This window comes from Heloderma suspectum, chromosome 6 (genome assembly GCF_057233095.1).
Source record: "Heloderma suspectum isolate Gila_16-S chromosome 6, 16-S_ref, whole genome shotgun sequence".
Lineage (NCBI taxonomy): Eukaryota > Metazoa > Chordata > Lepidosauria > Squamata > Helodermatidae > Heloderma > Heloderma suspectum.
Window position 1 is genome coordinate 39,642,032 of NC_139463.1, and position 576,716 is coordinate 40,218,747.

General features: G+C 45.2%; 8 protein-coding genes and 1 long non-coding RNA gene across 32 annotated transcripts; 3 read left to right on the forward strand and 6 right to left on the reverse strand.

The window, feature by feature from the left end:
• Positions 1–596: 596 nt before the first annotated feature.
• Positions 597–146,670, forward strand: BIN3 (bridging integrator 3). 7 transcript variants are annotated; one of them, XR_014783740.1, is made up of 12 exons: positions 597–648; positions 31,223–31,271; positions 59,237–59,277; positions 61,409–61,470; positions 68,747–68,883; positions 70,736–70,776; positions 100,823–100,964; positions 103,260–103,394; positions 120,897–121,369; positions 141,360–141,487; positions 142,082–142,396; positions 145,984–146,670. XR_014783740.1 is itself a non-coding variant. In XM_084804005.1 (10 exons), exons 5-10 carry the CDS (start codon positions 61,443–61,445, stop codon positions 121,041–121,043), a joined length of 630 nt encoding a protein of 209 aa, XP_084660131.1. In that variant the 5' UTR covers positions 597–648; positions 6,878–6,955; positions 31,223–31,271; positions 59,237–59,277; positions 61,409–61,442; the 3' UTR covers positions 121,044–122,720. The 7 variants fall into 7 exon arrangements, 5 of the variants coding, with proteins under 5 accessions (XP_084660131.1, XP_084660129.1, XP_084660130.1 ...); XR_014783739.1 differs by lacking the exon at positions 145,984–146,670 and having other exon boundaries at positions 142,082–142,863; XM_084804005.1 differs by lacking the exons at positions 141,360–141,487; positions 142,082–142,396; positions 145,984–146,670 and adding an exon at positions 6,878–6,955 and having other exon boundaries at positions 120,897–122,720.
• Positions 123,069–153,785, reverse strand: CCAR2 (cell cycle and apoptosis regulator 2). Of its 4 annotated transcripts, none has more exons than XM_084803999.1 (21): positions 153,611–153,785; positions 152,697–152,789; positions 151,857–151,948; positions 150,005–150,096; positions 148,555–148,669; positions 145,431–145,557; positions 144,854–144,950; positions 142,980–143,096; positions 142,103–142,337; positions 139,258–139,371; positions 137,819–137,982; positions 132,385–132,562; positions 131,761–132,024; positions 130,933–131,163; positions 130,465–130,645; positions 130,004–130,083; positions 128,558–128,704; positions 128,312–128,420; positions 127,557–127,754; positions 126,592–126,797; positions 123,069–124,305 (listed from the first exon to the last, which is right to left on the reverse strand). In XM_084803999.1, exons 2-21 carry the CDS (start codon positions 152,761–152,763, stop codon positions 124,249–124,251), a joined length of 2,871 nt encoding a protein of 956 aa, XP_084660125.1. In that variant the 5' UTR covers positions 152,764–152,789; positions 153,611–153,785; the 3' UTR covers positions 123,069–124,248. The 4 variants fall into 4 exon arrangements, with proteins under 4 accessions (XP_084660125.1, XP_084660127.1, XP_084660124.1 ...); XM_084804001.1 differs by having other exon boundaries at positions 153,345–153,700; XM_084803998.1 differs by lacking the exon at positions 123,069–124,305 and having other exon boundaries at positions 124,337–126,797; positions 153,611–153,747.
• An 11,569-nt stretch (positions 153,786–165,354) lies between these two features.
• On the reverse strand, positions 165,355–231,266 carry C6H8orf58 (chromosome 6 C8orf58 homolog). Of its 5 annotated transcripts, none has more exons than XM_084804012.1 (12): positions 226,273–231,266; positions 225,393–225,445; positions 206,128–210,372; positions 205,313–205,423; positions 204,438–204,964; positions 184,817–184,886; positions 182,719–183,379; positions 175,533–175,697; positions 174,809–175,004; positions 173,707–173,819; positions 170,055–170,161; positions 165,356–168,113 (listed from the first exon to the last, which is right to left on the reverse strand). In XM_084804012.1, the coding sequence occupies exons 7-12, from the start codon at positions 183,331–183,333 to the stop codon at positions 168,011–168,013; spliced, it is 1,299 nt and encodes a 432-aa protein (XP_084660138.1). In that variant the 5' UTR covers positions 183,334–183,379; positions 184,817–184,886; positions 204,438–204,964; positions 205,313–205,423; positions 206,128–210,372; positions 225,393–225,445; positions 226,273–231,266; the 3' UTR covers positions 165,356–168,010. The 5 variants fall into 5 exon arrangements, with proteins under 5 accessions (XP_084660134.1, XP_084660138.1, XP_084660137.1 ...); XM_084804011.1 differs by having other exon boundaries at positions 204,438–204,515; positions 204,854–204,964; positions 225,393–231,266; XM_084804009.1 differs by having other exon boundaries at positions 225,393–231,266.
• Positions 193,509–203,758, forward strand: LOC146340669 (uncharacterized). Its single transcript, XR_014783741.1, has 3 exons — positions 193,509–193,581; positions 193,782–193,869; positions 201,542–203,758. It is a non-coding gene; the product is annotated as an uncharacterized LOC146340669 (long non-coding RNA).
• Positions 231,267–232,836: 1,570 nt separating the features above from the next.
• On the reverse strand, positions 232,837–295,822 carry PDLIM2 (PDZ and LIM domain 2). Of its 4 annotated transcripts, none has more exons than XM_084804015.1 (10): positions 295,755–295,822; positions 278,461–278,599; positions 271,113–271,264; positions 260,756–260,825; positions 257,830–258,014; positions 254,583–254,667; positions 241,807–241,967; positions 238,227–238,372; positions 236,254–236,374; positions 232,837–233,786 (listed from the first exon to the last, which is right to left on the reverse strand). In XM_084804015.1, exons 2-10 carry the CDS (start codon positions 278,551–278,553, stop codon positions 233,591–233,593), a joined length of 1,209 nt encoding a protein of 402 aa, XP_084660141.1. In that variant the 5' UTR covers positions 278,554–278,599; positions 295,755–295,822; the 3' UTR covers positions 232,837–233,590. The 4 variants fall into 4 exon arrangements, with proteins under 4 accessions (XP_084660141.1, XP_084660139.1, XP_084660142.1 ...); XM_084804013.1 differs by lacking the exon at positions 295,755–295,822 and adding an exon at positions 295,538–295,743; XM_084804016.1 differs by lacking the exon at positions 295,755–295,822 and adding an exon at positions 295,052–295,743.
• Positions 295,168–301,829, forward strand: LOC146340671 (uncharacterized). The gene is made up of 3 exons (XM_084804017.1): positions 295,168–297,732; positions 297,863–297,982; positions 298,070–301,829. Exon 1 carries the CDS (start codon positions 295,218–295,220, stop codon positions 295,938–295,940), a length of 723 nt encoding a protein of 240 aa, XP_084660143.1. The 5' UTR covers positions 295,168–295,217; the 3' UTR covers positions 295,941–297,732; positions 297,863–297,982; positions 298,070–301,829.
• An 8,915-nt stretch (positions 301,830–310,744) lies between these two features.
• Positions 310,745–406,963, reverse strand: SORBS3 (sorbin and SH3 domain containing 3). 3 transcript variants are annotated; one of them, XM_084804020.1, is made up of 21 exons: positions 406,723–406,963; positions 370,817–370,922; positions 368,157–368,411; positions 361,498–361,615; positions 353,940–354,172; positions 352,772–352,835; positions 347,691–347,729; positions 346,344–346,434; positions 344,235–344,331; positions 343,751–343,810; positions 338,974–339,060; positions 336,698–336,759; positions 330,051–330,193; positions 327,929–328,014; positions 326,875–326,921; positions 324,639–324,753; positions 322,078–322,203; positions 319,001–319,513; positions 315,599–315,693; positions 313,999–314,105; positions 310,745–313,306 (listed from the first exon to the last, which is right to left on the reverse strand). In XM_084804020.1, exons 2-21 carry the CDS (start codon positions 370,859–370,861, stop codon positions 313,245–313,247), a joined length of 2,445 nt encoding a protein of 814 aa, XP_084660146.1. In that variant the 5' UTR covers positions 370,862–370,922; positions 406,723–406,963; the 3' UTR covers positions 310,745–313,244. The 3 variants fall into 3 exon arrangements, with proteins under 3 accessions (XP_084660146.1, XP_084660144.1, XP_084660147.1); XM_084804018.1 differs by having other exon boundaries at positions 330,051–330,196; XM_084804021.1 differs by having other exon boundaries at positions 310,752–312,829; positions 330,051–330,196.
• A 20,749-nt stretch (positions 406,964–427,712) lies between these two features.
• Positions 427,713–512,784, reverse strand: PPP3CC (protein phosphatase 3 catalytic subunit gamma). Of its 4 annotated transcripts, XM_084804024.1 has the most exons (14): positions 512,523–512,784; positions 475,476–475,673; positions 475,061–475,185; positions 458,743–458,854; positions 456,684–456,829; positions 455,958–456,097; positions 454,809–454,886; positions 454,617–454,711; positions 452,968–453,093; positions 450,232–450,309; positions 447,832–447,913; positions 445,612–445,709; positions 435,743–435,772; positions 432,873–433,731 (listed from the first exon to the last, which is right to left on the reverse strand). In XM_084804024.1, exons 1-14 carry the CDS (start codon positions 512,575–512,577, stop codon positions 433,556–433,558), a joined length of 1,539 nt encoding a protein of 512 aa, XP_084660150.1. In that variant the 5' UTR covers positions 512,578–512,784; the 3' UTR covers positions 432,873–433,555. The 4 variants fall into 4 exon arrangements, with proteins under 4 accessions (XP_084660151.1, XP_084660150.1, XP_084660148.1 ...); XM_084804025.1 differs by lacking the exon at positions 435,743–435,772 and having other exon boundaries at positions 427,713–433,731; XM_084804022.1 differs by lacking the exon at positions 432,873–433,731 and having other exon boundaries at positions 435,342–435,772.
• A 6,507-nt stretch (positions 512,785–519,291) lies between these two features.
• Positions 519,292–567,443, reverse strand: SLC39A14 (solute carrier family 39 member 14). Of its 3 annotated transcripts, none has more exons than XM_084804026.1 (10): positions 567,223–567,443; positions 550,445–550,563; positions 546,018–546,294; positions 544,675–544,861; positions 534,963–535,132; positions 533,141–533,263; positions 530,130–530,312; positions 528,232–528,439; positions 524,684–524,868; positions 519,292–523,705 (listed from the first exon to the last, which is right to left on the reverse strand). In XM_084804026.1, exons 3-10 carry the CDS (start codon positions 546,282–546,284, stop codon positions 523,559–523,561), a joined length of 1,470 nt encoding a protein of 489 aa, XP_084660152.1. In that variant the 5' UTR covers positions 546,285–546,294; positions 550,445–550,563; positions 567,223–567,443; the 3' UTR covers positions 519,292–523,558. The 3 variants fall into 3 exon arrangements, with proteins under 3 accessions (XP_084660152.1, XP_084660153.1, XP_084660154.1); XM_084804027.1 differs by lacking the exon at positions 534,963–535,132 and adding an exon at positions 541,306–541,475 and having other exon boundaries at positions 567,223–567,369; XM_084804028.1 differs by lacking the exon at positions 550,445–550,563 and having other exon boundaries at positions 567,223–567,325.
• Positions 567,444–576,716: the final 9,273 nt, after the last annotated feature.

A 576,716-nucleotide genomic window follows, 5' to 3' on the forward strand; every position in this document is an offset into this window, starting at 1 on the left:
CTGCGTGCGGGTGGATGCAGAAGGAGCCCGGTCAGCGGCGCAGCTCCAGCCTTCCTCGGGGTGGCGCCCACCGGGACGGCAGCCCGGGCAGGAGGAGGGGGCGAGCAGCCGCAGCATCCTCCTCATCCAGCCGAGGCTGGTGGCTCCGACGTCGGCGGGGCTGCGCATCCACCGTGGGTTGCAGCCAGAACCTGCCAAAACTCTCCCGGAGCGATCCGAGGCGCTGAGCCCCATCCCCAAAACAGGCCCAGCGCCTCCTTTAGAGCTCTGGGTGGTCCTGGCCGAAGCCCGGGGCGGATGCGCAGCCCCGCCGAAAGCGGCGCCACCAGCCCCCACTGCCCTCATCCCTTTTTTTCCTCTCGCATCGCTCCACGCGCGGGACGGACCCGGCCAGGCCGCCGCAGCTCCGGAGCATCCTTCGGCAGACGCAGCAGCGAAAGGGTTACACAAGGCAGGCGCGCTCCACACGCACACGCCCCGCCCCGCGCCGCGCGCTGGCTCCGCCTCCCCAGGCCCGTGCGTGACGTAGCCGAATCTCTCTCTCTCTCTCTCTCTCGCGCGCGCCTGACCTCACTTCCGGAAGGTAAGCCGAGCGCGGAGCGGGCGTTTCCGGGAGAGAAGCCGGACCAGAAGGGGGACCATGAGTTGGTGAGCTGTCGCTTGACCTGCTTTTTCCGCCCGCTGAAGCTGTCGCCCCTGCCTGCCCGCCCGCCCGCCCGCCCGCCCTGACCCCTCACCCGCCCCGGCTCCGGTAGTCGCTCCGGGGTTTCTGAGCGGCCCTCTTGAGCCTCAGGGGGAGCCCCTTTCCCTCACGGACCCCTTCCCTCGCCCCGGAGAATCGGTCGCACCTTATTCTGACCCCTGTCGACCTTTTTTTAAAATTTATTTTACAAGTATTTCGGTCGTGGAGGAGGATAATATTTAATTATTAAATAAATATTTAATTATTAAATATTATATTTGATAATATTAAATTATTAAATAATTGCCTTCTAGATGTGTTGGAGGGCACCAGGTCGAGGAAGTCGGAATAGGGTTTGAAAGGGGATTAGAAAAACTCACGTGCATTAGTTTACTAATAATCGTTATTGGCCCTGAGAGCTAAAGCTCCATTTGAACTCTTCCCCCAGCCCCAGGGCTAACTGACCTCAGCTGCCTGAGGGAAAGAAGAAGGAGCAAGGGAGACTGGAGCAGGCCCATGGACATCAGGGACTGCTCCAGTTGGATGGCCCCTCGCAGGAGATAAGAGGCGAAGCAGGCCCATTCCACCAGCCTTACTGAAAATCGGATTTTTTTCTTTTCCCTCCCCAGCCCCATGTCTTTTTAGATTGTAAGTCTACAGGCAGGGACATTTTGTATTCATCAATTGTAAGCTACTTTGGGAGCCTTTATTTGGGCTGAGGGATGGCATAAAACACTTTTAATAATAATTAGGAACCTCCATGTTGGTTGGGGCAAATGGTGGTGGAGAACTGCCACCTTCACCCTTGCTAGTGTTGTTTTAAGCATCTTGTTGGCCACTGTGAAAAACAGGATGCTGGTTGGGAATGAGCTTTGGTCTGATCCAGCAGAACTCTACCTAAGTTTTTGAGTATCTGCTTTGTTGTATTCTTTTTTATTTATTGTGTTTCTGTACCGCCCAATAGCTGAAGGTCTGTGGGTGGGTCACAACAATTAAAACCATAAAACACAACATGATAAAAAACAATATAAAGGTTTAAAACTACAGTATAAAATAAAGAAAACATATACTTTCATTCTGCTCATAATATGGGGGTTCCCAGTGGCCTTCCATCCAAGGGACTAATCAGGTTCATGTATGCAGCAGTGCTATAGGTGCTCTAGAGTCCTGGCTGTTTGCTCAGCCCCATGTGGAATAATATGCAATCTTACTACTTATAAGAGGGCTTCCATATGCCTTCTGACCCCATCTCATATGCCAAATAAATAAATGGAACTTCCATGTCCAGAGGCAGTGTTAATTTTGAATACCAGATATTGTGAACATATAGCGGGAGGGATGTTGGCTCTATGCTTTTAGGTTTCTAAGGGCACAGTCCTATGCTTGTTTAGACAGAAAAAAGAGTTGCGATTCCCAGCATCCCCCAGCCAGGCATGCTGTGTAGGAGGGTTTCTTTTTGTTTGAACATGCATAGGATTGTGCCCTTAGAAACGTTTGGCTATCTGCATTTGGAAACAAAATGCTGGACGAAATAGACCTTTTCCTCTGATTGAGGAAGGCAGTTTATTAAAAACATTGTCCTGGGAAACAAGCACCTCTTTCCGCCATCCCTACACACTACCTGAACACCCCAGCACTATAAAGATCCATAAAGGAGAAGCCAGTATTTGAATAATTCTAGAAGAATAGCCATGTTAGTCTATTGCAGCAGAAACTTCTAAGAGGCTTGTGGCATCATGCGTGTGTGTGTTTTAAAAGCTAGCAAACTTATTGTAGCATAAGTTTTTGTAAGCAAAGTCCTACTACAGATGCATAAAGTGGAAAGTGATGGTTCTGTGTGTGTGTGTGTGTGTATGTATATATATATATATATACACACACACACACACCTGGGATGGAGGAAGGACTGTTCTGCACGATGAGAATTAGAAAATGAATATTGGAGCAATGCATGGAATATTCTGTTTGCTCCACTACCACCCCCAAACCCCACCAGGCAAGAGAAAAGATCCTTTCCTCCATAGATGATCACGGTTCAGGGCCTGTCTCCAGTCCTCAGTCCCATGGATCAGGGGCAGACCCCACCAGCAATACAGAATGCATAGAGCTTTATTATTCCATAGTGCTTTGTTAAGTATAACTTGCCCTAACCCCTAGGATATATTGTTGCTTTTTTCCGCTCTGGAAATTTTCAGTGAGACAGGCTCGCACTATCTGGAATGGACAGTGAAGCTCCAGCTTTTTGGAATCCCACAGGGTAGAATATGACCTGGTTTGCACATAATGGCTAACTATGGGGTAAACAACCTCATAGTTAGCTATGGCCACACTGTAGTGCGAGCCCTACCTCCCGCACATTTGTTGCTTCTGCTTTACATCCAGTTTTGTAAACAACTTAGGAACCTCCTGTTCCTGGGTTGCTGTCATGATGTGCAAACCTGGCACAGTTTTAACTAACAACAAACCAATCAGGGGTTAACCCTAAACAACCTAGAGTGCCAGGTTCATATGTCAGGAGAACAACCCAGGTATGGGGTGTTCCTGGGTTGTTAGAAAAGTAGAAGCAGGCAAGTGCCATAGGTCATTTGATCATGCAAACTTGGTCTGTAGCTTTTGTCTCCAACTAATGCTGTGGAACTGGCACAGTTGCGTCATCCTTTGAAGTACAGATGTCCTACCTCAGCTGTCTCCAACCCGATGCCTTTCAGATGTTTTGGACTACCAACTCCCAGCATTCCTGATCATTGACCATGCTGACTGGGACTGATGGGTGTTGAAGTCTAACACATCTGGAGGGCGCCAGGTTGGGGAAGACTGCTCTACCTCCTATTCTGTGGAACCTATTCTGGTATTCTGTTTTGCTGTCACATCACATAATGCTTCATGGTCAAATCTTTCCCACTGTAGAGACTGTATGGACAGTCCAGTTCCTCAGCACCTATTGAGCAGGACCTGCCTGCCTCTAAGCACTTGAGGGAACTTCTCCCCAGCACAGAGAATTTAATGGGAAATGGATACCTTACCTCCATATGGTGCACAATGTTGTTTGGAATAGATAAGCCTGCTTCATGATCCCCTTCAGAACAGAATCTGTCTCAAATTCAAGAGACTTTGAGCAAAAAGGACCCACTCTTCTTTCTGTTAAGAGTACCCTTTGGTGCTGTGTTAATCTCTATTGTCATTAGCATAACATTATGCAATCGCTTTATTGATGTATTTTTGTTTATATAGCATTGTCAGTGTACATGGTGCTTGTTGGATTAGGTAAGGAAAGGGCCTTACCATGAGAAACTTACAGAATCTTAATTGTGGAGCAAGGATAACAAGGGCTAAATGCAAGCAAATACATTTAAACATACTTCGGCTGCAATCCTAAACTGACTTAATAGTGAGTAGGTCCCATTGCACTTAGTGGATATTTCTTCTAATTGTGCCATTGTGTGGTTAGGCTTCTAGGTTTAGGATGCAGACTAAAGAGTTAATGTAAAAATACTTTTTGTCCTTTAGTCTATTTGTTTATATTTTTGCTACATCTTGGTTTACCCATTTTCCAGACATTGGGCAAGTTATATGGCTAAAATGGGTTTTTTGAGCTAAGGATTTTGATGTGGCTGTGACCATACACTGTTCCTTTGTACCATTTCAGGATAATTCCTTGCCTATGTACAGCACCATTCAGACCATTTTCCCCTCTACTATAGCAACCGTGGGTTGTGTTCACTCTGTAATCAGTCAAATATACTTCGTTGAGAGGTGCTCCCGATAGCAGTTAACTCCCCCATAAAGAAATATAAGAAGATAATCATTTTTGAGTAGCTGGCAGATACTTAATACGTTCAAGAATAATTATATTCCAGACTGCAACTCCCATCAGCCCCAGCCAACATGGCAGATGATAAAGAATGCTAGATGCTATAGTCTAAAACATCTGGAGGTCAGCAGGTTGAGGAAGGCTGAATTGGATGATGGTAATGCTACTGATGATCTGAGCTGTAATACCAAACACAGGAAGGTTGCTTAAATCTCATTGAAGTCAACCAGGATTGCAACTGGTATTTATTGGGGGTAGATTATTATTGGCTAAAATCAAGGCTTTTACTTGTGAAAAACTAGGTATTTTCCCCACTAAGGCATTGGCTATTATATTGGTGTGTACCATATTATAATTGTAGTGCAGTCCCAAATGTGCTTACTTGGAACTCCTACTGAGCAAGACCTGTTTCCTTCCAAGTATAGTTGGGATTGCAGGCTTGGGTTACAGTCTTGTTCACACTGTGAGCAAGCCCCATTGACCTCAGTGAGATTTATTTCTGATGAACTAAATCATGTTTAGATCCTAAACATGCATAGGATCTGGCTATTGGTTTTAGTTATATGTTGAAGTTGTGTTAACAAAAAGTAGCAGATTTAGTAGCAGAATAATTTGTGGCTGAACAAATACAAAGGAACATTTGGTATTGCCATATTGGTTCCAAAAAGGCAGAATCCAAAAAGTTTCAGCTGTTATCTTTTGTTAGACCAACGTAGGGCTCATTTGTTTGTGAGATGTTAAAATGCTTGTGCAGTGATTTTACCACCTCATTTTCACATTTGTTTGTGAAAACAGCCCCCACATAGAAAACTGGAGCCCATCTCAAAGCAAACATTTTTTTCCTGACATCGTAAGTTTCTGTTTTTCACAAAAATAGCTTCCTTTGTGAAAATGAAGTGCCAAAGTCCCTGCAGGAGAATTCACCACCTTAGAAATAAAGGTGTGAACTGCTCTCATTGCCCCCCCAGCAATAATGCCGAGTGGCCTGATGCATTAAGGACACAATCCTATGGTCCCTGGGGGGCCATAGGATGTTGTGGAATTCCTTCTCCATGGGCTTGCCACTGCAGGCCTTATTGTGGCAGTGGAAACCGGTGCACCAAGAGGGGGAAGGGTGTTTTGAGCAGATTGAAGGAGGCCTTAGATCCACAGGATCCAAAGCCCTATTCCTGCCTCCCCACCAAACAAGGCCTTAAGCTTTCATTGGGGGGGGGGGAATGTTTTTTAAAAAAACCCTAAACACTAGCTCAAAAAATGGGGAGGGGGGACCATCCCACTTCTCACCTTAGCGACCGTGACCACTTAGAACTTGGGATGCAGCCAATGCTCTGCTGTGGATCTCTCCCCTCTGCCCCCCCCCATAGTTTCCCCTGCGCTATGCGTCTGACAAGAACAGCACCTCAGATTTAGTTATGCCTGTATCATACTTAGAGTAGATCCATTGAAATCAATGGGATTTAAATTCAGTTGAACCCAGGTTCATTTTCGAGAACATATGAAGCTTCCTCATCACCAGGTCAGACTATTTGTGCTCTAGCCTGGCACTGTCTACTCTGAGAGTGGCTCTTCAGGTCTTGGGCAGAGATCTTTTCCATCACCTGCTACCTGGTTGTTTTACCTCAGGATACTGAGGGTTGAACCTGGACCCTTCTGCATACAGAGCACATGCTCCACAACTGAGCTGAGTCCCTTTCCCATCCCCCCACCCCGATTCCCCATCTTCGGTTAGCACTTGCTTTATCAGCTTGTGGAAGCAGAGTCAGCTGAGCTTCACATTGAAGTGCTTATTTGTTTTGATTTTCTCCCTCTCAAATGTAATTGACCCCAGCCTAGCAGGCTATTAGCAGATGGCTGAATAATGTTGCTTTCATTAAATCATAATTTTCCATATCTATTTATTACACGTATACTCCACTCTTTGGTCAGGGAGCTCAAGACAGCTTACATCTGGCTCCCATCCAGGCAGGTTACAGGAACTGACCTGCTTGTTTTCAGCAACAGAACTCTATTACACACCCTCAAACTATTCTCTGAACCTGTCATCTATTGATGTTATTATTTATTTATTTATTTATTTCATTTAGCCCAATAGCTGAAGCTCTTTTATGGTTTAAACACAGCTAAACACAGTTTTAACTCAAATGCTCCCTGATAAAATGGGTGGGGCCATAGCTTAACTATCAAGGCATACTTTCCACAAAGATGGCCCCAGTTTCAGTCCCTGGAATCTTCACTTAAACGTATCTTTGGTAGTAGGCCTGTGAAATACCTTTCTGCTACACAGCTGCTGAGGGGACAGTACTTGGCTAGACGGACCAACAGTATGACTTGGTATAAGGCAGCTTCTTAGAAGCTACTGACTCTCAAGCTGTTTCTTTTTTAAGTTTTAGGGGACAGGCAAGTCCAGGCAAGTCATGAGTGAATTAACCCACAATTTGCTGCTGTGACATGTGAACTGGCCAGTAAGTGGGATGTACTTCTGCATGTGTTTGGGAATGAGATATTATTTGTATACTTTTTAGTTCTAAATAAAATGTGTATTTTTTTTTTACAAAATAGGATTGAGCATCTTCTCATCCTCAAAAAATGAGCTCCTTAATGGGCTCCTGCTTATTTTAAGGGGGGGGGGGACCCCTTGTGTTTAAATCACAGTGCTAGAATCTAGAAAATTGATGTTATAAAATAAAATTGCATTGAAAATCCACAGCATGCCACGTTGATGTAATTCTGAACTTTTTAAAGGGAGAAAAATCACTGTAATAACAATGAAGATGCAGACAGGGGAGGGGAAAGAACATCTGTGTTCTGGTTACGCATTCCATGCAAAGTTGATTGGAAAGATTTTATTCCCCCTGTTGATGTAAGCAACAGAAGGAGTTAATTTTCATATTCTAATTGGGGACTGGAATCTTCGGAGGGTACTCTTTGTAACTCAGTGAATCATAGAATAGTAGGGTTGGAAGGGGCCTACAAGGCCATCGAACTTGAATGGTGTGTTCCCACCAAAATTTCGCATCTGCTTTCTTTAGCAGCTACAATGCAGCAGAACATTTTTGTGTATCTACAGCACTTACGGTTGCTGGGCCGAACCTGGAAGTTCCCTCTCTCCCTTTTCAGTTTGCTGCAGCCTAGGGAGAGGAGCTTCTCTGTCCTGCCTATTTTCTCCCCAATCCTTTGGGTTGTCTGTTTTAGGAAGCAAGGCACAGCAGGTAGAGAAAATGGGCAGATGATAGGACTGGTTGGAGAACAGCTAGCTCAGGCCCCCACTGTGTTGCCTCCTGTGGCAAGAACAGATTAAAGACACAGGGTGAATCTACAGATTGCCAGTTGGCAACTGCATTCCACACACACATACACATGTGTGGCCATCCCCAGTGATTCTCAGTTCACAATTCTGTGTAGTGAGGCAGAGAAGCCCACGGGATGTGCGTAAGTGTATTATGATTTGTGAGGATCAGAAGTACAAAATGAGTGTGGACCCAGGACTTCTAAATCGTCCTCTCTTGACATGCCTTAAAAGTAGTCAGAAGGTGAGCTCTATAGAAGTAGCACCAAGATCTGGAACATGTGTCCAAGCAGTATTTGGTGCATGCTGCTTTTTTAGTACATTCAGCACCATTAGTGAAACCAGAGGAGAGCTGAATTCCATTTTGGTCCCAAACAACATTGAATACAATGCCTGTTGCAAGAGCAGGCTTTCCCTACAGTTAGAGCTTTGCATCAGTTATAAATAGCAACAAAGCTCAGATATAGGAGAAACATTTGTCTTGCAGAATCTCTAGCTGGGTTTTATATGCAAACCAAAAAGGACCTCATTTGACTCTAACTTGCTCAGGGTGAGGTCAAAAGAAAACAAAAACAAAACCTGTTTGTAAATCTGATCAGTGGAAATGGAGATGGCCTAACCTTGAAATCCTACACTGCTGTTCTTTCTAGTCCTACTTCAGAACATAGCTGCATGACGAGATGCTGCATGTTATGAATGGAATCTTGTTGAAATGCACTATTGTGTGGAAAGCGTTGGGTTTGTTCAGCTGTCTTTAAAATGGGAATAATACTGACCACCTTCACAGGGTTGTTTTGAGGATAAGTGAATTCTGTAAAGAATGTAGTATGTTGAAGAAACTCTATGTATTAATAGTCTTAAAGCAACAACACTTGCTTTAACATGTATTTTTAAAAAAAAAAATAATTTCCTCAAAGTGATGGCGAACGTTTTATGATCTGAGGGTGGGAGGATGTATCCAATTTTAAATGTCCAAGTATACACACCATTCTCACAGGAATGCATCCTACAAAGAAAAATGGTATGCATGTTCTCTCATCCACATGCACACCTTTCATCTCTCAACACAGACTCTGTTGATACCTGTGGAAAAATGACTCCAAGCTGCTTCTGTGAAAGAGTCAGGCAGTGGGACAGTTCTCTGTTTTTGCATGTTCCCTTTGTTTCCTGAGCCCAGCTCTGTAGTCCTTCCTCAAAACTCTGTGCTTAGCTACCATGCCCTGTGAAGGATGGGGATGAAACCATGGCGAAAGCAAAGCAAGCTCAAAGTGGAGGCCACAAGGATGTTGCACAGGTTGGCTGCAGCATGGTCCTTGTAACATCAAGGCTGCAGGCTCGAGCCCCATTGTATGGTCACCCTGGACTGGTTGAGAGAGGCTTGTGGTTTTCTCTTTTTCGGGAAGGCCCCGTAACTCACCAATAAGGCACATGCTTTGCATGGATAAGGTCCCAGATGTAATCTCCAGTTTTAAAAAGGATATCTGGTAGCAGCCACAGGAAGAGCCCTGTCTGAGACCTTCAAGAGCCACTGTCTATTGGAGTAGTAGACAATATTTGGTTAGATGCTCCACTGACTTGACTCTGTATAAGGCAGCTTCCTACCTTCTGATGGAGAATGGGAGGTGACCTTGCATCTCCTGGGCCTTTGGGTGCATATTAGCAACATTCTTAAGCAGTGCATTCTTGGGAAGGGTGGGGGAAGCTGCTGAATTTCAGGCAATTTATTTCATTGAGAAATAAGGGGTCATTGTTAAGATGGTCACTTTTCCAAAATCTGTAATTCTTGTCTTCCTCTCTAGCAGCAAGTTGCACGTCAGTTCTTGTACATATGGTGGCCTCATTTTTACATGTGAATGCCAGAGGGATCGAACTCTAGAGATTTGTCTGTGTGTAAAAGAAACAATCACCCTCAGTTCAGTTTGTCAATAGCTGGCAGAGGCTGCATTGACTGTAATAGTTGCTAATTCATGCCGAGAAGGGCAGGGTGAGTTCTGCTGCTGCTTCTTGAATGAATTGTGTTATTCACGGTGCACCGGAATGCCCTACGTCTTTGGAGGGGGGAAAGGGTCTTGATGACGTGCAGATGAGGCTGTGGGAGGTCAGACTCATTCATTGAGGCTGCAGAAAACTGAAGTGAACAAGGCAGTTAAAACATGCACGTTGGGGGGGTCTATTGTTGAGGGGGCCCTGCCCCATTTCTCAAATGCCAGTGAAAAATATGCCTTGTTTCTGCATTGCTTTGTTTTCTGGGCGTCCTGCATAAAAAGGGAATGAACTTTATTTCCAACATTCAAGTCTGAGTGTTTTCTTTGTGCATGGGCTCCACTACTTAGTTTAGTTTGCGCGTGCCGCCTTTCTCCCAACAATGGTCCCAGCCTCAGCCAATGCTAACCCACTGCTTTGCATCTTGGGCCTTGGAGTCTAACAGTTGGGACAAAGCATGCCAGGATCCTGGACTTTGTCCGTATATCTGCTTCAGTCTTGCTGCCTCTCTTTTTATTTAACTTATTCATTTAAAATATTTCTATACTGCCCTTCACCAAAACTGGTTCTGGAGCGGTTTATTCAGTTAAAATGTCACAACAATAAAAACACAGAATAAAACAACTGGCAGATAAAACAGAACTGTTGGCAATATTTAAAAATGCCTGAAAATTAAAAGCATGAGAGAATAAGGAGGTTTTTGCATGGCTCTTGAAAGAAAATGTTGCCACCAAGCGAGTTGGTGCCCCGAGATCTTCTCAAGGGAGGACATTCCATAAACAGGTCTACAACTGAAAAGTCACACTCTCTAGCTGTCACCCGCTTCACCTCCAACAAGGAACTGTCTGCTTCTCAATTTATCCATTTGAAAAATGGGGATAGAGTATTGCTTCACACTGGTGTTTTGAAGATTTAATTAATGCCTGCAATAGCACTTGGATTGCAATTAGGAGATGGGTGTAACTGATGTGAGATGCAGATCTTTCCTCCTCCCAGATCACCTTTCCTCCAAAAACTTGCATCACCCTCACTCCCAAGAAGGGCCTTACGTGTTCCCATTTTGTAGAAATCATCACTGTAAAAGCAGGACCTGTGGTGGAGACAAACCAGTTGTCAGGTTCTCCACTCACACTGTTGTGATTGCAGGGCAAACTTGATTTAAGGTTGTGGTGGGCTTCTGTAGGGCACATACATTTTAGGAGCTTTTCTTCAGTCTGTAAGCATCTTTTGTACTTTTTAAGGATGTGGTTCACTCTTAAGAGAGCTATATCTGTGTCTGAAGATGCATAAGCAAGAAATTTTAAGAAACATAGGGCACTCCTATTTGGGGGAATGCCCATGTTTTTGAGACCTTCTGCTTGTAAGATGTACATTGTAGCTCTTAGTTTGGGACAAGAAAGTGTAAATAGTCCCACAATTCACAGGCCTTCCCTCAGGGATGAACATGTATCCGCTGCTTCTCATGAATAATTTTTTTGTGTTCCATCAGAGTATGACACTCAGCGACCAATTCACACATTACGGTTTTGGGTGTACACCTAAAAATATAGCATGACTTTGAACAACACATTTTTGCAAGTACATATATCATATGGGTATGCTAGGCAAGAAGGCTTAATTGGTTCTGGCTCCTTCCTGAGTGTACATTTGGTGGCAAAACCATGCAGTGTGTGGAACAGCCCTAAGGGTGCTTTTTACAATGTAGTATGAGGGTGCCCTTAATCTGTGTCCATATGTGAACTGTGTTGTCTTTTGCTGCATGTTTGCTTTGCCACTGGGATATATTATACTGCTTTCTCAGTGTGGCATTTTGGAAAATAACCTTGTCATGTGGAGAAAGTTCTTTGATTTGATGATGTGCCTAGAATGACTGCCAAGGCAAAATCGCTGCTTTTGAGTGGGCATTTGTGGTGTAAACCTGTATTTAGCAACTGCTGAAATGTAAATAGGCCCAGTCATTTCTGCAGGTTCATAGGCTCAGTACAGAAGACAATTAGTGTAACTGGAATTCTCCTGAAGTTGTGAATTAGAATGTGGATGAAAGCTCCTGTGTCTCAGTGTTAGGAAGCATTAAGTACCATCTAGCTGACATATTCATCTGGTAGTTTAATCCTGTGCATTAGGGATTATTCGCTGAACACCGATGGGCACGTCTGTCCCCCTGAAGAGTACTACCTGGCCCTCCCAATTGCCAACATAAGGAAAGGGAATGGTGGTAGCGGGGCAAAACCAGGACTTGCTGGGAGTCCACTTGAGGGGTCTAGAGATGGGGTTCTGGCCTGCTCCCTCCTCAAAGTGACTGTCCTGTAAAACTAGTTCTTGACCAGGCCTGTAGCATGTGGCCTGGCTTGTTTTCTTGAGTCACCGGGAGCTTACTGGAAGTTTGGGCATCCTTCTGTGGTGCACTTGCTTTCTGCCTGAGACAGGAATTATAATCTGGATGCCACCGATTGATGCTTATCAGATTTGCAAATGACACAAAATTGAGTGGGATAGCTAACACCTTAGAAGACAGAAACAATATTCAGAATGATCTTAATAGGTCAGAAAACTGGGCAAAAATAATGACATTTAAGAGAGACAAGTGCAAAGTACTTCATTTAAGAAAGAGAAATCAAATGCACAATTATAAAATGGGGGATAACTGGCTTGCCAATAGTATGTGTGAAAAGGATTTTGAGTTGTAGTTGATCACAAGTGGAATACGAGTCAGCCTTGTGATGTGGCTGCAAAAAAGGCAAATGGAATTTTAGATTGGATCAATAGTAGTATAGCTTCTAAATAACGGGATGTAATAGTTCTACTCCACTCTGGTCAGACCTCACCTCAATTACTGTGTCCAGTTCTGGACACCATCTTTAAGAAGGATTCCAGTGAATTGGAACAAATTCAAAGAAGGACAGCAAAGATGATCAGGTGACAAGAAACTAGGGATGTACGAAAGTGACTTACCTTTCAGCGGATTATGTTGATGGTGGGGGGAGGCATTCCGTCCCTCCCCCCGGAATCCTGGCCGGGGGGAGGAGGTGCTCCGTTCCTCCCTCCCGGAATCCTGGCCGGCCGTCTGTGCTCCGCAGTGATTCTGCGGAGCCACCGGCCGGCTGCGCCAGCAGCCGGACATCCGGCCGCTGGCTAGCAGGGACGCAAATGGCGGCAGCTATAGCTGCTGCCGTTTGCGTCCTTGCAGTCAGCCGTGATAGGCTACATAAATGTTTACATAGCCTATCACGGCTGATTTAAAAAATTTTTTAAAAAGCACGTACGCAAATGGCGGCGGCCATGGCCGCCGCCATTTGCGTTCCTTATTTTGGCACGTCTTAGTCTACATAAACATTTACGTAGACTAAGACGGCGAAAATAAGGGGAACGCAAATAGCGTAGACGCTACGCTATTTGTGTTCCCCTTATTTTCGCCGTCTTAGTGTACGTAAATGTTTACGTAGACTAAGACGTGCCAAAATAAAGAACGCAAATGGCGGCAGCCATGGCCGCCGCCATTTGCGTACGTGCTTTTTTAAAAAAAATTTAAATCAGCCGTGATAGGCTACGTAAACATTTATTTAGCCTATCACGGCTGACTGCAAGGACGCAAACGGCAGCAGCTATAGCTGCCGCCATTTGCGTCCCTGCTAGCCAGCGGCCGGATGTCCGGCTGCTGGCGCAGCCAGCCGGTGGCTCCGCAAAAATGTGTACGCGCGTTTTTTTTTTTTTTAAGTCAGCCGTGATAGGCTATGTAAACATTTACGTAGCCTATCATGGTGTTTTTTTTAAATCTAGCCGTGATAGGCTATGTAAATCTTTACACAGCCTATCACGTTTTTGTTTTTGTTTTTTACTGGAAATGGCGGCGGCGGCAGCCGGTCAGAAGACCAGCAGCCGCCACCACCAGGAAGATCCGCCCAAGGTAAGTCCCGTCCTGGGGGGGGGGGCATTCCGCCACCAATTTCAGGGGGCCAAATGCGCTGGCATTCGGCCTCACCGAGATCCGTGGCGGAATTCTCCGCCATCCCTACTAGAAACTAAGTCCTACAAGGAAAGATTGAAAGAACTGGGTATATTTAGCCTTGAGAGGAGAAGGCTGATATGATAGCATTTTTCAAGTACCTAAGGGGTTGTCACACAGAAGAGGGCCACAACCTGTTCTCTGTCATCCAAGACTTTAGGACACAAAAGAACATCCGTAAGTTACAGAAAGACAGATATCGGTTATAGGTCAGGAAAAACTTCTAATGGTCAGACCAGACAAACAATGGAACCAACTGCCTAGGGAGGTGGTGGGCTCTCTGTCCAGGGAGGTATTTAAGCAAAGATGGGACAGCCATCAAGGATGCTTTAAACTGGATTCCTACTCTGAGCAGGGGGTTGGACTCTGACTAAATGGCCCCTTCCAACACTGTGATTCTTTGTGGCAGGTGGACTCAAAGGGCCTTGTCTTTGGGGCAGGGGATAGTCTCTGGCCTCTTTCAGCTTTGGGAGTCTTTCATCCTAATCAGTTATCATTGGATGCTAGTCCTCTTGGTTTCAACTTTACAGTAAGCGGACTTAGAATAGCAGCCGGAATGTGATCTACTTTGATTAGCTTGAGGGAGTAGTGCTGGTTAAACATGAAGATCTATGATGATTTAGGAAGCAGTAGGAAATGCTCTCCATTCTATTGCATGCAGTTTCTTTTATTTCAGAAGCACAAGGAGCTTCTGCTGTTGCTGCTTCAGTCAGTTGCTCTACAAGTGTCTAATAGCAGTGTAAAGCAATTTGAGTTTCCTGGAGCTGTGAAAGAAGTGCATATGAAAGCAAACGTTCAACCTGGATTAACTCTGATAGTTTTCCGGCTCCAGTGGGCAAATTTGAAGCCTAGTTTTTAAAGAAAAAGAAGCAGCAGGGTTGAGACCATAAAAATGGAGACTGGGAGAGTTTTTAAGCACTGCGATAGTGATTTTTGTGCTGCCACGGCAGCCGCTGGGTTTACTCCAAGAATAAAAGCCTCAAGAGCCCGCTGAGAATTTCGCTGTATTGTGGATTCCGTTTTCACTTAGTTCATTAATAAGTAATTGGTTTTCATGTTCTGCAGCTTTGACTAAGTTTTTATACTAGAGACCAGCTGGCAAATTCTTATATTAACTGGATTGAGTGCTTGCCATTAATTTTAAGATCAGGCATAATACATTAAAAAGTGAATTCTTTTAACAATGGCTTTGATAAGCCCTAAACTGGCTTTGATCTAAGTGGGTTTCTTTTCTCTTTTTATATAAATACATGTCCCCAAAGCAAACTGCATAAGGAGACGGCTTTGATGCTGCCCTGTACTGAGCCAGAACACTGGTCCATCTAGCCCAGTATTGTCTACCGTGATGGGGGGGGGGGGCTGAAGCTCAGTGACAGAGCACGCACTTTGCATGCAGAAGGTCCCAGATTCAATCCCCAGTATCTCCAGGTAGGGCTAGGAAAGAATCCTGCCTGAAACCCTGGAGAGCGGCTGCCCGTCAGTGTCAACAATATTGGGCAAGACTGACCGATGGCCTGACTCCATATAAGGCAGCTTCCTCTGCTCCTGTGACTGACAGTGAGTCTCTTGGGCCTCAGACAGAGCTCTTCTGTGGCCCTGCTATTTTTTTGGCACACAGATGCTGAAGTTCGAACCTAGGACTTTCTGCATGCAGAACATGCGTCCTCTATGAAAGATCTGCCTACGATCAGATTGCTGAGCCCCATCAGGACCTGTACTTGGGGGCAGGATGGTGAGGTCTGGAACAGCTGGAACTCATCCTATTTTCTGTTTAAACTTGCTTGTTTACTGCTGTGAATTACGACCTAGTTGAAGTTGAGAGCCTGAAACTGCAGTCCTAAGAATACTTGCCAGGACGTAAGTCCCATTGAACTTGTTTCCAAGGAAGCATGCATGGAGTTAGGCTGCATGCCTTGTTCTACTAAGTGCTAGACAAGTGCATATAGAAATATAATTGTGGGCAACCCATTTGATTTCTGGCCTCTTGTATCTTAATTGGAAGGGGCTCTGATGGAAGGGGGTGTCACACTATATCTTATACACGGGGCCCAGGGCAAGGTGCACTCTGGTGTCTCCCCCAAACTTGCCAGAGGATGGATAGGCATGGATGGCAGCACTGACAGTGGTGCAGTTCCAGCTACTTGGTACTCACTCATCCCAGCAGTATGAAAAGAAGTACTGGGTGAAGTAGCTGCAGCTTGGCTGCCATTGTCTACCTTATTTTAAATGTGTTCAGGCTCTGCCCCCAATGTGTACCTTGCGGGTAGCAGCCAGAGGAACTGGGGATAAGGAAGACAGTGGTGGCTGGAGCCACCTGGCCCAGCACTTCTCTGTGTAGTCCCAGGCCATAAAACAAACCCCTAAAAATAAAATGGCAGGGATGCCACTATGGTGAGCCCTCCATGGGCCCCAACATCTGCCCCACCATGCCAGGCCTGGTTGGTGCCATATAGCTTTCTCACCTGCAGAGGTGAATAAAAGTCATATGACTGTCATCTTTTCCGAGTCAAATCTTGGTTCCCCTCATAATGTGGTCATCACGGTACTTTCTTGTTTCCAAATAGGCAGTTACAAACAAAATCATTACACTGTTGAGTGCCAACCATGCTTCACAAGCCTGCTTTAACGTGGTTATTTTTGTAGTGTAGTCCTAGTCACTAAAACAGCCTTGCAGAGTTCTGCTCACCCACGCGCCTGGAGTGAGTAATTTTCTTTTGATGGGCGAATAAAATATCATTATCATCTTAATTACCTTGCAGTGGCTAGGGGATTCTGACTTGGCTGCTTATACACTTGGTGCTGATAAGATCTTGGATGTGCACAAGGAAAGAGAAACACTTTCTGTCCCACAGAGCTTGCACAAAAATTGTGCCCCCCAGTTGACCTGAAAGCAGCATTAAAAGCCACCCAACCCCTCTACCCCATAAATATAACATGCAATTTTCCCAAAGCTTCTCTCATTTTCCTATCGCTTTGCCCTTCAGCACAGACTCCTTGTGATTAAGTACCTTGAAAGCTCTCCACCATCTCTGATCCTTGTCTTTCTTCTGCTTTCTTGCTATATCCAAAGTTGACGCTCAGTCCTACAACTCTGCCACCCTGAGCTATCCAATGATCTCTTCATCTCTTAGAAGCCACCACTCATTCCCTTTTGCTGGAACTCAAAATGCCTCTGTAGTGCCACCTTACTCTCAAGCACCAGCTCAAAACCCTCCTCTCCTGTGAAGCTTTCAGCTTAACCTCTTAACTCTCATCCCCAACTAAAGCAATGCCTAAGCTAGTGGAACGGCCTTAACACACATTTATCTCTAGTAATCCTTTCTTTTCCTTTCTTTTGTCTGCTGTTTCTCTACCCTACCCTTTCCCCATCTACAGGGTCTTGTCTTACTTAGAAAATGCTGTGGCAATACTAGATAAATCATAATTTTTTTTTCTCTGAAGGAGTTGAGCTAAGATTAAGTTGCTCATCCCCCTCCCTTCCTGCCTGTTTTGTAAGGAAGGTGGACTCAACTCCAGGTTACTTACTCCTTTTCTCTTCTGTTTCATATATATATGCTAATAATGAAATCTTTCTCTGAATGTCAATCCTTATGTAGCCAAAACAGGACCGTCCACACATAAGACGAGGCTTCAGGAACCTCAAGGTTTGCAGAAGTACAAGAAATTGTTAGAAGAAAAAACCTAAAATGGGAGAACCCCCAAACAGCCCAGTGAGAACTGAGCATGTTCAGTGGCCACAGAATGCTGACTGGTCATTGGGGATGGGGGCAGAAGGAAAAATGGAAAAGAAAGGATGGAATGCAGTATTCTAGAAAAGGGCATGGCTGGCTGGATTCCTGAATAGGAGCTGTCCACACTGCAACATTTTGTTACAGGTTCCACTTGACCACTGCCAAACTGAGAGTGCACAATTTAAATGTTTCAGATTACTTTTCCTCTTGAAGCTGCATGGGTTTGAAGTTAGTGGAGAATTTGGAATGGCGTCTCTCAGCATAAGCTGTTTGTGATCCATTTGAATAATTCTTTCCTCTGGTGTTCTGTTTGGAGTGGTTGCTATGAGTTCCTATATAAGGAAGGAGAGTAGGGTGGGATGGTTCATGCAGTTTCCATGGACACCATGTAATACAGCAGCAAGAAACTCAGAGTGATGGGGTGTATGATTTCCAATTGTGTCTTGTGTTTCCACTGCCTCCACCTGTACAGACATGGGTTAGACATTTCCTTGCTTCTTGGGCTCTGTGTGAAGTGATGGAGTTCTCCAAAAGTAGACAAACAGCTTCAGGTGATCACAAGCTTCATCTGGAATCTCAGAGTCACTTGGAGAGGTGGATAAATGTATATTTCTGCAGACTTTTGTGAGCCATTTTGGGCCTTTTCTGAGCCCTGCAGTCCAGCATTGTCTTAATAAGTAGAAGGGGAGGCTTGTCCTTGGGGTAGCCTTTAGCAAATCTTGCATTCTCAGCCTCTGGTTCTCATTTGCAAACGGGAGTTAAGTGGCATATTGCCTCTGAACAGGAAGGTTCCCTTTAGCTGTCATGGTTAATAGCTGTGGAACACAAGAAGAGCCCTGCTGGATCAGACCGAAGCTTATCTAGTCCAGTATCCTGTCTCACTAAGTGGCCAACTGGATGCCTACAGGAAACCGTCAGCAGGACATAAGCACAACAGCACCCTCCTGCATATGATTCCAGCAACTGGCATACAGAGACACACTGCCTGTGAACTTTGGAGGTTCCATCAGTTAGTAGCTGGAGGTAGGCCCATTCTCCAAGAATTTGTCTAATTCCCTTTGGAAGTTATCTAGGCTAGCGGTCATCGCCACAGCTTGTGGCAGTGAATTCCATATATTAATCACCATGTCTGTGTACTGACCTGTTATGCATGATCACTGGCTTAAGCAAGCCACATCACGTGCTAGACACCATTTGCCTAATTACTCACCCAGGTGCGGCTTGTCGAGTCATCCGAATCCCAGTGGCATGGCTTGTTGGCGGGGGAAACAACCCTCAAATAACCCACCAACAGGCCATGGTTATTTGGGGGTTGTTTCCCCCTCCCAACAAGCCATGTTTAAGTTGTGGTGGCTGTGTGGACCAGGCCATTACGTCTGTCAGAACTGAACCTACTACCAATCAATTTAAGAATCTAGAAGACTGGTCAGCGTTGGAGTAACCCTCCAGTGCTTGCTTTCTTCTTCTTTCCTTGTTTTTTCCCCTTTTGTATCATGTTTGTTAGATTGTGAGCCTGTGGGCAGATATTATCCTTATTTTTTAATACCTTTATAGTGCTTAGAATTGTTTAGGTGCTTTATAAGTGTTTACAACAACAACAAATGGCTTTATACCAAATCAGACCGTTGTTCCATCTAGCTCAGTGTTATCTACCTGGACTGGCTGTGGCTCTTCAGAGTTTCAGACTGGCGCCTTTCTCAGGCTAACTTGAGATGTCATGGATTGAACTCGGGGACTTCTGCATACAGAGGATGTGCTCTACCACTGAGCTACGGCATTTGCAATTTCATTGGGTGACCGAAATCCAGGGCTTTGCAAGAGGGAGAATTTTAAAAATCCTCTCTCCACTTTCTCTATACGGTGTATCATTTCATATACTTCCCTGTCCTGCTGCTGTGTTAAGGTACTGCCTGCATTGCAGTGATATATGGTGATGGCGATCACACCGTAGATGAGGACTGTGAGGTAGAAAGGTGGGTCTTCCAGAGTGTTGCTGTGAGCAGCTTCAATCACCTGATCTTTCTTCCCCTCACTTCCAAAACCTCGATCTGCTGAGCATGGGGAAGGAAAGCATGTAACCTGCTGGCAGGTCACTGTGGTGTCTGTAGGGCCCTTGCTTTCAGAGGAAGGCTAAGTGGAAGATTCCTTTTTTAAAATCCTTCATGGCTCTTGAACTTGCCAGCAAGGCTGCTAGCTGTAGAACTGATTGCTGGTTCCCCTTGTGGGTGATTTTCTCTTTTGGGATTTCTCCTGCCAACCTGGAGAATGAAGCCAGGAATCTTTATGGTGTTGCCTATGATCATTTTGATAAAACCTGTCTTTTTCTCAAGAAGACAGCTTTTGAGAGTGGATATGCTCTCATTCAGAATGTTGGCCAGACTCCCATTTTATGAACATAATTTCAAGGGATCTCACACTGCAAATGTAACCCTGGTATGTTCTTCCCCCTATTCGAAGTACAAGAACTAAAGCACATGCACAGAGCCTGCCATTTTCTCTTTAAAGCGTCATATGTTCAGCCTCTGTTTCTCTGGATTTCATTCACAGGTGTGATGCAACGTAAAAAGGTGCTTTTGTAAAGTGGCTGTTGAGAAAAAGATGGGCTGTGTCACAGACTCCAGGGCATTATAAGCTGACACATGGTGACTTAAATCTAGTGAGCTACCTAGAATTGTCAGTGCTCAGTCCTTGGAGCCCTCTTCAGGCGGATGAGGGAACAGAACACCCAAAGAACCATGCAAGATCAGGCCAAAAATCCATCTAGCCTACATAGTGGCCTACCAGATGCTTCCAGAAAACCCACCAGTCGAGAAGGAAAGGCCATACCTTCCCTCACTGTTACCCACCTAGCAACTGGTGTTTAATGATATGCTGCCTCTGAACATGGAGTTTCATTGAGCCATCAAGGCTTAGGCAGTACAACGGTTTTGGATTGGCTAGGCCTGATATACATTACCTTTGCCTAAACAACAGAGTAGTATCTTCTTGCACTGCTAAAGCTAGTGTGCCAGTTGTGCTTGTTCCTGGCGATGTCAGATCTGGCCACGGTGACAGATACCTCAGTTACATCCTGCTTGCAGTACTGTTCCTATGTGGGGCTGCCTTCGAAAAGTGTTCAGGAAGTTCATCTGGACCAGAATGCTGCAGCCGGACTACTGACTGGGGCTTACAGGAACATGTGCTGACCTATAGCAGGGGTCTGGGGGCCAAACCTGGCACTCCTGCGGTTCCCCAGATGGCCATGCTCCTTTTCCCTGGCCACCAGTTGTTTGGTGGTTTTCCTGTCTTTGTGCATTTTTCCCCATTTGAAATGCCCCTCCCATGGCTTAGTTACTGGCAGTAAATGTTTTAAGCTACAATGTGCTGGAGGAGGGGGTTGTATTTTTGGCCTCATCCCCTTGCCTTTGGCCCCACTCACTGCTAGAAGGCAGCCTCCGAGAGCTTCTCCAAAGCTCAGGAGGGCTCTCTCTACCACTGCCATCTTAGGCACTGTTGGTGGCAATGCAAGAGAAGGCCTTCTCCATGACTGCACCCAGGCTCTGAAACTGCCTGCCAAGGGACTCCAGGCTAGTTCTATCTTTGATGTCCTTCTGGGCTGACAAAGATGTTTTTATTCAGACAGGCTTTTGATTTTTAAATGGACATATTTGCTGGACATATTTTGATCTTTAAATGGACATATTTAAATGGACCAGGTTTTAACTGGTGGGTGCTCTTCATTTCTTAATGTGTTTTTGTCTTTTAATGATGATCTTGTATTTTGTCTGGTATTTTCCTGTTAGCAGTCTTGAGAACTATTTAGTGGAAAATCGGGATAGAGATTTTATAAATACATAAAAATAAAATTCATCCTTCACTTCAAGCTCCAGTTCTGATGCGATGACAACTGTGGACTAGGAACCCCAGAGCTAGTTTGGTTGTGACAGGTTAGACTGTCAGTGAAGGGATATACCCGCATGTCTGGTTGCAGTGACACTATAGGTCATGAAGTGGGGACTGCAATAACACAAAACTGGTAGCTTCTGCAGATTCTTGAGGCTCTGTTTGAGAACTTTGGAGATAGATAGATAGATAGATAGATATATGGATGTATGTTTTAGAAATTTTGTTAAAATTATTATGTGAGAAACTTTTCATTGAGCCATAATAAAATGCCAGAATTTCACATCTGGGAAGAGACTCCAATTAACTACTTCTAAAAAATAGACTTTTATTTATTTGTTTCCCTGAGCAAAACAGAAGTAGTCCACTAGAATCCCAAAGCAAACAGAAAGTTTGCCATTCAGCGAACCTTTCAGAGTATTCTTGTAGCTTTCCTTGTCACCATTTTACATTCCATTTCCCCCAAAAAAGGGAACCCTGCATGTTTTTTAATCCCCTCTGCACAATTTGAGGATGATAATCTTGTATCTCTTTACCCTCCTTTCAACACAAGATACGTTTGAAATAACTTGTACTTCATTTCACATTTTCTCAAGAAATTTTATTTTATTTTGATGAAATCGGTTCTGCATTCTCAAAATATTATCAGGATTTATACACATCATAACAGCCACATCTCAATCAAATAAAGGACTTCCTGGATTCTTTGCCTATTCCAAAGATTACATCAAAGCATAGGGCAGCTTTGGAAAGGTCAATCTCAGAAGAAGAAGTAGACCAAGTTATAAAAAAACCTAAAAACATGCAAATCTCCAGGTCTTGATGGGTTTCCAGCAGAGTTTTATAAATGTTTCGAATGTCCATTGCTTACACCTCTTACAGATATGTTCAGTCATGTTATGAGAGGAGGCATAACTCCAAGTACATGGTGTGATGCAAAGACCATTGTCATACCAAAGCCGCACAAGGATCCAACTGTTCTAACATCTTACAGACCTATATCTTTAATTAGGAGTCAAAGATTTTTTTACTGTAAAGATTTTACTCACTTGAGAATGCATTAATTACTCAGTATATTCATCCAGACCAAACAGGATTCATTCCACGCAGGCATTTGGCAGATAGTGTTTAATGAACCATAGATCTTATACATAAAGCAAAGATGGACAAAATTCCCATGGCAGTTTTGTTCCTTGATGCAGAAAAAGCTTTTGATCATGTTAAATGGCCTTATTTTAAATGCTACTTTTAAAGATGGGGTTTGGCCCAACATTTTTTTTAAGACTGTCACATCCAATTATTGAAGTCATCAAGCATTTGTCTTTGTTAATAATAATTCAAGGACTTTTCAGTTACAGAGCAGTACAAGGCAAGGTTGCCCATTGTCTCCTTTATGGTATGCCTTAGTTGTTTCACTTCACCTTTTCATTCACATATGGTATTGAATGGAGTAAAGGCAATGAGGCATGTGATGGAGGATGAACTGATTTCATTATTTCTTAGTTAAGTGCTGAAAGAATCTGTGATCTCAGGCTAATTTAGGCAGAAGAATAGAAACTCAACCATGCTGTTCAAGAGCTACTGAGAACCTGAATTATTATTGTAACCTTGAGTTCCAGTTAGGAGAGCCAGTGGAGTACCTGGTCTTGATGGGTGTGAAGTGTTAAGGTCTATGGAAATTATTGTGCTTTATGCCTGAGAATGACCAGATTAAGTCATACCTCCCACTTATTACTAGAGTTATTTGCTGCTGGCAAGGCATTAATACTGACTATGTATTTCTTCCCTTCTGGATGGAAATATTTGTTTAGCAGGAACTGACCCTCCTGAAAGACCCCGTATTTGATTATATTTATTTAATTTATATCCCACCTTTCTACTAAAATTAGTTGCTCACAGCAGCTACCAATAATAAAATACAGATAAAATGTTACATAATTAAAACAACTACATCATTTAAGAAGAAATAAGAAATAAATGGCACCCTACAGTTAAAAATCTAATTTAATCTTTGATGTTTAATTATAAACCATGGCCTTCCTTTCTAATAATGGATATTGGGATATATACATAAAATTCCCAGTTTTCACATTCAGAAGTCAGTTTCTAGTCCTTGTGATTGCAGTGCTGCAAGCTTTGCAGCTATCCTGTTCTTGGTCTGGATCTGGAGATTCTTGGAGTGTGTAGTAGCACCCCACTGCTACATGGAAAGACCTCTCCTCTTGAACATTTGATTGACACTATTACCTGTTTGTAGAGGAGGGTAAGGGTGTAGTTGGATTCAGATCCACCCTCCCTCCCACACAGGTGGTCAGTGCCATCAGAATTGGCAGGGATTATTAGTTGCTTGGTGGTGCGCATGTGGCCCAGCAGGAGCATTGCATGGACACCTGTCCCATGTCCTGCTGTGGAGGCCGGTGATTTGGAGACTTGTAGATATATCGGGATGAGCAGTCTTAAGGACAGTATGTGTCTGAGCAGCAGTTTGGTCGGATTGATGAGCCAAGCCGGAGGCAGCAGGATCAGGTGGAACTCCATCAACCCCTTGTGTCATCTTAACCCTAATGAAATGGTAGCTGCAATACCACCCTCCCGATCAATCTCACTGGTGTTGCGGTAGCACAGTGGAGAACAAACCAATAGCTCCCCTTCTCTGGCAAGCTGCGAAGGCTATTCATTTGAAGCTGCCTTCAAATGAGTCACGTCATTGGCCCTTCTAGTCTAGCAGTATCACTCTAACTGGCAGCAGGTTACCAAGATTTGAGGCAATTCTTTCATGTGAGAGCCTTTTAACTGTTGATGCCAGGGATCGAACCTGGACATTCTGCAAGGAAAATCTATGCTGTACCAATCTGTTGTGGTGCCTTTTTAAGATACAGCCTTCTCCTCCCCAAATGGAGGGGCTTAGAGAAGAAGGCCTCAGGTCCTGCTTCCAGAGACTTTGCTTTGAGAGACCTGGCGACTTATGCCCAGTTGTGGGACACAATTCTCGGTGCAGTTCTGCACATGGCAATCCATGTGCAGGAGCATGTTTCCCTTTTTTCATGCTTTCCATCTCACCATCCTGACCACGCTATCTTTTTTCCTTTCATCCCTTGTACGTCTCTCTTCTCTTCCCTTCCCTCCACCACCCAGAAACTAGGGGTCTCCCTGTTACAAACCTGTCTGGACTCTAGGTTTTGATTCTGGATTTCTGTGCCCTAATTACAGACCTTGAGATTTGCAGTTGCAGAACATGGATGTTTTAAGCAAAGTGATTAAAACAATATAGAGCCAGGTTGTCCCATAAGGAAGTGAATGATCAGCTCCAAAGAAAATTTTTCCTGGTAGTTTGCACTAGGGATGGCGGAGAATTCCTCCACGGATTTCAGTGAGGCTGAATGCACTGGCATTCGGCCCCCCAAAATCCGTGGCGGAACAGCCTGCCGCCCCCCCGCAGATCCACCCCTGGATGAGACTTACCTGGGGTGGATGTTCGGACGGCGGCTGCGGCAGTGGCGGCTGGTCTCCTGACTGGCTGCTGCCGCCGCCATTTGCAGTCTGGCCTTTTTTTTTTTTTTTTACCTAGACATGATAGGCTATGTAAAGACTTAGGTAGCCTATCACGTCTGGGTAAAAAAAATTGTAAACTCTCTGTGGGGTAGCAAAACTTTAAAACCTTATGCAATTTGAATGTTGAGTATCCTTTTTTCTTGGCAGACGCTGTCTTAATTTTGGGCTGCTTTCGACATTATCCTTCCCTGCTTCCATTGTTGGACTACATGTGTATAGTCATGCTGGGATGTAATGTGATGTCAGAGTAGATACATGTGAGTACAAGATGAAGATAACTGCAGCAAATTGCAACCGTCTTCTCCCATGTGAACCTGCCCAAGAATTGAGATAATCTTTTAAAGACCTTTTCTGGGTTGCCCCACCTTCAGAAGTGAATTGGGAATCTTCTCTGTGGTGGCACACCACTTCTTGGATTCCTGCATCAGGGAGGTTTACATGGCACCTTCATTATTATAATTTAGGTGCTGGGCTAACTCGGTCCCTATTCACTGGAGCGTTTAATTAACAGCAAGAGTTTTATTGGTTTTATCTTGCTGTCTTTGTCTTGTATGGCTGATTTTATAAAATGGCACTGTTTAATTTCCTTTTGTTTTTATTACAAGTTGGCTTTGGATGTTTTTATTATCATTTCTAACTTCGTTGTAAGCCAACTTGTGGAAATTTTATAGTGGAAAAGCAGGTTAGAATTTTTAAAAATACATACTCAGGGTTTTTTAAACCATATGTTCCAAGGAAACCCAGATTTAAAACTTAGAAAAATTAATGATGCACTTCAGTAATTCTTTCATGTGCCAGAAGACAAACTCAGAAGCATCTGCTTCCAATTTTAAACTAATTGCAGTTCCCTGTGACATCTGAACTTGGGGAACTGTGGTTTGTTTAAACTATGGTTAGAGAGAACAACCCAGGATCTGAAACCACAGTTTGAACTTAGCTTGTTCTCACTAATTATAGTTGAAACAATCCACAGTTTTCCAAGTTCAGATGTTACAGGGAATTATAATTAGTTTAAAATTGGAATAAAATGGCTAACTCTGGTTTGTTTAAAATCCAAAACAGAAGCTTATGATTTCCTTCTTGTGGGCATGAAAGAGGAGAGGGGAGAGTGGATGTATGAGCCTGGGACTTACTGTGGCTTCTTCACATAGTGTGAAATCATGGTTTCTTGTTGTGTCTGAATTCAGCCTATATTATGTCCTTTGGCCTCAAATGTCAGGCAGTTGTCATATGTGACTAGTGAATAGAATTGTGTATTTTTCTCCATTGAACTTTCATATGCTTTCCTGAGGAATGTAATTGGAGGAATTATCCCATGGTGGACTTGCAGAACAATAGCGGTGGTATACATTTGGACATTGGAAGCGACTGTGGATGCATAGCAGATTCAGACTTAATAGTAGAGGTATTAGGACCGGTGATATTTGGTGTGTAGAATACCTCTACAATAGTAATATAATACTTTCCTGTGCATTGTAGCATTTGTAATGTGGGTTTTCCAGAAATTTCTGAATTGGAAATTTTTTCAATGCAGATTAGGGTAATTGCATTGGAAAAATTTCTGATGCCACAGAGAGTGATCAAATATAGCATGTTTAATCTACACATATTTAGTAAACAAAACTTTAAAATTTATGCCATGTTAAGTTTTTGTCCCAATACACCAAACATATTTGACATGAAATATTTGAGGGGGGAAATTAAAGTACACTTGATGTGATTTAAATGTTTTATTATATAGACATTTTTATTTGAATACTTGTAAAAATTTAAGACAATAGCCTGTACTTCCCTTACATTGTTTAAATTTAAGAAAAAAACAAAGGTACTCAAAACTTAAATTTGACCTACTGTGCATGATATGCTGACAACCACTCATCTATTTCAACAGAGATCAACTATCTCTTCCACTTAGGTGGTTGGGGCCCTTTCAATTTTGCTGACATTATCTATTAGTTCTGTTTCACACTGAAACACATCAGTGACATGTGTGTGTTCTCTCACATACTTGCTAGGAATAATCACCTGAAAAATACTAATTACGACTTTGAAACTGCCAAGCTTGCCAAATACTGTATTCGCAATTGGCATGGAAAATTTTCCACAGTAAAATAAAACATTGGAAAAAAAATTGCCGCACATTGCTGGTTGTAACTGCTCTGGTGCTTGGTTGTGTATATGTGTTCTGGACAATCTATTCTGGGTTATAATGGTCATCAGAAAGAGTTGCATATATGAGGCCTTCCTTGCAAATGTAGGCATTCTCTGATAAGACAGATTTGGCGTAATCTTCTGTATCTTTAGCTCTTTCTCCTTGTCTTAACCATTCGCTCCTTATTTCTAAGCTTATCTTGTTCCAGTTATCTCTCTTTCCTTCTCTCCTAACTCCATCTCTTGTCCCAATCCTTCCACAGCAACTGCTCTCACCAAGATCACAAATGAGCACCTTCCTGCTAAAAGTGAATGTGTTTTTTTGTTCTTGAATTATCCATCACTACTGTAGATCAGCCTTCCCCAACCTGGTGCCTTCAGATGTTCTGGGCTACAACTCCATCAGCTAGCATGGCCAATGTTTTGGACTATGGGAGTTGTATTCCAAAACATCCAGAGGCCACCAGGTTCAAGAAGACTGCTGTAGATCATTTAATTCTTTTTTTTCACACCCTTTAGAGTCTACCCTTGACTTGTTCCATTTATTTCTTGCAGCTCTTTGATAGCAACCTGTTCTGCATAGAATTTCTCCAAGTAAGGAGTGGACAGGGATGGTGTTTTCCTCTTGTAGGACCTAATTAATCATGTGGCCCACGGGATTCTCCCTTCTGGTCTAAAACTTTGAGGGCTAGGAACTTCATTTTTTTTTTAAAGAAATGAAAGCTGGGATTCTCAAGAATTTGTCTCACATCAGATTATGCATCAGTTACATAAGGTAATCCCATGGATGAGGAATTCCAGAAAGCAACCAGCTCTTGTAAGGCTTAGTTATCTGGCAGGTGCCTGTAAGAATAAGAGTGGAGCTACCTCAATTTCATATTTTTGCCCATGTTGCAAAAAGTGGGGGGGGAAAACCCTTAGCATCTTTTGTTTTTCTTTCAAGGCACCCCAGTTGCTATTGACAATGTAATTATATGCCAGACAATTGCTTGTTTATGGAAGACGTGTGATTCATCGCTGTTGAGAGTGCCAGCAAAGCTAGAAAGGGTTAATAGACTAAAATTACATCAGCCCTGTTGCGGAACAATAAACAGGAAGCACTCCAGAAATTAAATTTATACATTTGTGACTAAGGCTAGTTTGAGCTCCATGCTCGGTTCAGAAGGGTATGGTTTGCAGGCTGGGTTTATTATTGGTGGCAAAATTATACACTTGGTTAGCAAACAATGGTGGTAACTTGGCTGAGAGGGAAGGAGAATGAAAGAGGTACCCGAGGCATTCAGCATCTCTTTCGCTTCTTCTCCCCCTCCCTCCACTCAGATTATATAGCGGTCAGTGTTGAGTGCTGTCTCCTGTGGTGTGGTATTTGTGGAATGGCGCCTACTGCTGAAAGAGTCACTGGCAAATAGTTTTGTGTTCAGATGTGGAAACTCCAGGTTCACCTTCCTGCTCAACTATGAAGTTCATTGTTGTACAAGTCACTTTCTCTCATTCTAATCTACCTTACAGGACTGTTGTGAGCTTAAATACTGTTCTAAGGTCTTTGCAGGGAGGAGAGGATCCAAATATGAATGAGCAAGTATACTGGGCTATCCCTCTCCCTGCCTTCCAAAATACTGGGACAGAAAGCCTCCCTTCTGAACAAAATCAGCCCCCCTCTACCTTCTGTGGCTGGCTTCTTTCAATTCCTCCATGCCTCCTATTGGACAGTCTCCTGCACAGTCCTATACACACTTACTTGGGAGTAAACTGTACTGAACTCAGTGGGACTTACAACTGAGTAGTCGTATAGGCTTGCTTTGATCGCAGCTTTTCATAATGGATATGACTGGGGCTTGGCTGAGACAACCAGGCTGCTACTGATTGAGATAAAGGGAGCCCTTTCATGTTGGAGTGGGAGTGCATTGTAGAGCATTTATGTGCTTGTCTGCATGAGTGGATGCACACTTATGGTGTTGAGTGCATCCTACATTTCAAAGTAGTATGGCTTCCTGACAAATGTCTCCAATGCCTTTTCCAGATTTCTCCAGTGTCAAATTCATAAAGACACATACATGTTTAATGCTTCTGCGGAAAGGAGAATTTAAGGAGGTGTAGCTTCTCTTGTCATTGTGCTTCTCCTGTCATTGTGCTGTATTGCAGTTTATGCTTTTGTTAATTGTTCTGAGGTTTGTTGGAGAAAGTAGTGTAAATAAATAAGTGGTGGGAAGGGCTGGGTTTGGGTTTGGGGGGCTTTTTTTGCTGCAGTTGTCCCTTCTACACAACTAATTAAAGATATTGTGCCTTCCTGAAAACAGAATCTGGCCATTTTTCACTTCTGTCTCAGTAGCAATTAAATTCATACTATAGAGGAGTGGGCAGCTTGTGGCCTCTTCCCATCAACTCCAGCCAGCATGGCTAATGGCGATGGGTGATGGAAATTGTAGGCCAAGCATCTGGAGGGCCACAAATTACCCACTCCAGTAGAGATCTTCAGCCAAACATTTTATGGTTCTTTTACACCTGTATGTGTCTGCCTTGCTGCCTCTTGGGCCCTTTTGGGCATGCACCTCTCAGCCTTTCTAAATCTACCTCTTTGCTGCCTGCCTGTCCCTAAGGCAAATATGAGGCTTTCCTCCTTGTTCAGTGGCAAAGCACACACTTTACATGCAGATGGACCCACCTTCAATTCCTGTCATCTCTACTTTAAAGCACCTCTGATTGCAAAGCTGGAAACGACCTCTACCGAAATCCTTGATAGCTGCAGCCACTCGGAGTAGAGAGTTTTGTGCCAGCTGGGAAGACCAATGGCAGCATCAGAAGTTCAACATGACTTCCTGTTTCACTTAAAGCACCTGCACCCATGTCAACGTTCTTTGACCCTTTCCCAAAGGAGTTTGAACCGTTGTGAACATTGGTGACATCACAGCAGTGACTCTTGACAGAAGGGTGCCTGCAGATGTCCAGCACCCAGTTTAGTCCATATATAGTACACACACTAAGCTACAGCAGAATGCAGTTCTGCTTTGTCACTGTTGACCTTGCGGAGGGAGAACCATGCATACACCTTGAGCTCCTTGGAACGAAGGTGGGATATAAATTAAATAAATGTATACATTTAATAAAATAAATGTTTGTCTTGCTAGCATGGTTGCAGACCAACGTATCGGTGCACCAATCACCCACTAAGGCAGGGGTGGGCAACTTGTGGCCCTCCAGATGTTTTGGCCAACAACCCCCATCAGCCTTAGCCATTATAGCCAATGATATATATCGATATATCTTAGCCTCCAGTTTTTCACTTCCAGGGATCATGGGAATTACAGTATAGGCCAAAACATCTGGAGGGCCACAAGTTGCCTACCCCTGTGGTAAGTCATTGTGTTTGCAGGAGAAAACTGAGCTTTTAAGAAGCACCCTAGAGCTCATCTTAGAGTGGGGCGGGGGGACATGCGGCCCTCCAGACATTGTTGAGCTCCATCAGCAGTAACCAGCATAGTCAGTGGTGAGGGATCATGGGAGCTGCAGTTCAGCATCATCTGGAGGACCACACGTTGCCCACCCCTGCTATAGAGAGCTGCCTTTACCTTGCAGGTAGCTCAGGTGAAGAGATGAAATCAGGTCACCTAGTTGGTAAGATTTGTTTTAGGAAGGGAGGCCAATAAGATGAGCCAGCACTGTATCCAAAAATCTTGAAGCTATTTACAGCTTTAGATATGCAGTACACACACACACACACACCCCTTCCCCCTGTTCTCTATCGAAACATTTGCAGTGGTTTTATTTCCTTACTCTTGCAATTTGCTTTTCAACTTAAATTGTTCAGAAATTTGTTCTGCCAAAATTGCCTCAGGCCTGCAGCACTGATATTTGTGTTAATAGACCACCCTTATCTGCTAAGTTTGCTTCTTGGGGCGGGTTGGGGGTGGGGGCTGCTTAGCAGTGGTGAGGAAAAATAGATCCAACAAGCACTGGAATGGGTAGCTGTGCTTTTCTCTCAACTTCAGCTTCCAAACTCTGGCACAAATGGCAGTCCTTTTCCTCCCTGGAAAAAAAGCTTGAGGGAAGATGTTGTTTGACTTGACATGCTTGCATGTTTACATAAGTTCTGATCTCTGCTGCTTTTCTCCCTCCCCTTCTCTCCCCCCCTCCCAAAATCCAGGATTCCGTTCAAGATTGGGCAGCCTAAGAAACAGATTGTACCCAAGACAGTGAGTAAATCAATTCCCCCTTTTTTAGATTCAGGCTTTGATCATATGGCTGATGACTCAAGCCAGCACATTAACAGGTCCCAGTTTTTAATATGTTGTTTGTGCGTGTGGGAGGGGAAAACATGAGTGAGCTGAAATTGCTTCTGTCTTTGACCACCACTCTGTTCCTATGAGTGAGGGGGAGTCTCAGTACTGAGTAGATTATTTTGGTATCTAGGATCTGTGTGTGTGTCCCCTTTCTTCACTCCCCCCATTTTGTGTGTGGCAGGAGGAGGGGCTCTTCTCACTCTGGCATGGTTTTCCTAGGAGATGGCTGAACATGCTTCCTTCCTTCCTTCTTTCAGCACTGGCTTGTTTGTTCATCTTTTTTGAGCAGATGGAGGAGGGGGAGTGGTTCATATTGCTGAATATAACCATTTCCAAAGGAAGGCTTATTGGAGGAAGCTGAAATGCTCAGTGCCCAGCCGCGAATTAATTTGGGCTGCAAAGCATTTACTTTAAAAGGCATTTTAAAACACACACACTTTTATATTCTGCAGAGTCTGAAAATCCTCTTCCAATGTGCTGGGAGTTCTTTTTCCGCCGGCCACAGCATATCCTTTCTGCAACGGGATACCTTTGTGCAATGCAAACAGTGTAGTGAGTCATGTTGGCTATGCTCGAATTAACCTGCATTTACCTGCCTCTAATGCAAGTGTCCATGAATGCTGGTGTGACAGCGGGTGCTGGCTCTGTAAGTGTTTGAGCGAGGTAATCCTTTGTACAGACTAGCAGCACTTATCTGGAACACGTACTTAACCACCGACACTAATGCCTCGGGATGCCAGGTAGGGTTTCATGGGTGAAAGTCTCCAAGCTGCTTTCCTGAGACAGTTTGGAAGGTTGGGTGGGGGGAAAGGTCACATGAAGGTTTCTTTGCTCCTCCCCAATGATAATCTGTGTTGAAAAGGGAGTGGCAGCCAGTCTTAAATGTTCCAGAGTGGTAGTTTTTCTGTTTTTTCAAACTGAGCTGGGGTCATGTGCACAAGAGATCCTAGCCACTGCATACTAAACATAATTCTACTATTGCATACAGCAGGAGTGGGGCACTTCTTTCAGTCCGGGGGCCCAATTCAGTTTTGGAGTAGCTCTCGGGAGCTGCATTCTAGTGGTGGGTGGGGCCAAAAATACAACAACAAAAATACAACCCAGCATGTGTAGCTTAAAGCTCTTACTGCCAGTAATGAATTAAGCCGTAGGAGAAGCATTTTAACCTGCTTAGAATGGGGAAAAAACTCACAAAAGCTAGGAAACCAGCAAATGATCTGTGGTAGGGGGGAAAGCGGGTGGGGCTAGGAGAAGGAGGCATGGCCGTCTGGGAAACCCTGGAGGGCTGGATTTGGCCTCATGGTCTGAGGTTCCCCACCCCTAGCATACAGAGAGTGAGTCCCTTTCTAGTGGTCTGTCTGGGACTAGCTGTCTCTTGGCTCCTCCCTGCCCAGATGTGTCTCCATTTGTAGTTGTTCCCCCTGGTCATTATGTATGCAGAATATCCCTGAATCCTTCATTGGCATATTGGAAAACCTTGTCAACAATAGGGAAAATAAGAGGGGCCTGCAACAAATGGCACTGTGGAGTGCTCCTGTTCAGGGTTCCAGCCAGCCAGCTGTACCCTTTTCTAAGATACTCCATCCCATTATCCTTCTCCCCTGGTTCTCTCCTCACACACCCAACAGTGAGGCAGCATTTTATGCCCACTGGGTATATTCAGTTCTTATTGAACCACTTTTGGGCTTATTTCCTCGGGGAAGTCCTGGAATTCTTGGGGTTCCCCTAAGTCTGCTGATACCTCCCTCGTGTGTGTGGTGCCATTTTTAACTACATAGGGAGTTATACTCGAAGAATGAGTTTGCGATTGGTATATATAGGAATGAAATGGTGGTGAACCCTTGAAAGTTTGTCTTGTATTCATTGGACTTGTCTCATTTCCTGTGGCCTTCCCAGAAAGCAGGACTCTAGGCTCCATTGCATCGAGAATGGAGTAAGAGGACACATTATTATCAACTTAAAATTCTGGAAAGCAGTGTCTGTAGGCAAGTCTGTGCCAGAATGGTTTACAGTTAAATAGATACAAAAGGAAAAAAGGACAAGGAGGGAAGAAGAAAATAAATTGATTGTTGGCCATTATGTCTTGGCAGCCATTAGCAAAGAAAGAGCAACTATCTCTACTTTAAACCCACAAAAAGCTAGTATGACTAACGAGATCTGTCATAAAATTAAATGAGAGAAATGAAAACATTTATATTTTATTTTATTTGCATCCCACCTTTCTACCAAGTAAAATGGCACTCAGAATCCAACTGAACATGTAATTGCATAATACCATATAACTAATGTGGCAGAGTGATCAAAATGTTGGACTAAGACCCAGGTTCAAATCCCCACTCAGCCATGAAGCTCATTTTGTGACCTTGAGCCATTCATTATCTTTCAACTTAACCTACCTCACAGGGTTGTTGTGGTGATGAAATTGTGATGGGAAAGAACTGTGTCACCTGCCATGAGCTCCTTGGAGGAAGAGTGGGTTATAAATGTAATAAATAAATATACAAAATTGGCTCTTAACCTTGAAGGGGAGTAGATTTAACTTAAGGCACATAGAAAGCCACTTTATACCAGGTCAGGCTGTTCGTCCATCTCGCCCGGTATTGTGTGTCCTGCATGGTCTCAGGCAGAGAGACTTCTTATCATCTGCTATCTGATCCTTTTAACTGGAGATAACTAGTGATTGAACCTCTAACCCAAAAGAACCTAAGAAGAGCCCTGCTGGATCAGACCAAGGGTCCATCCAATCCAGGATTCCGTTCACACAGTGGCTAACCAGCTGCCCATGGGAAACCCACAAGTAGGACATGAATTCAACAGACCCTCTCACCCAAGTTCCCCAGCAACTGGTGTATGTACATGTACTGCTTCCGATACTGGAGGTAGAACATAGCCATCAGTACTAGTAGCCATTGATAGCCTCCTCCAGGCTTCCTCAATCTGATGCCCTCCAGCCTTCCTCAACTTGATGCCTTCCATATGTTTTGGACTACAATGCCCAGGATTCCTGACCATGGGCTATGCTGGCTGGGGCTGATGGGTGTTGAAGTCCAAAACATTTGGAGGGCACCAGGTTAGAGAAACCTGCTCTAACTTCCTGCACGCAAAGTATGTGCTCTTATCACTGAGCTATAGTCTTATCCTCTTGAGGTCTAACTTATTGATATATAAAACATACCACCAGTTTGCTAGCATCAGACTTCAAGCATTGCAGATCTAGCCACCGCTGCGTTGAACAAATTTCTCCCTGATTTAAGCTGATGGAACTGCTGTAATAATTCTGCCCAATAATTCTTCAAGGGTGCACTTCATTTTCTCTCTTGTTGGTGAAGAATCCCAATTTGCCCAATTTTTGGCAAAGTATCTCAGTACAGGATTCACAGACAGTATAATAACCAGATGGCTTGACCGCTGATGGAGACATTTCTGGAGGGGAGGAGCCATGTAGGAGCCAATCCCAGCCAGGCCAATGGAGTGGGCCTTGCTGTCTGTACACGATAGCTGAATGATGTTTAGCATGTGCTAGCTGAACATCCTTCTGTGCATGTGTGTGTACACTCAGTAAACAAATTTACTACATATTTCAGAATCTCACTTCTAACTGTCACATGGCTGATCTTAAATCTCTTCCTCGCATTTCTTCAATTACCTCAGTAACATTACAGATAGACACGTACTTGGGCTTCTAAAAAGCTTTTGAAAAAATCCGTTGCCTAATGCTGTCTTAGCAGTCACAGAATAAGAGGACCTCTTACGGCTTTGCAACGAATTAGAAAGCAGGAAGCAGAGGGTAGGAAAACCCATTTTCACAATGGAGGGAAGTAAGCTTTAGAGTCCCCCAAGGGTCTTGATGGCACCTGAGATTTTTAAGTTATCTATAAATGAACTGGAGTCAGGAATGAGCAGTGGGGAAGCAGAGTTTGCAGATAACACCAAATGGTTTGGAATAGTAAGTCCCAAGCAGACCGAAGAGCCAAAGGATCTCTCCAAACTGTGTGAATGAGCAAGAAAATGGCAAATTAGTTTCAGTGGGCTGATTTATATGGCTTAGGACCTGGCTATGACCTGTCTTGTTATGAATGTGCCCACGTATTAAGATCTGCAGGAGAGGCCCTTTTGAGGGCACCGTTGCCCACAGAGGCCCACTGGTCAGGCATGTGTGAAAGAGCTTTCTCTTGTGTTTTCCCCAAACTATGGAATGCACTCCCTCACAAACTGCAATTGGTGCCTGTTGCCTTTTCCTTTAGAAAGGTGTAAAGACTCATCTTTTCAATGTGGCCTTTCAGAATGTGTAGTTTTAATGTTTTAATATTTTAATTCTCTTGTCTTTCTTAAGGTTTTATTAACTTAAATGGTTGTATACTGCCGTGATGGCCTTTTTGGAGATAAGGCGGTATACAAATGTCAATAATAAACACATGAATGAATGAATGAATGAATGAATGAATGAATACATGGTTAAATTGCTTTTAAATTTGGTATTGTATACCACCTTGAAGGCCTAGTGGCTGAAACACAGCATAAAAATATTTTAATGATTTAATGAACTTACAGAACTTCCTCATACAACTTGCATTAATGACCACTTGTTTAGATGCTTTTTAAAAGGAGTTAAACAGTTTTATGGAAGCTAGGTCCATCTGTGGCTATGATAGCTAAATGGAATCTCCGTGTTTCAGGCCATCTGCCTTTGGGTATCAGATACTAAACTCCAAAACACAAAACTGCTCCTTTGAACCCAAATAAAGATAAGGGAGGTGTCATGCAGGCACATTGGTGGTCATGGGCATCATGTTGGATATCACAGAGCTAGTCACTCTTGGGAATGGAATACTGCAGTAGATGGACCTTTAGTGTAATCCAGGAAGGTAAATCTTACATTCTTGACTTGTCATCATCATAAAACCTCATCTCTTCAAAAGGGAACAAATGTCAGGAAACCATCCGATTTTCAGATGTAATTTTGTCCTTGGTTTTAGATTATAAATATATATCTGGCTGCTTTGTAGCTTTATTTCAGCTTAGATCTCCTGGTTTTCCTGCCCATTGTGGATTGAAGTATTCCATCTGTGCAGGCTTTCTGGGAACTGCAGGAATAGGAGGAGGATCAGTTTTACTGTGCTGTTCTGTTCCAGAAGTTGGTCTCTGGAGTCTCTTTCAGGAACTGGGAAGGTGAGGCTTCTCTAGGGCTGCATCCAGTGTTGATCAGAGGGGGAAGTGGTTTGTTGGAGAGGCTCTCCCACTCACAAGTCTAGATCACAAATATACAAACATTTAAGGGGAAAAGCTTAAGACTAGCTACTCGCTGTTTCCAGAGTGGTCTGACTTCTAGTGTGGGGAGAAGGAGAAATACACTGACAAGAGACTCTGTTCGCAAGGCTTTTTCAGGTGGTGGGGGGGGAAACCCTTGTAATACAAACATAATTTAATAGCTGCTGTTCTAGGAGATTATTGGATTCAGCTGGAGGATACATTAGTCATACTTCAATATGCCTACTTGCTGCCAATCCTCTGAGGAAGGGCAAAAGTGTCAGCTCTAGTTTAGTACTTCATGGTCAAAGGAAACCTATGCAAGATACTAGGCACTGAACTGAACTGACCTCTAGCCCTTTTGACCCGCCACAATGATGCTTTAACCTTAACCTGGCCAAATCCAATTCCAAACAGCATAATCTCTCCCGGTCTGAAAAGAGCAGCTGTCACTCAGCTGGTACGGAGGCAGAGTGGGAATCTGAAGGCCACTCCACTCCGCTGCCTTGTCATGCTTTGATCTTTGTTTGGAGTGAATTTGGTGTGCATCTTTACCTGAGATGTCTGACTGCAGAGCATCTGTGTATAGCTTCTAAGCAGTCATGATTTAAGCCCTCTTGGAACCTGTTTCCTCTGCAGTGGTTTTCCAAGGGTGTTCTGGGGAACCCTGGGGTTCCTTGGAAGCATCTTATAATGAAAATATTGGTCTGGAAGATAGCTTGCCAATTGCTACTGATCTTCTCTTGCAATACACAACTGCAGGAGAGTGTAGGCCATGTTCCAGGGCAGCCTTCCCCAACCTGGTGCCCTCCAGATGGGTTGGACTACAACTCTCATCTTCCTCAGCCAGCACAGCCAGTGGTGGCAATGAGGTTGGGGAAGGCTGTTTTAGGGTGCCTTATTACAGACCAATAAGGAGGCCCTATAGGCCTGCCCTGCCCTCCACACAAACTGGCTGTGCACCCTTGGGACTCGCCCCCACATCTTCTGCAGGTGTGTGTGTGTTCATCAGATGAGTCACCTTGGAAACAGTTCCCTAAGGACAGGAAGTTTGAAAACAACTGTTCTGGTATGTCATGTACAATGATGCGGGGTGGAAAGTTTTCCGCTGCTATACTTTTCTGTGGAAAGGTTTCCACTTTTCATTCATAAAATTAATACTAAGATAGTGAATTAATACAATGCAAGTCAAATTGGACAACTAGAATGGGTGCAGTAGCAGTCAAATCGAAATTCAAGGTAGTAATTGACTTTCTTCAGGAAACTTCAGAAATACACCTGTAAGGGATACATATGATATTTTATCATTTACAATGATAAATATGCAAATATTTATGTAAAATGTGCGAGTGTTCCAGTAAAAATGATTTCCAAGTAAAGCTTTGAATTTGTTTGAATATAACCTTTAAACCACACCACATGCATTAAAAAAAAATTATTTCCTAGTGAAGTATTTCAGTTCAGCTACTTTTGGCAACTGGAAAACACTTTCAGATATTTATACAAAATACAAAATTAACATGGTGTTCTATTTTAGTTTTGTTTACTAAATATAAGCCAAACATGCTAAAATCTCTCATTGATTTAGGGCAGCGGGAAATTTTCCATTTCAAAAATTTCCAGAAAACTCCTGCCACTGGAGTTTAACACAGCACATAGATAAACTATGGAATTTGCTACCACAGCATGTAGTGATGGCCACTAATTTGGATGGCTTTAAAAAGGGATTGGATAAATTCTTGGAGGAGAAGGCGATCAATGGCTACTAGTCCTTATGGTTATGTGCTACCTCCAGTATCAAAGGTGGTATGTGTATGTACACTAGTTGCTGAGGAACATGGGTGCTGTTGCACTCATGTCCTGCTTGTGGTTTCCTGGTCGAGAGCGTGGTGGCCACTGTGTGAAAAGAATGCTGGAGTACATGGGCCCTTAGTCTGATGCAGCATGGCTTTTCTTACATTCTTATGTTCACTGGTCCTGTACCACCAGAATTAGAGGTGGGATGGTGTCCCAGAAGCATTTTTGGTTGGGAAGTCTAAGAGATGCTGCAAGCATTATGAAATTAACAGGCATACCATGTGTATGTCTAGAATGTATAAATGGTGATAGAGAAGCACTTAAAAAAATCTTGTAAACAGAGCAGCAGTGTTCATGTGGGCAAAAAGAGGGTGAGTTTTTCTTGCATATGTTATGGGTGCGTTTTGGCTGTATGACGTTGTTGGGCACCTGCCATCACCCCCAGGGCCCCCCAGTTCTGCTGCCACTCCTGTTTGCTGCTGCTGCCACCTGCATGCCTGCCCCCTCTGAGCAAGGGGAGGAGGAACAAGAAGGAGCAGTAAGTTCTGCACACCTTGTCCTCTCCTGGGAGGTGGTGTGGATTGGCCCCAGAGGGAGAGGCAAGCAAATGGACAGAGAGGACATGGATGAGAAGGAGGTAGACAAACTGGGGGCGGGGGGCACAGAGCATGTTGCCTAAGGGTTCCCCAAAACCTGGAACTGGCACTGCCTAAGTTGATGATGATGATGGTGATGAGCAATATTTATATACCATTTCTCATTGAACAAATCTGGATAGATTTTGCTTTATGCTCAGGGTCTGAAAACAGATGACCATTTTTAGATGCTGTCATGTAAATTAAGTGAATGCAGTTTTAAAGCATTTCTTCCTGTGCAGGGAGTACTGTGTGGCTGCTTTACTATGCTGCCTCTCAACCCTATGCTCAAAATGTTTTCTAGTGATGCGATATTCCAGGATCTGCTTCGCCATGTGCCTAATCAATCACAGAAGCACTTCACTCAGCTAGGGGAAGAAGAACTCAGCCCAAATGGATTGCAACCTACTTCTCGTTCAGACTGATAGCTGTATTTAGAATTATAAGGAAATGATCCTGTAGATGGAATGGGTAGTAGTCTTCTGGTTTGCACCTCCTTTCTATATTGTATGGCTTGGCTCGCTTGTTTTGAGTAAACTGGAAATATCCAGAGGTGGCAGGTTTCTTTTGTCCTACACTCTTTATTTTTAGGTGTCTGTTTCCAAAAAGTCCAGTGGAAGAGACATAATGATATTAATATCTGTACCTGGATTTAACCAAGGTGCCGGTATAAAACAGAGAAGCTGCCATGTATTTGTTCTATAATTCCAAGGACTGTGAGATTATTAACTGGGTCTCCCCAGAATAAATATGTATTATGTAACTTCTGTTGCAGTTTTCTACCTGCTCAATTAAATCCTATGCCTGATGGAAATTAGGTTTAATAATCATGTAATGATCATGGGAGGCTGCAAGAAGTGCCGGAGAAGATAGGTCTTTTATGTCTCTCTTTTTCATCAAACCCAGGTGAGGCAGTGGCTGTTCTGAATCAGTGTCTGGGCCGGTAATAGACTGGAGAGGGCCAATAAACTGAAACTCAATCCAGACAAGACAGAGGTACTGTTAGTGGTGGTTCGTCTGCCCAGCTAGGTGACATTCAACCTGTGCTGGAGGGGGTTGCATTCCCCCTAAAAGATCAGGTTCGTAGTTTGTGGGTGCTGTTGGACCCAGAACTGTCACTTGAGGCACAGGTGAACTCAGTGGCACAGAGCACTTTCTATCAGCTTAGGCTGGTATACCAACTACGCCCTTATCTGGACAGAGATAGCCTAGCTACAGTTATCCATGCTCTGGTAACTTCTTGTCTGGATTACAGCAGTGCGTTATACGTGGGGCTGTCTTTGAAAATAGTCCAGAAACTTCACGTAGTCCAAAACAGAGCAGCAGGATTGTTAACAGGTACTGGCCAATGACCTCATATTACGCTAGTATTTTTCCAGCTGCACTGGCTGCCAGTCCACTTCCGGGCCCAATTCAAAGTGTTGGTATTAACATTCAAAGCCCTTAACGGCTTGGAGCCAGGTTATCTGAAGGATCGCCTCCTCCCATATTTGCCTGCCCAGACCTTAAGATCATCCTCAGTGGTCCTTCTTTGCGAGCCCCTGCCAAAGGAAGTGAGGCGGGTGGCTACTAGGAGGAGGGCTTTTTCTGCTGTGGCACTCCGGCTGTGGAATGAGCTCCCTAGTGAGGTTCTCCTGGCACCTACATTATATTCCTTCTGCCACCAGGTGATTTATTTTCCCAGGCATTTAGCTTTCTAGACTTTTAGCTCTGCTGTTTTAAATCTGTATTTTAAATCTCTGCATTGCTTCTAGGTTTTATTCTGGTTGTATTGTTATATTGTGGTTTTAATGATTTTGTATTGTTTTACTGTGTGCTTTAGGTTTTAATATTTTTGAACCGCCCAGAGAGCTTCACCTGTTGGGCAGTATAGAAATAAATAAATAAAATATAAATTATGTATCTTAGTCTCATATGCCTGTGTGTGTGTGTGCATGCACTTTAAAAACATGTGTTCAAAAAGTGGCTTTTGTTGATTGTTTGATTGTCAAATAGACCTTGAGTCTATGAAATTTCAAGCTGCCCTTGTAATATCAAGGGAGAGACCAAAAATGAATGTTATCCACATGGATCAGTAATTTCTAATGTGATTCTACCTAAGAATCCTGTACCTTTCTTTTAAAATTTTTGAACACCTTCATTCAAGAAATGTTTGGCTTGTTTGGGTGTGTGTGGTCTATTTTTTAAAAATTGCTTTTTATAAGTACTAATTTTGCCTGGGAATTCAAGGGTTCTCCCCACTTTGTCTTAAGCACTGCTTTACTGTGCTCTCTGATTCCTTTCTGATGTTCACCCTGTAATGGTCAGATCTGAGTCTGAGGTGGCAGAACTCTGCTTGGATCAGGTCACTGGACATGTAAATATTACTATCTAAATTATGTGGTCTAATTCAGGAAGATCCCTGCTTTATGTCAGGGGTTGAGGCATGATAACCTTTGATTCTATACGCAGAATGTTTTCTGTTCAGACCTGATAGTCGAAGCCTTTCACCAACTTGGGTGGGTGCTCCAGTTGTGCCCTTCCTGGATAAGGGTGATCTTTCCATGCTGTTGTAATGTCTTTGATTGCTGCAGTATGTGGAGCTGCTTTCTGAAAAGTGCTTGAAAACTCTAGCTGGCCCAGAATACGGTGACAAGGTTGTTACCAGGAACCCACCACAACTATTTTCCTGATAGATATATTTTTTTTTTAAAATCTGTTAGTTACCTCTCTTAGTCTTGGCACACTTCACAGTGCTGGTTTTAACCTTTTAAAGCTCTGAACAGTTTGGACTCAGGCTATGGGAAGGACTACTTTCACCTGTTTGATCCTGCCTGTCCACGAAGGTCAAAATCAGAGGCCCTGCTCTTGGTGTCTGCCTCCAGAAGTTAAGTGGGTGGCATCTGGAGATGAGACCTCCTCAGTGGTGGCACTTCATTGTTGGAATGCCTTTCCCAGAAACTTTAATTGGTGTCATCGCTTTTTTATTTTAGGCACCAGGTAAAAGCTGTTTTATTCTCCCATGTTTCTGTCCCTGCTCCCACCCCCCAGTCAACCTGCTGACTTTGTTCTTTTGTTCTTCCTGCGATAGATTTCTTTTATATTATTTGGACTGTGTTTTATTGGGTTTCAAAGGTCTTCTACTAAATTGTTCTGTTTTTTCTTATGTAAGCTGCCTTGAGCGTTTTTACAGAAAGGCAGGATTAAAATGTTTTAAATAAATGAAAGAAAATAATGAGAATATCCCCGTAGGCTCAGCAGACATCACTATAGCATTTTCCTGGTTTCAGGGATGCTTCTTCAATGTAGCTGTGGCCCAGAAACCAGATGGCACCATCTGCACGGCAGGTTCTGTGAATCCAGGGCCGTTCAAAGTTATTGCAGTCTGCAAGTGGAGAAGTGCAGTGTTGGTGCAAGAAATCCAGTGCCACCTGTTGCCTTCGTTTGCCTGGGGCTGCTTCCTGAATTTCTGATTGTGCATGGAAGCACAGAAGTGGGAGTGCAGGAACCTCCTGTGCGGACATGCCTAAGTAGCAGCTTGGGTGGGATCGTAACTCTATTTCAAACTGCATTGTAGGCCTAGCTGACTGAAAGGCATCCAATTCACCCTGGGGTGATGTCATGCTCTTCAGTGGGGACTGGGTTATCCGAGTTGGCAGATGCTTGGAAAGGAAGGAGCTATTTACTCCTCCACCCTGTGCTTCGGGATCTTCAAGCCTGGGGAAGAGCCTCCCACCTGATGCCAGGTGGGCAAGGCAAAACAGGCGCCCTTCTTCTGAAGCCTTGACAAGGAAGTCAGAGAGTCTTCTGTTCCCCCAGGATTGAAAAGCAACCTTCGGAAAGGCAGGGCAGTGTTTCTTTAGAGAGATGATGTACTCCATGCCAGAACAAATGCAGCAGCAGAGTCACAAATCCAGGGAGCAATGTAGGTCAGTGAACCCCCTTCTCAGACCCAGTCTTGAGGTGAGACCGAATGCACAAGAACGGGAGTAGGCTAACCACTTTTCACACTGGCACCTCACTCCAGTTTGGTGCCACCACGTATGTAGGTGGCGTTAGGTAATGAAGTACACCAGATATAAAATATGCACACACACTGTGAATTAAACTCGGTTAACCAGAGGCTTTCCAACTGCACTGTCCAGTCTACTATGGAATTATAGTAGACTAAGAGTCATATTGAGATGTACTGAATGCATGAAGAGCCAGTGTAGAAGAATGTTGGACTGGGACCCAACAGATCTAGGTTCTAGTCCCCATTCAGCCATGAAGCTCATTGCATGACTTTGGGCAAGTCACTGACTCTCAGCCTAACCTACCTCACAGAGTTGTTGTGAGGATAAAATGGAGAGGAGGAGGACCATGTATGCTGCCTTGGGTTCCTTGCAAGAGGAAAAAAGGCGGGATATACATGTGGTGATGACGATGATAATAATTAATAATATAAATAAAGTGATAGCAAGAATGAGTGGGCTAGGCTCACCCCTTGAAGGCCAGCATGCACGCTGGCCACACACCGCTACTACCACATGTTTGCCGTCAGTCTGGGGGGGGGGGGAGTGTGTGGCTGGCACACATGTCAGTGTCCACAGTTTGGGGATAGCCCACTTGCTGTCACTGCTCCTTCACACATTTGGTACCCAGGGCCACTGGATGCCTGGATAGGGCTTTGAACAAATAGGTTAGCTCTCTGTGTGTGTGGGGGGGTCCATTTTTATTTATGTATTATATTTATATACTGCATTTCTTCCATGATGGACCTCAAGGCAATGTACTCCAGGTTATTTAGAGTTCCTGTCCAAGCTCTAACCAGAACCTAGCCTGCTTCGCTTCAGTAAAGTTGATGTATCATGTGCCTTCAAGCTGTGCCCTGTGGCAAAATTCCAGACTGTTTTTTAAGCAAAGAAAATATTTATTCATGGAAAACAGAAGTGAACATAAGATCAGGTGTATAGGAAACGCATAAAATAGCATGCTCTCTCAAATATGGTCTCCGCTTAGTCATCCAAGGCAACAGAACAGGGCACAAAGGCCGAACCACACTCCCTTTATAAGAGAACTCTTAGTTCAGATGTAAAACTAGTGACCACAGTGGACAGCTGGTTACATTTCAAATTAGGCCAACAGCTAAGAGCTGAAATGTGGGGAAGGAAGAGGGCTGGTACCTAGTAGGAGTCAGTTTGTACTTGTTAAGATGAGTCTGCATGGAAATACTACTATGAGGCTATGCAGCTTCAGGCATTAAAAAAGTGGAAAGGACAGGATGCTAATATCCGGTATACATTTGAGCAATGGGACAGAACTTAGATACTGACCTTGGGCCAATGAAATGGATATAATATGGGGAAAAAGTGCGGTCTCTTGAGTGTTTGGAATCTTTCAAAGAAATAGTCCTGGGATACCACCACAGGAATCATTTTAGTGTGAGCCACTAGAACAGGGGTGGGCAACCTGTGGCCCTCGAGATGTTTTGGCCTATATTTCCCATCAGCCCTAGCCAGCATAGCCAATGATGAGGTATCATGGGAGTTGTAGGCCAAAATATCTGGAGGGCCCCAATTTGCCCATCCCTGCACTAGGATATACAATTGGGGTTGTTTGTTCTTATGAGAAGTTGTTTCCAGAGGTAGTCCAGTACCTTGTTTCCCCCAGCAACCAACCCTAAGAAGGCCACCAACAGGACATGAAGGCAATAGCCCTCATCCAGTGTTGCCCTTGGTAACTGGTATTTAGTGCCATAGTGCCCCTTTATTATTATTATTATTATTATTAAATTTATTAATCGCCCATCTGGCTGGTCACCCAGCCACTCTGGGCCATGTACAACATATAATAAAACAGTTTAAAACAATAAAATTCTACAGTAAAAACATTTTCTAAAATACCCGAACCCACCCCAAATGCTTGCCTGAACGACCACGTTTTTAATGCGTGACGGAAGCTCATTAAAGAGGGGGCATGGCAGAGTTCCCTAGGGAGGGAGTTCCACAGAGTGGGGGCCACCACAGAAAAGGCCCTCTCCCTCGTCCCCACCAGTCTAGCTGTCCTGGCTGATGGGACAGAGAGAAGGCCATCCGAGGCTGATCTTGTTAAGCCGCCTGTCTGGTGTTGCTGGAGGCGTTCCTTAAGATAGGCTGGGCCGGAACCATATAGGGTTTTAAAGGTCAAAACCAACACCTTGAATTTGGCCCGGAAAACAACTGGTAACCAGTGCAACTCCTTCAGCACTGGAGTGATGTGATCTTGCCAGCAGCTGCCTTTAATCAGGCGAGCCGCCGCGTTCTGTACCAGCTGCAGCTTCCGAACCATCTTCAAGGGTAACCCCACGTAGAGCGCATTACAGTAGTCTAAACGAGAGGAGACCAGGGCATGTACTACCGATGGGAGCAGATGGTTGGGAAGGAAGGGGCGCAGCTGCCGTATCAGATGGAGTTGATACAGCGCTGTCCAGGTCACAGCTGACACCTGAGCCTCCATGGACAGCTGGGAGTCCAAAATGACCCCCAGGCTGCCGACCTGGTGTTTCAAGGGTAGCCGTACCCCATTCAACACCAGGTCAACATCCCCCAGCCTCCTCTTGTCTCTCACCAAAAGCACCTCGGTCTTGTCAGGGTTCAGCTTCAGCTTATTCCTCCCCATCCAGCCACTCACCGTCTCCAGACATTTGGACAGGGATTCTACGGCCAACCTTGGTGAAGATTTGAATGAGAGGTAGAGCTGCGTGTCATCCTCATATTGATGACACCGCACCCCAAACCTCCTGATAATAGCCCCCAGCGGCTTCACATAGATATTAAATAGCATCGGGGAGAGGATGGAACCCTGTGGCACCCCACAAGTGAGTGGCCATGGGTCCAAAACCTCCTCTCCTAGTGCTACCCTCTGGTACCTGCCGGAGAGGAAGGACCGGAACCACCACAATACGGTGTCTCCAATGCCCAACCCCTCCAGGCGGTCCAGGAGGATACCGTGGTCAACAGTATCAAAAGCCGCTGAGAGGTCGAGGAGAACAAGGAAGGAGCATTCACCCCTATCCAGAGCCCTCCTCATATCATCTACCAGGGTGACCAAGGCCGTTTCTATCCCATGCCCAAGCCTGAAGCCCGACTGAAATGGGTCTAGATAATCAGTTTCTTCCAAATGTGCCTTCAACTGCATTGCCACTACCCGCTCAATCACCTTGCCCAAAAATGGCAGATTTGAGACTGGGCGAAAGTTGTTCAAAACTTGAGGATCCAAGGAGTGCTCCTTTAAGAGTGGTCTTATCACTGCCTCCTTGAGGGCTGATGGCATCACTCCCTCCTCAAGGGAGGTGTTCACCACCGCCCTGATCCCCTCACCCAGTCTCTCTCTGCAGGCCATAATGAGCCAAGATGGGCAAGGATCAAGTAAGCAGGTGGTCGGCCTTACAGATGAAAGCACCTTGTCCACTTCATCAGGAGGAAGAAGCTGGAACCGATCCCACAAAACCGGTTTGCCACAGGCTGCCTCTTGCTCACTAACTGTATCCACAGCACACGGAATAACACTCCTAATCTGATCAATTTTATCTGCAAAGTGCCTTGCCAAGGCCTCACAGGAGGCCTTAGAATGCTCCAGTGGTTCAGGAGCCACAGGACTGACCAGGCTCCGGACCACTTGGAACAGCCTCCTGGGACAGCACTCTGCTGACGCGATAGAGGCAGCATATTCCGTTTTTGCTGCCTTCACCGCCACGTGATAGGCTGAAGATACAGCTCTAGCCCGTGTCTGATTGTCTTTGGAGCGAGACCTCCGCCACCGGCACTCTAGCCGTCTCACCTCCTGTTTCAGAGCTCGTAACTGCGGATTGAACCATGGTGCAGTCCGAGCCCTGTTCAGGGGGAGAGGGCATTTCGGAGCCACCTGATCTAATGCCCCAGTGATTGCGGCATTCCAGCCACCCACCAGGGTCTCGACCGAGTGGCTGTTGGCGTGCCCCAGAGAATTCCCGAGCGCGTTCAGGAATCCATTTGGCTCCATAAGACGCCTGGGGCGGACCATTTTAATGGGTCCTCCCCCCCTGCGGAGGGGTTGTGGAACCGAGAAGTCCAACGTCACCAGGTAGTGATCTGACCATGACAAGGGGGTGGTGGATATACCCCCGACTTCCAGATCACTCCCCGCTTCTCCAGAAACAAACACAAGGTCTAGTGCATGACCGGCTACATGGGTGGGCCCAGTTAGAATATGGTGTAGCTCCCAGGAGGCCATGGTCTCCATGAAGTCCCGAGGTGCTCCTGTGAGGATGGCCTCCGAATGTACATTGAAGTCCCCCAACACCAATAAGTTAGGGGACTGTACTCGCACATCAGAGACCACGTCAAGCACCTCGGCCAGGGAGTCAGTCATGCAGCGGGGTGGACGGTACACGAGCAGAATCCCCAGACTGCCCTTCGGGCCCAACATCCAGTACATGCACTCAGCAACCTTGGTCTCCCAGAGCCTGGAGGTAGCATATGATCATAATTGATAGAAATGTCCTCTGTGTAATTGTCTAATCTGCTTTTTAAACCCACCGTCACATACTGTGGCAGGGAATTCCACAGTTTAACTATGTGTTGTGTGAAGAAATATTTTTTTTTTTCTGTCCTGAAGCTACTGTCAGTTTCACTGGACGATCCCAAGTTCTAGTATTATGAGAGAGGCAGGAAAAACATCCATGAATTTTTTCGGCTATGAATTCTTTTATCTACTATTGTTTCCCCCCCGCCCTGTTGCCTTTTTGTCTAAATGGAGAATCCTCGGTTCATTTATTTATTTGAGGCATTTTTACCCCACTCTTCAGCCAAAAAGGCTTCCAGAGCCCTCCAACTTGCAGTTGTAAAAGACACAAATGTCTCATAGGTTTTTGTTTTTTTTTTAATTAGGGTAACAAAACTATGAAACATAGAATATACTCCTGTTATGAACTAGTAAACAAAGTTACAAATAGATCCCCCATGTTCTGCTGCTTTCAGCTGAGCCATTGGGGATAAGAAAGGGTATGGAGTATAATAGCCCAAACAAAGGTATATAATCGAGTATCCAATAATAATAGACCTTTTACTGTTGAAAACAGAACTGTGATTTAAGTGGAAGTAGTAACTAATGACCTTTGAGCTTATCTTTGCTATTGCTGTCCAGCAATAATACTGAAAATTATTATAAAATAATGGTGCATTAGTGCTTAACACCAAGGATGGAGTTGATTTATTTTAATGCCGCTCTCTCTTGCTGGAAATAGAAATCTAATAAAACTGATTTAAGGCATGTTTGGTGGAAGTGCTCTAAAATACAGGAGCCTTTGACCCAAATCTTCAATAGGATTTTACAGAAGGTCGGTGTTAGGATTCTGTCTGGGTTCTCTTGGGGAGTTTGTTCCAGAACAAGAAATTGAGCTGACCTATATTTATTAGTGGATGCTAGGATTCTAATTTTTCAATATTGGAAGAAAGCAGAGGCACCATCCATAACATAATTGGAAGCGAAATGTTGATCCTTACTTAACTGTTTAAAGTGGGGCGGGGGGATGGGACTTGTGGCCCTCCAAATGATTTGGCATACCACCAGAGTTTTAGGCCAAAACATCTGCAGCGCCATAGGTTACCCACTCCTGGTTTAAAGTGTTCCTACTGTATGCACCTTAGAGAAGACTGAACAAACTATATAGAAAATATGAGACTGCTACATTGTTTTCAATACTAGAGTAGATGCAATTGGGTTGAAATGTTCACTAACTAAATGCATTGGAATACTGAAAGGTAGTAGATGACATCCTTAGTAACTGGAATTTTGTATGAAGTTTGAATTTTAATGGGAAAACATTCAATTCAATTATTTGAATATCTGTATTTCTGTAAGTTGATATGTTTTTATATACAAAATATGAACCTGTACAGAATGTCTGGTTTGCCAGCAGAGCACAGTGGACATGTAGTCATTGTGAAGATGGGTGAATAGCCCACTGTGGCATTTCACAACCTTTTGCCTAAAGGAATTGAGCAAGCAAAATGAAAACTTTACAGCCATACTGGAGACAGCCTGGCTAATTTCAAACAAACAAGTGGGACCTGCAACAAAATGATGTGCTATGGAAGGCTCCGGTTCAGAGTTCCAGCCAGCCATGTTGTCTATCAGGATTCTTTCCCTAAAGATATATATATCTTTTAGCCCCCGCACCCCCGGTAATTATGTTTGCACCTGCCTCTTGTGTTTGCATGTGGGGGGTGCCATTTTGGCTACATAAGGATCAGTGAGATTGCTGTTAGTATATAGGATGCACATAGTGGTCGAGTTTGTACAACACGACAACCCACCCTGCAAAATAAGCCATGCAGTGTGGGTTGTCGTTGGAACAACCCATTGTGAGCCCAACAGATGAATCTGTTTGAATCCACACTTGTCCAAGTCGGCAGCAGCTCTTTTAATTGAAAAGTGCACACACACACACTTTTTCGCTCTCAAATGCAGTTACCATGTTTAGTTTGACAGCTGTCAAGAGAACCCGTAGTTTGTTGTTGGACTGTGAACTGTGGGTTGTTCATGGTTAACAAACCATGGTTTGTCATTATGCAACTAGCCACATCCTCCATGGGAGACATTTTGTGGTGGTACCCACAGCAGTTTCCCATATGCCCAAAGGCGCCCACGGATCCAAAATGCACAATGACAGGGTTCATACAACACGATAAACCACACTCAAGGGTTGAGTGTGGGTTGTCGTTAAACCAATGGGTTGTTGCTGAAACATGGGTTATTGTGTTGTCTGCACCAGCCGCGATAACAAACCATGGTTTTTTATCGTGTTGTATGAACCCTGTCATTGTGCATTTTGGATCCGTGGGCACCTTTGGGCATTTGGGAAACTGCTGTGGGTACCACCACAAAATGTCTCCCATGGAGGATGTGGCTAGTTGCATAATGACTGCTGTGGAGGCTTGGCTAGTCTAGAGGTGGTGGTGGGAGAGAAAAATAGCGAAGTTAGAAACTAGGAAAGAAGGAGAAATGGAATGAACTGCTTCCTGGCCTGTCCAATCTTCTTCTGTCCTCACAGACCTTTCCTCTTTGTGCTTGCTCTTTTTCTCTCTGCTGTCAGCCTGTAGCCTTGCTATTTCTCTCCCTTCCCCATACCTAGCCTTCTTTCCCTTCCTAGCCCCTAGCCTTGCCCTTTCTCTCCCACATACCTCTTTATCTTGCTGTTTCTTTCCACTCCCAGCCTCTAGCCTCACGTTAGGGGGCCCCATAATACAGCATAGTATTAGAGCTAGTGTGGCATAGTGGCTAAGAGACAGAGCTGTAAGATGGAAAGTCCTGCTTCAAATCCAACCTCCGCCATGAATTCACTGCCTTAGGCATGCTACTCTCTCCCAAGTCTCTATGTGCACTATGGGGTGGTATAATGTTGACCTATAGAGATCACCATCAACCACCACCCTGAGTTTCTTGGAAGAAGGGTGGGTAAAAATGTAATTCATAAATTTTAAAAAGGGAGATGTCAGCATTACTGCGATAATATAAGTGACACACTTTTAGAGTGTTCAAAATGTTGAATAAATGACGATGATGATATATTTACATCATTTAAAATATTTAAAATGTTAGCTATTGAATTATATTTAAGGAACCCCAGTACTGCAGTCAGGATTAACTATGCTGATAAGTGATTCCTTATGCATGTAGTTTACATTTATGAGGTTGTTCCATGGTTTGGATTATTGTATGCAATTAGGTATATTAAAACAATGTATGGGAATTATTTACGGCTACTTGTGTTTTGTTTTCTAGCAACGGTTTCAGTATGTGTTAGGATTTGGGGTGTTCCTCCCGCACATTCGTTCACACAAATTCCATTGTTTGGCAATAATCTTTGAATTATGTTTGATGGCAAAATGTGCATCCTGCATGAATTAAGAGTATAAATGAACATATTCTGTTCAGTGTAAAGAGGCAGATACCAAGCCTCTGTCCTAATCTCAGAAATGGGGAGGCATCCCATCCCAGGCTAGGTCTGCTTTGCTTGTGACAGGGAACGGAATAGTGTCAAGTTGTACACTGTAGTTACACTGTTATGAATTTGCCCTGTGTTGATCTCTGTGATCAAGGGCCTTTGGCAAAAGTACTTGAATGTTTCCAGATGACTGGGGATGGTCACCTCAGTGGGGAATTCACATGCAAGGCTGGGGCTTGAGTGTTTGGCAGATTATGCACATGCGAGAGAAGGCAGTTCTGTAGCTCAAATGGGCAGAGCGAGCTGCAAGTTTCTAGCTGAAGTTAGCCGGAACCGGGGCAGTGATCTTATGGCAGCAGTTAGTAGTGGTGGCTGCATGAGTTGCTCTTTGGGAATCTATGGCAAAGCTGTGCTGTAGGACTGCATTTGGTTCCATTTATGGCTCTGCTTGTATGTTAGAAGATAAAGGAAATATTACAGAGTCTCTGGTGTTGCTCTCAGGCATATGAACCTGCCTCCAACTCTCAGATCCTGGGACTGTACTGTCTGTCCAAAATGCCAGCAAGCAGCTCTACAACAGGGGTGGGCAGAAGGTAGAACTACAGGTGTTTTGGACTTCAATTCCCAGAAGCCCCCGTCAGCATGGCCAGTAGTCAGGAATGCTGGGAGTTGAAGTCCAAAACATCTGGAGATCTATTTTCTACCCACCCCTGCTCTATAAGGTCCAGGCACAGGTCTTCCCCAGCCTTGCTACTGAAGATCTCTTTTTAACTGAAGATTCTGGGAATTGAAATTTGGACTTTCTGCCTGCAAAGCATGTGCTTTACCACTGAGCTATTTATTTATTTACTATATTTATATCTTGTGCCTTCAGCACTGCAGTGTTCCCTAGGCAGCTTACAATTAAAAGTATATAAAAAAAACACAGGATAAAACACACAGAGGACTAAAGCAGCAACAGAAACCCAGTAGATGAAATTCTGAGGGGCACAGCATGCAGTGAAAACACTACTTCCAACCTCTTAAAATAGAGCCTTCCAGATGTTTTGAACTACAACTTCCATCAGCCCTAGCCAGTATAGCCAATGGTCAGGGCGGATGGGAGTTGCAGTCCAAAGCATCTGGATGGCACCACATTGGGGAAAGCTGCCTTAAAACAGGTGGGGAACCTCAGGCTCAGGAGTCAAATCCGGCCCTCCTGGGGGCCCCATCTGATCCTCCAGGATTCCCCAGATGGCCACGCCCCCTTCCCCTGCTACCCCTTTCCCCTAACCTCCAGTTATTTGGTGGTTTCCCAGCTTTTGTGGAGTTTTCCCCCCATTCTAAAAAGCTGAAATGCCTCTCCGAAGGCTTAGTTACTGACAATGAGAACACTGAGTTACAGTATTCTAGTAGTTTTTGTATATTTGGCCTCATCACTTTTGCCTTCAGCCCCACCCACCACTGGAATGTGGCCCCCAAGTGTGCCTCTGAAATTTTGTCCTTGGCAATTAAGTGCAGTGGAAATTTTTCCAACACAGAAATTTTTCCAGTGCACTATTTTTCCATGGACATTTTTCCATTTCATATGTTCTTTAGTAAAAATGAATGTATGCCAATTGCAAATACAATATCAGGCAGGCTTGGCAGTTTCAAAGTTGTAATTAATGTTTTTTCAGGTGATTATCCCTAGCAAGTATGTGAGAGAAATACATATTTAATTGAAATACATATATGTCTCTGAATGAAATGGAACTAATAAGTAGTGACAGCAAAACTGAAGGTTCTCCAACAACCTAAGTGGAAGAGTGTTGAACTCTGTTGTGAAACAGATGAGTGGTTGTCAGCATATCATGCACAGTTCTCATCTTGCTACAATTAGTTAGTATGTCAACATTTTCCCTACCTTTTTTCCCCGTAAATTTAAACAATGTAAGGGACGTACATGCTATTCCAGTAAAAAATTACATGTAATATGGTATTTATTTATTTAAAATATTTCATGTTAAACCATATTAAGTATGATTTAATTTCTCCACCTCAAATATTTCAGGTCAAATACTTGTGGTATATTGGGATAAAAAATTAACATAGGGTACTTTTGAAAACTTTGTTGTTTATTAAATTCAAGTAAAATAAACATGCTAAGTTTCCTATGCAAATGACCCTATGCAAAGTAACCTAATTTGCATAGGAAGATTTTGTGATGCAAACTGAAATTTTTCTTATGTAAATAACCCCATGCAAATTAACATAATTTAATTAATTATTAACCCCGCCTGGAGGGGTTGGGCATTGGAGACACCGTATTGTGGTGGTTCCGGTCCTTCCTCTCCGGCAGGTACCAGAGGGTAGCACTGGGAGAGGAGGTTTTGGACCTGTGGCCACTCACTTGTGGGGTGCCACAGGGTTCCATCCTCTCCCTGATGCTATTTAACATCTATGTGAAGCCGCTGGGGGCTATCATCAGGAGGTTTGGGGTGCAGTGTCATCAGTATGCGGATGACATGCAGCTCTACCTCTCGTTCAAATCTTTACCAAGGTTGGCCATAGAATCCCTGTCCAAATGTCTGGAGACGATGAGTGGCTGGATAGGGAGGAATAAGCTGAAGCTGAACCCTGACAAGACCGAGGTGCTTTTGGTGAGAGACAAGAGGAGGCTGGGGGATGTTGACCTGGTGTTGAATGGGGTACGGCTACCCTTGAAAGACCAGGTCCGCAGCCTGGGGGTCATTTTGGACTCCCAGCTGTCCATGGAGGCTCAGGTGTCAGCTGTGAGCCAGACAGCACTGTATCAACTCCATCTGATATGGCAGCTGCGCCCCTTCCTTCCCAACCATCTGCTCCCATCGGTAGTACATGCCCTGGTCTCCTCTCATTTAGACTACCGTAATGTGCTCTATGTGGGGTTATCCTTGAAGACGGTTCGGAAGCTGCAGCTGGTACAGAATGCGGCTGCTCGCCTGATTAAAGGCAGCTGCTGGCAAGATCATATCACTCCAGTGCTGAAGGAGTTGCACTGGTTACCAGTTGTTTTCCGGGCCAAATTCAAGGTGTTGGTTTTGACCTTTAAAACCCTATATGGTTCCGGCCCAGCCTATCTTAAGGAACGCCTCCAGCAACACCAGACAGGCGGCTTAACAAGATCAGCCTCGGATGGCCTTCTCTCTGTCCCATCAGCCAGGACAGCTAGACTGGTGGGGACGAGGGAGAGGGCCTTTTCTGTGGTGGCCCCCACTCTGTGGAACTCCCTCTCTAGGGAACTCCGTCATGCCCCTTCTTTAATGAGCTTCCGCCGCACATTAAAACGTGGTTGTTCAGGCAGGCATTTGGGGTGGGTTCGGGTATTTTAGAAAATGTTTTTACTGTAGAATTTTATTGTTTTAAACTGTTTTATTATATGTTGTACATCACCCAGAGTGGCTGGGTGACCAGCCAGATGGGCGATTAATAAATTTAATAAATAAAATAAATAAATTGGGAGATTTTCCAGATTTTTCCCCAGATAATTCCAATTCAAAATTTTCCAGAAAACCCACATCACTGGCCCTCGGTCTGAAAGAGGCTCTCTACCTCTGGCTTAAAAGGTCAAAAGATTGAAAGGTCTGGGAAAATAAAAAGATTTTCTCCTGGCACTCAGATGATATGAACATAGGTGCCAGGCAAACCTTCCTTAGGAAACCATTCCAAAGGTGGTAGGGCCACCACCAAAGAGGCCCTCTCTCTTTGGTTGCCACCCACTTGACCTCAGGGCACCCAGAGAGGGACCTCAAATGGTAAACTCTGGAAACACGTGGGCTCATACAGGAGAAGATGATCCAACAGGTATCTGGGTCCAGTGTAATTTCCATCTTTCTGTCCATGTGCTGGCCTGCTGTTTAATGTCTTAGCTTTACCAGCAGAAAAACATCTTTCCCATTACCTGCTACCTGGGACCCTTTTAACTAAAGATACCAGTAACTGAGCCTGGGAAGTTCTGCTTGCAAAACATGTGCTTCATCCACTGAGTTATGGCCCCTCCTGCAGAACACTGCACTGCATAATAGTAGTTGTGTGTGTTTTGCTATGTCCAGGGGTTGATTGCCTCCTGCTTCAGAATCAGAGTAGAGTTAATGCTTTGTGCTCTGTGTGTGTGTGTGTGTGTGTGTGTGTGTGTGTGTGAGAGAGAGAGAGAGAGAGGAGACAAAAGCGAGTGAGCAGGTTGAAACGATGTTTGGAAAGCCACCTCTTTTAAAGTAGAAAAGATTGCATAGCCTTCATGTCTGTCCCAGGTATTCTTTGTTTGGGCTTGTTCAGGATCTTTAATATGCAATAAGAAATCGTGGCAGATACCCTGAGTTGGGTGCCAATGTGGCAGCCTGTGTCACCCTGCCTTCTAAGGCAACCGGGACAGTTCACACATGGACATATAAATAGATGTGACAATTCAGCAGCTATTTTTACCACCGGAACAGCCATAGAAACGTAGGGTGGCTTTACTTTTTGTGCTTGTTACCTGACCTGAAGGCATCAGCTGCTGTGGATTTTGGCAAGCCTGCAACACAGGCAGTGGTAGTGCAAACATCCTACACACTGATCCAGCCTTGTTCCTAGGAGGACCATTTTTGGCAGTGAGCAAACTTTAGTTGCTTGCTGTACGTAGACTCTCAACTTGGTTAGCAATGTCGGTAGTTTCTGTAACAGTGGACACAAAATAGGTACGTGGTATTGCAACTTGTATAGTAGCCTGCACAACCCAAATAGCCATCCAATCAGGATGCCTCTGGACAGATTCAAACTTTCAAGCAGAGATGATGATCAAGGAGATTGCCATAAAACCAAGAGACTGTTTACATCTGCAGGCCTTTGCTTTGAAACAGTGGTGGCCTTGTAGCAGTGTTAATTAAAAACCAAGTGGGGATTTTAATTTGAAATATTCCAGTTTCTTTAGGTATCTCTTTTTTGCCCCTGAGAATTTTGGGTCGTGAATGCCTAGAGCAGCATGTATGTGCTGGCATCCCCCATTCCCTTTAATATTTTGGTTGTGGGAGTGTGCAGCATTTTCCTGCTTTTTGTGTGGCATACTGCCTTATACTACTTTTGATCTTGTGATAATAAAGCCACCTATACTTTTCACTTTGGGTTGTGTAATTGCAATGTATGTTGCTTCTTTGAGCTTATTACCTCACACACACACACACACACACCCTGGCTGATGTCCTACTGTACTCCCTCAAAAGTATAGCATCTTCAGGGTCCTTATTTCAGGGATTAAATGTGTTTGTGTAGCTCATCTAATCCTTCTAGTTCCTTCTGTGTATTGTGCAACACAATGGCTGGGCTCACACAACATGACAACCCACACTCATGGTTGAGTATAGGTTGTCACTGAAACGTGGGTTGTTGTGTGAACCCAGCAGCACTAACAAACCATGATTTGTGAACAACAAATAACCCACAGTTCACAACTCAGTAACAAACCACAGGTTCTCTTCATGGGTTGTTTGTGGTTAACAAACCATGGTTTGTTAGCACGGCTGGGTTCATACCACACAACAACCCATGGTTCAACAATAATTCTCATTCTCTTCTTCTCTCTCTTTCTCATGTGCGTATGCACGCATACACACTTCAAACCCTGCCCAAGTAACACCCAAGAGGCCCATGCTGCTCTCAGCAGTGAGAAATCTGTGACTGGGAGGCCCATCCTGCCCTCAGGTCCCCAGAGTCCTCACCATGATTTTCAGTACATTTTGCTTAATTTTTGTTTTGATTTTTGTTTTCTTGACCTGTAAGTAAACCAACAAGGAGGTTTGGAATTGGGAGGAGGGCCAGAGCATTGGTAATGTCAGTGCTGAAAGTGCTCAGCGATCATTTCACAGGTGATTATCATCAAACACTTGGTTCCTGATGCCCTGGTGATCATCATCAAAGTTCCCAGTGATCACTGAGTGTTTCCTAGTGCTAACTGGGTGACATCGGTGCAAAGCATCAGGAGGAGGATAGTTTGCTGAGGTGTGTCTGTGTGTGTGAAGTGAGTGAGGCTTGAGCATAGAAGCTAGGAGGTCGGGCACAAAGGCTTCATGGGCTGCATCTGGCCTGTGCGCAGCTGGTTCCCCACACCTGGTACTGGCAATACTGAGCTAGATAGACCTGTGGTCTGAGTCAGTATAAAGGAGAATCTATGTTCCTAAGGTGATGTTATGCCCCCTCCCCTTCCATGGGACAGACAGCTACTGTAGTGCAGAGTGGTTTCCTCTCTGCCTTCTAGCCATAAGCCAGAAAGCTAACAAGGACAGGAAGGAGCCAGGACAGGAAGGAGCCATAACGCTATAATGTAAGGTCACTGTACAGGGCTAATAATATCGCTGCAGTTGTCCTTCTTCTTTGTCACAGAGGAGCTTTCTCCAACCAGGTGTAGTCCAGGTGTGTTGGACTACAATCCCTAACCAGCATACCATGCTGGCTGGGAATGATGGGAGTTGTTGTCCCATGCATCCGGCGGGCATCACGTTTGGGATGGCTGCCATAGAGCAGCATAAGATGGGTGGCTACTGCCAGTACTCCACTTAGACTTGGTGAGCTCCCAGTGCCAAAGGAAGTGATAACTCCTGTGCTGAAGGGGATCAAGTCTTAGGTTTGGATGTGGGAAACTAGGCTGAAATCCCTGTTCAGCTATGACATCCACTGGGATGAATTTGGACAAATCATTCTCTCTGCCTAACCTTACCTACAGGGTTGTTTGTTTGTTTGTTTGTTTTATTAAATTTATTAATCACCCATCTGGCTGGTCACCCAGCCACTCTGGGTGATGTACAACAACAAAACAGTTAAAACAATAGAATTCTACATTAAAAACATCATAAAAAATACCCTAACCCACCCCAAATGCCTGCCTGAACAACCACGTTTTTAATGCGCGGCGGAAGCTCATTAAAGAGAGGGCATGGCGGAGTTCCCTAGGGAGGGAGTTCCACAGAGTGGGGGCCACCACAGAAAAGGCCCTCTCCCTCGTCCTCACCAGCCTAGCTGTCCTGGCTGATGGGACAGAGAGAAGGCCATCCGAGGCTGATCTTGTTAAGCGGTTTTGAGGTTAAACTTATGCTCCAAGTTCTCTGGAAGACAGGCGGGATAAATGTGCTACATCGATATCTATCCATGGCAGTGGGGAATTGTCCCCTTGTGGTAGGAAGCCAAGCAACGCTACCTCCCTTATTCCAAAGGGAAGTGGGGGTGGCAACTGCTATGCTGCCAACGCCTGATGCTTTGTACACATCCTCCTGTCTTCATTCTGCCTTTAGATAGCCAATAGTCCCTAAGGCAGAAGAGAGACAGAGATGAGCGTGAAGCCCAACATGATCGTGGGCAGGATTGGGGGGCATGTGCTTTTGAGCTTTACATTAAATGGAGTTCAATGTTGAGCTGGCTTCCTGCCCAGTTCTGTCCCCCCCCCCCTTGCAGTGCTTTTAAGTCTACAAGGAGGGGAAAATGCCACACTGTGGTACTCAGGTGCCCCAGCTGAACTGCAGCTTACAAGGCTGCATCAGAAGACCCTCTTTGTTCACTCTTGATTCATAAGCCAGAAATGTACACGTGTATGTGTCTTTTTGTTTAAGAAGCAGCTTCCAAGCTAGGTGATGGATCAAAGATATGTTTCATGGGAGCCTCACAGATGAAATAAAGCAAGTGATTTCTTATTGGGGAGGAGTGTGAGTGCATGTGTAAAAAGTATGTGTCTATATATGTACATATGGCCAATTAAGCCAAAAGTGAACCACCACAGTTCTCCTTTCTCTGTCCTGCCAATATTAATATTCCAGTGCTGCTTTATAAGCATTTTGCTTGTATTTAAAAATAATGATAAATGTTATGCTTCAAATTGCTTTTATAATGCATCTTCTGTGAATGCAATCCCCCAAAGAGGAACTATTTATTGAATTGCTCCACACATCATTCAGTACTCCCATCATGCGATTGTTGTTGAGAATCTGAAAATAATTGAGATGTAGGAGGGAGAATCATTTAAATACTAGATTTTTGTTTTCAATTTCTAGCCTTGGTAATGGGGACACAGAGCCCTTTTCATGCCAGCTGTGGCTGATGTGTTTTCTAAAGATTACGGGGGGAATCCTTAACAAGTAAGATTCATGAGTGGAATTTGGTGTGTTTTATCTATTGCTATTTGTAGACTAGTCTATTCTTGGGCTTTGAACGTGGAAAGACGACTGCTGGCTGCATTGGGCGGGGTGTGTGTTTTGTTTTTTTAATTATACTCCAAGGTTTTTAGCTGATTTGGCTTCTCTTCCTTTTCACAGGTTGAGAGAGATTTTGAACGGGAGTATGGAAAGCTTCAGCAGTAAGTGTTGTTAACCAGCTTGTTGTGGTGGATATTCCTTCCTAGGCTCTGTTCTTCCTTACACTTGCCTGTGTGTGTCTCTCTGTTTATTCTTTTGCTTCCTGCTCTACCCTGGATTCCCTTTGGCTCCTTGACCCATGTTGGTCTTGTTCCTATTCTGCCATTTCCTTTTAGGATTAAGGGCCATTTCGCAAATTACAAAATGCCTACGCAGAAGGCATGTAAGAATGATTCCTGTATGGATTGTTGCATTTGAATTCTGCCTGTGCATTAAGCTATGCATGTTTCTCTGGAAAACCTACAAATGGGGCATGGATGTAGCTTTCACATCTGTGAAAATGGGCTACATCTTCCCGCCACCTCTGCTGTGCATGTGATTATGGCACTTTATCGTTAGTTGCACACGATCTATGCTCAGACATGTTAATGGCTACCCAAGGCAAGTGCCTTCTGTGTAGGAGTTTTGTAATGTGAAGCAGCTCAGACTGACTTGTAATTGAACCTCTGCCTAGCTTTTGGACTAGAAGTTGGCGTGTTCTTTTTGGTGAGTCACCTTAGCCTGGCTGGTCTTTCTGGAACTGTCTTGTTGTGGACCTAAATCTCAGCCCCTCCCCATAAGCTACTACTCCTGCAAAAATCCCACCCCCATCTCAGTCATGCAAGGAAACACTGTTCTCTCTTCTCCTCCTCCCCCATCCCACCGGTCTGGTGTGGACCATCCATTCATTTTGCAAGTAGTTGGCAGCTATTTTCCTCACTTTGTCTTGTTTTTGAGCATCAGGAAGGGGAAGTACCTGGCTGAGCAGGCAAGAATCAAATAGCAGCCAAAGCAGATGCCATTCCCACCTGGCCTTTCCAAATCCTGATATTTGTATGTGCTCATGTTGTCACTTTCTGGAAAAAGAGGACAGTTGTACCTGTGTGAGAGACACAGAGGACATGCATGTTTATTTAGCCCACTCTTGGGCCCGGGCATCTTTTGCACATTAAACAAAGCTGAAAACTAATTGTTATTGTTCTGATGGCCGCTGATGCACAAATGAGCTTCAGTGCCATTCCTGGTGTACAGAATTCTACCTTTCTACAGTCGCCACCAAAACTAGCCAATTTGCCTGCTGTCTCAGAAGGTAATGACCAAACTAAACTGGCCACAGGAAGCTCTTTTGCTTCTCCTACATTTTAGTTGGAGTTTTCTCCTGGCTTGGCAGGATTTCCATGTGGGTCTCTCTCCTGCGGGATTATGTTTCCCAACTTCGTTGTGACTCTTGCAAGTCTGTGACTCCAGATCACGAGGACACCTACTGTGTTTATAGTTCCAAGGAAGTAATAGGTGGCAAAGAAGCCTCCCTATTTAGATATACATCAGTGGGTGAAAAAGGAACAAGTTTTTTATGAAATGTATGGAGACATAGGCCTCAGTGTGAGATGGGTGCTATAGTTCTGCAGAAATCATTTTCTTAATTATAAACAAAGAAACCCTGATGGAAATATGGAGCTCTGGTCTGATCCAGCAGGGCTCATATGTTCATATGTTTTAAATACTTAAGAGAGAGAAGAAAGGAAAGCAGCGGAGGAGAGAGAGAGAGAGAAGCCTGTGCTAGGGTTCCTGGGTCTATAGCACCCTGATATCACTTTGACATCCCCATCTCCATGGTAACCTAGATGTGTGATCAATTAAGCATCAGGCTTTTTAATCTTGTCTGCTGCTTCCTGTTTTATATACTTGTTCCTGCATGTTAAATAAAGCCACAAAAGTTAGTAGCCTCATACAAATGGTTCTGGTCTACCTTCCCACACATTACCTACATTAATCCTTCATGACACACGGATGGAAACATTAAAAAGAATAGACTTCCATTTTACAGAAGCATACACACCTGGTTTCCTAGAGGTGATTTGAACTCGCCACAGGTAATCAAGGCTGTTAGAAAGCAAGACGTTCCCTCTGTGTCTCCTCTTCTTGTCTTCTCCATTGGTTCCTGTTGGCTCTCCTGTGCTGCAGCCTAGAATCCAGACATTGCCCAACTGTGCCTCCTCCTGCTCCTCTTTTTCCCCGTGCCCTATAGTGAGGTTGCACACCTTACATGCATTTTTTAAAAAATCAAAACAAAACTCAATTTGCTATTTTTAGGCTGGAAGATCAGACTAAGAAGCTCCAGAAGGACATGAAGAAAAGCACAGATGCTGACCTAGGTAGGTAATGCGGATACAACAAGTGAGAACTGAACCTACAGGCATAGTTTTTCAAGGCTTTGCACAAGACACATGTTGTGTGGAGCTGTACATTTACCCACAGACCTTTGAGTACCTTGTTGAGTGTCCCCAATGGTCAAAAAGTCTCCTTTTATATAAAGATTCTTAAACTGTGGCTTATTAGTGAATTAGTGTGAATGAATAACAAATCCTTTTCACTGGCTTGTAAGGAAAAATTATCCAGGGAATTCCTGGCTAATACTTGACTTAGCTTAGTTTGGCTGGGACACGGTGATAAGCGTAGGAAGCAATGAGCAAGCTGGCTCTCGCTCTCTCTCTCTCTCTCTCACTCACTCACTCACTCTTTGTTACTGACATAGCTGTTTGCTTCTGAGATTTCAGAGAGAAACATCTGGCCTCCAGGTGTTTGTTCTTTTGCACATTGGCCTCATCCTGCTGCATTACTATAGCTTCTTTAGTAGGAGCTCCATTTAACCGCATCACACAATATGGGGGTTTAAACAAACAAGGGAGACTAAACAATCTAAAGGCAGAGGCATGTGGAAAAGGAAATTACCACCAGTTACAGATTATGGCCTTTCAAAATCCTTAAGATGGTTGTAGAGATTTTGCTATGGCTGGAATGTGCAAATCAGCACAACTTGAATTCAGTGAGGTTCTCTGAATTCTTCCTCAAAGCTCGTTCAACTTGTGGCAATATCAGAGTGTGAGCCTTGCTTATTTTCTCTTTTCATATGAAAATTTGTGCATATTTTCAGGTACGTTTCCCAAAATTGATGCCTCAACTGTGCGTGTTTTCTCCCATTGATTCAAGCGTGTTTGTGTGCATTTTTCAAAAGGATGCATTTTTTCATGCGTATTTTTGAAATATACACTTTTTAGTGCATTTTTTGTTCTGGAAATGTTCAGAAATGTATGGACTATGACTGCACATTGCGTTTGGATCTGCGTTTGTTTCCAGGAGATGCGACATGGGTAAATTCTCACCAAAAATGAACTGAAATGAATTCCTCGTACATCCCTAGCTATGGCTGGTGGTTGTAAGAACCAAAATAATATTCCTCTGAACCCCCAAATCCTCAGTGCTTTACTACTACACTGTCTTTGGAAAAAGATGAGCCTTGAGTTTTCTGAAGCCTGAACCTAGAAAAAAAAATGGCAGATTTCTTGGAGAAAAAAATGGCAGCCTTTGTGGTTGGCTAGATGGCCTTATCTGTAATCTTCTACCCCTTGTCTGGATGTGAATAGGAGAAGTTAAAACTTTTGGACAGGGTAGTGTTTCCAGTCCTGGGGGACAGCTAATTGTCTGAAAGGCAGGATAAAAATATTAGCATGAACAAACCCTATGCAAGGGGGTGAATCTAATAATAGAGTTTTCTGAGTACAGAATTCAGGTTTGCATAGTGTAGAATATGGATTTCTTTTTGCCTTTGAAATGGCACAATGGTGATAATGGTGAAAGAGCGCATAGTTAAACTTTGGAAGTTGCTACCACAGGATGTAGCAATGGACACCAATTTGGATGGCTTTAAGAGGGGGTTACACAGGTTTCTGGAGGAAAAGACTATCAGTGGCTACTAGTCCTGATGGCTACATGCTACCTCCAGAATCAGAGGCAGTGAGCCTATATACACCAGTTGCTGGGGAACATGGGTGGGAGGGTGGTGTTGCGCTCATGCCCTGCTTGTGGGTTCCTGGTTGACAGCTGGTTGGCCCCTGTGTGAACAGAATGCTGGGCTAGATGGACCCTCGGTCTGATCCAGCAGGGCTCTTCTGATGTTATGTTCTTATGAGCTAAGGCCTATGCAAAGGTGGCGCTAAGTGTGGGCAACTGGTTTTCTGTCGAGGAGCACTACCTTTCAAGAGCCATGTGCTGGGGCCAAACATGGTTGGGGCCATTCTTTCCTCCCTCTCCCCGCAGGCTGCCAGGAGAGGGACAGATTGCTCCTGCCAGAGCTCTGAACTGATCAGCTGCAGAGAGATTCCACCTGCCCCTCTCCTTTTCTCTCCCTGGGTTCCCTCCACCTGAATGGCCAGGTCCCACATGAAATTAGATCAAGGGCCACAGGTTTCCTACACCTTGTATAGATCACACCTACTCTTCCCTGCCTTGCCTGACATCTGCACCTCTCATTAAAATATGGGTCGATGCACATCCAGCTTAAAGTATTTAAGCCCAGTCAGAATGATCATACCCCGGCACAATTCTGCAGACTGAGCCCACGTGTTTTGAGCTCTGGGCCCACAGGCCCTTATTCAAATATAACATCCAGTGTGCAGATGTCAGGCAGTGTGGGCCAGGCACATAGGCCCGACCCACTTAAAGCTCTGATTTTGAAATAGCTCAGAATTTAGTGTCTATCCACATGCAGTGCATGTTCAGATGTGTGAAGGTGTGCCCATGCACACAAAGCCCAAATGTTCCAAGTCAGGAAGAAAAAATTCAAACGACTTGTTAAAATAAGTCCCTTTGCTCAGCTGTTGTTTAGATTCCCCTAATAAGATTTTCCTTGCAGATAATTCCTCTCCCCTCCCTTTCAGTGGGCGTTTTTATATGGATCACTTCAAGCCCCAAAGGATCTGTAGGAGGACTCTCTCTCTCTCTCTCTCTTCCCCCCTCCCCCAGCCCCCTTTCAGCTTCTTGGCATCATCACAAATTAGCTCAGGCTCTGTCCAGATAGCAGATGATTTTGCATTTAAAGGCATGTCATCCTGAATTATGGAGCGAGAATAGCTATTGCATTGTTTTGCTTGTCCCTCCTAATGGTGAGTGGCAACTGGGACAAACCCAGATGAATCTTGTTAGGCAAATTTAAGTACACCTTCAAGTCCTCTGGAAGATCCTCTCCCACCCCTCCTGGTCATTCTAAGTGGTGGGGATGTAGCTGGTGCGAGCTAGTAATGTGTCTTTCCCACGTCCAGCAGAAGTCTGGCAGAATATCAGCTGTGCTCTGTTCATCTCTCCCCCATCTCCCTTTCTCAGTGTCATTGTCCTTCCTTTGCATCTCAGTGATGGAAGGTTGACTGTTTATTCTGCCTAAACCGGTGTTCTTCACTGCAAGGCCCAAGAGCCAATGGTGACTCTCAGTCACCTCAAGTGCTGTTCTCCAACTTCTCATTCGCTGTCTGGAGCTGTTCACACAACATGCTAACCCACACTCAGTGGTTGAGTGTGGGTTGTTTTGAATCTTGGGTTGTTGATTGAACTGTGGGTTAGCATGTTGTCTAAATGCAGCACGTTTTCCGCAATGTGGATTAGCATGTTGTCTGAGTGCAGCCAGAATGGCTTGTTAACCATGTAGTGTGGCTTGTTAACCACCTGGAACAACCCCGCAACAAACCATAGGTTGTCAAGGTGGCTTGTTTGAGAAAATAAACCACACTGCATGGTTAACAAGCCACCCTGGCTGCGATCAGACAACATGCTAATCCACGGTTCAAAACAACCTACACTCAACCATTGATTGTGGGTTAGCGTGTTGTATGAGCAGCCCTCTCTTTGCAGTAGCTGCTCACTCTCAGCAGGGGCTCTCTACTTTGCCTTCTTTGCTTTAAGTGGGCTGGCTGCTGTGATCTGGGCTACCAGAGGAGGGTTGGGGCTGGGGAGTCAGGAGCCCTGCCACTTGTTTCCTAACTCCCCAGCCCGAGGATGCCCTCTATGGTCCGGGAATGGCTCCCAAGAGGCCTCAGTGGCCCTTGCTTGAAAAAGTGGCTCCTGCTTGAAAAATAGTGAAAATCACTGGCCTATACTTTCATGTTGGAGTTGGTCAGCCTTGAAGCAAATCTCTAGTTTCTGCTGCAAGTAGCTCTGTTCCTCCATACTAAATAGTACTAAATGCAAAGATTTCAGCAGCAGCACTCACAACTGCTTCACTTATGAGAGACTGTCAAGAGCATTGCTACAAAGTGATATATAAATTTGAGAAATGGGCTCTGTGTGCTATCCCTGCATGTGGAGATGATGTTTGCTGCTGTATTGCTCTTGCACAAATTCTTAGTTCCTTTTATTTTCCAAACTAACCAGTGGCACCTGGAAACATCTCTATTGTGCTTCTTTGTTTCCTTTTCCCAGTTTATTTGGTTGCCTTCTTTTAGCTCATAGTTTCCTAAGAATGTGTGTGTGTGTGGGAGGGGTTATTTTTTTAAAAAAGCATTTCTTAGAGATCATTTCACATTTTCTGAGTTCAGTTATCTTACTTCCTCCACCCCAGTGTAGCTATAAAAAACAGGAGCTCAGTACACTTGAAAGACTTTTCTGTATCTCTCTGTCTAGATCAGGGATGGGGAATCTCCAGCCTCTGGGCCAAATATGGCCTGCCAAACCAGCCCATCCAGTCCCATGGGCCTCAGTTGAGGACTCTCCCTGAAGCTTCACCCCCTCTGAAGTGGCAGGAGAGCAACAGATCAGTCACTTTGCTCCTCTCTTACCCTTCATGGAAGAAAGCTGGCTGAATCTAGACCTTTTCCTCCTGTTAAAAATCTATTTTGTTTTCACTTGCCAAAACAATGGCTGCAGAAGACAGCTTTTACCTTGATGATGACAATATTTTCAGTGCTTTGTTGGTCTCTAGTGATAAGGTACCACTGTGTTTTGCCAACCTGATTAAACATCACTTACATTTATATATTACTATATCTATATGCTACCTTTCCTCCAAGAACTTGAGGCAGTGTACATAGTTCTCCTTTGCCACCCATATTTATACCTTCACAACAACCCTGTGAAGTAGGTTAGGCTAAGAGGTAATGACTGGCCTAAGGCCACCCAATGCAGTTCATGGCTGGGTTCAGATTTGAACTCGGGTCTCCCTGGTCCTAGTCCAATACTCTTAACTGGTACACCACACGGTGTCACTGAAGGTTTTCATAAGATTTCCATCTGTGGATATGGCTGATGCAGCAAGCAAAATTAAAATGGCAATTCTAGAAATGTGGTTTAAATTATAATGAATGGGGAAATCGAGTGATATAATCATGTTGTCGTCTTTCTGTGCACAGACTCTTCTCTTAAAGATTGTATTTTCTGTTGTCCGTTGCTCTTTGTACCTCAAGGGGAACATGACACATGGATTTGCCTCCTGGGGATGTGTTCCCCTCCTACACTAGAAGACACTGGGTGTGGTTTTGCTAAGTGTGCAAAAAAGTTTTCATTTAACATGCACCACATGGGGTCAGTGTGACATCACACAGCATGGGAAATTAAAGGAGGGGGCATTTCCTGTGGAAAAGGCTTAAGCGAGCCATAGGGCACCAGCTGACATCAGTAGATTGCACCACCAATAGTATTTGAACCCAGGTTCATTGCTGCTTCTCTGTTCACTTTTGGTTCTGGAGGCAGACAGTCTCCTGCCCTTGTTCGAGTACTTTCTCTGTAGCTAGATCCTCTTGTACTATATTACCCTGGCAGCCTGATCCTATCTATGTTTTCTTAGATGTAAATCCCACCATGTTCAGTGGGGCTTACTCCTAGGTAAGTGTGCATCAGAACCTTTGCTTTACCTTCATTATCTTGTCACAGCTGCCACAGGATAATTTTTGTAAAGCTACTGGAAAGCTGCGAAAGCTTAATAGGCTGCGATTTGTTTCATTTTGAAAGAGCTGCAGTGAGATGAAGCAGTGCTTAACAGCTTTGAGAAAAAAGGCTAGCTCTGCGCGTCTAGCCACTCCTGTGCCTATTCTAAAGAGACCCCTACTTGTGCAGTATTATAAATGGTGCATTTAAATAGTGTGGACTTGATTACATATGGGCTATTATCTCTGCATTTACACAAATTCATTAATAGCTCTTCTTCCAAGCCCTCAGTTAGTGTTCCTGGAAGGTTTCCCATTAGCATTTTAGGCACTCTGGACTGTCTGAGCTTTGTGTTTCAGTTTATTATGTAGACACGAGATAATGAATGAGTTCCTGAAAAGCTGGATTATGAAACACTTGACCTACCACCAGAGTGTATTTGACAGTGCTTGCCCTGGAAAGACGAGATCTGTGTTCAGATTCCAGCTGTCTGGGTGGCTCTAGGCAAGTGATGATCTCTAAGCTTTAGTTCTCCCTTGGGAAAATGGGAGTGCTACCTAACGGCATGCCTTTCAGGATCGTTATGGGGATAAATGAGCCCTTTGCATACTGAAAGGGGCTATGAAGTAAGAGGTTATGTAGCATAGTGGCTAAGAGACTGAACTGTGGGTCAGGAAGTCTCCAGTTCAAATTGTGCCCTTGCCCTGAACACACTCAGTAGCCTTAGACAAGGCACTCTTTTTCTCAGTCTTAGTCCCACATCTGCATTAAGGGGTTATGATACTGACTTGCCTTATAGGGTTGTTGATTACAGTAAGATAATGGCTACATTTGGATGTCACACTAAATCATGGTTTAGCTTAACGAGAATGAGCCATGGGCTTGCCTGCTCTCCCCCCTCCTTCAGTGTAGCCCTGAGGAGGAGCTGGAAATGTTTGATTCTGTTTTACATGAACTGCAGTTTGCTGTATCATCCAAACAAATTGGGGTTAATTTTAACTATGGTTAGTAGAAACAAACCAACTTCAAACCACCCTTTACAAGGCTGGCTTGTTTCCACTAACCATAGTTAAGATTAATCACTGTTTAGGGTTTGGATGTCATACTAAACTATGGTTAATCTAAAATGGAAGCGCAAACTTCCAATCTTGTGGCTATGCCAGAGGAGAGAGGAGGGGGTGCATGCGAGCTCAAGGCCTGCTGCGTCTTACTGTCATCACACTGAACGGTAGTTTAGTGTGACATCTGTATGTGGATAATGTATGTCAAACACTTTGAATCACCTTGAGTGCATTGGCAGAAAGATGGTATTTAAATGTAACAAATATAAGCATTATATAAGTGCTTCTGTGTTATGATATGATAACCAGGAACCAATTTTTGCCCACAGGCATGCTAAGTTGTATACACATCAGGTTTCTTTTACACCTTGCCATTCCCACCAAAATAGTTACCATGCCTCAACCTATAAGTAAAACAGGCAAAACAAAGTGTTGTCTTCCCCAATCACTTGGTAAGGTTCAAATGTACTCAGTAGTAGACAAAATCATGAACCAATCAAGAGGAGAATTGCATAGTCGTTAGGCAGCAGCATCTTAAAATTAATTGCTCAGTGATGCTCTAGAGTGACAGCCTATGTGAATTCCTACCTGTTGATTACAGCATACTTCTTTGTGTGAATGATTATGTTGCACTTGGTCATCAACTGACTTTTCATTTTTCTGGGTTCTGCCCCAACCACAGCAATGTCAAAGTCTGCTGTGAAAATCTCATCTGACTTACTGTCCAACCCACTCTGTGAACAAGACCCCAAATTTCTTGAGATGGTGATGGCCCTGGACACAGCCATGAAGAGAATGGATTCTTTTAACCAAGAGAAGGTACATTTCAGAGAGCAAGAGTGTGTGTATCTGGGGAGAGGAGAGCTTAAGACTGTGCCCTTCAAGTCCATCTGCACCTGTTGCAAAGCTTCCCTTTAAGCTTCAGAAAGGTCTGCCAATTATGTATATATTCTCACCAGAGATTTAAAGGCTTTATTTCAGATGGTGCTCAAGTCTACATGACTGGGACCATACTGCAGATTCATCAGTGCATGCGTTAAGATGTTTAAAATCACAGTTTTTGGTTTTTAAAAAAATAATCAGTAATTTAGTGCTCTGGTCATAAGAGTAAAATTCCGAACAGTGATGGATCAGAGGGAGTTTTGGTTGGACTTTCCACACCACCAATCTCTCTGCCTTTCCCCATGAGTTACAGTGTTATTTCCATAGCAGGATGTGTCTTCTTTGGCAAATCACCCATGTATTCCTCCTCAGATATTCTACTTCAGGGAAGCCTAGCTTCTTTAGCCTGGAGGGTTCAGATCCTTCCTGGCCAAGCTGCTTGGAGGCTGGGAAGATACTGTGTGATAATAGTATTAATATCTGTATTTTTATCATAAGATGGTTTGAGATATATAGAAAAGGGGGGTAATTTTAAAATAAACAAGCGATTTTTTTCTCTGGCTATAAAATGGCCACTGCCAGGGAGGGCCCCAGGCAGAAGTTGCCTACAGAGTGGAAATGGTATCTCACACAGTGATTAGCAGCAAGTGAGGTGGTACTTCTTTTTATGAGGCATCCCATAAAAAGTGTGTGGGTGTGAGGGAGAGGGAGTGTGGGGGGGGAGAGAGAGAGAGAGAGAACTGCCCCAGAGGTCTCTCCATTATTTCAGGGGCCTCTGGGGTGTTTTCCTATTCAAAGCTGGGAGAAGTGTCAGCCATGCCAGCATCACTCCCTGAGCAAAGCAGTTTTTTGCTTGGATGGGGGGCTCAAAGATCGGGGCAAGGGTTGGATGCACCCTGTGAGCTCTCCAGTAGGCTATGCTGTTCTACTTCATTTAAATGCATACAAGTTAGATAAATGTATGCAGCTATGCATAAGACATTCCTGTAATAGAATTGCAGACTTCTAGATTCAGAATTTAGGAGTGGTCAGTGCATGGTCCTAGTCCTTCTACTTTAGGTGGTTGAGACCTTGCCAGAGAGCTAATTAAGCAAAGAATTGGGATTTAAAGCAGTTGCCCATAAGGGCAGTGTCACAACGCGCGCTTCACATATTCGGATGGGCAATCAGTTGGGAGCGTGAACAGGTCAAACGGAGTTAGATGCTTGATTTGAGCCAGAACTTGTATACTTGCTGTACTAAGTATCAGTATACAGACCCATCTTTTGATGCTGCCATGTGCCATGAGAATTCATCTTCTGCCCTGTGCACTTATCAGTAATTACTGTTTATGTTGTGGTCCTATCTTAAGTCTCTATGTACAGGGTGGACAACAGTCGCTCTAATAGTGAACTGAGGTGGTGAGTGCTGTCAGAAATGGAACCAAAATGTTCCCACTGATAAACAAGAAAGAAGGTTTGGGGAAACACCAAGTTTGCAGAAATACAAAAATATTTTTTTTAAGTTGAAGGGGGCAAATCCTGCCAAAACAGCCCAAGGAAGACTTCGTGTTCTTAGTAGCCACTGAATGTGGAGTGTCAGTTGGACGTGAAAAACGGGAAATGTGGGTGTGGGGGAATGGACGTTGATATCCTGGAGAGGGGCTTGGCTGGCTGGTTGGAACGCTGAACAGGAGCGATCCTGTTTAGGAGGTGAGGATACACTACTACATTTTGTTGCAGGTCCCACTTGTTGTTAAAATTGTCTCCTTTGTCAGCTCTGTTCCTCATAGCTTTTCTTCTTCCGACAGGTGAACCAAATCCAAAAGACAGTCATAGAGCCCTTGAAAAAGTAAGTTGCACTGTTTCTGTATGAGCAATAGCAGGTGCTTTTGCAGTCCTTACAGAGGAAGATGATTTAACATGGGGACAAGCAATACACGTCCCACTCAAGGCACTTTGGTGAAGCCCATGAAGGCCTATGAAATTCTGCAAATCCCAGCTTGAATTGAGAAAAAAACAAACCCTGAATTTCTAGCCCTCAGTACTACAGTGAGAAGGCTGAAAATGTGAAGGCAGAAGATTCTAATACATTGAAAGCAAGTATATAAAGAATCCTACACGCAATGTGTTTTGACTTTTTTAACCACTTAGTGAACATGTCAAAACCTATTATTTTTGTTGTCTCCCAAGGGCTGACTTTTTTTGTCTCTTTTTTTTTTTAACATATGGAGCAAATAATTTCAAAATGAAAAATGTGATTAGATTTACTTAATGTGCATAATTTATTTCAGCTGTAGAGTTCCTCTTTTGTTGCAGAATTTTGGGTTATCTTGGAGTAGATTTTGACACTTTGAGTACACACAGCTCTGCAGCACTGTGTTCAGTGCTGGGAGCCTAGTGGTGAGATGGTCCTGTCTTTTGGGCAAGGGGTTGGACAGTTTGGTCTTTTAGTTCCTTAAATCTCTGAGTATGAGGGTTCTGTCATCTTCACTTTAGAGGTAGCACCTCCCCTCCTCAGGCTGATAAAATGTAAAGGTGTTCTATTTAAAAGTGCATCTTCACCCAGTAGTACATCTAACCCTGTAGGCATACTTTTATCCTTGTAAGTCTGTGAGCATCTTTCCTATGTTTTAAGTCTCATTACCATTTACTGGAGCAATAAGCAAACATCAGAGACTCCTTAAATGTTTAAGGAGAATTTCTGTTACTGCAGCCAAATGACTTCTGAAATCTTTAATTCACTTCTTTATTACAGGGAAATAATGCTAGGGAGAATAAAATTACTTTAATAAGACAGTGAGTGAGTCAAATTGCTCAATAGTAAATTTAGTGTACACCTGACATTTTTGTTGCCTCTAATCCCAAGCAGGAAAGTAAAATAATATAGTGTAAACCAACCTTCCCCACCCTGGTGCCCTCGAGATGTGTTGGACTGGAACTCCCATCATCCCCAGCCAGCCTTGGCCAGTGATCCTGCTGGAGGCCACCAGGTTGGGGGAGGCTGGTCTAAGCTGTAAGTATGGTTGCCTTGTGCTTGTATCATGAGCAAAGCTTTTGTAGTATTTGGGTTCTGGGAAAAGTGTGCACATTCTGACTGAGTATGGATTGAGTGTGGATTGTCATTGAACTGTGGATTGTTGTGTTGTGTGAACCCAGCCGCACTAACAAACCATGGTTTGTTAACCACGAGCAACCCATGAAGAGAACCCGTAGTTTGTTGTTGGGTTGTGAACTGTGGGTTGTTTGTGGTTAAAAAACCCATGGTTTGTTAGCATGGCTGGATTCACACAACATAACAATCCACGGCTCACTGACAACCCACACTCAACCTTGAGTGTGGGTTGTCATGTTGTGTGAACCAAGTCACACTCTCTCTCTTTTTTCCCTTTCCTTTGTTTAAACCAATACCTGAGCATATATATTTGGAAATTTGCTAGGCAGCATTTACAAACCTCTAGTATTCAGAAGTGCTCCTTACCTGCCTCTCATGGCTCCCAGTCATGTTCTCTTTGCCTCTACAGCTTTCATTGTCTCTCACATTGTTGCATCTCTTTTCCTCCAAGTATTTTAAGTTTGGTTATTGGATTCATATTGGAAGGCATAAAAGCTGAGTTGGGTCATGCAAAGGACACAGCTTGCCACATACATGTTTTGAGTGCAGATTGTGTATCTCCGCTGATTTTTAGGAGTGAGGGCATTACTGTAACATGTGGGAAGTCAGGTCCAGGTAAAAAAAGATGGGTGTGAATGGCTGGTAAAGCAAACCTGGATGAGGGGGTTCTGGCTTTCTAGCAGCCAGCTGTAGGTAGAATATGCAGGACTGGTGCTGACCTCTGATGCAGGAAGTGTTTGTGCATGGCTGCCAGCTGATCAGAAAGGCAGGTTGGGAGCCCACTGAGAGCCCACAGTATCTCTGAAGAGAACATTCTGTAGCTTCCGGGATCTTACTGATTGGGAAATTTGCCTTCCCAGTCTGTGCAATCCCTAGAACTAGTTCTTGATGAAGAAAAAAAACTCTAAGTGCCCATTGTGCAAGTTGTATTACTCATTACAACAGACTGCACATCAAGAAAATATATTACATGTGTTTTCCAACTCTCGTCTGTTTTAAACAAATTCAGTACACAGACATCCCCTCGCAATACACACTTCATGTACACAAACACACTGTATCATGTCCCCAGTGAGAGGTAAACCTATACCTGTGCAAGCTAATAGCCTAGCCCTAAAACATGAAACATGCTCAAAATGGAGCATGGCACTAGTATTGCAGGGACATGTTGGTGCAAAGCTTTAGAATCAGGTTCCAGCAGGATGACAACTGTGTTTACCTAACAACACAAATGTGGCAGTGGGACTGGCATTTGCAGGGGAAACCCCACAGACAGGGGGGAGTGTGATTAACCTTTCTGCTAGACCCCCTGCCCCCTCACTTATTTTCCCCTTACCAACAGCACAAATAAGTTCAGATGGGACACAAAAAGAACATGGGGATGGGTTTCAGGGATAAAGCAGGGACACACCATGCCTGCAAAATCTCCTCTGCAAATCCCTATCCCAATGCAATGTTAGCATTACCTGATAAACACAGATTTGGGAACGTGTGTTTGCTCATCCCTACCTTAAAGAAATGTCCAAAGGTCGAGGGGCTGTACTGCCCAGACCCCACTAGGGGCCATACTCCTACAACCCCCCCCCCCCACACACACACACACACTGTGCCACCAAATTTACCATTGAAATTAGCCAGCACGACAGTGAAGAAAAAGCAGCAATTTTGTTTCTCTTCAAAATAAGGTACATTCCCATGTGCCATGTTTCAAAGAAAAATGGGTGCTGCTTTGTTGCTGCCACGGCCTGCCTGTTGCCCACCCGTATATCATCCTCATGTCACTCAACTCATTTTATTCCCTTAGATAATTCAGGTTGTGAATCCCAAGTGGGTAGGGACACCTTTTTCTCCTTCTCTCATAATACTAGAACCCAGTGGAGTCGTTCCATGTAGCTGATTGGTGGGAGATTCAGGACAGATAAAAATGACTTCTTCACACAGTGCATAGTTGTGAAATTTGCTGCCACAAGATGTAGTGATGGCCACCAATTTGGATGGCTTTAAACGGGGATTGGACAAATTCATGGCTGTATGCTATCTCCAGTGTCAGGGGCAGTATGCCTCTGTCTGCCAGTTGCTGGGGAACACAAGTGGGTTGGTGCTATTGCACTCATGTTATACTTGTGGGTAGGGATGTGAAGGCCTGGAAAAATACTGGAAAGAATCAGAAAGAAATATTTCCCCACCCCACCCCACCCCCTGCTGTTTTTTCCCAAGGACTTTTTTAGTTGTTGTTGTTGTTGTTTTAATTGAACAGCTTTGGCTTATGAAATATTTTCTTTTAGAATGATGAATAAAATATTTAAGATAAGGTGTTTCTATGTTGCTAACCAGCCTTTAGTTCCCCCCGCCCCCAATGATTTCTAAAAGGCTTTTATAGAAAGACTAGAGATGTAAAATCTTTGGTAATAAAGAAGCTGTGGAGGAATGGAGCCATGGTTTTTTTAATCCTGTCTGTAAGATATCCAGCATAGTTGTTTCTTCTATTCCTTATTAAAATTATTGATCTAATGTATATTTACTGATAGGCATTTAGGGATTCTCCATGTCTTGCTCAGTTTCCCAGCATGTGAGTAGAATCACCATATCATCATATGGAAGAAAATGTGTATTCTTGACAGTTTGGGTCTGTTTGACTGTTCAATACCGTCCTGTGTTTCTGAGCTTGTTCTGGTTAAATGCTGTAGCAATCAATGCAGTTCTCATATAAAACCCACATGTGAAAGGAACACTGTAGATTATCCCTCTACTGTCACCAGAGAAGACCTGGTGGTTATCCCACCTGTGTTTCTTTTTAAAAATTAATTTTAAGGCTTGTGTCTATAGAACTAACTGCCACAGTTTTGAATAAAGTTCCCAATTAGACCTCACCATTAGGGAATGCTGCCTCAGCTATAAAATCTTTTAACTGCTGCTACTAGAATAAAACCTAAAAGAAACTCAATACCCTGGTTCCTATGGCATAAGACATGAGATTGACACCACTATTACAGAGAACCTTTCACAATGAACAAAAAATAAGATGTTTATTAATGAACATTATTTACAAAAACAAATAAAATGTCACCCTTCAAATTGCTTAAAGGTTCTCAAATTAAATATGGTTGCTTCCCAGTTGTAATAGGTGAGAGTTTTTCCCAGCTAAATAAAATCTTAATGGCTTTTTCTTCAGACCAGATTTCACTCAACTCCACCCCATAAAAAGGAATAAGTTTAGGAATTTCTCTAAACTTCCTTGCAGACAGGAACAGATGCTCTACACAAGTCTTCCTCTGCCTCCAGTTCTTCCTGCTGCTTCTGGCTTCTAGGATGATTCAGATGTTTCAGGGACTACTTGCTTGAGGTTCCCTCTGGTCAGGCGTAACATAGGAACCTAAAATATATTGTGTATAATTTGCTTTGCTCATAAATGATTGTGTTTGGTATATTAAATTTAAAAATATAGTTTATTCAGACCATAATTATGCATTTACCAATTGAGTTTACTTTTAAAAGTTTTTAATTTGACTGATAATTTTATGAGCAAACCAAGTTATACACAATAAAATTTAAGTTCCTAAAGCAAGCTTCCCCAGCCTGGTGACCACCAGGTGTTTTGGGCTAGAACACCCAGCATTCCTGACCCCTGGCCATGATGCCCGGGGCTGATAGAAGATGGAATCCAAAACATTGAAGGGCACCACGTTGGGGAAAGCTGACCTAAAGCAACAAATTGACCTGATTAGCATGTAACGAGAAGCCACTGTGGATGAATTTCCCTGTGGGGCTTCTTGTGGTGGCAGTGGCCATTTTGAATATTTGGGGTGTGGCAGGGGTGCGCCGTAGCTAATCGTTACATGCAAACATGGCGAGGATGGGTTGTTGGGGTGGTTGACAAGCCACCTGCAACCCTAAAACAGCCCATGGGTTCTGGGTGGCTTGTCAACCACCCCAACAACCTACCCTTGCTGGGTTTGCACGTAAGTCAAAGCTACAGCACACCCCAAATATTCAAAATGGTGGCTGCCACTGCAACAAAAGCCCCATGAGGAAATTCACCCATGGTAGCTTCTCATTTTGTGCGAACTGGGCCAGCACCCTTAGATCTGTAAAGAGCACTAAAAATAGGTATTGTATATTTTTCCATTTCCCCCCAAAGTTCCATTTTTTCTGAAAAAACTTGGGGGGGGGACTGTTTTTTCCCCTCCATTGCTTCAAAATTTCTGGAAACTTTACATCTCTACTTGTGAGTTTCCTACAGGCAGCTGGTTGACGAATGTGTGAACAGAATGCTGGGCTAGGTGGACCCTTTGTCTGATCGAGCATGGCTCTTCTTATCTTCGAGTTGGGATCAACTCCTTAGCCAGTGGACCCCAGAAACTCCCAAATCTGAAATGCAGGTTTCTATTGCTTATCCCTGGAGGTCAGGCCAGTTTCTTGGTTCTGTCCGCCTGCTTGGGTGCGCTTTTCTTCCCTCTCCCTTTCTTTTTGTCATTGGGTTTTCCCATTTCAATCCCCTCATTTCTTCCCCACCCCGCCCCTCTTTCTTTGCAGTTTTGTAAGCTGAGTGTAGTTGCAACCCATTTTAAAAAAATCTGTTTCACACTTCAGTTGGCTGCACTTTAGGACGAACCTGGATGATTCCTCTTCCCCTGCTACATCCGTGTATGTGAAGCTGGCAGCCAAAGGGTGGGCAGAGTATATGCATATGGATTTCAGTACATTTTTTAAGGAGCCGTGGGATCCATTTGTGTATTAATGAGAGGCACTATCGACATTCAGGCGTATGCCCTCCCCTCGTCCTGCTTTAGGAGCGCTCTGGTAACGTGTCTAGGAGATTAATGAAAACTGCCTTGGGATTCTTTCACTTGTTTCCTGTTAGGTATTGCTTTCCCAAAAGGGATCATCCTCCCTAGCCTCTCCCAGACTCGCCTTGACCTAAAAATGGGCTTTGATTCTAACAGCTGCACTTCATTACTCCCCCTTCAGTGGTGGTCCTTACAATTTATTAGCTAAAGACATGGATAAATTCAATCCAGGCAATTATCATTAGTGGCAATACATTGTAATCAGAGCCGCACGCATGATAAAGCTCCCTGTTCTCTAGTGCAGCGGTACAAAGCTCTGGGAGGCGCTCGGCCACTCTGGCGAGTGTCATCACTTCTCCTCCAAAGCAGCAGCTGCCTCAAGAGAGCGGGCACTGGGACGGATGTCTTCCGTCGGCTCGTAGGATCAGAAGTAGTTCCTTTTTCTTTTCTCAGTTAAAACAATCCCCAAGTAGGGAATTGCTCAGGGTTAATTTCAGTTCATTTAAGTTTTAAGTGAGAATGCTGTGTTCTTCAATATATGGGCTGGGCAGAAGATGGCTGAGTGAGGTTGGAAAGTTCACCCCAGATCCGGTTCAATGAAAGGTCAGTTGCATGCTAGTTCACACTACAACCTTGGTCCCAGGACAGGGTTGGTGAAGGGTGCACAGCATTAGCTACATAGCTCGTGGATGACACACTCCAGGCTTTGATCCTGTTGGTGGCATCTTATATAAGAGAAGCTAGAATATTTTCATTTGGCAACTCATTCACACAATGCCTTTCGTATCTAGATGCCTTGCTGCTCATTTCACAGCGTTAAGTCTTATTAAGCCACCTGAATGTCGCTGGTACTAACAAAAGGGGTACTTTTTCCCTTTACAATTTGGGTTCCTCAAGACTCCTACTTCCTGTATTGCCAAGCTTTCAGTGATCCAAGTCAAACTGTCAACAGAAAGATACAATCCAGTGAAAGACGCGTGGTTTGGTATCTTGTATTTTCTAAATTGGAACATGGCAGCTGCTTTTCTGCATACAATCTAGATTCTGGTGCTGGTGAATGGACCATGACAGGCTGTGTATGCTACTCTGTCTTAAACCAATTCAGGGCTTGGGTATTATCTCTCAAACCAAGACATGCTCAAGGCAACTTACATTGCTCTGCAGTGTGTTTCCCCAGCAGTTGGGAACGGTGGTCCCCAAATACACTGAAGGGAGCTGCTTCCAGGTTTTAGAGTCCTCAATGCACTGGATAGAATGAGAGGATCCTAGAGAACACACTTCTCCAGCGGGGTATGGTGTAACACGTTGACTCTCCTGGAACAAATACAGAGGGGAAGGGGCCAAAATAGCTAACTGCTTGACACAGTTGGCAGCTTTTCCTTGGAGACTTGGGGCTGGTGCTGACTTGCGTGGGCAGAATTTATACTAGGCCTGAGGCTAGATTGACAGTCCTGGTTCTGAGGTAACCACGGGAGACAAAATGAAAGGCTTAAAATAAACAACTCTACCCTTGGAATTGCACTTTGTGAAGGCCAGCAGCAGCGTGGAGGAGATGCTTCAAATCCAGGTGAAGATGCTGTGACAGACCCAAATCAGGAGTCCTAAGAACTGAGAATAAATAGCTGTGGGGGTAGAGTCTGAGGCTGGCTTGACAGAGCTGGTGATGTTGCCTCTCTCCACACTTCCATCCAGTGCCTTTTCTGTAGAGTTTTGTAAGAGCTAAGCTTCCCATATGATTAGAACCCAGAAGCCTTCTGCCCAAGTTTGTTGCATAAGCTAAACTATATTGGCACATGAGTGAGTGTATTGGCACATTTCCACAACAGCTGGAAACCAGCGGTGGGTGTTAAAAATCCCCACTTCCCCAGTCCAGAGGCCCACCACTTGTGTGAGCAACTTCATCAAACTTTTTTTCTTTCCCAGGTCAGCCAGTTGCAGTAGCCTACATTGCTAGTAGGAGTTTCTAGCCTTTACTAGGGCTTGCAGTTCGTGCTTGCACAGATGCAGTGTGTATCTATGAACTTCTCCCCACCCCACCCCAGTAACCCTATAAATCTCATCAGTTAATCACACAGGCTCAGTCTGTGAATCTTTCTCTGACAGTGAAAGCAGATAACCCAGCCTTATGGCTCCCTGGGGGGAATTGGGGACCGGAAACGGCAAAAAGCCGCTTTCATGTCCTTATAGGCCTCTAATGAGGATTTCATACACAAAGCTAGCCATGTGGCATTGCCTCTCCCCCACCCCCGCCCCAAACTCCCATTTGCTCAGCCTCCCTCATCTGGGCGCTCATAGTCCTAATCCCTGGTTCCCGTTGGTTTGAACTGTCATCTTATTTTCTGTTGCTTTTTGCTGTAGTCGGAAAGGATGGTTCTAATTTCCCCTTCCTGGTGGGTGGACAGGCCTGCGACGGACGTGTGGGCATGGATTGTGGAATGGCAAGCATTCCTGAACGGAGCCCAAGTGCTTTGGCCTAGCTCTGCACCAGTCTGTCTCTGTCACACCCTTCTCTTCCTCCTGTGTCCCCCCCCCCGCTGCCTTTTCAAGCATAGTTACTATTTTTCTCTTCTCTTGATTACCACCCTTTCCTCTTTTCCCGAATCCTGTTTTTCTCCTCCATTCCCTTGTCCTCCTCTTTGATTCCATTTAGTTGTCCTTTGAGGTGCACACTTCCTTGCTTTGCTTTCGTACTCTCCTCAGCACATATGATGCTACTCAAGTTATTATGCCTCCCCCACCACGCACTGTATATTTTATTGCCCCTTTTCATTATCAGCCTGAAAAAAAAATCCTTGGTCCATATTGGGAGGGGTAACAATGCTGGTCAGAATGACAGAATATTTACTTCTTTTTGGCTGGTTGGAACAATGAGGCAACAATGGATTTCGCTTTGGCTGCTGCTAAAAGCCAGAAGAGGTTTCTGGTTCTACAACCATATTAGTGTAATACCTTTGTTAGGCCGAGCAAAAAATCACCAAAAATGTGCCAGCACAGGCACGTTCTGCATATAGTTGATGGTGGGTCTGATGATGGATAATTATTTCTGCTTTGAAAAGGTGATAATCGCAGTAATAATGCATTCCAACGATTTTATATTTTTTTGTGTTCGGCGATGGATCCACAACAAAAATAGAGTGCAATGGTCATACAAATACCTTTTTATATCTATTTATCTACATGCTTACTGAAAACCAACCCAGCCAGATTCCATTCTTAGCTTTGATCAGGTGTCACTGCTGAATAGCTTCGTGAACTTTAGTGAAGTGGCTCTGAATTTACATTGTCATAATGGGAAGCTGCATCTGGCTTGTTGTCTCCAGCCTTTCACAACTGCATAAAGGAACGGGCCGCATTTCATATACACAATGCACAGCTTGATAGCATAGTCTCCAACTTGCCATACAGAGCTTGGAAGAATGGTGACAAAAGGTTTCTTGGGCAAGGAGAGGATTGTCAGGGAGGGTTCTGAGTAAAGTGGGAAGGTGTCTTGGAGCAGGCTAAGGTAATGATGGTACTTGTGCTTTGAAAGTGTCAAGAGATGGTTAGGGCATTCAGGTTGCCCACCTGTACGTCAACTGTTCTTATCCCCATTTTTAAAGAAGAAAGGATGCATTGTTAAAGGTTACTTAGCAAAGCCTGTTTAGCAAAGCCTAGCAGCCATCCCTAGTACAACAGTGGTTCCAAATTTTTAAATTTGTAATCTGCTTAGATCGAATGCTTGGGGCAGATCCCAGCACATCCCAGGTCATGTTCCCCCAGCATCACACATGCTCATAAATACATATGCGTACTCAGCAATACATATGAAGGAGCTACTCTACATATGACTACATATGTAGTCAGACTGTTGGTCCATCGAGACTAGTATTGTCTGTTCTGCCCTCCAAGGGTCTTTTCCAGTCCTGTTACCTGCACTAAAGATCCTGTTTTATTCTAGGGAAAGACAACCTGGTGCCCTCCATATGTTTTGGGCTACAGTTCCTATCAGCCTCAGCCAGCATGGCCAGTGGTCAGGATTGTGAGAGTTGTCCAAAACGTTTGGAAGGTACTGGTTGCCTATTGCTGCACTATTCAGTCTTACTTGGGTTCTTGGGAGGTGAAGGGTGACTTCTGCTTTTTGAATGCATCACCTGCACAGCAGTGAGAGTTGACCTTTCAATTGGTGTAGAAAAGAAACATTTCCCATCATGTTCCAGGAAACAAAGTCTTGCTGTCTTATTGTTGTATCCACACGAAATTTCTGCAGCCTTTCTGAAAATTTGCATGGTGAAGTGGTTGTCGGGATACTACACCATGCTCTCAGATCGTCAGCAGGTGCTTTGAAAAGATGGTTTGTGGTCACTGGGGGCTGGGAGGGGTGGATTTTAAAAATGGTTTTGTTTCTATAAAAGTATAGATGCTTCACTCTTTCTTAAAATAAAATAGTATTTAAAATATTGCTTGTGGTGACAGAGCAAATTTGGTCTTTGGGCACATGATGAAGAACTCAGTGCATGCAAATTCACTCTTTGGGTGACCTGTACTGAAATATGAGCCCTCCAATGATGGGTGGTTTGAATTAGCTCTCAGAGGTGGCTGTCGGAAAAGGCAACCTTAGATGCAGTGGATGGGAGTGGCTGAATATCTCCTTACATTTTTGTTGACTGGCTTGCATGTATGTTGTGTGAATTGCTTCTTAGGGTGGATTTGGACGCGTTGTTGTGATGATGGTGATGATGATGATAGTTAGAACTAGAATTATTACGTTAAGGATTTATAAACCATGCCTTCATCCTAAAAATGGATTTTAGGATGGTATATATAAGCGTTTAAAAACAATACAGTATTAAAACATAAAGTAATAAACAATACAATAAAATCGAGAAGAATAAAATTATAACCAGTTGAAAATATAATCATTTAAAATGTCTGGGCAAATAAAAGGGTTTTAACCAGGTGCTCACCAGCTCCATTCTGCATCAGCTTTCCTAAACAACCCAAAAACATGTGAATCCAGAACTTTGGGTTGTTGAGTGACAACCAACCCAGAATTTTAACCCAACAGCAAAGTATGGGTTAAAACTTTGGGTTGTTTGTCACCAATTCAAAGTTCCAGGTTCGGACATCACATCAAACAACCCCAGGTTGTTCCTGGGTTGTTTATGAAAGTTGATGCAGAGCAGAAGTGGCAAGCAGGCACGAGACAGTATGTTTAACCCATAGTTAGTTGTTATGTGTGAACCCAGTCACTGAGACAACCCCATGATTGTCAGGGAAGCCATAAGTGGCCCCAGAGTGAATATTGAAATCCCCCAGGACATGTTTTTGGTTTTCCTAACATCATGCCAGGGACAACCACAGCTAGCTAAGGAAGGGAGACTGATGGACAGCAGGGTGGTGGATACACCAGCTGAATCCCAATCCCTGACCTGTCCATCTGGCCCATCACCGGAAACAGCATGTGAAAACATTGGTCTCCTGGTAAGGGAAACAGATTCCTTCTAGATGGCAGTGATACTCACTCTGTGACCCTCTAGCCTATGTTAGTGCTGCAGTACATACCCAGTTGAACAAAGACAAAGATGCTACATGTTCACTTAAGAGTATATCTTTGTACAAATTTTTGAATAATGTGCTAGTGAACAACAGGTACTTCTTGGTGGTGTATCTTATATGCTAGGGGTACTGCAAGCTTCAGTCACTTGATTATACAGTGGGAGCTAATTTTAAGTGGTGGTGCCAACTTTTAACTGAAAAGGTTGAGAGTTAAGGGGAAACATTTGGTGGGCGGGCAGAAACTATTTGGCTCTGGTGGTTTACTGTAAGAAGTAACGAAGACAATATATTAAGAATGACTTTTCCTTCTGGCAATGCACAGTAGGTTTTCTTTATTAAATTGTAAATTATCTCATTCTTCCTTCATTAACTCAAAAATATTCAGATTTTGTCAAAATGCAAATATATTTACATTTAAGCAAACAGTAAATCGGTTAAAGAGGAACAATGAATTAATGAACAAAAAGGTTGGCAGACATAGTTTTTGCACAGAACTGAACTTAATTTGGTACAGACAAGTACTTCTATATCTGGTAGTGATAGTGGGTGTCACCCTCCGGTAAGTGAACATACAAATCCACCTTTTCTTGAAGTACTTGAAACTAGACATCTGTTAGTTCCTGGTAGGGCTGCAGTATTTGATTCAAAAACATTTTGATCAACCAAAGAAGTACCCCTGATTTTTACCATGATGCCTGCTACAACTATCAAATAAAAATAGAGGGCTTTTCCTTTGGAACTATTGTTTTACTTGTATGCACACTTGGGGCACAATCCTATGCATGTTTAGACGGAAAAAGGTCCTACAACTCTTAGCATTCCCCAGCCAGCATAGCTATGCTGGCTGGGGAATGTTAAGAGTTGTAGGACCTTTTTCCGTCTAAACATGCATAGGATTGTGCCCTTAAACAACTAAGGATGCAATCCTATGAATGTTTAGATAGAAAAACGGCTGACTGGGGAATGCTGGGGATTTATAGGACTTTTTTCTGTCTAAACATGCATAGAATTGTGCGCTAAGTGTCTTTAGTCAGGTGCTGGCCCTAATTCCCAGGGATCAGCCCTTATTTCTCTCCTACCCACTGTTGGGACATGGCACAGCTGTGCTGATCACCTGTCTACACACAGGCAGCATAGTTGCCTCCCTCTCCTGTTAGCATGGCAACTCCTGGCTGCAGAACCTTGGTGTTAATGGGTCTGTTGCAGTCACTGTGTCACAGCTGGAGGGAGGGTGGGAGGGAGGGAGGGAGAGAGAGAGAGAGAGTTTTCATTTTCAAGTAACAGACTTGTCAGGTAGGTTGACTAGTTAATGAACACGGTAGCGGTGGGAATCCTGATGCTGCTTTTATCTTTTCGGAGCACTGTCTCTCAATCCTCATCCTTTAATTATGAGAAGCTGAAGGGAGGTTGCAGATGCAAAAAGAGGTAGAAATATTATTTATAATTCAGAGTATCTTCTGAAGTCTGGCATTTTCCCCCCAAGGTTAAAATGTCACCTTATGTGAGGTATGGTGGTATATTCCTCCCCGCTTCCAGCTTGTGGGGTGGGGGGACGATGACGACTGTAATTCTGTACTTTCTTTTAGTTATTCCCATGTAACTAGCTAATCATGCCTGTTGCCTTTGAGCTAGTAATTTTGCTGTGTTCTCCCCCTTTTCCAAAGAGAGTCTCTAGGAGGTGACAGGAAGTGATTCCAGTCCTCTGAGCTCAGGAAACATACATGGTTCAGACTTTGGGAAGCCTTCTCTGGGGTTCAGCATTGCATTTACCAGTTGTAAAGTGCTTCCCAAGCTGTGTGGCCCTGAAAGGAGTGGCTCCGTCTTAGGGAAATATCTGGCAGTTGCTGTCCAGACTGGGATCTATTGTATCACTAGGCTTCCTAAACAGTAACTTGTGATCATGGGCTCTTTGCCTGTGCCAGAAAGCATACTTGTAGTTAGTGCTACAGGAGTTTCCTTTTATAATTTTGTTGGCTGTCTCTTGCTCAGCTCCAGTTTGGTTCATGATACCAGTTCTGTCCCTGCCAACCTGAGTCCTTAAGTCTGCTTCTGACCTTCTCTTCCTTTCCTATTTTTGCAGTATATCCTACCATTCAGCCTTATATTCTTGCTTTTGCATCTTGTCCATCCATTCTTCATTCAGTAGCAGTCCACTTGGATTCCAATCCTGGAGGTCCAACCTACCCCTTATTAATTCTGACCACCTGGTTTCCAAACTCTGGACGTGTTGCTATTTATTCGCTCTCTAGTTTCCAGTTGAATCTATTAGATGGTTTTGCCTTCTGGCTTCTTAACCTGAACCATATCTTGGTCTCTAACTGTTCTATGAGTGTTACTGTGTTTTTGAACAGCATTCAGTTTGTCTTCAATATTTAAAATCCCTCTCACATCCCCGCCTTCAGATGTTGTCCCTTGGCTTCCATTTTCCATAGAACTGACTCCCTGTGTCCCTCTCATCATTGTCGACAATTGGCCAAGAGCGCCTGCTGAGCTTTTCTCTTAAAGGTTCTTAAAAAAGAAGCCTTCCTGAGGAAGGCAAAAACATAGCCCAGAAGAAGCATAAATCCTTCTGGTGTGTGTCTTGATTGGATTAAGAGCAGCCAATGTTTCCCTTTCCTCTTCCCACTCAGTACTCTATAGGGAACTGTGAATTCCCCATGCCTTGCATTCATTCTTCAGGCCAGAGATCATCTAAGGGGTGCCTTAGCAGCCGTCCCTGTGTGGCTTTGTTCCATTTTCCTTGCTGTAAAAGGGAGTACATATTATTTGTGGCCTGTCAAGGGTTAGAACATTTGTGCCCCTTGTATTGACTACCCTTTCCTTCTCTCTGGTCCTACATCATGCCTAATGTCATTGAGTGTTCAAGTGGATGGACCACAGGCCTAGCACCACATCATCATTGTCATCATCAGGGTGTAGTTAAGGGAAGGAAAAATATAGAAAGGCAGGGAGCACCTCCACATGAGGGGGTGATCCTCAGCCAATTAGGATCTCCCATATGTGGAGAAGTTCTACCCAAGTTCATCAGCATTTGTGCATGGCCTCATCTTCTGCTTGCCAAATGTGTGGCTGGTGGGGGGTATGGCCAGGAGTGAGGCCTAACCCGCACAGTTCCGCAGTCCCCTCGCACTGACACACACACACACCCCGATTCTGAACACCACCAACTTGTACATCATCCAATGGCATTCCAGCCTTCATCTTTGAACATCCTTACTGTTGTGGAATCCATGCCTCCATCTAAGACAATCCATGCCTTGGTTGTAGAGAGCCTGTTCTTTGGTGTCACAAGTTGAATCCTTGATGTTATCCCGAGAGTTTGGAACCTGTGTGGCATATTGGGTAGTGGCAACTTGTAGAGTTTATATATTTTTCCCTCCACGTGCTCACCCCCTAAACATTGTATCATCTATGCATTAGAAGTCCTTATGAGATAGCAGTTGCTGTGTATAACTGTCGCCTCAATCCCTGTACTGTTGCTATTTTTAAAGCAATCTGTTGTGCTGTGTCCCTCCATTAGTGACTGGAAAAACATCACTTTGTGCAATCAAGGCCACTAAAATGCTGGAAGGAAAAACAAGTGGACAAGTTAATTAGTTTTTCAGAACAGATTTAACTCAAAAGTAGTAGAATCTGTGTTTCAAGTTAATGGCCATACTTTGGTGGCCCTATAAACTTTTGTAGTTTCTCATTTCAAAGAAATTAATGATTTATCATCATGCGTTTGATGAAGTAGACTGTAGTTCATAAAAGCTTATGCCATAATAAATTGATTAGTCTTTAAGGTGCGACAAAACTCTTTGCAGTTTCTGCTGCAACATTCTAATAGCACTACCCCTCCAGTAATGTTTTCTATAATAGCATTAATAAACATTGTACTTTAATCGAGTAACATAAGAATAAAAACACAGATACCCATCCCTTAAGAGCTTACAGTCTAAATTTCACTGGAGGGAAGGAAGAGGTGAGGGCAACAGGTATGAATGGGAGCAAATGTTTATTATTGTGCCTTTATATTATTTTAATATGGTGATTAGATTGTAAGCAGCCTTGAACATTTTTTGAATGAAAAGGTGTGATTAAAAAATACTTGAATGTTTTGGCTCAGGTTAGAGACTAAGCAATTAATCTGGAGTAGGCAACCTGGTACCCTCCAGATGTTTTGGATTATAATTCTCTTAAGCCTAGGCAACATGGCTAATGGTCAGATAAGAATAGTACTCCAAAACGTCCACTGCTGGATTAATCCAAAGGACTCACAGAAAGAGGGAAAAAAAATCTTTTTTTGGAATATGTATATCAGCCAGGAGTTTTTATTATTTATTTATTTTTATTTACAATATTTATATACCGCTCCTCATCAGAAGATTTCAGAGCGGTGAACAAAATGATAAGAATAAAACAATGGTTAAAAGAGTTTAAAAAGTTAAAACATTTTTTAAAAAAACAAATCCCAATTTTTAAAAAAAAACAAAGTGGAGTTCAATGAACCACGGCTGGTCATGCAAGGAAGGCCTCTTGAAAGGACGTCTTCAGGAGGTGCTGGAAAGAACACAATGTTGGTGCCTGCCTGACCTCTAAAGGCAGGGAATTCCACAGGAAGGGGGCCACCACACTGAAGGCTCTTCTCCTGGTGGACTCCAACTGGGCCATAGGTCCATGTGGAACCACCAGGAACATGCCCTCTGATGACCTCAGTGACCGGGCAAGTTGGTAGGGAAGGAGGCGCTCTCTCAGGTATCCTGGTCCCAAGTTGTTTAGGGCTTTGTACACTAGTACTAATACCTTAAACCTGGCCTGGTAGCAAATAGGCAGCAGTGCAGTTCCCTCAACAAAGGAGTTACATGCTGAAAAGGGGCAGCTCCTGACAACAGCTGAGCTGCTGCATTTTTCACTAGCTCCAGCTTCCAGACCAGCCTTAAGGGCAGCCCCACATAGAGCGCATTGCAGTAATTCAGTCTTGAGGTTACTAATGCCTGTACCACTGTGGTCAAGCTATCCCTGTCCAGGAGAGGCCATAGCTGGTGAACCAGCCGAAGCTGGTAAAAGGCACTCCGAGCTGCTGCGACCACTTGGGCCTCCAGTGACAATGATGGATCTAGGAGTACCCACGGACCTGATCTTTCAGAGGGAGTGCAACCCCATCCAGAGTTCCTGGCCAGGAGAATTCCCTTTGTGATCTTGCCGGTGACCTTTGATCGCGGTGCACTGGAGATGAAGATGGGGATCTCTCCATAACTCACCTGAGTTGCAGGGAGGTCCATTGTGTCATGTTGGTCAGGTAGACTTAAACCTCCCTGCGCAGTGCACCACTAAAGGGCTAAAAAAATTCCTGGAAAAGTGTTTGTGTGTGAAATTGTGTGTGTGTGTGGTGTGTGTGTGTGTGTGTGGGGGACATACCAACAGTGGCTCTGCCTTGTTTGGATGGTGGCCCCACCCACTACTTATATATGCCTGGGGCCAGTGTGGCCCCCAGACCACAAGTGGTTCCCCACCTCTGCTGTATATGATATGGGTAGCTACAGATTGATGCCCATTTCTTGAAGGCATAAAGTGCTATATGACTGTAAGGAGTGGTGGACCATAAGGGATAATGCATATGCATTTTCAAGCTTAAAAAAAGAATGTTACCAGCCCTCTTCAGATTGAAGGAACTGGGTATGTTTAGCTTGGCAAAGAGGAGACTAAGAGGGGAGATGATCCTGAAATACCTGAAAAACTATCCCATAGAAGAGGGCAAAAACATCTTCTCTGCTGTCCCAGAGGGCAGGACTTAATCTAATGGGCTTAAGTCAGGAGGGTCGGATTCGCTTGAACATTAGGAGGAACTTCTTAATCATCATTATCATTTATTGTTCTGGTCAGTGACCAGCATGGAACTACTTAATGGTAAGAGCAGTTTGACAATGGAACCCGTTACCTAGGGGAGTAGTGAGCTCTCCCTTGTTCGAAGTCTTCAAGCAGATGCTGGACAAACCATCTGCTGGGGATCCTCTAGCTTTTAATTTCCTGTACCAAGCAGAGGGATGGACTAGATGACCTAGAAGACCCCTCCAACTCTATGGGATTCATCACACTTTTATCTTGCTGTTGAGATGGCTCTCTCTCAGAAGTTTGCAGGCTCTTTAGATGACGCCATTACCCTACAGGGTGTCTCCTGCCATTTCCTCCAGCCTGTCCCGTGTTTTCCCCAAATGCAAAAAATGTGGTGTTTTTTCCAGCCCATGGAACAGGAGCACCATAACGTCCCTGTGAAATTCTCCAATAGCAGAAGAAACTGCTGTGTCTGCCTGCTTTGTTTTCAGTTGTTGGGGGCACGATCAGGATGAGATTTGACAGGCGCGAGGATTGTGTCTCCTGCCTCTGCATTTCTCAGTTGGAGGGAGAAGAGGGTGAAATGCCTCCCTGCAACGAAGGGAGACACATCTGATCCCCCACCCCACCAGGCTCAGAAGCAACATCCTCTGTTGTTTCAGAGCACCCTGTTAAGTTCAGTGGGGGTAGGTGTGTTGAGGGTTGCAGAATTACAGGGTGATCTTGTGTCTACTCAGAAGTAAGTCCCATTGAGTTCAGTGCAGCTTACTCCCACATAAGTGTGCCAAGGGTTGCAGACTTGCAGAACCATTTTACGTTTTATGTCTGCTGAGAAGTAAGTCAGAGGTTTCCTGGGGGCTGTGAGAAAACAGTACAGCATAAGTTAAGCTACGAAAACAAGACTCTCCCCCCCCCACTCCTTTGCACACATGCCGAGGAGGGAGGGAGGCACTCCCCCAGTTCAAACCATGTGGCTGCCATGTAAAAAAGCCCTCCTTAATCCTGCAAAGAAACCAAAAGCAGGAAGCTCCGGAAAGGATGTGGGTTTTTGCGGGTTTTTTGCTTAATGTAGAAACACCATATGACTATGGAAATACTTGATACTTCAGTATTGGTGCTTACTAATATGGGTCTAAGGCCTCCTGGAAGCCACCAAATAAAAAATGGAAATATAAAGCATGAACAGATCATTACTTTATCCATTTTCCCTATGTATATTCTCATAGGATTGCTTTGATATTCCCACTTGTACAGAGAAAACACACATGCATATACAAACGCACGTCTGTCTGTGTGTGTATCCTCCCTCCCTCCCTCTCTCTCTCTCTCTCTCTGTCCCTCAAACACCCATTGACTCCCTGTGATCAGTAAACCTCAACCTTTCTTTCCCAGGAAATTCTCCCACTCAAAGTTGCCCAGGCAAAATTATGCAATTAGGACACTGAATGTATAAGAAAATGTGGGCAAAATGCTATTAATTACCTAATTTGCATAAAGAGTGTTACTGTAGTGTGGTGACTAAGATACTGAACTGTGAAGCAGGAAGTTCCTGGTTCAGTTCTCTCCTCTGCCATGATCTCGAGTGGATGGCCTTAAGGAGGTTGCGTTCCCTTAGCCTCGGCTGTGGCATCTAACCTATGGGGCTGCTGTTATTGAGATGATGTGCATGAAGCATTTTGAATGCCCTAAAGTGCTTTATAAATGCTAAATGTTACTATTGCTTATTTATTGCAGTATCAGAATCTGGATTTTCTAGTCGTGGAAAATGAGATGTCTCCCCCACCGCCACATCCCTCATAGATGAGGAGGGAGTGCTTGGGTTCAAAGTCCTCAGTTCAACCCATCTGCAGAAATGCAGCAAATGTTCATTCATGCAATTAATTTCTGAGCAGTGTTTTAACAGCGCCTCTGGCACTGGCAAATTGTGGCTCCTCATCTCAGAGATCAGCAGCAAAGGTCGTCCATCCAAATTCTACATAAAATACACGAGTGTACATGGCACTAACACCTTGAGGCAAACAGCTGTGCTTGCTTTGTTTTATTCTGTGTTAGGGTTTCAGGATCAGGGGGAGGCATTGAACTGTTACACCGGAGGGGGAAATACTCGGTCCATTTAGGTATCTCGTTCAGCACGCAGGAATTTATTAGAAATATGTAACAAGCTGGAGGAACACTAATTGGTTTCTGCTAGTTGCACCAAATTAATGTCAGTTGCACAGGTAATTTTCAATACATCGCAGGTTAGTTGGGCATGTTGCACTTATTCGTCCCAGTATTTTTCTTCTAAAATCAACAAAGAGTCTTGTGGCATCTTAAAGACTAACAAATTTATTCTGGCATAAGCTTTCATGGACTAGAGTCCCTTTTATCGGATACTTGTGTACTCCACACACATTTATGCCATAATAAATGTGTTAAGTTTAACAAACCAACCAACATGGCCACCCCTCTGAAAATTTTTCACACATGAGAACACCTTAACTCACAACTCCTGAGATTCCCGTGAGTTCAAAACTGATGAAAGTTGCTCTTTAGTTTAATTGCCTCTTTGCTGTTAACATTATTTTCATTGCATTTTCATTAGCGTGTGTGTGTGTTGATGGCTAGAGACGTATCTGTTTTATTTTTTAATGAAAACATGTATTCCAGTCTACAATTATTTCTAGATTACCTTTAAGGATGGAACCTCTTATTGGGGGCTGCATCATATAATTCACTGCTGATGGTTGGGAAAGCTAAATTTTGTCTTACCACCACCTTAACAAATCTGCCCACTGATGTTCTGACAGGGCAAGAGCAAAGTCATTATTAACATGGATGAGCAGAAGAGAGATCTGGATCTACGATAGATCTCTGGGTGACTTATAGTAGATCAGCAAAGATTTCTTATTCTAATTGTTTAACAATAGCAACATAATGACCCTGCCCCCATCCTGAATAATACTGATAAAATGAAGAAAGCTTGGGGTAACCAGGAGTGGGTTTTTGTGTGGAGTATCTGTGGGCGCCATTCAGTTCTGCTACTCAAACCAAATTCCTGGGCTTAGAATTCTTTAATTCTAAGGGCACAACCGTATGCATGTTTAGACAGAAAAAGTTGTAGGACTTTTTTCTGTCTAAATATGTATAAGATTGCACCCTATGTGGATGCCTTTTGCACCAGGCTCCAATTGGTGGATCTCAGGGTTCTAGTGAGACACAAAGTAGATCCTGCAAGCCTGAAGTCTGCCCACCCCTGACTACTGGGGACAAACTAGTTGGTGCAATTAGTAATTGCATGAGTGGCTTTTTAGAAGTAAATTGCAGGCACATGAGCCCCTGAGTAGGACCTTAGTGTGGGGGTTGGGGGGATTTAACCCCTTCCTTACCACTCCAGTCCTAGGCCAGATTGGGCTGCCTTCACCTGCTTTTGCATGGGGAGACAAAAGCTCCCGTTGAAGCTTTTTTCCAGTGCAGCTGGCAGGTGCAGAAGATGCAGTCCAGACCAGAAGTGAGGCGGGGTGGTGGTGGTAAAAGGTTAAAGTCCCCCTACTCCCATGCCATGATCCCAATCCCTGTTGAAGGCCCACATGCCTGCAGTTAAAAAGCTATTCACACAATTGCTAATTGCATGGTGTAGCATCTAGTTTGACCATTGTTTTTTTAAAAGATAATTGTTGAATGGAGTAAACTCACCATGAGGTGATAAATTCCTGTATTTTTTTGTGATTAGATACAAATGTCACCCCATATGTTGAGCAGAGATTCTTTAAATGTCTTTTATAGAAAAATAAGGTATCTTTCAGTGTGGTATATCTGTGTGTTTCATTCATTCCATTTATTCCATTTATTATATTTTTATACCACCCCATAGCCGAAGCTCTCTGGGCAGTTCACAAAAATTAAAAACCATTAAAAATACATTATGCAAAGTGCAAAACCATTTACACAAAAACATATAAACAGACAGTGCACACTCAAACATCATATATCTGAAAAACAGCCTGCTCATTGATGATTTCTGTTTGCCACATATAGAATTGCTTGCTTTTAATGCAACCATAGAGCTATCCCTCATTTCCCCAATGAAACAAGGTGATGGCAGAAGCAAAGGAACACTTTCCTTGGGACCTGCGAACAGGACTGGGGACTGTCTTTCCAGGTTCAGAGGCTGCATGCATCTGATCACCAACTACTGGGGCACAATAGTGGGAGATTGCTATTTCTCCCATGTGCTCCTTGTGAGCTTCCCAGAAGTGCATGGCTGGCTACTGTGGGAGACAAGATGATGGACTACGTAGGCCTTTGGTCTGGTGCAACAGGGCTCTCTTCTTGTGTTCCTTGATTAAGGTAGCCCTGGCAGTAGCACCCCCACATCATTTGCAGTGAAAAGAGGGAAGTACTTGCTGGCAGGTCCCTGTGGAGGTTGGAACCTTGACTTGCCATCTCTACATTCCCTTCTCAAAATGATCTTCTGGCTAAAATGGTTGCTGACCAAGGTGGTGAATGGTCTTCGTCAACTTCTGCTCTGATGAATGTTGTTTCAATGTTTAAGGCAAGCATGTGTCAGGGCTGTACCACTTTAGCCTGCAGGTAAGGGCTGACAGCTCCATACAAATAAATTGTATATAGAAAACTGGCATGTCAGAGACGGGTAGGCAAGAACTCTTCTCACCGACACGGTAATGTCCTGTGTGCATGAATCATATATAATATATATTTGCATGCCAGGAGTATTCTGAAGTGGTACATTCCAGACACAGGTTTACCATCTCAGACAGACTCTGTATTTGTGAAATGTTCTCCTTGCCTATCATGAAACACAAAGGCCTTGGAAATCTGTATGTATGTATGAATCTACAGCACTGTATAAATCTACAGCAGCTGTGGCACCACGTGGCTTGTGTCATTCTTTAAATCTAAGTCCTTCTCAACAATGTAGAAATCTAAGTATAGAAGCAAATGTCAATAGCTCCTATGTTTTAAATAATACCGCAATACCTTTCCTGCTGTTATGTCTTTCGTACAGGCTATTACAGGTGAGTAGGTTTTATAGATTAGTTTTTATGGCGCAGCGGCATCTGAAATACCTAAGAGCACAGCATGGTGTACTGGCATAAAGGCTGGGTGTGTGTGTGTGGATCTGCTGTTGCAACTGTTCCATATACTTAGATTTCCACCTTATAGAGAAGCACTAAGAGTCTCAATAATTATGGTTTTGATTTAAAGGTCTAACTACAGAATAACTACATTTCTCAGGAGATTATGGATCTGGGGTACAGTTTTTATATGAACAGATTTGCTCCTATTCTAATAGTGCTGTGTGTTCCAGAAGTTTGGTGTACGTTGTGTCTGTGCGTGCATGCGTGCGTGCGTGTAGAATTGGGAGCACACTTCACATGGCTTGATGGTACTAAAATTGGTCTTTCTCAGTCTGCTCAACCACCATATGTTTGCCATTTCTCCTGTCACCTTCTGTGTTTCATGACAGCTGCTTACCTTGCTGGTTTCTAACCACAGAATCGTATTGCTAGATGGGACAACTGAGGATCATCTACTTCAGCCCCTTGTGTTGAGGAATGATCCTCCATACATCTAATCACACCCACCTCCGTTTAAAACTTTGGTATAGCTAGAACTGGAATGTTGAGCACGCATGATATCTGTAGCATGGTAGGAGAAAAGTTTGCTAGAACTCATAATAACTGTGAAATGGAAATGCGGTTTTAAATTTCACCCAAGAATAATTTTGCAATGAGAGGGAGGCATAGGTGACTAAGATGCACCATTAAGGAACAAATTCTGAGCATGCAAATGTCTCTTTGAATATTAGCACAACAATAGATAATTAACCCTGGGAAATTGTAACTATTTCTTCTCTTGCACTGCTGTTCCATCATATTTTGCAACTTACTTGGCTGAAAACTATATGCGTTTTGTATCAGGTCACTTCAAGTTGTAAAATCCTTTTGTACTTCCATAGCATTATGGTGCTGCTGGTCCATATTGATGTAGAACAATTTTATAGGTAAGAGAGCATGACTTCATTCCATCAGAGTTTGAATACCTTAGAAATTGACGTTATCCACATCACGGTGCTTAAAACATTGAGCAGGGTGGATGATTTTCATTCCTTTAGAGTCCAGTCCCTTAGTGCTGGGCAGTTTCCTGCATTTATTACATTATTACGATTGTTTTTTTCTTTTAAAACATAGGCTCAATTCAGACATTGTGCCAAACTCTGGCTAAGGATGCTTTAATTGTAGTACGATGTCCTCATTCATAAACCATGGTTTGCAATCAGCTGGCAAACCAGAATTGGAAGCCATGGTTTGAAGTAGCTTTGCAACATCGCTTTGTGCTGACAGTGAGTTGGCATAATATGACAAGCCATAGTTACAGTCATTCCTCTGTTTTCAGAAACCCCTGCACTGTAAAAACAGAAGTGCTGAGCAGATAGAAAGTGAAAGCTGCTCTAAATTATGGTGATATTAAAGTAGACAGGCAGCTCTGAATTCCCAGGTGTTTCTGGATGAGGTGGATTTTATAAATCAGCCTTCCCTTACCTGGTGCCCTCTATATATTTTGGACTGCTGTGCCCATCATCCCTGATCATTGCCTATGCTGGCTAGGACTGATGGGAGGGTGCCAGGTTGGGGAAACCAGATATAGATCCATTTCAATCCAGTTTAAGTCCTGAATATGGGGTGGAGACCGCTTTCGTTGCATTGGTTGCTGGGGAAGTACATCCCTGATAGCTCTGCTGAGCCCCTCTACAGCTTTTGATACCGTCAACGGTGGTATCCTTCTGCTTGGCTAGGTTGAGACTTGGGCTCCAATCCTTGGAGGGGCAGTTTCCAGCAGTACTGAGGGACCTGTTCAGTGCCTTGCCTTGTGGTGTCCCTCAAGGTTCAATCTTGTCCTTCATGCTATTCAAGATCTACAAGAAATCATTGGGTAAAGTCATCCGGGTTTTGGGTGTTCGGTGTCACCAATATGCTGATAACCCCCAACTCTGTCTCCTTTCCATATAAATCCAAGGAAGCTGCTCAAGTTCTGAATCAGTGTCTGATGTTGGTGATCAACTGGATGAGGGTGCAAAAATTTATGCTTTATCCAGACAAGACAGAGGTCCCTCCTGGTCAGTAGAAAGGCAAAGCAAGGAATTAGGGGTTCATCTTGTCTTGGATGGGGTTGTACTCCCCTTGTAGATGCAGGATTGCATTTTGGATATATTCCTGGATTCAGCACCGAACCTAGATGCTCAGATTTCAGCAGTGGCCAAGAGCTCTTTTACACACTAACGCTAGCGCACCAACTGTACCCATTCCTGGAGAAGTCTGATCTAGCCACAGTAACAAATGCCTTAGTTGCATCTCATTTGAACTACTGTAACATGCTCTGGCTGGAGCTGCCTTTGAAGAGTGTTTGGAAACTTCAGCTGGCTCAGAATGCTGCAGCCAGGCTATTAATAACTGGGGCTAGTTATAGGGAGCATATGACTCCCCATGTTACAGCAGCTTCACTGGTGACTGCTCCATTTCCAGGCACACTTCAAAGTGTTGGTTATGACCTACAAAACTCTACATGAACTAGGACCAAGTTATGTGAAAGCCCATATTCTCCCATACAAGCCTGCCTGTGTTTTAAGATCTTCAGGGGAGCCCCTTCTTTCTGCTCTGCCAACATCTGACATGTATTTTCTGACATGTGCAGCCAGTGAGAAGGAAGGCCTTCTCACTGGCTGCAACCATGCTCTGGAACTCCTTGCCAAGAAAGGCCATCTGGCCGCTCCTCATCCAGCCATAGAGTTGAAGGGGGTCCCATAGGCCATCTAGACCAACCTCCTGCTTGATGCAGAAATCCAGAGCTAGAGCATCCACAGCAAATGGCTGTCTAGCTTCTTGAAGATCTCCACTGAGGGCAAGTCCGCCACCCTTTTAGTAATTAGTTCTCTGACCTTCCACTGAGTACCATTTTGTAGAAAGGTGATATAAATTTAATAAACAAACCTAAATAAATAAATAAAATGGTTTGCCAGCACATTTGGAAGCTCAAACCAGAGTTTGGGCTCTAAACTATAGGTTAGGTTCAGACATAATACTACCAGTCCCCCAGAAAGGGGTATGTAAGTTTGGGAATGTGCTGTATGGACTCACACATTCCAATATCCCTCCTTTACTTTCTGCTTTGGTCAAACAGTTGCTTGCATTACATCTGAATCATCAAACACAATCAAGTCATGGTTTACCATTCTTGTTTGGAGGGCAAGCACAAACCATAGTTTGCTGGTTCAGACATAAGAGAAAACTATGGTTTGATCAACCCAGAAAATCAGTGAGGCAGATGGTACATGTGGTGAGAGTGTGTGCAAGCTTGCAGCTCATCCTGATCAGAATTGGGAACGTTACATCTGAAACAACCATATAATTATCTCAAGTCATAGTTGGCAAGATGTTTGAATTGACTCATACTGTGAAGTAAAAATGTGTTTCAGGACATGAGAAATTTGATTGTTAATTGAAATATATGTTGTGGCCCTTGGGGGGCAGGTGGAAGTCTTGCAACTACTTTTAACTAGTTTTGTGTGAAACTAGCAATTTTAAAGTTATTGGACACCTCTAAAAAGACCCTGCCAAAGCTAATGAAGGAGTGTAATTTTGTTTTGTTTTGTTTTTTGCTAGCTAGAAATTAAGGCACCCTGCAATACGTGAACTTAAACTACATATTTTATAGGCATATTTAAATCTGTCATTACCCTTTCTGAGCCTTCGGGATAGGGAGGGCTAAATATTAATTTAGATATAGGATTAGTTCTCACATTACTTCTTAAAGACATGAATGCGCTCTTGGGAATTGCACCCAGGTTGGAAGAAGCCTCAGGCGAAGTAATCTGTGGAGCAAGGCGCCATCATGGGGCAGGCAGTGTGGGAAACAAACGATGCATGAAGTAGCCCTGCTTGGCCTTTAAGCCAGTCAGATCCCTCTCAGCCTACCTCACAGGGCAGATGTGATGGTAAATAAGACTTTTAATGCATCTTGCATGTGGGAAAGTACTATAAAACTAATCGTATTGCTCACTTTTTTGTTTGCTTAAGGATGGGGACTGTACCACCATAGGGAGATACAGTGTTGGGAGGAGGACAGATCAGACCTGTGGAAGAGGGCTAAGATGTTTATAGGCTTTGCCTCATGTCAGTCCTCCTCCCAGCCTTCTGATCCTGGGAGACAAAAAATATTGTTGTTCGTGATAACGTTATGAAAGAAGGAGCTGACCTAGTTTGTATAATGGAGACCTGATTTGAAAAACATACATGTGTGCACGTGTGAGAGGGGCTGTGACTGCATTAGTCCAGGTGGTTCCAGTTGGATACTGTGTGCAGGAGCAGCCAAAGCAGACATCACTTCTGATCCATATCTGACAAGTACATCTTTTTTTTACTTTACTGTAGGCACAGGGACCCTATCTGGACAGGAACGTGAGCATGGGCAGAAGGGGGGCTTTAACCCTTCTCCCACTGTGGGCCTGATCTGTATCAGGTGCCCTTTGCCTATTCTAGAGCAAAAATGAAGAGGGAAAAGAAGGTGCTAGATATGGATTTAAAGTAATATCCTTTTTGGCCTTTGAGCAGGAAAGTGGTATTGCTGTGATCCAGCAGGAGTATATCTCCTTCATCAGACTTGCTGACCAAGATAGATTTCATGTTGAGTGAATATGCCTTGGAACAGGGTGTAAGTTCTGTTTGTGTGCTGACCACCCCACTGCCTGACAAGACTCCCTGACTGAGCTGACACAGCTGGCATTGGAGGTGTTGTAGGCTGGGTGACATCAGTCTCCTTGCTGAGGCCCTCTTTTAACAGGTGCAGTTCAAGACTCAATGACTGCCATGACTACTGTGTAGCTATTCCAGGTGTTTTGGGCCCAATACGTGTGGCAGGGGACACCCTCAGTTTAAGAGGGCTGGAGGGAGGCGAACTGTGGTTTCTCAAGTGTTCTCAACCTTTGCAAGGTTGGTGGACTGGTTAGATTGGCCTACTCTGGGTAGCTGATGGATCAAGCTGGTTTCCAACCTGATGAATCCTGTATTCTGAACAGTGTCCCCTATAGAGTCTGTAGTCCAAATGCTTTTCTCAAAGTCTGCCACAGACTGAGAACCTGTCATTGTTCCCAATATACATTCTAAGGTTCTCTTTTTTACACTGCCTCAGCTGGTCTAAATTGGCTGGTTCCTTTATAATTCAGAGTTGTGAAGGAGGTGGAAACAACCTCTTAAATAATTTTCAGATCGGCTAGCAAGACCAGCTCAATCAGAAATGGAGCTCTTTGATGAAAACTGTCCTGAAATAAGGAATTAATTTGGGCAGTTGGCACAATAGCTTCTAAGGCAGCCTTAGTCTCCCACTAGTTGGAGCTTGGCCTTCTCCCTGGTTTACTTAGGGGTATGTTTACACATGCGCACACATACCACTATAGGCAATGAAGCAGACAGGATGACAGGTCAAGCACAAGTCGAGGACCACTCTTGATGAATGTGACCAAACATGGGTTAAAGCCTATTCTGTTGTGGTGGCAGCAAAGCATTCTTACTTTTCCATCAACCCTGCATCCAGCTGAGCTATTTGGCATCGTGCCTGTTATTAATGTGCCCTGTGTTGTTATTAATGGCAAGGCTGGATTAACCCATGGGCTAATGGGACCAGCTCTCAGCCCACCATCTCAAGGAGCTCACCAGCTAGCACAGGTTCTTAGCTTTCAAATAAGAAAAGAGCCAGTCTCTAGCCCTTGTAGAACCCAAAATACAAGTCAAAACATTCAGGCACTATTCTTTCCAATCATTTTCAAGCCTGTTTTAGTATGTTTAGCCATTGAGTTAAGGCATAGCTATGATTGACATTTCAGGAGCACTGCTAGCTATAGAGGTAAGTGCAGAAGTGGCCATTTGTCTGTAAAAGGGATTTCTTGATTCCTTTTGAACACATTTTGTGTTTACCTTTGAGAACAGTGATTACTGCCCATAGAAAACAATTGAGAAATCCAGAACTTTAGTATTGCTGTGACTGAGCAGTAGCATATCCAGCTAGTGGATGTCTTATTCCATGCACACACAGAAAAAAGGATTTGCAAACACTGAAAAAAATCACCCTATTTATGCAGATAAAGACTACCACTATACCTATATTGGGAGGGGGTGGTACTATGGCTGTAAATCCTATCAAAATCCATGTGAGGCAAGAACAGGGAAGGGAAGAAGGATGGGGGGGAGGAGGGGGGAGAAAATGGTGCAAAGCACCTAAACGGCTTGGGGCCAGGTTATCTGAAGGATCGCCTCCTCCCATATGTGCCTGCCTGCACCTTAAGATCATCCTCAGCAGCCCTTCTCTGCGAGCCCCTGCCAAAGGAAGGGAGGCGGGTGGCTATTAGGAGGAGGGCCTTTTCTGCTGTGGCACCCCAGCTGTGGAATGAGCTCCCTAGTGAGGTTCGCCTGGCACCTACATTTTATTCCTTCTGGCGCCAGGTGAAGACCTCTTTATTTTCCCAGGCATTTTAGCTTTCTAGTCTTTTAGCTTTGCTTATTTAAATCTGTATTTTAAATTTCTGCATTGCTGCTAGGTTTTACTCTGTTTTTATTCTGGTATTGTATTGTTATATTGTCATTTTAAGGTTTTTATATTTTATATTGCTTTACTGTGTGCTTTTGGTTTTAATTTTTGTGAACCGCCCAGAGAGCTTCGGCTATTGGGCGGTATAGAAATGAAATAAATAAATAAGCAGGTTCTAGAGATTTAAAGCTAGTCCCGCTGATAATAGTTGTACTGCTAGCACACAGAAACCACAATCATAGGAAAAAATAATCATAATAGTTTGGGGGGAAATGGAGCATTGAGGGACAAATAGCGTCAGGACAATGGGTTGGGGAAGGCATTGTGTGCTGTGCGAGTGAGCCAGCTGTTCAAGTTCCGAGATAAACTGCTGGTGTAGATTGGCCCCAGGAGAAAACTGTGAGCTTTCCCTGGTAATTGTTGGATTTCCTAGGCCACATTTAACACCAGTGAATAGCATTCCTAAATTGCTCTTTGGTTTGCATTTGGGAATAGAACTTAACATCACATCCTGAGCAGACGTGTTAAATGGGTATAACTGAGATACTACTCTGAATCCAGTTTGCATCTGTGAAAACGTAACAATGACAAGGTCAGTTGCCAAAGGGGCAGAGGAGTTTCCTAGACTGTTATGATCAAGGTAGACATGATTTTCCATGTCATGGCTGTACTAATGCCTGCTGTGGGTTTTGCCCAGATCCACTTGATCTTCTTGAGAGCCAGTGTAGCTTAGTGTGAAATCCAGTAGTGTATGGATTCAGATTGGGGGGGCCCAGGGTAAAATCCCTGCTCAGTCTCAAAGCTTACTAAGTAACCCTGGGCTAGTCACTGTCTCCCAACCTCCCTCACAAGGTTGTTATGGGGATAAAAGTGGAGGCGGGGAGACAATGGCACTGCCCTGAGCTCTTTGCAGGAAGGACAGGATAAAAATGTAGGTAAGTCAGTAGGAAAACTTACCTGCCTCCAGTTTACAAAGCATCCAGCTTCTGTTCCTCACGTATTTAAGCTTGGCCTAAGTGTAGCGAGAACACAATAAACATTATTTTTTAAAAACAATTTCCCTGCAGGTTCAGCGGTGTCTTCCCCAGCCTGAATATGGCAGTGAAGCGGCGTGAACAAGCTCTGCAGGATTACAAGCGGCTGCAATCCAAGGTGGAGAAATATGAAGAGAAGGAGAAGACAGGGCCCATCCTGACCAAGTTACACCAGGTTTGGAAGTTTCCTAGGTGCGGGATAACGTTTTTGTGGTTGCCGTGGGACATTTTTCACACAGGAGCAAGTGCTGGTCCAAGTGGAATGCCTGGGAGAGTTGGCACTACCCCACCAGTGGCACGTGTTTTTTCAGTGTCTTTAAGCTCTAGTCCTGAGGTGACAATTGGTGGTGAATTCAGCCCACATGCCAGTGGCCTATCATTCTATTTTAGTCTGACTGGCTTATATGTAGAGAATCTAGCTTGCACACTGTAACTGGCCATAAGAGAAAAATCAGCTTTGTAGCACCACCTTTAGAACTACATCTGTCCATTAGGTGCTCAACTCCCATGTGTATCTTGGTTCCTGTTGGTTTCCTTTTGTGATGTAAAAAAGAAAAAAAGGTGATTTTTTCATTCCACATCTCAGCCATTGCTTTCCATTCCCCCTCCCCACTGACCCCCATCCTCCAGTACCAGATTCTTTCCTCTACATCATGGTTTTAAGATACAAATGCTCTCAAGATTCAGTTCTGTGCTTATAAGTTTCTTGCGAATCATAGAATAGAATAGTAGGGTTGGAAGGGGCCGATAAGACCATCGAGTCCAACCACCTGTTCAATGCAGAAATCATAGAATAGTAGGGTTTCATAGAATAGAAGAGTTCTGTAGTAGAGTCCATGTACCTAGCTCAGTGGCAAAGGCATGCTATCACAAGAACGGCTTCCAAACTCCCACAGTACTTTTGTGTATGAAATAACCCAGCAAGGCATGCTGAGATCCTGGCAAGTCTGGTGGGATGGTTCCTGTGTCTTAGGTTGGCAGTACTGAAAAGGAGCCATAAAGCCCTTGTTTTGAAAACGGGGCTAAGGCTGCAGTTCTAAAGCCAAAGAGTCTTCCCATCAAGATGCTTTTAAGGTGGGGTGGGTGGGTGCTGGTTACATGTGGCCCTCCAGATGTGCTCGGACTGCAGCTCCCATCAGCCCTAGCCAGCAGCAAGGGTTCATGGGAGTTGCAGTCCAACAACATTGGGAGGGCCACATGTTCCCTATCTCTGTTTTAAGGGAACTGACAATCATTGTATTTAGGATTGCATTCTTAGTTTCCTGCTTCACCAAGAGCTACTTCATATTGGTGCACCTTGCAGTAAATATGCATGCACCTCTAAACACGCAGTGCACTTAGCTCTGGGGAGGTACGGCCAGCCCTGAAGTGCTTAGGGACACGTGCTTGCTATTTGTACTTTCCTTGTGAAACTCTATCATATTGGTGGCAAACAGATTGCCACATAAATGGTGGAGCAGCTCTGAATCGAAGGATGTTAACACTCTTTCCTGTGTGTGCATGGAGCCTCTAAGAGACTGAGTTCAACAGAACTGAAGAATGCATTTTTTTATGACTCTATAAATTGGGCATTGTGTTAAAGAATTACCATATCAACATTAAGAAAAGCACATTCAAGCTTAAAAGTAAAGAAGCTTAGAATGAATCTTAGGCATGCATAAACCTAAACATATGAAAAACCGAGCTGTTTTGTCTCTGATGACTAAGTAGGAAGGGGTTTTCCCCTGGAAAATTTTAGTATGACTTGGCTGAAAAGAGCGGGGGGACACAGTTTTGACCATTTTCAACAGTGTCAAAAGCTAAACACATACACACACATCCTTTGGCATTTGGAGTGTGGGGATCACTGTGAAAAGGTTGTTCTCCTGTTAAGAGAGCATTGCCCTAAACTGACTTCTTTTGTTCTCATAGTCCTAATTGATTTGGACTATCCCTATGCAGGAAGCAGTGCCCCACTCTAAATCAGCTTCGTTTGCCCTCATTGATGCCAGCAAATACCTAAATTTGAATGGTGATGTAGCATTGTGATATGACCCTATTTGATATGTGATTCCTGATTGACTAGGATCACTAGTCAAACCTCTATGAAGGACAGTAAGATCTCTAACCAATGGGGGAAATGGTGCGAAAATAGCGACGGAGCAGGTAACATGAGAAAGTGTAAAACGTACTCAGCAGTAAGGGATTTGGGGGAAAATATTTTGGGAGGCCCTGAAAGCACAACTTCACCCCGAAATGGGTGGAAAGAGGCAAATATGTGGCACAACCATAATGCCTGCTTGTATGTATCTTCTCTCCAAATGCAGCTAAATGACTCTGAGGGCACTTCACGTGTCAGGGGTTATGAGAACCCGTTCTGGCCAAGCTCCACTAGGTGCTGAGCCTGGAAGGGAGAATAGGCATAGCGACTGTCAGAGAGGTGAATGCAGCACCTTGTGATCTTCTTTCACCTTCTTGTCTGTTCCTCTAGGCACGGGAAGAACTGAGGCCAGTGAAAGATGACTTTGAGGCTAAGAACAAGCAGCTTCTGGAAGAGATGCCCAAATTCTACAGCAGCCGCATCGATTACTTCAAGCCGAGTTTTGAATCTCTGATCCGGGCTCAGGTATGGCTCAGGGCAGCTTGCTCCTTCTGCCCTATCAGAAGTGGCTTTGCTTACTGAAACACAGCCTAAACCTCCTACACCAGCCTTCCCCAACCTAGTGCCATCCAGATGTGTTGGACTGCGGCCCATCACATCTGGAGTGCACCAGGTTGGGAAAGGCTAACCTAAGCTGTTCAGTGGTACTTTAGTCAGTAAGAAACAAATTCAATGCATAGATACAATTGGTTTCTGCTGGAATATCTCCCCTGACCCCACATCTCAAGAGCTTTGCAGTGTTGCCTTGCAGGGATGGGTAGGATGAGGGCTGGGGAAACAGTGGAGCATCCAGGTGCCTGGATCCATTGTCAACAGAGAAGCTGGAGCGTCCATGCATGGCAGGGGTGTTAGTCCTCAGGCCCATGGGCCAAATCCGGTCTGCCTGGGTTCCAATTGGCCCTCTGAGGTTCTGTGGATGACCACGCTCCCTTCCCCTCACCCCACCTCTTTCTCCAAGCTTTGAACATTTGGCCCCTCCCCGTTTGCCTTTGGCCCCATCCATCACTGGAGTGCGACCCCTGAGAGCTTCTCTAAAATTGAGCTGAGGTCTTGGGCTGAACAAGGCTCAGCATCCCTGATGAATGGTTTTATGTTGGCTAATCTAAAAGGACTCCGGTTGGCATACATTTTTTCATTATTTAAATTGTTACCGCTTTTTAGCAGTTTTACAAAAGAACGAAACAATTGCAAATATATATGTTATGGCCTTTATCTTTCCGACCACCATTCATCCTCTCTCCCCCACCCTTAATTCTAATATCCCTTCCTCTGTCCTCCCCCCGCCCCCATGGAGGAAAGGTGGGGACCCTTTGTGTCAGCTGGGCAGAGAGATTTATCTCTTGTTTGTTTCTTTAACAGTGTGTGTGTCACTGCTCTGCCAAATGGAATTCAAGGCTGTTTAACAAAATCATAACATCACAAAAATACAAAGCAGCAGCAGAGCGAGTATATGCACAGTTATACAAAAATTATATCAATTAAAAGTGGCAGGTTAAATAACTTAGCCACTAGAAAACCAATTCTAGAAAACCAAAAACAAATATGGTGAAACAAAAAATCAAACCATACATCAAACCAAATTAACCTGCCCAAAGCCTGAATAAACAGGACAGACTTTGCCTTCCCCTGAAATTTAATAACAGAGATGCCAGGCAGATGTCCTTTGGATGGGAGTTCTATAGTGGGAGCTCAAAACACCCTCTCTCTGGTAGCCAGTCATCTCATGTCCACAGGTGAAGGTATTACCACATGTCCTTATCTACACATACCTAGCACATGCACGTGTATCTGAGCGACACGTGTCGTAGGCCCCCTTGAGCCCTGTACAGCACAAAAACTTGAAACCAAACCAAACCGAGGTTCTTCTCAAACCCTTCAAAAGTGTGCAACAGACAAGCTGTCCTCTGACAGTGCAACAGACGAAGGGCAGGGGGGGGGGGGGGCTCAAACCAATAATGGAAAAACCTTCATTTTTCAAACCCTAGGTTTTTTGAGGGGAGGGGGGGGTGCCTGAAGATCAAAAGAGACGAAGGGACTCTAATTTATGAGGGTAAGTTTTGGTTTCCTTTTTCCCACCATAGTTTTTTGTGCAAAAGTAGAGTGTGCAAGGGGAGGGTCATGTGCCTATTTTGGGGTGAAGGTCCCTAACCTTGATGGATGCTAATGGGAGTCAGCATGTGCCCAGAGACCCATTGGTTACTAATGTGGATTTTTGGAAGAGCAGTGAAATTCAGTCATTTGTGGCCCCTTTAAAGACTAGCGTGGCATGAGTCCCTGCAGGCCTGAACCTTCATCCTTTGCGAATGTCTCTCTGCCCAGGGCTGCAACCTCAAGGCTAGATCCTCAAGTAAGTCTTTCAGGAAATGCTGATAAATGAGAGTTTCTGCAAGCAAGAAAGACCAGTTTGTGGCTTATGCATATTGTCAGTATTTGGATACAACTTTGGTTTTTATCTTACTCTGTTGATTGGAAAATGTGAGTGTTACCAGTGCAGAGCATGGAATTCTGTGCTGGGGTGTTGGGCAGTGGCAGGACAGAAGGGACACTTCCACATAGTTGTGTAGCTGAGTCTGGGAGAGATGGCTGCATTCTCTGTTTGAGATACTACCTTCTTTTTGAACCCTGAACAGAAATCACTCGGGGACTGTAAAGTTGTTGTTGTTTAATTTAAATGAAAGGCTGAGATTTCTTGCAGTTCAGGACATGCCATTTGACTGATGCTGCAATCCTATGCATGTCTACTCCAAAGTAAGTCCCACTGAGTTCAGTGGGACTTTCTCCCAGGATCGCACCCTAAAAATGTTTCTGAGCATGTCGCTAGACTCTGTGTGTGGTGGCTGTGCAAATTTCCGGACCCACTGTGGACGAGGCGCAAGCTGAAAGGAGAAACCGCTTATCCCCATAAAACTAGCTGAGACAGGATTTAAACCCCTTGGAGTTCTATCTCGGGACTGCAAAGAGCAGAGCACAACACTTCCTTGGGGTCTGCTTAAATAAAGAAGTGTGCCTAATCTCACCTTCCGAGCCTGCAGCCGGAACTCGCCCCTGTCGGATCATCCTCTGAGATCAGAGTGAGAATGAGCTCAGGCCCAGAAGCATGCGAATTGTAAACGGACTGAGCGCCGCCCCCAGCCGACTCATTCATCCAGCCGGTATTCTTTTTCGGGGTCTCTCTCTCTCTCTTCCATCCACGCCTCATTAAGTTTATTTGGTTTTGCACGGTGTTGTGTTACTCAGAAAATCTATTTTTGTTCTCCTCATCTGTTGTTTTTTAAGAGTCAGAACTGCTCGCCGGGCTGCAGCCCTTCTTGGAGGGCAAGCATGTGGCTGACAGATGGGCTGATGTCTTGGTTTTCTGAATGAAACTCGAGGCAGCAGCATCCAGAGCTGCTTTTAATCCCATCTATGATCAGTGGCTTGGTCCAGTGGATTTCCCTGCCTCTTGGATTGAAGCCCCTGGCAAGGGGCCAGGCTTGGAGGTTTCTGGGGGAGCAGCACAATAAATATGGACGGTCCACTGACCCCAGAAGCCACTGTGAGCAGCTTTCTGGGTCAAAGTCCTTGGCCAAAGACAGTCTGTGAGGAAGCATGTGAATGATAAGTAGCCTGCTTAAGGGGTTATTCAGGATCAGGTCTCTACATTCCTCATTTCCCCCCCAATAGGGAGGGTAGTGTTCAGTGAATTTCCTTGGGGCTATCCCAGAATTCTTGTTTTCTCTGTCTAGAAGAAAACTGTTCTCGTTGTGGACAGAAGTATACTGGTGAGAGTGAGAGAGAGAGAGAGAGAGAGAGAGAGAGAGAGAGCAGAGACATTATTCTGATAACAAACAGTTCAAGTGTACAGATTCTTGAAATCCTGTAAGTGCAGTACTTCCTCCTGTTGCTGTCTGAGTGACAATAAGAATCGAAGAGCATTTATAGGGTTGACCCCTTTACTTTTATTCCTGCTGGCCCTGCTTCTGTGCCTTTGGCAGCAGCCTGACATTCCAGAATGAAGCAGGTAACTTTTTCTGTCACCATTTACTGCCATACCAGAAAAGGCTTCTTATATTTACCTCTTGCACACTGGACTGCTGCTAAAAGCATAGGACAAGGGCTAGTTTAAAAAAAAAACTGTGCTAAAACTAGAGGTTGTTCAGCAGAGGCTGGATGGCCACATATCAGGGTGCTGGAGTACTGGTTTTCCTGCATTGACAAGGGGTCGGCCTAGATAACGCTTGAGGCCTCTTACAGCTCTGTGATTCTATCCTATACATCAAGTTAAGGTTTTATTTCATTTAACTACTGCTGAGTAGGGGTCCTTGAAATGGAGACTGGTGGCTGTGATACCAGTGGGGTGATGAATCCGCTCTGGGTTTCATTTAGAACCAGTCAGAACTCTAAAGGAGCTATCCAAGGTGCAGATAGCTCCTTTAGAGTTCTGGCTGGTTCTGACTGAAACCTGGAGCAGATTCATCACCCCACTGGTATCACAGCCACCAGCCTCCATTGCAAGGACCCCTACTCAGCAGTAGTTAAATGAAATAAAACCTTAACTTGATGTATAGGATAGAATCACAGAGCTGTAAGAGGCCTCAAGCATTATCTAGGCCGACCCCTTGCCAGTGTAGTGGCTAAAAGAATAAACCATCCACTGGAGAGACCCCGTTTGAAATAGCACATGAGCATGGAGGTTAGTAGCCACTTCCTAACCCTCCTTTCCCCTCAATTCCTCTTGGCCCACCTTAGAGGGCTGTTGTAGGCATTGCTGAGATAACATATTACAGTACTTTAAGCAGCTAGGGAAAACGGTGCTGGGCCACCCGTCCACAACCTGGAGCCCTCCAGATGTGTTGGATTGTGACCCCTATAATTCCCAGCCAGCATGCTGGGAATAGGCTGCGCGAGACAAAATGTTGCTGACGTTGAATTTAGGGCTAGTACGATGACCTCTTCTGAATCATTTTCTGTGCTGGATATAACAGCCAAGGAAACCACGCCAGGGGCAGATTAGTAATGGGGCCAAGATTGCTCAAGGATTCCTGCCCAGTTGGGGCCCCGCCCAGACCACCCTCCGAGTTCTCTGCTTTTCTTTTTTAGCAACTGAGAAGTGTGAGCGACAATAGTACTGTGGTCACTTAACAAGCTTCGCAAAATGTTCTTCTCTTTAGCAGTGTGGTCTTCATATTGTTCTCCAAATACGGTTGTGCAATTATCAGCCAATTGTTCAAAGTTCTAATTGTAAGCCTTGGGGGTCCTATTTGGGCCAAAAAGCGACTCATACACTTATAAGTAAAATAAACAAAGAAAGAAATAAACATAGTGTACTGGCCCAGGTGTTCTCAAGAATTGTGGGAAACAGCAGCAAGAAAAGTACAAACCAAATGTAGATCCAGCCACGAGTAGAAAAGTAATTGTGGATGTTTGAGGCTGCTCTATGTGGCTGCCTTTTCACTCAGAACTCCCAGCTGGCAAGGAAACTCCATATAAACCCTGTTCTCACAGCAGCTGCAATTGCACATGTATGGATTTAATCGTGTAGTAAACAAAACCCTCTGTGTGTTATTCTTCCCCCTAATCCTTCCCATGTTGTGTTGCATAAATATTGGATGTGGGGGAAATCATAGTTTTTATACAGAAGATTCACCTCCAAAGTAACAGAGCCCAGAAAGAAAGCAACCCAGGCGGTGGACTGTTTGACACAACAAGCAAGGAAGGTCCAGTAACCCAACTCGCCTAGGTCTTTTTTGTGTGCAAGTTTACAAGTGCCGCCTCTGTTAACACTGAGATAATTTTAAATGAGGCACATGTTTGGATGGGGGCGGGGGAGTTAAATGAGAACTGAGTGGCTGGATTTGATCATAACACTTAAACTGCAGTTTAGCGCTCCGGGAATAAGCCTGCGTGAGCCATGAAGAGGAGAGTGGAAGGTTTTGTTTACAGTTTCAGAGTGGCCACTTTCAGAGAGCCAGTGTGGTGCAGTGTTTGAAATGTCAGACCCAGACCAGGAAGATCCAGGTTCAAATCCTCACTCTGCTCCTTACTCACTGTGTAACCCTGGGCCAATCACTGTCTTTCAGCCTAACCTGCCTTACAGGATTGTTGAGGGGATAAAATAGAGAGGGGAATAACTATGTATGCTGCCTTGAGCTCCTTGGAGGAAAGGTGGAATAAACAAATAATAAATAAACTCACTGCAGCTACTTAGTTCATCCAAAACAAGAACTGTGGTTAATGTTGACTATGATTTAGAGAAACAAGCCAGGATTGTAAGCCACAGTTTGAAGTTGGCTTGTTTTCCTAAATCACAATTAAGACTAACCACAGTTTGTTTGGGTTCAGATACAAGTAACTGCAGTTAGTTGAAAATGGAAGTAAAGCCTTTTGATCTCCTCACTGCTGCACCAGAGAAGAGTGGCATGCAAACCAGAACTGTGAAATTTCTAAAGACAGAGAAAAAACCACAAGGTAAGAAATGTGTGATTATTTTTTTAAAAAAAATGAGCTTAGCTCCCTTGTCATGAATCTTTACCCCTGAAATGTGTACCTGGCTTCCCTTAAACCTTTTCCAACCCCTTTCCAAGGAGCCTTGATCATAGAGAGGAGTAAGACACAGAAAATAGGTGGCAGTTGCTCTAGGGTCTAGAACGTGGGGAACCTGTGGAGTGCCAGATGATGTTGGATTCTAACTCCCATCAACCCTGATCATTGGCCTTGCTGGCTCAGGCTGATGGGAGTTGGAATCCAGTAACATCTGGAGGGCTGCAGGTTCCCCAGCCCTGCTCTAAAGTAGGGATGCTCTGACTTGGATTCCTGCATTGAGCAGAGGGTTGGACTCAATGGTCTTGTAGGCCCCTTCCAACCCTACTATTCTATGATTGTATGAGCATACACCTCTGGGCTCACCAGTGTGTTGCCTGGGACACCAAAGTGCCCACAGACACCTCTCTTGGCTCCCGCCAGGCTCCTTCCAGTTTATTCTGGTCTTAAAGAATTTTTAAAAACATCTTCGTTGCTGTCAATTGGGAGTCTGGCATGCTGCGAAGTGAAGCGCCGGTCGTCAGTGCCTTCTTTATTTCCAAGAGTGCCTCCGGGCCCCAGAGACACCCTTAGAAAATAGAAATGGTGGGTGGCTGCAGCCCCCAGCACTTCATTTTGAAGGCTGCTCTGCTGCCCAGAAAAAGATAAGTGGCAGGGAGTGTCATAGGGGGCTAAAGGCAGTGGCAGGGAGCATCTTGGGGGCTGGAGGGGTCAGATATGAGGAGCGATGCATGGGCTTCTTTGCCTTTTTGTGTGTGTAAGCAAGAGAGAGGTGGTTTGTTCATTCTAGCATGGTGTGCATTTTGCCTGGGTTTTGTGTGTGAGGGGTGTGTTTTTGCAGGGGTCTTCTTTGGGTTTGTGGCGTGGGTGGGTGTTTTGCCTGTGTGCGTGTGATTCTCTGAGCATCTCCAGTTTACTTTCTGTGAAACTGGTATTTTGTTGTGCTTTGAGGGGGCAATATGTGGTTTGGTGTTTGGGGATTAGACGCCACAGTTCTTCTGCCGAGTTACTTCTCTTTGTACCACATCTGTTTGGCTTCTCTGAAATGGGTGCTGGAGGAGAAAACTGGGTTCAAAAGAGTGCTTTTATATTTTGGAGCATCTTTGCCTTCTACTTAGGCTGTTTGGCAACTTGCTTTTCTTTTAGTTTCACTAGTTTGCCTTCTGGGAAATGGGTAATTTGTGACTGACCATGGCAGCCATTCTGTGTATGGACGAGCTCCCCTGCCCCCAGGGCAGCCATTTTCTGTGAGTGCTCATGACACTGCCAAAATTCCAGATATGCCCACCGAATGCCAAAAGTCAGGGACCCCCAGTATAATTGCTGTAGCTTTGCAAAGTGTTGTGGGAAAACCCGCTTGTACTTGGGTCATGCAGCCTGCCTGATGCCAAGGGCTGATGCAACATTATTCCCTCCCCCCATCCCCCGGTGAATATTGAGCGTAATGTTCTAATACCGAATACTTCTGCCCACCCACAAACTTCATCTGAATTTTTGGAGTCGAACATTTCCCTTGTCGTATACTTTGAAGTTCCCACACTAAGATGAAAGGGGGAGCGTTTGTGCTCCCTTGTTGATGGGAGCCTGTGAAGGAACACTTCCTTCTCTCCTTGTTCTTATCATGCTCTGGTTTTAGAAAAATCCATTTCTGTCTTCTTCTGAACGTTTAAGATGTCTGGAGTCTGGATGTGTATGTGTGCACCCAGCAGGTGCATAAAGACTCTTTTTGAAGCACTTCGGAACAGTTTTCATTTGTAAGTGGCTACCAGTAATGTAAGCCACAGAAGCTGTCTATACTCTGATTCTAAGCGACTGTGCCATGCTATTGTCCCCGCAGTGCTACATTCGGTAGCTGTGTGCTGCCTAGCAGTTGGTCCACTTCATCCTAAGTATGCAATTGATACTAGAGGAGTGAGGTCTGGCCGCTGGATAAATGCTGAAGTCCTTAAACAGGGACTTTTGTGGGGCTATGGATATTGAAGCTTACATAGAACCATTAGTTCTATGCACTTACATAGAACTATTAGTCAAGAACACGTCTCTTAAAGAATTCTGTGTAACTTGCAAACTGGAGGCTTTCGGCTCATGTTTTAATTAGTTTGACTTTTTATCTGGATATTTGTAGCCTCTCCTGTACCCTTAGACTCCTCTACGTTAGCCTCCCCCAACCTGGTGCCAACCAGACGTTTTGGACGACAACTCCCAGTATTCCTGATAGCTGGCCGTGCTGCCTGGGGCTGAGGGGAGTTGAAGTCTAAAACAATCTGGAGGGCTCCAGGCTGGGGGAGACTACTCTGTGAAGCAGTATTTTGGAGAAAAACCAGTCATATGTGGCACATATATTTTCAGACCCAAATCCGTGGTCAAATGCCTACCTCGTTTGTGGTAAGCTGGAAGTCTGGTTTGAAGAGCAGGGTAAAGAGATATTGATTCAACTTTTTTCATGCCTTTGAGCAGGAGTGGGCAACACCCTCCAGATGTTCTGGCCTACATCCTATCATCCCTAGCCAGTATAGGCAATGGTCTGGGATCTTGGGAGTTCTGGCCAAAACATCTGGAGGGCCACAAGTTGTCCAGTCCTGCCTTTGAGGTTCTGCTGTGCTTTCTGAATGGAAAGTTTATTGCTGGATTTCTTTCTGTGTGGTACCGAAGGGTGCATTGTAATTCCTGGGCAGGGGTTGGGTCACATGAAAGTGTGACCGAAATGTATTGCATTCTGTAGTCATTACACATTCTCAACCCTTGTTGTTTTAAAAGATTTGAATATTGTACAACATACACAGAATTAGCAAAAAGCATTAACATTTGCATGCTTTGATAATAATTGGCATGCTTTGATTTTATTAATTCTGTGTTTTATTGGCATAGTAGTTTAGGAGGGTTGGCACCAGATCCTTGATGCATAGAATTAAGGATCTTCTTATGAAACAGAATACCTCCCCTGATCAAAAGTGTTTGTGTTACTATGTCAGTGGATGAATGGGATCTCTGGTTGCAAATCAGCTTTATTCAGGAACATGGAACTCTAGCAAGGGATTTGGGTGTGGACATGTTTGGCCGTTTTGTTTCTTTTGTTTAAATTTTAGTAGATGTTAAAAGTTTTTCACATTAATGTCCCTTCTTAAATTGTCAGGAGAGGATGTATACTTTTCGGAGTGTGGTGCCCTCAAGTGGATTTATTTGGGTAGTACTGCTAATCTTGACAGTTCCCCTCCCCCCACCTCTTGAGAATGTGACCTTACTGGTCTGGGGATACTTATGCTTCATGAAGTTTCTCTCGCTGCCTGAACGTATCCTGGGTTTGCTTCTCAAAGACAGAAAGGGCTACTGCTCACTTTGCTTTCGACTGGATCAGTATTGGAGTGGTAGAACCTTTGAACAGATTGGACCAGAGATCAGGAATCTTGGCTCTTTCCAGAAGTGGGTTGAAATGCTTTTTGAACTACATAACATTCTGCCACTGGGGCAAAGAATCTTTGTGTCACACTAGGGTTGGATCCAGACTGAACCATACTTAGAGTATACCCAATAAAATCAGTGGGACTTAAGATAGTCATGAGTTACTTGTCCCACTGATTTCATTGAGTGTACTCTAGGCATGACTAAGTCTGGATCCAATCCATTCCCTTTTGTTTCACTGGATTTTGTCTTGAGATAAATCATCAAACCTATGCTGCCTGATTCTGTGTATTTTTACCTGGAAATGAGTCCCATTGACTTTAGTGGGACTTACTCCCCAGTAAGTGTGCTTGCCACTCTTTCAACTGGTAATAGTGCAGAAAAATAAAAAGGTCTTTGCCTGGTGTCAGAAAGACACTAAGGCCAGAAGCTGGTTGGTCTCCTAGGGGGAGAGTTCCTCAGACAGCGTGTCATGACAGAAAAGGCCATCTCTTTTCTGCCTCTTCTCAGGTGGCAAAGGGTACCCATCCACATGCAAGCTAATTAAAATGGGGCATGATCTCCTGGGAATCTTTCCTATGCAAGCCTCACTGAAAATAATGAGACACCCCCCTCCCCAAAAGCAGGGTAGTAGATGGTGTTTTATCCCTCACTTCGGTCTGTCCGTCTTCCACTTTACCACCTTTAATGGCACCCCAAATCCACCAACTTGACTTTGCTGCCTCACATTGCATTATGGAAGGGCTGCCCCCATGTTCTAGGCCTGTATCTTGCAAAATGGGAAGTTAGATCTCCCCCATGCAATGCTCCATTGCAGGAATTGCTCATTTTCTCTCCTTGCCAGCTGAGTTATTGCCCATCCCTTGATGGGAGGAATTGATAGGCATGGAACCACACATCTTCCCAGAAGGTGTTCACAATCTCAAAGTTTAAGAATGCCTCCTCTGGCCCTTCCTCCAAGGGGGTGGGACACCTGTTGGCTTTCCTGTGATTATTCTTGGTCAGGGGAAGACGGAGGCATGCTGCCTCCACAGCCATGCTTCTGAAATGTGGGGGCATCTCTGTATGGAGCCTGACCGGTACAGACTGTCCGCTGGACTGAAAAAGCATCTGGTGTCTCCAAGTCAGTGGAATGATATTCCATTAGAATCGGTTCCCCTCCTGAGCTCTAATCTGTAGAATTGTTTTCTCTGACTTGGAGCTGTTATAAATTTTGTATATCCAAACAATGGCAGCATCTTAGCAGTGCACTCCTTCTGCCCTGTTACTAATTCTGCACAGGAGGATCATCTCCCAGTTTCCTAAGCAGCATCTTAGCCCAAAATCACCAGCCAGGCATGTTCAGTAAATAAGGTAAAAAAAAGGTAAAGGTGTCCCCAACCAGTCGTGTCCGACTCTAGGGTGTGGTGCTCATCTCCATTTCTAAGCCGAAGAGCCAGCGCTGTCCGAAGACGCTTCTGTGGTCATGTGGCCAGCATGACTGAACACCGAGGTGCACGGAACGCTGTTACCTTTCCCGCCGAGGCGGCGCCTATTTATCTACTTGCAATTTCTTGCTTTCGAACTGCTAGGTTGGCAGAAGCTGGGACTGAAGACGGGAGCTCACTCCGTCACGTGGCACTCGGGTCTCGAACTGCTGTCCTGCCGACCTTCCGGTCTGCAGTTCAGTGTCTTAACCACTAAGCCACCGCGGCCCCTTAACAGTAAATAAGACCAGTGGTGTATTTTTTCTTCTTCCTTGGTTGTGTAGCCACTTCAAGAGGGGGTTGCGTATATTGCCAAAGTATGCCACCAGTGAGGCCAGCCTCTGGTGGTGGGCATTCTCTCTTCCTTACAGGAGTTGATAGCAGAGGTTGTAGCCTAGAAGTGATTCTTATTTGTGCTCTCTGTGTTGTTACAAAGCTGGAAGGTTCTCGAAAACTCTTAATAGTACTGAAGGCCTTTAGGCTGGGACTGTGTGTACACCATGCTAAAATATTTTATTTCTGTTTTGTAATTAAAATTCTGTGCCATAAAAAACTGCATTCCACAACCCAGCCCTGCTCTGATCTGCCCATGGTGTAGCACATTTGTGCCCAGTTGAGGGACTGGCTTTCCCTTTCCCTGCAGAGGAGTGGCACACAAGGCCCCACTTGTCCTGAGAGTGACGGGTTAGTGTAGCATTTCAGTCATCATTAGTCGTTTGCTTGCTTAGGATGCATCCTTCCCTATGCAAGGGCACATTGCTGGTGTGTGTGGGATCCCTGCAGCACCCAACAGAGCCTTGTTTCTTCCCTCCCTTCTCCCACTCTCTGCCCAGTGAGGGTGGAAGTACTACATGCCACAATCTCACGGAGAATGGGAATGCTTTGCATACCTCCAGTATCCTCATCCAGCCCTCTCCCTCCATGATGTTCCAGATACTCAAGATTCAGATCTCAAGTAACTTTCAGTGTACAGAGGAAGGGCTGAATGGGGATGTGGAAGGCTTGCACATCCCTCCTGTGCATCATGTTCTGATATGCCGCTTCCACTTCTGCCTGTGCATGCACTAAGGTGGGGAAGGAAATGATTGTGCCCTGTGGGCATTAATGATGCCCTATGGGGATGCTAGCACTGTGCTTTCACATGGGGAAAGCACGTGCCCACAGTTTGTACTTTACTAAGCATTCTTGCTTAGTCACACAAAATGTTCTGTAGGCAGAGAGAGGACAGTGTGAGTTATGGGGCTTGTTCCTGTGCATCAGTGCATGTAGAGAGTACCTGTTGGGGCATAAGTGTGGACCAGACCCAGTTAATGGTATTATCACCAACTTTAGGGCTCATGGCTCAGGTAACAGACTGCTTGAGCCATTTCAGGAGAATTAGAAGAGCAAAATTGTCAGCTGGACCTTGGGAGAAATATTGCAAGCGGCACTGGTGTTAATTAATATGGTATATAATGCAAGAGCCCCCTCCCCGTGTTCCTTAGAGCTGAGCAGTTTAATGGCACAGTCTGAGACTTGCCCACTCAGCCCCTAGTGGTTTGGCTTGTCCTATTTTGGTTGTTCTGCTGTTGCCGATTTGATTTCATTAGTCATTGTATAAAGCAGCAGTCCTGCTGAATCACCAGAAAGCGCAGCTCTCTTACCTGCTGATTAGAAGAGAAAGCAATGCTATGGATCTCAGTACTTTTGTCTCCCTGATGGTGCCCACCACTCCCCACTCCAGCTGGCAATAGGTTAAACCAAGGAACAAAGGTGGGGCATTTGAGGATCTGTGGAGATTTAGGTGTACCCAGGAGAGGCAGCCTCCTTCCACTCAAAATAAAAAGCCGAAGCACTGTGATGGTGAGGGGGAGAGGCTGTCTCCATGGAGATGGTGTATATATCTGTACCCAAACCACTTGCTCTTAAAGCGATGAGATGCATTTGAATGGGGGCTGCAGCAGTTTAGTAGAGGGACCCATCTAACTGGAGACCTGTGGGTGGGCAAATAAGCAGTCTTTGCATCGTTCTTGTTGGACCTTTTAGCCAAGGATGGGCTTCTTGGGTTAATGTACTACTGGTGCTGCCTCCTGGCATGTAAACTCTAGATTGTAGAGCAGGAGCGGGGAGCCTCTTCCAGCAGGAGGGTCAAATTCAGTTTTGGAGAAGCCCTTGGGCCTGCATTCAGTGGAGGGTAGGGCAACAAAATACCATCATGTTGCAGCTTAAAGCTCTTGCTGTCAGTAACTGAGCCTTAAAAGAGGCATTTCAGTCTTTTAGATTGGAGGAAAAAAAAACTGCACAAAAGCTGGAAAACCACCCAACAATTGGTGGTTGGGTGAAAAGGGGTGTGGCCAGGAGGAAGGGGCATGGCCATCTGGGAAACCCCGAATGAGCCAGATTTGGCCCCCGGGCCTGGGATTCCCCACCCCTGTTGTAGAGGAATAGTAGGACAGCAGGACCTCCCTTGTCAGAGCTTGATGAAGTCCTTGGATCTATTCATCAACACCCAGATGAAAGCTTTTGGGATGCTGAAAGATTTAGCAACAAGACAAATATATGTGCACATAGGAAAGCCAGATTCTCCTGCCCAGAGTTTAGAATTACATCTGCCCGAGAACTGCGATCCTCCTCCACCACCTCCCGAGGAAAGCACAAGGCCCCTTCCATACAAAATCATGAAATATAACCCCGAATTAATCAGAGCAAGGAGTAATCATGACCCTCCTGATTCTATTTTTTTGATTACCAACATTCATTAGAATCCCATCATTTTGGAACTGGAAAGGCAAGCCAGGATTATTTACCATTTTCCTTCCATCTCTGTCTACCTCATATTTATTACACTGATGTGACACACTGCCTTTCTTTGATGATGGACTTGGATCCCCAGGGCCTCTCCCATCCAGGCACTGACCAGACCCAGACCTTACTTAGCTTTAGTAAGGTGGACACATCATGCGCCGTCAGCCCATGACCTGGGACCCAAGTAGCGGCAAAAACACGTGCCAGTTGATCTTGCCAAGAGGTGGACTGGGCCCTTAAGGGCTGTCTAGCTCAACAGTCACTACAGAGTAGGCTACTTAGTTACTTAAGGACACTTACCTCTCCAGTGGATTTAGTCGTCGTGGACATCACTGGGTCCTGCTGGGTCTGGCTTCTGAACCTGGGCATTAAACCAGGGGAGGGAGCTATGTGTGGGTTATGTTGTAGCTTTGGAGGAACACCTTGTCTGATGTCTTTCTGCTTAAGTGAATGCTCGAGCTCAGGCCACATTATTTATTTATTGCATTTCTCTCCCGCCTTTCTTCCTCCAAGGACCCAAGGTGGCGTACATAATCCTCCTCCTCTCCATTTTATCCTCATAACAACAACCCTGCGAGGTAGTTTGGGCTGAGAGTCTGTGACTGCCCCAAAGTCACCCAGTGAGCTTCCATGGCCAAGCGGGGACCAGAACCCGGATCTCCCGGCTGCCAGTCCGTCACTCTCACCACTACACCACGCTGGCTCTCGTTTATCAAATGTTGAGCTGATAACCACTTTTTTCTCTCTCTTAAAGCTCCTCCACGGAAGCTTACAGACGGGAACAACCGTCCAATGTGCAGTCTGTATCACTGCACAATTGCAAGGCACAGGAAGCAGTGATGGAAAATCTGGGATTCTGAGCTTCCTTATAGAGCTTACTCCATCAGCTTCTGTTGCTATGGTGACGATGTATAAAAGGGACAGTAACAGCAAGGCAGTATTGTCTAGTGGGCTAAGCACAAGGCAAAGAAGGTGCTAAGCACCCTGCAGTTTTAAATGCCTGCTCTTCCTAATGTGTTTCTGCTGACCTTGAGGGGAAGGCTCTTGCCCCTTTGGGCACCCATCTAGAATGTGGGGATAAGAATAGCCACCTTGTGGGGGCGTTGGGGGGATTAGCCAGCATTTGTGAAAATCCTATCCATGCCTGGCTGCCCATGAAATGTTTCAAAGGAGGAAAGTGTTAAGCTAGGCCTGCGTGCGTGTGTGCGTGTGTCCATCCCTCCCCCCCCAATGGGTTTAAAGGTAGTTTGTTGCACACTTACGAAGGAGAGCAGGAAGCACCATTCTTCCCCCAACTGTGTGCTAGAAAGGTCAGAGTTCATGACTCACTCCCGCTGCCTCCTCTGCATAGCTCCAGACGGCTGTGTAGGAAGAGGGGTTTTGTCACTGCCTGATCACGACCAAGCAAATTGATCCCCCTCAGATGTGGAGATGTAATCACAGCAGCTGGGGTCCAGCAGGGACCTTCATCCTCCAATTGAGGGGTGGGGGGGAGTGCCAGAAACATGCAAGCTTTCTGTGGCTGCCTTTTTTGTGTTGCTGTGTTGAGGTTGTTTTCCTTAAAACCCAAATGTTTAAGAGTTGTCTCACAAATAGTTTTCTGGCAGTTGTTTTGAAAAATGTGTAAAACATGTCTGACGATCTTATTACTCCAGAGTTACATGCTGAGTTGCACCTAGATCTGGCGAGATGTGGGAGGTGAGAGGGACACCACTAAACATTCTCTCATGCGCCCATCCCTCTTTCATACTGAAAAGACTAGCACCTGATTTTAGCTGCGGGGGGGGGGGGGGTGTTGCTCTCCCTCTCCCTCAAGTGCTATCAGAGGAAGTGAAGTTGGTCTTCATAAGAACTTTGTAATTTTAAGCTCTGGTGTTGGAGTTTGCTTTTCATCGCCTTCCCATCCCTTTTGTGCCCTGTTTTTTAGGTTGTAAGTTGAGGGCAGGGACTGCCTTAAAAAAAAAAAATGATAGGTTTGCTGCTCTGGGAGCCTTTTTAGCTAAAGAGCAGGGTAAAAATGTTTTAAATAAAAATTGCACGTGAGGAACAAGAATCCATCTAAGGAAGACGTACTTTCTTTGCTTATAGATGACATACTCCTCAGTCACAGCAGCCATCATTTTAGAAGAGGCATTTCCCCATCTCCCTCACACATACAACAGGGAATGTTTCTTCTAAGATGATGCTCGCCATCTGTAGTTTTTATAAGTACTTGCATTGTTAAACTGTTTTCAAAAAACTGCTCACTGGTTATTAGAGGCATGTTTTGAGTTCAAAATATTTCAGTTCAGCTCACGTAACCAATTAATTAGTAAAACAGCGATGGGGGGAGGTGGGTGCCGGTGCCAGCTTTGCTCACTTTGGGCAGCGCCCGCCACCTGCAACTAGCACGTAGCCCCCAGCGTCCGGGCCCTCGGGCCAAAAGCGGCTCCTCACCCTTGAGCCAAAAGTTGCAGTGTTAATATTTAGATGTCGAGGGTTGGTGGCTGCAGTTGCGATGTTACTAATCTTTTCCTGCCTCAATTAGGTAGTTTTTAGTGTAAACAAACCATAGGAGGAGATGATTGGTCACCTAAATGCTAGCTGGATTTTGTCCCTACTCAACAGCTCCTTGTCTCTCCTTCTGTCCTGTCGAGTCATGTGCGCTGGTGTTCAGTAAGCTCCCCAGACAGCACATGGTATGTGTGCTTTCTTCTCCCCCGCACCCCAATACACACAAATTTTACATCTGCCACAACTTCAGCTACTTGCCAAACCTACCAATACTAATAATCTCATTAAGGTTTAGCTTAATCCAATAGTGTATCTTGCCAAGAGGCTTCATTGTTTTTGGTCCACCCTAAAGCTAAATGTTTTTTGAAAGATGCAGTTCACAATTATTGGTGCCTGCTTTTTGCCCAGTTGCAGTCTTAATGGTCATTCCATGTAGCAAAGGGCATTTCTGGGTAGTCTTGTCTCCACTCACAGGTGTCCATCCCATGTGTCAATTGTCTGCTGGAACTGATGCAAAACATTTCTAAGCCCTCCAGCCCTTTTGGCCTACAACTTCCATCAGCCCTAGCTAGCATAGCCAATGATAAGGGATCATGGGTGATGTAGGCCAAAACGTCTGGAGGGCCATACAATGTCCACCCATGCTCTAAGACAATACTTAGCAAGTAGAAGGCAGTTCTAATGCATGTTTTAAGCACAACATAAATGCTGAGGACTGTTACCTACCTTGGGAGTAAGGGATGTATATTGAGGAATGTGAAAATTCTGTAAAAACAGATGAGTGCCATTTGTGGCCAAGCTGAAACTGAACCACGTTTTAAACATGATGGTCCACACATGTTATGGACTTGAGCACACTCCGGGAGAGAGCTCAGGACAGGAAGGCCTGGCGTGCTCTGGTCCATGGGGTCACGAAGACTCAAGACACGACTGAATGACTGAAGAACAACCACCACCACACATGTTGCACTGGCTGCTATTGTGTGAAAAGTAGGAGTACTTAGGATTGTTAAACCTTTAAGCAATCAAGTGAAACTTATATACTTATCAACTAAGATTTCTTTAAGTAGGTGACAGCCCTAGCAGCAACCAGCAGAACAACATACAAAGTTGCCAGCTGGCTCTAAAAGGGCCATGTCATCTCTGGAAATGTTCCCTATTGCAAAGTATTAAAATGCCCTGTCTGTATTCTGTTGAAGTTGCAATGGATGGGTGATGGTTGTCGGTCACAGGAGGAGCCTCCAGTTTAGACTTCCAGCTTTGGAGGGAAGATGCACTTAAGAGGGCTCTTGTTCTTTTCCACTAGGTTGTGTACTACACGGAAATGTACAAAATCTTTGGCGACTTAACAGAACAGATTGATGAGCCTGGCCTGACAGATGAGCAGAGGGAGAAGGAAAATGAAGCGAAGCTGAACGAACTGAGGGCCCTTTCTATCGTAGCTGATGACTGACCTCCAAGTCAAAATCTCCACAGCAGCAGCTGCTGATGCCATGGGCCAAGAGTGGAAATCTCCTTTTGTTCCCTCTTCTCTAACGACCTGGGACTGACTTTTAACCCCATGCACATATGCTATTTTGATCTGGGTGAATGTCTCTGCAGCAGTCCTCCAGAGGCTGAATGCCGCTATCAAAGACAAATGTGGCAGGAACCTCATCGCTGCAGCTTGCATAGGGATGCTTGTGCTATAGTTCCTGGACTCTGGAAGTGGGCAACAGCAGCTTCTTACCCTAAGACACCATCATCGACACGGCTTTCTTTCATGCTGTATTGAACAATGTGAGTCTATCTCCATTGTAGGGTGTATGCTCAATTACTGTAGTTACAAGAAAAACATCTGTAGCTTTCAGAGAAGCTGTTGTTATAGTAGCTGGCCAAATTCAACATAGGACTGAGCCACTGTACCTTTAAAAGAGACCTTGTTATCCTACTGAAACCTTTTTTTTTTTACAGGAGGCTCTGTCAAATGTGTGTGTCTTCACGGAATAGAAAGCTGTCTAAAAATAGTCATATTTTTAAATACTGGATATAATAGCTTAATTCTACTAGATGTAGTTTAATTATTATGAGGCCAGAGGAAGGCTGCCAAAGAGCAGGAAAGGCAACATATATATTTGTGGTCTTGATGCTGTCCCCATGCATTCCATGTCTGACCCTGTGCAGGCCTATGTGGAGTTACAGAAATAACCACTTGAACATCAACTGCAGGTGTGTAACCTGTTTTCCTGTGAGAGATTGTCTGCATATCTTTTGCTGGTGACAGAGGATTAAGCGAATAATAAGGGAGAATGTACCCTATTTTTTAAAGAAAGCTTCTCTGGAAGGCAGGTTTCCCTTCATTTTCTTCCTCCTTTGCCCACCACAGGTGCTTTTCCTGCTCTAGTTCCCCGCCCACTCTTACAGTTAATCAAAACGTAAAGCAAGGAGGTAGATGACTCTTACAATTTTAAGTGCTCCTGTAACCTGTGATTCTAATTTTATTTTTACAAAAAAGGAAAAAAAAGAAACAAAACCCTGTCTTCCTAATTTGTATAACGAACACACACACAGCTGCCCTCTACTGCCGGAAGAGGCCACATTAAGCAGTATGCACCTGTTGCATGAGAACAGGATTAATTTTGCTCCTATATAACGTTAGCCTGTTAGCTCTAAGCTCCCCTATTGAATCAGTCCTTTAGACACCAGCTAAAACTAATTTTGGGGGAAAGGGAAGATGAGCTGTGTTGTTGACAGGGCCATTGAATGAGTAAGGCTTATATTTTAGTAACTACAATGTGAAGTGGTCTGTTGCAGCACTCTCGGCCCTCCACCCACCCCCAGGTAGAGCACTGGTTATGTCATAGCCTGCCTGAGTTGCCTTCATACATGACTTGCCTTCAACAAGATTTTAACAAATTAACTAGCGAATCCTACAACTACCATCTTGAAATTTAGTTTAAGGAACTTAATTGTTGACAATGACTCTCTCAGCCAGAAACCCTGTCCCCAAAGTAGCAACTGTCTCTTGCTTCTTCTCCCTCTTGGCATTTTGTAAGGCAAACCACATCATCACATTGTACACTTCTGCAGCAGTGCCAACAATGTATGTAAATGGAACTGAGGGCAGCTAAATTTACAGCATGACAACATCACCCATCTTTTTGTCTTGCTCCATGTTGGGCGAGGGGAGGTGGGGCTGCTATAACATGTAGTGTCAGGTGCAAAGACCACACGGATAACAAATTCAGTCTGCAGGGTAGGAAATGGAGTTGCCATTACAAGGTTATATCAATGACTTGATATAATCTTGTAAGTTGTATCAAGTCATTGTGGCTACTTCTCTTTCTCCCTCTCCCCCACCATCAAACAGCATTTGAATGACCACTTTGACAGTGGTGTTTCAGCTGCATGGGTTTGTTTGGAGTTGTTGTTGTTTTTAAACCATTCAAGCAGAGCTGACATTCATCTCAACGCAAAAGGAAATAAGGAGGCACAGACTTCCAAGTGAGGAAGAGACTTTTATAAAAGGGAACCTGGCCAGTTAAATACAAGTTGTTACCACATTTACAGACTAAAAGCAACACACATCCAGAAGTGACCGGCCACCTGAGGGTGGGGGAGCAGGTGGCCAGAGCAGATGCAACCCATCCCCATGGCAGGCAGGCCCAGGCCCTGCTTTGCACAAGTCCAGCAGCTACTTGGCAAAAGACTACCACAGGAACCCAAGGGGCTACCTACCTACCACAGCCCTCCTGCCGCTTCCCCAAAATGGAAGTTAAATGTATTGCAGCCACCCCACTGCCAAGGTCCAAGACCCTAAAAGCCCAGACCTGATGGCCAAGAATTTCACTTGCATTGAAGGCTAGCACAAACACAGGAGGTTGCTGAACCTTTAAAGCTACATCTGGCAAATGACTGTGACTTGAGACTAGCCAAGAGGGAACCAAATGGCATTGTTTTCCTTAAAATGGCTAAAATGCTGTACTGAATGTGTGAGGGTTTAAACTCAAATCACAGCACCTGCAATAGCCACAAACTAGCTTGCAGCACTGAATGTACAATCCATGGAGGGCACAGGCAGGAGCCACTGCATTGGTTCTGATGTCTAAAGTCCTGCCAATTCTGATGATTCCTTTGCTGCCTTCCCAAAGCACCTTTTAGTCAAAAGGCAGGCATAACACCACCTCCTTGAGCAAAAGCTTGGGGGGGGATGGGGGGGAGGAACAGCTTGAAGGAAAAGTCTCCATGCAGCACAAAGAGGCTAACCATGCCCTGCCCTTTGGAGCGGTTGGCACCTCCTGTCCATTCGCAACTGCATCAGGCTCAATACTGGGCTAAAATTTTCCTTCTGATGCTTGCTCCTGGGAGACAGCCTGAGAATACCTACGTTGTAGCTTCTCCACTCACACAATAGACCATCAAAACTCCTACCTAATGGGTATCCTTTAAACAATAATGGTGGCTCCAGCATATGAACTGGGAATCCCAGCCATGCATAGGCTAGGTGGCCCTTTCCCCAAGCCTGGGGTGGTGGTTTAGGATGAAAACCAGCTCCGGCCTTCCACGTGGCAGCGAAAGGGTTGGAGGTTTCAAAGGCTTACCCCAACCGTTAACCCACAGCCCAAAAATATCAAACCAGGGTACAGATCTTCCCTGCCGAGCTGCTTCTCCGGGGAATGTCAGTTGCCAGAAACGGCTGTAGGTGTTGGTTCCTTCTTTTCTAAGCAATTATTTGTCTGGAAGAGACGGAAGTGAGGAAGCACAGCAGTAAGAGGAGTGAACATTACATTTATTTTGTTCTCTTATCCTCCCCAGCTCTAAGGCTCAGGCTATCGTCCCTTTAAAAGATCCAATACAAACAGCAAAATGGAATGCCACATTCGAAGACAGACGTACCTGTTTAGCCCTGGCTGTGAGAGGCAGCCCTGAACAAGTATTGCATGGCTTCTAGAAAATAATCGTGCAGGAGCGAGATATTGCCACAGTAATACCAAATTATATTGTGGGATTAGAACTTTTCTCCTTTGCCTCAGAGACTTTCTTAGAACCCCTTTACAGCTGATCTGTACATTCAGGGAAGTTGCATGATGCTGCATCCCTGAACTGTCTCATGAAAAAGAAACAGTTGGGTAAATCACAAGTTTGAATGTTCCAAAAACTACCAGCCCATGAGAAGTGATCGTATCAGAGAAAGGGGCTCAATACCATCCAGTCTTCTCAACATGTTACTCTTCTGTGAACGTACAAGGCGGTGGCGTTTTTTGTTTTGTTCTTCAACATGGGATCATCAAGTACTGGATCTCCCACCTGAGGTAGTACAGTCCCCGGAAGTGTGTATCAGCCCTAGATAATGTATGTGTAGATCAGCCCCAGAAAAGATGCTGGGGAGAGAAAAAAAGGACAGATGCAAAGGAGCATCTCTTCTGTGAGAGGTCTGCATACTGATGGGCATTAGAACTTTAATTCTTAAGCAGGCAACATCTGACAAGTATTTGCAAATGAAACCCTCAAATTATTATTTTGTGCAAAGCCATTGTTGTTGTTGTTGTTGTTCAGTTGTTAAGTCGTGTCCGACTCTTTGTGACCCCATGGACCATAGCACGCCAGGCCTTCCTGTCCTGTGCTCTCTCCCGGAGTGTGCTCAAGTTCATATTCATTGCATCGGTTATGCTATCTAGCCATCTCATCCTCTGCTGTCCCCTTCTCCTTTTGCCTTCAGTCTTTCCCAGCATCAAGGTCTTTTCCAGTGACTTTTCTCTTTGCATTAGGTGGCCAAAATATTTGAGCTTCAATATTTGAGCTTCATACGTGCAAAGCCAAAACACGATCCAAATTTTCACTCTTAAACTGTAGAGATTGGGCATATAGCCACTAATTTAAAATGGATATAATCCAGTGTTTTAGGAAGAGTTGTGGTGAAAGGCACTTAAGCAGTGGAGACATGGGATGACTTGAAGACAATGGCCCCAGCTTGCCTCTCCGCTCCTACATTAAATATGCAGGCAGAAATAAACTAGCTTCCACCTTTGTCAAGAGAGCTGGTTTGATCAGGAAATTACTAACCTAAGAACTTCAGTCTCACCTCCCCAGCCCTGGCACCAGTTTGAGTCCCATTCCAGGGAGGGCAGCTCTAACTGATATTGAGCCAGGCTCTTTACACCTTCTGCAGTCCTAAGCACACTTACTAGGGAGTAAGTCCACTAAAGACAATGGACCAGTTCATATAATCAGAACAAGCCACTGTGGGTTGTTGTGAACCATGGCATGTGCTGGGCACAATCTGCATAATCGCTGCCCCACCATAGTTTATCATGTGGTCCAAATCCAGGCGGCATAGCTTGTTGGAGGGCTAAACAACCTCATATAACCGTACAACCCTCCCAACAACCCATGCCACCCAGGCTTGGCAACCAGGCAATTCTGCAAATAGTATCGGCATGTGCTGCAGCTCACAACAAGCCATGGTGGCTTGTTTTGATTGTGCAAAATGGGTCACTGGGACTTAACTTCTAGGTAAATATGCACAGAATCAGGCAGCATAGGTTTAACGATCTGTTCTTAAGACAAAAGCCACTGAAACAAAAGGAAATGGATTGGATCCATACTTAGTCATACCTAGAGTAGACCCACTGAAATCAATGGGACAAGTAGCTAACTTAAATCTCATTGATTTCAGTGGGTTTACTCCAAGTATGACTAAATCTGAATCTGACCCACTGAGTGGGTACAGAGCAAGTTCTCCCACCTTTGATCATGAAGATGCTCCCCACCATCTCTGGTAAGAGCAATGTAGAAGAGTTGCACAACATGGCCACGCCATTGCAGCCCAGAGTTGCCTGTTTAGCATCTCGCACACACTAACATTTCTAGGTTTACCAAACCATCACTTCTGGAATCCATCACTTCTGGAATCCACTGCTTATGGAATTGCAGGGCAGATTGGTTGAAAAACCACCATGACACCAGACAGAACCTGCCCCAGCTAAAATATCCCCACCAGCTTTATCTGGCTGGCTACCTACCTTCTCAATGATCTTCTGAATTTCCAGCTGCAATGGAACCAGGCGCTTCTTATTCTCTTGCAGCAGCCTCTGGAAGTGGGATTTTTGCCTCTCGGCCACTTTGGACTGTTCCTCCATCTCAGTGAGACGCTTCTGCAGCTCTTGCACCTCCAGTGTCAGGGCTTTGTTGGACGTCTCTGTCGTGGAAAAGCGAATCTGGGTCTCTTCTGTAAAGACAACAGAACAAAATCAGCTTCCGGGTAGTAAAACAACAGGCTGAGATCAGAGCAACGCAATATCCCAGCCAAAACAAGGAAGAACAGCCGTTCTCCTGACGCCATATAGCACATGACAAGAGGTGAGGCTAGAGATTCAAAGTACCTCAAAACTGAGTTGGAAGAGAAATCATTTACAGGAGGCCATTGTGGCAACAGCACTACTGGGGGAAGAACTTGGGCTTGTGCCCTTTGACTTGGCAACGCTGCAGTCAGATGTGTTTGCAGAATCTCTATGGAGAACTTCGAAAATACATGGACCCAAACACTACCTGCCATCAGAAAAATCCAGGGGGCTCAGAAGCTCCTCCAGCTCAAATTCCTGGACATTCAGGTAGGTGGAAGTAGCCAAGACCAAGCAGGGAGCATTTGCCTATACATCATGGCAGTTCCCAGCTCCTCTTAAGAGTTCTACCATCCAAAGCTTTGTAGTGTTTGATGCCAACTCAATACCTGCACCCAAGTCCTCTGTCAGGTTTCATTTGTCTAATACATTCTGACCAAAGGTTTTGGGTGCCCTGCTATTCATCAGATACAAATGCCCTGAATGTGCACTCTCTGAGGCAGCCATCAATCTCAATGTTTTTGAGAGAGGGAAGCAAGGCAAGTCTTTTCACACTTGAACCCTGCCTTGGTGCAGCTTTTTTTGGGATTCTGGACAGGGCCATTCCTCAGTGCAACAGAAGCCAACCCCAACTACACATTGCTCACCCAATTTGAGCTCCAGCGTGTGGATTTTGTTCTCCAGATAGAATCGGCTGTTTTCTGTCTGCTCTGCCTTCTCCAGCAGTTTGCTCACGTTGAGGATAGCCCCATTGTACGAAACCAGATTACCACACTGAGTTTCTGGGGTAGACTTGGGAGGAACCTCAGGCACGGGGCTGGACGAGCGCAGGAGAGCAAGATTGCCTGCAAGAAGGAGGCAAGGTTTATTCTGCCTGGCTTTGTGATGGAGTACCCAAAATGTCCAGGGAATGGAGGAACAAGGTCAGTGAAAGGCAACTTTTGGTGGATCAGTTGCTTCCATTGCAGAATGGGAAACCATAAAAAGTATCTCCTTCCTCCTGCCACGCACAGAGTTCCACTGGCCCAAAGCTCAGCCTCCTTCTCAAGAAGAGGTTGGAAGAGATTGTATGGCAGGAAACCCTTCCCACACAGATGAGCTCTTGGTCTCACTGCACAATCACGGGCCTCTGGCTAGTGGTAGGATCAGCAGCATGTACACTGCCAAGGGGGAGCCAGCGGAACGTGGGCAGGGAGAGAATAGTATTGGGACGGCTCCCAGCCAGCACTGCCTCTAACTAGATGATCAGGAAAGAAGACCAGCAATTACTGATCATGGGGTAGGAGTTATGCTGAATCCCAAACCAAAAGCTGGACGACTTCTAGCTTAGAAGGAAAGATTCAGGTCCTACAAAAGTCCATGCAAGTGAACATCTCCTTCCCACCCCGTATTTGGTACCTACCTAATGGCTCCTCCTCCAGGCCTGGCTCAGTATCTTCCTGCCGGCTGTAGCGTAGGCTGCGGTAGCGGCACACGAACTGCGTCACCACCCTGTTCACCAGGCGCTTCACCTGCCACCAGATGAGATACCACCCCCTCCATGAATGGCACTGGAAAAGGCCGCAAACAGATCCTCGGGTGCTCAGCGCCAACCAAGAAGGTCAAATCTCCAACAAAATGGAGGGGACAAATTGGCCTGGTTCCTCACCTGCTCTTTGCAGAGGTGCAGTCCCAAAGTGAGAAGGACCTTTTCCATATCCTTCCTATGCAGGTAGCCGCAGAAATTCAAGTCAAAGTAAATGAAGGCAAGAAGGGCATCCAGTGGCAACACAGCACTTGAGTCCAGCTCTCTGGGCTGGTGGGATGGGGCGGGCAGGGTTGTAAAAAGAAAAAGAAAAGGGCTGCTCAAACATTTGAGATGCCACTTTGCTTCCACTCCATAGACCATCCCGTTCCCTTCCACGGCAGCCCAGACCTCTATCACTACTGCTAGGAATGGAGGTTCCCTCCCCACCATCAGCAGCACCAAAGACAGGCACCTGCTGCATATCTATAGCATATTCAAGGCACATTGGTGAGATGCGATATAAACTACTGAATCAGAATCGGCAACTAAGAAGGATCAAGGCCCACAGTTCAGCTCCCTTACTGGCGTATCTTATGCTACACTCACTATATCAGACACTAGCCTAGAGGAAGTTGGACTGGAATGAGATCCAAACAACCTTTGGGTATCAAACAGCCTCAGAGACAGCATGGGCTTATCTAGGATTTAAAATAAGGAAGACAGCACTCCTCAGCCTGCTCAATACCACCACCACCCAGAGTGCTCTCTCTCCCCTTTTCTTCTGATGGGAAAAAATTTGAGACAATTAGTTCCAGTATGTTGAGGAACAGAAATGGATACAGTCTTGTCACAAATCATGGAACATGGGCCCTAATGCAAAAATCTAGTAGCTCCTGTGGAATCCTGGGAACCCAACTTTTCCTTTTCAAGCCATATGTTTCTACTCCACATGGGTATAAAGAAAGACCTAGAGGCCATAGGGACAACTTCAGTGCTTAAAATCCCAAAGATACCCAGGCTGGGAATCCTGATATTCACTAATCAGGATATCGTCACACAACCCAAGCTCCAATCAGTTTCTCTTCCTCGCCCTTCATTTCCTTGCCCAGTCCATGGCCAAAACTTGAGATGGGAAAATTGCAGGTATGTTCAAAAATAGAAGTGCATAACCACAGCTAACGGCTCAATCCTATGCAGATTTAGACAGAAAAATGTCCTTCAACTCCCAGCATGGCCCAGCCACCATGGCTACCTGGGGCATGCTGGGAGTTGTAGGACTTTTTCTGTCTAAACCTCCATGCTAATCTGTCTGATAAAATATGGGTCAGGGTTAAGCAGTGCCAATGTAGAATTCTAAATCCTCAGCAACCAGAATGCTGCTTCTCTCAAATGAACATCAAAGTTGGACGGTGTCACTAAAGGAGCAACATTCCCATAAAAGCATAATATTTATTTATTTTAATATATTCAATATTTATTCATCCTTTAACAAGCTCCCAGGGTGGCTGTCAGACCCTACACAATTTGCAGAGGCTCTGGCCTAAATAATCTAACACAAATGTTGAGGAGGAGAGGTTTGTCACTGACCACATCATGGAAAGAGGAGAACTCCATCTCCGATTGGTTGGATGCAACTGATCGCACTTCCGCATCTTCCAACTTGACACCTGCGGGCAAGGCAACATGACCTGCTTCAGATGCTGACCTCTGCTAAATGCTCACCAAGGGGGAGACTTGAGTATAGCGTCCCCCAAAGCAGCTCAACCGTCACAGCAACAGCTGCGCTGCAGAGATGGCTCTGACTTGTCTGAGAACAGACAGCAGGTCAGGGAAAGGAATGCAGGAGGCCTGGCCTTCCCTGCTAAGGTTAGGGAAAACTAATGGATATCCACCTTTTGTCTTCCCTGCAGGTCAGCACATAGGTAGGGAGGGCTGCCTGCAGGTAGCAGCATGACTCCCCCCACTGCTACACACTATCAGGGAGGGCAACGCTAGACTTAAACTTTGTCCTATGCCCTGCAGGACTGCTGCATTCCCAGAGTACCTACCAAAATCTTCCTCCTCATCCTCTCTTAGCAGCAGCAGGTCATCCTCCAGGCTCAGCTCACAGAGGTCATCTGTGGAATCCTTTGGTTCCACTTTGACATTCCCACTGACCTTCTCCTCCTTGGCTAAATTGGCCCCGTCTTGAGCTGCTGGCTTCTTCTCCACATCCCCAGCCTCCTCCTTCTGCAGAAGTGAAATGCACATAAAATAGGACTGTGTGTATACCATGCAAAAAAGCCAAGCTAACACAAGTTCCGCTATCCGTATAAAATATAAAAAATGAATACATGTCCCTAATATCTTGTTTCTGCATAATCTACTCTGGGTTTGCTAGCCTCAAGGAAAAGCAAGGAAGCAGTGTGGGGCACCAAGACGATGCAGGCTTCCGGGAGCCACTGGATGCTGTTAGCCCCAGTCTGGAGAAGGCGGGGTCTATTTGCACTGCCTACGCAATGGGGGCCACGCCTCACCTGAGCCTCCTTCAGGTTACTGTCCGGTGCTTCCTCTGCTCCAGGCTTCTCCGGAGGCTCTTCTTTCACCTCGCTCTCTCCTTCCTTCTCCGATTCAGCTGTTTTCTCCAGCTCAGGGATCTTCACCTCCAGCGGCTCCTCCTTCTCTGGCAGGGCCAGTAACGCCTTATAGAGCTTGTAGCCAAAATCCCGCTGGAGCATCTCCTGGAAGAGCTCTGCCACCACTGCCACCTCAGGGGTGGAGGGAGAGCAAGAGGGAGAGCGGTGAGCAAGGGCCTGGAGGCACATAGCAGCCCCCCAGGGATGCTGCAGACATGAGCGTGTCTGTGTGTCTGCGCAAAGTTCTTAAAGCTTGATACACCACATCTGAAAGCCTTCGTGAGGCCAAGAGCTGCAAGCCACCCAGCGTTGGACCCAGCCCCACAAAGCCTCTGCCCCTTTTGCCTCTGCTTGCTCCATCCGCAAAGGCCGCCCGGCCCACCCCTGCACTCTAGCAACACCCCCGCTTATGGCCCTGTTGTGTATGTCCCATATCAAGCCTCTAGAGGGCTTCTGCTGGCTCTGCGTAGATCAGTGCAGAACATGTCTCCCTAAGAAAGGTGTTACTACAGTGCTGGGTCCTGGAGTGATCCATAGGACACACAGACGGAGCAGTGGTGGTGAGGATGAGGGTGATTCACACTGTTGCTGTATTACTTATACTGCAGTAAGAGCCAGCAGCAAACAAGCTGCTAAATGTGACTCCTGGCTGGTTGGACTGTGGTAGGCCTAGAGGGCTTGTTACAAAGACTAGATCTATGGTCCTGTGTACAAGTCTCCCAATCCTACCTCAAAGGAGAGCTTCTCCCGCTGCCTCCTGTACTCCAGCAGGGTGAAGAGAGAGATGTTGGTGCAGCTGGGCTGCCCGCCCTGCAAAGCTGGCTGTGGGTGAGCAATGAGGGCAGGTTCCAGGGGAGGAGACGGGGCCTCTAGTTCAGGTGTGGAAGCCTCAAGAGTTGGCTCAGGGGCAGGTTCATTTGAGTCAGTTTCCTGTTCACTGGCCTCCATCTCCTGCTTGAGACCAGGTTCGGAGGCCTGTTCAGTTTCCTCTTCCTGTTTAGGAACATAATCATTCCAATAAGCATCAGAGGAAGCCATCTATCTGGGCGGAAGTATGTACTCGTAAGACTAACACCTATGTTCAATCTGAAGGCAAAGTCAGAGACCTGCTCCTGGGCTATCCACTTAAACCGGTGGAATGACCCCTCAAGTGACTGACCCAAGAGAGTGTCCCATATCTTGAGTCTTTCTGGATTAGGCAGGTAGTAAAAATTAGTTCTTGCATCAATAGGAAGTGGTGGATCAGGAGCGAAGATCTCCTCACTTCTAGCCATCATGCAGTAGGTTACTAGGTGCCTCAGATCCTCTCTCAGCTCAAGTAAAACTTTCTGTCCAATTCCAACCCATTCTTACCATCTCCACTTTCTCTTCTGCTGGTGGCGGCGGCACTTTTTCTGCTTTCTGTCTGCACAAGGCCTCCCATTCTTCAAGAGATGGCATGCAGCTCCAAATATCTGGCAGGAGGACCACAGTCTGCTCCTGATGAGCCGGGCTTCCTTCACGCAGGTATCTGAACTCAGCAAACCGAAACCTGGTGCACAGGAATTGGAGGGAGAGAGTTAGGCAGCCAGATACAAAACTGACCCTTCCCAACAGGTGTGCAGTTTCGAGTGTAATCCCACCAAGCAGAGTTTTGCTGGAACCGGGGTGCAGACTGTAGGCAGAGCTGCTTTTTTTTTCCTGGCTACGATCACCAAGTCCCTTTTAGGTCTGGAACAATCAGGAGCAGTAGTCCTAAAAGGAAAGAGCTGACAATATCCCAGTCCAGTTTTAGGAACTGGGGTGTTGCTTACTTGGACAGGGCAACCTTAACTGTTCCCCTTCATACAATCTTAGCAAAATCCCAAACACTCTCAATCCTGCTCATGGTGCAAAGCTCCTTGCAAGAGCCAAAAAGAGCATCAGGATTAGCTTCCTCAACAGATCTCACTCTTGTTTCAGGAAAAGCAGAGCCACCAACAGAGCTCGTCTTCAGCTACTTTCACCAAGACAAATGGCAAGGGATACAAGGTGCCCATAGGGGCATGTCTGGGTTCTACTCATCTTCAGCTACTTTCACCAAGACAAATGGCAAGGGATACAAGGTGCCCATAGGGGCATGTCTGGGTTCTACAAAGAACATGAATCAAAACATAAGAGTTGTCACATCAATTAGACCAAAAGTACGGTTATGGATTTCCACTGAAAACCATGCTAGCGGGACCTAAACATTTAATTAAGCCCCATTTCTGGAGTGGAATTAAACAATACAAATTAGTTAAAGGTAAAGGTAAAGGTGTCCCCAACCAGTCGTGTCCGACTCTAGGGTGCGGTGCTCATCCCCATTTCTAAGCCGAAGAGCCAGCGCTGTCCGAAGACGCTTCCGTGGTCATGTGGCTGGCATGACTGAACACCGAGGTGCATGGAACGCTGTTACCTTTCCCGCTGAGGCGGTACCTATTTATCTACTTGCAATTTCTTGCTTTCGAACTGCTAGGTTGGCAGGAGCTGGGACCGAAGACGGGAGCTCACTCCGTCATGCAGCACTCGGGTCTCGAACTGCTGACCTGCCGAGCTTCCAGTCTGCAATTCAGCGTCTTAACCACTAAGCCACCGCAGCCCACAAATTAGTTAGCATATGCTTAATTGATCTGCATATTTTATGCAATTCACATATCACCCCTGTTTAAAAAAAGGAACCCACAGAATACAGATTTGTCAGGCACTAAAACAATGGAGGAGAAGGAGAAGATTGGAGTCCCGGGATATTGATTCAAAGTAGGCAACAGCTAGTGATGCAGGGGCCTTTCTGCCTATCCCTGTTGCATGTAGCTGGGCTCACTTGCTCAAGTCACCTGACAAGACAGCAGAGACCAACTACATGCCTAGACTCCCTTACCTACACAGCCTCATCAACTCTATTATAAAAATACAACGGTTCAGTTTGTTCACACAAATGCATTTGAGAAAATGGTTTTAAAAAGCAAACCTCTCTCTCATAGACACCACTAGATTTTAAGATGAATTATAATAGATAAAATGATTTCCAGATCTTCTGAGTGTCTGATACATTCAGGAAATCTGAACAACTGGTGTCTTAGGGGCTTTCACACATGACGCAACAGCAGAACTGGGTTTGGGGCTAAATGTGAATCCACAACAGGCAGCTAAACCCAGCTTTCAGACAGGTATACCTGTATGCACCCATATGTTCTTAGCAGTCAAGCTACATGCGACGTAAGGTGTACATGTAAAAGATCTTTGCCATGCACCTCAAAACAAATGTGAAACCTAGCGCAGGGGTGCAGAACCTCTTTCAGCCAGAGGGCCAAGTTCCATTTCGGAGAAGCTCTCTGGGGCAACATTCCGGTGGTAGGTGGGGCAGAAGGCAAAATGGGCTAGGGTCAAAGGCAAAGCACACACACACCCCGCAATACCAGCATATTTTAACTTAGAGCTCTCACTGCCAGTAACTAAGCCTTAGGAGAGGCATTTCAACCTTTTAGAATGAGGGAAAAGCTGCCCAAAAGCCAGGAAACTACCAAACAGTCAGCAGTCACGGGAAAGGGGGTGGGGCCTTTTGGGGAGCCCAGCGGGCCAGACTGGGAGCCCAGGCCTGAGGTTCTGCACCTCTGACCAAGTGAGACTCAACCTAACTATATTGGAGAAGCTGTACGGCCCAGCCAAAATGGCAGCCGTTGCTCAGCGTACCAGTCCCAAGTTGGGCCACCTCCAACTCCTTCCACAGAATCTAATGATCAACCAAGAACGCAAGACTGTCTCCCTGCAGTTCCTGGCCTATAACAGTTCTCAGCTTGATCTTCAGGCATTCATTTTGCAAACCCCATTCACTTTGGTTGCCCCCTTTGCACTGGATTTTGCTCCCCAGAAGGTATGGCTTCATTTGACACTACAGAACTGAAGGAATGGGTTTCTGAGGAACAAGCACTCCACTTGTGACTGAACCCCACAAGTGGCAAAGCTTCAGCGGCCCAGAAGCTCCCATCTTCTCTCATCTGTTGCTTCCCAAACAAGTCACATGTGCAGCCAGGTTTAAGCAAAATAAGATCAGTCGCCATGGTTACGCAGTGCAAGGAATCTATATATAGACACGCTGCTACCAACCAAACCAATGCTCTCCAAGTTCCGGCTTTTCCCCTCCACGTTGATTGGTTGCGGGGGTCTGATCTTCTGAAGTCCTTGCTGGTTCCAAAGAACTCACGTGCAAAAGCATCCGCAGGAGTTCCAAGCAACCAGAAGCACAGGAGTCTTGCTCAGGGTAGTGGCACAAAAAGGCTTTTCCTGGAAGCAGCTCAGTAGCAGACAAGACACTCATCTTAACTGACTGGGCACAGGGAACCAACAAAAAGCCTTGTGCCTTGGCATATACAGGTACCCCAGTCATCTGGGCAATGGTACCCAGATTCACATCCTCCACATTTTCACTTATTCTCTGCATGGCTGCTTCCCATCCACAGAGAAGCCTATTGTGCTCCTAAGGGTGGCTCGAGAGGAGGCTGCCTGCACTCCAGTGCTAGAGGTGAGAGGGAGCAGACCAAGAAAGTCAGCGACACTCTTGGTCTGCTTCTCAGTTCATAGGTAGGCTTGAGGTTGTTTTTAGTTCATAGGTAAGCCGAAACAATTTTTAGTGCCACAACGCTCCCTGTGCTCTTGGTTCATGGAGCAAGTTAAAATACACACTAGCTCTCATCAAATTCCCTTTAAAAACTGTGGGGTGATACTTGTAAAATGGAGCATTTTCTCCTAAAGAGTTTTCAGCGAATCCAGCGTGGGGATTGCACACAAATCTAACTCCACTTGGCTTCCACGTGTTCAATCCTCTGCCCACCCCCTATCTCCTTGTGCCACCTAGTGATCTTCTATCAAGGATTAGCAGGTTCCTCTACCTAGTTTCTAATTACAAAAAATAATGTTAGCCTTACTTAGTTACCCAGCTTATACCTCTGCTTTTCAAACCTCAGAATTCCAGATGTCCCCCTAAAGTAATGCCCAACTCAGTTCTGCAAAGGAAGAACACTTAAGTTCTCCTTTTTTGGGGGGGGGGGGAGTCCTGTTGCACCACTCAAGGTCAGTGCTACAGGACATCTTATATAAAGATATGGTAGTGTAAGGCTTATTACTACAGAACTACCAGACTGATTTTGCTCATTTTTCTTATAAACTGTAGCCTGAGCAGTGTAGACATGCAGAAAATTTTGAAACTTTGAAAAAGTCCAAAGCTCAAGTTTTGGGCAGCTCGGGAAGAGAGAAAGGAGAGGTTTGAGGCAAAGGGGAGGTTAATGCATATGCCTTATACTGTGCATGTAATGTGACACAGTGTCTGTATGCATGTATAATAATGCTTACTTCTGTGAGCTCTTAGAGTGCTGCGCCAATGAAAGGATAGGTACAGAATGTTGGGAAAGGAGCTGAAAAAAAGTCAATTGGTGATAGTTGGAAGAGGAGGAAGAGAAGCTGAGGAGAAGGAGCTGAAAGGTCACCAGAGGGAGAAGAAAGACAAAAATCTTACATCACATGTTTTTTACTTCAAACGTCAGGAAATGGTAAATGATCTTTATAAAATGAACTTACTTTTTTGGGTTTTCACCTTTGCCAGTTTATTTTAAACTGTAAAGTTGTTCCAGTTGTAAGGGAAACAGGCAAACATACTTTTATTCAGTCGTTCTCATAGGAGCCCCCGTGGCAACATGGGATTTGCACTAGTCTGTGAAGAATACACTAACATTGCAAGATCTCTCCCCAACCCCCTCACATTCTAACAATGCATTTCTTGAACAGAACCAACACACTTTTCTTGAACAACCTCTGTGAAAGCAAGACTCAAAAAGCTCATTACAAAAGGCAGCCACCTAGTGGTCAAGCTAGCCAAGTGAGAATGGCACGTCACTCCATTTCTGAAAGTTGAAAGGAGACACAAAGAGAAACCTGTGGCATCTTAAAGGCTCACAGATTTATTGTGGCATCAGCATCCATGAACTAGAGCCCACTTCATCAGATGCGTTAGGGCTCCAATCCAGAGATGGGGAACCCATGGCTCGCCAGATGATGTTGGGCCTCAACTCCCATCTGGCCAAACCAGGATGGCCAGTGGTTAGGAACAATAGGAGGTGAAGTCCACCAGCATCTGGAGGGCCACCGGCCCTCTAGTCCATGAAAGTTTATGCCACAATAAACTCATTAGTGTATAAGGTATCACAGGTCTCCTTAAAAAAAAAAAAGTTTGCTTTAAGAGACTAACAAGTCTAGTCCTCTAGAATTCCTGAAGATCATGGGCATTTGTATTGCTTAGTCTTACAAATAGAAGCTTAGCCCTCTATTTCCTGCCATAGGAGAAAGAGGATGGCAGATGCTAAACAAAATTTAATAAATAAATAAATAAAATGGGGCTAAGCCCCAGAGAACCTACGCTTTGGCTCAACTTCATTTGCTCCTAGTCTGACCACACACACACACAGAACACCCCATCGGTTCAACCATGCATACCACAGAGACCCCTATTACCACTGAGTCTAACCAAAACAGTAAGTCTAAAATGTAGCCAGGCCTATAAGCAAATAAAAGATACAAATCAGGACTCTTGACCATATTCTCGAAGGCACTGAGTTTATGTTCTATTGTATTTTCAGTTTCTATGGAAAAGCCATATATAAATAAAATTGATACAGACACAGACAGACTCAAGGCTTCCATGAGTATCTCCCTAAACAAATCCACTGGCTCTTATCTCAACAAAGAAAAAGGTGGCGGCCTTGGAAGGCACATCACAGCAGTACAAAAGAAGACCCACCATTTAGTGCAAGTGCTCAAGTCCAAGCCAGTCTGTGCTTTGGTGCAACGAATAGCCGTGCGAATCAGAACCATGGGGCTTGCAGCTGGGTCAGGACCATCCAGCGATGGGGACCACTCTCCTCCAATCAGCACTGCTTCATCAGCTTTCTTTCCCAGCAAGAACTAAGGAAAGAGAAACTGTTCAGGAGACAATACTACCCAGCACCTCAGCCAAATCTTGGAGGAGGGAGAGCTCAGGGTGAAGACTTTATGGACAGATCTATGTGCTGCCCAGGGGCCCATATCACACCTGATTAATCAATACTGCTCCTTTCTCAACCAATGACTTGGGGCTGTAAGGAAGCCGCTTGGCTGCCTGCTGTGTTCTCCAGCCTTCCCCCTGCTGCCTTACAGCCACAAATTCAAAACTGGCAAGGACCAAAAGGCATCAAGTCTACCCTAATGTCACAAGGCTGAATGAGACACCAGCAGCCCCTCACAGAAGAACCTGGACAATACAAACTGTAGAGAAAAGGAGGGGCACCACAGAAAAGGGATGGCAAGGCAGACAATTCCAAAGGAATTGCCAGTGCAGTCCGGTGGACAGAGTGTTGGATGAAGATCTGAACTATTATCCCTACTTGGCTATGAACTCAGAGAGACTTTAGACCAGGGGTAGTCACCCTGGTGCCCTTCAGATGTTTTGGATGACCAGTCCCACAATCCCTGACCACTGGCCATGCTGGTTGGGGCATATAGGAGTTGTAGTCCAAAACATCTGGAGGGCACCAGGTTGCCTACTATTGCCACTGTCAACCTCAGCTCCTCAGCTGTGAAAAAGGAACAGCGGCAACTCACCTAACTTGGATGTGGGGCAAATGTAATAAAGAATATGAAGACACTCTGAATGTTAAGCAGCTAAGAAATCCTAGATAAGCAAGCCCAACCATGGGTTATTAGGGAAGACCAACCACCTCCTACAAGAACTTCTAGTCCATCTGACCTGGAGTTAAGCTTGATGCAGACCCCAAATCTATCTTCCCAAAGCCACATTCTTGAATGTGTAAAACCTATGCCTTGTCTCAAGATAGGGTACTGCTGGTACCAGAGTGGAAAGGGCAAAAACCAAAAGTTCTTACATGGGAGAGGGAAACCATTCCAGATCTTAATGGCACAGATGTTCATACCCACAGCTCAGACATCAGAAGTCACACGATACCCTTCATAAATATATATATATATATATATATATATCCCCTAAACCACTCTTCCAGTCCCCAACCTAGCCCTGCTTCTCAAACTCTGACCCTGTACAGTTCTAATTCCAACTTATTTCCTTGGCTCTTAACTTGGGAAGTTATTTGGGAAGCCTGGGCCACCCTAATTCTAACATTTGTTGTACATGGTCAGCTCTAGCACCCATCTACATGGCTCTCTCCTGAACCTGAGGATTCGCACCTTAATTTGCTTTGTTGGGTGCTCAGGACTCTCTCTCTGGTCACTGGGATCTTCAATGTATAACAAACAATTGCGGTAGAATTCTTCTATGCTCGGAGAGGAGAGCAGCAAAACCTACATTTCAGAGGGAAAGTCAGATGCTTTGCATACAGCAATAAACAAGTTCAATCCCCAGCATCTCAAATAAGAAAAGAGCTTTGCTCGAGACCTTCAAGACCGCCACTGCCAGTCAGACTGGAAATCATGGACTGGATGGAGCAGTGAACCTGCCTGAACATAAGAGCCCTGTTGGATCAGCCCAAGGGTCCATCTAGTCCAGCATTCTATTCACACAGTGGCCAACCAGCTGCCCACAGAAAAACCACAAGCAGGACATAAGAGCAACAGCACCCTCCTTCCCATGTTCTCCAGCAACTGCAGTTCACAATCATCTTCAAAGGCCCAGCTGTACATCCCACCACCAAGAAAGGTTAGGCTGGTGTGAACGTACCACAGCGCCTTCTCTGTGCCAGCACCCCCACTGTGAAATTTCCCACTAAAGAGGTTAGATTGGTCCTGTCCTCGGTTTTAGGTAGGCAGTATTTCCCTTCTATTGGGCTTTTAATGATTCCAGTCTCTGAGATGTTTTTAAGATAGCTATTTTTTTAACTGAGTCATTTACTGAAAGCTGTTTTAATGTCTGTTATGTACACTATCTTGTACATCTTCTGCCAGATAAAGCAGAACGGTGGTTTAAGGATTTAAGAAGATCCCTGCTGGATAAGACCACTGTGGCCACAGTGGCCAAGCAAATGCCTCTAGGAAGCCCAAAAGCATGACATGAGCACAATAGCACCCCCTTGCTCAGGTTCCTGAGCAACTGATATTCAGGGACATACTGCCTCTGATGCTAGGCGTAATATATAGCTGTGATTACAAGAAGACTTTGATCAATAAAAGAAACATATACAGGGGTCTCTGCTCCCTCTCCACCACCATCACCAACACACACAATGCAAACAAGACATGGCACTGCTGATATTAAAAAGGGACTTTGCAGAATATTTTGTAAAGGGTAAAACACTGTGTGTAAGTGCATAAGTCCACAGATCCACATGCAGGATCAGTCTGTAAGAGGCTATAAAGGGTAGGTGAAGGTGCGACCAGAGTTTATAGTTTCCATGTGGCTGTGACCTCTACACACAAGTGTGAAATCTGATATGACCAGAACCCTGAGCATCTCTCTCAGCTTTTCTTTTTTAGAACGAATGCACACACACAAGTTCTGTTGGCCAAGAATGAGCACATGTGACCACTATCTTCTGAGACGACAGGATTCCAAGGGAGGCCAAGCACGTGTGCCCACAGATAATTGGTAGTACCCAATTTTAGTCCTATGTAGTTGCAACTAAGAAGTCCCATTCATTTCAATGGGCCTACTCTGTGTAGGACTAAGACTGGATACTGCACACAGCTGATGCTCTACATAGTTCCTTGTTCCTGCCTCTACAAGACTAGCAGAAATATTAAATACATTTATCCCTCAAGTGAATACCTTCTGCAGATGATCCACCCTATGCATTTCATGAAACAAAGCCCCGATGTAGGTACTTTGGACCAATGAAGTTAAGAAAGTGACTAAGAGAAGCAGGACCTTTGCAGTAGTGGTTGCAACCTCACTGCAGTGATTCAGGGCGGAAAATTTTCCATGGTTATATTTTTGGGGGGTGGGCGCAGTATCCATTTTGAAAAAATGCCTTGCTACATAAAATTAGTGACTGGATACAATGCCAGTCAAATCGGGCAGTTTCAAGGTTGTAATCAGCAACTTTTCAAGTGGCTATCCCCAGCAAGAATGCATGTGTATATATAATAAACATAAATGCAGAGCTCTGGGCTGAAATTCGTATGTTCAGTGCCTTCTTTTTTTACTTTAAATTTAAACAAATGTAAGTGCATGCTACTGAATTATCATATCTTACAATATTTAAAGTATTCCAAGACAAATAATTAAAAAAGGTTTCAAGTTGTTTGAACAGAAATTTTAAACCACATTAGATGTATTTTATTTTCCTAATCAGGTATTTCAGTTAATACTTTTGGCTCTTTGAAAAACCTTTCAGATGTTCAGCAACTCAGGGCAAAGGAAAATTCAGACTTTTCCAGAAAACCGACATCCCTGTCTCATCGTAGACATCCCTGCCCAAGGGAAGCCACTCAGACCTCCTTTTTGATGGACTTTAGGAGAATGGTAAAAATATCTCTCTTATCATGCCTTTGGGGGATGGCTGGACTCTTTTGTATCGCTGTTGGATCTTAGCTTGTGCTCTATGGGTTGAAGTTAGGTGGTAGTTTAAAATGTTTTTATGATGCATGAGCATCCTTAGGAGAAGAAATTAAACATCATTATTAATCGTTGTCCCCTGCAGAATTTGGGAGTGGATCTTTGGCGCAACACACAGAGATCTAGTACAGTGGAATCTGCTGCTTTCCCCCCCATTCCAATTCCCCATAGTTCTGGCACCAGCCATGACGAGGTCAGTGAATCACAGCACACCAACCCCGCCTTGGCAACCACTGCTAAATCAGTGCAGTGCTGTAATCAGCATGGTGGCAGGAGCCCAGGCAGCACTGCACTTTAGCTATACCTGCAAAGCCCTAGGTTGGTCTCCCACAAGTATGATGGGAACCAGCTTCATTATGTTAACAGAGGAGGCGAAGCCCAACAAGTGAGTAAATAAGCTGGTTCAAGGTTATTAAAACTATTTTGTACCACCTGGTTTTCACCGCCTACATCTGGCAGTTGTTGGTTCAGCTTCAGCCCTCGTTCTGTTTGCATTAACAGGGTAGCCACCAAATCCTTTACCTTGGCACTGAAGGCGGAGTTGGTATCCTCTGGCTGAGCATCCTGCATGGGGCTCTCATCAGCCAGAGGCATTTCTTCAGCAGGATTGGCTACCTGGATACGACTGGGGTGCCGGAGAGTCAGTGGCTGAGCGAGTGGGAAGGCATCCAACCAGCAGAGGCGGACATCATAGAACTCCTTGGGCAACTGGATACTGCAGTAACGTCTCAGGATTTCCATGGCATCACAGAAGGGGCTGGCGAGACACAACCAGATGCCATCAAATATCAGACTTGGCAAAGACAAGCCAGCAAAGTAAGTATACCAGATGCTGCCCTTCCAAGAGGAGGAATCAGAGGCTCTTGCCAGCAAGTCTTGTGCGCCTTGATTCCGATCAGGGAGGAGCCCAGGTTTACCCATTAATATGAGCATAGAATAAGCATGCTTTAAACCAGCACTGACCTGCCAGGCCCAATGCTAATCGTTCCCTGTATCTAAAACAAGCAGTGTTGCTGCATTTACTAAGCGCCTGCCTGATAACACAGCCAGACTCTGCCTTGCTTGTTTACGTACCCTACTGTAACCAAGCCTAAGGGCATGTAGCTGAAATAAATGCATGTTCTCCCCACTCCACCTTGTTTTCCCCTTCCCCGGTAGTCTTCCCTCTGCCAAATTTTAAACTGTAAGCCCCTTAGGACAGGGCTCTGACCTCTTATACTTTGTAAAAAGCACCCATATATATTGATGGCGCTATATTAATAATAAATAATACTTTTGCTTTTAAATACTCCCATTCTGCCAAGGCAGTTGATGGGCGTGCCAAGTTCCCATCCGTGGCACTGGAAGTTCATTCCACTTTAACTTCCAAAGAAGGTGCCCCTTGGTCTGCTGGCCTTACCTGTTCACAGCATAGCAAGCCAACTGGACCCGATACTGGGGTGGTTCATGCCGTGGCTTTTTCACTCCCCATGGCTCATTTCCCTTCTGCTTCCGCTTCTTAGAATCAAAGTCATCCCTAAAAGCACAACAGCACAGCAGCTGTTAGGATAACAATCTTGTCAAAGCTGGCCACAACTGCACATAGCACTCAATGTTAGACCAGACCCCCGCAAGCTTCAGTTCTTTGCAGCACACAAGCACCAATGCAACAGCTTAGGGAAAAGAGGCAGCCTGGACGTTAAACATGGTCATCCAAATTATGATTTGCCAGATAAACTGACAAGCCTGCTCTGGGAAGAAGTCAAGCAGTGGGACCTGAAATTACTGCAGCCACTCAAACGTAGAGCTACATATTTTCTCTGGAAGATTGCACTAACCATTCAGGCCAAGATTCCCTGGGCCAAAATTCACTGCACCAATGAAGTCCCCAGTGCTGCTTCTTACAGCTGGAGCTTCCATTCAACATGCAACGTGGCTAGATTCGGCTTAGCTACTGACGTGCGGCTGTGCCAAATAATATAGTTGAGGGCCATTAAGAAGCGTTTCCCAAAATGAGAACCTGAGAGTAGCCCTGCTGGATCAGACCAAAGGTCTATCACATGCAGCATCCTGTTGCCAACCATGAGCCAGGGAACCCCACAAGCAGGGCATTAATGCAATAGCCCTCCTCCACCCCACTGTTCTCTCCCACAACCAATAATCAGTGGCATACTGCCTCTGAATCTGGAGGCTGTTTACTGATTGTGGCTAAATGAAGCTCCAAACCCCTTAATGAGGGCACAAGAACCCTTGAAGGAAAGGGGAAAGGTTGTGGGAATTTGCAGCCACCACCCTCAGCTTGACCTTCCTGCAACACTACAAACCTTGTTGAAAGTATATGGACAGGAAAGGTAACACAACCAACATGGGCTCTGCAGAAGGGCAACACAGGGGGACAACAGCCCAGTGATAGAGCACTAGCTTTGCATACAGAAGCTAACAGTTTCAATCGCTTGGATCTCCACTTAAAAACATGTGGTAGCAGCTGACATGGAAGAACAGTTGGCCTGAGACTCTGGAGAGATGCTGCCAAAGATAGCAATAAGCTAGATGGACAAATAGCCTGACTTAGTTAGCATAACACAGCTTCCTATGTATGGCATCAGGCATTATTTTGCTCAGTAGTGAGGGGTATGTGTGCAAGAGAGGAGGAGGATAATGTTAGCTGCCTTGGGTTCCTTGCAAGAAGAAAAAAGGCGGAGTATAAATGCAATAAATGAATGAATGAATGAATGAAGCAAAACGGTGTCCCATCAATGAGACAACGGATGATGAGGGTCTGGGAACTGGTATCTATGTGGAAACTCAAGAATATTATTAGAAGAAGGCAGATGGGGAAATAAACATTTTATGGAAAATGGTCTATTTTGGTTACGTTTTGGAATAATATAACACAGGATTAGGTGCAACCCCTATTTTCTGTTGGAAACATTGTAAAGAGAAGTGGCTACGTAAAGTTATGAGCCAATACAGGTAATTATCAATTGACTGGAATAATATTGTGAATGACTTTACAATGGAAATATGTATAGATTCTGATGATTGTGATGATGATGGCAAAAAGAAAGCCTAAATCTTTAAAGGGGTGGGGAAGGGAATGAATTACCAAGAAACTTTGGCAGAGTAAGTGCGTAAGTTGCCAATGTAGAAAAAACAGGCACAAGCATGAAGTGTTCCTTCTGAAGGCTTCCCTTGGAAACATGCACCATTTGCCATCTGAAGAGGCGGGGGGAGAGGAGAAGGAGGAAGGGGGAGCGAGTTTATGCCAGCACAGAGGACACACACGGTCCTTACCATCTGCCCAAGTCCTGCCTGCCCTTTGGGCTTCGACCAGTGTATCTTCCAAGATGACCCAAGTGGAGCGATGGAGATGTCTGGAAGAGGCTTATTGCTGGGGAAGAAACATACTCAGTCTCATTTCTACTGCTTTGCCTCCAAGCTGGGCCCCAAGATTGCTCAGGATCGTCATCATCAGCTTGTTCAGACACAGACACACAAATATTTATCTCATGCTGAAAGACCAGGTTGGAAACACACACAGCCGCACCACAAAATGCCATCCCAGAGTTGCTGTACAGCTCCTGCCACCCCTTGCCAATATAGCTTTGCCAGGGCTACAACCATGTCTCATGGCACAATGAAGAAAGGTGCTTATCAAAGACCTTTGCTCCATGTCACCCAGGTTGTAGGACAAAACCTGTTCTAGAAGAAGGCACTGCCTATGTATTTCCCCTGGTTTCCCAAAGAGATGTGTGTCTCATCAGCATGCAGTTGCCCTCAAACTCTAGATTTTTAATGCTTAATACTCTCCCATTCCATTTCTCCACCATCAGGCATACACTCTCACAATAAAATATGCAGTCACACTTACGCTTCTGGGGAAACAGAGGTGGGATCCGGTGAGGCTGAAACAGCAGCTGAGGCTGGGCTCCCAATATGCCTTGCTTCTGCCCCAAAGAAGCCACATGGAGAAGAGGGGTAGGAGGCTTCAGAAGAGGCTGTGGAACATAAGGATGCCATTAACCAGGAATTTAGACAAAACTTTTCTTATGCTACAAGTTCCCAGATTTAAGAATCCAGAACTCATATACTGGCCATCTCAGGAGATTATGAAAAGAATACACACTAGTCAGGAATCAGTAGGGAAGTGATTTCTCTCCAATGCCAACTGAGCTGGCAATGTAGCAGAAGAGGAGGAAGGAGTGGGGGAGAATCGATGCTGGAAACCCAGCAGTGTGTGCACTTTCAGAGAATGCGAGATAGCTCAAATAGGAAATAGCCCAATGAGGAAATGACCCGACTGAGTATGTCAGAAATACACAAGCATACATTACACCATTTTCTTCTACTAGGTATACATCAGCTGCTCTAGAAAAACTCCACTATGGACTTCAAATTAAGACTTCACTCATCTCTTATTCCAGAATACATTGCACCTGGGATGGACAATGTGCAGTGCACTTTCCAAATCTGCAGTGCCCCCAAATTCTAATGAAGTAAGAAAAGGGATCAACAGTGCCTACTGATATATCTATCCTCTTGCCAACCTAGCATTATTAGACTTCCTCAAGTGGGACCTGCAACAAAATGTTTTAGCACGGAGTGCTCTTGCTCAGTATTCATGCCAGTCAAGACTACTTCCTGATACTCCATTCCCCCACCTGCCAGGTTTTGTTATTTCCCCAAATGGCATTTTATGGCCACTGGGCATGCTCAGATCTCATTGAGCTGTTTTTGACTTGTTAGGAGGGGGATGTTCCAAAAGATTTTTTGTTCAAATGTTGATGTTCCCCCAAACACGCCGGTACCTTCTACTTATTTCTCAGTAGCCTCATTCTGGCTACAATCCTGTCGGTACTCACCAGCTGAGTTCAATATTAGAAAAGTGATGCACTGTAAGAAACTGAGAGAGACTTCAGTATTCTATGCATAACAGCCCTGGGCTGATCTATGCTTCTTCTGTAGCATTTGTGGCTAGGCACTGTTTTTTTCTTAATCATTCTTTTAGTTTTTAGTTTCATATCACAAAAGAACTATATGTCAAGAAATCAACAGTGACTGCTAGTCCACATCTTTGTCCTGATTAAACATGAATAAACATTCCCAAATCTTGGATGTTGTTGCATGAATTTCCATTTCTTTTTCTTACAGTCCTTTCCCTACCAACCCTCCCTCCCTCCCCGCACCCTCCAATAACCCCCACCACCTGAGTGATCCCACCTCAGGACCAATTCAGGAAAAACAAAAGAAAAACAGACCATATTCAAAGGAAAGCAAAAGGGGAAAATAACTTAATAAGAGTGGTTAATCAAACAGTTCCACATATGGCTGCCAGATCAGAAGGTCTCTCTCCTCTTTCAACTGGTGTTTAGACAACATTAATTCATGGGAGGCCAAAGATGCCTTGGCCTCACACCATGCTTCAATCCTGGGTGGGTATTTTGACTTCCACACCTGGAGCACCGATCTTTTAGCCATTAGAGTCGCCCTTAACAACCAGTCCACTGGTGGTGCGTCACTCTTCCATATTGATGGCTTGCGTCCTAATACCACTGCATGGCCTAGTATGTCAAAATCTAATTGGAGAGTGAATTTGATCCTTTCAGTCACATTCCTCCAGAATGGATCCAGCACTGGCCAACTACAGAGCATGTGCCTTAGAGTCCCTTTCCTTTTTTGACATCTCCAACAAAGGGGAGAGTCACTTAAATTCTTCTGGTACAGTCCTTCAGATGTCCAGTAGGCTCTTAGAATGATTTTTTGTTGGATTAATCTTAATTTCAGATCTAGGGTGCTTTTTTAAATTTGGGCTCTTAGGGCCTGCCAAACTGAGTCTGAAAGTTGGCACTCTTGACCAAGTGCTAGGCACTGTTAGAGACAGGATATTGGACTGGACAGATCATCAGAATGACCCAGTAAGGTTACCAACATGCACTGGGTAATGCCTTGCAGATGGTGTTGTATCTGCAGGGGAGGGGGCCGTAGCTTAGTGGTAGAGTGCCAGCCTGGCAATCAGAAAGTCCCAGGTTCAATTCCTGACATCTCCAGGTAGGGCTAAGAAAGAATCCTGCATGGAACCCTGGAGAGCTGCTGTGTGTCAGTGTAGGCAATTCTGGGCTAAATGCACTCGGTATAGGGGAGCGTCCTATGTCTCATGTACCCAGCATGCCATCCAACTGTGCCCAGTGCCCCTCAAAATCATGGTGCTGCCCAATCCAGCCAGCAAAATGTGGCTGCTCTCCATTTCCTGTGTTTGGCCTGACACAAAGCTGTCCCGTTCCATCCCTTTTTAGTGATTGGAAAGTTACTGTTACCCAGAGAAAGCTTGGGATTCTCTCAGCATAATCACCTATAGGAAGCCTGGAGTCCTTCCTCAGTTAATGCAGTTTTCCATTGGCAGAGACAGGCTAACACAGAAAACACTGGGAACACCCATCACTCGGGCTTACAGTGCAGGGAGCATCTAATGCAAGGCAACACAGGTTTCTGAAGAGAATGGCCAGAGTCGCTATAAGCCCACAGTAGAGGGAGACTGAAGGATTCTAGACTGTGTGGTTTGGAATCTGCCTATTCTGATGCTATTGAAAAATTGTACGTAGTTTTCTTTTTTTTAAGGGGCATTGCAGTATGTTGTTTATTGGCCACATTACTCATTTCATACTGTAAGTTATTTTGAAAATCTTCTTAGAAAAGCAACGGATATCAGTGTGTAAAATAACAGTCCATTCTGCCACCCGCATGCCAAAGTAGCAGGAAAACAGGAATGTCACTATGGGAAGACCCACTTTTAATCTTATGTGTGCATCTTTCACTGCTTCATTGTAAGAGATGAAGTGACACTGAATGAAAGGCCCATGCACCAAGCTAACATCTGGGTAGACGCAAGGTATCTCCACTTCTCACATGAGGAAATCAAAACAAATGCAAGCAAAGCTAACTCAAACTCCAAACAACAGGAAACTCTTATACACTTGAACAGTAGAACTCTTCAATACCTGATTTGACAATGTCTGGACCTTCAAAGCATTCCAGGGCACAGACTGGCTAGGGTTGTAAACAGCCTTCACCAGCACCTTTTCACCGATCTGTGGGATCCGACCTTTGACAACACTGAAACAAAACAGAGGACAGCAAATCACATGCAAGATTCTGCTTCTGCTGAGCTTCTGGTGGGCATCTCTAGAGTTCATAAGTGAGCGTAAATGGCTTAGAATTCAGCAATTTTGGCTTCACCAATCAGGCCTTAAACAGCAGAATGAGGTGGTAGTTTTCTGACTATACTACATCACAGGGAACATAAGAAGCTGCCTTATATTTTTATTTATTTATTATATTTTCATACCGCCCAATAGCTGAAGTTCTCTGGGCAGTTCACAGCACTTAACATAAAATACAATATAAAAGTTTAAAAATTCAGTACAGAATAAAATAATCAAACAGAAGCTAGCAGAAAAGAATTTAAAATATAGTACCAGATAAAAACAAACTAAAAAACTAAAATGGCTGGGAAAGTAAAACGGTCTTCATTTAGCACCAAAATGGGCACAACATAGGCACCAGGCAAACCTCTCTGGGAAGCTAATTCCACAACTGGAGTGCCTCAGCAGAAAAGGCCCTCTTCCTAGTAGCCACCATCCTCACTTCCTTTGACAGGGGCTCCCAGAGGAAGACTGCTGAAGCTGATCTTAGGGTCTGGCCCGGTGTACATGGGAGGAGATGATCCTTCAGGTAGCTTGGCACCAAGCCATTTAGGGCTTTGAATGTTAATGCCTGCACTTTGAATCAGGCCCGGAAATGGGCTGGCAGCCAGTGCAGATGAAAGAGTACTTTGTAAGTGGTCAGAGTTTTTGTTCATCTAGCCCAGTGTGGTCTACCGTGATGTGCAGTTGCTCTCCAGGGTCCCAAGCAGTGGTCTTTCCCTATCACCTGCTCCCTGACACTGTTTTTAAACTGGAAATGCCAGGGATTAAACATGGGCTTTCCTCTGCATGCAAAGCACATGCTCCACCACTGAGCTAGGGTCCCCTCCCGGAAAGATTGCAGGTAGGGGGGAAATCACATTGTTACTACTCTGTTATACTAAAAAAAATACCCTGCAAGTAGAAAACTAGCACAGCAAGGAGAGAGCTTGGCTAGAACTCTTTCTTCGTAATGTTCCTTGTTCTTTGCTTCCAGGCTGGGTTTTCTTTTGTGTAATGTAGGGGAACTTTCAAAAATAGCATCACCCAATTGCAAAGTGGACCACTGCAATTCAGGATTTTACCACCTCATTCTGCTGCAAGCACAGATCAGCCTTTGGTTGCGCTCCAAGAAATGGAACAAAAAACACTGTAACAGTCTCTTCCTGCCCACCCCCCAGCAAAAGAAAGTTTGCTGAGTGCCAAGGGTGCAATGCCATCAGCAGCCATTTGCTGCCCACTTCTGTCCCTGCAGTCTTCTGCTCACCTTAACTGGAAGAAAACTTCATCATCCACCACTCCAAAGTAATCATGAAGGCTGGTGACAATACCAGTAAAAACACGTTGCTTCTCTCCCCCCTGAAAAGCAAAGGCCCAGGGAAATCACTATAATGACATAATGATAGGTTGCACACTAAGCGCAGGCGCCGCACATCTGGCAACCTGCACATACTGTCAACAGGCATAGTCATTAGCACTGCAGATGTGACTTATGTACAAGCCACCAACTAATTCACTGTCTTTGTTGGCCGCAGGAATTTTAGACAAACATAGTGTTTCTTAGGTCAAGGCCATCTCAAGCTTTGACTATTCTCAAGCTCTTTCACCTGCCAAAGAAGAAATTTGTTATTGAGTGATGTCCAGCTAAGACACTCTGCCACCGCTCTCTGTAATATTGGTTCAAATATCACTGAAGCCAGGCAGGAACTGCGCTAACTACGACGCTTCTGAGGTGCACGCAAATTCTCTTCAGAATGAATTAGCCCAGGAGACCTCTACTATCCTTCCTAAAAGCACTCAATGCTGTAAAGATACCCTACAATACTGTAAATTGGTTCAGTCTTATGAGACCCTGGAACCTCCTACATGTGGTGGAGTATGGAACTCAAGATCAGTATGAACTGCACCGCATGAAGGAAGTCACAAGTAACTCAGGCATTCATGCACAAACTGGACAAATAGGGAATACACCTACACACACATTCCTTCTTATGATAACATGCATTTGATCACAAGAACCACTCCAGTGGTACAAAGGATTACCAGACCCACTAATATTTGAATTCCTGTTAGACTCAAAAAACAGAAAACAGGGAGGTCCAGCCATATAACTCTGCCCCAACTTGTGTAATTCATTGCTGCCACCCCACCTAGCAGAATTTTGCCTCTTTCTGTAATGAATGGTTAGACTACCCTGCTCAAGTCAAATGCAAATTTCTCTGCAAAGCCAAGGGGAACCAAACTCTGGCAACATTCATCAGCTACAGGACTATGGGTAGGTTGCTCATCCTGCATCCCAGGAAGAACATCACAGCAAGGGGAAGATGAGCCTGGCCCCAGCAACTCTCCAGGAAAGGAGTAGATGCAAGGAATTTGCTTTCTCCCCTCTCATACACACGCAAATGCCAGAAAGAACACGCTTCGCCGCCGCTAGCTTCCCTGGCACCGCAGAACTGAAGGGACACACGGCTGAAGGACACAGGATTTGGGGGGGGGGGTAATCTGGGCTCTTAAGCACCTCAAGTTCCTAAGAGTCTACACTTTTGCACAAGTTTTTGTTTTTGCAAATTTTAGCCTGCATATGCAAAACTTCATTGCTGAAATAAGAATTATACCAATTGACCAGCTACACAAAAATGACACGATTTAATAACGCCGTGCAGATTTCGATGGTTTGGGAAAAAAGGCAGCACATGCACCCTCTCACACACGTGCTGTCTTCAAATGTCTGGTGTATTTCCAACTGCTCCTGCAATGGCGTTGATCCAAACTGGCACCATCTATACAGCTCTAGTTTCATCAGATGCAGAGGAAGTTCAAAGCCAAATGCCTGAGGCATCAGGAGAACCACACAGACCTCTGGAGAGCATCCACCTGACCTCTGGCTGAGATTCAATCAGAGACAGAACGTGAACTGCTGCCATGCCTCTAAAATATATAATTCTTGGCACAATCTCAGAGAGGTGGCCAGAACCAGCTTAAAACTTGAATGGTTCAACGTGTTCTCAGTTTGAGTTAGAATCCCTAAACTGCTCTACCAGGAGAATGAAAGGATACCAGAATTTCATCAACTGGCAGCTAAGACACCCATAAGAGCAAGCCAATAATCTACCACATACCTGAAGATGACGTGCCGCCTGAATGATATCTGCTGAGATAGGAGGATTTAACAAGCCAGGTGCAGGTCCCAATAAAGAGGCGGGTTGGGTTCCTAGTGGAAAGGAGCAAACACCATTTTAATCCCTAGAAAACTATGAAGAGATCAAAGAACATTTATGTATAGTTTATTAAATAGATGACATTCCACAACCATTTCTATCACATTCATTTCAGAACAACCGTCAAATAAGCTCCTTTCGGTATTTTTTCCCATTGGAGTAACTGAAGCAGTTACAGGGATCAGGCTAAAGGACATCATTTAGAGAGAGTCCGTAGCTAGGAACTGAACCATACATCCATACCTAACATGCTATCCACTACACCCACATGGACAAGTGAGACAGAGGCCATGTTCAGTAGTCACTTCAGTTTAGCAGATATAGTTTAGACCAACCTTCCCCCAACCTGGTGCCCTCCAGACATGTTGGACTACAACTCCCATCATCACCAGCCAGCACCACATTTGAACATACTGGCCGAGGATGATGGGACCTTAATGCTCTTGAGCTCCTGTATTGGTTTATACAACAAGCGGAGTTAAAGGGAAGAAGGAACATGAGCATGAACTGCTCTTTAAGAAGGAGCAATGGACACATTTTGGTGCAGCGCCTTTTCATCAGATAAGTGTACAGAGGCCTAGATATCAAACATAATTAAAGAAGAAATATATAAATATACAGGAAAACCACTTATCCATCAGGATCTAGGAGATGAGGAGGCAGCAGGCCTCTTCCCCAAAGGTTTAGGCTACATCACAGGTGGTCCAGAAGCAGTTTTGTTGACCCCTGCATTGGACTGACCTGAGAATGACCTCGCTCCCTGAAGACTACTGCTTCGTAGCTGCTTCTGGCGCTTGAACTGTGCCATTTTGAAAGGTGCGATCTGTTTCTTTTCTAAGATAGTATTTTAAAAGACAGACAACAGTTACAGAGGTATCTCATGCAAAAAACCGGCACAAAGGGTGTGGAAAAAGAGGCGATCCCTTTCTGCTGTCATGCACCACAATGGCAAATACACCATAACCCCCCTCCCCGCCCCGCAAAGTGTTTTCCCAACTGAAACTTTCCCAAATAGAAAGAGTTACAGCTGCTCAGTAACCCACAATACCAGGTCCCTACAGCAAGGGAAAGATGAGGGCTTTCGCTCAACCAGACCTGGCAAGCAGCGACAGGGATGCCTGGGCCAGCTCAAAATCCCTCATTAGTGGCAAAATAACACTTCTTTGGCCAGAACAGAAATAACTGGTGCTACTGGGGAGAAGGAGAACGCAGTGGGGAACCAAGTGAGCCAGAAGCTGGACAGGGCTTAGAAAGGAGAAATGGGGCAAAGGGTCCTAACCCTTTCTTTGGGTGAGGGGGTGGGGAAGGGAAGGGAAGGGAAGCAGCACTGGGCTACATTGCAGGATCGCTGTACATCACTCTGCCTCAGTCAGTCAGTCACACACACACCCCTGCGGTGCTGGGCTGCGGGAAGCTCTGCAGTCGCTTCAGTTTGAACAGGCGAGTCGGAAGGCCGCAGCTAACGGACACGGAGGGGGCCAAGGCCGAGCCTGCGGGATTCTGAGCGCGGCCGCCGCCTCATGCGGGCTCGGGGACGGAGGGAGGACCCCAGGAGGAAGACAATGGGAGGGGGAGGAAGAGAACGGGAGGACGTTGAGGGACGACGCCCCCCACCGCCCCCTCCAGAGGCCGGAACGGACCAGGCTCGAACCCACCTGAGGGCGGAGACGAGGGCGGGGGGGGAGGAACGGAGCGGGGCTGCGACACCAGGGACAAAGGAACCCGGAAACGCCACCCGGATGTGCGCCTCAACGGAAACGCCTCCGCCGCCGCCGCCGCCGCCCCCACGCCTTCGAGGCCCCGGAAGTGCTTCTGCCCGGAGGGAAGCTCCGCCCGGAAGTGAACGTGCCTCCGGGAGGAGCAAGGGCGTCGGGCGGCGACTTCGTTCTCCCTGAGGCGGCGTCCGCCGAGGCGGGCTGGCCGGCGCTTGTCCGCCCGTCTCAGTGCTGGGGAGCGGAGTTGGATTCGTCCTACACGCCCGGGAGGGCCCAGCCCGTAGACTCTACGGCACAGGGGAAGAGGGGGCCCGCGCATCCCTTCCTTCCGAGTTCCGCCACCGCTGCGGGTGACGTCTCCCTCCCCGAAGGATAACGGATTGTTTCGAGCGGCGGAATTGCGCGATGCGGCCCCGGGCAAGTGGTCAGGCGGGGCAAGGCTGTCCGAGGGCAGCCTGCCGACAACGGAGGAACGCCCAAAGTAGCCCCCCACACACACACACACCATCGAAAGGGGTACAAGACCACACACGGGACGCCTTATTTTGTGCGAACCCGCCCAAGGTTACGGAGAACGAGACATACCAAAAAAAGGGGGGGGGGAAGGTGGAAGACAACGGAAGAAGCCAGTGTGGCTTCACGAAAAGCTTAGGGATGACCTGAAAACAAGAAAGGGCACATACAGGAATTGGAAGGAAGGCCAAGCAACAAAGGAAGAGTGCAGGCAGGTAGCACAGAATTGCAGGGATGGCGTCAGGAAGGCTAAAGCTGAGAACGAGCCGAGGCTGGCGAGGGATGCTAAAAGCAGCAAGAAGGCCGCCTTCAGCTACGCGCACAGTAAAAGGCAGAGGAAGGAAATGGTGGTTCAGCTATTAAATAAGGATGGCAAAATGATAACAGATGACAAAGAAAAGGCAGAGGTGCTCAATTCCTACTTTGGCTCGGTCTTCTCCCAAAAGAGGGTCTACAACCCGCCCCCTGGCAAAGGCAAGTGCAGGCTGAAGGGGCAGGATTGCAGCTTGAGATGGATAGGCATATGGTCAAGGAACACCTAATTACTTTGAATGAGTTCAGATCTCCAGGGCCAGATGAACTGCATCCTAGAGTCATAAAGGAACTGGCAGAAGAACTCTCAGAACCGCTGTCTATTCTCTTCGAGAAATCATGGAGGACGGGGGAAGTACCGGATGACTGGAGGAGGGCTAATGTGGTTGTTGTTGTTGTTCAGTCGTTCAGTCGTGTCCGACTCTTCGTGACCCCATGGACCATAGCACGCCAGGCCTTCCTGTCCTGCGCTCTCTCCCGGAGCGTGCTCAAGTTCATATTCATTGCATCCGTGATGCTATCTAGCCATCTCATCCTCTGCCGTCCCCTTCTCCTTTTGCCTTCAGTCTTTCCCAGCATCAGGGTCTTTTCCAGGGAGTTTTCTCTTCGCATTAGGTGGCCAAAATATTGGAGCTTCAGCTTCATTATCTGTCCTTCCAATGAGCACTCAGGGTTGATTTCCTTTAGGATGGACTGATTTGACCTCCTTGCAGTCCAGGGGACTCGTAAGAGTCTTCTCCAGCACCACAGTTCGAAAGCATCAATTCTTCGGCGCTCAGCCTTCCTTATAGTCCAGCTCTCACAGCCATACATTACTACTGGGAAAACCATAGCTTTGATTAGACGGACCTTTGTCGGCAAGGTGATGTCTCTGCTTCTTACTATGCTGTCTAGGTTGGCCATAGCTTTCCTCCCAAGGAGCAAGCGTCTTTTAATTTCATGGCTACAGTCACCGTCTGCGGTGATCTTGGAGCCCAAGAAAGTAAAATCTGTCACTGCTTCCATTTCTTCCCCTTCTATATGCCAGGAAGTGATAGGGCCAGATGCCATGATCTTAGTTTTTTTAATGTTGAGTTTCAAACCAGCTTTTGCACTCTCCTCTTTCACCCTCAACAAGAGGCTCTTGAGATCCTCTTCGCTTTCTGCCATTAGGGTGGTATCGTCTGCATATCGGAGGTTGTTGATAATTCTCCCGGCAATCTTAATTCCGACCTCTGATTCATCCAACCCGGCATTTCTCATGATGTACTCTGCATATAAGTTAAATAAGCAGGGTGACAATATGCAGCCTTGTCGTACTCCTTTCCCAATTTTGAACCAATCGGTTGTTCCATGTCTGGTTCTTACTGTTGCTTCTTGACCCTCGTACAGGTTTCTCAGCAGACAGGTAAGGTGGTCTGGTACTCCCATCACTTTAAGAATTTGCCACAGTTTGTTGTGATCCACACAATCAAAGGCTTTAGCGTAGTCAATGAAGCAGAAATAGACGTTTTTCTGGAATTCTCTTGCTTTCTCCATGATGCAGCGAATGTTGGCGATTTGATCTCTAGTCTGTGGTCCCTATCTTCAAAAAGGGTAAAAAGGAGGAACCTGGGAACTACAGACCAGTCAGTCTGACATCAATCCCTGGGAAAATTCTGGAGCGGGTGATAAAGCAATCCATCTGTAAGCACCTTGAAAACAATGCAGTGATTACTCGAAGCCAACATGGATTTATCAAGAACAAATCCTGCCAGACAAATCACATCTCATTTTTTGAGCAGGTAACCTTCCTTGTGGACTGTGGGAATGCTGTGGACATAATATTCCTCAACTTCAGCAAAGCTTTCGACAAAGTGCCCCATGATATCCTGATTAGCAAACTAGCTCAAAGTGGGCTAGATGAAACAACGATCAGGTGGATCCACAGTTGGCTACAGGATCGGCCTCAGAGTGCTTATCAATGGGACCTTTTCAAACTGGGGAGAGGTAATGAGTGGGCTCAGTCCTGGGCCCAGCACTCTTCAACATTTTTATTAATGACTTGGATAAAGAGGTGAATGCTTATCAAATTTGCAGAGGGCACAAAATTGGGCAGGATGATAATACCCTGGAAGACAGAAACAAAATTCAAAGTGACCTTGATAGGCTGGAGTGCTGGGTGGAAGACAACAGAATGAAATTTAATAGGGATAAATGCAAAGTTCTGTACCTAGGAAAAATAAACCAAATACACAGTTAGAAGATGGGAAATACTTGGCTCAAAAATACTACAAGCGAGGGATCTTGGAATTGCTGTAGATCACAAGCTGAATATGAGCCAACAATGTGATGTGGCTGCAAAAAAGGCAAATGCTCTTTTGGGCTGCATTAATAGAAGCATAGCTTCTAAATCCCATGAAGTACTAGTTCCCCTCTACTCAGCACTGGTTAGGCCTCATCTGGAGTACTGGGTCCAGTTCTGGGCACCACACTTTAAGAAGGATGCAGACAAACTGGAGAGGGTTCAGAGGAGGGCAACAAAGATGATCAGGGGACTGGAAACAAAGCCGTATGAAGACAGACTGAAAGAAATGGACATGTTTAGCCTTGAGAAGACTGAGGGGAGATATGATGGTGCTCTTCAAGTACTTGAAAGGCTGTCACAGAGAGGAAAGCCAGGATCTCTTCTCCATCATCCCACAGTGCAGGACATGGAATAATGGGCTCAGGTGACAGGAAGCCAGATTCCGGCTGAACATCAGGAAAAACTTCCTGACTGTTAGAGCAATACGACAATGGAACCCGTTACCTAGGGAGGTAGTGGGCTCTCCCACACTGGAGGCATTCAAGATGAAGCTGGACAGCCATCTGTCAGAGATGCTTTGACTTAGATTCCTGCATTGAGCAGGGGGTTGGACTCGATGGCCTTATAGCCCCCTTCCAACCCTACTATTCTATGATTCTATTCTATGAAATGACAGTACATGCCCACAGGGAAACGCAGAATGCTCATAGGGAAACACAGGCTTCTTCCTGCCCATAGGGAAACACAGGCTTCTTCCTGCCCATAGGGAGATCCTGAATGCCCATTGGGAAAAATAGGGTTCTACCTGCCCATAGGGAAACATAGGGTTCAACCTATGCAGAGCCTATGTTTCCCTATGAGCATTCAGGATCTCCCCATGGGCAGGGAGAAGCCTGTGTTTCCATATGGGCATTCATACTTTCCCTATGAGTATTCATGGTTGCCCTATGGGCAAGTACTGTCATTTGTTTTAGTATGTCCGGAGAAGAACTCCTTCCTCAGGTGCTCCCCGAAATGCATAACATATTACAGTTTGAAACATGTATGTACAAGTTACATAGATATTGCTATATATATATATATCACAAAAAATAACATGGACTACTCAACTATATACATTCACAAATGCATTACATACACACACATACACAGTGTTCCTATGCCATGTGAATGTGCAATGACAAGTTTTGTTTAGTGCAGGTAAAAGATCTTTAATTTTAGTGGGTGATTCTGTTTAGTTTGGTTTCCTTGTTTTACGCATTTTAATTGTTTATAAATATATTCATGCAAGAGTTGAATGTTTATTACGGTCACAGACCAATACAAATTTTTCTACAAAAGAAAGATACAACTAATTAAGGGTAATTAAATACCACCAATAAATTTTAAAATGGGGCCAACATAATTTTTCCCTAATTTGCATTGAAAAGCAAAGAACCTACTATCTTCCCAGTGACACAGGTTGAATCATCCTTCAAACAGAATATCACCAGGTCTTCAGAAGGTTGTCCTGGGAAAGTTCTTAAAAGCAGTCTTTATACAGATTATGTATCAGGAGAACACGATCAGCACTTTACTGCACCCATTCTATATGGACAGACGTTCATTATCATGCAAGAGTTTTATTTGGGAGTTTTCTTGCAATGTATTTGTAAATATATAGTTGATTAGTCCATGGTATTTTCTTTGTATGCTGTATATATTTTGCTGCTGTATGTCTTGTATATCTAATACTTTATGCATTTCATGTAACTGTAATACATGAAATGCGTAACTGTTAAACGTTACGCATTTCAGGGAGCCCCTGAGGAAGGAGGTCTCCAAAACGTCAGACAACTTGGCACAAATAAAGCGGCACCTGTGTGGTCTTGTATCATGTTTGTTATTTTTTGGCTAAGTCAGTCTGCCTCAGCACCACCACCACCACCTCACTGGATGGGGATAACAGCATTGGACTACATTGCAGGGTTGTCAGAAGCCACTTCCAGACTTGCAACATGGGGGGGGGGGGTGTAACACAACTGGATTACATTGCAGGGTTGTTGTAAGTCAGTCTCAGTCTCATCCCACCCTCCAAGCTGCAGATAACACCACTGGACTACACTGCAGGGTCAATGTCACTCGTTCTCATCTCACCATCCCATCAGCAACATAGCAGTAACAACACTGGACTCTGTTACAAGATTGTCATAAACTTATTGCCCTCAGTGGCAGTATACTACTCCCCTCACAACCTGCGATATGAGATAATGCTGGACTACATTGCAGGTTTGTCGTAAGCTACTTTCAGATTCAACTCCCCCACCCTCAATCCAACCTGCAGTGGAGGGATAATAATATTGGATAATTTATTGCTCTCCCATTTTGGGGCAACTGATTTTGAAGCTGATTCTAGTAAGGACATGCTACCAATTTGGCTCACCCCGGAGGAAAAATCCTGTGCAGCTCGTGCACTGGGAGAGATGAAGGAGTCAAAGCCAGATTTCGTCCCTACCTCCCCCTCAGAGCCATTACCTTTGCCTGCAAAAGCCAAAGAGAAACTGCCTAGAAAGCAGCACAGAAGATTTGCAACTCCCTGGAAGATTTACTATCTCTGTTACCACTAATGAGAAAGAGCAAAGGCTGGAAACACGGTAAGAAATCTGGTCTTCAAACAGAGGCATTGTCAGTCTAACACTTCCTTTGGTCTATGAAGGCCCCCTTTCTCCTGCCTGAATGATGGAATGACACCTGTGTAATGTCAGAGGAGGGCTCCAGCAGCCACCCTGGTGTAGGCTTCACTGCTTGCTTTTGTGTGTGTTTCAGATTCAGACCATGACAAAGCAGAAGTTTGGCAGATAAAAGACACTTCATATCTGTATAAAAGCAACACAAGCTCACATAGGTAAAATTTACACAAATCCAAATATAGTTATATAAAAAGCATAAATGAACTTAAAATCCCAAACCTCTGTGGCGAAACACAGCATTATTGTTTTAAACAAAAATTATCTAACTACAATTACTGCAGGTAGAAAATGCACAATCGTCACAGTTACATATCTGTCTTGTCCACATATCAGATTACTGTCTTATGGACAGATCTGACATCTCTTTCTAAAATCTGGCCCAAATATTCCCTCAACACATTATAAAAATGACAATATATAATAATACATGCTAAATCTGTTTTAAATCACAGACACCTTTCTAAAACAGCCAAAGGGATCAGTTTTAACTGAGCCTTAAGAAAAGGTCTTTCTTCTGAATTTGTGCAAATTTTTAAAATAATGTAGGACAAGAAGACTGTAAGGGAAATTCGTATATGATGGTTGCACTATTTTAGAAACTATATGGTAGCATGCACTGGGCTAATACTTAGCCTTTGTATAGCTCTTCCATGTGCCCAAAGCATTTCACATGTGTTATGTATTCTTAAAAGAACACTGTAAAGGAAGCCATTATTAGCATTCCCCCATACTGCAGATGGGAGGGCTGAGGCTGAGAGAGAATGGATGACCCAAGGCCACCTAGTAAGTTCATGGAAGAGAGAATATTCGAGTCTGAGATTTCCTAATACATAGCTCAGTTTCTTAGCCACTGTGTTAGACCAACTCTTCAAGTTAATAAGAATCTGACTGGGCCCTGAGTGTCAGTGCGCCCATCTATGGCTTAATCACTGGAAGCATTTGTGCCTCCTGCTAGCACGGCAGTTAATCCAAAATCCTGTCCTTCACACATTTAAAGAAGGGGGTGGGGAGTAAATCACAGCTTTGCAGCTGTGTTAGCAGAGAAGAGACAGATGAAAAGGTGTAGCTTCAAATAGCAAAAACACTCAAGAGAAGATGGCCTGGAAGGTTTTTACAAAAAGGATGTTGCTGCCACCATGCGGCCAGTTTGGAAAATATTCCCACGGCTGTTTTTCTTTTTCAGCGAGATTGGTTGTTCCACTACGCAACACTGCCCTTCTTCCTTTTGATTAAGAAATATAGATCTACAGTCATAAAGCAATTGAGGAAGCTTCACTGACTAGACAAGCGTTGCCTATACTTATTTCTAACTCACTTTGAACTTGTAATACGGTAATTGCCAGATGGTGAGCCACAATTAAATAAAGGCCACAGAGGAGGCTGCCTTGTTCTCTCTCCAAGATCCAGTCCTCTGGTTTCTCCTCTTTCCAATCAGGGAGGAAAATTCTGCTATGCAGGGATAAACAAACTGGCTCTTTACATCTTGGACTACAATGCCTATCATCTGCAATCCTTGGCCATGCTGGCTAGGGCTGATGGGAGTTGCAGTCCAAGCACATCTAAGAGGGGCACATTAATAACATGCACCTTGCCACCTTAAAAGCATCTTGATGGGAAGACTCTGGCTTTAGAACTGCAGCCTTAGCCCCATTTTCAAAACTAGGGCTTTTCAGTATTACCATCCCAAGACACAGGAACCATCTCATTAGTGATAGGCTAAGTTAATCGTTACGTAGCCTATCACATGTGTGTGTTTTTTTCATTCACTTTGTAATGGCAGCAGCCGGTCAGAAGACCGGCCGCCGCCCCCGCCGAAACACCACTGGGACCCGCCACCGAGAGGGACATTCGAGGGAGGTAAGTCCCATCCCAGTGGGGGGGGTGGCAGAGAATTTCACCAACAATTTCCCGAGATTCGTGGAGAAATTCACGGCCATCCCTAGTGAAAACTAGATTCTCTACATGTGAGCTAGTCAAACTAAAATAGAGTCCAACAATATCTGTAGAGCCACAGTTGCCTACTCCTGTGACGAACAGGATCACCGAACCCCTCCCACCACAGAGATGCATCCAAAACCACAACCAGTCCTTGAAGTCAGCAGTTCAAGCTTTCAAGATCTCCAGCTCAAAAAGAAAAAAAGCAAATGGGGAGGGGAGGCGGACTTGAGGGAATTCCATCTCAAGATCATGATTATACAGAAAACATGACTTCAGCATCAAGTTAGCCTGCTTTTTGTAACATCTTGCTTAATGATCTGGAGATCCCGAAAGCTTGAGCAGTTTTTGTGACCTTTTGGTTGGCCCAATGAAGGCATTGCACAAATATGGATATATGTATAAAGATATGAGAAAGCTGGCAATTTTATTCTCAACCTCTTACCTAGTAATCCCAAACGTAGGATTTGTCTTTTTTTCTCTTTTTTTCCAACTTCTGCATCCAGAGTTACTGCTTCATTGTGCTAGCTGGTCCAGAATGCTGTTTGGCCAAACTGTTGACTGGGGCCAGTTACAGCGAACACGTGACTCCCCTGTTACAACAGCTTCACTGGCTACCAGTCTGTTTCCAAGCAAAATTCAAAGCACTGGTATGACCTATACAGCTTGGGACCAGGCTACCAGAAAGACCACCTTCTCCCATACAGGCCTACCAGGTTTTAAGATCTTTGGGAAGAGACCCTTCTTTCAGCATTGCTGCTTTCAGAGACTTGTTTGGTGGTGATGTGAGAGGACCTTCTCAGTGGCTGCTCACAAGCTGTGGAACTCCCTGCTGAGGGAGGCTAGGTTGGCTTCCTCTTTGTTGTTCTTCTGCTGCCAGGCAAAGATGTTTTTATTCAAGCGCAACTTTGGTGTATACGTGGGTTTCTTGGGTTCAGCTCAGTGCTGCTTTTATGTATTAGTTTTATTATTTTATTCAAGTTTTTATTTATTTGTGAGTGTAAGCTGCCTTGAGTGCCATTTTCTTCATAAAAAGGTGAGGTACAAATCTAATAATAGTAATAGTAATAATACAGTAATAACCACCCTCACCCCCCAAGATCTTCTAGTTAGTCATCACCAATTCAGGCCCCATCAATGTATAAGGGTGCAATCCTATGCATGTTTAGACAGAAAGAAGTCCTACAACTCCAAGCATTCCTAAACAGGCCAAGCTGTAGGACATTTTTCTGTCTAAATATGCATAGGATTGCACCCTAAATGAAGATAGGATCTTTTGCCCCACTGTGTAAGCACTTACGTTAACACCGAATCTAATTTGCCACTCTGTCACCGACTATTCATTTGAGTTGGAGAGATCTTTTTGAGCTCTTGAGTCTTCCTGGCTCTGCTGGGAGTGGATCATTCTTATTCTTAAAATTACTTGAAGATGTGGAAAAGTAGATCAAATCCCCACTCAGCTGAAAAACTCACTGGAGGACCTTACATCAGCTGGGTTGCCACCTTTTAACATTTTGATCTCTCGGCGAACTTTTTTGTTGAAAAAAGACAAAAGTGAGACTCCAGCAACTAGATTTTATCAGCAAGTTTGATTGTAGTAATTCAAACACGACCAGTTTCCTCTTCCACTATAGCAGGAGCAGGCAACCTTTTGGCTATCAAATGCCACATTCCCTCGCCCTGTTCCTGTCAGGGGCCACACGTTAGCGGTGGGTAGGGGCAGAGCCAAAAGTAGGTGGTCACCTCTTTTCTCTTGTTCTACCACCCCCTCTTCTCTCCCCGCCACCCTCTTTCTTACTGCCCCAGAGGTCTGAACTGATTTGGTGCAGAGAACTTCTGAAATTATTATGAAGGCCAGTGTGGTGTAGTGGTTAGAGCGTTGGACTGGGACTCAGGAGATCTGGGTTCTAGTCCCCACTCAGCCATGAAGCTCATTGGATGACTTTGGGCCAGTCACTGAGTCTCAGCCTGACCTACCTCACAAGGTTGTTGTTGTGAGGATAAAATGGACAGGAGGACTATGTAAGCCATCTTGGATTCCTTGCAAGGCAGGATGTAACTATAGTAATAATAATAATGAAATTAGGTTTGTTATTGGCACTTATTGTTGCTGTGAATATTACTGTGCTTATCTTTAGAAATTTGAGTGTATCATATGCGAACATCACTGTAACTTTTGTATTTCATGGCTTTTGGGCCCTGTTTTTCCTTGGTACACACGTCATTCTGCCTGCCTGCTTGGATGCCAATACATACTGAACTGGGCTCTAGACCACAAAAGCTTGTGCCACATTAAATCTGTTAAGATGCTCCCACTGGAGGCTGGTGGCTCCAATTTCAGTGGGGCTGTAAATCCATTCTGAGTTTCAGTGAGAACCAGCCAGAACTCTAAAGGAGTGATCCAAAGTGCTGATCTCTATCCCCCACCTTTGATAACTCCTCTAGAGTTCTAGCTGGTTCAGATTAAAGCCCAGAATGCATTCACAGCCCCACCAAAATTGGAGCCACCAACCCCCACTGGATGCTCCAAATGTGGTGTCCCGTTTTCTTCGACTCTGCTCCTTTGCTTTTCACAGCAGCTAATATTTCAGAAGTGAAGCAGAGGAAGCTTTCTGGATCACTTTTATCACCTTACCAGGAAAGCTTCCAGATGTTAAAACCTCTGTGCATCTGGCTGCTGTTAAAAGGTAAATGAGCAGGGCTAGTTAAAAAAAAAAAAAAAACAAGAAGAGAAGAGAAGAGCATTAAGCCTTTGGTAAGCAAATGCCCTCCCAACTATGAAGCTCACTGGGTGATCTGGGGTCAGACACTCTCGGCCAAACCTACCTCTGAGGGTTGTTGTGAGGATCAAATGGGAGGGCAGAATCATGTTTGCCGCCTTGAGTTCCTTCAAAGGAAAGATGGAATAGACATGTAACAAAGTAATACTTCACCTCGCAGATTTGCTGCAAGGGTACAATGCTGCTCTCCTTGGAGAAAGGGCAGGAAACTGACATTTTCCTATTCCTCCTCTCATAAAGCAGATTTTACATCAGCCTTCCCCAATCTGGTGTCCTCCATGTGTCTTTGACTACAACTCCCATCAGCCAAGCCTTCCTTGGTGCCTACACAGGTGCCCCAAAGGCCGTGAGTGGGGAGGCCCCTGGGGGAAGGAAAGAGACCCGAGAGAGAGAGAGAGAGAGAGAGAGAGAGAGAGAGAGAGCGTGAGCTGGGGAGAAAAGAGTTGCTCTGAGCCCCCCACTCCAAGAATTCTGTGCCTGGGGATGTATGCACAAGCAAAACCTGAGCTCATCAAAGTTCTCCAAATTGCACCTGGAAGCTTGTTCCAACTCATGTCCGCATCAGATTGAGATCTCATTTTTTTCTTTTCACATGAAAATGTGTGCATATGTATTTTTCCAAATCTACATATCAGTTGTCTGCATCTTTGAAATGTATGCATTCTTCTCTCATTGATTAAAGTGTGTTTGTATGTATTTTTCAAAAGTGCACATTTCCCCCCTGTACATTTTTCCAATGTATGCATGCTGTCGAACGCAATGTTTTTGCTCCACAAATCACATTGCAAGCTCAGAAATAGACGGACTTTGACCATCCACCTAGGATTTATCCACTGGGTAAATCCTGATCAAAAACTAGCCAAAAAGAATTCCTCATTCACCCCATCTGTGCCGAAGAACAACCACGAGAGACCCACAGTTCACAACCCAACAACAAACCATGGCTTCTGTTCATGGGTTGTTCATGGTTAACAATCCATGGTTTGTTAGCATAGCTGGGTTCACACAACACAACAACCCACGCTCAACCTTGAGTGTGGGTTGTTGTGTTGTGTGAACTCACATAGCAGCTAAGTCCATAGGAGATAGCGCTTGATTATCTTGGTCAAACCATACCAGTCGTATGCTATATGTTGACATATCCCGTCCTTGCTGTTTCTCATTCTAACATCCCTTGCTCCAGAGCCCTGCAACCCATTAGAACGGAATGTGACTCAACAGAGAACACTCCAGCTCTACTGAAGTCTGTAGAACAGACACCAGATGTCCACAACGTCTCTCTTTTGTGAAAAAAGCCTTTGATCTGGCATACCAAGTCTAACTTTCTACTATCCTTCCTAGCCAAGATACCCATTGAAAGGTAAATCCAACAATCCACAGTTGTTTATTGTACATCAAAGGGAAAGTGGCAGGGGGAGGGGAGTCAAATCCAAAGAACCATCTCTTAGCCAAATCCCAAACAGTGTTGACATGGGAGCCACTGCCAATGCTCAACTCCAAAGCACAGACTCCAGCAAAGAGCTTCAAAAGCATAAAGCCCTCACTGAACAAGATATGCCGAGGTTAATCTTGTTCCAGCCATTCATTCTTTAGGTACTGGAATGCTGGGTGCTGTTTTTCAAGGCAAGAGAGAACAGACTGAGTGCAGCTTCTCTTGTTTCAGCCAGGATTCTGATCTGGGATAAATAAGTTCCCATGCGAAGCTGCCTCATACCAAGTCAAAATTATTTGTCCATTTAGCTCAGTTTCGTCCACACCAGCCTTCCCTGACCGGTGCCCTCCAGATGTTTTGGACTACAGCACCCCAGCATTGTTGACGAGTGGCCATGCTGGCTTGGGCTGATGGGAGATGAAGTCCAAAACATCTGGAGAGCACCAGGGTGGGGCAGCTTGGTTTACACTGATGAAAGGTAGCAGCTCTCCAGGGCTTCGGGCAGGGGCCTTTTCCTGCCCTGCCTGGAGATTGAACCTGGGACCTTCGGTATGCACATCCTAGCATATAAGTCAAATATATGAGCTCACGTCTTCCACTCCATATGGCATTCAAATGCACCCATCGTCCAGCACAGGCAGCTGAGAACTCCAGATGCTTTTATGACCTACAAATACAAGATCAAACCCTGCTTTGCTATCCTGATTTGCAGACAAATTATGGCTTAAGCAAACCACAGATTGCCACATGCAAGATGCTAGATCAGGGGTCAGCAACCCAGTGCCCTCCAGATATTCTGGACTGAAATTCCCCTAAGCCCCAGCCAGCATGACCAATAGTCACTGCTTATGGGAACTGTAATCTAAAACAGCTGGAGGGCACCAAGTTTCCTTCCCCTGTTCTAGATGGATCTTGGGAGCCAGCCAGGATCTGCTCATATTCTACAGAACCCCAAGGAGGAGCTTTAAAAAATGCAACCTCCCACCCCTCAGCCTGAAGTGGTGCAATCCAGAGAAGCTTTATTGCTGGACTCTGCTGAACATGGCTTTTCAGACAGCTCTCCTCTACCATTTCCAAAGCAGGATGTTTAAAAAAGTTTTATTTTCCTCTTTCAGACAGCTTGTGAATATATAGTTTCCATCCATGCATGACCATTAGGTCGTATAAATATACAAGGTTCACTCCATCCATAAAGTTATATAGCTGCATGCACCGGGTCGGGGGGGGGGGTAAGATCAGGGGAGTGCCCCCCAAAATAGGCAGGGAGGACCAATGAGTTATTTCACATTCTGCAATGCAGGGATTTCCTGGTGGAGATGAGGCAACAGAAGGTTCAGAGACGGGAGTGCTCTCCTCTGTGACGTCTTCCTCACCTACTAATGGATCACATAGGCATTTCATGTCCATAGTCCTAACCAGCCGATGAGAGGGCAGCTTCAATCTCTGGAGAGTGATACCACAATGGGGAAGGATCTACTTTTATCACAAAGACACACACAATATGGGGACACCAAGTGAATTACTCTTTGGGGATACTGCGCAGTATCAAATGGTACTCCTACACAGAGTAGACCAAATGAATGGGCCTAGTTTATGTAGGACTACTGTTGGATACTGCTCTGTGTGTACAGGAGAGGCCTAAAACCACTTTTCTCCAGAGGACCAGCCTCAGGGAGGTTGGTCCCAAACACTGTGCGTTCAAAGGTGAGGTTGGTGAGGGCTACACAACAAGGCTCTGTGCCAATGCGACACACCGGCTCCCTGCAAAGGGTGGTTTGCAAACCGGGACCTAGCTCCACCTAAGAAGTGCACTGATGCAAACCATCGTTATTGCAAGCCAGGTTCTCTCCTAACCATGGCTTGCTGACCCACTTTGAACCATGGCTTGTGTTAGAGCACTGGTGCACACATAACATGAAACCATGATTAACACCAGGAAGGATGGAAGGATGGAAGGAAGGAAGTGGGACATTGCTCCAGGGAGGGAAATGTGTTTCACAAGATTGGTTTCTCAATTTGCAAGCCATAGTTTTCAGGGAGCCCACGTTTCATCTCCACGGGGCCAAAGAGAGTCTATTAGAAAAATCTGGACATTTTCCCCCTTTTGCTAGAGAAAAGGGCTGCAAGTCCCAAGCCTATCCTGTCCCTAGCACAGAAGAAAGTGGGGCTTCTGTGTCTGCATTCTTATCTGAAAGGCCTCTCTCCTCATTCCTCTTGCGCCAGAAGCTGTTCAAATTCCATGATCCCCCACAGAAGCAGGGGAAGCACACTGGATCCCAACGGGCACACAAAGGAGGGAAGGACAGTCAGTGCACGCAGTGGGGCCGACTCGGGCCCACACATCTGTCGTGGGTCTCCAAGAGAAGCTGCAGCTCACCGCATGGAAAGGTGTTTTGATCGGCATTTCTTGGCCCCCAGAGTGGGCAAGAAACGCCGCCTGGGATGAGATTCCGGTGTGGCCAATACAGCATCTGCTCTGTAAGGAAACATAAAAAGGGATGGAGGGAGATCAAGTTGGAGAAGCCACCCACTTCACAAAGTGCTTGCAACCCCAGTGGTGACAACATCCAAAATGCCAGGCTGTTACTATCCAAGCTCCACCTCTGACAAACACATTCACTCAGTGTTAAGATAGGATCTGCTGCAAACTGAACTCAGGACCCACACCAACACCACTACACCGAAGTCAGAGCTATGTTAAGATAACATTAAATAATGCATCAACACTGTACCAAGGACACCCAAATGGTGTTGGCGGCACACGGCACTTTTCATCTGCTCAGGTTGATGCACGCCAACTACAACCCCTCCTGGACAGAGCTAGCTTAGCCAAGTTATCCATGCCATAGAAACTTCTAGACTTGACTACTGCAATCTATTATAGATGGGCCTGCCTTACAAGGCCTCTCAGAAACATCAGCTAGTTCACATCTTGCTACCTTTAAAACTGCTCCCCCTAGATCTGAACAGTCACCTGCAGTCATGAGATTCAGGCACCAGGTAAGAACATTTTGATTTGCCCAGGCATTTTTAGCTCTATATACCGCTTTGCCATTTTACTGCTTGGTACTTTTTAGTCTATCTGTTATTTGCTGCATCGACTGTTGCACGGGTGATGCTTTTAGGTTGTTTACAAGTGCTGTTCTTACATTTTTATTGTACTGATGTTTTACAGCATGGGTGGGCAACTAGTAGCCTTATAGATGCTTTGGCCTACAACTTCCATCAGCGTTAGCCAGCATAGCCAATGGTGAGGGATCATTGGAGTTGTTGGCACAAACATCTGGAGGGCCATAAATTGCCCACCTCTGTTCTACACTGTAAGCTGCCTCAAATTCTTTCCTTGAGGTGTGACAGAAATATATGAAAATACATACATATACATAAGGGTTACTGCGATGGGTTTTTAAAGTTTTAAATCATTTTTCAAGTTTCCAAATTATTTTAAAGTTTTAATTGTAAATCTCCTTGAGGGCACTATGTGGGCCAAAAGGCTACTCATAAATGAATGAATAAATAAATATTAATAAAATTAAGGACACAATCCTATGGCAACTAGACAATGGCTGGACAGCCATACAATTATTCAGCCCATGCTCCGAGGTCAGTTCCCAGAAAACGGCCTCCCCGCCCCCTTGTAGGCAGAGCGGATCATTCCAGGGTCCGAGCAGCGTGGAGTAGGAGGAAAGGGGGCATTCCTGGGGGCGGGGAGGGGCAGGGACTTTGGAAGGGCCTGTACAACACTTCCTTTGTGTCATCCGGCCATCCACCCCACTCTGAAGCGCTGTGGCTAGACAGCCAAAATCAGCCATCTAGCCACAAATACAGGGAGGCTGGAGCGTGGAGGTGAAGATCCCCTCCACGCTCCACCCACCCTGCATTGGATAGGTGGTCACCACTGAGTTTGGAGGAAGCCACCTATCCCCATAGGATTGCTCCCTAAATACATAAATATGAGCCTCCCTAAAAGCAAAGAATAAAGTGTTCAAGCTTCCCTCTGTTCACAAGGAAAAATGATGCCTTCAACCAGCACTGTTTACTTTTTGTCTCTCTACTAAGGACAGAGGGAACAAAAAAGAAAGGCTAGGAAAGAAGGCCCCACAGTATTTTACAGTATGATTACATACTGCCACCTCCAAGACAATACCACTTGAGATCGACAATCAATTTCTGGGCCGCTCTTCTGCGGAGGCATACAATCATTCATGACTCATGTGTTTGCAAGGGGTTATGAGTCAAGCCTTCTGCCTCCCAGGCAAATCATGTTCTCCCCCCAAAACACCCAGGCTGGAAGGACCCACAAAGGACCCGATATTCCCCCACCTGCCTCCACTTCCTTAGGTGAGCCAGCCTCACCATCTGATCGGGCGTAACTCTGGAGAGTCCCTGGTGCCACATCCCAAAAGCAGCCACTTACCGACACTGTCTGCTGCTGGGGACTGGCTCGCCAGATGGCGTCAGTACAGACTTTCTTGTAATTCTGTTGATCAGCACTCTGACTCTGTCCCAGTGCGACTGGTCGTTCTGAGAGAGGGAACGTGCAAAATGAGGAGAGAGCAGCAGGGTTCACACAACACGCTAACCCACTATGGGTTAGCGTGTTGTCTGAATACAGCCCATTTTCGACAGGTGCCTTGTTAACCACACAATGTGGTTTATTTTTCTCGAATGAGCCACCTTGAGAACCCATGGCTTGTTGTTGGGTTGCTCAGGGTGCTAACAAGCCACACTGTGTGGTTAATGAGCAACCCTGCAGAAAACGCGCTGCATTCAGACAACATGATAACCCACCCTGCAGAAAAGTGTGGTGTTCAGACAACACAATATCTCACCCTGTGGAAAAAGCACTGCATTGAGATAACACAATAATCCACAGTTCAACAATCCACATTGGGTGGATTAGCATGTTGTGTGAACCCAGGGACAGATCTTCCCCTAGCTACAATGCCACCAAGACATAAGAGGCACTGCACCTTTTAAATTTCTATCCCAAAGGGCCCTTGGTCCTTCCCGTGTGCAGCAGAGGACTGTAATGAGGACGAGGCATCGGCTGCTTCCTCAAGGATAGTACAGTCAGGGCCTTATTCAGGGCCCTCCTGGCCAGAGTACACAGCCTTGCTATCATCCACTGGCTCAGAGGATGGGTTGTTGTTGTTGTTGTTGTTATTATTTAATTTCTATACTGCCCAATAGCTGAACCTCTCTAGGCAGTTCACACCAATTCACAAGATAAAAATACAGCATAAAAATATACAAAATTTAAAAATAATTTCAACAGCTAAAAAACTATTTCAATACAATACTAAACCTGTTAACAGCTGGCATAAATGCCGCATCATATGCAATTAAATGCCTGGGAGTACAGGAGTTTTAATCCAGTGCCAAAAAGATGACAGTGTTGGTGCCAGGTGGGCCTCAGTGGGGAGATCATTCCACAATCAGGGGGCCACCACTGAGACGACCCTCCCCCTTGTTGCCACCTTCCAAGCCTCCCTTACCAACAGAACCCCCATCTTCCCAGCCTCACAGAAGTCTTGGGCTACAAAATCAGGCAAGGGCCCTTTAACAATCCAGTGGGCTCCTCCAGGAGGGGCAGAACTGATCACACTACAGGTCTTGTCAGCCTACATAAGGCTTCAGTTGGCTCTAGCTACCTGCTGAAACAACATCCTCCTATTGTTCTAGTAGGAGAGAGTTCCAGCCAGCAGGACCCACTCAGAGCTATCCAGGGTCCAACTTTCTTCCTGCCTTAAACTTACTATCAGCTTCTCCTGTAAGCCTAAAAGAGCCCTGGTATGGAACAGCCTCCCACAGGATGTGACAACTTATCCCAGATATTTAATCTCTACAGAGCATTATAAAAGCAATGGCCACAGGATTTCGATCTCTTGCTTGCTATTTTATTGAAGTGAAAGAAATATGAGAGTAGAGACTGGGAGAGGAGGCACGGCCCTCTGGTCTGTTTCAAGATGCTCGCAGAGCCCCAAAGCCTATTTAGAGAAGAAGTGCCCTGCTGGATCAGACCAAAGGCCTAATTAGTCACGTTCCCCAAGTGGTCAACCAGATACGCATGGGAACCTGACAAACAGGACATAAGTGCAACAGCCTTCTCCTGCTGTTGTTCCCCAGCAACTGGTACTCTGAAGAAAACTGCTCTGACCCTGGAGGTAGTGTATTTGCAACCTTAAGAGCAGGAGTGGTCAGCACACAGCCTGCATGTGCCCCTATTGGCCATTTTTGCACACACACCCCCATGGCTGGTTTCTTGATGCGGCGGTGGCAAAAAACCTGCCAACTGTTCTTGAGAACAAGGTGTCTAGGCGCCATGTTTGGAAGCAGAATCATGTTCCCGGAAGCCTCCCAGGAGCACGATTTTGCTTCCAAACAAGATATGTGCTCTGAGCGTGCCTTGTTTTCAAGGAAAATTGCTGCTTTCAGCCACCGCCTCAGTGCCAAATTTCAGCAGTGCGGAAGCAGGGGTGTGGCCTCGGCTGGGGAGGGGAGCAATGCAGCTCCCTGACCCCTAGACGTTACCCACCCCTTCTTAAGAGGGAGGACCTTTTATCTTTTTAGGGTTTGAAAAGAAGCTTGTTCCCAGAGCAGAATGAGGGAGGACCTCCAAGAAAGTAAGGCTAGATACATACTCAGGGTTATTTAAGAGTGAACCTGTCTGCATTAAAACCTTTTAAGTCACCCTACTGACCACCAGCGGGGGCTGGGGGGCATTATTTCACATTTGCAATGCATAGGTTAAGTAGGACTTCTAAAGAGGGTTGCCTTTTTCCTCATCACCACACCCTTGTAGGGTGTGGTGATGAGGAAGCTCCTTTTCAGAGGTTCCTCCTCTCCCTCTGAAAAGCTGCATGACAAGCCAATAACACGAGAGTTGTGGTTTTCACCAGCATCAGGACGCACTGATAGAGGAAAGCTGTGTGTGTTCTATTTTTGCTAGAATGGACCCAGGGCGTAGAGTTTTTTCCCCAGATTAATCCTCACAAGGGACTGATTGATTTAAACGCTTTCCCATCACAGTGTTCAAAAGCACTGTACAACCTAAAAAACTCCAAGAAGAAAGGATAAGGGTGTGATCTTTCTCATACTATTTATTCCCAGGATTTATATCAACCCTTCCTCCGAGGAGCTCAAGATGGCGTACATGGTTTACACATACACACGCACACGCACACACAGAGCCAAACTACACATTATGCTAATGATGTAGCACATAGCTTAGGTTTGTGTTTTGTTTTATCTTGGTGTAACTGCATGTGAACCTGATTCGGGTTGGGTACAGTGTGCTCTAGTAGGGGAGGATTAAACTCCCCAGCCCCCATTTTTCCCCCAATCCTCCACCACTACCCTTGCCGGACATTAAAAAAATGTAGGCTTTTTTCTCCCCCCTCCCCCACACACACACAATGGGGGGGATTTCAGGGGGGAAAACAGGTGGTGGGGTGGTTCAATCCTCCCTTCCCAGAATGTGCTGGACCTGATCTGAATTGGGATTGAGCACAGTTACACAGAGATAAAACAAAATACAAGCCCAAGCTACATGCTACACAGTTAGCATGATGTTTGGCTCAGCCTCACACACACACGCGCGCGCGCACACACACACACAGCTCCAGTTTTATCCTTTCATGAATTTTGTGAGGTAGGTTAGACCGTGTTGATGCGTGACTGGCTCAAGGTCATGCAGCGACTAGCTTTGTGGCTGAGGGAGGATTCAATCCTAGGTCTCTCCACCGCAAGCCCAGCAGTCTTGCCACAAGAGCACACTGCCTCTCTAATGTTCTCCAGCTTCATGAGGTTATAGCCCCAGAGGCTGGTGGCTCCGATTTGGGTGGGGCTGTGAATGCATTCTGGGTTTTGGTCAGAACCAGCCAGAACTCTAAAGGAGCTATCCAAGATTCTGGACTCTATCAGCGCTCTGGATAGCTCCTTTAGAGTTATGGCTGGTTCTGACCAAGACCCAGAATGGATTCACAGTCCCACCCAAATCGGAGCCACCAGCCTCCACGGTCTTAGAAATGGCCCAAGGTGCAGCCCCAACCCAGGTGCCGGCTTACCTTGAGCTTCATGCCAGGCGGCAAGGTGTGTGAGCTCCCATCCAGCTGATCCATGAGGCTACGAGAGCTGGCAGAGTGAGCGGCTGCGTTCCTAGAGTGATCCACCTTGCTCCCTGCAGTGGTGGCAAAGGAAGAAGAAATGTTTGTTAGCATAACATAATCCTGCATTTTGAGAACACTGGATGCTGCATTATAAAAGATCAGGCTATTTGACTACTTATATCCAGTCTTCCTCTGATGGCGTACATGGTTTATACACACACACACACACACACACACACACCCAAACTACATGTTACACTAATCATGTCGCTTAGTCTTGCAATTTGTTTTATCTTGGTGTAATCGCACATGGTCTTGATTTAGATTGGGACCAGTGTGTTCTGGGAGGAGAGGATTAAACTCCCCCCCCCCGCATCCCCCCTCCCCAATTCCACCACCACCCTTGGGGGACAGAAAAAAGAGAAGTTTCCACTGATTCCAAATTAGGCTTTTTCTTTTTTTAACCCCCCCCCGGGGGGGGGATTTCAGGGGGGAAAAGAGATGGTGGGCAGGTTTAATCCTCCCCTCCCAGAATGCTCTAGTCCCAATCCAAATTGAAAGAAGTCATTAAACTACATTTACACTGCTATCCTATGCATTTCTATTCAAAAGTAAGTCCCACTGAGTTCAATAGGACTGACTCCCAGACAGGTAAGTGTAGCAGGGGTGTTGAACTTCAGGCCCACCTGGGTTCCAAATCTGGCCTCTGGGGTTCCCCATACGGCTACGTTCCTTTCACCCCAACTACTGGGTTTTGGTGGTTTTGTGATTGTGTGTGAAAAAGAGCACAAAAGCCGGGAAATGACCAAACAATTGATGTTTGGGGGAAAGGGGGTGAGGTCATAAGGGAAACCCCAGAGGGCAAGATTGGGAAAGATTTGGCCCCTGGACCTGAGATTCTGCACCCCTGCATTAGTGGAAGAGTGGGGTGAGGGCTAAAAGCCCCACAGCTTGCCCTAGCGATCTGACTGGGTTGCCTCTGCAGGGAACAATTCACACCACACAGAGATGGTACTGCAGAGAGGAGCCTGGCCAGTCAGACTCAGAATTGGCTACTCACCTAGGTTACGGGCTGGACTCCGCAGCACACGCGTGTCCGAGGCAGAGCGAGCCCGGAAGTGGTGAGGGCGCCAGGAGCCCAGTGAATTGGGCTCCTCTTCTTCTTCTGCCTCCATTTCTGTGGCTGCTGATGCCTCAGGCTGGAGTTCCTCTCTTGTCAGCCCAGGGCCTTCCGAAGGGTCTTCAGAAACACCTTCCTGTCAGACAAAATGGTAACCGAGCTGGAGAAAAAACATTCCAGGAACCCAGCAGTCCTAGAGAAAGCTGTTCGGGATTTAACACTTGTAAAAGGGCAGGGGGGTGAAGAATTTGAAGACTGACGACTTCTGGACCAAAATTGCCAAAAATACCAGTGTGGCACAGCGGTGAGAGTATCCTACTAGGAACTGGGAGACCAGGATTAAAATCCCTACACAGCCACAAAGCTCACTCAGAGAACTTGGACCAATCATGCTCTCTCTCCACCTAAACTACCTCACAGGGTTGTTGGGAGGATAAAATAGGGGGCAGTGTGTGTGTGTGTGTGTGTGTGTATGTGTGAAGAACCACAAATGCTGCTCTTTGCTCTTTGGAAGAAGGGTGGGATATCATGGGTGCTCACTGCCCTCCCCCAATTCCCTGCTCTCCTTCCTACAGTGTATTTACCCACAATCTCGACCAGCTTGTTTTCAATGAGATTTACTGTCTAGTAAACACAGTCAGGGTTGCATGCATCCCTCTCTTACATTCTCCAATTCCTGGGCCCGGATCCGGCACGCCATGACCTGTTGCTGATGCTGGAGCCGCAGGTTGGCCTGCTGCAGGTGGGCAATTTTTTCCAGCATCTGACAGATGTGCTCCAAGTACCGCAGGCCTTGCCCAGGCATGGTAAGCGATGGGTCAACCTGCACCTAGAGAGGGAGGCATCATATGGCATCAGGGATCTGTGCTCACACAAACAGCGAACAAGGAGCCCAGAGAGAAGCAGTCTGAGCAGGGTGCCCTGGGGAGGTGGGCCACCGTGGCAGCAGTCTGATTAACTACTTTCAAGTTCGGGTGAGGCCTTGTTCTAGGACAATGCTCCAGAGTCTTCCTGCAAACACTTAGGATGCTGCCATTCAGGCCCAGTTTAGACACGCAGTTCATACCGGATACAGTAAACCTGTTCCTGGACACATTAGATGAGAGATGTAAAATTTCTTGAAACTTTGAGGCCAAATTTTTTTTCCAGGGTTATTTGGGGGGCGGGGCAGAAATTTTGGAAAAATGGAAAAATAAGCAATACTTATTTTTTTGTGCTCTTTACAAATCTAAAGTCACTTTGTTGCCTTAAAACAGCCCTCCCCAACTTGATGCCCTCCAGTTATTTTGCACTTCAGCTCCCATCAGCCTCAGGCAGCATGGCCAATGGTCAGGAATGCTGGGCACTGTAGTCCAAAACATCCAGAGGGCACCAGGCTGGGGAGGGCTGCTTTAGGAACATCAAGCAGCCTTTCTGTTCCTAAAGTTATTTTATGTATGACTTAGTTTGCTCATAAAACTATCATTGTATTTTTTAAAAAATTAAAGTAAACGCAGTAAATTTGTAATTCTTGTCTGAATAGATTAGAACTACATTAAATGTCTGCTACAGCTCAGAAACAGACTCCACAGAATGAAACCCAAGCTGTCAAGAATGCACATTTACTGTCAAGAATGCACAATGGTGACTCTACTCACATCCTGGGAAACTGAGCATAAATGTCTTAGATCAATAATTGTAATAAGCAATGAAAGAAATAACTATGCTGAGAATCTTACAGAGAGGATTAAAAAAAACGTTTTCCCCATGGCTTCATTATTTCCATTATTTCTCCTGCCTTTCTATAAAAGTGTTCTTATTACATAGTTTTTAGAAATCATTTTGCAGGGAGCAAAGGCTGGTTAACAATATATCCAAAGCTGTTCAATTTTTCAGAAAAACAAAAACAAAAATGGTCCTCAGGAAAAAGCTTCAGGGGAAGTGGCAAGTGACAATTTTATTTATTTTTTTTTTTTGGGGGGGGGGAAGTGTCCAATTTTTCAGATTTCAATTTAATGGGGGGTACAGCCTACTGAGAGGGTCCTGGAGGTGAAAATGGCACTCAGAACTCCTACAGTTGTTCACCCATGATTAGTTAGGGCTGTATGAGAAATTCATTTCAATTAATTTTTGATCAGGATTTGCCCAGTTTGCACCTTCCAGGTCTAACACAGGCTCAGATATAATCTGCAGTTGAACTGTGTACATTTCCGAGCTTGGAATGTCATTTGTGGAAACCCCCCTCACACACCAAATGCCTTTGACTTCTGAAAAATGAGCACAAATGCACTTTAATCAATGGGAGAAGAATGCGTACATTTCAAAGATGCACACAATTGATGTGTACACATTTTGAAAAATATGCATGAAAATATGCATGAATTTTCATGTGAAAAGAAAAAACAAAGCTCACAAACTGATACGGATTTGAGTTGGAACAAGCTTTGAGATGGAATTCGGAGAACGTCGGCGAGCTTGAGTTTTGCTGGTTCGCACATCCCTACCCCTGATGTACAGAGAAGTGTTTCTTTTTATAATATGGAGAAGCAGTTCCTCCCTCCAATCCACTCATGAGCCAGGTGTTCAAACTGTTCCTGGACAGTATCACTCAAGAATAGTGATGGGCAAACTTACCCCAAGTGAGTTCGTTATTTTGGAAAATAATCAACCCACCCATGTAGGATCAGATTAGAGTTCTCCCTCAAAGAGAACTCTCGCTCTGTATAAACGAGCTTTTGCACATGCACGATATCAAAGTGCATCTTGGGATTTGTAGTTTGGAATTGCGTAGTGCCTCTTCAGAGTTAGGGGGCGAGGTGGCACTGCCGAGTCCTCTCGCTTCTCATGGGGTCAGAGCGGTGGCAGCGAGGAGGGAAGCGGCTCCAAAATAGGCAAGGAAAAGGTTAATCCAACCAATGTAACACGTGCACAGAAATAGCATTGTTTAGATACAGACTGTACATCTAGTCATCAATTCTGAACTTAATAGTGAATTTGTAAACTTCCAGTCCAAGCTTGTTAAAAAAAGTGAGCCTTACGAACGGGCAAGATTCGACCAGACACCCAACTAATTATAGAATTCAGAGGTATCATTTCTCAAAACTACAGATATGGAGTTGTATCACTAGCCCTTTATTTATTTTTTTCCAGAGGGGTAGAGCCGTGCAAGTCTGCTGCAGAAAAAAGAACTGTGGCACCTAAAAATTCAGCTTGAACAAAGTCGTAACTGTCTGCACTTTTTGCAATTCATTTTCCTCTGATCTCACTGCTTATTTATTTGTATTATTTATCAGTTGCTTTTCAGGGCCAAGCCCTCACAAAACAAGGCACACACAAATTAGAAACAACAGAATATGTAGGCATAAAATGGACACAGCTAAATAGATGAGAAAAAAAAACTACTCTAGAGCACACAGTTCACTTAAGGAAATGCAGTTATTAAAAAAAAGGGGGAGTCAGTTTTTAAGGCTTTTTCTTGAATGCCAAAACTGAAGAGACCAAGCAACCGTCAACTGTCCTCTGTAAAATAGGATCCATGGCCACTCTACACACGATAAGAGAGAATGCAGCAAACTAACCCTCTTATCCCCAAAGCCCTCAGAAACTGAAGTCTTAAGAGAACACCGGAAGGCCAGGCCTGAGGGGCTCAGATGGACTTCCTAGAGGAGGGAGTTCCAGAGGCCTGGTGTTGTGGTCAAGACCACCCTGTACCCATGGACGCCCACTTAACCTCTGAAGGTGGAGGGCCGCAGAGCAGAGCCTCAGCTAAGCAACCTAAGATAGCAGGGGGGCTCATATAAGGAATGCAGTCCTTAAGATATCCTTGTTTTAGGGTGTTTGAACTGCGCCTGTAAGCCGATCAGTATCTGATCCTACGCAGCACTAGGATACTTGCTGCAGTTTCAAGAACCTCAGCTTTCTAGATATATATAAAAGGTCCTAGCTCTTATGATCACCGAGATCCATTTGCAAGTAAGTAGCTAGAGTCTGCAGAAACATTCAGGAAGCCTTGTGTTTCCTTCCCAACTCTAGGTGAGGTACAGCTCATCACACACTCATAACGTTTTGTCATAGACCAACCCTATCAGTCCAATTTCCCCAAGAGCTTATAAAGGAGGGGGGAGGGTGATCAGTGAAGCGTGCGTATTAATACAATGATGCAATACACATATCCATGCAAAGCATGAATATATTTGCATATATTTGAGCACAGAACTTGACTCCTAGATTTACATTTTAGACCAGTGTCAATCACCTGTCAAGGCACAGGCCAAGTAACATTACTTCTTGTGCTCCTTTCTTCTCCACAGCACTTTTCCCAGGCTGGCCATCACTGGTCAGCTCTGAGTCACTGGGTACATGTTGCAGCTCACACATGCCACTGAGGCATCCTGGGAGGGACTTTGGTTTGGGCAGGAGCAGCTACAGACCAGGAAGAAAGGAAGGAGGGAACCTGCTGGGAAAGTGGTGAGTTCCTGTCACAGCTCAGTAGGGAAAGGAGCAAGGAGGGATCCAGGGGCTTGGGAGACCTGGTTGTGGCTCCGAGGTGTGTGTTTGCAAACACAAGCCCTCACGAATGTCACATTTGCCGCAATGGACACCTAACACAGAGAGAGCTTTCACAAAAAACAGAGTTGAGATACAGCCAGTAGCTTAGATGGCTTTTAAAGCAGAGGAGGCAAACTCATGGCAACTAATCATGATAGCTGTGGGACCTTCACAATTCAAAGTGCTTCTGCAAATCTCTGGTTTTGACTTATAAAGCCCTTCACATCTTTTTAAGTGTGAAGGGGCCACAGGATGACAGTTCACACATCACACCAATTTCCGGGTTGTTTAACCCAGGAACTGGTGGGGCCACGTGACAGCAAGCGAATGCTTTGCCTCCCACATGATCGCTTTCTTCTGCTTTCACTCAACCAAAATCAACAACCCCAGTTTGTGGGTTGTTATCATGATATTGAAACCCAGAGTTTAACCCAACAACAAACCATGGGTGAATGTTGGGTTAATCTCTGGGTTGTTTAACCCCTAAACAACTCAAGAGTCCCAGATTCAGACATCAAGATAACAACCCAGGAAGGGGCATTCCTGGGTTGTTGATTACTGTAAGCAATGGGCATGCTCACTCGCTGCTGCACAACCCCGCCAAAATTGGCGTAACAAGTGAACCGGGTCAGTATCTTACAGGCTGCAAGTCCACGCCACCCAATATCCTATCTCTAGCTCAGGGGTAGCCAATGTGGTACCCTCTAGATGTTTTGAACTACAGCTCCCATAATCCCTTAGCATTGGCCCTGTTGGCTGGGGCTGATGGGAGTTGCTGTTCAAAACATTTGGAGGGCACCAGGTTGCCTACCGAGGCTTTAGCTGCAACAATTCCCAAAGACCCCAAGGGAGGAGGGGGAAAGAAATCCTTTTCATTAGATGGGATGAGGTCTTCCTGAACTCATAGACCACAACTGAGGCACTCATACATCAAATATTCAGATCCATGGACAGTAGCCAAAATGAAGAGCAAATTAGTAGTATACCAACTACGCCCTTATCTTGACAGAGACAGACTAGCTACAGTTATCTGTGCTCTGATAACCTCTTGTCTGGATTACTGCAATGCATTATACGTGGGGCTGCCTTTCAAATGGTCCGGAAACTTCAGCTAGTCCAAATTAGGGCGGCAAGATTGTTAACAGGGACTAGCCAACGGGATCATAATATGCCAGTACTTTTCCAGCTGCACTGGCTGCCAGTCCATGTCTGAGCCCGATTCAAAGTGCTGGTGTTAACATTCAAAGCCCTAAACGACTTGGGGCCAGGTTATCTGAAGGATTGTCTCTTCCCATATGTACCTGCTCAGACCCTAAGATCATCTTCAGGGGCCCTTTTCCAGGAGCCCCTGCAAAAGGAAGTGAGGCATGTGGCTACTAGGAAGGGAGCCTTTTCTGCTGTGGCACCCTGGCTGTGGAATGAGCTCCCTAGAGAGGTTCACCTGGTGCCTAGGCTGTACTCGTTTCAAGGACCAGGTGAAGACCTTTTTATTTTCCCAGCATTTTAGCATTTACCTTTTAAGTTCTGCTGTTTTAAATCTGTATTTTACATCTCTGCATTGCTGCTAGGTTTTATTATGGTTGTACTTTTATACTGTAGTTTTAAACTTTTATATTTTATATTGTTTTATGTTGTATTTTGTGGTTTTAATTTCTGTGAACCACCCAAAGAGCTTCGGCTATTGGGTGGCATAGAAATGTAATAAATAAATAAATTTGATTTTACCATTTCTTCTCATGACGTCTACATTTTCTTCTAAAACCCCATTCTGGGAGTTTGGAAGATGATTCAAGACTCTTTACCAGCAAGGCCCAGATATCCTAGATGCCAGTAATAGTAACATTAATAATTGTTCGCATTTAGAGAGCAATGAGAATGTTCAAAGCACTCTACATGCATTGTTTTGGTATTCTGTATCCCCCTAACCATGCTAGCCTCACTACAACCCTGCGAAGTAGGTTAGGCTGAGAGTATGTGATTCCCCAAGGTCACCCAGTACACTTCTTGGACAAGTAGGAATTTGAACCTGGGGCTCCCATGCTAGTCCAACCCTCTAACACAACACTGGGTCTCTGTTGTCCCATGACGACTGAGAGAGACTTGTTTAAGGCACCTAATGAATTTATAGCTAAGTCAAATACTGAACCAGGGACTAACCAGCTCGCTCAGTCTTAGGAAGCAATGCTATGTATGTTTAAAAAGGTAAAGGTAAAGGTGTCCCCAACCAGTCGTGTCCGACTCTAGGGTGCGGTGCTCATCCCCATTTCTAAGCCGAAGAGCCAGCGCTGTCCGAAGATGCTTCCGTGGTCATGTGGCCGGCATGACTGAACACCGAGGTGCACGGAACGCTGTTACCTTTCCCGCCAAGGCGGTACCTATTTATCTACTTGCAATTTCTTGCTTTCGAACTGCTAGGTTGGCAGGAGATGTATGTTTACCTGAGAATAAATCCCAATTCAATTCAGTGGGGCTCACTTCCCAGTTAAAATGCACAGGGCTGGGCTTTTAGCAAGTGTGGTACAGCAGCTACAATTTAATCACGTGCTCATAGCCTTCAAACGGGGCAATGCTGCGTCTTGCGGTCCATGGCAAGTCAGAAACTATACTCTGCAGGAGCCTTCAGGTGCCTATTGGGGCAGGGCTGTAGCTCAGCAGCACAGCACCTGGGCCCAAGGTTCAGTCTCCGGCATCTCCAAGTAGGGCCATGAAAGAATCCTGCCTGAAACGGTGGACCGCCGCTGCCAGTCAGCGTCGACAATACTGGGCAGAGCAATGGTAAGACAGCTTCCTAAGTTCCTACTATGAACACCAGTGACTCGGTATGTTAATAGCTATTTAGCTAGCTAGAACTCAGATGAATCAAGTCCTGAACATCAAATGAATTCTTACAGGCTCAACACCTCCCTCCTGTAAACCAGGTCAGGAGAGAGGGGGAGAGAGAGTGAGTGTATATAGATATATTATTCAAGGGAACCACATCACTACATTCCAACAACAGACAATTGCGCAAAGTATCATCACAGGGCGGAAAGAAGAGCATTTCCCATATGAAACTACCCCGCCTAGCTAGTGGGAGGAGAGATTAGGCCACAGTAGGAAAGCATGTTAACTTCCACACCTGTTGTGGTCCCCAGCACAGTCAAGTTTGCCTGTCATTGCCTGCATTTTCAGCCATTTTAGACTCTTGCCTTCCTGGCGCATAGCTGCTCTTTCCCCCAACCGAGGAGGCAAAACCTGGCAGGAAGACATGCCCGCTGCAAAGGATCCTGGGAAAACAAAGGAACCGCACTGGCCAAATGTTGCTGGACCCTTTCACAACTTACCTCTTCTTCTATGCTGTGCTCCTCTGGAGTGCCGTAGCCAGAAAGTGCTTGGCTATATCCCCCGGAAGCGACGTCCACAATCCCATCAACACTTGCTGGCCGGTGCAAGTGATAGGACTTCAGCCCTTCCAGGTCCACCAGGCTACGGGGCCTTTGGCTCAGCGGCCTAGGGGAGCGGCCAGGCAGACGGTGCTTCTGCGATCGTTGGACCACCTGGGCTAATTTCTTGCTGACAGAGAGATTCCGGCGGTAGGCACGATCCTGGCCAGGACCTGGTTCCTCCAGGCCTTCTCCTTTGGGGCTACTCTCACAGGGGGCCAGAGGAGGAGAGCCTCCTCCCAAAGGTTGGAATCCATCCAGACAGTCCAAGGAGAAACTTTTCTCAGAGCTCAGTGGGGTAGAAGGAGAGAGATCATTGCTGGCCATCTCCACACCAGAGTCCTCTGATTCAGATTTGAGGAGCCGCCCACTCATGGGCAAGAAGCCCAACTGGTCGGGAACAGGCTCTGTCGGGGACCCAGCCTCACCCCATCGATCTGCCTTGCTGCTTATCTTGCTGTCCAACTCCAGGCTGAGTGGGAACTCAGGTTGAGGGTCCTGCAGCTTCCGGTACATGCTGACAGAGGTTAACACGACACAGCTCTCTGCTGGTCTCCAGGCACTACCTGCAATTTCAAAGACAGGCACGCATCATTAGGGAGAAGCCACCCCCATTCCACAGAGAATGAATGCCCAACACCTGAAACCAGGTAAATATAGTGCATGCTCAGCAAATAACTCCGCCCCAACCCCTCCCCTCTGCCAAAGCTCCCCAGGACATCCAGTTTCTGAGGAAACATGCTTGCTTGCAACATATGCATTCCAAGAATATTCCTCATATGTGCATGATTCAGCCAGGAGTCAGCTTTCGTTTCAGACAGGGGTGAGTGGAGACGGTGCTGCAGAGGTAATCTCTGGGAAACAGCTTGTGGAAAAGGAGATTGCATGTGCACCAGGGATGGTGCGTACCACCCATTGCTATCACCTCACCCTCTGCTCTCCTTTTACATAGGGCAGCCTCCCAGCTGCATTCCTAACCACTGACCATGACAGCTGGGAAAGATAGGAGTTGCAGTCCAAAACATCTGGAGAGTACTAGGCTGGGGGAGACGGGCGCGTGTCTTTAGAATAGGGCTAGGAAACCTGGAGGGACACATCCCCTGGGGGGTAATTTGCCAGGAGGAGCCAACCCCCTTTCTCTCTCTCTCGCTCTCTCTCTCTCTCGCTCTCTCTCTCACTCACTGTCCTTCTCCCTCCCCAAGCGGGCTACCAAGAGAAGGACAGATTGTTCTTGCCAGAGGTCTGAACTGCCTGCCTGCAGAGGGCTTTTCAAATCAGGCCGAGGACTGGACGTTGCCATGCCTGGTTGAAAGGATTATCACTGTGGCTACGAAGAGGAGAGAGGTCCCAGCAAACCTCAGCAATCTTCACCTGAAGAAACACTTCCACCCCGGTGCTGAGATCTACTCTTCTTAGCCCAGCTGAAAGAAACATGTGTTTCTGCCACGTACTCTTAAGCTTGTCATTTCTTTGGGACCCATTCTGTTGTTGACAGACTGCAAAGTACACTGATGTGGACTACCTGGGTCTTGAAGTACTTTAACCACTACACTGTAGTCAAAGGAGGTGGTTACTCAAAACCAATATTAAGCACTTACACAGCACTTCAGAGTGTTCAAAGACACTCACATACATCATTTCAGTAATTGCTACAACAGCCCTGTGAGGGGGTTAAATAAATATTTATTTATTTATTTCTATACTGCCCAATAGCTGAAGCTCTCTGGGCAGTTCACAACAACTAAAACCACAAAATACAGCATAAAATGCAATATAAAATTTAAAAGTTTAAACTACAGTATAAAAGTAAAACCAACATAAAACCTAGCAGCAACACAGAGATTTCAAATACAATAAGGGCACAATGCTATCAGGATAGCCAGTGTGGTGTAGTGGCTAGAGTGTTGGACCAGGAATCGGGAGATCCGGGTTCTAGTCCCCACTTGGCCATGGAAGCTCACTGGGTGACTTTGGGCCAGTCACAGACTCCCAGCCCAACCTACCTCACAGGGTTGTTGTTGTGAGGATAAAATGGAGAGGAGGAGGATTATGTACTCCACCTTGGGTTCCTAAAAGATATAAAATGTAATAATAATAAATATTGCCGATTTTAAGCTTACTCAGAAGTAAACAGGATGAGCCATCTGCATGTCAGCTTAAAAGTAAGCAGGACTGAATCATTCAGCAGCACTTTCAAACAGCATCCCAAATACCCAAGTGAACAGCATGACTACTCACAAGTAAGCAAGGAGACTCTACAGTCTACTCACAAGTAAGCAGGACTGAATTACTCAGTAGCGTCCTCCCCAGGGCCACCTCCTCTCCTGATGGGAAAAGCTGTTATCTCTGATGAGCAACTGGTAGGGCAGAAGAGTTTTCCCCTGCTGGGAGAAGGGGCAGGACCTGGGGAAGAAGCTGGTGGGGCAATGGGGAACCCATGCAGACCGTGTCTAGCCCATGGACCAGAGGTTCCTCATCCCTGCCCTATAAGTTTAGGACTTGCACCGTAAAGTGAGTTCCAACAGGTGAAGCTGGCATGTCAGTGGTACCAGTAAAAAAAAGGCTGTACCAGATAGCCCAGGAAGACAGCCCCCCATCCCATTTCCCCAAGGCCCAATGTGGAAAAAATGGATAAGAGGCAAGAGGGAGCCTCTTATGAAATATTTTCTCTTTCAAAACCATCAATGAAAGAAGCCCTATACAGGCGTTGATACAGTTTAGAACCCTGCATGATATGGATGCAATCCTATATAATCTTTACCTAGGAGTAAATCCATTTAGTTCAATGGAACGTGAGTACTCATGTACAGGATTGCACTGTGACTCAGATACCTTCATATTAATTTATTAGATGTATAAAAGAGCACTCTCTGCCTACTAGCAGGCACTCAGGGCAATGTACAATAAAAACATTAAAACTTCACATAAAATCCAAGGCACAAAGGCGCAAAACCATACAATAACATTTATGAGTGGAATTAAAATGAAAGAGTGGCAAAACATTAAAAATTAAAAGCCTGATGGAGCAGGGCAGTCTTGGACTTCCTGGATTAAGCTCTGGTTAGATCAGAACTTACTTATCCACTGGCTTCATGCTTCTCAAATATTCCAGCGCAGTGCTTGCTTCAACAAACGTATCAAGACACATTTACAAATGTGTTTTTTTCTTTAAATAGTTGCATGTGGAGTTTTAAAAATAAAATCACAAATTAATGAGAACAGCTTATGGGTGAACACATATGACAGTGACACAGACTGGAAATAAATCAATTCATCTGACCCTTAATCAGAATCTAACGACGGAGGAAATAGTAAGTATACAGAACACTTACACAAGGATGGCTGCAAATCATTTCAGCCAATGTATGGGTTTGTCTAGTATGAAATAATAGGATTTGGCCATTGGTGCTTCCATATGTAAGAGGTGTATGTAAACAATTTTTTTCAAAGGTAACTATTTTTCCAGAACCTGGTCTCCATAATATTTTAAAGGAACTTCTCCTGCACTACATGCTTGAGATTGCACTACCTGACAATAGAAGACGGTGAGCTCTTCTTTGCTGGAGGTATTTAAGCAGAAGCTAAACAGCCATCTGTTAGGGATACTGTAGCTACATGCTGTATTGCAGATCATGTATTGAGCAAGGGGATGGACTAAATGACCTCCAAGATCTTTGACAACTGGATGATTTCTGTCAATTTAATCTGTTTCCTTTTGTACAAGTAAGGGAAGACCTTGCTGCTCTATTCCACTTAGGTCACAATCCTATGCATATTTAGACCGAAGAAGTCCTACAACTCCCAGTATTCCCCACCCAGCATGGCTAGCTGGGGAATTCTGGGAATTGTAGGACTTTTTTTCTGTCTAAACATGCATAGGATTGTGCCCTTAGTTACCCTAATGCAGTCATCCCCAACCTGGGGACCTCCAGATGTTAGACTACAACTCCCATCACCCCCAGCAAGCATGCTAGTCCAACACATCTGGAGGACACCATGTTGGGTGAGGCTACCCTAATGCATTTAAATCTGGACCTCATACCCATTTTATTCTGGCTTCCAATATCCAATTGGGTCCAAAGCTTGCCCACCCACAGCTAGCTCTTTCATTCCTTTCTGTCCCCCACCCGACCCCATGTAATCCATTTTACTCCCGCCCCCATTGCTCTTCCAAATCATTAAAAAAAAAAAAGGTAATCAAGTAAGCCAGCACAAAAGTCCAAGAGGACAATTTCACCCTCTCCTTGCCTTGCCACCCCTCCTAAATTCCAATCCCTCCTGCAACACCTACGAATGTGAAATGCTATTTATTGCAATGAACATAATCTGCAACAGACAATATTTACGCTACAGAATTGGATCGGTTTTCTGTAATTTGTAACTGCCAGGTGTAGTTCCCCCACCACCACCCCACTCACACATACAACTGGAAACTGTTATTACACATGATGTGCTAGTTAGAGATCTGTAGCTTTTCACAACCTACACATTCCCCAGAGAAACAAGTTTTGACTAGTGCAATTCTAGATATGTCTACTCAGAACAAAGTCCCACTGATGCAATGGGGTTTACTCCCAGGTAAATCAGTATAGCAATACAGCCTAAATCAGTGTAACAGCACAATTTTATGCAACTTTACTCAGAAGTAAGCTGCACAGACTTCAAAAGGACTTATTCTCTAGTAATCAGGTTTAGGATTGCAGCCTAAATCTGTTGTTTTAGAACTGCCGTGTGTCTCTTTGGCATACATCTTCTCAGATGGTCAAAGAATAGAATTTAGTTCAGCCACCCCAACCTAGAGCCTTCCAGCTGGTTCGGACTACAATTCCCATCAGCCTCAGCCAGCATAGCCAGTGGTCAGGGGTGTTGGGAGCTGTTATCCAAAACATCTGGCAGGCACCAGGCTGGGGGAAATTGTGTTAGAGCAATCAAGGGTGGTGAATAAACTTCAAAATCTTGTGATCTACTGTGTTTTCTACAAGAAACCCAAAGTCCACCAACCAGAGCAGTGTACAAAATAGTGGCTCAGGGGGAAGGAAACAGACTTAGATTTAAGTAACAGAATGCCTCTGAGAATATGCTCAGCCCAAGAATTTGTATTCAGTACCAAAACTGAGCTCATAGCCCTTCCAGACACAAATCCACTCCAGGTTTTCATCTGCAGCTTTCTTCATTTCAATAGCCTAATATAAAAGGAAGAAAAAGTTCCTTTTTCTTTTTACATTGTGGAATGATTGGGAGTTAGAAATCCATACTGATCTGCTGCAGATCACCCAAAGATCTATCTTCTGCCTGCCTTAGAGTGGTTATACCCCATTTCTGGGGTCTACAATGTGCCCACGGACACCTCTCTTGCCATCCACCAGACCCTTCCTGATTTCTATTCCATTTAAAAAGCTATGTTGTGAATGGACAGCCCCCACCCCCATGGCAGCCATTTTCTGAGAGTGCCCACAACTCCTGTCAAAATTCCAAAGGTGCCCAGCAACCAAAAAAAGTTGGGGACTCCACCACCACCCCATTTTTCACTAGGTTCCTATTGACTCTCCTTGCATTCCAGCTCTCATTGTCACTCAGGCAAGTGGTGGATTTTTCTGTTTAGACAGGGAGCGCTGGGAGTTGTAAGACTTTTTTTTTCTGTTTAAACATACATAGGATTGTGCCCTTAGTCACAATCTTTATAACTTCTACAGGACTCCTAGCACACAGTCTATTTTGCAATCTTTATCTGAATAACCCTCAAAAACAACTCGGACATTCACAGACATGGAATCCAGAATGAGGGACCCAGTCTCTAAAAACAGAGGAGACCCATGCCGCACCACCCTACACTAAAAGCCTCTCTGGACTGGAACAGTTGGGTTTCAAGCATGTAGCCTAACTCTTCATAGGGGAAGGAAGGGGAAAGCACTGGCAGAGAAATGTAGGATTCTGCTGAAAACCCAAATTCTGCAAACAGGGTCAATTATGTAAAATCAAGAGATCTGTGTGTTCCAGTCTTGCCAATGTACTGCACAGTATACTGTGTATACTGCACAATGTACTGCACAATGTACTGGGGGGGGATGTTGTGGTGCGCATACTATTTGTGATCAGGCTCTAGAATTATTATTGTGTAAGTGGACATAGCATAAGCCAAAAATTAAAATGTGGGGGCAACACAGATCCCTGTCCCCAAAAGACAATGAAGTTTAGAAACTGGCTGGGGTTTTTAAAACAATGATGTTGACAATCCCAGAATTCAAGGCCAAATTAAATGTTCTTCTAATCATACATAGCGTTAAGTATGATCCAAATGGAGAAGTTTTTCTCATTTTTTTTTTTTACCTCCCCCGCCCCCAGGGGGAGCGGAATTTCAGAATGAAAACAGGTGGAGGGGAAGCTTAACCCCCCCCCCCAGTACCACAGTCCCAATCTGAATCAGCGCCATGCATGCTTACTCTGAAGTAAATAAAACAATCAAATATAGCTCTCCTATTCATGATTAGAAGAATGTTTAGGGCCAAACTAAACATTCTCCTAATCATACATAGTAGAACTGTGCGTGGTTGTTTTCCCTACTCTCCTGCAAGCACGCATGGCCCCAATTTGGAGTGAGACCATGACACTTCAGGAGAGGAGCGTTTAAGCTTCCCCACCATTTTTATTCCGAAATTCCACCCACCCATGGGGGGGGTAAAAAAAAAAGGGGAGAAGTCTCCATTGATTCCATAGTTTAGTTTGGCACAGTGGGGCCATTCACACAACAAGCTGACCCACACTCAGTGGTTGAGTGTGGGTTGTTTTGAACCATGGGCTAGCGTGTTGTCTGAACACAGCCAGGGTGGCTTGTTAACCATGCAGTGTGGCTTATTTTCTTGAACAAGCCACCTTGAGAACCCATGGTTTGTTGCTGGGTTGTTCAGGGTGGTTAACACACCACACTGCATGGTTATGAACCTGGATGCGTTCAGATAACACAATAACCCACCGTGCAGAAAACATGCTGTGTTCAGAGAACATGCTAACCCCCAGTTCAATAAATAACCAACGCTCAACAACTAAATATGGGTTAGCGTGTTGTGTGAACAGCCCCTCTGGCCCTTATCTGGCTGCAACAGATTCTATTAATCCTGCCAGCCATATAGCTGCCTACCCGCTCCATCAGATGGTGTCTTGTTTGCACTGTAAGACAGGGAGGGTGGGTTTTGGTGGGAGCTTCCCCTCCCCCCCTGCCAACTTTTGGCTACAAGATTACATGGGCCAGAACACAGATTCATAGAGTTGGGACCTCAAAGATCACTTGGTTCAAGCCCCTGCCACTGTAGAAAATCCACTACTACAGCATTGCTGATCTGTAGCTATCCAACCTCTGCATAAAAACCTCTAAGGAAGGAGGATTGCCCGCCACTTTCTGAGACAGTCCATTCCACTTCCGAACAGCTTGTAACATCAGGAATTTTTTTCTAATGTTTATTTGAAATCCATTTTCTTGTAATTTGAACCCCAGTGGTTCAGGTCCTGCCCTCTGGAGCTAACAGAAAACAAATGCACTCCTTCAACTATGTGACAAGTCTTCAAATATTTGAGGTTAAGACTTCAAATGTCTGTGCAATTACATGTCTGCAACAAGAATTCCTGCACTGCTCCACCTCTGATCTTATTTTTCTGAGAAAACTAAGCCATTCTGTGGTAATACTCCACCCTGACCCACGATCCATGTATGGCAAAAAATAGTGGTGTATGCAGCAGCTCCCACTTCTCTGACCATACACATCAGCTGCACCCCCACAGATAGAATGAATACATGGTTCTCAACCCACATCATTCCCAACCATTATGTGGGGGTGGGGGGGGGGGAGACAAGGGGTGTATTTGTGTTCCAACTTAGCCGGCTAATGCACCAAATTCCTTCACTAACTGAAACAACTGCATATTATTTCCCTATTTAACCCTGCCTTCACTTTCCTCTGTTGTTTTCTAGGCCAAATTTTAAACTCTAAGTTCCTTGGGGCAGGAACCTGTCTTTTCATACACACTGATGGCGTGCGCGCGCTCTCTCTCTCTCAGTATTAGGCCTCCACTTTGGGGCGAGAATCCTATGCAGTGGCTGATCCTGTCACCGCACACTCGCACCAAAGACATGAAGATTTGCAGTATTTACAAAGGCTTGGAAAAACCACCTATTCCAAATGGCTTTTAATTTATGCATTTTATTGTTTTGTGCTGCTGCTTTATTGCTGTGGCTCTGAAAATTGTTTTTATATGGGCTGAATTATATTGTAATTGGGTTTTTTGTTTGTTTGAAATGTTGAAATTTTTGTTACAATATTGCATTGCATTTTATTCTTGAATTTTGTCTGCCGCCTTAGGTAGACTTGGTGCCGCAAGGAGGCTTAGAAATATTTAAATAAATAAATTAAGAACTCAACAGCAATGACCCATCATTTCTCTCCCTCTCTCTCTCTCTTGGAACATAAACACAAGCATATCTAAACGTCTTATCAGCCTGGCTGGACTGTGCAGTTCAGTTCCAGTGAAGTGTGGAAGAATGCATTGCCCAAGGAGAGCCCTACAGAAACATAGCTGGGTTGGATGCATAGCTATTTACAGAAGGAAGGCCAACACAGGAACGCATCTGCCATCACCTTACAATTTGGAACATAACTGCAACCAGTGAAACCAGTAGAGCATCATCAAGAGTTGCCACTCCTACTTGTCCTGCTAACAGAGACCCTCCACTCTCCAGGGTCAGCCAAATGCTTAAGGTGGAAGAAGGGGAGGGTGGGAAGAGAGCGAGAAAGGAGAAGAAGAAACAGGTACTCTGTAGAAATGAGAGATGGACTGTTTGATCTACTCTCAATTGGACTGGTGCCAGACGGTGAAGTCTCTCAAGATAGAATGGACCCAAAATACATCTCTTCTCCCTCCAACTATACCTATTTAGTAATAACAATACCTGTTTTTTGGATACCAGTACTGGCAGTTTGCGAGTAATGAAAACCTAGGCTGCAATCACACATACACTTACTGTGAAGTTAAGCCACACTGAGCTGAAGAGGGCTTACCTCCAAGTAGGCATGCCTAGGTAATGCACTACTAGTCTGCAAATGTACACATCAACATGCCACAGTACTGTCAGTCACATTTGGGAAATGGGATTCACTATTTTCTTCTGCTGTGCATTGTATTTTGAAATACTGAAGAAATGTTCTTTTAATTTTCTTTTAAACAAGAAATTCAAAATAACTTTCAAAAATTAACACACAATGCAAAGAATAAAACCAAATTAATTCACAACGTATAAAATTCAAAACAGCAGCACTAAACATATTTTTAAGCTATTCATAATTAAATTCATAATTATTCATAATTAAAACCAGCCACTGGCTGCATTCGCACGTAACAGTTAAGCCAGAACTCTGGAGAATCCAGGCTTACTGTTCACAAGCTGCATACTGGTGCATCGAGTTTTATTACTATACTGGAATTAAAAGCTTAACATGACACCAAAACTGAAGATCCAGATTTGTTGCTCCCAAACAAACCAGGAATCATAAACCAAGAACAAACCCTGTTTTGCTATTCTGGCTTGCCAAAGGAACAACAAGCCAGGGGCCCAGGCTGCATGCACCAGTTCTCAGCTTATGCCAAGATTTTTCAGAATTCTGGCTTATTGTAGTGTGTGAACATGGGTACTGGTTTTAGTAAATAAAAGAGTTTTCATTTGGCATCTAAAAGAAATATGTTTGGGGACAGCACTGCACAGTGGGAATGCCACAACACAGAAGGCCTGACATGTAGTAGGAATGCAATAGGAGGAGAAGGCATTCTTTCAGAAAATGTGCTTGGGAAGCAAGAACTTGTATAACATTAAGGTCTAGTTCACACATAAGCCAATGCAGCACGTAGTTCAGTGTCAGACTAGGGCTGGGAAGACCTGGGTTCAAATCCTCTCAGTTATGAAGTTCAGAGCCAAACTACATGTTATGCCAGCCTTCCCCAACCTAGGGCCCTCCAGACATTTTGGACTTCAACTCCTATCAACCCCAACTAGCATGGCCAATGGTCAGGAATGCTGGGAGATGTAGTCCAAAAGATCTGGGGAGTGCTGAGTTGCGGAAGGCTGCATTTCACTAATCATGTAGCCTAGGGTTATCTTTTATTTACTCTAATGTAAGCACATGCGGCCCCAATCCAGATTGGGACCATATTGCTTTGGCAGAGGAGGATTAAACCTTATCTTTCCCCTGCTTTTTGCTTCCTGAAATCCCACCCCCTTGCACAGCCCAGTTCACAAAAGAAAAACAGTCTCTACTGGCATCAATGGAGGCTTTAAAAGAAAAAAACCTGGAAGGATTTCAGGAAAAAAAACCAGTGAAGGGGAGGTTTAATCCTCTCCCAGAACGCAATGGTGCCAATCCAGATCGGGCCACACACACTACGGTAAATAAAAACATAAACCTGGGGTACACACTACACCAGAGATTCCCAACCTTTTTGGACTCATGGGCACATCTGGGCATTGGAGAAACTGCTGTGGCAACCACCACAAAATGGCTCCCACGGGATGTGGCTAGTGCCATAATGGCTGCTTTGGGAGCCTGGCTGGCCAAAAGTGAGCTAAAGAGGTGTGTGTGTGTGTGGAGGAGAGAAATAGTGAGGCTGGAGGCTGCGAGGGAGGGAGGGAGGAGGAAAGGAGGGAGGGAGGAGGAAACGGAAAGGCAAAGGGGTAGAGAAAGAGCCAGGCTAAAGGCTTGGGGGGGGGGGGCGCAGAATAGCAAGGTAAAGAGGTGGGGAGAGAATGAGCAAAGCTAGACGCTGGGAGGGAGGGGGAAACAGGAAGGCAAAGGGGTCAAGGAAGAGCCAGGCTAGAAGGGGGGGAAACACTGAGCTAAAGAGCTGGGGGGATAGAAACAGCAAGGCTAAAAAGGGAAAGACTGCCCTAACATTTTCCAAGGTTTTGATGTTGTTGTTTTTTATAGAAAATTGACCACTGCAGGGACTGGAGAGCTTCATGGGTGCACTTGGAGGTCTCCGCAGGTGCCTCACCGGGGACCCCTGCACTACACGGTAAGTGTAACATGTAGTTTGACTCTCACCTGGGCTAGTCATTAACTCTCACTAACCTATCACACAGTGTTGGCATGAGGAAAAGAGGGTGTGGGGGAAGGAATCATGTATGGCTGCCTTGAGCTTCATAGAGGGAAAAGTGGGATGTAAATAAATTAAAATTAAATTCATATTCAGTCATGGGGGAATAGGCCTCCACAGATACAGAGCCAGAGAGAGAATTTTCATTTTTCCCCTCATCACCTCACAGCTGCGAGGCTTTTTAATGGATTCTGTTCACACATCCAGTTGTAAAGTATACAGAAGACAATACAGAATATGAAAGTGGATGTGTGAATTAGGTCTACCACACAGGGACAGAAACCAATCCATAAGGAAAGCCATGCCTGCCTGCCTGCCTGCCTGCCCGCCTGCCCCCGGGGCTTCAACAGTTTCAGCAGAAATCAGTAGTTTCCACCAACAAACCACTGAGAAGCCCCCCGCCCCCCCAGGACACCTGTAATTATATTTTCATGTGTTTTATAACCTTGTTAGCCACCTTGTGACAGCCCTGAGCTCTTTAAGGTGAATTAAAAATATTTTAAATTTTTAAAAAAATTCAAGTGGCATGTATGCAATGAATAGCAGAAGGCCTTGCTTCTCATTTAGGGGAAAAAACCTGCATCTAGGTTGTATTACTTACACCCTTGAAGTGGGGAGACTTGAAGTGGGGAGGAGGGGACCCCTGACATGGTTGCATGGCCCTCCACACAAAATGAGATCAATAAAAAAATATGTCATGAAGGTTAGGATTCTAACCTTAGCCTTCTCCCTGACACACTCGCTTTCTATGTGTGGGGAATGGTTTTGTATGGATGACCACTCCCACCTGCCATCTGAAGTAATACACCACAGACGCATGGGATAATACCACACAGGTATGGACTGTACCAGATGCTCATTATATGGCTTGGTAAGGGCAGCTGGTGCAGATTCACTAAGGGCGCAATCCTAAGCATACTCAGACAGAAAAAGTCCCAGAATTCCCCGCTGGGGAATGCTGGGAGTTGTAGGACTTTTTTCTGTGTAAACAAACAGATTCCGCCCTAAGCTAGCTCTCCCTAGCTACTGCAGCATTTTCTTGTATTTCACAGGTTCCAAGCCATCTTCAGCTCCTTCTCCAATTTCCCTCCATTCCCTTTAATGTGGATGAAGATACACAATACTATTCTCGCTTAACCACCGTTGTATTAGGAGTAACGTTATTTCCTTTATTTATTCATTTAACTGCATTTCTATACCTCCCAACAGCCAAAATTCTCCACAAAATGAGGCTGACAATAAAACCTTATTGCTTACAATACAACCCAAAATTCAATTTGTCTTAATAGCGAATTGGGTTGCTATTAAGGCATCAGTGGGTTGCCATGTTTGCCTTCCCTCCCCTCACCCCCAGCAGCCAGATAACCACCAGAATGATTCATATACCCTACCAACACAGAATGATTCAATAAGAAACATCATGAAAGCCATTTAGAAATGAATGCACTTCTCCAAAATATATATCCTACCACCATCTCCCACTACACAATTATAAATGAAGATTAAGTGGATTAACCCACGAATTGCCACCAAGAGTCACTGCTACATACAAACTGGAGTGTAGAGTAGAATAGGATCTGGCATTAATGGGACTCCTTACAGTGCTGGTTGAACACATGGGCTAGTTCTTTGCAGCATGACCCTCCCAATATTTCTTTATTTAGATTGCCAGTGTGGTGTAATGGTTAAGGCAACCTTCGTCAACATTGTGCCTTCCGGATGTTTTGGACCACAACTCTCGGAATGCCTAACTACTGGCAATGCTGGCCAGAGCTGAGGGGAGTTCCAAAACATCTGGAGCGCTCCAGGTTAGGGGAGGTCTGGGTTAGAATGTTGGACTAGGGAGGCCCAGGTTCAAATCCCCATTCAGCCATAAGGCTCCCTAGGTGAGCTTGGGCCAGTAATTATCTGTCAGCCTAACCTACCTCATAGGACTATTGTGCGGACAAAAGCAGGAGGGGGGAACCATGCATGCTGCCTTGGACTCTATGGAGTAAAGGCAGGACATCAGTGTAAGATAGAAAGAGATTTTGGTACATCCTAATTTAAGGGTTCAGGGAGTGTGAGGTAAACGGCGACTTTCCATAACATAAAATAGCAGTTACGACTTTAGGTTACAAGTGTGTTCTGAGTCTTGAGGTTGGGCTAGGTAGAGAGTGTTATTATGAGAACACAGCTAGAGAATGTAGATTCATTGCTGTTTACATGCACCTGATGATTGGCTTTGCATGGCAGGAATTCTTCCAAAATACAGCATGACTGATCTTGGCTTCTTGCCATACACAGTATGGTCAAGCTTGTCTGTCATATCTATTGTGCTTTAAAATGTGGGACAACGGTAATTAAGGACTTGTTAATCTCACTGAACTGCAGTCCAAGAATTCATGAGCGGTGCTGTTTCTGGGCCAGTTCACAGCCAACAGAATCGCATGGAAAAAGTGTTCCTGCAGTATTTCACTTCAGCCTAAATGCGTGTGTGGGGGTGGTGCCTGTTTCAGTGCTCCACCACCAAAAGTCCCTGCACACAGAAAACTAGCACGTCAAGGAAATGTGTTCGACATATTCTTCCTCTTATTAATTCCTACCCTCCTCCGCCCCTACATGTATGCATTAAAACCTGCAATCTTTCTTCTGCAGCTAAAGGTGGCCCAGATCAGGAACACGGTTAACAAGTCCACTGACATAGATGGTGTCTGGGGGGAAAGGGTGGGGGGAAAGGGTGGGGGGAAAGGGTGGGGGGAAAGGGTGGGGGGAAAGGGTGGGGGGAAAGGGTGGGGGGAAAGGGTGGGGGGAAAGGAACTCCCACAAACAGCAGCTCCCCATCCCTGCATTGCTGAGCCCCTGTGGTCACTTCAGGAAAAGGCAATTTTTACATACAAATTATGACTGAATCATGAACTGGAAATTAAAATAAGGCTACAATCCTAAGAATACTTTATTGAAGAAGTTAACTTCATCAAAATCAATAACACTTACTACAGGCTGAGAATGACAGTGAGCGTCATTGCTGGGGAGGGATTTGAACGCAAGCCTAAGTCCAATGCTATGAGCCCCGTTTCCCAGAAACATTGTTGGACTTCAGTTCCCAGCATTCTTGACCACTGGCCCTGCTGGTAGGGGTTTCTGGGAACTGAAGTCCAAAACATCTGGACATTTGTCTTCTGCCCACCTCTGTACACAAACTAACAGTCCATCCCATAGCCTGGAGCTAATCATCCAGGAGTTGGAATGAAGTTCATCCCCTAAATCTGTCCCCCAGCTTGTGTGTCACTTCTTATCTTCTGTAAGGCTTCCTCCCAGAGAGCTACAGAGATATTTTGTCAAGGCCATTTCATTGCAAGATAATGTTCCTAGTAAAAAAAAAAAAAGGGGGGGGGGAGGGACCAGACATGGTTTGCCACCTGCAATGTGCCAAGTGATGTCAAAGTTGTTTGTTGTTCTAAGTCGGAAAGTTAAAGAGTATTTCTTTACCCAGGACACTAAACGCATCTCCAACCTCCCCTGGCACAATTGTGCAAAGGTGTGAATGTTAATTCAATAAAGAAAGCAAAAAGGGATTGTGTTTTTCCCCCACACAAGGCAAAAATGCTTTTTGATGGTTGGCATTTCTGCATCCTAGTATGTAAACGCAAAACCCAGCTTCACTGAAACACACAATTTAAAATGCACAAATACATTGGTTGGTTTTGTTTATCAAAATTACATCACAAGTAATATTTAAATAAATAAAACCAGAAGCATTAAAAATTTAATACGATTAACAAATAGTCTGTGCATTTGTCTCTCAGAGTTCAGTGGGTTGGATCCAGACTTAATCACACTTGGAGTAGACGCAGTGAAATCAATGGGACTTAAGTTATTCATGACTAAATTAAGTCCCGTTGATTTCAATGGGCCTGCTCCAAGTATAACTGAAGTCTAGATTCAACCCAGCGAGCAACAAAACGTCCTGAGGCATCTTAAATACTAACAAATGTATTCTGGCATAAGCTTTCGGAATCTACTGAGCCTTAACTTCCAACAAGGATAGGATCTACTAAGTAAGAACTATACTGAACGGCCACTGAACTGCGCGCAATCCAATGGCCCTGTGGTACCCTTCGTCTCAGCACGCCTTTCTTGTGGTCTTCCACTTTCTATCCACTTAAAGGCATTCAGGCGCAGCGTAGTAGAAAATATCAGCCGAGAGGCTCCAAGGCTCTTTTCAGTGTCATCTCAGAAACAGCCTCAAAGTCAACTGTACATTTATAGGCAACGTCGATGATAAGGCACCTTGCCGAACCAGGCATGGCAAAACACGCATTAACGTCACGTGTAAAAACGCCTCAAGGGGAACCTGTAATTAGGGCTGACCGCCAAGAACCCAACAAGGAGGGCTCGCCTGTGTGCGGCTCCTTCCCCATCCCAGCAGGGAACGGCTGCTTTGGGAGACCGAACCGCGCGAGTCTCTCCAGAGCCGTGCGCGTTGGGAAACAGCGGGCGCGCAGCCACCAACTCTACCTTTTACGCGCGACAAAAGAGACACCGCGTTTACCCCGAGAAGCGAGGCTGCAGTTGCCCCGGAGGCGCGGCAGAAACTCACCTCGGTTCCAGAGAGGCTCCACCGAGAAGACTCGCCGCTTTCTGAGCATCTCCCGAACAGCGGCGCCCCTGGCGCAACGGGCCGCTTCCAAACTTCGGGCTCTTCCCGCGTGCGGGAAGCAAAGAGACTGGAGCGAGCGCGTGCTGGGGCTTCGCTCCGTGATTTATATTAGGAGCGGTCCGAATGACGCTGCCTGAGACACTCCCAGGGGCAGTAAGGCCCCTTCCCCTATCCCGAGGCGGGGTGGATATGTGAACGAGGCGCTGGGGAGGAGATGCGAGACGGGGGTGCGGGGCGCATTTGAGGAAAGCTGCGATTCCGCGTGCGGGGCCGGTTTTTATGCAGGTTTACTCTGAAGTAAGGCCCATGAAAATCAACGGGGCTTCCCGCCGGGTAACTTTCCGAGAGCTGCTGCTGCAGCCTTTCCTGAGAGGCCGCCATGAATTAATTTGGAGCTTGGGGAGGAGGATCGTAGGAGTAAGACCATACTCCTCCGTAGCCTGGAACTTTTCCTGTGTTAGGGAAAATATTTTTGTCGTCTCCCAGTTAGCTGGATGTTACATATTAGCAACCACAGACACACCTAGTTTCTCTCTCTCTCCTTCCTCTTTTTTCTTCTGGCTTTGCAGCTCTTTCTCTCCCTGTCTCAGTCCCCCTCTCCCACAATCTGCAAGATGGGGAGAATAATACTGGCCTACCTTACAGAAATGCCAGAAAGATTTACTGGCAATCCGTGAACCCCCTTGAACATACCAAAGTCCCTAACCTTTTTGAGTCGGCTGGGCAAATTTGGAATTTTGAGTGTTGTGGGTGCTCTCACAAAATGGCTGCCACAGAGGTGGCTTGCCCATTCATAAAATGGTTGCCATGGTGGGCATGACTCGTCACGACTCACAACACACCAGTCATGACTAACCTAAGTCCCATTCATTTCAATGGGTCTATTCTTAGTAGGACTGACATTGGAGACTTAACACCCCCCCTTCAGAAAAGTCACATTGGTGAGACTACAAGAAAAGTAACTTGCCAAAGAACCTCTGTACAAGACAGAGGTAGGGTTTGAGCTCCAAAAAACAAAACCACTGTTTTTAACCTAAATAAAGATGGGGCTGGAGGCTAGCCCTTCACTTTGCAGCATGCCAGCCTCCCACTTAAAAATGTTTTTAATTAAAGAGAAACATCTTAATAAAATAAAAATTAGGAGGAACAGGGAGCCTGGTGGGCACCAAAGAGGTGTCTGCAAGCACACTGATGCCCACCCACTCTGTGTTGCAGACCCAAGTGCCATGAGATAAGCGCCAAGAAATAAAAACTTCTATTATCTTGGACAGATTGCATTTTTAACATTAGGAAATACTTAAATTTCTGAAGAACGCAAAATCATTTCCACCCCAAGCTTCTTTTATAGTCTAATAAAATGTATTATTGAATTTATTTAGTAATTTCTATTTCACGCCCTCTCAAAAAAGCTCAAGGCAGTGTGCTTGGTTCCCCTCCCCATTTTATCCTCATAACAACCCTGTGAGGTAGGTTAGGCTGAGAGAGAGCGACTTGCCCAAGGTCATCCAGTGAGCTTCTTGGCTGAGTGGGTATTTGAACCCGGGTCCTCCAAGTCCTAGTCTGCCACTCTGATCCTGACTAACCAACCTGGAGCCCTCCAGATATGTTGGACTACAACTCCCATTATTCCCAGCTAGCATGGAGGGCATCAGGTTGAAGAAGGCTGCTGGAGAGATTAGAACGAAATAATAACAGCAAGTAGTGAAGGAAACGCATTTAGGCTGCTCACTGGCCTGCTTCCTCCGGATCAACCCTATCACTTTTTTAGGACTATGCTGCATATGGAGCCCAAACCTATTCATGCTACTCAGAAGTAAGGTGCATTAACTTCAATTGGACTTGCTCCCAGGAAAACACATATCAGATTGCAGCCTTAATCTTCTAAACAAAGCCTGTGAAGCTGTATCCTTTGCATATTCATCCTACCTCCATTCTTCCTGGAACAAATGGTTCCCATTTCAATAGGAATGGCAATGCAAGCATAATGACTGCCCACCAGCAAGCCATTTTGCTGCCCCTAGACTGCCTGGCTGGAGAGACGGCATCCCTTGCAGTATCACAGAGAATACTTAGGGTGCAACATTTGTATTGTGACTCTGCAAAGGTTCCCAGGATATTTTTGGGTTGCAAAAGTTGCTTTGTCAGTCGGGCTGCCAACACTTGAACCAATCCCTGTGTTTGATCTGCAGCACTCAGCAGCTGATCCTTGTTTAGCCATCACAAGTTTCACCTGCTGATTTCTGTAGGTCAATTCTCTTGTTAAAGGGACAAGAACAGACCAGGCAGGGTTGCTGTTTGTCTGGGCAACACTATTGTGCTTGCCCCTGACATTACTGTTGCTCCAACTAACTGCCTGGGTAAGGTTGCTGGTGCAAGACCCAGCTTTGCTCTCCATCCCTCCCACTGTAATACTTGAACCTGTTTGGTATGGATGGGCAGGAGCAAGTACAATGCTGCAGGTCACATAAGTACAACACACATTGGACCACAACATGGGCAATTTCATGTATGAAGCTTAAAATAGTTTTGCATTTCACATATCTGATTTGCAAATGTAAAAAAAATCAACATGGGCTAAAATAGATGTTTGATTTAAAAGCTCCTTTCCACTCTCCATGCCACACTTTCTATTCCACCACATTAAGAGCAGACACTCAAGCAACCAACAAGATAGATTCTAGATAGAAGCTCAGAGGCTATTTTAATGTTCTGCATGAACACAATGTGTACACAAATTGTAACTGCAGTTTTGCCCTGTTGCATATAAGCTTTAAGAAAACTGGGTGGTGTTCATCTCAAAGCCCTAGCTTTGATCACATTAGGGATGGCTGGGGAACGCTGGCTGGGGAATGCTGGGAGTTGTAGGACTTTTTTCTGTCTAATCATGCATAGGTTTGCGCCTTTTGATTATCTTCTTGTCTTCTAAAAACAAGTCTCCATCTCTCTAAGAATTGATGCTTTCGAACTGTGGTGCTGGAGAAGACTCTTACGAGTCCCCTGGACTGCAAGGAGGTCAAATCAGTCCATCCTAAAGGAAATCAACCCTGAGTGCTCATTGGAAGGACAGATACTGAAGCTGAAGCTCAAATATTTTGGCCACCTAATGCGAAGAGAAAACTCCCTGGAAAAGACCCTGATGCTGGGAAAGGCTGAAGGCCAAAGGAGAAGGGGACGGCAGAGGATGAGATGGCTAGATAGCATCACGGATGCAATGAATATGAACTTGAGCACGCTCCGGGAGAGAGCGCAGGACAGGAAGGCCTGGCGTGCTATGGTCCATGGGGTCACGAAGAGTCGGACACGACTGAACGACTGAACAACAATATCCCTGGGCACCAACGTACCCCTGGACACCTTTCTTGGTGCTACTTTTTTTTTTAATTAACACATTTTCTTACCACTTGGATCACTGTAAAATAGGTTTCTCTTAGCGCTGAAAACTGTGAGATTCAAAGGAGTTGTTTAGAGTGCAATCCTAAACAGGCTGGCTGGGGAATACTGGCAGTTGTAGGGCCTTTTTTCTATCCAAACATGCAAAGGATTGCACCCTTCGTGTGTTGGGGCTCAGACCGCCTCTCTGCCTTGTACTCAGTCTTCCGGGCAGGTGAATTGTCCTTTGCCACACCTCCCATGGCAGCCATTCTGTAGTGATGTCCAGGACAGTTGCTCAAATGGTCAAATGCTCCCACAGCCCAAAAAGTTTGCCTGCCCTTGATTCATCATTGGTTATGTGGTGCTTCTTTTGGCCAATGATCCTTACAAGTACACAGGGGCAGGCTGGATGCTTCAGAGACTACTGAATAGCCCAATGTAGTGCAGTAGCTCAAAGTGTCATAGGGGAACTGGAGAAGCCTGGGTTCAAATCCCTGCTCAACCATGAACTTCTCAGTGGGTGTGACTTTGGGCAAGTTAGACAGCAATCCTATGTCCCCTAGACAGTGTCTGGGGGAGATAGGTTTTTTCAGTTTCCCAGCTACGAGCTCGTAGCCGGGAAACCGTGGTCCCTGCCCCCTCCCCCACCCCCTCGTGGCTCATGAGAAGAGAACCCGCACTGCCACTGCCTCCGTGCTCGTGACACAGAGGGGTGAAAATGGGGCGTTCCTGGGAGCAGGGATGGGAGGAGACCACGGAAGCTGTTTTAGGCAGCTTCCTGTGTGGTCTCCAGCCCTGTTCCCGCCCCCTCCCCGAAAACACACATCTAAGGCAAAGTGCAGGTGGAGAGAATCCTCTGCTTCGTGCTCCTTCCATTGGATAGGCAGCCGCTTCCAACTTCAGGGGAGGTCGGAGGCGCCCATCTATCGCTATTTGATTGCACCCTTACTATCTCTCAGCCTTACCCAGCTCACAGGATTGTTGTAAGAATAAAATAAGGGATAGATATAAATGAAATTTATATTTATGATATGATGGCACCCTGGTTTCCATTTATTTCCTATGTTGAAGCTTTTCAAACTTTTGATAATATTCCAATCAAGTACAGTTGCCTGTATTTTTTTCTGATTAATACATACACACAAAATGACATACACTCGCACAGGCTCCTTTTATATGTTGTATACCTTGTATTTTTACTTTCATTAGGTATTGAGTTGCTTCTTAGGCCATTTTACTGTAGATGTTCCATAAGCATATGAGTTATAGACTAAGATTTATAATTAGTGAATTCCTTTGGGGCACAATCCTATGGCCGTTAGTCAGTGGCTAGACGGCCATAGGATAGGTTGGTTCCCGGAGAACTGACCCCCACCCCCTCCCGCGCCACCTCATAGGCAGCACGGATTGGCCCTGCGCTCTGCACTCATAAGGGCAGCACAGAGCGGCAAAAAAGGGGTGTTCCTGGGGGCGGAGCGAAGAAGTCGGAAATCCGGTATGATACTTCCTATGTGTTGTCCGGCTGCCACATCCCACGCTCCGAGGTCCCACAACTAGATAGCCGAAATCGGCTGTCTAGCTGCAAAAGCATGACTGGGGGAGCAAGGAGGAGATCTGCTCCTCACCACTCCTCCCGCTCTGCACTGGATAGGTGGTCGTCCCTAGGCTGGGAGGCAACTGTCGATCTTGATAGGATTGCTCCCTCCATGATTTTGATTTATTATGTATGTTCTTCTTTTCATTGCCTTTATTTTGTTAACTTTATTTCAAAATAAAATAAAATTCCATGACAGGATAAATTAAATAAACATAGGGCAAATCTACACTAGCATTTTATCCCTATATTGTAATGCCAGATTCACATGCAGGACACAAAAGTGCACCTCCAACCCATCCTGATGCTGTTTCTCCTTCAACTACTTTTATGAAGATTTTGTTGTGGTGGTTTCTGTGCACTACAAGGTCATGTAGTTCATGGAAACCAGTAAGAATTATAATACAGAGCAATATTATAATTCTTACTGGTGGGAGTGGCTTTAAAAGTGTAGAACGTGTTTACTTATAAGTAAGTGAACACAGGACTGCAGCCGGGGAGCATCCAATCACCAAAGATAGGAGGTGAAGTGTTTAGACCAGCCTTCCCCAATGTGGTGCCCTCTGGATGTGTTGGACTACAAGTCCCAGCATCCCCAGCCAGTGCACCCAATGTCCATGCTAACCGGGGGTGATGGAAGCTGTAGTCCAACACATCTGGACGGCAACCGGTTGGGGAAGTTGTGGGTTTTTTTCCACTGAAACAAAATAGCTTGACCAAATTTTGCAAGGAAAATTAACAGTGTAATTGGGAAGAATTGGGAAGAATGCCTCTGCAGCATCAAGATGCCATAGCTCAGTCTCTGAAATTATAGCCATCTCCTCCTACTTAGTGAGCAGTAAGAAAGACACAAGGAGGTCAGAAGTGGGGTTATTGTACCTGTAATAGGATCTCCTCAACAGAAATGGTGGACATCTGCTATTGCTTTGAAGGACCAGAAGTCAGAGCAGCTCACACCTGGCAATGTAAAGATAAATGGGGATTAAAAACTCAAATCCTTTTTAGCAAACTTGCCACCTTCACCTTGGCCTAATCCTCTGGCTAAGAGTAGTTGAAGGACTCCACACTGAAAAATTAATTGTGTGTGCTTACAAAAAGGTAGCCCCCTTGGTTGTATTTCCAGACTTTGGACCTCCCAGAGGGAAATACCTTGTACTAAGGCCGTCGTTATTTGTATGCAGAATTATGACCCCTCTTTCCTTGCCCACTCATTCATCGGATTAGCGTAAGCAGCTCTGTGCCCTAGTCCTGACCCCTCGCAAGCATTTAAACAGAATTATCTGCAAGTTACTTACCTTCCTGGCAGTTTGTTACTTTCCTGCGTCAGTTTGCTTCTACAATGCCTGTCCACGACTAGGGAACGCAGCCAGCCTGCATGAAACCAGCTCTGCGATTATCCAGGCAGCCTTCAAACCCAGACAAAAGAGGAGACTACCAGACCTCTGTGGCATTTAACCCTCCAAATACCAACTTCCCCCAGCATCCAGGATAGGCATGGGTGGGCACCTGCCAACAGCCCACACCCCAGCAGGGACACACTCACAAGAGCCCCCTGGACTTGCTCCTCCTCTTCACCAGTGCAACCTGCTTGTTCACCTGCCTCTTGCTTTGGCCCAGAAAACCATGGGGAGGAGGAGGAGCAGATGCCGCGGCCCACTGGCTCCCTGCCTACCACGCCAGCAAGTGGTGGCAATGATGAGAAAGAAGAGGAGGAGAAGCAGCTAGTGACATTGGTGGTGAGAAGGTGGACTCACCAAAGGAGGGGCCCCATGGAGGGTGTCTTGCCTGGAGCCAGCACTGTCCTCGTAGATGCATTTGGGGATCATTCGGATGGGGGCCACCAGACATCTAAGCATGCAACTGACCTATAAAACGAAGTGATGACAGAGAGGCAAACGACAGCACATTTGTCTGTAACATCATCACACCTAGGGTAGGGAAGAGTTCAAGGATCAGCAACCCTTGAACGGGATAGCTAATCTTGGGCGGGATAGCTAATACTTTGGAAGACAGAAACACAGTTCAGAGTGATCTTGATAGGCTGGATCGCTGGGCTGAAAACAAGAGAATGACATTTAATAGGGATAAATATAAGCCAACAATGTGATGTGGCTGCAAAAAAGGCAAATGCTATTTTGGGCTGCATTAATAGAAGTATAGCTTCCAAATCCTGGGAAGTACTAGTTCCCCTCTACTCAGCACTGGTTAGGCCTCATCTGGAGTACTGTGTCCAGTTCTGGGTACCACATTTTAAGAAGGATGCAGACAAACAAGACGGTTCAGAGGAGGGCAACAAAGATGATCAGGGGACTGGAAACAGAGCCCTATGAAGAGAGAATGAAAGAACTGGGCATGTTTAGCCTTGAGAACAGAAGACTGAGGGGAGATAGGATAGCGCTCTTCAAGTCCTTGAAAGGTTGTCACAGAGAGGAAGGCCAGAATCTCTTCTCCATCATCCCAGAGTGCAGGACACAGAATAATGGGCTCAACTGACAGGAAGCCAGATTCCGGCTGAACATCAGGAAAAAATTCCTGACTGTTAGAGCAATACGACAATGGAACCAATTACCTAGGGAGGTGGTGGGCTCTCCCACACTGGAGACGTTCAAAACGAGGCTGGACAGCCATCTGTCAGGGATGCTCTGACTTGGATTCCTGCACTAAGCAGGGGGTTGGACTCGATGGCCTTGTAGGTCTCTTTCAACCCTACTATTCTATGATTCTAACCACTTTGGTGGTTTAATCCCATCCGCATGGCACTTCCTGCAAGCAGAGAAGGGTCTGTGAAATGAGCATGTTCACATAATACATAGAGCTCCTGAAGCTCTTAGATGCACCTTCAATGTTGGTTCTATATACATTTACTTAGCAGTACATCCAGGATGGCCATGTGTCCTATTTTGGAGAGGACAGTTCTCTATTTGAAGGGCTGTCGAGTCCAAGTCCAGTTTAAAGACAGAAGAACCCCAGAAAGGGAGAGTAGCAGGAGCCTTGAAGAAGCCCATCCACCTTTAGCAACCAGACAGCAGACTGAGCAGGAACACAACTCACCTGGTCACAGTCTTCCCTACTATCATGAGAAGCATCATATTTAAATTATATCAATTCTTTCTAAATCTGCATCTCCTTCTAGAAATTAGCACATGCAAATATTATGCAAATCTGTGCCTCTTTTATTGGTGGTGCATTTCCATTTTTTGGCAGGGCATAAGTGGCCGGCCTAAATAAGCCCCATTAACTTCAGTGGCATTTACAGCACCATCCTAAGCATCTTTACTTAGAAGAAGGTCCCAGTGACTTCAAAGATACTTACTCCTCCCTACATGAGTCTTGCAGTGCAGCTTTGTACTCCCTGGCGCTATGCCAATTTATGCTAAAGCAAGTCTGGTTTAATGAAATGGAGCACAGAGTTCAACTACACATGCTGGCAGCAGTCTGCTATATTTAAATGTGGGCCTACTACTCCGTGTAAAGTGGAGGATGGGAATGTAATTTGAAGAAGGGGGAGGAGGAGAAGATGGGGAAGGTACCTTGAAGGGCTCACTTCCAGAATCACAGGGCAGCTTTGGAGGAATAATAACCAAAGAGGAGGGTTCAATACCTCCCCCACCAACCCGGCATACCTATTTTCTGCTTTAAATCACCTTCTCCTTTATCCATGACCCACAGTTAAAGTCACAGGTACCACCGTCCAATTGCCCCAGCAGCACTTACCCCAACCATTGTTGAGAGCTTTTTTCTCTTGAGGAGGAGGAGGAAGAAAAGGAGGAAAGCCAGCATGGTGTAGTAATGGTTAGCAGTCTTTCTGGACCTGGTGTCCTCAAATTGTGTTGGACTGCAACTTCCATCATTCCCAGCCAGCAGAAACAGCCAGTATGGTTTCCTTCCAACCATTTGGCATCTCTCGAGGAGAGACAACAAGAAAAACAAGTCATATACAGTAAGCAGAGGCCACGGTTTTCATCCGGGTTAGGTGGATCCTGGTTCTTAAAGGATTCATTTCATTTTTCATTTCATTTATTATATTTCTACACCACCTCATAGCCAAAGCTCTCTGAGCAGTTCACAAAAATTAAAAACCATTAAAATACATTGTATGAAGAATAAGATTGACAACTACCAATTTACAGCCCGCCTATTCATGTTTGCCCAGAACTAAGAATACTTCCAGAGCTACCCAGTCATTGCTGTTCTGTTGTGAGCTACGTGCAGAATTGTAATGGACTTTACAACACTTTAGCAGGCACAGAGCTTCCTTATCTTTAGTTATTTACTTTATTTATAGGACAGGAGTGCAGAACTTCTTTCACCCCAAGGACAACATTCAGAGAAATGCTTGAGGACCACATGCCAGTGGTGGGCGGGGCCAAAGGCAACAGGGGTGGAGCCAAAGGCAACAGAAGTGGGTCCAAAAATACCAGCGTATTTTAGCGTGAAGGTCTTACAGCCAGTGTTACTTAACCTTAGAAGAGGCATTTCCACCTTTTAGAACTTTTTAGAGGGGGGGCTGCAGAAAAAACAAGGAAATCACTCAACGATTGGTGGTTGGAGGAAAGGCGGTGGCTCCAAGGAAAGGTGGTGCAGCCTTCTGGGGAGGACCAGAGGTCTGGATTGGGACCCCTGGAGGACTAGATTTGGATGTCCAGCTGTGGCATAGAACTTTATAGGTCATAACCTGTGTTCCGTCTGTTCCACCCACACTAGTAGACTAAGGGTGTAATCCTATGCATGTTTAGACAGAAGAAAAAAAAACACCCTACAACTCCCAGCATTCCCCAGCCAGCAGGGCTGGCTGGGGGATGCTGGGAGCTGTAGGACTTTTTTCTATCTATGCATAGGATTGTGCCCTAAGTCTTCTTGAGTTCAATAAGACTGGCTCTCATGTAACTGTGTGTAGGATCCCAACTGTTCATGTGCCAGCACGCACTTTTCTCCTTGGTCCAGGGGACAAATAATTCCACTAGCCGAAATACCCAAGGCAGCCCATCCTGTGTCTGCAATGCTGCACCTGCACTCCCTGCCTTGCCCCACTTTAGATGCTCAGAGCGACCCTTGGATCTTCCAGCAATAATTAAATTGAGTGAGCACCCAACTGCTACTGGAGAAATGCAAACTCTTCAGCGACAGGTATAGTTTTAGCAGTACCTCTAGAAATAAGCCATCACACACACACACACACCTCTAGTGCAGTCATCCTACTATGGCTTTTCCCTATTTGAGGGTCAGAGCAGCTAATAAAGAAAAACCAGCACTGCTGAGTATGTTAAAAATGTTTTCAGAGGTAGAACATTGACTTCAGGTTGCGTATATTGATAAAGAGCCTTACATTTCCCATAAGGCAGTAGGATTCGCCTTCTAAAAGTTCTTCTGTAAGGACATGGAGAAGGTCATTAGGTAGAGACAACATCAGGTAGACATGAGGGGGGAAGCTGGCTTTTCCTTCCCCAGCTTTGATTGCCCTTTAACCAGGAGTTCTGATCAGGGCAAATGGCTTTAACCATTGAATAGCCCAAGAGATAATCCCTTTAGGTGCATTGCATTTTTCAAGCCATTTAATCCTCCTTTCCTGGGTAGTTTGACACTCCTTCCCCAACCTGGAGCCCTACAGGTGTGATGGACTACAACTCCCACAATCCCCAGCCACCACAAGGCACCAGTTTGGGGAAGCATATAACACACCAGAAGAGCCGTACTGGAACATACCAAAGTCCTGTCTCATCCAGCATCCTGTTTTTCACAGTGGCCAACCAGATGGCTATGGGAAGCCCACATGCAGGAGGTGAGGGCTATAGCACCCTCTCACTCATGTCCCCCAGCAACAGGTATTATTGCCATACTGCCACTGATCCTGGAGGTAGCATATAACCATTCTGGCTAGTAGCCATTGATAGGCTTACCCTCCATGAATTTGTCTAATCACCTTTAAAAGCCATCCAAGTTGGTGGCCATCACTACATCATGTAGTAGCAGATTCCACAGTTTAATTGTTGCATTGTGTGAAGTAGTACTTCCATTTCTCTGTCTTAAATCTCCCAACACTCTGATGCACTGGATGATCCCAGATTCTAGTATTATGAGAGGGGGACAAACACTTTTCACTGTCCCCTTTCTTACAACCCTGCATAATTTTATACACCCTCTGCCTCTTACTTGCCTTTTTTTATAAGCTAAGAAGCCTCCAACATTGTAACCTTTTCATAGGCGAGTTGCTCCATCCCCTTGATCGGTTTTGATTGCCCCTTTCTGCAACTTTTCCAGCTCTACAATATCTTTTTTGACATGCCAGCCCTCCCTTCAGCAAGAACAAAAATGTTCCGTCTGGGAGATCATGATCCACACCCATCCCACAACCTGTCCTGGAGTGTATCACTTACATTAAGCAATGAGGTTTTCTTTTAATACTGAATACTGAAGGTTCATTTCACACAAATAAACATTTCCTACACTTTGCCAAACTTTCTTTCAACTGTTCACGAGCATTTTGCATCAGCCACTGCTGTTGTGAAATGTCACATACATACCTGACAGGTATTCTGTTCTGGAGCTCCCTGGAGTTGGGAAACCCTCATGTCCTCTTTTGAAAGAGAAATTCTCCTTTCAGAATATGATGCGTAGGCTTTCAAGAACCACCCTGTCTTCCTGTTAGCATTTTTTACTGAAGTTTTGTAGGTGTACTACTTAGGGTGGGCATGTGTCCTTCTTTACAGGGGACAGTCCTCTATATGAGGGGCTGTCCAGGCCCAGTCTTCTTTAAAGATAACTCCAAGAAGGGAAAGCAGCAGGTGCCCTGAAATTGCCCATCAACAGTTGGCACCTGTGCAAGCAGAATGAACAGGTAAGCACAAAGTTCACCTCGTCACAGTCTTCTACACTATGGTGAGACGTATTGTATTTTTTATTTAAATAACAGTAATTCTTTCTACATTTGCTTCTGTTCATATAAATTAGCATATGCAAATTTTAAGCAAATCTGCATCCTCTTTTTCCCTTTGTTTGTAAGCGGCCATTCTAATACTAGTAGGTGTGTTCCTATCGCTGGGTTTGCCTTTCACCAGGGAGTTTCATGTTTTTTAAAATTTTATTTATTGTTTTATACACTTTATTACCCGCCTTTTATTACAAAATAATCCCAATGTGGGGCACAAAACCAATAAAACGCAATAAAATCATACAGCATGAAGCGATAACACAGTAAAACAGGGGAGAACAGAAACAGAGATAAGAAACAGAGATAAGGACTCAACTCAGATTCAGTTAAAAGCCTAGGTGAACAAATAGGTCTTTAGTTGGCACCAAAGCCCGAAAAACTCGGCACCAACTGACAATATCTGAGGCAAAAATAGAGCTGTGTATCACAAGCTTCTGAGTCTTTGCAGAAGCCATTCTGAGGGGCATAAGGCAACACTGCTTACACCAGGGCTTAGCAGACTTGAGGCTTCTGGGATCTATTTTGTAATCCAACCCAAGTTCCAACCAAGGCCAGGTGCAAAACAGCAGTTCAGGGAGTGGAAGCAGAGCAGACATATATTTAGCATTAAGGAACAGAATGCCTTTGAGCACATTCCTGGTCTAAGATTTATTTATTTTTTTAATACAAGAACTCAACTCACTTCTCCTAAAGATCCATTCCGGGTTCTACTGCCCAAGCTGTCCTTGTTTCAGCTGCCTGATTTAGGAACAGCCCCAGGCAGGCCCCAGCCTTTGTGCTGTTCCTACTGTTAAACGCTTGGGAATCAGGAAACCCTGGTCGATCTACTGCAAATCTACCAGGAGATCCAAATCTACCTTCTGCTCACCCCAGATTTACACACTCGACACTTTCTAGCTTAGGAGAGCACACCAAATTGACTTTACCCAAAGGCCTGAAAAAATCCTGGAGTCAGCATTTTGGCTGGCGGGGGCTCTTGGCTTTGGAGGTCTTTCCTATCTTCCTGAGAGTCTTTTACATCAGCATCAGAGTTTTCTATGTGCAAACAATATTTTCCTCCATTGAGCCATGTTTCTTCCCTAAACACATCTGCTTGCCCTTCTCATGCAAAGATTTTTCAGTCTGAGATAAGCAGCATCTGGGCACGGAGCATGTGCGTGCATCCGAGATGGGCATGTGTTCTGACAAGAAGCAAGCCTTCATTCAAAGCATATTTTGTAGTTACAGGCGTAAATACAGAAACAAAAGTATAACTATCCTGATGCCCTTGTACTTGTTTGTTGGTTCCACAGGGGTCTTTTCCAGCCCTACCTGGAATGCAGTGGTGTACTGGTAAATTTTGACATGCAGGTGCTCATCATGATGGTGTAGATCTATATCAGCAAACCAGCTCTAGCAGTTTTCATCTCCACCAGGAGCAGGTCTTTTGTAAAGCTAATAGGTCTTAATTGCCAGAGGGAGTAATCCTATGGCCCCTAGACAGCCATAGGATATGTGGTTTTCCAGGAACTGACCTGGGAGCCTGCACTCAGAGGTCGGTTCCTGGAGAACTGACCTTCCCCCGCTTCCGCACTGCCTCGCAGGCAGCGTGGAGAAGCCCCATGCGCCGTGCTTGCAAGAGGAGCATGGAGCGGCCAAAACGGGGCATTCCAGGGTGGGCGGAAATGCCTGTACAACACATCCTATGTGTCATACGGCAGCCTCCTCCCCTGCTCTGCCCTCCCTCGGCTAGACAGCTGAAAGCGGCTGTCTAGCCAAAAATGCAGGGCAGGAGGCGCGTGGAGGGAACGATCCCCTCCGTGCTTCTCCTGCCCTGCATTGGATAGGTGGTCGCCTCCATGTTTGAGTTCGGAGGCGGCCACCTATCTGCATAGGATTGCCCCCTTAGGGCACAATCCTATGCATGTTTAGAGAGAGAAAAGTCCTACAATTCCCAGCATGCCCCAGCCATGATGGGACCTTTAGGACTTTTTTCTGTCTAAACATGCATAGGATTACGCCCTTAATTGCCCAAAATACTTTACAACAGGGAACAATATATGGTTGCTGGGGTGAAAAATCATTTCCCTGCCCCCCCAGTTCCTGTGAGAATTGCAGCTAAGCTCAGAGAGAACAGGGAAGTCTGGGGGAGGGGGTGGCAGATGACATCAGCATCCCTGCTAATCAAAAAGACTCACTACATCCCTGTGAGCCCTGACTCCACTACACCCACCACTCAGGACCAGAGACCAAACTTGGGACCTTTCCCATACAAAGAAACCATGCGCTTTGCTGCTGAGCTACAGCCCTTCCCCTAGTCTCGGCCAAATGCTCTTCATTACCAGCCTGCCTGGTCTCCTTCTCCATAATTCTGCATCATCACAGTCACCAAAATGCCAGCTGTCTGAACAGATCTAAGTTGTTGTTTTTCTTGAAATGGTTTTTAGCTGTTTAAATAGTTTTAAAATTTTGTATATTTCAATTTTTATGCTGTATTTTATCTTGTGAATTTTTGTGAACTGCCCAGAGAGCTTCTGCTACTGGATGGTTTAGAAATGAAAGTAGTAGTAGTAGTAGTAGTAGTAGTAATAGCATTTCTACAGCTCAGCATTCCCCAACCAGGTATCCTCCAGATATGTTGGACCACAATCCCACCAGCCCCAATCAGCAGGGCCATTGGCCATACTAGCTGGGGATGATGGGAAATGTAGTCCAACACATCTGATGGGCGCCCAGTTGGAGAAGACTGCCATAGCGCTTTAAGTGCTCTGCTTACCCATGCACACTATTTTATTGTAACCCTCCTCACAATAACGTCGCAAGGTCCGTATTCATATTGTCCTCCCTTTTGCAGGGGCGCAGGGGCAAAATCTGCAAGAAAATGGCTTGACTGTGCACACCTGGTGACTTCCCTGCAGGGCTGAGATTCAAACCAAGGAACATCCTAATGTGTAGCTCATTCTCTTAGCCACTGCTGTTCTACCATCTTCCCCCCAATTCCAAACTGCCTGATACTGCAGTGTTGCATCTGGCACAGGCCAGCCCGAGGTTTAGAGAAACTCTTTTTTTTTAACCCACCTCTTGAGTTAGATCCTTAACTCCACAAAAAACTGAAGTGGCCCAACAGAGAGGAGGGACGTGCAAAGAAGCCAGGCAAGGGGATTAAGCTGCCAAGAAGATGCAAACAAGGGCAGGCAGGGAGGGAAATGTTCCCTTCACATAGCCATTGCCTCCTGAACCCTTTATGGACTGGAGCCTCCAATAACAGGCTTGACCCCGTCCTTACTAGGTCGCGCCCGCCCTGGTGACATATTAGACAAGTTTGTCCCCTCCATTTGGAAGCACCTGTGTGACTCGCCCTGGAGGGCTGGGGAGAGAGGGTGGGTGGGGAGAGATTTGCACTTTAATGCAGCTAGCGGCACCGACCAAGTTCTCCCTGCAATAAAGGTTCCAAAGTCTCCTTGTAAAGATACTCTCTGCTCCTATTATATTAGGTCACATCCTTCCTTCGGGCTAAGGAGCAGCCTTTTCACAGCTAGACCCAATGGCTGCATCAGCCTAGTAGAACAACTGGTAGAAAAAATTAGATGCTACCACTATTTACTGGGCCAGCTAAGTTTTGCAACATCCTGGAAACAAACTTTTGAGTCACCCAGTACTCTTTTTATTATTACTGGTGGATTTATATCCTACCCTTCCTCCAAGGACCTCAAGATGGCAAATATTATTCCTTCTCTCCTGTTATCCTTACCACATCCCTGTGAGGTAGATTAGGCTAAGTGAGTGTGACTGGCCTAAAGTTCACCCAGTGAACGTCATTGAATCACAGAATCATAAAATAGTAGGGTTGGAAGGGGCCTACAAGGCCATTGAGTCCAACTCCCTGCTCAATGCAGGAATCCAAGTCAGAGCATTGCTTAAAGGGGATCTGAGCCTAGGAGATGGAGCAGGCTTTTTCTCTGTTGCTCCAGATGGGAGGACTAGAACCACTGGGCAGTATCCAATGGTGTCACTCTGCAAACTCAAATAGCACTAGCAGAGCTCCACTGGATCTTTGTGTTGCACACTTGGTTGCCCATTACACTTGCACAACCACGCTTGTGCAAACATAACTTTAGTTGGACTCTCCTCTTGGGCATAGTTCAGAACGTCGTTGGGCATAGACAACCGTCATTTGTGCTAAAGGACTGACATAGGTGGATACTGCCCAATGGCTGGAAATTGCAGGGAAGTAGATTTTGGGTAAACATTAGGGCATACTTCCCAACCGTAAAAGCTGTTTGACAGTGGAACAGACTGCTTCAGCTGATGTTGGGCTCTCCTTTGCTCGAGGTATTTAAGCAGAGGCTGGATGGCCTAACAGCAGAAGCTGTTAGGGCTGCTGAAGTCATATCCTGCACTGCAGATCCTGCACTTAGCAGGGGAGTTCATCCAGTCCAAAGGGAGTTGAACTAGATAAGCCCCAAGATCCCTTCCAATGCTAGAATTCTATTTATTATTATCACTCCTGAATCCAGTGTCCTTAGAACAAAAGAGTAGAAAATTAAGAACAGGGACTAGGATTAACTGGATTAACATGCCCCCTGATTTACAGTGCAATCCTATGCCTGTTTACTCAGAAGCAAGTGCCACTGTGTTCAGTGTTGCTGACCAGGGCTGGCCCTACCCTTACGCAGGCTCATGCACCGGCATCAGGTGGTGGAGGGGAAGAACTGTGCCACTGTTCCCCCTGCCCCCGCCTGGAGGGCCCACTGCTGCCTCTTTGCCACCTCCGGCAGGTCCTCCTGAGAGCTCTGCCAGCTGTTCTCCCCCTGTGGCATTTGCCACAGCAAGAAAGCAGCTGACAAAAAGTCCTCTGGAGCAACCTGCTGTCGAGCTTTGCCTTACCGCAGCCACTGGAGCCTCACGAGAGTTTGGCCAAGCGCTCGCGAGGGTTCAGGCAAGTTCTCGTGGGGGAGACACAGCTGGGAAAAGGCACAAGGTGGGCGTGAGCGAGCAGGCGCGCGGGTGGGAGGGAGGGCGCAGGCGGACAGGCGGGCAAGCCAGCAAGCATGTGGGCGGCAGCGATGATGGCGGCCTCGCTTGAGGTGTAGTGGTGAGAGTGTTGGACTGGGAGTTGGGAGATCCAGGTTCTGGTCCCCACTTGGTCATGGAAGCTCACTGGGTGACTTTGGGCCAGTTACAGACTCTCAGCCCAACCCACCTCACAGAGTTGTTGTTGTGAGGATAAACTGGAGGAGGAGGACTATGTACATCGCCTTGGGTTCCTTAAGGAGGAAAAAAGGCGGGATATAAATGTGATAATAAATAAATAAATAAATATTTGGGGCTGGGGCTGTTGCCAACTCCCTAGCAGGTGTCTGCGGGATTGCAGCCTGAAGCCTGACGTCATCGCTCCGCTCCTTGTGGACTGCAGGTCCTCCTAACCCAGCTCCGGAGTTTCCATTTTGTGATGCTCAGTCCTTGGTGGGAGGTCTAAGCTCTTCTACAACCACCAGGAAAAGAACAATCAGGTCACACCTACAGGACATACCTAGGAGCAGCCTCATCTCTTCACAGTGGAGCTCAGTGCCTTGCTGTGTGTCAGAAGAGCCTGGCCAGATCAGACCAGAGGCCCATCTCACCTAACATCCTGTTTCCCAGAGCGGACAGTAAGGTGGTCCCAGGAAGTCCACCAGCAGGGGATCAGGCCAATAGCCCTTCTGCACGGTTGCCACCCGCCAACTGGCATTTAGCGGCATGTTGTTTCTGAACATGAAGGTTCTCTTTGGGTATTGTAGCTTTCGGATGGAATTCTTTCTCCAGTTTGTCTAATCCCCTTCCAAAGCCATCTGAGTTATACATTCATACATCTTGTGGCCGCAGATTGCATGTATTAATGATGCTACACTATTGGCACTGGGCTCAGACCCATATTTTAAAATGTTGTCCCTAACCAACGCCATTCACTTCTCTCTCTTCTTCCTCTCCTGCATGGTGTGTGTTTTAATTTTCAGCCCTTTAAATCTCTCTCTCTCTCTCTCTCTCTCTCTCTCACACACACACACACACACACACACACACTCACTCAAAATTGCACTGAGTCCATGTGATAAGGTAGAATATTTATCTAATCAATATATTTGTTAAGGAATGCTAACTCTGCCTCAGACTTACAAGATTTTGGGACACAACACTATATCTTAACTTTAATTCCTCATCTGTAAATTGGAAAGATTACTGGCCTACCTCATAGGGTAGGCACAATAAAAGAATTTTCAAAGTCATGGGTTTCTGGAAATTATAATTGCAACTTATCAAAAAGTTCAATTATATTCATTTAGGCCTGAATAGAGATAATGGTTTCCTGTACCACTACAGTTGTTAATTTACTTAATAATGCTTAAGCAGTAGTTCTCACCAGCTACTGCCGCTGTGAAGGGTAATTTTGCATTACATTTAAATGAATGATCATGGAAGGAACTTTTTGCAGAATAACCTTTTTTTTCTTTTTGAATGATCACATAATGAGCTTTTTGCATTCCAATACTATTTAATTCCAACCTTTATGATGTATTCCCTTTACACAGACACAGATACACACACACAACCCTGATAACTGAGGATGATACTCCAGGTAGCTGGTGTAGTGGGCTCTAGTGCATGAAACTGTCCAGCATAATAACATTTGTTTTTGAAGTGCCACATGACTCTTTATTGTTTTTCTTGGAAATTATGCTTATTTATTTTTTTATTTATTTAATGATTTATGAGCGCCTTTTGGCCCAAGAAGGCCCACAAGGCAACTTTCAATTTAAATATGTTCAAACAATATAACAGAAATTAAAAACAAGAGAGGGGAAAATATGTCTAAAAACAGAAGACAATTTATTAAATTTAAAATAATTAAAAAACCATTCTGAATGAAAAGGTATTAATGGTCCACTTAAAACTAAACAAAGAACACACATGCACATAAACTACCCTGGGGCTCATCCATGAACCAGACTCATAGGTAATGCCTCTGGGCATCAGTGCAGAAGGAAAAGTTCTTGTACTACTGAGCCCTTTACGGGAAGTTAAAGGGAGAGGAGGTGGAGGCAGACAGACAGACCAACAGATAAATAAGATAAGAGGGGGGCCCCACCTCACATCTCAAGTACGTACGTGCTGGAATCCACCTGCACTACTTCTTTTGCCAGCAATGACAAACAGGAATCAGCCCTAGGCAGAAGAAAAGGCAGAGACAGGGATATGCTGCTGCAGAGGTAGAAAGAGAGGAGGGGATGGGCTGGGGTCAAAACATCATCTTTTCATCATGCTCAGCTGTTTAGAAGAATAAACCTTTGGCTTCATAGAACAGTTCCTACTTGAAGCGTGTGTTCCCTACCAGCTGCTGCTGTTGGAAGTGGTCACCGTGTGCTTGGGTTAAAAACTTCTGAGACCTGCACAGAGATGTCAGAGTCTCTAAGTCTTGCATCTCATGGCTTTTTGCCCCCTCTCCACCCTAGGGTGGCCACTAACGGATCACCAAGAAAGAGGAAATCCATGGGGGGGGACACAAAAAGAAGACTGATCTGCGTAAAATTTATATAAGATAATTTCTGTGTTGATAGAAAAATTTAGAAATACTCAGACTTTTATTGTTCTAAATGTTTCAATAAGAAGCACAGCTATTATGGCCAAATAAACAGTTACAAGATGGGCGATACTTGGCTCAACAATACTACAAGTGAGAAGGATCTTGGAATTATTGTAGATCACAAGCTGAATATGAGCCAACAATGTGATGTGGCTGCAAAAAAAGGCATATGCTATTTTGGGCTGCATTAATAGAAGTAAAGCTTCCAAATCCCATGAAGTACTAGTTCTCCTCTACTTAGCACCGGTTAGGCCTAATCTTGAGTACTGTGTCCAGTTCTGGGCACCACACTTTACAAACGATGCAGACAAACTGGAGGGGGTTCAGAGGAGGACAACGAAGATGATGAGGGGACTGGTAACAAAGCCCTCTGAGGACAGACTGAAAGAACTGGGCATGTTTAGCCTTGAGAAGAGAAGACTGAGGGGAGATAGGATAGCACTTTTCAAGTATTTGAAAGGCTGTCACAGAGAGGAAGGCCAGGATCTCTTCTCCATCATCCCAGAGTACAGGACACGGAATAATGGGCTCAAGGTACAGGAAGCCAGATTCCGGCTGAACAGCAGATTCCTGACTGTTAGAGCAATACGACAATGGAACCAATTGCCTAGGGAGGCGGTGGGCTCTCCCACACTGGAGGCGTTCAAGATGAGGCTGGACAGCCATCTGTCAGGGATGCTCTGACTTGGATTCCTGCATTGAGCAGGGGGTTGGACTCGATGGCCTTGTAGGCCCCTTCCAACCCTACCATTCTATGATGCTATGATTCTATGTAATAAATTAATAATACTAATTGAAGTTGCTTATTCACAGTTAGCACCTGGTGAACAGACTGAACAAGCACACAGCTCACTTGGTCACAGTCTTCCCTACTATGGTGAGATTTGCCATTTTTCTATTTCACTTGCAGTAATTATTTCCAAATTTTAATCTGTACGTGTAAATTAACACATACACATTTGTATCCTCTTTTTTTTTGGCGATGCATAAGTGGCCACCAGAACTGCAAATAGGGTAAAGGCTATGCTCAAATTAGCACTTGATAAAGGGACTTTCTTAGTGAGAGAAAGAGCGCAGACACACGCACACACACGCACACCCCATTACGAACCATAACATTCCCCATTACCACCTCTCAGAAAGGGACAAAGGACAGCACAGGAGGGGTCTGGGAATCCAGCCAGTACAATACCATCTACCCTGTGGGGCAATCAGCACCTCTTAAAGCAGCTCCATCCCTCAAAGGCCCTTCAGGTTTTCCAGGTGCAGTCGAGGGACTAAAAGCCTTATAATAAACAAAGCCAAATTGGGGAAGAAGGATGGAGTTTAGGGAGTGTACAGTTTGCACCTGCAGCAATTATCAGAGAGATCACATGTCCCTATTATGACTTGCTTCTCATTAGACACTCAGATGCACACTGAGTTCAAACCTAATACTTGTGGCATGCACCTACCATCTTCCTAGGAGCACCCAGCAGGAAGGTTAAGGAGGGGAAAGTATCTCCCCCAGTATCACCAAATCCCTCAAGTGCTGCCCTCAGATTCTGAATAGCAGCAGCCCCCTAGAGCAGTTCCAAACTTGTTGCTTCTGGGAATTGGTCTGGCCTTGGGGATGCCAAATATTGGGACAGGAAGAGCATTTTTATGTCTAGGAAGCAAAGTGTGTGTGCAAACTCCTTTCATCCTCTGGATAAAGGTGTGTCAAACCAGTAATTTTTCCCCCATTTCAACTCTTCCCCCCCTCCCTCTCACACCAGATCTTCACATTTCACATGGTACAGAGTGCCTTTTACCAGCTTACACGGATCCATGCTCTGGTAACCTCCCATTTGGAGTACTGTCGGTCTAGAAACTACAGCTGGTGCAAAATATGGCAGCAAGTGTTTTAACTAGGTGGTTTGAATGTATTACGTCAGTCCAGTCTCACTTGGGCTGGCTTCCAGTTTATTTCCGAGCCAAATTCAAGATGCTGGTTTTCTTTATTAACTTTAAAATATTTTTATACCGCCTGTCATATACAACACATCTAGGCAGTTTACAATACTAAATTTACAAGGCAAATATGAGTTAGGCTAAAACAATCACTATACAATAAAACCAGCAGCAGCCAAGAATTTAAAAATCATAACACGTGTTATAATTCAACAAAACCGCACGGCAAATTAAAAAAGTATTCAACATGTGACTCGGTGTACGCAAGTTTAAAATTATGCATGTTGGGACAACAAAATCTCCACTTCAAGTACAACCTGATGGGATCTGAGTTAACAGTGACCAACCAAGAAAGAGATCTTGGGGTTGGGGTGGACAGCTTGGTCAGCCCAGCGTGCGGCTGCTGTAAAAAAGACAAACTCCGTTGGAAGAAAACTTCACAGCTTATTCTGAGCATTCACATCTTTATTCAAAGACAACAAAAGACAGGAAAGAAAGCAGACCTAAGCCGAGATTCCTACAACATTCTTGTAAGGTTGTCCTTGTTTACATTTCAAACAAAGCTTTTATACAGTGTATGACAAAGCACAACTTTCGCTTACACTGATTGGATACAGAATATTACAGAGGCGGGATGAGTTGTATAATCCCTCTGATTGGTTTGTAACTGCCACATAGCAAAACAATTAGTATTAGTTGCCAGTTTGATAAGCAGTTCTTACTGTCCCGTTTTATCTGGCTTTTCAGGTGGCATTGAAACTTGGGACTTGGAATTTTCCCCTTTTACCCCGACACTTCCTTTCACTCAGACACTTCGTCTGCTTGCTTTTCTTTACTGTACTTTGGTACATGCAAGGATAGTGAAGCGCGGCGCCAGAACAAACGTGGTCTGTTGGAATTTTCTTCCACACATGTTAGGCATAATTAGGAAAGGAACTGAGAATAAAACTTCCACTATCATAATGTCTTTATACAAATCTGCGGTGCAGCCACACTTGAGATACTGTGTACAGTTCTGGCCACCACATCTAAAAAAAGATATTGTAGCGCTGGAAAAAGTGCAGGAAAGGGCAATTAAAATGATCAAGGGGCTGGAGCATCTCCCCTATGAGGGAAGGTTACAGCAGCTGGGATTGCTTAGCTTGGAAAAAAGGAGGGTACGGGGAGACATGTTAGAGGTCTACAAAATTATGCATGGTGTGGAGAATGTGATACGTTCCATGGGGTTTTCTTGGCAAGAATACTGGAGTGGGTTGCCATTTCCTTCTCCAGTGGACCACATTTTGTCAGAACTCTCTGCCATGACCTGTCCGTCTTGGGTGGCCCTGCACGGCATAGCTTATGGCTTCACTGAGTTACGCAAGCCCCTTCGCCACAACAAGGCAGTGATCCATGAGACATTTTTATCTCTCATAATACTAAAACCTAGGGTCATCCCATGAAGCGGATTGGTGGGAGATTCAGGACAGATAAAAGGAAGGACTTCACATAGCATATAGTTAAACTATGGAACTCGCTGCTGCAAGACGTAGTGGTAGCCTCCGATTTGGATGACTTTAAAAGGGGGTTAGACAAATTCCTGGAGAAGGCTATCAATGGCTACTAGTCCTGATGGCTCTATGCTACCTCCAGTATCGGAGGCAGCTACCTATGTACACCAGTTGCTGGGGAACGTGGGCAGGAAGCTGCTGTTGCACTCGTGTCCTGCTTGTGGGTTTCCTGTCGGCGGCTGGTTGGCCATTGTGTGAACGGCATGGTTCTTATGTTCTTAGCATGCACCCAAACTGTAATAGTTGGCACATGTTTTATTTCAGGGGGGAGGGTATTCCAGAGAGTGGGTGCCACCACGGAAAAAGCCCTCCTCCTAGTTGTTGCCAGATAGACGTCTGCAGGAAATGGCACAGCCAGGAGGGTGTCTGATGATTCTCGTAGTGTTTGGGCAGATTTATATGGGAGAAGGCATTCCCTCAGTTATCCTGGTCCCCAAGTCCTTTAGGGCTGTATAGCTTAATACCAAAACTTTAAACCTGGCCCAGTCACAAATTGGCAGCCGGTGCAGTCCTTTCAACAGTGGTGTTATATGGCAGTGGCTGGGCACATCACACAACAACTTAACTGCAACATTCTGCACTAGCTGCAGCTTCCAGACCAAGCATAGGGCAGCCCACATATTACTATTACTACTATTATTATTTACATTTCTATACCTCACCATAGCCGAAGGTCTCTGGGTGGTTTACAAAGATTAAAAACATTAAAATACAGTGTACAAAGTTTTTAAAAACCTTTACATAAAACAGACAAGCAAACAGCATATGCGAAGACAACATATAACTAAAAACAACTTTAAGCAAACAGCCATAACCATAAGACAAATCCAGGACCGGCTCATCATATGCTGCCAAATGCCTGAGAAAAGAGATGGGTCTTAACCTGGAGCTGAAAAGGTAACATCGTTGGCACCAGGTGGGCCTCACTGGGGAGGCCATTCCACAACTGGGGGGCCACCACCGAGAAGGCCCTCTCCCTTGTTGCTGGCTTCTGAGCCTCCCTTGGAGGAGGCATCCAGAGGTGGACCTTAGATGTTGATCATAGTGTCCAGGTAGGTTCATGTCGGGAGAGGTGCTCCATGAGGTATTGCGGTCCTGAACCATGTAGGGTTTTATAGGTGAAAAACAGCACCTTGAATCGAGCTTGGAAGTATATAGGCAGCTAGTGCAAGCATAGAACATATTACAGTAGCCAAGATGTGAGGTTACCACTGCATGGGTTGCAGCAGCTAAGCTATCCCTGTCCAGGAACGGCTGTCAAGGGCTCCTTGGCGGCCTCTTTCAGTCTAATCCAATAGCCAAGTCCAGACACAGACAAAGGGATTATTTTCAAAGCTTTATTCCTCTTTTACAACTTAACAACTCTAGCTATGAGCAGCAGAGTACCTATGCCCTAAGTTGGAACAGTTGGTCCCCGTTTGAAGGAGAATCACTGGCAGACCCTGAACTTATGGGCTAGGGAGGGTCCCTCCCCTTTTCCCTTGGATCCTCTGGGCGCAAACGTTGTTTGTGCGCCAACTGGGCACTACGCCTCCTTTCCGCGCCCTCCATTTGGCGCCGCTCCCTGCATGGACGTCACGCATCCAGCAAGTCTTCCCGCGCTCTCTCACTCCCGGGACTGCTATCTATGCCAGGAATGCTGGTGGGAGGAATCTCTGCCAGCTGTTGGCCCTGGGAAGGATGAGCGCGCTCCTCTCCCAGGAGCGGCTGCTCTACCTCAGAATCAGAACTACTCTGGGATTCTATGGGCTCAGTGTCCACCCTGACAACGGCCACAGCTGGCACACCAGCAGAAGCTGGTAAGAGGCACTCCTTGTCACTGCAGCCATTTGGGCCTCCCTCCAGTTACAGTTCTGTGAGCACTCCCAGACTATGTACCTGCTCTTTCAGAGGGAGTGCCACTCCATCCAGAACAGGCAAACTGCCCAATTCTTGGACCCAGTAACCATCCACCCACAGAATCTCTGTCTTACCATAATTCAGTCTCAGTTTATTGGCCCCCATCCAGTTCATCACTGCATCCAGACACCAGTCTAGGGCTGTTGGGCCTAGCCCCAGTGCTGCTATGGCTTTAGAACCAGACTCTGAATCAGACTTAGACCCGGATGATTGGGAACCAGTATAGATGTGGGAAGCTCAGGACCTGGGAGCCCAGCTCCGCTTAGTTTCCCATCTGATTGCAAGCCGAAAGAGGATAATACTCCCTATCAGCCACAGCGGCAAGAGGCGGCCTTGAAGGAGGCCTTTGATTTACAGCCTGGAACATGGGAAACATGCAAGAGGAAGACTGCAGGGGAGAGGAGCTTAGGGGTGTCACCCAGGTTACACCAATTAAAAAGGGTGGAACAGAGATGCCCCCTCAGACATAGTGATCATTTATGGGCCAGATTCCCCTATCAGGAGAGATCATCAGAAGGCGAGCTTTAGCAACCCCTCCCCTGTGTTTTAGCCTGTGCTCAGGCTGAAGAGCCTTTGCTGAGAACAATGTCTTGGATGCTCAGAATACTTTCTTGCCTGGACTTACTGTGAATTTTGAACTTGTCTGCCTTGAATCTTCTATCCTTAAGACTCTGACTTGAAATATATTGCTGGGACTCTGACTCTGTATGAGTTCTAGCCTTGGGACTGTCTCATTAAGAAAGCAATGTCCCAATAACCTCTGTCTAGGCTATTTGATTTATTGGGGATTATCTGCTATGAGCTCTGGAAAGTTGATCTGTGTAACCTGAACTACTGCAATAAAGAGCTTCATTGTTATCTGTGATCTTCCTTGATTTGCCAGAGAGTGGCAGAAGGCTGAGCCTGACAAAGACTTGCATGGTGTCTCCTGATACAGATGTGACAGAAAAAATAGAGCTGAGTGTCATCAGCATACTAAGAACACTGCACTCCACATCTAATGGCTGCTCCCAATGGCTTCATATACATGTTGAATAGCACTGAGGACAAGATGGTACCTTGTGACATTCCCTGGCACAGTTGCCAGGGGCTGAACAATTATCACCCATTTGTACCCATTGTAACCAGCCTGGAAGTAGAACTGAAACCACCCTATGCCCAATTCAGTGTGCCATCAGGCATCAGCAGGCCTTCTTGGTAGTAGGACCTACCCTCTGGAACACTCTCCCATGTGTGTTTCAAGAGATGGAAACTGTGGTGAGCGTCAAACACCTCTTGAAAGCGCATTTGTTCACTTGAGCTTTCCCTGACTTCTGCTTTTGTCATAATGTGCTTGAGGTATTTATTGTTTTATGCTGATTTTATGCTGATTTTTATATTGTATTGTATTGTTTTTATTTAAACCACTTGGAAATACTGGGACGTCAAGTGGTATAGAAGTAGCATAAATAAATAAACTCACAGGGATGGTTCAATGGGCTACCATGGTCAATGGCATCAAAAGCCACTGAGAGACTGAGCAGGAGTAACAGGGTTGCACGCCCCCTGTCCCTCTCCCAATAAAGGCCATCTATCAGGGCAACCAAGGCTGATTCAGTTCCAAAACCCAGACTTAAATGGGTCTAGAAATTTAGTTTCCTCCAAGAGTGCCTGGAGCAGGATGCCACTCTCTTGAGTACCTTTCTCAAATAGAGGGTACTGGTAACCAAGCAATAGTTTCCAATACTTCTGGGTCCAGAGCAGGCTTCTTTAAAAGTGGCCAAAAGACCACCTCTTTAAGGGTGGGCAGCACAAGTCGGCCATGCAACGACATGCTCGCTACACTCTGGGCCTACGTGGCCAACCCAGACTCCTCCAGATCTAATTAGCTGTGATGGGCAGGGGTCGAGACAGCAAATGGTCAGCCTTACAGCTACAAGTCTCACCTCTTCAGGTCTCAAGTCTCCACGTCCTCAGGCCTCAGCAACTGAAATGGATCCTACAAAACCAGCATAGTGTATTGGTCACTCTACCTGTTTGTCTGAAATCTGGTATCGAAGTTAACATAGAATAGTAGGGTTGGAAGGGGCCTGGAAGACCATCAAGCCCAACCCCCTGCTCAATGCAGGTATCCAAGTCAAAGCATCCTTGACAGGTGGCTTCATCTTGAACGCCTCCAGTGTGGGAGAGCCCACTACCTCCCCTAGGTAATTGGTTCCATTGTCGTATTGCTCTAGCAGTCAGTAAGTTTTTCCTGATGTTCAGCCGGAATCTGGGCTCCTGTAACTTGAGCCCATTATTCCGTGTCCTGCACTCTGGGATGATCGAGAAGAGATCCCGGCCTTCCTCTCTGTGGCAACCTTTCAAGTACTTGAAGAGCGCTATCCTATCTCCCCTCAGTCTCCTCTTCTCAAGGCTAAACATGACCAGTTCTTTCAGTCTCTCTTCATAGGGCTTTGTTACCAGTCCCCTCATCATCTTCGTTGCCCTCCTCTGAACCTTTGAAACTTGAAAGATTATAACCAACACTTTGAATCGGGCCTGGAAATGGACCAGAAGCCAGTGCAGATGGAGAAATACTGGCATAATATGATCACACTGGCAAGTCCCAGTTAGTAATCTAGCCACTCTACTTTGGATTCACTGAAGTCACCAGATCATTTTCAAAGGAAGCACCACGTTTATTGTGTTGCAATAATCCAAAGGGGAAAATGACCAAAGGGTGAATAAGGGTCGCAAGGCTCTCTCTAACCTACACGCTCAGGGAATCAGGCAAGATACAGTTTAACCACAAGCAATTTTGTCTTCAGTGTTCAGTGAACTTACCACAGCAGACCACAGAATGTTTGGGTCCCATAAAGCTGTCATCTACAGAGGCCGTTCTCAGATAAAAGAAAAAGAATCTGCTTGTGAAGGAGGGCAGGGAGTGTGTCTGTCAACAGCTGGAAAGAGGCACAGAACAAGACTTTGATTCAGGCCAGTATCATGTACAAGTGTGCTGGGTATGTGCATTTTGTTGGGTGTGGGGAGAACATGAGAAAAGCCATGCTGGATCAGACCAAGGGTCCATCTAGTCCACCATTCAGGAGTACACCAGCATGAGGTCATAGGTTATAGTGTGACCCATGCCTCTGGCTCCTTTTTCTTTCTTTCTCATCCATAGCGATAGCAAAATGGATTCACAACCACAGGCTTGAATGAACCTTAAGGAACCATACCAATCGCTGCCTATTTACTACCACCAGATTAAGTTTTGGGTGGTGGAGCAATCCCAGAACCCATTTCACAGGTGGCCAAGAAGCTAAATTCCTGTGGATACGGAATACTGTGGAATCCCCCAAATCCCTTATCGCCATCTCTTCACACCCACAGCACAGAATGTTGAGCAAGATGCAGGAGACCCACTACATCAGAGGTTCCTAATCTTTTTCAGGTGGTGGGCACAATTGGGATTTAAAGAGCATCATGAGCACTCTCACAAAATGGCTGCCAGGCTGGTTACAAAACACTCATTTCCCAGATGGCAAACTGATGAGACTAAAAGAAAAGTCACTTGCCCAAGAACCTAATTACAAGGCAGTGATTGGGTCCTAACCCCACAACACAAAACCACTCTTTTGAACCCAAATAAAGATGGTGCTGGAGGGCAGCACTGTGCTTTGCAGCATGCCTGCCTCCCTATTTAAAAATTTAAATCTTAATGAAATAACAATCAAGAGGGGCAGGGAGCCTGGCAAGCACGAAGAGAGGCACCCTCTCCTAGTTGGCTGCCTACCGAGAGAGGCTGTGTGTGAAGTTTGGTCCCAATCCTGGCCCCCATGGGCACTGCATTAGAGGCACAATTTTATACTGGATCCATTCCAGCAGTAGTCAAGCAGCAGGAGGTTGAGAAACCCAATACAGACATCAACATTTAAGTGTGCCTGGAAACTCCTCTCCTCAGCATGGAACATGAGCCCCGATTCCAGACAGGAGGACTGTGGGAAGGGATATTCTGCCTATATTCACAACCATCATCAAGAGTGCTTCGCTCCCTTTTGGCAGCAGATTCCACTCCACAGACTTGATAAACTTAATAATAGTCTTTCCTAGAGAGCCCTGAGAATGGTAGTTCTGCAGCAGGGAGGGGAAACACCAGATCTCTTACAGAGAATTGTCTACACTCACCAAATATATTCCCCAGGATTGTTTGAGATCAAGCTGTATCAATGATGTTGGCATAAAACTGAAACAAAGCAAATAAAGCCTAACAGCTGAAGACTACTTGTGCAAGCAAAGAGGGCCCTTTGTGGCTCACGCTGCTTCTTTGGGTGAAGTATTGCAGCAAAAGGCCTTGAGCTCCTGCCTCTCCCTTCGTTTGTGGTCCTTGAATGTGGGGAATGCGCAGGCTGCATTCCAGAACACGTTGGGCTGGCCGTTTCTGTGGTGACTTCATGGCAGGAATGCTGCTCAGAACAGGAAGCAGGGCGGCACCCAGAATGCCTTTCCAGGCCTTTAGCACGGGCTTTTGTTTGCCCTGCTGAAGAGGGGTGGTCACCCCTCTTTTGTGTTTCGCCAGGGAACAACTCCCACCAATCTCTCTCAGTCAACCTGCACCCCAAAAGCATTCCAGTCATGCCAAAGGCTTCACACTTTGGAGAATGGGGTGGACAACACAGGGGAGATGCACATCCAGGTCATATCCCCCACCCCCAGACTACCACTGCAGTATGACAGCAGACTTCAGGACATCTGTTTTTCCGCATGAATCCCACCCACCCCCAGGATTCAAGGAGCGGGAGGCATAGAAAAGACCAAGTGAGTTGTCCCCTGCAATATCAAATGCTGGCCTAAAAATTCTGGAGGCAGGACCAGCTCAGGTTGTTTTAGCACCTGAGGGAAATCCAGTGGACACTCCATCCCTGCAGTGAAAAATAATACAGGATATATAATTTACCATCCTTGAGTGGTGCCCACAACTTGATCACCTTAGGGCCCAAACAGACATTATTCAATCTGTTGTGGAGTTGCTTTTACAGAGGACAGACCTCTATTTGAAGGGCTGCCAGAGGACTGTCTGCCATTTTGAAGGCATCCTCTGTCTGAAGGGTTGCGCAGTGCAAATATGGTATAAAGAATCATCAGAAGGAAAAGCCGGGCCTTGAAGGTGCCCATCAACAGTACCTGGACAGCGGACTGAATAAAGGGCACAGGTCACCTGGTCAGTCTTCCACACTTTGGTGAAATGTACTGTATTTTGCCTTAAATTATAATTTCTAACCTTGCGCTAAAGAATTAGTGCATGCAAATTTTATGTGAATCGGTGTCCAATTTTTTGATGATCCACATCCTCCTCCTTAGCAATTCACAAGTGGTCAGACTATTGGTGTCTAGCAGCTATGTCTTTCTTCCCCACCCCCATTTGTACTCTAGAGTAGGTACAGGCTGCCTGATCTGGATCAGGACCCTAATGTCAGGGGTAGGGGGCTTTTAAGATCTAGATCAGGGGCCCTGTGCCTACTCTAAAGTAAAAATGGGGGAAGATGTAGCTGCTAGACCGGAGGTCTCCAACACAGCACCCACAGGTAGCACCGCACCCTCAAGGCCAGGCTGAGGCGCCCATCAAACTATTTTCCATTCCTTAACCAAGCCTATGGAGCGATTCCTCATAGGCTTGTATAGGGAGCAAAAAAGCCACCCTGCTGAAAATTGGCTAGACGAGGGACAAACTGCACCCCCCACCAAGGACTCTTGTGGCAATGGGGTCCTTGGTGGGAGGGGGTGCTTGCCCAGCCAAAAGCGGGGGGGAGACAGTGGGACCTGAGGGAAAGAGAAAGAAAGAGGAGCCAGAGAAGGCAAGGAGAAAGATGGACAGATATAGATGGATGGATGGATGGATGGATGGATGGATAGAATGTAAGCAAGCAAGCAAGGGAGCTGGGAGAGAAAGGAAGAGGAACTAGAGAGGGGCATAAAGAGAGGGGGGGGGGAATGTCAGAAAGAAGCCAGAGAGAGACAGGATGAATGAAGGAAGGCAGGATGGAAAGAAAGGAAGAGTCAGCAAGAGAGAGAGAGAGAAACCAGAGTGGCACACACACAGGGTGCACATTCATGTATGTACGTACACGGGGGGGGGGGTACTCTCCTAACATGTTTGTGATTTCTCCCCCACCCTCCTACAGCAGTCAATTTGTGGTTGCACCCAGGGCATTTTTTCAAAACTCCAAATGTACCTATGGGCCCAAAATGGTTGGAGACCTTTATGTGCTAGATACACATTAAAGTAATGTCTGTCTTGGGCCTCATTCTAACATGAGGACTGGACTTTCCAGCCACTGTGCTGTTTATCTGGAATCCCTTCAGTAGCTAGTATAGCTAGTAGCCCCTGTCCTGGGCGCTATTTCCCCCCAAAGGTGCTTCTTGCAGTAGACAGTACCTCTGGAGACAAATAGCAGCAGGGGGCAGGGGTTGCTCAGCACGAAACCAGTACTGGGCCCCAATCTGGACTGGTGCCTTTGTTTTTTCTCCAGAATAGAAGTGGGCAGTCGAAGCATGCTTGTTTAAGAGTGTTTATCATAATGTGAAGTTTGGCCCTAATGACATGCAATTTAAAAAATGGACAAGCTCCAGGGTTCAAGTAGAGCGAATACATCCTCAAGACTCACATTGCCAATTTGCTCCTGTGGTCCAGGGGATAGAGAACTGAACAAATGCAGGAGCCCCACATTCAAACTCAATGGAAGATGCAGGAGACCCCCACTCAAACATTATTGCAGTTACGGATTTGCCAGATGGCCTTAGGCATATCACTATATCCTCATCTGTAAGAGTCTTCAGAAAATGGAAGGCGCCATAGAATCCCTGTGAGAGAACAGGAGGCTTTTGACTAGACAGGCTTGCTGGCAAAATGAAGAAATTGAGGTGGTCTTTGGACTTTAGGATAAGCTGGAACAGCACAAGGAAAAACTGCAACAGGAGTTTTCCTTGTCACCTTGGAAGTCACCGGCAGAGTGGTATGCTTGAAAATATGCAGCTGCCTTCCACCGATTCAGACCCATTGATCCAGCTGCCCTAGTACTGCCAACTCAAGCTGGCAACAGCACTCCAAGTTCTCAGCAAGATAGGTTTACCAGTTGTGCTACTAACCCAAGACAGTTTAAACTGTAGATGTGAGGCAATTAATTTGCAACTTCTGCGCATAGAAGCTGTAGTCCCTTTCCTTATAGTGGTGGTCAGCCAAGGATATCTCAGTGTTTTGTACCTGGACCACATGGCCTGGGCACCAGTATCTTCTAGATGCACAGTGAGATTCAGATCTCTCTCTCTCTCTCTCCCTCTCTCACACACACACTCTCTCACACTCTCTCTCTCTCACACACACACACACACACACTCATCCCCTCCTCTCTCTCTCTCTCCCTCTCTCTCACACACACACTCTCTCACACTCTCTCTCTCTCTCTCTCACACACACACACACACTCTCTCACACTCTCTCTCTCTCACTCACTCTGTTTCTCTTCAGCCCATCCCTAAAACGGCATGAATGTGCTTAACATTTGCTTATGGGCAAGTACCATCTCCTGCACTCTTCAGCCAGGATCTAGAGGCACAGGAAGCTGCTCCTCAAGGCACTGCTGTCCATAAACTAGAGATCTCTAAAGTGGCTTAGGGCAAAACCTTTGGAATCAAGGCCAAGTAGCCAGTGCCCTCTACTGGGTAGCTGTTGCCCTCTACTGGCTCGCCACCTACACTACATTTTTGATGAACCCCCTGCCGCCAAGCTTCTGTTGGGGCAATTCTCTGGCTGCTATTGGAAATAAAATGCTAGATTCACTCGATGGACCCTTGGGTTCAGCAAAGCCATTTTTACATTCTCATGATCACGCAGAAAGAATCTTAGGGTATGTATGCATATTCCATTTAAAACATTTTCATCAGGGTTTTTTTTTTTGAAAAAAAAATGGCACATTACTGCTGTGGTTCATCTTCTGCAAGAATACGAACTTTGTGCTGTCATACACAATACCACCCCATCCACTTGTCAGTGACACAAAAGCTGATTGGTGTTTTTGTTTTTTGAGACAAAGATGTTATCAAGCAGTCCGTCGCTAATCTCTATGTTCTCAGTTATACTAGCTTCTGTAGTTTCACATTTATGTTGTACCCCTCTGCTGTCAGTTATTTAGAACAATATTGAGAGCTGCACACACAGTTTGTACACAAGAGAAGTCCCAAGTGATCTTGGTTGCTGTGTTTGGAGTCTGCCTAGAACTGCTGGACCTCAACAAGAACAATTAATAGCACTGTTGTTCAACAACAGATTGGCATTTAAGGGTGCAATCCTATGCATGTTTAGACAGGAAAAAGTCCTACAACTCCCAGCATGCCCCAGCCAGCATGGCTGGCTGGGCCATGCTGGGAGTTGTAGGACCTTTTTCTGTGTAAACTTGCATAGGACTCTGCCCTAAGTGTTAATAAGCAGGCAGTGGTAGTGGGGCAGAAGTTAGGATCAATAACAACACTTACAGTGCACAGCCCTACTTGTGCAAGCCGTACTTGTGTTGTTACACGCAACGCAGTATAAATCTGCATGGAAGCCTTTTTCCAGTAACTGTTCTTGGTATTTCCAGATTCCCACTGAGAATGGAATAATTCCATCACAAGGGAGAGGAAGCATGCAGGGTCCCTCATGTATTAAATCAAGAGAACAGTGGCCTCAAGATTCTAATAAATGACCTCTGCTGTGGAGCAACATCCTACATCATTAAATGTACAAAGGTGAGTGGTGGCTGAAACACACAGCTTGTGCTGCAATTCTGTTTGTCCTGAGGTCCAGTGTCTGACATTCCAATAGGTACGATTACATACCTATTGGCCATCACTCATCTTGCACCCCAGAGGCAACCCTCACATCCCCATTACTCAGTTATCACTGGACTGTTCTCCTGTATCTTCTGCAGGGCATTCCACAACCTTCAGGGTGGTCACAGAATGCCCTCCAGAAGATACCGAAAACAGGAATTCACGGTAAGAAACTTCCCTTTCTTCCTCCATCTAGAGGGATGGGGCAGCAGTGACCCTTTCTGATTTGCAACTATTAGGAAACACTTGCTTTGGAGATCAGGAAAGGCTCTTTCCACTCTTTTTTGCATACAGTACATGGTAATCCCTTAAGTGGTACTGGGACAGTTATAGACTCCCTCCTTATAAACATCTGGAATAATCACTTAAAGATCACTTCCAAGTCCTTGACGTAACCCCTCCCCCAGACTGCCAAAAAAACTTCTGCACCCTGACTGCTGTGGGGGTGAGTGTTCTGCTCTTATAAACCCTTTAACGTAACACTGTATTAATAGTGGTTCTTTTCCCCTCCCCTCCACAGAGAAAATGCAAGCATAGGGCAAGTCCTTTACATACATATATATTATATTTCACATAGAAATCTGGCGTAATATTTTAGAGAAGCTTTACAGAGAGTCAAGAATCAAAGCCGCACCCATGCCATCCCAGTACCTAGTGCTTCAGTAACACTCCCAACCTTCCTTTACTCTTCCAGTTCCTACATGGACCCGGGGATGTTGGCAGCAGTGGCGAGAAGAGGTGCTATAGCTGCAGGAGCAATGTGGGATTCTGCTCCACTGCCTGTGGAACTAGAAAGAGCCACTTGGGTTTGACATCTGCTACCTGTGGAACAGGGATGGCATGAGCAGGACAATCACACCCCACAGTGTGCCCCATAACTGACTCTACTCTGACTCACCCTTAGCATAGTAGAAAGTTCAGCCATTCCCTTCTGAAGCCGCTTAGTGCCAAGTGTGATTGTGCTTGTGCTAGGTAGACCTTTGCCCTTCTAAAAAATAGGCCCCAGACTTGCCAAGCTAATTGAAAACGCCATTTTCCTTGAGGAGCTCCATCCCTATTCCCAAGATCTCTGCTCCCGTCTTCCATCGTTTTGCACGTGTTTTGTTTTTGCACTGGAAGCTTCCTTTCCTGGGTATGTCTCAACTGGCTGAACCCCAAGTGCTTGGGATGGTGCAAGGAGAGAAAGGCCCGATAGCCAATCGAAAGAGACCCGGGACGCAGGTTAGGTATTGGGAGGGAAGCCTCTAGGGTGAGAGCACCAGCTTCATTCCTGCTTAACCCCCATATGCTCAGGTACAGTTTAGGATTGAGAGTAGACGGCTGTAATAGTGCTGCCCCCTGCTGGCCCCTGGTAGCGCTGGCGGGCATGCTTCTCGCAGTACATCGCTTCACCAACCCAGAAATGGCCACGCATCTTCAGGTTGAGGCCGCAGTCAGTGCAGATGTAGCAGGAGGGGTGGCGGTAGCGGTTCTCTTGGATTCTTACTGCCTGGGTCCTGTGGGAGACAAAACGGGATGCAGCCAGTGAAAAGGGACATACACACAGGCCAGGAGTAATCTACAAGTCTAGGAATAATCTATAAGTCCTCCATATAAATTTCACTGGCACCTGGTTAAAGCTCTGAAACCTGATGCCTTGGTAAATCTTGGCTTTAAAATTTTAAAGTCAAGTATGTAGTCCTCAGGATTGTGGAGAAAGTCTTGGGAGCAGGTGGGCAGTGCCAGGCTAATCTCAGAAATCCTCCCTGCCCTTACAGTAACTTTCAAATAATGTATGTATGTATGTATGTCTTGTCATCTCAGTCTTGGAAGCCACAACAATCTAACAAAGTAAATATATTCACATGCACGCACGTAATCCACGTTATTCAGGGCACCAACCTTCAACCCTCTCAAGAACCCCCTTCCCCAAATCCGATTAGTTCCCTCCAGCTTAACCCCAGAACAAAAGATTCAGATAAAATTAATTCTCATGCCCTATATATGGTGTCACAGCTGAGCTCTCATATGGCATCTTAACATAATGAGGTCCCTTGACAGCAGGGATGGGGAGCCTGTGGCTCTCCCGATGTCGCTGAACTACAACTCCCATCCACTCTGACCATTGGCCATGCTGGCTGGGGTTGATGGGAGTTGGAGTTCAACATCGTCTAGAAGTCACCAGGTTCCCCACTGCTGGTTGACAGTTCTAAGGCACAACATCTTTGCTCCTGCTCCTTCACGATCCCAAGTTTGCTGCACCTTAAATAGAAAGTTCACTGGCAGCAAGTTAAGCATGTGCTAAAACTTTTCTTAAACTGAAGATCAACTTTTCAGTTACTACTGAAATTAATAGTTAATTAATTTAATACCTTAATACAGGTATTATGACTTAAAATACGGTGGTATAAAATAAATACGATTGTTTTAAAATGCGGTTAAGACAGAAAAAAAGTCAGTTAAAAAGTCGATTAAAATCGACTTTTCAGTTACCACTGAAATTAATGGTTAATTAATTTCATAACTCAATAGAGGTATTATGACTTAAAATATGGTTGTATGAAAATGGTTATTTTAATACGGTTAAAATACAGTTAAACTGTTAAAATATGGTTGTTTTACAGAATAAGTAAAACAAAATTGTAAAGAGCCTTGTCACTCTTTAAAGACCAACACATGTATAATGGCATAGGCTTTCATCAACTAGAGTCCATTGCATGAGATGCAGGAATTGTTATCCTCAACGGGCCTTGCATGCACCTCCCAGTTGAGAATAACAGTTCCTGCATCGGATGGTCTCTAGTCCACGAAAGTTTATGTCATAATGAATGCATTAGTCCACGGATGGGGAACTTGTGGCCCTCCAGATGTTGCCGAACTACAACACCCATCATGCAAGACCACTGGCCATGCAACTGGGGCTGATGGGAGTTGGAGTCCAATAACGTCTAATGGGCCACAAGCTCTCCACTCCTGCACTGGTCTTTAAGGTGCCACAAGACTTTTTAAAAATCTGCAACTGACTATCACAGCTCCCCCTCTCGAACATGTTTTTCATTAATCCCTTTGCAAAACATAGTCAACTTCCACATTCCAAAAATTAGGGGACTTTTCTGTAACAGGAGCAGCAGGGGGTAAAGGTCTGCACCTGCAGTGAGGTTGGGTTAAAGAGACTCCACCAACACTAGATGCCTCTCCCTTGATTATTCAAAGTACTGCCCAATCCTCATCTGGCTTTTGAGGCTTCGAACACAGCACATGTTTCCACACTACAGCACCCATGAGAGCTGGAACCTGGATTTCCTTTTAAGATAAAGCTCAGAATCTCAGGATATCCAATTGTGTGTGCATGCTTGAAACCCACTGGATGTGTCAAACACATCTCATCCCCATCCACTTATCTATCAGTTCCCCAACCCAGCACATCGAATGTCATTTCAAGCTGGATTTAGAGGCAGCTTCCCGCTGCAAGACCAAGGGAGACCCAGACCCCGCTGTTTTCGCTGGGTTGCCATTTTATTGGCATTATCTGTTTTTATAGTGTTTTACTGTATATTTATTTATTGTCTATTTGCATTTGTACATTGTTCTATTGTCTTTTATCCTGTATGCTGCCTTGAGATGGTTCTACCCTTAAAGGCGGCCTAAAAATCATTTTAAATAAATAAAAATTAATATGATGACTTTGGGGCTGTTCTTCAGCCATTAGATTAATCCCAATTGCCTGGACAACTGGCACTTCACAGGCCCTGAAGAGCTGTTCCAGTCCCTGCCCAGCAGATGGTGATAGATAATCAGCCACCTACTTGGGTTCCAAGCGCACAGTGGGGAGGGCCCATCTATGCCCCAGAGCCAAGTCTCGCAGTCCCTGGTTAACCATTTAGAGTACCACCATCACCTTTAAGGCAAAATATATCCTGCTCCATTTGCAGGATATCCCTCCAACTCTACCCCCCACTCCCCGCAAGGATTAACAAGACTCACGTGATGCTGCTGCCGCATTTCTCACACACGTGCAGCTTCTGGGCACCACCTGCCACAGAACTGCTGACTGGCTTGTGTGTGCTGGGAGAGAGCTGGCTGGGGAAGTGAGTCACAGTGCCCTCTGCCAAAGCAATGAAGAGGGCGTGTTAGGATTCAGAAGCAGGGCTCTCAACATATTATGAAGCATGTGTAATTCTATGCCTGTCTACTCAGAAGAAAGTCTTATTGAGTTCAATAAGATTTACTTCCAGGCAATGAAAAAAAAATTTTTTTTTACCAAAATCCCTCAATATTAAGTGTTTTTTTGTGAGATAAGTATAAGTGTAAAAAAGGCGAGTAAGGGGAGACATGATCGAGGCGTACAAAATTATGCGTGGTGTGGACAAAGTGAACAGGGAGATATTTTTCTCTCTTACTCATTATACTAGAACCCAACGGAGTCATCCCATGAAGCTGACTGGTGGGAGATTCAGGACAGATAAAAAGAACTACTTTGCACAACACATAGTTAAACTATGGAATTCACTTCCACAAGATGTAGTGATGGCCACCAATTTAGATGGCTTTAAAAGGGGATCAGACAAATTCCTGAAGGAGAAGGCTATATGCTACCTCCAGTATCAGAAGCAGTATGCTTATGTACACCAGATGCTAGGAAACATGGGTGGGAGGGTGCTGTTACACTCATGTCCTGCTTGTAGGTTTCCCGTGGTCAGCTGATTGCCACTGTGTGAACAGAATGCTGGACTAGATGGACTCTTGGTCTGATCAGCATGGCTCTTCTTATGTTCTTAATTCTCATTTATTGCATTTCTATACTGCCTTTCTGAAACCAACCAAGGCAATATACAAAAACCCAGAAAACAAAAATCATAAGCAAATAAAGATACAGTAAAACATTAAAAACAACCTTAAAAACTAACAAATTAAAGAGCCAAATTAAAAAGATGTGTCTTGAACCCCTTCCTGACTGCAGAGAGACTGGTGTCCAATCGTAACTCCTGAGGGAGTGCCTTCCACAGTTTAGGAGCAACACAGGAGAAAGTCCTTTCCCTATTAAGTCACTTATTCATGGTTAGGAGGAAAAGGTAATCTTATTTATGTATTTATTCATTTATTCCCTTGCATACTAACATAACAGAACCAAAACAGACTCATTCATAAAGACTGTGCCATTGATTCACAAAACTACCAATTAAAGTTTGCCATCACCAGGTTTTAGTGGATTAATCTGCCAATTAAAAGTTGTAGTCCTCTCCAGAAGACATGGGCCACTTGCTCCTGTATTAGGAGTCTCCCCTTGCCTCTAACTGCAAGGGCCCTCTCACCAGGGGCGTGACTAGGCATGTAAAAGATTTGGGGCCCAGGCCCATAAGACACAAATTTACATATGCTAATTTATATCTATATATTCAAATTCAGAAATAATTACTGGGATGTATTTAACGTTCACAGAAGGCAAAGCCAGCCAATTCATTTCTCATCCAAGTCACCTCAAATAAAATAAGTTCCTGTAATTTGCACCCCATCCCAAATCAACCCAAATCAGTAGTTCCTTTTCAATTACACTTAATTTGCTTTCTCTAGCTGTCCCATCCCCACTTCTCTCTTCCCACCCACTTCCCTCTACTTCCCTCCTGTAGGAAAATTACCCCCATCCCATACAGTTCAACTTAAAAGAAAATCTTCCATTGACATCACTGGACATTTGGGGTTCTGGGGAATAAATCCTGGGCCCAGGGAAAGAGATCCGCACCCCTGATGTTCAGTGACACACACGCCACCATAGCACTTATCTTTTCACCAGCTTTCCATCAGTTCAGACAAACCATATGGTGCAAAATGATTTGACCAGCAGCATGAGGGGCTTGCACAGGGAGAGGTTTCATGGTGGTTGTTACACCTGTGTTTGCTATTTCCCTTTACACACACAATGTTATTTCTGCCCATCCCAGCCACCTTTTACCCCTTACCTTTTTCATCCAACTCCAGAGCCACCTGGAGCAAACGGAAAGTGCTTGATTGCCGTGGAGGGGCCCTGGTTTCGCGGTTTTCCTGCATCATCTTGTAGACCTCAGAGTCCCCTTCCAAACGATGCATGGCTGGCTCTGAATCCAGACTGGAGAGAAAGAGCAGGTGCAGTCAGACTTGGGAAGAGGAAAAATACCTTAAGCTTTTGATCCAGGGGGACAGGACAAACCAGTCTTCCGTCATCATTCTGCTGAGCTTGGCAGAAGAGGTGGGACTGAGGGAGCCCCAGGGAATAGACACCCAGTACACTGTCGTTCTAGGACAACAGGTGCCTCAGCAGAAGGATGCAAAACTCCTGAGGTCTTGTCCTATGCTAGGGTGACCAGAGAAGCTGGAGGATCCTCTTCTGGACAAGCCTGCAAAGCACCTGACTGAACATGGAGGCTTCACTTGCTTCAGGTAGGGCAGAATTTCAGAAAGTGACAATTATCCACACACAAAACTATCCATTAACAAACTCAGAGAAGCACTGCACCCCTTCTCTTTTATAAAACAAGGACTTCCATCTTCCTCAGGCCTCTATTCCAGTAGGAAACAATTATAATACACAAGTAGGCAAGCAAGTTAGGATGTATGATACAAAAGCAGGTACCTGAATGAAATCCTAGATGTGCGGTCGCCCCGCTGGTTGAAAGCCTAGGGTAAAGCCTCACAAGCAGCCCAGAGCAAGAGGAGCTGGTCTCCTGGCCGTGTCCTTCAAGTCTGATCAGGGCCACACCTCCAGGAAACGGATCACACTGGGAACCTTCCCCTCCTGCCACGGAAGCTCCACACGATCCCAAGGACCAACCTCGTCAGCAGTGCCTAATCCTTCAGCCCTCTCACCTGAGTGCTTCTCTTCCTGTCCCTCCCTCTCGCTCTCTGAGGGTGCAGGTAGAACACTCCCTGCATATGATGCTCAGATGTGCCCAGCCTTTAGGCTTGGCAGCAGCTTTGAATTAACCCTTGCCCTGCTCTCTATGAAAATAGAAATGGCTAAAAATGGGCCAGCATGGTGCCAGTCACCTGTTTAGAATGCCCCAATGCATCATGAAAGAATGGGAGGGATGTTACAGCAGGAGGCTAACCTTTCCTCCAGCAGTAAAATGAGCCAACACCAAGACACCTCTCCACACACCCCACCCCAGGAAGGGCAAAAATATGCCTCTTCACCAGCTACAGAAAAAGCATAATAATCAGGGTCTAGGGTGGGAGTATTAGCAGAATTCACAGATTAGGGTAGGGAGAGCAGAAGTTCTGGCTAAGGTTGCAACTTGGCTGCCTTGAGCACTGTTTCCTTGGTGGAAAGGAGGGGTATAAATCAAATAAATAAATAAATTGGTGACCCAGACACTAGGGCACTGCTGAAACTCCTCGAAATCCACGGTTCTCACCCCTGCTCTACTCTGACTGGCAGTAACTCTTCATGGTTCCAAGCAGGGAAATTCTTTCCTATCACCAGCTACTGGATTCTGATGACTGGAGACACCAGAGATTGAACCTGGGACTTTCTGTATGAAAGCATGCACTCCATCTCTGAAATGTAATCCCTCTGCTCAAGTTATTATAAATATTTATTACATCCAAAAAGAGAAAAGTAACATTAAAAAAGGATCCAGTAGCCATCAGCTTTCACCAAGTGGTGGCACTCTTGTTTTTGAGATGTTTCTACAAAAGCTGGGTGTCTAAGGTGGTGGTTTGTCAGACAGACAGGTGTGTTTCTTTCATAGTGTAGTGAGAGCCAGCGTAGTGTAGTGGTGAGAGTGACGGACTGGGAGCCGGGAGATCCGGGTTCTAGTCCCCACTTGGCCATGGAAGCTCACTGGGTGACTTTGGGCCAGTCACAGACTCTCAGCCCAACCTACCTCACAGGGTTGTTGTTGTGAGGATACAACGGTGAGGAGGAGGATAATGTAAGCCGCCTTGAGTTCCTTGCGAGAGGGAGAAAGGCGGGGTATAAATGCAATAAATAAATAAATAAATAAATATCACTGGCTCCTCCCATGCACACTGATCCCCCCCAAAGGTAGGACCAATGTAGTCCGTGCAGCCCACGTGGCAGGAGTCATGCTATAACAATGGAAAAAAACGTACCTGCATTTTGAGAAGCATCAGTGTAGCCAGCTTCCTGGGGTTTGGATTAATTACATAAACAATGAACCGAGTGCATGAAAAGCTGCCATCTGGACATGACTTTAGGAAGGACAAGTGCCAATTCCGGGTTGGAAGGAAGGAGAAAGACAAAGCCCACTTGTCTTTCTCTAGCTCTAGCTGTAGAAATACTCCATAGCTGTAGCGTGAATCCTGCCTGCATCTGTGTATTTGGTTCAAGGCTGCTGCTACCAAGCTCTGCCAAGATCCTTCATATTGTCTCTCAAAGGGGCTCATGTCAATCAAAAAATGAAACATGGGTCTTCCCTTCAGGTTTACATGCTAAAAAGAAAAATAGACTCAGAAGGCACACCAGGGAAGAAGGAGATTGGCTTGGCAATGCTAGAACAAGTGGCAAATTAACAGGCATTTATATCCAGTTGGAGCCAGACTGATCCTCCCCTGCCGCTGGTGTTCTTGCTTGGATAAAGGTGGTGCAACTACCCAATGGCTGCTGTTCTTCTGGCCAATGGAGGGGGCCAGAGCATGCTTCCCATCTGTCCCAGGGCAACTGGAAGCTGGAGCAGAGTATTCTTTGGAGGAGAGACTTGTGGCCAGATTACCTGAAAGATCATCTCCTCCCATATATGCCTGCCTGGAAACTAAGATCATCTTCAGAGGCCTTCCTCCGGGTGTCCCCGCCAAATGAGGTGAGGCAGGGGAATACAAAGGAGAGGAACCTTTCAGTGGTGGCACCCCTGCTGTGGAATGCCCTGCCTGGCACCTTTGTTGTAATCTTTTCGGCGCCAGGCAAAGACCTTTTTTTCCTCCCAGTCATTTTAGTTCTTCAGTTTCGCTGTTTTTAAATGTGTTACCGTTTGTTTGGATCTTTACACTGCTGCTGGCTTTTACTTTAGTTTTATATTGTAGTTGTACACGTTTACAAGTTTTATATTATGTTTTCTCATGTTGTTGTATTTTATGGTTTTAACTTTTGTGAAATGCCTGAGAGCTTCAGTTACTGGGTAGTATAGATATGCAATTAATATAAACAAAGCTCCCTGCAGTTGCTCCTTCTCTGCTGATGGTTGGGGCCAGGCTGGTCTTCCCTTTGTTGTGATGTTTTTTCTGGGAGGCAACCTCTCAGTGGCCCTTGTTCCTCTGGATTGTAACAAAGGCTAAAATAGACTTCCCTTGCCCATGGATTTCTCACATCACATCTGGCTTGGCAGCTTCACCCACAGGATTTTATTAGTCCTTGCAACCAGTCCATAAGGTAGGCCAGCATTATTCTTCCCATATTTCAGGTAAGGGTTGGGAGAGGAAGATGAGCAGAGAATAACCTGCCAAAGACTACCTGGTGAGTTGATGAGTGCTGTGCTTTGAACCAGGAACTCCCTAAGTTTCTCATACTTGGCCACTAAGCAACAGCAGGTAACATAGATAGATTACCTGTAACTGCGGTTGTAGGAGGAGGAGCTCCTGTCCTGGTCCTTCCTGATCTCCCAAGGGCTGCAGAGTGAATATGCTCCTGGGGACGGAGAGCCATTTAATGGAGGCAGAACTGCAACTGGAGACCGGGCAGAATGGGTGAAGCTCCTTTGTTCCTGCAGCTGACAGAGAAAAAGAGAAAGGGCAACATGTAAAGACACTGTGCAGGAAAGGAGAGGGCATAACACCCTTTTGGAAAAGGGAAGTCCACGAGGGTCCATTGAATACATTGCAGCATCTCTCTCTTTTGCACAGGTGGAACAAAAAATACACTTTTTATTTACAGTTTTCATCTGCAGTGCTCAACTTGCCACAGCACAGGTGTGGAGAAATTAGAATTTACTAATTATTTTACCTCAAACCACCTGTTTAAAATTTATGACAGGTTCCAATGTTCTGTCTCCTAAAATTTGGCACAGGCAAGGAGATGTGGCTGCCGTGACTCTAAAAGGTCCAGGACAGCTAGGCTGGTGAGGATGAGGGAGAGAGCCTTCTCTGTGGTGGCCCCCACTCTGTGGAACTCCCTCCCTAAAGGAACTCCACCACGCCCCCTCTTTAATGAGCTTCCACCACGCATTAAAAACATGGTTGTTCAGGCAGGCATTTGGGGTGGGTTAGGGTAATTTTAGAAATGTGATGTTTTTAATGTTGAATTTATTGTTTTGAACTGTTTTTATTGTTGTACATTGCCCAGAGTGGCTGGGTGACCAGCCAGATGGGCGATAAATAAATAAATAAATAAATAAATAAATATTGCTGATTTCACACACTCATGAACAATATCTGCACTGACAACAGTTTAGAATGAAATAAAGTAATTTTATTATAAGAATTCATTCACTTAATACAGAAATAGAAAGAAAAGAGTTAGACTGACAGCAGAGGCTCTGCCTCCACTTCCTCCAAGAAGGAGAAGAAGTATTTTTAGACTCAGGATAGAAGGCAGGGCCTCACCGACAAGGCAAGACTTCCTTTTAAACCCCTTAATTTTATGCCATATGCCTAATTCCATACTTGGGGTACAATCCTATGGGGATAGTCGGCCACCTCTGAACTTGGAGGTGACCGATTATCCAATGCAGGGTGGGTGGATAGCAGAGGGGAACTTCTCCTCCGCACTCCGGCCTCCCTGCATTTGCGGCTAGATGGCTGATGTTGGCTGTCTAGCTAGGTGAGGAGGCCAGATGGCGCATAGGAAGAATCGCAACAGCGCTTCTGCCATCTCCTCCCCTCCCTGCCCCCAGGAACGCCCCCTTTTCCCCCATTCCACACTGCTCTTACAAGTGCGGAGCTTGGAACAAAGTGCGCTGCCTGCGAGGCAGTGGGGGAGGTGATTTCTGGGAACCGACCTCGGAGTGCTGGCTCCGAGCTCGGTTCCAAGAAAATGAAAAATCCTATCACTGTCTAGTGGCCATAGGATTGTGCCCTTGGTAACTATTAAGTTTTAAGCTTACTGTTGGTTATTATAAAGTGGTCTAGCTGCTTTTACGCCCCTTACTCTAAATCTAAGTGCCTCCCATCTGTTAACGTCATTGTTGACCTTTGCATAGAAATGCAAAGTCTCCAACTTCTCCTTAAGCATCCTGTCACTGTACACTGCGGTTGGCAACACATCTAAAAAAGGTACATCAACCACAAGCTTTTCCCCATAAATTTCTCTCTTTAGCAAACTCAAATAACTTTGCTACCCAATAATCACTTTCCGAAATTCACTGTGGCTCAAACTAGGGCCATAGAACCAATCTTTTATCAGGTCTACTAATCTTTGGCTGCCTTAGCTATCCTTTGTGTTCCTATCTATACTATCTTATGCTATCTATGCTACTCTTATATGTCATAACCTATAGCAAAACCTTATGACAGGTTCATATAGCCTTCCACCTTAAATGAGCTCAAATAAAATGCCTTTTAACCTTCTTACACAGGGAGTCCCCTATCACAGGGCACTGCATTCAGTTGTGCAAGTTCTCATTACCAACTACCAGAGCCCAGCCCTGCTCATTCTTCCACAAAATCAGCTACACGGTATTGACAACTTCCAGTAACAACAGCAAGGCTAACTCAATTTCAGGAAGAGATTTACAGAACATTATTCCATCCCTCTCTCTCTCTCTCTCTCTCTCCCCCTCTCCCTCTCCCTCTCTCTCTCTCTCACACACACACACACACACGTCAGCTTCTGCAAGTCTAACCAATTCCCTATGGAACCACACCACCAACTCCTGGAAACCCACATGAATCCCCCCAAATGCTTGCAGAATGAAAAGCACACTGCTGAACACAGATTGCTAACATGAGTGAAGTATATCTTTTGCATGGGCATGGAACACAAAGGCCCAATCTACATGGCCAATTTAGTGCAGACAGAGAGCGCATAGGGGTCATTTGCAGCAGATAACACTGTCGCCAATCAGCAGCAACCTCGCAAGTTCCCTCTGGAAACCGTGTATTTTCACAAAGTCATTTTAATACGGTTTTCCTTAAACATGGCTTCTACATGGTTCTGTACAGAGTGTCCCGTCCCCATGCATTCAATCCTGGGCATGCCTAGGGGTGTTTTTGTTACCTGGCTGTGACCTAGCAGTGATGGTCAAGGGGTGAGGCTGCCCCTTGTTTCCCCCATTCGCAGTAGGGTACTTTTGGACACAGGCTTCCTTTCCCTACTACTTCGCAGTAGCACTGTTTTAGCCATTCACAATATCACAGTAGCACTATTTTCCCATTCACAATAGCGCAGTAGCCTGCTTTACCCATTCAGTAGCCACACTGTTTTAACCATTCACAATATCGCAGAAGCGCTCTTTTAAGCTTTCACAATATCCCAATGGTAGATGAGAGGGAAGAGATGTGGGGTAAACTACAGGGGCTTAATGCAGCCCTTCCATTAAACTTCCCTGAGCAGGGGAGCAAGGACAGGAACAAACCTCTCTCACTGGCTGAGCACAATCTATGCAGTTGATGATGTTCAGTTCTACTCACTGGACTCTGCCCACCCAACCCCAAAATATGGCCGTTTCAAGCGCCATGTGACTCATGAAAGTGGGGTTTCAGGTTGTGTATACTCTGCTTCTCTTGCTTCATGTGCCACTGACAGACCAAAGCAATTTCATGAAAATCTGGATATAACCACAAAATGCTTCAGAAACCATCACCATGTAGATTCTCCCAAAGACAGAAATAATCCCTTCCCATGTCATATTATACATGAAGGAAGTCACTACCCATTTTTTTTAAAAGCGTGTGTATGCTCTTGGCATGTCCCTATCTCAGCCTCAGTTCCACACATGTGGAATAGAAACAACAGTGGCTTGCAGTAGCTTGCTTACCTTGCAAGGCTGTTGTGAGGGTAACTCGCAATAAAAACTGTAAGCCACTCTGCAAAGTCAGAGATGGTGGGACAGTCATAGCAGAAATGCTACAAAATCAACTATTGCAATTGTCATCCATGTAGTCACATAGCATTAGAGACAGTTCACATGCTACTTCATCAGAAGGAAACGTTCTGTGCGAGTAGTAGGGTCCCTGTGGCAAGCTGTGCTAGATGTTATACCAGGGCAAAGACTCACTATGAGGAAGCAGCTTGTTCTCGGGAGATAGTGGTCGAGACTGGTGCATGAACAGGGCTAAAGTTAAACAGATGAACTCTACACTGAACTCATTTCCTGCAAAGGTGGGAAGAGAAGGAAGGGAAAGTTGGAGTTTGCACATTCTTATGTACATACCCATCCCTGATCTCCAGTAGTCAATGTTTGCCCTAAAGCTTTTGGGTGGACACATTTGATCCTTCCACAACCTTCATATCTGGTTGCTTCAGAACATGCACTGACCCCCAACTGTGAGCGAGTGGATCATGAAAATGATGGAGCTGGAAGAGATGGCAGAACTTATTATTATAATTAAAGAAGGGTCAACAACTAAATTTATGTTAGCTTGGAAACCTTTTATAGCATTTGTACAAGAAATAGAGAAAAATGATATCTATGTACGTGGATTTTGAACTTTGAGATGGTTGATTCTCTTTTTCTGTTGTTGTTAAAATTAGGAGAAAGAAGATAATGTCTGTGAACTCAATGTATGATATACAACTAATATAAGAACTAGACAATAATAATAAGCATTTGTTGTGTAAGAGGAGTCAAAGGTAGATATCCTACAATCCTAACAGATATTTTAGTGTATGTGTATTGTTGTTGTGTTTCTGTTTCTGTTTCTGTTGTTGTTGTGTTTTGTTTTTCTTTTTAAAAAAATAATAATTAAAAAAAGGAAAAAAAGAACATGCACTGACCACAAGAGGGCATCCTAGGCCTTCAAGATGAAGTGTCCAAGCAGCAGGGCTGCTGAACTGGAAGAGGGGTGTAGCGGCAGCAGCTGGGGTGGTAGCGGGCAAAAGAGAAGGGCAAGAAAGCTGATTCAAGGCTGTTTGTTCCTCCCATTTTGCTGACTTTGGCAACTAGGTGCCAAATGGATATTAATCTCAGAGGGAGGCTTGGGCAATATCATTGCTGGACCACAACTCCCAGGACACAGCATAACACCCAGGCTGGGAAGCAACAGCAGGATTGAGTGGGTTGGCTCTTAGCTTCAGGATCTGAGCAGCAAAGGATCCAATACCATTTCGTTTGCAGGGAGTCCCAAAAGCACCTAAAATGGTTTGGTGTGTTTTCTGTGCCTGGTATCCCACCCCCTTCCTTTTACAGCCCCAATATCGGTTTCCAGCTCCCTAGAACTGATTTTGCCCAGCAAAATACAGAGTGTCCTGCTCTAGACTGAGCCTTGGCAATCTGCAAGCAAACACAGGCAGCGATGCAATCGAATCGTCAAAGTCCAGGCAGAAGTCAGAAGGCAGGCAGGCAGGCAGGCAACAAAGATCGAGCAATAGCAGGAGTGGTCAAAGTAACAGGCAAGAGGTCAATCACACAAAGGGCACAATCCTACGGGGATAGGCGGCAGCCTCCGAACTTGGAGGCAACCGCCTATCCAATGCAGGGCAGGAGAAGCACAGAGGGGATCGTCCGTGCTTCAGCCGCCCTGCATTTGCGGCTAGACAGCCAATTTTGGCTGTCTCACTGCAGGAAGGCAGAGTGGGGGAGGTGGCTGCCGTACGACACATAGATGTGTCATGCCGGCATCTTTGCCCTCCCCAGCCCAGAATGCCCCCCCCCCCCGGAACGCCCCGTTTTCGCCGCTCCACACTCCTCTTCCAAGCGCAGAGTGCAGGGCCGGTCTGAGCTGCCTGCGAGGCAGCGCGGGGGAGGACGGTTCTCTGGGAACTGACCCCGGAGCATGTGCTCCGAGATCTGTTCCCAGAAACCCACGTATCCTATGGCTGTCTAGCTGCTGACTAGCAGCCATAGGATTGCTCCCTAAATCAGTCAGGTACGTTACTGGGTTCAGAAGCAGGGTCAAGAAACAGTCCAGGGTCAGCAGCACGGAGCATCCCTCACAAGGCACCAGAGACAAGGAGCAGACATTGGGAGTTGCAGAGGCATTTCCAGCAGCTTTCCAGTTGCCCGTGAGAGCTGACAGAGCTAAAGCGACCAGAACCCCACCCGGTGCTCAGCTGCTTCCTGTTGGAGGCTTGCCAAACATGAGGAGGGCCTGACTCATGAGTCGTCCTCTTCAGTAAGCGAGCGCTCCTTCGCCTGGCCACCGTCCCATCATGGGCCTTGCGGGGCCGGTGTTCTCGAGGGCCAGGTGGGGGCCCAGCATCTTCCTCTGCCTGAGAAGCCGAACTTTCCCCCTCTCTCAGGGGCAGATTCACAGGCATCTCCTCGAGGGTCTGGGACTGTCTTGGCTAGCACCGGGGTCTCCTGAGGGCCCACCTGGCTCTGGTGGTTCTGACTCCTCCTCTGAGGACAACTCTGGTGGCAGCAGGAAACCTGGGGCCATGGCACAGAGCCCCTTCACACCCCATTGGCAATTAGTATCAGAGCACGTGCTTGCTGCATGAGGCTCCGTGTTCAAGTCCTGGCATCTTCAGTTAAACTATCTAGAAGCACAGGACTTCCACCCAGTTCCCTACAGCGCGCATTGCTAGTCACAGGTGACAATACTGGGCTACATGGCTCAATGGTCCAATCCAACCTATGGCGGCACCTTGTTTCTTTGGCAAGTATGGGTGCCATAGGTGGCACAGGGAGCTAGAGTGAGCAGCGGAACCATAGCTCTGTGGTAGAGCACCTGCTTGGCATGCAGAACATCCCAGATCTAATCCCCAGCATCTCCAGTTAAAAGCATCAGGTTGCAGGAGATGGGAAACACCTAGCGTCCGGAGTTAGCCCTCACTCAGCCAGCGATATGGCACGGCAGTGGCAGCTGGCTGTATTGCCAGCGATGCGGAGCCGGCAGCCGGCTCCGCGGGATCATTGCGGAGCAGAGCCGGCTCCTGAGGATTCCGCGGGGAAGGACAGATCGCCTCCCCGCGCGTGTGGATTCCCACCCGGACCAGAAGGTAGGGAATCCACCCATCCCTAGGTGTGGGACCAAGGAGGTCTTCTCTGGCTGTGCCTATGCTGTGGCCCCTCTCTGATGGCTTTCTGTTGCACAGAGAGGATGTTTCTTTTCCGGCAGTCATTGGATTTGCTGATACGTTACATTATTTCTCCTAGTATTTTAGTTCAAATATGTTTTAATTGCTGCTTTTATTTGATTTTATTTACTGTTATTTCTGTTGTGGTTTTAAACGCGTTACGCCATCCTGAGCATTTTTAACATGATAATATGGGGTAAAAATTATTTTCACAAAACAACGGCAACACCTGGACGGAAGCAGGGAGAACCTGGCTACAGAAGTCTTGTAAACAACGACATGCCAGATGACCTGTGACAAATAAGAATTGTCTGCAGGTGTTTAGGAAGAGGGCCTTTACAAAGCTGATCCCTGCCACTGTGCGCATGCGCCCTTTAGGTCTCAAATGAGTCGCACAGGTATGTGGACTTGTTTAGAAGGTATATAGCAAAGTGTCAGACCTACATTACTGCCTTATGCTCCACCACATTCTCAAAAGTCCTGAACCTCCCATCTCTCTTCCCACATCTCTGAATGAGAACTTTCTGCCCAGCGATTTCTAGAGCTGACTCCAGTTTGAGTCCTCACAACCCAGCAAAGTGCCCTCTGTTACCCCAGCAAGTTTACCTGCTTGAGAATGCCAGCAGTGCTGGGATTTGTGCTGTGTGGCAGCAAGGCATCCACCATTTCAGTTACCCACAATGCTCCAATGCAGCCTCACTGCAGTGCACTGTGGGCAATTAAAATGGCAGGTGGCTCACAGACAGGACTGCCAAGTGCAGGCGGCCTAAGGCTGGCTGCCCAAAAATGCTCAGTAGTGATGTCAGCCCTAGTCAGATGTGTGTTCCCACCCCAATCCTATTTTGTTTGTTTGTTTCATTTCTATCCCACTTTTCTTCCAAGGAGCCCAAGGTGGCATCCATGATCCTCCTCCTCTCCATTTTAACCTCACAACAATACTGTGTGGAAGGTTAGGCTGAGAGTCAGTGACTGGCCCAAAGTTACCCAGGGAGCTTAATGGTGGAGTGGGGACTTGAACCCAGGTCTTCCCAGTCCAACAGTCTAACCACAACAAAACACTGGCTCTCTTACACTAGGACAAGTCTGACTTGGACTTCTGGGCAGCACACACTGAAGAAAGGAAGGTCTCTCCTCCGCATCTCAGGCAAAGCGAGCAGTGTGTAAATAGGTAAGAGCCACAAGCACCATGCAAAACCGTAACATCAGCACTTATACACAGGGCTCCTTCACACAGAGCTTTTATCCTGGGATTGAGATTGCTCCTTCACGGAAGCTCTTTACATGACCTTCCAGGGTGTCTTCTGCACTACATGCCCTTTGTTCCGTTTTTAAATAGATCACAGATAATGAGCGATCAAATTACCCCGTTGTGTTCCGCTTCAGTTTCCTCCATGAAAAGAGTTAAAAGCGGCAAGCAGAGGCGCGAGATCAATGAAAGATAATGGAAGACTCAGATATGGGGAGAGGGAGGGGGGAAAGGAAGCATGTGTAAGGGGAGTCAGTTGTGATCCTGCATTTAAAATGGAAGCAGAAAGCCCAGTTTTAAATGCAGGATTTTAGGCTGGCATAAAGATGCCCACAGACACGCACAACTGCCCCAGTGTCCTGATGCTGGTCTCTTCCCTCTCCAGTGTGTGTGTGTGTGTGTGTGTGTGTGTCTTTTGCTTCTCTCTTCCCATCCCCAAACAGCTTGTTATTTTGAAGGCACAGTATCTCTAGCCCAATAACAAAAAAAATCCCTTTTCCACTGCATCTGCTCCTATTTAAAGGCCTTGGAAACGGAAGAAAGGAGAAACCCCTTCTTTAAGTAGAAGCAAATGTTCCTGGGAGCAGCAGAGTGCAAGAGATGACAGAAAACACACTAATTAGCATTTGTATATGGTCTCCCCACCACCAGAGAAACAAAGGGAAACCTAACAGAGGCAATTTCCCCTTCCATGCAAGCAAGCTTGAAGGAGATTCCCTATCTTGCACACATACACAACCCAGCTTCAATGAATAATTAAATCCACACAAATATTCCACCTCACCCTTCATATCATTTTTGTTTTTTTGCTAAATGACTCGATTTGCCTGGCTCTCCTGTTTTGGAAACCTGCCAAATACACACAAATACACACATCCTTCTCCAGCACCCATCACATTTAGGGCTGCCAACATGGACTTTAAAAAAACAGGCCTCCAACTCTCCACCCCAGGCAAAACTAAGCACTGGGGGCAGAGCTAGGACAGAACCCTGAGGTTACTGCCCTTTCAAATAACACTTGCAGTAGTTTGAGGATCCTTTACACGATGTCATCATCCTTCAGGGCCTCTCCCACTCTTTGCAACCATTTCCCTGGCTTTTTTTAGATGAAAAGTGTGTATTATTTACAAATGGTGGAATGAGACTCTCATGTAATTCCACAATTCCACTACACCACAGCACCATCTAGTAGTTGTGTAATGAAACATATAGAAAGGCAGAGAAAGAAAACCCCAGAAAAAAAAAAACACGAGTAAAGGGGAAGAGCTTAATCCCGCAAAGAATCCAGACCCAGAAGCCTCGATAAAGGTGCAGGTTAAAAACCTCATGTAGAAAACCCCTTAGTCTCCCTCCAAGCCAGAATACACATGCAACCCCCCCCCCCCCAATTATTCTCTTTGCACCCAAACTCTCTGACTCTGGAGATTAAGAAGAAATGGAACAGATTGACAATTTGGAGCAGGTTCCTCCTTGGTTTGCGGCTCACATTAGAAGCGGCAGTCTTCAAGGCTAATTGCTGTTTTCTCCCCAGCTGAAGAACTGCATGGCTAAGGAATTTTTCTGGGGGAAATAAGATAAGAGAGAGCCAACCAGACCTTAAGCCTCAGCTAACCACCTTCCAACACTCAGCTCTCAACCCCCAGCACTGATGCAACCGCTGAGTAGGGAGGAGGCCGACCAACAGGGCCAAGAGCTAAAGCAAATAAATGCTAGAAAGGAAAGAAAAACATGACAGAGAAGCCAAGGGGCTGTGGGGCTGGGGTGAGCAAGGTGCCAGCTGGCAAGCACTGTGCTCTGGGGCCAACCTCCCTTCCCAATTTGGGCTTGAAAAATAGCCCCAGAACATAGCAAAACACACAGAGAGACCAGACCCTGGAGCCAAAACAAGCAAACAACACAACAGCACCCAGCCCAAAAGCAACAGGAGAGGCAGATGCCAGGACATATGGGCACGGAAACAAGAGGCTCAAAGACCATAGGAGGAGAGGAACAAGTTTCTTGGGAGGACATGGGCATTCCAGCAGGATCACCTAGGGAAACTGGCTATGAAGCCCATTTAACAGGCCCAGAAAGGTTCTAACACAGCTACTTGCAACTGCAGGAAAGGGTACCCAGGAAGCATGCATGTAGCCTGGAATGAATAAGAACAACACTTTAACATTTGCATAGCACTTTCAAGTTTTCAAGGAGTTTCACATGCACTACATAATTGCAATCCTTACAACAACCTTGAAAGGTAAGTCAGTATTACTATTATTATCCCCCAAACCAGGTGAGGGATTGAAGCGGAGAGTATCCTGCCTAAGGTTAGATTGCAACACAGACTGAGCATGCTATCCATCTGATCAAGTGTTGGATTTGTTATTGTTTGTAGGTTTTTATAACTTTAGAATTAATAAAATATATTAAAAGATTCAAACTAGGGACTTCTTGATTTGTAGCTCAGTCTCTATCACCTCTCATTCTCATTTGGAATTCTGCCCCTTACAGCAGGGGTGGAGAACATGTAGACCTTCGGATGTTGTTGGACTGCAATTCCCATCAGCCCCAGCCTGCACAGCCAATGGTAAGGGCTGATGGGAGCGACAGTCCAACATCTGGAGGCCCACATGTTCTCCATCCCTGCACTGTAGAATTCCAATGCTACCATGCATGTGCCAGGTTCTGCTAGCAAGGGTGCAAAGAGAAGCATTGCTGGTGTGAAAGTCCCTCTGACTATAGACTTGCCCATGTCCAGCCTGAGCACTATTCGGAAACATTAAGACCAATCTGTATAGGATGACCTTCGAGGCTCAGGATTAAATTGGCCAAGGGTGGGGGAAAGATTATATTTTAATGTGCTTTTTCTAAGCTCTGTTTTGGTGGAGTAGAGTGCTATTTTTAATTTTAACATCCACCCAAAGCCTTCAGGACAGGGCAGGCTATTGAATCCAACAAATAAACTCTGCTAGCCAAAAGCAAAATTATGCAATTCAAATTATGCAAATGGGACAGACTTGCCTCAGCGGATTTAGTTTATATGGTTTATTCTATTGCACAATCTGTAATTGTGTTAAACCTTTTGTTTTCCCCCCAGCAGAGTCTCCTATTGCTATTCACAAAAAAGCACGAATCCAGGAGAGAGGAAATAATTGTATAAGACAAACAGGGACAGGGGAAGAGGGAGCAAAATCCTGGGAAATGTTCTTAGGGAAGATGCCTCAGATAGCCTGACCACCAAAAGGCCTTTCTGGATTCTCTGTGCTTAAGCAGAGATCTGCCCACACATTTTGAAATTCTCAGTGCTATGAAAAGGATTAGAAGACTGCTGTTCTTAAATGGGAACTATGCAAATTCTATAGAGTTTAACCAGAATTTGCACTGGAAGCTATATCTCATGCCTACTGTGCTAACATAGCCATGGTACCAATGTAACCTGCAGCCTTTTCAGATCCCACCCCAGCTGCGCTAAAAGAAAACCACCCATTTGGATGGCTTTAAAAGGGGATTAGACAAATTTGTGGAGGAGAAGGCTATCAATGGCTACTAGTTCTGATGGCAATATGCTACCTCCTGTATCAGAGGCAGTAGGCCTATGAACATCAGTTGCTGGGGAACATGGGCAGGAGGGTGCTGTTGCCTGTTTGTGGCTTTCCCATGGGCAGCTGGTTGGCCACTGTGTGAACAGAAAGCTGGACTAGATGGAGCCTTGGTCTGATCCACCATGGCTCTTCTTAACTTCTTATGTTCTAAAACAAACACCACCCGACAATTCTGGTTTTTGCTGAGTAGAAAAGAGACTCACAATTCCTGTGGAAAGGACTGAGAACCATACCTAAACAAAAACTGAGTCTAGAAGATGGCAAAGGGCTCTTGTGAATCTATCTCTGATGTAGTTGCAAGTAACAATTCCACAACATTTAAATTAAAGTGACAGAAAGAAAGACTGTTCTCAAAAGCAGCTTGCTAACATTGCAGGAAAAGCTCAACTGAACAGGTACAGCTTCTTCAGGCCTCACTGCAAAGTTGTCTCAGGACTGAGGGACGCTACAGAGCTCCACTCAGGGGCTCCCACCATTAACAACATGAATGGGTCCCTTTGGCTGAGGCAGTCAGGGGGATTGCTTTGAATAGATGTTTTAATAGGTCCCACGAGTAAAGAGATTCAGGTGGAGCATTTGGGAGGCCGCCTCACCGCCAACACCCTGCCTCCTGCATCCAAGAGGTGCAGGCAGCGCCTCCTTAAATTGGTTCTGCCTCCCCAGCTCCCAGAGGTTGCTTGGAGACACCAGGTAGGAACAAGCAAACATCCCCAGCCACGTGTGCTGTTACCTGCAGGGACACGTGCAAGAGAGCAGCGAGTTCACAGCAGCAGGAAAGCCAACAGCTGAGAGCATAGCCTGAAGGGGGCAGCAGAGGCAGAGGCTACCAAAAAAAAAATACACTTCTAGAGAGACTTCGCTACCAAGCCTGGAGGAGACACCAAAGTCAGAAGCTCAGGCTTGACACCTGTTAGCTAGCATAAGCGCTGTAGAAGCAGGAAAAGTGGGGCTGGGATAGGAAATCGGTATAAAAGATGATGTAAGGCTTGCCAAGTGGTTTCTTTCCTTTTTCTCTGGCAAAATTCATGGGCGTAGCAAGAAAACAATTCAGACCATGCTTCCGCAGGCATGCAGATCCGACGATAAGAAAAATGTCAACTGCTAAAGAAACAGAAGCTCAGCCCCAAAATATGTATGTGTAACTGCATTTGCGCACAATATCCCTTCTTACCTTTGCTCTCCCTGCTCCTTCAAGTTCTTTCCCCGTTGTCAAACTTTACACTGCAAGTACCTTGGGGCAGGGACCTATGTCACATATAAGCCACTTTTCCAAAACAAGCTGCTCAGAGTGTGCACAACCAACACTGATGGTGCTATGTAGATACCGTCTACAGGGCTCCAAGGAATCCCATAAACCATTTGAGTTCTTCTAAACCTTTACCTGTCTGTTCCTTGGATGCTGCTGCCCATGGGGTGGTGGAGAGTGTTCACCAGAGATTCCTAATGAACTCCCCAGAGACTGGAAGCTGGAAAAGGAAGACAAACACATGGAGACTCATCTACATATTACAAGGAAGAAACAGAAAACAGGATCAACCGTGCTCACAGATCCTAAACAAAGGGGATGTCAGAAGCAAACACATCTCAATAATTCATAGAGAGTATCAGGTGCTGTAGTCTGGTGGGCATGTAAGATAACTTTCACACCTGCCAAAACACATCCATCCTCATACGGACACCTGATGGAGCTACCTTCCAAAAATTAAGGAATCCGTTAAAAGGAAGCTGAAATGGAGAGTCAGGAAGTAAAATCCCTTCAGAACACTTGGAGGTTATAGCAGAAGCTCAGACAGAAAGTCAGATGGGCAGAAACAAGTTGCAGAGCATGCCAGCATGGCCAATGGGCAGAGTAAATCTATAAAAAGGCAAAAGGGCTTCCTTTTAAAAGTGGAAGTCTTACCTAAATGACAATGAAAGAGAGCACAAACTCTGGCAAAACAAATGCAAGTTAACAATAAGGCAAGCAAAGAAAAAAAATATGAGGACGAAACTGAAGTATTAGTCTATTGTTGGTTAACATTAAAACAAATACAAATTTATTTAGATACATCAGGAACAAGAGACCAGCCAGGGAGGCAGTTGCACCGTTTGACTGCAAAGGTGTGAAATGATTATTTATTGTATCTATTCAATTTACAATCTTTCTATATCACACAATAACCAAAATTCTTTGAAGGATGACAACGTCATTGAAAACACTGACCCGGTGTGTGACTGCAATGATGTTGGGGATCATAAGGAAAGAGATAAAAAATAAAACTGCCAATATCATAATGCCTTTATGTACAGTTCTGGACACTGCTACTCAAAAAGAATATTGTCAAGTTGTGAAAAGTGCGGAAAAGGCCATCTAAAATGATCAAGGGCCTAGAGCAACTCCCCTATGAGGAAAGAGTATGATGCTTGGAGCTTTTCAGCTTAGAAAAAAGACGAGTAAGTGAGGGAAGACGTAACAGAGGTGTATAAAATTATGCCTGGTGTGGCTAGGAAATTTTTCTCCCTATCTCTCAATACTAGAACTCGGGGTCATGAAGTAAATGGTGGGACATTTAGGAGAGAGAAAGGAAGTACTTCTTCACATAGTACATAGTTAAACAACGGAATCTACTACCTCCAATGTAGAGCCAATATTTTAAAGGGGATTCAACAAATTCATGGAGGATAAGGCCATCAATGGCTACTAGCCAGGATAGCCTATACATTACCTCCAGCATCAGAGACAGCATGCCTCTCAATACCAGTTGCCAGGGAACACGAGCGGAAAGGTGCTAGTGCCCTCATGTCTTGCTTGTGGGCTCCCCGTGGGCATCTGGTTGGTCACTGTGGGAAACAGAATGCTGGACAAGATAGGCCTTCGGATGAGATAGGCCTCTTCTTATGTTCTTAAGATGGGGAGATTGCCAAGAAGCTGAATGAATTCTTTATTTTGGTCTTGACTGCATTAGATGTCAGACAGATACTCGTGCCTGAATCATGTTTTGTGGGGAGGGCAAGTGAAATAAATCAATAAAGGAGGGGTGACAAATAAATTACAAATTAGCAAGTCACCAGGTCTGGACAGCACACACTCAAGAGTCCTTGACAAGCTCAAATGCAAAAAATGGTTGATCTTCTAAAAAAAAGTATGCATCTTGTCACTAAAACCAGTTTCCTTAGCAAGACTGGAAAGTTGCTAATCTACACCAGTATTGGAAAAGGAACAGGGGTGGTGGGGTGGCGGGGGGAAAAGAGGCCTGCAGTTACAGCCCTGTTCTCCTAGTCGCTATACCAGGAAAATTGGTGAAAAACATTATTAGAATTTAGAATTGTTAAACACATAGAAGAAACGGCATGGCTTTTGCAAAGGAAAGCCCTGCCTTGACAACCTTCTAGAATTCTTTTGAGAGTGTTGTAACACACACATTGACACAAGTGATTCAGAGAACATTATATACATGGACTTCCAAAAAGGTTTTGACATATTTGCTCAACCAAAGGCTCCCAAATCAATGTAAGAACCATGGGATAAGTAACTGGTTAAACAACAAGAAATAGGAATAACCTGAGTTTCAGGATGGAGGGAAGTAAGCAGTGGCATGATCCCCCTGGGATCTGTTTTGAAACCAGTGTTGAACATTTATAAAATATTTGAGACATGGGGTGAGCAGTGAAGTAGACAATCATGTAGATGACTGTATATTATTTCAGAGGGTGAAAACCCAAACCAAAGAGCTCCAAAAGGATCTCTCCAAACTGAGTGAATAGGCAACAAAATGGCAAATGAGGTTCAGTATCAATAGCATGTGCAAGAAAAACATACTGTTTTTGTAATGGTTAGCTCAATGACAACATCAACTCAACGCACAGTGAAAGCAAGAGAAACAAATTCCATATTAGAAAGGGGACTGAAATAAAACAGTATTACGATGTCTTTATATAATTCTACAGTGCATTTGTAATGTACAATTCTATTCATCCCATGTCAAAAAGGGTATCATAGACTAATCTGTCCCTTTGAGGGCAGCCTGCTGGGCGGAGTGGGGGGGGGGGAGAAAGAGAGAGAGAAAGAGAGAGAAAGGAGAGTGGCTGAAATAAAGAAAAAGGGCTGGTCCCACCCATTTTTGGTTCAAGACCTCCCAACCTTGGCATGCAGCCCCAGAAAGATAACCCCTGAGGGAATGTGGCCGTTGACAGAAAAAAAGGGGGTTGCCTTGCCCAGTTTAGATAAAAGTATGATGAAAGGAAGCATGGTAGATGTAACCATACAGTTATGGATGTACTCTGTCTCTCCCATCAGATACTAGAACTGGGGGTCATCCAATATATGGGCAGTAGATTCAGTACAGGAAAAAATAAAAGTACTTCTTCACAGACTGCATCATTCATTTATGGAATTTACCGCCACAAGATGTGGCACTAGTTTAGATAGCTTTAAAAGGGGATTATACAAACCCTGTCAACAACTAATTGTCATGATAGTTATGTGGAACCTCCACATTCAGAGGCAGTTTATTTTATTTATTTAACCAATTTATATATGGCTGAACATATTTAAAAATATCTCTTAGCAGTTCCACCCTGGGAAAGAGATGCTGGCCTAGATGCACCCTTGGTCTGATCCACCACGCACTATTACAGCTATTATGTACCTGCTGCTGTTCACCACAGACTCCCCTCTGCCCTCATTGGGTAGGCTGGGCCTCTGAGGGCTGTAGGGTCGATATCCAGGAGAGGAAGGAGAGAAGGGACTGTTGGGCCGTGGACTAATGGAGGCTGGGCTGGAGTAGGAAGATCTGAGCGAGCTCTGACCGTCGTCTCTGGTTCTCACAACATCCTACAGGAGAAGGCCACAAAAACAATGTCACGAAGGTGGGAATGCACAGAGACGACCCGAGACATTTGGTGCCTGGGGCAGAAAATCCAACTGACATCACTCGTAGTGGTTCAAAATCAACATTTCTGCCCTTTACTGGTATCCCAAAATATTATGGCTGAGGAGGTCAGTCTCTCCCTGCCTAATGACAGGGCCAGCCTTGCTCAGCATGGCTTTCTTCCCATGCAGTGTTGGTAAAGTCTGAAAGGAATCAGTTCTTGTGGGCAGGTCCGGCAAGACAGTTATTACTCAGGCCAGTGTTGCAAGTCCCCAGGGCAGGACGATGCTGGCACGAGAAGTAACCACTTCCCAAGGCCAGCCCCACAGAATTGTGTCCTTTCAAATGTTCCCAGAGCAATGTGGGAACAGCTATGCCACAACATCTCTCATGCCATTTAGGTAACATACAGACTGGAACCTAGAAGAGCAGGTGTTAACTACCCATCTCGTTAAATATTCCATGGCTCTCAGTTCTTGTTTACATCAACAGTTACCTCAGGTTATCACATTATCGATGGGCTTTCAAATCCTGACAGTAGCTGAAGTGATGTGGAAGCTGGAGTATGTCCATGAGAATGTTGCCAGGGTGGGCCTTTCCCAGGCTACCTCTGCTGATCAGAGAGAAAACAAGAAAGTGCTCTCTGGTCTGCAGAAATACTCCAGAAAGACATTACAAAGAACCATATTTTGGAACTGTAGGGGTCAGGAGTGCATTGGGGTAGAGCAGGGATGCAGAACCTCTTTCAGCTCAAGGGCAGAATTCCATTTCAGAGAAGCTCTCAAAGTGTATGTGTGTGTGTGTGGGGGGGGGGTGTCCAGAGGTGGTAGTGGTGGCTGGAGGAGGGGTCCAAAAAACAAAGCAAAAAACCCCATCATATTTTAATGTAAAGCTCTTACTGCCGCTAACTAAGCCTTAAGACACGCATTTCAACCTTTTTGAACAGAGAAAAACAGCACAAAACTACCAAACCATGCAAAAATCCACTGGGCAACTACCAAGTGATTGGTGGCTGGAAGAAAGGGGTGGGGCCAGAAGGGACATGACCTTCTGGGAACCCCGGAGGGCCAGATTGGAACCCCTGGAGGGCTGCATTTGGCCCTCCAGGACTAAGGTTCTGCACCCTCGGGTAGAGGCTCTGAACCAAAACATCTTACGGTTCAACCTTCGCAGAAACAGACACAGAGCAATAAATACAAGCAGAGGCATGATCCATAAACCCCAGGGCATTTATCAGAGAGATGATATTCTCAGCAAACTGAGATGTAAAGATACACTTCCAATCTATCTATATTCATATCCTGGCAGAGATCTACTTGTCTATACATAGCACATGTCACACCATGCATCTTTCGAGGTACATTTTCATGTACATCTCTTTATGCTTTCTTTTTAAAACCACAGGATACCATATTCATGGCTCTCCTATAGCATGTCTATTTACATCTTCATTCTTACCAGAACATATCATACTAATTTGTCCAAATCCTGGAAAGATCAGGCAAATAGAACTGCTTTTTTCTGTTTGTGGCAGAATTGTTTGAAAGCCAAGCCGTACCGGAAAGCTATCGGTGAAATGGTCAATTGGGGGTGGGGGGGGTGTTTTTTAAATAGATCCTTTAAATTTGTGATTGAATGTATTTGGTGGCTTGCTATCAATAGAGAAACTGTTATGGCAAACATACTCATTGTAATTAAAATTATTTGGGTGAGATACTGGAAAATGGGCACTGTTCTGTCTATTGTGGAATGGTTAAGCGAGATTCTTGATACTAATGAAGTGGAAAAACTTACATAAATTATACACAAAGTTGGAACTACATTATCACAAAACCTAGCAGTTAAATGGAACAAGTTCAGGAATGATTAGAACAAGTAACTGTATACAGGTGCCATGGGATCAAGTGTTTTTGTTGTCTATTGCCTTCCTTTATGTTCCTTCACTCATATTTTGCCTAATTACAATTAAATCTTTTTTAAAATAAAAAAATAAATTAAAAGGAATATTACAACCCCTATTTCTACAGTATGGTAGATTTCAGGTGTAAGATTAATAGGTCAAAGGAACAAACGTATGTAGAGAAGAGAAAATGTAGCACTGTGTTCAGGAAGAGCTGGGCCATTTCTGTTGTGGCACCAAGGCTATGGAATGCCCAGCCAAGAAAGGTCTGCTTTGCCCCATCTTTTCTCACCTTCCAGAAGGCAATGAAAGGTATTTTATTCCAGTGAATGTTTGGTTCTCTTAGGGTGCAATCCTATGCATGTTTAAAAAGAAAAAAAGGCCTACAACTCCCAGCATTCCCGAGGTAGCATGGTTGGCTGGGGAATGCTGGGAGTTGTAGGTCTCTTTTCTATCTAAACAAGCATAGGATTGTACCCTTAATAAAGTGTTGCACAGCTCAATTCGTGTCTACTCAAAAGTAAATCTCATTGAATTAAATGGGACTTACTCCTTATTAAGTGTGTCTAGGATTGCAGCATTAAGTGGTATTTTGTGATGTTTCTCAGCTGCTATAATTTATATTGCTATCTTTTTTAATATTTTTATTCTATTTTATTGATGCTTTTAAATCTGTTCATTGTTTTTGTTCTGACAGAAAAAATATGTATACAATTACAATAAATAAACAAAATATATAGTTCAGTATAGGCCCCTGTGTACAGTCAGAAGGAACCATTTATGCAGAAGCAAAGGTGTGCTCACCTGAAACCGTATGGACAACATCTCTGGGGAACTTTCGCCATTAGTCTGGCTTGGAGAAACCTGCTGAGATCTGCAAATCCGAGGAAGGAGATTGTTAGAGAACGGAAGAGTCACGAGCAGTCAGTGGACCTGCAACTATCTCAACTCAAAGCAAGTAACCAACCAGGCTTTCCAAGCAGGTGTACCCTCCAATATTTCAATGCCCTCCTGAAGAAAGTGCATCCATATGGTTCTGATACCAAGGAAGTTGCACAACTGCAAATAATAGGATGCTGTCTCTAAGCCAGAGTAAGCAGGTGTCTGCAAACATTTGTTTAACATACATACAGGCCACCCTTCCAAAACGTTCTAAGTGGCTAACTAATCCATAAAAAAAAAAATTGTGTGTGTGAAGACATTAAAAATATGTTCCCAGCTCTCATGCTTATAGTAGCAGTATAATTTTTATTGTGTGCCCCTAAATTGTAAGCATGATTACAGGGGGAAAAAACCATGCTGAACACGCGTGATCAGTTTCTGCTAAAGCCTGAGACAACGGGGGGGGGGGTATTTTGGTACATGCTGTTTTCAAAACCTCCTGATCAAAATAAGGTTTCTGCTCTGGCGTATACAACAAATCCCTGTGTGAACCTTGGGCAGTCTTAGCTATTCTGTCATCTTACACTCCCTCCCATAAAAACTGAGCTTTCTTAATAGAGACAGCTTGCCTCTCCCACAGGGTGTTCACTATATAGCTTTCAAATGAGGTACAGATGGCAAGTCTAAGACCTACCCTAATACTGCCTCCAACCCCCCCACCCCACCCCCAGGGTGCACACAGAGCTGCCTTCCCGTACATGGATCAAAGCAGCCTTGTACCACCCCCAACTACCCTTCATCAGAGGTGGTGCTGGCTCCAGCCATACAGCAAGAGGAAGGCTGAGATACCTCCCCTGCCCCCAACCCCAGACTCTGAAATTGGCGGCGGGGTGGGTCGGGGGGAGAGCGGCTTCCTTTATATTTTCTCAACAGGAATGCATTTGGGGCTTTGATGTAGCTGAGAGCTGGAATTCATTAAGGGGAATTAAATCACAAAAGGCAAACTGTAGTGAGATGGAGAAGATGACAGAATGCAGAGAAACAAGGGCAAGCCAAGAAGGTGGGTTATGGCATGGTCCATCATTACTCTAAGAATTGCTTCAAGAATAGCCAATTTCTGCATTCCTGGTGTGTAGGGATGGAGAAGAATACTTATTTTCCAGATAGCAGTCCAGGACCAGAAGTGTGTTTTGCCAAAGAAAAACAAAACCCTGACTTCCTTGCAAATGGGCAGATTATGGGTTGGATTCAGAATTAGTCATACTTAGAACATTGAAATCAATGGGATTTACAGTGGTAATGACTAACGTGTCCCATTTATTTCAATGGGTCGTCTCCAAGTATGACTAAAACTGGATCCAACCTTCCATAAACTTGGAACCATCTAGCAACAAGAGCTTCCTCAACTACAAAGGTGTATGAATATGTAGATTTACACTTCACATCACTTTTTAAAAAAATGAAACAATTGGCAATTAAAATGTGGATTCTCTCCATTTCCCTGAACTGGAAAGCATCTTCCTTTTTCTTAAGAGAGAAACTGTGTACACACTTTGTTCTGGGGTGGGCAGATGGTTGATTGGGATCTACTGGTAGATCTGAGTGATTTACAGTAGATTGGCAAGTATTCCTGACTCACAATTGTTTAACATTAGCAACAACAAAATTATCCCCCCTCCCAATAAATTATACTACTAAAATGAAGAAAGCTTGGGGTAACCAGGAATAGATTTGTGTGTGGAAGAACTGGGAGCTCAGCAAAGATCTGGTACTTAAAATAAATCTCTGTGCTCGTGAGTTCTTTAGAGGCGCCATGTTCTTTAATTCTAAGACTGTATCTTTTGTATCTGGCTCCAGTTGGTGGATTTCAGGGTTCTAGTAAGACACAAAGTAGATCCTGAAAGCCTGAAGTCTGCCCCTGCATCACCTCAGGAGTAAGCAGAAGGTACATAGGAAGAGCTACATTACACGGAGTCAGACGACACTGTCAACAGCAAGCAGCAGCAGCTCTCCATAGTTTCAGACAAGGGTCTTTCCCAGCTTTGGGGATTAAACCTAGGACCTCCTGCATGCCAAGCAGGTGCTCTACCACTGAGCTATGGATCTACATCTTCATTTACTGGTAGACCACTGGATAGTGGACTGGCAAGGGTTTCAGGCTCCCAGTTATTTAACAGCATCTGCAATAAGGCTTTCCCACCTAAATGAGGCTGAACTATATTAACTAGGATGTAGATTTGCACTTGTATATGCAATTCATCCTATGCGCATGGAGCGTAGTGAGCAATTTGCTTTGTCCCTGGGACATCATTTTGCACCAATTTTGGCTGGTTGACATCAGAGTCCTAGTAAGAAAAAAAGCTTTTTTGTCAAAGTTTTTGTCAGAGTTTAGGACCCTGATGTCAATGGTTTTGACATCAGGGTCCTAGGAAAAAAGAAAAAAAAAGAAGAAAAAAGCAAAGATCCTGCAAGCCTGAAATCTGCCCATACCAGTTTTACACTATACCTGATTAACTTTTGGTATGATTTCTAAGAAGTGGATACAATTTCCTCAAGTGGGGTGAGAGTGGGGGGCAGATTTAGTCTAAAAGCTGGTAAATGTCCATTCCTGGTATGAAGGACTGGCCCCAATCAGCAACAAGTCCTTACTGTAGTGTAATTATAGGAGGATGTGCTCCTCTGTAGAGCACCTTTATGTGGAATAAATAACTGGCAGAGCAGGAGAGGGGCCACTGGTATGACAACCTGAATACGTGTTTTTAAGAGAGGACATCAGGACATAGGATCATTACCAGCTCCTACGCTTTTAAAGGGAGGTACAGTCAAGGACAAAACTCCTTAAAAGAAAGGGCACACAAAGGAACATTTGAATTATTTTTCAAATAAAAGAGAACAACTTCCTATGAAGAGCTGCGGGCCTTCTTGGTACAAGATTCAGGCCATCTCTGACAGAAGTAAGTATTCATAGGTGATCTAGCGTCTGTTTTATGAAGCAAGATAGAGAGTGCCAAGCCCCTGTCAAGAACGTTTGTTATGCAAACAGTTGCACGCTCTTTTGGAAGAAGACAGCTTGAAATGCCTGAATGCATTTCTCTGTTAGGTAGGCACTGTAATGATTTCTAAGCAGCAGTTGGTCAGTTGTAGGTAAGCCCAGAACAGGAGCACAGAGTAGAAATATCACAACAGCTTTAAAAAGCTAGGTTCAGGTCACAATGTACCTGAAAAAAAATAAAACTAGATAAAAACAGCTGTAAAAAAAGACACACACACACACACACACAATCAAGCAGGTGTGGGCAATTTGTGGCCCTCTGTATATTTTGGCCTACAACTTCCATCAGCCTTAGCCAGCATAGCCAATGGTGAAGGATCATGGGAGTTGTAGGCAAAACATCTGGAGGGCCATAAGTTGCCCATCCCTGAGTAGGTCAGAAGAATTTCAGCCTAGGTTTCTCATATCCTTTAATACACACACACACACACACACACACCACCATCCCCAAATATCCAAAACCTATTGTAGAGCCATAGAGATAGGAAACATTTAAGTCAAAATCCTATTATATACAGATGGAATTTCCTGGTTCTCTTTGACACTGTTTTCCCTTCTCCCTGGGGTGGAAATGAGAGTGGCCCATAGAAAACAATGCTGAAATACAGTATTTTAGTCTGCGACTGGGCAGCAGTGTGTCCACAAAAGGTAGCAAATAAGACATGAGTTCATGCTCTAACTCAGGTCTTATTTTGTATGAAAAGGAGTGTGACCCCCCCAAGTTTTTAAACATTTAAAAAATTGCCCTGCCAACGCCAATATGGTTCATTATCCCCACATTTGGGTGGCTGCAGCAGAGAGAGACTTGTAACATACCTGTGATGTAGCTGAGTGTTAATACTGCAGATTAGAGGTGGGATTGAGATTGGTTTGATTTCCAGCCAAACATTCCCTTAGCATCCCTCAGATTGCAGCAAAGATCAATCCACTTAGACATTGCCCCTCTGCCAACCCTACACTGATCTGGTACACTTTTAAATTTTTTGAAAGAAACAAAAAACTTTCCCACACAAAATAAGACAGAGCAGGAACACTTGTCTTTGCTGCTACTCAGTCACAGCTACACTAAAATCCTGGATTTCTCAAGTTTTCTACAGGTAACTGTCACTTCCACCCTGGAAAGAATATCCCTCCAGACACCTCAAAAAAGCACGCAAGTGCATCTAGAAGCCCGGCTCTGTATGCAAGTCTAGATTAGAGGTCTATTAATTTCCTTTGTTTCATTTTTATCCTGTTTTTCTACATAAAAATGTACTCAAAATGGCATACAGTACAAACACCAGAAGCTGTCATAAGGGGAAAAATACAGCAAAGAGCTGCAGTAAAACAGCAAAGAAAAATTCTTAATCAAATGCCTGCCGGAATTTAAAAAAACATCTTTGCAGTCCATCTATGGGTGGAAGAGGCATAGTCTAGGCCTAGCTGGAGCATCTCATGATCTGGAGTGAGATTACACAACTTCCCTTCACCTGGATTGCTATCATAATTCCTGTAAATGACAAGTAGTTTCGGTTAAGACATGCATCCTGTCAATCATTTTATGCCTTACATTTTTTTTGCATTTCTGTTATGGCCTGCAGACAAAATGGAAATAAAACTCTACCCTCAGGCCCTAATCGATACACCTCAACACCACACAGTAGAGGGCAGGCCTATTTTAGGCCCAGCAACAAGCCAAGAAGAGCCAAATGACATGTTATGCTAATCACGTAGCACGTAGCCAAGGCTTGTCTTCTCTTTACTCTTGTGTAAGCACACATGGCACACATTGGGACCATCACATTCCAGGATGAGAGGGTTGAACCTTACACACACTGTTGCCCCCCGAAATACCCCCATTCTGCAACGGGGCAAGGGGACTCAAAAAAAGAAAAAAAATCTCCAGTTAATAGAGTAATAAAAAACAGAAGCCTGAGCTACACAATAAGAGTAACATGTAGCTTGGCTCTAAGATCTGGGTGGGTTGGACGGTACTCCCACTTAAACACAGTGAGGTAATTTCAGCCAGGGAGTATCAGATAGAGCGTGCCAAGCCCCTGTCAAAAAGGTTTGCAAATCAAGCTGCGAACCTTGTAGGAGGGTAGGAAGGAGAGAGGGAGACAGAAAGAAAGGGGACAGGTAGGTCCCAAACCCTGCCTGACCGTAAATGGCATCAAACCAAGAATCTCAGACTCTGGTGTTGACTTCTCAAAAAAGGACAGAACTTAAACCTTAAAAATAAAAGAACTTGTGTGTGTGTGTGTGTGTGTGTGTGTGTGTTTGTGTCCCCCGGAACTAGGGTGTGTTATTTGAAGAACAAGTTTGAAAGCTGGTGTAAAATAGTGGCTAGGAATGCAAGACAGGAAATCCCCAGTTCAAGCTTTACCTCAGCCACAAATTCATTAGGTGGCCTTAAGCAAGTTGCTATTCTCTCAATCATAGCTCCCCATCGACAGTGGTAGGGCAGGGGGATGATGACACAGCACTGCCCTGCCTTACATAATTGTTGTCAAGCACTTTGGACACTCATCTAAACCATTATATAAATCTAAATTTCACTCCTATTAGGAAAGTGGGTGTTCCTTGTGTGGATATGCTGAGCAACCACACAAGGAAAGAGAGACAGAGGAGAATCCTAGAAGTGGACAGGGCACCTTGAAAGCATGCAGGAAAAATCCTACTTTTAAAAAACTGCTGGCAGATATCCCGAAGGGAAGCAAGGACCTTTTGTTAGAGTCTCCAACAAACACTTAGAAACTCAGAGGGAAAAACCTCAGAGTTTAATAGGAGGATGGAAGTATGCTTGCAAACCAGCATAAATGCTAAAAATTTGCACCCTGAATTCCAGCTGAGGTTTCTGGCATGGAGAATTCTGCACATTTGCTGCAGGACTACTCTACAAGGAAAGACAGCCAAAAAAGCAGCCAGCATGGAGCTGACTCAAAAAGCTTCAAGCGCCCCAGGACAACTATGGGGTGGGAGTTGGAGAGAAGAAGCATGCTTACAGGAGGGTGGAGGAGGAAGAGAAGAAGATGAGCCGAAGGACCCGGAATGAGAGGAATGCTGCCTCCTGAGCTGCTCCAGTTCAGTTTGTCGGTTTTGGGACACTGCCAAGATGCCATTAGGACTTTTCAGCTCTCATCAAGCATCCGTTGCACGTCAAAAGCAAAAGCAATGAGGAAAGACACCACAGTGAACAGTCAGGCCAAGGCCAAAGGACAGGCCAGAGAGTCGCCTGTCCAGGCAATGCATGCAGGCAGGTTGCCACACCCAGCCCAGCTGCTCTACAGAACACCCATGTGCACATTTAATTTATATATTTATTTCTTATATGTCTATTCCGCCTCATAGCTGAAGCTCTCTGTCAGTGCACCATGAGCATGCAAGGGTGTCAGAGGAGTAATGTGGCAAGGCTCACGCAGCAGGTGTAGAGCAGGGCAGCAGCTCAGCCTGAAAACCAACAGCAGGAGCAGAACTGCTGGGGATTTTTCCAGGATTCCCTCAGGGGGGTATTATCCAGACTCAGCTGCATTGCAGCTAAGGCAGTGGGCCAAGCTCCAGTATCAGTTAGCTCAGGGTGGGGAAAGAGAGCCTCTGAGTCATGCCAATAGAAGACCACACCCTGGACAGCGGCCTGCTCTTGAGTAGTTTTATACAATGCAACAGTCCACACCAGCACCTGGCCAGACAAATACAAGTTTTGCCTGTCATACAGTCTGAATCATTGTAGACAAAGAGATTTCTACCCACTTCCCCACACTGGGCAATGCCGCCAGCCTCCCCTCATGTGCAGTGCCCCTAAAGGCTACTTCACAGCTCACTGGCTTTCCAGTCACATGTAGGCTCATGTGGGATTATGAAAGACCCAGCTGGGTTTATGCAACAGGCCAGGAAAATTCCAGCAGAGGCCCCAGCTGGTGGTGCATCTCGAGCTTTTTCGAGCAGAGTTCTTCTAGCTTTCCCCTCCTAAACAAGCCCCTTTGTAAGGAAGGGAATCTTTGCACAGACACTTGGCTTTTTAAAAGTCCTTCCTCCAAAGCAAGTATCAATTGCCACCATTAAGAGTTTGAAAAGGGACATTCAGGATGAGCAACCAGTGGGCTGAGGTTTTTCAACACAAATCTGGCCTGTGGCTTTGGCCTTGCCCGACAGCGTCCCAGAAGGACACACCCCATCCTGGTGAGGGAGGCTCTCATTCATCTCTGGGGAAGGCAAGGAAGTCATATGTGTTCTGTTGCTCCCCTCAGGGATGCCACCAAAGGTTTTTATGCCTTGATAATTGGGGACTTGGAAAGGGAAATCTTGGCTGCTAGCTCGTGTTTTATTTTATTCTTTGAGCCCACTCTCAATGCTACTAGAGGCTATTTAAAATGTGCACATACGGAAATAAGTTAGGCTTTTAGGATGCTCCCACCCCCACCCTTGGGGAGAAATGGCAACTACACACACACCACTGCAATAGGAAGGTGTGTATTCTTAGCAGGTTTCCTAGTCCTCATGGTGGACAAAAGAAGATTGAAACCATGCAGAATGCAGATCCTGAAGACTCAAAAGCAAAGCCGGTCTCTGGCAAATCTTCCAGCCAGCCGGGTGCCAGGCTTTTTCGCCCCTCATCTCCTTCACAGGCTAACTTCCTGTTCTTTTCTCTCCGAGGCTCACCTCGAAAACCTCTTCCCTTGCACTGACAACTTCCAAGCCTGTGTTTACCACAAACCATCTTGATTCTACAAAATGCTTCTGCAAGTTTTGAAAATGAAACAGGCCAATGTAATCAGACTTATGGTAGAATTTGGGCTTCCTCAGCACAGAATGAGTGAGTGAACGTGTATATGTATACATAAAACAGAGCCAGCGCAGCACAAAGAAGCTGTTTGAACCAGCTTGCACAGGATGCACCCATCTGCAGGGCATACCAAGCTACATTTCCCAAATTTCCTTCAGCATGAAAAATGCAATCAAGCACTGTCCCCCCTCCTGCAACAAAAAAGAACCCCAAGAGCTGGAACCAGTCAGACCCGCTAGAACTGCTTCCCTTTCCAGCTAATCCGTCCCAGCTTACCAAGCAGCTCCTGAAGACTATGCAAGAGAAACCAATAGTCAAGTCTGGTAAACAACGCCCCCACCCCGACTCCACCCTCCTAACTCACAAGCCCAGGCAGTTTTGTTTCCATTCAGAATCTACGGCCTTAAGCCCTGTGTGTACACACCACTGTATCCACCCAACCTCCCCACAACCCCAAGATCAGGGATTTCAGCCATTTCTCCCTGCTCCATCCAGAGCACAGCCAGAGAGACAGCTTTATTGTCATGCATGGGGTCCACACACGATTTCAGCATTTCTGATCCCTGCAGTCCTGCCATACGGTGAGCCAGTGTGGTGTAGTGGCTAGACTGTTGGACTGGGAGTCGGGAGATCCAGGTTCTAGTTCTAGTCCCCACTCAGCCATGGAAGCTTCCTGGGTGACTTTGGGCCAGTCACAGACTCTCAGCCCAACCCACCTCACAGAGTTGTTGTTGTGAGGATAAACTGGAGGAGGAGGACTGTGCACGCTGCCTTGGGTTCCTTAAGGTGGAAAAAAGGCGGGATAAATGTAAATAATAATAATAATTAATAATATTAATATTAATTAAATATTAATAATAATAATAATAAGGCAAACAGGCCCATAGCCAACAATGTCATGGGATGGGGTGGGTGGGGTGGAATCTTAAGGATACATCTTGCTGGGAGGTGTGGGAGCATCAAAAGTCAATACAAAACAGCAAAAATCTGAATGCATATAACATGAATATAAACATTAGGCTATTTTTTAAAAGTTTTTTTTTAAGTGTAAGGAGCGTATGTTTGTCTGTCAACCCAGTGTCTTTGCACTAACTGGCCTGCATATTAGAAACTGGAAGTAGGATTACATCTTACTGCTCTTATTCTACTTAAGAAGAATATTCATGGAAGAAATCAGGACCCCCAAGCCCCCCACAGAGTATGGGTGGGCGGATCAGTACTTTATGACACTTCACACACTGCAGGTTGCTTGCTTGCTCACTCGCTCTCTCTCACACATGCACGCGCGTGTGCATACACAGAGAGAGAGAGAGAGAATCACAGTCCTCTATACTCCTAGTGCAACCACTCCAAGCAAAGTCTCTTATCCTAGGACTAAGCTATCTTCAGCCCTGCATGAATCAAATCCAGGTAAAAAAAGATGGTTTGGGGTGTTGGGGAAGGATTCACTTAGGATTAAGGAACGGGGTGCCTCTGAGCATATGTTCAGCTCAGAAATTAGTTTTCAATACCAGAACTGAACACACCAGTCACATGCCAAAGTCCACTCCTTTTTTCTCCCCAACCTTTCTTCATGTCTAATTTGGGAGGAAGGGGGAGCTTTTTAGTTAATATTACCAACCTACTGCAAATCACACAGAAATCTACATTCTATCCCACGTTATCCAAATTGGACCTTCATGAACACTTGTATTACGCTTTCATACTTTGAGCAAGTTTACTGTAAACAGAGGCTGGAGCTTTTCCTGTGGCACAGCCTTTTGCTTCAATGAGTTCCTCCTCATGAATAAGATCACTCGTTTTGGATATAGGAACATCCATGCCACTTTGCTGAGCAGCAATGGATTAAGACCCTGGCAAAGTCTTAATTCCATTTGATGGGATTAGAAGGCAGTGAGGGGAAGAACCAAGTGGTAGGTAGTGAGCTCTATACTAGCCATCTGCCAACAATTAGGAAGGAGAAGATGTCACCCACTGGAGTGCCTGAACTAAGAGCCGAAGCCAAGAGCCAAAGGCATTCTGCTCCGCTCCACTGTCCATACCCCCGTAGAATAAAACTTGCTAGAGCAGCAGTTCCAAAATGTCAGCACAACAAGCCCCCACCCTACTAAAGTCAGGAGAGCAACTACAGGAGCTTCTCAAAAGAACAGGATTTCAGATTTGAAGTCCCTAGTTGTCCTCAACCAGGTGCAAATGAAAATGGAGAGAAAGGATGCAAGAGTCCATTCAGGAAAAATGCACCAAACTATTGGAATACTTCACCTTCAGAATTGCTCATTCCAGTTTCTCACCTCTCTAATCAGTTACTGTTAGCTATGACTTTATTTTACTTTCAAGAATGCCACGGCTAAAGCCACAGAGAAGGAACGGACACCTGAATGGGGACTCCTAAAGTTAGCCATGAGATTGGGAGCCCCGGAGCAGTTGCCTAAACTTAACACAGACATGGCTACAGGTAACCTCACCTGTCCACCTGCAACTGCAGCTGCCCAGAGCTCTGCTTAATCTTGTTCTGCGCCTCCACATTGAGCATCTCGGAAGTGCTCTCCCCATTGATAGAGATGATGACATCACCAGGTCGAAGGTCACCTAGGGCTGCTTTGCTGTACTCTGTCACCTGTGTATGTAAGGAGAGGAAAAAAGAGACACATGCAACTGAAGTGTGATTGCTGGGAAAAAGCTGCCATATTTCCCCAACTGCACCAAGGCTAAAGAGGCATCAGGAAAGATAAATAGCAGGCATCTTTTGCCCCTAGCTCCTTTGGAGGTGGGAAAGGCATGCTATGTACAGTTAGGTTCCACTAGCTCCATCTCCAGTATCCAAACAAGCATCTGCATGAAGATTTCTCTGGATTAATTAATAATATGGGCTAAATTAACCCCTATGAAGAGTCCACACACACACCCATATTAAAAATTAAAAGTGAATTTGCAATGTTATGCATAATAGAAAAAGTTAATTAAGCCTGACCGAAAACATTCCAGAAGAGTAACTTTGAGTTAAATCTGCTATAGCAAAACAAAGATTCTTTTTGTACCAAAGACTAATATTTTTGTCTGTGTGGCACGAACTTTTCAAAGGCAAGATTCTACTTCCCCACATGCATTCATCCAGTGGTGGGGTAGAGACTAACCCACCATGCATTTATGCCTCAACACCTTGGAATAAGCAAGTTACAGCCACGATGGCCCCAGAGAGGAAAACACAAAAGAGGCAAGACAATCAATATCTTTTATCTAGACCCACTGCAGTTGAGGGAGGAGGAAAGATGCCAACTTCAAAGTTACACAGAACTCAGAAAAGTTCTCACAAGCTGGTGAAAATATTTGTAGCACTTTTAAGAAATGGCTTAAATCTAAAAAAGCGATTTCATTCTGCTTTAGATCACGCCATTGTATGACACTATAAAAATCCATGTGCCCCAAGACGTGCGCCTAATGAACAAAAATTGCTTAGGTAATGAAGTTGATGCCTTAATTATCACATCCCCTTCAGTCCCAAACACACACTGTTCAAGTGTACTGATAAATTCCGAAAACAAAGGAACACCAAACTCTTTATATAAAATACTTTAACAGCCACAATGATTTTGATAGCTAAGTGATGTATGCCAATGGCATTCTCTAATGCTGGGTTTGAGGCTGGAACTGCAAAATTTGGAAAATTTGTAGAAATGGGAAAACTTACAGTAGCTGGCCATGGTGACACATGCTTTAGTTATATCCCATTTGGACTATTCTAATAGGCTCTATGTGGGACTGCCTTTGAAAAATGCTTGGAAATTTCAGCTGGTCCAGGGCTGGTTACAGGGAGCACGTGACTTCCCTGTTAACAACAGCTTCACTGGCTACCAGTTTGTTCCCAGGCACAATTCAAAGCACTGGTTATGACCTATAAAGCCCTATACAGCTTGGAACCATGCTACCAGAAAGACCACCTTCTCCCATACAGGCCTGCCCAGGTTTTAAGATCTTTGGGAGAGGCCCTTCTTTCAGTCCACCAGCATCAGAAGTGCATCTGGTGGAGTGGGGACATGCAAGAGGGCCTTCTCAGTTGTTGCTCTCAGGCTCTGAAACTCTTCGCTGAGAGAGGCTAAATTGGCTCCCTCTCTGTTTTTCTTCTGCCAGCAGGCAAATATGTTTTGATTCAAGGAGGCCTTTAGCATGTAAGCTGGTCTGTGCTGAAGTGGATTCTACCGGGCTGGGTTCCATTTTTATTTTATTTTTTATTGTTGTGTTTAATTGCGTTTTTATTCTGTTTGTTTTTATTAACTAGGTTTATTTTAATCTTGGGTTTACTATTGTTAGCCGCCTTTAGCACCATTTTTTGGTGGAAAGGCAGAGTATAAACCAAATAAATAAATAAATAGTAAATAAAATTAATAGCTGTACAATTAATGGAAGGGAGGAGAGAGGACAACAATTTTCAGCTATGTCGGTTACCTTTGATTAACTATTGCAAACAATAATATAATCTAGATATAACTAAGTGTCTTGCAATATTTTAACCTTCGTGCTCCACTCTGCTTTTGTTAAAGATTTACTCAAATGTTGTTATTTATTTATTTATTTATTTATTACCATAACTAATATCCCGCCTTTCCACTATAGAATAGTGCTAAAGGCGGCTACAGTTTATTTCCTACATATACACTAATGCTAAATATTTTGTATTTTGTGCTAGGAGCATCTTGATGTTTAAGGCATTATACTGGCATACAAATCAGTTGAAATACTCAGAAAAAGACCAAAAACAAACAACCCCCTCACAACATCTGCCATTCCCCTTCTAGTGAATTTGTTTTGACGTGAACACACATTTACCAATCAAGCCACTATCAGCAGCCAAGTATCTTGCAATGCGTTCCCTGACTCATATGACTTTCTCTCCCCCCCCCCCACAAATGGCAATAGATATTTCATTTATAATTGAGTGAACGAAGAAGCCTGTTGCCAAAGAAAAGTAGTTCACCTGGTAGCCCCAGGGAGCAAATGAAGCTCTATATCCCTACAGTCAACACAGTGCCGCACTGTTCCTTAACATGGATCCAGAGAGACCAGCCTGCAAGCCACAAGAGGAGAGCTTGTTTACCAGGTCAGCTAGCCTGGAACAAGTCAGCTTTAACCCACCTCAACCTCTGACTTGTTTACAAATGCAAAGGGCACATCAGAGGCTAAGGTGAACAGGACTTGAGGAAAGAGACCCTCATTATCGGTGGGCCTTGACTAGCCTTGCTTACTCTCAGACCAATAATCCTGTAAGCAAAAGCAGATTCCCTTCATACAGAGCTGAGGGCTCGGATGACACATTAACCCATGATGGTTTAATTCCTGAGTAACCCATGATGGCTTAACATTTTGTCTGTGGGCTCTTTTGCCCACCCACAGTGGGTTATTTCCTCCAAATAAGCCACCCTGGGAACCCATGATCTACAGTAAGTATTATTTTACCTATGGTGGGTTAGCACATCGTCTGTCGTGCCAGCATGGGTTCTGGAGATCGCCTACAGAGCTGTTCAACAAGAGCGGCCAAAAACACTGCCGCCGCTCTGCTCCTCTTGAGCAACCTTGTTTTCCTGCCATATTCAGCTGTGTCTCCGACTCCAATTCAGGTCCCCTCCTCCCGCGCGGTTCCCAGTTTCATGTATGGATAAATCCTCACTTTTCCATGAAAATGCAAAGCCCCGCATTTATCCAGTAAAGCATGTGGTGGCTCCCCATAAGGGGAACCTGTTTATTAAATTTTGTCCCATTCTTGCCAACTTTCAAGGAGTTAGAGCCCCACCACCACCACCACCACCATTTTTGGTGCAGTGTAATCATCCCTCTGTTCCAGTCAGGCCACCCCTTCTCAACTCAGCAGAGGAGGAGGGGTTAGGAGCAGGAAGGCAAGCAGTTTGTTTTATGTGTGGATAAAGCCTCATTTTTCCATGAAAATGCAAAGTCCCACATTTGTCCAGTACAGCATGTGGTGGCTCCCCATAAGGGAACCTGTATATTAAATTTCACTGAATTTCTGCAAACTTTCTAGAGCCCCCCCCCCTCTTTTTTTTTTGGTTGCACATGGGTGGAGAAATGGGACCTGGCAAAGACTTGAAAATCTGCAAAGGAAGCTGGGATACTTGCCCAGCCAGGCAGGAGGACTACGGAGGGAGGAGGGGCGAGGAAGGGGAAATAAACTATGCTGTGTAGCTTATTTGTCCGATCGTGTGAGGGGGCACAGTAGGCTAGTTGCAAAATACGCTACTGTGCGTAGCTTATAAGCCACCATGGCTTAATGTGACGTGTGAACAACCCTACAATGACCCAAGGCACAGGGAAAGAGGTATGGCTGAACCGCTCAAAAACTTTCTTGGTGAGGCAAACAAGCGTGTGTCAGTTTAGGATAATAGCAACCTCAGAAACCATCTCAGACAGTCCGGATCAGGTATACAAGTTCCTGGCACAGCCTTCCCCAACCTGGTGCCCTCCAGATATTTTGGAATGCAACTCCCATCAGCCCCACACAGCACGGGCAATGGCCAGGAACAGTGCCAGCTACGGGTTTTTGTGGGCCCTTGGGCAAGACACCCTCAATGCCCTCCTCCCTTAGTGAGTTTACCATCTCACTGCCATTATTACCAGCTGCCACTGCTTCTCATCCTTTCTCATCATTGCTAGAACTTGCTACTTCACAGCCAGAGAGCCAGTGAGCAAGTAGGCCATGGCATCTACTGCTCCTCCTTCTCACCACCACTGTTGTCTGGGCCAGAACAAGAAGCATGTGAACAAGCAGGCTGCAATGGTAAAGAGGAGGAACAACTCTAAGGGGCTCTTGTCAATGGTCTCCTGGTGGGGTGTAGGTGGCAAGTGCCCAATCATGCCTACCTTTCACATCCGCCCTGGTCAGGAATGCTGGGAGTTGTGGTCCAAAACATCTGGAGGGTGCAAGGTCGGGGAAAGCTGCCCTAGCATCTCTAGCAGAAAAATGTGCACTGAGGTAGCCTGGCCACAGAGAACTGTCCCAAGATGACTAAGCCACACAACCATTCTGGAAACATAACTATATCCTGCCTTTCTTTCAAGGAGCTCAAGACAGCTTATATAAAGTCCCCCACCCAGGCACTCCCCAGACCCCAACCCTGCTTCGTTTCAGCGAGGTTGCGCCATTAGATCTTGGCAAGATTTACTATTTATTTATGATATTTCCATAGCAAAGGTATGGACGACTCACAGCTCTGATCTGGCCTGCAGGGCAAACTAAATGGGCAGAACACATTCTGCTGTTCCCTTCCTTCTGAACAGGGCTGAAAAGTACTGAAATTTCCTCGGATAACGTTGGACACGAGAGTCAGGAAGAAGTATACCAGACCCCTGCTGCCTGCAATGTGCGTGCATGCACTATGGGACTTCAAGCCTGTTCCCAGGGAGTGGGATTCTTGAAAAATATGGTAAACAGGATCTGTTCTCCTCGTCAGACTGAAGGGTCAATGCTCGGCTCAATGCCCACCCAGAGAAAGAGGCAGCTTCCTTTGTAGCCTCTTCCCCAAGCATATTCAGAGCCCTCTAAGGCAGCAAAAAATGCTCAGCATTCCAGGATGTCCTGCAAAACCACACAGACATTCAGTGCAGGAACAGCCAAGCCAACCAAGTCCTTCTCTCCCACCTCTCCATAGGAAATTCCACTGAGAGCTCCCAGCAAGGCTTTCGGCAAAACAGAGCATATTTAGGTGGAGGGAATACAGTGTGCTCCCCTGTTAGAAGGCTGCCTGTACCTTCCAGCTGTGATGGAGACCAATGTAACTAGCTCTGTGGGTAACAGCAACTGGTACACCAAAACACCCATCACCCACCAATTATGCCTCTTCTGCACAAGAGCTCTCCAGCTCTTCAGGTCTTCAGATCACACATGCACATACGACATTTGCTTAGCTTCATTTCTGGGCCAGACAAACAGTCCATCCCAGTTAACATTCTATCTCTCTTTGTAGTGCAAATGAAACAACAGCAGACACAGGGGATATGGTGCAAATGGACACAATGGGAACTGAAGTTGGGGAGGAGGGCCAGGTCTCTACCACTGCAGAAATATACGGGGGTGGGGGTGGGATAACCCTACCTCTCCCTAAAGCAGGGATGGGGAATCTCCTGCCCGCAGGCCCAATTTGGCCCACTAGGCCGGCCCATCCGAGGGCCTCGAGGAAGGCCCCTCCTTCAAACCCCGCATCCCCACTGTTATCTCCAATCAGCAATCAGAGATAACATTGGGGATTTCACTGCACGCTGCTCCTCCTCCCAATTGGGAGGGTGCTCAGTGCACTAAATGCTTTGTTCACCTCACATCCTTCCCAAAGGGAGAAGGTGCAAGGCAGGGGCTGGATGACATAAAGTTGTGACCCCGCCCACTGATATCATGTGGCCTGTGGAGGGCTCAGTGGGGGGTCATCTGGCCCCCGCACCCTGAAACAGTTCCCCACCTCTGACTGAAAGGCTGTGGGGACTGATGACTGCACGTGTACATTGCCAGAAAACGTTGGCAACAGAGGGCAGCATAAAAACATACGCCTTTAACTAGGAGCTGAAGGAAAAGCTGCTTACTTCATTTTAGTCTGCAGCAGGCGTCAAGGCAGAGGGAATTTTATTTAGAGGATGCACAGCCTCAAGCACATGTCCTCCAAGCCACTTTTTCAGCTGAAAGGGAAGCTGCCCCGCCACAACTTAAATGAATGCAAGGAGAGATGGTAGCATGAATTGGCCCACGCTTCACTCTTTTATGCTTTTCTTTTTTTTTTTTTTTTACAGCTCTCCATTTGTTAAAAAATTCTAACTAGATTTTGGGGTGGGATAAGGAAGTGGGCGGGGGGGCTGCTGCAATGGGACAATCCAATCTATGCCATTTTGGACTCTGGCTGCTTCTAGGCCAAGGTTCTAAAAACAGCATGGCTTGGGCCAAAGAGCTCCTAGATTCCAAGTTCGCAGTTAGTTTTGCCTTGAGGCTACATTTGAGAAACAACGTGGGAGGGAGTGGTCAAGACCCCAACGGCCAACTATTTGGACCTGCCCAAAAGCTGTATTGCCACAGCTGGTACTCTGCCCATCCTCCTTGTTTGCCTCTGCGTTGGCAACTGGGGGCCAGACTGCATCTTTCAAGGACCAGATGTGGCCCAGGGACACTCAGGGGCCAACCCCTACACAAGATATTCTACTGGAAGCCAGGTTTCCGTGGTGTGTATGACGCTCTCCTTGTTTCTTTTGCCTGTGCACAAGACATTAATAGAAACAGATGACCAATTTCCACATAAAATTCCCCCATCGCCGTATTCATTGTGTAGCCTACAAGCCATAAGGAGAGGGGGCAAAACCTTGGGCCTGGGGGCAAAAGCCAGCCTTCCAGGGGTCCCAATCCAGCCTTCTGGGGTTCCCTTTCCCCCTAACCAGTGATCGCTTGGTGGTTTCTTGGCTTTTGTGCAGTTTTCCCCCCTATCTAAAAGACTGGAATGCCTACCTTAAGGCTGAGTTACTGGCAGGAAGATCTTTAAGCTAAAATATGCTGGCATTGGGGGTATTTCTGGCCCCTTTGTGGTGCATTTGGCCCCTTTTGCCTTCAGCCCTGCCCACCACTGGAATGTGGCCCCCGAAACCTTCTCCCAAATGGAATTCAGCCCTTGGGCTGCAAGAGGTTCTGCATCCCTGTCATAGGTTGAACTTGGCTGCAATATACCGGCAGTCATTGAAGGATAGGAGTTTAGCCTGCCAGCAATAAATAATTTGAACTAACTCTTGCCCCATAGCTACATTATCTGAAACACATGTTATGGAGACACTGGTGCTTACCTTAGATACTATGATGGGCTTCCTGAAGTCCCTTCCCCCTGTTATTCGGAAGCCCCAAGGAGCCGGGCCAGTAAGATTCACGTTTACCAACATAGCAGTTCCACTAACAGTGGGAAGGTGACCACGGCACTCTACAGGCCTGAAAAACAAAAAAAGGACACCATGAGTCCTTACGGAAGGATAAGAATTCTATGAGGAGTGTGCTATCAGGGCCAGCCCTACCATTAGGCAGAGTGAAGCAACTGCCTCAGGTAGCAAATGCTGGGGGCAGAGGGCAGCAGTAGTAGTCCTGTGGCTGTCCTTCCTGAGCCCCCTGGCCATTCCCCTCTGTCGGAGAACAGAGCTGGATGTGCCACGCAGCTTGTCCTGATCCCCTAAATTAGCCTGCTGCCCTCAGGTTCCCTAGAGGGTGCCATGCCATCAGCAGCACTGAAGTAAGATTCAGCTGGTAATCCAGTCCGCTTCTGTATGTGGAATGGAGGAGGGGCGCCATGTTGTCCTTCACCTCAGGTAGCAAAATGTCCCGGGCTAGCCCTGCATGGTATAGAAATGCCACTTAACAATATGAATGGATGCCTACATGTTACAGCAGGGCGAAGATCAGGAAGCATATTGACCACAGGAGTTGCTTATTCATGTGTGCAATTAGGCATTTTTGGAGCCAGAAAGCATCAGACCCCAGGCAAAATAATTTCTCAGAAATAAAAGGTAACTTTGCTGATGGCCGAGGTTGTGATAGCTGTGTCCAACAAGTTCCCGGCTCACACATTACAGTGCTCACGTGAACAAAACCTCCATGAGTGAATAAGTAAGCCAATGGCTATGTGTCAGAAGTGCCCCTGATTTGCCAACAGGACGACAATGCTAAAACAACAACAAAAAGAACACTCTCAAAACAAATCTAGCACAAACACTGCCCTAGAATTCTCCTCTGCCATCTAGCTGTGCCTATGGGGGACCCAAAATAGACCAAAAATAGCCTCCTCCCCAAATTCTCCATCCTATACGCATGCAGCAAAACTAAGGGGGCCATTTCACTGAATTCCCTCTGGACGGGGATTCTCAAACTGGGATCGGTGACAGAAAATTAGTTTCCGATAAATTACAGCTCATTTATTACCAAAAGAAGCTATATTATTGGTCTTACTGGTGGGTGAAGGAAGCAATGGACTAAGAGGAAGAAGCAGGGCCCAAGCTGGCTGCTTCCTTGAAGAATATTAAAACAAACAAGGCCCAGTTCATGCAATTACTGGAAGGGGATGCAACCCCAAAATAACCCATAGGCTGTTGTTGGGTTATCTGAGGGTTGTTTCTTACTCCAACTAGCCATGCTGCCTGGGTCTGGATGACACAACAAACTGTGCCTGAGCAGGTAATTAGGCAAATGGCACCCGGTATGGTTGTGGCTTATTTAAGCCACCGTGATCATGCAAACCAGGTCAATAATAACATTGGATCCACAGCTACACCCAAAATTACCCACCCTATTTGCAGGTGGCAGAAGCAGGGGAGGGACATTTCAACAAATATTCTCTAGGGGTGGTGAAATCTTCCAACAGCTCAGGGGGAGTCCAAAAAACAAAATCCTCATACAGTGTATCAGAAAATTATTTTCTAAGAAAATTCAGCCCAGCTCTACAGAAATAGGTCTCCAGCACTTGTCATTTCCCTTTCAGAGGCAGAAACACAATCCTGAACCATGGAGCCTTGACCCCACCCTCAGACACTTCGGAATCCCACTCCCCATTTTCTGTCCGGAACTGAAGCTGCAAACAACCAAATCCTTCACAGAGGTACATTCCACCCCAGACCTACCTCTACAACCCCCAAACAGAGGCACAGCAACTGTCCTGAAAGAGACTAGCCGGCAGGCTCCAAGGCCTTGCTTCTCTCATGCACAGTCTGCACTGAAGGGGAACTGCAAGACGGAAAGCTAGCTGGTTCCTGGGCCACACGCCGTGACCAACATTTGCCTTCCTGTCACAAAGCTCGCATCTTCCGACCAGCGAAGGCTGAAAGTTCCTCCTTGCTACCGCAAGCACCTGACAAGGAAACGAGCTCTAAGCGAAGAAGGGTACAGAACAACTTGTAGACCTAACCGGATAAGTTACTTGCAGGTCCAGGAACAGCAACAGCAGCCACAAAGATGCTTTCCATCCAGTTTCAGGCTATCTAGACAATTCCCCTCAGGGCATACAGGACGTTGATTGACACAGAGTGCTAAATCAAAGCCCTGGAAACAGCAAACCAGTTATTTCCTAAAGTGGGCCAGGGCACACCTTGATTTGCAGGAAGCAATTCAGCAGATGTGCTAAAACACACAGAGCATTTCATTTGGCAACAGGAGACCCTGGTCTGAGTCCTTGCTCAGCCACAGAGATGCACAGTGGCCTTAGACCAGGGGTGGGGAACCTCAGGCCCAGGGGCCAAATCCAGGCCTCCTGGGGTCCCCAGCTGGCCATGTCCCCTCCCCCAGGCCACTGATTATTTGGGGGTTTGCCATCTGTTGTGCAGTTTCCCCTGTTCTAAAAGGTTGAAATCCCTCTCCAAAGGCTTCATTACTGGCAGTAAAAGCTTAAGGCTAAAATATGCTGGTACATAGGAACGTAGGAAACTTCCTTATACTGAGTCAGATCACTCTGAACTCAGAGGCAACTGTCTATCCAGTGCACGGTTGGAGAAGCGCAGAGGGGATTTTCTCCTCCGGGCTCCAGGCGCCCTACATTCACAGATAGACAGCCAATTTCAGCTGTCTAGCCACGGCATGTCGGAGTTCGGGGTGGGGAGGCCAGACAATTAATAGGAAATGTCGTACTGGCACTTCCACACTCCCCTCCCTTCCCCAGGAACATCCCCTTTTGCCCGGCTCTGCGCTGCTCTTACGACCACAGAACCTGGGGACGATCCATGCTGCCTACGAGGCAGCGGGGGAGGGGAGGTGGTTCTTTGGGAACCGACCTAGGAGGGCAGGCTCCGAGGTCAGTTCCCAGAAGCCGACCAATCCTATGGCTGTTTAAACTGGCTCTAGCCTGCGCTTATTGCCTCCATTACTACAGGCTGTGTTGCCACACTTTCTCCATATAAGGCAACTCTGCGGTAAGTCACACCAGACTTTCCAACATATTTAAGCCAAAATGATTTCAACTACAATGCATCTTAATTATCTCCGACATATTTAGAAGCCCCTCATAATATGAGGCCCTAAGCCATGGCTTACTTGGCTTGTTCCTAAATCCGGCAGTGCCTACCTCACAGGATTGTTGGAAGGATAAAAACAAGCATATAATGCAGCCATGCAAGTTAAGTTTTGCAACAGCTGCCAAGGCCAAAATTGGCTTGGTGACCACTGTTGCTCCCAAGCCACAATACTTTCCTCAACACACAAGATTCCCTCGCCTGCCATTTGGGGCTATTGCTCCTTGATGCTAGCAGGAGAGTAGTAAACTTCACCCCCAACATATTATCACTCTCTCTAAACCCTTGTGAAACCACAGGAAATGCATCTAATTAAATAAGACCAGAAATACACTGTCACCTCCCCTTACACTACCCCAAAACTAGCAAGTTGCATTAGGTTTTTTCAGTTGCTTTTCTACTTCTGAGTTCATTTTTGTTTTTATGTCAAAATAATATTTTACTCTGATTTTATTATTACTGGAGGGGACGGGGTCTTTTTTGTTTTAAAGAAAAAGAGCCATTTCAGGATCCTGCAGGAATATGGCCAACATGACATATACATTTGGTAATTGTGGCATATGCATAATATGGCTAGTAATACAGTATAGATTTAGAAACAAACATGCTGTTGTTTTTTAATGTCTCAAATTAGATGGTAAGCTCTTTGCATCAGAGACCCTCATTTGCTTGTGTTGTTCTATAGAAGAGCCATCTACATTTGATAGTGCTTTGTAAATAACAACAGTCAGGGATGCAATCTTTAGCTGGTTAAACAGTTAGATTAATAGACTGAAAAGATGCTCCCAGGCATTTTAGCATTCCGGTATTTTAGCTCTGTTGTTTTAAATCTGCTATTGCATTTTAAATCTCTGCATGGCTGCTAGGTTTTACTCTGGTTGTACTTTTGTACTGTAGTTTTAAGCTATTTTATATTATATTTCATGCTGTATTTTGTGGTTTTGATTTTTGTGAACCGCCCAGACAGCTTCGGCTATTGGGCGGTATAGAAATGTAATAAAAATTAAAACAATTTAAAAAATGTGGCCCTGTGTCCTACTTTACAGAGGACAGACCTCTACTTGAGGGGCTGTCCAGTCCCAGTTTGATTTCAAGAGAAGGGCAAGCAGAGGCCTAGAAGTTGCCCATCCACAGTTAGTACCTGGACAGCAGACTGAACAGCAAGCTCACAGCTCACCTGGTCACAGTCTTCCCCACTATGGTGAGATGGATGCATTTCTATTTACATTATAGCAAGTATTTGTAAAGTTGCATATATGTATGTATGTATATGTATATGTATATGTATGCACTCATTTTATGCAAATCTTTTTTGTCCTCTTTTTTGATCATGCATTTCTTCTTTTGGGGGGACAATGCATAAGTGGTCACCTTAATGCCCTGATTAATCAGGCAACAGATTTAATGTTTAATTATTTTTTAAAATACAAACGCCTTCCAGAAAGAGTGGGCAACGTGTGGAGACTGCCTTTTCTCATATAATACCCACTGTGACACATCTGCTCACTGTCCTACAATAAAGAGTAGAAAGCAATATTGTTTCTCATACGCAAATTTAGGCAGATTTAGGGAGCAATCCTATGACCGCTAGTCAGCGGCTAGATGGCCATAGGATATGTGGGTTTCCAGGAACTGACCACAGAGCCCATACTCCAAGGTCAGTTCCCGGAGAACCACTCTCTGCACTTGGAAGTGGAGCACGGAGCAGGCCAAAACGGGGCGTTCCGGGGGGCATTCTGGGGCAGGGAAGGCAGAAATGCCAGTATGACACATCCTATGTGTCGTCCGGCAGCCTCCTCCCCAGCTCTGCCTTCCTGTGGCTAGACAGGCGAAATCGGCTGTCCCAGGAGGGCAGGAGAAGGGTGGAGGGTACAATCCCCTCCGTGCTTCTCCTGCCCTGCATTGGATAGGCAGTTGCCGCCGAGTTCAGAGGCCACCTATCCCCATAGGATTGCGCCCTTAATCAAGCAGGGATTTATTTAATCAGGCAACAGCTCTAACAAAGGTAAACATTATCCTGAGCTGGTGCCAAGGGCAGAAGCCTCTTGGCCATACTCGATATAGCTAAACATCACACAACTGCAATAATGGTGCTAAATCCTTCTTTTATTTTCCTCTCTCCCTCTGATGGTGGTTTATTACCTGCGCTTTGCCTTGGGCGTGTTATCTCCTGGATTCCTAGCTATAAAAAGGGGGGAAATACAGCGTCCCTAGATTTTTATGAAGATGAATGAGACAGCCAAGCAGACTCGAAAGGGCTAAACGAATGGCTATTCATTAAAATAATGACAATCATAATTACTCAACATGCAATAACAATAGTGCTCCCAGCCACATGAGTAAAGGTTAAATAAGTGCACCCAATGAAATAAAACATGTTGTGACACCATCTGCTTGGCAAAAGGTCTTGGGAAACATAAGGAATTGCTTCATACGTTCATTTTCATCACTTGATTTCTCTGCACGATGACCAACAACTAAATGTATGAACTGACTCCACTGGAAGGCATGGCATTTGGGGTCCCATCAGAAATTCCCTCTGTGATGTCATATATCAAAAGTTCTCTTCCCAGATCTGCTGTTGACTGTTCACACATGCAAGGCACCACTGGATGTTGCCATCAAGGGACGAGCTTGCATGTGTGATCAGTCCTGAGAGACCACCCAGTTCTGCTGCTGCTTCCAACATACCCAGAGGGGCACATCAGACGTGGCATAGGAGCTGCTCCAGGTTTGAGGGGGTCCTCGCCAAAGTACCCTCTGGTGGGCACCCTCCTACAAGCATACTTGGCGACAGCAACAAACAGCAATAGCCAGGGCCAGCTCCAGCTCCAGCTTTTTGAGGGCCCTTGGGCAAGCCACCCTCCATGGCCACCCCCTTCAGTGAGACGACCTTCTCACCACCATGGTCCCCAGCTGCTCTTGCACCTCCTCCTCCCTCTCATCATTGCTACCACTTGCATGTTTGGCAGGCAGAGAGCCAGGGGGCAAGGAGGCAGCGGCATCTCCTGCTCCTCCTTCTCACCACCACAGCTGGCTGAGCCAAAGCGAGAGGCAGGTGAACAAGCAGGTGAAGAGAAAGAGTAACTCTTGGAGGCTCTTGTCAGTGACCCCCTGCTGGGATGTGGGCCCTTGGAAGTTGCCCAACCATACCCACCCTTGACACCAGCCCTGGCAGCAGCACTCGCATCAGTGCGGAGTGCCTGGGTCTGTCCACGATCTGCATTTCCTACAATGCCTCTGATGCAGTGCTGCTCTAGGGCAGCCTTCTCCAAACTGGGGCTCTCCAGATGTGTTGGACTACAGCTCCCATTACCCCAGACTTGGCTATGCTGGCTGGGGAAGGTGGGAGTTATAGTCCAACGCATCTGGAGAGGTTAAGGGAGGCTGCCCTTGGGCACTGCAGGAAATTTCATCAAGGCCCCTGTAGTGGCGCTACATTGGGGCATTGAGTGAAATTAAAATGGTGGTCAGACCCAGTTGCCCAGTGCTGACCAGAGCTCATCAGGGGAAAACAATTTTGGAGGAGAGCCTAGGTTGGGCCTCAGCATCTACCAAACGGTACTGCGTGCCAACGCTGGGCATGCATGACATGGACATTTCATTAATGATGCTCCCACTTTTTTCTGAATGGGGGAGCGTAAACGTGCCTCCCCTCATGCCAATCCCCACATGCAAATCCCCTCCCTTCCCCCTGCAAGCTAGTTTTAGCCACACAAAGAGGGAGATGTAACGGCAAAACACGTGTTTTCTTTTTGGACATGGAAGTGACCGCAGGAGCTCCAATTATGGAACTTTCATGTCATGTCTAGTCTGGCCACAAGTCGCCTGTGTTAATCAGTCAAATTTATGTCCTGACTGGGAGCATACCAGCTAGAAACAACAGGGGAAAGGAGCAAGTGGAGAATGAAATGCATGAGGAAGTAATGAGGGGGGCACAGATGTTCAGCAAGTGCTGGCCCAGCTAATGCTAGAGAGAAGCAAGCAATGCGAAGCATACTCTGGAAGTCAGTAACATAGAGGGCCAGGACAAAAATGCACCTACTTCTGATGTAATGGGAATACTATTACAGTTGACATTTTGTGTCAACTGAAGAGATGTCTATTTCCAGGCTTCTGTATAGCCTTTGATGGCTGGTGGCTACCAGCAGCATCCCACCTGCCTGCGTAGAAGTGAAGGAAACCATTTGGTGGTTTTGAATGTAGCTTGCAAAAGGAGACACAAGTCAGGGTGGTTTTTGTTTTTCAGCTGGCTGGCAAAAAGGAGCCACATGGGGGCTTTAACAGTATGCTGTTGTCTTTGGGGTTGTCACTTGAACTTGAAAGGCTGTCACAGAGAAGAAGGCCAGGATCTCTTCTCGATCATCCCAGAGTGCAGGACACGGAATAATGGGCTCAAGTGACAGGAAGCCAGATTCCGATGGAACGTCAGGAAAAACATCCTGACTGTTAGAGCCAGGGAAAAGGCAATGGGGTCAGGAGAAGCCTGGAGAGCCGGAATGGGGCCCCAGGCAGGCTGCATCTGGCCCATGGGCCCGAGGCGTCATATCCCCGGAATAGAGCATGGGCAACCGCTGGGCCCCACGATTAACCCTAGGCAGCCCTTCCAACCTCTGTCTTAATAAAGTAGTTTTACTATTTCCTGCATCTCTCTTGCAATATATATTTTCCTTTCTCCTCTCTGACGTTCTTCAAAAGGTGGCTGCAGTGCTGCTGTGGCACGACCCACCCAAGCCAGTACACCAGCCCTCCCACTGCCGCTTGAGGTCCTAGGGTTAAAGGATGGGGAAGCCCCAGTGACAGGGGATGTGGCTGCAGTGCAAATGAATCATCAGGAACAACGCAGAACGCTTGTAAAAGGAACAGGCATCGCGCGGTATCGAGGAGGGCAGGCAGGAGCAAGAACAGAACACCAGAAGGTCCCTTCCCCACAAGGAGCAAAGAAGAGACTCATTAGGGGGTGGGAGCGACTCCTCATCCTGGGAGAGGAAGAGAGGTCCCCGGAGACGTGAGCAATTGTCAGCGCCAGACATTTGGTGCCGTAGGCCGAAGCGTACTGCTTCCCTCTCATCAGGAAGACAGAGTGGGGAGAGGCAGTGTCATGGGGGGGCAGGGGGAGAAGGGAGCCGAAAGCACCAGGAGAACAAGGCGGGAAGCGCACAGCCGTAGCCTTGATTCAGACATGTTTGCAACTGGGGCTGGAAGACCTGCAGCTCTGCACAACCCTCCCAGGAGAGGATGCTGGGCTGACACCTCGCTGAGCGTGCTGCCCGTTCGCACAGCAGTGTGGCTGGAGGAGGGAAAGACCTCACTGGCAAGGGCCCAGAGCTCAAGTCAACCATGAAGTAAATCTCCACATTGTGTCTCAGAGAGGAAGCCAGGCCAGGGAGGGGAAGAGAGAGGAGGAAAGCCAGTTTAACGTTTTTGGCATTCCTCCCACCCCCCTTGGAGAGTTCAAAGGCTCTTCCACATTACAGGGACCACCCTCAGATGTGCTCGCTCGCTCTCTGTCTCTGTCACACACACACACACACACAAACAGAGTCATATCTGGTAGGTGGCACTTCAGACCACGTACGGGGGCCCAGTAAACAGCCAGGGAACCCCAGACAACACTGCCACACTGTTACAGCTACGGGAGCAGACCTGAACAGGGCTCCAGCAGGAAACCTCACGTGCCGTTCTAAAGCCACGTAAGCCGTCTGAAAGAAGGAGAAACAAATGTCTGAAAGAAGGAGAAACAAATGAATCCTGGAAGGGTTACAGCAAAACAGGGCTAGCCAAAAGGAGAGGGGCAGAGGGAGGGAAAGACAAACAGAGAGGAAATTCCCATGGCCCACCTTGTCCTTGTTACTTTCCAGACTCAGTGCCTTCCCCAAAACAGCCAACAAAAAAACAGCCCCCAAATCCAACACACAAAGGCAGCCTTCAGGGAAAGAATTTCCTGCATTGACATGTCTTGGTGCCAGCAGGAAGCTACCCCCGCTCCGGGTCAGGAGCACAAGCAGCCCCTGTCTCTAGCTGGGGGAAAAGATTTTCTACCTCAAAACCTTCTGATGGGGGTGAGGGGGATGAATGTAGTGGGGAGAGCTCCCACCCACCCTATTAGCAGCAGCCAGCAGAATAGGATCTTGGATGCGCACTAGGGTGCATTGTCACGAACAGCTATCCTGCAGGCTGAAGACCTGAAACTTCTTTCATTCTGCTTTCAGCCCACATGGTAGGCAGAGGCTCAACGTTATAGACTGTACTTTGAGGAGAGCGCACGCACATACTTCTCCAACTTCTTATCCATTTAGATGTGACAGGTGCTGCTATTGCAAGGCAGGTTTACGAACAGTGCTGGGGTAAGGTATGATCCTTAGAAAAACCATGGCAAGAATAGTTTGTGCACGCATCATTCAGGGCACAGAGACACATCACATTTGTACAGGGGTGGAGAAAGTGAGGCCTGGGGCCCAAATCCAACCCTCCCGGGTTCCCCAAATGATCACGCTTCTTCCCCTTTCTGGAGCACCTGGGATAGCTCCTTTAGAACCCAGAGCAGATTCACACACACACACACGCCTACTGACAGCGGAGCCACTAGTCTCCACTGCCCTTTCTCCCAACCACAAATTGTTTGGTGGTTTCCCAATTATAGTTTTCACCCCATTCTAAAAGGCAGAAATGCCTCTCCTAAGGCTTTGTTATTGTCAGTAAGAGCTTTAAGCTACAATATGCTGGGTTTGTTTTTATTTTGGGTCCCACCCACTTTGCTTTGGCCCCGCCCACCATAGGAACACAGCCCCCAAGGGTTTCTCTGAAACGGAATTCAGCTCTCAGGCTGAAAAAGATTCCCCACCCCTGCATGTGTATAATAGTGGGCAGATGTAGAAAAGTCTTCACTGCATTCAGTCCAAATGCTTTCAGAGCAAGCTCTGGAAATAAAACAAAGAAAATAATTCCACAGCTTTTCAGTCCAACTGGGGGAAGACATTCCCGCCGACAGCACTGAATGGCTAGTGCCTGTGACACAACCTTCCCTTAGCTGATCTCTGGAGCATTTTTGTAACTGTTCTTTAAAACGTTGGCTTTAAAACATTTAAGAGAAGGACAAACATACAAATTCAAACTGATAATGTATGGGTGCCACGTCAGTATATATTCAAAGACAGCCAGCTGCCTGATGCAAAGGACCGACCCTATCACTGGGCAGAGTGAGGCGGTCACCTCAGGTGGCAGATGCTGGGAGGTGGCAGCAAGGTGTTGGAGGAGAGAGCTGTGTCCCACACAGCCTGCCCTGTGCCCCCTAAGCTAGCCTGCTGCCTTCAGGTGTGGTGGTGGATGCTGTCCCATTGCCAGTGTTGAAGAAAGAATCAACTGACAGTTCAATTGGGTTGTGTGCATGGAATCGACTGCCATCTTGTTCTTCACCTCAGGCAGCAGAATATCTTGACCTGGAACTCGTGAAGCATGAGTGGAAGGGCAAGACTGATGGTTGACTCAGCATTCAGCCTGCTAGTATATACATTTGCAAGGCAAAGTTGGACCCATGGCGTGGCTGAAGAACCCGCTGTGATCTCCGTTAAACTGTGGTGTCTGTCTTTGGCCTTGCCTACTATACACTTGATGATTGGCAGTAACTGCATGTGTGAACTGAACTCCACTGACTCCACTGGAAGAGGAGAGGCAATTACAGAAATGTTATCAGTGGTGGCCCCATTCACACCTGCAAGTCACCACTTGGTGTTGATGTGCATTATTATCATCATCATCAAATTTATTAATCGCCCATCTGGCTGGTCCTTGAGACATGACTATTGAGAGGCAGTCTCAAAAGGTCAGAGCAGTTGAAAGCCTAAGGATAACATTTAAAGCAGGGATAGGCAATGTGGTGCCCAGGGGCAAAAATGCTCCCCCAGACACCTTTCTTGGCCCTCGCCAAGGTGTCCCACCCCTCCCACTTAAAAAAATAACCAACATATTTTCTTACCAACAGCTGGGATTGCTGTGAAATACTCAGCCTTTTGGGCAGGTTACTTTGGCTTTGCCATGCCTCCCATGGAAGCCATTTTGTGGTGGTGCCCACAATAGTTTCTCACATTGCCAGATATGCCCACAGTCCCAACAAAAGGTTGCCTATCCCTGATTTAAAGAATTTGGATGCCCCAAATACCCACATTTTGTCCCCAGAACAGACGAGACTCTCTGACCAAAGACTTCTCCTTGTGGCTGGGGCACCCACTCAGAGAATGCCTGAAAAGTTGGCAACAACTCTGTAGCTCAGAGCTGCAGGCCAGAACTACACTGTCACTAAAAATATAGCAGTGCGATCAACTGATCCAAGATGTAAATTTTGCCATATCAGAGATGGGAAAATAAATATATGCTGGAAAGCAGGACTGGGAGATTTTGACACACCTTTTGTTCTGAAATCCTCAGTACTGGAATGGAAGCAGGAGAGAAAGACAGATCGTTCCTCAAAAGAAGGACCACCACAATTTCTCAAAGGATATTGGGAGAGTACAGGGCGGGAGTGGGCAACTTGTGGCCCTCCAGATGTTTTGGCCTACAACTCCCATCATCCTTCACCATTGGCTATGCTGGCTACAGCTGATGAGAGCTGTAGGCCAAAACACTGAGAAGGCCACAATTTGCCCACCCCTGGCGTAAGAGAAGAGATGGCTCTGTGAGTTAAGGACACAGCAGCATCTATGTCACCATACACCAAACATGAAATAAATATATGCTCTTTAATGAGCTTCTGCCACACATTAAAAACGTGGTTGTTCAGGCAGGCATTTGGGATGGGTTAGGGTATTTTTAGAAATATGATGTTTTTAATATAGAATTTTATTGTTTTAAACTGTTTCTATTATTGTACATCACCCAGAGTTGCTGGGTGACCAGCCAGATGGGCGATTAATAAATTTAATAAAGAAAGAACAGAACAGAACAAATGATTATGTGCATTCTTTAAATACTGCAAGGAAGCTTGTAGCACAGGGCCGGCTCTACCATTAGGTTGAGTCAGGCGGCAGATGCTGTCCCATTGCCAGCACCGAAGTAAGATTCAACTGCCAGTCTAGTCAGTTTCTGTACACAGAAAGGGGGAGGGAGCCGTGTGGTCTTTCACTGCAGGCAGCAAAACGTCTTGGGCTGCCCTCGTTGTAGTTGGCCTACAGAGGAGAGAGGGGCCTTGAATCCCATGCAAGAGGCACTTGCAATCTCCAAGGATACTGGAGGTCCCTTCCCGAAATTCTCAACATGGCCTGGCCCAAGACGTTTTGCTGCCTGAAGTGCCAAGATGGCGCCTCCACCCATTCCACCTACAAACACCAACCAGACTGGCAGTTGAATCTTACTTCAACTCTGGTGACAGAAAAACATCCTGCACCACCTGTGAGGGCAGCAGGCTAGCTTAGGGTGTGCAGGTCAGGCTGCAGGGCACACACCGTCCCTCCTCTGACATTTCACTGACACTCCCTGCCTCTCAACATCTGCTGCCTGAGGCAGCTGCCTCACTCCGCCTAATGCTAGGGCTGGCCCTGCTCAGCGTTCATTAAAAGAAATGTCCCTAGCCCTGGCGTCTCCAACATAGTGCCCATGGGTGCCAATGTACCCACAGACACCACTTTTGGTGCCTGCCAAGTTGTTGTTTTTTTACTGGGAGGCTGGCCTGCTACAAAGCAAAGTGCTGCCCTCCAGCACTGTCTTTATTTGGGGTCAAAGGAACGTTTTTGTGTTTTGGAGCTCAGACCTCCACCTCCGCCTTGTACTTGGGCATCTTGGTCAGGTTACATTTCTTTTAGTCTCACCAGGTTGCCTACTGCAAAAGGAGTGTTTTGTGACCAGCCATGCCCACCCTAGTAGCCATTTTATGAATGGGCCACGTCCCATGGCAGCCATTTTGTGAGAGTGCCCACAACACTCTCTCAACATTCCAAATGTGCCCACTGACCCAAAAAGGCTGGAGACCTTTGTCCTAGCCCTTGTACTTAGAAAGAGAAAGAGCAATGTGCCGGCAGTGTACATCCGAAATGAGGGTGGGTAGATTGGGAGTGCCTCTGGCTCTACCCCCCACATCACACCCTCTGCTGACTACATGCCCCCAGTGACCATGACTCACCAATGTCTGAAAGCGGAGCCTACGTCCATACAGCTGTATGTAAGTAGGCTCTCCGCCCAATGGGGAACCTTAACTGCACGACGTTTCCAATTGGGTGGAGAGCTTATGCACAAACATCACGCTGAAGACACAGACATCAGGAGGAAGAATTCTGTTGACTGTATTACAGATGTCTGGAAGGATTTGAAGATATCCGTCATTCAGCTACAATTTTAATTTTTTCTTGGCCTTTTGAAATGACTAAAAACAATAAAAATTGAGCTGAGCCATGTTGTGTAGCCAACAGATACGGTGATAAGCAGAGCCCAGAGGAAAGTTAAGAAAAGTGGTGAACAAACTGGAGATGGAGCTGGTTTATGAGAAATGCACCCACCTGCTCCTATTCTATAATGCTGGCTATTTGAGGCATGTCCAGACAACAGCTTACAGTGGAAGCAAGGGTCCTAATAAAAGGCAGTACTTTCCTCCATATAATACTTTCCCCTCTAACACCCGTAGGCACATTGCAGAGAACCAGCACAAGTCATGGCATCATCCATGTGGCTTCCTAAGGAACTAGTCCTCTGCGCCCAACACCTCTAAATAGCAAGGTTAGCATTTCCTAACATAACACTCCTGATCTCCCCAAATTCATGTAGTCTGGATGTGAGCAATAGTTCAGCCAGAACTGCCTTGCCGATAAGAACTGAAAAATTACAATGAATGCTGTGAGCAAACAGTTAACACCTCATCTGGAAGAAAGGAAGAAGGATCGGGTTTACAGCAGCCCAGCCACAAACCTTGGCTTTCTGTATAATTGCAGCGGGATTAAGGGTTTACTGCTTCCCCTGTTGTGCTGGGTCGAATGTCTGTGTGGATTCGCACAGTGCTTGGCAGCTGATCCAAAGTAAATTTCTCCCCCATCCTCTGCAGAAATGGCTTCCTCCAAGGCATGAAGGGGGAATATGGAACAGATCAATGGAGGACAGGAAATTTCGGCACAGGTGCAAGGAGGGTTACAGATATATTGAGAGCCAGTGTGGTGTAGTGGCTAGAGTGTTGGGCTGGGAGTCAGGAGATCCGGGTTCTAGTCCCCACTCGGCCATGGAAGCTCACTGGGTGACTTTGGGCCAGTCACAGACTCTTAGCCCAACTCACCTCACAGGGTTGTTCTTGTGAGGATAAAATGGAAGAGGACTTACGTACGCCGCCTTGGGTTCCTCAAGAAGGAAAAAAGGCGAGATATAAATGTAATAAATAAATAAACTAAATATATTCTGAACTAAATTGCACAAGAGCTGAATTGTGAAATTGTTTATAAAGCATGCAAATTTAGGCTAATTTGCATTCATTCGCTTAGTTTGCATAAGTCATGATGCTTTTACTAAACACATGGAAGGGTAAGGAATTTTGCAGGGCTTTGAAGCCTCACCTTTTGACCAGTGGAGGCTCCCGAGATTTCATCATGCCCTAGATTAACCTTCAAATCTACCATTGCAGCCTTACGGGCTTCCCCATGGCTAAACAGAGCCTTCACCTCCAGAGGCAGTATGCCAATGGGGGCAAACAAGAGGGGAAAACTACCTTGTGCCCAGGCTGTGAGCTTCTTGGAGGCACCTGTCTGGCTGCTGACAGAAACAATCCTGGACTGGAAGAACCTTTGCCTGATCTGGCAAGAAAACCCAACATCCTTATCTTTAACCCTCTCTGAACTTTGGGGATAAAGCAGGAAAGAAATGTAAGCAAAGGAGTGTGCCAGTCAGAAACTTCTGAAGGTTCTGCAACTGACAAGAGCACTTGCTTGGTGTGTGTGAAACATAACCAATACAGCAAAGTTAGAAAAGTGATGGGGCAAAACCTCGCTGCGAAGAGGAACCAGGCAGCTCTCATGATGGCTTCTCACCCACACCAAAAATAGCTTCTTGCTCTGGCTCCTGCTGCTCCCCCCCCCCCGACACTGTGCAGCACCCAACCAAATCCTGGGCTCCTGTCATTACCCCGCAGCCCTAAAGATCTGTGTGAGGCAGCCAAGCCTGCGGCCCAGCAGACACGCAAGCCAGAGTCTGGAAATATGAGGTGGAGTGGACAGGCTCTATTTGCTAAAATTACAGAGGCCTGGTTAGTGAGCCTGGATAGTCTCCCTTCTGCCTCAGAAATGTTTACTGATCACAAATATGTCAGGGTGCTGGTTATGTTATCCACTGGAAAGAGAAAAGTTGCTCTGCACATGCTCAAGGGCATGCTGTTCTTTATTATGTTGTGGAGTACGGACCTGGTAATGAAGACAGGCTCTAGAGCACAGCCCTGGCCAGAGGAACTGAATTGGCAAGTCTACCAGGAACCATCCTCCTTCGACAGCCTTAGAGCCAACATCCACACAAAGTGACTAGTTCCTGAGGACTAGACACTTGACAGCAAAAAGAAGAAGGGAAAAAAGAGAAGGGAGCCCTGTCTTGAAGGTGCCACAAGGCTTGTATCCTCTTGTACCCATATATGGGGGAAATTCAGCTTGTTTTCTCTCTGCCCCATCCCAAAACAAATCCTTCCACCCCTAAACCTACCAAAGAGCCACACCCTGCAAGCAAATTGGCCATCCCATTCTCGTGCACTACTTAGGGGAGCTTTTCTAGGGGTACAACCCTATGCATATTCAGACAGGAAAAAAGTCCTACAACTCCCAGCATTCCCCAGCCAACCAAGCTGGCTAGGGAATGCTGGGAGCCTTACAACTTTTTTTCTGCCTAAACATGCATAGGATTGAGCCCTAAATCCTGTTAGTCAAACTACGTGTAACCAAAATGGACACCTATTCTTCACCTCTTACCTCCCTCTCCCCTGTGTTGAATTTCAGATCGCAACCTCAAAGGGGCAAGGACCTATAGTTTATTTTGTAAAGAGAAATGCGAATTAATGGCACAATAGATTAACTCCTTCGACCAAGGAGCACAAATTAACAGAAGGGGTGGGGAGGAAGAATAAGCAGCAACTCTGCCAGATGTCCCTTAAGAATAAGAAAAAACTAGCCTTTTAGCCCACAGAGGATGGCCTTTGAGTTTCACCTTTGAAATTCTAAGCAGCCATAATCCTATTTATTTGGTTTCTATTATTTACAGGCTGCCTTTCATCCAGAGCAACTCCTACGGTGGTTTACAGTAGAAACAAAGGCAAGTAGGGTGTTTTTTTTTTAAACTTACAAATAAAATGCAAGCCCATACGCATAGACCTACAAAACCAACAAGCAAAAAGCCTAAGCCAACGGCAATTTAAAAAGAGCACTAGAAGAAGCAAAAACGGCAGCGGACGTAACTTGCTTAATCCAACTGCTGAAGGCAACGCGGAAAACTTCCGTTCTCCTCCGATCGAAGCGAGGACAGAGGCGGAGTTGCGCGCAAAACATCCAGGTTCCAAAGAGCAGAAGGGGATGCAGACACCTCTTTTCATTTCATTTTTTATTTTTTGCAACGGACGGGTGATGGTTGATAAAACACACACACCCGCCCGCGGCTCGTTGCAGCCTCGCACCAGACCCGCACGCGGGGATAAATCCCGAGAAGCGCATGGGCAGGCAAGAGAACGAGACCCCTACGCTACAGTCTTATCAGTCCCCTTCAGGAGGCTTGCTCCGGAGCAGACATGCCTGGGATTGCTCTCCAGCTACCCCACCCCGGAACAGAAGCAGCAGTCGCAGCAGCCCTTTACACAGAGACAGAACAAGGCTGGCGAGGCACCCCTGGCCCGATTCTACCCGGGCTCACGCAGCCTCCCGTCCAACCTGCAACGGGAGACACTTACCCCGAAGCCAGAGCCTGCCCCGCTTTGCCTTTGGGCCGCCCCGAAGCGGCAAGGGAGGGAGGATGTTGGAAGAGGCTCGGAGGAGACGCCGGTAAGGCAGCGAAGGCCAGCCGGGCTGCTGCAGCGACGCGTCTTCCACTTTACGCGGCAGCCTCCCGCCCAGCGCCATCCTCCGCCTCCCGCGAGGGGCTGGCGGCTCCCTGCTCGGACTACTCACCGGAACGGCCTGGGCAAGTTCGGCGGCCGAGCGCCGCCTCCAGGCGCAGCTGCGCCCCTGCCGTCTCCGGAGAGTCCGCCTTCTAATTGCTGTTATTTGCTGCCCGGTTTTGCGCCGCGCCCCGAGGCAGCGTTTGTGTCTGCCGGGGAGAGGGCGGGACGGAGGGAGAGCCGGGCAGAGAGGTGATCATCGCCGTCTCCCCCGCCACCCGCTCCTGCTGCGGTTTCCCGTGCTGAAGAACAGGAGGCCGTGGATTTATGACGCTGAACTCCTCCGAGGAGTTCAAGGCGGAAAACATGGCTCTCGGAGACGCAGGCCGTGTTTTTCCCCCGCCACGACAACCCAGTGAGGTAGGCTACGCTGAAAGGTAGCGCCTGCCTCAAAATCACCCAGCGAGCCTCATGGCAGACTGGAGATTTGAACCTGGGTCTCCCCGGCCCTAGTCCGACACGCGCACTCAGCCCTCGCCAGCTTGGTGCTGTTGGACTCCAGCGCCCATCATTTCCAGCCATCTGGCTGGGAATAATAGGAGCTGCAGTTCTACTCATCTGGAAGGCACCAGGTTGGGGGAAGGTTGCTCTAACCACTACACCACGCTACACCCAGCTGGATCAGATGCCAGGGTCTTCTAGTCCACTGTCCTGTTTCCAACAGGGGACAGCCAATGTTTCTAGGAAGCCCAGAAGCAGGGCATAAAGAAGAAAACAGTCAGTTCATCAATTGCACCTGCTCTCTAGGAACTTTGTCTTAATGTTGCGGCAAAAAAGCAAAGGCTGCGATCTTCAGGATACTGTCATGGGAATTTGAACACAGAGGGACTCGCTTCTGAATAAACCCATGTAGGCTGCAGTCCTCTATGCATGCTGGGTTCAGGTTGCTTTTTCAGGTGGGGTCTAGGCAAGGTGCCTTCATGGAGTCATCCCACCATGAAGCAGTCCCACCAACTTGCTTTGATCATTACTTATCCTCCCCCTCTGGGCCCAGAAGGAGGTGAGGTGCTGGAGGCTGCTGATATGCCTTCTCATTTCTGTCACTGCTGTCTATGTCTCTTTCTCTCAGATAATACAGGTGAACAGGTAGTGACATCAAGAAGGAGGACCAGCAATTGGCAGTGGGCCGCCTACCAGGTCAAGGGCCTCAGCAGGTGCCCAACCCTGCCAACCCTTGGAGCCAGAGTAGTAAAGGAGGGGGGTTCACATCAAACTCTAAACCATGCCCCGTTTTCGAAGGTGACAGTTGCGCCGCTCCCCGTTGAGACGGGAAGTCCCACCCTAGCCGGAAGCCCCACGTATGCGATCAGCTGACCCGGTCATATGACCTTCAGGGTCACCTGACGGGGTCCTGTGACCCCTCTACGAACTCGCCATGCCACCGTGGACCCATAGGAATTGGTTTTAGAGCCCTAGGGGGCACAGCCACGGAAATGGCCTATGGGGCCATTTCCAAGCCATGCCCGGATTGGACTTGCAGGGTCACGTGACTCCTCTACGAACTCATGACTCTGCCGTGGACCAATAGGAATTGGTTTTAGAGCCTTAGCAGGTACAGGCACAGAGATGGCCCGTGGGGCCTTTTCCAAGCATGCCCGGATTGGTCCTGCGGGGTCATGTGACCCCTCTATGAACTTGCTACACCACTGCGGCCCAATAGGAAGAGGTCTTAGAGCCTAGCCCTGCACGGTCACGCCCCACAACCCCATTGACCAATAGGGACAGCCTTGCCCCCAGAAAAACAGCCTTTTTTCATGCCCAGACACGTTTTCTGCACAGAGAACATGGCGCAGCCAAGCACCCCTCCGGGGCCATCTGCTATTCCTCAACCAGCTGCAGAATGTGACCCCCAAAAACGGTATATCAGTACCAGTTCTGATGACTCTGCTTTTCCACCACCTAAACTTCTACGCGAGGAGGAGACCGAGGTTTCCCAAATGTGGCAGAACATGTTGGAGGCCATTTCACTAGAGAACCTTGTAGCACAGGTAAGATTTCAGTGTTTCTATCTATGTGTATGGATGGATGGTTGGAGGGGATATTTTGTGGTGGTTTCCGAAGTTTGCAAAAGGGTTACAGGCAGGATACAGCTTCATAATAGATTGTTCCATTTTCCAGGACCCCTGTGTGAATAATGTTGGTGCAGAAGGCCTTGGAAAAACCATTGAAATTAAAGCAGAGGGGCAATCGCCGGTGGCATTATGGAAGATGGCTTCAATAGGAAACTTTCAAATACAGGTACGTGTGATTATTTGTAGCATCGATATTAAAGATATGTTGTGTGTGTTTAGGAGACATCAAAGTATTTTCTTAATTTCTTTTTAGGGTTGTGCTGATCTGTCAACGGAGCAGTCAGGCCATGTCATCCTGAAAAGTATTCTAGGCCTGGAAGCGGACGTCAGAACTACTGTTTTTGGAATTCTGAAGCACTGCTTAATTGAATATCTACATGATGCATGTATTGGATATATAATCCAAGCACCAGGACAATCCTCACATGAATGCTTATCTTGGCCAGAGAGTGTCATCTCTAGAAAGCTGAGAATTGTATGTGGGAAAATTTGTTTTAAAAGTATACTGTATATTATTACTCTAATCAGATACATCTTAAACTGCCTCGTGCTAACACAAGAGTCTGTTAATAAAGTTTTAATTTTGGTGACTAAAATTGGTCATTCACACAAAGCCTTGAAACTACTGGATAAAACCCTGAAAAATACCGATCATGTATTTTTAAATCATAGAATCATAGAATAGAATCATAGAATAGTAGGGTTGGAAGGGGCCTACAAGGCCATCGAGTCCAACCCCCTGCTCAATGCAGGAATCCAAGTCAGAGCATCATTATCCTTCTTCGGTACTCCTTTTACTCCATTGTCATCCAGTGTCCAACTGCCTTCCTAGCTGGTTTCCTGCTTCTGACATATTTAAAGAGTTCTTTATTGTCGGCCTTGATGCTCTTAGTGATATACTCCTCAAAATCCATTTTTGCATCTCTTATTGTCCGCTTGCATCTCCTTTTTGCAAACTTGTGCTCCCTTTTATTTTCCTCATTTGGACAAGACTTCCATTTTCTGAAGGAAGCATTCTTTTTTCTAATATCTTCCTTGACACTGCTCATTAACCATGCCGGTGACCTTTTGGACTTGGTGCAACCTTTCCTAACCTGCGGTATACATTTTAGCTGGGCTTCTATTATTGTAGTTTTGGGTAACCTCCAAGCATTTTGAAAGGATTAAACCTTCTTGACTCCCTCTTTCAACTTCTTTTTCACCAGTTCCCTCATTTTAGAGAAGTTTCCTCTTTTGAAGTCAAATGTGACTGTGTAGGACTTCCTGGGCAATTTTCCACTTAAATATATACAGTCAGGGCCAGAAATATTGGAACAAGGACAACTGCCCTGGCAGTCGGCCCCTGCACACCACCACATCGAAGCCGAAAGGAAACACACCCAGATGGGAGCAAAGTCAGGACTTTCAGCTGCAATTCAAGGGGTCCGACAAAAGTGGGGCACCAACCATTCAGGAAGGACAGCCAGTGGCATACCCCCCCCCCCAATCATTGGTGGCTCATAAGTAATGGAATGAATGGCTGACAAGCAGCTGCATGGCCAGGTGTGGCCTGTTTCCTGGGAACCCCATGACCAATCAAGCAGATAAGAGGCCTGGAGGTTGTTCTGAGTGTTATATTTGCATTTGGTAGCTGTTCACTGGAACCCCCAACATGAGGTCCAAAGAGGTGTCCATGCGAGTGAAGGAGGCCATCGTCAGGCTGAGGAAACAAAATAAACCCATCAGAGAGATAGCAAACACTGGGAGTGGCCAACACAACAGTTTGGAACATCCTGAAAAAGAAGGAATTAACTGGGAAGCTCAGCAACAGCAAAAGACCACGGAAGACAGCTAAAGTGGATGACCGCAGAATTCTGCTCATGGTGAAGAGGAACCCTTTCACAACATCTAGCCAGGGCAAGAACACTCTTGAGGAGGTAGGCAAGTTATTGTCAACATCTAGAGTCAAGAGACGGCTTTATGAATGTAAATACAGAGGCTTCGCAACAAGGTGCAAACCACCGGTAACGCTCAAGAACAGACAGGACAGGTTAGCCTTTTCCAGCAAACACCTAAAAAAGCCTGCCCAGTTCTGGAATAAGATTCTTTGGACTGATGAAACCAAGATTAACTTGTACCGGAATGATGGGAAGAGAAAAGTATGGCGAAGGAAAGGAACAGCTCATGATCCAAAGCATACTACATCATCTGTCAAACATGGTGGAGGCAGCGTTATGGCATGGGCATGTATGGAGCCGGGTCACAGGTGGTTATTGATGACCTGACTGCTGATCAAAGCAGCAGGATGAATTCTGAAGTGTATAGGGCTATACTTTCTGCTCAGATTCAGCCGAATGCCGCCAAACTGATAGGGCCCACTTCATATTGCAGATGGAGAATGACCCAAAACATACAGCAAAAGCTACCCAAGAGTTTCTCAAAGCAAAGAAGTGGGATGTTCTTCAATGGCCAAGTCAGTCACCTGATCTCAACCCAATAGAGCATGCTTCTCACTTACTGAAGACAAGACTGAAGGCAGAAAGACCCCCAAACAAGCGGCAGCTGCAGTAAAGGCCTGGCAAAGCATCTGGAGGGAGGGAACTCATCATTTGGTCATGTCCATGGGTTCCAGACTTCAGGCAGCCATTGACTGCAAAGGCTTTTCATCCAGGTATTGAAGGCGATCCTTAAGTTTGAAATTATGTTGGTTTGTTCCATCACTTATGAGCCAACAACGATGGGTGTGTGTGTGTATGCCACTGGCTGTACCCCCGGAATGGCCAGTGCCCCACCCCCATCAAACCCCCTGAATTACAGCTGAAAGTCCTGACCTTGCTCCCATCTGGGCATGTCCCCCCTCCACCTCAACATGGTGGTGCACAGAGGCCAACTGCCCAAACAGCCATCCCTACTGCTCCAACACTTCTAGACCTGACTGTATTAAATCTGATAGCACTGTGGACACTGTTTCCAGTTGGCTGTACAACATTCACATCTCGTACTAGTTCTTGGGCGACACCACTTAGGATTAGATCCGGTGTCACCTCCCCTGGTGCCCTCCATATGTGTTGGACTACAACTCCCAGCATGATTGCTGACAATGCAAGACTTTAAACTAGGGCCCAGTGCCCATGGGTGTTGTGGTGCCTGACAGGGCTCCTGGGCATGTCAGCCGGGACTCCCACTGCCCTCTACTCACCCCCAGCCCTACATTTTCCTACCAGTGTGCTCAGCTCAGCAGCTAAAAAGGGGGAAGTTAGTCCTCGCTCACTGCTTCCTTTTTCCTGAGGTTAGTGTGGGGGCAGTGGTGGGCAGGTGGGGCAGAAGTGACAATGATGGCTGGTGTGAGCAGGCACGGCGGCTGTGGAGAAGCAGCAGCGGTGTTGGGTGTGTGAGGCAGGGTGCGGTAGCAGAAGCACCCCAGGGAGGTTCAGTGTGGGAGAGAAAGAAGGTGACAGCAGGTGAAGTGGCAGGGAAAAGAAATCCTGAGCAGGGGTCTGAGGGTGGGGAGAGAGAAAGGAGAATACAACAGGAGAAGTGGCAGTGAACAGATGGGGGGAGGGGGAGGAAAGAAATCTAGGGATGTGGAGGGCAAGAGAAAAGGAAATCCATAGGCTGCCTGTGTGAGTGCAAGTAAAAGGAAGAGAAAGTACTGGGCACATGCTTTGCATGCCGAAGGTCCCAAGCTTGAACAACCTCCAGCCCCAATAAACACTTGCTTCCTCTGTTTGAAAGGAGGCCCCTGTGTGAACAGAATGCTGGACTAGGGGGGCCTTTGACCTGATCCAGCCTCGGGGCTCTTCTGATGTTCTTGTTGTTTATTCGTTCAGTCGCTTCTGACTCTTCGTGACTTCATGGACCAGCCCACGCCAGAGCTTCCTGTCGGCCGTCGCCACCCCCAGCTCCCCCAAGGTCGAGTCCGTCACCTCCAGAATATCATCCATCCACCTTGCGCTTGGTAGGCCCCTCTTCCTTTTGCCTTCCACTTTCCCTAGCATCAGCATCTTCTCCAGGGTATCCTGTCTTCTCATTATGTGGCCAAAGTACTTCAGTTTTGCCTTTAATATCATTCCCTCAAGTGAGCAGTCTGGCTTTATTTCCTGGTGTATGGACTGGTTTGATCTTCTTGCAGTCTAAGGTACTCTCAGAATTTTCCTCCAGCACCACAGTTCCAAAGCATCTATCTTCCTTCGCTCAGCCTTCCTTATGGTCCAGCTCTCACAGCCATAGGTTACTATGGGGAATTTGTTGTTTATTCCGTCAGTCGCTTCCGACTCTTCGTGACTTCATGAACCAGCCCACGCCAGAGCTTCCTGTCGGCCGTCACCACCCCCAGCTCCCCCAAGGTCGAGTCCGTCACCTCCAGAATATCATCCATCCATCTTGCCTTTGGTCGGCCCCGCTTCCTTTTGCCTTCCACTTTCCATAGCATCAGCATCTTCTCCAGGGTATCCTTTCTTCTCATTATGTGGACAAAGTACTTCAGTTTTGCCTTTAATATCATTCCCTCAAGTGAGCAGTCTGGCTTGATTTCCTGGAGTATGGACTGGTTTGATCTTCTTGCAGTCCAAGGCACTCTCAGAATTTCCCTCCAACACCACAGTTCCAAAGCATCTACCTTCCTTCACTCAGCCTTCCTTATGGTCCAGCTCTCGCAGCCATAGGTTACTATGGGGAATACCATTGCTTTCACTATGCGGACCTTTGTTGTCAGTGTGATGTCTCTGCTCTTCACTATTTTATCAAGATTTGCCATTGCTGTCCTCCCAAGAAGTAAACGTCTTCTGATATCCTGGCTGCAGTCAGCGTCTGAAGTAAACGTTGTGCCTAGAAATACAAAGTCTGTCACTGCCTCCATGTTTTCTCCCTCTATTTGCCAGTTATCAATCAAGCTGGTTGTCATAACCTTGGTTTTTTTAAGATTTAACTGCAACCCAGCTTTTGCACTTTCTTCTTTCACCTTCGTCATAAGGTTCTTCAGCTCCTCCTTGCTTTCAGCCATCAAAGTGGTATCATCTGCATATCGGAGACTGTTAATGTTTCTTCCAAATATTTTAACTCCAGCCTTGGCTTCATCAAGCCCAGCACGTCGCATGATGTGTTCTGCATACAGGTTGAATCAGTAGGGTGAGAGTATACAAGCCTGCCGTACTCCTTTCCCAATCTTAAACCAGTCCATTGTTCCGTGGTCTGTTCTTACCGTTGCTACTTGGTTGTTATACAGATTCCTTAGGAGGCAGACAAGATGACTTGGTATCCCCATCCCACCAAGAACTTGCCACAATTTGTTATGATCCACACAGTCAAAGCCTTTAAAACAGAAATAGATGTTTTTCTGAAACTCCCTGGCTTTCTCCATTATCCAGCGGATATTGGCCATTTGGTCTCTAGTTCCTCTGCCTTTTCGAAACCCAGCTTGTAGATCTGGCAATTCTCGTTCCATGAATTGCTGGAGTCTACCTTGCAAGATCTTGAGCATTACCTTACTGGCATGTGAAATGAGTGCCACTGTTCGATAGTCTGAACATTCTTTAGTGTTTCCCTTTTTTGGTATGGGGATATAAGTGGATTTTTTCCAATCTGGTGGCCATTCTTGTGTTTTCCAAATTTGCTGGCATATGGCATGCATCACCTTGACAGCATCATCTTGCAAGATTTTAAACAGTTCAGCTGAGATACCGTCATCTCCTGCTGCCTTGTTATTAGCAATGCTTCTTAAGGCCCATTCAACCTCACTCTTCAGGATGTCTGGCTCTAACCCACTGACCGCACCGTCAAATCTTATCCCTGATATTATTATCCTTCCTATACAGATCTTCCGTATATCCTTGCCACCTTTTCTTGCTCTCTTCTGCTTCTGTTAGGTCCTTACCATCTTTGTTTTTGATCATACCCATTTTTGCCTGGAATTTACCTCCGATGTTTCCAATTTTCTGGAAGAGGTCTCTTGTCCTTCCTGTTCTGTTATCTTCTTCCACTTCCGCGCATTGCTTGTTTAAAAATAATTCCTTATCTCTTCTGGCTAACCTCTGGGATTTTGCATTTAATTGGGCATATCTTCCCCTTTCACTGTTGCCTTTTGCTTTCCTTCTTTCTTGGGCTACTTCCAGTGTCTCTGCAGACAGCCATCTTACCTTTTTGGTTTTCTTTTTCTTTGGGATGTTGTTTGTTGCCGCCTCCTGAACAATGTTGTGAACTTCTGTCCATAGGTCTTCCGGGACACTATCTACTAAATCTAGTCCCTTAAATCTATTCTTCACCTCCACTGCATATTCATTCATGTAATGGAAGTGATTAGAAACAGGTCCTATAAATATTTTCTTACATCTGTAAACCAAAACTCTGAATGGCTCGTTTGAAAACTGCTGCATTTTTGTTTTGTTTTGTCAGAATCGTTTTTGAAAGAATCATTAAACATAGAAATCACAAGGGCTGCAAGTAAAACCTTCAAGAGTCTTTAAAAAGTAAAACATTAGATTAGCCACTTGGATTTTCTAAAAAATACCCTAGCTAGGCCCCCCCCCCAAAAAAAAACTATGATCACCCCTGTAAAGTGACTTTTGAGATGAAGACACAGATCAAGCAAAGGAGTCCACAGAATATCAGGCCAACCACAACGTTCCCCTCTGTTGTTAGAAAGTTTTATGTTCTTTCTGCAGAGCACTTGTGTTTTATGTTTAAAACCTACTATAAGCTTACCTGCAATTGACCCATCACCCTAGACACATTTAAAAATGCTGCTAGGTTTCCCAAAAACTATGCTCACCCCTGTAAATGACTTTGTAGCATTAATTCCCATTTTTGAGATGGGTCCTGAAACCCCATTATGTGCTTTGGGCAGGGTGTTGCTAAACTAAATTTTAGGAATCAGCTTTTTATCACTAGCTTCCATTACAGGTCAGAGGGCTGGTTCCAAAAAGGCTCATGCCTCATGTCTCCAGATAGGGGTAGATCACATGGACCCTGAAACTGCATTACGTGTTTTTTGAGTAGGGCGTTTCTAAATTTCAGTGTTGGGAAAACAACCAGTGTTCTAATCTAATATTTACACATTTATATGTAGGGGAAAACTATTCCCTCCTTTTCTTTTTAAATTATTATTATTATTTTATTTTATTTTTGTCAATCGTTTTTGAAAGAATAATTAAACATAGAGAACACAAGGGCTGCAAGTAAAACCTTCAAGAGCCTTTAAAAAAAAGTAAAACCAAATAAGCCTCACAGTGTGGTCCTGTACATGTTTACTCAAAAGTAGGTTCCCACTGAGTTCAGCGGACTTTATTCCCTAGCAAGCCTTCGAAAAACTGGTCTGAATAACTGGGGCGGGGGTAGGGGGGTGGAATCTTAGCCATCTCTCCAAATTCCATTACTTATTCCAATTATATAATATTTGTACTACAAATTAAAGTGCAAATCTCATTATATCTGTTTGATCCAACACTTTGAAATCCATTAAGCCTGAAGAAGCAGGATTGTCATAAATTACAGAGGACAAAAGGAGAAACATCCAGACTCAGTTTTTATAATTTATCCCTTTAAAAAAAAGTGTTCAGAATAACAAGATTTTAGTACCAGCTGATCACTCTCATTTCTGTATCCCAGGAATATGCCTTGAAATTAATTTAGTGATGTCCTTTGCAAAGACGTATCTTAACTACTAAAAAACCCATGACTTTAAAAGAAATAAAACATGTTTTAGTATTTTAGCCTAACAAAAGCAAATACACACTGGTTTGTTTTTATGTTTGGAAACCCACAAAGATTTTGGTGTGGAGAAGGGCTGGCTCGAAATTCAACCGATCAGTTAAAAAGCTGTTTTGGAGATTTCAAAAGTGGGAGGTAGATCAGATACAACCCCCATCATATTAATATTTACTCAGAAGGAAGGCCCACTGTGTTTAATAAGGTTTACTCGCAAGTAAGTGTGCATAGGACAGGGATCCAAACAATGCTGTCTTCTACTTGTGACCCCCTCCCCGTGTTTTCCCACTGCTGCTTCTGTCATTTTTCAATGCAGAAAATCCATTAGGGAGAAAAAGAAAAGAATAACACCTGATGCTAGGAGTCTTCTGTCCCACACTAGGAGTCTTCCGTCTGAAAGCATGCTACATTTTCATAGGGTGCTAACTTGGTCATAGCACATAAGTACAGAGCTTCCACACAATGTCTAGATTTATGTCTGAAGGGGAGGCAGAGAGGCAAGGGGTCCCAACAGGTGGTGGTGGTCCTTAGGGATGCAGTTGTATACATATTATCTGAGAGTAAGCTCCATTGAACTCAATAAGCCCTTACTTCTGACTAGACATGCGATTACACTGTAAACAAAACTAATCAAATAAGCTTTCTGAGGGCGGTTTTACAATAAAAAGGAGACATACAATAGTAGAGCAAAAATAATCAAATCCATGAAATAAAACAGTATCAACCACATTAAAAATAGCATAAAAACCAATAACCAGAGATAAAACTCACAGTTAAATACTTAGGAGAATAAAAAGGTATTTGCCTAACACCAAAATGACACTGGAATAGACACCAGTTGATCCTCCTTGGGGAGAGTATTCTGCAACTAGGGCACCACCACCAAGAAAGCCCTCCAGTATCAGAGGCAGTATGCCTATGTACACATTGCTGGGGAACATGGGCAGGAGGGTGTTGTTGTACTCAAGTCCGGCTTGTGGGTTTCCTGTGTGCAGCTGGTTGGCCACTGTGTGAACAGAATGCTGGGCTAGATGGACCTTGGTCTGATCCAGCAGTGATCTTCTTATGTCCTTATGTTCTTTCCCGGTTTGCTACTCACTGTATCCATCAGCTTTCCCCAACCTGGTGACATACGATGTATTAGATTCTCATCATCCCCATTCATGAGGAACGCTGGTACCTGTGATGGTGGAGGCACCAGATTACCTCAGTGTACAGGCAGGCTTATGTGGAGATAGGTTACCTATCAGGTAGTTGGCCCTTTTCCCAAGAGCAACCCTCACATGGGTCTCCCCATGAGACTACTGGAAAGATCATTGTCTGGAGGAGAATAAGTAGTTGTGTGAGAACTAGGCTGATAAGTGCGGTTCTCAAAATATCCTGTCTCCCCAGCATTTCTATAGCACTTTGTGTATATTATCTCAGTAACCCCTGCAACAACCCTGCAAGGTAGATCAGTACTATTAACCCCATATGGCAGGGGTTGGAGCCAAGAAACAGTGGCTTGCCAGAGGTCGACTTGTGAGCTCATGGATGAGGTGAGATCTGAACCAGCAATTTACCAGCTCAGAACTCACACCCTTTGCCAACACACTACACCTGCTCTTAATTCAAGCATTACTCAGGTCCAGCATCAGTGTCTGGCACTCTCGGGCAGCTGCCAGGGTGCCAAGATGCCATTAGGGCCCACCAGCACCGCCATCTGCCCTGGGCACCAGGCTCAGTCTGGAAGCCACCATTTTAATTCCCACAGTGCCCTGGAACAATGCTACATCAGTGGCTTTGTGGTCAATTAAAATGGTGGCTTCTGCCTGGCACTAATCAAAATACTGCCACTGCCATCAGGGGAGCCCACTGATGTAGGAAGTGTCCATCGGGGGGGCTTGGTTGAGGGCTTCCTCCAGGGCTAGCGTCAATGGTAGGCATGGTTGGGCATGCGCTGAGGGTGCCCAACACACACAAACAGCACTGATGAAAAAGCATTGGTGTTTCCATATTTGGGACGGTGTGGACCTCCTTTGACCTTCTGTTAGCAGCCCTTATCCAGGCTCTTTGTAGCAATGGGAATGCTTTAGGTACTGCTTTATACAAGTCTACATTTATTGAAAGTCTTTTCCAGGTTTTGTGCAACAAGGGTTGGATACTGTTTTATAGGTCTACCTTCACTGCAGAAGGCCTTATCAAGGCTCTGTGTAGCAGTGCACAAAAGACAAATTATGCAGTTCTGTAAGAACATTGGTGCAGTTCAAAATTCTTAGTCATGCAAAAGTTGTATTATGACAGCTGATGTAAAAAGTAAAGCCAGGCTCCCCTAGAACCCCTAACCCTGAGTAAGAGTACAGATTTCTCCTCTCCCTGCCAAAGACACTCCCTGCAGACTCTACTGCTACTCTCCACAGCATTAAAAAATGTTTCCATGAAGGAAATAATTATAGAACGCGGAGGCCCCTTTCCTGACAAATTATGTGAAATTAACAATGTTATACGGTGGCGATACCAGAAGATTTCCAATATGTAATTCTTAACAGGGACTGTTGTACCATATTTGCCAATCTGGTCTCCTCTGCTCCCATTTGTTAGTTTCTTTTTATAACCTTCCAGATAAAATTCTGTTGGGAGTTTATGCCTCGTTTGAAGCTTGAATAGAACACATTAGTACATTAGCGCAGTCAAATTCCCAGTCCCCCCCCCCATTCTGTGCAGTCTTCTAAATGTCATGGAGTGGGACCCCTAAGTAACAAAGCATGAGCACATACACAGGGAAAATGCGCAAGTGTGCTGGCTGTAGTAGGCATTAAAACCACATACATTTAAAACATTTCCTTTAAAAACATCCTGCTGTGTAGCCAGGGGAACAGCCTGGGCCATATACATTAACTGTGGGTGGCCTTGGGAATGACAGCCCCCTAGACACCACCCATGACTCTACCCACTTCAGTACATGAGGACATTTTGTCCCAAAACAACCCGCTCCAACAGAATTTCTTGGGCCCCACCAAGAAAAATTCCCTAGATACACCCCTGAGCAATGAGCATCCCATTTTCTTTTCAAACTCAAGACTTCGTGCCTTTGGCCCTTTCATTGTTTATAACAGGGGTGGGAAACCAAATCTAGCCAACTTGGGGTCCCAACCTCTCTTCAGGGTTCCCCAATGGCCACACTCCTTTCTCCCAACTGCCAGTCAAACATTTGGTAGTTTCCCGGCTTTTGTGCATTTTTTCCCCATTCTAAGAGATCGAAATGCCTCCCAAGGCTTGTAAGAGCTTTAAGCTAGAATATGCTGGTCCTGCCCTTTTGGCCTTCGGCCCGCCCACCACTGGAATGCAGCCTTGGAGAGCTTCTCCAAAATGGAATTTGGCCCGCAGGCTGAAAGAGGTTCAAAACCCCTGGCTTATAACAGTAAGTCACACAGTGTGAAGAAGCAGCGAGCTGGCCAGATACAGATGCTTCTGAGAAGTAATCAAATGGGGGTCTGAAATGCACGTGTGCGTGCTCCAGAGATTGGGGGAGGAACTGCCTTTCCTAAACGATGCCCTAGAAAAATCACAGCTCTTCCTCTGTGTATAGGCGTTTGAAAGGGGGGTGGGAGCTGAAGGCTTGTCTGCAGCATGGGTTTATGTCTGCAGCTGGAGAGAGGCCTTTTGTTTTGTGCTGAAGCCTAATTCCATCTGAGTCTTGAGGTCGGTCAATAAACATCACTAAAACCCTAAAGAGACTTAAGGCTGAGACACAGCTCACAGAGAAATGCAGCCAAGCCCAGGTGTGTTGCCCAAGCTACTTCCATGCTAATCTCTATGTACACTCCACTACTGGAAAAACAAGGATCTCATTTTGTTTTGGACCAGGGCAGGGGGTGGCAAGATCTGTGATGAACAAGGTTCTAGTCTTCAAAACTGCAACAAAAAAAGCATGCATATTTTAAAGGCGAAGGAAGTGTTTTGAGCCCCTCGGAGGCCAGGGTTGCCAACTTCAGTTTTGCCAGCCCTGTTCCTGTGTCCTTAACAGCAGTCTGGTATGTAGCATGTTAACCTTTTTCCTACGAGAGAGATAAAATGAGGAGGAATGCTTCAGCTAAATAAATACTTAGCTGCTACATCTCAAAGAGACAGGGAAAGAACCAATAAAAAAGTTGGCAATTGCAGCTGAGATTAGAAAAGACCTAGATGGGGATTCTTCCCTCCCTGACAAGTCCTTGCTCTTTTTGCTAGTTTTACTACTTCCAATGCTCCATCCACTCCTTTCACAACTTGTTTTTTTGTGCGTGTTCCGCACACACACATTTTAAAAATATGAAAACCCCCAATAAATATGCCGATCTAATCTTCAATTCTAACCTTATTATATCTCATGGTACAGTTGGGGAGTGCTTTTCTACACTCCTTATTTAACAGCCCTTCAGACCATGCAAAAGAGCACATGGGCTGGTGACCCTGGGAGATAAGAGCAGCAGTTTGATCTCAGCAGCTTGAGGCAGCCTTTCCCAAGGTGCTCGTAACTTTCAAAGTTCAAGGGCAGAGACTGGGTGTTGTCCCTGCCGTCAGGGCTGCCGCCAACATCCTTGTGGGCATCTCTACACCTGCCTAAGATCCTGCAATTAAAACGGGGCTTCCTACTTCTGTTTTAAATGCAGGATCACAACTCCCTTTTTCACCCGCTTCCTTTCCCCTCTCCTTCTCCCCGTATCTGAGTCTTCCATATCTTTCACTGATCTCACTCCTCTTCTTGCCACTTTTACTCTTTTCACAGAGGAAACTGAAGCTGAACACAACGGGGCAATTTCATAACTCATTATCTGCAATCTATTTAAAAATGGAACAAAGGGCATTTAGTGCAGGAGACGCCTCATGTAAAGAGCCCGCAAACTTCCATGAAGAAGCAATCTCAATGGCAGGATAAAAGCTCAGTGTGCAGGAGCCCTCTATCTCCCTGTTCCTCCAGTAGTGGTACATTAAGAGACATCTTCAGGCTGGTTCCTGAGCCAGGAAATCCAAATGATTCTCCACCATGAATGAACCCAAGGCACAATTCTCTTTGATATGCTCTAGCGCTACGTTGCACTGAACCAGAGCTGTACAATGGCAGTGGAGAATTTCCCAGGGTGCTTGGGCATTGTAGAATAGGTGCATCTGCCTCCCACGCTTAAATGTCTTCCTAATCAGCCACTTCTTTGCATCATGGCAGGGTCTCATGTGCCTTTGTAGTCTCTTCAGTCTGCATGGTCAGAGGGAGAAAGCTGAGCACCACACTGTGGATTGCAGCTTTAATTCAGTGAGATTTTATTGGCAGAGCAAGGTGTACAGAGGCAATAACATAAACAGCCCTCTTTTCCAGAGCTAACAAACCAAACTCCCTCCTTGCACAAGTTGCCTGATCTGAAGGGTGCTGCACAGCTCGGCATAATCTGCCTGACTTTCTCCAATGGGCTAGATCAGTAGTTTTCAAACTTGGAGGAAGGCTGGGGTTCCTCACAAGCTTTATGAGATCAGTAATGGCAAACCAACTTTCCAAAAGGAAACTGGGTAAAATCCAACGTAAGTGCTGCTTAGAGTAGGCCCATTGAAATGAATGGAACTTCAGTTAAGCATAACTTGTTGTTGTTGTTCAGTCGCTAAGTCGTGCCCGACTCTTCGTAACCCCATGGACCATACCACGCCAGGCCTTCCTATCCTCCGCTCTCTCCCGGAGTGTGCTCAAGTTCATAAACATAACTTAAGTCCCATTTTTTTCAATGGGTCTACTCCAAGTAGGACTTACATTGGATTCTACCCAGTGTCTGCCCCTACCCATCTCACCCTGCAAATGTGTAGAGACTCATGGGAAGCATTGGGTGTGTCCAGGATTCACTCTCCATTTGTGCAGGGAGCTTGAGTAAGCCCGGCTGGTGCTCTGTGTGAACTGGGAGAGTCCTTTGCCATGCGCTGGGTTCTGTGGCAGATGCATGGGGGTGTGACAACAGGAAAGGGTTCCCTGAAGGTAGAAAGTTTGAAAACCACTGAGGCAGGGTGCCGAGTCTGAACCTGCAAAAGGCTGCTGTGCTGTATCTTAAAAAAACAAAGGGCAGCTACTGTTGTTTACACAGGGGAGAGGATCGGCTCTGACAGGGCTGGTCTCAACCTGCACAATTCCTCTCCCGTAGCTGGGACTGTGTCAAGACACAGCTGTCTAACTGCAGTATGGAGGACAGCGCTGCTAGGACAATGTGAGAGGCTGCAGAAGGCATAGATGTCTCAGTGTTCCTGGACCAGGACAGGCTCCCACTCTCTTCCTTCCTTTGTGCCCCCACCTCGCTGGCTGCAAACCCCCAGCAGTTTGAGAACAACTCTAGCTGTGGCTGGTGGACAGTTTTATCTCTAAGAGGTCTCCCTTCGGTCTTGACCCTTGACTCTGGAGGTGAAAGGAGACTGCAGGAATGGAAAGATCAAGGCGATGAAGGGCTGTACAGAGGCGGCAGACAGACAGGCCAGGATTTCCTACAACAGGATGGAAGTCCTTCAGAGGGGAGCTGTGGACAATGACCTTATGCAAAAACAGCCACAGGGAACCTCCAGCACTTTTCACGTGGGCCCCTTAGCATAGAAGTAAGTACCCATAAGGGGAATGACCTCCCTCTTTACTTACTTCCTACCACCCCAATGATCGGGAACGTTTTAAATCCTTTGTAGCCGTTGCTCAACATTGGACTAGACAGCAGGGAGCTCCTCAAGTAGGTACAGACCCTTTGGGGCAGGGATGTAGGACCTCAGGTCCAGGGGCCAAATCCAGCCCTCCAGAGCTCCCCCCATGCCCCTCCGCCAGTGCCTGGTCTGAAAGAGGTTCTGCACCCCTGCTTTGGGGGAAGGAATGCCCACACTGTGCCTCAGCAGCAAAGTAGCCCTAAGTATGCAACTGATCACAGCTTGCTTGTATTACACACGCACACACGTAGTGCATCCACCTGCAGGGTCCAATATGAAAGGGGAATGACTGCAAGTTATTTAGATCCAAGTTCTAAATGAGCTGTGGAGGGGCTATTTAGATCCAAGTTCAGCCTCCAAGAGAGGTTAGGCAAGGCACTAAAATGTGCATACTAGAGTCCACTGCATACAGTTAATGACACAGCCTCCTATTAGCAGGGTCCAGCAATTCCCACGGAACCCAGATAGGGGTACATGTCCTCAGGTGGCCTGGCCAGCTCATCCACTGTGCTGGGATGTTGGTTGCACACCGAGTCTCCAGCCTTCGATGCAGGGCTTGGTACATTCAAGGAAGCTGGAACTTTCTGGAGGGGAGGTTTGATGCAGGACAGTCATCGGGTTGCAGGTCCACCTCCACCTTCTGTTGCTGCTCTGAGAGCTGGCAAAAGGGAGAAACTCCAGATTTGTTCATGAAGCAGAAACTGAGTTGGGGCAGCAGGCAAGGGCCCAGGAGATATCTGCATTGCTCTCAGATATCAGGCCAAGCCTTTTACTTGTTATGGGAAAGCCTGAAAAGAGTGATATTTCATAAATACTGGAAAAAAGGAATAAGGCTGCAACCATCCCAATGCAAGGAAGCTGAGACACAAAACCAGAAGATAGTGGCCAAGGAACAGAGGACTCCGGGAGACAAACGGCAAGACCTTGCTGAACACAGCCCGGTCTCACGCCACCTCCTCTTTCTACTCCTTCTCTACAGACTGGGGGGGCATCTCTCCAAGGAAGCCGGATACAAGAGGAGCAGATTCTGACTCAGTTTACACTTGGCACACAAGGGGTTGGCTGAGGGGCAATCACACAGGGGCAACGTAATTCCCTGGGAAAGTGCCAAATTTTTGTGTTCTTCTGGAGACACCTAGAGCAGAAACAAAAGCACAAAAGAGATGCCTGATGAGGGAGGGGCCCAAGGTTGCTCATTGAGCAGCAGAAACCTTTTCCTGGAGGCTCCTGAGTAAACCTCTTGAAACAAAAAGTGGGCTCCGAGGAAGCCAATAATTCCCCCTACAAACATAATTCCTCCTACGAACTCACTTCTATCTCTTAAGCACCAGCCGCAAGATTTGGAGGACTCTCCAGAACGTCTTGCCATATTGCAGCTACTCAAAGGAGGATCCGGAGGGCAGGAACTCTTTCCCAGCCAAACCATATTCAGCATGGGAGCAAAGAGGGAAACTCAGGGACCCTCAGTTCAATATAATTTGATTGCAATTTATGGGTTCCAGTTGAACACGGGCATTTGCGTGGTGACTAAGGCCAGGCAAATAGAGCTTGCACTAAGAAATGCAGGTATAGAGCAGCTCCCCTGACCTGTATCACATTCCTGCAACCCAACCAGCTTCTTTCAATTTGGTACCTGAAGTCCAGGCATGCCCGATACCCTGTAACATAGTAGGGTTTTCCCTTAATTCTAGGGGGAAGCCCCAGGAAGTAGTGCACACATCTACTCCACTTTCTGGTCCTAGGATTGCACTCCTTCCCATCCACAGTAATATCACATTGACTCCCAGTAGTCCCAGCTCCCTCTGCTCTCCACAAACACAGACATACCCACAAACCAGCCATCATCACATTGCTGCATCACATCCACTCGGTCCCCTTCATGAAGCTCCAGTTCATCCTCATTCTGGGGTCTGTACTGATAAAGAGCCTGGTACCTGCAGCACACAAGCCATCGGTAAACGCATTTCCACCTTCAGAACATAGGTAGCTGCCTTATAACGAGCCAGACTCTTGGTGCATCTAGCCCAGTATTGTCGACACGGATCAGCAGCGGCTCTCCAGGGTTTCAGGCAAGGTTCTTTCCTAGCCCTTCCTGGAAACACCGGGGATCGAACCTGGCACCTTCCGCATGCAACGCTGGTGCTCTACTGTTGAGCTGTGGCCCCTTCCCTTGCTTATTTAATTGCAAGGTTTATTCATTTTTAAAGTATAATGTATTACAAATCATAAAGCTGTAATATATTTAATTCCTAAAAGTCTTCACAGTATGAAAAAAATCACGACTCCCAACTAAGAGAAAAGAAAACTAGATTAGCATTCCTGAAAGTTATTACAATATACTACAAACAGAATCCATGTTCTCATAAATCCCTCAGTATAACTTCTCCTTTGTTTTCTCAAATAGAAAGTAATCTTAAGACATGACTGCAATATGCCATATCTTTAAATACCATTCTGAAACAGAAGGAGCATTACCTTCTCCCCCAGTTACTGGCTATACGTATCTTAGCTGTTGTCAATAAATTAATTACTATCTCCAAGACAGATTCTAGTTCTAGTCCTAGTTCTAGATTTTTTATGGCTGTTTTATCTGTTCCTATGCTGTTGGTTGTTTTGTTCTGTACAGCGTTCTTCTAAATATTGGTATAGTATTTTATATTTTTAACTGTTGGATCTTTTAATCTGTTAGTTATTCGACCAGAGAATGTTGGTTATTGGGCAGATATCATTATTAATTATTATTATGGCACTATATTCTTCAAACAATATAGCATAACCACTTTAGGATCTCCTGGGAAAAAGTGGCTTGCAATCTCTTGCAATTATTTAACTGCAAAATTTATAAACCAGGTTTCCATTGCTAAAAAATGTGTCCCAAATAGCAAACACTGCCCCTCAAAAGCAAATCAAAGAATTAAGAAAAGAAGAAAAAAAAAGAAGCGCAAACATTTGTTCCATGCTTCCATTTTGCAAGCTGTGCAGATGAGAGGGATTGAGCTGTGCTTTGCACATGGAAAAGGAATGTGCAGAGGCACATGCTCTCCTCCCCCATCTCATCCTCCCCCCTTCCCCAACATCTTAGGGGTGGAGTGGGGAGGACAGCACTTCAGCTTGGAAATGCTGGATTGTCTCTGCCTTTCAAATAGGAGTTTGCAACGCCTGGCAAAGGCCAGTCGAGGCCCAGGTACAGCAGCCAGCAGCATCCGCTTCCTTCGACGCTGTGTGGGCCCCGCTCAAAAAGGCCCTTGTTCCAAGCAACAATGCAGACACTGTCCCAGTCTGGCACACCGGGGGGCTGTCTGCAGCCAACCCTCCCCCATGGGTCAACTTCATAGGGACGGATGGCCTGGCCAGCTGCCAACCAGGGCAAAGCTTTCCCTTTTGTGCTTCTGTGCTTCCCCACCACGGCCAATTCAGCCTCACTTACGGGGTCCACTGGATGCCGGGCGGGGGTGCTTCGGAGGTGTGCCCGGTGCCGCGCACTTGGGAAGCTCGAGGAGCAGCTGTCTCAAGGGCTGAGCTCTGTGGGCAAAGGAGAGGGAAGGGAAAAGCCACGGTGAGATCGCAGGGCACCACTTGAGCCAGGAAGTCAGACAGAGATGCAGGAAACGAAGATGTTTCGAAACTCAGGGGAGCTGGCAGGAGCAGACACAGAGCCCAACAAGGAAACCCTGAGCGACGGTGCGGTGCCATATCCTGAGCACTTAGAACAGGGTGTGCTATTAATTTAAATAAAATATGGGCATATGAGGGGAGGATGGAATCTGGAAATCTCCTTGCTAATCCCATGATCCCAAGAAATGCAAATCCTGTTCCTCTTGAATAAACAAGCTAAGAACCATCATGTATCATCTTGTCCACTACAAAGCGCTGCAGAAGTTATACTAATAATAATATGAACAAACAACATAAACACGGTAGCTCTGCATATATTTAATCTTTGTTATCATGAATTACAACTAACCCTGCGTCTCTTATGGTGCGCCGTCTATTTGCCTGGCACCGGTCACCGCCACCCAAGTGCATATAGAATTCCAAAATGTTGCTGGGTGGAGTCAAGGCTGGGGCTACACAGAACTTCGGAGGACAAATGTTACAGGGGCAGGGAAATGGGAGGGCCACAGAAAAGGTCAAGGCAGACGCTCTTGGAGCAGACATGCCCCACGCCCTCTGGAGGCCCACCCAGATTCACAATGGTACCTGAGGCTGAAACTTGGTCAGACTGTACAGACCCCAGTTCTCGTCTCCCAGACTGATCTTTAACACTGAAGGCCGAACCTGGTGTGATGGGGGAAGACTCATTTGCTCAAACCCAGCCTGCAAAGCAGGGCCGGAAGGTGGCACTCTAGTGAGGGGAGCTGATCCCACGCCGGCATTTGTCGCTTAACTCCCCATAGCTTCTTTCCCCAAACACTTTCCTCCCAGCCAAGCTCACTTCCAATATTGGAGCTCAGCTGGGAAGAAAAATACCTGAAGGGCTTGCAGAGGACAGTTGTGCTGGACTCAAAACCAGCCAGAAGGCCCCAAAACAGTTTAGGATGCTTCTCGAGCGAAACACACACACACCGCAGAACTGTATATATATTTACAAAAGAATCTTGGCAACAGTAGAGAGGTCAAAAATACACACTGCATTGCTAGCCAGGGAGCACCTGCTTGCCACTGGTTTCTCCCGCATCCTGTTTGACTCCCTCCTTCTACAGGACTAAATACTCCTAGGCTCCTTGCCTCCCCAGCTGCTGCTTCCAGGGAGAAGATGGGGCACAACGATTGCTTAAATTATATACAACTGCAATTCAAACAGCCAGTTCCTTAACAACTTCTTCCCCCCCGATGAAGTAACAAGGAATGACTCTGCTACGCCACAGGGACAGAATGCAGGCAGGTACATATGCCGCACGCGAGGAAAGGGTTTAGTCAGCAGAACCCTCTCCCCTGCCCGCCTGCCTCTTTCGCTCTTAAAAATAGCTCCCCAACCGTTTATATGTGATTGAGGCAGACCAGAGTTTAAGCGAATTCATTTCATTTCCCGGGGCGTAGCCTGAAGGCACATGAGGCAGCCACCTTGCTGAAGCTAAGCAGGTCTGGGTCGGGTCAGTGCTTGGAGGGGAGACTACCTGGGAACCACATGTAGCCACCTTGAGTTCCATGATGGAAGAAAAGTGGGATGTAAATGTAATAAAATAAATAAATAAGTAAATACATACATTTCATCACACGCCAGTGCACTCAGTTTGCGTTCATTCTGTTGCACTCTGATGGGTCTCTTATTGTCCTTGTGAAAACTTTGGAGCTCTGTGCTCCACCGTCATCCTCGACCCCAGACGCATGTTTCTATTAGGCAGGTCTTCTCTCAGCCCCTACTGGTTTTGTTTGCTTCAAAAAGACCTTGATATCCCTTCCCCTGTTATCCGAGTTCCAAGCGCAGAGCTCCAAAGTTTCCAGAAGGAAGATAAGAGACCCGCTGGAGTACAAGGGAATTAATGCAGACTGAGTGCATCGATATATCCCCCTCTAAGAGCAAGCGCAGCACAGCGGAAGGGCTGGGTTCCAGTCTTCCCTCTGCCTTGACTGGGAGGTGTTCGACAAGCCATTATTTTGCAGGCGGAAACTAGATGTGACAGTGGCCAGCTCGTCACTCGAAACACAGGTCCGCTCCAATCACGTCTGAAGCAGGGGGTAGGCCCCTATTTTAAGAGGCACACAGGTGGGGGTGCTAAACCCTCCCTCTGCCTGAGGCTTACCTCCCCACAGCCTCTTCTCATGCAAAGCTGTCAAACCACCGGTCCATCCAGCCCAGCCTTGTCAACACTGACTAGCTGTAGCTCTCTGGGGTTTCAGGCAGGATTCTTTCCTGGCCCTACCTGGAGATGCCGAGATTGAACCTGCATGCAAAGCAGGTGCTCTGCCACTGAGCTGCAGCCCCTCACTGTTTTTCCAGCTGGGTTCCAGTAAAGGAAGTGAACCCATATGGGGAAAAAGCATCTGAGGGACACGCTATGGAGAGGCAAGCAGCCAGCAAGCAGAGGGTTCCCTCCTATTTCCTCTAAAAATCAGATCCCGACCCCACCCCAATTTATACATGTTTGGAGCAGACCAAGGTTTAAACCAGGGGTGGGCAGCCTGTGACCCTCCAGATGTTGTTGGGACTCCAGTTCCCATCATCCCTGACCACTGAAACACTGGCTTGGTCTGACAACACCTGCAGGTTGCTGACCCCGGTTTAAACAAACGTACCCGGTGCTGCTGTCGTGTCTCTTTTGAGCCTTGGCCTCTGTCCCCCATCTCTAATATGGGGATAATACTTAACCAACTTTGCATGGCTATTGTAAGGATTACAAAGATAATGTACATGACGCATTCTGAACCCTCACAGCGTGCTATACAGGTGAAGTATTTCTCTCTCTCTAGTTTGCATCATTCATTTAAATACAGAACTGGAATCTTTGCCTTTCAAGTTCTACTAGGTTTTCTAGGGCAGATGTTTACTCCGATGTCCACTGAAAGGGATGCAAACTTGCCCTTTCTGCCAAGTCACTTTTGAGATCTTCACAGCGCCCTGGCAGAACACATCGGCGCAAATGCCCGTCCCGGGTTCCCAACTGCAGGGTCCCATTTTAATTTCCCACAATGCCTAGAGTGATGCTACACTGATGCAAATGGGGGGGATAACAATGGCTCCCAGCCACTGCCAGAGTAAGGTAAGCCTACCAGGGAGCCATGGGTCTCCAAGTTCCCTGGATAGCTAGGATGTGGTACGTCCCCAGTGCTGTAAATGGGAAACAGGGGAAAGACAAGCTTGAACAGAAAAGAGCCAACAGCAGCTCACCTGCAGTGGGACGACAGCTCGTGGTTGTGAAGCCAAGGCAGGGGCAGCAGGCCGTGGAAGCTCCTGCACCTGGAAGGAGGAGGCAGGCTGGAGGCTGCCGCTGGCTGTTTTGACTGGGCTCTGATTCTGAGGACTGAACGAGCCAGTTCTCGGCGTACTCTGGGGTCTGCGGGGTGCAGCCTCGGCATGTTCTAACTTTGGGGACACCGGGAAAGTGAATCCAGAGTGGCTCGAGGAGGATGAGAGCACGTCTGCAGTCAGGGAGCTTTGCAGGCTCGAAGGTGAGGTCTCAGACTGCCACCTGCTGCCCAGGCTGGGCGAATGTGGCTGGGATGGTGAGCTGGAACGGGCTCGGAGGCCTGGAGAGGTAGGAAACTCCTCCGAGTTCTTCACTCTCGGCTCCTTCACCACCTGCACATAGTTGGCTGGGAAAATGCCCTGGCGGTTGGTGCCGGAGATGCGACCTTCGTACCAATTTCCATCCACTCTGCGGACCAGGCAAATGCGTTCGCCCTAGCGAGAAGGGGAGACGGGAAAGTTAGCACATCCCAGGAGCAGAGGAGCCCCTGAGACTGAAATGCAGGCCTAGCAAGAGACTTCCTGCCCTTGGGGAACAGATTAGTGTAAAGTTGGAGCCCGCCCCCAGCCCCAGCCCCAGCGATCCATCCTGATACACCTGCAAACAGTTTCAGCCCGGCCACCTGTCGTCCTGCTGTACTCGTCTGTCTGGTTCAGTCTCCTGCCAAGTTTAGCAACAGTGCCCCCAGCTAGTCCTTCCTATGACCGCCAAACAAAAGAGCTCAAGGCACCACGCATGGTTCCACTCACCCTATTTTATCCACACAACAAGCCTGTGAGGAAGTTAGGCAGACTATCCCAAGGTCATCTTGGGATGCCGAAGAAATCAGCCATGGAATCAAATAAGTTTGGATCTGTATGAATCCGACACGCAGATTCCATAACAGACTGGTTTTTCCCGAGTCACAGATTCTGCGGACATGGGGAGTTTTATTTGTTACTTTCCAGAATTTTACGCAAACGTAGTCATAGAAAAATATGTAAAATAAAAAAAAACGCTGGCTGAAAATGCACATTTCCCCCGCAGGCTAAAGCATGAAAATGCACATTTTGGTGGGATTTGCACATTTTTTGTGAGATTTGCACATTTTCGCAAGTACGAATTGGCACAAATGCAAATTTGTGTAAATTCAGAAATGGGGAAAAAATCTGATTCCGCCAATGAGTGGACAAAGGAATGAAAGGCACCTGACAATCTGAGAAATGCAGATGGAACAGACTTTACAAAATCTGTACATCCCTATGGTCACTCAGTGAGCTTCAGGCCTTTGAATCCTGGTCTCCTCCATGCCACTTCAATGCTCTAACCATTACACCATACTGGCTCTTAAACCCAAGATACACCTCTTATCCCCAGGATGCTTTCTGCAAGAGAAGTTGTTGCTGGGAGAAAAAACACTTTCGACAGGCAACAAGAACAGCAAAAAGTTTAGAGAAACCCACGTAGATTATTATGAATACACAGACAGCCACACACCCATGTGTGTATTTTGCTGTGCACATTTGCTGGAACGCCACAATTGCCTGTGGCTTCCAAGAAAGCATACACTGCATGTATATGCAATAAATAAACAAAACTCACATGGGCTTTCACACTTTACAATCCACACCTAGGTGACATATAGGATTTCTACTATGTCAGAAGCACCTTCCACATAGGAAACTTGTTCAGTGTGAAACAGCTCAGATTTGACTCATATAATTCCAACGCCTTAGGGCTCCTACCTTTGCCTAGAAAATAAAACTACTTGTGACTGTGTTGGGGATGTGCTGTGTTAAAAGAATGCTGAGATAGCATTGCTTTGAGGTTGCGAAGTCCAAATGGGACAGTGCTGATAATCTGCCAGGAGGCAGGACAGAACATCTAGACTGAGTACTGAATTTTCTCCACCACCAGCCTAACAGATCAAAGCTGCTGCTGTCACAGTTCTGCTCAGTTAGGTCAAGGTTCATGGCCTCAGTTCTGGTTCTCCACCAACTTAACCCAACTAAAAAAAACACCACCACCTCTGGCTTTATCATTACCTGAACCAGCAACCAACTCAGAAAATAAAAAATTAGGCATATCAGGAAAAAACACACAAAGCAAAACAAATCCCAGACTATTTAGAAGACAATATTTCACAAAGGAGTCTCAATATTTGTGAGATTCCCATTACCAACCAATTCATACATTGTCTTCTCCTATGTAAAACCGGTATCCGACCTTGTCTTCAATTTTCTTTTTCTTTTGTAGAAATAACAAATTTCTAGTACCTATTGATCGTGAGACATTTAAAAATGTTCAGGCAGTCTCTGCAAAATGATTCCATATCTAGGGGCAGAATTTCTTGATTCTGCGCAACTTACCTGTCCCTCCCTCCCTCCCATTTCTAGTCACAAATTTTCTTCCATAAACCAATATAAATACACACACACCACTTACCTGTACCTCTTCTCCTGCCATTTCTATATTTCTCATTATAAAATACTATCAAATTAAGCAGCAATTCCTATGTAAAGCTTATGCACAGGGAAGCAAAACTGAAAAAAATGTTATTTGTCGAATTTATCTTTAGTACAGAACTTTGAGTGTAATTGGTGTGGTATTTTCCAGGGAAGGCAGCGACAGCAGGGTGGAGGGTGACCAGCCAAGTCAAGGCTGGCTCTGCCATTAGGCAAGTATGAGGCAGCCTGCCTCAGGCAGCAAATTTGGGGTTTCCATTAAAAGGGGCAGTAAATCATTTGGTTTATTAAAAAAAATTTATCACCACAGCAGATGCCGTTTGGATCTTCTGCCCAAGGCATTAAAATGTCATTGGATGTCTTGGAGCTCAGTTTATGAGAAGCAGAGACAGACAACGAAACATCTGTTGGAGAAGAATGAGCTGGCTGGGAGCCCATGAGGCAGTGGGGGCAGACTTTGAAGTGCTTTGTCACTGGCCCCATTCTGAGCTGGAATTCATTTTTTTGCCAATTTTTTGGTCAGTCAAGTTCATTGTTTTATTTTGCTTTGGTACCTTTCGAAATGACAGCTCCACTGGCAGATCCCCTTTGAAGTTGTACTGAGCCACGGCCTCTCCGTACTCCAGGACTTGGATGGTGGGGGATTTGATGGGCTTGGGGATTTCTGTCGGAGGCAGGACCTATTTTGGAAAAGCAGCAGCAGCAGTTATGGCCTTAGCCTGGGGCACAGGACTCTTAGGCTCCACTTGGGGGAACCGATTCAGTGGCTGTGTTCAGACATACAATAAACCATAATTTATCACAGGGCTTGGGAACGTGTGGCCCTCTAGATGTTGTTGGATTGCAACTCCCATCATCTCTCATCTCTGGCGATGCTGGCTAGGGCTGATGGAAGTTGCAGTCCAACAATATCTGGAGGGCCACACATTCCCCACCCATGCTTTATCGGGGTAGAGAAGAGCCTAACTGCTCCCTCTGCTTCCCTCACCCCTCCTCCCTCTATGTGGCCATAAGGATGAGTTTGGAAATTTTCGCTTGTGCTTTTGATTAACTGCAGCTTGTTGTGTCATCCAAGCCCAGCAAAATGTTGTTAACCTTGAACTATGCTTTTTTTCTCCAAAACAAGCCAACTTCAAACTGTGGTTTATGTAGCTGGCTTGTTTCAACAAGCCGTTGTTAAGATTAACCACAGTTTACAGTTCGGACGTAACACTAAACTGTGGTTAATTGAAATCAGAAGTCAAAACTTTGAATCTCTTCTTCATGGCCGTGTCAGAGGAGGAGAGGAAGGAGAGAAGCACCTGAGGCTGGGCTCATTCCCATCACTATAATTTATTGTGATATCTGAATGCAGTCTGTGCCTTGCAGTGTTTTGGTGACCATTGACCCTTTCTCTGGAACTCAGAGAATCACTATCATGTACAGTACCAGTTCTTCCTTCTTCACTACTGCTACCAGACCCTTTTAACTGGGATTGTCTGCATGGAAAGCATATCCTCTTCCACTAAGTATGGGCCCTCCAATGTCATAGATATAAAAAAGCCCGTTCTGAGTCTTCCATCACTGAATCACATCACAGCACGGAATAGATTCCAGGGCAGGCAGTGCAGATAAAGCAATGCTGAACTTGGATACAGTTGTGGCAGAAATAAGATCTTTCCCCGCCCCAACACTGCCTGTGGTTCAGCCGTCACTGAGTCACACATCACTGGCGAGAGGGCAGGGTGAGGGAATCTGTTCTGTGCCACACTCTAGTTCTCCATGTGAGATTCAGGCCTCCTCCCCTCCCCTCCCTGAATGTCATAATGACAATTGTTTTGCCAGCTGTATGGCTGTGAGAGCTGGACTATAAGGAAGGCTGAGCGCCGAAGAATTGATGCTTTCGAACTGTGGTGCTGGAGAAGACTCTTACGAGTCCCCTGGACTGCAAGGAGGTCAAATCAGTCAATCCTCAAGGAAATCAACCCTGACTGCTCATTGGAAGGACAGATACTGAAGCTGAAGCTCAAATATTTTGGCCACCTAATGCGAAGAGAAAACTCTCTGGAAAAGACCCTGATGCTGGGAAAGACTGAAGGCAAAAGGAGAAGGGGACGGCAGAGGATGAGATGGCTAGATAGCATCACCGATGCAATGAATATGGACTTGAGCACGCTCCGGGAGAGAGCACAGGACAGGAAGGCCTGGCGTGCTATGGTCCATGGGGTCACGAAGAGTCGGACACGACTGAACAACAACAACAACTAACAGCAACCTTCAAAGGTTCACATGACAGTTAAATCCCACCGATTTTCTGTGTCCCATATGAAAAAGTTGTTTTGAAATGTGCTGCCTGTTGCTTTTCTTTTTTGCATCTCCACAGAACGTGTACATGGTGCCACTTCTCTCTCTTCCTTCAAACTTCAGCTCAGAACCCTCCTCTTCGGTCGGCTTAACCTCTTCGTCCTCATCCCCAGCTAAAACAGTGCCTACTCATTGACAGCGTGCTTGCTTCGCATGCAGAAAGTCCCCGGTTCAATCCCCTGCATCTCCAGGAAGGGCTAGGAAAGAATAGGGCCTGAAACCCTGCAGAGCTGCTGCCAGTCAGTGTCAGCAATATTGGGCTAGATGGACCAAGGGTCTGACGCAGTATAAGGCAGCTTCCTATGTTCCTAAGTGCATGACAGCATTTACTTCCAATCACTCCCTTGTTAACCTTGTCTTCTTCCCCCTGCTCCTACTGTGTAATTTTTTTCTGGGAGCTCCTTGGGGCAGCAATCTCTCAGTTGCTTACGTCTCTAAACCACCATATACACTGGCAGTGATAAACCCCTGCAATAATGTAGCTCATGTTAGCAGCTCTAGCAACCTTTCTGCTCAGAAATAACTACAAAACTCGTTGCTACCTCCAAAGCCTACAAGAAACAGAAATATTAAAACAGATCACATATCTACAATCCAAACACCGTATCTGCTGAAGAAGCTGAGGTCCTTGCTACTAATCCTGCTCTTAGCTATAAGCAGGTGGAAGTCTCATGTTCTTAAACCTTGATCCAAAAATTTCTGCTACCTCCTCACAAACGGAATGAAAGCATATACAATTTTGCAGTGTAGCAGAAGAGCAAGGCATGCTTACCTCTACATAGTTGGCAGGGAAAATGCCCACCCTGCCATGGTGTTCTCCTTCCAGCCAGTTTCTGTCCACTTCCTTGTGGATGTAGACGATATCACCCTTCTGCAAGGTCAGTTCCCTGAAAGGTCAAATGGCAGCATAATGATGCATCATCAAAGACCATTAGGAAACGCGGTAATGCATTTTGTCTCTTAAAGTTGTTCATTCCATTTGAACAAATGGCCTCTTGTTCAGTTTGCTGGCTAAGGCCAAGGTTGCACAAAAAAAAAAAAAAACCACACAGAGCATTTATCATGGTTACTTCTTCTTTCTTCTTCTTTTCTTTTCTTTTTCTAATATAACTGTGGTTTCCAAACTGTGTTCCAGGAAACACTCTCCAGAGAGTGCTGGATGTGTCCTAGGATACATTCTCCATTCAAGCTGAGAAACAATGAGATTTAAAAGGTCTAGCCAGTGCCTTGTATGAGCAGAGTCCGTGCCCTAGAATATGCCTCTCAATTCTCTACAACTCACTGGGGGGTATTCCACAGCAGACTTGCAAAGCCTCCTCGGTTGATGAGCCAATGTAGAAAAGCTTACGTGTCTCAATGTACTGGGTGGTTAACAAATGATATAGTGGCATACTTGCTTGTCAGATGTGTATACCCTATCACATTTCATAATTTGCAACAGCAGCTAAGAAAATTCAGGCAAGTATTGTGAAGAAAGTGTCAATGGATTACAAAAGTGATTCTCTAATATGAGCAAGTTAAGTTAAAGTAATTACTGGAAGGTTTTATGAAGGATATATTTTAGTTATGGTTTTTATGTTAAATGAGAACTGGGAAACCCTATTACTCATTTTGTCTGTCTCTATTTCAGGGTTTTTAAACTTTTGTGTTGTTTGCAATGGCCTATGGCTATAAGCAATAAATTTTTGTTGTTGCTGAAAAGGTTACCTGAAGGTAGAACATTTGAAAACCATAGCCATATAACAACTAGAGACACAGGAGCTCCTGAGGAATAATCACATATAGTCTGAAACAGCAGGGAGGCAAATTCCACTCAAACGAAACTTGCTGGGTGGCTGTGAGCAAGTCACTATCTCTCTGCCTAATCTCTCATTCAGTGGTGTAAGAAGGATGAATGAGTTGAGAGTGGCAACGCACTTTCATAGCTCAGTAGCAGAGTATATGCGTTGCATGCAACAGTTCCCAGCTTCAATTCCCAGCATTTTTAGTTAAAAGGAAATGCCAGGAGACCTCAAGAGAGCTGCTGCTAATCACTGTAGACCTAGGATGGGCAAGTTGTGGCCCTCCATATGTTGTCGGACTACAGCTCCTTCCTGCAGCAAGGAGAGGACACAGACAAGACCAATCAGGAGATGAACATGTGAAACAGTGCAGGCTCACTCTACAGCTCACAATCCATTGGACAATGCCTGCCATTCCTCTCTCTTCCTCAAAACCCAGCTTTTCCATGAATCGTTTGGCTTAATTCTATCCCAAATGAGTTCTTAATATCACTGAAGAGAAACCTAAGCACATATAGCTCTGCCTGCTCATATTCATTTTTGCCTCTTCCTTTCCTATCTCTTGCCTTCCGTTCCATCTCTCCTCCTTTGTATTTAGATCAGGAGTGGGAAACATGTGGTCTGTACCCCCTGCAGCTCCCAGTGTGGACCCCCCCTAAATTCAGGGGGGATCCCCAAATCATAGAATAGGAGGGTTGGAAGGGGCCTACAAGACCATCAAGACCAACCCCCTGCTCAATGCAGGAGTCGAAGTCAAAGCATCCCTGACACTGGAATGCCTCCAGTGTGGGAGAGCCCACCACCTCCCTAGGTAATTGGTTCCATTGTCATATTGCTCTAACAGTCAGGAATAACGTTTAAAAACATTTTTTGGAACAAAATGGTGTCCGGAACTGCTATGGAGTGCCCAAAGGGTCAAAATTAGCTTGCAAACAAGCTAATTTGACCTTTGGGGCTCTCTGTAATAGCTCTGGATTCAAGTGTGTGAGGCCCGCAGGGGGCTGAGGTGAAAATGGCCCCTGAACCTCCCAAAAGTGCCTGTCCCTGATTTAGACAGAAAGCTTCTCAGACCAGTGTCCTGTTCGTTTGTTTTGCCAGGTCACCCTGTAAAGCACCATATGTCTCAATGGTGCTACATTAAGCCAACACCACCAACACACTCCTACTCCTGCCAAGAAACCAAAGCATTGTTCAATTACCAAAAGACTGCCAGGTACTGCTACTTACTTTGGTGACTCTGCCTGGAAGTCAAATTTGAGGCGAGCGGCTTTCATCTGGAAGAAGGAGAAAATGGGTTAAAAGGAGACCTGGAGTTAAGATACCCAATTCAAAGCCATCAGAATTTAAAGAGAACTCTGGACACCTTGCCAGCACAGACAAAACAGAACAGAATTGAAAATCCCTGCTCTGGATCACTGAGTGCCACAAGTAAACCTGGTGCACTAAGCCACAGGTGACTTCTTGGGTAAGAAATGAAACTGGGTTCCCATGAATAAGAACAAATACCTTTGAAAAGTTATATAGGGGGTTAATTCATACCCTTAACCTCTGTACCGTTCACCTACTCTTTCTGTACAAGCAAGCATTCCCAGCAAGGGAGAATTTGTGCTGACCAACTAGCTGTGAGAATATTCTAGAAATCTCCTCTACTGTGTCTCACTTCCAGAAAGGAAGTACTCCTACCTATGGGGGTCAGAGAGGAAGTGGATTCCACTCTGGTAATGGACAACAAATGCTCCTCTTTAAAGAAAAATCTGTGCTGCTGGTTTCTTCTCAATTTAACTTTGCTCTCAGTGGGAGCAGAAGTTAAAAGCAAGTTAATGATTTGTTAGCCTAAAGCGACTGTTCATATAAATATTGCCTCCTAGGTGGCCCAGAACAGTGAAATATGCTATAAGGAAAGGCAGAACATTTAAATGTAAGAATCCACACGGAGACGTAGGAGATAGAGTAGGTTAAAAAAAAGTCATCTGCTTGTGTCTCTGATCTGAGGGAAGGAAACGGTTAAGTGCAAGTTGGACATTGCAATCTTATAGTTGTGCTATACCAATTGAAATTGATACAGTTTTCCCTTAAAGAAACCTAGGAATTGTAGTTTGGAGAGGATTTCTTGTTAAAGATCCTGAGAAACCCTCACAGACCTATAGTTCCTAGAGCTCCCCAGGAGAGGCAATGAATGGTAAACCAATTTACATCTGTAGTGTAAATATGTCCAATGACAATCAGGTCTAAATGTATGAAAACAAAACTATTATCTGTCTCTTCCTGGATGGAATCTCACCTTCTTCTCATCTCTCTTTGGGGGACTATCCAGGATGATTTCTGTAGAATCTAGAAAGGGGCTTTGCCCAACAAGCCTCAGAGGATCTGTGTGAAGATAAGAATGAGAGAACAGCTGAATAAAGGCGTTTCCCAGAAGGAATACTCACATCTACTGGGAGGATGCTGGAGAAATGAGTCATAAGGAAAAAGCACAACTTAAGTTGAGCCAGGGTGCAATCCTGGAAGCCAAATTTCTACACTAGACCTCAGAACATGGGAAGCCAATGTCAGGGAATTAGCTTAGACAGCTGTGAGCTAGCTACAGATGAGTGCCTCTAATCATGCGCGAAGTGCTTTTCTTTCACAACTTGAGTCATTGCATCCAGTCTGCATGCATCTGGGATAGAGGGCAAGGTTTTTGCGCAGACAGAAGCCCCACAGCCATCTTGATATGAATTAGGAACCAGACAAGAGACCACCCAGCCATAGCTAAGGCATGTTTCCAACCCAAGCTGGGTATTTGAGCCCAAATGTTTGCTGACTTAGCTGCATCATATTAACAAGTCATACTCGAGTGCATGAGTGAGTGAGTGAGTGGTGTAGGGCAAATATTCTGGCAAAAATGGAATGGGTTTTATTCTCAGTTCTGATACAGGCTTAAGTAGATAAATGACCATATCTATATGTCTGAGCAGATTTAAGCACTCAGAAAAGAATGTAAGAAGATCCCTGCTGAATCAGACCAAGTGTCCATCCAGTCCAGCATTCCATTCACACAGTGGCCAACCAGCTGTCGACCAGGAACCCACAAGCAGGACCCACAGCACCCTCCCACCCACGTTCCCCACCAACTGGAGTACATAGGCCCACCACCTCTGGTACTGGAGGTAGCACACAGCCATCAGGACCAGTCACTATTGATAACCTCCTCTTCCAGGAATTTGTCTAACCCCCTTTTAAAGCCATCCAAATTGGTGGCCATCATTACATCTTATGAAAGCGAACTCCATGCTTTAACTATGCGCTCTGTGAAGAAGTCCTTCCTTTTATCTGTCCTGAATCTCCCATCTATCAGCATCATGGGATGACCCCAGGTTCTAGTATTATGAAAGGGAAAAAAATGTCTCCCTATCCACATTCTCCACAACATGCATAATTTTGTAGACCTTTATAGTATCTCCCCTTACCCTCCTTCCCAAGATGAACAATCCCAGCTGTTGTAAGCTTCCCTCATACAGGAGTTGCTCCAGTCCCTCCTTGATCATTTTAGTTGTCCTTTTCTGTACTTTTTCCAACTCTACAACGTCTTTCCTTAGGTCTGGTGACCAGAACTGGCATGTGGCATAGTTCTCTTAGGACAGCCTTCCCCAACTGGGTGCCTTCCAGATGTGTTGAACTACAACTCCCAGCAGCCCTCGGCTAGCCCTACTGGCTGGGGGCTGCTGGGAGTTGTAGTCCAACACATCTGGAGGGCATCAGGTTGGGGAAGGCTACCCTAGGACTGTACCACTTCAAAATGAAGATGCTGGAAGCATGTGTTTAAATGCTCCCTCATGTGACCCCCACTCCCTGCAGGACTAGCCTTCTCCATGGTGAGCTACCTTTCCAGCTGCAAGGAACTGTGGAACTTGGGAAGCATTCAAGCATGTAGTCCCCACCTACATTCTGATGTGGCACATATGCTTTTTCTGAATGCTTTAATCAGCTTCCAGTTTTTCCATCAGTGGAACAGGCATAGGAGCATACCTGAACAGTGCTTATTTGGGGATTGTGCATGTGCACACATGTACACACTCTGAACTCGGTGCCCACAGTCTGCACTCACAGAGGGAATTTAGCATGTACCACTTCTCCCACCTATCCAAGTGATAAAACCCGTCACAACAGTCTGGACACTGGACTTCCTGCTTTAGGAGTTGGAGAACCCCCTTTAGGAAGATACATTTTGGGGACACTTTATTCAATTCCAGCTGTGCACTAGATTGGCAACCAGGAGTGCAAGGTACTCTAATGTTTAATCACTCTCCTCTCAGGCCAAGAAAAGCGAGAGAACAAAGTCCCCCACTGTCAGAAGAACTTGCGCTGGTCCCATTGAAGTTTCGCTACTTCCTGTATGAGGATGTGCAAATTCAGAGCCATACCATTCCTGGGTGGAGAGCTGCTCCAGTTGTTCCTGGCGATGCCTGGGCTTCCTTTCTCCATTCTAGGGCTGGTTGGTATGTGGCACTGGGCTACAGGAAGGCTTTGTCCCGTGGAAGGATAGGCACTGTGGCCCAGCAGTGGGCTGCTGGGTTAAAGAACATGGAGGCACAGTGAGAGAGAGCATGTTCCAGCAAATGGGAATGTTGGAAATAGACTTGGGAAACCACCAGTGGGAGTTCTTATGTGAATCGCTATTTTCTAGTGCAACATTTATCTCATATTTTGAAGTCAAACCACCTTGTATGCACAATCTACCTTCTGTGATCTCCCGAGACAGTAGTCACCATTGGTATGACAGATCAGTGTATAGAGATTCTCCCATACAGCTGCGTATACCCAAATTCTGTCAAGAATCTTTGGATCAGATGAAATGAATATTCCACATTATTTTGGTGAGCAAATTCAGGACTTAACAGTCCAAGTTCAAATGCCTGCTTGACCTCAACACTCATTTTTAAAGGGGCCAGAGAAGATGTAGAATATATTGTAATGTATTATCTCCTTTGAACATCAACAGATCACAATGAAGAATTTGAGGTATAAGCATACAACACAATTCTCTGTTTCAAGTTCTAATGTCAGTTTGCCCTGTGCACCCATTTTTAGGGGTGAAAAGGGAGAGGAAAATGCAACATACATTATAATGCAATATCTCTGTCTTGACCATGGAAAATACTGGAATGAAAGCTGGTGTGCATATTCAGGATGCAACTGTAAGTTTCAAGTTTGAGAAGAGGCTCGACCTCTAATTATTTTCCCCAAGACTTTAAATGGCCTCCAGAAGTTTTAGAAGGGCTGTAGCTCAGTGGCAGAATACCTGCTTTGCATGCAGAAGGTTCTAGGTTCAATCCCCAGCATCTCCAGGTAGGGCAAGGAAAGAATCCTGCTTGAAACCCTGGAAAGCTGCTGCCAGTCAGTGTTTACAATATTGGGCTAAATGGACCAATGGTTTGACTCAGTATAAGGCAGTTTACTATGTTCCTACACTGCTATTTTTCCAATATGGGAAAAGACACAGATACCCTGCAGGGCAGATATGAACTGAGAATGGGGGGGTAAAGAAGAGAGAGGCAATTTCAATTAGGGGAAAATGGCAAGGGAGAAAGGGTTAACCCCGCCTCCCTTGCAAGACCCATGGTCATGATCCAATTCTCCGCTCCCTCCACATTCCACTCCCGCATCACACATATCTAAATGAATTCACAGATGCCCATCTCCAGCTGGTGCCCTCCAGATGTTTTGGACTACAACTCCCAGCACTCCTGACCATTTGCCATGCTGGTTGGGGCTAATGGGAGTTGAAGTCCAAAACATCTGGAGTGCACTAGGTTAGGTGGGGAAGACCATGCTGCTCTGTCTCCAGACTGGGCCACACACACATCATGGACACCACCAGCTCTCTGCACATCCCACACATAGGATCTGCCCAGGATCAACCCCACCCCTCTCACTGCCCAGGCAATCTCATCATAGCACTTTCAAATGAAAGGAGAACCACGTCCTATAGGAAAGGCACAAGGCTTGGAGGTGGGGGATGGATTAAGCGACTAAAAAGCAAGCTGCCTACCTGCCAGGTCTTATGTCTACCAAGTCCTCATCATTAAAAGGGGCCAATTTGCCTTGCTCAACTTCCACCCGATTTCCATCCCCTCTGTTTCAAGGGCCAACTCTTCTGCTACCACTCTAACTGCTATGCATCCACACCAGCTTTTCCCATCTCCTTATGAAAACAAAGCGGAGAAGGACTTAGAAGCAAGGCAGGAGGCTGGAGGCCTGGAGCACCAGGTTGTCTCCACCACCCTCTCTCCCTTGTTGCATCTGCTCCCCGATTCCCCACGTGGGTGCTGAGCCTGACTGCAATCCCTTATCCCAGCCCAGGGCCCCCGGAGCTGTCTTGGCAAGCAGAGGACAAGCTCAACAGGAAGCACTGAGGTGGCAAGAAGAAACTGGCAAGCAACAGCAATTCTGCTGAAGTTTAACTTTAGTGGTTTTTAATTTTTAAAGGGACAGCACTTCCAGGTAAAGTGAATTGGGGAGGAGGGAGAGAATGAGAAGAGCAGGGCCAAACTAGGAGATTGATTTCTTTATTTAAAAACAGCCACAGGAGGAGGAAGGGACAATTCAAATGAGGATCACAGTACTGGAGGAGGGATGTTTAACCCTTTTCCCTGGGTCATTTTACACAGGTAAAACTGCCCTCCCATGCTAATTTTCCCTATTAGGGAAAACGTACGAGTAGCCTGTGGAGTAAATAGCACCTCTGATGGGACAGGCACAATTTCAGTCAGGAAAACAAGATGGGAGACAGAGTTGATCCCACCCACCCAGCACCACGGTCCTGACTGGATTCCTCCCTCCCTCCACAGGTGCTTTGACCATGTTCACAAATCTTCTATCTTGCATCTACTCTGGGCCTAAGAAAGGGATATTCGAGAATAGTGCACATAATTAGACATGGAGTCTCACACATTTCTGGATGCGGCAAAGGGGGGTGTTGCTACCCATCAGCATATATTTAAGGGAGCAATCCTATGGCCGCTAGCCAGAGGCTAGACGGCCATAGGATGTATGGTTTTCCGGGAACGAACCTCAGGGCCCACGCTCCGAGGCTGGTTCCCGGAAAACCAACCTTCCCCCCCTTCTGCGCTGCTTCGTGGGCAGTGCAGAACGGCTCCATGCCCCGCACTCAGAAGAGGAGCATAGAGTGGCCAAAATCAGGCATTCTGGGGGATGTTCCAGGGCAGGGAAGGCGGAAATGCCAGTATGACACACAGCCTCCTCCCCCACTCCGCCATCCCGTGGCTAGGCAGCCACCAAATGCAGGGCAGAAGAAGCTCGGAGGGAACGATCCCCTCTGTGCTTCTCCTGCCCTGCATTGGATAGGCGGTCACCTTTGAGTTCAGAAGCAGCTGCCTATCCCCATAGGATTGAGCCCTAAATGTCTAAAATCTTGCAATTGCCTACTGCCAAACAACCACAGCATAACAGCTAACAAAGCGGTATGTTGAACATTTGAACCAGGAGCTTCCTGGTTATCTCAGTCATAAACTTAGGTGAACGATTTCCTCAGCCTCAGTCTCCATATCTATACTATAGACATAATGCTGGCCTGCCTTACAGGTTTGGTGTAAGGATTACCCAGATGACATACCTGAAGTGCTTTGAACACTCTAAAGGGCTATCTAAACACTAAATATTATATTAGTTGCTTTAAAAGCCAACAAGTTACCAGCCCTATACAAATCATTCTTTATAAATGTGGTCCTCAGCTGCTTCTAGCGAAAGCATGCAAGGGCCAAAAAAGGGCAGAAAACCAAAAACTTGGCTCCTAGCATATGATAGCTCCTACCAGAAAAAGCCTACCAGAAAAAGGACATTTATTCTTGGAGCTAGTGGCTGGGGAGAAAACTCTCTTGTCAATTTTCCAAAGAATGTTTTTAGGTTGATAAATGTTGAGAAAGGCAGAGGCATATCCCACAGAAAATACTTTTGCACGGATCCCATTAATTTTGACGGGGCTTGCACAGGAGATCTCAGTGGATTGGGCTCCTTGTTAACTCATGGCAGGGGGGAGCGGGGGCGGACACTTGGGTTTTCCACCTCAGCACCAGAAATGTCTGGGGCCACTCCTGGCAAAACTGCGGCATCTGCTCATGCCAAACTCATCAGATGACTTTATAATGTGCAGAAAAGGGCAACTAAAATGATCAAGGGGCTGCAGCATCTCTCCGTATGAGGGAAGATCACAACAGCTGGGATTGTTTAGCTTGGAAAAAGGAGAGTAAGGGGAGACATGCATGAAGTGTACAAAATTATGCATGGGGTGGAGAATGTGGATAGGGAGACATCTTTCTCCCTCTCTCAAAATACTAAAACCCAGCATCATCCTATGAAGCTGATTGGTGGGAGATTCAGGACAGATAAAAGGAAGTCCTTCTTCACACAGCGCATAGGTAAACTATGGAATTTGCTACCACAGGATGCAGTGATGGCTGCCACCAATTTGGATGGCTTTAAAAGGGGGTTGGACAAATTCCTGGAGAAGACTATCAATGGCTATTGGTCCTGATGGCTGTGTGCTACCTCCAGTACCAGAGGTGGTGGGCCTGTGTACTCCAGTTGCTGGGGAACGTGGGCAGGATGGTGCTGTTGCGCTCGTGTTCTGCTTGGGGGTTCCTGGTCGACAGCTGGTTGGCCACGGTGTGAACAGAACATTGGATTGGATGGACCCTTGGTCTGATCCAGCAGGGCTCTTCCTATCTTCTTAATGGGGTGAATGGGTCATGGAACCAGCTTGGAAGGAGCCAGTAGTTTCTCTTCACACTGATCATAAAACCACTTGCAGGTGTGTCATGGTTTTGGGCATTGACTTTTAACACAAACACCAGCCTGTCTCCAGAATTTGGTGGTGCCTGAGAATGACATCCTCAGTGGGTCCCCGTATCCTGGAAGAGTCAGGTATGTAAAGAGAGAATTCTCATATCCTGACACTTGAATGCTCTGTGCAAAGTGAAAATCTAGGACAGGACCTTGGAGCCAAATTCCAGGACTGCACAGAAGAGGGAACCGCCCCCCCCACCCCATGACCACCCAAAGAGCAGCAGGTGCAGAAGGAAACTCCATTTTATTCCTGTACTGGTGATGGTGCTATGATTTAGGTGAGTTGAAAATGCAAAACTGCACATGCTCAGTGTATTATTTTTACTTTATCAGGGTTGGCAAACAGTTTTGTTGTTGTTCTAACATATTAGGAATGTAGAAGGAGTTTAAAGCACGGAGTGGCAGTTGAAGGCAGGGGAGGGAAATGAGAGTTATGTGCCTCACAACTGAAGTAATACACATAGCCATCTAACCCCACCCCACCCATAAGACCATTACATCCAGAATCTAAAATTACATAGCTGCCCACTTCATGATCCAGCAAACACCCAGCCGTGCCACCTTCTGGGCCTTGACAGACACATTCTACATTGAATATATTCTATGGAGGAGACTACAAGGTTTCTTTATGAACAGAAGCATTATTGCTACCACCTAGCATAATGTATGGATAAGACTTTAGTATATACAGAAGGGTCCAGTTGTGCAGAGTGAAGATGCAAGACCCAAGCTAGAGCCTGCATGGTGCAGTAGTTAGAAGCTTGAACTAAGACTGCAGAGACCCAGGTTCAAATCCCTGCTCAGCCATGTAGCTCCCTTGGACCAGTCACTCTCTCTCAATCAGACCTACCTCACAGGGTTGTTGTAAGGATAAAACAGTGGTTGGGGGAGGAGGAACCTCGTATGCTGCTCTGCACTCCTTGGAAGAAGGGGAGGATTAAAATGAAATATAAGAGCCCACAATGAGCAGCATACAGAGAGACCTGGTGGGGTGGGTGGTGGCAAGATATGCATTGCAGGGTATGGCACCTAGTGAGCTGCTCCATTATGCTTCCCCCCTTCCACACACAAAAATATGGACCCAAACACAAATGGCACAAAATAACACTCCAGTGTTTTTTTCCCTCCATATTCCTTTTACGGCTGTGTTATCCTATGTAGTATTTCTCACCCTTTGCCCCGACTGCTATCACTTGAGCGTCTGAATCAAAAGCTAAGATAAAGCCGACTGCATCAAGCGGGCATCAAGAACTAGGAGCTGGCTTGCCCGTTGCATAGGTACTTCCCCCTCTGGCCCCATCCACCATCCCAGACAGGCCTGGCAGCCAACGGTCCCTCCTTCTGAATGACCCCATGCTTATCTTGCTTATTTTCCCTGTGGAGCAGGATGTGCGCGGGATGGAAAAGAATGTTAAGAATGGCCTGGCTGGATCGGACCAAAGAGGTCCATGTAGCGGAGGATTCCATTTAACGGTGCTAGGCCAGCTATCCCTGGGAACTCCCATAATGCAATGAGTCATGCCCTGCTGTTTGCCCCCAACATCCAGCAATCACAGGTAAACTGCCTCTAATCCGGGAGGCTCCACTTGGCAACACCCTAGAAGGCTACAAGGTCCCCAGAAATGTGTGCTTCCATCACCTGACAACAGCTTTAATCCTCCTTTTCCCTAACACACACACACACACACACACACACACAATATCCTAGTTAAAACCAGCTTCTGCAAACGGGGAAAATCCAAAGACCCCCGCGCGGTGCCTCTGAATGCAAAAATGCCTCCTCCCCACCCCGAAGCATCCTGCACTTCAGCCTGGCAGCCTCCAGATGTTTCAGACTTCAGCTCCCATCGGCCCCAGCCAGCATGGCCAACGGTCAGGAACGCCGGGAGTTCTCCGTCCAAAACATCTGGAAGGGGCCGGGCTGGAGAAGGCTGCCGCCCTGCTTTCCCTTCTCCCAACTTTCGCATCCTGCGCCCCGTTTTCTCCGTCTCCCCACCCGCCCCACCGCGCTCGGCCCCTCCCTCGGCGCTCCAACTGGTGGCGGCGAGCGGGGGATCCAGCCCAGATGCTTCGGGGATGACGCCACCGCTCGCTGCAACAAGCCAAGGTGTGGCAGCTAGAGGGGAGAAGCCGCTGGACGGGCACCGCCGCGCGCCAACTGCGAGCGCGCGGCCGCCGCCGCCTCGCGCCCCGTCCACATACTCACCGGCGGGCAGCAAAGGCCGGAGGAGAGGGGCTGGCGGAGGAGGAAGCAGCCCACGAGGAACGCTGTGCGGGGAGAGAAGGGAAGGCAACTGCTGAGCCGGAGAGGCTGAACTCGCGTCCCGCGCGGAAAGGAGCCAGCAACAAAATAGTTAGCCAGCAGGGAGGCGGGAGGGAGCGAGCGCGCGTCGCTGGCAGCGCGCTCCGAGGAGCCGGCGGAGGCGGGGACGCGGCCGGGTCCTAAAGGCCGACTTGTCTCGGGCAGAGAGTTCGGGTAAAAACAGACTTTTGGCGGATGTTGACATTTACCGGCAATTCGATTCTTCCTTCCTTCCTTCCTTCCTTTCTTTTTTTTAATAGCCATGTATAATCCATGAGGCCAAAACAATGTGAAAGTGAGAACATAACCGAATAATAAAAAAGTAACCCATTATGAATCCTTTTGACTTTTCATACTTTTAATGTTATTGTTTTAAATGGCTTTTTTTATGGTAAGCCACTCTGGGAATGCGTTGAAGGGCAGGGTTATAAATTACTGCGGTAAATAAATAAAGAGATAAATAAAACCTCACCTTCCTGAACAGGCAGAGTATAAAAGACTTTTTCCATTTACGAGATGGGGGTTCTTGCAAGCCTAAACACACGTAGCGCACGGTCCTATGTATGTTTAGGCAGAAAAAAGCCCTACAACTTCCAGCATTCCCCAGCCAGCCTTACTAGACTACAGAGTAAATCCCATTGAACACACTGAGATTTACTTCCAAGCAAACTTGCAGAGGACTTTGCTGTAAATAAAATTTCATAGAAACAAAATGCTATTAGGCTGCAATGCAATCCTATGCACACGTATATAGGAATAAATCCCACTGAAGGCAATAGGGCTTACTTCTGAGTAAACATACAAAGGATTGCATGGTACGTGTTGGGAAACCTGGCACTTCACATGCAGATTTCTTGCATATGTGCTGGAGCTGCTATAGTAATTTCCAAGGTACTGCAACTCAGTGTGTTGTACCCAGTGGTGTCATCCTGCTGGCACAAAGCTTTTACCACTTGTGGAAATCCTGTTTTTATCCTTGTGCAACTGTCAAATCCAATACTTTGATTCTACTTGTGCAAGGTGTTGCATAAACCATTGAACAAACAATTGAAAAAGTAGAAAAAATGACTGTTTATTGTTTAACTGAAATAACACTTCTAGACATGAATGACTGAGAAAACATTGGTCTTTTTAGACTGTATTTTGATTTGTTCCTTAATAAAAGTAACTTATTTAATTATTTTAAATCTGAAATATGCTTAATCGTAATCCTTTCAGCACCGTCACTCTATGTAACCCATTTACAATCAATCTGATTCTTAAGATTTTAAGGCTATGGTCCAATGCTCACCTACCTGAACAAACTGTGAAGGATGAGGTTGTAAGAGATCTGAGGAAAATATCAAAAAATTCTGACTTCATTAATAAACGTAAGCCAGCTGAGTGCCTTCAGTACATGTGCAAATATCCTCTTTTTTTCTATTGTTTACTAATAAAGAACGTTTTGCATGGCATGAGCGTAAATGTGAGTGAGGATTTAGACTGTGATTTGCCAAAGAGTTTCATCTGTGCCCAGCTGCAGTAGCCTAGGGTCTCTCTCTTCTCCCCCCTCCCTCAAGTGTAAATGTCAAAAACAAGTCCTGGGGCACAAACATTCGGACATTTCCCTGCTAGGGCTCCTAAAATCTCAAGAATGACAGGTAAACGGCAACATTCACCAAATTTCTGATATTTACTGTACTGTACAAATGCCACTGGTAGAGTGAGAAAAGGAAAATTGGACCTAGAGCATGATATACATTGCTAGAGTTGCCAGCATTTTTTAAAGATCCTGTTCCTGTGCCTTTAACACAGCCTGACACACAGAAATTAAGCAAGTGAAGCGTTGACTGCTGTTTTATCTGTGTGCTAGAAAAGCTTCACCTGCTTGCTCACAGCCTGATTAGCATGCCATAGGAGACGGCTTTCGATTCCTGTGTGTCAGGTTGCCGTTAAAGCCACAAAAGCAGGGCCAGTAAACAAGTTAGGGGGCATTTCCAGCAAGGACTGCTAACGAAGACTCTGAATTTAGAGTTTTGCTGACCTTTGAATTTGGGGGAAGGGCTCAGGGTCAATTCTTTGTTCAGCACAAAGGCACAAGAGTTGTGGTGGGCAAGACAAGGATGCTACAATGGCATCATGACAGTCATGCTTGTAGTGCTAAGCAATGGCCACAGAAAGGGCAGCAAGATGAGGGTTACCTTGCGGACAAGTTGACGTGTCTCAATGGCTCGAATATCCTTGTCCAATTCTTCACTGAGCTGCTGTAGCTCCTTCTCCAGTAAATCCTGACAGAGGGCAGAGAAACAGACAGTTTGGTGACTGTAGGTAACTGCCTGTAGAGGCTACAGTTAGCAAGCCACACGGCTCTTAGGATGAGTCAAGAGAGAAGCATGAAGGGGCAAAGATGTGCCCACTGCACATAAATGCTGTGTGTGGGGAGTTTCAGTGCATGATGGCATGTATTGTCTCAGGGTGTGGTCACAGCCATATGAAGTGGCTGTTATGGTGAAATCGAGCTGTGCTGCCAACCGGATACTACGCACACTGAAGTCCTTCCCACTGAGTTCAATGGGACAGCTTCCCAAGTATGCACGCACAGGAATGCAGCCTTAAGGACACAATGCAGAGACAGACAGACACAGATATGGACAGGGAGGCCTTGTTTTCATTGGGACAGTAAACCCGTGTCTCGATTCAGTCTTCAAGCAAGGGTTCACATGACAAAACGTTGCTTCGGGAACAAAAACAAAGAAGGTTCTTACACACAGAAAACTAGCATGTCAAGCAAACGGCTAGGCTAAAATCCTGACATGCTAGCTTTCTATGTTCAAGGCATTTTATCTTATTTTTTGTATGGAGGAGCATTCAGTCATGGGTAAAGTCCTACGAGGAAAGACTGAAGGAACTAGCAACATCTGTACACTGGCCTAAAATCTCACATTTAAAACAGGTCTTTCTGCTTCCATTAAATGCAGAATCATGACAGACTCCCTTTACATGTGCTTCCTTCCCCACCTCCTTTCCCCCTTTATCTGAGTCTTCCATATGTTTTATTACACAGCTGCTAGATGGCACTGTGGTCTAGCTCCTCTTATTGTGGGTTTGCCTCCTTTCCCAAGAGAACGCAAGTGGGGTGATTTGATAGCTCATTATCTCCGATCTTTTAAAAATGGAATAAAGGTCATTTAGTGTGGGAGACGCTCTGGAGGTTGACGATGTCATCTCAAGGACCCACAAACTTCCGTGAGTAACCAATCTCAATAGCAGGATAAAAGCTCCGTGTGAAGAAGCCCTAGGTATATTTAGCCTTGAGAAGAGGATAGTACTTTTCAAGTACCGAAAGGGTTGTCACACTCAGAGGGCTGCAACGTGTTCTCTATTATCCAAGACTGTAGGACACAAAGGGCTGAAGTTACAGGAAGGCAGATTTTGGATGAACATCAGGAAAAACTTCCTAACTGACAGAGCAGTCAGACCATGGAAGCAAATGCCTAGGAAGTTGGTGGGCTCTTCCTCACTGGAAGTATATTCAAGCAAAGAGTGGACAGCCCTCTGCAAGGGATGCTTTAAATGGGATTCCTGCACTGAGTAGGGTTGGATTTTATGGCCTAAACGGCCCCTTCCAACTAAGATTTTATGTGAGCCTCCCCCTGCAGACTGAAGCGGTACAATCAAGACACAGAACTGCTGCCTCACTGAGAACTAGGCCACACAAGGATACTTTAAAATGAAAAGCAGAATCCTGCTGCATGAAAGACAATCATGGACAAAGCTCCTTCAAATGAGAGCTAGTCAGAGGAGCCATGTGTGTCTTTTAACAGTGGAGACCACCACATCTTTCTTGGGAGTTGTAGGTCTTTGTACAAGATGAGGCTCATCTTTGGAATAACAGTGAATTCATAAGAGGCTGTGTGGAGTGAGATATCATGCCTCTTCTATGGAACAGGAATGTCTTAAAAGAAGGCACATTTTACAATCATAGCAATCTAGGGCTTCCTTTGTGGTGGTGTACCAGCTTTGGAACTCTCTCTCCAGAGAGGGGTGTTGTTGTTCAGTCGTTCAGTCGTGTCCGACTCTTCGTGACCCCATGGACCATAGCACGCCAGGCCTTCCTGTCCTGCGCTCTCTCCCGGAGCGTGCTCAAGTTCATATTCATTGCATCCGTGATGCTATCTAGCCATCTCATCCTCTGCCGTCCCCTTCTCCTTTTGCCTTCAGTCTTTCCCAGCATCAGGGTCTTTTCCAGGGAGTTTTCTCTTCGCATTAGGTGGCCAAAATATTGGAGCTTCAGCTTCATTATCTGTCCTTCCAATGAGCACTCAGGGTTGATTTCCTTTAGGATGGACTGATTGGACCTCCTTGCAGTCCAGGGGACTCGTAAGAGTCTTCTCCAGCACCACAGTTCGAAAGCATCAATTCTTCGGCGCTCAGCCTTCCTTATAGTCCAGCTCTCACAGCCATACATTACTACTGGGAAAACCATAGCTTTGATTAGACGGACCTTTGTCGGCAAGGTGATGTCTCTGCTTCTTACTATGCTGTCTAGGTTTGCCATAGCTTTCCTCCCAAGGAGCAAGCGTCTTTTAATTTCATGGCTACAGTCACCGTCTGCGGTGATCTTGGAGCCCAAGAAAGTAAAATCTGTCACTGCTGCCATTTCTTCCCCTTCTATATGCCAGGAAGTGATGGGGCCAGATGCCATGATCTTAGTTTTTTTAATGTTGAGTTTCAAACCAGCTTTTGCACTCTCCTCTTTCACCCTCAACAAGAGGCTCTTGAGATCCTCTTCGCTTTCTGCCATTAGGGTGGTATCGTCTGCATATCGGAGGTTGTTGATAATTCTCCCGGCAATCTTAATTCCGATCTCTGATTCATCCAACCCGGCATTTCTCATGATGTACTCTGCATATAAGTTAAATAAGCAGGGTGACAATATGCAGCCTTGTCGTACTCCTTTCCCAATTTTGAACCAATCGGTTGTTCCATCTCTGGTTCTTACTGTTGCTTCTTGACCCTCGTACAGGTTTCTCAGGAGACAGGTAAGGTGGTCTGGTACTCCCATCACTTTCAGAATTTGCCACAGTTTGTTGTGATCTACACAATCAAAGGCTTTAGCGTAGTCAATGAAGCAGAAATAGACGTTTTTCTGGAATTCTCTTGCTTTCTCCATGATGCAGCGAATGTTGGCGATTTGATCTCTAGTTCCTCTGCCTCTTCTAAACCCAGCTTGTACTTCCGGTAGTTCTCGGTTCGCATACTGCTGAAGCCTAGCTTGTAGGATTTTGAGCATCACCTTGCTGGCATGTGAAATGAGCGCAATTGTGCGGTAGTTTGAACACTCTTTGGCGTTGCCCTTCTTTGGAGGGGTACCTGGCACCAAATCTGTTGTCTTCTTGGCACCAGGTGAACCCAATGGAGGCTGGTGGCTCAGATGTCAGTGGGGCAGTGGTTCCGCTCTGGGTTTCAGTCAGAACCAGTCAGAACCCTAAAGGAGCTATCCAAGGTACAAAGCACCTTGTCAGCCACTCCACTGACATCAGAGCCACCAGCCTCCACTGGGTGAACCTCTTTTTATTTCCCCAGGCCTTTTACCCGTGTGTTTTTAATTTGAACTTTATCTGGTTAAGCAGCTGCTCTTTCCTATAACGGCTGTGAATTCTAACTTACTGTTTTGTTGTTGCTGCTGGTTTTGGTACGGCAGGATGGAGCTTTGTGTTGAAGAACAATCTTCAGCAACAAACACACTAGAGAAGGGAGGGTAGCTTGAGGTGCCTGAAGGTGTTTTCACTGCTGTGGAAACTAGCATCTGATGCCGTCCACACAAGTCCCACAAAAGCTTATATTGATATAATAATTCTGTTGGTCTTCAAACATGCCACAAGATTTGGTGCTCTTTTTTCTGCATCAAACTAACATGGCTACTCCACTGGAAGTCACTTGTGGAGGCACCAATATGGTCTCAAGCAGCTAACAGCCATCAGGTTGCAGGCAGGTCAGAACAACAGAATCACTAGGTGACAATTTAGGGTGATTGCAAGGGTAATAAAGGATACCTTAAAAATTACATTCAAACCAGGGATGCCCTCCATTTTCACACAGAGGGATGCATTTCAGATAAAGAAACTATTATACCACAATGGCAAAGGAAGGGAGTAGGATTCAACTGGACAAAGAATTCAACATCCTGAGAATCTCAGCTTCCATTAAAAAAAGGGTTCTAGTCCTTATGGCTGCAAATATAGGTTTGGAAGTGTGTGTGCAATGCCTACTAAAATCTGAGAAGCCAGTGAGTAATTGTGGGCTGTGCTATGGTGACCCCTATATAGTTTCTTGTCCCTTCCCATATGTAGTAGAAGCAGGAAAAAGTGTCACTTCAAAGTGTCAAAATCATTTTTAAAAATGGAAGGATACATTGGAGAAATGTATGCATTATTTGCTTCATTTGCATAATTCATTTCAGTCACAGAAATTAGCTTTCCTTTGTGCAAAACCTGAACTGCTCGGGCACAGACTTTTAATGTTTTGTTTTAGTGTGCAGCATCCATGAACTTGGCTACAGCCCAAAAGGAGCACCTGGCTTGGTGGGACCCATTTGGGGACCACCGCATTGCTCCCTCTCTGAATCCTGACCTAGAGCACTCTTCCTTATCCACAGCATGCAGTTCTTGGCAGTGCATCTGCAGCATGGAGGACAATCTTCAAGGCAAAAGAGGAGGGGAGAGGAAATAACAAAGAATCCTACTCCATGGAAGCCAGTAAACACAGCTGCACTCCATCCGTCTTGGGAGAACCCTGCAGGGAGGATCTCAAGCACAGCACCATCCACTCCTGCTCCCTATATTAGTCTCCAAGCTGGGTTGGTGTGTGGGGGTTTTTTTCAGAGGAAGTTTATAGCATATGCTTGGCTGGGTCCCAGTTCTGGCTTTGCAGCCACAGGCTAAGCATGCATTTCCCTTGGCACAGCAGAGTACTCACCTCAATTGGTGGGGAGGGCGGCCGGCGTTGTGCTGGAGACGCTGCAAGGGGCTTCTCAGGCTGCAAAGGGCAATGGAGGGCAAATGAATGCATCAGTAAAGGGACCGCTGAACTAGAAATAACTAACAAGCCTGACAATAGATCCCTTGGCTGAGTTAGAACTAGTGTGTGTGTGTGTGTGGGGGGGGATTTCCAACTACAAAAAGTAATTCTCCATATGGTGTTGCAGCTATTGTTCAACATTTGTGCTTCCTTATGTTCAGTTTGAATACAATGAGCTGTGCTGCACATATCCGCCTTCACTTAAGTCCCCCTGTGTTCAATGGGGTTTACTTGCCAGCAGAGTACATATAGCATTACAGCCTTGGCACTCCGCTACGCTTCATGTGATTGACAATATATGATCCAGTCCAGACACCATCTCGTCCTGTTGCTAGTTCAGTCAATGAACTCCACACAACCAAAGCCAAAGAGGACTGTATACCGAGTTGGGATAATCGAGGATGGACGATTTCCCAGGTTCATAGTCGAAAATGCTTCTGGGCGCCACGGTTGCAGCATCAACTGCTTCCCAATTTCTCCTGTAAGAGAAAGAGAAGAGAACCTGAAAGGGGCTGTGAGATCGGCTCTCCTCCACTCCTTGCCCCATGACTCCCTTCCTCGAGTTTGCACTTGAGACCAGCTGGACACACTTCAGTAGGGATTGTTCCCAGAACAAGAAGGTAGCCACCTTGTGCCTGCTGGGAATATTGCAACCTTGCCTGAGTTACTGGAACTGGGCAGTGTTGCAGTTAGTTCATAGGAATTTAGGCCACAGCTAGCCTTAGGATCTCTATAGCCTACAGTGTGGTTTCCTGTGATTTCATCCTTTTGCCCCTCCCCTTCCTTCCCCTCCCCCCTCCCAACCTCCTCCATTGCCAGCTGTACTTGTTTTTGCTGTCCTGCTCCTGCTGGTGTTAATAGAACACAAATGGACTGAACAAACTGGATTTTTTTTTTAGTCTACGCTGCCCCTGCATGTTATATGCAAGATTATATTGTGAGCAAACCACTTATCCTTTTTTCTTCACTAAAGGGCGTGATCTCTTTTTTAGCCTTGTGTGCATGTGGGGCTGGTAAACGCTCATTCTGTTCTCCCTTTGGTTTTTCTCTGCCAACTGCCTTTCTAACAGGAGGCATTATTACCAAATAATTGCCATCAGTGGCTTTGCATCCTTTGCCCCCTTTATACATTTCCCTCAGGGGGCACTGTTCATGCCCCATGGTCCTTCTTATACGATAGCAACATCAATATTTGTTGTTGTTCAGTCGTTAAGTCGTGTCTGACTCTTCGTGACCCCATGGACCACAGCACGCCAGGCCTTCCTGTCCTCCGCTCTCTCCCGGAGCGTGTTCAAGTTCATAACATCAACATAGTGCAGTGCATATTGTGAAATGGCCAAAGCTCAAAACCCCACAAAGGGAGCTTCGAAATCACCTGGAACATAACGGTTTCAACAGAAGCATTTTGCACACGCAGCTGGGAGTTATTACAGTGGCATAGCTTGGGTTGGACTTGGGGCCAAAGTCTAGAGCCGCACAGCCCAGGAGGCCCCCAAACTATCTCCCACGGAGCAGCAGTTGCAGAAGCAAACTGCATTTTATAGCTGTAGTCATGGTGGTGCTATGATTCAAGCTTAAAATGAAAAACTGCACATGCTCAGAGCGCTTTTTTAAAATCAGGATTGGCAAACAGTTTTGTTGCTGTTGTTGTTCTAACACAGGGGTGCAGAACCTCAGACCTGGGGGCCAAATCCGGCCCTTTAGAGTTCCCCAGATGGGCACGCCCCTGCCTCTGGCCCCACCCCATTTCCCACAAGTGCCCAGAGAGCTTCGGCTATTGGGAAGTATAGAAATGTAATAAATAAACAAACAAATAAATAAAAACACAGATTGTTTGGTGGTTCCCTGGCTTTTGTGCTGTTAACCCCCCCCCCCCCCCAGGTTGAAATGCCTTTCGTAAAGCTTAGTTTAAGCTCAAACAGGCTGGTATTTTTGCCCCCCCCTCTTTTGCCTTTGGCCTCAGCCACCGCTGGAATGCACCTCCTAGATCTTCTTCGAAATGGAATTTGACCCCAAGGCTGAAAGAAGTTCTGCACCCCTGTTCTAACATACTGGTAACACAGAATCAGTTTTAAAGCCCGGAATGGCAGAGGGAGGGAGAGAGGAAGAGAAATGTTAGCTGTGTGCTTCACAACTGCAGTAATCCCCATGGCCTTGGTAAAGGGTTCCCCCCATAAGACCTTTAGCTTCAGGGTCTAAAATTACCTAGCTGCACCACTGAGTGACTGAGTGTTAAATCAAGAAGTAAAGATATCAAAGGGCATAATTACACTAATTAGTTTAATAGCCATGTGTTCCTCTTAGCATCAAGACACCTGAAATCCACTTTCTTCTGGCATGCCCCAAGGGCTCCTCCTAGTGTCACTATTAGGCCCCCAAACAGGCATGGATTCAAGCGGGTGAGTTGTCCGAGGGGTGGACAGACTTCAGGCTGGTGGGCTCCTGCAGGAACTTTCCTCTCTTGCATCTCCCCCATGCCTGCTGTACTCACCAATCCAAGCCGCTCTGCTGACAAGAGGAGCTGCTTGATGTTATGGCTGGCGATTGCCTCTTCTTCTTCATGAACCCTGGAGCCTTGAGATCTGAAGGAGAGGAAATCATCACTCTCTGGGGCAGACAGGCCTTTTCAAGGGAGAGCAATGTTTGCTAGGCCTCTTCTCAGAAAGCCAACGTATGCATGCATACATGCACACCGCCCCCTTTTACACCAGCTTTCCATACCCTGGTGCCCTCCAAATGCTGCAGTGCAACACATCTGGAGGGCACCCGGATGGAGATGGTTGCTTTCTCCCAACTGTGTGGGAGGCATAGATCCATGTGCTGCTCCCTTGTGGCTGGAAGAACATTTGAATGACCCAATTATGAGCATCTTTCCTGCTGAACTGATCCCCTTTTCCCAGCACGGTGCCTATTTTGTGGGAAACACCACTGTGACCAGACCCTGCCTTCATAGCTGTGAGTTTTAAGCTTTGCCCCAGTCCCAGCCACATGGGATCTGCTCATGGGGATGCAGCCCCCACAAGGCTAGGAGAAATCTTAAGGGAATTGTTCACTGTCCCTGGTGCAAAGATCAGCTCCACTCATGTCATCTGTGTTGGGAATATTGCAACCTCATCTGCAAGCTACAGGAAGGGGTCAGTGTTGCAGTTAGCTAGTTAATGCATGGGAATTTTGCGCATAGGATCTCTATCACCTACGCTGTAGTTTCCTGTGCTCCACTCTTCCCCCCCGCCGCCTTCCACCATTGCTGGGAACACATGTTTGCTCTCTCTCTTTCTCCTGCCAGTGTTATAATACACAAAGAAATGGACTGAACAAACTCCATTTGAAACTATATGCTGTACCTACGTTTTTGTGCAAGAATATTGTGAATAAGCCATTTTACCTCTTCTTCCCTAAAGAAAGGTGTGGCCTCCTTTTGTGTGCATGTAGGACTGGTAAACGCTCATTCTGTCCTGCCTTTTGTTTTTTTCTCCGCTAACTGCCTTTTTCTCTGTTAACTGCAATACCAAATTATGCCATCAATTTGTTCTCTACACATGTTGTCAGTGTGGCTCCTATAGGCTGTGGCTCCTATAAAACCGATCTGAGGAGGAGAGTCCCAACCATTTTATCTGCACGGGGATGTCTTCAAAACCAGAGACCTGTTTTGCTTGGCTCCAGCACCTGACCCATAAATGAAACCCCCTTCCTTAGCCCCTCGTATTGTGCTTTGCTCAACAACCACCCTGCTGGTTGCTATGAATCCATTATTTCTTTAAAAATTCTGTATAAAATGTCTGGGCTCTTCCCCATTGCCAACTAAGCCGCACATTCAGAAGCTGAAACCCATTCCTACCTTTGGATCTGTAGGAGAAGTCCCAGTCCAGTTCTGGTTCTGAAAGAGAAGGGAGATGCTCAAGCAGGACTCATTCCATCTTTGAGGACATCTTCAACAAAGTGTCTTCTGGTGGGCCGCCTTTTCTGTCAGGGGCCCCTTGTGGGGTAATGTGGCTTTGATGGCCATGCACTGGCTGGCTGGGAGGCATTGTAGCCAATTAAAATGGTGGCTAGATTCAGCTGCTTGATGCTGCTCAGAGTGCTGGTATAGAAAATAATGATAATAATGGGGGCACAGGGCAGGCATCAGCAGTGAAGCAGAGCCCTGCTGGATCAGACCAAGGGTCCATCTAGTCCAGCATTCTGTTCACACAGTGGCCAACCAGCTGTCGACCAGGAACCCACAAGCAGGACACAAGTGCAACAGCACCCTCCCGCCCACGTTCCCCACCAGCTGGAGTACATAGGCACACTGCCTCTGATACTGGAGGAGCACATAGCCATCAAGACTAGTAGCCATTGATAGCCTTTTCCTCCAGGGATTTGTCTAACCCCCTTTTAAAGCCATCCAAATTGGTGGCCATCACTACATCCTGTGGTAGCGAATTCCATAGTATAACTATGCGCTGTGTGGAGAAGGACTTCCTTTTATCTGTCCTGAATCTCCCACCAATCAGTTTCATAGGATGACCCCAGGTTCCCTGTATTTTGAGAGAGAGAGAAATGTTTCCCTATCCATATTCTCCACCCCATGCATAATGTGGGCTGTGTCAGGGAGCTGGGGCCTTGGCAGCTGGCCAAGGATGCCATTTGGTGGCGCTGGCACTATTCTCAAGGGCAAACCAAAGGACACAGAAATAAGATATCTGCTCAGAATGCAGCATGTTGACCCAACAATAGGAAAGGAGGGAAGGAAGGAAGTGAAGGAAGGAAGGAAGAGCTATTCCATGAAATATGTAGCGGAGTTTGTACTCTCTGGAGCTTTGTTGTTGTTATTTACTGAATTTCTTAGTCACCTTTCTCTTTAAAAAGACCCAGAGCAACTTACAATAAAATTTTTACAAAGTAATTGCAATACAATTATTACAAAATGTAAAACAGCAAAAAAAGAATTTCCATTAATATGAAAACATAAAACAACGAAAACCTCTGTACAGACCATAAACAACTGATGCATGAATGCACAACATATGCCTTCAAATGCCTGGAAGTAGAGGGAAGTCTTGACCTGGCACCAAAAAGATGACTATGTTGGCACCAGGCAGGCCTCACAGGGGAAAGTGTTCCACAGTTGGGGGGCCACCACTGAGAAGGCCGTCTCCCTTGTTGTTATATACCAGGGCAGAGAAATGTACAAGCTGATTGCTCCTACTTACACAACTTTCATATACCTGGGGTGATGAGAATCCCAACACATGGATGCACATCCACACGACAAGAGTATTGTTTACTTGAGTTCTCAAGAACAACTCTGTAGATTAGGTCAATACTATTACTGTCATCCCCATAAAAATTACAAAGCAACCCATGTTGGTTGTTGGTCCATAAGAAAAAAAGCCAAAATCCACAGTTAGGCAATACCTTTATTAGGACCAACAAAAATGCCACAAAATAGTGAGTAACCTTTCAAGTTCTTCTGAACTCTCCATCCTAGTACATGTTAAACAAATTGGGCGTGGGGAGGGGGAGAGAAAAATCTGGCTTGATGTTGAAACCACAGTGTTTGTATTTAGTCTTAAAAGGGAGTATAGAAGGAAACTGCAGACATAGGGCACAATCCTGTGCATGTTTAGACAGCATGGCTGACTAGGGAATGCTGGGAGTTGTAGGACTTTTTTCTGTCTAAACATGCATAGGATTGTGCCCTTAATAGGATTAGGCTCTAGCAGGTGCTATGCAGGTTTCACTTAGAAGAAATGGAGTAGCACTCATAGTCAATAAAAGGGTGGGAAAAGCAGTACTGGGGTACAATCTCAAAAACGATAGAATGATCTCAGTACGAATCCAAGGCAAACCATTCAACATCACAGTAATTCAAGTCTATGCCCCAACCACTGAGGCTGAAGAAGCTTAGGTTGATCGGTTCTATGAAGACCTACAACACCTTCTAGAACTAACACCAAAAAAAGATGTCCTCTTCATCATAGGGGATTGGAATGCTAAAGTAGGAAGTCAAGAAATAACCAAGATAACAGGCAAGCATGGCCTTGGTGTACAAAATGAAGCAGGACAAAGGCTAATAGAGTTTTGCCAAGAGAACACGCTGCTCATAGCAAACACTCTTTTCCAACAGCACAAGAGACGACTCTACACATGGACATCACCACATGGTCAATATCGAAATCAGATTGATTATGTACTTTGCAGCCAAAGATGGAGAAGCTCTATACAGTCAGTAAAAACAAGACCTGGAGCTGACTGTGGCTCAGATCATGAGCTTCTTATTGCAAAATTTTGGCTTAAATTGAAGAACGTAGGGAAAACCACTAAACCATTCAGATATGACCTAAATCATATCACTTATGAATATACAGTGGAGGTGAGGAATAGATTTCAGGGATTAGACCTGATAGACAGAGTGCCTGAGGAACTATGGACGGAGGTCCATAACATTGTTCAGGAGGCAGCAACTAAATCCATCCCAAAGAAAAAGAAATGCAAGAAAGCAAAGTGGCTGTCTGATGAGGCTTTACAAGTAGCTGAGGCAAGAAGGGAAGCGAAAAGCAAAGGAGAAAGGGGAAGATATACCCAACTGAATGCAGACTTCCAGAGAATAGCAAGGAGAGACAAGAAGGCCTTCTTAAATGAACAATGCAAAGAAATCGAGGAAAACAACAGAATGGGAAAGACTAGAGATCTCTTCAAGAAAACTGGAGATATCAAGGGAACGTTTTATGCAAAGACAGGCATGATAAAGGACAAAAAAGGCAGGGACCCAACAGAAGCACATGAGATTAAGAAGAGGTGGAAAGAATACACAGAAGAACTATACAGGAAAGATCTTAATGTCCCTGATAGCCCTGATAGTGCAGTCACTGAACTTGAGCTGGACATCCTAGAGAGTGAAGTCAAGTGGGCCTTAGGAAGCATTACTAACAACAAAGCTAGCGGAGATGACAGCATTCCAGCTGAGCTATTTAAAATCCTAAAAGATGATGCTGTTAAAGTGCTGCACTCAATATGCCAACACATTTGGAACACTCAACAGTGGCCACAAGACTGGAAAAAGTCAGTTTACATTCCAATTCCAAAGAAGGAAAATGCCAAAGAGTGTTCAAACTACCGTACAATTGCGCTCATTTCACATGCCAGCAAGGTTATGCTCAAAATCCTACAAGCTCGGCTTCAGCAGTCTGTGAACCGAGAACTACCGGAAGTACAAGCTGGGTTTCGAAGAGGCAGAGGAACTAGAGATCAAATCGCCAACATTCGCTGCATCATGGAGAAAGCAAGAGAATTCCAGAAAAACGTCTATTTCTGCTTCATTGACTACGCTAAAGCCTTTGATTGTGTGGATCACAACAAACTGTGGCAAATTCTTAAAAAGATGGGAGTACCAGACCACCTTACCTGTCTCCTGAGAAACCTGTATGAGGGTCAAAAAGCAACAGTAAGAACCGGACATGGAACAACCGATTGGTTCAAAATTGGGAAAGGAGTACGACAAGGCTGCATATTGTCGCCCTGATTATTTAACTTATATGCAGAGTACATCATGAGAAATGCCAGGTTGGATGAATCACAGGTCGGAATTAAGATTGCCGGGAGAATGATCAACAACCTCAGATACGCAGATGATACCACCCTAATGGCAGAAAGCGAAGAGGATCTAAGGAGCATCTTGTTGAGGGTGAAAGTGGAGAGTGCAAAAGCTGGTTTGAAACTCAACATTAAAAAAACAAAGATCATGGCATCTGGCCCCCTCACTTCCTGGCATATAGAAGGGGAAGAAATGGAATCAGTGACAGATGTTATTTTCTTGGGCTCCAAGATCACTGCAGACGGTGACTGTAGCCATGAAATTAAAAGACGCTTGCTCCTTGGGAGGAAAGCTATGGCCAACCTAGACAGCATAGTAAGAAGCAGAGACATCACCTTGCCAACAAAGGTCCATATAATCAAAGCTATGGTTTTCCCAGTAGTAATGCATGGCTGTGAGAGCTGGACTCTAAGGAAGGCTGAGCGCCGAAGAATTGATGCTTTCGAACTGTGGTGCTGGAGAAGACTCTTACGAGTCCCCTGGACTGCAAGGAGGTCAAATCAGTCAATCCTCAAGGAAATCAACCCTGAGTGCTCACTGGAAGGACAGATACTGAAGCTGAAGCTCAAATATTTTGGCCACCTAATGCGAAGAGAAAACTCCCTGGAAAAGACCCTGATGCTGGGAAAGATTGAAGGCAAAAGGAGAAAGGGACAGCAGAGGATGAGATGGCTAGATAGCATCTCCGATGCAATGAATATGAACTTGAGCACACTCTGGGAGAGAGTGGAGGACAGGAAGGCCTGGCATGCTATGGTCCATGGGGTCACGAAGAGTCGGACACGACTTAACAACTGAACAGCAACAATGCAGTTTTCAGGTTGCATCTAGGACTGTTGGGACAATGAGACAGGTAATAGCTGATTCCCCCATTTTTAAACATACAAAAGCTAGACCTTACCTGGCTCTGTCTCCAGACCCCCATATTATAATCTGAAGGCTGAGACTGAGCTTGCCTCAAGCCACCAGGTGTGTTCATAGCCAAGCCTCCTTAGCGGCCAGGCCAAAATTACTCCCGCTTGCACTTGTCAAAATTCAGAGCCACATAGCTTGCTATTCCCAAATCCCCAAACAGGCTGCAATTGGCAGCACAGGAAATGACACAATGAGATTTTAACCAGTAGAGGCCGCTCAATAACTATAAGGGAGTGTGCCTTAGAGAATATGTCTCATAGGGGTGAAAATATGTTACCACCACTAGCTCACTGGAGCGAGCTCAGCAGAACTAAAATGTGAACCTTATTTTCAAGGGATAGATTGTGCACTTGATTATAGTTCTAAGGATTATTGATCCAGGTTTTGGGGACTATATTATTATGATGCTCTCAGGGGGACCATACCAGGAAGCTTGCTGTGGATCTGCTGGAACATGCTGCGATACCAGTCCCGGGGGCTGTCCACACTCTGGAACAGAAGCCAGACATGCAAAGTCATTAGCAGGGGAAGAGAGTATGGAAAGAAAGAGGATGTAGGATCAGGATGGGAGTGGTGGGCTGGAAAGAAGGTCACATCTGCAGAGAATTCTGCAATCTTGGTTTTGCATTTTCATGTTATGTAGAAAGTACAAATATTATTAAGAAAAAACAGGGGCTCCTTCTAGTGCAAGGCGACTGCGCATTCAGTCATACACACTGCACAGCCATTGCCACAATGTGCAATGCAGACAGGCAGGTAAATGATGAAGGGTGAAGACCTGGAAGAGACTGGACTGCAGGGATTCCGTCTGACTCTGTAAATACTGTCCACAGAGACACATGCAAAGCATCCATGAAGTGAATTTTGAAGCATCCCTTACATGGGGAACTGGGAGCCAGTTTCTAGAAGATATACTCTCTCCCACTTCCTCGTTCCTTCTCTGGTGCAAATTCCTTTCTCCCTGCCCATGTTGGCTTTTAGCTATGGTTTTGCATTACATGTCTGCCTCAGTGCTCAAATCCTGGTTAAGAAAGGAATGCAGGTTAGCATACGCTGTGGGTTAGAATCAATGCAGCTATATGCTAGATATATGCTAAATCCATGGCTAAGGCTAACAAGGAATGAGAGGGGTCAATCTGCGCTGGAGAGGAGTGGAAAGTGGAAGGAGCACAAATTCCCAGGACTGGCTTCCAACTTGGAAATCACCATTTGTAATAACTCAGCATTACATCTGCACGGGGTCAATGTACTTTCCCTTTTGTAGAACTGCTTTCTACAGTTCTACAAAACTATAACTATCTGTTATAACTATCTGTTTGGCAAAGAAATGCCAAGCTGGGCCATACAGAGGAGATGTTTTTATGCAGACAAACTCATAGAGGCTATTGGGAGCACTCTTTCCTTCAGGTCAGCCACCTACATCATTCCCTTTAAGACAGCATTTGGATGACTTTAAGAGCTTCTCATCCAAATGCATCTCTCATCCAAGAGATTCCTAGCCCAAGTCAGCTTGGATACAAGAAGAAAAAAGAGGGGATGCCAAGAGACGGCATTTCTGTGTTCTGTTTACATCCAATTCATCCAAGGACTCACCGAGCGTGAGGCGATGGGCATCCCAGACTCATCCACTGGCCCAATCCCATCATACTTCACCCAGCGTTTTTCTTTCCTCCTGGCATCTTTCGTCCAGGTGGCTGACCAGCCTGGCTGTGCTGTGCCATTCAAGGCTGGGCTAGTGTCTGAATCAGCTGGGCATGGAACAGGTGCAGCTTGAGATTTTGGCGGTCTAATTTGTTTGGTAGGCCAGGTTGGGTACCAATTATATGCTGCAAAGAGAGATATGGACAGTTTACAGTAGGCCTAGGGAGCCCGCTACACAGGAGGATAAGGCCAGCCAGGCCAGCTTAGAAGAAACCCTGTTATTTACTGGGTCTGAGTCATATTAGTCATGATAGCCAAATAGGATCCCTATGTTTAGAGCTTCGGCTACTGGGTGGTATAGAAATGTGATAGAGAGACAGACAGACAGACAGACAGACAGAGGCTGCAATATACCACTAGCAGCTGCTGGGGATAAAGAATAAGGAAAGGCCATCACCATCCTAGTCTGCTTCAATTTTCCCAGAGGCATGTGGCTGACTGCTCTTAGAAACCGAATGCTAGGTTAGATGAACCTTGGTCTGATCGAACAAAGCAATTCTTGAAAAGTCCTTATGAGCTCTGAGAGCATCCTGCTTTGCGATTCACATCAGAAATCCTGTGCTGAAAGAAGAATGGATCCTGGCCAGAACAAGGGTCAGAGACAGTTCTTCTGGGTATACACCATGTCTTTTCTACACAAAAAGTGTCTTTTCCAGTAGAAAAGATCATCCATTAGCCCCAGACCAGGGCCCAATCTACATGGAAACACATGTGGAAGCATTTTCAACTTTTATCCAGATTGTCATAAAATCGGGTTTGGTCCGTCGGCAGCAGACAAAGCAAGAAAAGCGGGGTATACACCACTTTAAAAACCCACTTTCACAAGTCAGAGCACTTTAAACCCCCTTACTTTGGGATTGGGTGGGTGGAGTCCTGCCAGTTGAAGTGAACATCATTAGCTGCAGAGATGCTGCTCAACGAATGAGAAAGGCTTGTCCCCTGCCCTGTCTGTACTCCCTTGCTGTACTGGCCACCCCCTCTCCTTCCCCTCTGTGTATTCTTTTGTTTTCAGAAAATCACAGTAACACTACTGCGAAATACCGATACTGCAGGCTCCCACTATTGGCTGCCCCCTCTCCTTCCCCTCTGCATATTCTTCATTGTACACTACATATTGTCAATAGGTAAAGCCAGCTATTCATAGAATCATAGAATAGTAGTATAGTAGGGTTGGAAGGGGCCTACAAGGCCATCGAGTCCAACCCCCTGCTCAATGCAGGAATCCAAGTCAGAGCATCCCTGACAAATGGCTGTCCAGCCTCGTCTTGAAGGCCTCCAGTGTGGGAGAGCCCACCACCTCCCCAGGTAATTGGTTCCATTGCCGTATTGCTCTGACACTCAGGAAGTTTTTCCTGATGTTCAGCCGGAATCTGGCTTCCTGTCACTTGAGCCCATTATTCCGTGTCCTGCACTCTGGGATGATCAAGAAGAGATCCTGGCCTTCTTCTCTGTGACAACCTTTCAAGTACTTGAAGAGTGCTATCATATCTCCCCTCAGTCTTCTCTTCTCAAGGCTAAACATGCCCAGTTCTTTCAGTCTCTCTTCATAGGGCTTTGTTTCCAGTCCCCTGATCATCTTTGTTGCCCTCCTTTGAACCCTCTCCAGCTTGTCTGCATCCTTCTTAAAGTGTGGTGCCCAGAACTGGACACAGTACTCCAGATGAGGCCTAACCAGTGCTGAGTAGAGGGGAACTAGTACTTCCCGGGATTTGGAAGCGATGCTTCTATGAATGCAGCCCAAAATAGCATTTGCCTTTTTTGCAGCCACATCACATTGTTGGCTCATATTCAGCTTGTGATCGACGACAATTCCAAGATCCTTCTCGCTCGTAGTGTGGTTGAGCCACGTATCCCCCATCTTGTAACTGTGCATTTGGTTTCTTTTTCCTAGGTGCAGAACTTGGCATTTGTCCCTATTAAATGCCATTCTGTTGTTTTCTGCCCAGCACTCCAGTCTATCCAGATCACTTTGAATTTTGTTTCTGTCTTCCAAAGTATTAGCTATCCCTCCCAATTTTGTGTCATCTGCAAATTTGATCAGCATTCCCTGCACCTCCTCCTCCAAGTCATTAATAAAAATATTGAAGAGCACCGGGCCCAGGACTGAGCCCTGCGGTACCCCACTCGTTACCTCTCCCCAGCTTGAGAAGGTCCCATTGATAAGCACTCTTTGAGTCCGATTCTGTAGCCAACTGTGGATCCACCGGATCGTTGTTTCATCTAGCCCACTTCGAGCTAGTTTGCTCATCAGGATATCATGGGGCACTTTGTCGAAAGCTTTGCTGAAGTCGAGGTATATGATGTCTACAGCATTCCCACAGTCTACAAGGGAGGTGACTTGATCAAAAAATGAGATCAGATTTGTCTGGCAGGACTTGTTTTTGACAAATCCATGTTGGCTTCGAGTAATCACGGCATTGTTGTCAAGGTGCTTCCAGATGGATTGCTTTATGATCTGCTCCAGAATTTTCCCAGGGATTGATGTCAGACTGACTGGTCTGTAGTTCCCAGGTTCCTCCTTTTTACCCTTTTTGAAGATAGGGACAACGTTAGCCCTCCTCCAGTCATCTGGCACTTCCCCGGTCCTCCATGATTTCTCAAAGAGAATAGACAGCGGTTCTGAGAGTTCTTCTGCCAGTACCTTTATGACTCTAGGATGCAGTTCATCTGGCCCTGGAGATTTGAACTCATTCAAAGTAATGAGGTGTTCCTTGACCATATGCCTGTCGATCTCAAGCTGCAATCCTGCCCCTTCAGCCTGTACTTCGCCTTTGCCAGGGGGATCATAGACCCTCTTTTGGGAGAAGACTGAGCCAAAGTAGGAATTGAGCACCTCTGCCTTTTCTTTGTCCTCTGTTATCATTTTGCCATCCTTATTTAATAGCTGAACAACCATTTCTTTCCTCTGCCTTTTACTATGCACGTAGCTGAAGAAAGCCTTTTTGTTGTTTTTAGCATCCCTCGCTAACCTCACCTCGTTCTCCGCTTTAGCCTTCCTGACGCCATCCCTGCAATTCTGTGCTACCTGCCTGTACTCTTCCTTTGTTACTTGGCCTTCTTTCCACTTCCTATATGTGTCCTTTTTTGTTTTCAGGTCATCCCTAAGCTTTTTGTGAAGCCACATTGGCTTCTTCTGTTGTCTTCCACCTTTTCTTCTTGTTGGAATTGTTTGTGATTGTGCCTTGAGAATTTCCTTTTTTAAAAGTTCCCACCCATCTTGGACTCCTTTTCTCGCTAGCATTGCTTGCCATGGGACCTTACTGATCATTGTTCTGAGTTTATTAAAATCAGCTTTCCTAAAATCCAGGGTACGCGTTTGAGTACACTCGGCTTTTGCTTCCCTTAGAACCAAGAACTCAAGTACAACATGGTCGCTTTCCCCCAGAGTTCCTGTAACTGCTACTTTATCCACTAAGTCATCTCTGTTGGTTAGGATCAAGTCAAGGATAGCCGATCCTCTAGTTCCTTCCTCTACTTTCTGTAGGAGGAAGTTATCCGCCACACAAGTCAGGAATTTCCTGGAGGGGCCATGTTTTGCAGAATTTGTCTCCCAACAAATATCGGGGAAATTGAAGTCCCCCATTACTACTACATCATGCTTCCTTAAAACATTGGCTATTTGCTTTTCAAAAGTTTCATCCTTGTCTTCTCCTTGATTGGGTGGCCGGTAGTAGACTCCGACCACCAGGTTCCTTTTATTCTTTGCTCCATTTATTTCAACCCAGATGCTCTCGATGGGGCTACCAAGCTCCTCCTCCTGTATTTCTGTGCAGAGATATGTATTTTTCACATACAGTGCAACCCCGCCTCCCTTTCTGTTCCTCCTGTTCTTTTTGAACAAGTTATATCCTTCAACTGCTGTATTCCAGTCATGAGAGTCATCCCACCAAGTCTCAGTTATACCTATCAAGTCATAATTTCCCTCCTGTATTAAGAGTTCAAGTTCGTTCTGTTTGTTTCCCATACTCTGGGCATTAGTATATAGACATCGAAGACCATGTGCTTCATAGTCTGGCTTTCTTCCTACCTGTGTCTGAAGACTATTATTGGGCGCTATCAGAGCTGTTCTCTCCATTGCAGTGCATGCGCCTACGTCCATTGTTACCCCCAACATTACATCTCCCTTCCCCGTAGGATTCAGTTTAAAGCCCTCCTGATGAAGTTCTTCATGCTGTGGCCAAACACATTCTTCCCAGCCTTTGTGAGGTGCAACCCATCCCTAGCCAACAGCCCATCTTCCAGGAAGTATAGCCCGTGGTCCCAGAATCCAAATCTCTCTCGTCGGCACCACCTTCGTAGCCAGTCATTCACCCGGAGTATTTTTCGTTCCCTTTCTATCCCTCTTCTAACTACTGGAAGGATGGATGAGAAAACTATCTGGGCCCCAAAGTTCTTGAGTTTCCTTCCCAAAGCTTCAAAGTCTGACGTGATCTCTTCGTAGCTCCGCTTGGCGGTATCATTTGTTCCCACATGGATGAGAAGAAAGGGATACCTGTCAGTGGGCTTTATGAGTGCAGGCAACCTTTCAGTCACGTCTCTAATCTGTCCTCCCGGGAGACAACATACCTGGCGAGTCCACGGGTCTTCGCGACATACTTGGGTCTCGATCCCACGCAGCAAGGAGTCTCCCACTACTACCACTCTTCTCTTCTTCTTCTTGTAGGCCTGGGTTTCATCGCCTCTGTTTGACTGACCTTTAGCCTCTTGCTCACTCTCATGCAGGTTCCCCTGTGATTCTTCCTCTGCAGGCTGTCCTCCAGTCTCATCTGCAAGTACCTGGAATCGGTTCCACAGCTCCACCGCTTCCACTGGTGCAGAGTGGCGTCTAGTTCTTCTTCTCCTAACTGTCACCGTTTTCCAAGGAGTATCCTCTACTCCATTTTTCTTCACCTCAGCATTTCCCACTGCCTCATCTTGCTGTTGCTCTTCAAGCTTCTGGTCTGCCCTTTGCTGCTGTAGTTCCCCCATTCTGTCCAAGAACTCTTCGTGTTCTCTTATTCCCCGGAGGGTTGACAGTCGCCGCTCCAGTCCACTTACTTTTTCCTCCAGCAGCGTGATCAACTTGCACTTGTTGCAGGTGTAGGCCATGTTGTTCTCAGGCAAGAAAACAAACATTGCACACACCTTGCAGGTCACCACCACTGGAGAGTCTTGTCCTTCCATAGCCTCTTTTCCCTTTTTGTGTCTAGCTTTGTGATTGTTCTAGACTAGCCTGTGCCTGCTCCTCTACTCAGTAGAGGTTAAAAGCAGAGTCCCACTGGTGTGCAAGTGTGTGTTACAAGACAAATAAATGGAAAAAAGTTAGTTAAAAAAATAAAATAAAATAAATGTTAGGGGCCTCCCCCTTGACCTCCCCTGTCGAACTCCCCTGGCCAACTTCTGTTTGCTCCCCCTGTTCGCTCGCTCTCTGGGAGCTTGCCTGCTTCTGTAGTCCCTGGACCAGCTGGAGCAGCTTGCTCTGCTCTGCTCTGCTCAGCTGGGAGGCGGGAAACAGACTGAAGCTTCCCGCCCAGTCAGCTGCTGGGAGTACTCAGGCCACACCCCTCCAATTCAGTTGGAGCTCTCAGAAGCTCCTGGTGAGCTCACAGCCAGTCAGAAGGATAAAGGGCAGCGCCCTGGGCTTCCTGCAACCCACTTACCTCTTAGCCTCTGTCTCCTTTGTCTCCTTTGTCTCTTCAACCACTGCAACTCCCCTGGCCAACTCCTGTTTGCTCCCCCTGTTCGCTCGCTCTGTTCGCTCGCTCTCTGGGAGCTTGCCTGCTTCTGTAGTCCCTGGACCAGCTGGAGCAGCTTGCTCTGCTCTGCTCTGCTCAGCTGGGAGGCGGGAAACAGACTGAAGCTTCCCGCCCAGTCAGCTGCTGGGAGTACTCAGGCCACACCCCTCCAATTCAGTTGGAGCTCTCAGAAGCTCCTGGTGAGCTCACAGCCAGTCAGAAGGATAAAGGGCAGCGCCCTGGGCTTCCTGCAACCCACTTACCTCTTAGCCTCTGTCTCCTTTGTCTCCTTTGTCTCTTCAACCACTGCAACTCCCCTGGCCAACTCCTGTTTGCTCCCCCTGTTCGCTCGCTCTGTTCGCTCGCTCTCTGGGAGCTTGCCTGCTTCTGTAGTCCCTGGACCAGCTGGAGCAGCTTGCTCTGCTCTGCTCTGCTCAGCTGGGAGGCGGGAAACAGACACTATTCCACTATTGTGAATGAAACAGCAGTACTGTGAATGGGAAAAGGCTTATTGTGAAAGCAGCCCTACTGCAAATGGGGGAGAAAGGGGAATGGGGGGTGGGAAGGGCAGCCCGACTCCTTGACCATGCCACAGCCAGGTCATAGAAATAAACATGCCCAGATTTTAATGTGGGGGGATGGGGCACACTGCAGGGGACTGGGGATTGGCATCATCTGTTGAGAACAACCCCAATGTGCTCTCCCTCTGCATTAAATCGGCCATGTAGATTGGGCCTGGTTCTGTTTCCACTCATGCCAGAGCAGCACTGGACAGATGGGAATTTTGTCCCACCGGATGGTTCATAGAATCATAGAATAGTAGGGTTGGAAGGGGCCTACAAGGCCATCGAGTCCAACCCCATGCTCAGTGCAGGAATCCAAGTCAGAGCATTCCTGGCAGATGGCTGTCCAGCCTCATCTTGAATGCCTCCAGTGTGGGAGAGCCCACCACCTCCCCAGGTAATTGGTTCCATTGTCGTATTGCTCTTACAGTCAGGACGTTTCTCCTGATGTTCAGTCGGAATCTGGCTTCCTGTAACTTGAGCCCATTATTCCATGTCCTGCACAGAAGAAGGGGTGTCAAAACTCAGGCCTACAGGCCATCCTTGTCTACCTGGGGCCTCAATCCAGTCCTCCAGTGTTTCCCAGGTAACCACGCCCCATGCCCTACCCGCTTTCCCCCAACTGTTGATCCTTTGGTGGTTTTCTTGCTTTTGCGTGTTTTTTCCCCCCTTCTAAAAGTCTATCATGCCTCTCCTAAGGCTTAGTTACCAGCAGTATGAGTTTTAAGCTGCATGCTTTATACACACTTACCTGGGAGTAAGTCCCATTGAACGTAACAGGGCTTACCTCTGAGTAGACATGCATAGGATTGCACAGTAAAGGTGAAACATGCTGGTATTTTTTTGCAGTTGGGCCCTGCCCTTTGCCTTTGGTCCTGCACACACAGACCGCTGAAATGCGGCCCTCGAGAGGTGCTCTGAAACTGAATTTCTGCGAAAGGAACATTCTGCCCTCTGCGAAAGGAACATTCGTTGAAACACCAGGAGCTGTCAACTCCTCTGCTAATGGGAGGGACCATGGAGACAGATTTGCTTTGGAAGTTGGGTCTAGTTTTAAACAAACAGCTTCAGGCAAATGAACAATAGGAAGATATGGAAGCAAAAGGCTGCAAGGTGTTGCACTCTTCTTGCCAAGGAGAATCTATTATCTCCCCCATTCTTGGCTGGAATTACCTGAGTTCCATTGGGTTGTTTTCTGTGGCTGGGACATTCCATTGTGCACAGTGCGGGGTGTTGTGTCATGGAACTCAAAATTCAGGGTATTAGAACCGCAGTTACGAATCACAGGTACCTTCATGGGGGGATACAACAACACAGTCGGTTAGTATTGTACAGCTCCTCTCTTTCATTATATCTCATTCTTAAAAGTGGAAGCATATTTCGATTGCTCAACTCTATATTGCAGGAACAGTTCTAACCAAAATGCATATCCTATAGAAATATGACCCTTGGAAGGTTCATTGTACCATATATCAATCAGATGTCTCATCTTGGAGTGGTGAAACATGTCTACTCATTTGGGGGCTGTCTTCTGTACAACAGAGCAATAGGATTTGGGTTGCATTTCTCCTCTCTAGTTCTCTTTTTTTCTGACTGGTCTGTATCTGAATAGCTTAAATAAAATTATTATTAGGAAATAAATCTAAATTCATGATTTATCCAGTCCAAGTCGGGTTTAACTGCAACAACAACAACAAGGAGCCAGAACATCAGAACTAATATTGATACCATGGATATATACATAGAGATAGATATTTGTATCTGAAGTTGTGCCAGTTTGCAAGTGAATAATAAAATATTTTGACCTGTACTTCACTGAGGAACCTGGCACCCAATGGGTATATTCTGGAATATAAGACATTGCGAATAATTTTGATTTGGTTTATTGTATTTTGCATTAAACTGAACCTACCCGTACACTACGTTCAGCATCTAAGGCCCTCCTCTGAGTGCCTCCTCCGAGGGAAGCTTGGAAGGCAGCAATGAGGGGGAGGGCCTTCTCAGTGGTGGCTCCCCATCTGTGGAACGAGCTCCCCGACGAGGTCCGTCTGGCACCAACATTATTATCTTTTCGGGGCCAGGTTAAGACCTATCTCTTTTCCCAGGCATTTGCCAGCGCATGATGAGTTTTAATCGGTCCTGGATGTGTCTTTAGTTATGACTGACAGCTCAAATTTTTAGTTACATGTTGTTTGTATATATTTTTTGTGTGCTTTTATGTAAATGGCTTTTAAACTTTGCATATTGTATTTAATGTTTTAACTGCTGTAAACCGCCCAGAGAGCTTCAGCTATGGGGCAGTATAGAAATGGAATAAATAAATAAATACATATATACATACAACTACTGTTGGACAAAACACTTTGAGGGCCCTTTTTAAGGCAGAAAGGCAGCACAGGACTTAAGAAGTAATCACAGTGGCCACCTCAGAGATGGTTGCCTTAGTTGTGAGACTGGTAGCATAGAACAACTCCCTGGGATTGTTAAAAGTGGCATGAATGGACAGACAGACGAGGGTACAAAGCCATCTACCTCAGTCTATGCCATTCAGGGCTGGCATCAAGCATAGGCATGGTTGGGCACCTGCCGAGGGCCCACACCCCAGCAGGGGCCCACTCACTGACAAGATCCGCTGGAGTTGCGCCTCCTCTTCACCATTGCAACCTGCTTCTTCAGCTGCCTCCTGTTCTGGCCCAGACAACAGTGGTGTTGAGAAGGAGGCACAGCAGATGCCCTTGCCTCCTTGCTCCCTGGCTCTCTGCCTGCCAAGCAAGCAAGTGGTAGCAATGATGAGAGAGAGGAGGAGGCGCAAGAGCAGCTGGAGAGAATGGTGGTGAAAAGGTCGTCTCACTGAGCGAGGGGGCCCATGGAGGGTGTCTTGCCCCAGGGCCCTCAAAAGCTGGAGACGGCACTGATGCCGTTGTCAACAAAATGGCATCCCCAGTGGCATCATGTGAGAAAACCTTGCAATATTTCAATCCCGGTCGCAATGGGCAGGTCAATATACAACCCGCCCCACCTCCACCCTCCATCCCAGAAACACAATTCATTATCACAGTCATCAGAACTAACTAACCAACCTCCTCTTCTTTAGGCGGACAGTCCAGGTCATACAGGCTTAAAACAATTCTGCTGCCCAAAGCCCCATTGTGGGGTAAAAAAATGGGGAAGTATGGCAGCTGTACATGAACCAAAAAGAAGAGGAAACCACTAGTTGCATGGGTATTAATTGATTATGCTGTTGCCTTCTGTTGCCTTGGGATCTAAAACACTTTCCTATATCCTCCTTATTTTATAAAGCAAGCTGTTATTACAAGTCTATTAAAACAATTCAACATTAAAAAATACATTAACGTTACCTGAGCCAGTTTGTCCAGGCAGAAGCACTTCTTAAACAGTCTTACATGTGATCTGCCAATGTCAGCTTCCCTCACAGGACAAATAGCAGCTTCAGTGGGGTGATTTTCATTGGGACCATGCCACAGACTGAATCCTGATTCAGAATTCAGTGGGCCCCCTCCCACCCTGCTTTTTATTTTTTTAAACACAGATCCATGAAATGAATTCACCCATTTCTCACAGTATCTAGTTTGGTCCTGATAAACGCAGGGGTGGGCAACTTGTGGCCCTCCAGATGTTTTGGCCTACAACTCCCATGATCCCTTACCACTGGCTATGCTGGCTAGGGTTGATGGGACTTGTAGGCCAGAACATCTGGAGGGTCACAAGTTGCCCACTCCTGTGATAAAGTAACTTGGGAGATAGCCCCAAAGAAACTTATATAACCCTAGGTAAAATGGACAAACAGCACATTTGCCTATATTTTGTTGTTTATTCGTTCAGTCGCTTCCAATTCTTCATGACTTCATGGACCAGCCCACGCCAGAGCTTCCTGTCGGCTGTCACCACCCCCAGTTCCCCCAAGGTTGAGTCCATTTGCCTATATACTTACCACATAAAGAGAAAAACACCTGTAAAGGGTTAATTCCCTATGCTTTCCAAGGTATTCTCCCACACACACAAACACACACTGTCTTTTATGAAGCACCTGTCTTCTTTCTCAGGTAAATATGCCCTTTGGCCTTTCTGTGTAGGGTTACATGTTTCCTGCCTCACAAGTTACTTTATCTGATAATGCATGAAGGCCAATCTCCATGTTATACAGAGTTCCATGTAACCTTATCACCAACTTTTCTTTGGAACTGACAAGCAGCCACTGGACACTGCAATCAGGAGCTGAGGAAGGCTAGGCAGGCGGGCAGGCAGAGGCCAAACTGGATGTCATGTGCAATTAACTTGCACATTTTGCTGTCTGAATAGCATTCTGTAAACAGGGAACCTGAGCAGCATAGAGGCTTCGCCACACTCTCACCCCAATCCAAATAGCAATTTATTTTTTCTTAGCGGGGTGGGTGGGTAATTCTCATTAGGCCCATGGTAGAAAAGGAAGAGTTAAATTCTTCCTCCCTACCTTCTGCAGTTCCGCTGCTGCTGAAACTCTCCCCCCCCCCCGCCCCTGGGGCTGCTATTTACAAAACAAAAATGTACACATTTAAGTCCATTCACACGATTAATGTCAAGTCTAGTTTTGCCCTGAAACCTTCTCCTGCTGACTGTTTTCCTCTCAACATTTATTTATTTTATTATTACACTCATATCCCACTTCTCCTCCTCCAAGGAACCTAAGGTGGCTTACATAATACCTCTCCTCTCCATTTTATTCTCACAACAACCTTGTGGGGTAGGTTAGGCTGAGAGTCTGTGACTGGCCCAAAATAATCCAGTGAGCTTCATGGCTGAGTGGGAACTTGAACCCGGATCTCCTGAGTCCTAGCCCAACACTCTAACCACTACACCAAATTGTCCCCTCATGCTGTTTTTCTCCCCTCATAGGGAAAAATACAGGGGCTTGTGTCTTTTTACCTATGGAGGTGTGTGTGTGGGAGGGGGGGAAGCTGGGATACACAAGAGACAACATTATGGGGGTGGGTAGGAAACCTGGGGTGGGGATGGGAATGGACTGGAGCAGAGTGTCTGGAACCCCAAACAGAAGCATTCAACACTGCAAGGTTTTGTTGCAGGGGCCAACTTGTATATACTAGCTAGAAACTAATTATTTGAGTGTGGATCCTTATGTAGCTAAAATGGCACCATCCATGCACAAGAGGAAAGTATCAACGAGCTTGGGGAGCCCTGACATTTGCAGAAGTACAAAACATCTTTAAGGAAAAAAAAACCTAAGGAGGCAAAAAAACAAACCCAAAACAGGCCAATGAGGACTGAGTATGCTCGGTGGGTACAGAAAGGTGACCAGCTGTTGGGTGGAGAAAACTGGAGCAGAAGGGGAATGTAATGCGCTATCCTGAAAAAGGGCATGGCTCAGCTGGCTGGCATCCTGACCAGGAACACTCCACACTGTAACATTTTGTTGCAAGGTCCATTTGTTTTCAGTATATATTTCTTTATATACATTTGTTTTCTAGTAGCCCCAATATAAGAGTCTCTTGACTCTAAATCGATTGAACTTTAATAAACTGATGGGGCCATACTAGACAAGATGGAGATCAGTGATTGGATCTCTAGTCTCTTTAAATTTTGTAAAATAACAGCCACTGGGCAGGGTGAGGGGTGCATGGAGGTGACTCAGATCTAGCAGTGGAGGATTTTTTTTTTTTAAGCCTTCACTGTTTTTCAAATGGAAATACTTTCGCCAAGCTACTGCCTTGTCAGGGAAAATTGACATGGGCTTCAGCAGGAGTATAGCATCTCAGATCCAAATCCAGCCCTCCAGAACTTCCCTAGGGGTTCTTTCCCCCTGGCTGTACCCCCTTTTCCTAATCATCAATCACTTGGTGGTTTCTCAGCTTTTGTGCAGTTTTTCCCCATTCTGAAAAGTTGAAATGCCTCTCCTAAGGCTTAGGGCTTCTCTATATTATGGAAAAATCCCGCAACCATACTGGGGCTTTCTGCTTCCATTTCCGTGGCACGATTAGGATGGGCTCCTTTAGACGACAAACTCAGGAAAGGGCATTTTCAATTCCATGTCACAGTAGCCTTACTGGGGCTTTCTATGTTTTCAATGAAACAGCACCATCTAGTGGATGAACTATAGTTCTACACTGGCATTACACACTAGTGATATCCCACATTTTTTTTAATTCCAGCTTATCTCTGATATTTTTGAAAGCGGGATAAACAGGGAAAAGCACAGGAGACGTCCTGGACGCTGTCAATGTCGTGTAAAGGACCTGCAAACTTCTGGCCAATCACAAGAGTGGCCAATCACAAGCGTGCAATAAATTGCTTGTGTAGAGATGCCCTTAGTTACTGGCAGTAAGAGCTTTATGCTAAAATATACTGGTATTTGAGGGGTTTACCATCCTTTTTGCCTCTGGCCAAGTATCCTACTTTACAGAGGACAGTCCTCTATCTTGGAGGGCTGGCAGAGGACAGTCCTCTATTCGAAGGTGTCCTTTATTTGATACTCCATCCAGTCCAAGTCTGGTTTAAAGTCAAAGAGCCATAAGGCGGAGGAGCCTAGGGGCTTTGAAGTTGTCCATCAACTCTGCCCCTGAGTGGCTGACTGAGTGTGCACACAGGTCATCTAGCCAGTCTTCCCGACTACAGTGAGATGTATTGTAAAGTATGGAATTCACCTCCACAAAATGTAGTGATGGCCACCAATTTGGATGCCTTTTAAAGGGGATTGGACAAATTCCTGGAGGAGAAGGCTATCAATGGCTACTAGTCCTGATGGCAATATGCTACCTCCAGTATCAGAGGTGGTACACCTATGGACACCAGTTGCTGGGGAACATGGGTGGGAGGGTGCTGTTGCACTCATGTCCTGCTTGTGATTTTCCCATGGGCAGCTGGTTGGCTACTGTGTGAACAGAATACTGGACTAGATGGACCTTGGTCTGATCCAGCACGGCTCTTCTTATATTCTTATTGTATTTCTATTTAAATTATAGTAATTGTTTCTAAATTTGCACCTATACATATAATTTTGCATATGCAAATATTATGCAAATTGGTGTCCTTTTTCGTGACCATTCTACCTCTGGCCCTGCCCACCACTGGAATGTGGCCCCTGAGAGCGTCTCCAAAATTGAATTCAGGCATCAGGCTGTAAGATGTCCTACACCCCTGGTATACAGCCTGTACACACAGGTTTTCTTTAATGTGACAGACAGCAGCTTGGGAGATGGGAGACATTTTCATCAGGGAACTGGCATGGGGGGAGGGACTCACCCTCCTCTCCCTGTGCCATGGTTCCAATACAGATTGGTCCTCTTTGTCAAAATGTAAAGAGATTGAGCAGGGCCAGGGCAAGACATTTCGCTGCCTGAGGCGAAGAACAAGATGGCGCCCGCCCCTGTTCCATGTACGAACGCCAACCGGACTGTTTCTTCAACAGTGACAATGGAACAGCATCCTCCACTGCATCTGAAGGCAGCAGGTTAGCTTTTGGGGCCTGTGGCAGGCTGCTTGGCGCTCAGCTCTCTCCTCCAATACCTTGCAGCCGCCTTCCTGTACCTACCGCCTGAGGCGACTGCCTCACTCTGCCTAATGGTAGGGCCAGCCCTGAGATTGGGAGACCTGATCACAGATCTCCATCATCTCATCTAATTAGGCCTAGGCTCCCTGGGTACACTGAGGATTGCTCTTCACCTCATTTGCTGTAACCCAAATGCCTCAGGGTGTGACCCTCCTGGAGAGCAAGCAAGTCAAATTGTTTTGTTCATATGGACACACGCGTGCACCCACGCATGCGCGCGCGTGCACACACACAGTCTTTGAGCCTGCGAAGCTCTCTGTGGTACACTCACCCTGCGGTGCGACAGGGTCCGCACAGTCTGTGGTGTAGATGTAGCCTGAGGAGATACTGGGTTTGTGCTGTTGGCAAAAGATGGGTTTTTCTGGAGGTGCGAGGGGATGAAGTCATCCAGACTGAGGCCCAGAGATGCCTCAGGTACTCCAGCTCTAGAGTGAGGTGGTGGAGAGGTAAGACTGGGCCTTCCTGCTGGGGAAGGAGAGAAATGATTCCCATGGCTATGAAGACGCCGTTCAGCATACGACACACCCTGCAGGAGTTTGGGAAACAGAAGCATTGTTTAAACCTTTCGTGTGGGCCTATTATACACAATCACAGTAATGCCGAAGTAACAAGTCACTGCAAGTCAGATCTTTCTAAAGCCATCACAGGGGTCCCGCTCAAGTTGAAAAAATTGTCTCCCAACATGCTCCTCAAAACATTCCCCCCAATACGTTAATGTCAAATCTTTTCTAGATACTCATGTATACTTCCACAATAATCACAGAAAATGAATAGCTATATTTCATATATAACATTTCATTTTAATATGCAGTATTTGACATTTGATAGTCAACATGTAATGGTATCCGGCAGTTTTTGGTAATGAACTAGCAAGTTAGTAGTATACAAATATGTAGTATTTGTATGTGTTTGATAAAGAATATGCCATGGCATTTAAAATCTGACAGCTGAAAGCTTATAACATTTCATATTTGATGCCTGCCAAAATCAAAACAATCCAGTCATAACAAGTGTAAAATACACACATTTTGAGGTAAAATCTTACATTCAGAAAGCAAATCCAAATTTTAAATATTTACATCCAACATTTGAACGGTAAATTTGGAAACATTTATCAACTTAAATATTTGCCTATATTTGTTTTACTTCTACATGTTAAGATGGGGATAATATCCAAGCAGATACTATCCCTGTCTTACTACATCACTGACCAATGCAGGGGGCTTGGCCACAACAGCAAGACAAAGAATAACCACAGAGAGGTTAGAGTCTTGTCATTAGTGGCTCCTCTCCGTTTCTGGCAACGCTCCTGTGCCTTTGACAGACAGACATCCAACAGGTGAAGTATTTCCACTAAAACACCTCCTTGCTGGGAAAAGCATGACTGCAGTTAGGTCAGGGCAATTGGAGTGAGAACCCTGTGTGTGAGCAGGAGAGGAAGAGGCAGGTGTTGCACTGTAAACAGTGGAGAGCTATTAGCAATACTGGAGTGCTCTTCAGATGGAAATAGCTTAATCATTGCCACACAGTCCTTATGTGACTCTGGGCAACACACCTCACCTCCAGACACTGTGCCCAATTTCACTGTCTGTTAATTAACAACAATAGCACAACAGTAATGCTTGTGCATGTGGGTACACTTGAAGAAAGCTACTGCTGCACTATGGAACTTTGCTCATTCTGAATTACCCCAGATATTGCTTTATTATTTTATGGAGCAACTGACAGGCTATAAATAGAATAAATAAATACTAGGAGTATTCTGAAACAAGATGTTCACGTTGTGTCTTCTATCATGTTTGTATTCCATCCTTTTGCCAATGAGCATGGCACATGTAGGGTTTTCCTCACCCCACTTTCTCCTCGCAACAAGCCTGCAAGGTAGGCTGATCTAAGAAATTGTAACTTGCCTGAGGCCACACAGGGAGCTTTATTTCTGTGAAGGGAGTTGAACCCAGGCCTCAGATTGCAATAAACATATAATTTTTAAATAAATGTGGAATATTTTAACAAAAATTAGTATGATCAAAAACAAGGAAAATAAAGAGGTATGTATGTGGGGGACTCAAGGACAGAATGGGACAGTGACCACAGGCCATATCCAGCTGGAAGCCCTTCTTAAGTCCCCCTTTAATTTCTAAGCCTTAAGGCAGATATCGCCCTCCCAATTTCAATCTCAAAACAATGACGGCTAGAAAGTTGGTTTCACATAGCATGTTGGTCCATTTTTCAAATCAGATGTTCGATAAGGGGAATACACACAGGCCTGCACAGACACATTTTGAAGAGGTGCCCACCCAAGGTTGCCTCTGGTGAGTGGGAGGCAGGAACATCAGAAGCTGCCTATGTCAGACTGTTTGTACATTGAGCCCAGTGTTCTCTACTCTTACGAACAGCGGCTTTCAGACTCCCAGGCTGAAGGTCTTTCCCATCACTCTCTATCTGACCCGTTTAGCTGGAGCTGTCTGTGATTTAACTGGGAACCTTCTGCCTGCAAACCAGGTGCTCTGTCCAGAGGTCTGCACTTTGTCCGTCTTTCCTGGAAACGAGGGATGAACTGCAGCAGTACTTCCACTTTAGCCACTCCTCTGCTTTGTGCATGCTATCTAATCATCCCTCACAGAGGGCTGCTCTGAACATCACATCATCCCTTCCATGGGAATATGAGAGGGGAATGCCTCCTTTTGGCTCCCAGACAAATGCCTGACTGGAAGTCCCAGGGCCTCAGCCAGGAATGGATTAAATCCATGCTGTTATTTACAAGCGGCATCAACTGCTCCACTAGGAAATGTATTCCACATCCCAGACCAATCTGTTCTGAAACATTTCCTGTTATTTATTTATTTGTGTGTTTTTTTTAACACAGGCATGTGATATCGTAAAACAATTATTATAATACCATCACGAGTTAAAGGATAATCAGAGGCTCACATTCAGGGACTGAAGCATCCCAGATCCGGAATTCTGAAACACCATCAATGTCTGTCACATGCAGATGTTCTGCTTGCAGAGGGGAGTCAGCTCAGGGTTGTCTCCTCTGGGCACAGAGAGAGAGAGAAAGAGACAGAGTGTGTGTGTGAGATGTAGTGACATGCAGAGTGACCTGGAACTTTGTATGTGTAGGGTGGCCACTTACAAGTCACCCAAAAAGAGGAAATGCATCATCAAAACAGAAGGCACAGATCTGCACAAAATTTGCTTATGTTATATGTGTAGACACAAATTTAGAAATAATTACTATGATTTAAATAGAAATACAGTTCATCTCATCATAGATGAGACTGGTATGTCCAGCTGCTAACTGTTGATGAGTGACTGCTCTCCCTTATTCTTAGGGCTTCACACGGAGCTTTTATTCTGCTGTTGAGATTGGTTACTCATGGACGTTTGCGGGTCCTTTAGATGACATCATCAACCTCCAGGGCATTTCCCACACTAAGGGCACGATCCTATGCATGTTTAGACAGAGAAAAGGCCTACAACTCCCAGCATTCCCCAACTAGCTTTGCTGGCTTGGCTTTGCTGGCTGGGGAAAGCTGGGAGTTGTAGGCCTTTTCTCTGTCTAAACTTGCATAGGATTATGCCCTAAATGACCTTTATTCCTTTTCTTAAAAGATCAGGGATCATGAGCTATCAAATTACTGTGCTTGAGTTCTGCTTGAGTTCCCTCGTAAAAAAGGAAAACCTGCAATAAGAGGAGCTAGACAACAGCACCATCTAACAGCTGTATAATGAAACATATGGAAGTCTCAAATAAGGGGGAAAAGCGGGGGGGGGGAGGAAGCATGTGTAAAGGGAGTCCATTGTGATCCTGCATTTAACATGGAAGCAGAAAGCCCCGTTTTAAATGCGGAATTTTAGGCTGGTGTAGAGATGTTCTTAATATTATTAGTACTGGGTTTTGTTTTGTTGTTTATATCAATACAACAAAGGTCAATACAACAATTATATCAATAACAACAAAAAGACACACAGAAATACAACAAAAAGGCTGATAGAAGAAGGGAAGGGAGAGCTATAAGTCAGTGTTCCTAGGTTTTGTTCATTTTCAATTTATGGAGGTGTCATAAACAAAATACCTTTGCATTTAGTGAAGAATAACGTTAGTTACAGGCTTGCCATATATCTTGGTAAGTACTTTGTAATCCACGATATATAGCTAGTTTATCCTGCTCTCTCTTCTTATGTTTTTTTTAAATCTCTAAACCTGTCTTGGACTGGACAGCACTGCAAATATAGGATACCTTCAGGTAGAGGACAATCCTCTGTAAAGTAGGACACATGGCCACTATTGCACTGGAGGCCATTATCTTTGCAGCTCCTTAGTAAGGCATGCGTTTGTCCTCTTTCACCCTCTCCCCATATTCCTTTATTCATTCATTTTTACTGGGCTTTGCCAGACAAGGCTAAAGTCCCACATCCTTACCAGTGGTTTTGCTTCTGGATTCTTTGTGGGATTAAGATTGGCTCCTTTACATGGGCGGACACGGGCTTTGAATCGCGGACTTCCTTTCTCGGCAAGTTCTATATGTTTAATTTTACAGCCACTAGATAGCACTATGGTTATAGCACAACTCCATATTGGTTTAACGTTCTTTATTGGGTTATCTCTGATCTTTTAAAAAGTGGGATAAAGGTCAGAAAGCGTGGGAGGCGCCCTGGAAGTTGATGACATTGTGTAAAGGACCTGCAAACTTCCATGAGTGAGTTACATGAATATTGCGTGTGCAATAAAAGCTTCATGTAGAAATGCTCACTAGTTTTGTCAAGCAATGATGAAACATTTAGTTGATTAATTCCCTGTGTCTTAACAAGTCAGTTGGCCTGCAATCCCATGGCCATTTACCTGGGTGTAATACCCACTCGAGTAAACATGTATAAGGCTGCACTATTAGTTAACCAGGTGTAAAGAAATGTGCATATTAGCAAACCTTGATACAGATAGCTCTTTGAGATTTCTTAAAATTACTTTTTTAAGCTCTTGAAGGAAGTATGAGATAACTTACAACTTCATAAATAAAGGCTACCACTTATTATTAGAAGTCCATCTTTAATATACCCTTTTTGTTCCCTTTTACACCAACACACCACACCCAAATAGCCTCAAAAATAAAAAGTATGCTTCTAGATCTCAGAGTCACCAATTAAAATCAACATATTGATCAATCAACTGAAGTTTTAGGCTGCCATCCAGAGAGTAAACCCCATTTAACGCAATAGGAATTACCTTGGAGTAGATATACATAGGATGATGCTATTTGTTGTCAACCATAGCTTGCAGCCCTAACTTTTACCCTGCCTTTCTGCCCAAAGGGTGCTCATGGTAGCATACAGCAAAAATCAATAACCATTAAAAAATAATACGATCAATTATAAACCAAAACAGAAATCTATTTAATATGAATAACTGAGCAACATAGAGTAAACACAAGTGAGAGTAAACTCATATGCCCTAATAGGGTGGTCAGATGCAAAAGAGAACAGGACTCCTGCACCTGTAAAAGTTGTATAGAAGAGGAAATTTCAGTAGGTGCAGCCAGCATGACAAGCTACAACTACTAAAATTCCCCCTTCTGTCAAAGGTGCAGAAACCCTGTCCTCTGGCCACCCTGAGCTTTAAAAAGCCTCTTACATCCAAACATCCTTGCAGAATGAAGAAAGCATTAATTTGCTTCCTAAAGGTCAGCAAGGAAGTTGGAGTCGATGGTCTTATAGGCCCCTTCCAGCCCTAGTATTCTGTTCTATGAACTAGCCCTGCAGACTTCCTGAGGGACAGAGCATTCCAAAGTGCCACTACAGAGAAGGCCCTCGTCCTTTTAGATGGCAATCTAACTTAAAAAGGAAAGGACATGGAGCAGTCCTCATCTGAAAATCTTAGTATGTGGGGAATTTCATTCTCCAATGATGAGGAACCTTATAGCTGAAACTCTTTGACATTCTAGGACACTGTTCGGGGAGAGCCAAGTAGGATAATCTCTCTTTCCCTTTCCATGTTTCATGTTATGATTCCTCAGGTGCATCCATATCTCTGGCCAACTTGTAGTTCATCACATTACTTGGTTATTGCTATTTGCAATTAAACAGGCCAGTGTGCTAATTTTACACATATTTCTTTGTTGTGCATTATAATTCGGAGCATTTTCAGGGACGCATACATGTACTAAAATACCAGTAAACACAAAACAATGTTAACACAACAATATAGAAAAAATACTGCCATAAAACAATAAAGCAATAAAATAGTCAAGCAATCAAAACAACTGATAAACCAAAAAGTTAAACTGAAAAGAAGCATAAAAATTAAAAATAAAGCACCTAGGCAGATAAAAAAGGTCTTAACATAGTGCCTTAGGCTGCAATCCTATGCATGTTTAGACAAAAAAAAGTCCTACAACTCCCAGCTTGCCCCAACCAGCATAGCTACCTGGGGCATACTGGAAGTTGTAGGACTTTTTTCTGTCTAAACAAACATAGGATTGCAGCCATAAGAGCAATCCTATGCGTATTTAGACAGAACAAAAATTCCTACAGCTTCCACCATGCCCCAGCCAGGAATGCTGGAGTTGTAGGACGTTTTTGTAGGACTAAGTTGTAGGACTAAGGTCACAATGCATAGGATTGTGACCTTAGTGATTTTACCTTCTCACCACCAGTGCCACCAGCTGCTCTTGCCCCTCATCCTCTTGCTCATCTTTGCTTCCCCTCGCTTGCTTGACAGGCAGAGAGCCAGTGAGCAAGCAGGCAATGGCATCTACTCCTCCGCCTTCTCACCGCCTGCATTGCCCGGGCCAGAGCGAAAGAGGCAGGAAAACAAGTAAGTTGCAAAGGTGAAGAGGAGGAGCGGCTCCAGGGGGCTCTTGTCACTGGGCTCCTGCTGGCCCTCAGTTGCCCAAATAAACCACCTCTGTTGGGATACATGAACAGGAGGGTGCTATTGCTCTCATGTCCTGCTTGTGGGCTTCCCGTAGATATCTGGCTGGCCACTGTGCAAATGCAAGCCTGGACTAGATGAGCCTTTGTTATGATCCACCCCAGCTCTTCTTAAACTCTAATGTTCCATTGCAAAGCTTTGGCTCTCCCCCAGGTAAATACAAAAGATATTCTAACTCCCAAAGCTGTTCCAGAGTTACTAGAGCAGCGCAGACTCCGTTATTATCTACCCCTCTGCTGGGCACTGAGGAAACAAAGTCCCCTTTTTGTATCTGGTATGGTGCCCACAGCGAGGTCACTGCCTGGCTCCTTCTCCCTGCCAGCGCAGGGTGTGTGTGTTGGGTCAGGCCTTTCATTGCGGCTGTGACTATGCAAATCATTTTGTATGAATAATTCAGCCCCAAACAAGACTCTACAGTTTGCTCAGCTGCATGGCTGCATTCTTGTGAGGGTGTATAAAAATGGATTTGGTGGGAGGGGAGGAAGCAAAGGTTTAAGAGTGGGAGACAGGAATCTCCAAGATGTTGGGACTTGGGGTGGGTGGGAGAAGGTGAAGGAGGCTGAGGGGCCATAGCTCCGTGGTAGAACACAGGCGTTGCGTGCAGAAGCCCCCAGGTTCAGTCGCAAGCATCTCCATGTAGGGCTGGGAGAAACTTCGTCTGAGACCCCCAAAAAGCTGCTGTCAGTCAATGAACAATACTGAGTGAGATAGATCAATGCAGCTTTCATCTGTTCCGTGTAGTCCAGCAAGGTCTCTTCAGCTTATGGTAATGTTGGGATGGAGCCCATGCGGAGTCTCGCACTAACGGAGTCTTGCTGCAACAGGAAATCTCTTCCCCAGATTTAGCATATGTATTTTTAAAAGATAAACGCAAATTGGAAAGGACCCAGAAAGCAGCAATAAAAATGATAAAGGAGAAAAATAACCCTTGTGTTTGCGTAGCTTAGAAAAATGTATTACAGAGAGGACATGACATCATTTGATAAATATACCGATGACTAGTATAAAAAAGATAACATGGTCCCTGACAGACATGTATTCTGCAATTTGTACTAATTTGGAGAATTGTATTTATTTATTTACTAACTACATTTCTATGATATACTATTTTCCTCCAAGGAGTGCAATGTGGCATACATGTTCCCTCCCACTCCATTTTATCCTGGCAACAACCCTGTGAAGTAATTAAGAACATAATAAGAGCTGAGGTGGATCAGACCAAAGGTCCTATCCAGTCCAGCATTCTATTCACATAGTGGCCAACCAGATGCTCATGGGAAGCCCACAAGCAGGACATGAGAGCAATAGCACCCTCCCGCCCATGTTCCCCAGCAACTGGCATACAGAGTCATATTTCCCCAACATATAGCCATCATGTTTAGTAGCCTTGAGTTTAACAGTGTGCTGTGTGAAGAAGTACTTCCTTTTATCTATCCTGAATCTCCTACCATTCAATTTCATGGTATGAAGCCCATGTTCTAGTATTATGAGAGAGGGAGAAAAACCTCTTTATCGCATTCTTCCACACAATCCATAATTACATACATGTCTATCGTGTCTTCCCCTTACTTGCCTTTTTTCTAAGCTACAGCCACAGACATTGTAATCTTTCCCAATAGGAGATTTGCTCAAGCTTCTTGATAATTTTGGTTGCCTTTTTCTGGACCTTTTCCACCTCTACAATGTCCTTTCTGGGATGTGGTGACCACAACTGTATACACTATTTCAGTTGTGGTTACATCATAGATTTGTATAAGGGCAGTATGATATTGGCAGTTTTCTTTATGATACCTTTGCCTAGCGTGGAATTTCCCTTTTTCACAGCAGCCAAACACTGGGTTGACATTTTCACAGAGCTATTCCACATAAAGTTAGGATTTTTTACCGTGATGTTCGTCCCTTTACACTTGCCTACACTGAACTGCATTTGCCATTGTAATGTCCATTTCCCCAGTTTAGAGAGATCCTTTGGAGCTCTTCTCAATCGTTTTACCCACCCAGAATAATTTGGTGTAATCAACAAACCTGACCCCCTTACTGCATACTAACCCCAGATCGTTTATGAACAAATTTAAAAGCACAGATCCCAAAATAGATCCCTGGGGGAACCCACTGTTTACATCCCTCAATTGTGAACTGACAATTTATTCCTACACTTTGCTTTCTGTTCTTTAACTAATTACTGGTCTATACTCTTGTCCCACGACTACTAAGTTTGCGTAGGATTCTTGGTGAGGAACTTTGTTGAACGCCTTTTGGAAGTCCCAGTAAGCAACGTCTACAGGATCATGTCAGCCCACGTTTATTGGCACTTCAAAGAACTCTAAAAGGTTAGTGAGACACGACTTAACTTTGCGGCAGCCATGTTCATTCTTTTTCAGCATGACTTGTCCTTCTACAAGCTTGATAATTTTATCTTTAATAAAAGTTTCCACCAATTAACCGGAATAGACGTTAAGCTAACTGGCCTGTAATTTCCCAGATTCCCCTGTATTCCTTTTAAAAATTGGTGTTACATTGACCAGTCTTCTGGTACAGCGGCTGAGGCTGATCTTAGGGACATATTACATATTTTTGTTAGAAGATCAGCAATTTCACATTTGAGTCCTTTAAGAACCCTAGGATGGATATCAGCCGTGTCCAGTGATTTATTAGGTTTCAATTTGTTAATAAAGTCGAGAACTTCATCTTTTGTCACTACTATTTGCTTCAGTTCTTCAAACTCCCTTCCTGAAAACATCAGTTTAGCCACAGGTGTTTCCCCACTAACCACCACATCAACCTGGCTATCTTTTGCTAGTCACGGGGAGAGGCAATTCAGCTATTCAACATATTGAATCTTCATCTTCTAACCACCAGTGACAAACCAGCAATCTCTCTAGCTTCTGAGATTTCACTAGGCATTGTCCATAAGAACTAGAAACTTAATTTCCTGTTGAAATGAAAGCCAGCTTCTCAGGAAGCTGGATTCTACAATCAATGCCACATTCAGTGCTTTCTCTGAGCTCAAGAGGAACTGCATCACACACACTGCCCTGGAATATGGGCAGCCAGGGATCTGTGCTTAAAAAAAACAAAATTCTAAATCAAGGTGACCCAAAGTTATGAGCCAAGAAAAGCTATACTCTGTGACATTTGCAGACTGAAGCTTCTGTGGGATGCCAACATCACAAAGCAGACCTCAGCACAAATTTTTTTTTTGCAAGCTGTTGTGCAGCATTTCTGGCGGCTGCTCCCAGTGTAGTATACTGGTTATAGTCAAGTATATTGTAAGATTTAATGGAATCTGCCTCCTCTTCCCTGCCCCTCCCTCCAATGCAAGACTATCTTAAGCTTAACTTGAACTGGGGATGTTTGACAGAACTCAGCCCTGCCGCCTTGCAATCCGCTTGTTTAAGATCCAACAAACAGTTCTAGTTAAGCCCTGATCACAGTCTCCACCCATCTGAGCCACAACAGTATTAATACACAATCACCTGTCTGGCCCAACATCAGCACCAGCAGGAAATGTGGATGAGATGAATAAGGAAACATGAGCAAGTCTCTCCATCAGACTGCAACTAGCCCTTGTTTATCCAGATGAGGAGTATGAAGCATGGCCCTACCACAGTTTTGGCCTTAGCAAGATAGTCCTGCAAGAGTGTTAGTCAATATTAGCTATGAGGGAATCCTGCCATAGATAAAGGTATACGCATGATCTGAATTTAGAATGAGGTAGCATCTTACCATCTAGAAGCTCACCAGGCCTGTGTACCTGTCAGCTGAATAGCCTATTCAAACTTGAATAGGAAGCGTGGTACTTGGATGAGAGCTCTCCTTTTATATTATTAGAACTAGAAGGCTTTGATAATAAGAAATGTTTAGGAAATATTATTTCCTGTTAAGCTATTAAGATCTTAAAATCTTTCCCAATGCTCTTCTTTATATATTTTTTTAATCTTATGCAATGTATTTTGATGTCATGTTATGTTTTTAATAAAAATTAAAAATATAACCTGACATCAAAATACATTGCATAAGATTTTTAAATAAGAATTAGGGGGAAATCTTTGGATCTATATTTTTAATAAAAATTAAAAATAGATCCAAATATTTTCCCCTAATTCTTATTAATACGAAACTGACATCGAATACACCCTTGAACAATTTCTGATGTTAATTGGTTGACATAATTATTGTCACAACTGAGATAATTGTGTTAGACAATCATGTTTTTAAAAATATCTTTAACCCACATTGACTTAAATCTTAAATGAGTGGAAGACAGGCTGTTACAGAGAATCTGGCGCCCTCCCGATATGTTGGACCACAACTCCCATCAGCTCCGAATACCTTTTACCAGCTCCAGCAGGTAAGATAGTTCCAACTGTTCCTGGACAGGGGTAGCTTGGCCACTGTGTTTCATGCACTGGTAACCTCAAAACTGGAATACTGCAATGCGCTTTATGCGGGGCTCCCCTTGATCTTGGCCCCGAAGCTGCAGTCGGTGCAGAATGCCATAGCCAGATTGGTAATGGGAGCAGCTAATCACCAGCATATCTCATCTATGCTGAGGGAGCTGCACTGCCTATCTGTATGCTACTGGGCCAGGATTAAGATTTTGGTACTTGTTTACAAAGCCTAAACAACTCAGGACCAGGATACTTAAGTGAATGCCTGATCCCCTTCTACCGCACTCATGAGGAGGCAGCTCCTGGTGGTACCCACATTTCAGAGGTTCAGTCCAGCATGGCTTGGAATAGGGCTTTTATCAAGTGCTCATTCCCTGGAACTCTCTAGCACTACAAATTAAGCAGGTGCCAGCCCTTCTGGGCTTTTAGCACCTACTAAAACTTACCTTTTCCAACAGGCATTCCCTGGAAGGTAATCTTGTCCTCTATATATCACATATAAATTTATTTAATATAAGTGATTCATAAATATTGCTAAATAAATAATAAACACATAAATGTTTTTTGTATTTCTGTTTTGCAACTGAACTCTTTTAAAGCATGTTGGATGATATATGTTCCACCATAGAGCTCAGCTGAGCCAACAAGCGAGATGCTTGGTTCATCAGAGCTGAAGCAGTCTCAAAGCAGGGTGGAAAAGCTCCTTTTCAGTTGTGGCAGTTACAGGATGCCTAGCCTTAGAGAAACTGGACTATCATACTACTTTCAATAATCAAAGCACAGCTTGGGACGACCCCAAAACCAGCTTTCCCCAATCTTGTCCCCTCCAGATGTGTTGGACTACAACTCCCATCACCGAGTTGGGGAAGTCTGCTAAAACTAAGTGCCACTATGGGTGCTTCCAGATGAGGCTTTCATCCTGCAATCACTCTGCCTCATTCAAAGAATTTTACAGGGGCTCCAGAGGTCATTGCCTTCTATTTGTAGCTCTCCCGTGTTTTCCCACCACTAACAGAACGAACTTGAACTCTTAATACAAGAGGGAAATTATGACCTGATAGCTATAACTGAGACTTGGTGGGATGACTCTCATGACTGGAATACAGCAATTGAAGGATATAACTTGTTCAAAAAGAACAGGAGGAACAGAAAGGGAGGTGGGGTTGCACTGTATGTGAAAAATACATATCTCTGCACAGAAATACAGGAGGAGGAGCTTGGCAGCCCCATTGAGAGCATCTGGGTTGAAATAAATGGAGCAAAGAATAAAAGGAACCTGGTGGTCGGAGTCTACTACAATCAAGGAGAAGACAAGGATGAAACTTTTGAAAAGCAAATAGCCAATGTTTTAAGGAAGCATGATGTAGTAGTAATGGGGGACTTCAATTTCCCCGATATTTGTTGGGAGACAAATTCTGCAAAACATGGCCCCTCCAGGAAATTCCTGACTTGTGTGGCGGATAACTTCCTCCTACAGAAAGTAGAGGAAGGAACTAGAGGATCGGCTATCCTTGACTTGATCCTAACCAACAGAGATGACTTAGTGGATCAAGTAGCAGTTACAGGAACTCTGGGGGAAAGCGACCATGTTGTACTTGAGTTCTTGGTTCTAAGGGAAGCAAAAGCCGAGTGTAGTCAAACGTGTACCCTGGATTTGAAGAAAGCTGATTTTCATAAACTCAGAACAATGATCAGTAAGGTCCCATGGCAAGCGATACTAGTGAGAAAAGGAGTCCAAGATGGGTGGGAGCTTTTAAAAAAGGAAATTCTCAAGGCACAGTCACAAGCAATTCCAACAAGAAGAAAAGGTGGAAGACAACAGAAGAAGCCAATGTGGCTTCACAAAAAGCTTAGGGATGACCTGAAAACAAAAAAGGACACATATAGGAAGTGGAAAGAAGGCCGAGTAACAAAGGAAGAGTACAGGCAGGTAGCACAGAATTGCAGGGATGGCGTCAGGAAGGCTAAAGTTGAGAATGAGCTGAGGTTAGCGAGGGGTGCTAAAAACAACAAAAAGGCTTTCTTCAGCTACATGCATAGTAAAAGGCAGAGGAAAGAAGTGGTGGTTCAGCTATTAAATAAGGATGGCAAAACGATAACAGATGACAAAGAAAAGGCAGAGGTGCTCAATTCCTACTTTGGCTCAGTCTTCTCCCAAAAGAGGGTCTATGACCCCCCTGGCGAAGGCGAAGTACAGGCTGAAGGGGCAGGATTGCATCTTGAGATCGACAGGCGTATGGTCAAGGAACACCTCATTACTTCAGAGGAGGGCAACAAAGATGATCAGGGGACTGGAAACAAAGCCCTATGAAGAGAGACTGAAAGAACTGGGCATGTTTAGCCTTGAGAAGAGAAGACTGAGGGGAGATATGATAGCACTCTTCAAGTACTTGAAAGGTTGTCACAGAGGGGAAGGCCAGAATCTCTTCTTGATCATCCCAGAGTGCAGGACATGGAATCATGGGCTCAAGTGACAGGAAGCCAGATTCTGGCTGAACATCAGGAAAAACTTCCTGACTGTAAGAGCAATATGACAATGGAACCAATTACCTGGGGAGGTGGTGGGCTCTCCCAAACTGGAGGCCTTCAAGACGAGGCTGGACAGCCATTTGTCAGGGATACTCTGACTTGGATTCCTGCATTGAGCAGGGGGTTGGACTCGATGGCCTTGTAGGCCCCTTCCAACCCTACTATTCTATGATTCTATGATTCTTCTGTCTTTGGGCATTTCTACATGAGCCTGTTATCCCACCTCTTTACCAAGGATTCTGCTTCCGGATTCTTGGAGTCAGCTCCATTACACATGTCCTTTTCTGCAGGTTTTCTTTCTTTGCCTTTCTATATGTTTCATTATACAGCCACAAGATGGCACTGTGGTATAGCGGAATTGTGCAATTACATCATGGGGCTTTATAACGGGTTTTCTAAGGGCTTCTCCACATTAGCAAAAACCCGGCAGCATTACCGGGGCTTTGTCTTCCAGAGTCTTCACAAGTTTGATGCTTGGCACAATCTCCCCCCCCATGTTTCATTTATGCCGCCAGCAGACGGCACTGTATCATTGTGCGATTTCAATTTATTACAGCATTTTCAGGGTTTTATAAAATGGCAGATTACTGCTTGGAAACGGCGGGAGAGGTATTGGAGGTTGACGACATCATGAAAAGGACCTGCAAACCTCCGTGAGTGAACAATCACGAGCGCATGATAAATGGCTCATGTAGACACACTCTAAATAATAGCAGTAATAATGGTTGCAAATAATAATGGTTGCAAAGAGCGGGAGAGGTCCTGGAGGATGACGTCATCATATAAAAGACCCGCAAACTAACATGAATCACAAGTGCACAATAAAAGCCTCATGTAGAAAGGCTCTTTTTTCTTACCAGAAAAAAAATCTGTTAAAGAAGAAAAGATGGAATAGCTGCACAACCTTTTAACTGCGAGCACTAGGAGCCCTCCATTTGTAAGCAACCCTGTGTTGTGTCCTTCCTTATAGGGCAATTTTGCAGCCAGATCCCGCACCCCAAATGATAATCTCTCCAAATGGAAGGGCAATGTGTTGGTGCTAAAGTGCCGCCAGCCAGGGCTGGTCCCACCATTAGGCAGAGAGGGGCGGTCACCTCAGGCAAGAAGTGATGGGTAGTGTGGAGGGAGCAGCAGTGGCAGCCCCCTGGTCATTCCCCTTTGTTGAAGGACAGAACTGGGTGTCTTAGGCAGCCTGCCCTGCACCCTCAATCCTAGCCTCCTGACAGTAGTGTAGTGGCAAATTCAGAAGTGCCAAATCCCTTTGTGACAGTCACAGCCATGCCCCCTCACAGCCATGGCCCTTTCTAAGATTATACAACCTTGTAGGATATACAGCCTTCAACTGGGATCCAAAAACAGTGCAGCTGAGAGTAAGGCAGGGGTATTTCTATTGGATGTCTGAGAAAAAATGCAGGGGTGTTCAAATCTTTTTCACCTGCTCGCTCACTCACTCAAACAAACATTTTAGGTTTTCAAAATATGATACTCTGTGGAAGCTTCACCCTCTCTACTCAGCCCTCATGGACAGCTCCCTTCTCATTTAAACAGCCCCCTTGCACACCCCCTTAGCGCCCCAACATTACCCATTAGCCTTCCCTAAGCTCCTTCATTATATCTGCCCCTCCCCCTCCAACAGAAACGTCCACACACCCAGCTGGATTGAACTACAGGAGCTCATTGTGACAGTCGCAAAGGGCAGTCCAAAAATGTCAGGCAGCTGTGTCAATCCATATCAACAAACCAGTTCTAGGAGTTTTCCACTCCACCAGGAGCATGTCTTTGGTAAAGCGAATAGGTCTTCATTGCCCATTCCAGACGAAGTCATCCCAAATGCTTTGCATTCCAACATGGAACAACATATTGTTGCTTGGAAAATTCATTCCCCCCACAGCTATAGTGAGGAGGATCGCAGCTAAGCTCAGAGGGAACAGGGAATTCTGAGGGGGTGGCAGATGACATCAGAGTCCCTGCTAATGAAAAAGTGCCGGGGCTCCGTCCCTGCGAGCCCTGCCTCCACTACACCACTGCCTCCTGCCCTCGGGTGCAGAGGAGAATGGTGTCCCTTCACTAGTTTGAAGCTAGATTCATGTGCCAAACCAGTCAGCTTCTGTAGGTGGAACGGGGCACCATCTTGTCCTCTGCCTCAGGCAGCAACATGTCTTGGGTTGGCCCTGCCACCAGCCAACAGGGACACAGCTGCTCTCCTGGATTCCACTCTATCTAGTTATACATGATTTCCAACTCATTAACTGGGAGGTTAAGTAATTGGCCAAAAAACATTATCATCAGTCAGAGCAATCAGCATTTAAGTCAAATCATCTCCTAAGCTTCAAAACTGCCTGTTTATATGACCCAAAATAGAACTGACTCTCACAATTAGAAGGGAGTAGGCAGACACTCTGACTCTAGGATCTTTGACCAAAAAATAAACGAAGAAGGAATCCTGTGAGAGCAGAGCAGCCATGGGGGAGTTCTATTGAATTAAATAAATCCTGTAACAATTTATCCTCGTCTTCAAGCCTTTCCACATAATCAGAGTTTTGCTGAGTAAAAGCTGTCTATCTGTCTATCTATCATCTATCATCTGTCTATCTATTAGTAGCAGTAAATTGCCAGCAGTATTCTTGGAACTTTATGAAGTAGAGTACACTACATGAGGGCCCACCGTGAGAAACCTGTAACCTAAATTTATCTTGTGGGGGAGAAAGCAGGAAGGGAAGTGGGAAAAGCAAGACTAACAAAGGATGGAACAACAGCAAGCATAGTTACTTAGGGCTAAGCTAAATGTTACTTAGGGCTAAATGCAATTGCTTTCCCTAAAAACATAACTGCAGGGGATGGGAGCACTGGGGAAGAAGATTTTAACCCTCTGCTATTTCCCCAACTTAAATCACTCCTCCCCAAGAAATTGCTATTAGCTGTGGAGGGGGGTACAGGTACAACAGAAGTAGGTCTTTATTCTCATCCACAGCTAACAGCAATTTTGGGAGGGGGTAATTTCAGGCAGAGAAATGAAAAGGGAAATGACAAGTTAATCCCCCTCCCCAAATTCAAACTGTGGATGCTTTAAGTTGGTACAAAACAATTAGGGTATCTGCCAAATTGTGCACGTTAGTTGGGAATGCCTGCCAAAGAGCTAAGCCAAAGGCTTCACAGAAGTGCGCATTGAAGAGCGGTCTCAGAGAAGTAATGTAGGAAGCCGCCTTATACTACTGGGTCAATACGATTTGTCTATCTAGACCAGAATTGCCTAGTCTGACTAACAGCAACACTCCAGGGTTTTCAGGCAGGAGGTCTTTCCCAACCCATCACCTTCCACCTGAACCTTTTAACCGGAGATGCCAGGCATTGGATCTGGGAACTTCTGCAGGTAAAGCAGGTGTTCTGTCACACTGAGCTCCTGCCTCTTTCGCCAAGAGAGAAAGAGGTGGCTTCACAGAGGTGTTCTTGGAGGGAATTCCAAGCAGGAGATGCAGAAAGTGAGAATGGGTGGAGTCATTTCAGGGTGAAGGAAGACAGACGTTCCAAAGTGAAGTGGTTTGAATACACATTCTGAGGCATTTTCGAGTAGAGAATCTGTCTTCAGAGCACTTCCTCCACACTTAGGGTGAAGTTGGAAGAATGTGTGAAGGCACAACCTGGGTAGAGAGCGCAGGCCCATGCGCGCCAGCCCCAACCCCTTCACTCCAGACCGTCGCCCTTAAAATCCTCCCTGCAAGTGGGAATCCTACACAACCAGGAGTCCCAGGTGCAGGGGGGATTATAGGAACATTCAGTTCAACAACCTGAGCATCTCACTTTAGATCTTCACGCTAAACTTGTGAAGGTCAGGGGTTGGAGAGCCATGTGCAAGGACACTGGGGATGGGGACAGAGAGTATAGCCCCACAGCCCCTACAGAGTTTGTGCCTTCAGATGTTCACACTTTTACTGTTTATTTATTTATTTAAAACATTTGTATCCTGCCCTATATCATTAAGATCTCAGGGTGGTGTACAGATACAATAAATTTAAACAGTATAAAACAATAAATAATTTAAACACCTAAAAACATATTAAACCATTAAACAAGCTAATACCAATTAAAATCTAAAACAATAAAACAGTTAAAACAGTGTGCTACTTTAGGGAATGCATTTAGCCCTCAAAGGCTTTGGTAAAAAGCCATGTTTTTATTTGGCGCTGAAATTAAATGAGTGTTTGTGCCCATCAGGCCTCCAAGGAGAAGGCATTTCACAACTGGGGTGCCACAGCACAGAAGGCCCTCTCTCACATCTCACCATAGTGTATGTCTCACACTGGTGGAACACCGAGTAGAGCCCCTCCAACAGATCTCAGTCCTTGGGCATGCATTTTCTTTTGAATGTCTGAATAGACAGTGCTGGTGAACCTCAAGCCCAGGGGCCAAATCCGGCCCTCCTAGATTCCCCAGACAGCCCTGCCCCCTTCCCCCAACCACTGAATGTTTGGTGGCATCTTCCTGGCTTCTGTACCATTTATTCTTCATTCTAAAAGGTTGAAATGCCTCTCCTAAGACTTAGTTACTGGGAGTAAGAGCTTTAAGCTACAAATGCTGGTATTTTTTAAATGTCTGAATAGGGCTAGATCAGCAGTGAGGAACCCCAGGCCTGGAGCCTCCACCCAATTTGCCTTCGGCCCTGCCCACCACTAGGATGCAGCCCCTGAGAACTTCTCCAGAATTGAATTCAACCATTGGGCTGAAAGAGGTTCCTCAGCCCTGGACTAGACAGACTTTCTAAGAGCATTTCTACATGAGGCTTTTATTGCACACTTGTGATTGGTCACTTATGGAAGTTTGCTGGTCCTTTACACAATGTTGTCAACTTCCAGGGTGTCTGACCTTTATCCTGGTTTTTAAACGATTGTGGATAGTGCGGTAATAAATGTCATTCCACTTTAATGGCTGTGTGAAATTGCACAGTTCCGCTATAACGCAGGGTCATCTAGTGGCTGTATAATGAAACATGTAGAACCTGCAGACAAAGGAAGTCCTGGGAAAAAAGCCTGTGTCAGCCTGTGTAAGGAACCGAGCTTAATCCTGCAAAGAATCCGGAATCAGAAGCCCCGGTAAGTTGCGAGATAAAAAGCCTGGTGTGGAGAAGCCCTAAATGTGGTGGACAGCATTTCATAGAATCATAGATAGTAGGGTTGCAGGGGCCTATAAGACCATCGAGTCCAACCCCCTGCTGAGTGCAGGAATCCACGTCAAAGCATCCCTGACGGTTGTCCAGCTTGAACACACATTCTCTGCCTGAAACAAATCCTGGCTGTTCAAACTACTGCCACCACACCGTAGAATGCCTGCCTGTCTTCACCTTAAGGGAGCTGGAGTCCTTCAGGCAGCTCAGAGTGGTAGTGATAAAGGAGGGAAGGATGTACATAGAATTGTTGCTAGGGTTGCCAACTGTGAGGTATTTTACCACCCTATTCAGTATTCTTACCTCTGGCTTGATATCAGATTTTTTTTTAATACATTTTGAGCCCAAGGGGTGTTAAATATTTCCCCCAATCAATCCTATGCTCTGATCCACCAGACACTACCACCAGATGTCCCTAAGTCCCCTAATCTATTACGTGTAGTAAGATATGGCATTAGTGTCATTTTAAAAAGGCCCTTGAAGGAATAATCACACAAAAGCTAAAATATTATCAGGGCATGCATTGCTAATTGTGCTGAAGGCCCTTGATGTTGAAGGGTCAAATAATCTGTCATCAAAATTGCAGTTGTAGAATCAAAATACATTTACTGAGGGCAGGCAGTCACTGTTGTACACATAACAAAGGAAGAATTCGTTTGTATCTCTGTGCAAACTCTCCCCCTCACTTTACCTTTCATGTCTGTTTATCGTGGAATCTTAAAGCAGTCTCCAAATGCTATTAAATTAAGCTACCACACCCATGCTGTTCAATCTGATGGCCAGAGTCCAATACAGAGTAAGCATGTTTATTCTGTGCTGGAAAGTGGTGAATGTAAGTGAAACTTCAAGTGCTGGGGCCAGGAGGATAGGCACAGAATCCATTCCTAGTTCCCTCTGTACCTTTTGTTCAGCCTCATACCTTTATTTATTTGTGATATTTATATATGGCTAAATATAATAAAATCCCTAAGTGGTTCACATATACCTTTGCTGTAACACACATCCAAAATGATGGCTGCTACTCCCCTGGAGGAAAGGAAACAGTCACTGCTAATAGCAGAATGCTAAAATTCATTGAAATACATGCAAACTTAAAATTGCAGCTTGCCTAGCAATAAACCATGCTGGCTGGGGGTGATAGGAGTTGTAGTCCAACACATTTGGAGGGCAACATGTTGGGGAAGGCTGCTCTACTGAAGGGGTAGGCAGAAAGTAGATCTCCAGATGTTTTTTTACTTCAGCTCCCAGCATTCCTGATCACTGTCTGTGGTGGCAGGGGCTTCTGAGAATTGAAGTCCAAGAGTTTCACCACACAACGCTAAAATCCTGCAGTGCTTCTGCTTCTGGATTCTTTGCAGGATTAAGCTCGGCTCCTTTACATGACACGTGCCTTGAGTCCAGGAATCCCTTTCTCAGCAAGTTGTATAGGTTTCATTTTAAAGCCACTAGATGGCGCTGTGGTTGTAGCAGAACTGCACAATTACACAGCCATATCAGATTAACATTCCTTATAGGGTTATCTTCGATCTTTTTAAAAGCAAGATAAAGATCAGAAAGCACAGGAGACACCCTGGAGGTTGATGATGTCATGTAAAGAACCCACAAACTTCTGTGAGTGACCAATCATGAGTGTGCAATAAAAGCCTCATGTTGAAATGCTCTAAGTCATCTGGAGCTCTACGTTTTGCCCATCCCTGCTGTACTGTAGCTAAGCCCAACTATGGGTAACAAAGTAATTGTCTATTCTTTCCCTGCTCTCTCATGCCTCCATTTCACTGTCTTTCCTCTGCTGTCTCCCTTGTGTCTCTTTCTAGATTATAAGCCTTTGGGGGCAGGAACCTGTGCTCTATCATTCTTTGTAAAATGTCATGTACTTAGGTGATGATAGCTAATAAATGTTCATTGTAATCTTTAAGTACTTTGGAAGTTACCTTGAGCTCTCTGGAAAGGCATCAGATAAACACTGTAAATAATTAAAAACAAATGATATGGATACCAAGTCACTGACTCCATTCTTCCATCCCACACCTGGTCTTGTTGGTGTAAAACTGGTGAGATGGCTGTGAAGAAATGCCCAATTGCCCTGCAGAGCAGGCCAACCTGCAACAATTCTCCTTACTTACTGCTGTCCCCACTCCTCACAATACCCCCTCGATTTTGAGCAAGGAGAACTCCAAAATCTACTACCAGCTAACTCCCCAGTCACCGCTGGGTGAACTCAGCCTGTTTATCTGTGTCTCCCCTTGGACAAAGCATACAACATGGGTGAGTGATCTGGCGCACAGCAGGGAACCCTTAGGCAGTCAAAAGTATACAGTCAACCCTTCCTTCCTCCACCCCACCAATCCCCCAGTTACAAATCAAGAAGCTTGATTAAGATTAAGGATGAGGGCAAAACCAGAAAGGAAGTTGCATCCCAAAAGAAATAAAACATGTTAATTTCTAAATAGGCTGTACTAGATGATCTTAAAGAAAATATTCCAAACCTTACTTATACACAAGCAGGGAACATCAACCCTGATGTTCCAAGATGACAAAAGCATAACTCATTTGATAAAGAAAAAAAATCCTTTTTTATCCCTGTACAATAGCCTTCCCCATTCTGTTGCCCTCCAGATATGTTGGTCTACAAGTTCCATCATTCCCAGACAGCATGACCAATAGGAGTTGTAGTCCAACACAACTGGATTGCAGCAGCTTGAGGAAAGTTGGTGTAGAATCAAAGGAGGGGGTTGTGGGGGGGGGGGTTGTGTGTGGCAAGAGAAGTTCCTCCAGTCAGGTGTGGCCAGAGAAGTTTGCTGTGCTCAATACACAGGCAAAAAACCTAGAAGACATGGGCTATTAAGGCTTTCTTAACAAAGGAAGATGAGAGTAAGAGGTGTGAAATGGGAGATACTTCCTCTCCACTCCTGGCAGACTGGAGTAAAAATGGAATTCTAGTTTCTGTAGCGGAGAGATGCTTGAGATATGACAGGACAGTTACTTTGTAATGGAGAAGCTGGGTCATTATGGTGGGTACAGTGGGGCATTGTATTCTCAAGCCTTCTCCACAATGGCAACCCTATTAATTGGGCATTTTCAGGCAACGTTTTGGAAGACATCTGAGTCCACAGAAACTTCGCAGGAGTTCCTCAATTAAAAGACAATCAGTGACAGGACCAGCCCTACCATTAGGCAGAGTGAGATGGCCTCAGGCATCTGATTTTGAGTGTCATGAAAGGGCAGCAGATTGTTCATTATTTAATTCCTTATTGTTGTATTTTTAATGCCAGGAAGGATTTTCTGCTTGAGGTGCCAAAATAACTTGGCTGTCCTTGGGTACTATGCACATTGACCAGGAGGGGGAAGGATGCACACCCACCATTTGCTGCTCTACCTCTGGCAGCAAAATGTCTTGGGCGAATCAGTAGTCAAGCTTCCCTGAAAAACATCTTGTCCACTGTTACTGATCTTCCCAGGCAACACACAGCCAGAGGGAAATGTTGGGTGTATTCTAGGTTAGGGCATCCTCTCAGTGTACGTGAACTGAGATTGGTTTACTGGAATGTCCAGAAAGCCAGGCAACCAATTTGTGAATTGAGTGTGCGAATTGAGTGTGCTCTCTGGAAAATGCCACAGACTATTCCACACTATGCAACGTTTCTATGGCAGACAAGTTGATGGGGAAAAGGGCTCCCTTGATGGTCAAAACTTTTGATAAGTGCTGCTATAAGTAAAAACTTGAGTAGCTGAAAGAGAGAGATGCCACAACAACCTAAGACTTATACGATCATCATCTGGTGTTCAGGACAGACAAAAGGAAGTACTTCTTCACACAGTGCTTAAACTATGAAATTTGCTACCAAACAATATAGTGATGGCCACTACTGTGGATAGCTTTCAAAGGGGGTTAGACAAATTCATGGAGGATATGCCTACCTTCACATGCCAGTAAGGTAATGCTCAAGATCTTGCAAGGTAGACTCCAGCAATTCATGGAACGAGAATTGCCAGATGTACAAGCTGGGTTTAGAAAAGGCAGAGGAACTAGAGACCAAATGGCCAATATCTGCTGGATAATGGAGAAAGCCAGGGAGTTTCAGAAAAACATCTATTTCTGTTTTATGGACTATTCTAAAGCCTTTGACTGTGTGGATCATAACAAATTGTGGCAAGTTCTTGGTGGTATGGGGATACCAAGTCATCTTGTCTGCCTCCTGAGGAATCTGTATAACGACCAAGTAGCAATGGTAAGAACAGACCATGGAACAACGGACTGGTTTAAGATTGGGAAAGGAGTACGGCAGGGCTGTATACTCTCACCCTACCGATTCAACCTGTATGCAGAACACATCATGCGACGTGCTGGGCTTGATGAAGCCAAGGCTGGAGTTAAAATCGCTGGAAGAAACATTAACAATCTCAGATATGCAGATGATACCACTTTGATGGCTGAAAGCGAGGAAGAGCTGAGGAACCTTATGTCGAAGGTGAAAGAAGAAAGTGCAAAAGCTAGGTTGCAGTTAAACCTCAAAAAACCCAAGATTATGGCAACCAGCTTGGTTGATAACTGGCAAATAGAGGGAGAAAACGTGGAGGCAGTGACAGACTTTGTCTTTCTAGGTGCAAAGATTACTGCAGACGCTGACTGCAGCCAGGAAATCAGAAGACGTTTACTTCTTGGGAGGACAGCAATGACAAATCTTGATAAAATAGTGAAGAGCAGAGACATCACACTGACAACAAAGGTCCGCATAGTTAAAGCAGTGGTATTCCCTGTAGTAACCTATGGCTGCGAGAGCTGGACCATAAGGAAGGCTGAGCGAAGGAAGATAGATGGTTTGGAACTGTGGTGCTGGAGGAAAATTCTGGAATGATATTAAAGGCAAAACTGAAGTACTTTGGCCACATAATGAGAAGACAGGATACCCTGGAGAAGATTCTGATGCTAGGGAAAGTGGAAGGCAAAAGGAAGAGGGGCCGACCAAGGGCAAAGTGGATGGATGATATTCTGGAGGTGACGGGCTCGACCTTGGGGGAGCTGGGGGTAGCGACAGCTGACAGGAAGCTCTGGCGTGGGCTGGTCCATGAAGTCACGAAGAGTCGGAAGCAACTGACTGAATAAACAACAAATGCCTACCAATGGCTACTAGTCCGGATGGCTGTATATTACCTCCAGTAACAAGGGCAATGTATCTCTGTATACCAGTTGCTGGAGAACATGAGGATGCTGTGTTGTGCTCATGTCTTGCTTATGGGCTTCCACATAGGCATCTGGTTGACCACTGGGCAAACAGAATGCTGGACTAGATGGGCCTTTGGTCCAACTGACAGATGTGAAAGTGATAACTGTAAATCAGGGGTGGGCAAGTTGTAGTCCTCCAGATGTTTTGGCTTACAACTCCCATAATCCCTCACCGTTGGCTATGCTGGCTTGGCCTGATGGAAGTTGTAGACCAAAACATCTGGAGGGCCACACGTTGCTGTAAATGGTTTAATATGGAAGACACAGAACTTAACACATGTCAGCGATCTGAAGGGTGGGGGAGGAAACCATGGGAAATTGAGGCTTATTCTGACATGTGTTGCACGATCAACTGTATCAGGAAAGGGGGCATTCTTTTATTGTTTAAAAAAAATCTTTAAAAACCCTCTAAATTAACAACAACAAAGATAGGTTGTTGGTCTCATACAGCACAGCTCTTCTTATGTTCTTAGTTGCACTTTTATAATGCCTTATGGAGAGGGAGGGGGACTTGGTCCCTCTTAATTTCTTTATCCATGTTGGTGGTTCTTTGCCAACTCCAGACAGAAGAGTAGGGAGAAAGGATTATTATATTTTGCCACCCAAATTGGCGCCAATTCCCACTCAGTTTTTTTTCCTCCCCTGGGTCTGTTAAGGGAAACAGAGAGGAAATGACTTAGCATCTCTACTCCGTAACAACTGGAAGATCTCTTAGGGAGAAGTCCCATGAATGCCAACCTCAGTGGTGCAGCAGTCCGCCCACCTTTTTGCCTCACCCCCCCCCCATATCCTGTAAAGAGCCAGATAAGCAGTGGGTAATGTAATTATGCCAGACATTCATGTTTTTAAAGATATCTTTACCAATCCCACCCACACTGTCTTGAATCGTAAATGAGTGGAAGACAGGCTGTTAACAGAGAAAATGGTATACAGCAGGCTTTTCCAACCCTGGGCCCCCGAGATGTGTTGGACTACATCTCCCAGAAGCCCTCAGCTAGCTATATAGTCCAAAACATCTGCAGGTTGGGAAAGGCTGCTATACTGCATGCAGAACAGACACTTCACCAACACGTACTAGAGAGAGGGCTTTCTCGGGCCACGTGCACTTTTCAAACTCACTGCAAAGAGAGGTTTCAGAGCAACATTTGGTAAAGACTCATGAGCTAGAAAAGGGCTTCAGCAATATTTCAAATGGTCCCATTACAGGCAGAAGATAAATTACTCAACGTAATTCCATAAATGCAAATGAACATCATTCATACAGTGTAGCCTTGATATAGAATTTGCATTTTTAATGCAGAGTACATACTGCCCCAATTAAAGTGCTTAGGCCAGTGCGGAGCAGGGATGTGAGGGAGCGGGTCATTGTACCTGCAATGGAAGGAAGCTCCACCCCTTAATTTTAATCACGTGAATGCACTGTAGTTACTCAGTGGTGAGAGAAAGGCTCTGGGTCACCTTTCTTGGGCATTTTGCTTCATATTTGTTCCTTTAAAGGAGGGGTGGGCAACTTGTGGCCCTCCAGATGTTTTCCCCTAAATCCCTCACCATTGGTTATGCTGGCTAGGGCTGATGGAAGTTGTAGGCCAAACCATCTGGAGGGCCACAAGTTGCCCACTCATAATTTAAAGAAAGCCATGGCCCTTGATGGGAAGGGTAGAGTTAAATGGGTGTGGATGAAAGAGGCAGACTAGGACGTTAAGGACAAGATCAACAATAAATGCAAGAGGTTCTGTCTCTTTACGCCACCTGTGCCGAGGCCTAGCTTTTGCACGGAACTGAGTTTGGGCTCCACAGGGACCACTCTAAAACCTCTGCTCGTTCACCTCCAGGGCCAGCATCAGGAGCAGTGGTAACGGTACCCCAAGGTAAACAGTGCAAGCTAAGGTGCTCCCTCAATCTGCGGCCAGGCACGCTTGCTTGGAGCCCAACCTATACCCTTGCATTGTGTGTAAAGTAAGGTAGCCAAGGATGTTAAGTGCCGCACGCGCCAGCATGCAAACATTTCCACACCCTGCAGGGAAAACGCTTCACAGAAAGGCAAGTTGGGAGGGGAGCGGGGTGGGTGGGGGGGAGGCCTGCATGCCTGAGCAGGAGAAGAAAGGAAGGGGAAAGGAAGGGAAAACCCACCAGTGTGGAATCTGATCTGATGAGCTATTGCCACCACTGTAGCAGATGGCGGGCTGGCAGTTTCATGGGACACAGCACCAAAATGCCCAGCAACTATGCATAATACGAAAGGAAAGTGTCCTTGCGAGACCTTCACCATAATCCTATACATGTCTACTCAGATGAGTTCAATGAGTCTGACTGCAGCACGTCTCTCTTCCAGTGCTCACCTGGCAGGACATATGGGCCTCCTTACCTATATATCTGATCCCCACACTCTGGACGCATCTACACTACAGATTAAAACTGGCTTACCATTGTTCACGTGCCCTCTCCGAGTGTGTAAGCAGTGACAAGAGCAAGGAGAAGTATCTCCCACTGCCTTGGCCTCTCCTTCTGGGCAGTGGTGCAGATTGGGATCAGAAGCAAGCTCCTGCATAGTGGTGCCAGTGGCATGTGTGTGCGGGAAATTGGGGGCATCTTGCCCCTGCCTCCTCCCCAAATCTGGAGTAAGCACTGATGGTATCAGTTTGTTTATTTTAGCAATTCTAATAATTCTTTCTTAGGCATCTGGAACCATTTGACAGAACTACAACTCCCAAGATTCTTTGGTTAGTAGCCATAACAGTTGTGCATCCAGAAGATGCACATCAACTTTACATGAGCAAGTCTAGTTCTGCATGCCACCCTCCTTTGCTGGATTTGGCCTCGATAATGAAGCATATGCACAATGCAGCGATCAAAGACTACACCAGAAATGTCTATTTTAAAGAAAGATTGCTCATACCGATGATGTGGTTGCAGGGCCTCTTGAGACTCTGAACAGACTAAAGCAGACTTCCCCAACCTGGGACCCTCCGGATGTTTTAGACATCAGTTCCCATCAGCCAGAGCCAACATGGCCAATGGTCAGGAATGCTGGGAGTTGTAGTCCAAAACATCTGGAGCACACCAGGTTGGGGTAGACTAGGCTAAAGAAATAGGGTGACCAAACCTCCACTGCCAGAGAGGATGGTGCCCTTGCTGAGGTCCTAAGCTACACTAAAGAAAATAAGGATGGGCAGGCTCAGGGTATGATCTCCCCGACATGTGGCATGGCAGTGAAGGGGGAGGCATCAGCTGATCCCTCCCCCTCCACTGGCACATGTTCCATTTTGCTGCTGTTCCATCATTTTTGCAGCACAGGGCAAAAGCGTCTATTTGGCAGGAGGAGGAAGGGAAGTTTCAGTCAGATGATCTTTCTTCCTCTTGCTTTTCAGCTGATGCCAACAGGGGGGCTGAGAGGAAATGATATGGGCAGCAGCAGTCAAAGTGAGAGAGGGGGGTAAGATCTATGTTTCTTAAAGATTTCTTTAGCTTTTGATGTTCACAACCGCTATCACTTAAAGATACTATTAAGATACCATTAGCTGCCCTGGTTATATTGGCTGTGCATTCTGTCCTTCTCTGTCCCAAGTTGTCATGCTGGCCCCACCTTTCTTGGTGCCAACAAGGGCATAACAGTGCTGGAGCACGGTTGCCAGTGCCTACTCTTGAGAAGTAATTATAAATTTTATTGTAATCATCATCACAAAGTCATCAGGATGGGCAAAACTCCTAGGAGGACTTTTGCCATGATTTGTTTTCTTGGCCCAGCTGCAGCCTTGCAAATGAAACCACAAATCGGCCTTCCCCAACCTGGAGCCCTCCAGATATGTTGGACAGCAACTCCTAGCATTCCCAGCCAGAGATTATAGGGAACAGGGCCACCGTTCTGTTTGCACACATCACCAAGCACTCACATGTAGTACTAAAGGAAGATTGTGCAAAAAGTGCCTTTTCTATAGCCCTTTTAAAATGCAACATTTTCTATAACCTCATTCATCCATACTGACACCCCCTCAAGCCCCCCATGAGTTCATAGGAAGCTGCCTTATTTAAGGTCACATTACTTGTCCATCTGTTATTGACTGCTCTGCCTGACAGTGACTAGGTTCGCTAATCCACCCTTAGCAGTTGAGTGTAGGTTGTTGTTGAACCATAGGTTGTTTGTTGAACCATGAGTTAGTGTGCTATCTGAACCCAGGACATTTTCTGCAGGGCAGCTTGTTAACCATGCAGTGGCTTATTTTTCCTCAAACGAGACACCTTGAGAACCCATGATTTGTTGTTGAGTTGTTCAGGGTGGTGAACAAGCCACATTGCATGGTTAAGAAGCCACCCTTTAGAAAATGTCCTGGGTTCAGACAGCATGCTAACCACGGTTCAAGAAACAACCCACATTCAACCACTGAGTGTGGGTTAGTGTGTTGTGTGAACAGTCCCAGTGGATCTCCAGGGTCTCAGGAAGAGGTTTTCCCCATCACTTGCTAGCTGACTTTTTTTTAACTGGAGATGCCAGGGATTGAACTGGGAACCTTCTGTATCTAAGACCAGTGCTCTACCACTGAGCTGCAGTCCCCTCAGAGTTGAGGAGGGATTTATACCCAGGCCTTTGGTCTGCCACAACCTTATGACTCACTCCTGTTCCCAGGGGGAAAGTCTCTGCAGCACTGGCAAAGTTCTCTTTTCCAAGCAACTACTCAAGACACAGGACAGTCATTTGAGGTCAGGAACTGGAATTGCAACACTTGCTCAGGAGAGGAGTTCATAAGCTTTTCGTTTCTTCCAAGAGGATCCAACCTTTCTCTGCCAACCAAGGTGCCAATACTTTAGAAAAGCCTTCCCCAACCTGGTGCCCTCCAGATATTTTGAATGACAACTCCCACCAGCCCTGGCCAGCATAGCCAATGGTTATGGGTGATAGGAATTGTAGTCCAAAACATTTGGAGGGCACCAGGTTGGGGAGGGCTGCTTTAGAATGTAGCATCATACCAGTCAATGCCCAAATGTATTCTTGAGCAACCTAAGAAACAGAAGAGAAATAGGGGGACATAGGATGGGCTGTTATTGCTTGTAAAGAAACAACAATGAAAAATGTATAAGAGTGTATTTAAAAATAAGAGATAAAAAGTTGAATTTAATGATGCCCCAGTTTGCATGGGCACTAAGGGAGCAGAAGGACTTTGTTCCTCCCTGCTTCTGTCTTGCTCATCTCTTTTCCCAGCCATATATGGACCAAAGACTGTGGGCTGGTTCTCACAACCACCACAGCCCACTGTGGTTTATTTAAACCATGGTAGGTTGTGGCGTGTGCAGGCAGCCATTTTGAATATTCAACCCCCGGTGGAGGTTTGTCATGGTTAGTTGTGTCCTCCAAACCCAGGCAGCAAGACTTGTTTGAGGGTTAAGCAACCCTCAAATAATTCTACAACAGACCATGGATTATGCGAGGGTTGTTTAACCCTCGCATAACCCACAGTCCCTGGGTTCAGATGACATGACAAGCCACGACCACAGCTTGAATATTCAAAAAACTCGTGGCACACACCGGCATGCGCCATAGCCCACTATGGCTTAAACGAGCCATGGGGAACAGCAGTGATTGTGTGAACCAGGTCAATGTCTAGTCCCAAGGATTTTCTCTTGGGCAACGGCAGGCCAAATCCGACCAATTTAGAAGTCAAATTTGGCCTTACAGCGTTCTCCAGATGGCCATAGCCCCCTCCCTTGGCTCCATCCCTTTCCCCTGACTGTTGATCATTTGGTGGTTCCCTGGCCTTGGTGCAGGTTTTCTCCATTCTTAAAGGTTGCAATGCCTCTCTGAATGCTGAGTTACCAGCATTAAGAGATGTAAGCGACAATGTGCTGGTATATTTGGCCCTGCTCCTTTTGCCTTTAGCCCCACCCACCGGTGGAATGCGGCTCCTGAGAGCTTCTCTGAAATTGAATTTAGCTTAGTCTGAAAGGGGTTCGACATCCTTGCCCTTGGGAGCCTGGGCTGGGTTGGTCTATGGGAGGGGGAACACAGCGGGCTTCTTCACACGGAGCTTTTAGCCTGCTATTGAGATTGCTCCCTCACGGGAAGTTTGCGGGCCCTTTAGATGATGTCGTGAACCTCAAGGGCCTCTGCTGCACTAAATTACCTTTATTCCGTTTTTTTTTAAAGATCGGAGATAATGAGCTATCAAATTACTCTGCTTGAGTTCCCTTGGGAAAGGAGGTCCGGAGGGAACTCAAAGAAAGCTCCCTCTGTGAAAAAGGAAAAGCCGCAAGAAGAGGAGCTAGATCAATGGAACATATTGGAGACTCAGATAAGGGGGAGAAGGAAGCGGAAAGGGCAGGGAGAGAAGGAAGCGAGTGTAAAGGGAGTCTGTCATGATCCTACATTTAAAACAGAGGCAGAAAGCCCCCTTTTAAATGTGGGAGTTTAGGCTGGTGTGGAGATACTCAGTGACTTGGGCTGCTAAGGTGACAGAAAGAGAGAACTGGTAGCCAGTATAGGGTTCCAACTCATTTTTTCAAAATAAATAGACAAGTTAGTCTGTTTGCAGGAAACACATCAAAGGGATGTATGGCACCTAGGAAATTTATTGTTGCATAAACTCTTATGGACTAGGGTCCATGTGACATAAGAGACATCTGATGAAGTGGTCTCTTGCCCACAACAGCTTATGCTGCAATACATTTGGTAGTCTTTCAGATGCCACAAGACCCTCTTGTGCTTTTGCTCATTATTTGATATTCTGAAGTGTCAACGTTATAAAGCTTTTATCCAGCTTCACAAGCCCTGGGAAGTGGGTCAACATTATTTCAATTCTTATAGGTGGGGACTCAAACAGACATAGAGATTTGCTCCAAGCTACCCAGTGAGTCAGTCAGAGTCAGCACTCCAACACAGACCCCCCCTCCCCCATCCACATCCAATTTTCTATCCATTGGGCCAAACCACACTCAGAAGGAGAGGAAAGAAGGCCAGGAAGGGGAGAAAGAGTGAGAGCTGGGTTGCGTTTTTACTTCTCAGCTCTATTAAGAATTTTGCAATGTGGTTCTCATGCTTATAAGCGCTTTGGCCAGCCCTGCACTGTATTGCTAGATGCCAAATCCATTCCCACCCACATTCCCTGCAACAATGCCACGTTCCTCTCTCAAATTATTTCTGAGAATCAAGCTATGTTCGCAGAAAAATTGTGTGTTGGGGGGGGCATTTACCCAACATCAGGTGCCAGTAAAGATGCCTCTGCCCATAACTTTCCTCAACTCAGTTTACGCTGTTTCTGGAGAGAAGTTGGCACGGTACTTTTTGGGGAGTCTGGATTTCATTACTTGTTACAGCCAACTCGGCGTTGTTCCTTTCAGCTTTCTATGTAAACATTTCCATTCCCCACCCAAATGTTCCCCTCCCCAGCTCCAGTTGTACTGGTGATGTTTATCCTCGGGCAACATGAACAAATGCCCATTTTGGCTTCATCCTAGATGTTTCCTATTCAAAGATCTCTCTGCCTTGGACAGGAGAGTCTTGGGTGGATGGGTGGTATGGGAAACAGGGAAAGACTGAGAAACCAAAACAAGCATTAAGAACACCCATGTGCCTGGTCTCTGGAAGTGCTTACGGCTAGATACCTCCTTTGAGCGGTGACGAGTCCCAGGGGCATAGCACTTCCCCAGGTGTGGTTTCTTTTGGAAGGAGGCTTATTGGCATTTTGTAATGTGTGTGTTTATTTACAAATATACAGGTCGGCTATAGATGGAGTCACAGCTTAAACACTGCAATGCCCATGCATCATATCTCAGCCAGTCAGAGAGCACCTAAAGATTCTTACAGAATCCTACTCTCTTTCTCTCTCTCCCTCTGTGTCTGTCTCAAATTCAAAACTCCATCTCCCACCTATTATTCTTCTCTCTCTCTCTCTCTCTCTCTCACACACACACACACACACACCCCTCTATGGTGCTTCTAGAGGGAGGGTTCCTAGCACTACCAATGAGAAGGTGTTATGCAGCTATGTGGCCTTTTCTTTCTTAATGGATTACCTGCCCTAAGATAAAAAGTGGAAGAAAAGCACCATCTGGACCACCCACCCCATTGATAAAATTCCGTGAATGCAGCAGGACAATAGCACCTTAAAAGCCTCACCTGGGTAGAGGAGGGGGAAGGGGAGAAAGGTATGCCCTTTTGCCAAAAAGGGCTTTCACCTTTCAGAGGAGTGTCCAGCTGTTTCCTAGTCATTGTGGGCCACTTACCTGTAATCACCCTAACAAAGGAGATAGTTGGCAACTTTGCCAGGACTATTAAGGCAATCTCCAGTAGGACTTCTGGATCCATTCACCCTCTCCTGTCCAAACATCTGGTCTTAAAATAATGTGAACATAGGACAGGAAGCTTCCATATACCAAGTCAGGCCATTGGTGCCTAGCACTGTCTACTCAGACTGGCAACAGCTAACCAGGGTCTCAGGCAAACAGAGGCTTTCCCCAGCTCAGTTACCTGGCATCAAATGGAGATGTCAGGGGCTGAACATAGGATGTACTCTACCAAGCATGTGCACTGTGGGAATGTGCACTCTCTTTTGAGACCCATTGCATACATGTTACTGATGTTAAAGAGGACTAGGCGAGGCTCATTATACTCACTATTTATTACATTTCTGTACTTCCCAATAGCTGAAGCTAGTATATAGAGTGAGAAGTCAGCTCTACAGATAACTCCATGCATCACAATAAATGTTTTACCAACTGAATAAAAGTTTCTTTATGATTAAAAAACAACAACCCAGGTCTTGCTTATTCATAGAGAAAGCAGTACGTGTTCCACCACTGAGCCATGGGCCTCTCCCCAAATAAGCCTAATTTAATAATGTATATAGTTGCTTATTGATTGCCAGCCTATCTGCAACCCCCCACTGGTCCTTCATTAGCTGATCTGCTATGATGTCATGGCATGTAATGTTCATGAGCATTCGAATTGGCAGAGGGAGTGGGGGAACTCTGGACTGTTCCCAAACAGTGCAGCTTCAATGAAAGGAAGTGAGTCTGGCGGAGAAAAACTCACACAGTGGCTGGGTTCACACAACATGCTAACCCACACTCAATGGTTGAGTGTGGCGTGTTCTTGAACTTTGAGTTATTCTGTTGTCTGAATGCAGTGCGTTTTCCACAGGATGGGTTATCGTATTGTCTGAACGCAGTGCATTTTCCGCAGGGTGGCTTCTTAGCCATGCAGTATGTCTTGTTAATCACCCTGAACAACCTACCAACAAACCATGGGTTCTCAAGATGGCTTGTTTGAGACAAATAAGACACAGTGCATGGTTAACAAGCCACCCTGCAGAAAATGCACTGCATTCAGACATCACAATAACCCACAGTAAACAACCCTCGGTTCAACAACCCACACTCAATCACTGAGTGTGGGTTAGCGTGTTGTGTGAATGCAGTCAGTGTATGGTGAAAGAAGAGAACAGGAGCTATCCATCAGGTTGTGGTAGAGGGAGATGGGAAGCAGGGCCTCCCCATCAGCTGAAAGACTCCTCATCTCCCTGAACTGTTTCCATTCCAGCTGGTCATTAAACTTTAAGAACAGGTGCCTGCATTTGCCTTTTTCATCTTCCCTCCCCATCCCTTTCTCCTTTTGTGTCATGTCTTTTGGATTGTAAGCCTCCTAAAGACCCTCCGTGCAGACTTTGTGCAGACGCCAGGGAGTGGGGATACTTGGCATGGTTATCTGAGGGATGGGGCTACTCTGCATAGTCCTGCTGTACATGGGAGCTATAACACTCCTGTATGAATAGGGCTACTGTGGTGTTTAATTCAAGGATGAACAGCAGGAAGGTATTGCTTCTCCTAGGATATTAATAATAGACTTATAGTAATGGTGGATACAGCCCAATTTTGTTAGGCCTGGCAGTTCTCCAGGGTCTCCAGCAGAGCTCCTTCTGAGCCAGCACTGGCCGTAGACGCTTTCATATCGTAAAAGTAAAAGAAGTAAAAACAACAGACTTTTGCACTTCAAGGAAAAATTAGTTCATTGCTCCTTACAGCTTACAGTTGGCCTCCTTGTACCCATTCTTTGGTAGAAACACTGAGAGACAGCCAGCAAAAAGAGGGATGCAGGGGGGTTGGTGGGGAACCCCCCACCCAGGAGAGTTTGGCAGTAGAGTTTGGAAGGAAATCCAGGAATCGTGCCATCAGATATAAAGCAAATTGGAACCCTGAAAGAACCATGAACATTGCTCCAGTTTCAGACTGTCCCATGACCCTCCGAGCAAACAGAAGCCCCTTTGCTTTGCTAAATTGACAAACTGGAGAGAATTCTTGAGAGTTCCTATGTAGATAAATAAGAAAGCCAGAAGGCATGCTGTAGAAAGGAAAAGTTGGAGAGGATGGTTATAAAAATAGCCCAGGAGGAGGGGAAACCCTGAATGGGAACAACACTGACAGATTTCAAATATTTAACGGATGTCAGCAAGAAGAAAGAGAACAATTAGTCATCATTAATGCTGAAGAAACAAAAATAAGCAATGATGGTTTAAGCAATAGGAGAAGGGGATTTAGGATATATGTGAATAAAAAGACATGCAGCTCCGGTGGAATACATGCTGAGGGAGGATGCAAACTTGCGTTTCTTGGAGATTTCCAAGCAGAGGCTGAATAGCACCTAGTAAAGGCACTTTCAGATGATATAGGCCTCAGTGGGTGTCCAGTGGACCTTCTTAGGCCCACTAAAGTACAATAGGCCTGCTATGCCTCCGTTCTTTCCACGGCTGTTGCCTAGACAATGTCCTGCTCTGCTACCCTCAGTAACCACTAGTGCCTCACTCCTAATCAGCATTTCGACAGGCCTCTACAACTTTAGGCCTGTGGGTTGACTGTAGCCCTCTCCCTGGCTACTTATGGCTATTTTATATAATTTTAATATTATTGATGATTTAATTATATTTTTAACTTTGGTATATTTCTATATATCTAGGTTTTAACTGTACACATTTTTAATGTTGTAAAGCCGCCTTGAGTCCCAGTATTGGGGGAAAGGCAGGAAATAAAATAATAATAATAATAATGTGGCTGCCCCCTAGGGGGGGTGTTTTCAAATACCCACTGTTTGCAGCCCTGTACCCCGCCTTTCTGGGAACATCGAAGGCCCACCAAAACACCTCAAAAGAGGGAATGGGAGAATGCCTTCAACACTGCATCTGCCTTGGTCATCATCTCCCTTCAGAGGCATATGGTGGAGTTGGCACCAGATAGCTGCAGTCAGATAGCTGCACTGCACAGTGTGCCTGCATCCTTCACAAGTGTGAGTTGCTGGGAGACTGGAAAGTCTTGTGTACTGTTGTGTACTGTATTGATAAGGCAGAGGCATGATTAGTGGGCAGTGGTAAAAATGGACACTGAAGGAAGGGAAGGAGGAAACTAAGAAATGGGGTGCAGAAAAATCTGTGGGGTGGGGAAAGAGAAAAGGGTGACGAGAGAGAGAAGAGAGCATGCTTGATGACAGCAGAGGAAGAAGAGAGTGATCTCTACAGAGCGGAGAGAGAAAGGAAGTAAGAGTTAATGGGGTTCAGAAAGAGATGTGGTGGTAAAGAAAGAAAAAGGAGCATGCTATGCAGGCAGAGATAAAAGTGGTTAAGAGAGAATAGGTGAAAACAAAAACAAAAAATTATTAAGGGGAAATTGTAGCCAAAAACACTTTCCCACTATTGATGTAAAGATACATCCCTCTTGTTAGTAGTAATAATATAAAAGTAGGTGATTTGAGTTTATGCACCCTTTTCCTATGATCAGGGCTGGCCCGAGGCAATTTGCTACTTGAGAAGGAAAATAAAAATGGCACCCACCCTCCTGCTAATTAAAAGGGGGCGTAATCCACCAGGACATTCTCCTGTACAATTCCCATTAAAATGGAGGTGTGAAAGAGCAAGCTTCGTTGCTCTGCTTTTGCACAATTCCCAGTCATTTCAGGGGGCTTACTTAGGAGAACTTTCTGGTGGATTGTTCTCCATGGATGAGATCTGTCTACATCCCACACGGCTGACCATGTGGTACCCAACATCTGCCACCGGAAGCAGCCTCATGGTAGGGCCACGCCTGCTTCAGATACTCAGAACGAACCACAAACAAATATGGTGGTCCATTCCAGACATATTGACCCAGAATGATATGGAAACACAGTACTTGAGAACTGGGCTGCTGGTAGCTACTGCTACACGGAAGCAGGACAAATAGCTATAGGGCAGGTGTGTTGAACCTCAAATCTGGCCCATGCTGCCTTCCCCTGGCCTCCCCTTTCCCCTGCCGCCAAACATTTGGTGGTTCAGTGGTTTTTGTGCAGTCCCCCCCTCCCCATTCTAAAAGGTTAAAATGCCTCTCCTAAGGCTTGGTTCCTAGCAGTGAGAGCTTTAAGCTACAAAATACTGGTATTTGGGGTCCTATTCCTTTTGCCCTTGGCCCAACCCCTTCTGCTTTCAGCGCTAGAATGCGGCTCCCAAGAGCTTTTCCAAAATTGAATTTGGCTGTCAGACTGGAAGAAGTTCGACACCTCTGCCATAGAGTAACAGGTCAGGATGGTGCTAGCCTGACCAACATTGTGATGGTATAACTCTAGTAGAGGTCACACTGTCTTACCATGGGAGGCAGAGCTGCCTCCAGGTTTTTGAGGGCAGTTGGGCAAGGCACCCTCAATGGGCTTCCTCCCTCCATGAGCCTACCTTCCCAGCATCATTGTCAACAGCTTCTATTGCTCCTCGTCTTCTCTCTCATCATTGCTACCACTTGCTTGCTTGACGGGCAAGAGAGACAGTGAGCAAATAGGCAGTGGCATCTACAGCTCCTCCTCCGATTTCTCACTACCACCAATGTCTGAGCCAAAGCGAGAGGCAGGTGAACAAGCAGGTTGCAATGGAGAAGAGGAGAAGCAAGTCTAGGAGACCCTTGTGCGAGGGCCTCTGTGGGGGTCAGAGGGCCCTGGGCAGGTGCCCAATCATGCATAACCTTGACTCCAGCCCTGACGGGAGGATTGGACTAGTAGATCATTTGTCTGTAACTGGTGGGTTGTGACCTACAACTGAGTCACACTCTGCCCTGAAGTGATTTTTTTTGTTTATATTTTAAGAGACAGATTGACAGAGACCTATACTGTAAAAAAACAAAACAGTACAGAGGGATAGCCTTGTTAGGCTGTTAAAAAAATACACATAAAAAAGAGTCCTGGGGGAAGATTAATGATGGAGACATTATGCCACAATAACTATTTACATTGCTTACATTGTTCTTTAAGGTGCTGCAGAACTATGCGTTTAGCACAAAATTAAAAGCAGGTAACCTAAAGCAGGTTTGGGTTAAAGGTGAACCCAAAGGTTTCGAAAAGATAAAAACTACTTAACTAGATGGCCAGTAGGGTCCCTTCCACGCCTCCCCCCCCCCCCGCAACCATGACACACTAAACACTCTGCAGAACCAATTTTCCTCCTTCCTTAGACAGCATAGGTCTGACTGGTTCTGATATGCCAAGCATTTCCCCGTAGATATTTAAAAATGCTCCTTAGAAATACTGGTTTCTAATTAATTCCCAAACCCCTATTCCACTCCTATGGCTAGAGAACATATGGCCAGCTCTATCTGCTCCAACCATTAAGTGCCACTCCCTTCAGAGTCCAGGGCACAGACATCAGCCCTTCTGCCTGTTGCACAGTGTTCTCAAGGGTTCTGTGTGTACGGTTTACGCAGTGTCCTTCAACACTCTGCCCCCTGACCTTTCCTAGATCTCATTTCCCTAGCAGGATTGTTGTCTGCTATGGGGGAAGAGGAGAGAATGCACATTTACTCTTTGCTCAAGCTAATTCATTTAAACCCTTGCAGATATGAAATTGACAACTGACTAAATATTGGCAAGAGGGGAAAACACATATGCCACAAATTAAACACCCACATACACACCCTATCAGGATTACTTCCCTTTGTTTTTCTCTCTCTCTTTCTCCCTCTCTCTTTGGGAAACCTAATCCAAGCTTGTTGTATTACTTTCTCCCTCCTTACTCTAACCAATGGACCCTACTTCCTCTCTAATACTTACTTTCCAGTCCTGGGCTCCTTATAGATGCCTAGAGACAGCTGGATGTGGTGGGAAATCCAAATGACCATTGTTCTCCCCCTCCCGCTCCTCATTGGGGGGGGGGGAGCCACTTCCTTAACAGCATATTAAACTAGTTGCAGCGATCATCTTTGCCTCCTTCCCACATTTATAAGCCCTTCTGGAAGCCCTGGAAATTTTTGCAACCTCTGGGCAACTCAGTGGATTCTCCCTGCTGCCACCTAAGGCATAGGAGATCCCAAAAAATGGCTCGGGCAGCTTCCCAAGGAAAAGCAAGTCTTTGCCCACTTGTGCCAAAGGCAATGCACATCTATACCCACATTGCCGGAGGCTTTCTACCCTCCTCCAGCTCCAGTGCCTGTCACTGAGCAGAGAAAGGAATTCAGGCCAATTTTGAACTTCACTGGCTGGGATTTGGCTTGGCACACCCACCTCACAAACCTACCAGATAGATTTCGCTGGTTCTCACTCCTCCTCAGCCTAGCCCCTGCACCCCCTCCTCACTCACAGAAACCCTCACCACAAAGACTGAGAGAGGCAGTCCTTACCTTCCAGAGAGAGCCCGTCAGGAGCATAAGGGAAAAAAATTCTATCAATCCAGTTGTGGTTTGCTGCTAGGACAGCGAGTGTCGCCCCTGCAGCAAAACTTTAGTGCCAGGCTGGCTGCCTTCTGACCCTTGCAAAGCTTGAGAAGGCAACTTGGGGCTTTCTGGACTGTAGGAGGCAGGCAGACACACAGCATGAAGGGGAAGGCACCGCTTTTCCTGAAAGAGTGTGCTCGTATGTGCCTGTGACTTTAATATTCATGCTGTGAGCTGCAGGGGGAGCAAATCAGACGCACACAACAGAAAAACAAGCCAAAAGAAAAAAAAAGGGGGGAAATACAGTGAAAGGAACACAATGCAGAGGAATGGAAGCGAACCTTGCTCTGACAAGGGCACTGGGGGAGTTAAGAACATTCTTCCCTAAACCTTACAACACCGGCTGGACCTGGATAAAAGTTCCTCTTTGAATGCAGCTTGACTCACCTGCTGCTCATAAGCACGGGGGGGGCGGGGGAGGGATTCCCACAGCCTCTTCTGGAACATGGCAAGGCCTGTCAGAAGAACAGCAGGGAATATGATCGCTTTCAGTGACTGGAAGAATTCAACATTTCCCAAGGGTAGTGTGACACCGGGGTTTGGTTGAGAGCCAGTGTGGTGTAGCGGTTAGAGTGCTGGGCTAGGGCTGGGGAGACTTGGCTTCTAATCCCTACTCTCCCATGAAGCCCACTGCATGACTTTGGGCCAGTCACAGACTCTCAGCCTAACCTATCTCACAGGAAGGGAGGTTGTTGTGAGGAAAAAAATGGAGAGGCAGAAGATTATGTACACTCCGTGGAGGAAAGGCAGGCTATACATGTAATAAATAAATAAAGGGGGACGTAGAGGCAAATAGAAGTTGTGTCCTTAAGTGGCAAATCGTGGGTGCCATTAAGTGCACCAGAATAAGAGACAGATGGTTCTGGCTCCCAGGGCGCAAGCCCCTGGGAAGTTCTCTTGAACTGTTACGCTCATGCGCAGGACAACCTTCTAGTTATTGTTATTATCATCACACCATCTTTGTGCATGATGCTTTACGGCACGCTTCACCAACATTGTGGATTTAATCTCCCATCAGCCCCAGCCAGCATGGCCAAGGGCCAGGAATCCTGGGAGTTGTAGTCCAAAGCATCTGGAGGACACCAGGTTGGGGAAGGCTGCTTTTCGGAGTAATAAGAAAATAGCTTCCTGGCATGAAGAACTTACAATTAAAGTTTGGCACAGGGGAAGCAACGGAGAGATGGGAAGGAGATAGAGGTGGGCGTCAACAGGGGAATAATATATGTTTAGTTCAGTTACACAGGCTTCTTAGTTTCAGCAGAGCAGGGGTCCCCAACCTTTCTGGGTCTGTGGGCACATTTGGAATTTTGAGAAAGTGTTGTGGGTGCTCTTGCACAATGGCTACTGGGGGGAGTGGGGCTTGGCCATTAATAAAATGGCCACCGTGGTGGGCATGGCCTGTGACAGAGCACTAATTTCCCAAAAGGCAAACTGATGAGGCTAGAGAAAACTTGCCCTAGAACCCAAGTACAAGGCAGAGGTGGTATCTGAGCTCCAACACAGAAAACCACTCTTTTGAACCCAAATAAATATATTTATTTTATCTTAAGAGGGCAGCATTTCACTTTGCAGCATATCAGCCCCCCAGTTAAAATGATAATGATAAAATCTTAATAGGGGCAGTCTATTGCAACCCCCCTTCTCTGAAACGGAATTTACCTCTCAGGCTGAAAGAGCTTCTGCACCCCTGGACTATGAATTAAGCCTCTTGCCCTACATTTCTTCCAGCCTACCTGCATGCTCTAGGACACAGGGGTAGGCAATGTTTTTGGCATGCAGTGCCAGCTGGTAGATCAGCAGGCGCACATGCGCGCACACACAAACCCAACTGCTACTTGAACAACTCCACAGTTCAAGCTAAACCCAAACTGAAGCCTATAAAGGGTCTTCTGTAGTTTCCAGTGTCATGGCCAGAGTGTGGGAGTGGGGCTGGGTTCCAGAGAGCCAAGGCACAGCGCCAAAGTGTTGAAATAATTAACTGGAAATGCGCGCGCGCGCACACACACACACACACACACACACATGCTCGCATGGTTTGGTTCATTCTGTTTGCTTACCAAACATTCATTTACTGAGAGCTTACAGGCATACACAGATGGGTTTTCTTAAACACACATGTGCACAAGAAATGAACACGCACACAGAGCTGGGCAGGCAAACATGCACCCACAGACACATGCACATAGTGATGTACACAGGGACATGTACATGTGGTTATTGCAAGATACACATATGCACAGAGATATGCAAACAGAGAATCCCCGTGTGCATTCACAGACAGAAGTGTAGAAACCACACAGACGCAGGCAGTATGTGTCTTCACGTATAAAATACACCTGGAAACAGAAATATGTGGCTATATAAAAATGCTACCGGGGACACAAATGTAGTCATAAAAGATATTCATATGGAATAAATGCAGTCACACTGGGAGGGAGGCATGCTCAGCCATAGGTACACTCTATGAGTGAGTTAAGTGTGGTTTCAGTATTGCACTTCATATCAGTGCACGTATTGTTTTGTGCCTGAATGCACACGAGTAATGGCAATCAGCCCCCAAGGCCATCTGGGATTGGGGTCAAGGCTTCCAGATGTGTCAGAGCCAAAGGCAGGAAGCCAGATCTTAAAGGGGCAGATTTCAGATGGGTTATGAAAGATCTGTCCCTAGTACACAACATGCCATCCCTCCCCTTTTCCTGGTTTTTCCGATCCCGTAAGCTTTGTTATCCCGGCTGAGAGATTTCCCGAACTGCGTACATGGAACAAATGAAGCAACGGAACAGGAATTGCCCAGGATGATTGGCTGGGCTGTTATACAGAGCTAGTATTATCTCATCTTTTCCTTCTGTTCTCGTTCCAACTGACCCTGGCCTCAAAAGGGGGGGGGGGCGTTTTGCAACAGTCTGTCCAAGCTAAACACCCATGGGGCATTGAACCAGGTGCTCAGACTCTCTCATTGATGCAGTGCACTGCTCTCTAGCTGTTGGCAGCATTTCATGGATGCCCCACGCAAACTCCTTTGGAAGAGGAGGAGATCTGTCCCTTTGCAAGAATCATCTTAAGGAAGGAGAAGAGAAACCTCCGAAAACCGGCCTCCTTTGCTTCAGCAGCATCTTGCGAAAAGGCTGACTTCCCTCACTCCCAGAACTGGGACTTGAGCAGTCGGATCTCAGCCCTCATCCCATCCATAAAGCACCAGAGGACTCAACGCTAGAGCTCAGTCACACCTCTCAACCTACTTTACAGAGCTATTGTAAAGATTACTGAGATAATGTGAAGTGCTTTGATAATTTAAAAAGCCTAATGTAACACTCATGTTTTGTCACTGCCATTTGCTGAATGGCTACATGCACAAGAAAAGGTAGTGAAAAGCAGAGTGCAGGCAGATGTGGAATAATTCTCATACTGGTCTAGCAGAAGGTATGACTTTTACGGGATGGCGTTTGTGAGTTTGTAACAGAAGTGGAATGTTGATGCAGAGACTTTCTGGATCACTGCTCACTCTCCAAAGGCCAAACCAGACATGGGGGTCACTTTCCCCCCAACATATTTTAACAACAACAACAGTAATCATAATGATGATGATGAAGTCATCAAAGCAGGAGAAGCAGCTTTGGTTGGCTACAGATTTGATGGAAGGAGCAGCGGGTGGGTTTTCCTTTCTGGTCTTTTCTCCCCAAGCTTTGCTTCTCTCCAGCTCTGTTGGTGGAGCTATTGGGGGGGCAATTGTAGGTGGGGGGGAGCCACAGGGGGCCAGGGTTGGGAGCTGGGGGGAGCCACTGGAAGGTGGCAATTTTGAGCTTAAAAATGGTCAGAGGGGAATCGCTAAGCACACTGCTACCCCACCCACAATTCCTCTGCTCCCAATGATGGCCTCCCAAATGTGCTTCTCATTTTTAAAAAAAGTCAAGAGAAACATAAGAACATAGGAGCAACAGTGCTGAATCAGACCAAAGGCTATCCAGTCCAGCACTCTGTTCACACAGTGGCCAACCAGATCTGCCCCTTTGCCATGGCTTTCTATAGCAGCCTGCCCAAATCTGGTGCCTGAATCTGGTCTTTATACAATTCGGTGCCCAAATCTGGTGCCTGAATCAAGCCTTTGCCATGGCTTTCTGTAGCAGCCTGCCTGAATCTAGTGCCTTCCAGATGTTTTGGACTTCAACCATAGGGACCATGGCTCTGTGGTAGAACATCTGCTTTGCATGCAAAAGGTCCCAGGTTCAGTCCTTGCATCTCCAGGTGGAGTGAGGAAATAATCTTGCCAGAGGGCTTCTTCACATCAGTTTTTTTATCCCACAACTTTACCAGGGCTTTGAGGGATTAAGATGGGCTCCTTCACACATACTTCCTGTTTTTCTCTGGAGGATTGGCTTTATCTGCAAGTTCTATATATTTCATTATGCAGCCACTAGATGGCGCTGTTGTCATAGACTCATAGAATAGTAGGGTTGGCCATCGAGTCCAACCCCCTGCTCAGTGCAGGAATCTAAGTCAAAGCATCTCTGACAGATGGCTGTCCAGCTTCATCTTGAATGCCTCCAGTGTGGGAGAGCCCACTACCTCCCTAGGTCATTGTTTCCATTGTCGTATTGCTTTAACAGTCAGGAAGTTTTTCCTGATGTTCAGCTGGAATCAGGCTTCCTGTAACTTGAGCCCATTATTCCGTGTCCTGCACTCTGGGATGATCGAGAACAAGAAGAGATCCTAGCCTTCCTCTCTGAGAGCGCTATCATATCTCCCCCCCAGTCTTCTCTTCTCAAGGCTAAACATACCCAGTTCTTTCAGTCTTTCCTCATAGGGCTTTGTTTCCAGTCCCCTGATCATCTTTGTTGCCCTCCTCTGAACCCTCTCCAGTTTGTCTGCATCCTTCTTAAAGTGTGGTGCCCAGAACTGGACACAGTACTCCAGATGAGGCCTAACCAGTGCTGAGTAGAGGGGAACTAGTACTTCACATGATTTGGAAGCTATACTTCTATTACTGTAGCCCAAAAGAGCATTTGCCTTTTTTGCAGCCACATCACATAGTTGGCTCATATTCAGCTTGTGATCTACAGCAATTCCAAGATCCTTCTCGCTTGTAGTGTTGTTGAGCCAAGTATCCCTCATCTTGTAACTGTGCATTTGGTTTCTTTTTCCTAGGTGCAGAACTTGGCATTTCTCCCTATTAAATGTCATTCTGTTGTTTTCTGCCCAGCGCTCCAGCCTATCAGGATCACTCTGAATTTTGTTTCCGTCTTCCAGGGTATTAGCTATCCCACCCAATTTTGTGTCATCTGCAAATTTGATCAGCATTCCCTGCACCTCCTCCTCCGAGTCATTAATAAAAATGTTGAAGAGCATTGGGCCCAAGACTGAGCCCTGCAGTACCCCGCTCATTACCTCTCCCCAGTTGGAGAAGATCCCATTGATAAGCACTCTTTGAGTCCGATCCTGTAGCCAACTGTGGATCCACCTGACAGTTGTTTGGTCTAGGCCACTTTTAGCTAGTTTGCTAAGGATATCATACGGCACTTCGTCGAAAGCTTTGCTGAAGTTGAGGTATATTATGTCCACAGCATTCCCACAGTCCACAAGGGAGGTTACTTGATCAAAAAATGAGATCAGATTCATCTGGCAGTATTTGTTCTTGAGAAATCCATGTTGGCTTCAAGTAATCACTGCATTGTTTTCAAGGTGCTTCCAGATGGATTGCTTTATCATCTGCTCCAGAATTTTCCCAGGGGTTGATGTCAGACTGACTTGTCTGTAGTTCCCAGGTTCCTCCTTTTTACCCTTTTTGAAGATAGGGACTACATTAGCCCTCCTCCAGTCATCCGGCACTTCCCCCGTCCTCCATGATATGTCAAAGATAATAGACAGCGGTTCTGAGAGTTCTTCTGCCAGTTCCTTTATGACTCTAGGATGCAGTTCATCTGGCCCTGGAGATTTGAACTTATAGCACCACTTCCTCTTTACATGGTCAAATTCAAACTGCTTCTTTTCATTATCTCATTATCTCCCTTTCAAATAAAACTGTGGAAATGATTGGAAAGCACGAGAGAGGCACTGGAGGTTGACGACGTCATGTAACGGACCCACAAACATCCGTGAGTAACCACTCTCAATCACAAGGTAAAAGCCCTATGTGGAGAAGCCCTGAAAACCTGGGGAGCCACTGCCAGTCAGTGGTGACAATACTGGGCTAGATGGACCAAGAGTCTGACTCAGTATAAAGGCAGCTTCCTATGTTCCTAACTCTCATCAGCCCTAACTAGCATGGCCAATGGTCAAGAATGCTGAGAGTTGTAGTCCAAAACATCTAGTGGGCACCAGGTTAGGGAAGGGTGTTCTGTAGTAATAGATAAATTTGAAAATGCAGCAACACGCAAAGGGCTTCTTCACACGGACCATTTATCCTGCTATTAAGATTCGTTACTCACAGAAGTAGTGGGTCCTTTAGATGACATCGTCAACCTCCAGGGCATCTCCTGTACTAAATGACCTTTATTCCATTTTTTAAAAGATCGGAGATAATGAGCTACCAAATTACAGTGCTTGAGTTCTGCTTGAGTTCCCTTGCGAAAAAGGAAAACCCGCAATAAGAGGAGCAAGACCACAGCACAGTCTAGTGGCTGTATAATGAAACATATGGAAGACTCAGATAAGGGGGAAAAGGAGAGGGAAAAGTGGCGGGGGGGAGGAAGCGCGTGTAAAGGGAGTCTGTTGTGATCCTGCATTTAAAATGGAAGTAGAAGGTCCTGTTTTAAATGCAGGATTTTAGGCTGGTGTAGAAATGTTCAAAGAAGCTGGTGGCACTTTAAAGACTAAATACATTTATTGTGGCATAAACGTCTGTGCCCCAGAACCCACTTCATCAGTATGCTCTGGCCCATGAAAAATTTAATGCCACAATACATTTGTTAGTCTTTAAAACGGCGACCAGATTCTTCATCTCTTTCTCCGTTTTTGCTTCACTAAAATATCATCTCCTGGGGACTTTGAAGATGCATGGGTGTCTGCCATCCCGCATGTGTGAACAAGGCTTCAGTGACCAGGTTCTGAAGGCCATTTAACCATTCCCCTCCCTTTTTTAATAGAAAGCCCATTTAACTGCTTCTCACTTTAGTACTGATACCGAAACTGGATGTTAATACTGGCAACACAAGCCATTGTGTGTCCTTGACGATCTCAGATCTGGACACCGAAGGCAAGGTTGCCAAAACAGCAAGAAAAGTTTAGAGAGCAACACACTGTCCTATCTTAAGCGAGCATTCGATGGAGTGGCAAGAGATGAAGACCATCAGTCATTAAATCCACATTTCCCTATGAAGCATGCACAGCACAGAGGCAACAATTTTCCTAGGGCTGGAGGAAGAGCAAATTGAATCAGGACACCGATTAGTCAAAATGCAAAGAGGAAACAAGCAGAGGAGATGGTGGATTTTCACCATCCCAACAAGACAGTTGTATTCAAGACAACTGTATTCACAATGACAAGCATGGGGCAGTCATTAGTTTCTGTGCTGACTCCTGAAAAAGCTCCTTTACAAGCTTGGTTGAAGATACTTCAGTGCCTCAAGTAGAAAATCCAAATGGCAGCACCTCTTCCTATTATTTAATGTGGGGCCCAATCCACTGGGAAGTTCTCCTGCACAACCCTTACCAAAACAAATAGGACAGTCCAGTGGGGAAAATTTCTCGATGGATTCGTTTGTGACTCATGGATCACTCCTCAAATCTGCACCCCATTCTTCGTCCTTAATGGTAACCAATTTTAAATTCATTACTTAGAAAAAGCTTCCTCCGAGGAGCTCAGGGTGGTGTACATGATCCCATTTATCCTCACAACCACCCTGCGAATTAAATTAAGCTGAGAGTGTATGAGTGGCAGAGGGAGCAATCCTATGGCCGCTAGACAGCCATAGGATATGCTGTTTTCCAGGAACTGACCTCGGAGCCCGCGCTCCAAGGTTGGTTCCCAGAAAGCTGACCTCCCCCCACTTCTGTGCTGCCTCGGAGGCAGTGCGGAACATCCCCATCTTCCACGCTCACAAGAGGAGTGCAGAGGGGCTGGAAAGGGGCGTGTCTGGGGGCGTTCCAGGACAGGGAGATCGTAGCTGCCTGTATGACACATCCAACGTGTCGTACAGCAGCCTCCTTCCCCGCTCCGTGCTCCTGCGGCTAGAAAGCCGCAATCAGCTGTCTAGCAGAAAAAGCAGGGCAGGAGAAGCATGGGGGGAACAATCCCCTCCGTACTTCTCCTGCTCGGCTTTGGATAGGCAGTCGCCTCCGAGTTCAGAGGCGGCCACCTATCTAGATAGGATTGCACCCTAAAGGTCTCCTAGGAAGCCTTTTGGCTGAGTGCAGATTTGAACCCAGGTCTCCCTCCAACTAAGTCCAACACTTTAGCTACTCCATCACACCAGCTCTCCAGCAAAAATCAGCCTTATGTATTTACTGTCTGGCAGAATCACATCCGCGCCTTTAATGTATTACACTGAGAAATCACCATGCTGCAGCTATGAAATAGCAGTTCTGCTCCAAGGAGAGAAGTCCGTACAGTCTGTGCTGTGCTGTGCTGTGCTGTTATGCCAAGCGAAGAGATTATCCTTTTGCCCTAGGTTCTTCTATAGCTTGCAATTTGGTGGTAAACTATAAATATTTCCTTAGTGGAAATATCAGGCTAGTATTTTAGTTGGGCTACATGTTACACTCCAGCACAGACAGGGGTAACACCAAAAATGGTCTCCCTGCACCAAGTTCTCCTCTTGCCTGCAGTAATCCTAAGGGTGTCTCTACATTAAGCAAAAGACCCGCATACTTACCATGGCTTTCTGCTTTCAATTTCTTTGTGGGATTATGGTGGGCTCCTTTACACAGCAGATGTGGGAGCCCATCATAATCAAGGGAGCACTTCCCTCCCTCCCTCCCTGGCATGTGTGCAGATGGGGAGCAGTGGGGAGACTTATTTTCATCATTTAACTTGTGCTGTACTCTTTCCTCACAGCCCCCAGGAAACCTCTGACTTTCTTCTGAGTAGAGATAAAATGTAAGATTGTGCTGTAAGTCTGCAATCCTTGGCACACTTACTTGGGAGTAAGCCAAGTAACAGAGGATGTTGCTTCTGAGCTTGGTGGGGTGGAGGATCAGATGTGTCTCCCTTCGTTGCAGGGAGGCATTTTAACCTCTGCTCCCTCCGATCAACCTGTAATCAAGCATTTACAAGGCAGACACATTGTTTGAATCAAGGAAAGTCCTTCCTTGGCAAGATCATAGTGCTATGCTGGCATTACACACTGCTGATATGGCGCCATTAACTTTTATTACTAGCTTATCCCTGATCTTTTTGAAAGTGGGATGAAGGGGGGAATGTGCGGGAGATGTCCTGGAGGTTGACGATGTTATGTAAAGGACCCAGACACTTCTGTGAGTGACCAATAACGAGTGTGCAATAAATTGCTAGTGTAGAGACACCCTAAGACTGCTCTCATGTTTCAAGATACAGCAGTGCCTTTATTTTACAAGCAAAGCACCTTGGCTCCAGCATATATTGTGCTTTTGAGATTTTCTCCTGGCAATCCTACTACATCAACGTTAAAAGAACTAGTCTATACCCACTCCGGGAGAGAGCGGAGGACAGGGAGGCCTGGCGTGCTCTGGTCCATGGGGTCACGAAGAGTCGGACATGACTTAACGACTGAACAACAACATACCCATCGACAGTGGGCATTTATCGTGCTGAAATTATGGGGAGAAAGGTGGGGGACCTTTAATTAAATCCACAAGCCCCCTAGTTTTAACCAAATCATGTGCCCCCCTTGTAACGTTCTCAAAACAGTAGCTAAGGTGGGCTGGGCAGATGTCAGGCTTGGGGGATCTACTTTGTATTTTAATATAACTCTTAGATCCACCAAAGGGCATACATTTAAGGCGCAATCCTATGCAAGTTTAGACAGAAAAAAAGTTCTACAACTCCCAGCTGGCTGGCGAATGCTGGGAGTTGTAGGGCTTTTTGTCTAAACATGCATAGGATTGTGCCCATAGAATTAAAGAATTCTGAGCCCAGGAATTGATTCTGAGTACCAGAACTGAACAGAGCTCACAATTCTTCCACACACACAAACATTGGTGATTGCTCCAAGCTTTCTTCATTTCAGCAGTATAATTTAGGGTCAAAGGGGAGTCATTGTTGCCGCCATTGTCAAACTATTGGGGGTCAGAAACCCTTGCCCATCTACACAAATTACCCAGTTAGGACCCTGATTTACCTTCTGCCCACTCGTAGGCAGGATTACATGGGTCATCCTGTAATTCAAGCACTGGGCACATTCCCAGCCCTTTCACAAAGATGCACACTCAGTGGCTAGACAGGATCTGGCTGCGGGTTTAATTATCATCTGCCAAGCTCCAAGAATCTCACACATCCTCCAGCTCGCCTTCCGCATTCACCTCTAGCTACCAGCAAAGCATTTGTAGCCTCTGAGCCTCTTCCAGTAATAGCAAAGTGTCCCACTTCAGGTTCCCCCCACTGCACTCTTATTCGGTTGCAATAAAATATTTAAACACAGAGAACAAAAGCCTGGACGCTTCCTTGTATTGCTGCCTGGGTACTGAGGTTTAGTTCAGTCAGGTCTAGGAGCAAACAGGACTCATCAACAGCACTCACCTTCCCCAGTGGAATGTGTGGTGTAGTGGTTAGAGTGTTTGACTAGGACTGGAAAGACTCAGGTTCAAATCCCCAGACAGGAGTCTCCGTTTCCGGCTGAACATCAGGAAAAACTTCCTGACTGTAAGAGCAATACGACAATGGAACCAATTACCTGGGGAGGTGGTGGGCTCTCCCACACTGGAGGCCTTCAAGACGAGGCTGGACAGCCATCTGTCAGGGATGCTCTGACTTGGATTCCTGCATTGAGCAGGGGGTTGGACTCGATGGCCTTGTAGGCCCCTTCCAACCCTACTGTTCTATGGTTCTATGATTCTATGAATGACCTTTGGGCCAGTCACTTTCTCTCAGCCTAATTTACCTCACAGGATTGTTGTGAGGATAAAATGCAGAAGAGGAGAATGACCATGTAAGCTGCCTTAGGTATCTTACAAGAGGTAAAAAGATGGGATATAAATGTACTACTACTGCTACTAAAGAGAGGGAGAAATTGGAAGAAGGATGGGTATCTCCCTATACCTACCTTAGAGAATATCTACAGTACAACACTTTAAAGCTCCTTTTCTTCTCTGGGAATTGTAGTTCCAGGTGTGTGTGTGTGTGTGTGTGCGGGGCCAGGAGAGACAGTAGGGATACCTGACGCATAACTGAGCCCACCTCAGATTGGGGGAGGCAGGGATTTTCAGTGGCATGCGGGCACATCTATCCCGGCAGGCCCCCTGCTTTACTTGAGTGACAGCAATCCTGCCTTCCACAGTGAGGTGCCCAGCAGCCGCGCGGGTCCTAGCCGTGTCACTAAGGCAGAGTGCATGCTTCAGTCTCCTTTGCGCACGCAAGAAGAAGTGACTCTGAAGAGCAAAGCAGACCAGGGGCTCCCTTTTAGCCAGAAAGGTGTTTGCACTGGAGGGTCGCCCTTCAGAGTTCTGGGGGGTGGGGGTGAGGAAGGGAAGCAAACCAGTCTTGGAAGAAAAGGGAAGCAAAACTACAGGGGTAAGATGAGAAGGCAAGTCCCTGCTGCCTGGCAGTGATCTAGACCAACAAAAGAAACAGGGAGCTCCTGCGATTGTTTGCTTAACCTTTTAGTTGAAAAGCCCGCAGCAGGGCTGGAAACTAGACGGAACAGGTTGAAGAACAAAGCTAATCTCTGTACTGGAGAATGTTTGCTCTGCAGAGAAGACCCACAGGGCCTTTTCCTGCTTCACCTCCCTTGCTGGGGTTGCCACATTTTGTCTACAAAAGTTCTAGTGCCTCTGAGCATATGGGGAGTTCCTCCCACATCTTTGTTCCAAAAGGACTTATGGCCCAAGTGTCCCTGAGCATGTGCAGAACATCTTGCTTTTGTGGAAGGAATTCACTGCTCATCAGTTTGGGGAAATACCCCAACATACTGTGGAATCGGGTGTCTTGCACTGCACTCTCAGCCTGCCTGTGCGCTCGCTGAGGGACACAGTAGCCCCATTTCAGGGGAGGGGACTTGGGGAGTAAGACACCAAGCTGCAAGTCACCGCCAGCCACTAGACTGCTCCATTTCAAATGCAGCCACAACCTTCATGTAATGCCTTAAGTGCGGAGGGCGCATGATTGGAAGGAAAACATCCACTGGCGTTTTTCTGGCTTTTCTTCCCCCAACTCTGGCAGCTGACCAAAGGGATCAGATTCTGGTCGATCCAGTGCAATTATGGCTGGGCTGCATCTGTAGTGCTAAGCTCCTTAACAGCCAGCAACACTCCTAGGGCTTCTTCACATGGAGTTTTTATCCTGCTATTGAGATTGGTTACTCATGGAGGTTTGTGGGTCTTGTAGATCAGCGGTCCCCAACCTTTTTGGGACCAGGGACTGGTCCATGGAAGACAATTTTTCCATGGACCGGGGGGGGGGGGAACGGAACCAGGCTGCGGTAGGGGTGTGGGAACCCCCCTTACCTTGGGTCTGCGGGGGGGGAGGGATCCATCCCCCCCCCCCGGAATCCTCGTCAGCCCTGGACTCGCCACGGAGCTGCCGGCCAGCTCCAGCTGGGGGAGGACTTCCGGAGGCTGGAATGCAAATGGCGTCCCTGTTCTTTGTAATAATAAGCTATTACTGCAACGAACAGGCTCCAGGCAGGGGCAGACTTCCGGCCGCTGGGACACAAATGACATCTGCATAGCGGACACCATTTACGTCCCTGTTCTTTGCAGTAATAGGCTATTACTGCAAAGAACAGGGACGGAGCTGGCCGGCAGCTCTGCAGACTTGCCGCGGAGCAGAGCCGGCGAGGGCCAGCGAGGATTCCGGGGCGGGGGGGGGGGAGGGACGGATCGCCTCCCCCCCCCTGAGGACCCAAGGTAAGGGGGCGGTTTCCACACCCCTACTGCGGCCCGGTCCCTAACAGGCCACGGACTGGTACCAGTCCGCGGCCCTGGGGGTTGGGGACCCCTGCTGTAGATGACATCATCAACCTCAAGGGCATCTCTTGTACTAAACATGACCTTTATTGCGTTCTTTAAAGGATCAGAGATAATGAACTATCAAATTACAGCGCTTGAGTTCCCTTGTGAAAAAGGAAAACCTGCAATAGGAGGAGCTACACCACAGCACCATCTAGTGGCTGTATAATGAAACATATGGAAGACTCAGATAAGGGGGGAAAGTGGGGGGAAGGGGCAGGAGGAAGGAAGCTCATGTAAAGGGAGTCTGTCGTGATCCTGCATTTAAAACAGAAGCTGAAAACCCCATTTTAAATGTGGGATTTTAGGCTGGCGTAGAGATGCTCCTAGTGTGCTTCCAGATGAGGCTTTTATCGTGCCATCGTCCAGCCTCATTCTTGGAGTTTTATAGGGGGCAGAAGGGTGTCCGGACATCATCTTCCATTCATTACCCTTCTGTGTTTTCCCACTGTTTCTCCTGTCTTCTCTTCTACCACAGAAAATCCGTTAAGGAGAGAAAGACAAACTGGCCGCACAATGCTACCGGTAGTGCTAGGAGCCCTCTGTCTGGAAGCACCCTTAGTCAGGTTCTCTTTCTCTTAGTAAGTGGGCCTCTCCTGTCCCCTTCCAGATGCCCAGAACCTGATGGGCAAAAAGAAGCCCTCCTGGGGTACAGCCTGTAAGCCAGGGGTGTGCAGCAAATGGCCCATGGGTTGATGTAGACTGTGAGCTCTCCCTGACTGGCCTGCCAGTCCCCCCCTCAGTCTTGCCGCCTCATAGCAGTTAGGCCTGAAAAGCTTCCCATGGGAGCTATTGGGAATCTGTTTTTCAAAATCTAATTGCTGCCCAAGGGGGTGGGGGAGGATGGGAGAGAGTGTGTATGAGAGAGAGAGAGAGAGAGAGAGAGAGAGAGAGAGAGAGTGTGCGAGAGAGAGAGAATGAATATGAGATGGGGTGGGGGGGACCTGTGCCTTGATGTGTTACGTAGCATGTGGCCCCAAGAAGAGAGGGAAGAAGAGGGAATGAGGCCCCCCAAGGTGAAAAATGACATTTTAACATTATATAATTTTACCATTTAGTACGCAATCCTATGCGTGTTTAGACCGAAAAAAGCCCTACAACTCCCTGCAATGCTGGCTGGGGAATGCTGGGAGTTGTAGGACTTTTTTTTCCTGTCAAAACATGCATAGGATTGCCCCCTTAAACTTTTAAATTTAATTTATTCTTAAACCGAATTGATGATTGTGTTCTTGTTTGGCTTGTTGGTTGAACAGTTGCCGATTTATTTTGTCTTTTAATATGTGATTGTATGGTCTTTATATTGGATTTGTTTGCTTTTCATGATGTGTACACCGCCTTGGGATCCCTTGTGGGTGACTGTGGGTGGTTTATAACTTTTAGAAAAAATAAAATAAAAAGTTCCCCACCCCTGATGCAACCTCAAGAGGAGAACTCAGGAAACACCCAATACTTGCCTTCCCAACCAGGGTCAACCCAAGGTATTCTATGCCCAAGGTGGAAAATCCAAATGGCAAAGCCCCCCCGCTTCAACAGGGGCCCACTTTTCTAGAAAGTTCCCCCACATAAACCCCGTTTAAAAGAGCAGGAAGTCTGCAGCTTGGCAGCCTCCGTGTGGTGGTGTCCTCATTTCATCCACCTTGCAAGCGGATCCCTGCCTTCCAGTGGCACAACCACCTTTTGTTTTCTGCTTGTTTCCTAGAACTGGTAATGTGAATCATCTGGACTTTACCCTTTGCGTCTGAAATGCAAACTTCCAACCACGCCAGCGTCAGTTACGCAAGACTGAGCCAAGAGCAACTGTGCAGGCAAAGACAAAAGCTGGGCCAGTAAGCCCTTCGCACCAGGACAACTCCGGTGTCATGTTTTGCATGTCCTCGATGGCTCTTGACACATTCCCATGGATGCAAAACTCAGGAGAAGCTGTGTCATCAGAACGGAACAAGCTCTGTAGCTTGGTGACAAACTTACTAGGGATTTCCAAAACAGTGTTCTGGGAATATTGTTGGAAGCGTAGTGGGTGGGCTTCTCTGTGACAGGGGTGTTTAATCTGAATTCAGTGTCACAGAAGTTCTCAGGGGCCACATTCCAGCAGGGTGAAGGTTAAAAAAAAAGGGGGGGATACCAAAAGCCCAGCATATTTTAGCTTAAAACTCTTCCTGCCAATAACAAAGCCTTAGGCGAGGCAGTTCAACCTTTTAGAATGGAGGTGGGGACTGCACCCAAACCAGGAAACTATCAAAGATGGGGGGGATGGGGGCATAGCCATCTGGGAAACCCCCAAGGGCCACGTTGGTATTTCTAAGCAGCCCCCAGGCCTGAGGTTCAACTTCCCTGCTCTCTGAGAAGATCCATAACAGCAGAGAAAACCATCCTGAAAGTTCGCTTGCCCATTACTTTGTCTTCCACTGCAGGGAAGAATTTGATGTATTCTTGGCCACACTTTTAAGTCTCATAAGGTGACCCTGCTCCGGGGCGACGGACCTTAAAAAGAGTGCAGAATTCTTTGCAACACAGAAGAGCGCCGGGGCAAATGAGTGGATGGGAGAAATGTTTTCCGGAAGGTAGAAAAATGGGAAATCCCTGTGATCAACAACTGAGGAGTCTGACCTCAGCTCATGGCATTGTGATGGTTTTGATAGAAGCAGTGCTTGAAGAGGCAGGGAGGGAGCAGAGCAGTTTCAGATTAGGCTGGGCTCAATTACATCAGTTGAAAAGAAGCAGGATGGCTTTAGGCCCACCTGGAAAGAACCAGGATGGCATCCTACCCTGGCTTGAGTCTTGGCTGCAAATCTGGAATACATACATAGGAATAGACTGAAAGATGGCAGGCAGGTTTACTGCTGAAATGGAAACAAATTGAGCCCTATAAACTGCATGGATTGGAGATCAGCGGGGAGGGAGCTAGACATAAGCCCGTCTGAGCTTCTTGTAGTCAATAACAAACATTAATTGGCAAGTAAGCCCCATTGAAGTCCAAGTAAACCTGCATGGCATCCAACTATTAATGGGAATCCTTAGAAGCCAGCTACCCCAATGTACCCTTAACCATTGGTCTTTAACTGGCACGTTGAGACAAGCAGGCAACATCGGTGGCATCACGACCATTTTCTTTCTAAAGTTGTAATTAAAATCTGAGGAACAGGGAGGAGGAGGAGGAGGAAGAGAAAAGGAAAAGTAATAAATGGGTCCCAGGTCTGGAAAGGTTAAATTAATGCCCTAGACCAGTAAAAGTAAGTCTTAACTTATGTGCTGATGTGGGCCCCCTGAAAATGCCCTTTATGATTCATTCTTTAGAAGTATTGCAAGAGATTTTAAGTAGTGAGATTTTAAGTGGTACAACTGTAAGCTATTCACAAGAAAAAGCAAACACTTCTCTCCTCCGCCCCTTCCCAAAACTTGCTCTGTAAGGAGAAACCACCACTTCCCCTTTTTGAGACCCATCTGCAGGAGAAGTCAAACCATCTGTGTGCATTTAAGTCCAGTGTTGCCTACTCTCACAGACAGTGGCTCTCCAGGGTCTCACCTGCTGTCTTATCCTTTTAAACAAGGGCAATTTTAAGAAAGGTACTAATTTGGTTAACAGTCATATTTGATCAGCTTAAAGGCAACAGCAACAGATCCTAACCTCCTTCCAGCTATATGGTTTAATCCATCTATAAAGCAACAGCACCATCTGCTGGTAAAGTTACAGTATGGCTGCTGCACGCTCCAAGGTGCTGTATAGCTGTGTGGTACCTGTGTTCAAGTCACAGTGAATTAACTGTCCGCTGTCCCCTTAAGTGTAAGCCGGCCTCTCCCTGCCCTTCTTGCCTTGGACCTAAAGGCAACCCCACTGCAGGCTTGCTTTTATAGCCCTGCTAGCGAAATGGATATAACCTGAATCGGGAGTTAGAGTTCAACAGACAAAACCACACACACACAGCAGAGCATCTCCACATCTAAAGGGCACCTAAACACATCTAAAGGGCACCTAAACACATAAAATGTGAATGCAACAAATACAAGTGTGCAAATATGTCTCATACAAGTATGCTGAGAGGGGTGTTCTGCTCACATTGATTTTCAGTCAGAGTTCCAGGGAATTACTCTGGGTCAGTTCCAAAGGCAAAGCTGGTGGGCGGTCCAAAGTGCAAGCACAGAGTTCCAAAGAAGAGCTGAGTTACCAGGAAAATACAAGGCAGGAATCTGGGAGCTGGTTCAGCACTGTGTGCCTAGAACTGAAGGCTTTTAAGCCTGGGCCTTCAGAACCTCACCCAGAAATTATAGAATACAGCTGCAAGCCATCAGTGCCACCTGAGGAATGGCCTACTCACAAGCAGGGCCTTGCTCACACTTATACATACCTGTATATAAGGACTCACAAGGAGTCCTTATTCCTTGGCTGAGCCTTGACAGTTAGAAGCCTGTGTTCCCTGGGCTAGGCGCCACTCAGCATCTGCCTCCAAGTCCGAGATAGGGCTGACTAAGCCGTGATTGGTAGGCTGGATGCCCATCTCTCCTGTGGGCCCAGGACCCCCCTGATCTGCCTCAAGGCATCAACACAGGCAGGTCTTCCACAACGTTCTCCAGGTCACCCTCTGAAGAGGAGCCCTCCAGAGGGCACATGGCAAGAGGTGGGGTTGGTTTGCTGACTACACAGCTCGAGTTAAATGCCAAACTAGAGTTAAATGCCAAACTAGAGTTAAATGCCAAACTAGAGTTAAATGCCAAACTAGAGTTAAATACCTGAAAGTGTTTGAAGCGTCTGATTTTCCTTATTTAGAGCAGCCACAGAGGAACCTGACTAGGATAGGAGCTACAGTGTGTGGGAAGGGGAGGTTAACCCTTTTGACCTGCACTGCAGTCCAGGGAAATATATTCCCCTCCAGCTGCCATTGGAGTTCTTGATTGGGCCTCGACATGGCTGCTATTTAAATAACAAAATTCAGACACATTAAATGCATTTGCTGGAGATGCTGCCGCCGCCACCTCCTAATGTGCAAAGTGGGCCTCAGTTTCAAAGGTAAGCACTCCCCCTGCCTTTCAGGAGTTCAAAGAATTAAGGAGGGTTGAGGAAGGCTAGCTGTCCCTTAAGAAAATATTTCCAGAAGTTGCATGCACAACTGTCCGCTTCTCAAGGATGCAATGCTCGTATTTTCTGTGGCACCAAACTATGGCATTTGCCAGAAGTTGCATCTGCTTCCCTTAGATCAGCACCGTGGCAGACTGGGAAAGCAAAAATGCTGGTAGGCATCGTCACAGGCTCAACACCTGCCAAGCTAATGGTGCAAAAGATAGCCCTACCCATGGCAACTGGGCATAAGTGAATGGTCATATGGTGGGTACAGCTTATGGACAAGAAGTAGAGTGAACAAAAGAGCACGGCTGAGGGCTGAACTCAATTTTAGAGAATTTCTGGCAGGTGAGGTGGAGCATTCCAGTGGTGAGCAGAGCCAAAGGCAACATGGGTCGAGGCCCCAAATACTGGCATAATTAACTTAAAGGTCTTACTGCCAGAAACTAAGCTTTAGGAGAGGTATTTTAACCTTTTAGAATGAAGAAAAAATGTAAAAGCTGGAAGACCACCAAATGATCAGCAGTCAGGAGGTATGACCATCTGGGGAACCTGACAGCTGGATGTCAGGCCAGATTTGGCCCAGGAGTTTGGGGTTACCCACCCCCTCAATATATATTATTAGTCCATTTTGTTTGCTGCTATAAGCTCGTAAGAGGGGAAGGCTTTATAAATACATGAAACGTCACACCCTTGTACCCTGCATTCCTTAACCAGAAATAAACATTGGACCTGTTTCTGCACTCAAAATTATCCCAGATTAATATTCAGTTTTCCACTCAGCATATTTAAAGGGGCATTAATTATCTACACTTTGGTTAATATATATCTCCTGATGGTGAGTATAATAGTTAACTGTTAAAGAGTGTTTAAAGCCAGCATGGTGCTGTGGTCTGGACACAGATGGGAGAGATCTGGGTTAAGTTCTCCACTGATGTTGAAACTCATTGAATAGCCTCACACAAGTCTGCATCTCTCAGGCTAACTTAAAGGTTGTCATGAGGATAAAATGCAATAACTCCATGGATGTCATTGTGAGCTCCATGGAGGAAGGATAGAAAACTCACACAAATGACACCCTATCAATTAATCTATTCACATTAAGAGATTTTCTTCAAAGAACATGGCCTATTGTGGATCTGAATCCACTTGGGGCAATATGCCCAGACAGCAGAATGCTTTGCTTTTGAATAGAGAGCCAGTGTAGTGTAGTAGTGAGAGTGACGGACTGGGAGCCGGGAGATCTGGGTTCTAGTCCCCGCTCGGCCATGGAAGCTCACTGGGTGACTTTGGGCCAGTCACAGACTCTCAGCCCAACCCACCTCACAGGGTTGTTGTTGTGAGGATAAAATGGAGAGGATAATGTAAACCGCCTTGGGTTCCTTGCAAGAGGTGGGGGGGGAAAGGCGGGATATAAATGCAATAAATAATAATAATAATAATAATAATAATAATAATGAAACACGAATACTTGAGAAGCAGTTAAGAGAGGGAGAAGGGATCTTCAAGGCAGAAGTACCTGATTGTATTGGACTGTGGAAAATGCTGCTCCTCTAAAAAGGAGAATTTTGCAGCAGCACCATAATCCAGCTACCCCTCTGGAATGTATCGCCTTCTAGTGTCAGGCCCGGGAACCAGTCCAGGAAAGAAAAGAACACAGCAAACTAGACTACCAGCCATTACTAGGAAGTGCAGAATCTGTATCTAAGGCATGGGGGTTTAAGGCATGTTGTCCTTATATGAGGCCTGAAGCTTATTCTCTCCACTACCAAGCAGGGCTGGCCCAAGGTAATTTACTGCATGAGGCAAAAGTAAAAATAAAAATCTAAATGGTAGCCTCCTTCCTGGTAATGAACATGGAGCATGATCAACCTGGAAATTCATCCACATAAGCCCAACTGAAATGAAAGGAGTTGCACAAGGGTGCATCCCATCAGGGTCAGATCCGGCCAGCCCTCGCTCTCTCATTCCGTACACCTGATAAAGCCATGTCACCTTACCTCAGATTAAGGCTGCTTCTGACTACCAGCAAAGTTCTGCTGTTATTCATCCAACACCATCATACTCCAGAGACCAGAAACCCTTTGGCCTTAGTGTGGAGTGCATTGTAGAGGCACTCTTGGAACCTGATCTCATGCATGTTTACTTCAGTCTTGCTGAATTCAATGGAACATGCTCCCAAGTGCAAAGCATTGCAGTCTTAGTCTGCACAGGGGAATGGAAAGTTCCAGCACCCTGTGTAAACACACCTAGAATCCTTTGCAAGATATAGGGATTCTTCAGCAGAGAAATTGGTGTGGAGGGGGTAACCCAGACGGTAGAAAGACTGTGACCCTTGGATGAATTTAGAGTACGTTGCTTGTTATTCAGACCTCAGCCCTGACTAGCACACACTTTATCCTGATGAACAGAAGAAGGTAATTTTCATTGATTTGTCCTGAGTTTCCACTAATGCTTACAAAGATGTCCCCACTGAGGCTTCAAATGAACCAAACCACGGTTTGGGTATTTGGTGTTATTCAGCAGGCGTTCCAACTGAAATTCCCCTTTTATTCAATACAGTACTTTGCTATTTTGTGAACCATTGCCTCTTTCCTCATGTGACCCCAGGCAAATAGAACTGCAACACGAACAGGAGGGGCAGTTGGCCTTGTGCCATTTAAGAATCTGTCATCCTAGAAAAGTTACTACTATAAAAGGGGTTTAACTCTTATTTGCGAACGTCTGAACCGAGCTGCCACTCAAAACACTCTCAAAAATGACACTGGAGCCAAACAACTGTCGTTTAATTTTTAACTTTTTTTCTCTTAAAGATGACTTTCCAATTTACATTAAGACAGTTCTAACAAATTCATTCCTTGTTCACAAAAGAGAAATTATATTAAATAATTTCTGCCAATAAATAACATTTTTCACCATTCTTCTTTAAACATAACTAAAAAAAAGAGCAAGAAAAAGAAAGGAGGCAGTCTCCAGGCAATGGGCAAGCATCACTTCAGAATCAAGAACCTCAGTCCTCATCACACATTCCCAGGGGCTTGCGATTCCACCTTGTTTGGGATGAGCAAAGCTGGCCAGGTGCTCCAGAGTAGGTTGCAGAATCGAGCTAAGTCGGGGAGAGGTGAGTGGGCTGTGGCACCATGGCAGGACAGGTTCTCTTCAAGGAGGTGAAAGCACCTTTGTTCCTGAAGTTTGGAAGACCCATTGTGGACTCCCCTCCTTGTTACATGCACCTTGCTTTTTATCATGCAAGATAAAAGTTAAAAAACGAAGAGACTGCTTATGGGCAACCTCGCAGTTAAGGGGGCAGTGCACACAGCCGTTAATACTCTGGAATCTGATGGGCTAACAGGCTGTTTTCTTGGCTTTTAATTTTTTTTATTTTTTGCTGCTTTCTTTGCTCAAGATTGTCCCTGGAATTAAAAACAACAACAACACAACAGAGGAGAATGGAGTGGGCGGGGTGGGAAGAGGAGTAGAAGCAAGACCTTTTCAGCCATTCACAGCTCCAAGGAAGGTGGGATTGGCCAGCCCGCCCAAGTGCATTTCCTCAGTACTTGTCTGTAATATATAAGCCCCTCAACCCAGCACCGATCTGAACTCAAATTCTCCCCTTTACAGGTTCAACATGAGACAGCACCACTCACATGCCATAACTTGGATGTCATTTTGATGTGGTTAGCAGATGCTCCTTTTGGAGCGCTGGATCCTTAGGTGGCCATCTTCTGACCAGAAATCGCTCTGAGAGCTGCTGTATGTACAAACATTCCCCATATCTTAACCATGGTTAAGAGATCAGAAGCAGCTAAGGAACATCACGTTCCCTTCCCCTAGCTGTTGCCCTCTGTTGTGCGAATTCTGCACATACACATGGCCCTTCACCATACTTAAGGCATAAGTTGGCCCCAGCCTTCATCACGGTTAACACGTACCAGGGTTCTCTCCCCAGCTTCAAAATTCTGGTTGAGAGACCAAGGAATGTCACAGTGGCCTTAGAGAAGCTGGTGCCACAACTTCATGCCAGAAAAAGGCAACATCTGTCTTTCCCAGAACAAAACAAAAGCGGGCAAGCGTAAGACTTCAGTGCTCAATACTGGAAGCTGGTTTCAACCCTGTATTTCCAACTGTTTGCCAAGATGGCAAAAGGATATACTAAAAAAAGCAGGGAACTCAAAGGGAGAGATTGTAGCTGGCAAGAGTTTGCTCCTTTTCCAGACCAAAGTCTGCCTCTTGTCACACACTTCCCCGTTTTCAGAGTACCAGGAATTTCACTCACTTTTTCAGTGAAAAGAGAGGAAGGCAGCTGAGAGCGCGTTACAGAACGAACATCAGCTAATCGGCGGGGGGGATTAACGCCCTCTCTCCCCGACTCCAGGCCGCTGCTCATGCCACCCCCCCTCCAGAACACTGCATGCTGTACCGAGGAAACAAGAGGCCCCAGTGCCAGCGTTCCCTTAGCAACCAGAACCTAGGCTTGGCCTGACAGCCAGCATGTTATATGGCCTTTCTATGTGGAACATGGGATCTTTTTTTTCTTCAGGGAGTCAGAGTGACTCCGAAAGGAAGGGGAAGAGCCCAGAGCTCCTGCCTGTGGAGGTGAATAGTCCCCTCCTGCCTCAGAACTGACACTTCCTCGGGCGGCTGCTCCAACGGAGACCGGGGCCTTTCTGTGACAGAACTGGGGGCTGCTTGGCGCTGCCAGTTTGGAAACCGTCATGCTGCTCCAGTTTCTCAAGTGTGATGCAATCCAAGTAGGTGAGCCTATTTTGTGGGTGTGAGGGACACCAAGTAGATGAATCATTCTAGATCCACAGGGCAAAAACCACCAAACCCTGGAAAGCTCTGCTAGCTAGCAGCACTGCCTTTAAGATCGCCATTTTACTTGAGAGGAGAAAAAGCAAAATGGAGAACAAAGAGATGAAGGAGTTGGAGGATGTTCCCAGCTAGTCTGCAACAATAAGGCAAGAGCATGGCATTTCAGGGCCCAAATGTTTTTTCCATTTAAATAAAAAAAGCAGGCCATGTGCAAAGTTACAACCATCTCATAGGAAAAGAGGGGTGTGTACACCATTGCCAAGAATTAACATTTCTCAAAAGTGATGAACAGGGACAAGTTGGCAGTATCCTCCTGACACCAAGAAAAAATGAGACAGGAAAAGATCCAGAATTTTGTGGGTTAAATTCAGGCAATATGGTTGCCACAGGCTCCTTGGTGGCTTCCATGTGGCTCCTTGGGATAGATGAAGACTTCTGCCCAATATAGGGCTGGACTTCTATACATGTTTACATAACATATAATCCCCCCCGCCCCCCTGAAGATCCATCATTTGCATTTTATGGAAATCCACAAGGATGGTCCAACCACCCAGATGGACATTTTGATACATTCCTGGGAGCATCCTAAGGACAGGCACACAGGTTGCAATCACGTTGCCCAAAGTACTTGCAGTGAAGGTGCAAGTTCTCCTCACTCTGTATGATCTGTAGGAGTCTGCATCTCTCAAACTGGAGGCCCTCCACCTGAGGCCAGATTGTTTGCCATCCTAGCACAAAGGTGAGATCTCTTGAAGGACAGGGATTCCTACCACCACTGTTCTTCTGTGAAAGGAGGGGGTACCGTTAGCCCTAACAGAAGCCTTAAGAGGCATGCATGGTTTAACACAAACGCACACTGTTTCAAAGCAGCAGTTCATGTAAAAAGGGTGGCAATTAATACATAACCCCCAGCCCACCCCCCAATCGCGTCTGTTCTGAAATGCAGACAAACCGACCAACGGCATAATTCTGAACAGGGAGGTTTCTGAACAGGGGAAAGTCTATGCCCCAAAGTGAGAAAAGAACAGCCGCATAGAGATGAAGAGGCCTACTTTCGGAGGACTGCCTGCAGTGCCTGATTGTTCCATTTGATTAATCCACAAGAGGGTGGAAGAAGGAATTGCCAGTGGAAGACTGATTCAAACATACCAGAACCAGAGGGGGGCAGGGGCTATGGCTGAACTAAGTGAGGTAATTCCAAGGGGAGGGCATCTGCACCACCTTCCAACAAATGACCAAGTTTGGATTAAAAACAACACCACCACCACCACCACCACCACGGCCTGGTTTCTATCAAAGCTGTAATAAAGAAAATGTAACAGGCTCATTATTCCACACACAGGGGTCCCATCTTCAATGCACAACACATCTGTTCAGTTGCTGTTCTTTGGCACATTATAACACCACCTCCCTGATTCCAACTCAGGCTCGAAACAAATATCCTTCACAGAACAAAGACCTCTGGCTCCAGCCGCTAACCAATCACCGTTTCTACCCCTAAATTTCTTCTCAGTTCTTCAGAGGGTTCCCTGTGCAGGGCCATCTGGCCATTTACTTGTATGTTTAAAAAGAGCAGAATTGGTCATCACAGCTCTTCTAAGCTTTACCCCTCTAACGTTCCACCTGCAATGTCCACCCACCTGTGACCTTCTTGCTGAGAAAAGATACTTGCCTTCCTTAAAGAATGCTACTCCCAGGTCCTCCCAAGGACAACTGCGGGCTCTGACTTAAGTCTGCAGTAAACATGTTTCCTGTATTTGTAAAGCCCATGGTGGGTTTTAAAATCCTTGGTGAACAACAAGATGAGATATTCCATCAACTGAGCAATCATGCCTCGGTTACCCTTCAAGGTCTTCTATCCTTTGAGAAAGAGGCAAGCTTAGCTTTTCCAGATGTAAACCTGGAAACTCAGAGCCACTGCACAATTTACATAGCCATCGCACTTGCCATGGGCACGCTGACATTTCCTATGGTAAACACAAAATGTGAAGGGCAGATGGACATCCCTAAACACACAGTGGACAAACGCCAGGGAGCCCTGGCCTAACAGGACTTCCAGGCACACATCCACTGAGTATTAATGGACGCTTGCCTGCCCACAAACATCTTTTCCACATATAATGTGAAGCAGCTCTCAGCTGTCACCTTTCGGAGCTTGTGGTAATGAGAAGGAAGGTGGCAGTGGCAGCTCCTGCTTCATAGCAGTAACAGCTGGCTGACTTTCCAGGCCCAACCTGCAGGGAGATGCAGCGCTGGGCAGAACATGGTGGGACTGCGAACTCCCAGCCAATGCTGACGGAAGATGTTTTGGTCATGGAAATTCAGCCCACCTTTGCTGGTCAAAATACCGATGACCCCAGTGTCCTATAAAAAGTAATTCCCCCAATCATTTCAGAAGCTGAAGAATCAGCAGCTCATACTGGTTGACTGTTCCCTTGAGGTCACTGAGAAGCGTTTCAGATTCAGCCCAAGAGAGCTTTGTCAACTGCATTCAGAAGCCAAGCATGGGGCCCCTTTTACGTTTGCTGATGCTCACTGGCACCCATCCCCCAACGCAGCACCCAATCATAGCCTAAGTGGGTTTCCCACCTGTCCACATAGCCTATGTATGATATCCCAAGGCTAGGCAATGTGGATAGTATGATCCAGATAAGAGAAGCGGTTCTGTTGGTGCAGAACTCCACACAACACTCTACCTCCTTCCTACAGCTCATGTTTCCCATGCCACTCACAGTTCTAAAGCACTGAAGTGGGAGTGCAGGAGTCCCCCGTGTGGACAAGTCACAGAGATATTTTGTGCTGGGGCTCACATTATGGAGCCATTGGACCGCATCGTGTGGGAAGGGCAGGATGTGGGAAGAAGGGCAAGACCCGCTTTCCCCAAATATGAATCGCATGCAGCTTTTCACATTAAGATCATGACGCCGTGGCAATCTGTGGAGGTTGCTTTTGTATCATAGTAGCCAACATAAATCCCACCTGTGTGATGCCAAGGCATGCATGGTTACTTTCTTGGAAAATACAAGCTGCAGGCTAGGCAGATGCAAGAGAGAGATACTTTCAGATGAATGGAGACTGCAGATCACATTCATCAAAGCCCACCTATTGGTTTATTCCAAGAGATTTTTATTTCTCCGCTGAAACCAGATTCCAGAAGGAAAAAGCGATGGGAACATTTGAGGGGGCAGAGAGAGAAGGGAGAGTTTCATTCCCCAGTTCCAGCAACTTATCTGGAGCTGGATGTCAACATTTGCCTGTGACAGAGGGTCCCAAAAAGGAGAGAGTTTACCAATTGCCCTACGCAACATGCCTTTAATGGAAGTCAACTGCTGGAGCATCAGATGCTGTGAGGAATAGAAGAAAAAACAGCAAAAGATGGGAGGAGGAGAATGTTGTTTTCAAATCAAAGATGCCACTTTGTAAAATGAGGATAGCTTAAAACGGTTCCAATGACTCACACAGGAGAGTTGCCCTGGGTTGTTTCTGCTTCCCTCCCCCAACACAGGCTCCTTCCCTCTAGGCAGGGATGGGCCATCTGTACAGAACAACACTTTATATATGCACTAGTATTTAGACCCATTCCTAAATTAAAAAAACAGATGACTTTTTATATATTGAACATAAAATTTAAAAAACTTACAAAATGGTCACCTCTCTTACAGAATGGATGCAAACTGGATTATGGATGTGCCTCCAGGCTAAGTTGGTTTCTTCCCCCCTCCCCCCACTTCATAATAAATAAATAGAATTCATTAAGTTTTGGATCCTTTAGTGACACAGACTGGGCGCCTTGAACTGTTACTGGGCTTTCTTCCCTGTCCCGTTCTTTTCCGCAGAGTTTGTTGAGGTTAAGTTCACCGGCCCATCCGGGTGCTTTGAATCCTTGCGTGGTGGCATGCGTTCATTAACACGGTCCAGCCCCCTGGCTTCCTCAAAGCTGCGAATCTTGTGCTGTGGTGAAAATCCACGGATGGCTAGAGTAGGGGAGAAAGGAGGGGAAATGAATTGGAGGCGTTTCCAAGCCTTGTTTGCTGAATTGTGTGTACACATGCCACTCTGCTACGAAGCAGGATTGTGGCTACAGAGCATGTGTCTGACTTTGGGAGGGAGTCGGGGGGGGGGGGGTTTACCATTAGGCACTGAAAGCTGTTACACTGCTGATGTGAAAAGATAGCTCTTTAACAAAGGCTGGAAACTGTTTTCTTTTTCCTTCCAGAATTGAAGAAGTGCTTGTGATGTGTACATTCATCCCTTTGGTTTTTTGTTAAACAGATTCGATTGGTTTTTGCATTGCTTAGAAAGCCTCCCGTATCTGTTTGACCAGAAGCGACCTTGGAGGAAAAAGATATACATGTACATACTATGAGAAGAGAGCCCCTCTCAAATTGCTTTCAACTCTCTTCAAACCAGTTGTCTGTTTCCAGCCTAAATAATTCCTAGGCAGAATTACTAGTGTAAGGGAGTCTCGCTATTATTGGCTTTCAGTCTGTACAGCCCCACATTAACCTTGGGAGAAACAACTTGGCAAGTCAGACATGTGCTCTGGGGCATTAGTGCAGTGAAACAGCAGCATACTTTTGAAAGCTGAAAAACATGAAACCAAAATAATAGTGAGGGCTAAATCAAAATCACATCAGCACAACACTACAAACACACAAAACATACCACAAAAAGGGAGAATGAACTAATCTTTGGATCAAAACAGTTTTTTAAAAAAAATCTTGCATGACCAGGAACTGAATGCAGGGAAAAGCTTCAGGTATGACAAAGCCCTTCAACCGTTAAGTACAGCCTTGTGCTCTCCATCACTTCCAGGCTGAGCACAAAATCTCCTTCTGCAGATTGCTTTCAGCAGAAGAACTAGCTGGGTTTACAATGGTTAATGTTGCTGCCAAGTATAAATTCCTCTGAAGACTGATCTCCAGACACCAATTTTGCCCAGAGACACTTGCCAAATGATTGTTGCAAATGAGAAGCAGAACAATTTGGTTAATCCCATATTACAGCTTTAACGAGCCCATCCAAGGAGAAGGTCAACATTGGAAAGCAAGAGACCAGGACAGAGGCTTTCTATATTTATTCTGAATACGTGTTTCACTTTTTTGGAGTGTCCTGAACAGCATCATGTTTGGCAAGAAGAGAACCAAGATGCACACCTTGTGGTTTGGTTCAAGCCTGGCTCAAGGCTTTTTGTTGCCCTATGCAGGGCAGATTGTGTTGATGGCATAGATTTTGGAGCACACTTCTAGTGTCTGCAAAGGGCTGGATACAGTAGGTGCAAATGTCCAGGGTCAATTGCTGGCATCTCTGCAGTGAAAAAAGAGCTGGGGTAATGTCTGCTTGAGATCTATGAGAGCTTTTTAGAGGCTAGATGGACTAAACGGTCCGATCATTTAAGGCAGCTCCATTTATTTATTTATTTATTTATTTCATGGAGGCCATTCCAGACAAAGACAAAATGGAGACCTGAATGATGCTTCTGGCATCGGAGGTGCCCTTTCATTGTGCCACTCTAGGCAGCTGACAAGTCTACTTGCACTGAGCCAGCCCCAATTCTGTTGTAGTGATGCAGCACTCCCAGAAGTCTCAACGGATGCATCCAACTCCACACAGTAGTCCTGAAGCCAACAGAGACTGGTAGGCTTCGCCCACATAAAAGGAAAAGCCACAGTAAGGAGTGTTACACTACCGCGGCTGTTTCAGACTTATCACTCTCCCAGTCCCAACACTGTAATGAAGGCCAGCCAGGAGAAGCAATAGTAACAGGGTAGAGAGTTGCAAGGATGCCTTTGAGGTCTTGCTTGGATGGACCCCAGGGATGGAGGGTGTGCGCTAGGGCCAATGCTCCTTCCCTTTTGGCTCCCCTCCACTTCTGGTGTTGCAAGAGTAAAAGGCTTTTGTACTGCGGACAATAAAGCTCTTGGGGGGGGGGGAGATTAGCAAACACACAAAACCATCCCGGTTTTCGCAAGGTTCTAGCCATACCTTCCCGTGCCTCTACCGCTTCTACTGTGGCTGTAATACAGAAGGAACAGTGGCATGCAAAAATGAAGACAGAAAAGACTGAGTAAACGTAACATCACCATGGCCATTTGAGACCTACAACCCTCCCAAGTCCCAGCAGAGGACGATTCTGAAGATGACCAGCCAGCAGAGAAGGACAGCAATGGGGCAGAGAGATGGCAGGGAGCTTTGCTTCTCTTATGCAGATGGGCTGTGAAATGTCATTGCACCAAGACCCTTGAGAACAGCACACAGGATGACAAAGCTGGCTTTTCAAGACCAGGGGCATCCAACCGCAGTCTTTGAGGCAGCTTATTCCACGAGTGCTTGGACTGGGGAGCAACATACCCTCATCACCTCACACTCCTGCATTTAATAGGCAGCCACAGCTGCAGTCAGCAGCATGTTGCTGGAGCTAAGCAACGTTTTCCAGAAATGTTCCTAAGAGGAAGGAGACTTGCTTATGGTCAGTCTTAATCCCAGTCTTGGCATGGGGTAGTGATGGTGATGGTAAGCAGCAGTAATACTTAAGATCTCTTCTACAACTGAAGGAGAGCCGGGGCAGCATGGAGCCTGCTTGTTCCACTCCACTCTTAGGCCCATACACAAACAGCGCGAGTTAAACCCTGGATCGATCCCACTTCCCAAAAGGGTGTTACTACTAAGCTACCAAGACTATGGTACCAAGCTACCAAGACTATGAAAAAATGTTCTCAGCTTTTGCCATCAGAAAGTATCTGTTATGCCTTTACAGTTGGGTTCTCAATAAGGCAAACAGTTATATAATACAAGTTAGCTTTTAAAATAAAATAGACAACGTCTGGGCAATTTTTGTGGGCCATTCCTGCATCCTGGGCTGGTGTGGATCCAAACTGACCATCAACCAGACCAGTGTGATCTGCCATTAGCTATGCTAGCTAAATGGAACTCCCATGTTCCTCTGAATATATTTGTGAAAAGAGTATGGGACCAACCACATTTATGGCTATTGTCCGCACACCATGCTTGTGAGCTTCCAGGTGGTATCTGGCTGGTTGCTGATGGAAACAAATTGCTGGACTAGATGGAATGCTGTTCTGATTGAACAGGGTAGTTCTTATATTCTTATGCCTTTGGCCCATCAACTTTTGCTGGAATGCTCTGTTCATGTGGTGGTGTCACACAGCCATGTTTAAAAGGATGGAGCTCTGGAGAAATACAACTATTGCTACATGCACAAAAATAAGCGTATGACCCACGGCCACAAGGTTGGTTGTTGCTCAAACCTGTGCTCTATAACATAATTCAAACAGAGAGCATTGACCTCAGATGTAAAACCATTCAGGAATTGTGTTCTGGATCCAGTGCTCTGGAGAGTGGGATGAATGGCAAATATATGGACTTCGCTGGGGAATCAAAATGGCACTTGTACTCCACTGAATGGAGATCAGAAGAGCAAGGTGTAGGACTGAGCCCTTCTGGAAGGATCCAGCTGTGGATCACTCCAGTTTGCAGAAGCATGACAAAGGAGTCATGACCCAGAAGCTGTTCAAGTCTGAGATACTCCTATCCTTCCTTGGGGATACTCTGTTATCTGCAGAGTGTCATACTCGGTTGGGTCTGTGTTTGTTCATCCTCAAGACTTCTCTGAAACTTAACTACTGCACAGCTTCTTTGCCAGATTGCTTGCAAGAGCTGATATACCAGAAACTACCTTCAAGGGTTATGTAGACATCAAACATTCTTTCTGGCTGTTGGAAATCAGCTTGAACCCTTTGGCCTTGTATATACAATTGATCTGAACTCCTCATCAGTGCTGGAACTGTTGAAGGTAAGCACTCTCTATACCTAAGCAGAGCATCCTTGGTGAGAGGCTCTTCAATTCTTCGGATAGGAATGGGGAAAGTCCAGCCCACAGACCAAACCTGGCTGGCTGGGGTCCCCAACCCAACCCACAAAGCTTCCTGAGACAGGCACGTCCCCTTCCCGATGTCAGCACAAGGGAAGACTGGTGCCAGCAAGCTCATCGGAGAGGAATGTTTCCCATGCTAGCACTGGCAAGGGAAAGCCCACCCTCATCTCTGATCACTGACAAAGGGAAGAGACTCTGATGATGGGGGGGGGGGGAGCTGCCTCCTGACATCATCCGGCTTCTGGTAAGTGTCCAGGAGTTCCCCACCCTGTCTTTGGGCATCACACAGAAGCCTCAGATTCTATGTTCTGTGGTAGGCGTAGAGCTGGATTACAATACTAGCCTACTCCTAGAGCACAAGAGTTTTTGAAAGAACATAACAGAGCCCAGATATTAATGATAAAGGAAACAAGTCCCTTCTTCCTGTAACAAGACTGCATTAGGGGAGACTGAATTCCTCCCTGAAAAGAGCATTGGATCTGGAAGCCCTAGGCTGAAACCCCAGCTTAGTCACAAAACCTCTTGTGCAACCTTGGTCTGACTTGCCAGCTCTCAGCCTCGGGCTTCCATGCGAATGCTTCTGATCTACCCCACAGGATTGCCATGAAACTGGCATGAGAGAAAGCACTTGTGCACAACAGCAAGATTAAAAGATTATTTTGGCAGGAGAGCCAATATAACCTGAACGATCAGAAGCTCTTACAAAAAGACAGTATGAATGGAGACAGAGAACTGGGAATGGGTAACAGGATGAAGAGAGAGAATTTCATGCAGAAGACAAAGCTTGTGTGACGATTCAGTGTGATGAAGAAACAAGAAGAAAACAACAGGAGAAGGTGTTATAGCTGGTCTTTGCTTTTTTAAACCAAAGCCCAAAGAGAAACTGTAAAAATACAAAGCCCAGTGAAACTCACATGCTTTATTTTAGTTTGATGCTCCTTTGGTGAAAGCTTTGAGTTGCTTATGCACCACCTGGGGGTGGGGTGTTTAAAGGAAGATGGAAAACCTGATGCAGCAACAGTTTCCAAAGTTACCAGACATCTAGTCAGTCCCTGAAGAGTATGGTTTGCTAAGCCTGACCTATTGAAAAGCTCAAGCAAACAGGTGTAAAAGGAACTCTTGACAGCTACTTTGTCATCTGCTAATTTCTTGTTCCATTACAGAAAAGATACTGAACTGCCTGAAAAATGAAGTTCTCCCTCCCACTGAGAAAGAAAGCCTCACAGCCTTGGAAAACTGTCACTCCCTTCGGTCATGGAAGCCTCTGCTCGAATATTCTTCCCTCATGCACATGTGAGAAATTGAATCAACTGGAGCAAGTGCCAGAGCAAACCTCTTCGTGGCACACCAGGAAGTCATCCAATACCAATGGGAAAGGAAACTGGGCTGGTTCAATGCCAGGCTCAAATGCTGGCAGCAGAAAATGATTAACACACTAGATTACAGGGTTCCCTCTAGAGACACATGTTACTACAACTCATTTCCTGACCCTCAGCTAATCACGATTCCCCACAAAGCTGACCTACAAAGGCTTACTGCAAGTTTGATCGGTGCTACCATTAGCACATTAGCAGAATGTGGTACTTTTTAGGACCGCTCCACTCAACATCCCTATGTACAGTACTGCTTCAATACAGGAAGAAGTATGCACAGTGTTATGGAGGAATACATTTGCATATTTCACTGTGCACACACATGGTGAAATAGAAAGTGCATGTTTAGAGGTTGGTATCTTGGGTCTGTGATAGGTAGCTCGATGAAAACATAAATCCAGTGGGCTACTGCTGTGGAACAGGCGAATTCCATATTGGGGACTGTTAGAAAAGGAATAGAAAATGAAACTGCCAATATCATAATGCCTTTATACAAATCAAAGGTGCGAACACATGTGGAATCCTGTGTGTGGTTCAGATCACTGCATCTCAAAAAGGATACTGTTGAGCTGAAAAGGTGCAAAAGAGGGCACCCAAAATGATTGAGGGGTTGAGTTGATCAACTCCCCTATGAGAAAAGGTTACAATGTTTGGGGCTTTTAGCTTAGAAAAAAGGTGACTAGGGGGGTGAGGCAAGATAGCAATGCATACAATTATGCATGGTGTGGAGAAAAAGGGATAGGAAGATTTTATAGATTTTATTTTACTAGAATCTGGAGTCATCCAATGAAATTGAATGGTGGGAGGCTCAGGTCTGACAAAAGGACGCACAGCTTAACACAGTGCATAGCCAAACTATGGAGTTCACTACCACAAGATGTAGCGATGGCTTCCAACTTAAACAGCTTTAAAAGGGGTTTAGACACATCCATGGAGGATCAGGCTATCAATGGCTATTAATCATAATTGCTATGTATTACCTCCAGTATCAGAGGCAGTATGCCGCTCAATCCCCTTCATGGATCACTGCCTTGTTGTGGAGAAGGGGCTTGCGTAACTCAGTGAAGCCATAAGCTATGCTGTGCAGGGCCACCCAAGATGGACAGGTCATGATGGAGAGTTCTGACAAAATGTGGTCCACTGGAGAAGGAAATGGCAACCCACTCCAATATTCTTGCCAAGAAAACCCCATGGAACGTAACACAAGGCTAAAAGATATGACGCTGGAAGATGAGCTCCTCAGGCTGGAAGGTGTCCAATATACTAATGGGGAAGAGCAGAGGGAATTTCCAAGTAGCGCCAGAAAGAGTGAAGCGGCTGGGCCAAAGCTGAAAGGACACTCAGCTGTGGATGTGTCTGGTGGTGAAAAGAAAGTCTGATGCTGTAAAGAACAATATTGTTTAGGAACCTGGAATGTAAGATCAATGAATCAAGGTAAGCTGGAGGTGGTCAAACATGAGATGGCAAGATTGAACATTGACATCTTGGGAATCAGCGAACTAAAATGGATAAGTATGGGCGAATTTAATTCAGGTGACCATTATATCTACTACTGTGGGCAAGAATCCCTTAGAAGAAATGGAGTAGCACTCATAGTCAACAAAAGGGTGGGAAAAGCAGTACTGGGGTACAATCTCAAAAACGATAGAATGATCTCAGTACAAATCCAAGGCAAACCATTCAACATCACAGTAATTCAAGTCTATGCCCCAACCACTGAGGCCGAAGAAGCTGAGGTCGATCGGTTCTATGAAGACCTACAACACCTTCTAGAACTAACACCAAAAAAAGATGTCCTCTTCATCATAGGGGATTGGAATGCTAAAGCAGGAAGTCAAGAAATCACCGGGATAACAGGCAATCATGGTCTTGGTGTACAAAATGAAGCAGGACAAAGGCTAATAGAGTTTTGCCAAGAGAACACGCTGCTCATAGCAAACACTCTTTTCCAACAGCACAAGAGGCGACTCTACACGTGGACATCACCAGATGGTCAATATCGAAATCAGATTGATTATGTATTTTGCAGCCAAAGATGGAGAAGCTCTATACAGTCAGTAAAAACAGGACCTGGAGCTGACTGTGGCTCAGATCATGAGCTTCTTATTGCAAAATTTCAGCTTAAATTGAAGAACGTAGGGAAAAACACTAAACCATTCAGGTATGATCTAAATCATATCCCTTATGAATATACAGTGGAGGTGAGGAATAGATTTCAGGGATTAGACCTGATAGACAGAGTGCCTGAGGAACTATGGACGGAGGTCTGTAACATTGTTCAGGAGGCAGCAACGAAATCCATCCCAAAGAAAAAGAAATGCAAGAAAGCAAAGTGGCTGTCTGATGAGGCTTTACAAGTAGCTGAGGAAAGAAGGGAAGCGAAAAGCAAGGGAGAAAGGGGAAGATATACCCAACCGAATGCAGAGTTCCAGAGAATAGCAAGGAGAGACAAGAAGGCCTTCTTAAATGAACCATGCAAAGAAATCAAAGAAAACAATAGAATGGGAAAGACTAGAGATCTCTTCAAGAAAATCGGAGATGTCAAGGGAACGTTTTGTGCAAAGACGGGCATGATAAAGGACAAAGAAGGCAGGGACCTAACAGAAGCAGATGAGATTAAGAAGAGGTGGAAAGAATACACAGAAGAACTATACAGGAAAGATCTGAATGTCCCTGATAGCCATGAGAGTGCGGTCACTGAACTTGAGCCGGACATCCTAGAGAGTGAAGTGGGCCTTAGGAAGCATTACTAACAACAAAGCTAGAGGAGATGACAGTATTCCAGCTGAGCTATTTGAGATCCTAAAAGATGATGCTGTTAAAGTGCTGCACTCAATATGCCAACAAATTTGGAACACTCAACAATGGCCACAAGACTGGAAAAGGTCAGTTTACATTCCAATTCCAAAGAAGGAAAATGCCAAAGAGTGTTCAAACTACCATACAATTGTGTTCATTTCACATGCCAGCAATGTTATGCTCAAAATCCTACAAGCTAGGCTTCAGCAGTATGTGAACCGAGAACTACTAGAAGTACAAGTTGGGTTTTGAAGAGGCAGAGGAACTAGAGATCAAATCGCCAACATTCGCTGCATCATGGAGAAAGCAAGAGAATTCCAGAAAAACTACTCTTTCTGCGTCATTGACTACGCTAAAGCCTTTGATTGTGTGGATCACAAAAAACTCTGGCAAATTCTTAAAGAGATGGGAGTACCAGACCACCTTACCTGTCTCCTGAGAAACCTGTACGAGGGTCAAGAAGCAACAGTAAGAACCGGACATGGAACAACCGATTGGTTCAAAAGTGGGAAAGGAGTACGACAAGGCTGTATATTGTCGCCCTGCTTATTTGACTTATATGCAGAGTACATCATGAGAAACACCGGGTTGGATGAATCACAGGTCAGAATTAAGATTGCCGGGAGAATTATCAACAACCTCAGATACGCAGACGATACCACCCTAATGGCAGAAAGCAAAGAGGATCTCAAGAGCCTCTTGTTGAGGGTGAAAGTGGAGAGTGCAAAAGCTGGTTTGAAACTCAACATTAAAAAAACAAAGATCATGGCATCTGGCCCCATCACTTCCTGGCATATAGAAGGGGAAGAAATGGAAGCAGTGACAGATTTTACTTTCTTGGGCTCCAAGATCACCGTAGACGGTGACTGTAGCCATGAAATTAAAAGACGCTTGCTCCTTGGGAGGAAAGCTATGGCCAACCTAGACAGCATAGTAAGAAGCAGAGACATCACCTTGCCGACAAAGGTTCGTATAATCAAAGTTATGATTTTCCCAGTAGCAACGTATGGCTGTGAGTGCTGGACTATAAGGAAGGCTGAGCGCTGACGAATCGATGCTTTCGAACTGTGGTGCTGGAGAAGACTCTTAAGAGTCCCCTGGACTGCAAGGAGGACAAATCAGTCAATCCTCAAGGAAATCAACCCTGACTGCTCATTGGAAGGACAGATCCTGAAGCTGAAGCTCAAATATTTTGGCCACCTAACGCGAAGAGGAAAGTAACAGGAAAAAACCCTGATGCTGGGAAAGATTGAAGGCAAAAGGAGAAGGGGACAGCAGAGGATGAGATGGCTAGATAGCATCACCGATGCAATGAATATGGACTTGAGCACATTCCGGGAGAGAGCGCAGGACAGGAAGGCCTGGCGTGCTATGGTCCATGGGGTCACGAAGAGTCGGACATGACTTAACGACTGAACAACAACAACATGCCTCTCAATGCCTGGTGCTGGGGATCATGAGTGGTGGGTGCCGTTACAGTCACGTCCTGCTTAAGGGCTTCCAAATAGGCATCTGGTTGGCCACTGTGCAAACAGAATGCTGCACTAGATGGGCCTTTGCCCTGATCTAACATTGTTCTTATGTTCTTAAAAAAACTGAACATACCCACAATTTGCCAATGTTTCAAATTTTGTCACTATTTCTGAAAATGCAACCTCGCTTCAAAATTATGAAATCTGAGCATTTTAGATTTATTGACATTTCTTGTTCGCTTTGATTTTGGCAGGGAGCAAATACAAAACAGTATATGCTATCAACTGTCAAATACGCAATCCTACTGGGAGGGAACTACCTTTTTTAAAATGAGAGGATTTGCAGGTGGATTTATGCTTTGTTGAATGGTTTTAATAGCCTAAAGAGTTTAATTGCATTTAATTGTTTTATGTAAGCCACCTTAAGAATCCTTCCAGGGTAGAAAGTAAGTAAATAAATAAATACCACTGAATGCCAACAATGAAATGCGGCTCTGAAATATTCAGTGAATATTTGCCACCATGTATCTCAAAGAAGGATTTCGGGGAGCAAATGCTTTTCAGCTGTAGCTTTAAGTTTCATCACGTTTTCTCCTGCTTTTTTCTATGTGGAAGTAAAACCTATAGAGGAAAATCATGATGTATGAAGAGGATGCCCCTAAATGGTGCATCCAGGCTGGCAGGTTTTGGGGGCCTGTTTGCTGATCTGCTACTGATATTCATACAAGGAGGGGACACACTCCACACCATAGTGAATTACTACACTACACATTTTTGTGCGCAAAGATGTACACCTCATTCAAGAAGTCTAAGGATTTGGGTCAGCCTCGGATCCTGCTGAGTTCAGGGCAGGCTGAGGCCAAGTGACAACAAGGAAGCAGTGGCTCAGAAGCAGCACAGGGAGTAGCAAGAGCTGGATCACCAGCTGGTCAGGCTCCTGAACAAGCCTGACTGGAAGCCTTTATAGGGGGTCAAGGAGAAGTACCTGACCTGCTCTGATCTCCTGGTACAAAAAAAAAAAAAGAGGCTTCCTGGCTGGCATGCCTGGTCCCCTGCAATTCCTTCCTTTGTCCAGCGCTGGGTGGTGGCACAGACTGAAATCCTGCCTCACAACCCCCTCTTCAAAACTGATTGCGGGCTTGGGTCCTGAAACGTGGAGTTTTTGATCTGGACAGAAGTCTTGTGTTGTCCCCTCTTCCCAGCAGTTGTTCAAACCCCTTTGCTGTATTACCAAGGTTCTTTCTTGCTTTTGAAAAATGGTAGACTCACTGCATCCACCTAAACCACAGTTAATTATATCAGCTTATCTCTTTTACTAGGTACTAAACCTTGCTACTGAACAATCCTGGAGGATTGGAAAGAATGTTCTGTAACTACAACAGTTTCACATCTGGTCCACAGCTGTTAAGGTGAGTGAGTGCAACTGTGTAAAGGTTGCATTTTCATTATTTATTTTTCCTTAACCAAGCCTTCAATCCTGGAAAAAGGGGTTGTGCGTGGGAAACATACAAAGATTAACTTTGGTTCCATGAAAGACAATAGTGAAATGACATAAAATGCAATCAGCAAGTGGGTCTGGACACACCCTAAACATCGCTCTCTGCAATCCAGCATAACTTGGCTGAGAAACACACAGAACACACAAGTGCTTCAGGCGGAAGACCAGCACAAATATTAATGCTAAAAACATTCAGCAGTACTCTGAAAGAGAATCTTGGAATCTCAGCACTCGGAAAGAGGATCTCAAAACCCTCAGCTGTTAGCACTGAGAACAGATGGACTTAGTACAGGAGGGAACAAAAAATGCAGAGTGATGGTATTCACGCACGCTCTTACACAGCAGCAGAAGTCTAAAGGGCAACTGCTGTTAAAAGGATGAAATATGAAGAGTTGTTACAAAGAACAGATCCCAGCAACACTACACATGCTTCAAGCCTCTCTTCCCAGCAAGCTCACTAGCTATGACAACATTTTACAAATGCTTTGGGCGAGATCATTCCCCATGCCAGGTTTCTACTAAATCAGCCCAAGCGGCTTCAACCTTATTATTCTCTCCCATGCTTTGTTCGGTGCCACTTTTGGGGCTTCAGGGACAGAAGCCTGGGATGTCACTGTCAGGTTCGTGAGGACATCCAGGGTCCACCTTTTTTTGTGGCAGAACTCCAGACACTGTGAAGGAAAGGGAAATGTGGCACTGGGAAACCTCAGCTCCTCAAAAACCTGGAGGGTCTCTTTAGGCCACATGTCGCAGGCCAAATTCACACAAATTCTGGTCTTCTTATCATGCACAAGAATGTTGGCTTGTCACATACGTACCAGTCTGGAGAGTCTGCTTCCCCCCTGAGAGGACTCCCAGGGGCAGAGTACCTGTGGGAGTCAGGCCTTTGAGCGTCAGCACACTCTCACTCTCCTCTCTGAAAAGAGGAAAAGAGGCCAATTTACCCCTGAGCACACAAAGACACATCAGCAGCTTAGGACTCTGCTTCTTAAAGTGCACACTTCAGGTTTTCGGAGCGAACAGCTAAATCTTTAAAATCTGCCTGCAACGGACATGTCTGCAATCATATGAGCCCTACAGGTACTCTCAGAGCTGGGACTGGCTACAGCTCCCTGTCGAGGGTACGCTGACTGGCCAGGTTTGCTTGTACATACCAAAGGAGCTACAGCTCAATGGACAGCTCAGGGCACACTGTGCACGCAGAAGTTTCCTGGCTCAGTCCCTCCATTTCCAGTTAAAATGATTAGGTAGCAGATGATGTGAAAGATTGTCCTCTGCTCGAGATCCTGGAAAGCAACTACCAGTCACAGTAGACAATACTGGGCTAGATGGATAAATACACTGACATAACCTAAGGCAGCATACAGTATGTCCTACATAGGGAGTATAACATCCCTTAAAAGTCAAGCCCATTGAGAACAGATTTCAACACACACACCCTGCCCAAAAAAGGTTTTTTAAAAGAGTTGTGGCTAACATTTGTGTACAGTGTGTGCCTTAAGGGTAATTTAAGGCAAGGAGCTTCAGTCTTAACACTGCCTTCAGCCGTATCAGCCTGCCTGCACTTTAAGAACAGCAACAGAGACCCTTCACACTTGCCCAACTTTGAGGGCTGTGAGGTGGGCAAGTACAGGGGAGAGGGCCTTTTCCACAGTGGCCCCATACCCCTGGAATAGGTTGCTATTGATGGTCCCCCAGGCCCCAACATGGCAGGATTTTAGGAAGGCCCTGAAAATCTACATGTTTGCTCTGGCCTTGCCCATTTTATGTGTTTGGTGTTGTTGTTGGTGTTGTTTAGATGGTTGTTCTTATGAAATCGTATCAGTCTATTTTATTGTTGTAAGTCGCCTTGGGAGAGCTCCTGTCCTGAAAGGTGGCTTAGAAATAGTTTAAATAAATTAATAAAAGAATGACATTTAGCATGTATATAGCACATTTTAAGTGAGTTATATGAGGCCACCCAGTCAGTCCAGGGCAAAGGAGAGATTTGGACTTCCTGGCTAACACCATGCTGCTACCTTGCACTCTAAACTTGGTTTGAGGACTTCCTGAACAGAACAAAACCTGAATAGTACTGAGCTTGTGGCCCAGTCAAGAGAGAGTGAAGTCAAAAGAGGGGTCCATGAAGTCCATGCATCCTTTTCCCTTACAATTGCTCATTACATCTTAGGACCATATCATCTGAGAACTGTGGACTGGTGTCTTCACTGTGGAGACCAGTGGTATCTTACCAAGGCACAGAGGCAACACCCAAGCAAGTGGTTGTTGCCTTATCTATAAAATGCATCATTTGTGTGATTCAGAGGGGCCACCCTTTAGTATATGGAGCTACGCAAGCCTGGGTCTAGTCAGTGTCTGGATGGGAGATGGCCTGGGAATTTCGTCATGGAAAAAAGGTGGGATATAAATGTACCAAACCAGACAGACTGACCTTGGTGCCCCTTTACATCTTACAGACTTCCTGTGGGAGCCTCTTTTCCATAGGTTTAGCCCATGGTATGGCTGTAATGTTTAAAAGACCTGCAACCATCTGGATGGGGCTGATTGTGTGAGCCTTTCCCAAAAAACTGGTGCCCTACTACTAGTAGTCATAAATGGCTTATCATCATGATGGCTATATACTACCTCCAGTATTGGAGGCAGTGTGCCTCTGTATACGAGTTGCTGGGGAAAATGAGCGGGAGGGTGCTATTGCACTCATGTCCTATTTGTGCTCTTCTCTCAGGCAGCTGGTTGGCCACTGTGCGAACAGAAAGCTGCACTAGATAGCCTTTGGTCTGATTCAGCATGGCTCTTCTTCTCTGCTTATGCTGGAAGAGTGCCAATTCCAGAGGAAAGACCCCTGGTCCTGCCTATGAGGTAGGGGCTTTTGAGCATTCAGTGTGTACAAGTACAAGACTTTTGTTCATCCCTTTCCCCAAGTGTGGCTCACAGGTAGTTTCTTTGATCATTACTGGTAAAACAGGGAAGCCTGGCAAAAGGATGCAACTTTTGCATAGCTCTTTCTAGCCAAAATTCTCAGGAGAGAGCAAACTTACCGAAGAACCGAAAAGACTCGTGCCATCTTCCCAATGGCTCTGATCTTATTCCTGATTATCTCTTTACGGGCATTTGTGCCTCCTTAGGAAAGAAAAATCAAAAAGGTTTAAGAGGATGAGGCAAGAAAACCCTTAAGGCTCAGGCGATGCCAGTAGGAAGCATCTGCTTGATTCTAGGAAAGAGAAATTGGATTACAACTTTACAGCTAAATTCCATCAGTAACAGTCGTGGAAGAGGAACAATCAGAATGGAAGGGGGAGCAGGTGATGGATAGAATGACACACACACAAGAAATATAAAGGGAAAACGTAGAACCAGCAGAAGTAGGAGGATGACCTCATTACCCCTCAAAATGGGTTTGACCACATTACACATGGGATGTAACATGAATGACTCAGCCATAGAGACACAGTTTGGCAAGGCAAGAACACATCATCAAGACCAAGTGAGGGTGAAGACATCAGGATGCTGGGCTGTGCTTGCAGAAGGGAGAGCAGTCACACAAGCACCACTTTTGGCACAGATGCAGACAGAGGAATAGCTTGAACCATGTGGCTTTGCTTGAGTTTTCATTCAATACAATGTGCTGTGGATAGGTATGCTCCCTTTTATTACACAGACCAAACATGAACTGAAAAGCATGGAGGTTTGGGGGGCTCAACTGTAAATTGAATGACAAATATATCTCCACTCAGCTGAGATCTTGTTTGTTTTTTAATGGCCGGGTTACGCATTAAGATCAGGACAAGCCAAACTGAAGATCTGACATGCACCAATGGATCAGCCATGCATAAGGTGGCTGCATTCAAAAGTCAAGAGAAACGTGACTCTCGCATTGTTCAGATTCCTGGTGGAAAACAATAGGGTTAAAAAAAGAAACCAAACCAAACGCACCACGTTTGTGTTAAAACTGGAGAGGGAGAAGGGGGAAATGGCGAGACTGTCCAACTAGTCAGCTATTCAAAATCCACTCCAAGGAAATCTGGTGGCACAGGCAGTGAGAATTAAGCTTTTAGCAAATTCTAGCTGGGTACCTTTCGGATAGCTTGAAATGTAGTTATCTTCAGGGAGAGGAGACACCAAGTAAACAAGGAGATGAAGATAGAGATAGAAGAAACAAATTTAATTTCCATGGGAGGGAGGGAAGAACATTTTTTAAAAATGCAACGGGACAAGAGGGACCAGTTGGTGGCTCTCCTCTGCACTTGTGTCATGCTCACTTGCTAAGTCTTCCTCCCTTCTACTATAATTCTGGCTGCCAAACTCTGGATGGACAATCACCTCTCTTCTGCCTCCCTGACTCATCATGTAAAATCTGCTAATATGGGCCAAAAGGATGAGGCTGGTTCTGTAACTGAAGATTATACAAAAGGGATGGAATAGCCAATTCAATTATCAGTGATTAAAAAGCATTGATCCGTCAGTGCAAAATGCCAAAACATTTTTGCATCAATTACTAGTGTTCATGGTATGGAGACACCCCCCTCTGGTATTATTGGGGTAATACCAGAAAATTGGTCTTCAGTTTCAGCTGGTAAGAATAAGAAACTGTGTTACCCTAAAGACAGCTCCCTTCACGCTTAGCTGTTGCTATTTTCACAGAAATTCTGTACAGAATTTCACAGAAATTCAGTTTATTTTCACAGAAATAAACTTTCAGAGACGTGGGACAGTAGAGCAGAGCTGTCATTCAATTGTTATGCCCCCACAATATTCTCTCATTTTGTGGGTTCTTTTAAGTCCTTCAAGCTGTAGTCTGGGAAAGCCAAAATAAGCCCTCAGAAGCATGACCAGTAATGCTGCAACAGACATATGTACATTTTGTTCTGATTATCAGAGGCGCTTACAGGATAGTGCCCATGATAATGAACTCCTCCACGCTGCCTGCCATTTCTGGAACCTAGGGATTTTTTAAAAGTATATGAAAGATGGGTGCTCATACAGTTAAAAAGAAAAGATAGATTTTCCCTTAGGTGAAACTGATTGGACCAGAAGTTGATTCCTATATGGTCTAGGAAATTTCAGAACTTATGCTGGGAGTAGGGAGCAGCAGCTCATTTGCAAATGAGGAAAACTGAACAAGCAGGCTCACCACCCCGACAGGCTTCCTCTTTTTAACTCTCCCTTCCCCCCTTCCTTACATTGATATAAATATCAGGCTACTGATGGCAGAAGAAGGACATTGCCATGGTAGTAGGCCAGGAGAGGGGCAGAGCGGCTCTTGTTTTTCTAGAGAAATAACAGTCTGTAAAACAGCCAAAGACACACGCTTAAACTATGAATGAAAAAGATGGCAACAAAAAGGTGCTAAGAACAAGGCTGCACATCCAGTACTTGCTGGATTTTGTTGAAAGCACCCAAATCTAACCCACCCTGAAAACATAAAAAGGTTTTGTTACCGTCCAATGTCTCATCTCCATCTGAAATGAGCTCATCATCAGAGCAGATGTTGAGGATGTTAACCAGCATCTCTGTAACTGTAGGAAGTAGTGAGAAATAGGCACACTGATTAAAAACCAGGCTGGGTTCGTGGAAACTGCACTGCATGTGAATGGAGTAGTTCACATATAATGCTACATCATGGTTTGGAGCTATGTGAACCTTCTCTTCACCTGTTCCCAACATGCTCCAAGTCTGCTAAAGAGGAAGAGTTGCTTCCTATTTAGCAGAAATCAGATTTTGACACTGCATCTGGATTGACAAAATGCAGTTTGCATTTGCCTTCCAGCTTCCAATTGAGGTTTGCAATCCTGAAGGAAAACACAGGCCACAGTTTGCCAGTTCAGATGTAACAGCAAACAGTGGTTTGCGTTCAAGAAGAAATAACTGAAGTGGAACACGATAGGGAGTTCCAGATTGCTCATGCATCAAAAAGCACCATTTGAACCAAGCTGATGTATCAAGGCGTACATGGAGAATTTGCATGTAAACCTAAACTATGGCTTAGTGCTACATGCATGAGCAGAAAGGAGCGTGCATGAAGCATCAGGCACACACGGTGCCCTCTTCTCTCCTCTAACTGTGCAACCTGGAGAAAGAAGAAATCAGAATTCAGCTTCACTTTAGTAGATTTACAGCTTGGCATTAAATATGGACCACGAATTGTGGTTTAAAGAAGCTCTAGTCAACTGCTAAACAAGCCAACAACAAACCCTGGTAATTTTGCTGGCTTGTTTGACAAATTAGAGGGTTTTTAAACAATGCCTGGTTCACACATAACAAGCCAGGAATCTGCTAAGCAAAACTGAATTTTGGCTTATTCCTCCTTCCAGTCATGTGGAGGAAGGGATGAGGGTATGCATGAGCTAAGCACATATAGAAAGGGCTCCCTTTTGCTACTGCACACAGTGCTAAATTTGCCACTTTTATGAGTGATACTGTAATGTCTGTTTAGAAGTATAAACTATAAGGGCCCAGACTGGGTAACATGCTACAACACACACAGAAAACATTTAAAATGAAATTTAATTGATCTAAAACCTAACAAATGCTAGAACAACCCCCTAGTTCTCATACCCAACTGAAACATCGTGTAATGTGCACAACTGAATTCATGCACATTCATCCCATTTTCCTTGCCTCTCTCCTTCCTGTACCATCTCTGTTAGAATTTAGATTGTAAATGTTCGAGATACACTTTAAGTGTTATATTACTTTGCAAAGTATCACTGATTTTTTTCTAACCACAGCTACTACAAACAGAAAGATCTTCCAATGCTTTATTTACAAAGTGTCTTTAAATTAGCTAGGCACAGTACAAAGATCTAATCTTTCCGATCTGAAATTCAGCTGCAGGCTATGATACAACTCTGGTGTAAGCGTTTGGAGGTATCCCCTGAACAGGGGCCTCTATGGCCTGTGGTGTGGGAGAAGATCCCTGAAGTAGGGACTTCCTGGGCTTGTTTGATATGTATGCCATACTCTCTTGAACTGCTTTTGGCTTTGTACTCAGTTGATCATCAGAAAAACCATGTATATTTTAGGAAGAATCTGGAAAATTATGAGGTTATTGAGAACAACAGCCTGTTACTGCTTTGCAACTGTTACAGCTTTGCAATGGTTATTTATCTTCAGGTTCCAAGAAAGCTGGGAAAGTGCTATCCCTCTTTCACAGCTGGGGAACAGAGGCTGAGAGGGAGCAAGGTGGCTAAAGCTCTTTAGGATAGAGGCAGGGGTTTAAATCAAGCCTCCTGGATCCAAGACTTTGCTGGATCATGCTGGCTTTTTTCAGGAGACAACATGAACAAGAAGCAGCAGCAGTGCAGGAAAAAGAACAATTCAAGTCCAAGAGCAGCTTTAATGTCCACCGGAGAAGAGAGAAGGCCTCCAAACTCAAAGCCTAATACACCAAGAGCACAATTCCACATGTTCACCCACCATCTACTTTGCAAGATGGAGATCCAGATGTTCATCCAGACTTTCTGACTGAAATTACATGCTGGGAAATGCATATCTAGTAATGAGAATTAAAAAATCTATATAAGCTTGGCTTTGTGTAAAAGTTTGTGCAGCTTCCGGAATCCACATTGTTAAAGAATTCACAATTTTCAAAGTTGGGAAGTAATGGGCAAACAGGAAAGGGAATGGAAGCAGGGAAGATCAACAGAGATTAGATAGTAAGGGATCAGGTAGCAGTCATGGAATTATTCCTTCTGCGTTTTATGGGTCGATTCTCTGATGTTTTATTGTTTTGATTTTTTAAATACTTTACTGTAGCCCAGTGCATCTGGAGGGCACTAGGTCAGGGGAGGCGGCTTCACCGTAAACTGCCTTAAGGACTTTTTAGCTGAAAAGTGGTATACAAATGCTGTAAATAAAGATACACAGCAATTTTCAAGTCTACAGAGACAACATTTTTTAATTTCCCACTGCAACAAGAATGGCCAGTAACTTTTCTTTCCCCCTAAAGAAGTTGGATTTCTCTGATGGCCAAATTCTGCATAGGTTTCTAGATTCTTTGCTTCATAGCGAGCAAGCTTGCAAAATACACAAACACTTCCCCCTTCAGGCAGCAATACACAGTTCAGGGGCTACATCCAGTCCTGTTAATACTATTGCTCCAGATGGATCTTTTCCTCACTACTCAGTTAACTATTTTTCCTATCAGGATTTGTATATGGCAGTCTCCGTCTTACCCTTTTCCCCTACAAAAGGCAGAGACCATGTGAAAACATCCATGAAATTTGGAAGCCAGTAGGGGTGTGGAGAACAGTTGAACTGCCTGATGTTCATGACATTGTTTTCGTATTTCAGCACAGCAGCTAAAAGAAAACAAGAGAGAGAGAGATTACAAGAGTGCTGATCCCGCCTCTTTCCTCCAGGTTTATACAGCTCTGAAAATGCAGTTATGCTGCTGTATAAAGCAGCCCCTACTAAAACTGAACATCCCACATACGAGGGGCAAGGAGGAATGTCAAATACCCATTTTCTTTCTTTTGTGCCTTGTTTTTCCCCTTTCTTTCATTTTGTTTCTGTTATACTTGCAAATTTAAAAAAGAGATCAGGTGAAAATTATTTTCACTCCATAGACTTTGCATGTTGAAAAGGAGAGATTGGCTGCGTTTGGTCATACCACTAGACTATGTTTTAATGCTATGTGAATGAACCTCTCTACATTCCAACCTTCAGTTTTCACATAACACAGTTTGCCTTTACATCTGAACCAGAACAAACTGTGGTTAATTTGAACTATGGTTTGTCCATATAAGACAACTTAACCCATGACTTACGATCCTAGCATATCTGGATAAACCATAGATAAAACTAACCACAGCTCTTGGTTCTGCCATAATGACAAGCTGCAGTTAGGAAGCATTTGCTTGTGTTTTCAACTATCTCCTTTTTGTGGCTGTACCAGAAGAGAGAGGAGGGGGGAACAGACTTGTGCATGTAACACTAAGCCATGGTTTTGAGCAGGGGTGGGCAACTTGGGGCTCTCCAGATGTCTTGGCCTCCCATCAGCTCTAGCCAGCATAGCCAATAGTGAGGCATGATGGGAGTTGTAGGCCAAAACTTCTCAAGGGCCCAAAGTTGCCTACTGTTGATTTAGAGGTTCAAACCAGACTAGTAACTACTTTGAGACAAGCACTATTTTTACTGTACAAGTTTCACAGGAATTGCATACAACTGATTCTTATTAAACCCTGCCAACGAAGGGTCAGTCTTATTGTATCACATTATCGTACTCCACCCTGCCCCCCAAAATCTCAGGGTTACATTGGATCCTCACAACAACCCTGTGAGCTAAGGTCACTCAGTGAGCATTTAGTTGATTTTAACACAGTCCTCCATGCTCCAAATCCTAACAACCTTGCTCTCTCTTTCTTGCGGATGAAACAACTTCTGTATCTGGCCAACAGAACTGGGCCATATCAAAGTATCAGACTCAGATGGCCCAGACAGCAAAATGTGCCAGACAAGGTTAGAATAATATTATTGGCTCACAAATATTGCTCAGACCAAACTCAGAGTCACAGAGCTAAGATGCTGCTCAGCTGAGACAAATGGCACCAGGGAAAGACTGATCCTCCAAAAGAGGGAGGGAGAAGCAGAGGGAAATCCTTTTATTCTTTCCAATTGGCTCTGCCAATCTGGGTGGTCAAAACATTCCCAGCAGAAAGGCCGAGCACAAACTGTGCCCCTGTTTTAAGGAAGTAAAATATTATGTAAAAACGTATGAGATGAGCAAGAACTTCTACTAAGGGAAAAAAACACACACCAAGGAATCAGAAAGAATCAGTTGTAGCCCAGCACTGGCATCCATGATACACAACTGAAGTCTTACCCTTGTTGTTATAGACATCTAGATAATTTGGTGCAGAAAAGATTGTGATTAGGGATGGAAAACCTGTAGTCTGGCTCTTTCTGTACATTCGGTACCTGGAAAAAGCAGGCAAAGGGTAAGCAGGTTGATCTTGCAAAACACTCAAGACAAGAAAAGTCATTAAACATAGAGCTGAAGTTACTCTGAACCTACCCGGCATCCTGGGCTTCATGTGCTCGGATCACAGATAACAAATTATTGTTTTGCAAAAATTCACAAATCGCGGGGTAACTGAAAAAGAAGGTTTTAAAAACATGTTCATATGTGCTGAAGGCCAGGTTTGCTCCCCATCTTTCTTCCAAGGCGGTCAATGGTATATGGTGGTCAAGGTGGTCAATGGAGAGCCAGTGGTGGTGTAGTGGTGAGAGTGTTGGACCGGGAGCCAGGAGATCTGGGTTCTAGTCCCCACTCAGCCATGGAAGCTCACTGGGTGACTTTGGGCTCATCACAGACTCTCAGCCCAACCTACCTCACAGGGTTGTTGTTGTGAGGATAAAATGGAGAGGGGGAGGATAATGTAAGCCGCCTTGGGTTCCTTGCAAGAGGAAAAAAGGCGGGATATAAATGCAATAAATGAATGAATGAATGTGAAGTTATGCCAATGCATCCCAACAATCCTGCAAGATAGGTTAGCCTGACAATACAAGACTTGGCTCTGGGTCACCCTATTATCTTGATGGATGGAGTGGGGATCTGAACTGTCTTCTTCCTACCCAAGTCCAAGATTCTATCTGCTACACCACACTCTCTCTCTGCAAGGGATGGAGTGGCTCTTGGGATCAAAGGAGCTGTGGGCAACAAGAAAAACTCTTGATCACTGTTTAGGGCTGCCAAACACCAACAAATCAAGCTAATATTTATGGAAACAGAGGGCTTGCCCTAATCCTGAAGTCACCCACATAAGCATTTAGTGGGACTTATGAAGCACATGAAACTGAATTCAAGAGACATTCCTGTGCTAAATTTCCTACCACTTGTGAGCTTTTAAAGTCCTGTCAGGTTTTAAAGTCAGCCCAAGTAAACTTGCTTTATCCTTTCCAAAGACCTCCAGCTGTTTCTCGGATCTTACTAAACATCTCAGAAAGCAATAAACAAATGGCATTTGAGGTCTTTCAGTTTTAAGAGGGAAAACACACGGGGGGCTCAGCAGTGAGCCAAGTGATACTTTTCAGAGAGGAACAGCCACAAGTCTGCTAAATACGCAAACCTGCTCAAAGTTCAGGAAGTAGGAAGGGTTGAGCACAGCAGTTTGGCCTTCACACCATTCACTCGACCAGGGATTTTGTTTGAAATGTTTCTCACCTGTAGAAATAGGAGCAACCTCGAACAGTGTTGTGGGTAAAGTGTTCCAGTGTCTTCTCATTGCCATAATCTTCTGATGGATCAGACCACAGCAGGTCACACATTGGACCAAAGGCTGGGGGCTCCTTAAACCTGTCTAACTGGAAAGCACATGAACAAAAAGGCAGTTATGGATATAAACCTATTGGATGGAAGGAACATTTTATTACAGTATCCCAAAAGGTTCTGTTTATGGATAAAAATCCAATTCATCTCTGCTAGATAAGACACAGTGCATGATGTGGCCTCTCAGGAACAAATATTTGATACATTCTTCTTCAACCAGCCATGCCGCAGGCTATATGAATACTGATGTCATGGCAGGGGAAACCCACTTTTTAAACACAAGAGATGTGTAAAAGTTACTCATTTTAATGGTTTCTCTGTAAGGATTAAGGATCACACATCCCTTTTTTCAACTACTCAATCTGTCTTTGAAGGACAACAGATCAACCTTACAGAACTTAAAGCTGGATCAGAGAGAAGTTACTATGCTTTATCCTACTTTGCCCGCCCCTTTAACAAATCATAAGTAGCCTCAAAAGGAAAATAAATAAACTGCTCTCCTGGAATGGGAGCTTGTCAGAAAGGGGCCAAGTAAGTCTACAACTATATCTTGACAGATGCCAAGGTACCAGTGCTGTGTTACAGGGTGGGGGTGGGGAGGGAAGAGAAAGAGATACTTACTTTCCTAATGTCATCTAGACATGTGATTTCAGGAGACAGCCCTCCATGTACACACAGAAACTGCTGGTTCAAAAGGGCAGCAAGAGGAAGACAGTCAAATGTATCCATGCATGCATCATACACCCGTTCTGAATACTTGATTCGACCTACAGGAAGCAGAGGCGAGAAAGAAGGTGCAGGTGTTATTCATCAATTACACAGCCCAGGCTCACTGCAAGCCTTCTCTGGCCTCACTGTCCACAAGGTTCTGGCAAATACAATGACTTCAGCAAGCGAAGAGAAAGGCATCCAGAAGACTCCCATTCAAGAGGGCTTAGAAATATGACTTGCCTTCCCCTTCCTTCCTCTGAACCAGGGTTTTTCACCTTTTCTACCTTCAGGGACTTTCCATACTGACTCGTCCGCTGAGGAATCTTGATACATCTCCTGCAGATCCCCTGTGGATTGCAGGAGATTCTTGGGTGTGTTCTAGGCTACACATGCAGTTTACACGGGGAATGAGCCAGGCACGCTAGGCCTTGCTGTCAACCTGCGTGAACGGGCAGTGTATGCTAGAACATACTCAATGCTCCCCTGCAGCTGCACATTGCAGGGGAAGATCGGGAGCAAGCAGTCTTCCATAGAAACTTGTTCCTTCGTACTGATTCTCTCAGTGAGGAATGCCAAGGAAGTGTTGGAAAGCCTCCAAAGACCTGTTTGAAACCCATGCCATACGCTAAGCTTTCCTGTAGGAAGGATCTACACGTGGCAAGTCTCCAGAGCTCATTCTGGATTTTGTAGGCCTTCCCTAAGTTAGATATGCATTACACAGCTTGTGTTATTTTTTCACAACTCATCAGGTATATGAGAATCTTTAAAAGTTATCATGAAATGCAGAATGTATAGTCATAGGAAGGGCTACAGTTTGCTCACACTCCAGAAGAATAACGAAGACTGAACAATAGGTGCTTAGGTACCTGTGGCCTCGCATCTTCCTGTTATCACATCAGCATCTTGGAAATTGCATTGCTGCTTTAGAATTATGCTTCTAAAGATGTGAATATAGCCAGTTTACAATCTTTATTTCCAGAACACATCTGGTGATAGAATGGGTTATAGAGATGAAACCCTCTTGTACCTTTGGCCACTGTATTTGGGGCTTCTCCTGGAAATGGACAGGCTATAATATAGGGATCACACCTGGATCAGGGGAAAGCTAAAAACAAACTCAGACCAGGCATGGCTTCAGGAGAGTGAAGGCAGGGCAGAGAAAATACAGTAGAAATGTAAGCAAGGCCCTTTGAACAGGAGCTTGCCAGCAGCCTCTTCCTGCTTCCTTTTACATGGGCTGATGGGAGGCCAGAGCCAAATGGACTCAGGGGAGCTTGCATTCCAAGGCAGGACTGGGCTGAGCTGCAATTCCTCAGTATATGAGTAAGCAACAAGACAAGGAGGCGCAAAAGAGCTTGCAGATGAATTTGTGCAGAGCAGAGGACAGACAGAAAAAGGAGAGATGCAGTTGTGGAGGAGAAAGCCATAAATGTAAAGAGACAAGGGGCTTGAAGCTGAACTGGTAAGTCAGGCAGCTAGTACAAAAAAAGTGAAAAGGAGACAGAGGATTCAAGCGATGGGAGAAAAACATGAGTTGCACAGCAGCATTTTGAAACTGTGTGAAGAGCAAAGGGCCCAGTCTCCCCTTTGCACCATCATCACTCAGGCTACAATGATTACGACGGGTTTTGTCAATTTAAGTTTTAACTGGCATTCAAGGAGAGGCCCTCGCTTTCCCTCCAATTCCAATACCAGCTGCACAATCTGGAACTGAAAGCTCTTGGCAGTAATTACAGGGTGTTGGGTCCCTAAGCCGATGGGGGTGGGAGGGACGGCTTGCATGGAGTCAGACTGTCAGGGAGGCAGAACACAGGCACCACGCTCACAGCCTCTCTGTTCAAAGGGATTTAAAACGCCCCTTCCATGCATGTCGGAGGAGGACACGAGGGCAAGGACATATATGCCGCCACACCAACATCCACAGCCTTCCCTGGCCAGACACGGACATCACCCGTCCAGCCATACTTACATTCCTGTTTAAAGGTGAAGTATTCTGTGAGGTGCCTGCACTCGTGGTTCCCTCGGAGCAGGAAAAGGGTTTTGGGATGGTTGATCTTTAAACTCCATAAATACAGCACGCACTACGAGAAAGAGAGAGATTGAAGGACACCTGTGAGAAAAATCTTTGGCAAGTAATTGTACTCTGGAACTTGGTGAAGATGGGTAGAAATAAACTCAGGGAGGTGGGTTTCAACAAGAAGGAAAACGGATGGCAGCAGGGATTTCTGGGGAGAGCTCAGAGTAGGAGCATGGAAGCAGCCTTCTACCAGGTCAGACTATTTGTTCATCTAGCCCAGAACACTATGCTTTAGCAGGCAGCAGGTTCCCAGGGGCTCTCTCAGGCAGAGAGGGGTCTTTCATATCAACTGCTGCCTGATCCCAGCAAGTGAACCTGGGACCTTCAACATGGACAGAGTTGCCACTGAGCTACAATCCCTCCACAGTGAATCAAATAGGGTGGTCAACTTTGGTTTTAGCAAGTGTGCCAACATGAGGTAGTAGCACTCTAGTCTGTGTACACTACAGTGCACACACAGTTTCATTCCACCCCCCCACACCCCACAATCCCCTGGTGTGGTTTTGCTTTGGATTTACTGAGCCACCAAATAGGCACAGCAATGGGGGTAGGAGTGTCAAACGGGATTGTTTGCATGCTGGATTTTGCCAAAGCCAGGTCAAGGGTCCTCCCCAAGTACACTATAAACTCTTGCAGCTTGTGGCACTTGGGCTTCAGTTGGCCACTCATAGTATAACTTAAAAACAAACAAACATGCACACTGACACTTCAACTCTGCACTTAGAATAAATTATGGAAGCCTGCTTATTCGACAGAAATGGGCTGAATTTTGCATGCTGTATTTCAACTGAGCTGCTTTGAAGAACTCGGGAATCTTTTGTCAAATGGGACAGTGGCAGGAAGACAAACAGGATCAACGCGGACCAAAAGATGATATATAGGTCGAATACTAAGACTGGAGATCAGGGAAAGTAGCCATGCAGGATGCACAGACACCCCTCTGAGAAAATGGAAGCCTTTGGTAGAGGCTATCTGCATGTTTGCTAACATTTCTCTACATTCATAAGATATTGGCATTTGCTTTAAAAACACACACCCTGTGCTAGCTAGGATTTTCCATGCAATTACCTTGCGTAAAGTTATGGGTCACTAACAGCCCTTGCCTCTAAGTCTGAAGCATGACAAGTCATCACAAAATCAGTTTCTTGGGTTTATTTCTGGTGGATGCGTGCCAACTAAATGCCAACCTCCCCCCGCCCCCAACCCCAATAGTGCCTTTGCTTCTGCATCAAATTGAAACTAGGAGAACCAGTAACCAAGGCATGGTTCAACTGAGTGCTCATACAAATTTCTTTTTTGGACATTACATTGATATAGGTATTAATTCTCATGCTAAAGAAAGAGTGTACATTGTTACCATCTTTCCCTGGCATGAGGATGTAATGTAATAAGACACAATGTAATGTGTGAATGTGAATCAAGTATCTGTTTTGTGCCAGATACACACATCAAGATATGAGGAGAGGGTACCTGAAAAATTAAAGTATAAAACAGACAACAAGCTTGTTCTTTAACAATGTTTTCATTATTGTTCCTATGTTGTTCACAGCTTTTGTTCCTCACCTCCTTAAGGGAGGATTCTGCATAATTTCTTCCACATTTTTCCCCTCCCCAACTGCATTGCCCTCATGGTGAAGACCTACCTTTCTTCGAACTACAAACACTGAACAATGTGGAACACTGTCCTATTCCGAAGATCAGAATTCATGTGATCTTTACCATGAGAGAAGTACAATAGCTGCTTCTCAGCAAAACAAATGGTTGTGTGAAATTTCCCTTAGTACAAACCAGGGCAAATCTATCCTTTTCAGAAAGTGTTAAAAAATGCCATGACCCTTCTTTTACAGATATCCCATTCATTGGAAGTGCAACTGGAGGCGATAAAGTTTTAACAAATAGTCAAGTCATTCATAATATTGTGCCCAAGCTCTGCAAGTTATACCAGTGTTAATGCCCAATTATTAATTGGCGCAATATTAATTCTGGATGCATGGGAAATAAATCTAAGATATGACGACACAACATTGACTTCTGAGGTACCATTATATAAAAGAAAATATTTCTAGCGAAGTCCGGAAACGGCACCCTTTGATCCAGGTCCTGTTCTCCTCACAGAATAGAAAGGTAGCCAGCTCTCAGGTAATGGAATGGAACACTGAACACAAATAGCTACTTCAGACAAATAGCAGACATCGCCAAGACCTAATTACGAAACATGATTAGCGCTTCAGCCAGTTTACAAACTACTGTTTATTCGCTCAGTCGCTTCCGACTCTTCATGACTTCATGGACCAGCCCACACCAGAGCTTCCTGTCGGCCATCGCCACCCCCAGCTCCCCCAAGGTCGAGTCCTTACAAACTATGGTAATGTATTATTCACCTTGAGACTAAGGCCTAGGCTTAACTGAGATGGTAAACCCGTGTTGGGACTGTACCACTTTAGACAAATAGTAATCATGGCAAATATCTCCAAGACTTAATTACAAAACATGGTTTTAACTTCAGCCAGTTTAGCAACTATGGTAATATATTATTTGTCTCAGATCTCAAGTAAGATGATAACCCTATGTCAGGACTGTCTCACTTTAGACTGCAGGTGTGAGTTCATGTGACTGAATGTTCCTCTCTCTACAAACACACACACTCCATTCACACAGAAAACTAGATTGTCAGGGAGAAAGGTTTTAGCCTAGAATTACAGGTTAGATTTTTATATTAAGGGAAGTTTTTGTATGGAGGAACATTCAGCCATGTGATCCCCCACTACCAGTCTGAAGTGACCCAGCTCAGACACAGGTTTACCAGATTCATGATCAAATAAGAATGTCAGGTATTTAACAAATAATTTTGATTATCCCCCGCTCCCTGTAGTATAGAAGCCAAGAAATAAGTGTGATCATGAAAATGCAAATTGAAGATAGAAGAAAGTCCTAAAATATGAAAATAATATCCAATGAGTATGCAAATCATGCATAAATGCATAAACTTAGAATTTACATATTCTTCTAATTTAAAAACAAAAACTCCAGTGACATCATCATCTTAGTTAAAGCACTCAGTGACTTGCAATATAGCTCTCAATGATAAAAAGACCTCCATAGATGTGAAGAAAGCCCATTAGATTTCTGACCTGAAAGGATATCCTGAATCCCTGAAAAGTCTGTGGAAAGAAGGGTAGGGTAAAAAAGGGAATAAGTAGGATTTGACAGGCTATGTTCACTTTGGGAGGAGGGCTGGGATGAGAAGCTAGAGAGATTTAATGACATTCACAGGCGGGCAACATTCAGTCCCTGTGATTTGCAAAGAGATTCCTTATCCAGATTTTCTGAAGCTTTGTGCCATGGAATTGATAACTCGAGTATTGCAATATCATGACTCCCAATTACAGACTATTAGGGATTACCAGATTTAAAGCACTCTATTTCCCATTTTCTTGCCACTTAGCTTTTTATCCCAAAACCAAGAACTTGTCTGCATATCTATCTTTCCTAATAAAGTTCACCTCTATTATACATCTACACTGCTGCTGTTCATAGTTTTACTGTCCTGCTTTTCTAACACCAGAAACAGGTGCTGGATGTTATTGTTTATGTTGATTATTTTCATATTATTTCTAAGTTGCCCTGAGAGTGGTAATACATCTAGAGGGGAAAACGGTAAAGAAAAGCTATTTTGAAGAATGGATACTATCCATAAATTACTAGAATTCTTACTGTGGCAATACTTCTTTGGAACTTCTCTGGAACTTCTTTGAGGGGAGATATGATAGCGCTCTTCAAGTGCTTGAAAGGTTGTCACAGACAGGAAGGCCAGCATCTCTTCTCGATCATCCCAGAGTGCAGGACATGGAATAATGGGCTCAAGTGACAGGAAGCCAGATTCCGGCTGAACTTCAGGAAAAACCTCCTGACTATTAGAGCAATACGACAATGGAACCAATTACCTAGGGAGGTGGTGGGCTCTCCCACACTGGAGGCATTCAGGACGAGTCTGGACAGCCATCTGTCAGGGATGCTCTGACTTGGATTCCTGCATTGAGCAGGGGGTTGGACTCGATGGCCTTGTAGGCCCCTTCCAACCCTACTATTCTATGATTCTACGAACCAAATATATTTGCAGTTTCGTAAAACTACAGAAGTTTTTTTAAAAGTTATTTCGCAATAACAAGCCAAAGATTCCAAGGAATACTCAGAGGCCCCTCATATGATTTAGAGAACTCTACATAATCAGGGTTCTGAACTGCATGAGGAGCTTCTGCAGGTAGAAGACGCTCCTTGCTTCAGATGTGTGGCCTTCAACTCACCGGACAGGGAAGGGCTCGCCAGCACAGCTGCCTCCTTCTCCATCACAAATCTTTAATCGCATGGAGAAAAAATGCCCAAACTGGGCAGGCTATTGTAGTACTCCAACCTGGGTCTTATCAGAACATGGATAATAGCAGCTGCTACACAATCTCTGTCCAGGAGGGGTAGTAGCTGCTGGAAGACCACAGTACCTCCAATCTGCAAACCTGATCCTTTAGGGCAGGGGTGGGCAACTTGTGGCCTGCCAGTTGTTGTAGGACTGCAACTCCCATCAGCCCTAGCCAGCACAGTCAATGGTGAGGGATGATGGGAGTTGCACTCCAGCAATATCTGGAGGGCCACAGATTGCCCAGCCCTGCTTTAGGGGGAATGCAACCCAGTTCAGAACAGGTTGAAAACCACTTCCCAGATCATCAAACCATCCCTCTGTCTCATCTGGATTGAGCTTCAGTTTACTGGATCCCATCCAGTCCATTGCTCATCTCAGACACTGATTCAGCATCTCCACAGCTGCACCAAAGCATGATGAAAAGGAGAAATAGAGCTGAGTGGCATCAGCTTATTGATGACATCTCACTCCAAATACCCTGATGACCTCAGCAGTTTCATGTGGGTGCTAAATGGCATGGGAGTCAAAATGGAATACCAGAGCATAGGAATACCATAGGAAGAGCAAGACTCCCAGGACCACCTTCTGGAAACAGCTCTTAGAAGAGGAATGGAAACACTGGAGAAGTGCACTCCGATCCCCATCTCAGAAAGAGACCATGGTTGAAGGGACTGAAAGCCACCACTGAGAGGTCCAGGAGAATTAGCAAGGTGCCAAGTCTTCTGTCCTTCTCCTGGCATAGGTCTTCCAATAGGAAGACCAAGGTCATTCTGGTGTCAAACGCAAACTTGAAACCAGACTAAAAGGGACCCGGCTGCACTGCCACCTCCATAGCTGCTGCCCCATTTTGTTGAGCCAAATTTGAGCCAATTTCTTTATTTAAAATATTCTTAAACTGCCCTTCATCCAGAGGACTGCAAGCAGTGTACAAAAGCGTGAATAAAACTATTCACACAGACACATAAATACAATATAATAAAACAAATAAGTATAACAAAACACAATTAAGAAGAATAAAAACAGAGTAAAAGCATAACCAACAGAAATGTCGGGGCAAATAGGAATGGCACTGAAAAGACTGTAGTGTTGGCACCAGTTGAGCTTCTTTGAGGGAGAGTATTCTAGAGTTGGGGAGCCACTGCAGAAAAGGCCCTGTCCTTGACTACAAAACACGCATCTCTGTTAAAGAAGGTACTTGGAGAAGGGCCTCTACAGAAGAGCTTATGACATGTTCAGGCTGGCATGGGAAGAGGTACTCCTCCAGGTATTTGGGTCCCAAGCTGTTTAGAGTTTTAAAGATAAGCACCAGTACTTTAAAGTGGGCTTGGAAGTGAATAGGAAGCCAGTGCAATTATTTCAGAAAAGCCGCAATATAAAGTATGGCTGAACTAGTCAGAATTCTGGCAGCCAAGTTCTACACTAATTTCAGTTTCTGGGTCATCTTTAAAGGCAGCTCCATATCGTACCTGGAAGTTACTACAGCATGAATCACCATAGGCAAGCTACCCCAGTCTATGAATGGCCACAGCTGGCAAACCTGCCACAGTGGGTAAAAGGCACTCCGCCACCAAGGCTACCTGGGCCTCAAGTGACAACACTGGACCAAGGAGCATCCCCAAACTGCATATCTGCTCTGTTAGAGAGAGCGCAACCCCATCCAGAACAGATTGAACACCAATTTCCCAGACTTGAGAACCAGTTACCCACAATGCCTCTGTCTTGGTGGGATTCAGTTTCAATTTATTGGCCTCCATTCAGCCCATTACCAAGTCCTTGCACAGCCTCAACTAACTCAGATGACCAAGAGAAATAAAACACGTTTAGAGAGCCCCACAGTCATAATAGAGGCCATGAAGCATGTTGGTGCTGCACTGAGACAGAACTACGCAAAATTATCTTCAACCAACTTGTCTGCCCAGGACCAGAAAGGGCAACAGTCTTTCAGTATCTGATCACCCCCTTTCCCCTTACCTGCTAGTCCAAACCACACTGCCCAAAATGACTGGGGCACCCCCTCCCTCCACCCAGTGTGCTGAAAGCCAAATTCCCCAAGGTACATGACAAAAGCAGCAATAACTAAAAATAGATTTAGGCCGCAATCCTATTGATTGTGCCCTTGATGATTGGAAGGCCTCGAACTTGGAGGCTTCCTATCATCCAGTGCAGGGTGGGAGGAACAGCAGAGGTCCTCCCGCCCTGCATTTTTTGCTAGATGGGCTTTTTTGTTTGTCCAGCAATGGTCCTTCAGAGGGGGAGGGAAGGAGGCTGGAAGAGGGTCAGGATAGCTCGTATCCTGGCTACTCCGGTCTCCTCCCCTCCCACCAAAACGCTCGCTCCCTTTCCTTCTCCTCTAAGGTCACTTTTCTGACCTCAGATGGCAGCTGGCTGTGAGGGGGCAAATCTGACTCCTCCTTTCAAGGTACTGTCTCCAATCTTGGATGGGGAAAGCCCCAGTATCCCATGGCCATAGGATTGCTCCCTCCCTTTCAACCAATACTGTGCAAGTAGTAAGTATTACTTACTTGCAGTACTGCACAAGAAGTCCATAGATAAAATGCATAAATAATATGCTGCTTATGGCACTTACCAGACCATACTGTGGGGTGCCTGCGTGGGCTACGGCAGAGTGACTTATAACACTCTGATTTCCACATTTCAGACAGGGGCCCGAGGTTGATATGACAGTGGCTTAAAAATACTCTCTCATAAAAAAAAAACTTTAAGAGCTGTCAGCTATTCAATCTTTATTTGTGAAATACTTCAGATACAGGTCTCTGCTGTAATACGGCTCTAATGTTTTGAAGATGCAGATACCAAATATGACTGAGTGATTTAAAAATGCTACAGTGGAAGTTACCCACCCCTACACCTTTCCTGCATCTGATCTCTCTCAGTGGATTCTCAAGCAAAATATAGCTACACAAAATATATCACAAGCTGCAGTAAAGTGAAGTCTAGCTGAACTGCATTTACTATAGCCCCCTTAAGAAGAAACCCAAATATCACTTGAAAGCAGACATTTCTGCTCCTGTCACTTGTCTGCAGATATCTTGGGCTCTTCCCATTAACAGGGGTATGTGTTATTCAAGTTTCTTGCTCTTGGTGATTTTAATTCTTAAAATCATTCCCTTAAGAGTGGCTTCATAGAATGAGTCTAAACGAATCAAAAACTGATACAAAAGTAGGTGAAAAACACTTCTTACTAGATGAAGAAGGCTTGGGTTACAACAGCAACAGACAGGAAGTTCTAGCAGGAAATATCCAAATGGGTGATGATATCAAACATCTGGTCCATCACTTAACTTGAGAAAAACAATACTGCATGTTCTATCCATTACATTGCCCATATGACCAGTCATTACTGAAAATATGGTTGACAGGTATCAAGGACAGGACCTTCTCAGTGGTGATTTTAATTTATTTTATGCTGGCTCTGCTGCTTTTTAAAAAGAAAATTATTGTTATGTGTTGAACATATTTTTATACACAGAAAAAGTGGGATATAACCATAAAAATAAACAGCCAGGAGAAGTTTGGAACATGTGTTAAAACAAACACTTTATGCAGAAAAAGCTCCAAATCCAAACTCTGGCATCTCCAGATAAAAGGATACTGAATCAGAGGGCTGGGAAAGACCTCTGTCTGAAACCTTAAACAGAGGAGTAGACAATTGTGGATTATTTATTTATTTTTATTTTTTATTACATTTATGTCCCACCTTTTTTCCTCCTTAAGGAACCCAAGGCGGAGTACATAATCCTCCTCCTCTCCATTTTATCCTCACAACAACCGTGTGAGGCAGGTTCGATGGAGAGTCTGTGACTGGTCCAAAGTCACCCAGGCATAAGGTCATGCAGGCATAAAGCACATGATTTGTTCATATGCATATAAATGAGGCTGACTGTTGAGCTAAACAGCATTGTCAAACAGAAATAAAGAAGGGCTTCTGGAGTATCAAATAAGGGCTGTTCTTTTGCTCACAACTCAAGCCATAATTTCTATGATTAACAGACACAGTTAGAGATCATTAACATGCAAGAAATAATGTATCCAAGGCACCTTTTGTATCATTATATTTGTAGGGCAGCCCCCTGCTCTAAGGAGCTCAGGATGGTATATATGTGGTTATCTAATTTTATCATCACAACCACCCTGTGATGTGAGACAGCGACAGCCACCCAAGAGAGCTTCATGGCTGACAGGGATTTGAATTTGGGTCTCGCTGGTCCAGGTTCAACTGCCATATCACAAGACTGATATAAATGTTCACATTCATGCAGGTAACTGCTCTCTGCACTAACGAAGTTAATACTGGCCTTACCCCCCAGAGTCTGCATTCTGCTTCCTGGCTGCCTGCATCAGGATGCAATTATAAAAATTACCTCCTATTCCATTCTGTCAGAAGGTCATTAACATCAACTGCTCTGGCAGATGCTCCCTAATATCCCCAACCAAGATGCACAGATTTGCACTGTGATTTCCAAGATCCACACCGATGCTTGTGCTCTCCCCATTGTTGAAGAGCGGAAAAAGCAACAGCAGAAGTCAAGTACAACAGAATCTCCTGAAAATCTGTAATAAGAGGCCACACCTGCCCACAAGAGCAAGATTCTTCCATATCTGAGATTGCACTGGACGGTTTTTGTTTTTTTTAACAGTTAGGGCCTGTTATTACAAGCCCTGACAAAAAACATAAATACTTGGGCTATGTTGCCTTATCTTTGCCAATACATTTTCTCTCTTCCAAGTCTACCGTCTGGCTTCCCTCTCAATATTAGGAACAAGTGCTAAACACACCCAAGCAGCAAACCTTTCACAGCAGAGAGAAGTATTTTGTGGGAAGCAGGAAGCAAAGGCATATCTCTGTGCGCAGAAGCGAAGCAAAGCTTCTCAATTCCGTTTTATCAAGTGACATTTGGAGCTGCCCCCGCGTGTACTAATCAAAGCTCACCCTGCTTCGTGAAAGATGAAATACCTGCTTGGCAGAAAAGGAACAAACGTATCACAGCTCTCTCTCTCCCCATTGTGGGCTCTGAAGAGAAGGGGGCCAAGAATAACATGAAAGGGCTCCACGCTGGCAGCGTACAAAGGATGGCGATTGCAAGTAACTCCCAAGGCTGCAAATACTAGTTTATGCAGCATGACCCTGTAATATTTTGGATGTGTTCCCTTGTACCACATTGCATATAATTTTCTCACTGGCACTTCAAGCAATCATCTCAGCACATTTTCCTACGCCACCCATATCCCAAGAGCTCAGCACAATTTTCTCTGCCTTTCCCACTTCCCAGCAGCTCCTTTTTAAAGCCATCCACCTTCACTTAAGCAATGCAGAGGATTGAAAGCATGCAGATCTCCTCCAGGGCACCTTTGTGAAGCCTACAGCACTTTGCATCTTGAGAATTCCAGCTTTATATAAAGTTCTAGATGTCAAAGTTTGTGTCACCACTGAAATTTAGCCCAGAACAATATTTGAAGCAAATTTGAACATTCCTCTTCAGGCAAAACAACTGAGGAACGTTGAGGAAAGGCAAAAGGAATTAATATGTTCAGAGGTTGTCACAGGACTTTGCCTAAAGCAAAATTAAAAGTGAATTTGGAGGTTTCTCAAACAAATAATCTGAGTGATTTGAGGGAAGGCAACGGAATTTTGATAAAGAGTACTGAAAGTTCTCAGGAGACTTTTCACATGTGCCTAAGTTGCAGAAATATGCCTGAAAACATGTGAGGCAGCAGACTCAATCCAGCCCTTTAGAAGCTCCCTCGTTGGTTCTGAAGGAAGATGCTCCACACAGTGAGAACAAAAACAAACAGATGATGTTTCCCATGACACGGTGTTAGCAACTGGAGAGGGGCGAATGCTCCTTCCTTGTTCTCCTCAACCTCTCAGCGGCTTTTGATACCGTTGACCACGGTATCCTCCTGGACCGCCTGGAGAGGTTGGGTTTTGGAGACACCATATTACGATGGTTCTGGTCCTTTCTCTCTGGCAGGTACCAGAGGGTAGCACTGGGAGAGGAGGTTTTGGACCCGTGGCCACTCACTTGTGGGGTGCCACAGGGTTCCATCCTCTCCCCGATGCTGTTTAACATCTATGTGAAGCCGCTGGGGGCTATCATCAGGAGGTTTGGGGTGCGGTGTCATCAGTATGTGGATGACACGCAGCTCTACCTCTCGTTCAAATCTTCACCAAGGTTGGCCGTAGAATCCCTGTTCAAATTTCTGGAGATGGAGAGTGGCTGGATGGGGAGGAATAAGCTGAACCCTGACAAGACCGAGGTACTTTTGGTGGGAGACAAGAGGAGGTCGGGGGATGTTGACCTGGTGTTGAATGGGGTACAGTTACCCTTGAAAGACCAGGTCCACAGCTTGGGGGTCATTTTGGACTCCCAGCTGTCCATGGAGGCTCAGGTGTCAGCTGTGGGCTGGACAGCACTGTACCAACTCCATCTCATACGGTGGCTGCGCCCCTTCCTTCCCGACCATCTGCTCCCATCGGTAGTACATGCCCTGGTCTCCTCTCGTTTAGACTACTGTAATGCGCTCTATGTGGGGTTACCCTTGAAGACGGTTCGGAAGCTGCAGCTGGTACCGAACGTGGCAGCTCGCCTGATTAAAGGCAGCCGCCGGCGAGATCACATCACTCCAGTGCTGAAGGAGCTGCACTGGCTACCAGTTGTTTTCCGGGCCAAATTCAAGGTGTTGGTTTTGACCTTTAAAACCCTATACGGTTCCGGCCCAGCCTATCTCAAGGAGCACCTCCAGCAACACCAGATAGGCCGCTCAACAAGATCAGCCTCGGATGGCCTTCTCTCTGTCCCATCAGCCAGGACAGCTTGGCCTTCTCTGTGGTGGCCCCCACTCTGTGGAACTCCCTCCCTAGGGAACTCCGCCATGCCCCCTCTTTAATGAGCTTCCACCATGCATTAAAAACATGGTTGTTCAGGCAGGCATCTGGGGTGGGCTAGGGTAATTTTAGAAATCTAATGTTTTTAATGTTGAATTTTATTGTATAAACTGTTTTTATTGTTGTACATCGCCCAGAGTGGCTGGGTGACCGGCCAGATGGGCGATTAATAAATTTAATAAATAAATAAAACTGAACCAAGAAACTCACTCACTAAAAAAACCTTCATAGCCTTGGACCCATTTATCTGAAGGACTTCCCATATGAACCTGCCAGGGTATTAAGAGAGTCACAGCTCCTTCTCCAGGTGTCTCCTCTCTCAGATCTTTCTATGGCTGCCTTTTTTTTAATGGTGGCACCCTGCCAGTAGCAATGTTGACCATATAGGGAAAAAATATCCAGAAGTAATAGTAGGGACGTACCTTTTATTAGGATCAATTAAATGGTCATAAAGAAGTTAGCAAGCAGTTGGGTTCAACATAAGCCACGCTGCATAAAAGGGGTTACTACAGCAATACAAAATAAAAAGTTGAAGGCTAGTCCCTCCCTTTGCTGCTGCCTGTTGTTGATCCCAATTGGTCGCAGTAGGGATGGCACACAGAGGTAGTCTTTGGCCCCTCCCTCTGTCTCCTCCGCCCATTGGTGTTATTTGTACCAGTAGCAGGAATGGCCAAGGGAGATTGGTCCTTGTTCTCTCAGGACTCAACTATATAATGGTATGCAACTGAAATATAAACTCTAGCTCAAGATCTAGAAGAGTCATGGACAAATACAATTTCCCTTGATAGACGGTTGGCATAGCAGCAGCCATTCCATCATGCTGCAGATCAGAGGGAGAGGAGTAGGGCTATTCCATCGCCTGCCTTGAGAGACCACCTTAAGAACTGGTGCCTCAGCTTGCTTGTTTCTTACTCTCTCCCAGTTCCCTTTTCTTTGTGTGTCCTGTCTTTAGGTTGAGGGCAGGGACTGTCTTACTACTGATAATCCACTCTGGGTGCCTTTCTGGCTAAAGAGCAGGATAAAAATGTTTTAAAATAAATAAAATAGGAAGATAGTAAAGAAGACTATGGATATTAGTTGTACAACAAACCTCACAAATTTGCCACACTGTAATCTTGACTCTTCAGCCTCTCTATTTGCCTCAAACAGAAAGTACAAAGAGTTGCGGGGCACTCTTTCAGACTAACAAATTAATTTATGCAATTCATGAATGCATAAAATATGCATGGGTCTACAAAAGCTTATGCCATCATAAATGTGTTCATCTTTAAGGTGCCACAAGACTCTTTGCTGTTTCTGTTGCAATAGTCCAACACAGCTACTCCCCTAGAGGCTACAAGGAAAGCATCAGAATGGATCCAAGGGAGCTGCCTTATACTGAGTCAGACCATTGAGCCATCTGGCCCAGTACTGACAACACGGACTGGCTGCAGCTGTACCTGAAGATGCCAGAGATTGAGCCTGGCACCTTCTGCATGCAAAGCAGGTGCTCTGCCACTAAGCTACGGCCACTCCACATAACGGACGAGGGTCAAAAAGCTTCCATAATACAACATGCCAGTGGGACCCCACGAAATACTTTAATGGATCCTCCACTAGACTACTTAAAATCCCTTCTGTGATTTTCACAGACCTGCACCAGCTCCTCAGTTCTTGTGCCTCCAGGTCTGGCCTAGTTTCATTCCATTTGGTGCCCTCTAGTTTTCACATCTGACACTAATTGAAATGGCGTTCCAATGTCCATTTCTCTACCTTTGTGAAACAAGGGGCTGTGAGGTCTTGCATCAGTAGCATTGCCATCTGTTATGCCCTTTGAAAACATTAAAATGTCTCAGTAGAGAATGTAACATTTGGGGATGCGGGGGGATGAGGACTGGGAACCTTCCTCTACTAGTCAACTCTGTTTCACCCAAAGATCACAATCCCTTAGGGGCTATGCAACATTTACTAGCAGGAAACAATCCCTTACCCACGCCTCTTACTAGCCAAAATGAATGCAGCACACTGGTTCAACTTAACCAACAACTATACAGAAAGCTAGCAGTCAAATTAGTTAAGGGTCAAGACCGATTCTTTCCACTCACCAATCTCCAGCAGTGCTTTCATTAGGGAAATGTGCCATGAAGAATCACAAGCTCTAGCAAGCGACATACCAAATGCAGAGGAACACTCTCAACACATTCTATTGCTCACCACTGTTATAGCAAAGACAGTTGTAATATCTGTAGAGCAGTGGGGCTGTTTTGGAAGTACCCTTACTTCATTCAGTACAACACATATTTTCCTCTACAAGGTCAAGCTCCGCAAAAACAAAAACAAAACCCATGGTTCTGAAAGTTTGCAGCAAAAACAAGTTTCAGATGGTGCTGCTTGGCTAATACCTCAGGACAACACCAATCCCGACACACACATTCCCAATAGTTCTCTAACTCAGTAGTCTCCAAAGTGGGGTGCATGAACCCCAGGGGGTGCGTGAGACAATCCACTGGGGTGTGTGAGCCACCTGATAATTGAACAGTCTCCCACTGCCCTGATGAGCTGTCATTGTGTACAGTGATGGGGCAGCAGCAGGATAGGATGGTAGCCCAGAGGGGAAGTTCCATGGCATTTCCCTCTTGGCTCCAGTCCTATCCAGCCTCTGCTGTGGCCACCGAGAGCAACTGCACCAGTTCCTGAGCACTGGAGAAGCTGCCATTCTGCTGAAAGAGAAGGAGATTAACCTTTCCCACTCTCCTTTGGCAGAATGAAGCTGAGAAGAAAGTGTGTGCTATGACAGCTATGTCAGCCATTAAAACCAAGTATCGAAATAAACTGAACTTAGAACCAGACCTCCGAATCACTGTATCACAAAGTGTTAATCCCAGATTTTCAAAAATAATGAAGCATATTCAATCACATTGCTCTCACTAGAAATATTATTAATAATAATGTTTTTTTAATAAGAGCAAAAAGACTTTTTGTACCATTAATAACTTTTTAAGAATATTGTTTATTTCACCTTTATCTCATCCTTTTAAAATTTCTATTAATTTCTATTTTTGTGTATGTTTTATAATATACATAATAGTACAGTAGCACATGTATATAATTTATAAATAAATAATTATACATATATTGGGGTGCCTGCACAAAAAACTTTTACTGATAGGGGTGCACGATCAAAAACGGTTGGAGACCACTGCTCTAACTTATAAAAAAAGGCAAAGGATGAATGTGCAAATATACACATGGCAATTAAAGGCAAGTAAGAGGGACATGCTGGAATCCTTGAGATATTTGTTGAATAAAAACTCTTATGATTTCTTGCCGACCACCATCTTCCAGTACTCCTCTATTTCCCAATTTCAGACTCAAGTTAACTAAAGGTCCATTCTTGCATGCCCCTTTGCGATGCCAACCATTAGTAACAGAAGATAGTGCTTACTGCCATCTGAATGAATAACGGAGCCAGGGCTCTGACCTCAGTTCCCAGAAACTGTGCTCCCTGACCCCACCGCCCCCGTAGCCAGCGCAGTTCTCTTTGCACTGGCTATGTCTTCACACTCAGAAATGGAATGCAGAGACAGCAAAAAGGGGGTGGTCCTGCAGTGGGGTGGGGACTGCAGAAACTGTGTTACGCAGCTTCCTATCAGGTCTCCAGGCCCCTTCCCTCCCTCTCCCTGAAGCCACACCTAGACACCCATCTAGGCAAAAATGCAGGGCAGCTAGAGCTAGACCTGCTTAGGATCCCCTCCGTGCTCCTCCTGCCCTGCATAGGATAGTCAGCAACCTCCAATTTTGGAGGCTGGTGACTATCCAGATACGACTGTGCACTTAGTTTGTGAAGCAATAATTTACTCCTTTCCCTACCTCTAGCCAATTATACAATTTTGTAGGATTGCACTAGCAGACTTGAGAGTCAGCCATGAATCCCTTGATACGTTGACTGACCTGTAGGACCAAAAAAAAAGAAAAAAAAGAAGAAGTATAGACCTATTTAGAAAATGGCTATGTTCACATGATGTCCAGCCCTAGGCTCCTGGTTTGTTGCTCCCAAACAAGCCAGGATTCTTAAGTCAACCACTAACCCTGGTTTATTCCTGGCTTACAAACCTGGCTTGTTTGGGAGCAACAAACCAGTAGTCACAAGGATGTCACATTATGCTTTCAATTTCTAGTTTATTTTACCCATTCACGTGAAGTGGGAGTGAATAAGGTATATGCACAAGCATGCTGCTTGTTCAGAGTAAACCAGGATAAGCTAGCAAACGCAGCCAATGAAATACTCAAATTGTATCTAAGCCCAGATTAACCTGAAGATGAATTCTAGTTCTAGTTCAACTAGAACTCATACAGATGCCCAGGATATTCAAGAAATAAAATTAAAGAGGTAAAATTTTATTTTGCTTGGGTATTATATACAGTTTTACATCAGAAGCAGTCACAAAGGTATTCGGATTTCTATGGTTTATCATTTTTTACTGGATTTTATGGTTGCTGTTCAGTCTTTTGGGAAAACTTTAGGTTTTGGCCTATAAATTTTAATATAAATAAGTAAAAAATATGTTCATAGAGAAAGTTAGGCTGAGTTTGGCAACTGACAGGTCAGTTGCCCACTTGAAGATGAATGTGTTTGTGTGTGTGTGTTGGGGCAGGATAACAACAAGGTAGCGTTTGGAATAAGTGGCACATCTGAACCCATGATGTCCAGAGCTGCAATCTAACCACTATGTCATCATGATTCTTAACTGACTTAAATTTGTATGGGTTAATTGAAAGAGAAACCTCATTACATGTCAACCCTCTCCACCACCACCCCGCCCCCCAAGTAGAGCACAAGAAGAAAAGATTCCATAGGTTTAGTCCAGACTTTAAAGCGCTAACCCCCAAAGGCTCAGTTGAATCATCACCTCTATACTGAAGTAGCCTCTGTCCACGTAGTCTCCCAGGAAGAGGTAGCGAGTGTTATTGGGTGATCCTCCAACTTCAAACAACTTCATCAGGTCAAAGAACTGCCCATGAATGTCACCACACACTAGGGGAGGAAGGACAGCAAAAAGAGGGACAGGATTACATGCTAAGAAGAGAAAGGTCACAGAACCAACAGGGAGCATGGTTTTGACCTCAACCATTGCATTATACCCAGCTCCTGTACTCAGTTTCCAAGGAACAAAAACCCTTCTCTTTGGAGGTTTACAGTGCTTTCCGATCCTGAGCACACTCCAGCAGAAAGAACATGCAACAGGAAACCTGCTGTTTTCGGCAGCCAACTGTTCTAGATGAGCCTGAGGGGGCAACAAGCCATTACAGAAAGCACTCTCTGACCTGTGATTGGCGCCTCGACTTCAATCATGGTCTTCTCATGTCTCAGAATAGCAGCTCCATCATTGATTATCTTCAGTGCTGCATCCTCTTCCAGGCGCCCTTCTTTCACCAAGTGGTTTTTTAAGACCTCCAGCCTGGGCTTCCCATCCTCAAAAACTTCTTTCAGGGTTAGCCGCTGTGTAGGGGGGAAAGGGACAGCTGGAGAGAGAAAGAAAGAAACATTAAGAAGGGAGATCCCCCCATGCCAAACAATTAACTTTTAAAAACAGATTTCAGCAGAGATTTCTCTAAACTGAGGCGGAAGAGAGAGGATGTTCAGTGTTAAGGACCACACTGAAAATTGTTCAGACTTACATGGTGCTTGAGGAAACAGCATGCAATATTTCTAATGCCAACATGAAATGTAGCATGAGGATATTCAAGGTTAGAAAAACAATCCAAACCCTTCAGTACCAACTACAAATTTCTGGAATCCATCACATTAAAAAAAATTGGCAACAGTCCCACACAGAGCTGAATGGATGTTTCAAATTCCTAGTGCAAGCATCAAATTTCTAGGTAGAAGGTTCACTTGTCCTCAGCCTTCTTAGATTTAGTTTTTATTTAGTTTAATTGATTTATATCACTGCTCTTCAAAAGAATTTTTCCAGATCATCTTTACAAAAGCACAACCCCTCCCAACAAAATACAATTAAAAATCAACAGTCTCAAAAGTAACAATAGAGTGGCAAGAAATGTTTTGTTCCCCACTTCCAAGATATGCATGCCAAATTTGCTCTCTGTTTCCTAACTGAAACTGATTGGCAAACAATTAATTGTCTTAAATACAGACAGGCTTTGAGGCTTGAGTTAACTTGGAGCTAACGCACAGTTCATTTTCTGTAATTTCATTAGACAAAAGGCTTGTTCTCCAAAAGATAATAGACAAGTAATGCCATTGGTTTTCCTCTGCTTATTTCAGCCTTGTAGGGCCTTCAAAAGGAGCAATCGTGCAAATGTTATAACAAGGTTTCAAAGCTGGCTGTACAGGCAATCCAGCCTTCCCCTGCCTTTTTCTCTAAGGTGATGTCAACCTATTCATGTTTCTATCACCAAGTTCAGCAACCGTTGTATGTGGTCAAAACGTTTCACACGCATTTTCTCAGTAATTCTTACAATAACCCTCTAAGTAAGGGAAGTATGATCATTCCCATTTTACGTAGTGGAGGAAGAGGAGAAGAGGAAGTTGAGTGATTTGCAGCTTGCCGAAGGCCATCCAGCAGTTTCATATCTGAAGGGAAATTTGTATGGGGGACTTGTTAGCTCAGACTTTAAGGGCCTTACTACACATTTGGCACACATATAACAATAACCCCACCAAATTGCATTCCTAGTTCAGTTTCCCTCACTGGATTCCAAACGTGTAGGGAAACAGTGGCTTGGTGCTTTTTAAAAACCAGGCATGTATTGACATGCTGTATTATTGGAATTTGTCATTTTAAATTTTTTAAACTGTTTTAACCTGGTACTTTATTCTTTTGTCTTGCTGTTCACCGCTCCGAAATCTTTTGATGTGGAGTGGTATATAAATATTGTAAATAAACAAACAAATCATCTTAAACAACAATAAAAGGGACAGCCACATAACCTTGTATGCATGTTTTCACAGGTGCATACACACTCAGGGCCAGTTTGCACAATCACCCCTAATGACCCTCCCTGGTGCAGCTTGCCACGTGGTTCAAACCTGGGCGGCATGGCTTGTTGGGGTGGGAGGGGGGCAGCAACCCTCAAATAACCCAACAACAGCTCATGGGTTGAGAATTGCTGCCTCCTCAAACAAGCTATGCTGCCCAGTTTGGACAACACGGCAAATAGCACCAGCAAGGGTAATCAGGGAAGTCAGGCCAGTGTGCAAGCAGCACACATGGTGGTGTTAACAGACGACCGTGGCTTGTTAACCACGCTGCGATCATGTGAAGCGGGTCACACACTTATACTTCACAAGAAAAAGGGCAGAAGGTGAATAAGCCTCAGGAGGAGACATGTTCTTTAAGTAAAGCTGCAAGTGGTAAGCCCCCAATTACAGCTTTATAGGATACTTTTGGGGTTAGGGACCAAGAGCAAAGGACACAGGCTGAGGGTCACAGCTGAATGTTACTCTCTATTGCCAACATTCCCTGGCAACATGAGGGAACATATGCGCAGACTTTGGCTCCTGCATATTTTCTGCAGAAGTGTATTGCTACAAAGGGGGGGGGGGGAGGTACCTATCACTGGTAGAGATCCATTCCTACCTCCCCCCACCACTGGTTTGGGCTCCCAGCTCATCTACATGCAGCACAACAACTTCAACAATATGGAATAATGCACAAGTGCATGCATAACATTTCTTCCTGTAAATACTAACCCAGCAAATATTTCTTCCAGGGTGCAAAAACAAAAAACAAGCAAACAAAAATATCACATTCCTCCCCCAACCCTAGTGCAGAAAGCCGAGGAAAACATTGCTGAAAAGACAGACAGATGGCAAGGCTTAATTTTTATCCCCCAATTCTGTGATTAGAATGAAGTATCTAAATTTACAAGAATGTAAATGCGTTTAACAAAATATTATTTTGTACACTGAACCAAGTACTTTTTTGGAGTGCTCGAAATTCTTTTACAACAATATTAATTTCATTTGGGTGTTGTATTTATTTTATTTTTTACTCTGGATCAATTTGATTTTGCAGAACTTGGCTTGCAGTTGTTTTTTGTTTTGGTCAATGGCTGGGGATTTTAAGACTCCATCCTGTTTCCACAGCATCCCTCGTGTTGTGTTCTCATTCTGAATGATGATGTGCATTTTTAATACAATACAAATGTTTTTCATGCCCGTGACATAGGCCTTGCCACTTCCATATCCCCTGGTTGCCTGCTAGACACTCCCTTTAATTCTTTATGATTACATTGTTGGCTTTGATGCTGATTTTTACGGTTTTTACAGTTTAATTGCTATTTAGATTTGACACTTTAAAGGATCAGAATGTTTACGATTTTGATGGCTTGTTTCATTCTCCTATTTTTATTTTTTTTTACAATATTATGAGAACTACATTTTTGCCAGTTCTCCATAGGCACTCACTTTCATCACTGCTTGGCTCAATTCCCCCCCCCCCCCGCTTTTTAGTGTGGAGTACACATGCAATGTCTAGGTGCGGACGTAACACCACATAATGGTTTGCACGCACATTATTTGTATGTAAGAACGTTGAGGTTATTACTCAGAGCAGCTTTCCCCAACCTGGTATCTTCCGTGAAGTTACTCTATGAAAGCAAAATCTGCATCCTGTTGTTAGATGATATGAATCTGTCAATACATCTGTTTGCTCCCCATTTGATCTATCTTATCAGATAGAATTACCATATTTTCCTAGTACTTTTGTAGCAATGAGGTCTTTTTCCAAAACCGTTCCTACACGTACAATGTGAGGCAACTACAGCTGCTTGCATGAACAGATGGCTGTTCTCTGCAAGAAAAAAAAGTAGCATTGCAAGTCGTCACACAGAACAGCTAGTACAAACCAAAAAGGAACTGTATCCTGAGATTTCTTCTATCCAGAATTTAAACAAGTTTGAAACCCACTAAAAAATAGTAACCTGAACACCTCCAACTTGCTCTGCAATGAAAAGACGACAAAGGCCCCTTGCAGTTTCGGCAGGAGGGAGAAGCCTCAACAATACACAAAGCTGTAACAGTATTTAACACAGAACAAGTACTTGGATGTTAAGTACTGGATGACAGCTTAACACATTTGTATTATGAAATAGTATTTATTTTAGAGTCAAAGACGGCATACTGTCTAAAAGGGCATTTTGTTGTTCAGTCGTTAAGTCGTGTCCGACTCTCCGTGACCCCATGGATCATAGCACACCAGGCCTTCCTGTCCTCCGCTCTCTCCCGGAGTGCGCTCAAGTTCATATTCATTGCATCAGTGATGTTATCTAGCCATCTCATCCTCTGCCATCCCCTTCTCCTTTTGCCTTCAGTCTTCTAAAAGGGCATACAGTCAAACAAATTAGACATCTAGGGATAGACATCTTTACAGAGTTGCTATGGAACTGCAATTCCAGGCCCTGAAAATAATTTAGTACTGAGGACATGTTATCACCCACCCTGACCAAATGCTCAGAGTGAACTTAACTGTAAAGTGACTGGGGCAAAAAACCCTAACTTCACATATACACTGATGGATTTTGAGTGGGTACTGATTGATCAGGAAAGAGATTTTGGGACCATGGTGAACATCTCAATCAAACTATCAACCCAGTGTGAAGCAGCTGTGAAAAAAGCAAATTCCATGTTAGGGAGCATTAGGAAAGGGACCAAAAATAAGACTACCAATATTGTAATGCCTTTATACAAATCTATGGTGCAACCACACTTAGAATACTGCATCTCAAAAAGGGTATTGCAGAGCAGAAATGGTGTAGAAAAGGGCAACCAGAATGATCAGGGGGATGGAGAAAGGTCAGAAGTAAAGTCTATAATGTTTGGGGCTTTTTAGTTTAGAAATAAAGGCAAGTAAGGGGGGACATGATAGAGATCTGTAAAATTATACATGGTGTGGAAAAAGTGGATATCGAGAAGCTGTTCTTCCTCTTATACTATAAGAGCCCAGGGCCATCCAATGAAGCCAAGTGATGGGAGATCCAGGACAGATAAAAGGAAGTACTTCTTTACACTGTATATAGTTAAACTGTGGAATTTACTACCACAAAATGTAGTCATGGCCACCAACTTGGATGGCTTTAAAAGGGGATTAGACAAATCTATGGAGAATAAGGCTATCAATAACTACTACGCATGACAGTTATATGCTACCTCCAGGATCAGGAGAAGCATGCCTCTGAAGACATGTCACTGTGGGAGAAGGCTATTGCCCTTGGGTCCTGCTTTTGGGCTTCCCAAGAGGCATCAGGTTGGTCAGTGAGGGAAACAGTATGCTGGACTAGAGAGACCTTTGGTTTGACCTAGTAGGGATCTTCTGTTCTTACGATTTGAGTTAACACTTCCAGCAGACCGAGGCAGGGTTTGTCACCTCAGGCCTGGTTCATACATGCATATACATTAATTTGGTTTTTCTACACTTGAAGACTGGCAGGTGAAGCGTGAAAATTAACTGATTTTTTTCTGTTAAGAAAGATGTAAGAAGTGGTTAAGAAAACATGGAGGGCTACAAACTGAAGATGACACTGTATAGACCCCCCCTCCCCACTGCCTGGTAAAATTCCATGTATTAGGCAGGGCCATTGAACAATAAAAGGCTTGTCTGGAAGTACCCTGAATTTGGAAACATTTATTGCATCAAACTCTGCAGAGCTGCCAGATGCTGGCTTAAGTTTGGGGGCTTGTTAGTTTTATGGAAAAACTAACACATCAGGGGTTGGAAACAGGGAGATTTTTTTTTGTAACCTGGGTCTCTTCCTGCCACTATTGTACAGAGGACATATGCCTGGACAAGCCAACTAGATTACATTCTGTTTATACTGAAAGAATGGGTTTCTTCATGCTACTGATTTTACAACTCATTTGCTAAAACTGAAGCTTTATGGACTACAATTGTTGACTATTTTTCTCTTTTAAGTATGTTTTCTTGCTGGTAGTTATTTTTTCTTCATTTCTTGGATCTATTTGGTATCCTGAATCTTGTAATAAATTAAACATTGTATATGAAAACATGGGTGGGTGTAGGGGAGAGAAACAGACTAACTACAATCCTACACATGTCTACTCAGAAGTAATTCCCACTGACTTCAACAGAGCTTACTCCCAAGTAAGTGGGTATAGCATTACAGTCTAAATCTACAAGTAGCAGACATAGAAAAAGACTCAGCAACAAGGTGCTTGCGAACAGCCGGTTCTTCAAACGATCACTTGTCATAATATTTAGCAAGGGCTACAAGCTAAAGCAGAACTTGAAACCACACTAAGTTCTTTAGCGCTGCCAGACTGAATGAAAGAATGAGTTGAACCCAATCTGACCCTTAACATTTAAGCTGATCAGATTCAAACCTGTGTTTAATTTGCTGTTGTATTTATAGCTAGAATCCCCTATCCCAAGAATAAATCTTTATCTTCTAAAACAACTGTTAGCACATAATGCCTAATAATGTCATAAGGAGTTCTATCATCTTCCGAGGGAGCTAGGAGGGTAGGGCCTCTCTGACCCTTTCAAAGCCATCCATTCCACCTAAGCTGGTCAAAAAATAGTAACGTTAACTTATGTCAGTTAATGCAAGAGCAACATGTGTGTTTTGCATTTCTTAAAGTCGCTAGCTAAAAAGCAACTAATAAGCATATGACATAAATAAATAACTAAGCACAAGTCTAGATTTCTTCACTTCTCACTGCAGACCCCGTTCGCCTCAGATATGCATCAAAGAACAGACTTGTTACATAAAACTAGCCATGAAAGATACATACACAGTGCCTGGCACTAGCATTTGTTAAACCTTGTGACAATGTAGGTCCACAAAATTTACTAGCCTGCAGCAATTTATGGCAATTTGACAGCCTGAAAAGGAGGGAGAGGAAGGTCTGATAACCCAGAACAGATACTTACTTGCCCCAGGCAACTGGCTATTTACAAACCTGGTTGTAGTCCTAATAGCTGCACTATGGAAAATAACTCAATAATGACAACAGCGTGTGCCATAAAATCTAAGAAAGCAGACTTTAAAAAAAATCTTAATATTAAGCCAATCTGAGGCCCTCCAACTGATGGTTTTGAGCCACCTGAAGCTGTAAATTGCTGGGAACGCAGCCACTCTAGTTGGCTGTCATGCAGCAATGGTGACCCGCCTACAACCCAGATCCCCCAACACTCTTTATTTGGGTATAAATAATCCCGCCCAGCAGCAACAACTTTGGCTGAAAGTCTTAATCCCTTGCCAAGTCTTTCTTCTGCCTAGACATTAAGTGACAATAAAATCCTCCCCACACCCCTAAAACCCAAGAATTTTGTATATTAGCCATGTCAAGAGTCTACTGAAATATGCATGTGCATTGGGCACATTACGTGTCATCACATACATGTCAGCACACATATGATGAGGGCACATTTCAGGTGAGTAAAATACATCAGCAACTCAAGCTAGTATTAAACCAAGTTACTGCCCTTCACTCTAATTTGAATTTTGAGATAAGACTGAAGAGTAAAAATCAGCATGTTTTGAAACTCCAATTACAATTCCAGTGTCAAGTGGATGAGAACTGGTCAGAAAAAGAAATAAAAACCACAGATTGAGAAGTGGAAGGCAGGCTATCCTTATTTGGATAGAGAAGGCTCAACCTCTTAAAACACTCCACTTCACAGATCAGTTTCCCCTGTATTTTGATTAATCAAGAGGAGGAGCATGCAGTTAATCAACACTGTGGGGCTTATTTTACTGCTGGGCCTTGGATTTTACTGCTGTTTTATGGTTGCTTCTACTGTTTTAATTGTTCATCATTATCTAAATTTCATGGCATTTCTATGATTTTTTTTTAAAGTGGTGAGAGCCTGGAACAGGGCCAAAGGCAAGATACAAATAAAATAAAACTTGATGTGGTGGAGGAAAGAGGGGAAGACACTGAAATCTTAGCCAGATTTTTACAAGTACTTACACTCTCAAACAAAATGCTGTAAGTTGTTGAATTCAGGGGATTTATTGCAGGCTTGAATTCTGTTATTTTCTGTTTTAGAGGCTCTTCAAATGGTAGCTCTTAAATGCTACGCAGATATCCAGTAGAGCAACTTCTTATCCTGTGCTAGCTTTCGACTTCTCTGGGATGCATTCACAATCCCATCTACCCATGCAGCATTGTTCTCTACCTTTAACTTAGAAATGCCTTCCACTGGGTCCCACGGCAAGAATGAAGGAAGCAACTTCTCTGCTTTGACTCAAACATACTTTAGAAGCTCAAAATAGCTTTCTTTTGGGACCACTAGGTCCAAACTTAATATTTTTAAACCTAGAAATAGAAAATAATAGTGCTGGTGGCCTGATCGCAGCAGCACTACTGTGCTGCCCCAGCAGATAGAGTGATACTATGGCTTCCAGACCAGCAGAAATCAGCTGATCCAGAGACCCCAACAGGATCTGATCTTGCCCTTTAAAAGCTGCTGCCTCTAGCCTAGCAACTCAGTTTGAGCAGCAGACTGAGGTGCTATTCTATCTTCCAGATTAGTTGCTTAGCCCTTCTTGCTTGTGCAGTTGCCTGTGAAACTATCCACTAACTCCAGCACTTGCAGTGCCTGCAGTGAAGGTCTTTACTGCATCTTACAGCCTCTGTGCTCCCTCTTCAAGCTACTAGACTGTGTATTTCCCTTCTACCCACATACCACCTGTGTCTTTGCCTTCTTTTCTGTATGACAGAAAAAAGTCCTACAATTTCCAGCATTCCCAAGCCAGCATGGCTGGGAGTTGTAGGACTTTTCTCTCTCTAAACATGCACAGGATTGCACCCTAAGCCATGTATGTACCAGCCACAGAACTGGACAGGGCATGGTCTGAGGACAGATGATGCAGCCACCTTGCTGAAGTTAAGCAGGTTTGGGTCTGGTCAGAGCCTGGATGGTAGACCACCTGAGACCCCTTTGTATACCACCTTGAGTTCTATGATGGGAAAAAGATCAGATATAAATGCAGTAAATAAATTAAATAGTTTGCCAGTCAAGGGCTGACTACATCATTCTTTGGCCAGGGCAAGTGACCAATTACATAGCAATTTCTTCCAGTGAATGTGGAATGCTTTACACTTGGGTCGGATGCAGTATCAGCATCCGGCATGGTCAGGCAAATGTCTGCAGGCCCATCAGGGCTGATACCAGGATATATTATATCATATTATAGTATAATATAATATATTATTATTGCTGCTGAAAAGAGAAGCCCCAGCGCAGGGAGCTGCAGTGGCTGCCATCTCTCTTCCCAATGCCTCTAGGCCTCACCCCAATGTAGCAAAGGTACATTGTGGGACAGCGACAGTCAGGGGAAAGAAGATGACAGCCACTGCAGAGTTGCTTGGCCAGGTATTAAAAGGAACAATCTTGTCTATGAATAACTTTTCTTTTCAAGGACTTGCAGCTGAAAGAAGATGTGCCATCCTGGAAACTCTGCAGCAGTCTTCTAGTTACTTGTTCCTGTCATTTTCTCCTCCCCACAACAACCTGCCCAGGGTGGAGCCATCTAAGGTGCGTGGGGGGGAGGAATCACTGAGGTGGTGCCTTTGGATGGCCCTTTGCCCAGGGCCCCCTTAAACCTGGTGCCAGGCCTGCACTTGGGGGAAATGAAAGGTAGAATATACATTGATGACATCCTAGCTATACTACTAAAGATCATGTAGAACACTGCCATACCCACTTTGTGATTTATGACACCTTGTTTGTCAGGAGTACAAAGTACGTTTTCCCTCCCCAACACATACAACTTCAGGCCTCATTCTCTGAGGACTCTGATGTGTCTAATGGACAGATGAAGAGCCACGTACACTTGGCACTCAAAAATATTCTCTATCAGTAAAACCCACATTCTGCAATCTGAAGAACTGCAGATTCTGAACAGCACAGATTCCAGAGGGTTAACCATCTTAGATTTTATGTGGCATAAGCACAGGTTCAGGTATTTGAAGAACGTAGAATTATCTAGCAAAGACTGGGGAATGGAAGGAAGAAAAGGCCTGGGAAGTGGAAACATGAACACCAAGGTCAGGTAAAAGCAGCACACCTAGGTGGCAGCGGGGGGGGGGGGGGCGACCTACATCGGCAACTGAAGCCCCCACCTGCCAGTATTTGTTGTAGAGAGTTTGTGCAGGGTATTTGTTATGCTGTGACTAGAACTAGAAAGACCAGGTTCAACATCCCGCTCAGCTATAGCTAACTAGGTGCTTTAGGCCAGCCACTGACCTTGCTCACATGTAACAACAATACATCAATTTAAAAAACAATGAGTTGTCACAGGCGGGGAACAGTGGGCACACTGGCTGAGTTGTTTAGGGGCTAAACCACCCAGCAGTTAAGCCATGGTTTGTTGTTGAGCATTAATCACTGGGCTGTTTAACCCCTGAACAACCCAGTGGTCCAGGTTCGTACATCACGCTCCACAACCTACAGAGCCAATCATGAGTTGTGGGGTAAAAGTGGAAGAGGCCTCATCCCCACTTATGCACGACAACCCATCAGTTTTTAAACTGATGGGTTGTCATTATGTGCAAACAGACCCATGATCTCTAAACCTATCCTACTTCACGGAGGATAAAATGGGGAGAGAAGCATGTATTTAACCTTGAGCTCCTTGGAGAAGATGGAGAAGATGCAGAATATACATGCAATTAATTCAGGAGAAGCTTTGATGCAATTTCCTTTGTGCATTTTCCACATAAGATCTTAGATTCCAACATGCTATTCTTTGTTTTGTGGCATGTATTTTACTACTGTAAAGGCCCATCAGCTTAAAGTTTTTTAAATAATGCCTTTTCTTACCAGCAGCTGGGATTACTGTGAAATAGGTTTTTGCAGGTGCTGTTGCACTGGGGCTTATACCTGACCTAAGCCTTGTATTCAGTCTTGTGGGCAGGTTACTTGTCCATTGCCACACCTCTCATGGCAGCCATTTTGTGGTGGTGCCCAGGACAGTTTCTCAAATTGCCAAATGTGCCATGGCCCAAAAAGGTTGCCTATCCCTGGCTTAAACAATACTATTTTAAACTTTTGGGGACAAAGCTTCCTTAGTCAGTCTGTGCTGGGACCTGCCCATGTTCGATTATGTTATCACAAAAGCCTTGGCTATAATCTCAAACTGCCACCTGCCCTGCAGAAAGAGCCAAGGGAAACCTGAAGCATGGCTTTAAAACAATTCTTGAGACAGCATAGGTCCCAAGACCTTTCAGCAGTTAAAAATATACTTGTTACTCTAAAACAATCACTCAACAGTGTGCCAACCAGTGTCAGATCCGCCATCTTCATTTCATCAGTTGGATCAGGATGGATGTTTGCCCCAGCTAATGTTTCTAACCTTAGCAGGGGGCTGGGAGGGAGGCACAATGCCTAATGTCTCCAGCAAACAGCTGCTTCTACTTTATAAAAGGGAGCTAACCAAAGGAGATGAGAGGGGATTCCTAGATGTCAGCAGGCAGGGAAACTCACCACCTGTTTTCATAAGGTTAGCAAGCTGTCAGCTAGCCCAATAATAGATCATTAATAGATACATAAAAACAGTGGGGTCTTTTGTTTGCCATAAACGAGTTTCCCCCCTGCTAGCAAATGTAAATTTGGTCCTTACAGGAGCTGGATCATGTGGGGGTAGAGTGGGGTGAGGAGAAGAGAGAGCACTTTTTAAAAAGGTACTTTAAGTGAAGATGATTTTGCACATAGCGTACTTGTCATAAAAGCCAAGCCAGCTGAAAGGCGTATGCTGACCAGTTCTGTACAAGAAACGTAAACAAAGCAATGGTCAACAGCATGCACTTCAGAGATCAGTGCCAACTGTGAACAGGGAGGCAGGGACCAGCCAGCAAGCCTTGAAGAAACAGTTACGTGGAGCAAGTAGCACACTGTGCTTACATTAACTTGTGTTTTTTTTTAATATGCAGCACATCCAAGGCAGGCATCTCAATTTGTTTTCCTCTTGAACACTGATCATGTGTGTCAGGCTTTAGAGGCTGTCTGACTGTGAAATAGTCAAGACTCAAGAGTACTTAAACTAGCTGCCCATCTTCTTGGCACAGCAAGCATAACATTCCTTGAGGTCCTTGGGAAAGGATAGAAAAGCTAGTCTTTTTTTAAACCTTTTTATTTTCCAGGTATTGCCTATTTCCAGCATTTCATTCCCGCTCCAATAAACTGAGAACACTGAGCCATGATCCCATTTGCATACCAGTGGATTCCATTCCCCCCCCCCCCCATGATAAGTACTTTGCCATTTGCACTAGCTGCTGGTACATTTCCAGACCCAATTCAAAGTGCTGGTTAAATCTTCAAAGCCCTAAATGGCTTGGGGCCAGATTTTCTGAAGGAGCGTAGCCTCCCATATCTATGTACCAGGACCCTGAAGTCTGATGCTCTCCTCCAAGTGTTCCCTTCTCCACCGGCAAATGAGGCGAGGGGCTACGAGAGGGCCTTTTTAGTGGTGGCACCCCATTTGTGAATGCTCTCCCCAGAGAGGCTCGCCTGGTGCCTATGTTATTTTTTTCTGGCACTGGGTGAAGACCTTTTTGTTCTCCCAGGCATTTTAAAAACTGTTTTTAGATCTTAGTACTCTTTATTTTGCGACTCACTTTACCTTGGTTTTATGTGCTGTAGCATTTTTACTTCTTGCTGCTGGTATTATCATGGTTTTATTATGTATTGCTTTTATCCATTGATTGCATTTTATATTTTTAATGTATTGTACACTGCCCAGAGAACTTGGGTTATTGGGAAGTTTAAAAGAGCAATAAACCAACAAGCAAATATATGAAGCAGATCATCTATATGAAGACTGCAATTCTTCCCCATCGAAAAAATGGGAGGAATTGCATGCTCAGGCCTCTAAATAAAGCTGCTCCTCAAACATGTGAAAAGTTTTGTCAGCTGGAAAAGTGAGTGAATGTTCTTCAAACATACATTCATATTACCACTTCAGCAGCATGTTATCAGTACTACATACAGTCCTTAACATGTTCTGTACAAGAACAACCTTCTTAATGTAACCAGGCACTCTCTACCTCAAAAAGCACAGCAAAGGAAAGAACAAGAGCTGACCATTAAACCCCCTAAAATTCTAAATGACCAGATAGTCAATTTTGACTGCAGACTGAAATGTTCAGCCTGTTAAGACTTTTGGGTAGGGATCATGTCACTTTCATTCTGCACAGCAATTGACACACTACTGATGCTTTGTGAATACTGAGCAAGTTAAAAAGGGGTGGCTCAGCACTATCAATCTATGCAATGCATGTGAAGAGGGCATGCAACCAACAGTCACCTGTGTTGGTACCAACTGGAAGGGGAGCAAACACTCTTCACACCTGCTAGTCCAATCAAATTTTCAAAAACAGCACTATCAGAGGCTAGGAAGGAGCTCGCATCTGCTGAGGCACCTGTCCAGGCCTGCTTAGGGAGAACTGCTCCACACTCTTCAGCATTACAAGTTTAATTCAAGCACTGATCATACCAGGAGCAGAACCATGCGAGTTCCAAACTCACACTATTCATGTCATTTACTTCTCCAAGACAAATGCTATGCTACCTAAACTAGCAAATCACCAGGGAAAATAGTTCCTCAGTGAACTAACAGTAAGTGACAAGCAACTCACAGATTAATTCCACAGAAGAGGGCCACAACCTGTTCTCTATCATCCAAGACTGAAGGACACAAAATAATGGGCTTACATTACAGGAAGGCATATATCAGCTGAACATCAGGAAAGACTTCCTAACAGTCAGAGCAGTCACACAATGGAACCAACTGCATAGGGAGGTGGTGGGCTCTCTGTTGCTGGAGCTATTCAAGCAAAGACTGGACAGCCATCTGTTAGGGATGTTTTAAACTGGATTCCTGCAATGAGCAGGGGGTTGGACTTGATGGCCTAAATGGCCCCTTCCAGCTCTACGATTCTATGCTTCTCAGGGACTATTCAGATGTGGTAAAACAGAACATTCTGAATTGCTTACAACAATATATTTCAATTTTACCTTCAAAATAAAAACAACTTTTATATAGCTTCCAAAAATGACAGAAAACAGCACTATAAACTGTGAGTGGACTTTGTAGCCAGCAAAAAGTTTATGCTTGTCAAACAAAATCCCATCTTGCCCCATCAAGTGGAGTTCTTCTATCCAACATCTAGCTAAGCTTTGGAGTCACTTGAAAAGCTGAAAGAAGTTTTACTGTTTTCTGAACACTCCAAAGCCCAACATGATTATAACGATAAGCCCTCATTCTTCTCCCATGTGGCGCTCACCAGATCAGAAGATGTGTTCACCACTGGCACTAGTGAATGCAATTGTGGACCCATAGTACTTCCACAAAAGAGCTACTTTAGGCATGCCCTATGAAAGTTTTGATTTTTGTAAAACATTAGCACAAGTTGCACTGCATGCTGGCCATGAGGACAAGAATCACAGAATCTGAGAAATAATAAGACACAGTATTTACATAGCATTTATAGAGTGCTTTATAGAGTGATCGAAGTGCTTTATATACATTATCCTGTCACAATCCTAAAGGCAGGTCAGTGTTATCCCCATAGTGCAGATGGGGAGCTGAGGCCGAGAGACTGTGGCTGCCCTAATGCAATGTAGTCAGATCACAGCAGAGACAAGTTTTAAATTATTCACACAGACTCGTAGTTAAATCTTAGCCATTATACTATAATCAGCTTTCATATAAAGGTGGTATTCTTATAATTCTTTGAAGAATCATCATTGGATTTCTTATTGTCGTTAAAATTGTTTAGGGGTGTATATGTGTGTGTGTGTGTGTGTGTGTGTGTGCGTGCGCGCGCCCTGTTTATATGCTTGTACGTAATCGGTTTTTATACGATGTACAATATTGTATTTTAAAGGCTTTTAATCTTTGTAAACTGCCCAGAGAGCTTTGGTTACTGGGTGGTATAGAAATGTAATAAATGAAATGAAATCATAATCTCAACAAGATTATATGCCACCTTGGTTATCACCAATAGTAATTTCCACCAGTGGCAATATAAACGCTACTGCCATTAAACAATTAACAGAACCATACAGCATCCCATGGTGTACACTATTCTCTAATATTTTTCTATGTTGTTGTTGTTCAGTCGTTAAGTCGTGTCCGACTCTTCGTGACCCCATGGACCATAGCACGCCAGGCCTTCCTGTCCTCCACATTCTCCCAGAGTGTGCTCAAGTTCATATTCATTGCATCGGTGATGCTATCTAGCCATCTCATCCTCTGCCGTCCCCTTCTCCTTTTGCCTTCAATCTTTCCCAGCATCAGGGTCTTTTCCAGGGAGTTCTCTCTTCGCATTAGGTGGCCAAAGTATTTGAGCTTCAGCTTCAGTATCTGTCCTTCCAATGAGCAGTCAGGGTTGATTTCCTTTAGGATTGACTGATTTGACCTCCTTGCAGTCCAGGGGACTTGTAAGAGTCTTCTCCTGCACCACAGTTCGAAAGCACCAATTCTTTGGCGCTCAGCCTTCCTTATAGTCCAGCTCTCACAGCCATGCATTACTACTGGGAAAACCATAGCTTTGATTATATGGACCTTTGTTGGCAAGGTGATGTCTCTGCTTCTTACTATGCTGTCTAGGTTTGCCATAGCTTTCCTCCCAAGGAGCAAGCGTCTTTTAATTTTATGGCTACAGTCACCATCTGCGGTGATCTGGGAGCCCAAGAAAGTAAAATCTGTCACTGCTTCCATTTCTTCCCCTTCTATATGCCAGGAAGTGATGGGGCCAGATGCCATGATCTTAGTTTATTTTTCTATGTACATCACAGTGATTAGGTTCATCCACGGATATTAAAAAGTATAAAGTAAAATTACTCTCTTTTAAGGGACTCATTTTTACTCATATACAGCCATGCTAATTCCTACAGCCCATGAGCAAGAATGAAAAATCCAAGAAGAACTATACCTAAAAAGTGTACTTGCCAACAAGGAAATAGAATAATACAAACGAGATAAGAGTTTCTGGAGATAAGATGGTAGGTAAGGGATATGGCTACATGAAGAGTGTTAGTTTCCACCACTAATAATATTCACAGTAGGCTCAGGGAGTACTTACTTTGTGCTGTAAGTCTTGCTTAGAGTAGCAGGGAATAATACATACAACTAGAACTCAGTTTCACCCAATAGAATTGATTAGTAGCAGAGTTAAGACAGACAGAAAATACTTCCACAACACATCATATGGTATTTGCTGCACCATAAGATGTAATGATAGTCAGTATCCTAAATAGCTGTAAAAGGGGATTGGACAAATTCATGGAGGCCAGGTCCATGACTGTTGTTGTAGTATATCCGTTCAGTCGCTTTCGACTCTTCGTGACTTCATGGACCAGCCCACGCCAGAGCTTCCTGTCAGCTGTCGCCACCCCCAGCTCCCCCAAGGTCGAGTCTGTCACCTCCAGAATATCATCCACCCATCTTGCCCTTGGTTGGCCCCTCTTCCTTTTGCCTTCCACTTTCCCTAGCATCAGCATCTTCTCCAGCGTCTTCTCATTATGTGGCCAAAGTACTTCAGTTTTGCCTTTAATATCCTTCCCCCAAGTGAGCAGTCTGGCTTTATTTCCTGGAGCATGGACTGGTTTGATCTTCCTGCAGTCCAAGGCACTCTCAGAATTTTCCTCCAGCACCACAGTTCAAAAGCATCTTTCTTCCTTCGCTCAGCCTTCCTTATGGTCCAGCTCTCGCAGCCATAGGTTACTATGGGGAATACCATTGCTTTCACTATGCGGACCTTTGTTGTCAGTGTGATGTCTCTGCTCTTCACTATTTTATCAAGATTTGTCATTGCTCTCCTCCCAAGAAGTAAACGTCTTCTGATTTCCTGGCTGCAGTCAGCATCTGGAGTAATCTTTGCGCCTAGAAAGACAAAGTCTGTCACTGCCTCCACGTTTTCTCCCTCTATTTGCCAGTTATCAATCAAGCTGGTTGCCGTAATCTTGGTTTTTTTGAGGTTTAGCTGCAACCCAGCTTTTGCACTTTCTTCTTTCACCTTCGTCATGAAGTTCCTCAGCTCCTCCTCGCTTTCAGCCATCAAAGTGGTATCATCTGCATATCGGAGATTGTTAATGTTTCTTCCAGCGATTTTAACTCCAGCCTTGGATTCATCAAGCCCAGCACGTCGCATGATGTGTTCTGCATACAGGTTGAATCAGTAGCGTGAGAGTATACAGCCCTGCTGTACTCCTTTCCCAATCTTAAATCAGTCCGTTGTTCCGTGGTCTGTTCTTACTGTTGCTACTTGGTTGTTATACAGATTCCTCAGGAGGCAGTCAAGATGACTTGGCATCCCCATACCACCAAGAACTTGCCACAATTTGTTATGATCCACACAGTCAAAGGCTTTAGAATAGTCCATAAAACAGAAATAGATGTTTTTCTGAAACTCCCTGGCTTTCTCCATTATCCAGCAGATATTGGCCATTTGGTCTCTAGTTCCTCTGCCTTTTCTAAACCCAGCTTGTACATCTGGCAATTCTCGTTCCATGAATTGCTGGAGTCTACCTTGCAAGATCTTGAGCATTACCTTACTGACATGTGAAATAAGTGCCACCTTTCGATAGTTTGAACATTCTTTGGTGTTAAATGGCTTACCCTAAATTTGAATTGAGATCATTCTGTCATTTTTTGGATTGTATCCAAGCACTGCTTTAGCCACTTTATTATTAATTATGAAGGCTACTCCACTTCTTCTGTGGTCCTCTTGTCCACAGTAGTAGATCTGGTGGTCATTCGATGTGAAGTGGCCCATTCCAGTCCATTTCAGTTCACTGACACTCAAAATGTCTATCTTTAATCTTGACATCTCCCCAGTAACCACATCCAATTTGCCCTGGCTCATAGATCTTACATTCCAGGTTCCTATGGTGTGTTGATCTTTAGAATATCGGATTCGTCGTTCACCACCAGCACCATCGGCTGCTAGCCGTCCTTTCGGCTTTGAGCTAGCTGCGTCATCACATCTGGGGCTAGTTGAACTTATCCTCTGTTCCTCCCCAGTAGCATTTTGACCATCTTCCGACCTGGGAGTCCCATCCTCTGATGGTATACCGACATATCTCTGGTCGTACTGATCCATTTAGTTTTCATGGCAAGAATACTGGGGTAGGTTGCCATTTCCTTCCCCAGGGATCGTATTTAGTCTGACCTCTCTGCCATGACCTTCCCGTCTTGGGTGTCCCTTCACGGTTTAGCTCATGATGTCATTGAGGTGCTCAAGCTCCAGCACCACGACAAGGTAACAATCTCCCAGGTCCATGACTACTAGTCATGAAAGCTAAACAGAACCTCCAGATACAGAGACAGTGAATACCAGTTGCTAGGGGCAAGCCCTCAAGGATGGGCCATTGCCTTCATAGCCTGCTTAAGGGCTTCACAGAAGCCTCTGGCTGGCCATTGTTGAGAAGCAGGAGGCTGGATTGGATAAACCCCTGGTCCAATCCAGCAGGGTGCTTCCAATCTTCATAGGCATGCCTAGATAATTGAACCATATCCTGTACACTCCATAGTCATTGTATCTGGAGTGAATTCTGAACTTTCCTCAATCTCTGCATTTGTTTACCATATTTCTTAGTTGCTCTCTCTGCACAAAAGAATGTTACAGCGGCATGCAACGTACCAGAAATAATGACCAAGTGATTACTTGAACAGACTATAAATGAGACTGAGAAGAGGGGTAAAACAGAGCCGTGATTACGTAGGGGCTCTTCACTTTAAATTTGCTATTTGGCCCCAGAACATATTCATGGAAAAGTAGGGACTATGCTAACAGTCTTATCTCAGAATAACTGATTAAGAAAGCTGGTTCGAGATGACTAGCATTCACTGCTGGAACCAGAAGTACATCAAGATCCAGTCTAGCCTTCTAGCAGAAGACAAAGAGTTACTAGACATGTCAGGGAATTATTACCCTTCAGTGACTGGAAAAGAGAAGAGCAATCTAGATAGCACAAGGAACACTCCCACCCACTACTTGTTAAAGAATTTAAGAACAGCAGAGAAGTGTTTTATCCTTCCTCCCCCAACTTCTGCCACATCCTTCAGGATCTTCTGCCCACATTAAATTCTCTCCCACTCTTGCTTTTCATCATATCATCCCACCAAGCTTTGGCATGCCTGCCAAAGACCTCCACGGCTGTTCAGGCAGACACAGCACACCCGTCCCCTTCAAAATCCCTGCAGTGCTCTTTGCTCACGCCTTTTTCATAGCACAACACATAATCTAAACTGGACCCATCAGCCTAGCACTGCAGAGAGGAACTGCATTATAAAATAATGCTGTGGCTGCTGCCTTTACGTAGGCTTTTGCTTCGGCTGCTTTCTAAATGCCTAATATCATTATTATTCAAGATATTAACCTTACTGAATGGCTAGAAAACATAGCTGGCAGCACTCAACACTCCTGGCTGGATTGGGAAGTCCTCAAGAGGAAGCAAAGCAGGGATAAACCCAGGCCTTTGCTGTACCGGTCTACTAGCTAATAACTTTAGATAAGCATGTGGTTCTACCCTCACGATGACTCCAGGATTTACCTAAATAGCTCAGTTCATCACAAACACAGGCCAGCCCTCAGGACTATTTTAAGCCATCACCCTGCCCTACTTCATACAGGCTCATTTCCTAAGCCATGAGCCATCCTTCCTTCTTGCTTTGAACAGAGGCACCTATATATGGACTAGATAAAAAAAAACAAACAGCTATTTTCTTGCCGATTGCACATTGCCTTTTACCATCACAGACAGGTAATGGGATGGATATGGCACTGGGTTGTAGGACAAGCTCCCTCATGAAAAGGGCTTCAACACCACCAAGCTTTTCTAAGCAAGGTTGGCCCGAGAGATAGAACGTTTTTAAGGCACCATCATTAAAGAACTCCCGCAACAGAAAGATGTGGCAGGCCTGCTCCTTGTTGGTCTTTAGGAAATCAGTGAAGACTATCTAGTTTTGGTGAGCATTTGGAAGTGGGTTGGGGAGGGGGTTAAACTCCGCTTCCCCCCAGATTTTATTGAAATTTCACTGGGAATTTGCTACTGCTAGGGACTTTTACAACAGTGTGTGGGTGCTTAATCTTAAGCTATGGTATTTTACAGTTACAATCTTCAAAAGTATGTTATATGCTATAAGCTACTTTGAGGGTTCTTGGCAGCAATGCCAGTGGAGTATAAATCCCCCAAATATGTAATATGTTCTTCTGCTTGTCAATGCATGGTAGTGCAAGACTGCATTAATTGATGGATCCCCTTGAAACAGCCCAAGATTGTACAGTAATTGCAAACCTCAGGTTGAACAGTTATCACTATTCATATTAAAGGCGTGGGGCGGGGGAGACATTTTGTTCTGCAGAGACATCAGTGAGTTCACAAGCTGATGCCCAAGATGTGGAAAGCTAAATTTTACTGCAAGATTTCTATATTAACATCTATTCCTATGCCACTACCACAGGAATTCTGTCCTCCTTTCTCAAAGTGGCAACCAGTTTATACAGACACTTTTTGCACTGTGACAGGTCTACCTATAGTTGGCACTTGCCATGAAAGGTATCTAGCCTGAGATGTGGCCCTTTAACATGCACTGACTGTCAGGCGACTCTGTTACTCCTATGCAATGTGTTTTAATTTATTTGCCAAAAGTTCATCCAATTCTGAAAGAGGGAGCCTTTTGAAGTTGTTGGCAACAACACGAAAGGATATCCACATACTCCATGCAGGGTCCATGCAGAAGCAGTATGAAGCTTACCCTGTAGTTGACAGACAACCATAAAGATGTCTTGGCTCCCTCAGAACTGGGATAGAGGATGTCATTTCTGTCAGTTGCTGGAGTCTGAAGTGCAGCAGGCAGAAGGTCCCAATTTCCATATACCAAGCTCGGCCAATCCAGAGGCATCACACTGTTTGCCAATCAGAGGGGTGATGTTGCACATCTGTTTCCTTCTATATATGAAGAGGGCTCTAAGGATCTTGAGTCACAGCTCACTAAGAGAGCTAGTGCGGTAAAATGGTTGGAGTACTGGACTGGGGAGACCTGGATCCAAATTTCCACTCAGCCATAAAGTTGAGGAGGAAGAAATCATATATGTGGACACCTTAGAGGAAAGGTAGCCTATAGGTGTAACAAATAAATAAAATAAGCTAAATCACAGCCCACGAAATTCCTAAGCACTATGGTTCCTGGCGTAGTGGAATGGACAATACATTTAAGTAGATAGCTCCTTAAAACTGATAACACAATTTCCTATTATTCATCATGAAAAAAATGTATTGCAAGGCATCCATCCATTTTATCATGAAAGAGAAATATAGGAAGTATGGCAGCCATTAAACCTCACTGCATGCATCTTAGGAGGCACTTCGACCTTGCTAAAAACATGACAAACAGTCTTGTATTCAATATGGACACCACTCTGAATTAGATTTTACAAAGGATCAGGGACATAACCCAGCAGAAAAACTCATAGAAAGTCCCAATAAAACAAATAACAACAATAAAACAAGTGCAGTTCTATGCTCTTGCACAGTTCCTGCTCATTTCAAAGGAGCTTGCACAGAACTTAACACTAGACCAAAGACAACAGATTTGGCCCCCAGCCTAGAGATGTAAAAGTTCCAGAAATTTTGAGGCCATGGGAAAAAAAACCCAGTTTTTTTTTTTCGGGGGGGGGGTGTGCACGTGTCAGAAAAATTGAGAAATAAGCAATAATTTGTTTTAGTGCTCTTTACAGATCTAAAGTCACTTTGTTGCTTTAAGACAACCCTCCCCAACCTGATGCCCTCCAGATATTTTCCATTTCAGCTCCTATCAGCCTCAGGCAGCATGGCCAATAGTCAGGAATGCTGGGCACTGTAGTCCAAAACATCCGGACGGCATCAAGTTGGGGAGGGTTGCTTTAGGAACATCAAACAGCATTTCTGTTCCTAAAGTTATTTTATGTATGACTTAGTTTGCTCATAAAATTATCATATTTTCAAACTTTTAAAAGTAAACTCAGTAAATGTGTAATTCTTGTCTGAATAGGTTAGAACTACATTAAATGCCTGCTACAGCATCAGAAACTCAGGATTCTATAGAATAACAGCCAAGCTGCCAAGAATACACAATGGTGACTCTACTCACATGCTGGGACACTGAGCATAGATGTCTCTCAGTAAAATATACTTTAGATCAATAATTTTAATAAGCAATGAAACAAATAACTATGCTGGGAATCTTACAGAGAGGATTAAAAATATTTCCCCCCACGGCTTCATTATCTCCAGACATTTTACATCTCTAGTCTTTCTATAAAAATGTTCTTATTACATTGTTTTCAGAAATACTTTTGTGGGGAGTGAAAGCTGGATAACAATATATGAATACTTTGTCTTAAATTCTAAAAGAAAATATTTCATAATCCAAAGCTGTTCATTCTCAGAAAAAAACAAAATGGTCCTCGGAAAAAAATCTCCCACACGCTGTCCCCCTCCCCCCATTTTTCCGGGTTTTTTCCAGGCCTTCACATCTCTACCCCAGGCTGAAAAAGGTTCATCACCCTTGACGTAGAATACTTCATCATCCCCAGCCAGATGGTAGGTGTAGTCCAGCAAAACATGAGGGCACCAGGTTGGGGAAGGCTGGAGTAGCATATATTCTGCAACTCTAGATTTAGTTATGGCTGTCCACACCCTCAACAAGCTATAAGGACACTTACAGTGGGGGTTCCAACAATTGACTGCATGCACAACTGGGCCAGAACTCAAAACAGACACTCAGGCTACTTCCTATACAGAGCACAAGAGGAACACTTGCCATGTCCATATTGAGTCACAAAATAAGCTTCAACTAAAACAAGCAAGCTGTTAAATGTATGCATTCCTGTATATAGCGTCACCACTTTCTTTCCCACCACAGGCCTTGGTTATCAATCCTGTAAGCATTCACATTTGGATCTATAATGACTAATACAGGCAATCTATGCTAAAGCTGAAAAGAAATACAAGAATCAAGGCCTGCTTGAAAATTGTGACAACCAATTCAACCAGTTAACAAGAGCTACTGTATGGTTGTGGGTACACAGCACAGAGGAAGACCTAATTAAGGGTCCCCAATCCTAGTGCAGCGTGACTGATGCTTCTCATTTCAAAGTGAAAGCAGCCATTTGCATAATAACCAATGGCTGCCAAAAGGAGATGCAAAAGTAGAGAGGCTCCCCCTACTCATGGCCTAGTCCTCCCACCCACATGCAGCTTTTCAACGGGTACTAAAAGTACAAGAGTTGTGTGTCACTTTAGTCTTCCCCAACTTGTTGCCCTCCAGATATTTTGGACATCAACTCCCATCTAACCCAGCCAGCATTGCCAATGGTCAAGAATCCTTGGTGTTGTAATCCAGCTATCAAAGTCCAGCCAACACACACACCCCTCGCTTGTGCAAGCAGTAAGGATCCAAGCACCTGATAACTCATCACTATAAACTACCATTGTGACAGGTTGTGTGATACAGAATACAATATCTATACAAATTAGCCCAGTATAAATAAGGCTGAGATTTATGTGAATTTGGATGACTGATCAAAAATCCCAAGCGGCCAAAAATCAAGCCACCCAACCAGCTCGGTACTACACCAGGGTAACAAAATAGAAGGCAATTACAAAATTGTATTGGTTAATACTTCTAATACGTCAATTAATATACTGCAAAGAGATATGGTAACCATCATTACAAATATTCAAGACCATCATTAAAAGGCACTCCTGTTGATTTAGACCAGACTTCTCTAACCTGGTGCCTTCCAGATGTGTTGAACTACAACTTCCATCATCCCTACCCACTACCTGACATGCTGAGTGGGGATGATGGGAATTGCAGTCCAACATATCTGGAGGGTGCCAAGTCAGGAAAGTATAGTTTTGACAATTCAGAATAAAAATCACATTTTTTTCACAAATCTGTCTGCTGCTGGTGTTCCCCTGTGCTTGTACCTAATCTGTCAGTTTCACCACTCTAGAGGTTATCCCATATTCATTCAGTGCTGGTGTCTTCCAATGTTCAAGCTATATATGCAATTATCTACTTCTGTACCAGTTAAACTTCTTATAAAAATCAATATCACAGCCTTCTACTGCCCTTTCAGGAGTTCCTATTTGTACAGTTTCAGGATCACATGATGTGCATATGCTGTCATACTGTACAATGCTTTCAGGAGTTGCTTTATTTTGGGGAATTGCCACAACTTATGCAACGGTCTCCATGTTTTTCACAGCACTTTCGATTACCACCTCCATTTCTTTTATATCCTTTGTATAACATTAAATATCATGTTATCTCTTTCACACAGTAAATGCTGATTAATTTTATTTCAAATCCTGATCCATGTTTCTGTCAACGTTGTAGATTTTTCTCAACTAACCCTTTACGACTATTCAAATATTAATTCCTCAAAGTTTTTCCCTGGATATTGTAGACAACACCTCCTCTTTAAAAAATAAAATAAGGATTGCACTTAATTTTCCCCTGTATTTATTTTTCATAAGACAACCCAGTCATCACCAGTATTATTAATCACACCTAATAAACAATCTTCTTCCTATTCCATAATGTCACTTAACCAACATTTTAACATTTTCACTACATAACAGAGAAGGGATATTCCTGGGTTTAGATTAATGTTCCAAGTGTTTAAAATGACAGTTCTGCAATGATTCCAGTCTAATCTATCTATTGTCTTACCTCTTTTGATAGCATATTAACAATCTCAAAGGCATCTCAGAATGTATTTGTTCCAACATTAGTCTATTTCCCTTTCTATATCATTTTATCAACGCCATAAGCCTTGCTACCTGATAATGGGAATATTGGATAAACCCATAACCCCTTTGTTATTGGGTGTTTACAAATGTGTTCTGCATTTCATATGCCATGGTTGTGTATTTTTTTAAATAGATATCTGAAACAGTGTATCTGTAAACAAAAAGGCATTACTTCCATCTTCCTCTGGTAGCATTTCCTCATCCTTTTCTTCTCAGCAGCTGAAGGTTGCACAGGTCACATGGACTTCTTCTCTTCAGTCAACAAAAGATTAAAGCTGCTTGCCCTTTTCTTTGGGTCTCACTGGGCTTTACCAGTTACTGTTGAGAAGCGTCCGGCTTCTTCCCAAGAGGTTTTCCAGGAAAAGCTGAACTGAAGACATAATTCAGAGATTCTTCCTCTGTGTAGCTTCATGGTGCAAGTGAAGAGTTTTCTATCATGAGATGTTTTGGGCCGAAAAACCAGGGGTAGTATCCAATACTGCACACTACCACTAACATAAATGACGGTACACTCGTGTAAACAATATCTAGTGCAACGCCAGTGGTGGTTGCTGGCATGATGAGCTTTACAGGGAAACCCATCAAGCCAGCAAGTGCTACTGGCATTGAGCTGGAGATAGTATATGCAAGCGCAATATCATGTACATTACCAGTAGTGCAGCACTGGTTAAAATGCTGCAATACCACTGGGCAAAAAATCCCAACTTCAAGTATACCTTGATGAGATCTGAGTTAGCAGTAACCAAGAAAGAGATCTTGGGGCTGTGGTGGACAGCTTGATGAAAATGTCGACCCACTGTGTGGCTGCTGTAAAAAAGGCAAACTCCATGCTAGGCATAATTAGGAAAGGAACTGAGAAAAAAACCGCCAATATCATACTGCCATTATATAAAACTACGGTGCGGCCATACTTGGATACTGTGTACAGTTCTGGTCACCACACCTAAAAAAAGACATTGTAGAGCTGGAAAAAGTGCAGAAAAGGGCAACTAAAATGATCAAGGGGCTGGAGCAACTCCCCTATGAGGGAAAGTTACAATGGCTGGATTGTTTAGCTTGGAAAAAGGTTGAATGACGGGAGATATGATAGAGGTGTACAAAATTCTGAATGGTGTGGAGAATGTGGATACGGAGACATTTTCCCCTCTCTCTTAATACTAGAACCCAGGGTGATCCCATGAAGCTGATTGGTGGGAGATTCAGGTCAGATAAAAGGACTTATTCACACAGCATATAGTCAAATTATGAAATTCATTACTACAAGACATAGTGATGGCCACTAATTTGGATGGCTTTAAAAGGGGGTTAGACAAATTTCTGGAGGAGAAGGCTATCAATGGCTACTTGTCCTGATGGCCCTATGCTACCTCCAGTATCAGAGGCAGTAAGCCTATGTACACCAGTTGCTGGGGAACATGGGCAGTTGGGTGCTGCTGAAGTCATGTCCTGCTTGTGGGTTAACCATCGACAGCTGGTGAGCCACTGCGTGAACAGAATGCTGGACTAGATGGATCTTTGGGCTGATCCAGCATGGCTTTTCATATGTTCTTACAATACTACCCCTGATTTTCTGGCCCAAACCATCTCAGGATAGGAAACTAAAGTGCACTGAGAAGCATTTCTAACAGTCAGAGACAAGACTGGATTGTGAGGGGGAGTTTTATTGTACTTCACATTTGAAATCTCAAATTCCCAGAAATTTTGAAGCCAGGAAGAGGGGGCTTTTTCCCCAGAAAAAAGAACAAGCCACAGAAACTTTGGGAAAAACTGAGATCTACGCAATACTTCCTTATCAAACCTAAACTACTGTTTTAAGAACTTGAAATTTTTGTGTATAACAGAGTTAGCAAATAAAACCACTGAGTATACTTATGAAATGTGTCTTAATTCTATTCAAATAATAACTACAGATTTACTCTATGTTAAAGAGACGAAGCTGCAAGCTGTTGCATCTTAAAAGCTAGCTCAATATGTCCTTGTTTATGATGGTTGGGAAAACAGGAATGAAATAGAAAGTTGAAAATAGAAACCATCAGTAAGGTAGTACACAAAAGAAGGGCTTTATTAGTTGGGCTCAGAAAGAGTGGCCTGTATCCAAAGAATCACAGACTAATTCTGCAGGCTCAAGGAGGTCTTGGCTTCCATTTCTTGAACAGCATCCCCCCTTCTCTCCCCTTCCCCACCACACAGGAGTAAACCTCTTTTGAAAATAGAGGGGAACTTTAAAAGCAGTTTGTTATATGGCACTAGAATTTGTGTCCAAAGGGGAAAAAAATTAAAGAAACCACTGGGCATTCCCAACTAAAGAACCTCTTTGGATTCTAGCCAGTAACCTCAGCATTATCAGGCCAAAACAGAAGACACTCATTTTAAAGGAAAAACTCAATATATTTTATTTTAATGTAATTGACTAGCAGTAAATGTGGATATTCAGTTAAAACTTTAAGGGAGCAATCCTATGGCCACTAGTCAGCGGCTAGACGGCCATAGGATATGTGGTTTTCTGGGCACCGACTTCGGAGCCCACGCTCCGAGGTTGGTTCCAAGAGAACTGACCTTCCCCCCTTCCACACTGCCTCGGAAGAGGAGTGCGGAGCGGCCAAAACGGGGCGTTCCAGGGAACGTTCCAGGGTGGGGAAGACAGAAATGTCAGTACGACACATCCTGTGTGTCGTACCGCCTTCCTGCAGCTAGACAGCTGGAATCATAGGGCTGGAAGGGGCCTACAAGACCATCGAGTCCAACCCCCTGTCTAGCCACAAATGCAGGGCAGGAGAAACGTGGAGGGAATTATCCCCTTCTCCTGCCCTGCACTGGATAGGCGGCCGCCTACCCCCATAGGATTGTGCCATTAAATAAATGCTAAAATATCATATGCAGGAAATATCATAGCGGCCTGGTCTGCATGTAATGACAACCTAATTTCTTTTCTCTTTTTAATTGTGTGTTGTTGTGAATGAGGCAGTGTGCTGTTGCAAATGGGAGTGGCTTAACAACCCACAGACCTTTCATCCATGGTTTGTTTAGCATTATGCCTAAACCAGGACCTCTGACTTGTCTCTCTGCTGACAAGCCAGGGAAACAACCCAAGAATAAACCAGGGTTTCTTTCTCTGGCTTCTTGGGGGACAGACAAGCCAGATGTCCTGGTTCAAATGCAATAATAAACTGGGGGGGGGCAAAACCTACAGCCCCCTAAGGCCTTTCCTGCAGCCCTCCAAGGGTGACCTGACCCCACTACCACCACATTCCCCACCACCTGTATTCTCTGCTTCTTCCCCCGGAGATCCTCATATAGGTAACTCTTTTCCACTGCTGCCAGCAGCGAGGAAAGAGAAATCTGTATCAGGTTCACTGGGGAAGGAGGTGAAGAGAAGGGTCTGTACTCCCTCCATCAGAGATCCTCATACAGATCATTGCTGTGTGCATGTGCATTCATATGTGTATATGTACATATGTCTGTGTGGGTGTGCAGCCCACGACCCTTCAGCCAGCATCATACGCAACCCTTGGGGCCAAAAAGGTTGTGCACCCTTGAGCTAAACAAGCCATGGGCTAAAGGTCCATGGGATGTTTAGCTGCTTCTGCTAGCAGCAAGAGCAATTGGGCAGTGCGCACCAGCATACTCCCTCATTCACAACAAACACAATTTTTAAAATCGTGCATGGTCATTATATGCAAACAAGCCCAACAACAGTACTAAATCAGGTATCCTGCATCCACTTTTATTTACATCCCACTCTATCTCAATATTATTTACATTTTTATCTTGCTCCTTTTCCAAGGAAATAAGGGCAGTATACATGATTCTCCCTATTCCAATTTTATCCTCACAACTCGACAAGACCAATAGTCTAACCACTACACCAGCATAACTCATGTTAGTTTATTTCTTGATTTCATGCATATATTTTCAAACATTCATTCATTAATTTTATTTGATCCAGAAGATGGAGGAATCTAAGACTTCCCTTAAAACTTTCTACCCCCAGGGCCTGCTTGAGAGAACTGAAAATGATGGAGGCCCACCAGTCACAAAATGGTAACAGATGGAGGAGGCAGAGTTTGGCATAATCAGCTGGCAATTACTGATATCATTTTATACTGATATCCAATCCCTTTTTGAAAATGGCTAAAATCTTTGCCACAGCTATTTCCTTGTAGCAGGGAGTTCCATAATTCAGCTTTAATCAAATATAGACATTGGCTCTGGAAGTATCATTACTCAGTTGTCGTCATCCCCCCATTTTGGGAAGAATTTGCTGATCCAGAGGCTCTAAATCAGGGTTTCCAAAATGGTGCCAATGGGCACCAATGTGTCCATGGCTACCGCTCTTGGCACCCACCAGGCTCCCTGCCTCTCCTGATTTTAATTCTATTTCTTAAGGTTGTGTAAAAAAAATAACAGGGAGATTGCCATGCTGCCAAGCAAAGTGCTGCCCTTTATTTGGGTTCAGAAGAGTGGTTTCGTATTTTGGAGCTCAGGCCCCCATTTATGTCTTGTACTTAGGTTCTTGGTCTAGTTACTTTTCTTTTAGTCTCACCAGTTTGGCTTCTGGAAAATTAGTGTTTTTGCCCTGGCCATGAATGAGCAAGCCCCTCCATGGCAGCCATGTTGTGAAAGTGGCCATGACACTCTCAGAATTCTCAATGTGTCCACCAACCCGAAATGGCTAGGGATCTTTGCTCTAAGTAAAGAAAACTGTTTATTTTATATTGTGTTTCTCCACCCTCCATATGCCTCTCAAAGTCTTTTTACCCATCTCCTGTCATTTCTTCTTTCACACTTAACTTATACCCTATCCCCAACTGCTAGTTTCATTCATCCCTCCCTCCTGCTGCTTTTACATTTGCTTCCTCCTGTAACAGCTTTCCTCTCTTATCCCCTTCCTCTTTATTCCCAGTTTTAAAAAATTAAGAATATGTGCCTTGCTGTTCTCTAAGCGGCTGCCACACCTGCCTATGCAGTGTGCATGGTGCAGCCATGGCACAGGGCAGTCAAGCAAAGAAGTACTGGCCAGTCTGCAGCACTGAGACCCACCTGAAGTTGGCTGAAACTTAGTGAAACACTGATCTAAGGCAACTGAGAGACAAGAGAAGCCAGAAGCTGTATTGTACAAAACAATACGTTTGATTCTCAGATGCGACCAGCTACTCAAAGTTATTCTGTATTCTACAACATTTGAAAGCAATTTTCCAAGATCAAGTCCTAAAAGTGTGGCTGGTTTAGTAAGCTAGTCAAACACAGCAGCAATGCTATCATCATTAGTAAGTTTGAATCTTGGCTACAAGATCTAGAGCAGAATGAATAGGCTATAACAATATTCTATTAAGACACTGCTTGTAAGAAGTATTGCTTTCATCATTTTGAAAAACTAAAAATTTCAGAAGAGTTCCCCCACCCCGAACTTTGCCTGAAGTTCCTACTATTCAAGTAGGGAAAGAAAAGCCCCTCCTGGGCCCTCACAGTTCCTCCATCATCTGATTACTACTACCAATTTGGATTTTTCATCACAGGATATTTAGAGAACAGGTTACCCTCCTTTCGAGCACAGCACTGGCCATGACTCATGGGGATTCCTTCTAAGATACTATGGACAGGATCCAAAGAACTGTATGAGTGGTTCCACACATCTAATTTATTATGCTCTTCTTCCAAGAATCTCTCATGGGGAACATCAGGCTGGGAATAGAAATATACCTTGCATTTGCCAAGCCAACTAATGCCAGGGGCAGAAGAAGAAATTTTAAGGGAGGATGGGCAGGCCAGAGGGGTTACTTTACTCCTGCAAATCCCTATCCAGTCATTTTACCCTCAACCAAACTAATGTCTAGTTTCAGAAGTGAGCTTGGTCATGGGGGCATTTCAAGAAAGAAATGTGGATGTCACAGAACCATTAAGTATCCCCTTCCACCCACCAATTATCTCCTGCAAATGTCCCCCTACTGACACATTAGTTCAACCCTGAAAGTCAGGGACTAGCCCAAGGTCACCCGGTGAGCTTCATGACTGAGCAGGGATTTGAACCCAGGTCTCCTTGATTCAACAGCTCCATTCATAGAATGCTAGTTTAGAAACTTGAGAGGAGATTCAAGGGCATCTCGCAATATGGCATAGGGATCTGCTGCTCAAAGAAATTTTTAAAAACCCAGTGGGTGCATGCAAGCCCTTGGGTGTGCCTAATGTAGCTCTTTTGATCTGCACTGAGATATGAAACACATTCACAGAGCCTTTGCACTAACTGACATACCACCTACAGGTGACAAAATAATTCAGATTTGCCAGGAGGGTGGTCTAGCACCATAGCATTCTCAATTATGAAGCAAAGAACTCCAGCCCTTTTCTTTGCATTTCTAATAACTTGGACATGAATAGCACCACCATGAAGACTTTCCCCCTCAATCATGAACAATGGGCAACAAGAGCCCCTTGCTGGTTATTTGAAGTGAAAGCAGATGGAAACAAAGTCGCGGAACAATTCAGTATGGTCTATACCAGCAATTCTTAAGTTCCATTATACTATAGAGCACTATTCTGGCGGGCTGGCTCTCTGCAGCTCACTTGCATTATAGCTCTTGCACAGGAGACTGCCTGAATGGTTTACAAATTAACACTCAACTCCTTCTGCACTAGTCAAACAGCAGCACCTGGAAGAATTTTGCTTCAAAACATAATTGTGAGAGGAGAAGCCTTAACACATCCATTCTACAGCAGCCAAATCTTTTAAAGTAATCCCACTAATCACAAAGAATCAGAAGGAAAGAATGGGTTAACTAACAGCAAGTTTACGAAACATGACAAAGAATCAAGGCATTTACACACTGACAATTAAGCCGCCTTTAGTGCCATTTTTTGGTAGAAAGGCTGGGTATAAATCAAATAATAAAATAATAAACTGTAGCTGAACAAGCTGCAACCCAAAACCTTTATACTTACAAATAAGTTTTCTTTGAGGCACTGCAGTATGCACAGAGTTTTTCTTTCATCTTTTTAAACAACGTAGCCCTCCAGCTAAAATAACCTCTCTAGCCAATTAGGATAGTTTGTCAAATCTTTGTTGTCATGTGATTTTGTATAATTTATATAAAAATGGATGCCATGAATCATCTAATTTTCATAACATGGTATTCCATGTTTTATAAATACAGAGGGTCATACACAAAAGTGCTCTTTTAAAACAGGCTCACTGTATAACACTTGCAGAGGAACAGAACATATTACTAAAAAACACACTGCCAAAAACTAGACCAGCCTTCATCAACCTGTTGTCTTCCAGATGTTGTTAGACTTTAACTCCCATCAGCCCCAGCCAGCATAGTCAATGGATAGGAATGCTGGGAGTTGTAGTCCAAAACAGGGCACCAGGTTGGGGAAGGCTGAATGAGACAAACAGTCAAGCGTCTAGCAACCTTATGTTGTCTGTAATGCTTTGCTATTTTTTTTAATTGACTTGGAAGTTTCAAGGTTTAATTTCTTTTACAGAATCATTGAATAGCAAATACTCAAAAACCCATTACTTAATTTATTACCTCATTTGAATTCTGCCCTTCCTCAGGGAAGCACACACAGAGTTGATCCCATTTTGTCTGTACAACAATCCTGTTAAGTAGGATTGAGGCTGAGGCAGATTGACTGTATCTATTCCCCACCTTATATGTAAAGATCTTCTCACACAATCATCTCAGATTTTCAGACATTGGAGTCCAGGTCAATGTTTGCAGGGGCACACCAAAAGTTAATCTGGCTGCACACAACCTTCCAGGGGCCACTATGTCTGAAATTCTGTACCCATTGGACCTCTTGGCATGACACAACAACCCACCATACATTAATTGGTAGTACATGCCCTGGTCTCCTCTCATTTAGACTACTGTAATGCGCTCTATGAGGGGTTACCCTTGAAGACGGTTCGGAAGCTGCAGCTGGTACAGAATGCGGCGGCTCGCCTGATTACAGGCAGCCGCCGGCGAGATCACATCACTCCAGTGCTGAAGGAGTTTTCCGGGCCAAATTCAAGGTGTTAGTTTTGACATTTAAAACCCTATATGGTTCCGGCCCAGCCTATCTTAAGGAGCGCTTCCATCAACACCAGACAGGCCGCTTAACAAGATCAGCCTCGGATGGCCTTCTCTCTGTCCCATCAGCCAGTACAGCTAGGCTGGTGAGGACGAGGGAGAGGGCCTTCTCTGTGGTGGCCCCCACTCTGTGGAACTCCCTCCCTAGGGAACTCCGTCATGCCCGCTCTTTAATGCGCTTCCATCGTGCATTAAACACATGGATGTTCAGGCAGGCATTTGGGGTGGGTTAGGGTATTTTTTATGATGTTTTTAACGTAGAATTTTATTGTTTTAACTGTTTTGTTGTTGTACATCGCCCAGAGTGGCTAGGTGACCAGCCAGATAGGCGATTAATAAATTTAATAAATAAATAAATAGCCATGATGAGGCTGTGGCATATGCAGCTACTGTTTTACATATCTAACCTCCACTCAGGGGTTGTCCTGTCCTACACACCCAGTGAGCATGAGTTATGCAAAGATGAAACAGCCCTCATGCAACCCTAGAATAGGCCGTGCATAACCCTCACATAACCCACTGTCGTCAGGTTTACACAACACAACAACTCACAAGTGGGGGTTGGATATGCAAAGTGGCTCATTGTGGGCTAAATAACCCACAACAAGCCGCACCATGACGTGGAGACAGGTCACTGAGTGAAAACCATGGCTATCATGAGCTGAGGGGGTCATGAAAAGAAGTAGTTTTATCACCTAGGAGAAGGTCAGCTGTTAATGGAGTAGGGAAACACCATATTCATGGCCTATTCAATTCTAAAGCCCCACAGTTTAAATAAATAAACAAATAAACAGGTACTTGGCTTTATCTCCCATTCCGATCAAGCTTACACATCTGGCTAGCCATTTCCTATTGCTAGTTTCTGCAACCATACTCAAGTTCCACCCAAATTATTCAGATGTGTTACTGAATCACTTCACGCTAGGAACCAATAGGGGAGAGCGAAACCTCTATAAGTTTGTTCTTGAGTTGCTTTCTTCTACCCAACCTTCAGCAAGCCAGACATTTTAGTGTCAAATTTGAAAGAATTACATCAAGGATATGGAATCAGTTCTGTTCAGAGTTAGTTCCCAAGAGCTTCCTCATAGATATTCCTCAAAGTAATTCATTCCATTTTTAAAATAAGACACTGGCAAAATAAGATACTGATCCTTGGCATGAAGTTGTATAAGAACAATGCTTGGTATGAGGGGCTCGGAGCAGATGGGGGGGGCGAACAAGTGGATTTAACAAAGGTTATGAATAGCACAGTTAAAAAGAGATCTAATGTTCGCAAAGGCATTGCAGAAAGACATCTATGGAGCAAATGCAGTCTTGCACATTTAATCAGATGGAGACATTTTCAGTACAAGAAGTGATGAAAGTTTGGATTTCTCCTCAGATCTTTAATATAACTATGCCACATATAATACATTACTTTGCAATCACATTGTTTAAAAGCAATGGAGCCCCAGGCATCCATAATTACTTCAAACAGAGTCTGCTGCCTATATTGGAAGGGAGGAGGTTGAACCTAATCACTTTGCTAATCATTAGGAAGGGGGAAACAGCATTAAGATGCTTCTCTACCTCAAACATTGCCTTGGCCATCCCTCACTGTATACTTGTATAGTGGTGATTTCATCTTAAATTCCAGATCCACTTCTTGCTCAAGACATATCTGAGCCATAAGCAGTCAGTAAAGTATTTGCTGAAGGCATCTCCTAAGTTCCACCCTTCTGGACAAAGGATGCCCATTAAATCCTCCTCTATATTGGCTGTCCACATGCCCTAGTACTTAATATTTATCAAGTTTTGTTTTTATCCCCCTTCCTCCAAGGAGTTCAGAGAGGTGTACAAGGTACATTTTCTCCACCCCTCCTCTTGAATTATTTCAATGCATGTTGAAGTGAGAGTTCAAAATCTACATTAAGAGCAAATGTAGGTAGACTCCAGATTAGACTAGAATTACTATTGCCCTCTGATCAGAAGCACCACTCTCCATATATACATGCACTAGAAGAGTAGCAAGGGGGGGGGGGGCTTTGTTTTGATTACACCTAAGTGGTATCTAATCTGTGTGAAATGTACAAAAATAAAACTTTCATAAGAATAAAACAGGAAGGGGAGGAGAGACTGGGGGATTTAAAACAGAAGTGCAGTTTTGGTGATCCCCTTTACCAGAAATTCAGTACCTTTTGGCCTAATAACACCATTATTGTAAGATCTCCATCAAGTCAATATAAAAACTTACTTAAACCTCAAGGCCATGAAGCCAGTATCTTTCAGGTTATCTAAACACCTGGTTACATGGCACACAATACAATGCCAAGTGTTCAGAGTGAGACTAGTAGAGCAGATAAGAAGGAGCAGATAAAAAGCCTCAGAAGGATGGGCAGCAGCTCTTACAAGGCTATTTAGTAGCGGTCTAATTAACACCTGCAACAGAAAAGATCAAGACCAAGCTAACTGGCCATAACAATTTCATATGTCCAAGTTCTCTTAGCTTTCATATCTTAACAGCTAGGTGCTGAGTGAATGTTTAAACAAATGAGTGAATAAAACAGATCTTCCCCCAATACGTGGGTATGATAAACGGCACCAAATGAATTAGGACAGCTAAATCTACATTGTAAAAGCCTTCCACTAATCCAACAGCTTCTCTATTAACATTTTCCCCTCATACTTATTAACTGTTTCTAGTATCACCCGCTGTTTTAAAATAGCATGTACCACACAACTTGGGGTGGGGGAGGAAGGAAGGGGTCAGTTTAATCCCTAACCATTAAATAGACAAGTACACTGAATAAAATCAAGATGGTTCACAAGGAGCCGCAGTTGTTGGCAAAATATGGTTATAGTATGCCTATATGGGGGACACAGAGACAGATAACGGGATAGACAGAGGGAAAGCAATGAAGTCATTTAGGAATGAGGGGCACAATGACACTCACACGCAGCTGTGATCAGCCACACAGGTTGATTTAATACCTGGACAAAGAAAGAAACAATCCAATGTGTGAACTCCTCTAGATTAGCATACCTTTCCACAACCGGGTACCCTTCAGATGTTGTGGACTACAACTCCCAGAATTCCTGACCACTGGCCATGCTGGCTGCAGCTGATGGGAATTGAAGTCAAAAATATCTGGTAGGCATCAGGTTGGGGAAGGCTGATTTAGTTGGTACAATATTTTTTCCCTTTCAAAATCCACACATATGGTTCCTTGCTTACTAATAGTATGCACCTATGAATAACTTTTGGAAAGGACTGGGCAAATTTACAAAAGACATAGCTATCAACAGATATTAGCAGATAGCTAAATGGAGCTACCCTTTATAGAGGCAGACCCCAGATACTGGGGATAAACAATCAGGTAAACCCATTACCTTCATTCCCTGCTTATGATCTTCCAAAAGCATATAGCCAACTACCATTGGATGTTCCTTGCTGCCCAGACTTGAACATGGTAATTCTTATATTATTATAGAGACCTCTGAAGTGAAGCCATTTATTACTTTACTATATATCCCTCTAACAGCTCCACAAATCCGACACAAGCACATGAAGGGTTGTCGCAAGGAGCTTCAACCAAAAGGCACAGACCTTTGAAATGTCACCTCACAACACAAGGGTGTCACCGTCACAACACAAGGGTGTCACCACCGCTAACCCTCAATTGGGTCTCTATGCAACTCCCCAGTCCTGTCTCCTTGCTTCCCCCACCCGTTCGTGTCACAGCCCCATCTTCTCTTCCGCACAAAAAAAAAGGAACTCCCCATTTCTCATCACAAACTAGCTATGGGGCCAACCTTTCTCTTTCTTGAGTTAAATGAAGAACACCCCTCCCCCCAGTACCCAGACCAGCTCTCTCCCATACTTACCGTTCCCTAAAATGACAGGACGCCAAAGAGAGCCTCCCACCCCCACATCTGGGTGCTTGGTGGTTTCTGCAGATCCACCCCATTAAAAATAAACCAGATGCCCCATTATCACTTGCCCCACAAAATAGGATAATGGAGCATTGGGTGTTGTGTGTGTGTCGGGGGGGGGGGGGAGAGGCAAGAGGGAAGGGCTGCCCTTCCATCTCATATTGCATTCTATAGCTGCTAACAACAACAACAACCCACCCCATCCAAAATAAATAAAATCTTTCACCCCATATACTGGGCTAACTAGCTTTGGTGCGGTGGGGAGGGTTCCCCATCTGCGCAGCCCAAATGGGACCCTATAGCTGGTGCTAAGTTATTTTTTATTGTCGTCTATTATCGTCATTACGCCCCTCCCTCATTTTTAAGGGAGAGATGCCCACCTCAGACCACCCCCAATATAAAATGGGGCCCAAATCCACCCCTTCTTCTCCCCCCACGCCCGAGGATGGAGGACGAGGAGGAGGAGAACGACATCCAGGTCGGCGCCGCCCTCCTTCCTCCTCCTCCTCCTCAGGTAACGGAAGTAGCCCTCCCTTCCCTTCCCTTCCCCGCCATGGCCACTCTGGGCGCCCCCGCAGCCCCCTCACCCTTCACGATGCGCTCCGTCGTGGACAGTTTGCCGCTCTGGGCGCGCCCGGACATGGTCCCGCCTGTCCCGTCGGCTCCTGGGACCTTCCTGCCTCCCCACGGGAGGGGCCGGGACTCCAACGGCAGCGGCGGCTAAGCAGGCCCAGGCGGCGGCGGCGGCGGCGATGGTGGTGGCGGCGGCGGCGCACAAACTGGGGAATCCTCTCAGTGCCCAGGCGGCGGCGGCGGCGGCGGCTCTCTCCACCCGAGCCCCCCGCGCCTGCCCGCTACCACGCATGCGCCACAGTCGCTATTCGCTTCCCCCCACTTCTACGGCACACAAGGCGCAAGCTGTCAAGGCCGCCGTCTCTTTGCTTCTACGGCGCAGGCGCCGGCAACAACCCTCTTCTGCCTTGTTCGCCGCCCGCGCCCGCCCTCTCCCTCTCTCCCTCCCTCCCTCCCTCTCTCCCTCTTTCTGCGCCGGTACGCATGCGCGAAGCGAACCTTTCCTTCTCCGACTTAGGAGACCGCCGCGCGCGTTCTGATTGGCCTCCGTCACGCCTGCGTGTGCCGAGGAGACGAAACCCCGCGGGAGGGGGTGGAAGAAGAGCGGCCTACGCTCTCTTCAGTCACATGATGAAGCTGCGGTCAAAGGATTTCCCCGCCCCGTTTCCCTCCGCCATTTTGAAGGGGGGGAGTTGCTAGGATACGCACAGCTGGAGCCAGATTTTGAGGGGGGGGGAGAAAGTGGGGGGAGAGTTCTCAAGGCTGCCTAGTTTGTGCAAAGGGATAAGAGGCGAGGGGAGCACAAATGCAAAATGGATTGCTCTATTACGACATTGTTATTGTTGTTGTTATTATTATTATTTTACCCCCAATGCAATAGTGTCCCTCTTAGAGAGAGTTTCAAGAAGCTCATAAATTCCACAGGAGAGAAAAGGTCCTGGCACCACACTAGCAATGGAACAAAACACAGTTGGAGGGCAGGAGGCCCAGCCTTTTTTTTGCCTTCTGTCTGTAGGGCCTTCAGGAATAGAGAAGTACCACAGTTGTACTGTCTTTCTGTAAAAATAGCACAAGCTGCCATGCTGCACTGGATTGGTTTTGTTTAATCTTTTATTCTTTTAACTATTTGTGCTATAATTTATTCTGTTAACTGTTTGTAATCCTTCCGGAGAACATTTGTTATTGGGCAGATTAAAAAATTAAACATTTTTAGTTCTATTGTTCATTATTTGTGTTTATTTCTGTACATACATACATACATACATACACAGTGTCAATTGATTGCACTTGATGAAATAGGCTCTACTCCACAAAAGTGTGCACTAAAATATCTGCTGTGAAGAGTGGACGCTAGCCCATGAAATCTTATGCCCTAGTAAATGTTAGTTTTTAAGGTGCCTCAAGACTCCTTGTTTTTGTTGCAACAGACTTAACATGGCTACCCCACCAGAAAGTCTTGCTTCTTTTCAATTTGTGCTGTAACAGACTAACAGAGCTACCCCATCTGGAAAAAGGCTTTTGGCTGATCTGCTCTTACTGCCATGTATCAATGGTAATTCCTATTAACGCACAGAGGAGGCATCTGCCCGAGTAGGCTCTGGCTTAGCAAAAGCTTATGCCAGCAGTAGAAGTTAACACATTGAGCTGCCACAGGCTGCTGCTGTTTTCCTACAGCAGACTAACAAGGCTGGCGCTAGAGAAGAAACAGTATCACCATATACCAGCTCTGAATTTATTACAGAAGAAATCTTGCATTTCTAACTTCCACGGTGCTTTATTTCTAAATTATGTTGTTGCTCTGATAGGAAGAGTTTTATACTTCAACTGTTTCTCCCTCCTCCTCTTCCTTCGTGTGTCATCTTTTGATTGTAAGCCTAAGCAAGGCCTGTCTCATTTTTTTTAGAATTAGTGAAAACCACTTTGGGGAGACATTATTTGATTGAAGAGGAGGATAAAAAAAATTACAGCACCAACTCCAATTGTCACTCTTTACTAGGCTAGTATTGGGCTAGTCCTGGTTTTCTGACATCTCTTCCATTGCAGAGAGAGCCCTTTAATTGTGAGGTTAAAATTTGAAGATAGCAGCCTCTTACCATTAGCTCTCAAGAAACTAAATATTTAGGGGAGAGGTATGGAGTGGCAGACACCTTGTTTTTGAGGAAAGCTATGGCAACCCTAGACAGCATAGTAAGAAGCAGAGACATCACCTTGCCGACAAAGGTCCATCTAATCAAAGCTATGGTTTTCCCAGTAGTAATGTATGGCTGTGAGAGCTGGACTATAAGGAAGGCTGAGCGCCGAAGAATCAGCGGTCAAATCAGTCAATCCTAAAGGAAATCAACCCTGAGTGCTCATTGGAAGGACAGATACTGGAGCTGAAGCTCAAATATTTTGGCCACCTAATGCGAAGAGGAAAGTAACTGGAAAAGACCCTGATGCTGGGAAAGACTAAAGGCAAAAGGAGAAGGGGACAGCAGAGGATGAGATGGCTAGGTAGCATCACTGATGCAATGAATATGGACTTGAGCACGCTCCAGGAGAGAGCGCAGGACAGGAAGGCCTGGCGTGCTATGGTCCATGGGGTCACGAAGAGTCAGACACGACTGAACAACAACAACAACACATACACAAAACTCAAGGGTCCATGTCATTCACGGCCTGCTATTTCATATGCTGCAGCTGGTGAGGTTCAGTTTTGAGCTCTAGATAGCATATTACAGACAAGATACTTCATTTCACTAAGAAAAGCAGAAATCTGAAAGCACCCTTAGAACAAGCTGTAGTTGGCATTCTATGCAATGCTCTAGGATCTGTTCACCATATAAAATACCAAACTTTTTACAAGGGTGCACATGAAGAATGGCAAAACAGGCCCAATCAAAACATATGAATGTTAACACTATAGGCATCACTGCCATCTTCTGTTTAAGGGGTAGCACTACACCTAAAGCTAATTTCCTTCGGAGCGGTCAATCACACAGGTCTTTCAGAAATTGATGCTTTCCTACTGCTTTATTCAGTCAGCACAGGATTTCTTGCTTCAGTGCACTGGTTTCCAGTCCATTTCTAAGCTGACTTCAAGGTATTGTTGCTTAAAAAGATAGGCAGCTAACTTGTCCATCTAGCCCAGTATTGTCTACCCCAGGGGTGTACAACCTTTTTGGCCCCAAGAGCTACATTCTGTGTTGCTATAGACACACATGTGCAACCACACACTGGGGTGGGACACACACACATGGGAGGCAGCTTTGGGACTGCTGGGAGGAAGGAGGTGGTGTTAGCCTCCTCCTACTGAGGGCGCAATCCTATGCATGTTTAGTCAGAAAAAAGGCCTACAACTCCCAGCATGCCCCAGCTAGCAATGCTGGCTGGGGCATGCTGGGAGTTGTAGGCCTTTTCTCTGTCTAAACATGCATAGGATTGCACCCTTAGTGACCCTAATTAAAATTGCTGCTTTTGCATCACTACTGGCATGGGAAAAGTGATTCTGGGTCACTAGAGAAGGTGGGACCCAGAGACCCTGATCACTGCCATTATCACCTCCATTAGCAGTGGCAAAGCAGCGATCTGAGCAGCTTTCAGATTGCTGAATCCTCCTCCACACACCACTAACCTAGCTGTGCCTGCTGCTTTACCACCACCATTAGCAGCAGTAAAGCAGTGGTCTCAGTGGGAACTGTGCCGTTTTGTTCTTTGGGCTGCATATGGCTTAGGGACCATATGCAGCCCATGGACCATGTGTCCCTGCTCTATGCTGACTGGTAGTGGCTCTCTGCCATCTCACAGAAAGCTCTTCCATATCACCTGCTACCAGAGATCCTTTTTTTACTGGAGATGCAAGGAGTGGGACCTAATGCATGTGCTGTGCTACTGAGCTGGGTTCCCTCCCCTATATGACCCAGTAGCTGGATCATCTTCACAGCACCAGTCTTCCTGATCACTGAGGTTATTATCTCTCTGCAACATGCTCCCACCGTGGCGACTGCGGAAAGGGCCTTTTTGGTTATGGCAACCTGCCTTTGAGATACCCTCCCCAGGAAGGCTCACCTAGCACTTATATACTGTACATACCTTTTCAGTTCCATGCAGACCTTTTTATGTTCCCAGGATTGTTAGTTCTTGTTCAGACCTTTAAAGCCACTGAAAAGTTTTTAGTTATCTCATATTGATTCTTTCATCTCTGGTCTCTGTGATCAATTGTATTTTAAAAAATGTGTATCATTCGCCTCCCTGAGACCATTTGCGCTGAAAACAAATGTGTGTGAAAATAAATAAAAATCCTCACAGGACTTGTTATTCCCCGAAGTCAACTCTCTAAATTGTTACCAAATGTGCTCCTGTCTGGACATGTACAAAATTGCACATGTTCTCACAAGACATGCATTCACTAAAAGGACCTTTTAACATTGGCAAAAGAGCATCTATGGCTAAGAAGGCAATTCCCACCCAAAAAATCCACACTCAAGACAAGATTTAAGGGGATAACGCCACTTGGCACATTTATTGAGTTTTTACATGGATTTCAAATGCACAAGCTGATTTTGGAGAAATTAGCTGAGCAAAGTATTTGCAATGAAAATACAGCAGCAAACATTACATCAACAGTGAACAGTCCAGCCATCACAGAGAACTGTACTTCAATGGGGACATTAGTTGAATTCTTGTCAAGGCTGGGATTCAGGCCGAAAAGTGAGGCTGTGGACATGCGTGGATTGCTCAGTTTGCAAGGGATTAGATGGGGGTGACAGAGGAAAGAAGGGACTGGGTGAACAGGGAGCACTCATGGGAGCAGAAAGAGAAGGGGAACAAAAGGGCTGGGGTGAGCACTTGGAGCAGGGTGGAAGAAGTGGGTTGGGTATTTCCTTAGTATAGCTTTCCTTAGCTATACTAAGGAAAGGGGGACTGTGCTCAGACTATTCTGGCGCTCATTTCACTCTGCCAGAGGCTTGAAACCCAGATTTTTATTTAACTGCACCTCTGGTGTCCTTTTCCCTATGAAGACGTCCAAACCAGAGCAGATGCCCATTGCAATGTTACCTTGTGTTTTCAAGCCAACTTCTCTAGAAAGTTTGTCTTGAGCCCAAGGGGGCTTGGGAAAGGGTGCATCAACCAAAAGGGGCCCTGGGCACGATCCCTGCCAACAAGGTGGGCTGCACAAAGTGGCTGGAGCTGTGGCCAAACATCGGTTAAAGAAATGAGCCAATTAACACACACACTTATAAAGTGGGGATAGACTGTTCTAGTACAGAGTTTATCCATATAGTAACCTCCTCGCCCAAAAAGAAGCAACTACTGGACATTGCCAAAGCATATGTTTAAAAGAAGCATTAGCTGCATTGCACTGCCAGCAATTAGTCAAATTAGACAATCTTTATTAAAAAGATGTTGCAGTGTCTGATAGACACAAAACAAAATTTTTGCTGGAAAAGATGCAGCCTAAGATCCACAGACACAATAGGTATAGACACCAATGCAGCAATCCACTGATTATGCAGAATGGGACAATCTAATTCCCTATTCCATTCCTGCTTAAAACCCTGTATATCATATTTATTCACCAATAACTAATATTTATAGACATGGATCATGGTCGCTCTACCTGACCAGCCTCAATAAGTGCTTCAATAATGACCAAGACTCTGATGCTGTAAAAGCGGCCACACCAAACCTAAATATTAACAAATGCTACAACTGCAAGTATTACCATTCAGCCATAGCTGGCAAGTCGTATTTGGTAGGTAGGATAAAAAATGACAAAAACTGATCATCGGCACCCACCAGTTGATCCAAAGTAAAAATTGCCTTATCTGCTCGTGTCCACCACAAAAGCAATTTCTTACCAATTTTTAGATCTGAATTGCCTCATAAAGTCAATTTAGCCTGAGAAAATTGATTAAAGTGTAACTGATGTGACATGTTACACACACCTCTAGTTGTAGAAACTGAGAGGAACCCTATGTGCTCTTGTATGTCTAGAACCTAATGATATCCATTTAGAGAGAGGAAGCAGACAAGAAGATTCCAAAACTGACCAAGGCAGAACAGCTGATGCAGACAGGAAAGACCAAAATTAATTACGAGTCAATAGATAAGCCCGATGATATAAGCCAAGATCCAGAAAACCAAATACACCGTCTTTAATTGGAAGTTGCATCCTTTTCAGAGATAATCTTGGTAGAGAGGACCCCCCCCCCACACACACAAAAAAAACCCTTACAAAACAAAACATTGATTTTCTGGAAATATTTGCCAGGTATAAAGGAATCCTATGTGTAACATAAACAACCAAAGGTATAATATTCGTATCGGAGCAGAGTGAAGTCGTTGCCCATGTTCTGGAGAGATATCTATTTATGAAATGCACAAGTCTTGCTTAATTTTACCCTCAACCCTGGCCTTGGGGCATAAGCATTTTTGGAGGTCTGATTAGAAACAGACATGGCTCAATCTAGTCACGCACACGTGACATATCTGCATAGGATGATCCTGTTTGTCTGTGCTTCTCCTGTCTTGCTGAGGCTAGGGGTGAAAGCGTCCAGCTTATAGCGTTGCACCAAAATGGAGCCTGTTCAGTTCACTCTAAAACTGAGCTACTTCATAACAGCTTCTACTCGCTCAAGTGGACCACTACCAGAATATTGTCCCTTTTGTAATACAGATGGGAAAGTATTGCAAATTTCAAGGAAAGTAGAATAAATTTTTTAGGTGTCCCGTCCCCCCAGCACCTGCCTTTGTAGCGGAAGCTGCAATGCTTCTGCTACAAAAATAAAACGCTCTTCAGTTGTCATTACAGAATATAGTTTATTCATGGAATTTTACAAATAACTTTACAAGTCACATGACATAAGTTATCTTCTTTGTTTCAGCACATTTTCTTACAACACCTGAGTTATTCAAATACTGAGATGGGGGGAAAAAAATCAACTGTCTAGAAATCAGACACAATAGAAATACAAATAAAAATCAAAGCTTCCTCACAGTTTGGTCAGTTTTACTTTCTCCCCTCTCAATCCCTTTCCTGATAGGTTAAATGATTCTGGCACAAGCAAGAAAGATCGTATTTTCTCTGTGCACCCTTTAAAATTCCATGCGCAGTAACTACATCCACAGCCTCATAAAGCTCCATCAGTGTTAAGACTGTAGTCCTATCTATACCTCCTTGGGAATAAGCGCCACTAAACTCAATGGGACTTGCTTCTAAGGAAACACACATAGGATCAGGCTGCATATGAAATCTGTGTAGGGGTTTCATAATTACCTTTGTACTGTCCCAGTTGTCAGACTAGATTGACACTCCTTTGACTTAAAATGAATTTAATTAACTCAGTTGCACATGGAAAGGGGGCTCAAAGCTATGCAAGTTTGTATTAAACAGCTATAACCAGCTTAATATAGGAATTTGTATAGAAGAGGTGAAGATATTTAACCAAGATATCAAATTACCACCCATCGTAAATACTGATCTCAGAAAGTAACCTTAAAGTACAGGCATTGACTTGGCTAGGCTGGCATTTAGTACCATTGTAGCAACTATCTTACTGGCCAGAGATTCACCCCCTCACTACTTTTCTGGGAAACTTGTTCTAAAAGACTAATTCCTAAATGAATTCATGAAGTGACATCTGTGTGACCACATCATACCTCATCAATATGCTCTCAAGTCCAAGAACAGGAACAGTACATTAGTAGTGGGCTATTCAGTTCTGACCTTTGCAGGAACAAAGGATGATCTTTATTTTGGTATATTTATTATTAACATGGCAAGGATGAGGATAATCAAAGAAACCCTACTGCAGAGTCTGAATGACAGTTTCCCATTTCAGGCTGATTCACACATAGATAAGATAAATAAACTAAAAAGTGATGGTCAAAACATGATTTTTTTTTCTGTAATGAACATAAAGATAGATAAGGTGCCTTAGAAATTATAATGGGGTGGCAATGGAAAGATCCTGGTAATTATTGAATAAAATGGAGATAATGGTTTTCAATAACATAGGTTGATTCAAACCAACAACAAAAAGCGACTATTCGATCAGGCAGGTATATTGTAAAATTCTATTTAAGCCTCTTTATTTAAAATGGCTACAATGGTCTTAACAGAGTAAACATTACAATTTCTGCCATATGCAAATTGTACCTTCTAACTCTAGTAACTATATTGAGGCCAATTGTGCTAATAGAAATGAATGGCTAAGTGAATACTCAACACTATCAGGGGTCCTCTAAAGGAGACGTAGCATTTTGCAATATAATATAACTTACTGGGAAAACTCAAGTTGGTGCTCCCTTATTATGAAAAGGAGTTGAAACCACTACAAAGGCCTTCTCTAAAGTACTTTGTGTTTTATACCATGGATCTCAACTCTCCAGGCATACTCAAAGCTTGCATTTTCTATGGTAATTGTTTAAGGGCAGAATCCTATGCATGTTTAGACAGCAAAAAACCCTATAACTCCCAGCATGCTGGAAGGGGCATGCTGGAAGTTATACGTCTTTTTGCTGTCTAAACATTCATAGGATTGTGTCCTAAATGGGTGAATAGTGTTTATCAGGTGGCTACGTTTAGAAGTCTCTCCAAAAGAGGCCAGTAAAGACATTAGGATATGTTATGCTTTGAAAATCAGTAGTACTGAACTGTTCCGGCCCAGTGCTTGCTTTTGGTGTCCTTATGTCAGTACCATTTTTTCCAGCCCCACCCATGTGGGCTTTAATCCCAAAAGCCTTGTAAAAGAAAGTGGGAATCCATTCCTCTCGTCTGAGAACATTAGAACAAGCAACTGACTAAGGACCAATGTAGATGAGATGCCATTTATGCTATTAACAAGTGCATGAAAGGTTTTTTAAAAAGAAGTAAGGAGTAGGTCTGAGGGACCTGATTTGGGTAAAGCAGGTGTTAACCTCACCCCCATGTTGCCAAACTGGATTGGAGACCCTATGCCTGCTTTTTATTTTAAAGAAAATATTCATGTGATTGCCAGTTGTGCAGATGGCAACTTGTCTAGTTTGGCCTGTAGAAGTAGCTTGAGAAACAGTGTGGCTGTCTGAACCGTCATAGCTGAATTTTTAACAGGTCCGTGAAGTGCACAGCCCCAGCACCCCACCCCCTTCCTCTCAACCTGGGCTAACGATGGCCAGAACACTTCTGCGGCAAGTTAGAATTGCCAAGGCATAGTTAACCCATCCATTACTGGCAATGCAAAAGTTATAGTCTATCCATGGATCATACCTAATGGCGGTTGGTGATGCTTACTTTACTCTAGTCAATTTGTGTTTTATTTGAAAGGAAAGTAATCTAGTCCACATCAAGGAGAGACTTGTTAGACCCCAGGGCTAATACATTCAAAGGTCTTCAGTTTCCTATGATCCGTGGTTGAAAAGGAAGAGGCAGCATTACAAATGGGTGAAGTGAGGAAGCAAATGTCAGTCATCACTAAGGCCTCCTGGGCAGCTTCCATTTATTTGTGCTGGAGAACTTCCTTGTGGGTTTTACATCAATTCGTTGTAGGGCACAGGGGAAAGAAGTGCCACTGGATTTCCCACCTCAGCACCAATATATCTCGGTATGGCCCTAGTGGGAGTGGGATCCAGCTCTTTTACACCTTCCTCATAATAAGAGAATATAATGGAGGTGATCCAACTGTCTTCTGCATCACAACCTACTTTGCGGGAAAGGGAGGACAGCAAACATTTGTTGCCTTATGCACCAGACCAGAGTGATTCAGATACACAGAGATATCGCCACAAGAGAGGAAAAAAAAAAAACTCTGGCAGAGTAAGGTATCACCTTAGTTTGGCTGCCAAAGAACTGGGTCTCCTTTTGTTTATAAAGCAGAGCAACCACAAGATTCTTACAGAGAACGTGTGAGGTGGAAAATTTGCTACACACTTAAGCTGAAGGGCTTGATATTATCAATATGATAATACATCAGTTCACCTAGTGACTCTGGGAAGTCTCATCCTGCAGTAAACCTCCCTAAGACAAACCTTCCCCCTCTCCAAATCACTTTCATAGACTACTCCAAGGCCTTCACATCAACCAGAGGATACAACACCTTAGTATCTCAGATTTTGCCAGATACAAATAAAAAGACTCTCCACTGGCCAGATTCACCCTAGAGAGGCTCACCTTCAAAAGAAGTAGCTCAGCAAGCCAGCATGTGTGTGAATCTTTTGAAGGAAGACGGAGGAAATTAAAAGGGCTGATCATGCCCCACAATGTCTGAGGAAAAATTGTATTCTTTAAGAACATAAGATGGGAAGAAGGAACGAAAAAGGAGCAAACCCCTATCCTGTAAGACAGTCATTTCTTCCTTTTATATTCCAAATGGTTTGCAATTAATGCTACCACCTGAGTAAAGAAATCCTAGGTCAATTAATCATATTAGTCTTTCTTACTCAACTGTAAAACTTGCATAAATTTGTATGACCATATTTTAGAAGAAAAAGACTTTTCATGTTTAGATTATACACACATCGCAGCAAGCTCTCTCTCTTTCACTCACTCACTCACTGGGGAATGCTTTTTCCAAGAGGGTGCCTACCATCCACAGTTCTTGTATTATTGAAAGAATGTCTGTTTAATCTGTGGTTCATTAACCGTTTAGAATTTGGGGCATCTTTTAAAATCAAACTAGCCACTCAATCAACCAAACACTGATGCTCAGTTTAAAACTCTAAGAGCTCCCTACTTCCAAATCCACTGGTATACCAATTGTAGCATAGAGAATTTGCACATGTAATCCATGTAGCCCAAAAGGATATGAGAATTCAAACACCTCTGGTTGGGGCCCTTAAGAGGACAAATGGAACTGGAAGCTTTTTCTTCCTAGAGTCCATCAGAACATGAAGGAGAAAGGGGAGAAGGATCCTGTTGCTACACTAGGAAATGGTCCTTAGGTCACTAGCGAGGAGTTCTGTCAGCCACTGCAGGTCAGTCAATAAGAAGTCTATGAAGCAAGTTTAATAAACATGCCCCTTTCTGTAATCCTTGGTGAGAAGCTGTGCTTTACACAGCCCATACACGTGGCAGCTAGCAAGTTGCATGTCTCTATCCAATCTGGATCTGTCCTGAGTACATGGTGAGCAGCACCATGATGGCAAATCCTGTCAGCAGTCCTGCATTCTGGATAGCAAAGGCAATCAAAGCACTGCCGCTCCTTTCATCTTCTTGGCTGACTTCATTCATCTCTGGAAACTTATTGGACAAGGAAAGAAATTACATTTATTTCTGTAGCAAAGACAAAACCATTTCTTCTAACATACTTGTAAGTGCAGAACACAAAACTGGCAGGAAAATGCAGTAATTAGGTCTTCATTAGTAATTAGGGCCAAGCACAAGCCTTAAGTCTTAAAGTTTAAGACAGAGACCAGGGGTGGGCAACATTTGGCCCTCCAGATGTTGGGACTGCAATATGCATCATCCCTCACCATTGGCTATGCTGGCAAGGGCTGATGGGAGTTGCAGTCCTACAGCATCTGGAGGGCCACCTGTTGCCCACCCCTGACATAGACCCTGGTTAGGAATGGGACTTAAATTAGCCACAACTAATCTGTTCAGCTGGTTTGAATTCTATTTAGCCACAGGTTTAGCTGGATTGAGGTCACAAGGTTAAGTGTCAACAAAGTTTAACTCTGCATTTCTGATGATCTCAAAATGAGACATTATAGAAAATGTGGAGAGACACTTCATTAGTAAGTTTTATAAGATTTCACGTAAACACACAGTGTCACTTAATTCACATTAGTCATAAAAACAGAGCAGCGGCAAAAGACACTTACAGGCTCCCATGGGGGCATGTGACCTGAAGGGAAGTACCCATACATGTGAATGTATGAATGAAGTGGGAATAAGGTAGGATGGAGATAAAAGCTATAGTGGGGAAATGTGACTATGGAAAGATAAAGCCCATCCCTGATAAAGGCTCTCAGGATTTCTGGTCTTTCTAGACACCTGCATTGTTCATGTTCTCCTTTTATCATCTTCATCACCATCATCATGAAAGCTAGAAATCTGTACTTTGTTTTCAATGAATTTTTTTAGCAAAGCCAGATTCAGCCCCAATGTCTTTGCTCTGTATACAGATCATGTATACAATATTGCTCATGGATGATTCAAGATCCCTTTAACCAGGAAGGCTTCAACCAAGTGTTTGCTCTATCTACCTTCACTTACCATATCAGCCAGTGCAATGTAGAGAAACATCCCACCAGCTAGAGCAAAGATCCAGTTGGGAGAGAAGTGGCTGCCAGCCAATATCCCAAACGCTAATCCCAGGTAGCAGCAGCAAGCTGAGATGAAGTTGAAGAAGAGCGCTTGCCGGATTGTCATCCCAGAATTCAGCAAAATGACAAAGTCACCTGCAAGATGAAAGGCAATGCAGAAGTAGTTAAAACTGAGAGAGCATACCATGTCAACAGAATCAAAGTTTAAGGAGATGTCTGCTGAATAAACATCTCAGACAACATTTTAATAATATAACCCGTTTATATTGGAATTTGTTGTATATTACTGATATACCTTCCTCTGTGTGTGTGCATGTTCTACGACCAACATTTTTGATTAAGCGATGAAACTCTGATGATGACATTTGACATAAGATACATTCTAAACCACTCAACATTCACTAAAGTGGTTCATCAGCCCCTATTATGCACACAGAACAAACAGTCAGGAAAGGGGAAATACCTCAAAAGTACACTGGGTAACTGTTACTCAGGGTTCCTTTTAGGTGCTGGGAACTAAGTGCTTTTAGGAAGCCCCAGAATGGAATAGGAGTAAAATTTTGGTTCACAAACAGGCCTGTCTCATCTTGAGGGCAAAAAGTTTTTGCAGCTTGGAGTCAGACAGTTATGCTGACAAAGCGATGGTCAAGCTGTGGAATAATAGAACAGTATGAGAAAAAGTTAGAATGTTTGTTACTTCCTGCAGCTAGCAGCTCCTTGTACCCTGATAAGGCCTAAGGTAAAATCAGCTGTCTAAAACAATGGAAAACTGTCTCTGCAGGTTTCTGCCCGAAAACACATTGTTCACCAATCCAGAACTGAATTTCTAGTTGGCAACTAGGGAAAACGGGGCAAATAAAAAAGCAGAAAAATTGAGGGGTGTCAGGGGATCAAAGAGCAACCATGCCCTGTTAGAAGAACTCACCTTTTGTTCCTCTCTTCCTTGCTTGATCTTTACTTTTTACTCAATTCTGGGCTTTGTAATAAATTGGGGGGGGGGGGCTTTTTGGCTTCAGCCTTGTTTTTGCCTTCTTCTCTCAAAAGGAGGGTCCTCCCTTTTCCTGAACATGTCTTTTTCCTGGCTTTGAGACTATTTTGGGCCATTCCCCAACCCCCACGCCAGTATTTTGAGCCAGAGACCTGGCTCCTGAGCAGCATGGTTTAGTTTCCCCCTCTATTTTATTTTTATTTTGCTCACTGATGAGGCTTAGGCTTCACCACCTTTTTCATTAAAAAAAAAAAAGTTTTCTTCACTTTCTACCTGGATTACTTTTCCTATCTCGATTTTGCTGGGTCTTACACCTTGGACACTGGGAGAGGTATCCTCCAATCTACACCTGGGTCCACAGGAAGCTGTTCTTCAGATCTCTGCTTGGGATAGGTAGCTATAATTTTCATTTTCCCTTCCTTTTCCCTAAAGGTTTGGACTACACTGCTATATAGTTGGAAGCTTTAAGAACTGTATTTAACTAGTTTGGACTGGTGGGAGTTTAAGCAGAGCGAAGTAACAATTCAAACTGCTGCTAGTTTGGCCTACAGAAAAACATTTTTCCTAATGTTTTTCTGATAGGCCTCAGCAAGAGTTAAACTGTAGTTTACTTTGCATGGTATAATTTTTTCATGTAACAGTCACACCACTTTGTGTGTTACAATTGTATTTTCTTTGTAATCATTACGTTTCACATTTTACTTCTGCATGTGGTGTTCCTTTGTATTTACTTTTTTCTTTATTTTTCTCTCATGATAGAAGAGCTATAGCCTCTGACACTGATTCTGAGTCAGAACGCTGTACAGTCAGGCCCAGCCATGGGAAGCCAGGAGTCTGATAACTCAGTCCTACCAAGCCTCCCACTGGCTTTTGAGCCGGGAGGGAGTGAGATGCAGGACACTGATATGGCCTATCTCCCACAGCTGGGAAACATGACCTTGATGGAGGCCCCTGCTTTTCAACCAGATACATCCTCCATGGGAACAGGGCAGAAGGAGATCTCTGCAGGAGAAGGAGTGTGGGGGGTGTCTTCCTTAGTCTTGCGTCAGCTGAAGAGGGCAGAGCAGAGGCACCCTGTGAGGCGTAGCAACCATCTAAGAAGCAGGGTTTTTTTGGCCAGGATTGAATGTCCAATACTGATGTTTAGTGGCCACTCCCCTGTATTTAAACCAGAGCAACCAGAAGTAGACTTTGTTGGAAGAAACGCTCTGATCACCTGAAAAGCTTCCCACTTTCACTGGAACTCTGGAGGTGTGTGTCGTTTATTTTGTGAGCTGCACCAGCGCTGTTTTGACTGTTGGCTTGTGATGCTTAAGGACTGCTTCTGCTCAGCTTCTGCTGTGTTGTGAACTGCTAACTGTGGACCTTTATCAGGACTGTGAAAGCCAATAGCTAATTACTGGAATTGCTGCAAAAAAGGGTTTACTGTGACTTGTGCCTCATCTCTGGGAAGTCAGGATCTGACACTAGCCTTCTGTAGTCTTCAAGGCTCTGGGCTCAGATCAAAAGTTCCATCTAGTCCAGCACCTTGCTTCTCACAGTGGACAACCAGATGCCTTGAGGTAACACACAAGTAAGGCTTAAAGACAATAGGTGTCTCTCCTCCTTCTGCCCCCAGCAACTGGCATTCAGTAATATACTGCCTCTGAACGTGGAGTTTGCATACAGCTAGCACAGCTAATAGCCACAATCACACATATTGTTCACAAGCAGCCTGATTGCTCCCACTTGGCTCCTCCCACCTACAGGAGTGGCTGAAGTAACCACAAACTAACTAGGAAGCAAGAGCTGAACAGGAACTCCTGGTTTACTGTTCCCCTAAGAAGTCAGAATCTGAAGCCAGGGTTTGTAGTTGTTTTTCAATTCATTGTTTCCAGGAGTCCTGGTTCAGATGTAGCACTAAGTTAATGCTGCCTGGTTAGTTTCTGGTTACTTACCTTCTTCCACTGACAGAAGGAACGAAGCAGGAAGCACACCTTAGCATGCTGCTCATAAACAATAAGCCAGGATTCTCTTGAATTCTGGCTTATCCTTATGTCCAAATGCAGCCATAATTTACCTTCCATGAATTTGTCTAATCCCTTTTAAAGCCAACTCAGCTGGTGGCCATCACCACACCTTGTGGTAGTAGATTCCATAAATTAATTGTACATTGTGTGAAGTGGTGCTTCTTGTAGCAGGAGAGTCAAGACAGGCAAATCAATTTCACTTAATAACTCTTGGTAAGAAAAATGTCCTTATCCACTTCCTCCATACTATGCACAATTCTATAAACCTCCAGTTGTCTTTTTTCTAAACTAAAAAGCCCTAAATGTTTTAGCCTTTCCTTGCAGTGAAGTGTTTCCACCCTCTGATCATTTTGGTTGTCCCTTTATTTGCACCTTAATAAGGACTCCACATAGGAAAGCCCGTAGATATGCTTTGGCCCCGTAGACCTCAAGGGAATGTCTAGGCACCACACTCAATGTTATTTTTTTTCAGTCCTATTGCATAGCTTAAGAAGCACATACCTAGCTCATGGGGGAATTCTTCACAGAGAATGGCCACAGAGGTGCTGATCCCTTGAAAGACTGAGACAGTGAAGGATGCCCCAATGGCCAAACCATCAATGAAATTGTGAAGGCCATCGCTCAAGGTGATCATCCAGGCCAGGGTGCCAATGTCAGAGTAATGTACACCTTTTAGCCAGTAACATGTGCTTTGAGAAGCTTGGAGATCCTGAAAAGGCATTATTGAAAGGAACACATAAGGCAGCAGGTCAATAGTTGAAATAGGGGCTCTCTCATCACCCTACTATACAGTTTATGTAGGTGAACCAACATTCTTGTACGGACCTTGTATCATAAAATATGTACATATTGCCACTTGTACTCACTACCTACAGTACAGTAGGACTTGCTTACGTCTTACAACAGGAGATACTTTGGCACATAGCTGTGTGTGATGTCACACCATGGGGGTCTGGAGCAGAGAGGGGAAATTAAAGTATTCCACTCAAGTGTCCTAACCAATGAACAGGAAATGTAAACAGACTTCCAAACGCATGTAATCTGACCTCTTCACCCTACCTAAGCTACCTGGAAGCAGTGTTCACTTGACAATTCTGTGGCATCAGCTTTGTGATTATTCTCAATACTGTGTCAGTGCATCACTACAAACCAGCCATCTATACATTGTGCCTGTACTGATCTGCCTCTTCAGTAATATGCTGTCAAAGGACAGCTTATGAATGTAACTCTTATTTTCTCCCCTCACACTAAGCTATTGAAGCCCAGATGTAATCCTCCCAATCCTCTAGCCATAGTTTAGGAGAGAAGGATCATGCCGTAGACTACCTCCCCATCCCCTCTTGTGTATGAGTTTCCCCCCTTCCCTCCCATGGTTTGTTTTAATAACAGTGTAGCATTAATTTGGCATTGGTTAACATTAACCAGATTCCCTTCTCAATCAGGGGTTGCAGACTCAGTTGAAACCCTAGTTTCAAAACCCTAATGAAGAGGAGTAAATGGACTGGCACAGGTGCAGATGTAACACTACACCATGGTTGGAAGTGGGGAAGTTGTGAAGGACAGGGGAGAAAGCAAATACATGAGCCTGCAGCACACTCCCAATCTCCTAACCATGGTGAAGAAAGCAAGAATGTTATGTCTGCATGGACCAAACACATCAGGTAGACCATGATAGGGTCCCACCATCCGTTTCCAACAAAAATAGACTAAAACTAGTGATGGGCAAACTTACCTCAAATGAATATGTTATTTACTCTGAAAGTAACGAATTCATCCATGTAAACCCGGACAAGAGTTCTCCTTTAATATGAAATCTCATTCTGTGATTATGAGTTTTTGTGCATGTGCACTATCTAGGACCACCATGTAGTGCAGCATGACGTCATGTACCACCACATTATGTGGCCCCTTTCTGAGTGGTTTTCACATGGCCTCCCTGCATGATGATGTCACGTGATGTTTACTCAGTCGTCAGCATAAAGATGGACCTGCAGAGTCTTCTTCCACCTCCTCGCTGGAGCCACAGCTCCGGTGGCAGCAGCATGGCAAGCAGCTAAAGAGAATACTTCAAGTATGCCTTTTTTGGGGGGGGATGTCTAAACTGAAAATTTAGTGGGGGAATGTGTGTACTTCTTTACTGTGCATGCTCCAAAGCTCGCAATCAACTGAAATCATAATACATCGATCCAAGCCCGCTACCAAGGTGAACATTACAAACAGATGAGTTTTGACCAATGAGCCAACTAATTATGAAATTTGACAGCCTCTCTACTAAAACACATTCTGGGAGCCCTGTTTTGAACCAACTTTCCCATCAAGCCTATTGTCTACAAGCTACGACAACTCCCTTCCTGCAAAGATTGAAGACATCGGTACCCTTTGTACAGGTGCCCACTGACCTGAACCGATAAGGAGCTAACAATCTTCTCGTCAGCTGATGGATTCTTGCATTCCAGATCGCTGTTCTTATTAGGGATCATGTGATCCAGGTCACCATTTTGCAGTTTTTCAGTGACTCCCTCCTCCTGGTCCTTCTTGGAAGGAAGCGTCTCCGTGCTGTAGTGGCTGTGCCCATGGTGATGCTGGGGAATGCAGAGGAAGAGCATAGCTCATACCACACAAGCACAACTAGGATTATATTCCATTGCTGCAGCTTCCTACTCAAGGTTTTACTCACTGTTCGCCTAATGGCACCATACACCACATGTTTTTATCATTCTTTAGCCACAGTAATTCACTTAACTCCAAAGCATTTATCAGCAAGTTCTGTCATCTCCCACTTCACAACTGTCCTAATATGGAATGGTTGGGTGGCCAGGTGGGGATGGGACTCTTCTATCATAAGGAGAGAACGGGGCCTCCTCTATCATCAGAAATAACCTGCTGATCCACACAAAAGACCATTCCGCTTGGTGCTCTGGTTTTGGCTTTAAAGGGCCTTTTCAAGGATGTTTTGAAAGTCCCATGTACTTGGAAGCAATTGTACCAGCCTTTATCTGTGTGTATATTGGAAACCACAACAAGTCTGCTTATGAGAACTGATTTCTCTTTGCAAAATCGTTGTTGACTGTTCCGTACAGTATCTGTTCACATGGTTTGCTCAGCTGCTTTAATTCTAAATAACATTCTTCACTTGTTTTGAACCTACTGTTATCAGCACCAAATGTTTGAATGAGGTGAGCTAGAAATTCAAATAAATAAGGGCAGGATCCAGTCCACACCCTGAACACAATAGTGCCCATGTACAAATCCAGCTCTCCACATGGGAAGGGGGGCAGTGGTAGGGGATTTCCATGCACCAGGCAGCGCACATGAAGTAAAGGCAAGGTAGTGGTGAGGGACTGGATTGTCACTAAACAGTTTATACTGTTCTATTTTAAATTATTGTTTCTATCACCTTAAATGGCACTAAAAGTAAGTTTCCTGGGACTTGGGTTTTTAGGATTACCTTTTGGAGGCTTTAAAAAAATACTATTACAAAAGTTGTCACTGGAGAGCAGTCTTCCCCACCCTGGTGCCCACCAGATATTTGGGATTACAACTCTCAGCATTCCTGACCACTGGCCATGCTGGCTGGGGCTGACAGGAGTTGAAGTCTGGAAGACATCAGATTGGGGACGGCTGTTAGAGAGGACAGCAGAGGGAGGCTACATGCCAATATCACCAGCTCAGTAACATCATTATTTTGCATTCTTCCCCATCTCTCATCTTGTCCCATAGCATAGTGTGGTAACACTTTCACAATGTCATAGACTCAGGAGCAAGTTTTCAAGTTCTCTGGAACTCTTTACTAGGCTGGACGTTAAAACAAAGCCGGGGGGGGGGGGGGGAGAGACAAAAAGCCAGGCATGGCTGCTGCCCCACACAAACTCAGGAGTGCTCTCAAGCACACATCCCAGAATACTTTGTAACATGCAGGTGCTGCATCAGGAATCCACAGGGGTTCCTCAGCAGACAAATCAATGTGTAAAAAAAGAGTTCTTTGTATTTAAAATGTTTGCAAGCCACCATGTTAGACTGCTGAATATTTGCCAGGATTCCTGCTTCTAATACGCTGATGACATGCAGCTGTATTTCTTCATCTTCTTCAGGTGAGACTGTGGATGTGCTAAATCAGTGCCTGGGTGCAACAATGGACTGGATGAGGGCTAATAAACTGAAACTCAATCCAGACAAGACTGAGATGCTGTTGGTGGGTGGTTCTGCTGACCAGATGGAGGATGTTCAACCTGTTCTGGATGGGGTTGCACTCCCCCTGAAGGAGCAGGTCCCCCTGAAGGAGCTTGGGGGTCCTCCTGGAACCATCTTTGTCACTTGAGGCTCAGATGGCCCCAGTGGCATGGCGTGCCTTCTACCAGCTTCGGTTGGTGGCCCAGCTACACCCCTATCTGGACAGGGATAACCTGGCTTCAGTTGTCTATGCTCTGGTAACCTCCAAGTTAGATTACTGCAATGCAGTCTACATGGGGCTGCCTTTGAAGACGGTTTGGAAGCTGCAGCTCATGCAAAATGCGGCGGCCAGGTTGTTAACATGTACCAGGAGGTTCAAACATATAAGGCCAACTCTGGCCTGCTTGCACTGGCTGCCTATATGCACCCAAGCTCAATTCAAGGTGCTGGTTTTAACCTATAAAGCCCTACACAGCTTAGGACTGCAACACCCGATGGCATGCTTCTCCCGAAATGAACCTACCCGTACACTACGTTCAGCCTCTAAGGCCCTCCTCCATGTGCCTCCTCCAAGGGAAGCTCAGAAGGCAGCAACGAGGGAGAGGGCCTTCTCAGTGGTGGCCCCCCATCTGTGGAACAAGCTCCCTGATGAGGTCTGCTGGGCGCCAACATTATTATCTTTTTGGTGCCAGGTTAAGATCTATCTCTTTTCCCAGGATTTGGCAGCAAATGATTTTTAATCAGTCCTGGATGAGTCTTTAGTTATGTCTGATAGTTCAATGTTGTTTTTAATTATATGTTGTTTGTGTATACTGTTTGTGTACTTTTATGTGCTTTTTTGTAAATAGGTTTTAAAATTTTTATATTGTATTCAATGTTTTAACTTTTGTGAACTGCCCAGAGAGCTTCAGCTATGGGGTAGTATAGAAATGCAAACAACAACAACAACAACAATATACCTGGAGGGAAAAATACAAATCTTGTTTTCTGAATTTATTTAAAATTATTTCTAGGCTGTCTTTAAGGGTGGATCCCTCCTTTTAGTTACTTGCTCCTCAGAATTCCACATAGTTTTCCTTATTACAGTTATATTTGATGCTAACTAATATATAAATATTTGCTTAAAGAATCAGAACCAAAGATCTCCACCAAAAGTAGTTCATCAGCAAGTAATTTCTGTCATTGGTATTGGACAAAGGCAAAAAATACCCCACACCCCTCAGACTTTGCCCCAGCTCACCTTGTCTTTCTGTTTGAGAAGCATCTTCAGTATTTTCTCTGTGAAAAAGAACAGGTAAAAGCCCCCAAAGACGACAGCAGATGTGGGGACATAATAATCTTCCTGAGGATTGAACCCAAAGGCCTGTAGAGAAGGGGCAAAAAAGAGTTGGTGAAGCATAACATTAAAGAATAGAACATTTGCAAAGTCTATGTCGCCTCCCTCCCCAATTTCAGCTCCCTTTTCTCATCATCTCTAAGGGAAGCCACTGAGAGGAAATACAAAGTTCTGCAGAGCTCAAGAACTTGTCACTTGACCTATAGAACTATTTCCTGATGGCAGCTGACTGCAAATTCTTATTACTACAGTAGTAAACCTGTGTCTGGGCTGTACCATGTCCGATGTGGGCTCACATTAAGACAACAACAGTTCAGGCAAGCTTTTAATAGTTAATGCCACTTTCTAACTTTTCGTGATCCCTGATTTTATTGTACTGATTGCTTGTTTCACTTTGGATTTTATTCTGTGATTGTTTTTGTTGTACTTTACCCCAAGCACTCATTGAGCAGAGGCACTCTAAAAATACACTAAAATAAATAAATATGGTTAAATGCTCCTCCATAGAAATATATTCCTTTTACATAGAGACCATTTCCGAGAGAAGGCTAGCTAGGACCGATATGCTATATGCAGTGTAATATGTATTTTTTAAACTATATGGAGAAGGATTCAATCATGTGAGGCCACCACACCTGCAGATTCAAGCAGTACAGCCCAGGCACAGGTTTGCTGCTTTAATGAGAAGTGGACTTCTAACAAACAGACTGGAGAAGACTTTCTGTGACCCTTAGCTTGCTCCCTAAAGCAGAAAGTCATCTGACAGGAGGTCATTTGAATCCCAGCTGGTGTAACAGCAAGTGTTCTGCCACCACAAACCATTTGCCAATTGATGCACATCTTACGGACTTTATAGTATGGAGTGAAATAAATGTTCCCTACTTGTTGTTTCTCTCAAACACTTTCATTGCTAATGAGAACATTCCAAAAATATCCCATGCTAGTGGGGTATTTTGTCCTGAGAAAGTCCTCTCCAGAAAAAGTCAGCCGAGTGTTCCTTTTCTTCCTAGCTCCTACAGCACAATGGCAGAGAAAGTTGCAGGGACATGCCTTTCGTGTACTGGCCTCTCTCCCTAGAGATATCTGCTGTAGTGTGTGGGGAATAACTCATTTCCTCACTGTTTACCTGTCTTCCTAAGAACACCATGCTCACGGGGCTGAACAAATGTTTTATGGAAAATTGCTTCCCAAGCATTAACGTATTTGTTGCCTGGGGCTGCCGGTATATGGAGTAGGAACCAGATTAATGATACTTTTGCTTATAAGGCTGCACAGCTGACATGTGCCTTATGTACTAGCAGACGATCCCTGCCATTAAAGGCATGAGGCGGGCAAAGAACTCTCAGCATAGACCTTTTTCCTTATCTTAATTGGCGACAGCTCTTAAGGTGCCAAAATGCAGGTCTAAGATAAGCCTTCAAGCCATTTTTAACTTCATCTGACATTAAAAGGCCTAAAGAGTGAGAAGCATAGGAAAAACCACACTCAAGTGGCCAAGTGCCAACTGTTCCACAACATCTGTGAGCTGATCACCACCAGCACAATGCCATTTCCCATGGTTTTATCTCGGCTTAAGCGCTTCCCACGCTGGATACAAATGAAGGCAGCCTAGGAGACTGCTCATCCCCCTTCCTAAGAATTACACCAGACTTTCCTTCTCACATCGCAGATGGCACAAAAGACAGACAGCCACACAAGGAAGGCCCAGAGCAGGCCCTGGTCATACCTCAGGAATGAGCTGGAAGAGGGCGTTGGAGTAGAGAGTACCAATCGCCAGAGCTATGAAGTAGAGGAGCAGGCGCTTGTAAAAGGTCTTCTTCATGAAAGGCACCACACTGGCCCCGACCAGGGAGCAGAGGGAAATGACGGTCACGCAGAGGAAACCATAACCCCAGACTGTTGTGAGAGTGTCAACCCCATCCCAGTGAAGCCACAGGTGGGAAGAGATGCCAAAGGAAAAGTCAGAAAACCAGAAGATGCAGAAATGAATTCACACCGGGAGGGGGGCGGGAGAGAAAAAGAAATGGGACATTTATTAGTGATTGATATGCAATTTGGGATCAATTCAGGCATGCTGGAAGCACCCGGGTGCACTATGGCACTGGAACTCCTATCTGAGACACTGCTGAAGAATAACAGCAAATGGGTCCCTCCGAGTCACTGGTAATTTCAGCATGGGACTTTTGCACCCACATCAGAGATGGGGAAGAAGAGCCCCCCTCACAGGCAAAGTAGAGACTTGAACTTTCTACTGAGTGGTATCCCCTCTCATCCCATGTACTTCCTATCCAATGGTCTTCCTAATAGCCCCACAATAAATTGCCTTTAGTAGCCAATCCTATGCATGTTTGTTCATAAGGAAGACCCACTAATTTTAGTGCAAGCTGCCCCACAAACTGTGCTTTGGATCATAGCCATAGGGCATTCAAACTTTAGTTGAGCTGAATGCAAAGCATCTAGGCCTCCAGCCCTCTAAACTGTTAGTAGAGCTGTTATCTTCAGTCTACTCAGAGCACAGATTTTTCCTCTCTTTCCAGTGCACAGTACCATCAAGGGGAACAGTGCCAGAGCTCCAGTGCCAGAACACCCAGTGTTACTTCCAGCATTCCACACACTTCACCTTCATGGTCTGCTGCATGGCCAGAGGGAGCCATTACTTGTCTGTATGTATGATGCACAGGTGGCCCTATCTGCCTGGTATATGGGCATCCAGAGAATTGAAGAGTCTCTGCTGTCCATGTTATGGAAAGCCCAACTAACCAAATGGCACATTATTACTTCAGTTGTTCTTACAGGACAGGCAACTTAACAATGGAGGTGAAGTATATATTATTATTTCTGTTCTTTCTGGATCACAAAGATGTTTTTGTTTGCAAGAAACAAATCTCCCCACCCCCTCCTCATTAGATTTACAGTTCTGGAGCTGAAAATACCATGAACTCTACAAAGAAAAAGGGATTACACTAAACAATGCCTTGGATAGGTAGGAATTAGCTATATAAAATGGGAGTTGCACGAATTGCAAAGGGTTAGTACCTTAGCCTTTTCCAATGAGAGAAGCCAGTTGGTGAAGTGCCCAAAACAGAGATGGCAAATGTAGCCCTGAGTTTGTGGCTCTTTCACACCAGGGATCAATTCAGATCTCATTTCAGCCCCTATTTTAGAAGTTTGAGAAACTAGCTGGATTTACAAACCCTAAAGTTTATACCATGTATCTAAAGCCAAAACACTATGCCAGAAGAAAAAATAGTAGTGAAGTACAAATAGTAGTGAAATACAAATTTCAAAAACTGGGAAGTAGAGTTTGTGGTTATATTTAAGCAGCCCCCAAACCTGCAATTAAACCAAAATTAATTCAAGATTGTATCTGACAAAGCCCATCATGGCACCAAGAAATTGCCTCCCTTTGTTGAAAAAAAAATAATTAGACCAACTACTGAAAAAGGAACATAAGAAGAGCCATGCTGCATCAGACCAAGGGGCCATCTAGTTCAGCATTATGTTCACACAGTGGCCAACCAGCTGTCGACCAGGAACCCACAAGCAGGGCATGAGTGCAACAGCATCCTCTCACCCATGTTCCCCACCAACTGATGTACGTAGGTTCACTGCCTCTGGTACTGGAGGTAGCACATAGCCATCAGGAGTAGTAGGCATTGATAGCCTTTTCCTCCAGGAATTTGTCCAAACCCCTTTTAAAGCCATCCACATTGGTGGACATCACTACATCCTGTGGTAGTGAATTTCATAGTTTAACTATGTGAAGAAGTCTTTCCTTTTATCTGTCCTCTATCTCTCACTATTCAGCTTCATAAGATGACCCCAGGTTCTAGTATTTTGAGAGAGGGGAAAAAAATGTCTCCCTATCCATTCTCCACACCATGCATAATTTTGTAGACCTCTATCATGTCTCCTCTTACCCTCCTTTTTTCCAAGCTAAACAATCCCAGCTGTTGCAGTCTTCTCTCCCAGGGGAGATGCTCCAGCCCTTTGACCATTTTAGTTGCCCTTTTCTGCACTTTTTCCAGCTCTACAATATCTTTTTTTAAGTGTGGTGACCAGAACGGTACACAGTAGTCCAAGTGTGGTTGCACCATAGATTTGTATAAGGGCAGTATGATATTGGCAGTTTTATTCTCAATTCCTTTTCTAATTATGCGTTACATGGAGTTTGCCTTTTTGACAGCGGCCGCACATTGGGCTGACATCTTTGTTGAGCTGTCCACCACAACCCCAAGATCTCTTTCTTGGTCGGTCACTGCTAGCTCAGATCCCATCAGGCTATACTTGAAGTTGGGATTTTTTTGCCCCAACGTGCATCACTTTACACTTGCTTACACTGAACCGCATTTGCCATTTAGATGCCCATTCTCTGAGTTTGGAGAGATCCTTTTGGAGCTCTTCAAAATCCCTTTTTGTTTTAACCACCCTAAATAATTTGGTGTCATCTGCAAACTTGGCCACTTCACTGCTCACTCCTAATTCCAGATAATTTAGGAACAGGTGGAAAAGCAATGGCCCTAATACAGATCCCTCTGGGACCCCACTATTTACTTCCCTCCATTGGGAGAACTTACCATTTATTCCTACTCTCTGCTTTCTGTTCTTTTACTAGTTACTGATCCATAAGAGGATCTGTCCTCTTATTCCATGACTGCTATGTTTGTTCAGGAGTCTTTGGTGAGGGACTTTGTCAAAAGCCTTTTGGAAGTCCAAGTAAACAATATCTACTGGATCACCTGTCTACATGTTTATTGACACTTTCAAAGAACTCTAAAAGGTTAGTGAGACAGGACTTACCTTTGGGGAAGCCGCATTGATTCTTTTTCAGCAGGGCTTGTCCTTCCATATGCTTACTAATCCTATATTTAATAATGTCTTCAACCAATTTACCCAGAACAGACGTTACGCTAACCAGCCTGTAATTTCCCAGATCCCCCCTGGATCCCTTCTTGAAAATTGGTGTTATATTGGCCATCTTCCAGTCCTCTGGTATAGAGGCTGATCTTAGGGACATGTTGCATGTTTAGGTTAGAAAACTGGCAATTTCATATTTGAGTTCTTTGAGAACTCTACGATGGATACCAGCTGGGCCTGGTGATTTATTTGCTTTCAATTTGTCAATAAGGTCAAGAACTTCATATTTGTCACCACTATTTGCCTCAGTTTCTCAGACTCCCTGAAAACATCAGTTCAGGCACAGGTATCTTGTGCTATATCTTCTGCAGTGGAGACGAATGAAAATAATTCATTCAGCTCTCTGCAATCTCCTTGTCCTCCTTCAGTACTCCTTTAACTCCATTGTCATCCAATGGTCCAACCGCTTCCCTAAATGGTTTTCTGCTTCTGATACATTTAAATAATTCTTAATTGTTGGCCTTGATGCTGTTAGCAATGCTGTTCAAAATGCTTTTTTGCATCTCTTATTATCTGCTTGCATCACCTTTGTGCAAGCTTGTGCTGCCTTATGTTTTCCTCACTTGGGCAAGACTTCCATTTTCTGAAGGAAGCTCTCTCTTCTCTAATAGCTCCCTTAACACTGCTCGTTAACCATGCTGGTCACCTCTTGGGCTTGGTGCTACCTTTCCTAACCTGTGGTATACATTTTAGCTGGGCTTCTATTATTGTGGTTTTGAGTGATCTCCAAGCATTCTGAAGGGATTTAATCCCCTTGACTCCCCCTTTTAACTTCCTTTTCACCAGTTCCCTCATTTTAGAGAAGTTTCCTCTTTTGAAGTCCAATGTGACTGTGTTGGACTTCCGGGCAGTTTTCCACTTAAATATATATTAAATCTGATAGCACTCTGGTCATTGTTTCCAGTTGGTTCAACAACATTTACATCTCGTACTAGGTCCTGGGCGACACCATTTAGGATTAAATCCAAGGTCGCCTCTCCTCTGGTCAGTTCCATGACCAACTGTTCTAGGGTACAGTCCTTTAGGGCATCAATAAATTTAACCTCTTCGTTGTGGCTGGAACATGCATTTAACCAGTCAATCTAGGGGTAATTGAATTCGCCCATTATTACAACACTTCCTTGTTTGGAAGCCTCCCTGATTTTGTTTTCCATCTCAAGGTCACTCTGAGCATTCTGGTCTGGGGGATGATAGCATGTTCCTAGCACTAAATTAATTTTGGAGCCTGTTATTGTCACCCACAGTGCTTCTGTGGAAGAGCCTACCCCTTTTAGATGTTCTAGTCCACTCAACACTATGCCTTCTTTGACATACAGGGCAACACCTCCCCCAGTATGCCCTTCCCTGTCATTCCTATAGAGTTTATATCCAGAGATGACCATATCCCACTGGTTCTCTCTGCTCCACCAAGTTTCTCTAATGCCCACCATATCCAGGTTTTCCTTTAAAATCAAGCACTCCAACTCTCCCATTTTGGCTCAGAGGCTTCTAGCAGTTGCATAAAAACACCTATATATACACAGTATCCCTCCCCAGATGACTCTGGCGTGTGCATCTTTTGCTATGGGATGTTGGCCCCTTTGATTGGCTATTGTGTTCTACCATGTACTTCTGGCCGATTTCCTCCCCTTCTACATTTGGGCAATCAAAAACATTTTTATCTTCATCACTTTGGGATAATTTAACCTGAACTGGATGCTTCCCAGCTCCTGTTGGCTTTCCTCCAGGGTTTAGTTTAAAAGCTGCTCTGCCACCCTTTTAATTTTAGTACCAGCAGTCTGGTTCCATTTTGATTCCAGTGGAGTCTGTCCCTCTTGTACAGGCCCAGCTTGACCCAAAACGTTCCCCAGTACCTAACAAATCTGAACCTCTCCTCCCTGCATCACCATCTCATCTTCACACTGAGACTCCTCAGCTTCGCCTGTCTAGCTGGCCCTGCGTGTGGAACAGGTAGCATTTCAGAAAAAGTTTGTAAATAAGTTTGTAAGGGGTTAACCCCCTGGGATTTAGCTGTGCCCTTGTTTTGACTTCAACTGTTATTTATCAATTTTAAATTGTTACCTGAGGTACTTTAACAGATAAGTAATTTCACTTACCTTTCACTCGCACAGTTGCTTAACTTGCTTAAAGAGCCAAGAGAAAACCTGGGATTTCAACATAAAAAGTGTCTCTCCAGTGTATTGGGTGTTTATATGGTATTCCTTCCTTTCTCTTTCCACAACAGCATCTGTAATCTCCAGCCACATACCTTGTTTTCCACCTACTACCATTCATTAGCCCAGTGAAGAAACCTGAATGCTAGAGAGCCTCAGTTCACCAAAAGAGCCCACACTTGCATGCAGGTTAACATGCACCTCTTCCTCTATATCGTTCCAAGCAATGCATACTTTTAGCTGGCAAGGCCTGGCTGAAGGGTAGCATTTTCCAGTGTTTCAGTGAGAATGCCCGCACATTTCCAAAGAAACGATATGCTAACGGAAATACTGCCCCCCGCCCCCCCAGGTAGTGCCTTTCTATAATATTTTGTACAATGAAGAGAACTTCCACTAGAAGCATCATGAGCCAATTTCCATCAATGGTGGAATGGAAGTTCTTCAAGAATTGGTAACAGCTCAAAGGTGCACTGTAAAAATTCACAATGCTCTTCTAGACCAGGGATGGGTTGAAAGTAGATCTCCAGATGTTTGGACTTAAACTCCTGGTATTCTTGACCTTTGATAATGCTGGCAGGGGCTTCTGGGAGTTGAAGTCCAAAACACCTAGAGATCTACCTTCTGCCCACTCCTGTTCTAGACAATTGTTAAGGACAAGCAACAACCAGAGCTCAGGGCTAAGCTTCTGCCCTTGAGGGAAGAGGGCACGAATGGCAGCTCCCAGACTTTAGTTCAGGGAAGTTCCCAACATGTGCCCTGCACAGGCATAAAATTCATGAATGTTCCTGCACAGGGACTATGAAGAACTTGCTCCAAGTCTCTCAGTTGACTTGAGGTAGCTTCCTGATGCTCAGAGAGGAAAGATGATCTCCACAGCCACTGGGGAGGAAAATATTCCCTCTCTCGGCTGCGAGTAGAGAAACCTAGTGACCTAATGCACAGGGAAAAGTTGAGTGATTGCGAGTGGATCTGTGAGTGTGTGGGTGTATCTTACTGCACCTCTGGGATCAGCTGGAACAGTGCATTAGAGAACAGCGTCCCGATGGATAGCGCGATGAAATAAGTTAGGATTCGGGCGAAAAAGACCTTCTTGGTACAGGGCACGATGAAGACTCCAAGGAGGGAGGCCAGGTTAATCAGCGAAACGCTGAGAAAGCCAAAGCCCCAGACTGTGAAACAAGAAGAAAGGAGGGCAAGTTTACCCAACTAATTGAAAACGGGAAGTGGTCTCTAGATCCAGCTGAAGTTTACGACACTGAGTATATATGCTGACCTCACTGTATATATTGCGATCAGGTGGGAGTTTATGATGGACAACCCCAGGATAGCTGGAGGACATAGGCTTGGCTGATTATTTATCCTCTGTGTTCTGCTGCTATGAGAGGCCATCACTCAGGGAGCCATGGGAAGCTATTCTGGCTTACACTCAAGCACAGCCCATTAACAAGTTGTCAAGGCAGTGGGGTTTGTGATTAAAGATTCCAGGTAGCTTGAAAAGATTAGAGGTTTGGTGTAAAGTAAGGTTCTCAAGACAAAAAACTGAGCAGATGCTTTGGAGCATTAACACTGGTGTTCAGATTAAGCCATGACAGTTGTCCTTGGGTCACCTGGGATGTAGCCAAATTAAATCCCGGGGGGGGGGGTGCAGAATTCAAGGGAAGGATGTGATCTTGAGGTCAATCCAACCTTCATTCTTCCCCATCAGCCAAGATCTGGATCACTGATACACCCTGGATCTGTAGAGGTGATGGCAGCCTCACTGCCTCATAATCTCAAATGGAGTTTCGGAAGGAAGCTCAGCCTTATTTCTCCCTTTTTGCTAAGATGCCCTTGCAGGGATTTGAAAAAAAATTCCACCATGTCTCTGTGCAATCTGGTCTTCCACGGGAAGGGGACCCAAGGCATCCCTCTTTGGAGTGGAACATTCGACTGCTGTTCTTTACAGGTGTGAAGTTTGCACCCACAAAGAAGAGAAGAAGAATGATTCTGGAGTAAGCACCCAAGAATGAGCCACTTAATCCTTAATAGATCTGCTGGAGGCCTGGCTGGGAAGAATCTAGCCAGCCACTTGAAAGAGCAAACTGGGACCCTTCTCACCTGCAGATCTGAATCTTGAATAAATAGATCCACAGGCAGAGCCGCTTTCGAGCCAGCAAACTCAAGGTTCCCACAACATGTGCTCAGTCACTGCACAGAACATCCCAGGAATGCAATCTGACAAGGAACACTCTTTCCATGGACCAAACCTGGAAGTGGTACACTAGTCAGGATCTGCTTTGAATGGCACCTAAAGTGGCCTTTTCGTTCAGCTTTTCTGTATGCCAGATGCAAAAATCATCACCATTTATTACTTTGAAATCTTTTGCAATTTATTTGTACATTTTAAAAATGTGGTGCCCCAATGTGGATACAATGCCTCAGCAGAAGCATCACCAGCACCAAGTACATTCAGATACAATCTGAATACAAATACTGTTTGGGGAAGGGCCGAGGCTCAGTGGTAGAGCACATGTTTTACAGGCAGAGGGTCGAAGTTCAATCCCTGGCATCTCCAGGTAGGACTGGAAAAATTCCTGCCTGAAAGCCTGGAGAGCTTCTGCCAGTCAATGTGTTGCAGTACTGGGCTAGTTAGATCAACGGTCTGACTCAGCTTCCTGTATTCCATGCCTGTATTTGCAATGCCAAACAGTGCTGGCCCTTTTTTCCTGCTCTGCCTTTTCATTAAAAAAAAATAGCATCATGTCGCTGACTCATATTCATCTTGTGATCTACTAAAATTGCTGTAATCGCTACCTTCTCTCCAATACCCACCTCTGATTTATACTTTCTCTCTCCTTTCTGCTGTGCAGTGTGATCCTAAAAGTGTCTACTCAGAATTAAACCCCAGTGAGTTCAGTGGTACATGAGTACAGGCTTGCAAGCTCTAACCAGTACAGCAGTGCTGTTAAACAGCTGCTCTCACCCAGTGGTTATCACAGTTGGCTGGCAAAAAGCGAGTTGTGCTGCAATCTGAAGAAAGCCTTGAATAAAATGATATCAAATCCCTATTGTTCATTAACTACAGACCCACAGACATCATCTGTGAATGAACGCAAGAAGGCTCTTGCTAGAGTAAAACTGAAAAAAAAGGAGGCCCTCACAATAGCTAACCTCCTCTTTAAGCCGACAGGCTGCTCTGCTTTGCAAAATGGTGCAAAAGCCACGCTTTCTGCAGCACAAACCAAAACCATTCAAGTATTGTTCTTCAGAAAGGGCAACATATATACTTCCAATGGTCCTCTTCCACTTGTCTGTATAGATCAGACAGCATCAAAGCTGACTGACAACACTGACAATTCAATCGTCTGGGGCTGGGGGGAGGTGAGACTTTAGTTTGATCAACTCTTTTCTGAGGCACAGGCATTTTCTTGCAAAGTAACCTTGAGGAGAACTTCTCTACATATCCTATAAAATTATTTAGGTTCAAGATGAAAAAATAAAACACCTAACCACAATAGACTCAGAAAGAGAGGGAAGTTACTTCCTTGTCTCTAGGATGAGACAAATTTACCGGGGAGTTCAGGGGTTTTCAAATCTCCATTAGCTCTTCTTTGCAAGAAGTTCAGATGGGTATCCTAAATGCTCATCACATTTCCAAAGCATTTAATCTCTCACGCTGCCCGGAATGAGAAATAAGCTTATTTGGCCCACTAGGAATTGAGACCCTCAATTCTGAGCATGTATGCATGTAAAATTACATATATATGTACAAATATGTGTCAAAGAGGTTCCTCAAGATGGCACGATGAGCTAAGAGTGGATTCTTGGGGCTATCCTTTTATTGCTACATTTCCCCACTAGCAGAACATCTAGGATTTTGTTTGTTTGATGGATATAATGGATTTCTCTAGGCTCCAAAAGAACTTGGTTTCAGTCCAATGCTCCCACTACACTTTCTCCAAGGAACGTCAGGGTATTCTTGTGAGGGAGAAATTGCTGTATGTGACTATCTGCTTCTACATACAACTCTGACAGCGTTGTACATAGAAGCAGGTACTTGGAATGAAATAACTGAAGAGAAAAGCCACAGTTGCTACAGTCTGGGAAGCCCCCTTCCTCTACCATCCCCAACCTCAATTCTTCTGCTTGACATTGCAAGTAGATTCTTTTGCTGCAAGGGTCAGACTTATGGGCACAGGCCGGCCTGTAGCTGGAAAAGGAAAACTCAGTAAGCACAATAGTTTAGAATTCAAGTTGATATCCCATTTCTGCAACAACTTGCAGGAAAGCAAGGATGGCCAGAATCTGATGCCTTTCTCTGGAAGGTTATGTTTCGAAAGCTGTTAACTTTAGCTAATCTGGCTGGCTTGTGCCTACACACATACACACCTTCAGCAGAACTGGGCTTCCCTTCCTCCGTCTGCTCATCTTCCTCATTCTCTAGGTTCTCTGACATACATGCCCTCGACTCCAGTTGCTGCAGGATAGTTGGGCAGAATTCTTGGAACTCACTCTGGCCGAGGTGGGACCCTTCACTCAGATTGTGGGTGGCAAAAAGCTCTGAGGAACTGAAGCACTGCAGAATAGAGGTAAAGACATGTTGAGAAGTGTAGAGCTGTACACTTCTCCGGCTTGAACACTCTGAGGCTTCCCATACTTACTCAAGTCCACAAATCATGCAATGCTTCCTGCCTCCATCCCATAGCATCTCAGCAATATCATCTTACCCTGTCGTTTCAGATAGCAAGGGCCAATTCACACAACCATTTTTTGATATTCTCCAAATCCATGCAGTAATTCCACACACATACGCACACCCCACCAAGAGTCACACATGCATTCATATTCTGGACCAGCTGCAGTTTTCAAGAAGAATCCCAAGTACAGCTCATTACGGGATGGAGCGTAACTCCTCCAATTTTGAAACAGCTTCAGCAGCTCCCAGTAGTTTTCTAGGCCCAATTCAAGGTGCATTCCATTAAGCTGCAGCAGAGGGAGAGATGGGAAGTAGGGCTTGTTCTGCTGGCTCTGCTAAAAGACCAGCCCCATTGGTCTCCTCCCTCCCTCAGATGTCACCTGGCAGCAGCTATTCCATCAAACTACAGAGGAGGGGGAAATGAGAAGGAGGGCCCATTCCATCAGCTCTGTTGAGACACAAATTCCATTTGGCTCCCTGAATAGTTTCCATTCAAGAGGGTCATTATAAGGAACTTTGTAACTTTAAGAACTGTGCCAAAGTTTGTTTTCCTCTTCCATCCTCTTCCCTTTATCCTTGTATGTCATGTCTTTTACATTGTGAACTTGCAGGCAGGGACTGTCTTGTTTTTATTAATCTTATGTAACCTGTATGAATCTACCAGCAAATAGAGATGCTGCTCCATGCTTTTCTTCCATCAGAAGCAAGGAGCGTGGTGAGATGGGACATGACCTTCTCAATGGCAGCATCAGGGTTATAGAACTTGCTCCCCAGAGAGGCCCACCTTGTTTCTTCTATGTTAACTTGTAGGTGTCAGATCAAGACAGATCTATTTCAGAGGGCTTTCTAGACCACCTGAGTGAAGTTAACTACTGGCGCTCTGTGTTCTGTTTTGGACTCTTTGGGCTTGTTTTAATCAGTTTTAAGTGGTGGTTATCTAGGAGAGCTAGGGTTTCTCGTTTCTCTAATTTGCTTTGTGGAACCATTTGGATCAAAAAGCAGGACAGAAATATCTTAGATAAATATAGAACATTACCCAGGAGAGGTTCCTGTGCTGCTGCTCTGTACGGCTAATGTTGTTCCGTCCAACTCCCACATCGAGGCGGTTCAGCAGGGATTTAAGTTGCTGCAGAGTGAGCTTGTCATGTTCACCATACCGGAGGAAAAGGTCCTGAAGGAAGGAGGCTGCCGTAATGGAAGGCTGGGAAAAGGCTTCTGTGCTGGCCGACACACAGCAGGCAAAACCAAACAGACAAAGTTGCAGCACCAAGACACATCTCTGAGTTCTCACGTTCCAACACATGGCAACAATGCTGAAAAGACAGCCATCCATTAGTCCCTGCAATATGTGATCCAATCCCAAACGCACTTATTTAATTACTTCTGCTGCTACCAAATGAAAAGATCAAATCTCCTAGCTGGAAGCTACCTGAACCCACCAAATCCTGCTTACAGCTTCTATCATAAGCTATGGAATTCACTACCATAAGATGGAGGTGGCCACCAGCTTGGATGGCTTTAAAGGGGGTTTGATTAGACAAATTCATGGAGAATAAGGCTATCCATGGCTACTAATCATGATGGCTATATTCTGCCTCCAGTATCAGATGCAGTAAGCTCCTCTATGCTAGCTGTTGGAGAATACGAGTGAGAGGATGCTATTGTGCTCATGTGCTGCTGTGGGCTTCCCACAGGCATCTGGCTGGCCTCTGTGAGAACAGAATGCTAGACTATATAGGCCAGCAGGGCTCATCTTATGTTCTTAATTCCCTTGATTAAGAAATGCCAGGATCATGCAAGTCTAATCTCTAGCAATTCTACCCCATGTCCTTTCCTTGTTTTTCTTCTCCAAGATATGCATATGAGCCAGGATCACAGCTGTCTCCCTACACATATACAGAATTGGTTCCACTTTCCCCAATCAAGATAAGAACTACTTAAGTCCTAGTGTTTTCCAGACTACTAGAGGAAAACATCCTTCATGACTAGGCAATGCAAGCTCAAAATGTGACCTGCCTCGCTCAAGTAAAGCAGTCCTAATTTGAGTTGGGTAGAGCCCTCTTTGAGCTTGCCCTAACTCAAATTGGGGCTCACACCCACTTTCACTATTGCCAGCTGGAGACTGAAGGATTTTTAAGAACAAGCCCATGATCCATGGCAGCAAATGACAGCTGTGGGCGGCTGAGGAGAAACCCCACAGGCCATCGCCTCAGTGCAGGACTATCATTGATTTGATAGAGGAGGGAAGAGTTTACCATCTGAGTTTTGCTAGGAATGCTTGCAGGTTCTTGTAAAACCCCTCGCAGGTTTTCAAATACCTACAAGGAATGCTTGTGATATCTAGGTGGATTTGATATCAACAGTGTTTGCCCATCCCTAGTCATGTTAATTTCATTTAAAATATTTGTAGGCTGCCTTTTAGGATACAACCCTCTCAAGGTGTCTCACAAGAGAAAAATACAACAACAACAGCAATGACAACAACAACAACAAAATAAACAAAAGCCAGTGACAATAGTAAGAGATATCCCACCAAAAATACTAAAACCAAAAGACCCTTGCAGTCAAAACCATCAGGAGTCCTGTAAAAACACAACTCAAGAAAAGGCCATGGAAAATATATGAACTTTGAGGGTTTTACTGATGGCCTGTCATGATTGGGCTGGATGAACTTCAGTTGGTAATGTATTCCAGAGACACGGGGCCACTGCAGAAAAGGTTCTCTCCCTTGTACCCACCGATATGACTGCTCTCAGAGGTGGGCAAACAAGAAGGACCTCCTCTGCCTTAAAGTACAGACACGCAGGCATGGGTGAAGGCAGTCCTTCAAGTAACTTGGAACCAAACTGTTTCAAAGCTTTAAAGATTAAAATCAGCACTTTAGATTGGGTTCAGAAACACACTGGCAACCAATGCAGCTAGCATAATGTAGGTGTCACATGAATGATCTAGCCCCCATCAATATTTGAGCAGCCATATTCTGCACCAGTTGAAGTTTCCAAGCAGTCTTTAAAGGCAGCCCATGCATTACATTTGTCCAGCCCTGTATGTCACTAGCGCATAGATAACAAAGGCAAGGTCAGAATTCTCCAGGTAGGGTTGGTGCTGGCATACCAGACTGAGCTGGTAAAAAGCATTCCTGGCCACCACTACCACCTGAGCTTCCCTAGTTAGCAATGACTCCAGAAGAACCCCCAAGCTGCAGCACACTTAGTCTTTCAGTTATGATCAGCTATAAACCTCCATCAAGAGTGATCAATATCCCTACTCACAGCACCTCAATCTTCTCTGGATTAAGTCTCAGCTTGTTCGCCTTCACTCATCCCCAAACAATGGTTCAAGACTTCCACAAGCCACCCTAGGAGCAGTAGATGGAAACAAGAGGTAGAGCTGCATAACATTTGTATAATGATGGCACTTCAGCCCAAACCTCCAGATGACTTCCCCTAGCAGTTTCATGTAGATGCTAAAAGCACAGGGGGCAAGATGAAACAATGGCCATGGGGTGGAACAGCACCACCATCTGTAACTCCTCCTCCAGGAAGGACTGGAAACCATTGTAACACCATGCCTCCTAAGTCCAACCCAGATAAACAATCCATGGTCAATGGGATCAAAAATATTCTAGTAGACTCATCTAAACTCAGTTTTAACAGTCAGCTATTCAGGTTTTCCAAAAGCTTTGCTTCTTTAACAGAGATATACAAACAGCGGGGATGGAAAGAGGAAAAAGAAATAGAATCGTTGCTGTTGCCTGTGAAGAGGTCAGGCTGGGTCATCCTGTGCAAATAGAAAGGTGGCTCTCTGCTGCACACATTTTTGAAAGAGTTTATTTTCCCCCAAAACTACTGAAGCAGGAGCACTCAGTACCTGACCAGTTAAGAACACTAGAAAGCAGAGCGAAGAGCTGGCAAAGGTTCAGGGACGTGCAAGCTAAGTTCCAGAATATACTCTCTACTGGGCAAACAAGAACAGAGCAAGATGGAATTTTCTATGACATAAGCTTTTTTTTCAAGTGTGTAGGCATCAGAAACTTTCCTTATGTGCACAAAACTCTGGAGGATATAATGGTGAAGAGTAAAAGAATATGAATAGGTCTACAAGGAAGTGATGACACAGAAGCTACTGCATCTCTACATCAGGCTACTCTTAGCTGCTTAAGGTAGGAATTATGCACTTTTCAGCACATCGCAGTCTCCATCATTACATCATTCACTAATTCTGCCTCTCAATCCCACTGCAAGGCAGATGGATCAAGGATTCTCATCCCTGTTTGACATATGGGAAAATGAAAGCAGAGGTAGATTGATTTGCCCAACAACTATGCCAGAGAGGGAGAATACACTCTTTTCAGATCACCAGAAGATGCTACTTCTAAGAGCACCCCAAGGAGAAGGTGACCATCCATCTCTTCTAGCATGGAGCAGAACCTACCAACCTATTCCAAGCAGGGAACTTACAGGATGAGAAAGGAAGAATCTAGCCAGCGATGTGGGTTTTCTGGAAGATTTTGAATTTGATTTTTTTCTACTGCCCTAAAAAAAGGGGGGGGGGTAGCATGTTGAGTATAACTAAACTTGAGGGTTTCTAAAACTAAATGTAAGTCATGTTAATTTTACATATTGCATAAATATTTGGGAAGTGTTTTCAGTAGCCAAAAAAGTTGAACTGAAATACTGCGGGGTGGGGAGAATTCAGTAATGTATATGGCATGGTTTAAATGTCATATTCAAACAAATGTGAACTTTTAGCTAGCCTTTTAAAATTGGAATACTTGTAAATATTTTAAGACATGACAACTCAATAGCATATACTTCTTTACATTAGATTTTAAGAAAAAAGTGAAGGTACTAAAAACTGTTCACATACTAATTTTAATATGCCTGAAGAGCTATTCCCATAAACATATGTGCTTCCTAAGGATAACACACAGAGATACCTGATACAGCCAGCCAGTGTGGTGTAGTGGCTAGAGGGCTGGACTGGGGAGACCCACGTTCTAGTATCCACTTGGCCATGAAGCTCACTGGGTGACTTTGGGTCAGTCACTGACTCTCAGCCTAAACTACCTCACAGGGCTGTTGCGAGGATAAAATGGAGAGGAGGAGTACTTGGGTTCCTTTCAAGAGGGGAAAAGGGTAATAATGCATTTTGTAAAAGTCACCTAAAAAAGTTAATTACAACTTTGATCTTAGATTTAACTACTACTGTATCCACTCCACTTGCCCATTTCAGCTTGTATTCATTCACTAGGTTACTAATTAATGCTAGGGAACAATGCATTTGTAAAAGTGGAACGTTTTCCATGGAAAAATACAGTAGTGAAAAAATGTCCATCTCACATCATCGAGATAGTCTGGGCAAATTTGCTAACAGTATGCAAGAAGCCTGCCAAGATCAACCAATGCAAAGACCATCCAGCATGCAAAAGCTTTAGAGGAAGAAAGCATTGAGTTTTCTTACCCAGGTCAGCAACAGTCCTCGCAAGCAAGCTCAGAAAACTTGTATGATGCGCGCAGGAACAGCCACACAGAATTAAGAGTCCCTCCACTTGTTCACAGGTGGAAAAGCTAGAAAGGAGCCTGGAGGGAAGAAATGTTTGTAACTATCACAACAGCTCACTTCGCCTGGAAAAAAAAGTTCAGTCACAAAGGACCAGCCAACAGAAAGTCAACCAAGAGGACATGAGGGGCTGAAGATTTTCTACTGGACTGAATTGCCACATAGCAGAGTACAGAGGGCTTATGGGGTTATTTCCAAAGCAACAAACCTATCACATTTCCCACCTTCCTGCGTCAAATGGCCATCGCCAAATAAAACCAAATTAAAACCAGCAGCAGAATAAAATATTAAAAGGACTAAAATAGTTCTTTAAATGACTGGGAGAATAAAAAGGTCTTCCCCTGGCTCCAGAAAGACCATAACCTGGGCGCCAGGTGAGACTCTCTGGGAAGAGCATTCCATAAATGGGGTGAAACCACTGAAAAGGCCTTCCCTTCTGTAGCCACCCACCTTGTCCCATTTGGTGGGGGCACTTGGAGGAGGGCCACAAATGATTATCTTAATGTCCAGGTAGGTAAATATGGGAGGAGATGTTCCTTCAGATCACCTGGCCTCAAATCATTTAGGCCTTTAAAGGTTAAAACCAGCATTTTGAATTGAGCCCAGAAGTGTACTGGCAGTCAGTGCAGATAGAGAAGCACCGGCATAATATGATCTCATCAGCCAGTCCTAGTTAGCAGTTTAGCCATCCTATTTTGGACTAACTGAAATTTCTGGACTGTTTTCAAAGGCAGCCCCATGTATAACATATTGCAATCATCCAAACAGGAGATTACCAGAGTGTGAATATTTGCTGCAAGGCTATCCCTGTCCAGGTAGTGTCATAGTTGGTATATCAGCCGAAGCTGACAAAAGGCATTCCTAGCCACCAAGGCCACCTGTGCCTCTCATGACAATGATCGATCGAGGAGCACCCCCAAATTACGAACCTGTTCCTTTGAGGGGAGTGGAACCCCTTCAATAACAAGCTGAATGCCACTTAACCAGACAGATGGACCACCCACAACAAGTATCTTTGTCTTGTCTGGACTGAGTCTCAGTTTACTGGTCCTCATCCAGATTGAGACTGCAAATCTTTTTTTAGGATGCTCCCACACCAATCTGCTGATGCCTTTCTCTCAGTGCCCCTGCAAATGCCCTTTCCCTGGCTCCTATCTGCCTTACCTCAGAGATGAGGCAGATAGGAGCCAGGGAAAGGGCATTTGCAGCTACAGTATCCTGTCTTTAGCACCCTTCCCAGGGAGGCTTGCAAGACACCGATGCAGCGATCTGTTTGGCACCAACAAAGTCCTTTTTTCCCTCTCCCAGGATTTTTAGGTCTGGTTTTTAATGCTGTTTGTTGCCTTGAATTGTATTTTTACACTTTATCATTCTGCTTGTAAACCACCCTGGAAACTGATGTCAGTGGTGGTACAGAATATAAATTATTAATAATAACAAAAACAAACCCAACAACAACAAGGCCATTGAAGCTTTCACTCAGGCATAGACCATTTGTCATAACCTTACAGAAAGACAAGGAGAGAATATAGGCCTAGGCAGCACCCTTGCTCTCCAACTTGGAGTATGGGAAGAGTAATGCGCCCTAAGCTACAACCAATATCCATATAGTTAGCCTAAAAGCCATGCAAGGAATTTCTGGCTCAGAAACACAATTGTTCTTTCAGCCTAATTCAGCATTGCCTCTGAGGAAACCTTTGAAACCTTCCCAGTTCAGGCTCCGCAAGTCTACATGCGTGTCCGTTATCTAGTTTCCCCACTGTTTATGTCCAGAGCTTAAAAAGTGTTAAACTGTTTACCAGTCACCACAATATTCTGAGCCACAATCTAGAGACGCTCAAAGGCAAATATGTGGCCTGCTTCCAATCATATGTGGCTTTTTGAACTCACAGAAAAATTAAAAGAAACCATTTACAATGTGAAGAGAGCATCGTTTAGGGTGGTGGGGAGAGAAAAGAGAAAGAGCCCCACTGTGATCACATAATACATGTATTTTACATAGTATTACATAATACTATGTAAAATCTCTTCTCTCTCTCTCTGTCTCTATATATGTAACAGGTCTCTAGACTACAGCTATGGCTTTACTTCAAAACCCTTCAAGTAAGCTTGACAAACCTAACTAAGGGCCCAAACTGATGAGACATGAGAGATTCTGTCTATTTTCTCTAATGGGGTTAATAGCAGCTTATGGGAACAATGTAGATCAGGGAAACTGGGGGCAGGGGAGAGAAGGATTAACCTCTCCCCTTCCTTAGCACTTCTGAGCCCTCTGTGACTGTGTTTAGGCCAAAATCAGTGTTAGGAGGACAAATGACAGATCACCTGCACCTCATCTGATTTGGCCCTTAGAATATACAAATTAAGGAAGAATTTATTTATGCGAGTATTTGTTTATTTTCAAAATGTATATACTGCCCTTCGGTGTAAAAAACTACCAGAGTGCTTACAAACAGCAGAGTAAAAATAGCAATACATGAATCTGATGTTTAAAACTATTCAGACAGAAACAGTCTGGAAAAATAAAAAAGTCTTCGCCTGGCACCTAAAATACATTAAGTTAGGTGCCAGGTGAACCTTTCCAGTGAAAACATTCCACAAATGGAGTCCTGCAATCAAGAAAGCCCTGTCCCTGGTCGCCATCTACCACACTTCAGATGGTGAAGACATCCAGAGAAGGACCTCAAAAGTTGAATGGGCAGGTTGCGAAGACAGTGGCACAAGATAGCAATTTAGTGACCGATATACGCTGAGCGTGTTATGGTGAAGGCAGCCATGTGGATCACAGGATTACATGAATGGCTTTTTAAAAATAAGGCAGTATATAAACATTAACAAATAAAGCTATTCAGACTTGAATGAAACACCAGCAGCATTGCAAACCACCTTACAAAAGCTACTAGCCAGCCTGCCCACAGATATCCCAAATGGCTAATTAGGCTCAAGAAAAAAATCCATCTGGCCACCAAGAGGCAATGCTTATTCAACACAGCCAGCCAGGAGAATGGCTGTTTACAAATCTGAGTTAAGGCAACTCAAGTTGTCTTCCTTGCTATATTAGTCATACTACAGGCATAGATGGAACTGCACCTACGGACTCGATGGTCTTATGGGCCCCTTCCAACCCTACTATTCTATGATTCTTGATTCTATGCTCCTCGATTGTCTCTAGGACAGAGGTGAACATCCAAGTGTAAGCTACTTATGAACTTTGAGCTTAAGTACACAGGGTTCCCACCCAATCAAGGGTATAAAACTCAAACATTAAGAGTTTCTATCTATTCCGCAGATGCCCAGGAGCTGCATCTATAATTCTTTCAGTACACTTAAATTTCACCAAAAAACTCCATTCCACCTCAATTTAATGGAACTAATGTTCCAATAAAGGTCCAGTGCCAAGATGTATTTTGTAATATCAGTATGCAAGAAGCACTGACTAGTTGATCTATTTGTAAGCATTTGATATGGCAGGCTGAGATGCTTACACACAAGTAATTCCCATGCTGCTCTTTGCCTATGTGGGCTACACATGTGTAAAAAGCCATTACTGGAATCCACATGGAAGGGCAAACTACACATGGGAAAAAAAATTAAAAAAGGACCTTGGCTCCCTTAACCTTGGCTGCAAATTACAGCAAATTTCACACTGTACTGTAATCTCCAGAGTACACACTTAAAAGAAAGAGGAGAAAGGGTTGCTACTATGACATGTAGTATCAGCACCTCTGACCTACTAAGTTCATTGGCTTGCTGGTCATAAAAAGTCAACGAGTTGGATGGAATGCAGTAGGGATAGCACTGCCCATACTGGAAGCTCCCCAAGGGCCATTAAGCCCACCAGGTACTAGGGCAGCAAACACTCAGCTACTTGCTTGTCAGATTTGAGACCCACCTTTAACCCCAGAGTGGGCTGATTTATATCATAAGAAGGATTTAAATGATTGATTTAAATCAAGTTTTCCCTGTGGTCATTCACATATTTTCTGAACAAATGTGACAAAGGCTACAGGGCTCAGTAGCCTCCCAAAGAAGGGAATAATTGATATTATGCCTTGAAAACCTTTATCATGCAAGGCGTGTAGAAATATCTCCACAGGAAGGTCAGCCGCAACTTTTTTCATGCTCCTTTCACATTCATTCACAGGCTCTTGAAATAAATTTTGGTAACTGCAGCATGTCCACAACACACTTCTCTACTACCCTGTATTTTAAAGACAGGACCTGATCAATGAACCCAATGGCCTGCCCACAGCGCTGCCCCAACTGACATAGACTGGTTCATATGTTGTTTAAACCATGGGTAGTTGTGACTGTGTGGGAACGAGCAAGCGTGCTGCCTTCTGCCAGCTTCCACTTTGCAAAACAACCCAGGGATTCCCCGTTCCTGGTTATTTACCATAACATCTGAACCCGGTACTCTGGGTTACTGAGGGAGAAACAACCCACAGTTTTAGCCCATGGTTTGTTGTTGCGTTAACACTTTGGGTTGTTTCATCTTCAATACCCAGAGCGTTCAGACATTATAGTGAACAACCCAGGAATGGGAGACATTCCTGGGTTATTTTGCAAAGTGGAAGCCAGTAGGCGAGGGATAGGGCAGGCAGGAGGCAGCACTCGCTGGCTCCCACACAGTCACAACTACCCATGATTTAAACAACCCGTGGATAGTTGTTACATGCGAACCGTGTCACTCTTAACTTCACTAGACCCAAGGGTAAGAGCCTAGGGCTCCATTTACCAGCTAGCCAGATTTGTGTAAGTGGGGGCAGCCAGATGGGTCAACACTAAAGTGTTAATCACTGAGCTCATATGAGGCAAGTGTGTCTGTTGGCAATTCATGCTCTTAGCAAAACACTTGGCCTATAACCTAGCGAGGAATTACATTTCCACACCCATTCACTAGGCTCATGGCCACATTAAATACTATTTCTGCTGATGTGTTGCAGACTTTAGTCTCCTGTAGAGTCTGACCCAGAACAGCTTTGGACCACAGCCAGACAGATAGTGACTACAGCCATCACTTCAGCTGTAAGGCCTGCCTGGATCCATCCGGCTACCAAAGAGACTTATTTTCTTCCCCCAAAGCATAACAAGATGGAGCAGGAAGGAGGTCCTCTGTCATCTCTCCAAGCACAATCCCAGCAAACTGAACAGGGACTCCCCATGCTGCTGCATAAATTCACTGCTTTCTTATTAAAAGGAGATTGCATTCTCATAGTCTTAAGAGCTTAGCTTAACTTTGAGATCTTTGTTTCACAAAAATATCAGAAATTCCTTGAGAAACAAAGTCAGCTTGTGGGGGTAGAGAGGAGTTAACTTTTTTCATGAACAAAGGCTTTGGTGGAATGGTGGGCCAATTGAAATTTCTGTTTTCCCAAACTTCCCCTGGTCAGAATTTTTTGTTAAGGCGAGGTGGCTGGAAGTATTATTTAGTGGAGCATTTGGGAATGTACTGAGAGTTCCATGTGCATTAATATTACCAGTAACAGTGCATGGCAGTTTTCTGCTGCTTCTGCTTCAACAGGACAAGGATCTAAGCGAGTCTGCAGGCCAAAGAGGATATACAGATTCAAGCACATCCAAGCCTGGTTCAGCCACATTCCATTCTTAAAATCTGTTTCACACTTTCTGTGGCACAGCTGGTGTTGCTTTAGTAGGCGCTTGAAGTGTGAATGGAGAGCCCTGCTTCTCCAAATGTTCAGTGGACACATGTTAGGGAACCACAACAATCTATGGCTCCCCACTACATATCCACCATGTGTCAAGTGCTTTGAGATAGACATCTCATCTTCACACTTCACTAGCAGCCACTAGCATAGCCTCTGTAAACATGGTTGCTGCATAAAGCACAAATTGGCTCTTACTCTTCAATGGTTGGATCACAAAAAGATTGGAAGGATTGTCAGATGCAAGGAATCGTTCTCTTAAAATAGCAGGCATTCACGTTAGTCTTGTGCCAATGTAATGGCCTCAACTGCTTAACCATGGTCAATTAACAACAGGCTGCAAGATTGCATGCTCCCTCCCTACAACCTCCTGAGCATCCAGGATTAAGTGTTAAGACCAGCAACAACATTAATCACATTAAAGTCTAACCAGGATACCTGCTTTACCAAGATTTGAAACTCATCCTGGAGGATTAACTAATGGGAACTGGTTAAAAAAGAATAGAAGCCACAGAGAGGGTGGAGAAGTTGCACTATATGTTAGAAATGTACACACCTGCACAGAAATTCAAGACAATGGACATGGCTGCCCTGATGAAAACATTTGGGTTGGAAGAAGGAATAAAAACAATACTGGGGGGGGGGGGGGGAGTCTACTACCAACTACCCAACCAAGGAGAAGACGTGGATGATGTTTTCTAAAAGCAAACTGCAGATATTTCAAGAAAGTATGAAGTAGTAGTAACAGGGGACTTTAATTACTCTGATAGCTGTTGGGAGACAAACTCTGCCAAGCATGGTCTCTTAAGGAAATTCCTGACTTCCTTCACTGACAACTTTTTCGTTCAGAGGGTGGAGGAAGGAACAAGGGGATCAGCAGTCCTTGACTTGATTCTGACCAATAAGGAAATTAGTTGCCGAGGTGAAAGTAGCAAGAATTTTGGGGGAAACTGACAATCCAAGACATCCAAAGGAACCCAAATTGGGGGTGGCTAGGGAGTAAGCCCCATTGAACACAATAAGACGTGCATCCAAGCTCATGAACATATGATTGCACTGTTACTCTTTCCTGCCCAGGCATGCTAAGACAGAACAATAGTGCTTTCTCCTTTTCTTCTCTCTTATCTGATCAAGTGAATGTGGGATACATCTTCTGAAAAAAAAAACAAGGGAAGCACATTCAGATGCAACTATTCCATAAAAGGGGCAGTAAAATGGACACAGAACCAGGGTAAAGCACTCTTGGTTGTAATCCAGGAATTATAGCTACTCCTTGAAAAGGAAGTTACACGGTTAAGCAGATGGCTGTATATGAGAAAGATATTTTAAACACACACAACATGGGGGAGGGAGCCCAAAGCCATTCTAGAATACGAACTGCCAGGATTTATGGAAACTCTGAGTAAGTAAGTTACTGAGATTGTATCACTCAGTTTCTCCTTTGCCAAGTGCCAAGATGCAGGAGCAAACAGTGCAATGCAGGTAGAAGCATGAGCTTCACAGCTTGGAAATGTAAAAGGCAGGAGAATGAGCAAACAAGGCAAGTTATGAAGATACTAATGCCAGAGAGGAAAAGCAGGACAGAAGCAAGAAATCAAGGACAGGCTATAAAAAGAGTGTGCAAGGCTGCCAATATTTAGTCTCTAGGCCAAAACATGCTCCTCGATGTTACGTGGCAAATGAACATACGTCAGTGGAATGCCTGGGCAAAGGGCACAACACCAAGAAGTCTCAGCAACGTTTTTTACCATTACTGATCTGTCTGCAGCAGCTTATGACAGAAAAGAATTCCCCCACTCCGGTGATTTCAACAATTCCCTGTCTTAGGTAGCAGAAATGACTCCAGTATAGGAGTTACAATACCAAAGGAGATGGAAGGATAATGAAATGTTAGGTGGGGAGTAGACAATATTGGGCTAGATGCTAATGGGCAAATAATCTGACCTGATACAATAAAGCAGATTCCTGTGTTACTATCTTCCTTCTGCTGCATATTCTCCCCTTCTTGCTGAAATCTGTGGCATGAGGTTATGGCTGAAAGCAGAGCTACAGTTACATCTTGGAGAGTGGAGGTGGTAGCCTTTGAAGGATGTAAACAATAGAGAAGAGACAGGGGTCCTGGAGAATGACATGCTTGCGGAACACTGCTCTAGGAAGACAGAAGTAGGGTAACCTTCACACTGGATGGGAAGATGGATTGATCATGAATGCATATAGAGAGGATTAGTGGATGGTCAGGATCTCCACTGATGTTGCACCTAAGTTATGGCTAGTGCCTGGGGTAAACATTACATTAGAATCATGCATTTACATTATATTTTTAAAAGGGCAATAATTTTTCAACAACTCGTACTTATCAGGTAATCCTAGAGTATTTTTTCCTTCTCAAGTGGCACAGTTTATTCAAGCCATTTGAAACTGAACTCATATAAACAGCTCTGGTATGGTATGAGTATGGCCTGCCCCCTCCAGTTTTCTGCTTATGGCATGCTATGGTTTAAGTAACCACCACCCTGCTGGAGTAATTGGAATGGTGGATTTAGCCTCCTGTGGGAAGGAGGGCTGGATTAAGTGACCTTCAAATCCCTTCCAGCTGTACAATTAGATCATTAGGATACTTACTGGTTCCGAGGAAATGAGTGACAGGATAATGAATCTCTCACCCCAAAATCATCAACTGAAAACCAAGCTAGATTCCAATCAGATCAGGCTGTGGGTGCCAGCATGATTAACTTTAATTGAACCAAAAGTTGTTCTTAGCAGAATGAACTTCTGAAGGGTTTTTTTTTTTTTAAGCAGCATCACATCCTTTGCAACAGCCTCAGTCAAGATCATGAAGACTCAGCTCTGGGAGGAGTTACAGTTGAGAAAGGGAAAAATATGGAGAAGAATAGCTGCCAGCAGCTGGCCAAAATTTGTATACCTTGCAGCTCTGGAGTGGTTACAGTCATTTAGACTGTAAGCACCCCAGGGCAGCATCCTATCTTTTTAAACTTACGTTAGACTGTGAAGAGCTAGGTACATCACTGCTACATAAACTAAAAATCACAGTTTGTGCTCACAGTGGCACTCTGGCTGTTCCCCGTCCCAAACTACATTTAACTTGAAGAAAGCCATTGCAAGAGGGCTTATCATGTGGCAAATGCAAGGTGCTCCCTCTCATTTCCTTCAACATTCCAAGGAAGTGTAACTCCCAGACTACACTGTAAACTGATATGGTAAAAGTGTGTATTGATCCACACACAGCCCACAAACAGTGGTTGTGGAAAACAACTGCCCTTTTCTTACATACAGAAAATCATCCAGTTATTTTATTACTTTGCTGTCCTTGCTATGCCATGCTAAAACCCTCACCTACAACAGCCTGTTAGCGGTCAAATGCAGATCAGCCTCTGTCAGACCAGGCAGCCCTGAGACAAGGAACACACTTTATAAAAGTCCACAAGAAGATACAGCACCAACCACAGACATACGTGCATGCACTTATTAACAGGCGAGACAGGAGGTCTGTCCATGTAATAAATGGGTTAAATTCTGCCCCAGGTACTGTTGCTTTGGCTCGGGTTCAATACCTGGGTAAAGACATTGTCAAGTGTAGCCACAGGACCCACCATCTGACCTATTTTACCACTGTTATCTCAACATGCTTTAGATCAGGGCTGCAGCATCAGAGAAATGCAAGCATCTGCTCACATGGCAGCCTACCCTACCTCACAGGGTTGTCACAGGACTATGCTAAAATCAATCTGCCACAGAAAATTGTGTGTGTGTGGGAGTCTTGGGACATGATCACTTTTGAACAAATGTTGCGTACAGAAGCCTGCATTTACAACATTCATAAACCATATCTCAAAATGTCAGGAGACATTAACAAAATTTAAGCAGAAATGCATTCAAGGAAAATAGTACAATACAAAGCATTGGGGACTATTTTGTCTATGGAAACTTGCACCATTATACCTGCATGCCCACTAAATCACAGAGAACTTGCTAATTCCTTAAAAAAAAAAAAAACCCTAATCAAAGCTATTTCACAGCTTCCTACAACCTACGTATGCCATAGTCTCATCTTAAGGGCCACCATCCATACCACTACCATCTCCACCCACATTTCTCTGACACACCACATGGAACATATTGAGAATGTATAGGTGCAATTGCACAAATTCAGGGTGTAGCGCACTTCTTGTTTTTTATGTCTTTGTAAACCAATCTGCCCAGTCACTGAGGTCATCGGAGGGCATGTTCCTAGTGGTTCCACATGGACCTATGGCCCAATTGGAGTCTACCAGGAGAAGAGCCTTCAGTGTGGCAGCCCCCCTTCTCTGGAATTCCCTGCCCCTGGAGGTCAGGCAGGCACCAACACTGTGCTGTTTCCGGCTCCTCCTGAAAACAGCACTGTTCCAGGAGGCATTCCTTAATTGACCAGTCACAGCTTTTATTGGTATTCTGTTTTTGAAAATGGCATAATTTTAATCTGGTGTTTTAATCTTTTTATCCTTTTACTGTTTTATCTCTTGTGTTCACCGCTCCATAATCTGTTCTAGATATAGAGTGGTATACAAATATTGTAGAACAAACAAACAAACAAACAGAACTTGCAATACCATGGAAAGGAGATAAAACTAAAATGGAAAGTTAAAATTGTGTTGGGTTAAAATTCAGTAGCACACACTGTAGACTTCAAGGTGCTATAGATGTGACAATAAAATGATTTAATATGGACATTAAAGATATGCTGTGACTAATTTAATCTAATTTAACCTCCTCCCCTGCCCATCCCACAAGATTACTGTTTTTGTTCAAGGCGGAAGAAGCCACAGCGAAGAAGTTCCAGTGGAAATAATGTCCATATTAGGAGGGCTACAAATCTTCGACCATTATCATGTCATGTTTGCTGCAGAGATACCAAAAGTGTGGGAGTAGTATCTGGCATTACCAGAGTGCTTCCAAGTGTTCAAAATACTTCATATAATCTTATTTATTTAAAAGATTTCTATCCCACCTTTCCATAAAAATGCTCATTGTAACAATCCTATAAGGTAGGTCAGTATTATTAACCCTTTATTGCAGAGTGGGGGCTGAGAGAGTGTGCCTTGCCTAAGGCTATCTCGTGACTTCATGGGAGAAGCAACATTTAATCCCAGATACATGGCTCAGCCTCTCAGCCCCTACACCACTCCAAGGAAGATAGACAGATTCAAAGTATAAATGTTTCTCTGCAGCAAAGTTAATGGCTATATTTGAGCCTCACCTACCTATCTAAAAAGCTCCTCTTTCCCACAGATGTCTGAATGGCAAAGCATACTTATGGAGAAATAAATGAAAGCCTTTACATTCCAAGCAACTGTGCTTCTATTGTTTCTTTCAGTAATTAAACTGGCATTTAAAAATCCCTGCGGATGTCAAGTTTACCAAGAGATAACCCAAGTGTGAGGTGCCTTGCCTGGTCACATACAGAAAAAAGGAGGGTGGGGAGAGAAAGAAAGAGATGAGAGAAAGCGGGGGGCGGTTGATCTTATTTTTAGGACAAGAAAATTAAAAAAATTCTTGCTTAGAACATACCTTTTATTTATATTGAGCTGATTCGCGCATAACAGCAACCCACGGGTTGTTTAGATCACAGGTTGTCGGGCATGAGCGGGAGTCCAGCGCACTCCTCACTTCTGTTTTCAATTAACAACCTATGATCACCCCATTTGTGACGTCCGAACCCACTCTGGGTTGTTTAAGGGTTAAACAACCAGGAGTTAACCCTATTACTAATCACAGATTAAGTATGGGTGCAACTCAGAGTGTACAAGTTTGGACATCATGCTAACAACCTACAACAGGGCAATTGTAGGTTGTAAATTGAAAACAGGAGAACACCGGAGGCAGCACGCTCACTCACACGATGTTTTAACAATGTGTGGATTAATGAATCTACGACTGCTGTTAAATGCAAACTGGGTCATTGTGTCTAGCCAGTACACATCATTATATTCCAAAGTCCCCCTCAACCAGTGAGAAAAGAAGAGAAATACATTTCCTGTTTCACATGGATTCTCCAAGATACTGAGTCACATATGCACTCCCTCATGGGGCGGGGGGAGTATTTACACAAGTACTCCCAACACAACCTCTGAACTGCATAAAGCAGGCTATGAGTGTTTTTACTGTACTGTGCCACTTGCGAAGAAGCAAGAAAGCAACAGACCTTAACAATAACCAGACAAGACTCTCCAGATTCTTTCAGAGAATAATTTTCTGCCCAATGCATTGAAATGACACTTTTTCAAGATGTATTTATAAAAGTTAAGGGCAAGCTGTTAATAGGCAACACCTCGTGCTTTGCCAAGAAGCTGCCATCACCAGCTCACCCATCAAGTCACAAGGCTCTCCACACCGCATTCTGTCCCAACAGATAACCTACTCTACATTCCATCATAAGGACAAGACTCTTAAATGAGATGTCACAGAGACCTTCAGCAGAGAGAATGGAGAATTCAGTTTATTAATTAATTTATTTTTTATTTATTTCATTTCTATACTGCCCAATAGCCAAAGCTCTCTTTTTGGACCCCTGGGCACATTTGGAAATTTGAGAAACTGCTGTGGGCACCACCACAATATGGCTTCCATAGAGGATATGGCTAGTCACATAATAGCTGCCATGGGGGCCAGGCTGGTAAAGAGGAGTGTATGTGGGGAGAGAAATAGCAAGGCTAAAGGCTGGGTGGGGATGGAAAGAGTTGTTTCCTGGCCTGTTCAATCTTCCTCTGTCCACATAGACATTTCCCTCTTGCATACCCTCTCTCTCTCTCTCTTCCCCTACTCCCAGCCTCTAGCCTCGCTCTTTCTCTCCCCCACCCCTTTGCCTTGCTTTCTCTTCCTGCCCACTGAACAGCTGATTGGCAGCAGGTTCAAGAACAGGAATAAGAACCTGGCACCCTAAGGTTTTTCAATTTTTTATTAAAACTTTTTTTTTTTTTTGGAAGGGGACAGGGAGTGAAGGCCTGTGTGGGCACTTTTTCACGTGCCCATGGGCAAACCATTTAAACAGCATCAGTACAGATTGAATCTGCATTTATTGACTCACTTACAATTTTATATATAGATATAGATATATTTGCTGCTGTATTGCTTCCCTTTCCTTTAAATGTGAACACCAACAATTGATTAACTTTAAATCTCATCATCAAAGTTACTGACTTAGGGCAATGATGTTGTGTGTGGTTTTTTTGTAAGAACATCTGACATCTTTTAGAATTTAATCTACTTTTTACTGATGTTTTTCCACTGTGTGGTTTTCAACATTTCAATAAATAAAGTGCATTAAGGGTTCTTCTTCTTAAGGTGCCATCTCCTATCAGAGGTTAGCTATCATTACAGCTATTTTTGTTTTTGATGCTGCTGCTGTGAATAGTTGTATAGAAGTAGAACTGAACCATTCCCTCAGATTCTTTACCCATTCTTTAACCATGATATTTGTCTTCTTCCTATTGATCATTAAGGGTAGAGGGAGTCAAAAGCAGATCTTTGAGAGAGGAGAATTTAGAGCAGGGAAGCCCAACCCCTCCCCTAACCCCTAACCTCTTTCTATGCTTCCCCAAGTGATATTTTCTTCCCCTACAAAGTTCCCATAGTCTTTTTGTCCTAGCAAACACAGTTTTGGAGTCTTGAGAGATGAAAGCTGGTGGCAGGAGAGGGTTTGGAGCAGAAAAACGCTAGGTGGGAAAAGCTCCCCTCGTGCTTCTCCGCTCTACATTCCACTCTTTCAAAACTGCTTTTTATTTTAACAGACTGCATCATGGTTCAGTTACAAGCATGTGTGTGTAATGTGTAGCTGTTTCCTAACTGAAAGATTGATTAATATGTTCCTTCCAGTAGATTATACAGATTCCCTCCCACAAGTCAAAATGCTGCCCCTGAGGCAAAACTCTATGACATGAAAGCATTTCTCACATCTCTCATGTGTGTGTTATATACTTTGAGCAAAGTACCTAGTCCTGTCCAGCAAGTGCAGCATTACCTGGAGCAAAGGCTCAGCAGACATCAAGATAGGAAGTAGCAGAACATCCACACCCAGCACCTAAGCCACAGGAATTTTTTTCCTGTCCCCACTGAAACCCTATAGCTATGTTATTTACAGACTTGCCCTGGGAGAATAAGCATTCTGGAAATGTGAAGGCTACATACATCCATATAGTGCTAGATAGCAATTACTTTCTCTTCAGAATGGGCCAGTAGAAAATGTACTTCCTCACGTCTCAAAAATGCTCAGTGTTTCCACATCGCTGCTTCAGCTACCCATACACAAACACCTATTTCTGCAAATTCCACCCATGCAAACCATACCCTCAGTACCGCTTGTATAATACACATATGTATCAAGATGCCCTAAATTTCTCCCCAGCTCTCAGGACTCACATACTAACATGTTGCGAAGTCAGCATTAATCAATGTAAATGAGAATCACCAGTCCAAACAGCTGAACATCAGGAAAAACTTCCTGACTGTTAGAGCAATACGACAATGGAACCTATTACCTAGGGAGGTAGTGGGCTCTCCCACACTGGAGGCATTCAAGATGAGGCTGGACAGCCATCTGTCAGGGATGCTCTGACTTGGATTCCTGCATTGAGCAGGGCGGTGGACTCGATGGCCTTGTAGACCCCTTCCAACCCTACTATTCTATGATTCTATGAAACCACATACCACCCCAAGTAAGTTCTACACTCAAGGTAAGTTCTACACTTCTTTATCACTCTGCTTCCTGCCCTACCAACCCATAGTCCAGCATCAACCATTTGTCCTTATTTAGCTGCCCAGTTCGCAGCCTTACCTGAACTGCCATACCCCACCCAAGAGGCCAGTGCCCCAAATTCTGCTTCTCAACACTCACACAGTTTTGTTGGTGGCCAACCAAAGCTAACTCCAAATGACCTTACCTTGCCACCACCAAAACTACACCCAGCTGCCTCTTATCAGAGATTCTCTCCTCACCTGTCCAGTTCATACACAGAGTCACTATCTTACAACAACAGTCTGACTCCAGGACTCAATGCTCCCCTACCCAGGGAATAACCATGCAGTCTGCTAGGGAACCATATATCTATCCACTGCTACTGCAAATTGCCAGTCCCTACTTAGCATCCTGCTCACCACTTCTTATATTGTTCAGTCTCTCTCCACTTCATATATTCAACTGCCCCCAAGGGAAACTCTAAACAATGCCTGTCAACCCAACTGCCCCTCAACACCTACCTGCACAGGCACTCCACACACGTTCTCCTTTCCCACTACCTCTCAGCCTACCCAGCTGACTCCCCACATAGAACTTGGAGGAGTTGGTCCTACCACACTCTTTAAGGGTGCAATCCTAACGGGATAAGCGGCCGCCTCCAAACTCAGAGGCTGCTGCCTATCCAATGCAGGGCGGGAGAAGCACAGAGGGGATCGTCCCCTCCGTGCTTCAGCTGCCCTGCCAATTTCAGCTGTCAAGCCACAGGAAGGCAGAGTGGGGGAGGAGGCTGCCAGATGACACATGGGATGTGTTGTACCGGTATTTCCACCTTCCCCGTCTCGGAACACCTCCTTTTGGCTGTTCTGTGCACCTCTTCTGAGTGCGGAGCGTGGGGCTGTTCCAAGCTGCCTCCGAGGCAGCGTGGGGGGTGGGGGAGGTCGGTTCTCAGGGAACAGTCCTGGAAACCGATGTATCCTATGGCCCTCGAGGCGCTGACTAGCAGCCATAGGATTGCTCCCTAAGTGTCTGAACATTTGTATAAAGGTGGTTCACTCTGGAAGAAGATGTCTCAAGATTATGGAGGGCATGAACCTTTCAGGTTCTGGGAGTTAGGTCATTCAGGGTGCTGATAAATATCTGTCTAGAATTAATCTAATTCAAGACAAGTTGATACATAAAAAGTGGGACTCTGCCATGCAGTGGGGAAGCAGAAAATCTCAGTTAAGAGGCACTTAAGTGTACATCGGGGGGGGGGGAGAGAATCTCTTATGGAAGACACTTATTTATTTACAACATTTAAATACCGCTCTACATCTATACAGGTCTGGTGCACCCTGGATGAGTGTGGTCTGGCTGGGTGTACACTGAGAAGCGGAAGCAGGAGGGAATGAGGTAGGGTCTGCTACAGGGGGCGTCAAATGTATGCTGAGCAGCCGAGAGATCTCCTGGGAACATATTTAGTCATAGTATGACTGAGCACACTAGGTTCTAAATTGGGGGTGGGGTGGGGGTGACATACTTGGTTTTGGGGGGTAAGAGTGGAAAACTTCGTAAGCCCCCAAAAGACTGCAGGGCTGGTGACTGCATGGGGGGGGGGGTAGCTCAGTGCTAGACAAAAGGCTCTGCACACAGAAGGTCCCAGGTTCAATCCCCGGCATCTCCAGGCAAGGCTAGGGCAGAATCTTGCTGGAAACCCTGGCTAGCCGCTGCCAGTCAGTGTTGACAATACTCGGCTAGATGGACCAAGGTTCTTACTCAGCATAAGGCAGCTCCCCATGTTCCTATCAGAGCGCACTGGGGTGGGGAGAAATTGGGCCCAGGTCTCAGGTCTTGGGGAGGGAGGGGGGATATAGGATAAGAGGCAGTTGGGTGTAATAGGGGTGGGTGGGCTATAGCATTGGGGAGAGAGGTCAGTCCCTCGCAGACTGCATGGCCAGGCGCTAGCGGGGGGTTGTGCTCTGCGCGTACTGAGAGGAGGAGGAGAAGAGAGAATTGGGTCCAGGAGTCAGATCGTTGCGGGGTGGGGGAAGCCTGAGGGGATGCTGGTGCGACGCACTGTTGCGCTGTGGGGGCGACACTGGGCCCAGGAGTCAAATCTTTGGGGGCCGGGGAGGAGAGGAGGGAAGGGGGGCAACGGAGCAGGCTGAGGTCAGGGGAGGGCACGGGCTGCCTCAGCCCCCGCCATTATGCGACCCCGCTCCCGCCTCAGCCGCCCCCACTGCCCGCCAAAACCGCCCCAGAGTCTCCCCTCAGCCAGTCTCCGCGCCCCTCCCGTCCATCCTCACCTCGCGACGTACGATCCGCCGCCGCAGCGCTCGGCCAATCCTCGTCGCGTATCCCGCCGGCTCCTTTCAATCAAGGCCCGCGCACGAACGGGGGAGCGCCTGACTGACTGGCAGCTCCCGCACGTGCGCATGCTCGCCGCCGAAGAGGCGGGGGGCTCGCCGCCGAAGAGGCGGGGGGCCCGCCGCCGCCGCCGCCGGCGGGCACGCCCACCTCCGCTCCCGTTGGTCGGCTCGAGAACGCGAGGGCTTGCTTTGCATGAGGCCCGCCCTTTCCACGTCAGGCATTCGATCGGGATTGGCCTCGCCGCGCCACGCCCCCCCACGCTGGAGAACCGGGACCACGTGGCGCCTCCGAGCTGCGGTGAGGCGAGGGGAGATTCGCGCGCGCTGGGACGTTTTAACGTTCTTTTTTTAAAAGAAAAAACCGCTGCTGCCGGCAGGCGTGAGGGAAGCGCCGTCAACAGACCACAGCTGCGTTGCATCAGGCACTGGCTGGCATGGAGAACGCTTCGCTCGTCGCCTTTATGCTCTCGTCCGCGACCGTTCAGAGATGTGTCATTCAAACCCAACCCAAAATACTAGTCCTCAAGATCCCAGTGGCTATAAAACGACACAGTTATCAAAATACTTTCTGTTATTGCAGCGACAACATAAGAAGAGCCTTTGCTGGATCATCAGACCAAAGGCAGACCTAGGCCAGCATTCTTGGCCTAGATTTTTGGGCTGTGGTGGAGAGCTCAATGAAGATGTCAACCCAGTGTGCGGCAGCTATAAAAAAGCAAACTCCATGTTAGGCATAATTAGAAAAGGAATTGAGAATACATGTAAAGTGATGCAGCTTGGGGCAAAAAATCCCAGCTTCAAGTATAGCCTGATGGGATCTGCGCTAGCAGTGACCGATCAAGAAAGAGATCTTGGGGTTGTGGTGGACAGTTCAACAAAGATGTCAGCCCAATGTGCGGCTGCTGTCAAAAAGGCAAACTCCATGTTAGGCATAATTAGAAAAGGAATTGAGAATAAAACTGCCAATATCATACCGTCCTTATACAAATCTATGGTGCAACCACACTTGGAATACTGTGTACAGTTCTGGTCACCACACGTAGAAAAAGATACTGTAGAGCTGGAAAAAGTGCAGAAAAGGGCAACTAAAATGGTCAAACGGCTGGAGCATCTCCCCTGGGAGAGAAGATTACAACAGCTGGGATTGTTTAGCTTGGAAAAAGGAGGGTAAGGGAGACAAGATAGAGGTCATATGCATGGTGTGGAGAATGTGGATAGGGAGATATTTATCTCTGAAAATACTAGAACCCGGGGTCATCCTATGAAGCCGACTGGTGGGAGACTCAGGACATAAAAGGAAGGACTTCTTCACACAGTGCATAGTTAAACTATGGAATTTGCTACCATAGGAAGCAGTGATGGCCACCAATTCGGATGGCTTTAACTTAAGGGGACTCGCACTTTCTGGCCAAGGGGTGGGCTCTGTCTAACCGCTGCCAAATGAGGTTTACCCACACAGCAATAGGTGGTGGTGAAATGGACTGTGGGCTCCTTGATACTGAGCTTTTATCTTGCAATTGAGATTGCTCCTTTACGGAAGTTTGCGGGCTCTTTACATGACGCCGTGATCGTTTAAGGCATCTCCTGCACTAAATGCCTTTTGTTCCTTTTTTAAATAAATTGCAGATAATGTGCTGTCAAATTACCCCGTTGTGTTCCGCTTCAGTTTTCTCCGTGAAAAGAGGAAAAGCAGCAAGAAGGGGAGTGAGATCAGTGAAAGATAATGGAAGATACGGGGAGAAGGAGGGGGAAGGGGGGGAGGAAAAGGAAGCACGTGAAAAAGGGAGTCACTGTGATACTGCATTTTAAATGGAAGCAGAAAGCCCTGTTTTAAATGCAGGATTTTAGGTTGGGGTAGAGATGCCCTGTACCAGACTGTAAGTTAGACCAGGGCCAATGTTAATGGTAGGCATGGTCAGGCACCTGCCAAGGGCCCATGCCCCAGCATGGGCCCACTAACAGAAGACCCCTGAACTTGTTCCTCCTCTTCATCATTGCTATGTGCTTGTTCACCTGCCTTTCATCTGATCCAGACAAGAGTGGTGATGAGGAGGAGGAGCAGGAGATAAGCAAGTGGCAGCAATAGTGAAAGAGAGGATGCAGAGCAAGAGCAGCTGGTGACAATGGTGGTGAAAAGGTAGACGCACTGAGATGGGGGCCCATGGAGGGTGTCTGGCCCAAGCGCCTGCAAAAAGGTGCAACTGGGACTGGGCAAGATGTCCCCTTTTTAAAAATGATCTTCATCAAAACCTCCTGTAAAGGGTGTGGGGAGGAGCGGGGGATAACCCAGTAACAGATCAGGGTGAAAGTTTTAGTTTAACCCTCTCCCTGCTGGGCTAGTTTTCTACTTAAAGGGAGTTTTTAAAAAATGTGTATATATATATATATATATATATATATATATATATATATTAGATTCAGGTGGCTGCCCGTCAACAAATCTCTGGGCGACTTAGAGCAATAAGCAAAACAGATGCAACATTGAAAATACAGTATCCAATAATTACAAACAGAAAACAATAATAGACAGCATAAACTAGTCCTTCTAGGAAAAACAGAATAAAACAATCATTAACGGAGGAGTTTATTCAGTGGAGGCTGGTGGCTCCAATGTCAGTGGGGTAGTCAATCTGCTCCAGATTTCAGTCAGAACCAGTCAGAACTCTAAAGGAGCTATCTAAGGTGCTTCAGACTGGTTCTGACTGGAACACGGAATGGATTCACTGCCCTACTGACATAGGAGGCACCAATCTCCACTGAGTGCATCCAGTAAGGTGATTTCCCCCACCTGCAGCCCAAAGGTTACCATCCAGTCTCCCACCTCATTTCCCTGCCTGAGTAGACCCAGCCCACACTGCATCGGATTTTGAGGTGATACAGCAAATGATTGGTGGTGAGTGAATTGTAATAAGTGTGTGTGTGTGTGTGTGTGTGTGTGTACACACAGTCAGGGCCAGAAATATTGGAACAAGGATAACTGTTTTGGCAGTTGGCCTCTGTACACCACCACATTGAAGTTGAATGGAAACACACCCAGATGGGAGCGAAGTCAGGACTTTCAGCTGTAATTCAAGGGGGTTGACAAAAGTGGGGCACTAACCATTCAGGAAGTACAGCCAGTGGCATACACACACACCCATCGTCGGTGGCTCATAAGTAATGGAACGAATGGTTGACAAGCAGCTGCATGGCCAAGTGTGGCCTGTTTCCTGGGTGCCCCATGACCAATCAAGCAGATAAAAGGCCTGGAGGTGGTTCTGAGTGCTGCATTTGCATTTGGTAGCTGTTCACTCATTTCACATGAGCTGTTCGCTCATTTCACATGCCAGCAAGGTTATGCTCAAAGTCCTAAAAGCTAGGCTTCAGCAGTATGTGAACCGAGAACTACCGGAAGTACAAGCTGGGTTTCAAAGAGGCAGAGGAACTAGAGATCAAATCACCAGCATTCGCTGGATCATGGAGAAAGCAAGAGAATTCCAGAAAAAATCTATTTCTGCTTCATTGACTACGCTAAAGCCTTTGTGTGGATCACAACAAACTGGCAAATTCTTAAAGAGATGGGAGTACCAGACCACCTTACCTGTCTCCTGAGAAACCTGTATGAGGGTCAAAAAGCAACAGTAAGAACTGGACATGGAACAACCGATTGGTTCAAAATTGGGAAAGGAGTACGACAAGGCTGTATATTGTCGCCCTGCTTATTTAACTTATATGCAGAGTACATCATGAGAAATGCCAGGTTGGATGAATCAGAGGTCGGAATTAAGATTGCCGGGAGAATGATCAGCAACCTCAGATACACAGATCACACCACCCTAATGGCAGAAAGCGAAGAGGATCTAAAGAGCCTCTTGTTGAGGGTGAAAGTGGAGAGTGCAAAAGCTGGTTTGAAACTCAACATTAAAAAAACTAAGATCATGGCATCTGGCCCCATCACTTCCTGGCATATAGAAGGGGAAGAAATGGAAGCAGTGACAGATTTTATTTTCTTGGGCTCCAAGATCACCGCAGACGGTGACTGTAGCCATGAAATTAAAAGACGCTTGCTCCTTGGAAGGGAAGCTATGGCAAACCTAGACAGCATAGTAAGAAGCAGAGACATCACCTTGCCAACAAAGGTCCATATAATCAAAGCTATGGTTTTCCCAGTAGTAATGTATGGCTGTGAGAGCTGGACTATAAGGAAGGCTGAGCGCCAAAGAATTGATGCCTTCGAACTGTGGTGCTGGAGAAGACTCTTACGAGTCCCCTGGACTGCAAGGAGGTCTAATCAGTCCATCCTAAAGGAAATCAACCCTGACTGCTCATTGGAAGGACAGATACTGAAGCTGAAGCTCCAATATTTTGGCCACCTAATGCGAAGAGAAAACTCCCTGGAAAAGACCCTGATGCTGGGAAAGATTGAAGGCAAAAGGAGAAGGGGACGGCAGAGGATGAGATGGCTAGATAGCATCACCGATGCAATGAATATGAACTTGAGCACACTCCGGGAGAGAGCGGAGGACAGGAAGGCCTGGCGTGCTATGGTCCATGGGGTCATGAAGAGTCGGACACACCTTAACGACTGAACAACAAGCTGTTCACTGGAACTCCCAACATGAGGTCCAAAGAGGTGTCCATGCAAGTGAAAGAGGCCATCGTTAGGCTGAGGAAACAAACCCATCAGAGAGATAGCAAAAACATTGGGAGTGGCCAACACAACAGTTTGGAACATCCTGAAAAAGAAGGAATTAACTGGCAAGCTCAGCAACAGCAAAAGGCCTGGAAGACCACGGAAGACAACTAAAGTGGATGACCGCAGAATTCTGCTCATGGTGAAGAGGAACCCTTTCACAACATCTAGCCAGGTCAAGAACGCCATTGAGGAGGTAGGCATGTCACTGTCAACATCTACAGTCAAGAGACGACTTTATGAATGTAAATACAGAGGCTTCACAACAAGGTGCAAACCACTGGTTACGCTCAAGAACAGAAAGGCCAGATTAGCCTTTGCCAGCAAGCACCTAAAAAAGCCTGCCCAGTTCTGGAATAAGATTCTTTGGACTGATGAAACCAAGATTAACTTGTACCAGAATGATGGGAAGAGAAAAGTATGGAGAAGGAAAGGAACAGCTCATGGTCCAAAGCATACCACATCATCTGTCAAACATGGTGGAGGCAGTGTTATGGCATGGGCATGTATGGCTGCCAATGGAGCCGGGTCACTGGTGTTTATTGATGACCTGACTGCTGATCAAAGCAGCAGGATGAATTCTGAAGTGTATAGGGCTATACTTTCTGCTCAGATTCAACCTAATGCTGCCAAACTGATAGGACGCGCTTCATATTGCAGATGGATAATGACCCAAAACATACAGCAAAAGCTACCCAGAGTTTCTCAAGGCAAAGAAATGGGATGTTCTTCAATGGCCAAGTCAGTCACCTGATCTCAACCCAATAGAGCATGCTTTTCACTTACTGAAGACAAGACTGAAGGCAGAATGACCAACAAACAAGCAGCAGCTGAAGGCAGCTGCAGTGAAGGCCTGGCAAAGCATCTCGAGGGAGGAAACGCAGCATTTGGTCATGTCCATGGGTTTCAGACTTCAGGCAGTCATTGACTGCAAAGGATTTTCATCCAGGTATTAAAGGCGATCCTTAAGTTTGAAATGATGTTGGTTTGTTCCATTACTTATGAGCCACCAACGATGGGTGTGTGTGTATGCCACTGGCTGTACTTCCTGAATGGTTAGTACCCCACTTTTGTCAAACCCCTTGAATTACAGCTGAAAGTCCTGACTTCGCTCCCATCTGGGCGTGTTTCCTTTCAACTTCAATGTGGTGGTGTACAGAGGCCAACTGCCAAACAGTTATCCTTGTTCCAATATTTCTGGTCCTGACTGTATATATTTACAATATTTATATAAAGGTAAAGGTGTCCCCAACCAGTCGTGTCCGACTCTAGGGTGCAGTGCTCATTCCCATTTCTAAGCCGAAGAGCCAGCGCTGTCCGAAGATGCTTCCGTGGTCATGTGGCCGGCATGACTGAACACCGAGGTGCACGGAACGCTGTTACCTTTCCCGCCGAAGCGGTACCTATTTATCTACTTGCAATTTCTTGCTTTCGAACTGCTAGGTTGGCAGAAGCTGGGACTGAAGACGGGAGCTCACTCCGTCACGCAGCACTCGGGTCTCAAACTGCTGTCCTGCCGACCTTCCGGTCTGCAGCGTCTTAACCACTAAGCCACCGCGGCCCCTGTTATTTATATTTATATACTGCTCCACATCTAGAACAAATTTTGGAGTGGTGAACACAAAAGATAAAACAGTAAAAGAATAAAAAGATTAAAACCCCACATTAAAATTATACTTTGTAAAAAAGCTTTTATTAGCCAGGAGGGACAAGAGTTGAGAGGGCACGTGGTCGGTTGCATTGCTGCAAGCACCTTGGCCACATCATCAGGCCACAACAACTGAAACCGATCCCACAAAATTGGGCAGATGGTGGCTCTATTGGAACTGCTCTAACAATAGCATCAAGTTCGCTGTGGAGACAAGCGATTTTGTCCTCATAGTGCAATGCAAAAAGGTCACGGTGGGTCCTTGAGGGGACCAGGGCCACATTTTCTGGGGAGAGTGTTAAAAGCCCCCGCCAGGCTGGACCGGGAGGGGGGGAGACAACATCTTACATTTGTAACCCTCCTGTGTTTTCCCACCACTTTTTCTATCTTCTTACCACAAAAAAACTGCTAAGGAGGGAAAGACATAGTAACTGCACAATGCAGCTTTTGACGGGTAGTGCTAGGAGCCCTCGGTCTGGAAGCACCCTTTGAAACCCCTTATTACTTGAAGCTTTCCTACAATTTCCACAATTACAACCCATTCGGCTTGCCACAAAAATTACACCACAAAGACAACACCTCCTGTCATCAATGGCTTTCAAAGGAACTGCTTCTTGTGGCTCCTTTAATATTGCAAAGCCAGTGTCTTTTGACATGCTGAAGACAGTAGAGCTCCTGTCCCAGGCTAAGGGCCTTAAGTGGTGCTTTCATCTGTGATGAAATATTAATGTGAAAGCAGCCATTAGCTTAAAGATGGAGGCCTTGACTGTCCCACCCCATGGATGCAAGGGAAAGGAGACCAAAAGGCATCTATTTGTCCCATATGTAGAAAGTAACACACACACCCCCGACTCGCAGTTTGTAGGATTTATGCATACCAAGGCAAAGAATTAGCAAAGCGTTTTCATCAGCTAACCCACACGCAATATATGTGCTAAATACATTTCCATTTGGCACTGCGTTCTACCCTCTCTCTCGGCTAAACTAAAGAGAGATGTGTAGCTAGCTGCAGCTGGGGGAGGGTGTATTTGCATTGAGGAATGTAACAGTTAACTTCCTCCCCCACTCTTATTTATTATTTATTTGAAGCCAAAAAGGCTTCTGGAGTGACTTACGTGCAACCAGTAAAACAAGACAACTGCTGCCCGGAGCCTTACAGTCTAAAGACATGACACAAAAGGAAAAGGGAGTGGGGAAGGAAGGGGGGGGAGCCATCTTTTAGCAGGGCTGGTGGAACAGCTGTGCTTCCCCTCTCATCCCCCTCTGTGCAGCCTGCTGGAATGGCTGCTGGTGGTGACAACTGAGGGAGGATGAGCCTTCAGGGGGGAGGTCTTCCAGCAGGGCTGGTGAAAATGCCATGGCCTGCTCCATGTTTTCATCACGTGGCTACAGAGGCAGGTCTACCAGGAGGCAGGGTCAGGAGGCCAGCTCAGGGGACAACTAGATTATTCTGAGATTACTGTCCAATTACTCTGGTTTTGCCTTAAAACAGGGGTGTCAAACACAGACACAAATCTGCTAAGGAGGGAAAGACGGAATAGCTCCACAAGGCCTTTTGCTGGATAGTGCTAGGAGCTGTCCATCAGTTCATACAAGGCGCTAAGTCACATTCAGAGACTGAGTGTGGGTTGTTGTTGAACCGCGGGTTAGCACGTTGTCTGAACCCAGGACATTTACCACATGGTGGCTTGTTATCTATGCACTGTGGCTTGTTAACCACCCTGAACAGCCCAACAACAAACCATGGGTTCTCAAGGTGGTTTGTTCGAGAAAAATAAGCCATGCTGCATGGTTAACAAGCCACCCTGTGGGAAATGTCCTGGGTTCAGACAACGTGCTAACCCATGGTTCAACAAACAACCCACATTCAACTGCTGAGTATGGGTTAGCATGTTGTGCAAACCCAGTCGTTGTCAAGAAGCAAAATGAGAGAGCTGTGAGCTCAAGTCTGCAAGCACCTTGGGGTAGAGAGTGTGTCCCTACAGAGCTCTGATGCAAGAGAGCAGATGTATTGTCTGGTGGAAAAGCCTCGGGTGCTGGCCTCCACTTATGAACCAGTTGTATCGTTGTAAATAAACCAAACATTACAAAGAGGCAGCAAGTCTCCAGTGCTCTCTCCTCCAAAGGAAGCCAAAGGCAAGTCGTGCTGCCTTTGGAATTTACCACCACTCAAGGAAGTTGGGAGCATGTAACAGTATCTTCGAGAGCTTGTTCTATCAGAGGGCAAGTGAGCAGTGATTAAGGATGACAGAAAAACATGACTTTGGAGGAGGGGGCGGGGATCCGCACTTCAAACAGGAACCAACCAACGAAGTTAGAGCCAAGCCATCAACAGTGGCTTTTGGAGAGCCAGTTAGAAGTATGTCAGCAAAAATTGAAGAAAAAAAGAAAGTGTTTACAGATAAGAAGGGTAAAAAGGGTACAAGAATCCACGGCCTTGGGAACAGGACAAAACATTCCCAACTTCATAATCTATTTTATTGCAGGACATTTTCATGTAAAAATAGTGGTGGCGTGTGGGGGACATGTTGATTACAGCATCCAGCTGTTTGTACACAGGGCGTGGGCTTTGTCATAACTTGCGAAGAGTCAGGGAGCGTGTGTGTCTTTAATCTCATGTAGGTCATCAGGTGTACAAAGAGATAAAGCACACTGAACTAAACATGAACGACCCAGTCTGCTGAGAGAGAACTGCTAGCAGCCTCTTCTTCACTACATCCCTGTTGACATCTTGATGGGAACGTAGGAAGTTGCCTTTACTGAATCGGGCCATTGGTCTAACTCACTACAGTCTCTCTACACCAGGGGAAGGCAACCCAGTGCTCTCCAGATGTTTTGGAGCACAGCTCCCATACTTCCCAGCCATCTGGGCCAATGGTCAGGAATTATGGGAGTTGTAGTCCAAAACATCTGGAATTGCCCACTCTTGATCTACACTGACTGGCAACAGATCTCCAGGGTTCCAGGTAGGTCTTTCCCAGCATTTCCTGGCATGCCACAGATTGATCCTGGGATCTTTTCCATGGAAAGGACCTGCTTGATCACTGAGCTATGGTCCTTCCCCTAACGTGCTGGGCAGTGGGAGGCCTTCTATAGAACCATCTCCAGTCG

What these genes read in the sequence shown, in the direction of transcription:
- BIN3 (XM_084804002.1), top strand. An exon ending in GAGTATGGAAAGCTTCAGCA is followed by an intron (nt 59,278 to 61,408) that starts GTAAGTGTTGTT and finishes TGCTATTTTTAG; the next exon opens with GCTGGAAGATCAGACTAAGA. An exon ending in ATTCTTTTAACCAAGAGAAG is followed by an intron (nt 68,884 to 70,735) that starts GTACATTTCAGA and finishes TTCTTCCGACAG; the next exon opens with GTGAACCAAATCCAAAAGAC.
- CCAR2 (XM_084803998.1), bottom strand. Translation starts at nt 152,763, where the DNA reads ATGGCACAGTTCAAGCGCCAGAAGCAGCTACGAAGCAGTAGTCTTCAG. An exon ending in GTAACCTGAAGGAGGCTCAG is followed by an intron (nt 130,646 to 130,932) that starts GTGAGGCGTGGC and finishes TCACTTCTGCAG; the next exon opens with AAGGAGGAGGCTGGGGATGT. An exon ending in TGCACCTCTGCAAAGAGCAG is followed by an intron (nt 128,421 to 128,557) that starts GTGAGGAACCAG and finishes ATCTGGTGGCAG; the next exon opens with GTGAAGCGCCTGGTGAACAG.
- C6H8orf58 (XM_084804008.1), bottom strand. Translation starts at nt 198,581, where the DNA reads ATGCTCAGAAAGCGGCGAGTCTTCTCGGTGGAGCCTCTCTGGAACCGA. An exon ending in GGGCCCAGGAATTGGAGAAT is followed by an intron (nt 175,005 to 175,532) that starts GTAAGAGAGGGA and finishes TTTGTCTGACAG; the next exon opens with GAAGGTGTTTCTGAAGACCC. An exon ending in CGCCTGGCATGAAGCTCAAG is followed by an intron (nt 170,162 to 173,706) that starts GTAAGCCGGCAC and finishes TCCCTCTCTCAG; the next exon opens with AACGACCAGTCGCACTGGGA.
- PDLIM2 (XM_084804015.1), bottom strand. Translation starts at nt 278,553, where the DNA reads ATGTTGGTAAACGTGAATCTTACTGGCCCGGCTCCTTGGGGCTTCCGA. An exon ending in AGCATCCAAGGAACAGACAG is followed by an intron (nt 241,968 to 254,582) that starts GTAAAGGTTTAG and finishes TTTCTCTGTCAG; the next exon opens with CTGCAGGAACAAAGGAGCTT. An exon ending in AAATGCGGCAGCAGCATCAC is followed by an intron (nt 233,787 to 236,253) that starts GTGAGTCTTGTT and finishes TGTCTCCCACAG; the next exon opens with GACCCAGGCAGTAAGAATCC.
- LOC146340671 (XM_084804017.1), top strand. Translation starts at nt 295,218, where the DNA reads ATGGTTGATAAAACACACACACCCGCCCGCGGCTCGTTGCAGCCTCGC.
- SORBS3 (XM_084804018.1), bottom strand. Translation starts at nt 370,861, where the DNA reads ATGGTGTTTCAGAATTCCGGATCTGGGATGCTTCAGTCCCTGAAT. An exon ending in CTTCTCCTACAGATCCAAAG is followed by an intron (nt 346,435 to 347,690) that starts GTAGGAATGGGT and finishes CCTCTCCTTCAG; the next exon opens with ATCTCAAGGCTCCAGGGTTC. An exon ending in TGATGATGGCTGGTTTGTGG is followed by an intron (nt 313,307 to 313,998) that starts GTATGTCTGTGT and finishes TTTCTGCTCTAG; the next exon opens with GTGTCTCCAGAAGAACACAA.
- PPP3CC (XM_084804022.1), bottom strand. Translation starts at nt 512,577, where the DNA reads ATGTCCGGGCGCGCCCAGAGCGGCAAACTGTCCACGACGGAGCGCATC. An exon ending in CTTCACCTTTAAACAGGAAT is followed by an intron (nt 456,830 to 458,742) that starts GTAAGTATGGCT and finishes TGCTTCCTGTAG; the next exon opens with GTCGAATCAAGTATTCAGAA. An exon ending in GAAGCAGACTCTCCAGACTG is followed by an intron (nt 435,773 to 445,611) that starts GTACGTATGTGA and finishes TCTGTATTACAG; the next exon opens with CCACAGTAGAAGCGGTAGAG.
- SLC39A14 (XM_084804026.1), bottom strand. Translation starts at nt 546,284, where the DNA reads ATGTGTTGGAACGTGAGAACTCAGAGATGTGTCTTGGTGCTGCAACTT. An exon ending in TTAGCTCCTTATCGGTTCAG is followed by an intron (nt 528,440 to 530,129) that starts GTCAGTGGGCAC and finishes ATGCCTTTTCAG; the next exon opens with GATCTCCAAGCTTCTCAAAG. An exon ending in ACATTGCACTGGCTGATATG is followed by an intron (nt 523,706 to 524,683) that starts GTAAGTGAAGGT and finishes TTGTCCAATAAG; the next exon opens with TTTCCAGAGATGAATGAAGT.